The sequence below is a fragment of the Dermochelys coriacea genome, chromosome 2 (genome assembly GCF_009764565.3).
Source record: "Dermochelys coriacea isolate rDerCor1 chromosome 2, rDerCor1.pri.v4, whole genome shotgun sequence".
Classification (NCBI taxonomy): Eukaryota; Metazoa; Chordata; order Testudines; family Dermochelyidae; genus Dermochelys; species Dermochelys coriacea.
In genome coordinates this window covers 18607074-19049184 of record NC_050069.1, presented here as the reverse complement: position 1 = coordinate 19049184, position 442111 = coordinate 18607074, and the positions used below count along the sequence as shown (strand labels likewise).

The following is a 442111-nucleotide window of genomic DNA, read 5'->3' as shown; positions in this document are numbered from 1 at the left end:
ACTGCTCACAGCGGTGGCCCATCACACGCGGGCTCTGCCCCTGCCAGCGGCTGAGCGACTCCCGGACATACACAGCACCCTAACGCCCCCCCCCCCCCGGCCGTTGACCGGCGCCGAGCACCTCGCGGGAGGGGGCCCCACGGTGCTGGGGAGTTTAGCCTTTGTAAAGCGCTCCCAGATCTTCACGTGAGAAGTGCAATGGGAAGCATTTGTTTAATGCTGGACGGATTGGCCCCGTAGCGATGCTACAAGCCACGCTCCCGTGGGCGATCGGAAAGGCCAGTCGTTTCCAATCCTTGTTTCTCAGACAGAAGAATAACCCACGCTGCAGCTAGACTCTGATTGTTTTCATTCACCGACTGAATGCGCCCACGGGTGGGGGGGGGGAGTCTGATTTTTCACAGCTGATGAGCACCCCCAGCTCCACCGGAAGCCTATGAGCTTCTCTTCTCTTCTCACTTGCACTGGCCTAAACCCATTAACTTCAATGGCATTGCTCCTGTTTTACATTCAGGGGAGAGGAGAAATAAGCCAAAGGATAGGTGGGCAGGAGTGTTTAGCAGCTCTGAAAATCAGGCTCGAAGCATCCCTGGAAGGTGGTTCTAGTGAATGGGACCACTAAGTCACACGTGTAGAAATGAAATAATAGCAATGCCCGTCATGGATTGCAACCAGTGGCTACTCCCCTCCTTACATGTCAGACTACATGCAGACATGCTTGCAGGAGTTAATACCCAGTGAGCAGAATGGGATTGAAATAAACCCAATCTTTCAGACATTTAAGCGCAAAGCTAATTTTATGGACACGTTTGAGAGTAGCAGCCGTGTTAGTCTGTATTCGCAAAAAGAAAAAGGAGGACTTGTGGCAAATGTATTTGTTAGTCTCTAAGGTGCCACAAGTCCTCCTCTTTCTTTATAGACACGGGCTCCAATTTAGGAGAGCCCTTAAGCATGTGATTAAATTAATCCCTATTAAACAAAACACTTAAGTTTTTGCTCAACTTTAAACGTGCTTAAATCCCACTGAAATCAATGGTACTTAAGCTCATCCCTAAACAGAAGCATGCACTTAAGTATTTACTGAATCGGGATCAATTGCTGCATGAGAGACCGGAGCAGCTCAGTTGAACTCAATGGAATTCCTCACCTGTCTTAAATTTGTCACATGTGCAAGTGTTTGCAGGATCAGAGCAGAAGGCAATCAGAGGCTTAGTGCTGGCTTTACAGAGCTGTGTTAGAGACTCAATGGGCTGGTTTTGCTGTTGACAGTGCTCATGCTATAAATACCAAGTCTTTCTCGCATGCTTGAGTATTACTGCCTTAGCATTAAGCCAGAATACAGCACTGGTGTGAATAAATGGTACAAGTGAAACCACAGTTGAAAAGGAAGTATTTACACTCTAGACACACCAACATACAGGGGTTAGTGCCTGCACACAGGCGGTCACCAATGAGACACTATCAACTGCAACCTGCGGTTTTAATTTTTCTTCTCATTTATTATACCCTCTTGAAAGCTTTTCTATTAAAGAAATATTGACAGCTCCTCCAGCTTTTCCTCTCTCTTCTGGCAGCAGAAGTCAGAGTAGCTCTATACTACTTGTTTCCCCATGTGTGCTGCAGCACAATGGCTGAGGCACCCAGGATCAAGCAGAGCTCTAGAAATCCAGAATTCTATCATGTCATCCTTCCTCCTGGAGCAGCACTTTGCTCCTTAAATAGTCCCCCTGAAACAAATGGGAGCCACAGATGACTCCTTGTGAGTTTGGGTAGCAAAATCAGGCCCCCCAGTTTGTTAATTCATTGTAGCAAACAAAAGATCACAAAACCATAGCATTGTGAGAACAACAAAGAAACAACCTTCCATCAAAATATTTCTCAATTCTGCAAACACTTATGCACATGCTTAATTTTAGGTATATGAGTATTTCCATTGACTTCAGTGGGATCACTCCTGTGTTTAAAGTTCAGCGTTTGCAGGACATGTTAGATATTCTTTTCCACATTCAAAATAAAACCAAGGTGCTGCCTATTTATGGTAGTTAAGAACTTCATGGCACTTCCCCCCATCCCACCCCAACCTGGAACAGCGACGTCATACTACAGTATCTTCTACTGATGCCAGTTTCTTAATAATACTGCAACAACACTCAAGAGGTCTTGATCAGGATTGGGGCTCTGTTGCGTTAGGCAGAGCACACGCATATGCTAACGAACAGTCCCTGCTCTGAAGAGTTTACAGTGTTAGGCCTTGATCCAGCAAACTCTGATGCAACGAGTAAGTGTATACACATGATTAAATTTCTAATAAGTAAAATCAGGTCTTTATGTAAGACAAGACACAGGAAGATGTAACCAATCCTGTGAGAGAGGAAAAGGCTTACAGAGACAGGAATCAGAGTAGCAGCCATGTTAGTCTGTATTCGCAAAAAGAAAAGGAGTACTTGTGGCACCTTAGAAATTAATAAATTTATTTGAGGATAAGCTTTCGTGAGCTACAGCTCACTTCAGTGGATGCATTTGGTGGAAAAAACAGAGGGGAGAGTGATATACACACACACAGAGAACATGAAACAATGGGTTTATCATACACACTGTAAGGAGAGTGATCACTTAAGATAAGCCATCAGCAGCAGCGGGGGGGGGGGGGGGGGGGGGGGGGGGGGGGGGGAGGAGGAAAACCTTTCATGGTGACAAGCAAGGTAGGCTATTTCCAGCAGTTAACAAGAATATCTGAGGAACAGTGGGGGGGGGGGGGGGGGGGGGGGGGGGAGAAATAACATGGGGAAATAGTTTTACTTTGTGTAATGACTCATCCATTCCCAGTCTCTATTCAAGCCTAAATTAATTGTATCCAGTTTGCAAATTAATTCCAATTCAGCAGTCTCTCGTTGGAGTCTGTTTTTGAAGCTTTTTTCTTGAAGTATAGCCACTCTTAGGTCTGTGATCGAGTGACCAGAGAGATTGAAGTGTTCTCCAACTGGTTTTTGAATGTTATAATTCTTGACGTCTGATTTGTGTCCATTCATTCTTTTACGTAGAGACTGTCCAGTTTGGCCAATGTACATGGCAGCGGGGCATTGCTGGCACATGATGGCATATATCACATTGGTAGATGCACAGGTGAATGAGCCTCTGATAGTGTGGCTGATGTGATTAGGCCCTGTGATGGTGTCCCCTGAATAGATATGTGGACAGGGTTGGCAACGGGCTTTGTTGCAAGGATAGGTTCCTGTGTTGGTGGTTCTCTATCCAACTATACTCTTAGCCCAGCAGAAGAATCTGTCCTATCTCGGGACCTCTCCTTTTGCCCCTCCACCCCCACGAACATGATTCAGTTCTGTGGTGACCTAGAATCCTATTTTCGACGTCTCCGACTCAAGGAATATTTCCAATACACCTCTGACCAACATATTAACCCACAGAGACCTTCCTACCAACACTACAAAAAGAAGGATTCTGGGTGGACTCCTCCTGAAGGTCGAAACAGCAGCCTGGACTTCTACATAGAGTGCTTCCGCAGACGTGCACAAGCTGAAATTGTGGAAAAGCAGCATCGCTTGCCCCATAACCTCAGCCATGCAGAACACAATGCCATCCACAGCCTCAGAAACAACTCTGACATCATAAAAAAAAATGCTGACAAAGGAGGTGCTGTCGTCATCATGAATAGGTCAGAGTATGAACAAGAGGCTACTAGGCAGCTCTCCAACACCACTTTCTACAAGCCATTACCCTCTGATCCCACTGAGAGTTACCAAAAGAAACTACAGCATTTGCTCAAGAAACTCCTTGAAAAAGCACAAGAACAAATCTGCACAGACACACCCCTAGAACCCCGACCTGGGGTATTCTATCTGCTACCCAAGATCCATAAACCTGGAAATCCTGGACGCCCCATCATCTCAGGCATTGGCACCCTGACAGCAGGATTGTCTGGCTATGTAGACTCCCTACTCAGGCCCTACGTTACCAGCACTCCCAGCTATCTTCGAGACACCACTGACTTCCTGAGGAAACTACAGTCCATTGGTGATCTTCCTAAAAACACCATCCTAGCCACTATGGATGTAGAAGCCCTCTACACCAACATTTCACACAAAGATGGGCTACAAGCCGTCAGGAACAGTATCCCCGATAATGTCACGGCAAACGTGGTGGCTGAACTTAGTAACTTTGTCCTCACCCATAACTATTTCACATTTGGAGACAATGTATACCTTCAAATCAGCGGCACTGCGATGGGTACCCGCATGGCCCCACAGTATGCCAACATTTTTATGGCTGACTTAGAACAACGCTTCCTCAGCTCTCGTTTCCTAATGCCCCTACTCTACTTGCGCTACATTGATGACATCTCATCATCTGGACCCATGGAAAAGAAGCCCTTGAGGAATTCCACCATGATTTCAACAATTTCCATCCCACCATCAACCTCAGCCTGGACCAGTCCACACAAGAGATCCACTTCCTGGACACTACGGTGCTAATAAGCGATGGTCACAGAAACACCACCCTATATCGGAAACCTACTGACTGCTATTCCTACCTACATGCCTCTAGCTTTCATCCAGATCATACCACATGATCCATTGCCTACAGCCAAGCTCACCGCATTTGCTCCAACCCCTCAGACAGAGACAAACACCTACAAGATCTCTATCATGCATTCCTACAACTACAATACCCACCTGCTGAAGTGAAGAAACAGATTGACAGAGCCAGAAGAGTACCCAGAAGTCACCTACTACAGGACAGGCCCAACAAAGAAAATAACAGAACGCCACTAGCCATCACCTTCAGCCCCCAACTAAAACCTCTCCAACGCATCATCAAGGATCTACAACCTATCCTGAAGGACGACCCCTCACTCTCACAGATCTTGGGAGACAGGCCAGTCCTTGCTTACAGACAGCCCCCCAATCTGAAGCAAATACTCACCAGCAACCACATACCACACAACAGAACCACCATCCCAGAAACCTATCCTTGCAACAAAGCCCGTTGCCAACTCTGTCCACATAGCTATTCAGGGGACACCATCACAGGGCCTAATCACATCAGCCACACTATCAGAGGCTTGTTCACCTGCACATCTACCAATGTGATATATGCCATCATGTGCCAGCAATGCCTCTCTGCCATGCACATTGGTCAAACTGGACAGTCTCTACGTAAAAGAATGAATGGACACAAATCAGACGTCAAGAATTATAACATTCAAAAACCAGTTGGAGAACACTTCAATCTCTCTGGTCACTCGATTACAGACCTAAGAGTGGCTATCCTTCAACAAAAAAGCTTCAAAAACAGACTCCAATGAGAGACTGCTGAATTGGAATTAATTTGCAAACTGGATACAATTAACTTAGGCTTGAATAGAGACTGGGAATGGATGAGTCATTACACAAAGTAAAACTATTCCCCATGTTATTTCTCCCCCCCCCCCCCCCCCACTGTTCCTCAGATATTCTTAAAAAGAAAAGGAGTACTTGTGGCACCTTAGAGACTAACAAATTTATTAGAGCATAAGCTTTCGTGAGCTACAGCTCACTTCATCGGATGCATTTGGTAGAAAAAACAGAGGGGAGATTGATATACACACACAGAGAACATGAAACAATGGGTTTATCATACACACTGTAAGGAGATTTCTTGTTAACTGATATTCTTGTTAACTGCTGGAAATAGCCTACCTTGCTTGTCACCATGAAAGGTTTTCCTCCTTCCCCCCTCCCCCCCTCCCCCCCGCTGCTGGTGATGGCTTATCTTAAGTGATCACTCTCCTTACAGTGTGTATGATAAACCCCTTTGTTTCATGTTCTCTGTGTGTGTATATCAATCTCCCCTCTGTTTTTTCCACCAAATGCATCCGATGAAGTGAGCTGTAGCTCACGAAAGCTTATGCTCTAATAAATTTGTTAGTCTCTAAGGTGCCACACGTACTCCTTTTCTTTTTTAGAGACAGGAATGTGTGGTTAGAAACACTATGTTCACTCTGAGTTGGTTTCAAGTTATTTAAAGAGATTTTTAAGAAGCATTAACAGTATATGAACAAAAATAGCAGTTATAAGTAATCCCTAGATTGTAAACTCTTTGAGATACAGCACTGTCCTCTTACAAGTCTGTAAAGTGCCATGCACACACCTGGTGCTATAAAAGTCATGCAAGAATTTTTTTTTACATAAACAAGGCCACATATTTTCCCCTAATCTTCTCTGACCATTTTTGCTGAAACTTTCCAAAAACAGTTCAACCTGAGGCAGATATCTGGTATGGAAAATTTCAGCCCAAAAGGTTAAAGTTTATCAAAGCTATACACAACTGAAAACAGGGTCTTCTATTGGAAAGTGTTAAGGAACCTTACTTATAAATGTTACTACCAGTGCTGCCTATAATAAGGATAATTTACATGGGCTCTGATCCTGCAATAGGTGCAGACCTTGTAGATTTCCACTGACTTCAGTGGGGTCCTGTAGTTGCCAGGGTCAGCCTATGTCAATCCAATCACAGCAACAGAGGCTAACGTTCATAGTAAATACTTTCCCACACTCAGCCCACTCTTGCAAACTGCCTGTGTATCATTCCTTTATGGCCCCTTTCACCATAGTATCTGAGCTCATAATCATTAATGGACTTATCCTCACAACTCCTCTGTGAATTAAGGAAGAACTATTATTCCAATTTTACAGATGGGACCCGAGGCAGAGAAGCTAAAGCCTAGATCTGCAAAGTCTTGCATCCGATGAAGTGAGCGGTAGCTCACGAAAGCTTATGCTTTAGATCTGCAAAGGTACTTCACTCCCATTGATTACAATGCCAGTTAAGGACGTAAATAGCTTTGAGAATTTTGTTGACTGTCACACTAAAGGGAATTGAACCTGTCTTCCAAGTTTTAGAACAGTGCCCTAACCACTGGACCATCTTGCTGCAGGAGCACCTTGCAGTATCAGCACCTTGGCTATGAAAATTAAAGAGACTAAGGTGAATGGACTGTACTTGATGCTTCCTTAGTTGACTCCATTATATTACTTTGATATCATTTGCATTACGGAAGCAAACAGGAGCCCTAATCATGGACCAGGACCCTCTTGTTCTAGGTGCTGTACAACACAGAACAAACATGGGATCCCTGCCCCAAAGAGTTGGCAATCTATATAAACATTATTAGCAGTAGATTGCATGTAAAATGTGTAAGAAAGACACTGTCATGTTAAAATGACATTTTAAGAAACCCCTGACTCATATTAGAGCTTTAACATTACAAATTTTTTTCCAATGTAGTCCACTTCCCAACACCTGTGCTCTTTATTGCATATTGGACTTTCATTGTCTCCAGCTTAGAAAATGAGAATAGGGGAATCTGTTGTTCTTTAGGCCCCGATCCTGCAATCAGTTCCATGCTGACAGACCCATATCCCCACACAAGGGCCCACTGACACTGTGTTCATCTTCTAGGTCTATGCATTCACACAATGCATCTGTGATTGGTTGCAAACACTGCAAGGGACTGTTTGAGATCCAGTGACAAACCATCTTTATTAAAAGGGTAAAAATATCCTGGGAACTGGGCTCCATGATTTTTAAAAAATGTAAATTTTGGGACAAAATTATAATGTCATTTTAACACCAGAAAGAACACAAGACAGTGTCTTAAAATGGTTACAGTGAAGAGAGTACTCTAGCAAATACCCAAGGAGCAGTCTGACTTTCCATGAAATTCTAGCCTCCTGTGACTGAAAATCAACTACTGGCTGCCTATACAGATGACTGGTGGGCTTTGGAAGACTCAGTTTCTTTTAGTTAATTATAATGATGACATTTAATAAGAACGGCCATACTAGGTCAGACCAAAGATCCATCAAGCCCAATATCCTGTCCTCTGACAGTGGCCAATGGCAGATGCCTCAAAGGGAATGAACAGACAGGTTATCAAGTGATCCATGCCCTGTCACCCAATCTCAGCTTCTGGCAAACAGAGGCCAGGGACACCATTCCTGCCCATCTTGGCTAATAGCCATCGATCTATTCTATCTAGCCCCCTTTTGAACCCCATTATAGTACTGGCCTTCACAACACCCTCTGGCAAGGAGTTCCAGAGGTTGACAGTGCATTGAGTGAAAAAAAGAAACTTGATTGTGTTTGTTTTAAACCTGCTACCTCTTAATTTCATTTGGCAGCCCCTTGCTCTTGTGTTAGGAGAAGGAGTAAATAACACCTCCTTACTTACTTCCTCTGTACTACGGCCCTCTATCACATCTCCCTTAGTAGCCTCTTTTCCAAGCTCAAAAGTCCACGTTTTATTAATCGCTCCTCATAGGGGGAGATGCAACCTGGCCAAGGCCCCGGTGAAGTTGCCTGTGAGAAGAAGACCCCACGTTATTCTCTTTGGGAACAAAGGCGGGGGCAGTGGTGCCCGCGGGACACCCCGGCGGGGCTGGAGCTGGGTTTCTCTTTTAAGTAACTTGCTATGAGCACGGTCACCCCGGGGCACGGGCCCAGCGCGGGGACCTGAGACTTGCGCCGTGGGGGGGAAGCTGCTCTCCGGGCTGAGGCGCCGGCACAACGCGGGGCTGCGGAGGGGTGTGAAACACGGCCGAGTCCCCGCGGGGCGCGGCCTGGGCGGCCGGTGCGGGCCTGCGCCCATCAGCGTGCCCTCTGAAGGCGCAGCCGGCGGCGGAAGCGCCTCCAGCCACCCCGGCAGGCTAGGGGAGCCAGAGCCGGTTCGCAAGACCCCCATGAACATCGTAATCGGGGGCCACGTGGACGCGGGTAAATCCACCACCAGCGGCCACCTCATCTACCGGGGCCGGGGGGCTGGAGCCCGGGCTGCTGGAGGCCGCGGCTAGCTGGGTACGCTCGTCCCCACAGCGGGGTCGCCCTTCCCCGGGCCCCTAGCGGCACGGCTGCAGGCCGGGGCTGGAGCGGGAGCGGGGGCGGGGCCGGGGTGGGAGCGGGGCGGGGGCGGGGGCCGGGGCGGGAGCGGGGTAGGAGCGGGGCATCCCCACCGACATCCCGCTGCGCAAGTTCCACACGCGCCGCTTCTCCGTCACCATCATCGACGCGCCGGGCCACCGCGACTTCATCAAGAACGTGCTGAGCGGCACCTCCCAGGTAGCGGGGCCCCTTCCTCGCCCGGGGTGGTGGTGCGGCCGGTGCCCCGAGGGCGCGGGGGGCGGCCCCAATCCTGCCCCCGGGCTGAGCTGGGGACAGTGTTGCGGGGGGGGGGGGGTGTGTGTTAGGGGGGTGCAGCCCCGTGGGCGCAGGGAGCGGCCCCGATCCTGCCCCGGGCCGAGCTGCGGGGCGGTGTTTGGGGAGGAGGGTTGCGGCCTCGAGGGCGCGGGGAGCGGTCCCGATCCTGCCCGGGGCTGAGCTGGGGCCGGTGTTGCAAGGTGTGTGTGTGTGTTGGGGGGGGGGTGCAGCTCCGTGGGCGCAGGGAGCGGCCCCGATCCTGCCCCGGGCTGAGCTGGGGCCAGTGTTGCAGGGTGTGTGTGTGTGTTGGGGGGGGATGCAGCCCTGTGGGCGCAGGGAGCGGCCCCGATCCTGCCCGGGGCTGAGCTGGGGCCGGTGTTGCAAGGTGTGTGTGTGTGTTGGGGGGGGTGCAGCCCCGTGGGCGCAGGGAGCGGCCCCGATCCTGCCCCGGGCTGAGCTGGGGCCGGTGTTGCAGGGTGTGTGTGTGTGTTGGGGGGGGGTGCAGCCCTGTGGGTGCAGGGAACGGCCCCAATCCTGCCCCGGGCTGAGCTGGGGCCAATGTTACACGGGGCTGGGGGGGTTGCAGCCCCGCCGGGCGCACGGAGCGGCCCCCCACCCTCTCCCGGCCCATCTCTGCCCCAGGCGGACACCGCCGTGCGGATGGTCTCGGCCGCGCCCGGGGAGGGGGAGGCCGGCGTGCCCCGGCCGGGGCAGACCCGCGAGCACGCCTTGCTGGCCTAGACCCTGGGCGTCAAGCAGCTGCTGCTCGGCCTCAGCAAGATGGACCTGACCGAGCCGCCCTACAGCCAGCGACGCTTCCAGGAGGTGGTGCAGGGCGTCAACCTCTACCTGTGCAGGATCGGCGGCTACAGCCCGGCCGCGCTGCCCTGCGTGCCGGTGTCCGGCTGGGCCGGCGAGAACGTCACACTGCCCAGCCCCAAGGTGGGGGAGACCCGGGGATGGGGTGCGGGAGCTGAGGGCCGCTGCTGGTGGGAGGCACCCACGTGGCGCTCAGTTCCATGGAGGGGCTGCCCCGCCCCGGCTCTGGGCCATGCCCAGTGGGTGGGGAGGCGATTGGTCCAGGAGGCAGAGCCCAAGGTGCCATGCGGTTGGAGCTGGGGATGGCAAGGTGAAGCGCTGGATGCTGCAGCTGTGGCTGGGAGGGACAGGCCTAGGGGCACGGCCCTCCCACGGGGGCTAAAGCCAGACCTTGGGTCCCAGCCCCAGGTTGCGTTTCCTGTAGCCAAAGGCTGCCAAGCAGCTCCTTGGCTTCCCTCTACCCCCTGCAGATGCGGTGGTTCAAAGGCTGGAAGGTCAAATGGAAGGAGGGCTCCGGGAAGGGACAGACGCTCCTGGAAGTGCTGGATTCTCTCCTGCCACCCGTGTGGCCCAGTAACAAACCCCTGAGGGTGCCTCTGCAGGATGTCTACAAGATCGGAGGTCAGTCCAGGCAGGAATGGGACCCTGGGACATGCTGATCTAGAGCTGATGTAGATCAGCTGGGTTCTGCATGGGGTTTCTGAGGTGATTGACTGTTCCTCTGTGGGAAGGGCCCAAATCACCTCCAAGTTAATGACTTTCTGTGTAGATGAGTCTCTCAGTAACTTGTTCCTTGCAATGCCCAAGACTCAGGAAGTGTTTAGCAGAGGCAGCAGCCTGGGTACTGGTCTCTTTGCTATTTCTGGCCTTGGTTAGTGAAGACTCAACTTCATGAAGGAAACACTTCTGAGGAGACTCTCCCTCCTTCACCATCCTGGCCAGGACACCCCCACCCTACCTCAAATTAACTGGTCTGCTTGCTGTGCTGGTTATGGGCTTTCCACAGTCAGCTCTGACTTACTCTTCCCAGGAATTGGCACTGTACCAGTGGGGAAGATAGAGACAGGCATCCTCAAGCCTGGCATGAACATCTCCTTTGCCCCTGCAAACCTCTCAGCAGAGGTCAGAACCATTGAAATGCACCATGAGCTGCTTCAGGTGGCTTTTCCTGGTTACAATGTGGGCTTCAACATAAAGAACATTGCAGTCAAAAACCTGAGACGGGGCCATGTAGCTGGCAACTCCAGGAGTGACCCCCCAGCAGCAGCAGCCCACTTCACTGCTCAGGTGCAGAGACTTGCTTCTATGGGGCTCACATAGTTTATAGAGTGTTGGCCCTTCATGTCTGTGCAGCAGGGAGGCCATGATTCCTGAGGGGTGTGACCTCTAATAGCACCACTGGGAGGTTTGGAATAGGTGTGGGGGTCAGTCAGACTGGACTCTGCAGAATACAGTAATTGCTACAGACGCTCCTCACCAATGCTGGTGTCTGTTCGCTTAGGCAGCTTCTAGCCCTATCTGCTGCCCAAATTTGGAGGTGCTGCTCTCATAAATGTCTCTGCCAGTGGTTCCCAAACTGGGGTTCAGGAACCCCTGGGGGTTTGTGAAATGTTACAGGGGGTTCTCAGGAAAAACATCCCTAATGGTGGACAGAGTTGTCCCTACGGACCCCAGACACCATGGGGCCAGCAGCACTGAGCCCCTGGACTTCCACGAGCTAAGCAGATCAAAGCAAGCATATCTATCACACGGAGGAGATTTAAACTTCAAGACTCCTTATAAGAAATGGAAAGGGTGGTGGATATTTTTTTTGCTGGTTTTACAATTAAATAGGCAGCTAGTATTTTTAAATTACTATGAAGAAGTTTAAGCTTTTTTTATGTTCGTTCTTTGCCTGGACTGCTCAAGATCTGAATGCTTGTGTAGGAGGAACTCTTTGAGTTGGCTTCTTAAATATCATCATGCTGTTTCACATCTGATACTCCTTGATGAAACATAGGAGCCTTATCTTATAACAGGCTTATTCAAAGTGATACAAGCTACGAAAGTGAGATCTTGAAAGAGCATTGCCATTTTCATCATATAATAAATACTGTAATGATAAATGATAAATAGTGTGTAATAAGCATGTCATAAACACGTTATATTTCCAAGATCACCGCTTTTATAATTTATACTTGAGTAAAGGAGAAAATCCCTGGAAATATTCATTTTTAGGAGGGGGTTTGCAAGACTTGATCTTTTAGTGAAAGGGGTTCACAGGTTGTTAAAGTTTGGGAACCAGTGGTCTAGGCATTTAAAATGACAATGAGAGGGTTGGGGAACTCCTAAAGCACAAATCCTTAGTACCTGGAACAAATCCCTCCTTTTGTCCTAGGTGATCATCCTGAATCACCCTGGCTTTATCAAGGCTGGCTACTCACCAGTGGTAGACTGTCACATTGCTCATGTCACCTGCCAGTTTGCTGAGCTCTTTGAGAAGATTGACCGTCGATCTGGGGAGAAGCTGGAGGACAATCCCTCCGTGCTGAAGTCCGGAGACTCTGCTACTGTCAGGCTTGCACCTAAGAAGCCTCTGTGTGGAGAGGTTTTTTGACTATCCTCCTTTAGGCAAGTGTTTGAAGTCAAGTCAGCTCTACCTATTTGCTACTAATCGCATACATGAGATGTGATGAGTCATCTTAGCTAAACCCTAGGAGCTTCCATTTCCATTGTCTATCATGATCTTGTGTAGTTTGATGGACTGGGCAGGGAAGTAGAAGCTGACTGTAAACTGCAGACTTCAGCTAAGCAACTTAAATAAACAGACTGTTACTGCACTAAAGGTAGCTTAGCAGTCTGAACTGCTTGAATTGTAACATTTGAGTCCAGTCATGGACCAGGCCCCCCACTGAGTTACTGCTGTACAAACACAGAACAAAGATGGTTCCTGCCCCAAAGAGCTTAAGTCTAATTATAAGATGACAGATGGAGCTGCAGGAAGTACAAGGTGACTGCATGAATATAAGCAGTAGCACCTTCTCCTTTGTTTGAAAGGCAACTAGAATATTTAACTTCATTTCAGGTCTCTTTGCAGCTCGGGACTTGAAGCAGACTGTTGCAGTTGGAGTCATCAAATCTGTGGAAAAGAAGCCTGCAGGTGTCACTAGAAAACAGGTGCAGAAAGCTCTGCTTATCAAGTGAAATGGGTCCTTTTTTTTTTTTTTTTGTTTAAAGCCAATTTAATTGAAAGGTATCTTTAATGTAATAAGGTTAATTTGAGATGGACTTTTGTTTTGCTTAACCTGGAATTGGGATGTTTGTTTTATGGCTGATTCAGAGCCAGCAACATTATCTGAACATTAAAAGCCTCTTCATCTCAGAGGCCTGCATCCAGTTTAATAAAGAAATCATTTAAGAGATGCACAGCTTGGTACCTCCTCTTTTATTTAAGCTCCTAGAAAAATATCTCCAGCTGTGGAGACCACAAAGGCAATTTGAACAGATCTTAAGGACAGCTTCAAACTACCACTTGCACCTATGTAAGTAGGTTTGACAGGTGGCCACAGCTTCAGGAGTCTCAACTACTTTAGAACACTCTAGCAAGCCAGTGTGAACTTCAAGGCGCTTCTATGTAAAGGACTCTAAACTCAAGAAGCAAGCTCACTTCTACTTGTGGGGGAAGTAGTAACAAGAACTAGGATGCGAGTCTAGTGGTTAGCACTTCTATGAATGGCCACGTAAATTTTCACTAGATGAAAAGGGAGGTAGGATTAGATTTAAATTAGGGCTGTCAAGCTATTTTTTAAAAAAATTAATCATGATTAATTTCACTGTTAAACAATAATAGAATATCATTTTATTTTGGATGTTTTCTAAATTTTCAAATTAATTCTGTGTTGTAACTGAAATCAATAAAAAGTGTACAGTGCTCACTTAATTTTTAATTACAAATACTTACCTTGTTTTTTACAGTGCATTTTTCAATTTACCTAATCCAAGTACTGTAGTGCAATCTCTATCATGAAAGTTGAACTTACAAATGTAGAATGGTGTACAAAAAAATAACTGCATTCAAAAATAAAATCATGTGAAACTTTAGAACCTACAAGTTCACTCAGTGTGTCATATGTAATAAATATATACAATTTCATTCAGCTAATAGCTCAAACAAGTATGGTTACAATTTGCAGGAGATAATACTGCCCATATTGTTGTAGATGGCATTGCAAGATATTTATGTGCCAGATGTGATAAAGATTCATATGTCCCTTCATGCTTCAACCACCATTCCAAAAGATGTGTCCATGCTGATAAAAATCAAAAGCAGAGCAGACTGACATGTTCATTTTCATCATCTCAGTCAGTGTTGCTTCTTTGACATCTGAAAGCATTCTCGATACCTCAGATTTCTGGAAGGCACTTCAGATTCTTAAATGTTGGGTTGAGCCCTGTTGCTGTCTTTAGAAATCTCACATGGGTATCTTCTTTGCATTTTGTCAAATCTGCAGTGAAAGTGTTAAAACAAACATGTGCTAGGTCATCATGTGAGATGACTGTAACATGAAATATATGGCAGAATGTGGGTAAAACAGAACAGGAGACATACAATTCTCCCCCAAGGAGTTGTCAAATTTAATTTTTTTTTAAACAAGCATCAGTATGGAAGCATGTCTTCTGGAATGGTGGCTAACACATGAAGGGGCATATGAATGTTTAGCATATCTGGCACTGCAAGGTATTTATGTGCCAGCTACAACAATGCTAGGTGAATGCCTGTTTTCACTTTCAGGTGACATTGTAAATAAGAAGCAGTCAGCAGTATTTCTTGCAAATTGTAACCAAACTTGTTTTGTCTTAGCAATTGGCTGAACAAGAAGTAGGACCGAGTGGACTTGTAGGTTCTAAAGTTTTACATTGTTTTGTTTTTGAGTGCAGTTATGGAACAACAAAAAAATCTACATTTGTAAGTTACATTTTCAGGATAAAGAGATTGCAAGAGAGTAGTTGTATGAGGTGAACTGAAATACTATTTTTTATCATTTTTACAGTGCAAATATTTGTGATCAAAAAAATATAAAGTGAGCACTGTACACTTTGTATTCTGTTGTAATAGAAATCAATATTTAATTTCAATGGGCAGTCTATTGTTTAACAGTGCAATTTTTTAATCAGTTATTTTTTTAACAACAATTAATCAACAGCCCTAGTTTAAACATGACTTTTGTCACTGAAAAACCTAGGGCAATTAAGAGTCTTAATTGACTCCCCCCCACAGTATCCTTTAGGGTTCTCTTTCAGAAGTCTTCTTTAGTTTTAGCCTTGAAGAGGCCAAACTCTTTTCCCCCACCCCCACCCCCTGTAGTGTTAAGTGCCAGAGAAACTGAACCAGCTTAACACTTTATTCAGTATCCGTTCTCATTACTTATATTCTTTGCCTAAATTCCAGCCTATGGTTCTCACTAATGGGTATAAGATGGCTTAGGTCCAAGGTCCCAGAAGTGTAAAGCATGCCCCCCTGGGGGGATATGGAGGACTATTGGGGCATGTGTGGCGTGGCAGGGTCCAGGCTAGCCCACAAAGGGGCAGGGAGGGAGCACCATAGAGCCCCTCCCCAACTCCAAGACTTGGCACAGCTCCATTCATGGCTAGGGGCAGGGCTTGGCCTGGCTGCTAGCCCCCATTGCAGCCCGGCTTCTGGCCCCCTTACCCCTGTCTGCATCCACCCATGGCTGGTTCCTGGCCCCAGGGGGGAGAAGGGACCCTCAAAAGTTTGGGGACTGCTGGCTTAAGTGTTCTTTGAATAAACTTGACAAGATATTTTGCATAAGTCTAGCATCTTTAGTTTTACCTGTGATCTAGTACAGTTAATCTTTCACAGGTGTTAACCTAAAATCTCCAATTTATGCATCTTTGGTACAAGCATGTCATAAGCCTACATCATAAAGATAGCTGAATGGGAGGGAGCAGAAAGGCACATGTGGCTAGACTAATCCTCGACTCTAGGCTAGGAAGCTATAGGTGGGATTGTTGCTTAGCCTTGCAAGAGGGCTTTTCTGATGGAGCAGGAGAACAGTTAAGGTTTTGTAGGTGCTGATCTTGATAAGAAATGGAATCTTCTAAATCATCTACAAATGCAGACAAATTTTACTGATAAGTCTAAGTGAAACGGGAGTAAAAAGTAGAGGGGTGGTTCTGGTCAATTTGTAGTTCCTAGACTAGCTGCCATTTGTCCTGTAATCCTGTACATTAAACCAGTAGTGCACTAGTACTAACCTAATCTTGTTTGTGACAGGTGCAAGGAAGTAAAATTACACTAATAGCTGTTTACAAAGTCAGCTTCCATAAAGCCATTCCTTTCACAAAGAAACAAGCAGTTAATGTTTAGCTTCAATATCTCAACTTAAATTCACCAGCAAAGTCTACTGGTGTAAGTTCCCACTAACTCTGTGCTTATCACACATACTCTAGAAACAAAATCTTGAACTAGCCACATCTTAAGATTTAGGCCTATAGTTGTGCAATATTAGCAAACTTCAACAGTGTCCTGAACCTGCTGCATCTAATTCTAACAAGTGCCAAGCAGTCTCAGGGCCTCTCCAAAGTTTTGCAGTATAATAATGTTGGTGTATTTTAAGTAGACTTGCATGTCACAAATTAGTGTCCAAATAGTCAGTGCATTTTTATTTAGGGCTTAGATAGATCTCTCCCCTAATTAACAGTATTTATGTTTCCTGTAAATTGAAGGATTAGTGCTTACTGTGCACATGCAGAGCACAAATCTTTAGACACGAGGGCTTTCCCTCAACTACAATCCATAGACATACTTTCTTCTTCTTCTAACTAGGCCATTTGAGATGTAGCATATGACTGACTACTTTGTGGGAGGTGGCTTGAAGGATTTATTGTCTGACTGAGCAACCTCCAATATTGAATTACAAACTCTTAACCCTTTATCTTTCACTAGGTAATCTATATAATAGGCCTTAATTGAATACAGTAAATGTTAAGGATTAGATATAGTCTATAGTTACAACAGGCTTACTGCTCAGCATCTGAACCTAATCACTGATTACTGCTGATCAGCCAATCATCGTTCAGCTTAAAGCTTCCATTTTCTTTACTGGTGTTGAATAGGGTAAGCAGATCATACATCTCTGAACAGCAGACTGAGGAATTTGAATGAACAAATATTAGCTCTGTTGTGCAAGGAGAGGGCAGGCCTACTTAAAAATTTGAGCTCTAACCAGGAAAGTGCCTGTACCTTTTTGCTGAAGGAGGATTCAAAGATCCTCTACACCATCTGTCAAAAATACTCTGTTCTTGCATTGGAAACGTCGTGTGCATACTTTTTTTTTTTTTTGCCAAGGTATGGGAGGGATAACAGAATTATGACTGTTTAAACCTTTGTTAAAATACATACTGATCTCAAAAGCCCAAACTATTCGGGAGCACAAGTCATTGTGAAAGAGTCAAACACTGCTTTCCTTTGAGTTAAAGGATGAAAGAAGTCGACCCCACTGTGGTAACAGGTCAAAAAAGTATCAATTCAGGGCCATTAAAAGGAAATGTTTTATACAGGCTATCGGTGAGACCAAGTGTCTAGCACAATGCAAAGATATTGTACATTTACATGGTTAATAAAAATGTCTGGAGTTATAGTAAACATTGAAAATTTTGGAAGAGACACCATCATGCTGCCAGGTGTAGCCTCTCTCATTATTGAGAGTTAGAAGGGAATTTTTTCCTATGGACAGGTTATCCCATAATTACTTGCTGCAGAGGTTCTTGCATCTTTCTCTGAAGTAATGAGTTACTGGCCACTGTTAGGATAATTGGAGCACAGGAATTACCATACAGCCTCAGCCCAATTTACCTAACAACAAAATAGCAATTTGATATCTCAGGTTGGGGAAAAAAAAGGGGCAGAAAAAAATCCATTCTTTTGTATAGATGGAAGAAAAGTAATTTTTTTCCCCTTTGCAAGTCACCTTTACTGTGGATTCATAACCAATTACTTCCCTTTGAATCCTAGCAGCACCCTGTGAAATCATTAAAAATAATTTAAATGACTGCTGGGCTCCAGATATCAGTGTGACCCAATATCTCTAAAAGAGCTGTGAATTTTCAGTCTATCTGCAGACACAGAAAGATGGCACTCTGTTAGGCACATTTTGAATGTTTTCTTTACAATCAGAAGGGCTAGTCATGTTTTTAAATAATAAAACTTTATTCTGCAGAAGCTGATGGGGCCACCAGAGACGCTTAATCCCACCCATGAAAGAATGAGTGTATTTTGATACTAACAAATAGTTTTATCCTAAAACTTTTTGCTAAGTTCATTCATATTTAACAAATGGGTTACACATATACATGTATTATCAACTTAAAGTATACTTATATTGATAATTCAGCTCTCTACTCAATAGCTTAAAATGAGTTCTCTCTCAAAAGCCACCTACGTGAGATGTAGACTTTCCTCCTACAGGAGATTCCAATTGACAAAAGGGCCTTGTTCAGATGTCTGGGATCAACTGAATACATTTATTTCAAAGCAATTTTAAATATTAAAAAAGTAGAAATTAACACATACAGTACTCAAAAACTGTCACATTTAAATACATGTGAATAGACAAGTGTACTGATGTTTGATCTTAACATTCAAATGAGAAGTCAAAATTTTAACTACTGGCACTACCAAATCTGATTTCTATACAACATGTTGATGTATTATGTAATAAAAAAATAAATAGCAATTGCTGTTCAACAGTAAAATAAGACATCATTTGCAGAACATCCCCATCCCAGGAGAAAAAAAAACTAATTATTAGCTATTTGTCTATAAAGATCTAAACTTTCCAAATACTATTTCATGTACAAAATTGCAGATAGTGGGTCACTGAGTTTAAATATAATATTGTACTTAAACTCAACCAATATAACATACAATGTATTTTTAGATTTCCTATGACCCACAATAAGCCAGAACAAACAGAACTCTTGTTCCTGATGGAACTAATCTCATTTTAACAATGCCTATGTATACTACTGCAAAGAGTGTACAAAAGAATAGACATTTGCTCCTACATCATTTTACATGTCTAGGTTTTCTTTATGTGGTTAGCTTTTACCAGATTATTTTGAGATCACTTAAAAATACACTTGACCACAAAAGTGAATAGTTTTTCTTTCTTTAATGCAACTTAAAACATTATATTAATGGATAAAATGGAATGCTAAATAAACTCAGGTCCTGACTGCCTTCCATAAAGAACAGTATAAGTCTGAAATACTGAAACTGATAACACTGTGGATTAGATGTGAGCAGGCTCACTCACTGGTGTATTTGTTTTTGAATACATATTTGTCATGACACTGATAAAGCAATAGTTTAAAAGCCACTTTCCAGTAACGGTTGATAAATATATTGGAATATTTTTTCATGCAAGGTTTATTTGATATTTAAGTTTTCATAACCATATAAATAGAATTAAATATTCACTGACTACAGCCTTGTAAAACTGCACTAAAAATGAAAACTTTCAGAAGGTTTTTTTGAGTTGTGCTTTTATGAAATGAAAAATCCTCCTATGTAGCCAAGACTGTCTGCTGTAAAATATTAGTAATATGTACTGTTGCCAAAGTAACATTTTAAGCAATATATTACCAGTCCTACATAAGAAAATCACAGAACCTGATCAATAGTTATCTGATCACAGACAATAACAATTTCATTCTGTTCCAAAATTAAAAATGATATAGAAAATCTGAAGTAAATGAATGTTTTTAATAGTACACTAAATGTTTTGATTAGAAAAAAAGGAGACTAAGTGAATTAACTGCAAGGAATGTGTTTTCCACTAATGCCATTTTATAACAACTCTGAAGCTACCACAAGTCAAACACATCCTTCCAAGACTTATTAGAAATTAATTTCATGGTAATGTGTTTGTTGGCTGGTGCTTGGAGTTAAGACTATGAAATACAAAGATAGTTTAATGAAGACAGTTAATATACAACTTGATACTAGTGATTAGTTTCTATAATTAATAGCCTGACAAACTGCATGAAAGGTCAATCTTTCACTCTGATTTTCTAAACAATTTTTTATACTGTAATAGTTTACATTTATCCAGACAATAACATTGAGGAAATTTTACACTGGTTAATTATAACCTTCAGCAAAGCGGAAGACTTTTTTTTAAATAAGTGATTTTCAAAGAGAGTCAATTAGCTATAAATAAATACTGTTGAAACCTCACATTTCAATCTGAATAGTTATCAAATTAAAATGTTCTTTTGTTCCAATTTAGCTATGTGACTACAGTACTATTCCTGTACAAAGACAGGTTTCAAGTAAGATTCTAAATCAGGGGTTCTCAACCCACAGGCAGCCTAATTAGCACACAGCTGTGGCCCAGCTGTGTGCTAAAGGCTCCCAGGCCATCCTGCCTGGCTGCCCAGTGTGGCAGAATCCGGGCTGCTACACAGCCCCGTACAGTCTGGGGTCCGGGGCTGCGGCTCGGCCCCACAGGGTCTGGGATCAGTGGCTGCCGCCCGGCCACACAGAGTCCTGGATCTGGAGCTGCCACCCGGCCCTGCAGACTCCAGAGTCCGGGGCTGCCACCCAGCCCACAAGGTCCAGGGCTGCCACCCAGCCCACAAGGTCCAGGGCTACAGGCCAACCCCATGGGGTCCGGGATCTGGGCTGTTCCCCGTCTGCCCAGCCACACAGCTGTGCAGTGCCCGGCTCTCCACAGCAGGGACTGGGGTCCCTGCCACCTGGCCCCCTGCCCAGGGCTCCAATCCTGGTCCCACTCTGTGGAGGGGTTTCTGGGTGGGAGACGCTGGGCATTGGGTCTGGGGGGCACTCTGGTTCTCAACCTGCGGCCCAGGGAACACATTGTGGGCCACATATGTGGCTCACAATGATAAACAGGTTGAGAACCACTATTTTAAATGCATGCATAATGTAAACAGTGTAATATTTTCTAAAAGTCCTTGGTTACTAAAAATTCAGTGAAAAACCTTCAGCAAATTTCACATATGTATAAGGAAAGACAGTATGACTAATTTTTATCAAAATAAATTTTCAGATGGAAGTAATTTGTAACTGTCTTAAAGTGAGGTAATATCACAGGGAAACTGCAATCAGAGTTTGCCATAAGTCCACATAATATAAACATAAAATGCTGTATGCACACCATAAAATGCTACTGATTTTCTATAAAGTCAGTGAATATTTCTTTTGCTTTCAAACTTGCGTTTAACTGAACACTTTCTTTAATAAATACCAAAGTGGGTTTCTTAGCTGTAAACTCTGTACACTTAATTGTAGATTGGTCTTTAAGTGGGCCAAAACCATTTACTTTGAAAACAGAATCTTAACTCTGCTAATTATATAATTGAGAATACTGAGTTATTAGGAACAGTCATTTCTACAAAGTTACATGGTTGATGGAAACCTATGTTTGGAAAGCTGGCAGTTGATACACATTTTTAACAGCACAGACAGAGACGTAAGTGCTAAATGCCAAGGATGGCTTCAGCAAACCCAGTAAGGCATGCCAGGTTCCAAGGCTACCATAATACTGGCAAAGGCAGAATAACACAGTATATTTACAATACATATAATTCACCTCATGAGGTGAACCGTAAAAGAATTCTTATTTTGTAACAGCAGCTATATATACAATTGTGCACAGGATTACAGGGAGGCAGCAGCCGTTAGCTTTTGCTAAAAAGCCTGTCTTGCGTGAAGGATGTGTAATGCTCAAGTTTTGAATTTTATTAATCTGACAAAATGTGCACAAAGGACACCGGGAAGACTCCTTTCCTCTCTGGCTGTCCTTCGACATGGCCAATCTGCAACAAAGGAGAAAAACATTGTGGGTTTCTCGCTTACTCCATATAACAAAACACTGTTCCTCGTACATAACAGTACAAGCCTGGTGATAGTTCTTGGACAATTCACAGCATGCCATCTAAACCCTTGCCAAGGAAGCTACATTTTGATGTATGTTAGCCCTGGTCTACATTACAAGTTTAGGTCGAATTTAGCAGCGTTAGATCGATTTAACCCTACACCACACAACAAAGTCATTTTTGTTGACTTAATGGGCTCATAAAATCAATTTCTGTACTCCTACCAGACGAGGGGATTAGCGCTGAAATCGACATTGCCAGTTCGAATTTGGGTTAGTGTGGACGCAATTCGACGGTATTGGCCTCTGGGAGCAATCCCACAGTGCTCCATTGTGACAGCTCTGGACAGCGCACTCAACTTGGATGCACTGGCCAGGTACACAGGAAAAGCCCAGCAAACTTTTGAATTTAATTTCCTGTTTGGCCACCATGGTGTGACCATGCAGAGCTCATCAGCAGAGATGATCATGGAGTGCCAGAATCACAAAAGAGCTCCAGCATGGACTGAACAGGAGGTACTGGATCTGATCGCTGTATGGGGAGATTAATCCGTGCTATCAGAACTCCGTTCCAAAAGATGAAATGCCAAAATATTTGAAAAAATCTCCATGGGCATGAAGGACAGAGGCTATCACAGGGACCCGCAGCAGTGCTGCGAGAAACTTAAGGAGCTCAGGCAAGCCTATCAAAAAACCCAAGAGGCAAATGCCTGCTCGGGGTCAGAGCCCCAGACTTGCTGCTTCTATGATGAGCTGCAGGCAATTCTAAGGGGTGCCCCTACAACTATCCCAGCCCTCTGCATGGACTCCGTCAATGGACTCTCACGCAACAGGGATGAGGATTTTGGGGATGAGGAGGGGGAGGTTGAAGATAGCGCACACCAGGCAAGCGGAGAAACTGTTCTCCCTGACAGCCAGGAACTGTTTATCACCCTGGAGCCAATACTTTCCCAACCCGGGCTCCCGGACCTTGAAGTTGGAGAAGGCACCTCTGGTGAGTGTACCTTTGTAAATATAATACACTGTTTAAAAGCAAGCGTGTTTAATTATTGATTTGCCCTGAAGACTTGGGATGCATTCGTGGCCAGTACAGCTACTGGAAAAGTCTGTTAACGTGTCTGGGGATGGGGCGGAAATCCTCCAGGGACATCTCACTGAAGCTGTCCTGGAGGTACTCCCAAAGCCTTTGCAAAAGGTTTCTGAGGAGGGCAGCCTTATTGCATCCTCCATGGTAGGACACTTTACCCCAGCAGGCCAGTAGCATGTAGTCTGGAATCACTGCATAAAAAAGCATGGCAGCCTGTGGTCCCAGTGTTTGCTGGCATTCAAGCAACATCTGTTCTTTATCTCTCCGTGTTATTCTCAGGAGAGTGATATTATTCATGGTCACCTGAAATAGGGGAATTTTATTAAGGGGACATCAGAGGTGACCGCTCCTGCTGGGCTGTTTGCCTGTGGCTGAAAATAAATCATCCACACTGTTAGACATGTGGTGGGGGGAGGGGTGAAGTGATCATCCCAGAGAATTGGGTGTGTGTCGGGGGGTTAGTTGGATTTGTGCTGCACGTTAACCCGAAAACATCAGCCCCTCCTTTTAAATGGCCAATGTGTCTTTTTCAATTTTAATCTCCCTTTTTTTCCCTCCTGCAGCTGCCAATGTTTCAACACTGTGACTAGCATCTCCGACCCAGAGGCTAGCACAGATAAGAAGGTGAAAAAAACTGCACTCGCGATTAAATGTTCTCTGAGCTCATGCAGCCCACCCAAACTGAAAGAGTTCAGCAAAATGCGTGGAGGTAGACAATGGCAGAGTCCAGGAAAGCACAAAATGAACGTGAGGACAGGAGGAATGTGCGAGAGGGCAGATGGCTGGAGCAACAGGAGAGGTGTCAGGATCAAGAGGAAAGGTGGTGGCAGCATGATGAAAGGAGGCAAGATGCAATGCTGAGGCTACTGGAGGATCAAACTGATATGCTACGGCGTATGGTTGAGGTGAAGGAAAGTCACAGACTGCCACTGCAGCCCCGGTGTAACCAACTGCCCTCCTCCCCAAGTTCCATAGCCTCCTCACCCAGACGCCCAAGAACGCTGGTTTTCAAATTAACTGGTGCCCTGCTGGCTCCTCTAACCGCCCTGGTGTCTGGCTGCGAGTAATCAGCGGCTAGGCGATTTGCCTCAACTTCCCTCTCCACCATAAACGTCTCCCCCTTAGTTTCACAGATATTGTGGAGCACACAGCAAGCAGTAATAACAATGGGAATATTGGTTTTGCTGAGGTTTAACTGAGTCAGTCAACTGCGCCAGTACGCTTTTAAACGTCCAAATGTACATTCTACCACCATTCTGCACTTGCTCAGCCTATAGTTGAACAGCTCCTGACTACTGTCCAGGGTGCCTGCGTATGGCTTCATGAGCCATGGCATTAAAGAGTAGGTTGGGTCCCCAAGGATAACTATAGGCATTTCAACATCCCCAACGGTTATTTTCTGCTCTGGAAAGTAAGTCCCTTGCTGCAGCTGTTCATACAGACCAGAGTTCCTGAAGATGCGAGCATCATGTACCTTTCCTGGCCATCCCACGTTGATGTTGGTGAAACGTCCCTTGTAATCCACCACTGCTTGCAGCACCATTGAAAAGTACCCCTTTCGGTTTATGTACTGGCTGCCTTGGTGGTCCGGTCCCAAGATAGGAATATGCATTCCGTCTATCACCCCACCACAATTAGGGAATCCCATTGCAGCAAAGCCATCCACTATGACCTGCACATTTCCCAGAGTCACTACCCTTGATAGCAGCAGCTCAGTGACTGCGTTGGCTACTTGGATCACAGCAGCCCCCACAGTAGATTTGCCCACTCCAAATTGATTCCCAACTGACTGGTAGCTGTCTGGCGTTGGAAGCTTCCAGAGGGCTATCGCCACTCGTTTGTGAACTGTGAGGGCTGCTCTCATCTTTGTATTCTCGAGCTTCAGGGCAGGGAAAAGCAAGTCACAAAATTCCATGAAAGTGCCCTTACACATGCAAAAGTTTCACAGCCACTGGGAATCATCCCAGATCTGCAACACTATGCGGTCCCACCAGTCTGTGCTTGTTTCACGGGCCCAGAATTCAGCATTCCCTGGCATGAGCCTGCTCCATTGCCACCAGGATGGCCAAATTGCCGGGGCCTGTGCTTTGAGAGAAGTCTGTGTCCATGTCGTCATCACTCTCGTCACCGCGCTGCCATCTCCTCCTTGCCTGCTTTTGCAGGTTCTGGTTCTGCATATACTGCATGATAATGCACGAGGTGTTTACAATGCTCATAACTGCCGTGGTGATCTGAGTGGGCTCCAGGCTTGCCATGGTATGCCGTCTGGAGGAGAGCAGAGTTGCAGGGGAAGTGGTGGTTGGATGACCAGTTTTGCAGACCTACTGCACCATCTGCTGCCAGGACACAACAGCTGATCAGGCTGCACGCTTGCCGTGGTATGGTGAGACAAGAGCAGCTAAGCAGAGTTGCAGTGGAAGCAGCGCTGCGAGACCACCAGGAGAGCAGGGTGGCAGTGGAAGCGGTCGTTCAATGACGACGATAGTTTGCAGACTATCATGACACAACAGCTGAGCAGGCTGCACACTTGCCATGGTATGGCGAGACAAGAGCAGCCGAGCAGAGTTGCAGTGGTGCAAGACCACCAGGAGAGCAGTAGAGAAGAGTGGTGGATGATGATGGTAATATAGAGGACCTGCGAGGTGGATTCATAGCATCAGGAGAGCAGAGTGGCAGTGGAAGCGGTGAATGACGATGGTCAGCAGTCCAACTGCACTGTCTGCTGAAAGCAGTATGGTGCCCACATGGAAAAAAGGTGCAAAATGATTGTCTCCCGTTGCTTTCACGGAGGGAGGGGCGACTGACGACATGTACTCAAAACCACCCATGACAATGTTTTTGCCCCATCAGGCATTGGGAGCTTAACCCAGAATTCCAATGGGCGGCGGAAACTGCGGGAACAGCTACCCACAGTGCAACACTCTGAAAGTCGATGCCAGCCTCGGTACTGTGGACGCACTCCGCCGACTTAACGCGCTTAGTGCATTAGTGTGGGGACACACACAATCGAATGTATAAAATAGCTTTCTAAAATCGACTTCTATAAATTCGACCTAATTTCGTAGTGTAGATATACTCTTCAATATCTCCCACTGTCATACATAGACATTGGAGTTTTATTTTGTTTTATTTCGATTAATATAGTCCTCTGTCTACCTTGGTTACAACACTATTTAGATTTGTAAAGATATCGATAACCAACACCAAACATTGCTGTAACTGGGATAAATAGGGGGACAAGTTAAATAAACTGGAATGAAAGGATCACGGTTGGAATGGGAGATCTGGAAGTGTCACATATTCTACTGAACGAAACACAGAGAGGAGAGGTTCTCTTGGCTGTCAGATTAACCTATAGTTATCAAACTGCATCTTGTAAGAGAACCACTACAAACTCACTCCAGAATGAGGAATCTTGGGACTATCCTACCCTGGGAAGCCGCCTGTGGATGAGAAGAGCAAAAGAGAAACCTACAAGTTTGCTAAAAATGGGAAGTTACCTGGAATAATTCTATAGATGTGGGTAGAAGAAATCCTAGGAAAGCATTACATATCAAACATGAAAGAAGAGCAGGTGATGAAGGGTGCCTGCCCCCCAAGCAAATTAGAGCACCAATGATGTCTGTCACTCATGTTTACAAAAGGATAGATCCAACAAATCTCAATAACTTGCAAATGAGGGGACCAACCATACCACACACATCAAATTTGTACAGGAAACAGTTTGCAAGCAATCCATAGCATAATATACATTCATAAAGAGATATCCAAGCAGTTTCAAATAATGAATCAGTCATTATCTTGTGTGTGGACATTTCACAAATGGGAGAAAAGCTAAATAATTTGTCCACTACACATAGTTTGCCCAACTCTAGTTAATAGTATCAGAACAGCATGCCTGATTATTGTACTGTCAGTCTCTCTAGTCTAATTCTTCTAGGTTGAGATTTACCTTTGGTTCATTTTTTTTCAGTATAGTAATGTGCCTCTCAATGCTCTATAGGTTATCAAAATGGAGATGGGGGAATAGGTGAGCCATTGCTACCCCTATGGAGCCAAGACTTTGAAGCACAATGGCCCAACAGCCCTCATCCCCCAACCCAGAAGCACCAGGTGATCAGAGCCTTCACTGGAATTCTCCCAGGGGAGACCTTTTAAGAAGGTCCCAGCATCCTTCATGAAGGGAGAGACTCAGCAACACTGCCAGCAGCGTCAGAAGATGGGGCAAGGGGACAAGCAGAGGCTACCTCTCCCCAGTGGGGCTAAGACTTTGGGGGCACATGGCCCCAGCAAAAGCTTTCTCTTTCCCAGCAGTACAAGGTGATGATTCATTCACAGCCTTGGGAGCCCTGATTAGGTCCACAATTCTGGAATTTTTCAGCTGTTTTGGGGACTTGCTAGATTGATTTGTGTGTGTGTGTGTGGGGGGGGGGGTAACTGAGTAAGGAGTCAGGTAATGGACAGGCCTCAGTGTATCCTTCCCAGCCTCAAATTGTAGTTACCACACCTTAAACTCCATAAATGACCCTGATTCTAATTGTGGCCTCTGAGTGCTGCTGTAATAACACCACTGCCACATCATCTGAGTTCCTGCAAACCATTTCTGCACTCTGAAGATAGGCAAAACCAAGAGTTATCAAGTTTACAAACTGAATGGTCCAGAAAAGCCATAATAAATTCAGAAAAAATTAGTGCTCCCATGTCATTATACAAATTAGGTAGAGTATCTCTGCTAGAGATTTGAATTGCCTAAGGCACAGTCCTGAATTATTAGGGAGATGGAATAGATGACATAATAGGTCTTTTCAGTATCTAACTTCTATGACATGTCAATTTCTTCTTGGTTCACCTTGTCATACCTACATATGGACTGCAAAATATATAGGGCTCAATTATATAAAAAAAAAGACACTGTTCAATGGTTTTTGACAAAAATAGGTATTTTTGTTTGTAAAAGATGCATTGACCTACATAGACGCAAGTGTCACACTGGGAAATTGCAATTGTGCATGCATCTGGATCTTTTGCAAACAAAATCTTAGGTACACATTTCTGAAAATTAGGCATTATTTTAGCACTATCCATTGTTTTGAACTTCCTAGAATCCAAAAGCTAAATAAATTGATGAAAGAGAATGAAAGGCAACCTTAACTCCAAATTTCCTTTTGTCAGTCTTCACATTTAAATAATGCACATGAAATGTAATTTCTTTTTTTAAAAAAGAATGTATAAACAAATATAAATAAATTAAAGAAGATAAAAGAAATGCTTCCACAGATATTATAAGTGAATACTAGCTGTTGGAATCATAAAGACAAAAGAGCGATTAAACTGTCAATTTGGCTTTGACTCAAAGACACATAAGTGATTAATGCATTAGAAATCTGCAGGATGGATGGCCCATGACATATTGATAACATATAAGACCTCTTGTTTCTCAATGTGAATGAAATGGTTACTACTGACATTTACAGACATACAACATATCTCCATTCATCAGTGATTCATTGTCAATACAAATGAATGAGGCACATCTATTTGCCTAATTATAACTGTGTGTCCAGACAGATAGACAATATAATGGACAAGTTCGATAAATTCCATTTTCAAGATCTGAAATTTCAGGATTATGTGGACATCCAGCAGACCATTTTCTGAGATTTCACAGCTGTTTACTGATATTTATTTTGACTATATGTAATTATACACAGATTGGGAGAACAGCCATATGTAGCAGTGCAGTTACCTGCATTAGCATTGTAAGAGAACCTCTGTTTCCCTTCCTCACTGTTTCCTCCTCATTGTGAGGAAGAGAAACTAAAAAAAGTAAAATGTTTTAGTATCTTTCATCTGGGCACCAGTCCTTTAATATTTTGTACTGAGTCTGAATTCTGACAGGAAATCCTGAGTGTGGTAATCAGAAAGAAGAAACACTGCATCTGGCACAGACCTGAGATATTATGGACAGCACTGCAGCTGGACTGGTGCACTAACACCTGCTGGGACAGTGCAGCAGTAGGAATTACATTTTTATTGATAAAATTTGTCTCATTTCCCTTCCTTACAGCTGAGGCCTGGGGAAGCAGGATTCACTAGGGCTTGGAAGGAAGCTAGCAGAGGATGAAGGAAGGATTGGGCCTCAGGCTAGGTTTGAGAAACTGTGAGGTTAGCAACAGATTGAAAATTGGATCAGGTCCAGGAACACAGAACCAGTGGAGTGGGATCCAGGAGGAAGACAGAGGGTAAGACAAGAGTAAACTGCAGAGTAAGGATAAAATTGATCAATTGCATGTAATTTAGGAGGGGAAACCAACAGTGCATGGGATTAATTACAACAATCATATTCACAGCAACAGTTGTAACTAGCTTAATGTTGCTGGTGAATTCAGACAAGAACCACATTTTATCATGTATCAACAAAGGTACACAGTGTTTAAATGGAATAATTTGCAGGGGTCAGAGGAAGGGAAATCTGAGACTACCTCATTTAGTGGAAAGCTGGTGCATTCCAAAGGCAACAAAATATTGCATTTCAGAAGTATCTCTGAGGCTGGCAGGGATAGTTTTAGCAATATCCAGGGAAAACTGTCTCCCCATAAATGCAGGTAAATTCGTTGCCTGCACACACCCATTCTCCTTCAATTTAAATACTGGATGTTGTTTAAATGCAAGTTTACGTAAACGCTGTTGCATAATTTTTTGACAAAAGATGCAAACATTAATGCAAGTTATGTACAATACATGGTATGTTGTCACTGTACAGTTAGTTTCCTCTACTCTAGGGTAAAGGAAGAAATCAAATAAACCTGGAATAGCAGCAGTTCAAGAATCAAAGAGCATATAAGGTATCTCAGTAAGTTCAATCATCTGAAAACCTGTGAAATGGGGTCAGTTTTTGCTGCTGTCCCTAGTAGTTGCTAACACCATTAAGAATGGGAGTCTGCATTTAAGTCCCTGTGAAGCATAAAATAATTGAATTTCTCAATGAAGTATGATTGGTCTGATGTTCAAGAGCTTTAAGTAGGTCAAATAAGGTGTAGCATATAGAAACTATGAGTAAGCTAGCTGCTACTCAGATGAGAGTAATGCCCAATAAAGTGTCAATTATACAGAATTTTCATAAAAGGAGAGATACATACCCACCACTCTTGGTCCTCTTCACCAGTTACTATAATTACTTCTCCTTCCACAAATGTAAGCTCATCATCATTGTCTGCTTGACAGTCATAAATTGTCTTCACTCTCCTAACTTTGTTTTTCCCCTAAAAAGTAAATACAATTTTAGCTGAAAGAGCTGAGAAAGGGGATAAATATATAGAATTTAAATTGGGAGTTTTGGCTATGATTTATTCTACATATCCAGTGCATTTTACCAGTAGTTTGTATCTCTGATTGCAGGGGGAACCCTGCCCTCCCCATCTCCCCTGCCTGCTCCTCAGCTCATCATGCCAATGTGCCTTGTTTCATCAAGATTTTTAAACAACTATATCTGGATTATATAGTCTGTATTCAAAAATACGTTAGAAAGCCTGACATCTAACTACTGCCTAATTAAATGATTTAGGCCCCACCTATACTTACTTAGACTAGAAAATAATTTCAACAATGGTTCTGACATGGTTTTAGTCTATATACACTACCCCTTTAATGTGTATTAGAATTAAGAAGTGGCCAAAACCAAATTGAAATCCAATCGCCAATGAAATTCAGAAAGATAAGGGAACTAAGGAAGTTACTGAATGCAAACCCCAGTATCCATACCTCTACTAAAGTTTTGGTTCCAGGTCCAGTGCAAAACCAAAATGAACCTATTCTTTGGTTCTGGAACAGACATGGACTAAATCTAGCAAGACAATATTTTAATGAAATTTTGACTCAATGGCTGAAATTCCACATGAAGATCTACTCTAAGACGAGTGGCACTATTTTGGGCTGATCTCTCACGAGAATGGCTTGTGTTAATTATTCTGAACCCAAACACAATCAGTAGGTCTGATTCTGCCCTAGACTGTCAATTCATATCCAAACACTGCCCCTCTCTAGATGTTTTTCTGGGAATTGTGTAAACAGTTTCCAAACTTGACTACCTTGCAAGTATATGATCTGTTATTGTATATCACATTTCAAATACTCAAAGACTAAAGGAAGGAAATGATAAAAGCTTCAGAAGCAACAACTAAGAAGAATGGTAAGCAAACCACGCAAGCTTAGTCAATAAGACAATGTGAGACTCCGAAAAAATAAGATTGAGGTGGAGATGGCACCTGTTTGCAAATATATAAAGGAATGTTGTATAAAAGGGAAGGGATCCATTAGTCAACACTGGATTTAATATGATGTACTAAAAAAATCACATTAAATATTAAGTTTCAGAGTAACAGCCGTGTTAGTCTGTGTTCGCAAAAAGAAAAGGAGTACTTGTGGCACCTTAGAGACTAACAAATTTATTAGAGCATAAGCTTTCGTGAGCTACAGCTCACTTCATCCGATGAAGTGAGCTGTAGCTCACGAAAGCTTATGCTCTAATAAATGTTAGTCTCTAAGGTGCCACAAGTACTCCTTTTCTTTTTACATTAAATATTAAGAAAACCTTTACAAACTTCAAACCAGTTAGGCAACAGAGCAAACTATCAGGAGAGGTTGACAGTCACCATTAATGGATACCGAAGTTGAGAGTAGGCACCCAGCTGCTAGTGATATTTATATACCAGGAATAATGAAATCAATCATGAAATGATGCAGGGGAATGGGCTTTTTCCACCAACTAGACTGTATTAATTTTTCTAGTTCAAGTAAATTTCTATAGAAAGCTAGATTTCCATATCTGTCTCAAGATATAAAGACGTGATGGAAAGTGACTGACATTCCTCCAGGTAGTCAGTGCTTTATTATTAATACATGGGTGACATTTTAATAATCTGCCCACTTTAACTCATAGCCTGAGGTGGCATATCTCTCTCGAAAGGAGTAAGGGCTGGATTTTAAAGGAATGTACATTAAGAGCACAGTTTGAGGTTGTGATGTGTAAAGAAACAAGTATTTTCAAGGCATGTAATTTTTGCATCAAATGCAATTAACAATAATTTTCTCTCTTTGTGCACCCAAATCTATCCTAAAATGACCATATATCAAAATATTCAGGAAGAGGTTTTGGTGCTCACGATAGTTGCTGCCTTGCCAATTAACTGACATGACCCCTCCATTTTGTGCTCTCATTTACACTTGTAAAGGAAAAGGAGTACTTGTGGCACCTTAGAGACTAACAAATTTATTAGAGCATAAGCTTTCGTGAGCTACAGCTCACTTCATCGGATGCATCCGATGAAGTGAGCTGTAGCTCACGAAAGCTTATGCTCTAATAAATTTGTTAGTCTCTAAGGTGCCACAAGTACTCCTTTTCTTTTTGCGAATACAGACTAACACGGCTGCTACTCTGAAACTTGTAAAGGAACAGCTTCTAATAGGGTACTTTTCTCTCTGTTGAAACAATGTTTATAGCCAAGGAAAAATGTGACTGTTAATACTAGGTGTAGTTTTAATGACACTGAGACCAAATTTTATTTCTCTTCAAATCCCATTTAATTCCTTAAATATTAGGGTACTTTTCATACCTACTATATGCTTCTGAAATACCCAATTCCCTCAAACCGTTAAGAAACAAAGACTTTTGCCTGCATAGCAGGTGGTTAAAGTCCCACTAATATTGGTGGCTGTCCTTACAGGTGTTGATGTTCTGTGGTGATGCAGCATTCCATCATCTTGTGGTGACAGAACACAGCAAGGGAACCAGATGAGAAATGTATTTGAGGGGTTCACGTATTAAGCAGCTCCATTGCCAGCCAAACACATGAGTGTGAGCATTCATGCACAGAATTTGGAGCTGCGCAGATACACATTTCTGGTGCTCCCTCACCATTTCCATAAATATAATTTAGATTAAGCCAGAACAGTCTATATTGATGTAAAAACAAAATATAAATGGAAGGCCCAGCAGTTCATCCTCCGAACACTTGGAAATATCCAGTGTGATTTTCTGTATTTTAGAAGATATTAATCAAAAGATTAATGCATTATTTGTCTCTTTCCTCATAGAGGGAAGTACTGAGTTTTCCCCCTCCCTTTAAAGTAAATGAATAGGCAACTCTTGGCTGGGAGATCTCTTGTGGTCCTTCTGATGTCCCACCTACTGGTAGGAAAGCAAGAAAGTCCAAAAGACAAAAACTTCTGTTGCTCTTACTTCAGATTACCCTGACTGGTGAGTCCCTGCCTCACAAGTCAGGTAGGAATGGTGAGCTGAAGAGAAAGAGTATGCTCTCCTAAGCCCGGGAGAGGAGGAGGAGGAGGAGGAGTTCTCCCCCTTCATTCAGCAAAGGAATGCTGTGTATCCTTCTACTTCAACCCTTTGCATACCCAGCTTGCTGGATAAAAAACACTTCCTCTATTATTTTTTGGGTAGTTCATAGGATGAAAACTTTATAAAAGTATGTTTAACACCTTTTCTTTATGTACTTGGATTGTGAGATAAACAATAAAGGCCACTCTACAAGAATAACTAGTGTGCAGTCTGAGTAAGTGTCTTAGGGTATATCTACATTACATGACGGATGAGCGGGCAGCGATCGATCCAGCGGGGATCCATTTATCGCGTCTAGTCGAGATGTGATAAATTGATCCCCGAGCGCTCTCCCGTCGACCCCTGTATTCCACCGCAGCAAGAGGCGCAGGCGGAGTCGACGGGGGAGCAGCAGGAGTTGACTCACCGTGGTGAAGACACCTCGGTAAGTCCATCTAAGTATGTCGACTTCAGCTATGTTATTCAACCCCCCACCCTAGTGTAGACCAAGGCTATGTAAATTAGATGAAGATAAACTGTTCCTATTATACCCAAGTTTGTTAGATGGAATTTCATTAAAAGTGTAGTGGTGAGAACTCCAGATTGGGTTCCAGTTCTGTTCTCAGCTTTGCCACTGACTTGCTACATGACCTTTGGCAAGTCAAAATTTCCCTCTGTGGGCCCTTCTGTAAATACAATGATACTTATGCACCTTTGTTAAGCATATAGGTGCTAAGTATTTTAATTATTACATTGTCAACGTTGATTTTTTGTGGTTGACATTTTAAGTTTTGTAACAATTATTAAGAAGGAAGTTTAAAATAAAACCTATTAAACCCTTTTCTAAATATGTTCAAAATCAAATATATGTCCCAGTTATTTTATATGTAGAAAACAGAGAGCAAAGAATTAAAGACAGCTTTAAAAATGTTTTTAACTCCTTAACGCACAGAAAGTCACCACTTATTGCAGAAACATAATTTGCACCCTTAACACTGCCAAAAATGCTCTGGTGAATTTAAATGGAGTGCCTTGCTCCCAGGCCTGACCTTTTATGTTTTTGTACTCCTTTTGGCATGCAAAAGGCTTTACCATCAGAAACATTATCTGTTGAAACCGTTCAAAAGCATACATCTGTGCTCAAATTTGTGAGTTGTCGCCTGTTTTGTGCCCATAACCCAAGAGCAGCCTTTTTGCAAATTTAGCTTTAGGAGAACTTCAAAGCTTGCCATGAGGGTTTCAGCACATTGGAATAATAGAACTACCCACCATATTTATTTTCCTGGGAAGCGGCACTGGGGTCTCTGGCAGAGTATGTGTCACATCATTAGAATCTTCAGATACTTGCTTTTGGACGGTATCTCTAGAGTGTACATTTGGAGAAAGATCTATGGAGTGAGATTTCTGATTTGCCTCCGAGGGCTGAGGCTTTGGTGATGATTCTCCAGCTTGAGTTTTAACCAATACCTCTCCTAGCTGAGGTTTTGGAGGCAGGTCCTTCATTTGTGGCTTTGGTGGTAAGTCTCCAAGTTGAGGTTTTGGTGGCAAATCTCCAAGCTGAGGTTTTGGGGGTAGTTCTCCTGGTTTTGGGGGTAGTTCTCCAATTGGAGGTTTCTGGGCAAGTTCCACAGGCTGAGGCTTTGGGGGCAAGTCTCCAGGTTGTGGTTTCTGTGGCAGATCGACCGACTGTGAAGACTTCTGAAAGATTTCCAGGTGTTGATTAGATCTATCTATTGAAAGATGATGACTGGTTTCTATTTTTCTTAATGCCACTAAAACAGAAAGCAAAATCAGGACATTTTCACATGTATTTCACGGACAGATAATCTCATTTCCCCATATTACATTTAAGAAGAATCTGAAATATGCAAGACAACTTCTTTTCTTCTAGAAAGATTTATTTACATCATACAAAATAAAGAGAATTTCTATTTCAGGCTATCTCCAAGTACAGATATCGACAATGAAAGAAACTAAAAAGCTCAAGACCTAGCAGTTATCTTCAATAACTGAAGATGTCAGACATACTCTGAGTTACCTTTCACACATTTTAAAGAAAACACTATTTCCCAACAGTTGAAATTAATAAGCAATATTATATTTGTGATGTAAAAGAAAGGACTGAAATGATAAATGATTAAAAATGATATTGCCTTGTAGTTTATCTACAAGAGCTGGAAAATACGCAGGTCCTTTCAATCAAAATTTATTTTTACATTTTCTTAGGTTCACTGCTCTTTCTTCCTTAGACTCTTCCATTAAGTGTGCCAAGCAAAACTTGACTGGCATGAGTGTACTTAGCTATATTTTACAGGTATATATATATATGAAGCCTGATACTGAAAGAGTAAGCACCTTGATGAAAATACCACATCATTTTGACTCAGAAAAAGGGATAATTTCATACTGTGTTCAACATTTACTTTTAAGTCAAGCAACACTGTCAAGAATGATAGGTCCACACATTTAAAACCTACCACAAAATAATATCACACATATATACTATAACATAACCTACTACAAAAACACATTCACATCATTATATATGATGATCCTGATTTTTAGATGAGAATTGTGCACACATTACTACAAGTGAGAGACGATTTAGCCATACATGTACATAAGAATGACTTCCACAAACATGTCGTAACACATATGCAAATAAGGCACAAATGAACCAAGTTCAGGCTGAAAATCAGGCCAAGCTGTTTATTTTAACTGATATGAAATACATTTTTATTAGTCCTCCAAAATGAGCGCTTCAAATAAACCAGAATATCAGATTTGTTGGTAGGTAACACACCCCTCATAAATGTTGGAACTACCATTTGCTATGGTTTGAGAGTTCTGTAAATGGCCCCAAAGTAATTTCAGCCCACGATGACAGTCAACTCTAACCTAATTTTATACCTAGTGAATATTGACTTATTTTGTAGTGACATCTGTCATCTCAATGACACCTTAAAAGGAAACTGTTGAACTGAATTAATTTTCTTACCTGTAAAAAACTGAATTTTTAAAATTTGTATTTAGTTTTTGCCACTAATGCTTTGCATTTCTCTTATCTTGCAGAATGGCCAGATTCATTCTCTGGTTCTCATACTTTGGTACAATACAGTTGTAATATCCATTGACACACACACACTGGCATATGTAAAATGGTGCTATATTTTATATGCTTACACTCACTGTGTGTGCTCACGTGTGTGTGCGCGCGAAGGGGTGTATGTATACTTCTCTGTTTTCTCCAGTTCTTCAATTAATTCTGGCACATCACTCAGAGAAAGAGGCTTCCATTGACCACCTTTTCCTCCCAATCTTCTACTCTGTTTGTTTCTCAACATGTTCCACTCTACAGACTATGGTACAGGAAAGCTCCTAGGACCAGTGGTTGTCCATAAACCATAGTGTGAAAGTAATGCATTATCCTGTATATTACGAAGATTAATTGTTATGATCTCTCATTTTTAAGCACTCATTTAAACCTTTGTGTTTTAGCAATAGGAAATCTTACCTTACATCTTAAGGTGCATTTAATAGATTTTCCCCGTTTGTAAATATGCACAGCATACAATGTTTTCTAGGTTGATTTCAAACCATTTATATTTGTAAGTTTCTTAACAAAACTTCATATTGGTTATAATATATTTGAATGTTCTCATGCAGAGCTGTCCCTAGCTATTCTGGCGTCCTATGCAGTCCCCCCCGCGGGGTGGGGGCTGGGCCTCTGGGGGCAGGGGACTGGTTTGGGGGGCAGGGGGAAACAGCCCCCCAACACTCACCGGCACTGTGGCAGGGTTGCTGCACTTCCTGCCATCGGGGAGTGCAGGCCTGGCCCTGTAGCAGTCCTCAGGGGAGTGGGGGCAGGGCTGGGGGCGGAGCAGAGTGGGGGCTTTGGGGAAGGAGTGGAGTGGGGGTGGGGCTGGGCAGAGTAGGGGTGGGAAGAGGCGGGGCTGGGGCAGAGGCTTTGGGGAGGAGGTGGAGTGGGGGAGGGGCTGGGGCGGAGCAGGGGCTGGAACAGCACACAGCTGCGCAGGGCACCAGGAAATTTGTTGCCCCAAATTTGCTGGTGCCCCACACAGCTGCGTACGGGTAGGGATGGCCCTGTTCTCATGTATACGCTAGGTGAAATTTTTCAGACAAAACTTCTTTTGCTGAAAAATGTAAATTCAGGTCCAGCAAAACATTTTGACACCCAATCAGTGTCATTGGTCCATTGTGCTAAGTTCTATACAAATACATGTCAATATGTGGTTCTTCTGCAAGGAGCTTATGATCTTGGAATAAATCAGTGATGAAGGAGGACAATAAAAATACACAGATTCTTACTGATTTTCCTCCAGGTTCTGCAGGATTTCAGCTTTTGCATTAAAAATATGTTTAGTCTTTTTACAAAATCCTTGCTGATTCAGCGAGAAAAATCCCTATAGATTTTGCCAGAATTTCCAGATTTGTGTTGTCCCAGAAATAAATATCTTTTGCTCAAAACACCAAATTTCTGAAGACCCTTATGATTTATCATCACTTGTTTAACACACACACAGACGCACCAAAATTCAGCTATGTATATATCTTTTAAAAAGGTCTTACCTTTTTGAGGTAGTTTAGGAAGAACTCTTGGGCCAAGTGCAGTCTTTGCAGTCCCCGTGCTAATTAATAGATATGAACTATCAGTACTTAAACTTCTGAACAATGAGCTGTGTCCCATTTCTAGTACCACCCACCCACTATTCAGAAAAAAAATTATAGTAGGAGTTTATGCATAGCTAGGACACACAATGTTGTCCATGAAACAGCCCTGAAACTCAAAGCAGTGTTGGAAGTGGGCTTGGATTATTCAAATAAAGGAAAAACCTGTTCAAAGCCTACACATTGTTCATGCTGCATGGCACATCTGTTCCATAGATAACAATGTGTGCATACATTTATATTTAGAAAACTGCTTAAATTAAGAGGGCAATTCAACTGACAGATTTTGTTTAAAGCAGCAGCAATAAAAGGACAAGTCAAGAACTTAAATTAACACATTAAAATAACTATATTAAGTATATAGGTAATACATTCCAAAGCATGCAATTATGGTTTAAGATAGTCTATCTTTTTCTTTGTGTGCTTCACAGTTCAGCCCATGTGTATACTATCTGTTATAGGTAAGATTGCCAAAACATTCCAACTGTTTTTTCAGTTGTGGATATCTTTTCAAAATCTTCACCAATTAGGCTCAAGTTTTTCAAGCCTGGTCTTGGTCCAAGGGTGAAACTTTTTGAAAGTCTGAACAACAAAATTTGAGAAATTTGTACACAAGGAATATGAAAAAAATACACACACACACACCCCAATAAAAATGCCTTATGAACTTTTCTTGAACCCATTTTGCACAGGAACAATTTGGGGATTAAAAGATTAAATTTGGCAGGGAGATAACTCTTCTTGATAAATGTCTGAGTATTCTGGTGAAAACTGGTTTTGATTTGGTTAAATTATGAGACTCTGAAAATTGCATTTTGTGCATGCTTTGTAGATAATGAAAGAGATTTCACAACCATGGGCCAACATGCCAAGGGAAGACAGAACGCTCTCCATCAGACAGATCCTCAGCTAGTGCAAGTTTTCATAGGTCCATTGACTTCAATAAGGTAGAGCTCCATACAAGTCCTACCAGTTTTACTCCATATTAAAATTATGAGCGAATGAAGCAAAGCTTTGATCTTCTAGTGAACGTTGCTAAGGGAAGTGCAAAGTGAATTAAGCAATTTTTTAAGAAATCATTTTCCTTGCCCCTCTACTCTTCCTCCACTAATACTTTGTTCTCCTCTCCTCTACACTTCCCCTTTACTTGACACCCTGTGTGAAGTGCCATCTGACATGGTCAACTGCCAGTGAAAAGAAGATTTGAATCATTCCAACGAGCGAGATCACTTTCATGTTTTTTTTTTTAATAGCAAGGGCTGCAGTGTGTTTAAACACTGTCGTTTATTAAATAATTATTGTAATTTTCATTTTTTTCTAATGGTACACCACTTTCTGTACAACCATAGAATTATATCAATGCTTCCCTAAGTATAAAATGTCCACTTCAAGGGATTACATGCTTTAAACTGGTAAATACGAGTGGTATAGTACATATAAAAAGAATAGTATTTTGCGCTTAATATGTCATGCATGTCTAACATACAAACAAAAGAAAGACAAAAACAATGTTCTGATAAGATCTCACTATGAACCTTTTTTTAAGATCATGCACAGATGTTATAAGCATTAGACTTACTCAGGAGCATAATTCAAGGATAAAAGCATGTTGCAAAGAGATACAGGAACATAATCTCCTTGTGTGGTGTAAAACTGTCCAAAATATAAGCTATAGGATGATGATGAAGGTGCATTTAAAAGATTATTATGGTTTTGAATATGAATGGTCACCTTATGGAACATTCCACAAAATGAGAGTATGTGTCTTACATTTTAATAGACAAAAACCACTGAACAAATATATTATCAGATTAGGGGATTTAACTACTGTATGTGTGTGAGCAGATACTGTTAAAATTGGAAGGGTTCCACTTCCCAGCTGACCCAATGGCTGACCTTGTTAGTTCAGGCTATTGACCTTATAAAAGCATTTGCCTCATTAACTCAGTATATTCCTAACCAAACTGCTATTTGGCCTGGGACCAGCCAAACACTGCCAAGAAAAGGGAAAATTTCTGACCTGTTATTCTGCTTTTCTGATGCTATCATTTTGACAAGCTTCTCACTTCTGGGTCTCAACTCTTTAACATGAGACTCGTGGAACTCCACAAGCTATTAAGTGTTATGGCACTTAAGGACAATGGTAGCAAGGTGGGGGGGGGGGGGACGGACCCACAATCTCTAGTGGCTGTTCTGCACCACCATGAGTTTAACTACTGCTTCAGGAATGTTTAGTTATTTCCAACTGCCTGGGAGGCAAAGAACACAAAGAAAAAAGCAGCCAACCGAAGTTATAAAAAAATCTGCCTAAAAATAAAAATCAAGGTGCAAAAAGTCAGTAACACCTCAATAAAGATTAACATAAAACAATGAGGGCAGATGATCAGTTGAGTGAGAATCCTGTCAGAATATTTTTCAATAAGGAGAATTCAATCAATCCTCTGATGCATAGGCAGCCTCAATTCTGGCATTTGTTAACCTGTGAGTGTTTGATTTTGTAATATGAATAAAGATTTTTAGATGTAGCTTTCAAGGTTTTTTTGTTTTTTAAAAGAAAATGAAAAAAATATGCAACTATAACAATCCTCACACAACCACCTTCAAAAAACAAGTGATCATCTCAGTTTGAACTTGGGGTTTTGCAACCAAAACTCAGTCCTCTATCACTTGAGCTAAAAGAGCAAGTCCACTGGCTGGCAGTAGTTGAAGGCTGGCAGTAGTTGAAGTCTGCACTAGGCAGCACAGCATGGGGAAGAGGTGAGCAGCCCTCTGTGGTGAAAGAACAGGTTAAGAACTATTTAAAAAAGCTTGACATGCACAAGTCCATGGGGCTGGATCTAATGCATCCTAGAGTGCTGAGGGAATTGGCTGATGTGATTGCAGAGCCATTGACCATTATCTTTGAAAACTCATGGTGATTGGGGTTGGTCCTGGAAGACTGGAAAAAGGCAAATCTAGTGCCCATCTTTAAAAAAGGGAAGAAGGAGAATCTGGGGAACTACAGACCAGTCAGCCTCATCTCTGTCAGAAAAATCATGGAGCAGGTCTTCAAGAAATCCATTTTGAAGCACTTGGAGAAGAGGAAGGTGATCAGGAATAGTCAACATGGATTCACCAAGGGAAAGTTATGCTGACTGCCTTCTATGACGAGATAACTGGCTCTGTGGATATGGGGAACGTGATGGATGTGATATACCTTGACTTTAGCACAGCTTTTGATGCGGTCTCCCACAGTATTCTTGCCAGCAAGTTAAAGAAGATTGGACAAATGGACTATAAGGTGGATAGAAAGATGGCTAGATCGTTGGGCTCAATGGGTAGTGATCAATGGCTCGATGTCTAGCTGGGAGCCGGTATCAAGTGGAGTGCCCCCCAGTCAGTCCTGGGGCCGGTTTTGTTCAACGTCTTCATTAATGATTTGGATGATGGGATGGATTGCACCCTCAGCAAGTTTGTGGATGACACTAAGATGTGGGGAGAGGTAGATATGCTGGAGGGTAGGGATAGGGTCCAGAGTAACCTAGACAAATTAGAGGATTGAGCCAAAAGAAATCTGATGAGGTTCAACAAGGACAAGTGCAGAGTCCTGCACTTAGGATGGAAGAATCCCATGTATTGCTACAGGCTGAGGACCGACTGGCTAAGTGGCAGTTCTGCAGAAAAGGACCTGGGGATTACAGTGGACAAGAAGCTGGATATGAATCAATAGTGTGCCCGTTGCCAAGGAAGCTAATAGCATATTGGGCTGCATTAGTAGGAGCATTGCCAACAGATCAAGGGAAGTGATTATTCCCTGCTATTCGGTACTGGTGAGGCCACATCTGCAGTATTGTGTCCAGTTTTGGGCTCCCCACTGCAGAAAGGATGTGGACCAATTGGAGAGAGTCAGTGGAGGTCAACGGAAATAATTAGGGGGCTAGGGCACATGGCTTACGAGGAGAGGCTGAGGGAACTGAGCTTATTTAGTCTGCAGAAGAGAAGAGTGAGGGGGATTTCATATCTGCTTTCAATTATCTGAAAGGGGGTTCCAAAGAGGATGGAGCTAGGCTGTTCTCAGTGGTGGCAGATGACAGAACAAGAAGCAATGGTCTCAAGTTGCAGTGGGAGAGGTCTAGGTTGGATATTAGGAAAAACTATTTCACTAGGAGGGTGGTGAAGCACTGGAATGGGTTACCTAGGGAGGTGGTGGAATCTCCTTCCTTAGAGGCTTTTACAGCCTGGCTTAACAAATCCCCGACTGGGATGATTTAGTTGGGGATTGGTCCAGCTTTGAGCAGGGGGTTGGACTAGATGACCTCCTGAGGTCTCTTCCAACCTTAATCTTCTATGATTCTAGGATGTTTTTATGTTCCACCTTGTAGAGTGTTGTTTTTTGCATCAATATATAACGAATCGAACCAGTGGGTTTTATATGCAAGAGTAGCTTATATTACAAGTACACAGATCAGTCAGACTGAGAAATGTATGGTTAAACGGATGAGACATATATATGTCATATTAGGGAACCAGGTTCTATTCCAAGCTATGCCAAGAATGAACTTGTGTAACCTTGTGTTAGTGTATGGTAGGAGCACATGACCTAGTTCAGGAATGAGGGTGGTCAAGTACACAGAATTATTTAGCGTCAGCAGAAGGCATGAGAATAAAATTCCTGGATCACAGCCTAGTGCAACTCTCTAGTTCCAATGGTATTTTGATGAGAGAAAACAGCAGCAGCATCTGTGCCATAATTTTGTCTGTACCATCCAGAGCTTCAGTTCTTTGTGGCTGCTTCAAACTGATTCAAGAGGTTTGGCAGAGCCCGAGAGGAAGAATGCATTGTATAGTTGGAATATTAAGAAAATTAACAGGTGATTTTCCATAGTTTATAAATTGGCCACATCATGCACAACATTACTATATGCAAACACATAAAATCTTACCTTGACTGCTGAGACATTCCCTCAAACTTGTTTGCAGTCTTAGTTGAGGGTGGACCCAAATCATTACCTAAGGGGATATAAATTACTTAGACTTTTTAATTTACTGAAATTATACCTAATGATCAAAGTTAAGAAGAAAGCACAGAATTTCTACACAAAGAAAATGAAATTGCATACAGTAGAACCTCAGAGTTCTGAATACCAAAGTTACCAACTGACCGGTCAACCACAATTTCATTTGGGACCGAAAGTACGCGATCGGGCAGCAGCAGAGACAAAAAAGCAAATAGAGTACAACACTGTGTTAAATGTAAACTACTAAAAAAAAAAGAAAAGGGAAAGTTGATAAAAAAAGATTTGACAAGATAAGGAAACTATGTGCTCTGCCCTCTGACTAGATTTGATGGTGATCTGAGGTCTCTGCACTGCAAATGGGCTTGGAAAGCTCCATATCCGATAAGAAGATTACATTGAGATTTTCAAAATCATTCAGCAACAGCCTAACTGACCTTCCACTGAAGTCAATGGTAAAGAAACTCCCATTGACTTCAAAAGGGAGCAGAGTTAGGCTAAATGCTCATAAGCATTTATAAAAATTCCACTGTTAGAGTAGGTGCGCCCCAAGGCATAGTAACTCAAAGCGCTGGACAATGAAGGATTTTTATATCATTAATAAAAAAGCCTTTTTTGTTTTGTTTTTTGCTGAGACCTGCTTCCTTGAAGACAACCTGTCCAGCTTGTAGTTGTAGGAGAAATAATTTTCTGAGTTCTACAAAGCAATTTCACTCAGACTCGGAGTCAGAGGATCTGACTTCCTGACTGATAATGTTCAGTTAGGGGTCTGATTCGTTAACTGAACTATCCATCTAGTAACGGAAGCTTTAAAAGAAGAGGTTTTTTTGTTAGTTTGTTTTTCACTAGCTCCAAAATCTTGAAGTGTGTTCTTTGTGAGGGTCCCTGACTTTGGTTTACCAGGGAAGTGAAAAGAACAAGGAGTACTTGTGGCACCTTAGAGGCTAACAAATTTATTTGGGCATATGTTTTCGTGGGCTAACATTCCTCCCCCACCCCCAGATGCATCGGGGGGGAAGTGAAGACAGCTATAAAAAAAGAAAAACATAACAAATGGAAGATATGAATAAAAATCAAAATTAGGAATTGCAGAAAATTGATAAGGGAAGCAAATGAACATAAGGAGAAATGTATGGCCTGAAGAGTTAATAATAAGAAGGTGTTTTTAAAATATACCAGGAACAAAAAGAATCCTGACAATGTATTTGGTGCATTACTAGATTGAAATGGTGGAATTATCAATAATAATGAAGAAAAGGCAGAAGTGTTCAATAAATATTTCTGTTCTGTATTTGGTGAAAAACTGATACAGTCTCATCATATGGTGATAACAACACATTAGTATCTCTGGAGAATGTTAGTCAGAAGTGTATCCACAGAATTTGACATTCTTTCCATTTTGTATGTTCAAACACTGCCAGTTAAAACCCAGTCATCACCTAGCTAGAAATAGTTTTAGGACCGTGAGAGGCAAGGGTGTGTAGCTGCATGTTTGCAGTTCTGCTAATCAGAATGGGAGGTTGGGACAGGGAGTTAAACTTACATGAAAATAGAAGGAATTTTTGGATAGCCTTGGTTTTAGGTGCCACTGACATGTAAGTTTTATTGTTATGACTAGAAATGCTTTGCTGATAAGAAAAATACTGAATTGTTATTGGCTGTTGACATGGAAATTATTAGCCTATTGGGGCTATTATGATTTATGTGCTTTGTCTGGATAAAATTTATAAAAGGTTTAGTTAGAAAGTGTTCTTTCGAGCAGTCAGAGGAAGCTTTTTCTTGGGAAAGGATCTGACACCTACGTTCCTCAGCAGCTAGATAGAAGGAGGGGGCCACCTGAAGCCCGGCTGCTGATTTCTTGAAACAATTTCAGACTTTTGGGTAACTATAAATGTTTGGAATGCTCTGAATTTACTAGTATATATGTGTGTGTGTGCTTGAGACCTCATTAAAAAGTAGTTTTAGATAAAAGCATTTTGGTTTGTATTAATCATGTATCGGATGGAGGAGGTGTGCCCCCATTGATTTATTCCTGATACCACATGGAGAGAGAAAGTTCAATTACCACTGCTTTGGGTTCTGAAAACTCAGGGTAACAGAAGCTACTAAAGTTAGATGTTTTTTAATTCAGCAGGTTCATTTAACTTGCATCTAAGAGTTTAAAAGAGCTGGCTTAGGAGCTCACGGGACTATTATGTTGATTTTCAGTAAGTCTTGGGAGTATTGAGGAAGTTTCACAAGATTGGAAGAAAGGTAATGTTGTGCCAATTTTTAAAAAAGTAAAGGAGATGACCCAGATAGTTATAGGCCTGTCAGCCTGACATCAATCCTGGGCAAAATAATGGAGTGGCTGATACAGGACTCAGTTAATAAAGAATTAAAGGAGAGTATTGTAATTAATGCAAATAAATGTGATTTTATGGAAAACAGATCCTGTTTAACTAACTTGATATCTTTTTTTGATGAGATTACAAGTTTGGTCAATAAGGATAACAGTGTTGACGTAACATATTTAGACTTCTCTAAGGCGTTCAATTTTGGTACCACACAACATTTTGATTAAAAACCTAGAATGATATAAAATTAACATAGCACACATTGAATGAATTAAAAATTGGCTAATTGGTGTCTCAAAATATAAACCAGGGAAATGTCATTGAACAGGTGTATTTCCAGTGGGGTCCCAGAAGGATCGTTTTTTGGCCCTATTCTATTTAACATTTTCATCACTGACCTGGAAGAAAACAAAGTCATCACTGATAAAATTTTGCAATGACACACAAACTGGGGGAGTGGTAAATAATGAAGAGGACGGGTCACTGATTCAGAGCAATCTGGATTGCTTGGCAAATGGGGTGCAATCAAACAATATGCATTTTAATATGGCTAACTGTGAATGTATATATCTAGGATCAAAGAATTGTAGACCATACTTACAAAGTGGGGGAACGATACTATTCCTGGAAGCTATGATTGAAAAGATTTGGAGGATAATCAGCAGAACATTAACTCCTGGTGTGATGCTGTGGCCAAAAGAGCTAATGTGATCCTGGGATGCATAAACAGGGGAATCTTACACAGGAGTAGAAAGGTGACCTTATCTCTATATTGGGCACTGGTGCGATCACGGCTGGAATACTGCATCTGTCCTAGTGCCCAGAATTAAGAAGGATGTTGATAAATTGGGGCAGGTTCAGAGAAGAGCCCCAAGAATGATTACAATGATAGATTGAAATAGCTCAATCTATTTATTTTAACAAAGAGAAGGCTAAGGGGTGACTTGATTACAGTCTATAAGCATCCACACAAGGAACAAATATTTAACAATGGGTTCTTTAATCTAGCAGAGAAAGGTATAATACAATCCAATGGCTGGAAGTTGAAGTTAAACAAATTCAGACTGGAAATAAAGTGTAAATTTTTAACAGGGAGAATAATTAATAATTGGAAATCGCTGACAATTTTTAAATCAAGATCGGAGGTTTTTTTAAAAGATATGATTTAGGAATTATTTTGAGTTCTATGGCCTGTGTAATACAGGAGGTCAGGCTAGATCAGAGGTCAATAACCTTTCAGAAGTGGTGTGCCGAGTCTTCATTTATTCACTTTAATTTAAGGTTTTGCGTGCCAGTAATGCATTTTAACGTTTTTAGAAGGTCTCTCTCTCTATAAGTCTATATATTATATAACTAAACTATTGTCGTACGTAAAGTAAACAAGGTTTTCAAAATGTTTAAGAAGCTTCATTTAAAATTAAATTAAAATGCTGATCTCATGCCGCTGGCCCGCTCAGCCCACTGCCAGCCTGGGGTTCTGTTCGCCTGCGGCCGGGACCCCAGATGGCAAGGAGCCAGCAGCCAGAACCCCAGACCGGCAGTGCGCTGAGTGGCCCAGCCCGCTGCCACTCAGCCCGCTGCCGGTTTGGGGTTCCATCCGCCAGCTCCTGCCGGCCAGGATCCCGGCTGCTGGCCCTGCTCAGCCCGCTGCCCGTCTGGGATCCCAGCCCTACCCCCATAGAGTGGGTACCTACCTTCTCCCTGGTTTAGGCCCATTCTCTTCCTCTCTCTCTGCACTGAGCTGAGGGTGGGAGTGCACTGAGCACAGAGCTGGGGGTGAAGGAGTAGGATGGGGGTTGGGGTGTAGGGTCTGGCCAGGAGCTAGAATGATGGAGGGGACTCAGGGTTGGGACAGAAGGTTTGGGTATGGAGTGCTTACCTGGGCAGCTCCCATTTGGTGTGAGGGGTGCAGGTGGGAATGTGGGGAGGGGTGTGTGTGCAGGAGCTCCCGTTTGGTGCTCAGGTTGGGGGTGGGAATGTGGGGGGTGCAAGAGTCAGGGGGTGTGGGGGGGCATTTGAGGAGGGTGCGGGAGTCATGGCAGAGGGCTGGGGCATGTGTGGGGGGTGCTGGAGTCAGGGCTGGGGTGTGGGGGGGTGCAGGAGTCAGGGCAGAGGGCTGGAGTGGATATGCCCTGATTTCACACACCTCCCGGTCCCCACCTCTTCTCCGCCTCCTCCCCAGAGCAGGGAGCGCCTGGAGGGCTCCGCTTCTTCCCCTCCCCCCACAAGGGCCATCAGCTGATGGGCATCAGGGAGGGAGAGGAGGAGGGGCAGGAATGCAGCACGCTGGGGGAAGGGGAGGTGAAGGGAGAACTTGCCTGCCCTGCAGCCTCAGCCGGCAGGACCAAGCTTATTCACCCTGCCCTGGGCGTGCGGGGGGGAGGCAAGGCAAGGCGGAGAAGAGCGAGCCGGGGTGGGCAGGATTTTTAATGCGGGGCCGGTGGCTGGGACCTGGCAGGCAGCAGCGTGCCATTAAAAATCGGCACACATGCCATAAGTTGCCGACCACTGGGCTAGATGATCACAATGGCCCCTTCTGGCCCTTCAATCTATGAATGCACTCCCCACTTCGTCCTGAAATAGCCAAGAATGTGCTTCAAGGAATGCTGCAAAGCCTCTCTTCACTTCTCAAGTTTTTAAGACAGTAGAGGTATGATGAATGTGTATATTTTCTTTTTTAGATAGCAACTTTCACTTTCATTGGGCTTTTTCATCTCTCATACTGGAATCTAACCTGAGCCTCAAATACAGATGACAGACAAATCAGTACTGGAATCAGACTAGGATCTAGTGTAAGCCCAAAGGTTGCTGACTGGACTAATTATATGGCTTTTATGTTTGTCAGAGATTTTAGCTTTAGAATAGGACAGCCATAGCAATCTGAGTAAAGTGTGAGTGACCCATTAAACAATTTTTGGACCTAAATGCTAAAGTTAAAGGGGCTTAGGGAAATCCTGCCAGCTGGACTCAGTGCAGAGTAAAATCACATGGGCCTGAGATGCATTGTGTCCAAAAAGCTATATTTGGCAGAAAAAAAAACATTTGGGACATCTGTGATATTCACTTGGAAATACCCCAGAAAAATACATCCATCTGTATTTACTTGCAGCAGTATCAAATGTTTACTGCACATAGCATTATGCTGACAGATACTGGTGACTGCATCAATCACAAACCTCTTCGAGAGTGGGAGTGAACACATCTTTCAATCAATATAACTGTCAGGATACGTTAATCTGAAGCCTCCTACCTAAGATGAAATGGTGTTGACTGGAAAAGGCATTTTTTGTTGAGTGGCCATTGGACTGAAACATCTCTCTTGGTATAGATTTATTTTTTTTTTTAAACACTGACTCAATGTATCATCAATGCCAGACACTTTCACTAGTATCTGTCGGTAATGTCTACAGACTCTTTTAAATAGTTGACCAAAATATTAAATGAGGTTTGATTTATTGTCTCTTGCATACATGCATGTTTACCTATAATAAAAACAAAAACAAACGAACAAAAGCAGGTGTTGTGAATCTGCCCAGGAATTTGGACTGTGTGGGCAGAGAGTTTTGCTGAGTATTGTTTGTGGTCTGTGTGTATGTAGGTAGAACACAGAGAAACTGAAAACAGACCAGAGAGAGACGCAGAGGGAAAAAACCAAGAAAGCCCAGCAGTAGCCAGTGAGCACAGCATGACACTGGAAAAAGCGAGGGAGAGAGCTTTTGGGTCTGTTAGCCAAAGAGGCTTGGGGTTATAAAGTAAGAAACTGCTCCTCTTGTTCTTGATTCCTTCTGCATTCGGAGAAGCAGAGACTTTTTACATTCCATGTAAATAAACAAGATTACATGAAAGAAAATGCAAGACTATCAATTTCTACTTCTAACTGGAACACCCTGAGGGTCCCAAACTCTGATTAGCCACTCTGGTTGAAAAGAGGCAACAATAGCATTTTGTTTGCACCAATTCCTCTCCTATTTTTTCTAAGGGCTTCTCTTCATGTACAATGCTGCTGGTGCGCCACTGTAGTGGTTTAGTGAAGATGCTACTATGCCAACAGGAGAGCTTCTCTTGTCATCATAGTTAATCCATCTCCCTGAGGGGTGGGGTAGCTATGTACATAGTGCTGTCTACTAGTGAGGGGAAGGGGGTTAGGTCAGTATAATTATGTCGCTCAGAGGTGTGGATTTTTCACACCCTTGAGCAATTATACCAATATAGGCCTGTATTATAAACCTGGCCTTAGGATAAAGAAGAATGTGGTGTGCTGGGGCTGGTTTTATGAAAGGTGGCAACTTTCCCTCAGAAAAGATTTGTCTTTATCATGACAAAGGAATTCCTCTAAGAGTGTCAGCTACCAGGAGTAGGCAGGATTTACAAATAGAAGCAGAAGTTTGACTGGGCTAGTTAGTCTTTACTATGAAAAGAAAGTGCCTATCTGGATATGTCTGTAATAAATGTTTCTATAAAGTTTATGTCAGCAAAGTATCCCATTATACAAATACTTAATCTGTTTTTTACATCCTGCTACTGGCAGAAAGATGAAAAACCTGCCAGGCACTGGACTGGTACAGACAACATCACAGAGAGCCTGGGGATTTATTTGAGGATGGAATTGTTCTGAAATTCACAAAATATAGCAGCAATGGAAAGATAGCACTGACTAAGAGAAGCAAGTAATATACACCACCCATCTTAAGTTTTGTTTTATTTTGCATTTTTAAAACTCACCCCAAGGAATTGGGCCCTTATTCTGGGGTCCATGAGGTAGCGGGCTTGGTGGGTCAGAGAGGGTTCTTTTATGTCCAGGGGGTGGGGGAGGTGGTCTCTTCTTGGAAAGAGTGGAGCTGCCACTGGAGGGTTGAGTGCTTAGAGGAAGGGTTGAAGGTGGACCTGAAAAATTAACAAAAAATCTTACCAATACAGGATGTGTAACATCAAAGTAGCACTGAAGAATTCAAAATCATAATATAGTAAAATGGAGCAAAGGACTGAAAACAAAAACAAGCCATGCCAAAACACGGTTGAGATTAATGACATACCCATCACCTTTTAGCCATTTTAATTGTAATATGACAGTATGCAATTTGACAATAAATGACAAACATACATTTTAAAATGTACATTCACATAAGGTTAATCACTGCAGGATTTATAATTTTAGGCATTGTTAAAAACAGCAGAAAATGTTTTAAATCTTTATCAGTACTGTAGCTTCAGAGCATCATATCATAGCTAATATGACTAACAGGTTTTATAATTTTTTTCCTTTAGCAAACTTTCCTTGAATGCTGAGAAATAGGTTTCCAAAATAAATTCTTTTTTCTATTGTTAATTGCTACTGTTTGTGTGTGGATTAAATATATAGTGCATGACAAAACGTCATGCCATGGTCCTGCAATGAGCTCTGCATGAGCCTTTGACTGGATAGAGTCCTACTAGTCCGAGACTCTGTTCAGATGCAGGGATCTGCCCACATAGCACTTATTGCAAGATTTAGGCATTAAAAATAGCGTCTATCTATGAATACTTAATTATTCCATCATTCAAAACCTGCCTAAATATACACTGAATATTACTTATGATTTAAACAATAATATGGCCTCTTGTTTAAGTCATACAGTAGAACCTTGCTAATTTGCAGTTTGCTAATCTATATAACCATAATTTGCACACAAGCAGTGCTGTTTCCTCCCTCAGAAAATACAGAGCTCGGAGTGAATATTATGAATACTGTTACTTTTACACGTGTACTGCAAAACATGTGTATGTAAAAATAATGTGAAGCAAATTACATGTCAAATGTGTGAACAAAGTACTATAAATTTTGCAATGAATTATCCTTGCTATTTTTGTTTAATTTATTCACCAATTCAGGAATTTGCAATTCTCTCAGACCTTAGTGCAAATTAATGCACTTCTTCTATACTAATTTTATCAGTTAGTTTCTATGTGAATAATTTCTGTATCTTTTAAAATTTCATTATAAAAAAAGCTAACTTTAAGCAATACAATTCTCCCAACAAACATATAGACAGTTTTGGTGCTATAAATCTAGACTGAGGATCCTGTAGACTTGTGCAACACAGAAGCTCTTCATTTTATTTTATATGAATGATTTTGTGAAGCGCTACAAACCAACAGCAGCTCAAAATATAACCTTAGAATTATAGAATCTCAGGGTTGGAAGGGACCTCAGGAGGTCCTTAGAAAGAGTTCAGTACTCATTGTGCTGCTGCTAACATTATTCTAAAAAGTCACATTTAATACAACATATTTGTTTGCTACACAAGGACAGAAGAAAAAAGAGGTAATTATTTGAAATCTCCACTTTGGAGGTACATGTGCTGGCACACATGGATCTGATAAATGCAAACCATTAAAGTTCTTACAGTTTTACCCGATCACCCCCTAGTGACCAATTGATGGATGTGCATACCATCTTTATCAGTCCTTCCAGCTGAACTACAGAACAAAAAATCCAAGCTTCATTCAAAAAATGGAGAAAGTATCCTGAATTGGCACTATATACTGCCATTTAAATTAAGGCAACATAAAGCTTCAAACTCAAGTGGAAGTAAACTGAATAAGATCTCTCTCTTTTTATTAGTAATGAAAAGCAAGAACTTGACTAAATATATATATTTCAAAAAACAAAAGTAAAATTAAATAGAAAGAACTTGTGACTAAAACAGAGAGTGTACACATTTTTAATACCTCATGATACTAATATGTCTATAGATACCACAGAAAGAGTTTAAAATGTTTATAATTTTATAGTTTTCAAATGTTCACAGTCTAACATGTGAAATTTATGGATAGTACAATAGCAATAATTAAAATATAACTCCTTTCAGTAGAAGGATTTCAAATCACTTTGCAAATTTTAAGACTTGCAACATACATTGTGAGGTAAGTAGTGTTATACCCATTTTATAGATGGCATAAACAGACAGAGAAGTTTTGCCTAAAAACGGTTACATTGTTGGTTTGCAGTGTTGACCAATTCCGTCTCATTGTTTCCTTTCTATTTCCTGTATGTAGCCATTTGTGATCTCTTGTCTTGTATTTAAATTGTAAACTTTTTGCAGGCAAGGACTGCCTTTTCGTTCACTGTTTGTACAGCAGCTAACACAATGGGGGTCCTAATTTATGACTAGAGCTCTTAGCTGTTCCAGTAATACAAATTAATAATAATAATATTCACAGTGACTTTCCCAATGCTAATAAACCCAACCACTCTCCTGCTCTAATCACTAAACAACACCCCCCCCTTTAGGAAAGCAGTGGGTAACGTTTACCAAAGATAAGTTTCTTTTCAGGAAAATAAGGAATATAGGGAAAACCATCTAAAATATATTCAGGGCAACAGTTAGTTTCAGAATGACAGAAAGTCAAATTGTTGGATTTTCAGGAAACACTACTGTGGAAAAAATGAACTGCAATCTGTTATTTATTACTGAAACAGGTGATGGAATGATACTAAGGTCTGTAATGATATGTTGAGTACAGGTTGAACCACTCTAGTACGGCATGCTCAGGACCTGACTGGTGCTGAATCAGAGAATATGCCGAACCACAGGAGGTGAATGCAGAGTGCCAGTGGGTCTCTATAGGCCCGGGAAAGTAGGGGTCCGTGAGGTGCTGCAGCACCCCCAGGCTTTGCACCCAGCGTGGTCCCCCGTCCGCAGGCCCCACTGCCATCTGGGGTCCCGGCTGCAAGCCTCCTCCCCTGGGGCTCTGAGGCCGGCCCCAGGTCCTCCCCCTCACCCCCCACCCCCCAGAGCTTGAACGCTGGGAATCGGCTGTTTGCGGTGCTCCGGAAATGCTGGGAGGGAGGAGGAGGACTTGGTAAGTGTGGGGCTGCCGGCACGCGAGAGGCGAAGGGGGGACAGCAGAGGCGGAAGCTTGGCGCCAGTAAATGCTCCGCAGCCACTAATTTTTCCCTGTGGGTGCTCCAGCCCTGGAGCACCCATGGAGTCAGCGACTATGCCAGACAATGGATGTTGCCAGAACAGGGAGTGCCGGATTAGAGAGGTTCAACCTATATTGATACAAATATTACTATCTTCCCTGTAACGATCAAAACTCAGAATAGCATAAATTTATACACGGTAAGTTAGAAAACGTTTACTAGAACATGTAATTTAAAATTAAATTTTCCAGCCTTAAAATATTTATCTGTGCAGCAATTAAAAACATTCTGTGGGAAGTTAAAATAGTTGTAAGAGGCCTGCAATTACAGTGTGTGTACTTCAGCTTTTGTGGAGTTAGTACATGTTCTATATATTAATTTGTGTATCAGTGACAACATGCAAAGCTGTTACCATCCATCAAATAATTTTTTTTGTAGTGGGAGAACCTAAAGTATATATTTTTTTTACCACTGCATGAGAGGTATGGCAGAACCAGTATTCCAGTTAATGGTAGGACACGTACTGCAAAGGAAAGTGATAAGTTTGTGTTAAAAATGATACTTTCATAACAAATATTGCTATTTTTTTCAAAATTCTTATGAGAAATATAAATTGCTCATTGGTATTATTTAAAAGTTCTGTCTGATTAGAGTAATCATTTCAGACAATATCTTTTCTTTACTTGTCAAGCTCTTATGTCAACATTTGAGAAATACTGATCACAAGCACACTACTACTCTTTAGGACATGAGCAGAATAAATTGACTGAACATTAACTATATACTATACTTACAACTGTCAACTCTAAATTTCTCCTGTAAAATAAGCCAAAACCTACAATTAATAACTTATATCAAGTTACTTCATGTAGATTTTCATAAGTGTGTCCCATCAGGTCTCTCTTCCTATTAAAAGTACTGGAAAATTAACAGCATAGCAAATCAAGACTAACAAAACAAGATATAAACAAGAGTGAAATAGCTCGTTTTACCTAAATCAAAAACACAAGACAATGAAATACAACAAAACACATAGCTAGAAGCACTTTTCTTTAAAAATTAGTTGTGTATGCATTTAGTAAGGAAAGACTGTCATAATATAGTCTAAGAGCATTAATGTCAGAGCTGTGCTTTCAATGTATATGGGTTGACACACTGTTTTGCTTCAAGTTTGAAAATCAAATGAATCCAGCAGCTCAAAATCCAAACACCTAAATTGGAGGGTTTTGATTAAGTTTTCTGATGAAAACTGGCAAAGCCACTTAGATTTTCTTAATTTTCACCTAAAATTGTGAAAATGACCCATAATTTGCCCCAAACCTTTACAACAGGACTAGAAGAACTAGCTGGCAACATTACCCTGAATACTGGGTTTGTCACTAAACATTTGCAGACATTTAATTAAGATCACTGAAACTAATGGGTTGAGCCATGCTATTCTTTGGTTGTCGGTTTTAAAAAAACATTACAAAAACAACACACAAACCAGCAAACCTATCAGACAGCTGAAGCTTGTCAGAATTATGGAAATTGAAATTCAAGTGACTTTCTCACTAAGTATTACTGAGGACTTGTTTTTACATGAGAAAGTTGATCCAGTTTAACTAAAGATGTGATTTTTAAACCAATTTATTTGAACTGGTGCCAAAAAGTGTGGACACACTTATTTCACTTTTAAACCAGGCTTATTTTGGTTTAGCATAAATTAATGTAAGTAATCAGTTTTAGCTAAACCAAAAAAGCCAACCTTTTAACAAAATAAGCATGTCCATGCAGGGATTTGCACCAGTTTAACATAAATAGGTATGCCTATTTAACTTCAACTGGTGCAACTTTTATCACATAGACAAGTTCTAGCGTACCCTTTTTTCTCAATGAAATGTAAGGAGCAAACACATCAATTTCTGCAGCTTTTAAAACTCCAGTTGAAAAGTTACCAAGCCAAAGGACTCAGCCTTACATTAACTAATATATGCAGAAATACAAAAAGAAAAGGAGTATTTGTGGCACCTTAGAGACTAACAAAGTTATTTGAGCATAAGCTTTCATGAGCTACAGCTCACTTCATCGGATGAAAGCTTATGCTCAAATAAATTTATTAGTCTCTAAGGTGCCACAAGTCCTCCTTTTCTTTTTGTGAATACAGACTAACACGGCTGCTACTCTGAAAGAAATATAAAAGTAACTTGCAAATACATTAGCTGCGCGCGCACACACACACACACACAAATTGACATACTGTAATTTATAAACCCATATACATGCACACAGTTTTAAAAAAATAAACCAAGTTAACTTTTAGACATCAAATGCACTAAAAAACCATGGGTAAAAGGGGCATTCAGTACATAAATGATTTTTAACTTGCCTTCCTTCCCCCACACTGTAGGCTAGAACAGAGTTAAATTAGCTTAGTTAAATAAAAGAAAAATGCTTCGTAGTTTGTGTGTACAGTGCTGGTTTTACTAGCAGTTGTGAGAAGGCCTTCAAAGAATATGGCTTAACTGGAAAAGCTAGACCTGAAGGGTAATTGATAAAGATAAATAGCAGAAGAAACCCCAGTTATAATATAATTAGTTAATAATAAGAAAAAATTGTGCACATTGAACCAGCAATGACCCAAAACTGGCCCCAACATGGTTTTTAGCTAAGTTAGTAACAGGCAATGCCATCACTGGTTTATGAAAAGGGTACAAAAGGGTGAACTCCTGAAGGGTCATTGCTAATGCCTGACTGACTAAATTGGGTCCAATACTCCTGGGTTTAGCATGTTTGTAAATATCATGGTCAGATGCTTATAAATGTTTTGTTACTGTTTGGATGTAGTAAATTGCTTATTATTTAGGCTTTTTAGGCATGTTTAGAGCAATTGTAAAAATATGATCAACCTTTGGATTTAATAAAGGAATTTGAGGTTAAATTAGTGTCATGGTAATATCCCCTACATAAATAATAATTCCAACACACACAAAGCTCAGATTTGATGGTTTCCACTTCACTGTGGCATCTCAGCAAACACCATGGAACCTTGCTACTAAGGAACTGCACTGGAGACCGAAGCCAGCTTACGAAGGACTAAAGGGAGGTGTTTTTCTTTAAGTATACAGCATGCTTTGGAAAATTGTTATATTTATATCCCAAAGGATACAAAACAATATTAAGAAACTTTTTCAAAACTACACCACTTGCTAAATAATGGAACCCAACACCTACTTACTCCTTACGGACTGGCTCCACGCTCTAGCACAGTCCCATGGTAGCTGCTGGAACCTTACATCAGACAAGGAGCTAATGAGATTAAATTTGGGGGAATGGAAATAATGGGGAAAAAAAAGTAAGTTTAAAATCATTTATGGACTGGATGCTCCTCTTACTGTTGTTATATGGGGCACTCAGCCCATAAAATATATTAAAAATATTTGCAGATCACCTATAATCAAATGGTGTAATATGTCTAAAATAGAAAGCAAAAATCATTTTTCTATAAAAATAACCATATTAATAACATATTAATGTGGTAATTTAATGGACAAGCTCAATGATGACAAATTAAGAGAGTAAGGAGGATCTGAAAAGGTAAAGTGATGTGTTTTTTCCCCAGCGGGTGGGGGAGATGACATCTAAAAGTCAGTACCAACACATCTTTCTCTTCTTTTAGTGACAGGTAGCAGAGTCTAATTTTGTTTAGAGTTATTAAACACTAAAATAAAAAACAAACAAACAGTGTTTAGGATAATTTATAGTACATTAATAACCACTTCGGAGGTGATCTTTCTATATTAGAGTGTGTTCTCACTGTCTTACATATTACAGTATTTGGACTTTATCTACTATCCTTCTGATCCAGCCCAACCTATTCATATAACCACAGGTAAATTTGGAATTTATATGCAAGATTTTTTTCAATTCATGAAATCCTCTACATGTCCATTCGCATGTACAATGATGTCAGTTGAAACTCACTCACTACGTCGCATCTGATATGACTAGAGAAAAAGGCTGGTGTCTCTAGCAAGCTTAGACTGGTTTGACAGTTTTGAAAGCAAAGAAACATAATAGTTTAAATTTAACATTAACTTCGCTCAATCTCATTCACAGTCTTACACCATCAGTCTGACATTTCCTACTCTCTAATGCTAGATCATAATGTAGGAGTCTGTGTGTAACAGTTTATCATCAGAAAATGTCAGTGTCCAAATTTTTGATACAGTAATACTCTTTCAAAAATGTACATTTTTGTTTTGCTTGACTCATAGACTTTAAGGCCAGAAGGGAACAACATGATCATCTAGTCTGACCCCATGCACATTGCAGGCCACAGAACCTCACCCACACACTCCTATAAATTGCCCATTGCCTCTGACTGAGTTACTGAAGTCCTCACATATTGATTTAAAGAATTCAAATTATAGAAAATCCACCATTTAATCTAGTTCAAACTGAGAAGAGACCCGTGACGCATGCTGCAGAGGAAGGTGAAAACCTTCAAGGGTCTCTGCCCATCTCACCCTGGGGAAAAATCCTTCATGACCCCAAATATGGAGATCAGTTAGATCCTGAGCATGTGGTCAAGACCCACCAGCCAGACACTGGGGAAATAATTCTCTGTAGTAACTCAGAGTACTTCCCATCTAATGTCCCATCTTCAGCCATTGGAGATATTTTCTAATAGCAGTCATGGATGGGCTATATCCCATTGGAGGCAACCTCATTATACCACCCACTTCATACATTTTTCAAGATCAGCCTTGTAACAAATTAGGATTTTTGTACCCACTACTCATCTTGGAAGGCTGTTTCAGAACTTCACTCCTCCGATGGTAGAAAACTTTGTCTAATTTAAAGCCTAAACTTGTGATGAACAGTTCATATCCATTTGTTCTTGAGACAACATTGGCCCTTAACTTAAATACTCTCCCTCCCTGGTGTTTGTCCCTCTGACATATTTAATACAGAGCTATATCATCTCCCCATAGTCTTCCTTTTGTTAGGCTAAGCAAGGCAAGCTGTTTAAGTCTCATCTTGTAAGGTAGGTTTTCTATTCCTCTGATCATTTTAGTAGCATTTCCCTGCACCTGTACCAGTCTGAATTCATCTTTCTTAAACAGGGGAGACCATAACTTTAGGCAGTATTCCATTGAGGTCTCACACGTGCTTTGAACACGGGTAACAGCATTTCCCTGTCTCAACTGGAAATACCTAACCTGATACATCCTGGGATTGCATTAGCTGTTTTCACAGCCATATAACACTGGGGGCTCAGTCATCCTGTGATCAAACAACACTTTCATGATTTTCTCCTCCATTGCTTCTAACTGATACATCCCTAGCTTACAGTAAAAATTCTTGTTTTCAGTCCCTAAATGGATGACTTGGCACTATGATATTTCAGCCCATTTCCATTAGTCCAGTTTTCAAGGTCATCCAAATCTCCTTGTATGATATTCTAGACTGCCTTATATTGACAAGACCTCCCAACTTTGTGCCATCAGCAAATTTTATTAGCACACTCCCACTTTCTGTGTGAAGGTCATTAATGAAAATGTTAAATAAGATTGATCCCAAGACCAGTCTTTGAAGAACTCTACTAGTAACCATCCTCCATCTTTGGTATGCAATCCTTCCCTATGAGTTTTTTCCCCTTGCTTGAGATGCAGACTTCAGAGTTTCTGCAACTTTGATTTAAATTCCAAGCCTTCTACACATTCAGATCCTAGAGTTCTTCAGTCCAGTCCACCTCCCTAACTAATTCCCTAATTTTTTTTTAAGTTTGTCCTTTTGAAATCAAGGACCTTAGTTGCAGATCTATTTTTGTTTATCCTTCTATTTAGTTTAAAATGAATTAACTCATGATCATTCAAACCTCTACAATTAGTTCTTCTATGAGGTCCTTGCTGCTTACCAATACTAAATCTAAAATGGCATCATCTCTTGTTGGCTTGGTGACTATTTGGTGAAGAAATCTGTCGGCTATCACATCTAGGAATATCTGGGACCAACCGTTATTAGTAGCATTTGTCCTCCAATCTATATCTGGGAAATTAAAGTCTCCCATAATCATAAAATTCCCAGCAGGATTTATTTCATTCAAAATATTAAAGAGGTCTCTCTCCACATCCAAACTGGATCCTGGGGATCTGTAGCAGGCCCCAAGCACTATCCCAGTGGAGCCTCTATTACCTTCCTTCCCCAAAGTGATTCTGACACAAAGAAATTCCATTTTACCCATTCCACCACTTCTAATTCCTTTACAGCCTATCTCATCATTAATACACAATGCTACTCCATCACCTTTATTTTTGCCTTTCCTGAACAGCACATCTCCTTCAGTACTTTCATTCTCATGACTACTATTACACCACGTTTCAGTTACCCCAATAATATCTGGTTTCACTTACTGTACCAGTAGTTCTAGTTTATCCAGGTCCCTTGCATTGGATTAAGTATGTTTTCTGCTTGGTCTCATTCAGATTCCTTGCACACTAAGTAAAGTCATTTTACTGCCAATGCCTTTCCTCTTGTTATCCATCCTCCTACTCTCTGCTGTTCCTTTCTATATCGCTGTATTCTCTTTTACTTGATTCTCCTCCCACTCAATAGTAGAATCAGGCATGGAGATTACATGAGCATCTCCCACCTATCTCCCCCCAAATTCCTAGTTTAACGTTATTTTAATCAACTGCGCCAGCATCCAACCCCAAAATCTATCCCCCTCCCTATGCAGATGGAGACCATCTCATGAAACAATGTGATTTCTTGCACCTTCCACTGACATAGCTGGTACTGGTCACTGTCACAGATAGGATACTGGACTTGACGGACCACTGATTCAATCCCATATGTCCATGTTTGTTGGTTTTGCCTTTTTTTTTTTTTTTTTTTTTTTTTTTTAAAGGACACAACCTGGCAGAGGTGTTGAAATGAACTAAAAAGATGTGTGCTCTGAGATTTTGGAAACTTTGTCTTCCAAGTATGCTTACTTCCACAGTAAGTATGCAAGGGTCTAGAGTGAAAGATGGGTTGGCTTTCAATATGTTGTTTGTACTTTTCTGCCCACAAACGGACATTTGGCTATTATCTGAGAATGACACCTAATTTTGCATTGTATGAAGTGCATGGTTCTATGTCCTCAGAAGGCATTTCAGCAGATAGATTTTGAGAAATCCACTTGGGATGAAGCTGATGCCTGGCACCAGCAATCCTAGACATGAGAAATAATTGGCTACTAACGACCTCTCAGAAAATGACTGATGCAAGTTTTGGTTCTCTGCAATTCTCTACCATTATGTTAAAATTAAAGCCAGAGCCATGTCTGTTGATTTTGAAGAACTGGTAACTATTAATCCTTTCCAGCAGCTGTTCATTTATGAATAAGTCTATTCCTCTGGACAGGATACCAATTGGCATATTGTCTATGAATGGACATCAGTATGTAACATGCAACCTGTGTCTTGCTACTATGACTTCCGCCAGCCATTTAAGATTCTGGGTGCAGAGGATGGATCAGAAGGAAGAGTCTTGCACTGGAATTGTGAGATCTTGTACTCAAATACTCTTTGTCATGCTGAGGATTTCATTGGTTTGGAGGAAAATTTATCTAGGTTCCTTTGGAAACTTCTGCTCCAGATTTTCCCCTCTGCCAGAGTAATAGTTACTTCCTGAACACCGTTGGTGTTGGTAGCAGCCACTGGATTGCTATGCTAGCTTCAACAATGAGAGCTGAGGCCACTCTGCAATCTCAGATAGTGATTTCTCTAATGTTTCCCCCAATAGCTCCCCACCAACAATTTTGCATGCACAAGATATCCATTTAGGATGAAGCTATTCACGGATATAACATGGCTTCCTTGTAGCCACCACATTGGAATCCATTGCTCATCAAATATCACATTAAGGATCTGACCAGGACAGAACTTGGGATATCTTACTCCCAGCTTGGATCATACCTTTAGAGAATAAACCACTTTTTTGCCATAAAGAGGGTATTCCTTGCTAAATGTATGAGGAACCTCTGATCTGAAAGGCTATAGCTAAGGTTTGAAATTGCTGTGCATTGTGTCATCATTCCTACGGCCTGTGGGTCTTTTGGAAAGAAGTTCCCTTCTGAAGATGCGACTACGTTTTTGACTGGTGGAGCTATTGTTGCACCACACCTTAGGCTCCCCAAAATTATAAAATTTGTTTGATATAAACATTTTAGATTAACATTTTGTTTAATCAGATGTCCTCATTTGACTCTTATGATGCCCTCAAAGGAGGCATTAACAGGAAAGCTTGTGTCTAACAATGCTTGAAGGGGAAGATATTTTATTAATATTAATGAGTTCCTTGCAAGCTACTAATTGACATCCTGTCCTGAAAAAATCTTGTAGGTTGGTGATATGTTTTGTTGTTTTGCATGTGTAGTACTTTTCCCCCAGGCTGTTTACAGAAGGGAGGTAGTACAATATTCATTCTGACATAAGACCACACAACAGAGAAGGTGAGTGGTACATATACCTCAATTATGGAAGTAGTTTGCTAGGTGTCCCTTTAAGGCTAAAAGGCTGCCTGCCTGCTCCCTAGGGTGGCCAGCATCCAAGTAAGTATTGTACTAGGTTGCTCCTGCTAGGATTATTTTGAACATGGGAAGTGTGCCCTTTTTGCCAAGAAAGCTAACGGCATTTTGGGCTGTATAAGTAGGGGCACTGCCAGCAGATCGAGGGATGTAATCGTTCCCCTCTATTTGACATTGGCGACGCCTCATCTGGAGTACTTTGTCTGGTTTTGGGCCCCACACTACAAGAAGGATGTGGAAAAATTGGAAAGTGTCCAGCGGAGGGCAACAAAAATGATTAGGGGACTGAAACTTATGACTTATGAGGAGACGCTGAGTGAACTGGGATTGTTTAGTCTGTGGAAGAGAAGAATGAGGGGGGATTTGATAGCTGCTTTCAACTACGTGAAAGGGGGTTCCAAAGAGGATGGATCTAGACCGTTCTCAGTGGTAGCAGTTGACAGAACAAGGAGTAATGGTCTCAAGTTGCAGTGGGGGAGGTTTAGGTTGGATATGAGGAAAAACTTTTTCACTAGGAGGGTGGTGAAGCACTGCAATGCATTACCTAGGGAGGAGGTGAAATCTCCTTCCTTTGAGGTTTTTAAGGTCAGGCTTGACAAAGCCCTGGCTGGGATGATTTAGTTGGTGTTGGTCCAGCTTTGAGCAGGGGGTTGGACTAGATGACCTCCCGAGTCCCTTCCAACCCTGATATTCTATGATTTCTCATTTTCCTCCCTGTAATCCCATGATGGTGCAGTTTTGTGGGGACCCTCTTTTCTGGTCAGACTGCTTGAAGTGCTCCTAGGGCTTTAATGTGGAGCCAGCCTATGGAGTGGTGGAGTCTGCCTTTCAGAGTCTAACCATCTTTCCCTGGCAGAGCAAGGGTCCTTGGGCTGAAAGCCAGACAGGCTCAATCCCAATTAGGCTTCAGCCTGAGGAAGAACTGCATAGGAGGAACACAGGCTTCTCTGCATGCCCACAGGGCATGATGGAGGGACAGTGAGCATGGTAGAGAAGACGGTCTGTGAGAGAAACTCTGTGTATGACAAAAGCCCCAGCAAACAATCCCTCAGGAGAGGAAGACAAAGGAGGAGGAGGCTAACCCCATATTTCTTCCCCATTTACTTCCCCAGGAGTAATCACTGCCTTGTGAAGGACACATTTGCTTCTGTAATTCTGGGAGTGTATGGGATTTGAAGGACATACCCCAGAGTACCATGAGAATCCCCTGATTCATAGTGGGAGTAAGGAGATCTGTGTAGGAGCCCCGCTTCTTTCCCCAGGGAGCTGAGGACCCACTTCACTATCTGGGAGGGACACTAGATCCTTTCAGGATTTTTCCCCCTCCAGCCCATGTCTGTTGCAAGACATACCCCCTAAGATGACCAAATAGCTCTCTCCTCATCCTTAGACTCTCTACCCGAAAGCTCAGAAGCTCTTGATCAGGCTTTTCTGTGAGACATTGGGGCAGGGTTGGGACTTGACTTGCTGATCTGACTCTGAGCCCAGTGCCAAGGTTGGCTGGCCGGACTTTAAGCCCCGTGCCCTAGTAATGCAACTAGCATGGCAACAAGCAAATCATAATGAACCCTATGAAGATCTTGTAAGTGCTGCCTCATGTAAGGAACAACACTTAGATTTAAGTCTGGTGTTTTTAGGACAGCCCTGCAGAGGAGTCTAACAGGAGGTGCTGCAGTAGCAGATCCAGGTGGCTGAAACCATCCTGCTGCTATTCATCTCATTGAGGGGAGGAAGTCAAAACTGCATGAAAATGAATAATAATAAAGGCTTTAAAACAAAATGGTTGGGAGAAACTGAACTACCAGCTTGCTCCATCACCGGAGGCAGAAAATCTGGTGGCCTTAGCTGAAGATCGGAGCTTAGTCCTGGAGCCTCCAGCAGCAACACTGGACCACCTCCGAATGCCACAGGAAGGGGAGCATTAGCCCATGAGTAATGGATGAAGACAGAAGCTGTGCAACAGAACAGCATGGCTATTTAGGCAGTCAATTGGCAATTTTCCTATATTAAAAAAAAATAACCACCATGGAACACTAAAATCACCAATGCATGACTAATGCTGCCCTTGGAACAGTATTTCCCAAGCATGGTATCTGAATCATGCAACTGTTGTTCTATAAAGCAAACAGAGACTACTGCGTCCAGTGTCACGCTGTACACTTTAATGAGATCTTTTCTTTATTCCTTTTGGAAATTTAAACTAACGTAAGAGCCAAGAAAATGAAATGCAAATAGTTATGTAACAGCTTTGTACCTCAAGGGGGCAAATTCACTTAAGGCTTTTAGCCTCATGTTATGCTGTTAGCCACTAAGCACATTTTACATAAGTCTAGTTTAAAAACAAATCAAAATCAAAAGAAATAAATAAAAACAGTTTGGCTCTGTATAAGCTGCAGGAAAGAAAAAAGTAGAAAATTTGATGGTAGCAAAGCTTCAAGATTAGACTTCAGTGAATTATAGAAAACTAACAATTATATTCCATAGGTGAATAGCCCACTCCAAATCATAATGTTATGAGTATGGTATAAATGGATTAACGAACTATTAACATCTATTACAGCAGCAATACATCAGGTGTGAAAAAAATCTTCAGGACTAATATAGTTGTAAGAGATTCTCTTCCCTTTTAAACACTATTATAAAATTTATTATTTCATCACAAAGAAGGCAACATTAAGTATCGCATGGTGTACGTTAAGTGCACATGGTGATGGTTACACAATTTTAGCACAAACCCTTAATTCTTCTTCATGGATAATCCTACAAAACCAAGCGGTTGTTTCACTCAGTGAAGACCTGGGGCCTCTTGCTCAGTTTTTCAGTGAATATGCAGACCAGTGGACACCTGGTGGAGTGCTTAGGACCTTCCCTTCCCCCCCATTAGTGCTCAGCAGAGCCATTCTAGCAGCTCTATATGTGGGGAGCCTAGTATGATAAGTGGGGACCTCACCAGCCTGCTCATGGTCTGGCTGTATTCTCTGCCAGAAGCTGCATAGCATTGTAACCTGAAGCACCGCTCATTAGTTACCAAGATGTTCAAAGGGCTCAGATTTGAGATTCTGGTTTGGGTTTATGTCTAGTGTGTACTGTTAAAATAATGGCTTTAAATAACAAGCATAACATAAGCAGAATTATTTCTATATAGAATGAATTAGCTGCTTTTTTGAAAGCGGAATTGTAGTATGTATTTGTTATTCTTAATAATTCATGTTGGATGCAACTTAAATACAAATCTACTGTAAACTTTTCATTTCAGCACTGTAAAATGCAAGCTTTCAGTATGTGAACTTCATCTGATTAAAAAGCATTATACAAAGTGAAGGAAAAGCACACAATCTTGAAAGAACACAAAGTGTTCAGGTTGGTTATGATAACCATTGAACAATAATTTTTGGTTTCCATTAAATTTTTGCGAACAGACTTACCTTTGCCAGCATTTCTAGGAGGGAGAGGAGGAGCATCTGCTGTTGGAGAAGCTGGAGAATCTGTGCTTGTAGAGACAAAAATCTGATTTGTAAAGGCTCCGTAGGACAGTCTTTGTTTATCTCTAGGAGTGCTAAATCCAGGCAGAGTCATTTTGTCTTGGGGGGAAAGACTGGAAGAGTGACAAAAGCTCTGGGGTCTTGGAGAACGTTCTTTCTTTATAGGACTAGGCTATGAAAACAGAGAAAAATTACATTATTGCACAGATTTAGTATAGGAGGGCCAATATATTCATCATATACTTATTTTGGAGTCCTGCAATTCTCAACTTTGTCATCTTTTTTACAATACTATACAAAATGTGAAAGCCACTGGTATATAGAGGAAGGGTGGGTGGGTGTGTGTGTGAGAGTGAGTGAGAGAGATTAAATACAGAAAAAATATTTGTATGATTACAGAAGAACTAGTTCCTGATATACATATACACCAATATGGCTTCCTTGCTTATTGGTTAGATAACTTCAGCTCATCCCTTAAAGTATCCTCATTCATGAAACTCCCACTCCTCTCACATAAATTAATGGCTGTGGCTTTAGCAGATTAAAATTTACAAGTTGTAATTAGATTACTGGCACTGAAAACTATATATGTACTGCTATATAATTATGCTATTCACCTTGCTTGGTTTTTAACAAATTATTATTTAGGAGGTAACAGTAAACCTTCAGTTTGAATTGCACTTAAAATCCTGGCCCAACTGAACTCAAGGGGGAAGACTACCAATGGGGCCAGGATATTAATTTAAAATTACATGTGATGCTAGAATGCATTATAAATGCATAGAGAAATAAAGGAATAACTTTTCAGGCAAACAAGTTTGGCATGCTTACTGCAGTAGCCATTTACAAGATGCTATATTTTCTTTTCCCAACATGTGTGTCATTTTCTATTTTGAAGATCCCTAAGGTCCCCATTTTTGGTAATAATGGGGCAACCTCCAACATTTTTAGTGTATTTCTCCTCATATCTGTGTTAGGTAGGGAAGAACTATTATCCCCATTTTACAGATGGGGAAAAGAGCACTCAGAGCAATTAAGTGACTTGGCTAAGGTCACACAGGAAGTTTGTGGGAGAGCACGGAATTGAAACCTGGTCTCCCAAGACCCAGACAATCACTCTAACCAGTAGGAAATTCTTCCTTTTGCCCTGAATTTGGTTCTTTCATGACTCCTTTTTCCAGAACTGTGCAACAGTTGATCAACAGGGCTGTTGATGCAATAGGTAAAAACAAATTATGGATTTGTAGAAAGTATATTTAACACAAAAAGTGCATCTTTTATGAATTATAAAAACCTAACCTATCTCAATTTGGAGGAAAAAAATCAGCATAAAAAGGACAACTATATTGATTTAATTAAATTCATTTTCTTCTGGCAGCTATAATTAAAGTAAAAATATGCAACTTTTTTTTTAAAATTGCATACATGCATTTTACATTAAAGATATGTCCGGTCTTCAGTGTGCATATTTTAACATCTATGAAGACACATTTTAATTAAAGGAGAAATGGTTACCTACCTTTCCATAACTACCTACCACACCTGCTCTTCGAGGCGTGTTTCACATATCCATTCTACTGAAGACATGTGCTTGCCTACTACACAGTTGTCAGAACTGCAGTACTCGTTAGGCGGCTCAAGCACTCTCTGTCACCACAGAGCCACTCCCTGTCAGTTACTTCTTATCGGATAGATTCCGACAGAGAGGGGAAGGAGGGCAAGTCATCGAATGGACATGTGCTACATATCTCAAAGAACAAGTTACAGAAAGGTGGGTAACCTTTTTTCCCCTTCTTTGCGTGATTGCACATGTTAATTCTGCTGTAGGTGACTCACAAGCAGATTAACGTGGAGGAGAGCTTGGAGTCTATCTGAATGACTGTACAACAACCCACCCAAAACTAGCATGATTCCTGGACCGATGGGAAATGGTATAATGAGCAGAAAAGGTGTGAACTGATGACCAGGTTGCTGCTTTGTAAATGTGTCAAATAGGAATTTGTGCTAGGAAAGCTGCTAAAGCTGCTTGCACTCTAGTTGAATGAGCCATTGACATTAGCTAAGTGGTAGCAAAACGAACGCAAGAGAAAATCCAGGAGGAAATCTTCTGAGTGTAGCCAATTTACCTTCCACTGTCTGCAACTGTGACAAATAACTGGGCTGAAAATCTAAAGAGTCTGATGCAGTCAAGTAGATGGCTAATCACATCCTCAGATCCAGTAAATGAAGCTTCTGCTCATGTGTATGCTTGTGAAGCTTCAGGAAAAAAGTGGACAAATAAATTGCTTGATTAATGTGGAAATTGGAAACCACCTTTGTCAAGAATTTTGGGTCAGGGTGGAGGTAAACTTTATCCTTATGGAAAATTGCATAAGGAGGTTCTGAAACCAAGGCTCTCAATTCACCCACTCTCCTTGCTGAGGTAATCACAATCAGAAACACCATTTTCATGGAGAGGTGGAGTCGGAAGCAAGTCACAAGAGGTCCAAAGGGAAGTCCCATTCATTTTGTTAGCATGATGTTGAGATCTCATGAGGAAACAACTTCTTGAACCTGAGGGTATAATCTGTCCGACCTTTTAGAAACCGGATAGTTATGGGATTGGAAAAAAGCAATCTATTATCCACTGGAGAGATGGAATACTGAAATTGTTGACAAATGTATTTTAGTGGAACTGTCAGACCTTTATGTTTTAGGAGCAACAGACAATTCAAAACATGGCTAATTGAAGCCTGCACTGGAGAGAGACTTTTCTGTTGAGACCACATAGAAAAACATTTTAATTTGGCCAGGTAAGTATGTCTAGTTGAAGGCTTTCTGCAATTCAAAAGCACTTCCTGAACATCTTTCGAGCAACTATTTCCACTGTGCTAGCCATGAAGCATCCATATCGTCAAGTGGAAGGCCTGTAGTCTGAGGTGGAGCAGACAGCCAGGGTCTTGAAAAATCGTATGTAAATTCAATGGAAGAGATAGAAGCGGCCTCGCTAACAACACTAGCAGGTTCAAGAAACAATGTTGCCAAGATCAAGCTGGTGCTGTCAGTGAGGCAAGCATGATCCTGCTTGGCCTTGAACAGGGTTCCGAGTAGAAATAGTATCAGAGGAAAGGCAGAAAGTGTCTGTCAAAGACCCTGAGCTGTGACCCCGTGGGAACAGAACTAATGGCATTTTCTGTTGGCCGTTGCTGCAAACAGGTCCATTTGGGGAGTTCCCCCACAGCCGGAAGATGGACCTGGCCATGTCTGGATGTAATGACCATTTGTGGTGAGCGAAGTTCAGCTTAGGTGATCTGCCAACATGTTCTGTTCTCCTGGAAGGTACGCAGCTTAGAGGTGAATGGAATTGGTTACGCACAATTCCCAAAGTAGAACTGCCTCCTTGTACATTTGGGACAAATGTACCACTCCCTGATTACATAAAACATAGTTGCTGTGTTGTCTGTTAAAACTAGCAGATATTTTCACAGAATACATGGATGGAAGGCCAAGTAGACTAGATGGATAGCACATAGATCCCTGAAGTTTATATGAGTCCTCAGATTCTGTGACAACCAAAAGCACTGAGTTTGCAAGATTCCGACGTGTACACCACAATACAGGGACGAGGCATTTGTGACTAAAATGAGATTTAGTTGCGGAGAAACAAAGGGAATTCCCATGCAAACATTCCAAGGGTCTGTCCACCACCTCAGAGAGGACAAAATTTCCTCTGGAACATGAATCGCTCTGTTTAGACGATGTTGAAAGGGGACGTACATTGATGTTACCCATCTCTGAAGCCTCCTGAGGAGTACTCTGTCATGCTGTACTACATAGGTATGTACATATGCTGCCTCGTGCCCCATAAGTTTGGAGCAAATGTGCACTGTGATAACAGGATGTGCTTTTAGATCCAAGATGGTCTCGGAGCGTTTGGAACCTTGAATGGGGCAAGAAACACTCTGGTTTTTGTAGCATCTAGGAGGTCCTGGTAAACTCTATTCTCTACACAGATTTTAGAATTGGTTTGTCCAGTCTGAGTAAGAGCCCCAGTGTATTGAAGGTGGATTGAATGATGGCCACACTGGACAGCACTTGAGACTCGGACTGGCCTCTCACCAGCCAATTGTGCAGATAGGGGAACACATGGATTCCCAATCTCCTCAGATATGCAGCTACCAGTACCATGTGTTTTGTGAAAACATAAGAGGTTGCTGATAGGCCGAATGGAAGTACTGTGAATTGATAGTGTCCCATTCACTACAAACCTGAGAAACTTCCCATGGTCTGGACAGATTGCTCTCTGGAAGTAGGCATCCTGTAAGTCAAGAGCAGCATATCAGTTGCCCTGTTCCAGGGAAGAAATGATGGAAGCTAGGGTAACCATATGGAACTTTATTTTCTTCAGGTACTTGTTTAACTCTCTTAGGTCTAAAATAGAAATGAGACAACCTTTTGATTTGGGAATAAGGAAAGAGTGGGAATAAAAACATTTTTCCCTGAGGAACTCTCTCTGTGGCTTCCACTAGAAGAAGAGATTGGACCTCCTGCTGATGAATGGTCTTGTGAGTAGTCCCTGAAGAGGGTTGGGAAGAGAAGTGGAGCTGGAAACGAATGCAGGGAATAGCCCAGATCCATTATGCTAAGGACCCACCAATAAGATGTGGTGTGAGTCCAAGCATGAAGGACTGGCAAAGATAGGGTAGGAACCGATTGGTTTGTAAGTACTGGTATGCTGCCTTTGACAAACCCGTGAAAATGCATATTTAAATTGGGCTGCTGCTTGTCACAGATGACAAGGGGGGCTGTCATCTCCTGTAATTCCAGCCTCTTTTTCTTGGCAGATCTTGGTGCCCAGGTATGAAATTCTGATACCTGTGAGCCTGATGGGGCCAGAACTGTTTCCTCTTTGTCACCAGCACGTAGATTCCAAGTGACTTCAGTGTTGTCCTGGAATCTTTTAGGTTACGCAGCCTAGCATCCATCTTTTCCAAAAAGTGGGACAGACCATCACATGGCAAATCCTGGATGATGTGCTGTACTTCAGGAGAGAGACCGGGAGACTGCAGCTATGAATACCTCCTTACAGACATGGCAGATACCAGGGTTTGAACTGCTGAGTCCATCCACCCAAGCTATCCTGAAGAGCTGTCTTTGCCACCAACTTACCCTTCTCTATTATAAGAGTGAACTGTCTGGAGTCCTCCAGTAGCTGTCTTTAAACGTTGTGATGTTTTATAGACTCAGACTTTAAGGCCAGAAGAAACTACCATGATCATCTACTCTGACCTTCTGCACACTGCAGGCCACAGAACCTCACTCACCCATTCCTGTAATAGACGCATAACCTCTGGCTGAGTTACTGAAGTCTTCAAATCATGATTTAAAGACTTCAAGTTACAGAGAATCCACCTTTTACACTTGTTTAAATCTGAAAGTTACCTGTGCCCCATGCTGCAGAGGAAGGTTAAAAAACCCCAGGGTCTCTGCCAGGGGAAAATTTCTTCCCGACCCCAAATATGGCAATCAGTTAGATCTTGAGCATGTGGGCAAGACCCACCAGCCAAACAACTGGGAAAGAACTCTCTGTAGTAACTCAGCGCCCTCACCATATAGTGTCCCATCATACCATCATAGCTCCGTTGGGATATTTGCTACTAGCAGTCACAGATAGGCTACATGCCATCGTAGGCAGTCTCATCATACCATCCCATCCATAAACTTATTAAGCTAAGTCAAGCCAGTTAGGTTTTTTGCTTCCAGTGCTCTCCATACGGTGAGGTCATAGTGACACAGGAAAGCTTGCTGGTTAGTAATTCTAAGCAATAGGCCTCCTGTCAAATAAAGTTTACAACCAAACAAATTCAGCCTCTTTGATTCATTACTCTTTGCTGTTGACACTTGGTGTCCTGCCTCTTCCACTCATTAGCTAGTGCCACAATCAAAGAGACTGGGAGCAAGTGAAATCAGAGATGTTCAAAATCCCTAAAAAGGACACAGTGTCTCTATTCTACCTGTTTCACCATAGGCAGGAGGAAAGAAGGGGTCAGCCAAAGTTTTTTAACAGGTTCCAGAATTGCTTCATTAACTGGAATTGCCACTCTGGAGGGCTCCGCAAATACTAATATGTGATATTTTTCACAGACCCCTTCCACTTGACTGTCTAAAACCAAGGCAAGCAGTCCTTAGTGAGTCTTGTAATTCTCTTCTGGTTGTGGAGAATCACTCACCATCTCTACAGCCTCATTGGGTGATGAGGAAGAAGACACACCACTGGTACACAGGGCATTGCTGAGGGAGTGGCTGATCTGCCTCTTGCAGTGGAAGTGCTGTCTGAGCAATTTCCAGTTTCTCAGTACCGCTCCCGGTTCTGGGCACCAGAAACCATTGTCTGTGGTGCTGATGATCTCTGTGCACCCTTGAGGAAGTCAACTCAGGAGAGGAGAGGTCTTAACAGGGGGACGGACACCCCACCTTCCAGAATGGCCACTGACACGGTGGTGGGCCCCATGGTTATGCAGGCCATTGCCCTTTGAGATGTGCCCATTGCTGGGACTGATGTGACATCCATGGACTTTAAGGCTCTTATGGAAAGTCAACTTCTTGTCTGGTATGGGACACAAAAGACCCCACTTCCAAAACTGACACTGAGTCCCCGGTAATGGTGGAGCAGAACCCATATGGACAGGACACAGGTAAGCCGAACCAGGGGACGGTGGTATTGGGGATATTAACAATAGCTTTCCCCTGGAATATACAGGCCTTCTAGGTACTGGAAGTGGCATTGCCACTCCATGGTCTTGAGAAGCTGGTGCAGGAACTACAGTCACCAGTATCAGCTGAAACCCTTCCTGCATTGCCAGGGACACCAATACAGAAAGGTTAAACAATTCTCTGGCAGCAGCATATGCCTCTGGCATTCTTGGTACTAGAATTGGTTCTTGAGTCCAACGTATAGGAACTTCAGGGGTTGGCCTTGACAGACCTGGCACAGGTTCTGGAGTTGATAAATCTTCCCCCTTTGTAGTAGAGGAACACTCTGGGGAATGCTTCTCCTCAGTGACCCTCTCAGAATTCTGGCTTCTAGTTGGCCTCAGTACCAAAAATCTTGCTGTATGAGATACCGGGTCCTTGGAAGACCTCTCTCTTCTTCAGTTCCAGAGACACAGAATATAGTGCTAAAGACATCTCAGGAGGTGCAGTGTGTACTGATGGCTCCCATGAACGGTGAAGTGCCGCTCCCATAAGGAGACACTTAGGTCTTGCTACTCTATCTTTCTTAAAGTGAGGTTTAAACCCTCTACAAATGAGACACTTGTCACTAATGTGGGATTCCTCCAAACACTTTAGGCAGATGAGGTGTGGGTCACTGACCAGCATCAGTCTGGCTTACAACGGGCAGGATTTGAATGTCAGAGAGCGAGGCATGGCTCTAGCCCCAGTCTTGGGCCTGAGAATCAAATTTGGTGCAAAAGTACCTAAAAACTGAAACTTAAGACTAGCATGAACTATACACTATATCTAACTAACTACTAAATGAGAAACAGATTATATACAAAGAATGAGGGAAATAAACTTGTGATAGCAAGACTGGGAGTACTCCAACAACTGTCACTGGTGGTAAGAGGAGGGTTGGGAGTGGCTCCACATTCTTACACAACATGCCGTGGCGTGTGGCAACAGAAGGCGCTCAAGCCACCCTGATGGGTACTGCCAGAGAAAAAGTTTTCCAACAACTGTGCATGAGGCGTGGACACACCTGCAGTGGAATGGAAATGTGCAATCACTCGAAAAACTGGGACAGGATAAAGATGTCAACATTAGTTTCAAATGGCAAAATAGCAACTATTGAATTTCATATTAAATTAAAAATATTTTCTTACATTTCCACAGAACTAGCTAACTTTAAGAACTTCTTGGAAACCCAGGTCAATTATTCAAAATTCACTTTTACCTTGTCATCTAAATCATCATCACTTTCATCAATTTCTTCCTGTCGAAGGTTCCACTCATATTCTACATGTACGTGTGGATTTAGCTTCCCTGCCTTGGCTTGGGAAAGCTGAAAAGCAAAAATGTAACAGTATCAAAATGCTTATTGTTTCGTCAATCTCTACTTCCTATTCCAAAAAGTGTGCAGTAAGAATGTTTTTTTAATATTTAAGAGCTTGAACAAATGGCAAAAAACCACTCTTAGTTTTAAACCCTTCTCCCTTCCCCAAAATTAAAATCATAAAGCCCAAGAAACAAAAACCATTCACATAAACATTTAAATCAAATTTTCTTTAAAGCACTTATTAACCCCTGGGAGTTGTCATATTTGACTTAAACATGCTAATACTTTGAACACAACAGAATATCTGTATAAAGCAGCATACATCTGCAGTGGTCCTCTAAAAAGCAATTTGCCCTTTTCTGCACAGCTTTTCAGGCCAAACGATCAGAGAATGCTAGTTATTTTTGTGTATGCCATTTCTGGTGTTATCTATGGAAGAGTGGGAAGAAAGGAGCAAAGTAAACTTGTAAACTGATACTTTCCTGTCTATGTACTTAGATGATCCCCATCACCGTTGTATCGGAGCACCTTTTAAGACCAGTATGAAGATGTCATTTCCTCCCCACGCTACCCCCTACACATGGAATGTCCTCCGAACTCCAGCTGGTCAGTCTATATAACTCATTTAAACCCCACTCAGCCCCATATCTTCTGTGTTGACCTTCAAAAAGGAGTTTGTTGAAATTATGGGGAAGAATAATTAAACCTCTTATCTACTGCCTCGTACTTCCCACTGTGCGTGTGTTCTTTCACTTATTTCATATTGTATGCTCTTTGGTGTTGAGGCTGTCTTGTATCATACAACACCAAACACAATGTCAGACCCAAACAACATAAATAATAATTTGTATATTTACAAAGCACTGCACAGGGGTTAGGACATCTCACTTAATTTAACTTAATGGAAATTGTGTAGTTAAGGCTCCAAGCTACCCAAAGAAAGTTTACCCATCAATTTATCTTCATCAGCACAAATACTTTGACACCATAACTTTTTACTTCCTTTATAGTTTACATAGATATTAAGTGTTGCCATTTCCTTTCAATTGTGAACTTAGTCCCACTGTCAGTTTTCAAAGACAGAGAATATTTTTCTCCCCCAATATGGAAAAATATAAAAACACATGAAATGATCAGTCTTATTTTTAATTAACCATGACAGTTTGAGTAGGTATTTGCAGGATTTCAATTACAATAATAAGCAAATGTAGTGCTGTCAAACTGCCCCATGTCAACAGGTTAGGATACCTGATGGTTTATTGCTAAGATTTTCATGAAAGGTACATCTATAACTGTAAAAAACCATAGTATACACAGTCAAAAAGTTAGCAACCAGTCCTCATAATGCTGTTGTGCAGTAGCGCTTCTTTTAATGGATAGTGTGTCTGCAGTACTAGAAAGAGCACTAAGAGTAACAGAAGTGGTAGTATCTACCAGATGACTCAGGCTCACTGAGCTCAGGTTAAGGGGCTGTTTAATTGCAGTGACATTTGGGACTCAGGCTGCAGTCTGAGCTCTGGGATTCTTTCACATTGCAGGGTCCTATAACCAGACTCCAGCCCAAGCCCAAACATGTACACTGCAATTAAACAGTTCCTTAGCTCAAGTCCCAAGAGCCTGAGTCAGCTGACACAGGTTTTTATTGGCAGAAACATTCCAGACAGTTTCTTTCAAAAGCAAGAAGGAAAAATTACTTACAGGTTGCTCTGCTTCTCTGAAAATTCTTGCAGAAATCTCATAATTGGATTTCTGGTCCAGTGGGAAATTCCCCAAGCTCCAAAACTTCTGGCCCTCTCAGACACCGGTAGGTCTACTCAATGGCACTGCCCAATCAGAGCTCCCCTTAGGTGCCCTTGGAACATTCTGACTACATTTAGCAAAGGAGCTCCCCTACAGGAGATGTCTAAGAGTTTTAACCATCACTGCTCCAGCTTACTTCTGTAATCCACATTGGGTGCGAGTTTTCCTTACTTTCACTCACTGCCCCTTAGTTTCTTTGCTCTTTAGGAGCTCAATATTGATTGAGTTGTTTCCATTTCTCTTTTCAGGATTTCTGAAGATGAAAATGTCTAATTACTCCATCAACAAATATGGTCTGTGCTCCTGGTAGCAAATCTAAGGGGAGACCAAGACTTGAGAAGTCTTGATATGTGCACCATCATTTTACTGGCCTGATCTGAGGTCCTGGCAGAAAGGCCAACAGAGAGAACATGTGTCCCATGAGATACAGTAAGGTGCAGCCAAGATGTCTCAGACTGGGGAAGAGGCCAGAACTGAGAAAGATGCACAGCTCCTAAACTGGATCTATAAAAGTAAGAGCTGTAGCTCTGCGGGTTAAAGTAGATAAAACATTTGTTGTAGAAAGCAAGCTTCTTCACTGACCAGTCATAAAAAAGTTGGCTGGAATGTTCCGAGGGTGAAGCATACCCAGTAGGGCAGAACCCTCAAGCTAAGCTACAGAAGACCCAGAGAATACAAAACAAACAAAAAAACTTAAAAGCAAAGTAGTTTCCAGCCTGGAGACAGGAAATCCAGGAGTGAGACTCCTACATAGACAGTATCTTTAGAAAAAGAAAAAACTTCTCTTCTTTAATTTGTGACATTATTTAATTTTAAATATTTTAATAATTTCTGATTTATCTTAATTCTGCCAGTGTTTTGAGATGTTGGGTGCTTAAAAAAACAAAGTCTTTTTCTTACCAGTTCTTCACACTGAGTAGCTTTCAGTCTCTTTGCTATGTCCAGAGCTGTCTCTCCAGCTTGGTTTACTATAAAATAAGTTAAAAAGCTGAATAATTTTATGTATACATTATGCTGTAAAATCTCCCTGGAACCATACATTAACTTGCAATTCTTCGAAAGAAAATATTTGAATAAAAATATTTAAAGCCTATCTCCTAGCTGAATTCCTTTTTGTCTTCTTGGTAGGGTATTTGGGTCATAGATACGTGCTTAACACAATTTTCATTTTTGCTTGGTAAATCAGTTTTTACACACTGGTATACAAATAAAACTGCATGAAATTTTTCTTCCTAAAATATGAGTTTAAGTATCATATATTAGCGAGCTTACCTGTATCAATAGTCGGTTTGCCTCTCAAAAGCAATTTCAAACATTCAGGTTTATTATATATACTGCAGTAGTGTAGAACTGTATTCCCCAAAGCAGTTTGTTTATCCAGGTTTCCACTAAACAAAGTAAAGAAAGAGATGAGAAAAAAATCATATGCATGTTCAGCCCCAAATTTGTCATCTGTATATTGTATCTTATTATGGACACCATACATGACAACATACATAACTTCTGCAAATCAAACGTGTATTTTAACAATTAACTCCCCTTTTCTGTCGAACAGTAACTTTTGTTGTGTTGCTTTTAGTGAAATATATTGTAGGAGTTGTGTGCCTAGGCACATGGCTCTGGAACCTTTTTTGAACAGTGGCTGAAAGTTATAGGATATAAATGTTTTTTCTGCGCCTACATTCCAAATCCCAAGGGTATGTGCCCTGCTCCTTATAAAGGTACCTTAAGTTCCTCTCTACTCGCCATCAAGAGTGGTCAACAAACCCAACTCCTCTTTCTCAGTCATGTTAAACTATCAAATCTAACTTTGTATCTTAACAAATACTTTATATTTAGGGCTCTACCAAATTCATGGCTGTGAAAAACACATCATGGACCATGAAAACTGATCTCTCTCATGAAATCTGGCACCCAGCGGAGGGCTCCTACCCTACGGAGGGCTCCAGCTGTTAGTCCTAGCGGGCATGGAGAGGAATGAGACTTCCTCTTCCCCTGCAGGGGCCGCTCCCGGGGTGGGTCAGACCCACCTCCAGGAATCTCCCCCAACTGCAGGAAGCACCGCAGTTCCAGCTGTCACCTCCCCCTGGTGTAGGGAGAGGCTGCGGCTCCTTGAGCTGTCACCTGCCCCCTATGGAGTAGGAGACTGCTGGGAAAACTGGATATATGGTAACCCACCCTCCATACCCTGCAACCCTCACTTCTGCGCTGATGGTGGTGCTGGCTTTAGAGTTGGCACCCGACCAGCACCTGTCCTCTCTGGCTGCCCAGCTCTGAAAGGTGGATAGAAAGCTGGCTAGATTGTCGGACTCAACCGGTAGTGATCAATGGCTCCATGTCTAGTTGGCAGCCGGTATCAAGTGGAGTACCCCAAGGGTTGGTCCTTGGGCCAGTTTTGTTCAATATCTTCATTAATGATCTGCAGGATGGTGTGGATTGCACCCTCAGCAAGTTTGCAGATGACACTAACCTGGAAGGAGAGGTAGATACGCTGGAGGGTAGGGATAGGATACAGAGGGACCTCGACAAATTAGAGGATTGGGCGAAAAGGAATCTGATGAGGTTTAACAAGGACAAGTGCAGAGTCCTGCACTTAGGACGGAAGAATCCCATGCACCGATACAGAATAGGGACCGAATGGTTAGGCAGTAGTTCTGCAGAAAAGGATCTAGGTAGCTGGACGAGAAGCTGGATATGAGTCAACAGTGTGCCATTGTTGCCAAGAAGGCCAATGGCATTTTGGGATGTATAAATAAGGGCACTGCCAGCAGATCAAGGGACATGATCGTTCCCCTCTATTCAACATTGGTGAGGCCTCATCTGGCGTACTGTGTCCAGTTTTGGGCCCCACACTACAAGGAGGATGTGGAAAAATTGGAAAACGTCCAGTGGAGGGTAACAGAAATGATTAGGAGACTGGAGATGAGGAGAGGCTGAGGGAACTGGGATTGTTTAGTCTGCGGAAGAGAAGAATGAGGAGGGGTTTGATAACTGCTTTCAACTACGTGAAAGGGGGTTCCAAAGAGGATGGATCTAGACTGTTCTCAGTGGTAGCAGATGACAGAATGAGGAGTAATGGTCTCAAGTTGCAGTGGGGGAGGTTTAGGTTGGATATGAGGAAAAACTTTTTCACTAGGAGGGTGGTGAAACACTGGAATGCATTACCTAGGAAGGTGGTGGAATCTCCTTCCTTAGAAGTTTTTAAGGTCAGGCTTGACAAAGCCCTGGCTGGGATGATTTCGTTGGGGATTGGTCCTGCTTTGAGCAGGGGGTTGGACTAGATGACCTCCTGAGGTCCCTTCCAACCTTGATATTCTATGATTCTATGAAGGCAGCAGGGCAGAAGTAAGGGTGGTAATCCCAAGACTGCCCTACAATAGCCTTGTGAGCCCTGCACCCTGAAAGCCTTTTGGATCGGGACTCCCAAGGTTACACCACCATGAAATTTCAGTTGTAAACATCTGAAAAAGTGAAATTTTGACTAATTTAAAAAACTCCTGGCCATGAAATTGACCAAAATGGACTGTAAATTTGGTAGGTCCATATTCATGTTGTTAGATTTAGTTTAGGTTGGAAAGTCACAGCATCTCTTTTTTTTCTTTTTGACCATTCCATTCCATTTTTGGTAGTTTTGTGTCACCTTGCCCAAAGTGGTGATCTTGTTTTAAAACAAGGTTTGATATATGTCTCTCTTTTCCTGTGATCTTCCCACATACTTTTATCTGAAAGTGCACCCTCATGCCTGATGGTGGCATACCTCTCCCTTAGTGAGACTTTGTGGAGTCAATGTCAAAAAGAGAATATCTTCATTAATGCACAGTAAAGCCACTAAATATTTTGCACGTCAGGACACTGATTTTATATATAATATAAACTTGGTGGTGTAACCCTGGGAGTCCCGATCCAAAAGGCTTTCAGGGTGCAGGGCTCACAAGGCTATATATATATGGCCCACCATATATAATCAGAACATGACGCAGCAGAGAGGCTTCCAACTTCCTTATTGGAAGGGGTAAGAAAACCAATCCCTATCCTCATGAGTCTTAGAGGTAGCAGGAAGATTAAGCAGCATTCACCAGTGACCAGACCTCTTTCAGAGGCTCTCCTCTTCTTTTGCTGGAAGCCCTTGCCTGACAACAGGGACTTGGAATGAAAGTGTCCAATGAGACTGTGTCACTAACATGACAGGATAATACTCTTCACCATTTCTGGAAGTTTGATTTTTATAAATATAAAACATATAAAAACTCAAAAAACAGTCTCAGGGCAGATCTACACTACTGCTTAAGTCGATATAACTTATGTCGCTCCCACCCCACTCCCCATCCCGAGTGACACAAGTTTCGCGCTGTGCACACCGGCACTATACTGGTGGGAGACACCCTCCCGCCAACATAGCTTCTGCTTCTCACTGTGGTGGAGTAATTATGCCGATGGGAGAGCAGTCTTCTGTCGGCATAATGCATCTTTACCAGACGCACTACGGCGGCAAAGCTGCACTGATGTAGCTACACCGATATACAGCTATAGTGTAGTGTTGCCCTCAGAAAATTATAAATGATTAGAAGACAAATATATAACGTGGCTGACCAGTGTTGTTCATACCAAAGAACCAGTGGCTGGCTCTTTTTGTTGGAGAAGTGCACTCCAATTTTGAGTTTAACATGACAAAGAGTGACAACTGACAAAAAAAAATCTGACTATATAGATAAGAACGTTGACATAAAAGATCATCAAGTGAAGATTTCATAACTAAGCAGAATGATTTCAACTAATCACTGTGTAAAGTATCAAGCCATCTGAAAAACCAATAATAATAATTTGCACTTTTAAAGCATTTTCCAATTGATGTTCTCAAAGTGCTTTCCAAACATTAATAAATTAACCCTTAAATACTTTTGCTAATGTAGACAAGTAACATTTATTCCATTTGACAGATGAGAGAAGTGAAGGGTCAGAAACACTGAGTGACTTTCTCAGGGACACGTAACAAGTCAATGAGAGATCTAGAAATGAAACCCATTTCTGACTTCAAGTCCTGTGCTTTAACCACAAGACTAAGTTTCCTCTTTTATACAGACTATATAAAGTGTGAAGTAGCTACATGAGTTACTGGAAAGGAGAAGGGAAAAAATGTATAATTCAGACTGTATTCTGAAGGTTAACAGGAAATATCAGCTGTGTTAGAATAAAACAGGCTGTGATGAGTCTACTGATCATCTTCTAGCCTTTAATTACTTCTACTGTGCTAAAACCCACAATTTGACAAGAAGGCAGCAGCTCTTTGTTTTCTTCACTCAACAGGAAATCATTAAAAGTGACATCGGATCTATTTAGTCAGCTCATTGCACACACTGTAAATCTCATATCAGAAATAATCATGCTGCATTGTATATGAATTGATTTTATTTCCTTTAGAGTGTGCATTTTCACTAAAAGAAAAGGAGGATTTGTGGTACCTTAGAGACTAACAAATTTATTTGAGCAGAAGCTTTCATGAGCTACAGCTCACTTCATCAGATGCATTCAGTGGAAAATACAGTGGGGAGATTTATATACACAAAGAACAAGAAATTATGGGTGTTACCATACATACACACTGTAACGAGAGCAATCAGGTAAGGTGTGCTATTACCAGCAGGAGAGCGGGGGGAAAAAACATTTTGTAGTAATAATCAAGGTGAGCCATTTCCAGCTGTTGACAAGAACTTTTGAGGAATAGTGGGGCGGGAGGGGGAATAAACGTGGGGAAATAGTTTTACTTTGTGTAATGACCCATCCACTCCCAGTCTCTATTCAAGCCTAAGTTAATTGTATCCAGTTTGCAAATTAATTCCAATTCAGTAGTCTCTCCTTGGAGTCTGTTTCTGAAGTTTTTTTATTGAAGGATAGCGACCCTCAGGTCTGTAATCGAGTGACCGGAGAGATTGAAGTGTTCTCCAACTGGTTTTTGAATGTTATAATTCTTGACGTCTGATTTGTGTCCATTTATTCTTTTACGTAGAGACTGTCCAGTTTGGCCAATGTACATGGCAAAGAGGCATTGCTGGCACGTGATGGCATATATCACATTGGTAGATGTGCAGGTGAACGAGCCTCTGATAGTGTGGCTGATGTGATTAGGCCCTATGATGGTGTCCCCTGAATAGCTATGTGGACAGAGTGGTCAACGGGCTTTGCTGCAAGGATAGGTTCCTGGGTTAGTGGTTCTGTTGTGTGGTGTGTGATTGCTGGTGAGTATTTGCTTCAGGTTGGGGGGCTGTCTGTAAGCAAGGACTGGCCTATCTCCCAAGATCTGTGAGAGTGATGTGTTGTCCTTCAGGATAGGTTATAGATCCTTGATGATGAAGAGGTTTTAGTTGGGGGCTGAAGATGATGGCTAGTGGCGTTCTGTTATTTTCTCTGTTGGGCCTGTCCTGTAGTAGGTAACTTCTGGGTACTCTTCTGGCTCTGTCACAGGTTTCAGAGTAGCAGCCGTGTTAGTCTGTATTCGCAAAAAGAAAAGGAGTACTTGTGGCACCTTAGAGACTAACAAATTTATTAGAGCATAAGCTTTCGTGAGCTACAGCTCACTTCATCGGATGCATTTGGTGGAAAAAACAGAGCGCAACCACACACCACACAACAGAATCACTAACCCAGGAACCTATCCTTGCAACAAAGCCCGTTGCCAACTCTGTCCACATATCTATTCAGGGGATACCATCATAGGGCCTAATCACATCAGCCACACTATCAGAGGCTCGTTCACCTGCGCATCTACCAATGTGATATATGCCATCATGTGCCAGCAATGCCCCTCTGCCATGTACATTGGCCAAACTGGACAGTCTCTACGTAAAAGAATGAATGGACACAAATCAGACGTCAAGAATTATAACATTCAAAAACCAGTTGGAGAACACTTCAATCTCTCTGGTCACTCGATCACAGACCTAAGAGTGGCTATACTTCAACAAAAAAGCTTCAAAAACAGACTCCAAGGAGAGACTGCTGAATTGGAATTAATTTGCAAACTGGATACAATTAACTTAGGCTTGAATAGAGACTGGGAATGGATGAGTCATTACACAAAGTAAAACTATTTCCCCATGGTATTTCTCCCTCCCACCCCACCCCCCACTGTTCCTCTGATATTCTTGTTAACTGCTGGAATTAGCCTACCTGCTTGTCACCATGAAAGGTTTTCCTCCTTCCCCCCCCCTGCTGTTGGTGATGGCTTATCTTAAGTGATCACTCTCCTTACAGTGTGTATGATAAACCCATTGTTTCATGTTCTCTGTGTGTGTGTATATAAATCTCTCCTCTGTTTTTTCCACCAAATGCATCCGATGAAGTGAGCTGTAGCTCATGAAAGCTTATGCTCTAATAAATTTGTTTGTCTCTAAGGTGCCACAAGTCCTCCTTTTCTTTTTGCGAATACAGACTAACAGGGCTGCTACTCTGAAACCTGTGATTATGCAAGGCACTGAATTTAGCCGTATAGAGTGGAAATCTGTCAACTTCATGAAAAAACTCACACAGATACAGACAGACATCATCTTCCTCTCCAAATGCAAACAGATGGACATCATACCGAAAGGACTGAAGGTAAAAAATCCATTACAATCTACATACCACACAGACTATGCTGACAGCTTGTGCCACACACTCTCAAGGAAACTGCGGAACCACCTGATCAACATCCTCTACAGCAAACAGGGAAAGATTAAGAATGAGCTCTCCAAACTGGATACTCTCATAAAGAACCAACCTTCCACACAAACTTCCTCGTGGCTGGACTTTACAAAAACTAGACAAGCCATTTACAAAACACACTTTGATTCTATACAAAAGAAAAAGGACACTAAGCTATCTAAACTACTATATGCCACAAGGGGCCACAACAATGGTTCCCGTAACCCACGCAGCAATATTGTTAATCTATCCAACTATACTCTTAGCCCAGCGGAAGAATCTGTCCTATCTCGGGGCCTCTCCTTTTGCCCCTCCACCCCCACGAACATGATACAGTTCTGTGGTGACCTAGAATCCTATTTTCGACGTCTCAGACTCAAGGAATATTTCCAACACACCTCTGACCAACATATTAACCCACAGAGACCTTCCTGCCAACACTACAAAAAGAAGTATTCTGGGTGGACTCCTCCTGAAGGTCGAAACAGCAGCCTGGATTTCTACATAGACTGCTTCCGCCGACGTGCACGAGCTGAAATTGTGGAAAAGCAGCATCGCTTACCCCATAACCTCAGCCATGCAGAACACAGTGCCATCCACAGCCTCAGAAACAACTCTGACATCATAATCAAAAAGGCTGACAAAGGAGGTGCTGTCGTCATCATGAATAGGTCGGAGTATGAACAAGAGGCTACTAGGCAGCTCTCCAACACCACTTTCTACAAGCCATTACCCTCTGATCCCACTGAGAATTACCAAAAGAAACTACAGCATTTGCTCAAGAAACTCCCTGAAAAAGCACAAGAACAAATCCGCACAGACACACCCCTGGAGCCCCGACCTGGGGTATTCTATCTGCTACCCAAGATCCATAAACCTGGAAATCCTGGACGCCCCATCATCTCAGGCATTGGCACCCTGACAGCAGGATTGTCTGGCTATGTACACTCCCTCCTCAGGCCCTTCGTTACCAGCACTCCCAGCTATCTTCGAGACACCACCGATTTCCTGAGGAAACTACAGTCCATTGGTGATCTTCCTAAAAACACCATCCTAGCCACTATGGATGTAGAAGCCCTCTACACCAACATTTCACACAAAGATGGACTACAAGCCGTCAGGAACAGTATCCCCGATACTGTCACGGCTAACCTGGTGGCAGAACTTTGTGACTTTGTCCTGACCCATAACTATTTCACATTTGGTGACAATGTATACCTTCAAATCAGCGGCACTGCGATGGGTACCCGCATGGCCCCACAGTATGCCAACATTTTTATGGCTGACTTAGAACAACGCTTCCTCAGCTCTCGTCCCCTAATGCCCCTACTCTACTTGCGCTACATTGATGACATCTTCATCATCTGGACCCATGGAAAAGAAGCTCTTGAGGAATTCCACCATGATTTCAACTATTTCCATCCCACCATCAACCTCAGCCTGGACCAGTCCACACAAGAGATCCACTTCCTGGACACTACGGTGCTAATAAGCGATGGTCACATAAACACCACCCTATATCGGAAACCTACTGACCGCTATTCCTACCTACATGCCTCTAGCTTTCATCCAGATCATACCACTCGATCCATTGTCTACAGCCAAGCGCTACGATATAACCGCATTTGCTCCAACCCCTGAGACAGAGACAAACACCTACAAGATCTCTATCATGCATTCCTACAACTACAATACCCACCTGCTGAAGTGAAGAAACAGATTGACAGAGCGAGAAGAGTACCCAGAAGTCACCTACTACAGGACAGGCCCAACAAAGAAAACAACAGAACGCCACTAGCCATCACCTTCAGCCCCCAACTAAAACCTCTCCAACGCATCATCAAGGATCTACAACCTATCCTGAAGGACGAGCCATCGCTCTCTCAGATCTTGGGAGACAGACCAGTCCTTGCTTACAGACAGCCCCCCCAATCTGAAGCAAATACTCACCAGCAACCACACACCACACAACAGAACCACTAACCCAGGAACCTATCCTTGCAACAAAGCCCGTTGCCAACTCTGTCCACATATCTATTCAGGGGATACCATCATAGGGCCTAATCACATCAGCCACACTATCAGAGGCTCGTTCACCTGCGCATCTACCAATGTGATATATGCCATCATGTGCCAGCAATGCCCCTCTGCCATGTACATTGGCCAAACTGGACAGTCTCTACGTAAAAGAATGAATGGACACAAATCAGACGTCAAGAATTATAACATTCAAAAACCAGTTGGAGAACACTTCAATCTCTCTGGTCACTCGATCACAGACCTAAGAGTGGCTATACTTCAACAAAAAAGCTTCAAAAACAGACTCCAACGAGAGACTGCTGAATTGGAATTAATTTGCAAACTGGATACAATTAACTTAGGCTTGAATAGAGACTGGGAATGGATGAGTCATTACACAAAGTAAAACTATTTCCCCATGGTATTTCTCCCTCCCACCCCACCCCCCACTGTTCCTCTGATATTCTTGTTAACTGCTGGAATTAGCCTACCTGCTTGTCACCATGAAAGGTTTTCCTCCCCCCCCCCCCCCCCCCCCCCCCCGCTGTTGGTGATGGCTTATCTTAAGTGATCACTCTCCTTACAGTGTGTGTGATAAACCCATTGTTTCATGTTCTCTGTGTGTGTGTGTATATAAATCTCTCCTCTGTTTTTTCCACCAAATGCATCCGATGAAGTGAGCTGTAGCTCACGAAAGCTTATGCTCTAATAAATTTGTTAGTCTCTAAGGTGCCACAAGTACTCCTTTTCTTTTTGCGAATACAGACTAACACGGCTGCTACTCTGAAATCTATCATATAGTGTCTCTTTTCCTACATAGTTCATGTACCTAATGTTCATGTTTTTATTCTTTCCCTTTTTTATTGCTTTACAACACAAAGGTCAACTCAAGTTAGAAATTCTATTCAGATGCAACATCAAACATATACTAAATAGTACGATCATCAATAAAAACAAACATCGTACAAAGCAATGTAAATGATGAGAATGATTTTGAATTGGTAAATTTGTCATTAAAGTTACTCTGGTTAACAAGTGAGCAATCCATACCAGTTTTGTACAAGGAAGTCAACCAGATGAAGAGAGGTTTGGTCAGCCGTCCGGACTGCTAAATGAAGAGCTGTTTCACCTGGCTCCTAAACACATGAAAAAAATGTACAAGATTAAATACTTTTTGACTCTCTTCTCTGCAAAGATTATCAAGATTAATCTCCTACTAAAATATACTTTAATCACTTATATTTGTATTAAATATTTAAATAGAGAAACTATTATGATGCAAACAGCTTTTGTTTCTCATTCCTTATGGGTGCTACTTTTCCCAGGAAGCAGTATTCCCTTCCTTTTGCTCCCATCACCCTCGCAAACCAGCTTTCCTTTTGTATCAAGTTTGGTCTAACCATTGTGCACAATCCTGAAAACACTAGTAACCATTACTCCTAGTAACAATTGCAATTAGTCCCTTCTAGAAGGAGTATGTTCTCCTCCCCCATAAGAGCTTGTAATACTGGGTCCTTAGACCGTAAGCATCTTCTGGGTAGGGAACCATATGCCTGTAAAACTTGCACAACAATTGTGATACTGGTGAAAGGATTATGACTGATAATGGTGAGATATACAAAGAAAATAACAGAAGTCAAAATTTTTAAATACGAGTGCATAAATTTAGACGTCTGAATCAAAGCATTCTGACTTTCAAAGGAACTGAGCACTCAACTCTCGTTGAATTCGATAGGAGCTGCGAGTGTTCAGGACTTCTGAAAAAAATCAGCCATTTTCCTATTGAAGAAAACAATGTTAATAGAAATGTTGTATCATGATCAGCACTTAAGGAAACAGAATGACTGTTTCATAGTATACAACACACACAGAGACTGGCATGTATTACTGCTTTAAAAGGAATACACCTTGGAAGAATTTTGTGTCATTTTAATAGGGTGTAGCGTAGCTGCGCCTGTAATGTAAACCAGGTCATCAACTCGCTAGTCTTTTATAATGTATTTATCAGACTGCTCTCTGAACACAACAACAGAGACCCCTAACATTTAAACTATAGTATAGAAAGAAAGAGAAAATATGCCATCATTATTTATTATTTCTTTTCTGGTAGTGTCCAGAAGCAGCAGTCAGGATCAAGACCTCTTTCTACTGGGCACATTACAAATATATAAAGGTAACCCCTGCTCCAAAGAGTTTACAGTTTAGATAGGGACAAAATGCAACTATTGGGAGTTGACAACTTCAGCAACAGGAACACATACTAGCTATATGCATAAGTTACAGGCTTTAAGGTTTTTTTAAAAAAAACACATAAAATAAAAATTTTGATGGGCTTATACCAGGCTATCTGATGAGCCATTATCATTAAGTATCTTATTGTGAGCATCACGGAAGAGATGATTTTTGAGAAGTGATCTGAAGGAGAACAGATTAATGACTTTGTGAAAAGATTCGGGGAGGGTATTCAGTGCACATGGAGCAGCAAAGAAAATGCTTAACATGAATGTTGTCAGAGTAGAGGCATCTGTTCACAACATGACACAGTCAGATAAAAAAAAATTAGGTAAGTAAGAAGAAACTGAATTGTGAACAGACTTGAAGGTAAGGACCAAAAGTTTGTGTCTGATGTAGAGAAAGGTGATCTTTTCGCGGGACTCAAAAAGAGGACACACATCAAAAACGACTTATTAGGGAGAAATGTGGATGCCCCTGAATACAACACTCAGATCTGGTCACCACATTATTTACCTTTCAGACTTTTAAAATATACTAGACTATTCTTTGAGCACATATACAAACATTCGTAACAAATCTTTTAAACTGTACAGGAGAAGGCAAGAGAAAATACACTGGCAGGAGGATAAGCCAGATCAGCTAAGATCTTTTTCAACTATTATTCTAATAAACGACATTCACCCATGTACTTATAAGTTATATCACTATTTTAATTGATGGCTTCCAAAAATAATGTTCTTAACTTACTCAATATTGTTTATCTGGTAAGCTTACCTGTCCAGGCTCTAACAGTGGCTCCATTAGCTCTACCCCCTCTGCGTAGACTTGAATTAGTGCAAGTAGATCCCTGGATTTGACAGCCTCAAGTAGTTCATTCAGTTTAGCTGCTGCAGATACACAAGTCTTTCTAGAAAACTTATGATCTACATACTTAGCAGTGATATATTCTTTACGTGCAGTCCTGGGAGGAAAAAAAAACAGAACTTGGTTTAGAATTCTGAGCAAAAGGGATCTCAAATGGACTGATAATTTAGTCTTAAAATCAGAACTCAGCTTGCTTAAACTGAAAAGTGAGGACTGATTGTATAGAAAAAGATCTGATAACCCCATTTAATACATAATAATTTAATCACTATGCATGTGGCACACTATTTGCAAAAAAGAGGTCCAAAATGAAATAAACAAGCATCTTACAGTATCCTGCCTTTTCAATAATACATGAGGTACAGCCTTTGATTTTGAGAAATCAGTTTAATTCAAAACTGAAGATGCAGAAGACAATTTTCATAATAGGAAAATACATGTAAAATACATCAACTTGTTCAATTGTGTCAATTTCAAGAAAAATTATGAAGAACAATTGAACAAATTGGTGCATCTTACATGTATTTTCATATTATGAAAATTCCCTTCTGCATCTTCAGTTCTGAATTGAACTGAGTTCCCAAAATCAAAGTGTGTAACTCATGTGTCTGTGTGTGTGTGTATATATATATAGGCCAGGAAATAGAACGATTGTCTAACAGATTTTTGCCATTACTATTTCTGTGATTCTGTTTGTTTAAAACAAGGGTTTTCTCCTTTCTGACGATCAGCTACTTGCCTTATAGTAACTGAACTGATTATATAAAACTGAGTTTACAACAATTATTTCCAAGGCAATTGACATGTATTATAAACAGAAGATTATAACTTTGCTGCATAATCAAGGAGAAGAAGGGTTGAGAAGAAAGCTCTTTTTCAAGCTAAACATCTTCCGTAATAGTAAAGTGAAAAATAAAATTACTGTCCAATTACTGCTGTTTGTAGAGATGCCCTTTTTTTCCAAGACTTCTCTGGTATGACATTCCCACTTTAAGGTTAAAATCCAGTTCCCAGCAGGGCTCTTGGTGGAGTGGAAAGGAATTCCCTCCTTAGGCCACAAGAGTGGGCTGTGCTCTATGAAGACCACTTTAGTTTAGTGGCTGAGATAGGTTCTATGGGACCTTACTTCCCCTGACTGCAATGATCCTCTGGTCTTGCCCACTTACAGAATAACTAAGCCACCACTCTCATACTCCTCAGGAGCTGAACTTCTCTGCATGACCTCCAGAGGAAAATGGGGCTGGATTTATCCATAAATTAATATGAAAAGATTCATTGTTAGTGACTCCATAAGAGTTTATCACATGATCATGAATTACAAAATCAAACAAATACAGTAGTATATTCTAAGGAGACACAACCCATCACGTATGAACACTGTAACTGCCTGTGAAGTAAATTCAAGAGCAAATTTAAAGAGAAATAATGACCAGAGAAGGGATTTGGAATTCTGTAATGAGAAATTTAGCAGTCAAGCTTGGCAGGTGGAATGAAACAAAATTTTTTGCCATCCTCAGACAGCTTTTTCTTTTTTAACTTCTCCCTTGACTTGATTATACTTAATATACCTCATTATGGAAAACATATCTACACATATATACTCCATTCCAACTGTACACTGGGGAAGTGTTCATGTACTTACATATCACTTGATGGAGTGGGTTTGGGTGAAGGACTAGGTAAACTCCCTTCCATTATATCATTAAAACTATTATTTCCTACATTCTTGGCCAGCTGTAGAAAAAACAAAAGCACATGTTTTCATAATTTGCTATTGATCTCAAATTTTCAAATAAGACTTTTTTTAAAAAAAAATACAGCACCTTTTTCTTATTAGCAACAGAGGACAGTATAAATAAAAAAATGAATGCATAGCATTAAAGTTCAACGTAGGCTATGTCTACATTTGGAACTGGGTGTGCAATTCCCATCTCAAGCAGATGTACTTGTGTTTGCTCTGATCGAGCTAGCACGATAAAAATAGTTTAATTGTGGTAGCAGTTGCACAGGATAGCCATGCCGAGTACAAACCTGCCTGGACCCTGTGGGTACTTGGGCTAGCCCATTCTGCCACTTGCCATGCTACTATGGTTACACTCCTATTTTTAGCACACTAGTTCAATCAGAGCTAGTGCGATTATGTCTACTCAAGATGGGAATTGCACCCCCAGATCCAAGCACAGACATAGCCTTAATGGTTTGAAAAATATTCTTGTTATTCACCTTCTAGTAAACGGAGTTCTTCAAGTGGGGACCCAATATGTATTCCATGCTAGATGCACATGTGTTGCATGTGCCTGAAACAAGAAGATTTTGCATTAGCAATGTTCGTTGGTCCACCTCTGCACCCTCTGCCTCCTCATGCTCTGAAACAAGAGCATATGTGGTGGCGTGGACTGAACATCTCTTCAATTCCTTTTGTACTGTGAATCACCTTAGGAAAGAATCCAAAGGAGAGGCAGGGTAGTCGAATACGTATAGGGCCCACACATCTTGAAGAACTCCAGTCACTAGAAGGCAAGTAACCAGAATTTCTTCTTCAAGTGATAGTCACTATGTGTATTCCACTTTACATGGCTCATAAGCAGTTCTTACTGAGGAGGAGGAGGAACTCTGCTGTATCATAGATTTCAGGATCGCTGTGCTGAAGGATGCATCTGCTGAAGACGCTTGTGCCAGGATGTAATGCCTAGTAAATATATGCAAAGAGTCTCATGTTGCTGCTCTACCGATTTCCAGGAGGAGATCCTGAAGAGATGTCACTGAGGATACCTGGGCTCTGGATGATTGGACTCTGACACCCTGTGGAGGAGCTATTGCAGCCAACTCATAGTATAGCTGGATGCAACCTGAAGCCATTTAGGAAGTCTCAGTGAGGAGGTAGCTCCCCCTTTCATATGGTCAGCAAAGGAGATGAATAGTCTAGGAGATTTCCTGAAGTGTTTTGTCCTCTGCAGGTAAAACACTAAGGCTCGACAAACATCCAGAGACTGGAACTTCCTATCTTCTCTGGAAGGTGTATGACCTGATTTAAGTGGAATTTGGAGGGAATCTTTGGAATGAATGTAGCGTATTACCTTAAAGAGACTTATCCTTATGGAATGCCCCGTAGGGAAGGTACACCCCCATAAGGGCCCCAACCTCACCAAACACTTCTGGCAGACATAACTGAAGTCAGAAAGGCCACCTTTATAGACAGATGAAGAAAGAAGCAGGAGGCTAAAGGTTCAAATGGAGGATTCATGAATGTTGCAAATATGAACAGGACTGAGGTCCCAAGCTGAAGTAGGTTTTAGCACCAGAGGAAAGGTTAAGGTCTTTTGAAAAAGCTCACTGTCATAGGGTGGGTGAAGACCAAAAAGTTCTCTACCAGAGGAAAGGAGTTAATTGTCACTAAATGCATTTGCAGCAAGCGGAGGGACAGATCTGATGTTTTTAAGAAAGAAGGTAGTTCAGAACGGGTAGTATCCCTGAGCCCTGTGGAGGTACAGTAACGCCTCACTTAAAGTCAGCCTGATTAACGTTGTTTTGTTGTTACATTGATGATCTATTAGAGAACATGCTTGTTTAAAGTTGCACAATGCTCCCTTATAAAGTTGTTTGGCAGCCACCCGCTTTGTCCACTGCTTGCAGAAAGAGCAGTCCGTTGGAGCTAGATGGTGGGGGCTTGGAACCAGGGTAGACCAGCAGCCCCCCATCAGCTCCCTGCTCCCCTAAGTTCCCTGTGTAGCAGCTGCCCACCATTGATGCCCACTATTAATTCACGGGCATTTCAGCTGTCTCTCCCCGCACTGCCATGTGCTGCTCCTGCCCTCTGCCTTGGAGCTGCTCCCAAGAGCCTCCTGCTTGCTGTGCAAGGTGGGGTGGGGGTGGAGAAAAGGAGTGTTAATGTCAGGGTGTTCCCCCCCCAACTCCTGTACCCCCAGCTCCACAGAGCCGGGGGGAGGGATGGGGACATGACAGGGCTCGGGACAGAGGGAACTTGCTGAAGCAGCTGCTGTATCAACTTGCTGATCTACTTGATTTAGTTGGGGATTGGTCCTGCTTTGAGCAGGAGGTTGGACTAGATGACCTCCTGAGGTCCCTTCCAACCCTGATATTCTTTGATTCTATGAAAAAGGTAATGTACTTAGAGTGGGGCCAGCGTACTTCTCTCTCTTACACAGGGTGTGTGTCTCTGTCTCTCTCTGCCATGCTGTCTCCTCTCCCTCCATTCATGCTGCCTTGTGTAATGTAAGGCTACATTAACACCATGTTAAGCCTCAAGAGCTCAGCCAAGTGCTAGTTCATCATTTGTAGCAAGGCATTCCCTGGGAAATATCCTACCCTCTTCCATCGTCTGACTTCACCACCTCAATCAAACTTCACAATCGTCATTGCTGTATACAGTATTAAACTGTTTATTTAAAACTTATACTATGTATATATGTGTGTGTGTGTATACACACACACACACACACACACACACACACACACTATAAAATATAGACTTTTGTCTGGCAAAAAAAATTTCCCTGGAACCTAACCCCCCCATGTACATTAATTCTTATGGGGAAATTAGATTCGCTTAACTTCATTTCACTTAAAGTAGCATTTTTCAGGAACATAACTACAACATGAAGCAAGGAATTACTGTATCTGATGGTGCTGGATGGAAAATCTCTTTTATTTTGCAGTATAACATTTTCTTATAGAGACTTTCCTGCTATTATTAAGGATGGATTTTACTGCTTTAGAACATGCTCTCTCTAAATTCATCATCCATCCAAAATACCAAGATATCAAATAGAGGGATGCTGGATTAGGTCTTCCCTTTGTCTTCAGTCAGCAGATTAGGAAACAGCTGGTTTTGTATGCATTGACTTGAAGCTTAAAGGATGATAGCAAATCAAAGCTACCTCAGCCACCAGGATACTATTAGGATTATTGACGCTTGTCTTGCTTGATTTTCCTCAGGATCTGAGATAAGAGGGGAATGAGTGGGAGAGCTCTGATCAGTGTACTAGGAATGCAAGTCCTCCGGAATTGTGTCCCTGTGCTGCTTCAGAAAAGTAGTCCAGGCATTTCTTGTTTTCTTCGGACACAAAGGCATCCACAAAGGGAATTCCCACTGTCTGATGTGCTGTACCGCTTAGTTGTGAAGCATTTAGTCGTGGTCTCTGTGGTTGTTCCTGCTGAGGCTGTTCCCTAGGATGTTCAGTACTCCCAATAGGTGCACTGCTGAGAGACAGATTTGGTGCCAGATGCACCAATTTCACGGCTTGATCACCTCTGAGGCATACACTTCACTCCTCTCTATATATACTATATATATACTATATATATACTATAGTATAGTATACTATAATCATATTGTCTCACATGACCTGAACATACAGGGCATGGATGAATGGCAGGAATCTTTTGCAGGCTTTGTGTACTGCTGGCAGTTTTTTGTGAATCTTGGATTCTTACTGGGTCCAAGAGCATTGAGCCAGTTTTGCCCAGATGCACATCCAAACTCCATAGGGAGGCATCGATAATTAGCTTCTTTGTGGCTAGATGGGAAACAAAGGAAACCCCTACACACAGCTTCTCTGTCTTCCTATCTGATGACTGATGTCAGAATACGGTGGGGAAGTGAGACTTGCTTGATCAGGCTATCCCTGTTCAGAGCATAACCACACCTGAAAACACTGGAGATGGAGCCTTGCAAAGGGAGTCACATAGATACAGGGCCATCTGGCCTTGGAGGATCAGGCAGGATTGCACCGTCATCTGAGGGCTCAGTCGAAGATAGATGATGAAGTCCCTCTGAGCTTGGAATCTGTCCTGGGGTAGGTATGTTTTGGCTGTAATTGAATGCTCCAATAAAGTCTATAATTTGCATGGGAACTAACATGATCTTTTCTAGGCTCCCTAAGGTTTCTGGGCTCCCTGAAGGGCACTGACAAGGGATAGGACATTGACTGCACTTCTCTGTATGACCAATCCCTGAGCAGCCAGTTGTTGAGATAGGGAAATACTGGAGTGACCTGGTTATGTAGGTATGCTGCCACAATAGATAGTACCTTTGTGAAAACTCTCAGGATGGTTGAGAGACACAAGGAAGTACTCCGTATGGATAAAGGTTTAGGCCCACCATAAAGTGCAGGAACCTCCTGTGTGCTGGACAAATGTATATGTGGAAATAGGTGTCCTTTAAATTGAGAACTGCAAACCAGTCATCTTTCTTCAAAGAGGAGATTAGAGAGGCAAGATGACCATTCTGAATCCTTAACAGTGGATGAAGACATTCAGTTGTCTGAGATCCAGAAAGGGTATTTCTGGGAATGAGGAAACTTCGTGAACAAAATCACCTTACCCTGTACTGAGGAGAGACAAGCTATATAGCTCCAGCTGGAGCAGGGATCTACCTCCTGTCTGAATATCCTCCCATGAGAGGGGGTCCCTGAAAAGAGACAGGGAGGGATGTTTTCTGGTAAGGATGAACAGAAGTTTTATAAGATATCCGGTGGTGACAATTTCTGGGACCTATTAATGCAACATGATATGATGCCATGCTGGGGAGAAATGGGCCAGGTGGCTACTAAATGAAGTGTGGATGCAGGAGGGCTGGTTTGTGACTCTCAAGGGTCCCGTCAAAAAGATTTCTTGGCAGGAGCCTGGGGCTGGTGAGAGAATGACAGAGACGTTCTATCTGCTGCACTGCACTCTGGTGCTTCCTCGAAGGCTTGTCAGCTCTTTTGCAGTAGAAGAGCTGAGAAGTGGGACACTGCTTATACAGTGGTGATGTGGAGTATTTTCTCCAAGGTGCTGGGATGTATATACTCAGGGAGCAGAGGGTTGCAAGACGATCCTCACAAATATACAATGACTCATCCAGTTCGTCACTGAACAGGTGGTTGCCCTCAAAGGGAAAGTCTTCCAAAGTGGCTTGAACTTCCTTTGGAAACCCAGAGGACTGGAGCCATGAAGCTTGTCTCGTGACTGCAGAAGTATCCATGAAGTGAGAAGTGATGTCTACTGCATCTAGCGAAGCTTGAAGGAACGATCTAGCTATCACCTGACCCTCATCGATCATGGCTTCTCCATTCTTTTCAGAGTGGGGGGCACAAGTGACTGGGTTGTGCTAGACCTTTTCTGGCCAGCTCTAATATGGCCCTGTTGATTGTAAGTGCAATCTTGCTAGGGCTGCACTCTGGAGGATATCTAACAACTTACAAGTAGTATCCTGAACTTTTTCCAGGGGAATCTATAGTGCATCTGCAATTCTCCTCAGATCTTGGAACTGCTTATAGTCACCGCATGGTGATGGCGAGGGAGGTGCAATCGCCTTATCAGGAGATGAAAACAAAAATGCTGCTGGGGAGAGTAGATCTTTGGTTCAAGTTGCTCCTCCTCCACATAGTGTTCCTCAGTGGGCTGGGGTTCTTCCTTATGAGGTGACTTCTGTCTGATTCTCCGTACCCAGGAGGTCTTAGATATGGATCTCAATGTAAAGGACCATATGGGTAAGCAGGTGGTGTTATGGGGAAGGATACCACTGGTCCTGAGCTGGGCAGCGTCCTGTGGGATTGGGTGGGTGCTCAAGAGCCTCTGGAACCTCTGTTGGGGTTAATCTTGTCTCTTGTTACTGTCAGTGGACCTACTGTCTCAGTCTCAAACTTTCCGGAAGAATATAAGTCCTCAGATTGCACTAACGGACCACAGGTACTAGCAAATGTTCAGCGGTGTGAGCAATTCTCTGGTGATTATCGGCTCTGAGGGATTAGTGACCCCAGATCAGAATATTAAGCCAGGTCATTGAGCACAGTACATCCAGTCCTTGAGGACGGGGAACAGGAAGGGCTTCTACCTCTTGGCAGAGCCAATGATGCTAATTTAGATCAGGCAGTGAGAGCTGGTACTGCTGAATCCTTCTTCTTGCTGTGGGATGATACCAGCCTTGTGAGTGGCTGCCTTCTTTCCCTCACCCGTGCTGGAGTTGGTCCAGGCCCCTTCAGCAGTTGATAGTTTCAGGGCACTCTTGGTTCTCAGCACTGACAAGACAGGCCTATGCTTTCTGTGAGCTCCTGACACACCTATAGCAGGGTGCAGAGTCTCACCAGACTTGGAGGCAGCAGGGAAAGAAGCCCACTTCTTGGATCATGACTTGGGAGGGGATTTCTCTAGGTTTTTGAGAGAGTGCTCCCACCTGCTCTGCCTCTTACAGTCTGTAGCACTTCCCTCTGATGATCTGGAGTCTGGGAGCACTGTGGCTGGATGGGCACGATACAGTGACTCTGGCCAATGCACAGAGGGATCTGATGACCCAAGGTTGAACTGGGTCATCAGGGGGAGTTCCACCAGGAATCTTCTGAATTGCAATGTTCGATATTGCTGGGTTCAGAGAGGAAATGAATGACAGATGATGCACTTGGAGAGGATAAGGAAATAAAAACAAGCGTGGAAGTCACTAACCAGGAAGACCCAGGAGCAGGCTACACAGGACTTGAAACTGGGGATCTCGGGCATACTAAGTACCCCAAATGAGGGGTAAAACTCCTACTAACAATATATAGCTAAATACTAAAAACTAAATAACTAGAGAATGGTAAACTATTTAGAAAAACCTGAAATTTGAAGCAGGAACGTTAGCAAAGTTTTAGACACTTGGAGAGGTTCCATCTCAGACAAGGGGTGGTAAAAAGGAACTGGAGAGACGGTCAGTCAGCACCACCATTTATGCACTCAGTTCAGAGCACAAGGAGGCAGAGGGTGCAGGTATGGACCAATGAACACTGCTAATGAAAAATCTTCTGGTCTCAGGCACATGGTGTGCATGCACACCTCGAGTTGAATACACATAGGGACCATCATTCAGAGAACTTCAGAATTACCTGCTCCTTAAATCCTAATAATTTTTACATGTTCTCCCCACCCCCCACAAAGTTTTCACGATTTCCTATGCAAAACAAATCTTTTTCTAGGTCAAACATATTTTGTTTGAAACATGTCAAACTTCACTTTTGTCTTCTCCCACATCCAGTTCACAGTATCTCTTAACATCAGTGCAGGATCTTTCCCTTCAAATTACAGTTTCATCCAATGCAATTTAATGGCAACATTCTGAACTCTCTTGTTGATTGCAATTAGCTTCCTTTCTCTTATCGTGCAAGGATTTTGCCAGTGGCTTTTGATTCAGGATCAAAAGGTAATATTCGAAGTATACTTGTACTGACAGCAGCAGTTAATAATACATCATTAGGGAAAAACTTGATTCACTAAGAAAATAAAATTGGTAAATGGACAAAAGTATAAGTAGTACAAGATAAATCCTTCTCCACAGTACTAGCAAAATGTGAATATACTTTTTTCTATAAAATATGTCCTTTAAAAAATAAGTAACAGTACATTATTCTATACCTGGAAGTATCCTTTATATGCAGAGTATCTGACTGAAGATATACAAACTACAGAGACTCACCAAGAGTTCAGACGTTCCTAATTTGTCTAGTTCCAAAGACTGGATTCGAGAAATATGAACACCCATTTCCCTATGTATTCCAGAACACTCTATACAGGTTAAAATGCCCAGGTTTGTTGACAGCCAAGTTGGATCTGTAGAAGAGTTTGAGAAACAAAATACTTAGCAAATATTAGAAAGAGTGAAAGTTATTTTCTGTAAAAAACAATATTCCTCAATGAAAATGATGTTCCTCTTAGGGGGTTAACAAAAGCAACTTAATTATGAATATCTGATGCTTTTTTCAAACTTCATCACCAAACTGAACCAAAAAGTTAATAAAATGCATTTTTCCATTAATAGAATTAAGTTTGTATATTCCTAAAAATCCACCTATCTAGAAACATCTAGGGCAAAATTTTCAAACCCAGGTGCCTAAACACATATTTAGACACCTAAATGTAATGCCGGCCCACCAAATTTATTCATTTTGGCCTTCATTTTTAATGCTCTAAGTGCATTTTTTCATAAAGATTCAATTAAGAAACATTTCACTATAGATGGAATGGACATCCACAGAGGTAAACTTTAAACCCTAGGGTTGGCCCAGTAATAGTGCTCTGCACTGCCATGTTAGCATCCCTACGTTAAATACCCAAATAGTTCTCACATCATGTATGTTGCAAAATGATCATGTTCAGTCCGTGAGAGGTTTTTTATTTCTTGGAAAACTTAACAGCAATAACATGGGCAGATTAGACAAGAAAGACAAGTGGTTCAAAATGAGCCTCATTCAGTCTTCCTTGACCAGAGGGATAATTAAGTGCCCACTACCTGAAGTCTTGAGTCAATAGTTTAAAGCAAGAAAAAAGAGGACAGATGCTTGGGACTTCATTATAATCAAGGTGGCAAAGGTTAATAAAAAATGTTTCCCCAGATTTCAAGAGATTTAAATTATAAACTACAAACTATTTATCGTCTTTCAGTATTTGAAAAGCTGTATTTTTCTATGGTTGCAATATTCTACTTACATATCTATCAACTAAGCATTTCTAATGTACCCATCATTGTAGAATGTAGCTACTAGTATTTCAGTATAATATTGGTATCAGCTACCTGCCAGAGACATTATTCTTCTGTCTTCCCCAGTCCTCCATTCTACCTCCCTTCTGATACAAAAGCAGCAGCTATCAAGCACTATAAACTGAGTAGCTCAACGATGATTTATAACTCTTAATTGTCCTCAAGCTCAGACCAGGGAAAATGACTGACCTGTAATTCTGCTGCTCTGAAGAGATCATTCCAAAAGGATTCTTACACTGAGTCTTTGCTTCCTGGCACAAATCTGGTTTGTGCATCGCCCTATTACCATTGTCCTTAGGGTCAGAAATTTTAAGATCTTTGGCAATTCCAGGAGTCTCATGCTATGAAGCTGAGATCCAAGAGTAAGACTGCTGGAGGATTACATCTTCCTTAATCACTGCCTAATCACCACTCACTTCCAAGTAAGTAGCTTACAAAAACAGTGATGCTAAGCAATTTCCATTCCATTGAAATAAGGATCTGGAGAGAATGCAACAACATCAGCAGTTCAAATCCCACAATGGGGCTTGAACTGCTGAAACTGAGTGCAGACAACACAACAGTGATGAGACTCAGAACACTTGCTCTTTTAAACTAGGGTTGAAGGCTGATCTACATATCGCTTAGAAAGTTAATCTGCACTCTAAAAACTTTTTAAAAATGTTATTTTGCTTGAAATAAGACATTTGGTGACATTCATGTAAATTAAGATACCTGGTGATCCACAATCACAACAGACTTCATTTCCGGGTAATCTCTGTATATCATCAATAATGGCTTTTGTTAGATCCTCTAAACTGTTTTCCCCTGTGCTCTGCTCTCCACGGAATGCCATGTTTAATGCTTCTTCTTTACTGTTAGTCAATACTGATATCCATCTAGTATAAAATGAAGGGTTTTTATGAAGATTGTTTTGCAAATACAACTTTACCTATAAACTATAGCAAGTTTGCAGGTGAAAGAAGAGGGTATATGTGGAGGGGAGGGAGCATACTGAGAGAGAGACTGAAAAGTTGAAAGAAAAAAAAAAAGCAGAAGTAAAACAAAAATGAGAGAAGGAACAAAGTAAAACAAGGGGAAACGATTATTAAATTGCTCATCAAAAAGGGCTTGAATTAATGTACTGCAACAATGTGTGCCATCATATGTAATTCCTGGTTTCTGAAGTGGGTTAAAGCCTGGGAGTGGAAAGAGACTAAGGGCCAGATTTGGAATTTAGGTTCCTAGGCACTTTTGAAAATATCACTAGACACTTATCTGCATCTTTAGATACCTAAATTCTTTAAAAAAAATCTGGCCCTGAGTCTTTTGCTATAATAGCCCATATACAAGGACTATGAAGGCCAAATAGATGGGACAGGTCAGGAGTAAAAATGGGACAGGATTTTAGAAAGGAGGATAAAGATGAGAATAGAGAGTAATGGAGTAACAGTAGTGGCCAACATTAAGATTGTAACTGGTAACGTGATCTTACAGATATCAACCTGCAACGCAGTCAAGTTAAAACAAATCAATAAAGAGTTAAAAGTTGTTTCAGGTACTATACCTGTGCTGAGTCTACCCACTGATTTTTAAGGTTTATATAACAACATTTCCCTATTTTTAAAAGTGTATTTCTCTCACTTCCTGTTGTGTGAAAGACCCAGACTAAGAGGGGCCATTGACTGACAGATTTTACAAGGGATTTAGAAAAAATGGCTACATACTAAGTGCTATCTAATATATCTAATGAGCAAGCTGAAAAAAACAAATCAAAATAAGAACAAAAAACAGGCTTTTTTTCCTCCAATCCCTTTCAGCTACAGTAATTGTTTGTTACTTGGAGCTAAAGCAGATAAAATAGCACACTTCTGTCTAAAAATGCTCTAGCTCCTCTTAACCAATTTCCTGCTTAGATTTTCAACTTTCTATACTCAATGTGTGATTTTTGTTTTTTTGTTTTTTTGCAGTGTGCTGTAATGTCTAGTTTCAACTGAATGGATTGATGATGAAACTTTAGACTTAATTTCATAGTCTCTAGCGTGCAAATACTAACATATGTGAGTAACTTTAGAGACATATGTAGTTTAATGGGGAACTCATGCAAATAAAGTTACATCATAAATGTTTGCAGAATCAGGGCCTGAATTTGTATTTGCACTCACATATGCACTTTTTTCTTTTGTGATTAATGCGCAAAAGATGAATCTGGGAACAAATGTTTTTTTCCAAAGAATTTGCCAGCTTAACATGCCCCCTTCCCCTCCCACCCCTGAAAAATGTAAGCATTTCCAATATTTTCCCTCTATAGTTCTGTGTACAGAAAACAGTACATGTGCTACACATTCTCTAAATTTGTAAAGTAAAATATATACACACACTCTAGGTGGCAGTCATTTGCAATTTTGATAATGAAGACCAGTGGGGGGGGGAGGAGAAGGAAGTACTCTTGACTTCTGATATTAGCATAATCCAGATAAATGTAGGTAATGTACAAGCTGAAATATCTGTTCATTTAGAAATTGGCAACTGGCTTAAAGAACTTGTCAGCATCTACAGTTATTATGGTTCCAATTTAATTGCAATTAGGATAAATAGAAATTAACATCGAATGTCAGATATACAACAGTAATTTAAAAAGCAACTTTCAATCACTATTAGAAGGAATGAAAATTAGATGAAAAATTGGATGTGTGAGCTGGCCAGAGGTTTGATTAGTGTTGCAAACATTCTTTTATTTACTACAGTTAAAAACAGCAATAACAATTCTCTTTTTATTCCTTTTAGCCATTAACACTCCAAAATGGCAGAAATATATTATATACATTATTCACTGAAGAACAACCCCTTCCCCCAAATCCTCAAAACAGTAAAATGGCATTTTAACGCAATATGACATTACCAGGTGTCCTATGGTTCTCTCTCTATTTTAATTATAGCTTTGTTGTTTTGTACAGTTTCTGTTTGAAGTACACAGAATGCTTCTGCTTCACTGTATGAAGCCACTGGACTCAATGTAATATGCAAAGATGATCAGATATAAATTTGTAGTGTTAATGAGAACCGGTTGCACAGTTGTCCAATCGTATTACAGACCAGGGTTCTGCAATCTCCACCTCAATTAAGTAGTTTTCCAGGTTTCCATGGTGTTCTCTTCCTCAGATGTCTAGATATTAGACAGCTTTCTGTTTTCTCCCAGGACTCCCTTATTGCCCACAGGTTTCTGTCATTGTTCTGTTTTGGGGGCTGTGTGCTGAGCCAAGTAGCCTGTTAGGCTAGGCTGAGAACTTGCTAATGAGGTTCTAGTTTGCTATCTGTGATTCCTAATCCCTTTAGAATCCCTTGACAAGATGGCAGGGCTAACTGAGGGAGAACAAAAAGAAAAGGAGTACTTGGAGCACCTTAGAGACTAACAAATTTATTTGAGTATAAGCTTTCGTGAGCTACAGCTCACTTCATCGGATGCAGGAGTTTAAAAAACCAGCTTCTAAGCAACTAGAGGAGCTAGCGAACAGGGAAGTTTTACAAGGGAGTTGCAAGAGGAACTGTTGGACCCAGATACACCTAATAAAAATACTCTAAACTTAGTACAATAACCCCCCCACACAATAAAATAAAATAAAATAAACAAATCCTGCGAGACTAAAAATAATAAAGACAGGAGTCTAGCAGTATAGTGAGGGGCTATCCATTCTTTGGAACTGAATGCAGCAGATAGGACTGCATACCTGTACATTCAGTGCAGGCCTTCAGAGACAGACTACTGGCTCTTTAGACCAGAGTAGCTGAACTAGAGATGCTAAAGGAGACAGAGAGGTACCTAGAGAAGATTTTCCGGGACACAGTAGCATGGTCCTACCCCCAAGCTGATAGCCTTTCTGCTGTTAAGGAAGATGAAAGTCTCAAGGAAGTAAAACGTCAATCTAGAGCAGAGGAAAACAATCCCATAATTAGGACCCTCCTTCCAGATAATGTCCTGGTATCCTCTTGCACTGAGGATACCTCTCCGGGTGAGGGGACCCCAGTGATTACAAAGAGACGAGTAATACTAATGGAGGTTTTAATTATTAGAAATATAAACAGTTGGGCTTGTGATGATTGGGAGACTGGCTCAGTGAATTGTCTGCAAAATGCGAAGGTTGTGGACATCTCGAGACATCTAGATAGACTTATGTGCAGTCCTGGGGAGAAGTTGGTGCTCATAGAACATGCAGGTAGAAATGACATAGGGAAAGGTAGGAGAGAGGTCCTGGAGGCCAAATTAAGATTAAAATCCAGGATCTCTATGGTAGCATTATCAGAAATGCTTCCAGTTCCATACGCAGAAAGACAGGCAGAACTACAGAGTCTCAATGCATGGGTGAGATGATGGTATTGGGAGGAGGGATTTAGGTTTATTACGAACTAGGGAACCTTTTGGGAAAGGAGGATCCTAATATAGGAAGGATGGGCTCCGCTTAAACCAAAATGGAACCAGATTGCTGGCATGAAAAATTAAAAAGGTATTAGAGGAGTTTTTAAACTAAGGGTTGGGGGAAAGCAGACAGGTGCAGAGAAGCACATGGTTTGGACAGAGAAGCACATGGCTTCTTAGGGGAAAATTTATTCAAGGGGATACTCTATATCCTAATAAAGATGAGAGAATATAAGTTGAGAAAGTACAGATAAGAACTGAAGAGAAACTCTGAAATGAAGAAGAGTCCCACTCAATTACATCATATGAAGCCAGACAACTAAATATTGACAAATTTTATAAGTGCCTGTGTACCAATGCAAGAAGTCTAAATACTAAGATGGGTGAACTTGATTGCCTGTGTCAAGGTTCCTTCCCCACTCTGAAATCTAGGGTACAGATGTGGGGACCTGCATGAAAACCTCCTAAGATTACTTTTACCAGCTTAGATTAAAACTTCCCCAAGGTACAAACTATTTTACCTTTTGCCCTTGGACTTTATTGCTGCCACCACCAAACGTCTAACAGGAATATAACTGGGAAAGAGCCCTTTTGGAAATGTCTCCCCTCTCCAAAATCCTCCCAAACCTTACACCCCCCTTCCTAGGGAAGGTTCGATAAAAATCCTCACCAATTTGCATAGGTGAACACAGACCCAAACCCTTGGATCTTAAGAACAATGAAAAAGTATTCAGATTCTTAAAAGAAGAATTTTAATAGAAGTAAAAAGAATCACCTCTGTAAAATCAGGATGGTAAATACCTTACAGGGTAATTAGATTCAAAACACAGAGAATCCTTCTAGGCAAAACCTTAAGTTACAAAAAGACACAAAAACAGGAATCTACATTCCACTCTGCACAGCTTATTTTCTCAGCCATTTAAAAAAATCAGAATCTAATGCATATCTAGCTAAATTACTTACTAAGTTCTAAGACTCCATTCCTGTTCTGTTCCTGGCAAAAGCATCACACACAGAGAGAGGCTTTGTTTCTCCCTGCCCCCAGCTTTTGAAAGTATCTTATCTCCTCATTGGTCATTTTGGTCAGGTCATTTTGGAGGTTATCCTAGCTTCTTAACCCTTTACAGGTGAAAGGGTTTTTCCTCTGGCCAGGAGGGATTTTAAAGGCGTTTACCCTTCCCTTTATATTTATGACAGCCTGGTATTAAGTGAGGCTATTGATATAATAGGCATTAAAGAAAGTTGGTGGAAAGATGATAATAGGACATAGTAATAACAGGGTACAAAATATATAGGAATGAGAGGAGAAGGTTGCGCTATTGGGGGAACAAAGGAAAGGAAAGAGTCAAAAATAGTAAAAATCTTAAATGAATCAAACTGAATTACAGAATCTCTATGGATAGAAATTCCATGCTTGAATAATAATAATAATAATACACAACAATAATAAAGCGGTAGGACTATACTATCAACCACCTGACCAGGATGGTGATTGTGACTGTGAAATAGTCAGAGAGATTAGAGAGGCAAAAAAAATAGAAAATTCAATAATAATAGGGGATTTCAACTACCCCCATATTGACTGGTTACATGTCACCTCAGGACCAGATGCAGAGATATAATTAGCATCAATAAGTACTTCTTGGAGCAGATATCCCTGGAATACATAAGGGGAGAGGCAATTCTTGATTTAGTTCTAAGTGAAGCACAGGATCTGATCCGGGAGGTGAATATAGCCAAAGAAGTTACTCACCTTGTGCAGTAACAATGGTTCTTTGAGATGAGTCCCCCTGTGTTGGGGCTCCACTGTATGGGTCCCTGTGCTGCTGATCAGAGAACTTCAGTATCAGTGTCCGCTAGTGCCCCCACCCCCATTGTCTCTCCTTGTGCTCTGCCATGAGGCTAGTCAGTGCGTGCAGGCCAACCCCCGTCAGTTCTTTCTCTACTGCAGAGTCATTGACAAGAACTCCAAAGTAGAGGGGAGAAGGGTAGGTTGTCCTATTCCTGCTCTGTAGCAGCAGCATGAACATTTCTTGTTCAGGTTCAGGTAAACAAGTCTGTGGTCAGCATCCCCCACCTCCTGAATAGATTGTGAAGCACTACTGGGTATAGCTCCTATTCATGGTTGTGTGGGAATTTGCAATTGAGACTGTCCGCCATCAAGTTTTGTGCATCTGGGAGGTAGACTGCTGACAGCGTGGGAGATACACCAGTTTCATAGTCTCAGCACTTCTGCACAGAGGGAGGGAGACTGGACTCCATCTTGTCGATTTATGTAGAACATAAAGGCAATGTTGTCTGTTAGGACTTTCATGGGTGACCGTCTGATTAGTGGGAGGAAATGGTCGCAGACATCCTGACCACCCTTAGCTCGAGGAGGTTGATGTAGAGGAATATCTCCATGGAAGATCACGTCCCTTGTGTTGTAAGGCTGTTTAGATGTGCGCCCCACCCTACGAGCGATGCGTTGGTGGTGAGAATCAACAAGGGAGGATTCTTCATGAAGGGGTTCCCTTTGCTAATGTTGGCTGGGTCTTTCCACCAGTCTAAGGAGATTTTTACCCTGGTGGGCAGTGACAGGGCTCTGCCTGGAATGTCTCTCTTTGGTCTATAAACCGAGCTGAATCACATCCGAAGGCACCGCATGTGGAGTCTGCCGTGTGATATTACTGCTGAGCCAGCTGCCATATGCCCCAAGAGTTGTAGGCAGTCTGGCTGATATTTGTGGACTGTTTTGGACAGTCTCTAAGTGTAGCCAGAAAGAGTAATCTGTGCTGGTCAAGGTTGGCGCCTATAAACTCCAGGTGCTGTACTAGAGTGAAGGTTGATTTCTGGCCGTTGATCTGTAGCCCAGCTCTGTAAACAAGTGCATTCTTGATTTGGTGACTCAGTGAACCTCTTGGATAGACCAGGCTCTGAGGAGGCAATCATTCAGATAAGGGTAAATCATGATCCCTTGGCAGCATAAACAGATGGCCACTACTGAGAGAATCTTGGAAAATACTCTCAGGGCCAAAGATAACCTGAAGGGGACTATCCTGTGTTGGTAGTGATCTTGTCCCAGGGTGAATCTGAGAAATTGCCTGTGAGTCGGTAAGACTGAGATGTGAAAATATGCATCCTGGAGGTCAAGGGCTTAAAATCAGTCTCCCTGTTCCAATGCTGGAATGATCATCCTTAGTGACCATCTTGAATTTCACAGCTTTGACAAACTTGTTGAGTGCACTGTGGTCTAATATGGATCTCCAGCCCCCTTCCTCTTGGGTATTAGAAAATACCAAGAATAGAACCTTTGACTTGTAGATGTTGAGGTATTGGTTCTATGGCTCCTAACTGGAGGAGACTGTCTACCTCTTGTCGTAATAAATTCTCGTGAGAAGGGTCCCTGAAGAGGGACAGGAAAGGCTGTTGTGGAGGGGGCAGGGAGACAAAATGGACAGAGTACCCATGGTGAACAATCTCTAGGACCCATAAGTCCAATGTCATATGCTTGCAAGTGCTGCAGAATGGTGCTGCCAGATGGTGGACAAAATGGTAGGTAGTGATGGTAGGTTGTAGCAGTTGTGGGGAGTGGACTATCGGCACCTTAACCTACACGTCAAAACTGGTGTTTAGACGTGGAAGGCTGGGACGAGGAACATTGCTGACCAGACAGTTTACGTCTGGAGAATTTAGTTTTCTTTCTCTCTGGCTCATAGTATCAATGAGCTGGGCACTGCAAAGTTTATGGTTTATTCTGGAGCTGTGGACTAAATTTTCTCTTTTGTCCCAGCGTGTAAATGCCCAGCATATGAAGAGTGGTTCAAGAATCTTTAGTGTGTGAAGGGAGGCACTGGTTTTCTTCACAAAGAGCTTAATGTCCTCAAATGAAGATCTACAATGGTTGCCTGCACCTCCTTCAGGAAACCTGACAGGTGGAGACAAGAGTCACATTGCATCACCACCATAGAGATGGATCTGGCTGCAGTATCAGCTGCATTGAGGGCAGACTGTAGCATTGTCTTTACCACTAGCTGCCCTTCTTGGATAATGGCCTTAAATTGTTTGTGATGCGACTTGGGCAGCTACTCAATAAAATTGTTCAGTTTTGAGTAATTTGTGCAATCACATTTCACTGTAAACACTTAGTAGTTGTCAATTTGAAACTGAAGCATGGCCAAGGAGTACACCCTCCTGCTTCCAGTCCCTATTGTAGGGAGTGGGCCTCATATGGTGTTGACAGCCATGAGAATTGATGGAGTTGGGTGGAGAGTGGGAGAAGAGGAACTCTTTATGTAGGCCGGGATGTACTACTTTTTGTCTGCTTGCTTGCAAGTCGCTGTGACCAATGCTGAGGTCTGCCATATGATTCTTGTGGGTCGAGAAGGGCCTCATTGATAGGGAGGACTATTATTAAGGATGAAGTGGAGGATGTCCAGGAACTTGTGGTGTGTGTCCATGACTTCCTCCAGAGATATCTGGAGAGAGTCAGCCACTCTCTTTGTGAGGTCCTGGAAGAGGTGAAAATCATCTGCCAGGGATGGTGGGGGAGGCATGACAGCCTCATCTGGGGAGGAGGAGAATATATTTTGTGGGGTTGCCTCCCCCCTTGACATCACCCTTGCACTCCTCCAAGATTCCTTCTGGGGGCTACAAAGTGCTGGACATTGCAGCAGAGGAAGGGTGTCTTGGGGGCTTCTGGGTGGGACTAGAAGCCTGAGAGCGATGGGGATGGTATGCCTCCCAGGGATACCAGTATGGCCCTGGCGTGGCAGTGGCATGGAGTCTGGTGGTGGTGCACATGGATGGCCATACCAGGATGGTGGCAGTGGGAACATATAAGGATATGCCTGGAGGACCTGCTACTATCGGGCACCGTAGGGGGCTTGAGAGGAGTACTGAGATATCTCTGGTCCGCTATCCAAGTCCACACTGGAGAGCAGGGGAGCATGGGAAGGCAGCGGGGAAAAACTCCCATGTCAAGCGGAGACCTGGTGCAGAGGTCTGGTGCAAAGGAGAGACTCTGGTACATCAGCTAAATGGAGGTCCCTTGAGTGCCAGAATTCCAGTGGTGCTGACTGGCTCGGTGCGACGAACGGTGATGGGGGGCTGGGGAGATATTCTCTGGACTGATTGTTCAGGTACTGGAAGAGGCATCGGTACAGATGGGACATGGCATACCAGTGATGCCTTGGAGTGTTTACTCCGGTCGTCTCCTGAGGTGCTGTTGACTTGGTGCCCATGCCCATTGGGTCTGTGGGTGCATCAATGATACCTGCCACCGTAGTTTTCCTTGAGCGACGGATACCAGGTTTGGCCTGTCTCTATGCTGATGGTACTGAGGATACTGAGCATGACAGGGATCGTTTGTGGCTAGCTCATGGCTCACTGTGGGGACTTCCCGCTCTCTTTTTCAACTTATGAGTAAGGCTGATTTCTTCACCCCATGGCCCTTTAATGTTGAGGGCTGTGGGGAAGACTCACGTCTGTGTGGAGACTGTTGGTGTGTGTCCAGAGAAGGTCTCAGAGCTACCTCCATGAATATAATCTTCTGCCTTAGCTCTCTGTCCTTGCGAGACCAAGATCTAAGCTACTGGCAAAGAGTGCACTTTTGAACGTGTCCTTTCCTGAGGCAATGAATGCACCGTGAGTGCGTCTGCGATGAGGATAGCCTCATTGCAGGACAGGCACTTCTTGAAGCCTGGAGAACCGGGCATGCCCCATTTGGGGGGAAGGGTCCCCAACAAGAAGCGTGGGAAGAAAAAGTAAATTCTATCTATATCTCTCTACATACAAGTATAGCTATATTTTAGAATATAAGGAAAAAAATAGAAGACACTAGACTACTACTAAAAACTAGGCTCTAGGCTACAAAGAAAGCATGAGGTAATAGTTGCTAACGGACTGATAATAGCTCTGTCTCTAGCCAGGAGCGATAGAGAAGGAACTGACAGTCGTTAGTCCGCATGCATTGACTAGCCTCGTGGCAGGGCACAAAGTTCTCTGATCAGCAGCACAGCAATCCAAGTACACCTACATTGGAGCTCTCATACAGTGAAGCACCCACAGGGACACTACTTGAAGAAGAACCACTTGGTAATACCAACCATAAAGTAATTAAATTTAACATCCTTGGGAGGAGGGGAATACCAAAGGAACCCACCACAGTAGCATTTAACTTCTAAAAGGGGAACCACACAAAAATGAGGAAGCTAGTTAAACAGAAATTAAAAGGAACAGTAACAAGAGTGAAATGCCTGTAAGCTGCAGGGAGACTAATTAAAAACACCACAGTAGAGGAGCAAACTAATGGTATACCCCCAGCATCCTCCCCCCAAAAACCACAAGAGTACCAAAAAAGCAATGCCACCATGACTAAACAACAGACTAAAAGAAATAGTTAGAGGCAAAAAGGCATCCTTTAACAATTGGAAGTCAAATCCCACTGAGAAAAAGAGAAAGAAGCATAAATGTTGACAAATCAAGTGTAAAAATATAATATATATATATTTATATATAAATATAGTGGGTCAAAAAAGGAATTTGAAGAGCAACTAGCAAAAGATACAAAAACAAACAGCAAAAACTAACAGGAAGACTACCAAACAATCAGTGGGGATGCTGGATGATCCAAGTGCTAAAAGAGCACTCCAGGAAGACAATGCCATTGCAGGGAAGCTAGATGAATTCTTTGCCTTGGTCTTCACTGCAGAGGATGTAAGGGAGATTCCACCCTTTTAGGTAACAAATCTGAAGAACTGTCCCAGATTGAGATGTCAATAGAGGAGGTTTTGGAATAAATTGGTAAATTAAATCGTCACCCTAAACAGATATTCACCCAAGAGTTCTGAAGAAACTCAAATATGAAATTGTGGAACTCCTAACTGGTATCACTTAAATCAGCCTCTCTACCAAATGACTGGATGATAGCTAATTGTAATGTTAATTTTAAGAAGGCTCCAGAGGCAATACTGGCAATTATAGGCCAGTAAGCCAAACTTCAGTACCAGGTAAATTGGCTGAAACTAGTAAAGAACAGAATTATGAGATGTACTCATGGAGAATACTCAATGCAGCTTTGTAAAGTGAAATCATGTGTGTCAGACTTCTTTCATGGTGTCAGCAAACGTGGACAAGGGTGATCCAGTGGATATAGTGTCTTGGACTTTCAGAAAGCTCACCAAATGTTCTTAAGAGAAATAAGGAGTGATAAGATAAGAGGGAAGGTCCTCTCATGAGTCAGTAATAGGTTAAAAGATAAGGCAGGAATAAATGGTCAGTTTTCACAATGGAGAGAGGTGAATAGCAGGGTCCCCAAGGAATCTATACTGGGAGCAGTCCTGTTCAACATATTCCTAAATGATCTGAAGAAAAGGGGTGAACAGTGAGGTGACAAAATTTGCAAACGATAAAACATTACTCAAGATAGTTAAGTTCAAACCTGACTGCAAAGAGTTACAAAGGGATCTCACAAAACTGGGTGACTGGATAACAAAATGGCAAATGAAATTCAGTTGATTAGTGCAAAGTAATGCACATTGGAAAACAATCCCAACTATGCATATAAAACTATGGTGTCTAAATTAGCTGTTACCACTGAAGAAAGAAATCTTCACGTTATCGAGGATGGTTCTCTGAAAACATCTGCTCAATGTGCAGTGGCAGTCAAAAAAGCTAACAGAATGTTAGGAACCATTAGGAAAGGGTTTCATTATAAGACAGAAAATATCATAATGCCACTATATAAATCCATGGTATGCCCACACCTTGAACACTGCCTGCAAATCTGGTTGCCCCATCACAAAAAAGATACATTAGACTTGGAAACAGCTGTATCACCGACCAAATCCACAAAATTACACAGACATATGTGATGCTATTTGGGTCACTTATAAGTACTTTTCCAAGCTCAGAGCACTTGAATAAGCAGAACTACAGGAATGTGTTGTAGTTTTTAGTGGTTTGTATTTCCAAAACAGGCAATATGTCATTAGTTTTCATCAATTTAATACCTCTAAATCCAGTAAACTTCTCAAGTCTATTTGTAGGGCTAATAAGTTCTGTTTAGCAACAACAATATTAAAAAAATACTCCAGAACAAATTCATTCTCTCAGCTACTGAAGTTGAACCATATTCCTTTATTTTGATAAAACGTAGTGAAGCTTACAGGAAATAAAATCATTGTGGGATCTCAAACTAGTCTGACAAAATAATCAGAGGGGAAAATATATGCAGTAACAAATAACTACTTTAAATGACTGGGTCTCAAAATACAAAGACTAATAAAGAAAATGAAATATATTATAGCTTGATCTTTCAAATAAACAAATATAGTAAAAGCTAATTTAGGGGAAATATTTCAAGATCAATTGTGCATCCAGGACATTGCTGACTAAATATTTTAAATGGCATTATTTTCTTCTCACCCAACAAATGAGGGGAAAATAACATGGTGCTTCCCAAACAGACAATGTGCAAAGTCAGCTGTAAACATGACAGAACTGTCATCTATCACAACCTGCAGTACTGGCCTAAAGCTTTGAAGGATTCCATGTGCAACATGAGGCTCCTTCCCTGCTCACTCCCTGTCTGTGACTGGGCCCTAAACCACCGCTTCCCCATGTCATCTACTTCTCCACCTGCCAATCAGCTGTAAAGGCTTCTCAAATGCATACAAGACAGCAAGCGTACAAGCAGCAATCTGGTGTTAAACTAGAATAGAGGTGAGCAGGTAAGGATTAGTGAAGCTGAAAGAAGGGAGGCAGGCAGGCACCAGCCCTCAATCTGGGCATTCCACCAGCAGCTTTCTTACTGGAATTGTCAGATGGCAGTGGAGTGCAATGTTCTACAGCAGCAGTTCTCAACCAGGGGTACACACGTACCCCTGGGGGTATGAAGAGATCTTCATCAACTCATCTAGATATTTGCCTAGTTTTATAACATGCGACATAAAAAGCACTAGCAAAGTCAGTACAAACTACATTTCATACAGACAGTGATATGTTTATATTTCTTTATATACTATACACTGAAATTAAGTTCAATATTTATATTCCAATTGATTTATTTTATAATTATATGGTAAAAATGAGAAAGTAAGAAATTTTTCAGTAACAGTGTGCTGTGACATTTCTGCATTTTTACGTCTGATTTTTAATCAAGTAGCTTTTATGTGAGGTGAAACTTGGGGCTACGCAAGACAAATCAGACTCCTGAAAGGGGTACAGTAATCTGGAAAGGTTTGAGAGCCACTGTTCTACACAACCACACTGCTATCGAAACCCTATAGCTACCAAAAGCAATACGCAAAAGACAAACAGAGGGATGTGAATCAGAGAACACTAGAAAGTTCTAGAGAGTTCTGCACTGGCAGGTAGATGGATAAGTCTAATGAAATAGTCTATGGAGGCAAGTAACTGAATTAATAAAGTAACTAATGTAAATGACTAGATTCCAAAGTAAGACTCAAAGAGAAGGTGTTTTCTGTCTCCCATTTCCAGTACCGTACTCTTACATCTAAAGTGACAGATGTATGGTTTTTTCGGCTGTGAAAATGATGATAGGGTACAGATAATTATTCTACTGTCTCTTCCCCTCCCCCCTTTCTCATGGAGTTTGTAGGCTTCAAACCTTTTGTAACCTTTACCACTCTTCATTCTGATGAATAGCAGTTTTCATGTACGACTTTCAGCATAGCAAAAAATCCAGGGAACAGAGGCATATAGTGTTTTTCCACTAATTGAACAAAAGTAGTTTTGCCAGTGACACATGTTTTGCATATTTCTAGAGACAGATTTAAAAATATCTTGATGACAGTGTAAACATTCTTACGCTATATACTCTTGTTCATCCTCTGCCTGAAAGTGGTATGTTCTGTTATCTGAAATACAAACAAAAATCTTTCTAATGTTGAACACATCTGACAGATTTGAAATTAATTTTAAGATGCCAAAACAGCATTTGTTATCAAAATCTATTCAGCAAGTAAGGACATACGTTAACATAAGTCAGTAAACCTATGACAGCTCTATTTTCAGTTACTAACTTTTTAAATAAAACAACAGAATTGTTGACAGTGTAAGTCATTTGTATCAAATGAGGGTCTGGTGACAGATATAGTTAATGGAATACCAAAGAGGTGAGGCAGTACACTTTTTGAGTTACTTTAAGTTCACTTTTTTTTTTTTTTTTTTGTACAGCCAGCATATTTTATGCCACATCTTAATCAATTTGTTGAAAACAGACACCCCTGTTTTTTTTAGAATACATAGAAAAACACTATATGGGGTATATTCTGCCTTGTAAAATCCCTTTTGAAGTAAAAGGAGTTGCACAAGACAAAATTAGGGCAAAATTAACCCAAAATAGGTACATTTTGTTTGGAAAAAATAAAATCGACACAAAGAAAATGCTATTGTTTTTATCACCATCAAAATTAACTTCAAGTGACTACGGCTAGGATTTAGTCATGGGTATTTTTGGTAAAAGTCATGGACAGGTCACGGACAAAAACAAAAATTCAGGCCCCTGATCTGTCCATGATTTATACTATACCCCTGACTAAAGCTTGGGGCAGCTGCTGCTGCGGGGGGCGCACCCCAGGGGATTGCCGCTGTATGGAGCATGCCCCAAGGGGCCGCTGCTGGGGAGAGAGGGGGGAAGGTGCACACCTGCTCCAGCCGCCCAGGGGACTACTACTTAGGCCGGTGCGGACGGCTGTAGGGCTGCCCGAATGGCTGGCTACAGAGTCACTCCAACAGCGGCTGGTGTGGCTGTCCCCAGGGCCACCTGAGCAGCTGGCCCTGGAGCCAGCTACTCAGCAGCCCTGGGGTCAGCCACACCGACCTCAATAGAAGTCAAGGAGGTCACAGAAAATCAGGGAATCTGTGACTGCCATGACAAACATGGAGCCCTATCTATGACACAGTGCAAGATAGACAGGTACAGGTATTACTAAATGGTTAAAGGCTATCTTTTATGAAGTAGATGAAACTGAAGTTCCACACACAGTATAGGGGGTATTTAGAACAAGTACTGATAGACTGTTAAAACTGCAGAATAATTACCTGACTGAATCTAAGCAAACACGTTCACGCATAGTTGCTACTCTTCATAACAGTTAATTTTGTGCATAGTGCATTCTTATGGTTTGCAACAGATACACAATATAGTTATTAGAAAACTTTCCATATGAAGATGTATATAGTCATGGTCTTTGAGTCAAAATCAGAGCTGGATCCAAATATCCACAAACTTTGTAGAAGTTTGAATTAGGAGATTAATTTTGCATTTTAGACTCATTTCTAGTTAAAATAGAACCTTGTAATTATTTTGCTGTACAATAACATTCTGTAAAATCCCAGCCAATGGACTAGTTGATAATGAATGGTGTAAATATTTATTCACTTAAAATGTCACATACGTGATATCAGATCAAAAGACTTCTTATCTTCTGCATTTGGCTTCACCTGGCAGGTTAGTAAATTCAGTTTGGCTGGTTGCCTGTTGGACTAAAGAAAAAAAAATTACTTATAGCAGTCTTGATTTAGGGCTCTTTTCCCACTGAAAAGTATTTTTTCCATTCCTTTTATATATGGTTATAGTCACATTTTAATCAGTATAGATGGAGTAGTACAAGAATAACAAAAGCTCCTTTTTAGCAATTCATTTTTTTTGATAATTTCAGAAGTGTCTGAAGAAATGAAGAATTTTTTTTAAAAAAGTCCCAATATTTAATTTTTCTATTGTGTTTAACAAACACAAAGATTCAATTGTTACCATTAAGCATTCGTTGTTACATAATGAATACATATATGAATGCTTCCATTTTCCTTGCATTTTATTTCATTATTTCATACAAGTAATTGAAAATAGTTAAAAAGTAACAAAACAATCTTGATAAGTATATACACACAGTACATATATACACACACACAACTCCCCCCACCACCCATTTCCCTTATTGGGAGACAAGTGTCATTTCTTCAACTAATAGGTAAAGGAAACGCAAAACCAAATTAACTATACAGGCTGGCTCTGTTTTTCCAACCAGTTTTGGTGGTTGAGCTGAGTGTAGCTCCTGTGTAAATCCAGAAGAGATTATTGCTAACCACTGCTTTAGTAAATATGTGTACATAATGTGCTTGTTAAATCTTTTTCTATATTTTCACTTACCTGACTGTGGCTCTGGTTCAGGAAGGTACTTAAGCATATACCTAGCTTTAATGTATCCATTGACCTCAACTGACTACTCACATGATCAAAGTATGTTTAAGTACTTCCTGAATGGTCTAATATGAGCACACAGGAATCACAATACATCTTTCCATTGATCTGTACTGAAACTCTTTTGTATATAAATCCTCAAGATCTAGCACCTCTGTCAGCTTTCAAAATACTCCTCAGGGTAAGTGCAGTAAGTAAGCTTAAATAAACCTTGTTTGAGTGAACTACCACCAAAAAAGTTTTGGTTGTCCCCTGTAGTCCTAAATAACGTAAATAAAATAATGACCAGAAGAGCTGCCACCAGGCTTATGGTCATTAAAAAGTTATATTAAATGTGAATGCTCAAGTCAAATGTAGAGAATAAGGCTTCAACTCAAATGCAAGAACAAGTTAGGGGACTTTCAAGAAGCATATTACATGGGTCTCAAAATATCCACAGTTAATATCCCTTTCATCCCCCATAGTGCATGCAAGCAAAACGAAACAAAAAAATAGATTGATAGATTTAGGAAGGATGATTTCTCCATTTCCCACTCCTCAAACTACAATAGAATTTTGCTAATCCACACATTGTATAATAGCCATTTCTCAGAAAAACATAGCAGAAGCTTAGTGAAGTTTATTAAGATTTTGCTATTTTATAAAATATACCACATTATATTAGAACAATTGGGTAATCTTGGTTTTGCTGATGACATCCTACTGCGTTCAACATATTGCTTAATGGAAGAAAAGACACAGATTTTGGTAGACACTGCAAAACAAGTTTATCAACAAGAGGAAGACAAAATATTTAGCCATCAACGTCCCAAGAGCAACCATCAGAGCAAAAGGCGACACTAGAAGTAGTAAGTCATTTTACATATCTAGGGAGTGAGAAGTGCAACAATGGTGACACCATGCTAGATATCAACCAATGAATATCAAAAGCAGCAAACAACTTTCACAAACTTGAAAAGATTTAGGAAAGTAGCATAATTGGCACTGATACAAAATTACAAATTTTTACCACCACCAACTCTGTCCTCCTTTATAGAGCAGAGTTGTGGAAATCTGCAGCAGAAATTGATAAGAAGATCAACTCATTCCAAAGTGAATGCCTGTGGAAGATCTTCAGAGTCCACTGGAAAGAGTTTCTTGCAACATCAGAAACTGAGTAGAGTAAACAAACCTAAAGCACCAAACATGGTAAGATGACGAACATATTTAGGACACACTTTAAGGATGCCACCAACATGACTTCCACATCAAATGATATTATGGACACCACCTGGGAAGAGAAAAAGAGGGCAACCTAGAGAAACATTACACAGAACAATAGAGAAAGAAGCCAAATCCATCAACATGACACTTAAGAGGCCTGAACAGACCGGCACAAGACCTAAATAAATGGTGGAAACTGATGAACACCCTATTATGCACCTGAAGGCATAGGAATATAAAGAAAGAAGATGTTTATTAATACATTATGCTGTGTTACCATACAGAATTAAAAGCGAGTCATAACTGTGAAAATAATCGGATCTCCTTCTTCTACACAGTTAATAAATGGTAGTCATATATCATATTCATAAGTAATTCTCCAAAACCTACCATACTAATATTAGGTTTCAGAGTAGCAGCCATGTTAGTCTGTATTCGCAAAAAGAAAAGGAGTACTTGTGGCACCTTAGAGACTAACAAATTTATTAGAGCATAAGCTTTCGTGAGCTAATGCATCCGATGAAGTGAGCTGTAGCTCACGAAAGCTTAACAAATTTATTAGAGCATAAGCTTTCGTGAGCTACAGCTCACTTCATCGGATGCATTAGCTCACGAAAGCTTATGCTCTAATAAATTTGTTAGTCTCTAAGGTGCCACAAGTACTCCTTTTCTTCATACTAATATTGTTGTTCCATACTGAACTAAACTTGTGCCTTTCTGAAGATCTAGGCACAAACATCTGCCTGGCACTCATAATGATAAAATTATGTCACTGTTCTTTAATTTATTTAGTGAAGGCCTGTTACTAACAATCATACCTGAGCCACAACTAATGGTTCGATTTTGATTTGATTAATGAGGTCTTTTCAGTATTCAAATATTGGGGACTCCCTCCACAGATACAAGATGTTTCCCCTCTCTATGCAAGCTTGATATAAACAACCTAAGCCTGTCCAATACCTTTTTAAAATTTATCATCTTCTCAGCCATAAGGTACCATTTATACAATAAACAACAAAAATCTCTGATATCAGTTTCATACTGTATTGCTTGAAGCACTATTTTGGTAAGTATTAAAGCCAAAAAAGTTACCCTATTATTAACCTCTAAGGTTTCTTCACCAATTACTTGAAGCAGGGATAATTTCTTTGCATAACAAAAGCCTTTACCATTCAGTTTACTGTTACCTTTTATTCAGTTAGTTTTCACACCCAGATCTACTCTGACATGTAAAAAGGAACCTCTCTACTACTATGACAGGTTTCAGAGTAGCAGCCGTGTTAGTCTATATTCGCAAAAAGAAAAGGAGTACTTGTGGCACCTTAGAAATTAATAAATTTGAGAATAAGCTTTCATGAGCTACAGCTCACTTCATCGGATGCCTTCAGTGGAAAATACAGTGGGGAGATTTATATATGAGAGTGATCACTTAAGATGAGCTATTAACCAGCAGGAGAGCGGGGGGGGGGGAAGAGAGGGGAGAGGGAAAGGGGAACCCTTTGTAGCGATAATCAAGGTGGGCCATTTCCAGCTGTTGACAAGAACTTCTGAGGAACGGTGGGGGGAGGGGAGGGGGGAAAAATAAACATGAGGAAATAGTTTTACTTTGTGTAATGACCCATCCACTCCCAGTCTTTATTCAAGCCTAAATTAATTGTATCCAGTTTGCAAATTAATTCCAGTTCAGCAGTCTCTCCTTGGAGTCTGTTTTTGAAGTTTTTTTGTTGAAGAATTGCCACTTTTAGGTCTGTAATCGAATGACCAATGAGACTGAAGTGTTCTCCGATTGGTTTTTGAAGGTTATGATTCTTGACGTCTGATTTGTGTCCATTTATTCTTTTACGTAGACACTGTCCAGTTTGACCAATGGACATGGTAGAGGGGCATTGCTGGCACATGATGGCATATATCACATTGGTAGATGTGCAGGTGAACGAGCCTCTGATAGTGTGGCTGATGTAATTAGGCCCTATGATGGTGTCCCCTGAATAGATATGTGGACAGAGTTGGCAACGGGCTTTGTTGCAAGGATAAGTTCCTGGGTTAGTGGTTCTGTTGTGTGGTGTGTGGTTGCTGGTGAGTATTTGCTTCAGATTGGGGGGCTGTCTGTAAGCAAGGACTGGCCTGTCTCCCAAGATCTGTGAGAGTGAGGGGTCGTCCTTCAGGATAGGTTGTAGATCCTTGATGATGCGTTGGAGAGGTTTTATTTCGGGGCTGAAGGTGATGGCTAGTGGCGTTCTGTTATTTTCTTTGTTGGGCTTGTCCTGTAGTAGGTGACTTCTGGGTACTCTTCTGACTCTGTCAATCTGTTTCTTCACTTCAGCAGATGGGCACTGTAGTTGTAAGAATGCTTGATAGAGATCTTGTAGGTGTTTGTCTCTGTCTGAGGGGTTGGAGCAAATGCAGTTGTATCGTAGAGCTTAGCTGTAGACAATGGATCGTGTCGTGTGGTCTGGGTGAAAGCTGGAGGAATGTAGACAGGAATAGTGGTCAGTAGGTTTCCGGTACAGGGTGGTGTTTATGTGACCATCGCTAATTAGCACTGTAGTATCCAGGAAGTGGATCTCTTGTGTGGACTAGCCCAGGCTGAGGTTGATGGTGGGATGGAAATTGTTGAAATCATGGTGGAATTCCTCAAGGGCTTCTTTTTCATGGGTCCAGATGATGAAGATGTCATCAATATAGGGCAAGTAGAGGAGGGGCATTAGAGGATGAGAGCTGAGGAAGCGTTTTTCTAAGTCAGCCATAAAAATGTTGGCATACTGTGGGGCCATGCGGGTACTCACAGCAGTGCCGCTGATTTGAAGGTATACATTGTCCCCAAATGTGGAATAGTTATGGGTGAGGACAAAGTCACAAAGTTCAGCCACCACGTTTGCCGTGACATTATCGGAGATACTGTTCCTGATGGCTTGTAGCCCATCTTTGTGTGAAATGTTGGTGTAGAGGGCTTCTACATCCATAGTGGCTAGGATGGTGTTTTCAGGAAGATCACCGATGGATTGTAGTTTCCTCAGGAAATCAGTGATGTCTCAAAGATAGCTGGGAGTGTTGGTAGAGTAGGGCCTGAGGAGGGAGTCTACATAGCCAGACAATCCTGCTGTCAGGGTGCCAATGCCTTAGATGGGGGGGCGCCCAAGATTTCCACGTTTATGGATCTTGGGAAGCAGACAGAATACCCCAGGTCAGGGTTCCAGGGGTGTGTTTGTGCGGATTTGTTCTTGTGCTTTTTCAGGGAGTTTCTTGAGCAAATGCTGTAGTTTCTTTTGATAACTCTCTGTGGGATCAGAGGGTAATGGCTTGTAGAAAGTGGTGTTGGAGAGCAACCTAGCAGCCTCTTGTTCATATTCCGACCTATTCATGATGACGACAGCACCTCCTTTGTCAGCCTTTTTGATTATGATGTCAGAGTTGTTTCTGAGGCTGTGGATGGCATTGTGTTCTGCACGGCTGAGGTTATGGGGCAAGTGATGCTGCTTTTCCACAATTTCCGCCTGTGCACGTCAGCGGAAGCACTCTATGTAGAAGTCCAGTCTGTTGTTTCAATCTTCAGGAGGAGTCCACCCAGAATCCTTCTTTTTGTAGTCTTGGTAGAAAGATCTCTGTGGGTTAGTATGTTGTTCAGAGGTGTGCTGGAAATATTCCTTGAGTCGTAGACGTCGAAAATAGGATTCTAGGTCACCACAGAACTGTATCATGTTCATGGGGGTGGAGGGGCAGAAGGAGAGGCCCTGAGATAGGACAGATTCTTCTGCTGGGCTAAGAGTATAGTTGGATAGATTAACAATATTACTGGTTGGGTTAAGGGAACCACTGTTGTGGCCCCTTGTGGCATGCAGTAGTTTGGATAGTTTAGTGTATCTTTCTTTTGTAGAGAAGCAAAGTGTGCGTTGTAAACGGCTTGTCTAGTTTTTGTAAAGTCCAGCCACGAGGAAGTTTGTGTGGAAGGTTGCTTTTTTATGAGGAAAGGCAAGGATCCGATGAAGTGAGCTATAGCTCACAAAAGCTTATGCTCAAATAAATTTGTTAGTCTCTAAGGTGCCACAAGTACTCCTTTTCTTTTTGCGAATACAGACTAACACGGCCGCTGCTCTGAAACCCGTTTTTTTATGAGGGTATCCAGTTTTGAGAGCTCATTCTTAATCTTTTCCTGTTTGCTGTAGAGGATGTTGATCAGGTGGTTCCACAGTTTCTTTGAGAGCGTGTGGCACAAGCTGTCAGCATAGTCTGTGTGGTATGTAGATTGTATGTATGCCTTGAAGTATTTTCAGGACCTGAAGAGATTTTTATGATAGTCACGAAGTCCTTTCTCCCCCGTACAGTGCACATCAGCAGCAATGTTAGACAGCTACCCTTGTCCTCAAGCAGCATTTCATGGTGGCAGTCACTAAAATATAACCTGATGAGATTGTACTATGTCAGACTGAAGCTGGGTTAGTAAAAAAAAATTACACAATATCATCAGAATTAAAATCCCTGGTCCCCAATCAGGATATCTCTGTAGCTAGTGTAGCCACAGTCAAAGTATCACTGCATCGACCTGTGCGTACAGCAGAGAAGAGGTCACAAGACTGAGGATAAGCAAATCAAAGTATACGGTAAGCAAGTAAAGTCTTAACTGAAGACCAGGTGTAGGACCCTGTCCAAGAAAAGTAAAGAGCACAATCTGGTATTATTTCCTTTGTCCTATTTGCTTAATAGAAAAGATGAAATTTGAAAGACAGGTAGGTAAATCTTCAAAAATATACAAAAACAAAAGAAAACTCTAAGGCAGTCCAATTTTTTTAAAAAATTTTTTGAGAGAAAAGGAAAGGGCAATGATAAGAAAAAAAACCATTGCTATTAAAACTGTGACCGCAAAAAGAGAAGACTAACAAATTTATTTGAGCATAAGCATAAGCTTTCATGAAGTGAGCTGTAGCTCACGAAAGCTTATGCTCAAATAAATTTGTTAGTCTCTAGGTGCCACAAGTACTCCTTTTCTTTTTGCTAGACTACAGTAAAACTATTAGTGAACTCCTGCAAGATTTTTTTTTAATAAAAAAATCTGTTAAAATCTGATTCAGATAAAAATGACACATTCTCTACTAAGAGAAGTACACACTAAGACAGTGATGCTTAGATTGAGGCTTCGGAGCTGCAAGTGGCTCTTTAAAGCGTCTCCTGTGGCTCTTTGCAGGATGTGATATTAAAACAGTGTGATTTAATTATTAACCAATCAAGATGCTTTTACTATGTTATTAACCAATTATAGTTGATAAAATAAAAATACTTGGTCAGTCATTTACTATGAGAATGTATGTATTTATGAATTTATATACACATATATATAAACTAAGTATTTTCCTTGTAATACTGTTTAAATATGAATATATATTACTATAGTAAATGAAACAATGAATTCACACTACTGTGGCTCTTTTGGGTAATGTTGATTGTTAATTTGACTCCCAAACCACTACAGTCTGAGTATCACTGTACTAGGATTTTAAATGTTAGTCTAAAACCTTACACACTTGGCTTCTAAATTTGAGATCTCATTTCATTTTTAATCCTCTTTCAAAGAAAAAATGGTTACCTACCTTTAATAACCATTGTTCTTCGAGATGTGGTGCTCATGTCCATTCCATTCTAGGTGTGCCCATACCCACGTGCACGGTCGTCCGAGATTTTTGCCTTAGTGGTATCCGTAGAGTCAGCTGTGGTGCCCCCCTGGGTGCTGCGCTCTTGCGTCGGTATATCAGGAGCTCCCAGTATATCCGGAGCATTACCCTAAACCCTCTCAGTTCCTTCTTGCCAGAAACTCCGACAGAGAGGCAGGAGGGCGGGTAATGGAATGGACATGAACAACACATCTCAAACAACAACTGTTACGAAAGATAGGTAACCGTTTTTTCTTCTTCGAATGGTTGCTCATGTCGCTTCTATTCTAGGTGACTCAGAAGCAGCATCAATGGAAGTGGGCTTAGTTCACGGTCTTGCAGCTTGCAGCATTGCTCTGCCAAGGCCAGCATCATCTCGAGTTTGCTGGGTAAGCGCATAATGAGACATGAACGTGTGGACAGACAACCAGGTAGCGGCCCTACAGATCTCTTGGATTGGTACCTGTGCCAGGAAAGCTACTGATGACGCTTGTGCCCTAGTCAAGTGTGCCATCACAATTGCTGCCAGAGGTACCTTCACCAGCTCATAGCAGTAGTGGATGCAGACCGTGATCCAGGACAAAATCCTCTGAGCAGACACTAGACGACCTTTCATTCTGTCTGCCACTGCAATGAACAACTGTATTGACTTACGGAATGGCTTTGTTCTATCTATGTAGAAGGCCAGCGCCTTCCTGAAATCCAGAGTGAGTAGCCTGCGTTCCTCATTTGACAGGAGAAGTGCCAGGGGCGCGCTGCACACAGAGGCCGAGGCACGAGCTGAGTCTTGGCAGGACAGCTTGGAAGCTGGACGAAGGGCAGCCTCCAATGAGGAGAGCCTGCAAATGAATATCCCGCTCTGAGTGCTGGGTCGAAAATTTTTACAAATACAACACTTGTCCTTCACATGTGATTCCCCAACCACTTGCGGCAGCTGCTGTGGGGATCACTTACAGGCAAAGGCTGTTACAGTCTGCATAGGGCTTAAACTCCGGAGACCAGGACATGGCCCACTGGGGTGAAGTTCCCGTAGGGATTCTAACTCCCAACTATACTTACCAACTACTTAACACCAACTACTATAAACTACTATTTACAAGGCCCTAAGGCTCAAAGTCAGAAGAGACGAAACTGCTAGATCTTGCTATGCCAGGAAATGCTCTCCAACTAACCACCACAGGTGGTCAGAAGGAACTGAGAGGGCATAGGGCCAGCAGTGCCTGATATACAGACACATGAGTGCGACACTCAAGGGAGTGCCACTGCCGACCCTATGGATAGTGCTAAGACAAAAATCTCCAAAGACCTACCGCGCACACCAAGAATAGACTCGACCTGAGCAAGCACTCAAAGAAGAAACAAGCTATTTCCTGGCAATGTCCCAAACTTTGTTTCCCTGCAGCTACTCTAAAAGCCTTCGTTTTAAGATTTATTTGGCAGCTCATCTATCGCTATCCAGCTAACTCACCTTACATAGGAAGTGACCAGCATAATAAGAATCTTGCTCTATGTAATAGGCAGCAAGAAATAACTAGGTAATAAGAGAGCTGGCATCTTACCCTGGACATTGATCAAAAAGTCTCTGGTTTTGATAGGGGTACAGAGTCTGAATTCCCAAGTGTCTCACTGAACACAGATGTCTTGAATGGTAGCTCCATGCTCTCTGCTATCAGACTGGCTTATCTGCATTTTTAGGGATAGGGTTGGAAATTTACAATAGATGAAAAAACCTGGCATTTATAACTTGTATTGTGGAATCAACTAGACTCTTCAATCAGATCAGGGCCTCACTGTACTAAGTGACGTGCAGTTATATACTGAGAAGATTATTCCTGCCACAAAGAGCTTGCAATCTCACAGACAGCTTGTAATCTAATTGATATCATCACTATATCCAGACTTAGAGGCAAACACAGTGCAACCGTCTCTCAAATCTCTGGCAATGCATCTCAGTCTGAACCTGCAATACCACAATTTTAGTTATCTCCCTTGAGCAAAACACATGCTAAATGACAAAACAAAAGCCATGAATATTCTGTGATAATCAAGGTTTATATTTTCACAGTGATCTGGATTCCAAAGTGTTATATAAACTTTAAACTCTTTCAAAATCCTACCCAATATTTTATATACAAGTTATTAGGGCCTGTAAAGCTTTGGGATTTGGACAGACACCCAAAAAGTTTGGATTCTTATTTGACCCTAACAAACTTTAAAATTTTGAAATAGCCTTCCAAGGGAAGCAGTGGGGGCAAAAGATCTATCTGGCTTTAAGATTCTACTCGATAAGTTTACGGAGGAGATGGTATGATGGGATAATGTGACTTTGGTAATTAATTGATCTTTAAATATTCAGGGTAAATAGACCTAATCCCCTGAGATGGGATATTAGATGGATGGGATCTGAGTTACCCAGGAAAGAATTTTCTGTAGTATCTGACTGGTGCTAAGATACGGGATGTAGATTGAAAAGGATCCTAAAGGGAGCGGAAAAGAATCCCCTAATTATCCTTCATGTGGGAACAAATGATATGGCTAGATTCTTGCTGGAAAGTATTAAGGGAGACTATGCAAGGCTGGGGAAGACACTTAAGGAAATCGAGGCTCAGGTGATCTTTAGTGGGATTCTGCCTGTTCCTAGAGAAGGGCAACAAAGGTGTGAGAAGATTATGACTGTCAGCAGATGGCTTAGGCAGTGGTGCTATAAGGAGGGTTTTGGGATGTATGGCCACTGGGAGGCATTCATGGACAGAGGACAGTTCTCTCGGGATGGACTTCATCTGAGTAGGAAAGGAAATAGACTTCTAGGATCAAGGCTGGCACAACTGATAAAGAGAGCTTTAAACTAGGAATTTGGGGGAAATGGTTGGGAGATGTCCAAGTAATCTCCTCGCCAGATTTTAGCATTGAGAGGGAAGAAGATGAAGTAAGAAAGGATACAGCCATGGGTAAGAGAATGTATATAAGGAGCGAGGGCAGTGTGGATACCAGTCTAATAGGTTATACTGGCTGTAGAATGACTGTGCCTAATAGGGTATAAAATGTGAGTGAGGCCAAACAGCAAAAATTAAGATGTTTGTACACCAATGCGAGGAGCCTAGGTAACAAAATGGAGGCACTAGAGCTACTGGTGCAGGAAGTGAAACCAGATATTATAGGGATAACAGAAACATGGTGGAATAGTAGTCATGACTGGACTACAGGTATTGAAGGGTATGTGCTGTTTAGGAAAGACAGAAATAAAAGGTAAAGATGGTGGAGTAGCATTGTATATCAATGATGAGGTAGAATGTAAAGAAATAAGAAGCGATGCAATGGATAAGACAGAGTCCGTCTGGGCAAAAATTACACTGGGGAAGATAACAAGTAAAGCCTCTCCTACAATAGTGCTTGGGGTGTGCTATAGACAGCCGGGATCTAAATTGGATATGGATAGAGCCCTTTTTACTGTCTTTAATAAAGTAAATACTAATGGAAACTGCGTGATCATGGGAGACTTTAACTTCCCAGATATAGACTGGAGGACCAGTGCTAGTAATAATAATAGGGCTCAGATTTTTCTAGATGCGATAGCTGATGGATTCCTTCATCAAGTAGTTGCTGAACCGACTACAGGGGATGCCATTTTAGTTTGGTTTTGGTGAGTAGCGAGGACCTCATAGAAGAAATGGTTGTAGGGAATAATTTTGGTTCAAGTGATCATGAGCTAATTCAGTTCAAACTAAACGGAAGGATTAACAAAAATAAATCTGCAACTAGGGTTTCTGATTTCAAAAGGGCTGACTTTCAAAAATAAAGGAAATTAGTTAGGGAAGTGGACTGGACTGAAGAATTTATGGATCTAAAGGTAGAGGAGGCCTGGGATTACTTGAAATCAAAGCTGCAGAAGCTATCGGAAGCCTGTATCCCAAGAAAGGGGAAAAAATTCAGAGGCAGGAGTTGTAGACCAAGCTGGATGAGCAAGCATCTTAGAGAGGTGATTAAGAAGAAGCAGAAAGCATACAGGGAGTGGAAGATGGGAGGGATCAGCAAGGAAAGCTACCTTATTGAGGTCAGAACATGTAGGGATAAAGTGAGACAGGCTGAAAGTCGAGTAGAATTGGTCCTTGCAAAGGGAATTAAAACCAATAGTAAAAGGTTCTATAGCCATATAAATAAGAAGAAAACTAAAAGAAGAAATGGGGCCGCTAAACACTGAGGATGGAGTGGAGGTTAAAGATAATCTAGGCATGGTCCAATATCTAAACAAATACTTTGCCTCAGTCTTTAATAAGGCTAAAGAGGATTTTAGGGATTATGGTAGCATGACAAATGGGAATGAGGATATGGAGATAGATATTACCATATCTGAGGTAGAAGCGAAACTCAAACAGCTTAATGGGACTAAATCGGGGGGCCCAGATAATCTCCATCCAAGAATATTAAAGGAATTGGGACATGAAATTGCAAGCCCATTAGCAAGAATTTTTAAAGAATCTAGGTTTCAGAGTAGCAGCCATGTTAGTCTGTATTCGCAAAAAGAAAAGGAGTACTTGATTAGTCTCTAAGGTGCCACAAGTACTCCTTTTCTTTTAATGAATCTGTAAACTCAGGAGTTGTATCGAATGATTGGAGAATTGCTAATATAGTTTCTATTTTTAAGAAAGGAAAAAAAAAAGTGATCTGGGTAACTACAGGCCAGTTAGTTTCACATCTGTAGTATGCAAGGTCCTGGAAAAAATTTTGAAGGAGAAATTAGTTAAGTCTAATTATTGAAGTCAATGGTAAATGGGACAAAATACACATGGTTTTACAAAAGGTAGATAGTGCCAAACCAACCTAATCTCCTTTTTTGAAAAAGTAACAGATTTTTTAGATAAAGGAAATGCAGTGGATCTAATTTACCTAGATTTCAGTAAGGCATTTGATACCGTGCCACATGGGAATTATTAGTTAAATTGGAGAAGATGGGGATCAATATGAACATCAAAAGGTGGATAAGGAATTGGTTAAAGGGGAGACTGCAACGGGTCCTACTGAAAGGCGAACTGTCAGGCTGGAGGGAGGTTACCAGTGGAGTTCCTCAGGGATCGGTTTTGGGACCAATCTTATTTAATCTTTTTATTACTGACCTCGGCACAAAAAGTGGGAGTGTGCTAATAAAGTTTGCAGATGATACAAAGCTGGGAGGTATTGCCAATTCAGAGAAGGATCGGGATATTATACAGGGGGATCTGGATGACCTTGTAAACTGGAGTAATAGTAATAGGATGAAATTTAATAGCGAGAAGTTTAAGGTCATGCATTTAGGGATTAACAACAAGAATTTTAGTTACAAGTTGGGGACGCATCAATTAGAAGTAACGGAAGGGGAGAAGGACCTTGGAGTATTGGTTGATCATAGGATGACTATGAGCTGCCAATGTGATATGGCTGTGAAAAAAGCTAATGCAGTTTTGGGATGCATCAGGAGAGCTATTTCCAGTAGGGATAAGGAGGTTTTAGTACCATTATACAAGGCACTGGTGAGACCTCATCTGGAATACTGTGTGCAGTTCTGGTCTCCCATGTTTAAGAAGGATGAATTCAAACTGGAGCAGGTACAGAGAAGGGCTACTAGGATGATCCGAGGAATGGAAAACTTGTCTTATGAAAGGAGATTTAAGGAGCTTGGCTTGGTTAGCCTAACTAAAAGAAGGTTGAGGGGAAATAAGATTGCTCTCTATAAATATATCAGAGGGATAAATACAGGAGAGGGAGAGGAATTATTTAAGTTCAGCACCAGTGTGGACACAAGAACAAATGGGTATAAACTGGTCACTAGGAAGTTTAGACTTGAAATTAGATGAAAGTTTCTAATCATCAGAGGAGTGAACTTTTGGAATAGCCTTCCAAGGGAAGCAGTGGGGGCAAAAGATCTATCTGGCTTTAAGATTCTACTCGATAAGTTTATGGAAGAGATGGTATGATGGGATAATGGGATTTTTGGTAATTAATTGATCTTTAAATATTCAGGGTAAATAGGCCTAATCCCCTGAGATGGGATATTAGATGGATGGGATCTGAGTTACCCAGGAAAGAATTTTCTGTAGTATCTGGCTGGTGATTCTTGCCCATATGCTCAGGGTTTAGCTGATCGCCATATTTGGGGTCAGGAAGGAATTTTCCTCCAGGGCAGATTGGAAGAGGCCCTGGAGGTTTTTTGCCTTCCTCTATAGCATGGGGCACGCGTCACTTGAGGGAGGCTTCTCTGCTTCTTGAAGTCTTTAAACCACGAGTTGAGGACTTCAATAGCTCAGACATGGGTGAGGTTTTTTGTAGGAGTGGGTGGGTAACATTCTGTGGCCTGCGTTCTGCAGGAGGTCGGACTAGATGATCAGAATAGTCCCTTCTGACCTATGAATCTATGAAACTTTGCCCTGCAAGGACCCACATTCCTATGTCTCCAGACAAACTTCTATCCTCGAAAGGTGCCTCCCTTCAATTTTCTTGGGTGAAGAGGGAGGGGGAGAGGAAGCCAGTGGGCAGTTATCTCCTCTCAATGGCATCTTTTGGGGGGAAGAGGGAAATTATGCGGGCCATCCCTAGAATTTCAGGGGAGGATGGCACATCCATAGCTCCTGGGTATCTTTAGTGGGCATGTCATGCTTTCTTGCTTCCTTCCTTCATACAGTAAGAATTTGGCTCCCCACTCTCCCAGCTACTCCTGGGAATGGAGGGGCGGAGGAAGAGGAAGTTACTCACCTTGTGCAGTAACGATGGTTCTTCGAGATGTGTCCCCCTATGGGTGCTCCACTGTAGGTGCATGTGTGCCCCTGTGCCTCTAATTGGAGGTTTTCGGTAGAAGTGTCCCGTTGAGCCTTTGCATGTGCCCGCCCTCCCTCCCTCATGGTCTGCCTCGAGGCTATTTAGCACTGCACGGGCGAACCCCCCCCCACTTCCTTCTCTACCACAGAGCCCTATAGAGAACTCCAAAGTAGAAGGGAGGAGGGCGGGTTGTGGAGCACCCATAGGGACACACATCTCGAAGAACCTTCGTTACTGCACAAGGTGAGTAACTTCATCTTCTTCTTCAAGTAGCGTCTCTATGGGTGCTCCACTGTAGGACTCCCAAGCAGTACCCAACACTGGAGGCTGGGACTTCGGAGTGGAGTCTTTTACTACAGAGAGTACTGTGGAGTTGAAGATGGTGTCAGCGGCCAAATCTTCAGTGATCGCATAATGTTCTGCAAAAGTATGGGCAGAGGCCCAAGTTGTTGCTCTACAGATTGCTGAGATAGGGGTATCCCTACGGAATGTGACTGAGGTAGAAACTGACCTTGTGGAGTGAGTATGGACTCTGGATGGAAGCAAGCTGCGCCCTTGATAACTGATTAATGCAACTAGAGACCCATTTGGATAGTCTTTGAGCTGATATCACAGAGCTTTTGGATCTTTCTGTGGACAAAAGGAAGAGTTTAGGGGATTTCCTGAAGTCCTTAGTCCTGTCCAAGGAGAATGCTAATGTCCTTCTAATATCTAGCATATGCGCAATTATCTCCCAGTTGTCACAATGTGGTTTTGGGAAAAAACAGGGAGATGGATCTGTTGAGTGCAGAGCAAGTAGGGAGAAACTTGGGATATGGCCTTAGAGTTATTCTGTCTTTAAAAAATAAAAGGCCGTGAACGATGGATGTGCCATCAGGGACGCTATTTCTCCTACGTGCCTAGCTGAGGTGATGGCAATTAGTAATGCTGTCTTCATGGACAGGTGTAAGAGAGAACAAGTTGCCCTGGACTCAGAGGGAGGTCTAGCCAAAGCCCCGAGAACTACGTTAAAGTCCCAGGCTGGAGTGTCCCAGGGTGGTGTCACATATGGGAAGAGATTCCCAATGCCCTTAAAGAATCTATGCATTAGTGGGTGAGCAAACACCAAGTGGGAAGCCAATTTTGCCACAAGATGAACCTTAAGGGCACTGAGTGAGAATTTAAAATGTAGTGCAAAATCAGAGGGAGGAAAGATGAGGTTGGGTCTGTGTGTTTGAAATTACACAAACTTGGAGTTGTTTCCATTTTGTAGATAAGTATGTCAAGTGTCCAACTTTTTGTTGTGTTGCAACACATCTTTCAGCTTGTCAGAACATTCTGCCTCTAAGCCTTGGAACTAAGAAGGAGCCAAGCCTGGAAGTGGAGGACTCGCGGGTTGGGGTGAAGGGTCAGCCCATTGTTTTGAGAGAGCAGGTGAGGGATGGGCTGAAGAGAAACAGGAGGGCATATTGCCATCTGTGACAGGTAAGGGAGCCAGAGTTGCCATGGTCAAGAGGGGCAATCAGAATAACTCTCGCTTTGTCTCGTTGAATTTTCAACAGAATCTTGGATAGAGTAGGAAACTGGGAAAAGACATACAAGTGGGCCCTGTCCTGTGGGAAGATGAGAGCAACTGCTAGTGAATATTTCCCCAGGCCGGTCCTGGAGCAATAACAAGGACCTTTCTTGTTCTGTTAAGTAACGAAGAGATCCATAGTTAGGGTTCCCCAAAGAGTGGATATATCTTGAAGCACCTCTGAATTCAGTACACACTCACTGTCGTGAGAAAATTGCAACTGAGACTGTCGGCTGTAACGTTCTGTATCCCTGGTAGATTGACAGCTGAGATGAGTACATTGTGATGGGTGCATCAATTCCAAAGTTTGAGTGCTGTCTTGTAGAGGGAGGGAGATCTGGAAGCTCCTTGGTGATTTATACAAAACATACATGTCACATTAAGTCCATCATGACCTTTGTGTGTTGTTTTTGATGAAAGGCAGAAAGTGTGCACAGGCACTCCTGACAGCCCTTAGCCCCCAAAAAGTGATATGTAAGGTCATTTCTATGGAAGGCCATTTGTCTTGAACCTTGTGGTTGTGTAGGTGATCTCCCCAGCATATTAGCGAGACATGTGTCCCAGGGTGGTGAATGTGGGTAGCAAGAGGAATGTTCTCGCTTGTTGGTGCTGATAAAGTCTAGTGTCTGTACCGGGGTTAGTATGCTGCTACAATGAAGAGACCTTTGGAGAACCTATCAAAATGATCCTGCCCCAAAGGTAAGCAGTAGGAAATCTCGGTATTGAGATATGGAAGTAGGCACCCTGTAGATTCAGGGCCAGAATCAATCTCCTTGCTTTAGAGCTGGTCCTAACTGCTGTGAAGTAGGACAAGGTGACTTCTGAGTGGTGTGACAGGTGTGTAGATGGCAGCTGATGCTGTAAGGTATCATTGTTCAGACCCTCGACCAGCTCATCAGAAGTACTTATAAGAGACAGTTTGAGAGGTCACGGACTGGGGTGCAGACTGTTCCCACTTTTGAGTCCTGGTCCTCTTACATTGTGGCTCATAACAGCACTGAGATGGTGGGTATTGAGAAGATTGTGACCTGTGGTGTGTTTGAGAGGTATATCTTCTCTTCTGTCCCACAGTGTAGATTCCTAAGGAGTGTAACATGGTCTAAGAATCCTTCAGGATGTGGAGAGAAAATCTGTCTTCTCCGTAAAGAGTTTGGCCCTTCAAACTAGAAGTCTGTAGCTCTTTGGACAATCTAGAGAGATGTAGCCAAAAAAACCAAAACAAAACAACACAACCCACCTCAGTACCATGTCATGTCATGGTGTCATGAAAACTGGGAGGGCAGCTGTAACAGCTACATACAGTGCTGTCTCTAGGACCAGTCTGGCTATTAACTGACCATTCTAAGAATGGTCTGAATCTGTTCTTTTTGTGTTTCCAGTAATGTTCCAGAAACACATTGGGTTTCCCATAATTAATAAAATTGTATTTGGTCATGACAGTTTGGTAATTTATGACTCTAAACTGTAATGTTGTCGATGAATACACCATCCTGCCTGATCGTATGGAGCTGACTTGGCATCATGTTGCTTCCTTCATGCGTTAACCACATCTACTATGATGGAGTTGGGTTGCGGATGTTGAAAACAAAGTCGGTCTTTTTGGGTAGAGATGTAGGTTTTTTGTTTGTTTACACTCTGTTGCTGGATGGTGTGATGCTGGCTGGTGTCTGCCAGATGACTTTGGTAGGATCTAGAATCGCCTCTTTAATTGGGAGGACAATTCTAGATGAGAAGGTGGTGTGCAAAATTTCCACCAACTTGTGATGTGTATCTGCCACCTCCTGTAGGGGAATCTGCAACTCGTCTGCCACCCTCTTGGTAACATCCAGAAAGTTCTTAAAATCTTCACCTAGTGACGAGGGGTGGGCAGCACAGCCTCGTCTGGGACAGATGAGGAGAAGTGTGACGGAGGGGGAGTGTCCTCTTCAGGTTCTTTTTCCAGTTTTCCAGTGGAAAAGCTACCTCCTGCGCTGATTCAGGTGCTCCAGACAGCCAGGCTGTAGCAAACCATCGGGTGGACTCTCCCTGAGAGTCACTTGGGATGATCGTGACGTTTGTGTGTACGTCGCCCAAAAATTACAATATGGCCTTGGGGCGGGGGGTGAGGGAAGAAGACAGGCATGGGTGGTGGGGTTACCTCAGGGGGCCCATACCGCGACTGAAAGTTGGCTTGATGGAATTGGGGTGGATCCTTGTAGTGTGACGGTGGGCCACGATGAGGGCCAGGGAAATTATCTCCTCCTGACCAGTGTCAGATTCTTCAGTGGGTAAGGGTGGCGCTGACTGGGGTATTGGCAGTGTACAGCCTGATGGCAAGAGCGATTCTGGGTGCGGGGATATTCTCGATACCAGGGTCCTGATACCAAGGAATGGGGATTGCGATTCTTCCCGAATCATCAGGTCTCCAGGGTACCAGAGCTCATGCAGTACCATGGGTTCATTTGGTACCACAGAGGAGTGTCTCTAGTATGCTGTCAGTATCGATGGTTGGGAAGGTTCAGAACACTTCCTAGATGGAAGTTTTGTCGCACCTGGTACCGCTCTTTTAGAGATAGTACGGTAATCGTCCCTGCTCCTTAGGGGGAGTACTGACTTGCGAAGCCCCTGGCATCTCTGCAACGGTGCCCTGGGGATGGTGCCACAGCAGAGCTCACAGCAGGGCAGAGCTCACAGCAGGAGACTCTGTCTCAGGTGCCTGCTTCAGAGTTGCAGTGTGGAGGGTGCCGCAGCAGAGGGCCCCTTATTGGTGCTGTGCTTCTGAGCCGCTGGTGTCGTCCTACGTCATACTGAGGCGGCTGCTCTGGGGAGCCCCACAGCTACTCAGAATGCATGTGTTTGGATCGGTGCCGAGATGGCCACACTGGAACCCCTCTGGCTGGCCAGTTGCTCGGAGGAGCTCTTTTTATGAGCTTTTCCAGAGGGAGTCTGCTGGTGGCTTCCTCCCCACCCCCCTCTTCTTCTCCTCTTCACGACTGGACCCCTTTTTAAGTTCCAGGGATGATCCAGGGTCAGCACTTACTGGAGTCCCCTGTTTTCTCCATATGGAGGAGTTTTAACTTCAGCTCCCAGCTCCTGTGGGACTGCCGTTTTAGCTGTGGCCAATAAAACACTTCTGTGAGGCTCTCCTAGGCACAGTGTGTGTGTCTGGCCATTACAGGAACTGACTCCTGGCAGGAGAGGCCCTGCTTGGAGCAGAGAGAGCCAGGCATGCCCCTGGACAGGGGGCTGTCATCCTCTAGCAGGGAGGAATGCAGAAGAACGTGGTCTTTATTTAAAAAAACAAGCAAATCTGAAAATAAAAAAAATACGAGTCTACTAGATGCCTGGGGGCAGAGGGAATGCCCCCAGACAGGGTAGGAAACTGAAGTTCTTTTCCTTTCTCTCTTTTTTTTTTAACCCAAAGGAATAAAATAAAATAAAACACACACTAGCCTAACTGCTTTTAAGGAGAACAAAAGGTAACAAAACATACACTACTTATGCTAATGACACAGAAAAGGAAGGGACAACTGCTCATTCCATCTGAGGCCAAAGGCAGTAGAGAAGGAAGTGAGAGGTTCACCTGCAGTGCTAAATAGCCTCCAGGCAGGCCATGAGGGAGGGAGGGCACATGCGCGGGCTCAATGGGACACTGCTACCAAAAATCTCCAATTAGAGGGGCAGGAGCACACATACACTTACAGTGGAGCACCCACAGAGACACTACTAGAAGAAGTAGTATGAAGCTTCCTCCACCTTTGTGTCCTTTATCTACTAGCATCTCTGCAACCCCATTCAGGATTCTCTAGTGGGCATCTCTCAACATATGAAGAGAAGTTCAGATTAGAAATTGGAAGGCCAAGAACAGTGTGGAGGAGGATCCTGCAGGAAGAAAGCTCCTCCAATCTCAAAGTGGGAAGAGTTTGGGGTTTTCCTCTCTCACCAGGTTACTTGTGCCTGCTTCCCTTCCCCTGAAATCCATGCGTCATAGTCAGCCCTGAGATACCTGAAATGTGTATGAAAGAGAGACTACCCCGAATCACTCACTAAAACATTAATGTGGAAGGTTGGGACTGTGGAGACAGGAGAGGTTTTTGCCAGTTCCGTGGTCATTCTTTTTGCTTCTGCTCCACTGGGCAGCTGCACAGAAGAAGAAGAACAATCATACTTCCAACGCATTCAACACTACTGCAACCCCTAGTGGTGGGAGGCCAATTTTTAATTTTATTTTAAAACCAAGACAGATGCCCTGCACTGTACTCCAGAAAATGGAGAAGACCTGGCCAAAACAGGCCAACTGAAGCATACATGATATAAAAAGGATTCTTTGGCTTGGTTTGCACTCTTAAATGGAATGTCTCACATATTAGTTCAAGAAAAATGCCCAAAAGGATAAATTTTATTGCTATACCTTTCTTCTTTCAACCTCTAAAACTGACAGGCTTCATAAGATTTAATGCCTTCTCTTTCTGGTTATAGATTACATTTTTAATTTGACTCATGAAAGTCAACTAAGGTGGGGGGAGGAGGCATTACTATGCATATTACATGCACAGAAAAAAGTATGTTGAAAACGTGGTGTGTAGTAAACATTTAAATACAATACACGGGAAAGAGAAACAATGGATCATTCATACTTTCTGCTGAGAATGAAATAATCACTGAATATATTTGATATTTCTATGTCTACTTATAAACCCTTCGGTTATGATATAACTAGACTAGTAACTACAAGGAACTGACTGCCCTGAGAAAAAATGAAACACCTTATTTTTGCTTAGATACTCCTGAAAAAGAAAACAAACTGCATTACCCATAGAGCTGTATTTGTTCTTCTGACAGCTTTGGCTTCTTTATCTGATTTCAACATGTTTGAACTTTTAATGGAGATCATTTAATTATCCTCCCAATGTAGAGGATTATTATGATGCCACTGAAATGCATAGGTGTCTAGATCACAAAAGCCAGCACCCATAAATGACATCTTTGTTGCCAGACACAGCAGAGAGACCAAGCTTAGGATAGGCTTGGAGACTGAGCTATCTTCTTATCCCTAGAGATAATCCTTTTAGGTCAGGACTGATGCAGTAATCAGCAGGGGAAGCTTATGCTGCTTTTCTACATGATGCTTCCATTCTATATTTGTCTTCCTCAATTTGTTTCTTTTCATAGACATCTTTTTATTCTTCTTTTCATAGATACTAAGGTCAGAAGGGACCATTCTGATCATCTAGTCTGACCTCCTGCACAACGCAGGCCACAGAATCTCACCCACCCACTCCTATGAAAAACCTCACCTATGTCTGAGCTATTGAAGTCCTTAAATCATGGTATAAAGACTTCAAGGAGCAGAGAAGCCTCCCTCAAGTCAACCATGCCCCATGCTACAGAGGAAGGCGAAAAACCTCCAGGGCCTCTCCAATCTGCCCTGGAGGAAAATTCCTTCCCGACCCCAAATATGGCAATCAGCTAAACCCTGAGCATATGGGCAAGAATCACCAGCCAGATACTACAGAAAATTCTTTCCTGGGTAACTCAGATCCCATCCATCTAATATCCCATCTCAGGGGATTAGGCCTATTTACTCTGAATATTTAAAGATCAATTACTTACCAAAATCCCATTATCCCATCATACCATCTCTTCCATAAACTTATCAAGTAGAATCTTAAAGCCAGATAGATCTTTTGCCCCCACTGCTTCCCTTGGAAGGCTATTCCAAAACTTCACTCCTCTGATGGTTAGAAACCTTCATCTGATTTCAAGTCTAAACTTCCTGGTGGCCAGTTTATACCCATTTGTTCTTGTGTCCACATTGGTGCTGAGCTTAATTCCTCCCTCTCCCTCTCCTGTATTTATCCCTCTGATATATTTATAGAGAGCAATCATATCTCCCCTCAACCTTCTTTTAGTTAGGCTAAACAAGCCAAGCTCCTTAAGTCTCCTTTCATAAGACAAGTTTTCCATTCCTCGGATCATCCTAGTAGCCCTTCTCTGTACCTGCTCCAGTTTGAATTCATCCTTCTTAAACATGAGAGACCAGAACTGCACACAGTATTCCAGATGAGGTCTCACCAGTGCCTTGTATAATGGTACTAAAACCTCCTTATCCCTACTGGAAATACCTCTCCTGATGCATCCCAAAACCGCATTAGCTTTTTTCACGGTATCAAATGCCTTACTGAAATCTAGGTAAATTAGATCCACTGCATTTCCTTTATCTAAAAAATCTGTTACTTTTTCAAAAAAGGAGATTAGGTTGGTTTGGCACTATCTACCTTTTGTAAAACCATGTTGTATTTTGTCCTATTTACCATTGACTTCAATATCCTTAACTAATTTCTCCTTCAAAATTTTTTCCAAATTTCAAAATTGTTTCCTTTCATGTCTCATCATATCGTAACTTTATTGTACTGTAAAGCACCAAGCATGTTTTTGGATGCTGTAAAAATAGTAACCTAACTTTTATACCTGATTGCAGCCATTATCTCATGAAAACAAGTTATACAAAAAATATTATATATAAAATAAATCTCATAGCATTTCGGCCTTATTGCAATTTTAGTTTTCTACAATTTCAAGTCAGAGGGACCTACATTTGAGTCTTTGCAAGGGAAAAGCCATCTTAGGTTTACTGAGACTGGCCGGGGGGAGGGACGGGAGGGACGACAAGCACAAGCTCAGAACTCTCTTGGTTTATATGAAATCTGTAGAATATAGTATTTTGGGGAAGATCTCAAAGCAAGAACATTAACTATCTTGTCTTCATATCTTTGAAAGGAAAAATGTCAGCTGTCAAATTCTGCAACTTGCTATCTCTACTAAAGGAGGTGATGACCACTAGGAATACAGTTTTAAAAGTATAAAGACTAAGAAGGACAAGTCAATCAGTTCTTGATCTCTATATGTATTACAATTGAAGTTCAGCATGGCAGGCATTTGTCACTTTAGCAAACTGAGTCTCCTGGTAAGTTAGCTAGTTAGAATATGAGTAACAGCCTAATCTTAACCAATAAAAGTAGATAAACGTGAAGAAGGTTTCTTAAGGCTTAGTCTGGGAAGGCGTTTTATGTTTTACGTGGACTACAGTTATCACTTATGAATCAGCATTAGTTTGTTCTAACATTTTCACACACCTTGAGAGAAAGTTTACAGATTTTGTAAGAATGAAATCATCCAAAATATGGAAGCTAGAGAATTTAAATTTAAATTTCTCTAGAATAGCAATAAGGGAATTTGCTGTGGACTACTCAATACGAGTTGTGATCAGACATCAGATTTAACATTGTACTGGAACTAACTTTGTCCTATGGTCAACTGTAAGCCTTAAGTCAAACAACTCCTGAAAAAACTACTCTGGATCAGATATGGGGGGGCAGTTTGAAATCAAATACCAAGCAGTAAACATAGGCTTAATTCATACCCAAGCTGCAATCCAAATTATTGTGATCGGTTTTGGGTCTTTATACCTATTTTGCCAAGAGTAACTAACAATTTTTTGGAAGGATTTGAGAACTGGTTCACTGAGGAAAAACTCCTTGCAAATAACTTCCTTCGTGACAGATAACTGTAATTGTTCATTATGAGAAATCATTTGTCATCCTGTTATTTATTCATCTAAATAAACAGTCCCTATAACTAAGCAAACACAGGTGGGTAAATGAGCAGGCTGATATTCTTACCTGAATATGAATCAGGCATTCTTTTGTGCTTTTCCTCTCGAAAGATAATCATAACATATTTCTTAAGTTAGTGTTCAAAATCAATTTTTATCCTGTTGCTTAATTATCAAATAAAAACTTGCAAATTCAGGAGAAGGCATTGAAGCTCCTGTAGAGATTTCCCTTTCAGGAGCTATGATAGAACTACTGTAATTTAGATAAGTGAAAAGGAGTCTCTGTCACTTGCTGAGTTAGCAGGGGTACTGGTGAAGATACACTGTGCCAGCAGCAATGTGAGATTTGACAAGTTTTCAGCAATGCCAGTACAAGTAATATCAGCGTATGAACCTATACCAACATTGGAACACCAATCCTGTATTATATGTCATTTGCCAAGATATTAATCTCAAGAATGGTGGTATATTATAATAATAAATAATAACTAAATGGAATCTGTCTTACAAAGCCCTTTACAACATTTACAAATTGATTTTATGAATTAAAACTCACACATCTCACTTCCTCCACTGGTCAAATGCTATCATCACTGAGGTAGAAGATACCAGTCATTTCACAGCATACAACAACTCTCCACTTCAGTAAAGCAAAAAATATCTTAAGGTGTTTTTGTGTAGGAAGAATGAAATTAGCCAACTGGAAATGATTAAAAGTCACAATAACACCCCTTCCAATACTTGCGAAAGATCTGGAATCTGTAGTTACCTGAAGTGGTAAAGACCAGGTTTTACACCTCATCTGATAGATGGCACCTCCACCAGCACAATGCACTATAAACTTAACATTGGCTTACAGGGAAAAGTGTCACCATCTGTTTCAGCAACACCAAATTCATAGATTCAAAGGCCAGTAGGAACTATTGTGATCATCTAGTCTGACCTCCTGTATAACACAGAACATAGAACTTCTCCAAAATAATTCCTAGAGCATATTTGTTAGAAAAACATCCAATCTCGATTTAAAAATTTTCAGTGATGGAGAATCCACCACAACCACTGGTAAACTGTTCTAATTGTTAATTAACATTTAAAAATTATGCCTTTTTTTTAGTCTGAATTTGTCTAACTTCAACTTCTAGCCACAGGATTGTGTAGAACCTTTCTCTGATAGATTGAAGAATCCATTATTAAATATTTGTTTCTCATGTAAATACTTATAGACTGTAATTAAGTCACCCCTTAATATTCTCTTTGTTAAGCTAAACAGTTTGAACTCTCTGGATCTATCACTAAAAGGCATCTTGCATCATCATCATCTTTTGTTCTATTGAGGTTCTCACATCATACCACCGTTCTAGCTGAGAACCAATGCAAATACCAATCAGGCCTCAACCTGCCTAATTTAAGAGATGTGATGAGATCATTGCCCAAAGTGAATGGAAGAAGTTCAAGCTTATAGATCAAATTATAGACTCATTTGTATATTCAGAGTGAGATCCGAAGACAAACTTTGCCTCCTTTATGGAGTTTGATTAATGTTGCACAGAAGTCTGAGTAGCATCCCCACTTGCTACCTGAACACAAAAAGTGAAGAATATATTTTTATGTAGCAGCCTATGGGAGAAGGAAAAAATAGGTCAAGAACATAATTGATCTGACTGACACTTAACTATAATAATCATAGGTAAGATGAACATGTAATTCACAAAAGCAATTGAGGATGTGATTCCAGCTGTTAAAACTGGGTACGAATGTTCTATTAAAATATTTTAAAATTAATATTAGCACCTCAGTATAAATATATTAAACACCAATTCACTTGCCAAGGAAAACATTTTCTTGGTTAATCTGTTGTAACTGCCCATGGACTAACATTATTCGGCACAAGATATTTAAGGGCCACATCCTAAAGTCCATTGAAAGTAATGGGAATCTTTCCTAAATCTCCAGAACAGGTGAAAGTGTTTACTAAATCAATACATTAATCAGACTGTTGCACCCCACTCATCTGTAACATAAGCCCCAAACACTTGGGAACAGCTCTATTCCAATGGATAGATAGGCAAAACAATGTGATACTATTTATATGGTCTAATTTTATTTATAAAAGAAGTAAAAAATTGCAGTTTGTTGGGCAAATTTTACTACTATTAACGTGCAAAGAATAAGATGTGCTCTTTAATATTGTCTGTTGATTTCAGTTGTTCCCATCAAGTCCCAGCAACAGCTAGATGACTCAAACCTGGAAGTTAGCAACATCTCTAACAAAGTAAAGCTAGATGACATATTCATTGTGAATAATTTCTCCAACAAATTTTGCCACTTGCCAAATACAAATACATTTTTATTATTGAATTAGCTCTAACAACAAGCTGTTTCATGTAAATCATGGTAAAATCTTAAAAGGCTCCAGCAGCCTAAACAGTTCAGCATTTACTTTGGAAGTCAGTGTGTACAAAAGAACAAATATAACAAAAAACCTACTTCATGCTAGATTTTTTATTATACACAATATAGAATATTAATTATATGTTATCATTCAATCAATCTTTTATGTTTTCATTTATTTTGCTTACTGAATGGTTTTCAATTTTTCACAAATAAGTGAACAGGCATTAAATGATCTAGGTAGAAGAGGTATTTATTCACCATACTTTAAATAGTCACATAACAGATCTATATTAATTCAGTCAATAGATTCCCAGGGATTGAGTTCATTGAATTCACTACGGCAATAATGGAGTATAAAAAAGTCAACTTACTGTTGCATGTGATATGGTAAGAATTCCATTTTTGACAGTGCACTTTCTTCTCTGCCACACTTTCCTTAGCCTAAACAATAACAGGACAATATATCAGGAACCAAACATAATTACTGCTCCTTTTAGTTTGTCTGAACAACAAACTTGGAGGACAAAGAAGCTAAAGATAATAAACACATTTATCATTCTGTTTACATTTAAAATAGATTAGCAAGCCAACACACTGTACATCAAACCAACTGATTTAGGTAAAATTTTCAAAAGAGCTTCATTCCCATTTTCAAAAGACTCTTCAGCCCTTAGGAGCTCAAGTCCCACTGATTTTCAATTAAATGTAGGTGCGGAAGTACCTAATTCACTTTTGAAAATTTTATCACTACTCTTTATGCTTTACTACATTAACTGCATTAGTTTAATAGATGGAAACTTTTAAATAAACGAACACCTAATTTCACTTTTCTGACCAGGTGAGGAGAATTCTTCATGTGAAACAACAAAAAAGTGACATAATCCAAACCTGATTTGGCTTAACTGAAATTTTTCATTTATGCCTCCACGTTTTAAAACAAACAAAAAAAACAATTTATAACTATATCCACCACAAAGTTAACAATTCATGTCCCTGATTTATCTCTGATTGAAAGGTCATAAATTAAATTCTCTTTGAAAAAGGTGTTTGCACATTAAAAGGCTTATCACTCTGTCTGGTCATTCATGTAGTCCCTGTGCTTCTAAGCCTATAAAGTATTTTAAACTGATTAAAATAGAACTACAGTAGGATTCTAATCAATGTTTTTAGGATTTCTCTGAGTTAAATTCCCAGTTCAATAGATTATGCTTATATGAATCCTATTCTCCAACGCTTCCTCATCTCTTATATGGGATGGGGAGCAGGAAGAACCTCCACTCTAGTACTAATTATCTTAAGGCTATGCAGTTTTGATGCTGTGCATTTAATATTTTTCAGAGACAGAAAACAATTATTTAAATTTGTTCTAGGAAGGTTCAAAGCAGAAAATTGGATCCTCTCCCAATAACATATTTCTGTATAAAAGCTGTGTTAGTTGGCTGTCTTCACTCTATATTCCCTGAAGAAGAGATGCTGTTCAGCTTCTACTTTTTTCACTACTGAGGCTTTTATTTTTATTCATACCTTAAATCACTATATAGAAGAGGAAAACAAAGTGGTCCCTGAACTTTCATCAGCAGCAATACCTCATTCAAGAGCATTGGGACAGTACTGCAGACTTTCCTGCTTTTATCTACATTGCCCTCACTTGATTGATGTAACTCCTGTTCCTGATGTGCTACTAGATTAAGAGGGAGTAAATGAACTACAGACTGGACTGGTCTTTTAATGACTTCACTTCTCTAATACCTAGGGCACCAACTTACGTTATCTTTGGGAAGAAGTCTGGTATCTACAGACAGAAAACACTGGCAATAAAGAATCTGGATTATGATTTCACATCTAACATTTTGCATGACCACACAATGTTCCATTTTTTCAATGAATAGATTACACTAATATGAAAAGGAGTACTTGTAGCACCTTAGAGACAAACAAATTTATTTGAGCACAAGCTTTCGTGAGCTACAGCTCACTTCATCGGATGCATTGAAGTGAGCTGTAGCTCACAAAAGCTTATGCTCAAATAAATTTGTTAGTCTCTAAGGTGCCACAAGTACTCCTTTTCTTTTTGCGAATACAGACTAACACGGCTGTTACTCTGAAACCTGTCATTACACTAATATGGCCTGTCTTCCGATTCCTCACCCTATCATCCCAGCTAATACAAAAGTTGTTAAAGAGGTGACTGCTGTAATCTGTTTTATATAATTTATGTATGTTGAAGAACTCAGCAATGTCTGAAAATTTTGGAGCATTAAAAAGAAAAAGAATTATTGGTTGACAGATCTCTCACACAGTGGCTGTGCGTTTTTTGTCACCAAAGAAACAAAATAAGTGAAGCTAACAAAAGAACCACCCAGATGGAATGTAGGTAATAAAATGAAGTCAGACTGTTCTTTCATAATAATAAAATCTTAAAACCTTAGTGTTAGGACGTTTACTTTTCTGATGCCCCAGCACTAAAAATGACTCAAGTTGTTAAACAACTGCAGGTCTGACTATTTTTCAGATTTCAAATGTTAAAGTTTGGATTTTTTTCTAAGTCACAAAGGTTTGGTTAAAATATTATTCATGTCTGTAGAAAAGTGCAATTATCTTCTTGCAGCTGGTTTAATATCCTATGTGAAATGACTGGTGACATCAGAATAGTTAAGGATTCTAAAACGACTAAAACTTTTTTAAATTGCTTTATTTGTAGATACTGATGATACTTAGAAAATAAGATATGCATGAAATCTGTATGTATGATTCTGCAAGAAATTCCAGTTTATAATTTAATAAACATTTTTAATAACTTAATACAAAGAGAGAACCTCTTTAAGGTCTTGGCATAGGGAGAAAGAGTTAAGGTTACATTTTTAAAGTTAGATATGCATTTCCTGATCTTTGAGTGCTTTATTTTTTCATCCTTAATGCTACATTCAAATTGCTTGAAGTAATAACTTTTTGGTAAATAAAATATAAATATTACAAATTAAAACTCTGAACCTAGCAAACACTTGCTCATTTGAATATGCCTTTCATTAGTTGGCTAACTGAAGCCCATGGAACATCTTGATTGAGTATAGGCTTGCAGATTTGGCCTATAAACTACTATAATTCTCTCTATTTTCTACAGATGCACAAATTGTATTCAATTTACAGTTAATGCTATGACCCTGAAAATCAAGAATTTGAAATCAAACATTTAGATACGAAAAAGTTCAATTTTTAACCATTGTATTTTTATTTATAAAGGGTAACGTTTTCTGAAGTGCCTTACTGACTTAAGAGCTTAAGTCCCATTTTAAAATTGAGCAGCTCTCAGAGAGAGCTAGGTCCTAAGGACCGAAGTCATTTTTGAAACACAGACTTAGGCTCTTAAGTTTCCAAGGTGCTTTTGAAAACTTTACTCAAATGGTCCAGAGAAGTATGTCTCAAAAAGGGTTAAAATTGTGTATAATATGAATTGAGAAGTATCTGAATCTAGTAGCTTATGTTCAAACGTAGAAATTCTGGATTTTCAAGAGCACTAAATGATATCAAATGGGGTAAGTAAACATCTTCTGCACATCCAATGGGACAAGTAATAAAAATTTAACAGAGAAGTTACAGTTTTACATATCTCCATGAAGTGTGATTCAGATGTCTCTATGTTACACACCACATGAATTGATATACCAAACAACATTGACTTTTTGTCTCTGAATAGTTTTCATAAATTCTAAGTTTTAACAATGTCTAAAGAGAAAACAAGCACTTCACAAATGAGATATGCAAGCATTCTAATCAGTAAATTAAGAGAATTCTTTTAATCATGTATGTTTTTAAAATGTACAAGCTCAAAAAATTCAGTGCATACACTGTATATTGATGGTGATCAATTATATAAAACAATTCATATTAGTATATTATATACTCCAACTACATACCCATCACTCTTCTTTAAGAGATAACCCTTCTTCTCGCTTCCATACTCCTTATTTCCCTGAAGCTGATGCATACTATATCCTCCTTGCCTGCTCTGGGAATCCTATAGAAGGGGAAAAAGCCATTACAAAAACTTTAATGTCATTATGTAACAAGATCTCACATTGATCGTAGTTTACTTCTCCTTCCCCACCTCCTCCCACTTTACGTAATAACAGATTTTTCAAACAAGGAATCCAGCTAAGAAGTTTAATAACTAGTTATGGACTCCACAATAAATACATGATCAGGTAATGTAATATTCAAAACTCTGAATTTTAAGTATATAAAGAATGCAGGTGTGTATCCCAAGGTAATGAAGGAATTAAAAAGGCTCATCATAAATTGCTAAAAGAAAGCAAGTAAGTTTTACACGCACAATTATATAGGAAACACCACCAGTAATCATCCTCAATTTTAATTAAGTTTAAAAATACACATACTGTACATATTTTTTAATAAATGGAATCTTCTCAAATAATTTTTAAAAAAACTAATGAAAGAAACAAGTAGGGTGATAAAAATGTCATCAAATTCACTAGAAAAACAAAGGGCTTATTAAAACATTGACTTACTCTCCTAGCCTTCGATCAGGAAAGGCAAAAGCAACATAGGAAAGAAAAAGCAAAGAATTTAAAAAGAGAATTAATTTTGGAAAATAATGTGCTCCTGAACATATATTCTGCAGCTTCCACATTTAAAAAGACAATCGACAGTCATTTTTGCAAATAGCACTAATTAGTAGGAAGAAACAACACAGTTCTTTGTTTAGACACTTATTAGCCTAATGCCAAGTAACATCAGAGCATGGTAAAATACTGTACTTGTTTATCTTTTAGTGGTTTGTAATTAAAATATCTTTTAATATTTAATTGGAACATGGAAGGATACTAATAACATTGTTGTATGCAGTGTTCTTGTACCCATGTCGGTACATGGATATTAGAGTGACAAGATGGATGAAGTAGTATCTTTTATTGGACCAACTTCTGTTGGTGAGAAAGATAAGCTCTCTAGATACACAGAGCTCTTCCTCAGGTTAGTTTCACACTTAAATACAAGGTTGAACAGATAGCACATTCTCTAAGGGACAGTTCAAGATGAAGTGGCTCTTTAACATCTCTGTAGTCAGGAAAAAAAGGGGTGTGCTGCTGGTAGACCAGCTCTCACCAAGGCTGTAGGTATCAGCTGAGCACTGACAAATTCATAGCTGGAAACCAGACCAACTTACCAGTATGTTAGTATTGTTCAACACAGGTGTTAGACTTGTAAGGATGTATTTAGTGTTTAGTCTATAAAATGGTTGTAAGTTCCAGCATGTATTAATCTTACTTGTAATGTCTGTATCCCATGCTATAAGGCAATACATAAGTTTTGCTTTATAACTGTAAAAATGCCTGCTCTGAACTTGTGAACTCAGACAGTAGGAGTGTTTCCCCTGTCCATCAAGGAGGACTATCAAAACTAGGCAATTGTGAAGCATCACAATACAAAGATTTGGCTAATGGCCTCCTTACATCCATAAAAGTGCTACATGCAAGGAAGCACGTCTCATAAACGTGAATTCTGAAAGCAGAAAATAAAGATAGCGGAAATGAAAATTCTTCAACTCTTTGCTGTTTGGACTCTCAGAGGGCTGAAGCTAGGAAACAAAAAGCAGATATCTCCAGGATCAACCTGGGTTAGCCCTAAGACATTCAATGCTGACAGATTACTATATCTCTGTCACATTTTGGAACCATAGACTGTAACTCATTTGTATTACATGTTGCCTGCTTTAACCTGTAAATAACTCGTCATTTCTTTCTTCTAGCTAATAAATCCTTAGTTAGGCATTTACTATAGGATTGGCTACAAGTGTTGTCTTTGGTGTGAGTTCTAAGGTACAAATTGACCTGTGGTAAGTGATTGGTCTCCTGGGACTGGGAGCAACCTGAATATTTTATGATCTATGGTGCAAGTGACCATTTATCATTAAGTACAGCTTGCTTGGGTGGCAAGATAGTGCACCAGGGGACTGTCTGTGACCCCATGGTAAGACTGTTATAGGAGTTCACATTTGTTACTGAGTTGGTGAAATCTAACACTAGAACATACCACCAGTTTGGAGTGTCAGCCCTGCTTTCTGACAGTCTGCCCTGAGGTTGACACTGTCGTGAGCCACTTCAGACTGCATGACGGGGGGTTAGCATGTTACAGACTCTTGTAGTAAGCTATAAATCCAATGTTTTTATTAAGAACATGATTTTTAGTGTCTAGCAAAGTTATGAATTTGAAACCAGACAATCACTATGCTCTCAAATGAACTCACACAGGAGAATGATAAAAGACAAAAACATCGTATCACCTGTGGGTGAACACTTTTCACAAAGCAATCACTCTATATCTGACCTATCAGGCCTCATCCTCAAAGAAAACCTGTGCAACACTTTCAAAAGATGAGTCTAGGAGCTTAAATTCATAACTTTGCTAGATACTAAAAATCATGAAAGCTTATGCTCTAATAAATTTGTTAGTCTCTAAGGTGCCACAAGTACTCCTTTTCTTTTTGCGAATACTGACTAACATGGCTGCTACTATGAAACCGGTCTTAATAAAGACACTGGATTTATGACTTATTAGAACAATCTGTAACTCACTAACCTCCCATTTTGTCCTGTGACAACAGGAGTGATAACAGTCCATTTCACCTTGAATGGTTCTTTAGAATATGTACTAACTAGGGCTGTCGATTAATCACAGTTAACTCATGTGATTAACTCCAAAAAATTAATCATGATTAAAAAAATTAATTACGATTAATCGCAGTTTTAATCACACTGTTAAACAGCAGAATACCACTTGAAATTTATTAAATATTTTGGATATTTTTCTACATTTTCATATATATTATATTCTGTGTTGTAATTGAAATCAAAGTGTATATTATTTTTATTATAAATATTTGCAATGTAAAATTGATAAACAAAAGAAATCGTATTTTTCAGTTCACCTCATACAAGTACTGTAGTGCAATCTCTGTCATGAAAGTGCAACTTACAATGTAGATTTTTTTTGTTACACAACTGGCCTCAAAAACAATGTAAAACTTCAGAGCCTACAAGTTCATTCCTTCCTACTTCTTGTTCAGCCAATCGCTAAGACAAACAAGTTGGTTTACATTTGCAGGAGATAATGATATCCTCTTCTTATTTACAATGCCACCAGAATGTGAAAACTTGTTTGTCTGAACGATTGGCTGAACAAGAAGTCGGACTGAGTGGACTTGCAGGCTCGAACATTTTATATTGTTTTATTTTTGAATGCAGTTTTTTTAACATAATTCTACATTTGTAAGTTCTACTTTCACAATAAAGAGATTGCACTACAGTACTTGTATTAGGTGAATTGAAAAATACTATTTCTTCTGTTTTTTTACAGTGTAAATACTTGTAATCAAAATTAAATGTAAAGTGAGCCCTGTACACTTTGTATTCTGTTTTGTAATTGAAATCAGTGTATTTGAAAATGTAGAAACACTAAAAAATATTCAAATAAATGGTATTCTATTATTAACAGTGCAATTAATCGTGATTAATTTTTTTAATGGTTTGACAGCCCTAATACTAACTATCTGTTTGACTTTGCATTTAGCTGTGATACTCCGAGTACCTTTCCCAGACCTGACAAAGAGCACTGTGTGGCTCAAAAGCTAGTCTCTCTCACCAACAGAAGTTGGTCCAATAAAATATATTACCTCACTCACTTTGTCTCACTAATAACATTGTCACTCAGAGTTCTTAAATTTTTCTTCTGCTTTCAAGTTTTATTACATGTTAGCTGTTTGTTCTGCTATTTGAACTCCTTGGTGGAGAGGGATTTATAAACTAAAACAACGCAGTTATTAATTTATGTGTGTAATCTCTACTCATGTGAAGAATGTCATTGATTTCTGATGAAACTACTCAAATGAGTAGAAATTATTTTCATGTGACTAAAAGGTTTAAAGATTTTTCCTAAGCATCTCCTACTCTTTATAAATTTTTGAATGTTCATAACAACTGCCCCCATCCTCCATAGCACTGGAATTAATTATGGAAGAATAGCTACTTAAAGAGTTACCATGCAGTGTTTTTAGCTGAAAATTTGTACATCCACAATCATACACCTTAAAATTACTCCAACTACTATATATCATAGATGATGCACTTCAGCTTTATTCTGCTTCCTCAACCTGTTCTTCTGCAACTACTTCCAAGTGATAAGAATTGTGTATATTTGGTGCAACAGTATGTCGAATCAGGAGGGGGCAGTTTGGTGAAGGGGGTGATGTGAAGCTTGTGTGCACAGTTAAGGTTGGGTGTGCACAGTTAAGATTTTAGTATATGTCAATACCAAAGATTCACATCACTGCAACATACATAAGAACAACCATACTGCGTCAGACCAAAGGTCCATCTAGCCCAGTATCCTGTCTTCCGACAGTGGCCAATGCCAGGTGCCCCAGAGGGAATGAACATTGATGACATCTTCATCATCTGGACCCATGGAAAAGAAGCCCTTGAGGAATTCCACCATGATTTCAACAATTTCCATCCTACCATCAACATCAGCCTGGACCAGTCCACACAAGAGATCCATTTCCTGGACACTACGGTGCTAATAAGCAATGGTCACAAACACCACCCTATACCAGAAACCTACATGCCTCCAGCTTTCATCCAGACAAAATCACACGATCCATTGTCTAAAATCAAGCTCTAAGATACAACTGCATTTGCTCCAACCCCTCAAACAGAGACAAACACCTACAAGATCTCTATCAAGCATTCTTACAACTAAATACCCACCTGCTGAAGCGAAGAAACAGATTGACAGAGTCAGAAGAGTACCCAGAAGTCACCTACTACAGGACAGGTCCAACAAAGAAAATAACAGAACGCCGCTAGCCATCACCTTCAGGCCCCAACTAAAACCTCTCCAATGCATCAAGGATCTACAACCTATCCTGAAGGACGACGCATCACTCTCACAGATCTTGGGAGACAGGCCAGTCTTTGCTTACAGACAGCCCCCCAACCTGAAGCAAATACTCACCAGCAACCACACACCACACAACAGAACCACTAACCCAGGAACCTATCCTTGCAACAAAGCCCATTGCCAACTATGTCCACATATCTATTCAGGGGACACCATCATAGGCCTAAATCACATCAGCCACACTATCAGAGGCTCATTCACCTGCGCACCTACCAATGTGATATATGCCATCATGTGCCAGCAATGCCCCTCTGCCATGTACATTGGCCAAACTGGACAGTCTCTACGTAAAAGAATAAATGGACACAAATCAGACGTCAAGAATTATAACATTCAAAAACCTGTTGGAGAACACTTCAATCTCTCTGGTCACTCGATTACAGACCTAAAAGTGGCAATACTTCAACAAAAAAACTTCAAAAACAGACTCCAACGAGAGACTGCTGAATTTGAATTAATTTGCAAACTGGACACAATTAACTTAGGCTTGAATAGAGACTGGGAGTGGATGGGTCATTACACAAAGTAAAACTATTTCCCCATGTTATCCCCCCTCCTCACCTCCCACTGTTCCTCAGACATTCTTGTCAACTGCTGGAAATGGCCCACCTTGATTATCACTACAAAAGGTTTTATCCCCCCCGCTCTCCTGCTGGTAATAGCTCACCGTAAGTGATCACTCTGGTTACCGTGTGTATGGTAACACACATTGTTTCATGTTCTCTATGTATATAAATCTCCCCACTGTATTTTCCACTGAATTCATCCGATGAAGTGAGCTGTAGCTCACAAAAGCTTATGCTCAAATAAATTTGTTAGTCTTTAAGGTGCCACAAGTCCTCCTTTTCTTTTTATGAACAGAACAGGTAATCATGAAGTGATCCATCCCCAGTCACCCATTCCCAGCTTTTAGAACAATGGAGCAACTGAATCATTGTAAAATAATATTTATTGGGGATGGTGGTACCAGAGAAATCATGGGGTGGTTTCCTCTTGACAAGAAGCTTTTGTGGAGGGTTGGGTAGAAGTCTGCAGGATCTTCGTGTGTGAGGTCTGAGAAGCAGGCCATGGCACTAGCTGCAGGCCTACTACTGCCAGTGATACCAGTACTAAGAGGCTAAGCAAGACTTTTGTGGCTGCATACACCTCCAGGGTAGTTGGGTTCAGTACCATCTGCTCCATAACAGCCCATAACTGGACCTGGCACAGGCTCCGGAGGCAGCAGTCCTCCTTTTGGAGGCAAGGAGTGCTGTAGGGATGGCCTCTCTTCCAAATGCTTTATGGAGCATCCCCCTCTGTCAAGCTTCAGGACTGACATAGAAAAGTGAAAGACGGAACCTGAGGAAGGTCTGAGTCGCTTCTTTAGTACAGGGGAACAGGACAGAAAAGCCGCAGACATGTCTGGTGGAGCATACCATACTGAAGTTGATGTACTTCAGCTCTTCTCCCTATGTGACTACTCCTATGGGGATGGAAGTGTTGCTTCCAAAAGGAAGCATTTAAGCCTCGCTGCCCGATCTTTTTTTGAGCGTGGCTTGAAACCTTTACAGATGTGACATTAGGAGAATCCCACATCCTTGACAAAACATTTCAGGCAGGTTGAATGCAGGTCGTTGACCAGCATAGGTTTTCCGCAGGATCTGCAGGACTTAAACGCTGGCAAGCGAAGCATCATTCTGGTACCAGTACCAAAAGAGGAAATAATGGTCAAACAAAAGACCAAAAATGGAAACTTAGCCCTAAAACTGTCAAAATTTCAATAAACTAAACATAAATAACTGTTGTTGTATGCAGTGTTGTACCTCCTATGACGGTCCCAGGATATTAGAAAGATAAGGTGGGTGAAGTAATATCTTCTACTTGACCTCTCTCATCAACAGAAGTTGGTCCAATAAAAGATATTACCTCACCCTTGTCTCTAAAACAAACTACAAATTTACAACTACACCTCTACTCAGATATAACGCGGTCTGCGGGAGCCAAAAAATCTTACCGTATTATATGTGAAACCGCATTATATCAAACTTGCTTTGGCCCCCCTGCTCCTTGTCCCCTGACCGCCCCCTCCAGAGACCCCCGTCCCTAATCACCACAGGACCCCACCACCTACCCAACCCCCCTGCTCCCTGTCTCCTGACTGCCCCAACCCCTATCCACACCCCAGCCCCCGACAGGCACTCACCGGCTGCGGCGGCAAGCGGAGCGACGGGGCCCCAGCCAGCTCCACTCTGCCAACTCCCAGCTGCAATGCTCCACTTCCCACCACCGGTGAGTGCAGGGAGATGGGGAAAGGACGCTCCCTGCACTCACTGGTGGCATGAAGCAGAGCGCCGTGGAGCGGGCTGGGACCGGGCTGCTCCACTTTCGCCACTGCCAGTGAGTGTGGGGGGTGGGGAGGGACGGATCCCTTCTCCCAAGCCCCCTCCCCTGAGCGACACAGCTGGGGTCGGGGCGAGGGAAGTGGAGCGGGCTGCTCCCAGCCCCCAGCTAATCACCCAAGCCACTCTGGGTCTGTGGGGCCCCCAAAGTGCCCCCCCCACAGCTCCTGCCTCCCAGACGCAGGGGGAGGGGTGTGTGGAGGGCCTGCTTTACCACATTGTATGAGATCCCATGTTATATCGGGTCACGTTATATCAGGGAAGAGGGGTATATAGAAAGAAAAGCAAGGGAAGTACTGAATTAATCAAGTCTGGAATTACTCTGACAACTGTGACTGGTGATAAGAAGGAACTGAGGGGGGCCAGAGGTGTTCCCTCTTTTATCAGCACACAGTGGCACATGGTGACAGAGGGCACTTGAGCTACCCCAATGGGTACCACTGAGGAAAAAAAATCTCCAACATCCAAGCAGAGAGCACACACATACCTACAGTGGAACTGACATGTGCAATTACTCAAAGAAGAGCTACAAGGTACCTAGTTTGTGTTAAAAGTGTCATGGGAGCTTTAATTACGAACAGCCAAGGCTTCAATTTTACTATCTTAAAGTATTTTGGAAGGTAAATGGTAAGTTAATTTGTGAATTTTGATGCAATTTAAAATAGTTTAGAACCTTACAAATCTGCAAGAGAAAATCCAATTTCAGTTCATATGCCATAATATTCTGATTTATTTGTAAATTTCCTGATGTTAAATGCTACACTGCAATAATGCAAGGGAAAAATGCCCTTAATCTCTAACAGCCATGCCATCTGTTTCAGTAACAAAACCCAGCTTTAATCATGTAAAAGTTCAAATACCCACAGATCATTGAAGAACTGGTTGTTCAAACCAGGGTCATGTATCTCCTGCGTCAATGTCATTTAACTCATGTGTGCTGAGTGCTATGTTATTTTGGTATTAAAGGACTAAAAAGCTATGGTATATTTTAAAAGCTGTGACAATCTAATGAGTAAGGACTCAGTTTAACAAAGCATCTAAGTATTTAGGAGTACAGTATAAGCTACAGTAACTCCTCACTTAAAGTCATCCTGGTTAACATTGTTTCATTGTTACGTTGCTGATCTATTAGAGAACATGCTCGTTTAAAGTTGCGCAATGCTCCCTTAGAACATTGTTTGGCAGCCACCTGCTTTGTCCACTGCTTGCAGAAAGAGCAGCCCGTTGCAGCTAGCTGGTGGGGGCTGGGAACTGGGGTGAACCAGCAGCCCCCCATCAGCTCCCCACTCCCCTCAATTCCCTGTGCTGCAGCCTCCCAACAGACTATCAATTGATAGGCAGTTCAGCTGTCCCTCCCCTCACTGCCATGTGGGGCTCCTGCCTTCTGCCTTGGAGCTACTCCTGGGAGCCTCCTGCTTGCTGTACGGGGGGGGGGGAGAGGAGGAAGAACTGGGCTAATATGTCAGGGTGTCCCCTCCCCCCTGCATCCCGCTTACACCATCTCCATAGAGCATGGGGGAGACACAACAGGGCTCAGAACAGAGGGAGCTTGCTGGTAGCAGGGGCTGTCTCAACTTGCTGATCTACTTAAAAACGCAATGTACTTAGAGCGGGGTCCGCATACTTAAAGGGGCAATGTGCATTTCTCTCTCTCCCTCGCACACACACACAGGTAAGAGAGTCTCTGTCTGCCATGCTGTCTCCCCTCCCTCCATTTGTGCTGCCTTGTAGAGTGTGAGGCTACATTAACAACAATCTTGTTATTACATTAACAACAATGCATCCGATGAAGTGAGTTGTAGCTCACGAAAGCTTATGCTCAAATAAATTTGTTAGTCTCTAAGGTGCCACAAGTACTCCTTTTCTTTATTAACAACGTGTTAACCCTTGAGGGCTCAGCTGTTCTACTTCATCATTTAGTAGTAAGGCATTCCCTGGGAAATATACCACCCTCTGACTTCACCATCTCAACCAAGCCTCACAATCATCACTGCTATGTACAGTATTAAATTGTTTGTTTAAAACTTACACTGTTTATATACATATAATATAGTCTTTTGTCTAAAAAAAATTTCCCTGGAACCTAGCCGCCCCTATTTACATTAATTCTTATGGGGAAATTGGATTTGCTTAACATCGTTTTGTTTAAAGTCACATTTTTCAGGAACATAACTACAACATTAAGCGAGGAGTTACTGTATTTTATTGGACATTTTCTTCATAGATGCAGTAATGCAAATTCTAGTGCATTTTAGGCCTACAAAATAGACTGGGTAATAGAAGACACTGCAGCAGAGCAATGTCAAGAGACATTGTTGAACTGAACTCTATAAATCTTTTTAATTCCATAGAACATCTCAGCTTCACTTAAAAAGTTATTAGGGATTGAGGAACTTGGGAAAAAAACATCCTTGCCTTACAAATTTTTTAAAATGATTTCAAAACACGATTTGGGTGTCAATATCTATTCAAACAGAGCTTCTTTCCCTGAAAACAATTTATTCTTTCATTATAGTAAATGCCTCCCCTGAGCTCGCTGAATATTTGAGAATAATGACCTTCCTCCTTTTACTTTAGAAGTATCCTTCTCAAGCCAAAATTTAATTTTAAAAGTGGGTTTATCTTTTATTTAAGTCTGACAGCTTGACTCATGGTAACTGCAACTGGAATAACTAAATCAGTTCTAATTCATATTTTAGTTAGTTATTTTATTGCATATCTGTGTGTGGAAACATACTTCAGAAAAAAAAGTGCTATATTTCAATGGAATTTGTATTCATTTTTTGTCAACTTAAATTTCACTGAAATAAGGTGAATTTAGTCAGAAATAAAAATGAGCAAACAAAATATGCAATGAAATAGCAAAAGGTGTGAATTTACAGCTGATTGAGCTAGTTTGGTTGCAGTTAGCATGTAAACAAGACCTTAGAGAAACTTGAAGAACATACTGGGTGAAATACTGGTCTTACTGAAGTCAATGCGAGCTTTCCTGTTGACTTCAATTGGACCAGGAGTTCACCGGTTGTATGTATGGAATGCTCTCTCTAGTGGATTATCCTTTTGATCCATTGTCTATGTTTCAAAATCCTTTTGTTTACAAAAAACATGTATGAATTCTGGGTGTTAAACATGCAATACCCAGTGACTCTATTATAAGGAATACATACAAGAGCGCAAGTTGCATTTTTAAATAAGCCTCTCTGAGTTTTGAAAACAGTCTTGAAAATAATGGCCCCTAGCATGCTATAAATTCAGAAAGGTAGTCCATATTTATTTTTTAATTCTCAGTAGGATTACTAATGCTATGAAATTATGAAAAAAACACTGAGCTGTTTCAGATTAACTGACAAACAACTTTAAAACTGGCATACTAAAACACACGATTATATATATTTCCAGAATGAATTACTATGCTCTGTTAACATGTTGGGATTCTGATGTCAAATGTTTTATATCTTTTTTATTAGGGATAAATCTTAAAATAAAACAAGAACAAACATTTCTGTTTCTATATTTATTGATACAATTATTTTAAAATTTATGAAAATTTTCCATTAATCCATTTCTGCTAATGAAGCCAACAATTATAAAATAACACTTAAAATTTGTGTTAAGTATGAAGATGTGGGAAAGAATGACTGTCTTAATAATTTACAAAAATACTAAATTATGGATGTACATCTCACTTTAAATAAACCCTCTGATAAGTCATATTGCAATCTACAGACATCAGCTAAAGAATTTCAGTATGCTACATACAAAATTAACAATATAAAGAATATCAAAAATGGTCATTTGTTCTGGTTACCAATGTCCGCTATCTAACATTAGCAATACTGCCCAATTATAGGATCCCCACCAAGGCATTAATCTTCATAAGTATCTTATTAGAGAGTGGAGGGTGCTCATGATTTACAATGTATGCAATTACAAAATCATCTGCACAATCCACTGATCGCCATTTTTAGTACCCTACGTTTAAGAACAAAAGAAGATTATTTGATAGAGTTTTGTATTTTTTAAACTATTAAAACTGAATCATGTTCTTCACTGTTTTGGAGAGAATATGATCAACAATTCTGCATTTGATTTTCCTCAGATTATTTTTAATTTTCTACAACTATATACCAGCTGATGTTTAGATTTAGACTGAGCAGCCAATGAGGTACAACACTAGTTGCCAGCAAGGCTTTGTATTACACTGGCTACCAGCATGGTACATAACTGGTTACTCCAGAGATGGAGAGCTTTAAAAACACTACAGTAGAGTGCAATATAAGGGCTATACTATAACTATATTAAGTAACTGAAATAATTGATCATAAAAAAGACAGAAAACTTCAGATTCCTAATGTTATTTTCACCATATGTGTAAATTAAATATTAAATATTTCACATTCTTAATATAGTTAGACAGGGGATGGATATTTGTTATTTTTGGTCCTTAATGACATTAATTTTAAAATTTACTACGTAGACCCTCTGCTCAAACTGTGCAACCTTCTTTGCAACTAAGCATTCAAAATGTGACATTAAGAAATCACAGAAGGAAGGCGTATTTATTTGCATAGTGTTTAAGAACATGGTTGGGGTCAGGTGACCCTGTTAGGAGTAGTTGGTCATACAGACCAAACTTCGCTATATATGTCCTGCTGCTGTAATCAAGATGTGAGAGGAGGAAGATCTGACCAGCCTTAACAGTAAACATTTTCTTTTGAAAAAATTAAGTTTTTATTTTAAAAACAGGTTTATCTTCTTTCCCATCTTAAGTATTACAGCCATCACAAAATAAAATGGCAGCAGCATGGGACGAATACGCAAAGGGAGATCTCATTTTTATTTTGAAATATTTTGTTATTTAGCATCATAATATTGCACAAAAGTTGTAGTATGATTTCTTGCTGTTTCTTTTGAGGAGCAGAAGGGGAGGGAAGGGTCTCTTCTCACATATGAAATCTGACAAATATCCAAAACCTTGCTCTGCATTGACATGTAGTTGGATATTTTATAAGCCAGTTTTCAACTCAGACTTCATACAATTTACATTCTGCTCGAGAGCAAGACACATGTACAATTACCTACCTCTTTCTGATCAAGCTGTAAAGAGGATTTTATCAAGTCTCTGAGTGCAGTAAGCTGTTTCTTTTCTTCATCTTGTGTCTGCTTTATCTGCGGAAGGAAAAATTACTGGTATTATTTCCTTTTCTAAAAGCAACTTTTACTGTCAATGTTTAAATTCACCAAATTTGGCACTGTGATGGGGTGTATTTGGCCTTCGTAGCCCCTGCTTGAGGCCCCGCTGCTCTGCTACGCTTGCCCCAGGAAGCAGCGAGATAGAAGAAAAAGTGGAACAAAGGTGGGTCCTCCATGCCTTTCTGGTGAGGCCTCACTGACGCAACCATGTTGGAAGCTAAAGAAACCTGGTCCTCCAAGGTCTAAAAGGGGTAGGGACAGTCAAGCCAATCAGAGCCCTCAGGCTCAGATAACAGGAGCAGCAGGGCCTTAGCAGGTCATCCTGGCTGAAACCAGAGGAGTGAGAAAGAGAGCTCCTCTATGGCTTGGAGATAGAAAAGAACTGAAGGATGCTGGCCCTGAAATAGGGCTGGAAATAAAAAGGGTCTGGTAGGAGAGGACCAGAGAAATAGCAACGGACTTAAGTAAGCAGTAAGTGGCTGCTGTGTATTGGGTTCCTGTGTTGGAACTCAGATGAGTTGAGTTGAACTACCAGCCACAGCTAAGGTATAAACCCCAAGAAGGGGACAGGCTTTATTTGGGAGCCTGAACAAACAGCCCAATTTAAAGTGCCCAGAGCCAGGGCTAAAGACCTGAGCGAGGGCAAACAGACTGTTTAGTTATTGCACTCGGATACCCCAGAAAGGGTTCATTCAGACTTTGTGACTGGGTTGGAAAGCCAAGCCACTGAAGGAAGACCCAATAAGGTTGGCCAGCAGCCTGAAGGGAGCACCAGAGATAAGCAAAGCACTGTGATAGCACACCCCGCCACTCAGAGCTGTTACAGTCACCCATGAAAATCAAACATGCAGTAGTCTACTCCTTATGTATTTATCCTCTATACACATATACCTCAAAAGCAAGCCAAAGTGAATGTATATTGAGAAATAGCCTCTTCAGTCTCTGCAAATGGATAGCATGTACTTTCTTGCCATATGTTAATGGTTCATTATAGTTAACACAACCAAATTAGTCTCCAAAGTCTTAATATTTCAAATAAGCTTGACAGCTGGTTTATAACTAGACTGGAAATGGAAATAGTTTAATTCAACCATATACATACAGTCTGGGAGCATGTGTAATTCTGTGGGCAGAGGTAAGGGTGATGTCATCTGATTCGTAAAAGTCTACATAATCTCAGTTTCAATGGTGTCAACTTCTGCAGCATGATAGGAGAGAATCGCTGCCATCCTGGCTCCCAGGTTGAGGTCCACCAGTTGGTAGAAATTTTGATAATACAGTGTTGTTGGAAATGGATTGAGCTGAGTATCATTCAAAAACCCTATCTCCCTTGAAAAAAATGGTATCAAATATGACAAATCCTAGAACAATTATGTAAATATATATTTAAGAAAATGTTTTAAAATATATTTTTTAATTATACTTTAACACAGGCATGTCAAACATGCAGTCCTCACGAAGATAAATTGTGGCCTTGACTGACAGTACTGTGTTATCAGTTAATGTCCAGAACATACCTGCTAAATTTTTTTAAGGTTACAGATTACTCTAAATGGAAGGAGTGCTTCAAGTTGATTTGCCATCATCAGCAAAACAAGAAGTGGTTCCGTGGTACTGATTATCAGCTTTATTTATTATGCCAAAAGAGTTGTAATGAGGCACTGGTTAAGACGTCAGCTCCAGCCAGAAATTACTGGAATTCATCTGCAAATGGTATGCATGTAGTTACATAACATATATTACATAACATAATTAATTACAATTCCAAAGTAATTTATTACAAAATCCTTATTTTTACTTTGGTCTTGATCCTTTTAGGCATTAATGGGGAGACAAAGAGTACTGACTAACTACTGAATCTTTGGAGATTAACTGTGGAAGACCTGGTTAAACACAATGCTTGGTGGCACTTTAAATGCAGTAAGAAGTGCACCCATAACCTGAATTTAGCAAGGCTAGAGAGGAAGTACATTGCGCATCAGGAAAAAGTTGAAGATGCTGGGATATGTGCTAGCTGTGGGCAAGACTCACCTTATACTAGTTCCCATGGTACATGTTTTGAGAACACCTGCTTCTTCTCTGGTAAGCTGGAAGCCCAATGGCATCCATTAAATATAGTTTCAACACATGAGACAAGTGAGAAACTATATGAAGTAGTCACCCTTAACGAGAACATTCCCTGGAAAATAAAGTTTTAAGTGGCTGCATTGATCCAAAAGACACCAACACATACAACACTGCCTATCACATCAACTATGCTAAGAATATATGTAATGTGTTGCATCAAAAGTAAAAGAAAAATTCTGGTTTTACTACTGCAAACTGTACAACTCAACTGGAGTTGACTAATTGTCTCGCAGAGGCTCTAAAGAATGGGAAAGTGGTGGTGATGGCTGATACAGAAGCTAAATAGAAAGAAATATATGCTTTGAACGGGATCGAAGAGGAACAAATGTTTAGCAGAAAGGCTCTTAGAGCACTTATTGAAGATGAACTGTGGGCTACGAACATTGCTTTTTGCAATCCAGTCCACAGAAATGAATCTCAGCACATATCTTTAAAAGCTTCAAAAGAAGTGACACTATCAAAAACAGAAAAAAAGAGCTGATTTCAACAGTAATATTAAGACACTGTTTGCAGCTGCTAAAATTTTACAGAAAGGCATTTTGTCCTGCATGCAGTATGTTGGGAGTTTCAGGGACCCATAGACGATGCCAAACCTGAATAAAAGATATGGAAATGTCTGACCCTGACATATGGGAGAAATTTTGAAAAGGAAACGTGGCTGTTAGAAGGTTGCCTCTTGGCCACTTCTGTCCACATGATGCCCTAAAACAAGAAAACAGAGCTTTGAAAGTCCTTGGGGGGGAGAGGGGCGGGTTGGTGGGCGTAACAGTATACAAATGCTCTTTCCTGTTTTCCTGATAATCCCGGAACTCCATCGAATTTCAAACGAAACATTAAGCATGGCTGAGATGACTCCCCAGAAGTAACCAAACATCATCTAGTCTCATCAGGTGCTGTTAAATGTCAAGAAGGGTCAATTTTAAAGCTACAGGATGATCTTACTCTCACTGAAAACCAATTTGCATATGACAGACTAGAGCTCACTAATATCAAGTCTTCAGTGATGATGAGATTACAGACAGGTCATTGTTTACTCATCCTTGTTGTGTCTAGATCTCAGGGTGATACTTTGGGAAAGTAGAAGTTCTCCGTGATACCATGACTGATGGTTGAATGCAAAGGAACAATGTATACATGCCAGGCGAAAAGCAAACTAATGCACAACTTGCATGGTCTTTCTAAGCCAACACCTACTGACAGATTTTCTAGTGCTCTCTGCGAGAAGGTACCCAATACTTCCACAAGATTCTATTTTTGTGCATGCTGCTGGGAATCAGAATCACAGTATATCCCTCCAAGATGTGTTCCTACTACTTGGAACATTAAAAGCTGGCACGTTGCCAGCAATCATATGCTGAGTTTACCATTTCAAGACCAAGATTATAACACTTGCAGAGCTATGTTTGGTGGATATTGTCTAAGAAGCAGAAAGAGAAAAGTTGCCACTGACAAGGGGTACATTTATCCCTGCTACCAAAAGGGCAAACTATCAAGTAATGAAATGGTTTTAGGATGATTAAGTGCATCCAAACTTATCTTCCCGTATTGGGCACGAATCGGTCCTCTAGGAGAACCTGATCACATCAGTTAAGTGTGAAATACCATGCATTCTTGAACCAATCATTCAGCTAATCAAATGCTTGTATACAATGACCAGATGCTCAGCACTCTGCAAATGTCTGGCCAGCAGCCTGCCTGGCATAGAGATGTGTGAGCATGGCATGTACAAGGATCAGTGTGACCACATAGCTAGCAGTGAGGCCCTAGTCAAGGACAACACTGATGATGAATACGTTTTCAGTCCAACATGTCCAGACTAGCTTCCCTAGTATTACCAAAGATCAACGTCTTTTTTATGTAAACAATGCATCCCTATGTTGAAGTATAATTAAAATGTTGGGTTTTAAACATGATCTCAAATACATATCTACATACTTATGTCATGTTTGTCATCATTGTGCTTGTGAGAGAAAGGGCTTTTGAACGATATCCAACTTGACCCATTTCCAATGACACTTATCAAATTTTACCAACTGGAGGATCTGGGAGCAGAAGTAACACGCGCCCGCGCCCCCACCCCCCGGCCACATTACACCATTACGCCACAGAGGGTGACACCACTGAAATTATGATTCTGTAGATTTTTTATAAATCAAATGACACCTTCCTTACCTTTGTATCATTCACTTACTCCCAGAATGAGATTTTAACACATTATGCCCTCAGACTAATAAACTACAAAAGCTAATGGAATTACCATGGTAATGTCTACACAACAAAAACAAACAAACCAATCAACCAAGCAGTAGCAGTCAGAGTGTAAGTCAACTGACTTGGACTTGTGGGGCTTGTGCTACAGGGCTAACAATAGTAGTGTAAATGTTCCTGTTCAGTCTGGAGCTCAGACTCGGAGACCCTCCTCCCTTGCTGGGTTTCTGAGCCAGTACTCCAGTCCTAGCAGGAATATTGACACTGCTATTTTTAGTCCCATAGTGAGAGCCCATGAGCCAAAGTCAATTGCCCAAGGCTCTGAGACACATTGCCACAGGGTTTTTTAAGCCATGTACATGTACCTTATGACTTCAGATTGTGAAATACAAAATTACATTGGTGACACTGAGCTCTAATTCTTTATAATTTTTTGCCTCCAAATCAACAATCATCATTTGCAATATTAGTATTTGAGAGATTACAGAACTTCACAATTCACTCATCAAATGCTGTGTTGTACACAATTCCAAATTAAGTCTGTATTGTCAAGTAGTCCATTATGAAAACCAGACACAGATAAAATTTGTGCTACATTAGTGAATATCTGATGCAAGAATACCCATCCAGTATTATCCACATGGTACAATACTCAAAGCCTCTCTTTGCAGCTGAATAGGTAACTTCTTCCTCAAAGTAAATCATGGTATAACTTACAGAATGCAAAGGTTTTGGGAAACAGTTAGTACCATCTAACAAATAAGATAGTTTGTCCCACCATTTTAGTTACAGTTGAGGCTTGAAGGAACACTTTTTTATTTTTACAGTGTAAATGTGAAGTTAGATTATACTTTTAGCTATTTAGTTATTTCGGTTTACGGATAGCACTTCAGGCTGAATTCAGATGAACAAGCAAAAACATTTTCCTATTTTCAAACATTACATTACCTCAAATTACTTACATTGTATAAATCGGCAGCCAACTTTTCAATATACTGTTTCAATTTATCAGCAGTTTTCAAGCCATCTTGGAAGAAACTACAATGGAAAATACCCGTGATTTATCAGCAATACATGAACTTTCTGTATCAAAAATAACTGAATTTTACATTGAAAATTATACACAACTTACACCCATTGCCAGTTGTCTGAAACCATCTGATGGAATATAGTTTCCACATAGCTCTAATTTGAAAGCACTTTAAAGGTCTGAATGTTATATTTTAATTCTTCACAAATATCCCTTGCTGCATGAATATACAGTATGCCCAAATATATGTAATTTTATGATTGAGTTAATCTTGAAACTGCTTTTGCATACAATTTTTATTTAGTTTTAGCATTTCAGACTTTAGAGTATAAAATGATGTCATGTAAACAGCAAATTCACACATTACACACACTGCAAAAGCCTACATGTATGAGTCTCATAAAACTCTGCAAACCCCACACACATTCACCCAAACTGCATTGCTGGATTCATCAACTGATAGCTAGACATAGGACATACAAACCTCTGTAGATAAACACAATTTTAATCTCTGTCAACTAAGTATTTATTTTAAATGGAAAGCTCTGGGAAAGAGACCCTAATTTATCCACCAGAGACACAAGCTCTTAATTCATGTATTTCTCTCAAGATTTCAATGGCACACTCTCCCTTACCAGAAGAGATTTAACACTGACTTCTACTCCTAGATACCAACATCAATAGAGATAAATTTCATTGTTCTATTTTATCACTGTTAGTAAACATTTTTCTATTTAGCAATTCCTCTCTCTCTCTCATCATAGCTGCACATGAGATCTCTCTCATCTTGTGCATAAATTCAAGACAAAAGCATCTTAAAGTCTAGTTTTGGTAAGTCTGCCTCTGTGCTCCCATCTGTAAAAACTGATATAATTTACCACTTATCTACCGATGTCAAATGGATGCTGACAGGATTACTTGTTTGTAAAATGATTTTGAAGACTAAAAGTACTATGTAAATACTACTTATTATTATGTAGAAGTAAGCAAGTTATCTGTTCATTACATTCCAGTTCCATCTGCTTTGACAGTTAAAATCTGCTTCCTAAACAGCACTAGAGGGTTATGCTGCCTTTTCACTAGACCTACCTCTCTCTCTGGTTCCCTCTTTTCTTTTTGAAGGAAGCAGTTCTTTACTTGCCTGTGGAATCTCTATTTAGGTTGGTCATATTGTAGTCACCATCTTTCCACTTGGAGGAGGACTAGAGAGAGCAGTATTTGGACCAGACAAAGCTATTCCCTAATTAACCTGATGGATCACTGTTGTGCAATACAAAAAATACCCCTCAACTCTCTCATTCCCACAGAGTGAGAAACTCGGAACAGAAATGAAAGATACAAATTTGATATGGCCTTACAAAACACAATCTTCAAGCTCTTTTACTAGTAAGAATTACGGATACACATGAGAGCTAGCATGTATTCTACTGCAGTCCAGTCAGTTTACCCTAGCGATATTAAATGGAATACAAAATTGAATAAAGAACTGAATTCTATTGATACTTCAAAATCAAATTCAATGGCTCTCAATTCATAGACAGCACTGATCATTAAGTATTCAGAATGGCTCAATTTAACAGTCTGCTTGGAATAGACATTACCTGGACTTGAGTCAAAGCTAGGCAATGTTCACATTTCTGTTGTCAGATTTATTCTACAGAAATGCCTCAAATGCTTCAATGAGCCACCATCAAAAGACAGACACCATCAAGACAATGTAGCAAAAGGAGGTAGAGAAACATTTGTTTAACTAAAATATTGGATTTAACGATCCAAAGTGTTATACTTACTTGCACTGTGCATGATAGTACTTAATAAGATTCTGTAGAAGGTCCACACCTTTTTTTGTCTTGATTTCATTAACCTTAATGAGATACTGTAGAAATAAAAACAGAACTTGATGATGATATTTATATGTTAGATCTTCAGCTATGTGGAGACAGAAGCTCTTCTGTTTGAAATCTGTTCAACTAATTCAATAATGATCTCTGTGGTTACCTTGTTGCTGATTTGCAGAACATTGAACCAACACACAATGATTAAAACCTGAATATGTAAAATAAATTAGTATGTTTTTAGACTTCCCAAATGAACTAATTTTAACAATTTCTAATACTAGTTTGCCATAAATGCAGGAATTTTTTCCCCTCTCAAACTGTAGGAAGACCCGCCTTTTCATTACATCACAATTATTAGTGCATTCCTTCAAAATAAGAATGTTATCAAATTCTAATTGATTTCTCCTCAAATTGAATATAAAGAGAACTATTTTAAAAGTTACTAGTAAATATTTTAGAAGCGATCATCGTAAATTAATATTGATTGAACTAACATGTCAGTTTAACAGGTATCAGCAGATTCTCAACCAAATATTTCCTAATTTTACAAACAATATATCAGAAAAGACATCCAGAACAGCAATGCTTTGCACCTAAAGTCCAAGAAAACTACTTTTGCTCACTATGCTTTCTTTAGTCCGAGATCCTTACTCTAACAATCTAAACAGAGGACTGAAACTCAAAATGAGAGGATGGTGAAACTATGTCTTGCACAGGATTTCCAGAACAAGAATCTTTAATATAGTTCAGCCATTTAACAGCCAAATGCATTTTCCAATTCCACTAGCAAGAGAATTTCATCACCACTTTCTAATAGGATCGATAGGACACTTCTATTAAAGTATGTCACATAATTAAATGGTGAAAGTTGTTTCTTACTTCACACATCTGGAGCTGAAATAGTCGCCTTTCCTTCTCCATTTCTTCTGCTATCTCAGCTCCTGTTATCTCTGTTCGTATCATCCCATGCTGTTTTGCATGTTCTCTTTTTTCCTTTTCAATTTTTGTGCTGCAATTATAATTAAAACAGATTTTGGGAAACTTATTTCACTGTCATGTGATCTAGTAATTTTACTAAAACATACATTGTATAACATCATGATGGAAAAATAGCCATTCTGTAAACACACATTATCCCATATTTTAACAAGTTCCCTCAATAATATCTTGGGATTTGAGAGAACTGACTTGCAGACGAAATGCTGAGATCACTATTAAGTGAGCTCTCAGTGAACTGAGTGAGAGACCAGAAGACGGATGTGTAATAGATACTCCAAAATGTCCTAAATGCAGGCCAGTATTGGCTGAATTCTCCACTTGTTCCAATAAGCCACCGTAATAGAAGGCTTCCTACTGTTAAGCAACATCTGTCAAACAGCTTCCAAACATTGTTGCTCCCTCCTCATCTAGTTATGCAACATCCACACCATGAGATACAGAGTGCTAAGTGCAAAACTTGACCGTGGTGCTGAATCAGTAGGTCAGGATGAAGAAGTAGTAATATGGGAGGCTAAACCAATGGACTGAGAAGGTCGGGCAACCAACATTGTTTCAGCGAAGCTGGAGCACGGAGAATCATTTTGGCATGCTCCAACTTCAGCTTTAGAATGACCTTTGTGGTGACTGGGATTGGGGATGAGGGAAGCATACATCAGAGCTAATCCCTAATTGAAGTGGAAGGGGTCATTTGGGAGCCTGGGACGAGACCTGCTTGAGAGCAAAATTGATGGCACTTCTTGTTGTCTCTTGTTACAGAAAGATCAACAGTCAGAATGCCCCATTCTGCAAAGCTGGATCGCAGCACACACTGACTTCAGAGACCACTCATGATCCTGGGAGAAATTCCTACTGTGGTAGAACTGCCAGTTGGGTATGGCCAAACACCTAAACAGATACTTTGCCTCAGTTTTCAGTAAGGGTAATGAGGAGTTTGGGAGAAGCGGCTAATGGGAATGAGAATAAGGAAGCAGCAATTACCACATCCATAGTGGAAGCCAAACTCAAACACCTTAATGGGACCAAATGAAGATGCCCGGATAATCTCCATACAAGAATATTAAAGGAACTGGTACATGAAATTGCAAGCCCAATAGCAAGGACTTTTAATGAATCCGTAAACTCAGGGGGCATACCCTATGACTGGAGAATTTCAGATATAGTACCTATATTTAAGAAAAAGAAAAGGAGTACTTGTGGCACCTTAGAGACTAACAAACTCACGAAAGCTTATGCTCTAATAAATTTGTTAGTCTCTAAGGTGCCACAAGTACTCCTTTTCTTTTTGCAAATACAGACTAACACGGCTACTACTCTGAAACCTGTCATTATATTTAAGAAAGGAAAACATAATGGTCTTTGGAACTACAGGACCATTGATTTGACCTTCATTGTATACAAGGTCTTAGAACAAATTTTGACAGAAAGAATGGCTAAAGATACAGAGGTAAGTGATAACTGGGATAAAATTCAACATGGTTTTACAAAAGATAGATCATGCAGACCAACCTAATCTTTTTTGAGAAGATGACAGATTTTCTAGACAACGAAATTTCAGTAGATCTAACCTCCCTAGATTTCAGTAAAGCATCTGATACAATTCCATAGGGGAAATTATTAGTTAAACTGTAGACAATGGGGATTTTAATATGAGAATTGAAAGGTAGGTAAGGAATTGGTTAGAGGTGAGACTACAATGAGCCATATTGAAACATCAGGCTGGAGAGAAATTATTAGTGGAGTTCCTCAGGGATTCATCTTGGGACCCGTGACAGGATCCCCAGGGAACAACCTGGAACTGGGGTACCGCACTGCCCCCATAACTCTCCAGCCGGGGCTGTCTCTCACAATACTTTGCTAGTGACAAGCAGAAAACCCCTCCACATGCTGTTATCACGCAGCACAACATGTGGAGCCCCACACCCAGCTAGACAGCATGAATGCTCCCAGAGCCACTCACGAATCACACCGAGAAAGGCACCAGCAAATCTCCCAAGCCCCCAGCCTTGCACCCTAGACTGTACTGTCTTGGCCTGGTCAGAAGCCTGACCAGTGTAAGTTTATTACCCAGTCTGTCCCTCCCTTGATGTGGAGAGGACACACACTAGCCTTTGTCACCTGAGCTGAAATTTCCCAAGCACTTCAACCAAAATATACTGTTTTTGGTAAAATATAAAATAGATTTATTAACTACCAAAAGATAGATTAAGTGATTATAAGTAGTAGGCACAAAAGGTAAGAGATAGTTACCAAAGAAAATAAAAGGTAAGCGCAGAGTCTAAATCTTAAACCTTATTAGAACAGGCAGTATTTGGCTCCAGCAGTTTTCTCAATCCACTGAACATTACAGTTCTTAATACACAGGCTTCCTTTTTTAAGCCTGGGACCAGTCTCCTCAGTTGAAGTCTTTGTCTTCCCAGCATTCTTGTCATTTCCAGAGTAGGTGAGGGGAGGAGAAAAGCAAAAGCATGATGCCTCTGTCCCCTATTTTATATCCTCAGTCTGTGTGTATGGAAAACACTAGCCCAGACATGTCCTGGTGGGCTTTGCTAAGTCACAAAGTTGAGCAATCCCCCATTGTGTGATGCTTGCATACAAGACCAATCTTACTTAATATTTTCATTAATGACAGCACAAAAAATACAGTGCGCTAATAAAATCTGCAAATGACACAAAGTTGGGAGGTACTGCCGATATGGTGGATGACCAGACTATTATACAAGGAGATCTGGATAGCCTAAACGTGAGTAGTAGAAATGACATGCAATTTAATATTACAAAGTGCAAGGTCATGCCCTTAGGGCAGGGGTGGGAAAACTTTTTGGCCTGAGGGCCACATCTGGGTATGGAAATTGTATGGTGGACCATGAATGCTCACAAAATTGGGGGTTGGGTGTGGGAGGGCGTGAGGGCTCCAGCTGGGGGTGCGGGCTCTGGGGTGGGGCCAAGGATGAGGTGTTTGGGGTGCACGAGGGGACTGGGGGTAGAGCAAGAGGGGTTTGGGAGTATGGGACGGGGCTCCAGGCTCTGAGCTGGGGGTGCAGGTTCCAGGGTGGGGCCAGAAATGAGGGATTCAGGGTGCAGGAGGTGGCTCTTGGCTGGGGAAGGGGTTTGGGGTATGGGAGAGGGGGCTCCGAGCTGGAGCTAAGGGGTTTGGAGTGTGGGAGGGGGCTCTGGACTGAGGCAAGGGGGTGGAGTGTGTGTGTGGCGATGATGGGTGGGGTGTGGCTGGGGCCGAGGGATTAGGGGTCCAGGAGGGTGCTCTGGGCTGAGACTGAGTGGTGCAGGATGGGGATCAGGGCTGGGGCGGGAGGGGGATCAGGGCTGGGATAGGGGGTTGGGATCCAGGAGGAGGTCAGCGGTGCAGGCTCCGGGCGGCGCTTACCTCAAGCAGCTCCCAGAAGTAGCAGCATGTTCACCCTCTAGCCCCTACGTGGAGGTGCAGGGCCAGCCAGGCTGCTCTGTATGCTGCCCTGCAATTCTCAGCCAATGAGAGCTGCAGAGCCGGTGCGTGAGGCAGGGGCAGCATGCGGAGTCCCCAGGCTGCCCCTACGTGTAGGAGCCAGAGGGGGGACGTGCCGCTGCTTCTGGGAGCCACACGGAGCAGGGAAAGCCCCCAACCCTGCTCCTCAGCTGGAACGCTGGAGCAGGGCAAGTCCCCGACCCCATTCCCTATTGGGACCTTGAGGGCCAGATTAAAAGGTCTGATGGGCCAAACGCTGTCCATGGGCCGTAGTCTGCCCAACCCTGCCTTAGGGGCTAACAAAAGAATTTTTGCTATGAGCTGGTGACTTGCCAGTTAGAAGGAACAGAGGAGGAGAAAGACATGGGTATATTGGTCAATTGCAGGATGACTATAAGTGACCAATGTGATGCAGCCGTGAAAAAGGTTGATGCCATCCTAGGATGCATCAGGCGAGGTACTTCCAGTAGAGATAGGGAAGAATTATTACCATTGTGTGAGGTACTGGTGAGATCTCATCTGAAATTCTGTGTACACTTATGTTCTCTCATGTTTAAGAAAGATGAATTCACACCGGCACAGATGCAGAAAAGGACTACCAGAACAAACAGACAAATGGAGAACCTGCCTTATGAGAGGAGACTTGAGGAGCTTGCCTTGTTCAGCCTAACAAAAGGAAGGCAGAAGGGCAATATGATTGGTATTTATTCCTTTGATATATTTAGAGAGAGCAGAGAGGGAGAGGAATTGTATAAATTAAAGGCCAATGTTGGCACAAGAACAAATGGATATAAACTGGCCATCAACAAGTTTAGGCTTGAAATTAGACAAAGTTTTCTAACCATCAGAGGAATGAATTTCTGGAACAGCCTCACAAGGGGAGTACTGGGGGCAAAAAAAAAAATCTTGTTTCAAGACTGAGTTTGATAAGTTTATGGAGGGGATGGTATAATAAGGTTGCCTACAATGGCCATATGCCCATCTGTGACTGATATCAGCAAATAGTTGCAACAGTTGGAGTTGAGGAGGGCTCTGAGTTACTACAGAGAATTCTTTTCCAGGTGGCTTCTTGGTGGGTCTCGCCCACATACTGAAGGTCTAACTGATCATCATTTATGGGATCAGGGAGGAATTTCCCCCCAGGTGAGATTAGCAGAGACTTGGGACGGGGGGGTCACCTTCCTCTAAAGTGTGGGGCATGGGTCACTTGCTGGTTTGAGCTAAAGTAAATAGTGGATTCTCTGTCATTTGAAGTCTTTACATCAAGATTTGAGGACTTCAATAACACAGCCAGAGATCCTGGTCATTACAGGAGTGGATGGGTAAGTTTCTGTGGGCTATGACATGCAGGAGGTCAGACTAGATGATCGTGATGGTCCCTTCTGGCCTTAAAGCCTGTGAGTCTACAATTGATTCCAGATTCCAGGTAAGTGAGTGGCTGTGGGAATTATGCTCTCCTTGATACTTAACTGCCAGAATTTCGCTGCCTCTTGATACAGCTGGTTGGAGCATGCTCCTCCTTGATTGTACACAATACATTGTTCTGTTATTGTCTGTGAGTATATGAACCATTGTGCCCCGATGTGACCCCGGAAAGTTTGGAAGGCACTGTGAAGACACTGATATGGTGGGAAGCTTCCTGGTCCAACTACAAACCTTGAATTTTCAATATCCCCAAATACAATACCCAGCCTTTCGAGAAGGCATCAATGACTCCAGTCCTGGTTGAAGAGCAAATCGAATGCCTTGCCCACCACTGCAAGGAATGCAGGATTGATAGAGGCACTCTGACAAGCTTGTCCAATGTTTGACAAATCGGATGACAGACCAACCTCAACCTCACTTGAAAGAGACAAAGGCACAGTCTTGCCTTTTTGACTACCTAATTGCATGTGGCCATATGGCCTAGTAACCTTAGACATACATGAACCATATTTGAGGCTTGAGATTGTAGTGTCAGACATGACTAGCAAATTGCTAGAAACTGTTTGTTCAGCAGAAATGCTCTCAAACTTGTGGAATCTAGTAGGGCCCCAATGAATTTGATGTGTAGAGCTGGTATCAATGTTGACTTCCCTTTGTTCAAGATGAGACCGAGACGACTGAAGATACGTTATGCGAAGTGGACATGAAAGAGGACTTGTTCCTGGAATTTGTCTCTCACAAACCAATCATCCAGGTATGGCAAGGTGTGAATTCCTTTCTTTCTGAGGTATGCTGTCACTACAGACATGCATTTGGTAACAACGTCTGGATATAAGGACAGGCCAAAGGGAACTACTATGTACTGATGGTGACCTGCTACCACAAACTTTTTTTGGCCCAGGAGAATCACCACGCGGACATAGGCATCCTGAAGAGCCAAAGCAGCAAATCAGTCATTGTGATTTAACATGGGAAGGAGAGATGCCAGAGTGACCATATGGAAAGTCATGTATCTGATGTACTTGTTGAGGCCATGGAGACTGAGACTAGGTCTTATCCCTCTCTTGGATTTGGGGACCAGGAAATACCAAGAATAAAATCCTCCCCCTGATGCTGTAGAGGGACCTCCTCTATAGGTCTCAGAGTAAGCGAAGTCTGGACCAGCTGAAGGAACAGTGGCTCATGAGAGGGATGCCTGAAGAGGGACTGTTGAGGGGGATGTACAGGCACTGAATGTCATAAACCAATCTCAAGGTGTTTAAACACATTTGTCCATGGTTAGTGCATCCCAAGCACTGTACAAGTGAGACAGCCCATCCCTGAACTCAGGAGATGGAGGCATGGAGATCACGACTGGAATGTTGTCCTGGATCTGAAAGTCAAACTGGTTGCTTATTCGATGATGGTGGAGGACAAGCTGCCTGTTTAAAGTTAGACCCAGAAAACCTCCTCTGCGATTTATGTCCTTTCCAGGAGAAGTTCTGCTGTGTAATAATGAAGGCCAACTGCCAGAAAAACCCTGTGAGCGGTATTGCTGCTGTTGCAGAAAGGCCCCACAGTGACAGCTCCTGGTGGCTGACCCCCCAACAAACAAAGTAGCCTGTACATTTTTAAAGCAATGTAAAGTCTCATTGGTTTTCTCCCAAAAACAAAAAACCAAAGGTCAAGTCCTCTACACTCAGCTGAAGAGCCAGAGCTATGCCAGAATTTTGCAACCATGAGGCCCATCTCATGGTTCCAGCTGATGCCACAACTCTAGACAAAGCATCTGCCACATCCAGAGCTGACTTCAATGACATTTTGGCCACTCAACAGCCCTCCTTAATTAATGTCTTAAACTCTGCACTGGAGGATTCTGGCAACTTATCCATGAAATTAGACACAGAATCCCAAATAAGGAAGTCATATTTGGATAACAGTACCTGCTGTTTTGCATTGTGCATCTGTAAAAAAAACTGTGTAAATTGTTTTTCCCCGTAAAGTCCAGCTCTTAGACTCTTTGTCCTTAAGAGTGGTCTTATACCTTTCCTATTGTAATCTGTCACTCACCACTGTTATCACGAGGGAGACTTAGGAGCTGGATGGGTTTAAAAGCCCTTCATAGAAATATACAATCTTTTCTCAGAACACTTTGGTGTAGAAAGTAACAAAGCTGGGGTACTCCCTGAGGGCTTTGCAGGCTCCAAGGGAGCTTCATTTATCGGGAAGGCCATTCTCCCTGGTGCTGATGACTGGAGATTATTCAACAATGTTGTGTATTCTCTTGCACAAACAACCTGAATGCTCAAGGCAGAGGCCACACAACTGAAAAGGGCCTGGTATGACTTGAAATCCTTGGGCACATGTGAAGAAGAGTCTGGTACCATCGAGTTGTCTGGTGATGAAAAAGGGCCAATGGAGGCTCCTGAGGGGGAAACTGGTTCCTGTGCAAGAGCATCAGGCTGAACTGGCTCAGAAGGGATGCCTTCAGACTATACCTGCAACAGAAGTGGCTCGAGAACAGAAATTGCAACTGGGATCAGTGATCTTGCCCTGGACTGGAACTGTAGAATGAGAGTTTCAAGGAGACCACTGAGAATTAGGGAAAAGCATTGCTGGCCACTAGGTTCCGAGTCAGGAGCACTTATCCCTAGTGCAGAAACAGTGCCAATCTCAGTACTAAAGATGTCTTGAAGACTTCCAAGAGCAATGCTTTGAACGTGAGGGAAGGGCGGAAGATGTCCCTGAACTGGATCTCAGCAAGCCCTGGAAATCATCCTGTGATAGCAGAGGAGCCACCTCAGATAGGACAAACAAATGATCAGATTTGTCCAAAGCCCAATACAGGGATGGCATCAGTATTGAAGATGAATGAGTAGCTGATGCCTTCGATGCCAGATGAGGCATCACATTTCTAACAGGCTCCGGAACAAAAGGACAGTGCCGGAGCTGAGGAAACTGATGATGCGGTCTATAATAGAGACATCACTGGTGCTGATAGCACTGCACTGATGAACTCCCAGTACCATAAAGGATGTTGACTACAACTCTGCACTCTGAGTCTCAGATGCGGACTATGGTGCTGACAAATGAGACAACTTTGGGACCAGCCCAGACAGTGCCAAGGGCACAGAGAAGGAAGAAGCCACAGCAACTGAGCGCCCCTGAACTGCTGGGGAACCATGGATGCAGAGGCAGAGCAGGTTTGACATCACCTGGTATGCCAGTGTATTAGAGACAACAGACACCCCCTGACCAGAACTAGAGTCAACAGTATGGTATCCATCTAGGCTCAGCTCCATCTTACATTCTGGAGGAGTAACGGTGCTGGTCAGCACTCCTCCGAGAAGACAACAAGGAACATTTCTGATCCCTGTAGTCGTCTTGGTTCATCTTGTGGGTCCTCTTCCTCGGAGGACCAGAGGAAGGAGAACGGGTCTTTTTTCCTCCTAGGGGAAGCATCAGACCTTGCACCGAGAGTAACATCTCATGCTGGCTCCAAAGGGCATTACGGCATCAGATCAGTGAAGGTCCCCAGTGCTGAAGCAGGCCTCACACCTTATTCCAAAAGGTACTGCCTTAAGCAGAAGTTCCTTGTCACCTGCATTCTCTTCTTGAATGATTTGCAGACAGAATACCATTCTTTGAAGTGCCCTTCTCCCCAGAAAAAGCATCATGTGTGGGGGTCATTCTTGGGGATAGCTATCCCACAACAGACAATACTTAAAATGCCTGGGAGGGCACTCACCAGGATAAGTATCTAATCTAACTAAATACTACAAACTAAACCTAAGAGTACTACAAAACTACACTAAATATATGAATGAACACATATATACAAAGAACTCCCAGAAAACTGAGAAGTAAAAATGAGATAAATCACTACGAGACATTGCGACTCTAGCCACAGGCAGTGAGAAGGAACTGAAGGGGGTCAGTATAGTGTTGTAATTAAATAACTAGGGAGGGGCTAGAGCCACTTGGCACAAGCACCTCCTCACCCGCAAGAGCACTGCTTGGCAAAGTTCTCCAGCTTTGGTGCACGCAAAGTGTGCACACGTGAATGGAATAGAATGTCTGCAACTACTCAAAGAAAACAAGAGGGTCTGCACTCTTAGTCAAACATTCTGCATACTCTAAATTGAGAATTCACAACTACTAAATAATTGCTGTATGAAACTTGTCTCCAGACAATTCTGTATATATGACATGACTGAAACTGGCTACCTTCTCCAGAAAAGAAAATACCCCAAACCAAGAATCTGAAGTGCTAAAACTAAAGGCTGGGATTAGGAGGCCTGCCTTGGACCTCTTGGGTAGTTTTAGAGGGTTTCAGTGCATCTCTTTAGTAGTTTACATATAGTCCATTTGTATGCAAATCTAGTTTCCCAATAGAAAGCAACAAAATTTGAGTAGACATCTGCTTTCCTTCTCAATAATCTTCTGTCATCCTCTCTTGACACATTTGAAGAACATTAGCTGAACTTTTGGAAACCTTTAAAAATGTCTGGCAAAGCATTTAGCTTGTGTGTTTCTTGGGCTGGTGCCATGTCAGTACAAAAAGAGTTTTGCTTTCTGAAGATCAGAATTTTATGATAACTGAATGCTTCCCAATTGACCGGTTTACCCACCTGCAAAAACTGATCCCTAAATTTTGGAAAATGTCCATACTATTGACATATCCGTAACTATTCTTACCTCTTATTTCCTTAAAAGTGTGCTTTTTGATGGATTTTTTAAAAAGAAAGTTATGATTTTAGTGGACAGGGTGTACAGTACTTTAAAGTTGTAATCCGGGCTCTGATCATAACTCCCTCTTTGGCCTTTGGCAAATTACTTAAAATGTGATTCTTCTCTGAAAAGTCTAACATGGCACCATGTTCCATTTTTTTCTTAATGAATTCAGATAAAATTTGTTCAAATTTTAAGTGGAAAAATGTTTCAAAAGAGGAGGTCACTTATCTTGTGCAGTAACTGGGGTTCATCAAGATGGTTGTCCCTGTAGCTGCTCCACTTTAGGTGTCTTGGTGCCCGGCACTTGTAATAGGAGATTTGTGGTAGCAGTGCCCGGTTGAGCCACACATGCACTGTAGCCATCTCACGCCGCTCCGAGTGATTACATAGTAGTGTGCAGCCAACCGTCCCTCTGTTCCTTCTCTACCCCAGAGAATCTACATGAAACTCTGAAGTAGAGGGGAGGGAGGGAGGGTACTGGAGCACCCACAGGGACAACCATCTCGAAGAACCTCTCTTACTGCACAATGTGAATAACTTCCTCTTCAACGAGTGTCTCTGTGGGTGCTCCACTTTAGGTGACTGTTGAGTAGTGCCCCTCAGTGCGAGGGCGGGGGGGGGGGGTAAGGAGGGGGCCTTCGGAGTTGCTCTATTAATGGTGGATAACACCATGAGAGTCCAAAGTGGACAACTGATACTGATTGTTGCTCTATAACACAGTGTTTATGTCACAGTGATGTCCAGGTAGCTGCTCTAGCTAGTGACAGGGACATTATTGAGAAAGGGCACAGATGTTGACAGTGCTCTGGGGGAATGTGTATGAACTCCTGCTGGAGGTTGTAGCTTGTTGTATTGGCAAAAAGAAAAGGAGTACTTGTGGCACCTTGGAGACTAACAAATTTATTTGAGCATGAGCTTTCATGAGCTACAGCTCACTTCATCGGATGCCACAAGTACTCCTTTTCTTTTTGCGAATACAGACTAACACGGCTGCTACTCTGAAACTTGTATTGGTAGCACAACTTGATACATCCTGATATCCACTTGGATAGTCTCTGTTTTGAGATGGTGGTTTGATCCTTCAAGTGTTCTGTTATAGAAACAAATAGTCTGTGATTTTCTAAATGTTTTTGTTCTTTCAGTGTAGAAAGCTAATGCTCTGAAAACAACCAGTGTGTGGAGTGAAGTCTCCCTCCTGTCCGCATGTGGCTTTGGAAAAAACACAGGTAAATAAGTGGGTTGGTTCAAACGAAAGGGAGAGGAGACTTTGAGTAGGAACTTGGGGTGCGATCATAGAGTTACTTTATCTTTAAATAATCTTGTATGAGGTCGGTTTGCCATTAAGGCACCTAACTCTCCCCACCCATTTGGCAGACATGATGGCAATGAGGAAAGCCACTTTCATGGATAAGTGCAACAAAGAGCAGGCTGCAAGGGTTCAACGGCTTTCCCATGAGTCTGCATAGAACAAGGCTGAGGTCCCACATGGATGCAGGGTTTCTTTATTGTGGAGTAAGTGTTTTAAATGCCTTTAAGGAAACATTTAATCGTTGGGTGAACAAAGTGACTCTGTCCACCCTGTCGTGGAAGGATGTAATCGCAGCAAAGTATACTCTGATGGAACTAGTGGATAGCCCTGATTTTTTAAGTTCCAGTATATAGTCCAGGATCCTTGGCAGGTGGGGACAATTGTGGTAAGATCTGTTTATCTTGGCACCAGGTGCTGAATCGTTTCCACTTATGAATATCTGTCTTTCTTGTACATGCTCTCTGACTGTTCAGTAATACATCTTTTAATTCCTCTGAACAGGCCTCCTCAACCTCAGTCAGCCACAGATTAGCCAGGCCTTGAGCGGGAGTACTACGAGATTGGGATGATGGATGTGTCCTGCATTTTGTGACAGAAGGTGAGGGAAGGGTTCGAGGCAGTTTCATCGCCATCTGAAGCAGGTATGGGGACCATGTTTGTCTGGGCCATGTAGGTGTTATGAGAATGACCCTGGATTTGTCCTGCTCGATCTTGTGAATGACTCAGCTTAGGAGTGGGGTCGGAAGAAATGTATACATAAATGGTGCATCCCATTGTCCCAGAATGTCTCCTAGGGAGTGATGTCCCAATCTCAACCTGGAGCAATATGGGCACTTGGCATTCTGAGCTGTTGCAAATGGATCTATGGCGGGGAACCCCCACATGGACTTGAGAATTCTGGGATCCATCTCCCATTCATAGGTTTGTGAGAAGTCCCTGCTTAGGACGTCCACTGTTGTATTCTGACATCCCAGAAGATAGGATGCCAATATCTCTACGTTGTTGGTGATGCACCAATTCCAAAGTCATATTGCCTCTGTATATAGAGAGAATGATCATGCTCCCCCTTGGTGATTTATATACAACTAGCACACTATATTGTCCATGAGGGTCTTGATGGCATTGTTTTTGATTAGAGGGAAAAAGTGGTTGCATGCATTTTGGACTGCCCTTAGCTCCAGTAGTGTTATGTGCAGGTTGGACTCCGCTGGGGATCAGTGACCTTGCACCATATTGTTGAGTAGATATGACCCCCAACCTATTAGGGAAGCACCTGTCATGATAGTCATTGTTGGAGTTCTTTGTAGAAAGGGGACTCTTGAACAGTCGTTCTTTGGCTGTGTCCACCATGTTAGAGAGTCTTTTACTCTGCGTGGCACTGTGAGGTGTCTGTTGAGAAAGTGTCTGTGCAGTATATATACTGTTCGAAGCCAGGGCTGCAAGCATCTCATGTGGAGTCTGGCATGTTTGACAACAAACATTGTTGCTGACATATTCCCCAAGAGTTATAAGCATGTTCTGGCGGATGTCTGTGGGCTGTGCATCAGAGTCGAAATTAGATTGACCAGTGTGAGGAAGCGTTGTTGGGGTGGTGGTGTTGTTGCTGTAAGGAAGTTGAGGCAGGCTCCTATGAATTCCAACTTTTGGACAAGAACCAGTGTGGACTTTTGTGCATTTATTTACAACTCTAGGTTTGTGAAAAGGGTTATCGTGCTGTGTGTGGCATTTATTGCTTCTTGCTGTGTTGGTGCCCTTATGAGGCAGTCATCCAAGTATGGAAATATCATTACTCCACATCTGCAGAAGTGAGCTGCCACAACAGCAAGAACTTTGGAGAAAACCCTCGGAGCAGTGGATAGCCCCAAAGGGTAGTACTCTGTATTGGAAGTGTTGTTTCCCTAGAGTGAATCTCAGAAATCTTCTGGGTATATAGTAATATGGAAATATGCATCCTGGAGGTGAGGGGTCGAGAGCTAATCTCCCTTCTCTAGTGCTGGAATTATTGTAGGTAGAGTCACCATTTTGAAACATGTTCTTATTAATTTGTTGAGTTTGCATAGATCCAGTATGGGTCTCCACCCACCAGTCTTTTTCTGAGTTAGAAAATAGTGTGAATAAAACCTCTCCCCTTTTGTTGCAATGGTACGGATTCCACGGCACTTAATTGTACGAGGTGGTTTATTTCTTGTTTAGCAGGTGCTCGTGACAGGGGTCCCTGAAGAGAGATGGGGCAGAGGGGATAAATAATAATAAAAGGGGATAGAATAACCCTTTTGGATAATCTCTAAAAACCCATTTGTCTGTTGTGATGGTGTTCCAGATTGGGTAAAATGGTGACAAGGCGGTCTTTGAACGGACAGGGTATCATTTCTACTTCCAGAGTTCGAGAGTGTGGTGGTTTTGTGCCCTCGACCACACCTTCAACATTGTTGTCTGGAAGTGGGATTGTTGAGATGTCGAAGGTTGATCTTGGTTCTGCTGACATCTGTTCTGTCTTTGTTTACACCGTTGGTCGTACTGCCTGTGGGGTTGAGAGTATGGAGTTGACCGGAATCTGATTGTAAACCCTGTCCTGTTTCTTTTTGTTTGCAGGTACATAAATGCCCAGAATTTTTAAAGTTCCCTTTGAGTCTTTTAGAGTGCATAGTGACATATCAGTTTTGTTTGTGAACAGTTTTTGATCCTCGAAGGTTAAGTCCTTGACCATTGCCTGGACCTCCCTCGGGAACCTGGAGAGATGGAGTCAACATGCACGGTGCATGACCACAGATGTTGCAATGGATCATGCTGGCCATGATTGCAGAGTCCAGGGAGACCTGTAGGGCCGTCCTGCTGATAAGAGACCCTTCGGAAATGTTCGCCTTGTATTGTCTTTTGCCATCTGGAATATTTTCAATAAATTCAGACTTTTTGGAGAACGTATTGTGTATGTATATTGCCAGTAGGGCCACATAATTGGCTATGCAGAATTAAAGCGTAGCGGAGGAATAGGCTTTTCGTCCAAAAAGGTCTAACCTTTTCCAATCCCTATCATATGGGGTCATTCTGGACTGGTGTTGTTTTCCCCTTTTGGTTGACCACCTCTACTAGTAAATAGTTTGGTGTGGGGTGTGTAGATAAAAACTCAGTCCCTTTAGCTGGCACATAATATTTTTGGTCAGACCTCTTACACAAGGGTGTTGCTATAGCCAGTGTCTGACAGATTATTTTTGCAGGCTTCATGATAGTATCATTAACTGGCAGGGCTATACTTGCTGCTCGGGATGTCTGAAGTATGTCCGTAAGATTATGTTGGGCTTTTGATAGTTGTTCTAACAAAATGTCTAGAGATTCAGCTACCCTTTTGAAGAGGTCCTGAAAGGATTTGAAATCATCCCCTGTAGTGGTGGGTGGTAGCATACTGGTTTCGTCCAGTGAAGAAGATGAGAGGTGAGTATGTGGCGAAGTGTCATGTTCAGCTGTGTCGTCAGGTTCCTCAGTCTCTTCCTCTTGGGTTTCTGAGGTGCTGGGACAGTTAGTGAAGGGGAGCATGTTGTTTTGGACCTAGGTCGGCTAGGGTCCTGCAGTGTTGGGCCCTATACATTGCCCATGGATCCCAGTATGGCCAAACCAGTTAGGTGGGAATGGTATGGGGGCAGTGCCCATGGGTGACCATACCAGTCTCACATATCTGCAGGTGGTTGGTGGTGAGATGGTCCAGGCTTGGGTGAGGAGTGGCAAAGAGTATACATTACTGCAGCATTCTCCTCTTCCTCATCACTGGAGATAGGAGAGGCTGATCTACAATGAGTATTCAGCTGTCTTGGTACCAATCTGGATGGGGTACCCTTGGTACCGAGTAGAGGAGATTCAGGCATTGAGGCCACTATTGGGTCTGCATGTCTCATGAATTGCTGCAGAACCGTGAGATTCTGTGCCGGAGACGGCATTATGGACAGCCCGGGAGTACAAGTTGCTGCTGCCGGTGCCAAGAATTTAGAGCTGCGCAGTATACATACAGCAGGTGGAGCCATTGTACTGCTCGGTGCTGAGGTTTTCTTCGGCACCAGGGGGTGCCGAGCTGAAAGGTTTCACTTTACTGTGTGAACCTCCATTTGAGCTTGCCCACATAGGATCTTTAGCTCTTCAGGAACTCTCGTACTGGACATTCCTGGTGCCGCACAGTCTGGCGCTCGTGGTGCTGTCAGTACTGGGGCAGATTTTTCAGTTGGAGATTGCTTTCTATTAGGCAATTCTCGGTGGAAGGATGTCTGCGACCACTTTTTGGTAGCCTTTCTTGGAACAAGAAAAGGAGCACTTGTGACACCCGAGAGACTAACAAATTTATTTGAGCATAAGCTTTCATGAGCTACAACTCATTTCATCGGAACAGGCTCCTTGGCAGACGTTGTTGAAGCAGAATCCCTGTCAGAGGCTGCTGCTGGCGACTGTTGGCCAGTGAGCGTCCTGGACTTGAGGTCCGAGGCTGGCCTGTGGGATTTCTCTATCATGACAGGCTTAAGCTGGAGATCTCTGGCTTTTCTTGCCATGGTTGTCAGCTTTCTGCAACGTGGGCACTTTTGAATAATGTATGTTTCGCCGAGGCAGCGGGCACACTGTGTGTGGCCGTCAGAGACCAGTATGTAGAGTCTGCAAGTCAGACAGCATTTAAAGCTAGGTGAGCAGGGCATGCCTGGGAACGTTGGTCTCAAAGAAAAAAAAAAAACAGGGATAAACCCTGTTTGAGGCTATAGCCGTCTGCCTCATGGGGAAACAGGAGTAGATAGGGAAGGTAAAAGGAAAAACACGTTTTTTTTTGAATGAAATAAAATAAATTATAGTAAGGCAAAGGCAAAGTTTACTACAACTAAACTAACAGTACCAAGAAACAACTATGAACTATCTTCTATTAATCCTACAGGAGGTAAGAGAGGTCGCTGCTGATCGCTCCAATTCAAGACAAAGGCAGTAGAGAAGGAACTCAGGGACTTTTGGCTGCGCACCACTATGTAACCGCTCAAAGCGGTGTGAGAGGGCTACGGCGTGTGCATGGCCCAACTGGGCACTGCTACCACAAATCTCCGATTACAAGCGCAGGGCGTCAAGACACAAAAGTAGAGCACCCACAGGGACACTCCTTGAAGAAGTAAAAAGATATTTTTCTGTCAGCCCTGGAAACTCAGTTTAGGATCCGATAGACAAACTGGGTTCTGTTTGGCTTATGCATCATCAGAAAAGTTTCTATACACCAAATTCTGCTCTTAGTGACACCTGCACAACCCAAATGGCCTTAGCGGAGTTCCACAGGTATCACGAAATGTGGAAGTTGACCCAGCAATTGCAAATGTATACAGTCAGCTATTCCATTGAAAATGCACGGGCCAGAGAAATACTCAACATATTTATGGAAGAGTGAGCCACAGCTCTCCAGAGCTAGCAAGAACAACCAGTAATTTCATATGCAGATGTGACTGAATACACACAGTTTAGTAAAAAGATGCCATTTTTTACTTGCAAAAAGAAAAGGAGTACTTGTGGCACCTTAGAGACTAACAAATTTATTTGAGCATAAGCTTTCGTGAGCTACAGCTCACTTCATCGGATGCATGAAGTGACCTGTAGCTCACGAAAGCTTATGCTCAAATAAATTTGTTAGTCTCTAAGGTGCCACAAGTACTCCTTTTCTTTTTGCGAATACAGACTAACACAGCTGCTACTCTGAAACCATATTTTACTTGGACATTAATCCTTTTGCCTTAGATTCCTCTGGAAGATGGGAATATTTATTTATTAATTTACAAGGATTAATATTTGTAATGAGATGAATGTGAAAATATCTGTATTTAGTGCTAAAATTATATATTTATGATTAATAAAAATCAATCAATCAGTCTTATTGGTCTGACTTTTCTTTCCCTTTTATTTTTTCTGCTTACATATAAACTATAGATAGAGAGCAAGGCAAATAACGTGATGAATAGGAGAAACATAAGTAACGAGACAGAAACAGAGTAATAAAGCTTCCCTAAATCACATTATTATTCCCCACATGAAATATACACTTATTATCATAAATGAAATTACCACTGCTGACATTTATCCAAAATAATATTGTGACAGGTTCGGTCACAGAGGATCCCCTTGGGACTGTCACCTGATGTGCTGAAATTGCCTCTGAGCTGATTTTCCCTGCCAGATTGGGACTCCAGAACCCTGCCTTGTTGAGCCAGACACACTAGCCTGCTGCAACACAGACCCAGGGTCTAGGCCATGCCCCCAAAACTGCAGACTTTACCTAAAAATAGCTCAGCAGGTTACCTGTCTCTAGCACCCAGACACCTAGCTCCCAATGGGATCCAAACCCCAAATAAATCAGTTTAATTCTGTATAAAGCTTATACAGGGTAAACTGAAATTGTTCACCTTCTATATCACTGATAGAGAGATATACTCATCTGTTTGGTCCCCCAGGTATTATTCACTTATTCTGGGCTTATTAATAAACAAAAGTGATTTTATTAAGGATAAAAAGTAGTATTTAAGGGGTTTTGAATAATAACAGCCAGAACAAAGCAAGTCACAAAGCAAAATAAAACAAAATATGCAAGTTTAAGCTTAATACACTAGGAAACTGATTACAGGTAATATCTCACCCTCAAAGATGTTCCAATAAATTTCTTTCACAGACTAGACTCCTTCGTAGTCTGGGTCCAATCCTTTTCCCTAGTACAGTCTTTGTTAGATGCAGCAGACATCTCAGGTAGTAAGCAGGGATTTTTTCATGACTGGCAGCCCCTTTTGTTCTGCTCCACCCCCTTTTATAGGTTTGGCACAAGACAGGAATCTTTCGTCTATACTTGTCCCCACCCCCGCCTCATCAATGGAAAAGTACAAGGATTAAGATGGATTCCAGTGTCATGTGACATGGTCACATAACACTGTAAAACCCTTAGTCTCCATTATTCCAGGGTTGGCCCACATGTACACTGGAATGTTTGCAGATTTCCTAGTCAATGGGAGCCATCAAGATTCTAAACCACCATTAATGGCCCACACTTTGCATAATTACAATAGGACCTCAGTTATACTCCATATTTCTAGCTTCAGATGCAAGAATGATGCATGCATACAAATAGGAGGAATATATTCAGTAGGTTATAACCTTTGTTATGATACCGTACAAGAGTCCTTCTGCATAAAGCATATTCCAGTTACATCGTATTCACACTCATTAGCATGTTTCCATAAAACATATGGAGTGAAACATTAAATATTTTTTAAATTTGTATCACTTATCCAACCATCCTTTTAACCTTGTCCCATTGTCTACAGCCACACTCATTAAGAGTCACTGAATTTTTAATATAACTCTCCAAAATCTAATGCCAATCCAGAACTCACTTCCATCAAGTCTTCCTTTGAATGGACTGTAACAGACTATCATGGGCCCAGATGCCTGAATTATGCACCAAGGGATGGGTCAGAAATAAAACTACCACCACACATTGAGTTAGGGGCATTATGAACTGAAGCTTCCCAAAGCTATAGATGATTTCTCCTTGTAAACTTATTTAAAATTAGTTTTGCATCACAACTAGTTTACACACAAAAAATATTGCAAATGTACGGGTTAGTAATATATTGTATTTACTTTTTCATTTCTGACTATTCATCACTTCTTATTACTAATATTCCTTCTGTATACACAGACTATTTTTCCTCTTATATACTGCTTAAAACTAGAGTGTGTGAGCAGCTGTTTTAAACTTTTTTTAATCCATAAAACCTGTGTCACATGTCCACAGAAGTTTTATTGTATCTGTAATGTCTAGAAAATATATATATGATGTATAGTTTGTATGTCTGTATACTAACTAAAAATGTACAGTCCCAACTAGAAGATTAATGGCTTGATCAGCAACCCAGTCTTCTTCCTTATTCCAGAGGAATATTAGGCATAAGGTTTAACCCTTCAATGGAATACATAAAAGCTTGAATTTCCATTAACACTGAAGGTTATATATCTAATGTGATGTTCATGGCATTGAAAATAAACCCATTCTTAATCCTTCATCTTTATGGATTCATCAATGGTAACAATGAACATTCTGAACCAGAATGAAAATCCAAGAATGTTACTGACCTGTTAAGTAAGTCTGAGTCATCTACCGAAATGAAGATAAATGACAGATATCCTCAGTATCATAATAATCAAGGTTAGAATGTAAAAGGTTTTTCTCTCTGTGTTTTATTATGACAAAATGAAGAATACTTACAATTTGGTCTCATAATCCTTCCAGGCTTTGTCAAAAGGCTTTTTAAGATCCTTAGGAAACAGAAAATGCACTTAAAATATGTTTATAAACACTTTCAAATTGTAGGTTTAAAACTAAGATATCAATCCAAAAATCATAAATGGCATTTTTAAAAGTCTTTTCTTTTAATTTTTTTCAAATATTCCTTTCTCACGGATCTTAAGACAGATATGAACCACACATTTTCCAAGTGGAATTTTAATCATGCACCTTCAATTATACTTAGCAGAATCCATGCAGATATGATGATAATAAGAGCCAACATAAGAATCTGGATGGATGGATGGATGGATAGTAAGGAGCTGAAATCTAGGCAACCCTGAAAATGTTTCTCTGAAAGTACTCACTGAACACTTACCCCTTTAACTCCTTTCAAGTCTCCTTTTAAGAGAGAATCCAAAGTGAAGATAACATTGTGGCTTAAGCCCTGAAGCTAAGGAGAGAGAGAGAGAAAAAAAAGAAGCACTAGCTGAGTTTAAAGAAAAACGTATAAATATGATGATTTAAACAAATATGCTGCACCCATATTTTTGTTTCATTTCACTATCTAATGTAGCTGAACCTGTGGCAAAAAAAAGTTCCACACTAATAGCAAATTCATATCCATAAATAGTTAATCAGCATGTACATGGATGGAAACAGAAGCGTTAAAAATATAGGAAACTTATGGACATTCAGGGAAACATGAAAAGTGAAATTAAAATTAACAGATGAAGGAGGTCCAGAAAACAGATCAAGGTAATTTTCAGTTTCCCTAACAAACAATAGAACATTACTTGGGGAGCAATTTAAGAACATAAGAACGGCCACACTGGGTCAGACCTAAGGTCTATCTAGTCCAGTATCCTATCTTCCGACAGTGGCCAATGCCAGGTGCCTCAGAGGAAATGAACAGAACAGGTAATCATTAAGTGATCCATCCCCTGTCACCCATTCCCAGCTTCTGGCCAACAGAGGCTAGGGACACCATCCCTGTCCATATGCTGGCATCTGGGTCAATACGGCTTTTCTTACAGTTCAAACAACAAACAAAAGATATGGAGCAATTGTAGCTTATCAACTGTTGATTTAAAAAAATAAAAAAATAAAACCAACAACTCAGACCTGAAGGTCATTAGCAAACCTGGGCTCCACAGGGCTGAAGGGAAAGTTCCACAAAATATATCAAAAAAGTGTTTTTTAAGTTGGCATGTTTGTTAATTTAAGGATGTTTGAAAACAATATCCTAGAGTGGGATTCTGGAGATAATCACAGGTTAGCCTTTGAAAGATATGACTGGGGGGATAGAGGGGGTGGGAGTGGGGGGAGGATCATGAACATGAGCTACTGTTTACTTCTTCTTCTGATATCTTCTTCATCTAATACAGTTTGTCAGCATTCTTTCAAATCCCATCCTTCTTATGACTCACAGATATTAGAACTGATTATTATCATTAAATACAATGTTGTTGCAATTCAGATGACATACACGCAAGCATCCAGGAAGGAATATCTTTACAATGGTCTTGAATTATATGTCAGTAAAACGAAATACATACATTCTAGCTTTTCATATCCGTACAAAAAGTTTGTCCTCACATCACTAGAAGAAAGTCATGACCAGCCATCATACCTTCAACTGCAATTGCATCAACTCTCCTAAGCAGTTTGGAGGTGATTTAAAACTTGGAAGGGAGACCACACAGCAGTGAGACTGGTTATTCCATAAGTGGGATTCCTTCTCCAAAGCAGTAATGAAATTAATGTCTCATCGTATTTTCTATTAAACAATACTGAGACCCTTACCCTCTGCAGTCATTAGAAGATACAAAGATATTTACCCTGTTCTCTTTAACAAATACCATTATGGGTAACTACCCTTAAGTTTGCCTTTATCTGAAAACATTTTAAAGTTCTTTTGAATATGTTTTTATATGTTTCAGTCTGCAAACAGAATAGTCATCCATCAGCTCAGATTTTTTTTTAAACACATGTACCCAGTTGCAAGTACTATTTTGACTGTGTGTACTATACTTGCACACAAATTGCTAAATGCAGAAAATGTTTATTCAGTTACAAATCCCACAATGATGTATACAATCACAATAAAAGTTTGGAAAAATTATTTGCATACCTGTTTTTAAATTCTGAGTCTAAATACTGGCTGTTTTACAAACTTTGTCTAACAAAACTGTACAGATATTTAACAGTTTGGCTAAAACACTACCTGCTCAAACTATCTAAAAGATGTGTCTACATGAATGTTAAAGGGGATTTTCAATCAAATTAATTTAATTGAAAAATACATCTTTTTTAGATTGTTTAGACAAGGCCTTTCTAAACAGAATAAACAGCCATGTCAAAACATTAATATTTGAGAAATGAATTAACATGCTCACAGAGTCTTCAAATTTAGAAGGTTACATCATTTAAGTTGGGGTTGGAAGGAAAATAATTTCTTATTTTAATGCAGTCTCTTACCATTATCCTTGGGGGAGATCATGTGCGGATCAGAAAATATCTCTTGACTGTTGATTATGAAACAAAGTTAGTAGTTACCAGCCAACTTCCCTTCCATAAACAGAACAAATGTAAAAAAGAAAAGGAGTACTTGTGGCACCTTAGAGACTAACAAATTTATTTGAGCATAAGCTTTCATGAGCTACAGCTCACCTCATCGGATGCATTCGGTGGAAAATACAGTGGGGAGATTTATATATATATATATATATATATATATATATACACACATACACACACACACACACACACACACACACACACAGAACATTAAACAATGGGTTTTATCATACACACTGTAAGGAGAAGATCACTTAAGATGAGCCATCACCAGCGGGGGTGGGGGGGGAACCTTTCATGGTGACAAGCAAGGTGGGCCATTTCCAGCAGTTAACAAGAACGTCTGAGGAACAGTGGGGGGGCGGGGGGGGAGAAATAACATGGGGAAATAGTTTTACTTTGTGAAATGACTCATCCATTCTCAGTCTCTATTCAAGCCTAAGTTAATTGTATCCAGTTTGCAAATTAATTCCAATTCAGGAGTCTCTCCTTGGAGTCTGTTTTTGAAGCTTTTTTGTTGAAGGATAGCCACTCTTAGGTCTGTGATCGAGTGACCAGAGAGATTGAAGTGTTCTCCAACTGGTTTTTGAATGTTATAATTCTTGACGTCTGATTTGTGTCCATTTATTCTTTTACATAGAGACTGTCCAGTTTGACCAATGGACATGGCAGAGGGGCATTGCTGGCACATGATGGCATATATCACATTGGTAGATGTGCAGGTGAACGAGCCTCTGATAGTGTGGCTGATATGATTAGGCCCTATGATGGTGTCCCCTGAATAGATATGTGGACAGAGTGGTCAACGGGCTTTGTTGCAAGGATAGGTTCCTGGGTTAGTGGTACTGTTGTGTGGTGTGTGGTTGCTGGTGAGTATTTGCTTCAGGTTGGGGGACTGTCTGTAAGCAAGGACTGGCCTGTCTCCCAAGACCTGTGAGAGTGATGGGTCGTCCTTCAGGATGGGTTGTAGATCCTTGATGATGCGTTGGAGAGGTTTTAGTTGGGGGCTGAAGGTGATGGCTAGTGGCGTTCTGTTATTTTCTTTTTTGGACCTGTCCTGTAGTAGGTGACTTCTGGATACTCTTCTGGCTCTGTCAATCTGTTTCTTCACTTCAGCAGGTGGGTATTGTAGTTGTAAGAATGCATGATAGAGATCTTGTAGGTGTTTGTCTCTGTCTGAGGGGTTGGAGCAAATGTGGTTATATCGTAGAGCTTGGCTGTAGACAATGGATCGTGTGGTGTGATCTGGATGAAAGCTAGAGGCATGTAGGTAGAAATAGTGGTCAGTAGGTTTCCGATATAGGGTGGTGTTTATATGACCATTGCTTATTAGCACTGTAGTGTCCAGGAAGTGGATCTCTTGTGTGGACTGGTCCAGGCTGAGGTTGATGGTGGGATGGAAATTGTTGAAATCATGGTGGAATTCCTCAAGAGCTTCTTTTCCATGGGTCCAGATGATGAAGATGTCATCGATGTAGCGCAAGTAGAGTAGGGGCATTAGGGGACGAGAGCTAAGGAAGCGTTGTGCTAAGCCATAAAAATGTTTCAGAGTAGCAGCCGTGTTAGTCTGTATTCGCAAAAAGAAAAGTAGTACTTGTGGCACCTTAGAGACTAACAAATTTATTAGAGCATAAGCTTTCGTGAGCTACAGCTCACTTCATCAGATGCATTTCCGATGCATCCGATGAAGTGAGCTGTAGCTCACGAAAGCTTATGCTCTAATAAATTTGTTAGTCTCTAAGGTGCCACAAGTACTACTTTTCATAAAAATGTTGGCATACTGTGGGGCCATGCGGGTACCCATCGCAGTGCCGCTGATTTGAAGGTATACATTGTCCCCAAATATGAAATAGTTATGGGTGAGGACAAAGTCACAAAGTTCAGTCACCATGTTTGCCATGACATTCTCGGGGATACTGTTCCTGAGGGCTTGTAGTCCATCTTTGTGTGGAATGTTGGTGTAGAGGGCTTCTACATCCATAGTAGCTAGGATGGTGTTTTTAGGAAGATCACCAATGGATTGTAGTTTCCTCAGGAAGTCAGTGGTGTCTCGAAGACAGCTGGGAGTGCTGGTAACGTAGGGCCTGAGGAGGGAGTCTACATAGCCAGACAATCCTGCTGTCAGGGTGCCAATGCCTGAGATGAGGGGGCATCCAGGATTTCCAGGTTTATGGATCTTGGGTAGCAGACAGAATACCCCAGGTCGGGGTTCCAGGGGTGTGTCTGTGCAGATTTGTTCTTGAGCTTTTTCAGGGAGTTTCTTGAGCAAATGCTGTAGTTTCTTTTGGTAACCCTCAGTGGGATCAGAGGGTAATGGCTTGTAGAAAGTGGTGTTGGAGAGGTGCCTAGGAGCCTCTTGTTCATGTTCCGACCTATTCATGATGACGACAACACCTCCTTTGTCAGCCTTTTTGATTATGATGTCAGAGTTGTTTCTGAGGCTGTGGATGGCATGGTGTTCTGTACGGCTGAGGTTATGGGGCATGTAATGCTGCTTTTCCACAATTTCAGCCCGTGCACGTCAGCGGAAGCACTCTATGCAGAAGTCCAGTCTGCTGTTTCGACCTTCAGGAGGAGTCCACCCAGAATCCTTCTTTTTGTAGTGTTGGTAGGAAGGTCTCTGTGGGTTAATATGTTCGTCAGAGGTGTGTTGGAAATATTCCTTGACTCAAATAAATTTGTTAGTCTCTAAGGTGCCACAAGTACTCCTTTTCTTTTTGTGAATACAGACTAACACGGCTGCTACTCTGAAACCTGTCATTACGCAAGGCACTGAATTTAGCCGTATAGAGTGGAAATCTATCAACTTCATGAAAAAACTCGTACAGATACAGACAGACATCATCTTCCTCTCCAAATGCAAACAGATGGATATCATACCAAAAGGACTGACGGTAAAAAATCCATTACAATCCACATACCACACAGACTATGCTGACAGCTTGTGCCACACACTCTCAAAGAAACTGAGGAACCACCTGATCAACATCCTCTACAGCAAACACGGAAAGATTAAGAATGAGCTCTCAAAATTGGATACTCTCATAAAGAACCAACCTTACACACAAACTTCCTCATGGCTGGACTTTACAAAAACTAGACAAGCCATTTCCAACACACACTTTGCTTCTCTATGAAAGAAAAAGGACACTAAACTATCTAAATTACTACATGCCACAAGGGGCCACAACAGTGGTTCCCGTAACCCACCCAGGAATATTGTTAATCTATCCAACTATACTCTTAACCCAGCAGAAGAATCTGTCCTATCTCAGGGCCTCTCCTTTTGCCCCTCCACCCCCACAAACATGATACAGTTCTGTGGTGACCTAGAATCCTATTTTCAACGTCTCCGACTCAAGGAATATTTCCAACACACTTCTGACCAACATATTAAACCACAATACTTCTAGCTTCTTCTACTGTGCAAATGCCTGTCCTTCACACTCACTACAAAAGAATGTGTTTGGCTGTCAAAGCATTTACTGAAGAAGTGTAAACATTTCCCCACATGCAGAAACACCAAAGATTTGGGGTAACAAGCACAAAAAATTGTCAGGCAAGAGTCCTCACCATGTCATTTTGCAACGCTAAAGTTCCAGCTGATCATGACTTATTATCTAAGACTCTCAGTACTATTCCTGAATATTTAACAGGTCTCCGGATTCCATTCCCTGCTATGCCTTTTCTCTAGGAAGTTTCATGAAGGATGAAAAACAAAATCGGACAGCCAGTCTTCCCTCCCCCCAAAACAAAGTTGTTAAATAACAAAAGGACTCTGGTCCTCACTTTAAGTGTTTCTGAGAAACTGTACTAGCAGATGTTGTATTTGTGAGAAAATATCCAACATGTTTTACTGTGTTAGAGTTTATTTCTTTATAAGACTGCAAATATATCTATCTAGAACAGGTACTTTTCCAGGTGGCAAACCAATTTCCATCCTGTGGTTTTTGTGTATTTCTAAATAAAAAGCAGAAATTAAGTTATTTGAGCAGCAGCATTTTTGAGATTCAGGAGTTCAATTTCTGAGCTCATGAAACACTGATTTAAGGAGCAATTAAAGTTAATTTAGCACAAACCCTGGCATACGTGGGGATTAAAGTAGATTTTTCTAGATTTACCTGAAGAACCAAGGCACACAGGAGATCAAACCAGGAAAGGACAGCCATCCACACTTCCTGATATGACCATCTCATGACCAATCAGTTGTTGAGGTAAGGGAAAATTGGGTTGCTCTGGTGATGCAAGTACACCGTTGCCACAGAAAGTATCTTTGTGAAAACTCTTGGAGATTTTGTCTCATTGAACATTAGCAGATCCAATAGCATCAGTGACTCTGGGTCAGTGTAAATCAACAAATCCTCGAGGAAGGTACATGCAGACCTAGTGGATGTATAGCAGGAGGGGATCCTGGCTTTGGTTGGAGCTGACAATGAGGACTTGGGCTGGACAACGGAGTATCTTTTTGCAGTACAGTACTATCAGTAAAGGAGATTATTCCCTTCTCAAGTCGCTGATGCAGGGGCTGGTTCTGCCCCTCGTGCAGGTGGTTTAGGAGCACCCTTGGCTCTGGGTACCCAAAACGTAGACCCATGCTCCGCATAGCGCTTGACACCCCCCCCAACAGAGCACAGTGTCTCACCAGACCCCGAGAACATGGGGAAGGTGGTCCTTTTCTCTGACGACTTGGAGTCAATTTCTCCCACTTCGTATGAGGCTGCTTGCCCTTACCCTCCTCATGTCTGTCCTTGGACTAGTCAGTGGGCCTGACCTCTGAGGATTTGGAGCTAGGGAGCACTGGGGCTGGAGGGAAATAATTTGGCCACCCAGAAGGCCTGAGATCATAATGGGTCTCATGAAAAGCTCCAAGTGTCTACAGAGTTGGAATTCATGAGACTGTTGGGTTTGATGAGGAAAAGGATGAAAAATGCTAGTAAAGCTTCTGCACACAGGAGATTTTGTCACACCATGACTGGTAGAAAGAAACAGGAGAGGTGGTCGGTCCAGGCTGTCCCTTATGCCCTTGGTTTTGGAGCATGAGAAGGTGCAGAGTACAGGTGCAGATCAATAGACGCTTCTAGTGAAAAATCTTATATTCTCAGGAGTATGGAACACATGAGCACCCACAATGCATACCCGGAGGGATCATCTCTCGAAGAAGAAACTACTTCCAGTCTGGCACAGACTTACTATGACTCTATTGAACAGGAATGAGTTTTCACTATATATATGTATGTGCTAAAATCTTAAGAATAAGAAGAGATAAGAAAACAGTAAATTAATTGAGATGACTGAAGCAGTCTCTTTATTATTCTCTCAGAAAAAGTGATTTGAAAATACAAAGTACTATATAAATGCTATATAAACTTTGCTCTTTATGCTTCTGGTCCTCAAGAAAGCCTTGTATTTCACAGTCTTTTTTCCAAGAGTGATTGTTTTATACCTAACACAGCATAAATGTTCTAATTCAAAGTTTAATGATATTAGATCCAGTGTTGAAAATTAGATTCAGTGTTATCTGGACTTTTTTGAAAAGAACCGAAAAGAAAAGAACCAAAAAGAAAAGAAAAGAACCGAAAAGAAAAGAAAAAGAGGTTGCTTGCCACAAAGTTTAACCATAACTTTCACTTTTACTGCTTATGATTGCATTTTGCAACTTTGAGAATTATTTTAAATTTATTATACTAAGATATAGTTCTTCAGAATTGGAGACGGCAAACAACATACACAAATATTTAGAAGCATTCAGCAGCTAGCAAATTCTTTGAATATTTTTCAGAATTAAATTCAATAGAAACAACTTAGATAATTCACGCTGAGCAGTCTTACCAGAAAAAAACTTCAAGTGTATCATAACCCATACAATTTTACCCAGTTACTCCTGTACTGAACTCAATAACTTGTGTAACTAAATTAGCAGGATTTCCACGTAATTTAAATTAGAGAAAGAAACGTTTTAATCAGCTCCTTTTTTTCCCCCCTGCATCTCTATTTAATCTTATACTCTAAATGTCTTGAAAAATAAAATTTCTTGTAAAAGATTTTTATCTTTATCATTTGATAAATGCTGATTTTTTTTATCATTTCTTTTACCTTATTTACCAATATATACATTTAATTATTTTAGTTTACTTCCTTGTTTCTGCACCTGCATTACTCATGACAGCAATTCCCAGGGTACACAATGTGAGCTAATTGCTACAGTGGGTTAGTAGATGGCACTTATACCACATTTTTTGTGACTACTGTTAATTGCAATGGTGGATTTCTAGTTTTTATTGAAATCAGGATTATATTACTTGACAGAAAATATAACTGGTGCTATCCTATTTGGCAGTGTCCTATGAAAAATATGTCAAAATACAAGAAAAAAATCTGAAGTTCTAAACTGAGAAATATTACACTTAATTATATTAATGGAAGTTATATAAAACTAGCTCCAAACTAACATATTAAAAACAAGAGCTGCTTAGCAAGTCTTGTAGTTCACATATCTTTTTAAAATCTTGCTAGGGGTTTTGACAAGTATGCATACATTTTACGGACCATAAAGTTCGTTACAGGAAAGTATCCTCCAATTACTAGAGAAAACAGAAAGGTCTATGAAAACACCTAATTTTGAGATTCTTCGCTTACTGTATCTAAAAGTTAACAGGTTTTATTCCATTCAATAAAGGATTTGGAAGAAAAGAACAGTAACTAATGTCATAATAATAAATGACTGTCTCAAAAAAAAAGATATGTATATTTTTATTCTGGGGACTATGTAAAGACATTATCAAGATTTTGGGCACTGTACACTAAGATAACTGTTTTGAATATATTTTTTTTATTGCCTGCTGATTTATGAGAGCCTCTCAAATTTAAGGAACAATCCAATTATAGAAAGGAAAGAAAGCTAAAAGGAAAACCCTCTGACCAAGAAACCTGCTTGTTTCCGTAGGAATGTTAAGAGCATGTAAAAATGTACTTGTGGCTGCTTTGAATAGTTCCTCTGTCAATACCGAATATGGAACAAGAAAGGAGAAAACTTTATATTTCTCTAATGCAGTGGTTGACACATCTAGCAAAATAGCTGAAGCCATTTTTTATAGCTCTTCACATAACAAGGCAGCTCTGTTTTTTCCAGTATAATGAAAGCCTTACTTAATATATCTTTTTTATGCAGTTCGTTTTCCTCCCCCACTCCTCCCACAACATACCAGTTAAAAAAACTACAATGCTCTTAATAACTTGGAAATATCCCACCCTGTAAAGTAAAAACTTATTTGTACTCTTAGGTATAAAAACTATACCTCAAAAGTTTTGATAATGCTTATATTATATTGATTATGAAAATACCCCACTCTTAATTGTGTTCTTTATGAACATTAAATTAGTTATATTCTGATAAACATTCCTAATATCATTTCAAAATTTCCTATCATTCCACTGTGTTATCCATTATTTTTGTATTATGGGATTGGAATTTTACTAAACCATTCATTTATATATATATATACTCTCATCACCTCCTACCCTCCAGCTCTATGAACTAGATGGCCTAAGGACAATATATTAAAAAGTGGCTAGCGATTTTGAAATGTCCTAAAGTTGGGTACCCAAAAACTGACATCCAAAATCACTATTCACTTCTGAAAATCTTGACCAAATTCATCCTAATCTCTCCTTCTACATAAATTCTCCAGACCACTTAACATCCTAGTTGACCTTTTCTTCAACTTTTCAAATTAAATATGCCAATGTAAAGCTGATAACCAGAACAATTTAAAATACTTATGGTTACATTTTCTGCCCCCCCTTTAATGCACTCTAGCATACTATCTACCATATTAGGGCATAGCTACAATTGCAGATGTAGAGTGCTTTGAGTTAAATCAGCCTTTGTAGAGCACAGTAGGGAAAGCGCTGCAATCTGTCCACACTGACAGCTTCAAGCACACTGGCATAGCCACATTTGCGGCACTTGCAGCAGCATTGGGAGCGGTGCATTGTGGACAGCTATCCCAGCATGCAAGTGACTGCAACATGCTTTTCAAATGGGGGGTGGGGTAGAGTTTGACAGGGTGTGTGTTGTGTGTATGTGGGGGGAGAAAGAGTGGGTTTTTGAGGGGCTGAGAGCATGTCAGCATGTTTTCTTGTAAGTTCAGACAGCAGCAGACCCCTGGTCTCTCTCACACACAGCATTCCACACTAATGGCTTGCTTTGTCTCGGAGCAGATAAACAGCCAGCTGTCAGAAACGGAGCTTTCAAAGAGCATATCCTCATTCCTGCAGCGATTCAAAACACAATGACAAGAGTGGCCACTTCACTTAAGGGGAGTATGGAACTTTTCCGGAGGCTGATCAGAGCGCAGTAATGCAATACCTCATTCACACTGGCGCCGCGGAGCTCCAGCGGGGGCACAGCGAACATTATTCCACTCACCAAGATGGGGTACCAGCAGTGCTGTAGCAGCGGAGTCAGAGAGCTCTAAGTGCCTTGCCAGCGTGGACGGTTATTGAGCTAGTGTGCCCGGGGCTCCTTTCTTGCACTGTAACTCGCAAGTGTAGCCAAGCCCTTAGCCTTTGTGATGGCTACTGCGCACTTTGCCAATCTTCGCTAAATATCTATGACTCTCAGATCATAGTATCTGAGGGATACTATCTAATTTTAATCCAGGTGGTATGTATGAAAAATGTATCTAAACCGGTTTTATTGATGTGTGTTGCTTTGCACTTACCACTAACATTTCAGCTGTGCCATTATTTCTCCCGTATCTCCATTCATCTCATTAACTAGCATACCTTTCAATATTGCTTTTGATTAGAGAGTTTATGTGGATCATTTTCTGATTCATTGACTCTGGTAGTATTTTTTTTTTCTGGACACATATGGATTTCCTTTAGAAATCATTCCATTTCATTTCATTTTTGGTCTCAAATTCATTATACATTTTATAATTATAAATACTCTTTCTTGTGAGGTAGTGAGTATAGTGGTTAGAGCAGTGGACAGCATAAGAATTCCTGGCTTCTATTCCTGATTGCTTTTAAATTGTTGTGTGACTCTGAGCAAGTAATTGAACTTTGCTGTGTCAATTTCTCAATACATCAGACTTGTAGTAAAGTTTAATTGATTCTAGCTTTTGCAGAGCACTAATATCTTTAAAGTTCTGAGTATTATAATCATTTCTCAGTGTTAATTTCCTCCACTATTTTGTCCAACCACAAAGACTGAAAAAATCCATTTGGAGTTCCTCAGTCCTCCTTTGTTCATTTCATGCCCATAGTTGATTGGTGCCTTTAAATTTAGCTACTTGAGACAAAATAATCCTGCCATTTATTATGTTCCCTAACACTGTTTTGACTTTGAAGGTATCTATCTCTAGATTTAGCAAAAAACTTTCTTGGCAAAATTCCTGAATTTAAGGTGTGAATATAGAAAGAATTATCAGCATGCAATAATGAGCAAATTTTAATTCAATAATAAATTGCCAGATTCAAAAAAGGTCAAGTTTTTTATTTAAACATTGCAGCTGCAGGCACTGGTAATTTGGCAATATAAAAGCTACAAAAGAATCGAAGTTTTGAAGGTGGTCAAAATTTTTCTGATTTTTTTTTTTTTAAGTAAGAGTCTCTAGGGATAGATCAACTTTTAGGGATATACTAATGTTAGAATGCTCACATGAGCCAGTGATCAGAATCCCTTTGGTATTTGAATTCTTCAGTATTTGAAAGACCATGAATCAAAGGGAAAGTCACCAAAATAGGGTAATACCCAAAACCTTTGAAAAAAGCATACATTGCTACAGTTTGCAGGCATCTGAATTTAAAGGAGAATCATGGAAGTATTTGAGTTTAGATGCCTTGGACAGACACTTTGTCAGCACTCCAAACATTTTTTTAAAGTGAATAGAAAGTGTCTGTGTGAAGATTCCATTCCCTTGATGCACGCCTCATTAACTATCTAATTGTTAGATTGAACTTCTCCAAAAGAACCATGTTGAAAGTGCTTTCTATCCAATGCGACAATCTGCTATTTTTAGAGGCATTTGTAAAGATAAAACAATAGTATTCTAAGCCCAAGTTTATTTTATGTATGAAATCCTATAGAAGTCTGTTATATGTACATTCCCGAGCACAAGTTTACAACTACCAAAGGGAGACAGGTTCAATGGAATCAAAGTAACTGCAAGAAATATTTTTCAGGAAACAAGAACGATAACAACACTTCCATGTTATCTCATCCTAATTGTGGACTTTAATGGGGAGTGAAGAGAGTGTATGAGTGCAAGAGAAAGTTCTACAGAGACTAAAAGACCAAGTATATCGATCTATTCATATTCTCAAAACTATAAGAGAATCCTGTTACTTATGAATAGGGCCCTTCCAAATTCATGGTCCATTTTGGTCAATGTCACAGTCAAAGGCTTTTAAAAGATATCAGATCCAAGCTTTTAACTATTTACATCTGAAATTTCATGGTGTTATAACCATGGGGGTCCTGACCCAAAAGAGGGTGTGTGGGAGATTCTGAGGCTATTGTAGTGAGGTTGTAGTATTGCCATCCTTACTTCTGCGCTACTGCCAACAGAGGCAAAGCCTTCAGAGCTGGGAAGCCGGAGAGCAGTGGGCAGTGGAGACATGAGGGTTGCATGGTATGGGAGAACCAGGAGGCTGGGAACCGTGCCCCCCACTTTTTAATATGGATGTAGCTTGGGAGGCAGAGGGGTATTGCCCTACCAAACTGCAAGCCTCAGGATCTGCTCCCGCACCACAAAGCATAGCTCCTGCCGGCACTGCTCCGCATCTGCCCAAGACTTGCAGTTTGTGGGAGGGGGCAATACCAGCCCTGCCCTCCCTAAACTATACTATTTGGAAAAGTGTTTGAAGGAGAGCATCCCTTCTTGAAGCTGAGAAAGTTGGATTTGGGGCTCTGGACTCCTATGTCTCATCAGAGGGGAACCAACCACATGCCTTTTCCTGGTCCCCGGTTCAGAGAGCTGAGGAAGAGGGTTTGAGGCTTCTCTGTCTGGATCAGCAAAGAGTTGACTCCCTCCTCCTCACACTGTAGAATTTGTTGCTGGATACACCCAGATATTATAAGTGAACAAATCTGTGATCAAATTAAACCACATTGACGGTGTCCTTTCTTCCAGCGTGGACAGACAAATGAGAGATATTGATTTGCAGAGAAGTCATAGATAGGATTCTGGTTTTCTTTGAACTGAACGGTTCTCTGCCAAGAACCTATATTTTAAATGGACCTGCTAGCAAAGAAGTGAGTGGTTTAACTTTTTTGCAAATTGACTTAGTTTCTGGAATAAGAACATTTTTACCATTAGTATTGTTATTTTAAACAGCCAGGTTTATAGACAGAAAGTAATTCTGACAGATCTAGCTTTCTTTAGGAATTCTATACAGAGACCAGTAAGAATTATAGAGAATTGTAAGATTCTTCCAGTCACTTAATTGTGCACCAGTTCACACTTCCATCATTCCGTCTAACTAGATATTACCATAACCAAATACAGTATGTGTAATATGCATCTTATTCTTTCCAACGATTTTTGAAGTGTAATTGAGGTTATTTCTGTAGTACACATACACTGATTTCAGTTTAAAATTAGCTGATTTGTTTACAAGACAACATTCTGATGAATATTTACATAGCTAATCAAATCATCAAGAACATAAAGGTGCTCTACCGTAGTTTGTTTTGAATCATTTTATAAAAATAACATATAGAACTCCTTACCAGGTTTTTCAGCAGCGTTGATAGTTCCTTAGTAAGTGTTGAAAATTTAACAAAAGCCGTGCCAAGATCTGGATTATCACGACTTAAAAAATTACTTCCAAATTTATCTAATACTTGTGCATAGTTCTCTTCATTTTGAACATGATCTGAAAAGAGAAGTTCAAAATTAGCAAGTTTCTTTTCTATAACTATCTATTTTAAATCTATACTTTACTGCAGAGTACTAACGAAACCAAACTGGTGAATTTACAAATTAGTACCATGGTGTCAAGAAAAATAAATTTCTGCATTTACTGAAAATTGGTTATTTTAAAATTAAAAAGGACTCTAACATATAGCCGGAAGTTATTTTTATGTCACCATCTGATGACAATCAATGAAATACAAAATTTATCAATGATTAATAAAGTAATACAACTGAGAAAAGTATGATAAAGAGCTATTTAAGTGGGAACATTAGTTTGTTTTTCAGAAAGTATAAATATCTTCTTTTTTTGTGTGATGTATTGAAATTTACTTGGGAATAAAAATCAAAATGAAGTTATAGCTACTACTATTAATAGGAGCATGTTTAATTACAAAACAAACCATGAAGTCAATAGCATTAGAGGTATAAATATGGGATATATTTGACCCCCATTCTGTAGATTAAACAGGAGAAATGGCCCTCATGTTTTGTATTATTCATAATAGAATGTTAGAATTTATTTTTCTAATTGTAGAGATAAGATCTCAATGGAAAAGAAAATATATTACTACATGGCCATATGGAATGTTATATTTTAATTTTGAAACACTAATTGCAAATCAAGGATATCAAGATGCTTAGGCAATTTTGAAATGACTATGTTTTGATGTCAGAACCAAACAATGAAGCTAATCTAGAGTTAAAGCAAATTATCAATAAAATCCTAAAATCCTAAAGAGGAAGGAGATTCTGAATTAAGAACCATCACTGTGTATTAACACATTTTCTATTTTTTCTCTCTTCCTCCCTCTTTTTCTGGCATCTCTCTGCTCTTTTTTCTGCTTGTTTGCATCTCCCATTTGAGTACCACTGTAGAGGAAAAACTCTCACTATGTGCCCTTTAGGGATGCCAGCCTTCCAACTACCCAGACAACACAAACTACTATACCAAACATGAACAAGTAATAGTGCTGAGAAGCGATACCTTGGTATACCAATGCATGCAGAAGGGCAGGTTAAGGGGGAAGAGTTAAGACTGAAGTATATGGTTTGTGATGTATGGTAGCTAGGATAGTGTGTGCCTGTGGGTGGAGAAGTAGATGGTATGTTCTGTAAGGTAACTTAAATTTTAATTTCCTTCATTTTGTAGGTTTGAGACAGGTTGTGATAAGTATTTTGAGCCTGAGTCTGATGAGTCATTTATAGATTCATAGATACTAAGGTCAGAAGGGACCATTCTGATCATCTAGTCTGACCTCCTGCACAGCGCAGGCCACAGAATCTCACCCACCCACTCCTATGAAAAACCTCACCCATGTCTGAGCTATTGAAGTCCTTAAATCATGGTTCAAAGACTTCAAGGAGCAGAGAAGCCTCCCTCAAGTCAACCATGCCCCATGCTACAGAGGAAGGCGAAAAACCTCCAGGGCCTCTCCAATCTGCCCTGGAGGAAAATTCCTTCCCGACCCCAAATATGGCAATCAGCTAAACCCTGAGCATATGGGCAAGATTCACCAGCCAGATACCCAGGAAAGAATTTTCTATAGTAACTCAGATCCCATCCATCTAATATCCCATCTCAGGGGATTTGGCCTATTTACCCTGAATATTTAAAGATCAATTATTTACCAAAATCCCATTATCCCATCATACCATCTCCTCCATAAACTTATCGAGTAGAATCTTGAAGTCAGATAGATCTTTTGCCCCCACTGCTTCCCTTGGAAGGCTATTCCAAAACTTCACTCCTCTGATGGTTAAAAACCTTCATCTGATTTCAAGTCTAAACTTCCTGGTGGCCAGTTTATACCCATTTGTTCTTGTGTCCACATTGGTGCTGAGCTGAAATAATTCCTCTCCCTCTCCTGTATTTATCCCTCTGATATATTTATAGAGAGCAATCATATCTCCCCTCAACCTTCTTTTAGTTACGCTAAACAAGCCAAGCTCTTTAAGTCTCCTTTCATAAGACAAGTTTTCCATTCCTCGGATCATCCTAGTAGCCCTTCTCTGTACCTGCTCCAGTTTGAATTCATCCTTTTTAAACATGGGAGATCAGAACTGCACACAGTATTCTAGGTGAGGTCTCACCAGTGCCTTGTATAACGGTACTAAAACCTCCTTATCCCTACTGGAAATGCCTCTCCTGATGCATCCCAAAACCGCATTAGCTTTTTTCACAGCCATATCACATTGGCAGCTCATAGTCATCCTATGATCAACCAATACTCCAAGGTCCTTCTCCTCTTCCATTACTTCTAATTGATGCGTCCCCAACTTATAGCTAAAATTCTTGTTATTAATCCCTAAATGCATAACCTTTCACTTCTCACTATTAAATTTCATCCTATTACTATTACTCCAGTTTACAAGGTAATCCAGATCCTCCTGTATAATATCCCAATCCTTCTCCGAATTGGCAATACCTCCCAGCTTTGTATCATCTGCAAACTTTATTAGCACACTCCCACTTTTTGTGCCGAGGTCAGTAATAAAAAGATTAAATAAGATTGGTCCCAAAACCAATCCCTGAGGAACTCCACTGGTAACCTCCCTCCAACCTGACAGTTCGCCTTTCAGTAGGACCCGTTGCAGTCTCCCCTTTAACCAATTCCTTATCCACCTTTTGATGTTCATATTGATCCCCATCTTCTCCAATTTAACTAATAATTCCCCATGTGGCACGGTATCAAATGCCTTACTGAAATCTAGGTAAGTTAGATCCACTGCATTTCCTTTATCTAAAAAATCTGTTACTTTTTCAAAAAAGGAGATTAGGTTGGTTTGGCACAATCTACCTTTTGTAAAACCATGTTGTATTTTGTCCCATTTACCATTGACTTCAATGTCCTTAACTAATTTCTCCTTCAAAATTTTTTCCAGGACCTTGCATACTACAGATGTCAAACTAACTGGCCTGTAGTTACCCGGATCACTTTTTTTTCCTTTCTTAAAAATAGGAACTATATTAGCAATTCTCCAATAATTCGGTACTATTCCTGAGTTTACAGATTCATTAAAAATTCTTGCTAATGGGCTTGCAATTTCAGGTGACAATTCCTTTAATATTCTTGGATGAAGATTATCTGGGCCCCCTGATTTAGTCCCATTAAGCTGTTTCAGTTTCGCTTCTACCTCTGATATGGTAATATCTACCTCTATATTCTCCTTCCCATTTGTCATGCTACCATTATCCCCAAGATCCTCTTTAGCCTTATTAAAGACTGAGGCAAAGTATTTGTTTAGATATTGGGCCATGCCTAGATTATCTTTAACCTCCACTCCATCCTCAGTGTTAAGCGGCCCCACTTCTTCCTTTTTAGTTTTCTTCTTATTTATATGGCTATAGAACCTTTTACTATTGGTTTTAATTTCCTTTGCAAGGTCCAACTCTACTCGACTTTTAGCCTGTCTCACTTGATCCCTACAAGTTCTGACCTCAACTAGGTAGCTTTCCTTGCTGATCCCTCCCATCTTCCACTCCCTGTATGCTTTCTGCTTCTTCTTAATCACCTCTCTAAGATGCTTGCTCATCCAGCTTGGTCTACAACTCCTTCCTATGAATTTTTTCCCCTTTCTTGGGATACAGGCTTCCGATAGCTTCTGCAGTTTTGTTTTAAAGTAATCCCAGGCCTCCTCTACCTTTAGATCCATAAGTTCTTCAGTCCAATCCACTTCCCTAACTAATTTCCTTAATTTTTGAAAGTCAGCCCTTTTGAAATCAAAAACCCTAGTTGCAGATTTATTTTTGTTAATCCTTCCATTTAGTTTGAACTGAATTAGCTCATGATCACTTGAGCCAAGATTGTCCCCTACAACCATTTCTTCTATGAGGTCCTCGCTACTCACCAAAATTAAATCTAAAATGGCATCCCCTCTAGTCGGTTCAGCAACTACTTGATGAAGGAATCCATCAGCTATCGCATCTAGGAAAATCTGAGCCCTATTATTATTACTAGCACTGGTCCTCCAGTTTATATCTGAGAAGTTAAAGTCTCCCATGATCACGCAGTTTCCATTAGTATTTACTTGATTAAAAACATTAAAAAGGGCTCTATCCATATCCAAATTAGATCCCGGAGGTCTATAGCACACCCCAAGCACTATCGTAGGAGAGGCTTTACTAGTTTTCTTCCCCAATGTAATTTTTGCCCAGACAGACTCTGTCTTATCCATTGCATCGCTTCTTATTTCTTTACATTCTACCTCATCATTGATATACAATGCTACTCCACCCCCTTTACCTTTGTTTCTGTCTTTCCTAAAGAGCACATACCCTTCAATACCTGTAGTCCAGTCATGACTACTATTCCACCATGTTTCTGTTATCCCTATAATATCTGGTTTCACTTCCTGCACCAGTAGCTCTAGTGCCTCCATTTTGTTACCTAGACTCCTCGCATTGGTGTACAAACATCTTAATTTTTGCTGTTTGGCCTCGCTCACATTTTGTACCCTATTAGGCACAGTCATTCTACATCCAGTATAACCTATTAGACTAGTATCCACACCGCCCTCGCTCCTTATATACATTCTCCTACCCACGGCTGTATCCATTCTTACTTCATCTTCTTCCCTCTCAATGCTAAAATCTGGCGTGGAGATTTTCTGGACATCTCCCATCCATCTCCCCCCAATTCCTAGTTTAAAGCTCTCTTTATCAGTTGTGCCAGCCTCGATCCTAGAAGTCTATTTCCTTCCCTACTGAGATGAAGTCCATCCCGAGAGAACTGACCTCTGTCCATGAATGCCTCCCAGTGGTCATACATCCCAAAGCCCTCCTTATAGCACCACTGCCTAAGCCATCTGTTGACAGTCATAATCTTGTCAGACCTTTGTTGCCCTTCTCTAGGAACAGGAAGGATCCCGCTAAAGATCACCTGAGCCTCAATTTCCTTAAGCGTCTTCCCCAGCCTAGCATAGTCTCCCTTAATACTTTCCAGCGAGAATCTAGCCGTATCATTTGTTCCCACATGAAGGATAATTAGGGGATTCTTTCCCGCTCCCTTTAGGATCCTTTTCAACCTCAGGTCTACATCCCGTATCTTAGCACCCGGAAGACAGCACACCCTTCTATTCTCAGGATCAGCTCTAGTTACAGGCCTGTCTATTCTTCTCAATAAAGAGTCCCCGATCACATAGACCTGCATTTTCCTGGTGACAGTGCTATTCTCCAGTGTCTCCCCTGTTCTCTCTGGCTGCAAGTTCTTTCCATTCCTATTTTCCCTTACAATCTTCTTCAACCCATCCTGTATCCTCCTGGGGCTCATATTTGGTGTAGTCTCCCTTGACTCTTCCCCTTTTTCTATAGGGCTAGCCTCTCTTCTCTTCTTCCTTACCCTTCCACCTTCAGCGACTACCTGCTGAGCCCCTTCTTCATTTTCCAACTCTGCAAACCTGTTCCTAAGCTCTATTTCTCCTTCACTAGCCCGTCTTTTTCTCTGCCTGGTTCTTTGAGTCACATGTTTCCACTGACCACTTTCCTCATCCAGTCTCCCCTCAAAATTCCCCAGCCCTGCTTCCATCTGCGAGTCTGAGCTTTTCCCTTCAGATACCTCATATCTTTGCTCCATCATCTGCTCAAACCCCTTCCTAAACTCAACCAGACTTTCCACCTGCATCTCCAAACTTAGGATCTTTTCCTCCATCAGCTCTATCAGATGGCATTTCATGCAGAAAAAACTCTTACCGGTTCCCCCCTCCAGGATCATGTACATACCACAGCTTCCACATCCAGTCATCCTCAATGTGTCTTTCACTGCAGGAGTCACTCCCACAGCTGCCTCTGTATCTGTCATCTCCTTCCCACCTAAATCCTGTTAATCTGGGAAACACAAGCCACGCCAAAAAGACCACACACACCCCAGCAAAAGCAAACCCCAAACAAGCACCGCAATCCAAACTCCTTCAACAGAACTCCCACTCAAACTCCCCTGTTTAGAGCTCTGTTTGCTAGCTCCTGTGCCGCTGCAGCTGTCTGTGCCGCTGCACGACTGGCTGGCTACCTTTATAGGGCCCCTAGTCAGAAGCCCCACCCACTAGACAGGGCTCAGCTGCTCTCTCAGCTGAAAGCCCCACCCCCTAATCAGGCTCAGCTGCTCTCCCAGCACAAAACCCCTACACACACACACACACACAAATACAAATACTAAAAATACAAAACCAAGTACAACTACCTTCTCCTCCAACAGAACTCCCACTCAAACTCCCCCGTTTAGAGCTGTTTGCTAGCTCCTGTGCCGCTGCAGCTGTCTGTGCCGCTGCACGACTGGCTGGCTACCTTTATAGGGCCATTTAAGATAATTACCTGTGAGTCCTAAGGACCCAGCCCTTTCATTTGCATTTCAATACAATCCACAAGCAAGGGTCTAGCCAGGTGACTCCAATGTAGGTATACAGGCTCCTAATGAAAGCAGCAATTCCAGTATGCTCAACATGGTTACCTTGTTGGGGATAGGTTTCAGAGCAGCAGCCTTGTTAGTCTGTATTCGCAAAAAGAAAAGGAGTACTTGTGGCACCTTAGAGACTAACAAATTTATTTGAGCATAAGCTTTCGTGAGCTACAGCTCACTTCATCGGATGCATGTAGCTCACGAAAGCTTATGCTCAAATAAATTTGTTAGTCTCTAAGGTGCCACAAGTACTCCTTTTCTTCTTGTTGGGGATACTCTACCTGCTACTTCTGACAGACTACTCCTGCTCGCTTCTGCCCATTCCAGCTTGCTCCTGCCTCAGTTCCTATTCCAGCCACAACTGATGGCCTGATTGTCCTGATACACATATGGTATGTACAGCAATCTTAACTATTTCCCAATGTATTGTAAATTAACATACAATCTCATACACCTTAAACTATTTCTGCTGTGAGAAAGTTTATATGATTTGCTTGGAGCAGCTCGGGAGAAGATCTTTAGTCAGCTATTATTCAATTCTATATTTTTATTGCCCTCCTCAACAAAACAGCTGAGCACCTTCAGGAATGCATAAAGCAAGGTGACTAACATCTTACCATTAACTTGGGTTTGAATAGAGACTGGGAGCGGCTGGGTCATTACAGGTTTCAGAGTAGCAGCCGTGTTAGTCTGTATTCGCAAAAAGAAAAGGAGTACTTGTGGCACCTTAGAGACTAACAAATTTATTAGAGCATAAGCTTTCGTGAGCTACAGCTCACTTCATCGGATGCATTGGGAAATAGTTTTACTTTGTGTAATGACTCATCCATTCCCAGTCTCTATTCAAGCCTAAGTTAATTGTATCCAGTTTGCAAATTAATTCCAATTCAGCAGTCTCTCCTTGGAGTCTGTTTTTGAAGCTTTTTTGTTGAAGTATAGCCACTCTTAGGTCTGTGATCGAGTGACCAGAGAGATTGAAGTGTCATTGAAGAGTCATTACACATATTGAATCTATTTCCCCATGTTAAGTATCCTCACACCTTCTTGTCAATTGTCTAAATGGGCCATCTTGATTATCACTACAAAATTTTTTTTTCTCCTGCTGATTATAGCTCATCCGATGAAGTCAGCTGTAGCTCAGGAAAGCTTATGCTCAAATAAATTTATTAGTCTCTAAGGTTCCACAAGTAGTCCTGTTCTTTTTTTGTTCTTTTTGTGACATGTAGTTCATTCTCTCTCATCCTTTCTAGAAGGGGAGAATTGTATGCGCTGTGGAGAGAGTTGTTTTGGAAGATTGTTTTCTCTTTCTCATGCTTTTTTAAAAAACGTGTATATTGCTGTGTGTTTATGTTTCAAAGAGCACGGTAAAAGAAGTGCACCATGCACTTGAAGCAGAAGGTGGCAAGGTATATGATGGCTCTCTGTTCGGGTGAAAGTTTATTTCACAGTCTGGGACTAGCCATGAGAAATCTCTGTCTCCTGCACAGAGCTTTAGGTGATCTTTTACATATCCTGGGCTCAGGGTACTAAGTGGTTTTTAAACACAAACAGAGACTTTGAAGGATAGGTTAACATGTGCTCACATTAGTTTCTCTTGCTAACTAAGTGTACTGTAGCATTTTGTACTAGCAGGAGTTCTAAGGGCCAAAGGTTTCACCCCAGGTATAATGCATTGCAGTAATCTAGATGAGAAGGGCAAAAACATATATAACCAAGGCTGGGTCATTGTCAGCCAGGATGGGTGGGATGTAGTTTCCTGGATAACCAGAAGCACTACTTATGGATGCTGCAAGGAGAGAGCTTAGGATCAAAGAGAAATCTAAAAGCACTCACAAACTACAGATTGAGCTGCCCAATTATGGGTGTTTATCTTCAACCAAAGGAGCCTATACCATGACTGAAGACTCCTCAAAGTCCCTTCCTGTTCCCACCAGCATAACCTTCATCTTTCTCAGTTTCAGCCAGGTCTTCTTCATCCATGAATGGATCTCATCCAAGCACTGAGCCATCTTGCTAGTAGTGGCATAGGTCACAGACAGTAAAGGATAATTAGAGCCTATCATCGGCATATTGCTACCACTTGAGTCCATGTCATTTTACCAGTTAATCTAGTGGCTGCATGCAGATGTTGAACAGGACCAGAAAAAAACCTGATCCGTCTGGGATTCTACAAGTGAGAGGTTTAGTGACAAAGGTGCTGTCTCCTATTTCTACTCTTCGGGCATGAAAGGATTTAAAACTATTTTAGAGCCTTCTCCTGACTCCTTTCTCAGACAAGTCAATATCATCTCGAAAGTTCAAGGGAAGGATGAGAACAGACGTCTGCCCTCCATCTATTGAAAGCAGGAGATCATCCATCAGTGCCACCAAAGATGTTTTCATTCCATATCCTGACCTGAATTCAAATTATGCTGGGCCTAGGATATTGCCTTTAATCAGAATAGTTTGTAGTTACTCCTGGGCTAGCTTCTCTATGAGCTTGCTCAGGAACAGAAGATGTTTTATTGGACAGTAGTTAAAACAGATGTATCCAGGGTGGGTTTCTTCAGTGTTAGTCAGACTACTGCACTCTGGAAAAAAAATGGAAGGGAAGATTACTTCCCTGAATGAGGAAATGGCTATTTCAGTTAGGAGTGGAACCAGCTGCTTATGACTCTCTTTCATCAGCAAGGAAGGGCATGATTCACAAGATCTGGCTTCGCAAAAAGAAAAGGAGTACTTGTGGCACCTTAGAGACTAAAATTTATTTGAGCATAAGCTTTCGTGAGCTATAGCTCACTTCATCGGATGCATTTGGTGGAAAATACAGTGGGGAGATTTATATACACACACAGAGAACATAAAACAATGGGTTTTATCATACACATTGTAAGGAGAAAAAAGAAAAGGAGTACTTGTGGCACCTTAGAGACTAACAAATTTATTAGAGCATAAGCTTTAGAGAGCTACAGCTCACTTCATCGGATCCGATGAAGTGAGCTGTAGCTCTCGAAAGCTTATGCTCTAATAAATTTGTTAGTCTCTAAGGTGCCACAAGTACTCCTTTTCTTTTTGCAAATACAGACTAACAGGGCTGCTACTCTGAAACTGTAAGGAGAGTGATCACTTAAGATGAGCCATCACCAGCAGTGGGGGGGAAGGAGGAAAACTTTTTATGGTGACAAGCAAGGTAGGCTATTTCCAGCAGTTAACAAGAACATCTGAGGAACAGGGAGGGGGTGGGGTGGGGGGGAGAAATAACATGGGGAAAACTGTAGCTCACGAAAGCTTATGCTCAAATAAATTTGTTAGTCTCTAAGGTGCCACAAGTACTCCTTTTCTTTTTGCGAATACAGACTAACACGGCTGCTACTCTAAGACCTGGGTTGAGATTCTTTACAAGTATCCAGTAGTTCTTGAGAAGCAAATGTATTTAAACTCTGAGAATACAGCTACACTAACTTGTTGTGTGTGTGTGTGGGGGGGGGTTTCTGTTTTTGTTTTTAAAGAATGCAGAATCTTTAAGAGTCCAATCCTGTAAGTCTAATGTTCTCCTTCCAAAAGTGTTTAATATTTTCCTCATTTGCAATTGTGGTAATGACACTTCTTACTAAGCCCCTTTTCTGTCTTTTTGTATTTACTCCTGAGTGAATTCTGTGACAAAAAATTAAAATTCTGTGCAAAATATTATAAAATTCTGCAAAATTCTACAAATTCTGCTCGTTGGGAAGTTCAAGGTGCAGGGATAATGGGCCTCTGCAGGAGGATCCAGGTAAAGGTGGTTGGGGCTCAGCGGTGGGTTCGGGTGCTGGGGGACTCGGGCTTGGTGGGGGTGCAGGGAGCTCATCAGGGTGGTCCAGGTGCGGGAGGCGGTGGGGCTTGTTGGGGTGGGGGTTCAAGTGTGGGGGGTGGTTTGGGTACATGGAGGCTCCTGCTATGGGGGTTGGGGGGATGCCTGTACAGTAACCCCTCCCCACATGGCTGAGGAGCAATGGAGGTGGGAAGCGGTGGGAGGGAGAAGGGCTGTGCAGAGCTTCCTGCAGCCAGGCGAGCTTTCTGGGGTGGGTTTGACCCAACCCCAGCTGCTCCTTGCAGGGGAAGAAGTCCCATCCTCCCCAGACCAGCCAGAACTATAAGCAGAGCCCAACGTATGATAGGAGCCACTGGCCAGGGAGTCCCCTGCTCCCCGCCACGGTGATTTACCATTCTGCCAGCTGTTCCAGATGCCCAAAACAGCACACCCGCACTGCAGGTGGGGGGGCGTGTGACTGCTCTATCGGCTTCCCTTTGCTACCCTGTCAGAAGTCATTTTTCTGCGGGGAAGCAAAGAAATCCGTGGGGGACGTGATACTGGCATGCACGCAGTGGTGCAAAATTTTCTCAGGAGTAATTACTTTAAGCCTCCAATACTGGTTTGTTCAACCAGTTCAGTTCAGTTCAGTTACAGACACACCTCCCAAAATTAATTTTCCTTAGTGGGAGGAATAGGGCTATAAATGCCAACAGGAATTACGTTTATTTCAGGTAGTAGTGCGAGTATCATTCTCTCCAAGCTGTACATTTTGTCTGACAGTATTTGAATTACAAAAAATAAAAAATCACCATTTAATTTCAGATATAAATTTGAAATCTTTGGGTTCTGCAAAATACTATTTTTCTGTTGACTTCCACACTTTACTTTTAAAACCATGAATTTCCATCCATATGCATTATCACATGATGCATGAATCATCTTAGACATTAAAAATACTTGGCAGAAAGCCTCAAAAGAATTACACTTCCAAACCCTTTAAAAAAGTCTGCTAAGTATTAAGTTTCACTACAACCATAAGAGAAAACCAAATGTCTTTTCTTAAACTCAGATCAAAATTATGAAATTTCTCATGATCTTTTAACTGTATTTTGTAAATAAGCTTTTACAGTGTATGTTTATAATTATATACCATTGTCCTACTTACTGCAAACACAAAAATTAATGTTATCAAATGCCCAAAGTTTTCAGTCATATGACGTTGTGGATTCACAAATAGTAAAATATGTTTTTAATAAGACTAAATCTGTTCTAAAAGCTTATGCTTTTAATCAAATATCTTGGCATAAAAACCAAAGAAATCATTATGCAATAATAAAATGCATATTTTTAATGTAAAAGTTATTCTGTAAATATGCACAGGAGATCTCAGCTAGGGAGGAGTATTAGCTGACTCAGTCCTGGCCTAATGAAGCTCAAATGTGTCACAGGGTTTGTTCTGGGGGGTCAAGGAAGAATAATAAGGGAATCATAGAAGTCAGAGAATAAAAAGACCCAGTAATTCATTCTGTTCCTCTCCTTGCCAATGCAGGATTTCTCCCTACAGTATCTTTCTTAGTACTTTGTTCAATCTACTTTTAAAAAAGGTGGTGGTAATGGCTACTCAGAACAATACCACACAGGTGTTGGTATCAAGCTTTAGATCAGATGATTACCTTTACCCGGGCAAAAGGATATATGCTTCCCCTCCCCTTCCCAGTTAGAAAGGGGAAGTGAGGAAGGAAAAGACTGGTTATCCCAGAATGAATGCAGGAGAGAGGCCTCATGAATCTGAGGTAAGAGACAACACACAAGTGCACGTGAGACTATTTTCCAGTAAGGTAAAGTGAATGCCACTATCACCAGTAAGTAAGAAAGAAATACTGTATCTAATGGCAAAATGTTATTTTATAGCAAGATAGAGTATAATACATCAATTTTGTTTGCAGAGTCGTTAGAGCTGTGTTGGTTCTCAATATGCTAATCTCTTCATGGGCCACCTTGGGGGAAAATTTCTGAAAAAATACACCACAAAACCAATGACATATCTGACTTACATCAATGTTTTCATCCTCTGGACAGACTACTCAGATTTCAACCACAACTTCATTAACAACCACCCATTCATCAAACTCTAAAAGACTCCCCCATGAACAATCAGATTCAACAATGAAACTGTACAGACAACTATATACAAGAAACCCACGGATCACCACACTTACCTCAACAGATCCAGTAACCACATCAGACACACCAAGAAATCTGTTATCTACAGCCAGGCACTCAGATACCACAGAATATGCTCCAAGGAAAAAGTCCAAGATACACACCTTAACACACTTAAAACCACATTCACCAAAAAAGGACACTTCACGAGAGAAGGAGATTGGGTCCTAAATGTCTATTTTTACGTCGTGTACCTCATCCAATGCACTAAACGCCCCAACAACAACTATGTGGGTGACATTCACTCTCAAATGAATTCACACAGAATAATGACAAAAAGACAAACATGCCCACATCACCCATGAGTGAACACTTTTTCACAAAAGGATCACTCTGTATCTGACCTCTCAATCCTCGTCCTCATAGGAGCTTAAATTCATCACTTTGCTAGACATGAAAAATCATGAACTCAATAGAGACACTGATTTTATGTCTCATTATAACAATCTGTAACTCTCTAAACCTCTTTTGTCCCATGACAGCAGAGGTGTTAATTGCCCACTTCATCCTGAACTGTCTCTTGCAACCCGTGTTAACTCCTTATGCTAAACAATCTGTTCCACCTTAAATTTAGCTGTGACACTCTGTTTACCTTTCCCAGACCTGAAGAAGAGCTCTGAGTAGCTCAAAAGCTTGTCTCATTCACCAACAAAGTTGGTCCAATAAAAGATATTCCCTCACCTACCTTGTCTCTCTTATATTACTTCAAAACTTTCAACTATCAATGTTTTTCCAAAAGCAAGTATCCACTCTTAACTTTAATGTGCCTTTCAAAAACAGTGTGAGTTTCTGTGACTTTACAGAGGATATTCACTTTATGGACCTATAATTATAGGCTAGATTTTTCTTTTTCTAAAGTACAGTATTCTTGAGAGATCTTCCCTTCCAGACAATAAAGATGATGAAAGGTCTCTCACTTTACAAGAGGAAAATACCAAACAAGCAGCAATCTATCCTATATAGCAATTTTCTTCACTTCATGTTTCTTTGTGGGTATATTGTTAAATGTAATGAGAACTACTTCTATAGTTCTACTTCAATTTGTACAGGGGTCTATCTATATCAAATTTCTCCGTAGATATGTCTGACAAAAAAAACCTTGGGTCACTTTTTTTTTTTTAAATGAACAAAGAATTAGGAATGTTCATCTGTAGGACACAAATAATGAAAAGAAGGAGGAAGTGAGAAGGGTAGAACAGTTGAAGAGTTGAAACAGAAATTACTATTTTCTTTCTTAGCATTTCCATGATCCATCTATGAACACTGGGAGAAGGGAAGAGAAGAGATGCACCAAAAATAAAAAGGAAGTAACTAAGTCAAGGAAGAGCAGCACTGATCCAACTCATTTTGAAAGATGTTTAATCAGCTAGTACTCACTGCTCTAACCCCTTTTTCTAGTTCTCACTTTTCTCCCCCACTGTAGCACAAAAAGCTCCTTGTTGGCTGGTGGCATGATGAGATTAAAACATCTGTCTCATTCTCTTCCTCAGTGGGAATGTGAAATAAATACATTAGCTAATTCCACATTTTACTACTTTCCAGCCCCTCTTAAAATTATTTTCTTGCTGCAATACAATTTAAAATATCTTCACATTTTTCAACCAAACATTGTCACTTTTTGTGACACACACATCCATCAAAAACTGAGATGAGAACTGCAAGAATTAGTTTCCTGCATAGATGCATGCACCACTGAACATTTTTCCTTTGTAAATTATGTTGCATTCTTGCTTAAGACTCTCTATAAATTAATGAAGATTAGCCATTCAATTGAATTAATAGGAAAAGGCTATTGAAAACTTACATTATTAGTTATGATTGAATTCAATGCCACTAAAATTCAATCGAGTGTTATTGGAAAGCTATCCAAAAAGATTTCCCACTGACTTCAGGTACCATCTTCAGTGAGACAAAAGACAGCTTCCAACTCACAAACCCAAACTGATTATTCTAGAAGTACCTAACAAGTTGAAGGGGCAACTGCAAAAAGCTTCTCAAACAGGTTGGTGTGATGTTTAAACTGACTTGAATTATTTTAATAACAGAAAAAAATCTCTTGCCTTTAATGTTTCAAATGAATGTTGGTCAATAAAAGATATTACCTCACCCACCTTGTCTCTCTAATATCCTGAGACCAACATCCAACAACTCTTCCTTATGTTTATTAACTATGATCTGAATTAATTGCCTTCTGCATTCTGTTTTCGCTATAAGTGATCCCAACTGCACAACATTCTGAAGGAGAAATGACAATATTGTTTCATACTTTATATGAAAAAAGTATTAAAGATGCTTACACCAATCTGATCCTTGGAACATAATTTCTGACTACTACCTAATTTTATGTATATTCTTTTAACTTTTTCCTGATCAGTAATGGGTTTCATTTTGAGACTCTGCTATTTATTCTTGGTCCTTACTTATTAATATTTATTTAAGTAAGTGTTTTCATTATACGTTCCTTCCCTATAATGAACTGTCAGATCAATTTAGACACCTGTAAGCAAGTAGTTTTCAAAAATGACTTTGGTTCTTCCAACATACTGCCTGCCCCTTCTTCATTAGACTTTAGAAGTTACTGAAAATGATATAATTTTCCAAATAATTTCCAGGGTCTACAAAAGAAAGAAGTGAGCTTCATATCTGACTTGGCTACAAACAAGCTTTTTAATTTTCAATTGTAACATTACTGTTTAAAATGATTCCTAACTAATGTTATATCACTTATTGATTCATTTAAACAGTTCACATAACATGCCATGGTTACCGGCTTTGAAGACATTGAAACCAGTTTTATTTCAAAGCCTGGGACAAATGGCAACTGGAGCCTATGGTGCAATTCATGTACATTTCACAGGAGGCAGTAAATGTTTGACAGTTCTTAAAAGCTAGTCAATTTTGAAAGTCAATCAGCATGTAGTTGTTTAAAGACCTCTTTAGAGTCAAATATGCTGCTTTGCAGGCCCAGAGCAACTTTAATCCAATCTAATCTTAAAAGTAAATGCACTTGTGTCAAACAATGCATGTGGCAAAAGATAGTTATATACCCTCTAAACTTGCATAAGGTGTTTAGTTGGCTTAATCTATTGGCAAAATGTTTATCCAAATCAACTGAAGAGCTATGGGAGTGAGGGAGGGGAGGATGTGTGTGTTGTGGGGTTGGAATGATGGGTGGGGGAGAGAAATGGGGAGAAGCACAAGTAATATACATTGCCATTAAAAAAACCTTACAAGTGCCAAATACAGTCAACTACCAACACAGAACAACAACTTTATCTTTTTCTTAAATCCTGTAACTCCGAGAAGCTGCTCTAAAGGGCAAGACATTTGCTAAGCTGAACATGAGTGCCAGTGTATACAAATTGTGCTTTCCTGAAATTCAATATTTTCAACAAGGGTAATTTCATCTGAATAAGATGGCAAATGACAAGAGCCTGATTCTGCTCCCTTAGATATCCAGGGACAAAACTCCTATTGATTTCAATAGAAATAGGTAGAAGCTGACCCTCAATAAGATGCACACTACCCAAATAAACATTTGTGTTGATTGTTGGCAATTTGTTATATTTAATACCTATTTAAGTTTACCAACATTATTAAGAATACCTACACACATACTAACAAAATTCATTAATGGAGATTTTGTAAAGTACAGAACTCAAAAGGGACATAGTTGCATTCTAGCCATTCATCTAGGTTCTTATATTGGTGCCCATTATCACTGTATCCAAGTTCCTCCTAAGGGGCAAAAAATGGCAAATCTCCCCTTCTGGCCCCCCCGCTGCTGACAAGATGCACAGTCTTTTCGTTTTCTGTACATTATTATTTAATACAGGAGAGTGAGAGTGATGGTATAAGGTTACTAATGTTGTAAAACTTGGGCAAAAGGGTAGGTTTTGCATTTTAGTTCTGATGGTGAGGAAGTTAATGATCGTTCTCATTTCATGTGGTTATAATCTCGATCCTGGGTTCAGTCTCCTGCTGTAACAGGTCTCTTCTGGTCAACAGCTTTGCTGTTCCAGTGGAACGTACCTATGGTAGCACAGAATGAGAAAAAAGGAAAGGAGTACTTGTGGCACCTTAGAGACGAACAAATTTATTTGAGCATAAGCTTTCGTGAGCTATGAGCTGTAGCTCACGAAAGCTTATGCTCAAATAAATTTGTCAGTCACTAAGGTGCCACAAGTACTCCTTTTCTTTTTTGCGAATACAGACTAACACGGCTGCTACTCTGAAACCTGTCAGAATGAGAAAAAGTCTCTCTCTCTCCCCCCCCTGCCCCCTACCTCCCCAGGAAGGCAGGATCAGATCAGTGGGGAGCTTTGGGGGGGTGGAGGGGAAATCAGGATGACATCCTTGAAATACATGGTTTCCAATGAGGTGTCGGGGGGCAGAGGTGTACTTGTATTATGGAATAGGCAGGCATCACCTACTCTAAGTTTAATATGCAATGAACAGCAAAGCAAACTTTCTAAACATTATTTAATAGAATGGTTTAGATTCTCATGAAAAGGCCCAAATCTCTTACCTTGCCCAGAATTATATATTGCTTTTACAGACTTTTTCACTTTCTGTAGTGCAGTTCTGTCTTGATCCAATGCCTGTAATAAAAGAAAGACTGTCAAAAAAGACCCCCTCTGTTTAGCTTGTTATTGAATAGCATCAGCCAGTTTCATAATATTTCTTAGTAAACAGTGAACAATTCCAGGGTCTGGAATCACTACAGATGCACTGTGCTCAGCCCTCTGGGAAGGTCTTAGATCACTCAACCCCTTCAAGTTAATTAAAGGGCTGAATTAAACAGCTCTGAAGAGAGACTTATCCTACAGCGATGAATGGTTGTGAGAGAGCTAAAGGACAGCGATAAGTTGATTAAAGCTTTGTAAAAGATCTCTGTCAACTTGAAAGATAGTCAATTTAAAAAAGTAAATTAAAAGTAATTTAGGTATTACAGCCACCTGAGTTCCCTGCCAATTTCTATGGTTTTAGCCATTTCACTATTACTCACACAAACAAAACTGACTATTCAGAGGAAACAGTGAAATTGTCATTCAGTAATTTTTGAGGTTAGTTGTGATATTGAGGTTTTTTGAGGTTAGTTGTGAGCCTCGCGAACCAGCTGAGCGGCAGCAAACCAGCTGAGCAGCGGGGACAGCAGAGCAGCTCACAGCAGGAGTTTGCCTGGGAGTTCGCCTGGAGTGAGCCCAGTGAGGCTTACATCTTGCCAACGTCTCTGAGGAAGCTCATAGTAGGTAGGTGATATGCAAGGGGGGGGTTCAGCTGTTGTGACCTGCACTGGATGTGCCATGTTTGTCTTTCTTCCACAGGACAGAAGCGACTTTGTCTGTACAAAGTGCAAGCTGGTCTCCATATTGGAAGAGAAGATTGAAGGTCTGGAGCAACAGGTAACGACCCTGCGTTGTATACAAGAGACTGAGGATTTTCTGGACCAAACTCAGGATAGGCTTCTAGGGGCACAAAGCTCCAAAGATATAGAGCAGGTTGCACAGAGGGGCCAAGAGGCCAGTGAAGAAGCTTGGCAACATGTGACCTCCAGAAGAGGTAAGCGGAATGTCCGGGTTCCAGTAACACAGACACAGGTAACTAACCGCTTTCATGTTCTCTCCACAGGTACCATTGCGGAGAGTGGACCAGATGATATGTCTGGGGGGAGAAAGCGGAAGGAGACTCCGCTGGTTGGGAGGCATGAGATGCGATGTCCTGAGGTTGGGGGTTCCACGACCACCACTCCCAAGAGGAGAAGGCGGGTGGTGGTGGTCGGGGACTCTCTCCTCCGGGGGACTGAGTCATCTATCTGCCGCCCTGACCGGGAAAACCGAGAAGTCTGCTGCTTGCCAGGAGCTAAGATTCGTGATGTGACGGAGAGACTGCCGAGACTCATCAAGCCCTCGGATCGCTACCCCTTCCTGCTTCTCCACGTGGGCACCAATGATACTGCCAAGAATGACCTTGAGCGGATCACTGCGGACTACGTGGCTCTGGGAAGAAGGATAAAGGAGTTGGAGGCGCAAGTGGTGTTCTCGTCCATCCTCCCCGTGGAAGGAAAAGGCCTGGGTAGGGACCGTCGAATCGTGGAGGTCAACGAATGGCTACGCAGGTGGTGTCGGAGAGAAGGCTTTGGATTCTTTGACCATGGGATGGTGTTCCATGAAGGAGGAGTGCTGGGCAGAGACGGGCTCCATCTTACGAAGAGAGGGAAGAACATCTTTGCCAGCAGGCTGGCTAACCTAGTGAGGAGGGCTTTAAACTAGGTTCACCGGGGGAAGGAGACCAAAGCCCTGAGGTAAGTGGGAAAGCGGGATACCGGGAGGAAGCACAGGCAGGAATGTCTGTGAGGGGAGGGCTCCTGCCTCATACTGGGAATGAGGGGCGATCAACAGGTTATCTCAAGTGCTTATATACAAATGCACAAAGCCTTGGAAACAAGCAGGGAGAACTGGAGGTCCTGGTGATGTCAAGGAATTATGACGTGATTGGAATAACAGAGACTTGGTGGGATAACTCACATGACTGGAGTACAGTCATGGATGGTTATAAACTGTTCAGGAAGGACAGGCAGGGCAGAAAAGGTGGGGGAGTAGCACTGTATGTAAGGGAGCAGTATGACTGCTCAGAGCTCCGGTACGAAACTGTGGAAAAACCTGAGTGTCTTTGGATTAAGTTTAGAAGTGTGTGCAACAAGAGTGATGTCATGGTGGGAGTCTGCTATAGACCACCGGACCAGGGGGACGAGGTGGATGAGGCTTTCTTCCGGCAACTCACGGAAGCTACTAGATCGCATGCCCTGATTCTCATGGGTGACTTTAATTTTCCTGATATCTGCTGGGAGAGCAATACAGCGGTGCATAGACAATCCAGGAAGTTTTTGGAAAGCGTAGGGGACAATTTCCTGGTGCAAGTGCTAGGGGAGCCAACTAGGGGGAGCGCTTTTCTTGACCTGCTGCTCACAAACCGGGTAGAATTAGTGGGGGAAGCAAAAGTGGATGGGAATCTGGGAGGCAGTGACCATGAGTTGGTTGAGTTCAGGATCCTGACGCAGGGAAGAAAGGTAAGCAGCAGGATACGGACCCTGGACTTCAGGAAAGCAGACTTTGACTCCCTCAGGGAACAGATGGCCAGGATCCCCTGGGGGACTAACATGAAAGGGAAGGGAGTCCAGGAGAGCTGGCTGTATTTCAAGGAATCCCTGTTGAGGTTACAGGGACAAACCATCCCGATGAGTCGAAAGAATAGTAAATATGGCAGGCGACCAGCTTGGCTTAATGGTGAAATCCTAGCGGATCTTAAACATAAAAAAGAAGCTTACAAGAAGTGGAAGGTTGGACATATGACCAGGGAAGAGTATAAAAATATTGCTCGGGCATGTAGGAAAGATATCAGGAGGGCCAAATCGCACCTGGAGCTGCAGCTAGCAAGAGATGTCAAGAGTAACAAGAAGGGTTTCTTCAGGTATGTTGGCAACAAGAAGAAAGCCAAGGAAAGTGTGGGCCCCTTACTGAATGAGGGAGGCAAGCTAGTGACAGAGGATGTCGAAAAAGCTAATGTACTCAATGCTTTTTTTGCCTCTGTTTTCACTAACAAGGTCAGCTCCCAGACTGCTGTGCTGGGCATCACAAAATGGGGAAGAGATGGCCAGCCCTCTGTAGAGATAGAGGTGGTTAGGGACTATTTAGAAAAGCTGGACGTGCACAAGTCCATGGGGCCGGACGAATTGCATCCGAGAGTGCTGAAGGAATTGGCGGCTATGATTGCAGAGCCCTTGGCCATTATCTTTGAAAACTCGTGGCGAACGGGGGAAGTCCCGGATGACTGGAAAAAGGCTAATGTAGTGCCCATCTTTAAAAAAGGGAAGAAGGAGGATCCTGGGAACTACAGGCCAGTCAGCCTCACCTCAGTCCCTGGAAAAATCATGGAGCAGGTCCTCAAAGAATCAATCCTGAAGCACTTAGAGGAGAGGAAAGTGATCAGGAACAGTCAGCATGGATTCACCAAGGGAAGGTCATGCCTGACTAATCTAATCGCCTTTTATGATGAGATTACTGGTTCTGTGGATGAAGGGAAAGCAGTGGATGTATTGTTTCTTGACTTTAGCAAAGCTTTTGACACGGTCTCCCACAGCATTCTTGTCAGCAAGTTAAGGAAGTATGGGCCGGATGAATGCACTATAAGGTGGGTAGAAAGCTGGCTAGATTGTCGGGCTCAACGGGTAGTGATCAATGGCTCCATGTCTAGTTGGCAGCCGGTGTCAAGTGGAGTGCCCCAGGGGTCGGTCCTGGGGCCCGTTTTGTTCAATATCTTCATAAATGATCTGGAGGATGGTGTGGATTGCACTCTCAGCAAATTTGCGGATGATACTAAACTGGGAGGAGTGGTAGATACGCTGGAGGGGAGGGATAGGATACAGAAGGACCTAGACAAATTGGAGGATTGGGCCAAAAGAAATCTAATGAGGTTCAATAAGGATAAGTGCAGGGTCCTGCACTTAGGATGGAAGAATCCAATGTACCGCTACAGACTAGGGACCGAATGGCTCGGCAGCAGTTCTGCGGAAAAGGACCTAGGGGTGACAGTGGACGAGAAGCTGGATATGAGTCAGCAGTGTGCCCTTGTTGCCAAGAAGGCCAATGGCATTTTGGGATGTATAAGTAGGGGCATAGCGAGCAGATCGAGGGACGTGATCGTTCCCCTCTATTCGACACTGGTGAGGCCTCATCTGGAGTACTGTGTCCAGTTTTGGGCCCCACACTACAAGAAGGATGTGGATAAATTGGAAAGAGTACAGCGAAGGGCAACAAAAATGATTAGGGGTCTAGAGCACATGACTTATGAGGAGAGGCTGAGGGAGCTGGGATTGTTTAGTCTGCAGAAGAGAAGAATGAGGGGGGATTTGATAGCTGCTTTCAACTACCTGAAAGGGGCTTTCAAAGAGGATGGCTCTAGACTATTCTCAATGGTAGCAGATGACAGAACGAGGAGTAATGGTCTCAAGTTGCAATGGGGGAGGTTTAGATTGGATATTAGGAAAAACTTTTTCACTAAGAGGGTGGTGAAACACTGGAATGCGTTACCTAGGGAGGTGGTAGAATCTCCTTCCTTAGAGGTTTTTAAGGTCAGGCTTGACAAAGCCCTGGCTAGGATGATTTAACTGGGACTTGGTCCTGCTTTGAGCAGGGGGTTGGACTAGATGACCTTCTGGGGTCCCTTCCAACCCTGATATTCTATGATTCTATGATTAGGTACAACATTTTTAGATACAATTCTGACTTTTCAGGCTGACTGTGTTCCTCTTAAAAATAAATTGGATACAGAGTGATAAATTTAAAGAAAAAACAAAAAACTAAGAACTTGATTTTGTAAACACACACAAGTCCATTATTTAAGTGGAAAGAACAGGAGTACTTGTGGCATCTTAGAGACTAACAAATTTATTAGAGCATAAGTTTTCGTGGGCTACAGTCCACTTCATCGGATGCATAGAATGGAACATAAAGTAAGAAGAGATACACACACACACACACACACACACACACACACACACACACACACAGAGAGAGAGAGAAAAGGTGGTAGTTGCCATACAAACTGTAAGAGGCTAATTAATTAAGATGAGTTATTATCTGCAGGAGAAAAAGCTTTTGTAGTGATAATCAAGATGGCCCATTTAGACAGTTGACAAGAAGGTGTGAGGATATTTAATTTAAGGAAATAGATTCAATATGTGTAATGACCCAGCCATTCCCAGTCTCTATTCAAAGTTAATGGTATCTAGTAGTACCTAGTAATGAAGTGGGCTGTAGCCCACAAAAGCTTATGCTCCAATAAATTTGTTAGTCTCTAAGGTGCCACAAGTACTCCTTTTCTTTTTGCGGATACAGACTAACATGGCTGCTACTCTGAAACCAGTATTTAAGTTGAACAATCCATAAGAGTATTATTACTCAAGTAAATAATTGTTTTCAGGTTTGGTCTCTAGATTTGGAATTCAGAAGCCTCTATAGGCTGCAATACTTTCAAGGAACAAATCAGTCAATTTTTTTGACTAAACTTCGACCCAGTTATTTTAACCTCATAGAACTCCCCATGAACCAATTCACAACCTATTGAAAAGGATGAAACAAGTTAATAAACCTTCAGGAAGAACTTTTCTGTGAAAGCTCCAAATTAAAATAAAGTCGAAGAAATAAAAAGCCAGCCTAGTTTGTGGAGTAAGAAATTTTAAAGTCCCACTAAAAGAAAAGGAGTACTTGTGGCACCTTACAGACTAACAAATTTATTAGAGCATAAGCTTTCGTGAGCTGTAGCTCACGAAAGCTTATGCTCTAATAAATTTGTTAGTCTCTAAGGTGCCACAAGTACTCCTTTTCTTTTTGCGAATACAGACTAACACGGCTGCTACTCTGAAAGTCCCACTAGAGCTTCTTAAAACATTCTAGGCCCATTCCCTTGTAAATTTAGGTATTGGACACACTAAGCACTTTACTACATATGTTTGCTTACATAACTCATCGTTCATAACTGAGAGAATAGATACACAATAGACGTGTTTAAATTGATTATTCTGGACCACTAAAGACAAAGGGAACAACTTAATATCAATGACTATGGTGTTATGTTTATATTTATAAATGTTCAGTTAATACCTTGCATTTTGGCAATGCACTTGGATTCGGATTGTTACCTAAAATGTAAGTGGCTCAATTTTGACAAAGCAACATAGTTATAGTTATAAGATATATAATACCAATAGTAAAAAAGAGAATATATAACAATATTTTATGGATTAGTATCCAATTCAGAGTACATTCTGTACTCGACTGAACAATAAATTATTAACATTTCAAATAGTTAATTTTTGACAAGTTCAAACCACAGAATCAGCAACACTATCTCTTTTTATACTGTTTTTTTCTTTTCATTTCAATTATATCAGAACAATGGATACAAATACAATTTTACATAGACACAATCTTTTATTTAGTTACAGTGAGGAATATTTTATGTTATCATGCCTAATACTAGGATGGAAACAAAAAATATTTAAAATTGTAAAACTGACAAATACCAACACTAAGAATGTTTTATCGTTGTACTTGGAAGATCTGATGATGGTACAAGGTGTGTAGTAGCTGACCTCTGCTGCCTCCTCAATGGCAACCAAAACTGCATTACTATTCCATACACCATAAACCACCTCAACAAGTACTTACCTTGAATGTCTATTTAAGCTCTAATTAGTTTCAACAAGCATGAGGTGGGCTACTCAGAAAAGGTAGTGTAATTCTTCACTTATCTAGCTGCTTTTTAGTTTAGCTTTGGAATTTCAGCATTAAAGGGGTTTTTTTTGTTTTGTTTTGTGTTGCAAAATACAACTGTTGATCTGTGAATTAGGAGATGTTTCAGTGATAAAGCTTGTGCAGAGATCTGATAATAATCAACCAAACAAGACACTCAGGAAGAAATTCAAAGCTCTAAGAAAACTTCTGTGTGTTCATGAAGGGAAGTTTAATTTGGAAATAGATAAAAGAAAATTTGACCTTCAGAGTGAAACCTAATTGAATCTTGTCTAGTTTTCTATTCATTGGAGTGGGTTTGCATTATTAATGGAGTGCCATCACTGAGCACAGCACATATAGATGATGACATCTCTGGCCTCAAGGAGTTTATGAGCTTAAATTAGACTGACAACGCAGGTCAGTTTTGTACATTTATACTTTAAAGTATTATCTCTATTTGAACAAATCCTGTCTAGTTCAAAATATATCATATATATCAATTCAGGGCAGAGTGTTTGTACAATGCTTTACACAATGGGATCTGAATTTTAACTGAGGTTTCTGGGTGTTACAGCAACAATTATCATACCTTCCTCCATTTAATAATTTCAAAACAAAGGCACTTTTGTCCCCAAATATGTTAAATTCTTACATTTGATGTGTTAATACTTTATTACACTATATTTTGCTTCCAAGGAAGTTGTTATAAATAGCAGAGCGCAATTATGTTGCATCCAACTTTCAAATTAATTTTTATTCTTAAGTATCGTCTTTGGAATGGGTTCAAATGGAAAGGAGCAGCTTTGTATTCCCCTACTAGTCCAAAGTGTATGTGTGCATATATATTAAAAAAAATCATTCCAAGCAGATGTATTTAGATGTAAGCAGATGTAGCTATTTTACAGACAGAATTATTAAATTATTAAATTATTAAAAATTATTATTAAGAATTATTACAAATATTTTTATTCTATAAAATAGAAAGTTCAGAAATATAAAATTACAACAAGAGCTTCAAATGGGTAGATTCATAAAAGCTGTATTCCCATAGTGGGAGATTAGTAATTTTATGGCATTTTGAATGCTTTTGAAACGGGTATGTAAAAATTTGTAGTTTGTTGTATTTAAAGAACTACTGTAGGAGTCAAATAGTCAAATAGGAGTCAAATAATCCTGAATATTCCATTATAAGTCTATAATTTGGTACCCTGGAACTAAAGTACAAACCAACAGACACTCCCACAAACAGTGTTATTCATCTAAAATGGATTTAAACTCATAATAAAATAATTACAGGCAAACACAGTACTTAACTGCAACTGAACGAATAGCAATATTGAAACTACATCTAGATCTCAAAAATGGCATCTCAATCTCTTTGACAGATATTTAAGACCTTCTCTTAGGAGAAATAATGTATTAATTGAACTAAAACAAGTGTTATTGGTACACTGTCTCTGTGTATTAACCAATGTTAATTTGGCACATTTTATGCATTTTTCCATGCAAAACTTCTATCTTTCAGGGTCCACCTGAATTTTATATGTGCATAGCACTTTAACAAGTGGATACATTTTACACTAACTGATATTGATTCTTCTGAAGGATAAATGATCTCTACTGCTCCCTTTTTTTTAAACCACTATCTTGTGTGAGATCACTTTTGTTGTCTTTCAGGAGAACACTGCCGGAGGACAAATAATCAGAGCTGTGAGAAAAGCAACTTGTTCCATCAAATAAGGAGAGAAGACTCAAACCAAGCACCTTTTACTACAGATTATTATTAATCCTATGGCAAAAAACTATGTTAAGATTTAGATTGCTTGGTGGTATGTCACCCCTTTGCAGAATGCGGAGTTAAGCAAATATCGAACTACTGAAAACAAGGAAATGCACAATTAAAGCTGTTCATGCAACCTACGCAATTCTGCACAGAAAAGATGAATACTGCACCCTGAAGGTATGCATGCACCTCTTCTCCTTCCTCATAAACACAAGAGGATGTAAAATACAGATCGCCTCATATAACAATCAACGCTTTGTAATGCCCCTCAAAGTAATCCATAGATGTCACAAATACCCTTGTACAAAGCAGAACTACCTACTGCCTCCACCATTCAGTACAGATACATCTGACCCAGATCACACTAACTTTACCTGGAGTGCATGCAGATAATAAATGTTTAGGCTGCTCTCATATACACAGCTCACTACTACAATACCCTTTGCAATAAAACCCTTTGTACACTGTTAATTATAAAATGTATATAGGACTTCTATTTTGGGAGATTTATTAATTTCATTTTCCAGGGTTTATTTTTAGCAATTTTCATGTTCTATGGGGATATCCAAAAGTCGGGGGAGGAGGGGGGGTGGAGCTGTGTCTCTCTTTGATACTGTTACTCTTTGAGAAGATATTTTTTCAGATACTTACCAAAGTTCTTGCCTAAACAGGATCTACTTTCTTTATTATTATATGTCATTATATGTATAAAAATGACTTACATGTGAGCTTAACTTTTTTCTCTTTGTTACTGAACCCATGGTTTAGTGTTTTCTGCGTTTGTCCCTCGTGCACTTTAATGTAGTAAGAGCATTTATGTTAAAGGGGACTAGAAAGTATAATGTACTAAAATCTCATTTCGTGGGCAAGTTAGCGATAGAAAGGTAAGGAAGGTTTCAGAGTAGCAGCCGTGTTAGTCTGTATTCACAAAAAGAAAAGGAGTCCTTGTGGCACCTTAGAGACTAACAAATTTATTTGAGCATAAGCTTTCGTGAGCTACAGCTCATTTCATCGGATGCCTTCAGTGGAAAATACAATGGGGAGATTTATATACACACAAAGAGAACATGAAACAATGGGTTTTATCATACACACTGTAAGGAGAGTGATCACATAAGATGAACTATTACCAGCAGGGGGGTGGGGGGGAAGGGAGAGGAGGAAAACCTTTTGTGGTGATAATCAAGGTGGGCCATTTCCAGCAGTTAACAAGAACGTCTGAGGTACAGTGCGGGGGTGGGGGGGGGAAGAAATAACATGGGGAAATTGTTTTACTTTGTGTAATGACTCATCCACTCCTAGTCTCTATTTAAGCCTAAGTTAATTGTATCCAGTTTGCAAATTAATTCCAATTCAGCAGTCTCTCCTTGGAGTCTGTTTTTGAAGCTTTTTTGTTGAAGGATAGCCACTCTTAGGTCTGTAATCGAGTGACCAGAGAGATTGAAGTGTTCTCCGACTGGTTTTTGAATGTTACAATTCTTGACATCTGATTTGTGTCCATTTATTCTTTTACATAGAGACTATCCAGTTTGACCAATGGACATGGCAGAGGGGCATTGCTGGCACATGATGGCATATATCACATTGGTAGATGCGCAGGTGAACGAGCCTCTGATAGTGTGGCTGATGTGATTAGGCCCTATGATGGTATCCCCTGAATAGATACATGGACACAATTGGCAACGGGCTTTGTTGCAAGGATAGGTTCCTGAGTTAGTAGTTCTGTTATGTGGTGTGTGGTTGCTGGTGAGTATTTGCTTCAGATTGGGGGGCTCTCTGTCTCCCAAGATCTGTGAGAGTGATGGATCGTCCTTAGGATAGGTTGTAGATCCTTTATGATGCGTTGGAGAGGTTTTAGTTGGGGGCTGAAGGTGATGGCTAGTGGCGTTCTGTTATTTTCTTTGTTGGACCTGTCCTGTAGTAGGTGACTTCTGGGTACTCTTCTGGCTTTGTCAATCTGTTTCTTCACTTCAGCAGGTGGATACTGTAGTTGTAAGAATGCATGATAGAGATCTTGTAGGTGTTTGTCTCTGTCTGAGGGGTTGAGCAAATGCAGTTATATCGTAGAGCTTGGCTGTAGACAATGGATCGTGTGGTGTGATCTGGATGAAAGCTAGAGGCATGTAGGTAGGAATAGCGGTCAGTAGGTTTCCAGTATAGGGTGGTGTTTATGTGACCATCGCTTATTAGCACCGTAGTGTCCAGGAAGTGGATCTCTTGTGTGGACTGGTCCAGGCTGAGGTTGATGGTGGGATGGAAATTGTTGAAATCATGGTGGAATTCCTCAAGGGCTTCTTTTCCATGGATCCAGATGATGAGGATGTCATCAATGTAGCGCGAGTAGGGGCATTAGGGGACGAGAGCTCAGGAAGCGTTGTGCTAAGTCAGCCATAAAAATGTTGGCATACTGTTGGGCCATGCGGGTACCCATCACAGTGCCGCTGATTTGAAGCTATACACTGTCCCCAAATGTGAAATAGTTATGGGTGAAGACAAAGTCACAAAGTTCAGCCACCAGGTTAGCCATGACATTATCGGGGATACTGTTCCTGATGGCTTGTAGTCTATCTTTGTGTGGAATGTTGTTGTAGAGGGCTTCTACATCCATAGTGGCTAGGATACAAGGGGCCACAACAGTGGTTCCCTAAACCACCCAGCAATATTGTTAATCTATCCAACAATACTCTTAGCCCAGCAGAAGAATCTGTCCTATCTCGGGGCCTCTTCTTTTGCCCCTCCACCCCCATGAACATGATACAGTTCTGTGGTGACCTAGAATCCTATTTTCGACATCTACGACTCAAGGAATATTTCCAACACACCTCTGAAGTACATACTAACGCACAGGGACCTTCCTACCAACCCTACAAAAAGAAGGATTCTGGGTGGACCCTCCTGAAGGTCGAAACAACAGACTGGACTTCTACATAGGGTGCTTCTGCTGATGTGCATGGGCTGAAATTGTGAAAAGCAGCATCACTTGCCCCATAACCTCAGCCATGCAGAACACAATGCCATCCACAGCCTCAGAAACAAATCTGACATCATAATCACAAAGGCTGACAAACGAGGTGCTGTCGTCATCATGAATAGGTCGGAACATGAACAAGAGGCTCCTAGGCAGCTCTCCAACACCACTTTCTACAAGCCATTACCCGCTGATCCTACTGAGGGTTACCAAAAGAAACTACACCATTTGCTCAAGAAACCCCCTGAAAAAGCACAAGAACAAATCCGCAAAGACACACCCCTGGAACTCCGACCTGGAAACCATAAAGCTGGAAATCCTGGATGCCCCATCATCTCAGGCATTGGCATTCTGACAGCAGGATTGTCTGGCTATGTGACTCCCTCTTCAGGCCCTATGCTACCAGCACTCCCAGCTATCTTCGAGACACCACTGACTTCCTGAGGAAACTACAGTCCATTGGTGATCTTCCTAAAAACACCATCCTAGCCACTATGGATGTAGAAGCCCTCTACACCAACATTCCACACAAAGATGGGCTACAAGCCATCAGGAACAGTATCCCCGATAATGTCACGGCTAACCTGTTGGCTGAACTTTGTGACTTTGTCCTCACCCATAACTATTTCACATTTGGGGACAATGTGTACTTTCAAATCAGCGGTACTGCGATGGGTTCCCGCATGGGCCCACAGTAGGCTAACATTTTTATGGCTGACTTAGAACAACGCTTCCTAAGCTCTCGTCCCCTAATGCCCCTACTCTACTTGCGCTACATTGATGACATCTTCATCATCTGGACCCATGGAAAAGAAGCCCTTGAGGAATTCCACCAGGATTTCAACAATTTCCATCACACCATCAACCTCAGCCTGGACCAGTCCACACAAGAGATCCACTTCCTGTCACTCGATTACAGACCTGAGTGTGGTTATCCTTCAACAAAAAAACTTCAAAAACAGACTCCAACGAGAGACTGCTGAATTGGAATTAATTTGCAAACTGGGATACAATTAATTTAGGCTTGAATAGAGATTGGGAGTGGATGGGTCATTACACAAAGTAAAACTATTTCCCCATGTTATTTCTCCCCCACACCCCACCCCTCACTGTTCCTCAGACATTCTTGTTAACTGCTGGAAATGGCCCACCTTGATTATCACCACAAAAGGTTTTCCACCTCCCCCCACCCCCGCTGGTAATAGCTCATCTTAAGTGATCACTCTCCTTACAGTGTGTATGATAAAACCCATGGTTTCATGTTCTGTGTGTGTGTATATACAGATCTCCTCACTGTATTTTCCACTGAATGCATCCGATGAAGTGAGCTGTAGCTCATGAAAATTTATGCTCAAATCAATTTGTTAGTCTCTAAGGTGCCACAAGTACTTTTTTTTTTTAAAAAAAAGGTAAGGAAGATGTCATTTGATTTATAAAAATCTACAGAATTGTAATTTCAATGGTGTTCTCCTCTGTGGCATCACAGGGGGGGACTCGCCCCACCCCAGCTCCAGGACCAACAGTTGCTGGAAATGTTGATAATACAACATCATCAGAAATGGGTCAAGATGGGTATAATTTGAAAGCTCTTTCTGCCACAAACACAATGGTGCCAAACATTAAAAAGCTAGTACAGTATATAAATATATATTTGAGAAAATGTTTAAAAATCATCATCATTTTTTCAATTATACTTTAACATTGCATACATAAAAGAAGACAGTCATCTTTGCTAATGCTAGGAAAGTTAGCCTTTACATGTGGGACTGAAAACATTTATTCAAAATCATCGTCCGTGTCCTCTCAGAGCACCATTCCTAGACAATGTTGTCAACACTAATCCTTGTCCATGCCACACTCGCACATCTCTGAGCAAGGAAGCCTGCAGGTCAAACATCTGGAAGGTTCTCAGCATTTGGTCATTGCACATGAGCATTTGATTTGGAGAAGGAGTGCATGGCATTTCAGATATAACTAGTGTGATCAGTCCCTTCTCCACGACCCATCCATGCCAGATTGATGAGTGTAGTTTTGGACGCACTCAGTTATCCTGGAGCCATTCCATTACTTAATAATTTGCCCTCTAGATAGCAGGTATAAATATACCCCTTGTCAATGGCAATTTTTCTCTGTCTGATTCTCAGAAAACATCCCCCAATGTAGCTCTACAAGTATCACAAAGATGGTCTTCAAATGGCAAACTCAGTGTATGTATGCCTTCAGTGCATTTATAAACTCATCAGTGACTTTCTCAGACATTCCTAACATCTTCAGAATAAGGAGAGTGTCTCTGGATGCTGAATCAAATGCCTTCCAATAAGATAAATTAAATTAGTCTTTTCAGTCAACCTTCCAGTAGTGTCACATACTGAAATGACATGCAACCTGGCAACGAACTGGCTTGATAGGAACACATCTCTGAGGGATATACTTGATTCTGTCCACCAGCAGCAGGCACAGAAACAGAATCGTGCAGAAGTATTGGATAGCATCTCACAGACAGCACTATAATATATGTGTCTTGTGCAAAAATCCAGAATTTAGCAATACCTTTCTCTGTGGTATTGATGGCATGCCAGGTAATTTTAGTGTCAGCCTTCTCATGGGAACTACATGGAAACTCCACTGAACAGTGTAAAGCACCAGCTTCATTATGCCATGCAATAAATAATTTTTTGAGTAATTCTTCGCATGCTTGAGTATTTTTCCTGCAAGGTATGCCGTAAACTTGTCCTTCATGTGAGTATGAGACAGTTACTTCTTCATTGCAATGTTGGAGATGTTCACGGAGTCAATGATTTTGTATTGCACACATGCAATACCATGGAATCTTTTCTTTCTGGTAATGTTTTTAATTGGTTCATCTGCATACATGTCAAACACGGGGTGAACTTCATTACTGGTTCAGTATTCTCTCTGTAGCTTCATAATGAAATGTCAGCCAAATCTCGGCAGATGTTAACAGTTTCTGGTTTGTCAAGAGCTTGTACCTCAGTCATACCATCTACGATTGCTACACCGAAAGGCCTGTGCTGGCAAAAGGTACCAGTCACATTGTCAGTAGATGCTGGCTTAGGAAGACCATGCAAGTTGTGCATTAGTATGCTTTTTACCCAGAACATATACACTGTTCCCTCTCATTCAAACATCAATTGTGCTACCATGGAGAACTTGTACCTTCCTAAAGTCTCATGTAAATCAGTATCATGCTGCGATCTGGACATGACCAGGAGATGAGCAAACAATGACCTGTCAGCGATTAGCTCTGTAATAGTCCCTGCCATCTTCATTATCTCCTCTTTGTATCTGAGTACAACTTTAGTCTATTCTTCGTGATTGGAGCTTATAGACTGATGGAGCCTTGGATAATACAAGTCATGAACCTGAGTATCCATTCAACTGATATCTTTAACTAGCTCATCACTGAAGATGCCTTTCATCATGATATTAATGAGCTCCAGTCTGTCGTATGCAAATCTTTTGTCAGTGAAAGTAAGCTCATCCTGTAGCTCTGAAATTGACCCCTCTGGCATTTAACAATATCTAATGACCCTAGATCAGGGGTTCTCACAACAAATTTTTTGGTGGCCTCACAGCCCTGAACCATTCACTGTGTATCCAGCCCCCCCCCCCCAACTGCAAAGAGAGAATCCATCTCCCTGAAGTCTTCACTTCCTGGTATTCAAACGTTTCTATTACCATTACTTCCCTCCTCCTATCAGCCAACTCAAATGCAGTGCCTGCAGCAAAGGACAACTATGTTACAGTGGAATGGTGTTCCTGGTCACTTTTTGGAGTAGTTGGAGGGTGGAGTTTGTGGCATGGCTGGTGAGAAAAATCATAAACAAGGTTTGTGTTCCAAAATATTGAAAGTTTTATATTTTAGATAAAAATCTTAAGAATGCTTCCAATAGATAAACCCCAGCTATAAGAAACAGTGAGTTTTTAATCAATTCCAAAGCTAGAAGGAACCATTATAATCATCTAGTCTGACCTCCTGTATAACACAGGCCTGAGAATTTCCCCAAAATAATTCCTATTTCATATTTTTAGAAAAACATTCAATCTTGATTTTAAAATAGTCGGTGATGGAGAATCTACCACAACCCTTGGTAAGTGGCACTAATGGTTAATTTCTCTCACTGTTAAAAATTTACACCTTATTTCCATTCTGAATTTGTTTAGCTTCAACTTCCAGCCAGTGGATCGTATTGTACCAGTTTCTGGTAGATTGAAGAGCCCATTGTTCCCTGTGTAGGTACTTACAGACTGTAATCAAACTACCTCTTAACTCCTCTGTTTTAAGCTAAATAGATTGAGTTTCTCGAATCTACTACTATAAGGCATATTTCACACTCTTTCATACTTTTAATCATACTCATGGCTCTTCTCACAACCCGCTCCAATTTATCAACATCATTCTTGAATTGTGACTACCAGTAGTGGACAGAGTATTCCAGCATCAGTGCCACATACATAGATAAAATAATATCTGTACTCCTTTTCTACTCAAGATTCCCGTGTTTATGCAGCCTTGGACTGCATTAGATCAGACCTTTTGGCCAAAGTGTTGCATTGTGAGCTTATGTTCATCTGTTTCAACACCATGACCCCAAAATCTTTTTCAGAGTCACTGATCCTTCCCCAACCATGTAAGGATGGCTATATTTTTTGTTTCTAGATGTACACATTTACCCATATTAAAACCCCTATTGTTTGCTTACAACAGGTTACCAAGTGATCCAGATCACTCCTTATCAGTGATTTGCCCTCTTCATTATTTGCCACTCCCCCAATTTTTGGGTCATCTGAAAACTTTATCAGTAATTATTTTGTTTTCTTCGAGGTCATTAATAAAATGTCAAATAGCACAGGGCGAAGAACTGATCTCTATGAGACCCCACTGGAAACACATCTGTTTGATGATGATTCTCTGTTTACAATTACATTTTGAGACCTATCAGTTAGCCAGCTATTAATACATTTAATGTATGCAATGTTAATCTTCCCTTTTTTAAAATCAAAATGTCAGCCTGTATGACATCAGCTGCCTTACAGAAATCTAAGTACATTACATCAACACTATTAATTTTGTCAACCTAACTTGTAATCTCGTTTAAAAAAAAAGGTATCAAGTTAGTTTGACAAGATCTATTTTTGATAAACCCATGCTGATTAGCATTAATTATATTACCCTCCTTTAATTCTTTATTAATCGAGTGCCTTATCAAACACTCATTATCTTGTCCAGGATTGCTGTCAGACCTATAATTATCCAGGCCTTCCCATGTAATTATCCAAGCACCCCTTTTTAAATATTGGCACAATATTAGCTTTCTTCCAGGCTTCTGGGAGTGTTCATTGTTCAAAGATTTGTTGAAAATCAACATTGACAGTCCAGCGAGCTCCTTAGCCAGCTCTTTTAAAACTTTTGGATACAAGTTATCCAGACCAGCGGATTTTAAAATCTCTAGCTTGAGTAGCTACCGTTTAATATCCTAAACAGATACTAGTTGAATGGAAAGAGTGTTATCACGTGATATGACACCATCTGTTTTTTCTCCCAAATACAGAACAGAAATATTTCTTCAACACTTCTGTCTTTTCTGCATCATTATGTATAATTCTACCATTCTCATTTATTAATGGACCAATACCATTGTTAAGCTTCCTTTTGTGCCTAACATACTTCAAAAACTCTTTACTGTCAGACCTTGTAATGTTTCTATTCCATATTCACATATTCCAGTCAGCCATGAACCCTTCCCTTTCCCTATTAATGTTCTTCTAATATTTATTAATTGGTTTACATATTGTCACTGCAGCAATTATTCAGACACTCAGCCAAATCAGAGCAAACTATCACAGCTCTTGAATATAAATCTCTGATATGCTCCCAATCTGCTCATATACATTGTATGAGGTGTACACCAGGAATAAGGCCCATTTCATTTCCACCTGAATAAACCATGATAATGTGCAGTAGGTCACAACCTCTTAAGTAACCATTTAGACACTGTAGAAACAGCAATACTTGATGCCAATGCAAGACACCTGTCCCTACCCAAATTAGTCTGTAGTCAGCAACACCCATGTTAAGATGTGCTCCTTGATTTCCCACAAACTTCGGCAACCTTGTAATCCCGAAACTGACCAGAATCCACATGTTGGCAACCCTGGTAGCACATGTATTCATTTCCCTGAGCGGTCAAGGTACCTGCAATGTCAGTTCCAAACCTCCACACTGCGTGTCCTGGGAAACATCACCTTAATCTTCCCCCAGATCAAGAAGCAGGCATTTGTCCCTCTCCCACCAACCCCAAGAGTTACTAAAATACAGATTTTCTTAAACAACCAATCCAAGATTTGCCTATCACCTGAGCTAATTTCTCACCTTCACTATAGACACAACCCCTGTTCCTGTCCCCGGTCCCAACCCCCTCTCTGCACCCACAAAATCCTCTGCCTCTAGTTCCTTCCTACCCAATATAACCAAAATTTTGGTTAGATTGGCTGCTGACTATTCTGTGTGTTCATAAATTAAATATGTTATATTATAACAGAGGCAACTTGTAGCAAGCAACATGAGTTATTAAATCTTTACTGCACAGCTGTACAAAGGTTCAGACTAGAAACATCAGTGGTGGAGTATTCACTGGGGAAATGCTGTCGGCACATTCCCTCAAACTACACTGGCAAGCTTAAAGTGGCTATATAGAAACTCTCTCACTATTTTTTTTTTAATCGGCGTAGTGTAATCCTTCCAGACTGCGCATCTATGTAAGTGAAGTGAACACGTTCTTAAGTACTATCCACAATTGCGGTTCCCCAAAGATTTAAGTGGTGCTATGCATTATTTTGGTAAAACTTGACTTGCTGCAGCCCCAAAACCTCTTCCCTTATTCTCCCAATTTAGAAAGGTCAACTTTTAAACAGAAGTCATGATGCAACTGCAACTGCAGTGACCCTGCCACCCCATGCAAAGGAGAAAAGAAGAGGTGATAATATAAGAGGTGATAACAAGAGAAGAAGTTGAATTTTCTGTAGTATGAAAAACAGATGAGACAACAGTAACCTTTCCTGTCTTCTTTACTATTTTCTTTTTAAAATACATTCTTGCACACACATTTTTCCCCTTCTTCAGTCATACTTTGACTGACACTACTTCCCTTATCTAAGGAACACCCAGACATTAAAATATGTGAAGAATTCCCTGCCATTGAGATGTACAAATAAAAAAAATTACTTTCAAAACACACCATTAAACAGCAATTTCACACAAATCTGATCAACACTTTGCCATCATTAACTGCATACCGCTCCCATCATAAAGAGAACACTATGGGCATGTTAACAGAAATAAAAAGTGATACAACGTGTATTAATAAAATAAAAACTAATACCACGTGTTATGTAACTTTTCTTGCTCTAAGAATGTAGGAATTACCATACTGGATGAGACAAAGGCCCTCTAGTCCATCCTTCACTGATAGTGCCCAGTATCAAATACCTTGGAGAAAGGTGCATGTAGCCCTGTAGTGGACAATTATGGAATAGGCTGCCTGTAGGAGAAATTTCTTCTTACTCTCATGAGATAGTGGTTTGTTCGTGTCCTGAAGCATAAGTGTTTATACCACTTAACGAAGGTTTAAAAGAAGTTATCCTACCTAATATATGATTGCATATGCTCCCATAAATGTGTCTAATTTTTTAATTTTAATTTTAACAAGATTTTGGACTAAATGGTATCTTGTGGCAATGACTTCCACTGGCTGATTATACATTGTGTAAAAAGTAGGGCTGTCAATTAATCACAGTTAACTCACGCAATTAACTCAAAATGAATTAACTCTATTAAAAACATTAATCATGATTCATTGCAGTTTTAATTGCACTACTAAACAAAAATAAAATACTAATTTAAATTTATTATAAATATTTCTGGATTTTTTTCTACATTTTCAAATATACTGATTTCAGTTACAACACAGAATACAAAGTGTACAGTGCTCACTTTATAGTATTTTTAATACAAATATTTGCACTGTAAAAAAGATAAGAAATAGTATTTTTCAATTCACCTCATACAAGTACTGTAGTGCAATCTCTTTATCATGAAATTGAAACTTACAAATGTAGAATTTTTTTTTTTTTACATAACTGCACTCAAAAACAAAACAATGCAAAATTTTAGAGCCTACAAGTCTACTCATTCCTACTTCATGTATTTAGATGCCAGATATGCTAAACATTCATATGCCCCTTCATCCTTCAACTTGCACTACTGTGCAAATATTTGTAATAACAAATATTACTATAAAGTGAGCACTCTACACTTTGTATTCTGCGTTGTAAGTGAAATTAATATATTTGAAAATGTAGAAATACATCCAAAAATATTTATAATTAATTTACACTGGTATTCTATTATTGTTTAACAGTGTGATTAAAACTTTAATCAATCATGATTTTTTTTTAATCTTGCAATTAATTGCGATTAATATTTTTAAGTCATTTGACAGCCCTAGGAAAAATATTTCCTTTTACCAGTTTGAAATTGGCTGCCTTTCAATTTAACTGATTTTCTCCTTGTTGTAATATTACAAGTAGATAACAGGAGTGCCCGAGTTACCTTTTCTATGCTATTCATCATTCTGTATACCTATGCTAGGTTTTCAGCTGTATGTCTCTTCTCTAAACGAAATAGTGAAATGTTAGCTCCTTCTAAGTCTATGATAGAAATGGTATAGTCTAAAATGGAGCTAGGGCTCCACCCAGAATCTTTTCAATGTCTTAATCTGAAAGTCTTTACATGGTTCTAATATTTTTGTTATTTCTCTAAAAAACCCTCTGTTTCTGATACAACTCTTGAGATACTCCAGGTGGGGTTATACAATTGATTTACTTAATGCACAGTATTTCTAATATTATCTAAAATAGTTATGTATATAATATATTTCACTTTTTGAGACTGTGCGTGCTAGTTTCCTCCCCCACAATAACCCCCCGCCCTCCGGCAAAAAAAAAAAATAGCAGGAGGAAAGCAGGATTGGATTTGGGGAAAAGTCATAGGCAATGAAAATAAAAAGTGATTATTCAAACAGTTTTGTAACCTTTCGTGCAAAGCAGAACCTAGAATAAATGTATATAAGAACATAAGAATGGCCCTACTGGGTCAGACCAAGGATCCATCTAGCCCCGTATCCTGTCTTCCGACAGTGGCCAGTGCCAGGTGCCCCAGGGGGAATGAACAGAACAGGTAATCGTCACATGACCCATAAGTGAATATTAGCATGATTGTGCTGTCATCTTGGCTCCTTACACTGCACTCCAATGCAGTATGTATTTTCTGGCCTCATATTACACAGTACTCCAGATGGGATCTAACAAGTGCCTTTATTGTAACAATACCTCCTTTTTGTACCACCTTAGTTAAAACCCAATATATTATTAGCATCTTTTCAGTTCCAATCAGTACTTTTCCCACATTGTTTTCCTTTAAATTTAATTACATTACACATTTCTGTATCTAACTGCATTTCTACTGCTGGAACAATTATTCAGACTGTTCTAATGTGTTTTTTTTAATTTGATTACTGTATTTTTCTTCCCCCATGCCTTCCCTGTTTACTCTGTCTCCAATTTAACTATCACCTGCAAACCTATAAAGCTAATTTTCAATATGCTCCCAAAACACATTTAATGCCAACCACAACACTGAAAATGTGCAATGCACTTTTAAGTTCTGAGCAAAGACTTACTACCCCTATTTTACACACTGAGAATCTGAGCCACCCAATGAGTGACGAGCAGAGTTTTGATTGGACTCTGCACCAAGCTCAATTCAAGTGTATAACATGTATTAAACAGCTGAATATTCATTCGCAAGGTACCAACAGAATTTTTTCCAATTGGATGAAGTTGATCCTTGGCAAGCCTCTCTCATTACTACAGTTCTACTTCTCTATTCATTACTGTGGCTCTTTCCACTTCAAGATTCTTACTTTAGATCTCATGCAGAAGCAAGTCAAAGGATTTCTGCAGTGGAAAAATAAAGTATGCTATTGCAAGTTCTTGCTGCAGGCCAGTGTACGGGGAGAGTTGTTTGAGGAGCATCATTCAAAGGTGTTTGCTTCCCCAACCCCCGCCCCCCCACCCATACTTTGTAGCCTAGCAATAGGTACTACATAAATAAAAATTATAGACTGAGTATCTACCATATCTAACAACAGTAACACAAATCCTTAAAAGAATCCCAGAAAGCTAGTTAAGAATGACATCCCATGCCTGTACCAGTGCTGGGTATATTAAATCCATCTGCATTTTTCCAGGTGTTCTTCAACCACATCTTTTAAGATATTTCTTAGGTTTCTCCCACTACAGATGTTAAATTTAATAGTTCATAATTTTCATAGTTGTTTCTTGATCTTGCCTCTCCATTGGTTTTCCTTAAAACAACGTTTCCCAAGTTTCTGCAAAGATGACACACCAACTACGTTTTGTCTTTTTTTTTTTTTTTTTTTTGCAACCCACCATTACATATATGCACTCTCTTGGCAGCACAATCCTAATCCTGGCGTGGATCAAGGGGGTGGAAGGGAATGGAAAAAAAGCCCACCCTGAAGTCACCCCACAGCGGTGGCTCTCTACTCTGGGCACTGCAACCAGGAGCAGAGATTTCTGCACCCATCAGATGTGACCTAGACAAAGGGGTTGCCAGGTCAAATTTAAGTAAGCAGCATTACAACCTGGCACAAAGCTCTGAGAGGAACCTGAGTGGTGCTGCAACCCCATGCATCAATTTGCAATGCCCACAGCGGGAAGTTTGGCTCAGTCCCATGGGACATGAGCCACCACTGCAGGATGAGTGTGGGGTGGGCTCACTCTCCAACCCCCTCCAGGTTTTCCCAGGACAAGAGAATTGTACAATTGCCTAAGGTACCATGACCCACCTAGAACCCGCCTGTGATCCAGTGTGAGATCAGACACACCATTTGGGAAACACTGGCTTAAAAAACATTGTTTGATACTTTCTAATCTTCCAGATGTCTCATAGTCTAGTGATAATTTAAGATTCTCCACTGAAAGTTCAATGGTTTCCTTTCTCACTTTCATTAAATATGTATTGATTTAAGTTACCTTGACCCTGTACTTGGTGCACTAAGTTCTTATTTTTGTACTCATGTACAATACCAACTACTAGTCAATCATCCCAAGAAAACAGACTCCTGACTTCAATTTCCACCATAACTCTCTGAAGATAAAGAAAAAAAGTAAAGAACTATTTAGAATAATAGAAGATATGGGTTGGAAGAGACCTCAGGAGGTCATCTAGTCCAACCCCCTGCTCAAAGCAGGACCAATCCCAACTAAATCATCCCAGCCAGGGCTTTGTCAAGCTGGACCTTAAAAACCTCTAAGGATGGAGATTCCACCACCTCCCTAGGTAACCCATTCCAGTGCTTCACCACCCTCCTAGTGAAATAACTTTTCCTAACATCCAACATAGACCTCCCACGCTGCAACTTGAGGCCATTAATCCTTGTTCTGTCATCTGCCACCACTGAGAACAACTTAGCTCCATCCTCTTTGGAACCCCCCTTCAGGTAGTTGAAGGGTGCTATCAAATCCCACTCACCTCTTCTCTTCTGCAGACTAAATAAACCCAGTTCCCTCAGCTTCTCCTCATAAAACATGTGCCCCAGCCAACTAATCGTTTTTGTTTCCCCCTGTTGCACTCTCTCCAATCTGTCCACATCCTTTCTCTAGTGGGGGGCCCAAAACTGGATGCAGTACTCCAGATCTGGCCTCACCAGTACCAAATAGAGGGGAATAATCACTTCCCTTGATCTGTTGGTAATGCTCCTACTAATCCAGCCCAATATGACGATAGCCTTCTTGGCAGCAAGGGCACACTGTTGACTCATAGCCAGCTTCTTGTCCACTGTAATCCCCAGGTCCTTTTCTGCAGAACTGATGCTTAGCCAGTCAGTCCCCAGCCTGTATCAGTGCATGGGATTCTTCCATCCTAAGTGCAGGACTCTGCACTTGTCCCTGTTGAACCACATAAGATTTCTTTTAGCCCAATTCTCTAATTTGTCTACGTCACTTTGGACACTATCCCTACCCTCCACCATATCTACTTCTTCCTGCAGCTTAGTGTCATTCGCAAACTTGCTGAGGGTGCAATCCATTCCATCATCCAGATCATTAATGAAGATGTTGAACAAAACCGGCCCCAGGACCCAACCCTGACGCACTCCGCTTGATACCGCTGCCAACTAGACATGGAGCTATTGTTCACTAACTGCTGAGCCCAACAATCTAGCCAGCTTTCTATCCACCTTATAGTCCCTTCATCCAATCCATACTTCTTTAACTTGCTGGCAAGAATACTGTGGGAGACCGTATCAAAAGCTTTGCTAAAGTCAAGGTATATCACCTCTACCACTTTTCTCATATCCAAAGAGCCAGTTATATCATAGAAGGTAATCACATTGTTCAGGCATGACTTGCCCTTGGTGAATCCATGTTAACTGTTCCTGATCACCTTCCTCTCCTCCAAGTGCTTCAAAATAGATTCCTTGAGGACCTTCTCCATGATTTTTCCAGGGACAGAGGTGAGGCTGCCCCTTCTGTAGTTCCCCAGATTCTTCTTCTTCTTCCCCCCTTTTTAAAAGATGGGCACTATATTTGCCTTTTTCCTATCATCCTGGACCTCCCCTGATTGCCACAAGTTTTCAAAAATAATGGCCAATGGCTCTGCAATTACATCAGCCAACTCCCTCAGCACCCTTGGATCCGGCCCCATGGACTTATGCATGTCCAGTTTTTCTAAATAGTCCTTAACCTGTTCTTTCACCACTGAGGGCTGCTCACCTCCGCCCCATACTGTGCCGGCAAGTTCAGCAGTCTGGGAGCTGACCTTGTCTGTGAAGACTGAGGCAAAAAAAGGCATTGAATACTTCAGCTTTTTCCACATCATCTGTCACTAGGTTGCCTCCCCCATTCAGTAAGGGTCCCACACTTTCCCTGACCTTCTTCTTGTTGCTAACATACCTGTAGAAACCCTTCTTGTTACCCTTCACATCCCTTGCTAGCTGCAACTTGAATTGTGCTTTGGCCTTCCTGATTACACCAAAGCACAACTGGAATTGCAGCAAGCAAGGGATGTGAAGGGCAAGAAGGGTTTACAGCCTTACTTAGCTACATCCGATGAAGTGAGCTGTAGCTCACGAAAGCTTATGCTCTAATAAATTTGTTAGTCTCTAAGGTGCCACAAGTACTCCTTTTCTTTTTGCGAATACAGACTAACACGGCTGCTACTCTGAAACCTTAGCTACAAAGGTTTCTGATTGACCTTTTACAGTAGATTTTTACAGTTTACTAGAATTAATTTTCTTTTTCCTATTACCAACAGGATATAAAATACTTCCTGCTTTCCTCCCCACTTTTGATTTTACATGCATTATTGGGTTCCACATTATTTTTTTTAGTTCACTTCACATTCCTTCACAGTCTATTTAGGTTAATGCCCTGCCTACAGGCTCATTAGCATTTCAAACTTGATATTAAAATCACTTGATTTTAAGTTCTCCCCAATTTCAAATGTATCATTTAGGTTGGATATTAGGCAAAACTTTTTCACTAGGAGGGTGGTGAAGCACTGGAATGCATTACTTAGGGAGGTGGTGGAATCTCCTTCCTTTGAGGTTTTTAAGGTCAGGCTTGACAAAGCCCTGGCTGGGATGGATTTAGTTGGGGATTGGTCCTGCTTTGAGCAGGGGGTTGGACTAGATGACCTCCTAAGGTCCCTTCCAACCCTGATATGCTATGAGTCTATGATTCTTACCTGTTTTTTTCCATTTATTAGGTACAGCATAGACTGACATGGTTATATTATACAACATAAAGCATCAATCCAGCGCTACATTCATGATCATCATTCCTTCATTCTCCCAGTAACTGATTAGGCAGTTAAACCTCACTGACCACTACAATCACTGACCAACCTTTTCACAGACCTCTTAAAGCATTTCTTGGCCTACATTCTCAGTCTGTTCAAGGGTCTAAAGCAACACCCAAACATCACTTTTAAACTGTTTGTCCTATCAAACAGTCAGATATAATTTCTCACCTTTTATCTACGTTATACAATCATTTATCTGACTGCTTTTCCCTAGCTTCTGTGTATAGTCTGTATCCTGATGATTTATATTTCCCATTCTGATGTCTCGAAGTAATGACAGAGACTTAATTTAAACCAACACATTTTTAATCATTACAAACTTAAGAGTTTTACTTCTCTTGTTGCAGATTTGTTCTGGATTTTCTAATGTGGAAAACAACAACAACGAATTATTAAAAAGACAGTTTCCAATGGTGAATAATGTAAATGTTAATTACTTTTTCCTAAAAACAAAATATGTTAGCATCACTGATGGTAGTACAATGAATTCTTCCGGTAGCAAACACCACAAGAATCTATTACAGATTCTTTGATTTAGGTCTCAGACATATACACAAACCAGTGTATGCCTACCATCTGCTACCGTAATATGTGAACACAGCACACAGTGTTTACAATATTTAATATATGAAGCACCAGAGGAATGATTAACACAAATAAAATACACCTCCTACAAGTTGGAATAAATACCAGAATACAAACTTTAAAGGCTAAATGTTGAAAAGTGACAGCTGAATTACACAACATGTTGAGTTGCAAACCTGAAGTTACTGGTCTGATTGATTGGTGTGGGGGAGGAAGTGAGAAAGATGCAGATAAGATTTTGAGGGAAAAGGTATTGTTGTTTTGTTGCTCGGGTTTTTTTTGCAAATCCCTTTCCTTTTCCCCCACAGCAATCCATAGCTTCAGTTCCAGTGAACTTACATTTCACCCTCCCAGGTTTCAACTCCTTTCCTCCATACAAGTGAACAGTTTAGTGAGACGTAAATTGTCAATTATCCAATTTAATTAGCTAATTTTTTGTACACCTTACATAAAAGTTTGCCTTTAACAGGGATTTAAAATGTGTGAAGGATTAATGGCTTTGCAAATCAGCTTAGAAAGTGTGTTCAATTCATAACAGTAAGTACAGAGGAACACATGGAAATAGTTGTGGGAGAATTGAACAAATCAGGTGTTGAGACCAGCATCACTGGCAGATCAGAAAAGAAAAAAGCTGTGGGGAGTGGAAGGCGAAGACACACAAATGAAGACTAATGCAGTTTTCAAGTTTAAACTTTCAAATATAATTTCAACTAAAAAGGTCTAATTCAGGAATAAAAAGTTACCATTTCAATTTGATTTTAAAAGTATATGCTTTCCTTAATTCTGATACTGAAGGAAGAGTATAGTACATAATGTAGCACTTACTAGTTTTGCACATTAAATATTTCAATTCAGCATTTTCCTGCTATACCTCAGATATGTCCATATTTGCCTCACTAATAAGAGAGGGATCTCACTAGCCCTCACACTATTGTAATATAAGTCAAAATTTTCCAAGGTGGATACCTGAAGTTAGGCTCCCAAACCAGTGGCCTGAGTACTCAGTAATTTCCATTGGCTTTAATGAGAGGTAAAAAGAGCTCATGCCAAGGCCCCTAGACCTCCATTGAACACTGACCACTACATAGCTGGAAATCAGACTGGCTTACCTGTGTGTTAGCACTGTAAAAATAGATGTTAAGTTTATAAGAATGTGTTTAGTGTAGGGACATCAAGCGATTAAAAAAATTAATCATGATTAATGGCACAATTAAAAAAATTAATCGCGATTAATTCTGTAATTAATCGCAGTTAAATAATAATAGAACACAATTTATTTAAATATTTTGGATGTTTTCTACATTTTCAAATATATTGATTTCAGTTACAACACAGAATACAAAGTGTACAGTGCTCACTTTATATTTATTTTTATTACAAATATTTGTGCTGTAAAAAACAAAAGAAATAGTATTTTTCAATTCACCTAATACAATTACTGTAATGCCACCTCTTTATCATGAAAGCTGAACTTACAAATGTAGAATTATGTACAGAAAATAACTGTATTCAAAAATAAAACAATCTAAAACTTTAAAGCCTACAAGTCCACTCAGTCCTACTTCTTGTTCAGCCAATCGCCCAGACAAAAGGTTTTTTTGCATTTGCAGGAGATAATGCTTCCCACTTCTTGCTTACAATGTCACCTGAAAGTGAGAACACACGTTCGCATGGCACTATTATAGCCGGCGTTGCAAGATATTTATGTGCCAGATGCGCTAACGAGTCGTATATCCCTTTATCTTCAACCATCATTCCAGAGGACATGCATCCATGCTAATGACGGGTTCTGCTCAATAACGATCCAAAGCAGTACAGACCGACGCATGTTCACTTTCATCATCTGAGTCAGATGCCACAGCAGAAGGTTGATTTTCTTTTTTGATAGTTCGGGTACTGTAGTTTCCGCATCGGAGTGTTGCTCTTTTAAGACTTCTGAAAGCATGCTCCACACCTTGTTCCTCTCAGATTTTGGAAGGCACTTCAGATTCTTAAACCTCGGGTTGAGTGCCGTAGCTATCTTTAGAAATCTCACATTGGTTTTTTCTTTCCGTTTTGTCAAATCTGCAGTGAAGATTTAAGTGTTCTTAAAATGAACAACATGTGCTGGGTCATCATTAGAGACTGCTATAATATGAAATATATGGGAGAATGCGGGTAAAACAGAGCAGGAGACATACTATTCTCTCCCAAAGAGTTCAGTCAAAATTTAATTAACGCATTATTTTTTTAACTAGGGTAATCAGCATGGAAGCATCTCCTCTGCAATGGTGGCCAAAGCATGAAAGGGCATATGAATATTTAGCATATCTGGCACGTAAATACCTTGCAATGCCAGCTACAAAAGTGCCAAGCAAATGCCTGTTCTCACTTTCAGGTCACATGGTAAATAAGAAACCAGCAGCATTATCTCCTGTAAATGTAAACAAACTTGTTTCTCTTAGAGATTGGCTGATTAAGAAGTAGGACTAGAGTGGACTTGTACGCTCTAAAGTTTTACAGCATTTTGTTTTTGAGTGTAGTTATATAACCAAAAAATCTACATTTGTAAGTTTCACTTTCATGATAAAGAGATTGCACTACACAACTTGTATGAGATTAACTGAAAAATACTATCTCTTTTATCATTTTTACAGTGCAAATATTTGTAATAAAAATAATATAAAGTGAGCACTATACACTTGGTATTCTGTGTTGTAAACAGAAATCAATATATTTGAAAATGGAGACAAACATCCAAAAGTTTAATACATTTCAATTGGTATTCTATTGTTTAACATTATGATTAAAATGTGATTAATTTTTTTAATCGTGATTAATTTTTTTGAGTTAATTGCATGAGTTAACTGCAATTAATTGACAGCCCTATTTTAGTGCTTAGACTTTATGAAATGCTTGTAGGATGCTGCATGTAGTAGCCTCACTTATAACATCTGTACCTTATGTTATAAGGTTATATTGAATGTTTACATTGTAAACCTCTGTAATTACACAATTCATCAGATAGAAAAGAAGCATTAAATACTGTAAAATGCTGGCTTACTACAGAAGGTGCTAAGTCCTGCCCACAAGAAGGCCCACTGAAATCAAATGAGCCATTGTTAAACATCAAAGAAAAAGGCCATGTTTACACTACCACATATGTCGGCAAAATTTATGTTTCTTGGAGGTGTGAAAAAAAAAAAACTTACCCCGAGCTACGCAAATTTCACCGGCATAAATGGTAGTGTGCCTAGCACTACCCACCAACATAGCTACCACCACTCATTGGGGGTGGTTTAATTATGTCAATGGCAGAGCTCTCTCCTGTCAGCATAGAGCGGCTACACGAGAGATTTCACAGCAGGGCAGTTGTATTTGTACAGCTGTACCGCGGTAGGCTCTCTAGTGCAGGGGTTCTCAGCCTTTTTCTTTCGGAGGCCCCCAGACATGCTATAAAAACTCCACGGCCCAGCTGTAGCACAACAACTGTTTTTCTGCATGTAAAAACCAGGGCTGGTGTTAGGGGGTAGCAAGGAGGGCAATTGCCTGGGAACCCTCACTCCATAGGAGGTACTGTGAAGCTACGTTGCTCAGGCCCTGGGTGATAGGGCTTGGGGCCCCATGCTGGAGTCCTGTGTGGTAGGACTTCGGCTTTCTGCCCTGGGCCCTAGCAAGTCTAATGTCAGCCATGTTTGGCGGATCCCCTGAAACCTGCTCACAGCCCCCAGGGGGGCCCCGGACCCTTGGTTGAGAACCACTGCTCTAGTGTAGACATAGCCAAAGACTTTCTTAATTGCATTCCTCCCCTGCCCCCAAATGAAGAGGAGATCTGCATGAACTCATCCCATCAGCTTGAACTCTGGGAGAAAGGAAATAATCTGTGACAAGAATAAACTTGTTTATTGCTTGGACTCTGAGGGGCAAGGATTACTAAGCATAACCAAAAGATCTCCAGTGCTTGGTCTTGGTTAGCTCTCAAGGACATACAGAGCTTGCTTATTACAGCAGCCTCTATCACCTTTTGGTACTTAAGACTAACTCATTTGTGTGTGTCTGCTTGCTTGCTTTACCCTTGTAAATAACTAATTTCTTCTTCTTAGTTAATAATCTCTGATTAGTCAATTTATTATAGGATTGCCTATTAGTGTTGTCTTGTAAGATCTGAAGTGCAGTTGACCTGGGGTAAATGACCGCTCCTTTGTCATTGGGAGTAACCTGAATATTGTTGTGATTTTTGGTATAAGGAACCTATCTACCACAAAGGCAAGCTTGCCTACATGGCAAAATAGACTGGAGTACCCAAGAGGACTATCTGTGACTTCTTGTTAAGGCTAATATAGTGCTTGAGAAGTTCACAGTTGAGACTTGTTTGGTGAAATCTAAGTATAGAATTCACAACCAGTTTGGGGTTTGTGCCCTCCTTCTTAACAGTCTGCCCTCACATTGGTACTCATGTTCTTGAGCTGACTAAAGGAGCCCAAGATTTTTAAAAATTAGATTACTGATTTAGGTTTGTAATTATGCATTCAGGAACTTAACTTTAGGCACCCATTTTTTAAAATCTTGGCAGTAACACTTTGGCAAGCAAGCTTATAATCACCTGGGTCACTCCCTGCTCTCTCCCTGCTCCAGCTCGTTGGCTCTCAACACAGTGTCATATCCACATCCACAGAGCCCTTCCCCTGCAATGCCCCATCCCCTCATGGCTCTAAGGCTGACAAATTGCTTGCCCCGAGCGGAGATGTGGCCAGCCAAATAAAATGATTTGGCAGGCTGGATATGGCCCTGGGGGGAACCAGTTGCCCATCCCCTAGATGTTGCACAAAATGGAAAGTAAACAGTTGTTACCTTTTGCAGAATCAGAAACAAATTAAAAGCTCAGGTGTTACAAGCATAACTTAATATGGAAAAATATTATCTTCAATCTTTAAAGAGCATATTACAGTGAAAAGATCATAAAAAGCTGTTAGGAGCTGAACTGTTTCATTTTTAAAATCACTGTTTTTCCACAGCTGCAATATACTACAGAGTGAGCACTGCAGTAAAACCGCATAGACACATCTTGGAGTTCCAATAAACATACATAAATCAAATAGCTGTTCAAAAATAATTAATATAATTGCTAATGCAAAATTCAGTACTGCAATATTCTCTCCTTCTGATATCAAGATATTGTGACATGTACCACAATATTCTCTCCTTCTGAAACCAAGATGCACCACCTAATTGAAAGTCACTGTCCACTCAAAGAAAACTGGTATTTCTCATTCTATTGCTGATGCATAGAAAATATTATTCTTATAGCTGAAAAAGACAGAAGTGTAAATACAGATAAAGAACAATACAGTTGTTGGAGAAATGGAGAAAGAAGACTGCCTGCCAAGAAGAATCAGTTGACCTGAAGAGACTGGTTTTAGCTAAAAGGCAGTCAATCATTAGTTTCAAAGGATTATGAAGATAATCTGTTCTCTTGCCACCTCTTCCCCACAAACAATGCATGTATACCTTAAACCAAAAAGTGACAATACTGTGGTAAACAGTGTTAGGATATAGATATTCAGGCCTGTCTGTAAAGGCCTATACTCTAAGAATTTAGGTGTATTCTTATCACTTAGCTAGTTATAGAGGTATAAAAGAAAGAATCAAAATCACTGTCTGCAGGTGTAAGGGCCTTCTCTTACTGTGACAGTCTGAGGCCCTGTGCTTAGGTTAAAGCCTTTGGCTAAGCAGCAGAGGCAGCCATAAGCTGGGAAGCGAACAGTCACATCCTCACATTCCAACCTAGTCACATTGAAATAAGGTGCTATTGGGCTGTTAGGATACAATCCTGTCCTGATAATGCCTATGGCCTCCAAAGAAAGGGAAGTGCCTAGAAAATGTAAAAGGAAACTTAGTTTGATAGCATCCTGTCTGGCAAGAACTCACTTATCAATAGCTGGGATGTGAAATCCTCATTTCTGTGTTCTTCTATCACTGTAGTCCCCATTTCCCTATTGTTTGTCTGTATAATCTCTGTCTGGTTCTGTGAATGCTTCTGTCTGCTGTATAGTTAATTTTGCTGGGTGTAAACTAATTAAGGTGGTGGGATATAATTGGTTACATAATCATGTTACAATATGTTAGGAGTGGTTAGTTAAATTTCAGGAAAATGATTGGTTAAAGAATAGCTAAGGAGAACTCAAGTTTTACTATATAGTCTGCAGTCAATCAGGAAGTGGGTGGGGAGAGCGAAATGGGAACAGAGAATGGGGGTGGGGAAATTGGAATCATGTTTAGCTAAGGGCAGGAATGGGGACAGGGACACAGGTAAGGCTCTGTGGTGTCAGAGCTGGGAAGGGGGACACTAAGGAAGGAAACTGGAATCATGCTTGCTGGAAGTTCACTCCAATAAACATTGAATTGTTTGCACCTTTGGACTTGGGGTATTGTTGCTCTCTGTTCATGCGAGAAGGACCAGGGAAGTAAGTGGGTGAAGGAATAAGCCCCCTAACAAACAGATATTGTACTTTCACATATCTTATGCGAAATATGCACATTCACTGACATGTAGTTTTGTTGTAGCTTTGTTGGTCCCAGCATATTAGAGAGTCTCACCAGGGTGTTCTCTGCACTGTTCAAGAATGAACATCCAAGAAGTGAGAATGCGCTTGTTTGGTGGTGTACTGGAGCAACAACAGCATTTAGCATAAGGAGAAAAAGCTATCATTTTTGTGCAACATTCCAAAAGCACACATTCTCTGTTATCAAAAATACTGATGCAAGCAGAAATGAAAATAGCCATATTTTTACTTCTGTTCAACTAGAAACATATGAGTGGAAGGTAAATGTTGGCAAAAGAAAGAGGCAGACATTAAGTAGCATGAAAACTAATTTTTTTCTTAATGGGTATGTAGTAACCAAAAATTGAAAACTAATTAAAACCTATATGATACAGCTCTCAGCATGCTCGGCGTTATACAAACAGAAGAGACACAAGTGGCCAAGATTTTCAGAAATGACTCATTTTGATTACCTAACTTGACACCATATAAAATCCTGATTTTCAGAAAGTACTGACAACCAGCCTCTGAAAAAAAATCAGGCCCCTCTAAAATGTCTCAAGTTGGGCAGTCAAAAATTGAGTCTTCCAAAATAATCAGTCACTTTTGAAAGTCTTTGCCAAGGTGCCGTTGTAGATTTCTCGATCATGCTCTCCATCTGCCTCCAAAAATTCAAAATGTAGTTACAGAATGTAGAGTCAGTCATGTTACCCAACTACGAACAGTTTTAAAAGAAAAAAAACCTATAGTTATGATAGGTCCAATATTAGATAGGTTTAGATACTGAACTATTTCTAGTAAAACAACAGAGATAGTATGCTGAGAATTTGTAAATCTTAAAATGACTCATCTATTGTTCAAAATTTCCTATGGGTGTTACTAATATCACAGCTTCTCATTACAATGAAAGATGAAAAAAGCTGAATCAGATCTTTATACTGGATTACTTTCAGAGACATTTTCAAAAGCTCCTAAGAAATTTCAGAGCACAATCCCAGAGACTTTTCATGGGACTTGTGCTCCTAAGTCACCTAGATACTTTTGAAAATTCCTCCCCTTTTGCCATTTCCTTCCCCTCAAGTATCCAAGCACAATTGCTACAAATTGCCTCCGTTTGGCCCAATCTGTGTTGTGGCTGTGTAAGAGGTCAGTTTGGGTGGAGGAATGTTTAAAATGTTTAAAGACTGAAGACATGGGTGTAAGTGTGGCCTTAGTGGAGCCTTTAGCCAGTGAGAGGGAGCATGACTCCAGTCTTAAGTAGGTTCTCTGCAGAAATAAGGCAGCCCACACCATACACTTGGGAAGCAGAGAAGGAGTGGACTGACAGGAGCTGCTGATGGATTACAAACTCCACTCAAACTGGCAACAAATCCTAAATCACTTGCTAAGGTCCAATGTTTTATACAGTGTGGAGGAAATAAACACTGATTCTTGATTAGGAAAAAAAATGCTGTCTCCAAATTAATTTTGCCTTGATCCAGCACCCATGAAGTCAATGGAATACTGCCATTGACTTCAATAGCATCCTTACAGAGCAAAATTAAAGGAAATATTGTTTTAGTGTCCTGTATACGCCATGACATCTGATATCAGATTGTACCTAGTGTGCTTTCCAAGATATTGAATAACCTGGAAAGGACAAGAAGGTAAGGCCATTTCTGTCAAGGAGCCACTTCTTGGAATACCCCTCTCTCTTTGTATATTCACTGTAATATTTCTAATATCTTTTCAAGTGACACTCAAGACTTCTTACTTTGATTTTTTTTAATGTCTGTTTTCATGTTTTTTAAGTATGAGGAAGGATTCTTTTTTCCATACCGTATTTTTCAAAAACTATTCCCAAAGACTTCAGTGCCTTAACATGTGGCAATGAGAATGAAGCTTCTGGGTTTCCCCCACCTCTTCTTAGTTTTCCAGATTTCAAAACACAAAACAATTATTTATGTTTTAAATTTTAGCACCAAAAAAACAAGAAAAACTATACCATACAAATGAGCCTTTAACCTTACAAACATGAAAACTGCAGTTCTATGGGATGTATCCACCTTATTGTTTACGACTGTCCTCAAAATCTTGCACATCTGTGGTCCTTTCAATCATGCCTTTAGTCTAAACTAAATTATAAGTCTCTTTGTGCAGGGACCTTGACTTTGCTTCTGTTTGCAAAGCAACATGCTCACTTATGATGCTTTAGAATTTAAAGTATGATGTCATTCAATTTAGGAACCATGGAGTCCACAAGAGTAAAGGCAAAGTTCTTTGCCTTTTTAGTCATCTCAGATTTTGGTTATCAATAAAAATGCAGAGAAGGCAAGAATTCAAAAATATTTCTCTTCTCCATTTTGAAAAAAAAAAAAGATTACTCATTTCATTATTTGACGATGGCAATACTCTTTCCATTCCACTGGTATCTCTGGAAAATGTTAAACAGCAGCTACTAAAGTTGTACATTTTAAAAATCAGCAAGTCTGGAGAACTTGCATCCAAGACTTTTAAAAGCTGTCTGAGGAGATTGCTCGCAGTTAATATTGATTTCCAATAAGGAAAACAATGGGAAAGTTCCAGAAGATTGGAAGAAAGGTAATGTTGTGCCAATAATTTAAAAAAGGGTAAACGGGATGATCCAGGTAACTACAGACTTATCAATTCGACCCTGATAACAGGCAAGATAAAGGAGTGGCTGATACAGGGCTCAGTTAATAAAGAATTACAGGAGGGTAATACAATCAATGCCAGTCTATATATGGAAAATAGATCCTGTCAAACTAAAATGAAATATATATTTTTGATGAGATTACAAGTTTGGCTGATAAAGGTAATAGTGTTGATGTAATATACTTTAGTTTCTGAAAGGCATTTGACTTGGTACTGCATGATATTTTGATTAAAAACGAAAATGATATAAAATTAACATGGCACATAATAAATGGATTCAAAGCTGGCAACTGATAGGTCTCAAAATGTAAATGGGGAATCGTCATTGAGAAGGTGTCTTTCTAGTGGGGTCTCACATTTTATCTGTGACCTGGAAGAAAACATAAAATAATCACTGATTAATTTGGGGAGTGGTAAATAATGAAGAGTACATGTCATTGATACAGAGAGAGCTGGATCACTTTGTAAGCTGGCACAAGGAAACAGTATGCATCTTAATATGGCTAAATGTATATATCTAGGAACAAAGAATACAGGCCATACCGACAGGATAGGGAAGTCTATCCTGGAACACAGTGACTGAAAAAGATTTGGTGATCATTGTGGATCATCAGCTGACCATGTGCTCCCAGTGTGATTCTGTAGCTAACAAGGCTTATATGATTCTTGGATGTATGAAGAGGAGAATCATGTAGGAATAGTGATTATTTTACCTCTATTTGGCGACCGCTGCTGGGATACTGTGTCCAGTTCTGGTACCACAATTCAAGAAGGATGTTGAAAAACTGAAGAAAATGAGAATGATTAAAGGACTAGAGTACATGCTTTATAGTGCCTGAGCTCCTTGAGTCCATCAACTTAGCTTCATAAAGAAGGTTTGACTTGATTAGTCTTTAAGTACCTTCAGGAGGAACAAATATTTAATAATGAGCTCTTTAATCTAGCAGAGAGAGACATAAGATGATCCAAAGACTGGAAGCTAAAGCTAGACAAATTCAGACTGGAAATAAGACATACATTTTTAACAGTGAGGGTAATTAACTATTGGAACAGTTTACCAAGGGTTATGGTGGATTCCCCATGATCAAAAATTTTAAAATAAAGAGTGGATGCTTTTGTAAAAGATATGCTCTAGAAGTACGTTGTGGAAGTTCTATGGCCTGGGTTATATAGGTCAGACTAGATGATCACAATGGCCCCTTCTGGACTTGGAATCTATGAATCATTTACTCCATTAGTTCAAGTGGCAGACATCTATGCAATGGATCTAAAGGTTCCAGTCCGGCTGACCATGTGGGTGTCACTCTGTGGGGACGGTGCATACGCTGCCTGGTCAGCACTAGGAGCTGTGAGAAGATGGAACATGTTCAATGATGACTGAATCTTTGGTGATTTTCCTAAAAATTAAATAATCTTACTGAGCATGTGTGAACTGCAATTTTTCAAACGCTTATAACTTAGCCAAACTTGGGCAGATTTTCACTGGTATGGCTAAAGACATGCCCTGATACGAAGGCCAACTTCCTCTCTCCCTTGCCCACCTGCCATCCAATTTCAAGTCCCTGCTCTAAAGCATGGGGGTACATGAGCTATTCAAAAAAAAATTAACATACATAAAGCAGTGTGGTTTTTCCTAGCTTTGTTCTTTGAAGAAGCTGAAACATTTTTGCTGAAGTTTCCCCCCAAAAATTTCTCCTGATGGAAAAAACTGCCACCCAAGCAGTTCTGAGAAAGTTATAAGCAACAACTGAAACAGGGTCTTATAACAGGAAGTATTAGGCAACTTTAACAGTATGCAGCATCTCTAAAATGGGGGAGTTTATAAGAATACAGTGAATATCAGTTAGCTGAAACCTCTGGAGGACAAAGAAAATTGCAAAGACTCCAGGAAATTAGATTCAAGATGGAATTACATGCACAAGTTAGTTTTAAGAATACTTCTCATTTATCTGTCATTTAAGATCTGTCCTCAGACACTGGAATCAGAACCACGTTCACACAATTCTGATCCCAGCATTAATTGAGGCTTGTGGCAAGCTGGTTGCAGATATTCCTGTCTTTCTTATAAATAATAATTTAGGCAAAACCCTGATTTTTAAATTCACTGTTTCAAAGCCATTGTGCAGTTTTCAGAGATTAACATGAGATGCTGTGATATTACATTTAGTAACACCTAGTTTCAGAAAAAACTATTAGGCATTGATAGAAGCCTATGAAAATAAACCTGTGATGTTTATCAGTAAAGTTTTTGTTTGTTTGTTTGTTTGTTTTCAGGTGAAAGATTTTGCTTTGAGTGGCGTGGCCCAAGGGGGAGAAGTTAGACATTGTACTAGCACAGAAAACAAATGTCTAAATAAATGTACCCCAGAGTAGTTCATATTGATGCTAAAAATAAAAACCTAATTTAAATTCAGGGTCACAGTGATGATTACTACAAAATATTTGTATATGGCAGAAGAAATGTGATGGTTGCACTTTAGTCAGCCCTTAGAAAATTCATAATACTTAAATGTGTAATGGTTTTGGATGAATAAATTGCTAAGTAAAAAAAGAATATTACAAGCATGGAGAGACAAAATCAGAAAGGCTAAGGCACAAAATGAGTTACACCTAACAAGGGAGAAAAAAGGCAGTAAGAAGAGGTTCTATAAATACATTGGAAGCAAGAGAAAGATCAAGGAAAGTGTAGGATCTCTTCTATGCAGGGAAGGAGAGCTAATAATGGATGACATCAATAAGGTTGAGATGTTTAATGCAGTTTTGTTTCAGCCTTCACTAAAAAGGTATATTGTGACCAGATGCTTAACACAATTAATGTTAACAACAAGGGGGAAGGAACACAAGCCTAAATAGGGAAAGAATAAGTTAAAGAATATTTAGATAAATTAGACTATTCAAGTCAGCAGGTCTGATGAAATTCACCCTAGTGTACTTAAGAAACTAGATGAAGCAATCTCGGAATTGTTAGTGATTATTTTTGAGAACTTATGGAGTACAAATGAGGTCCCAGAGGACTGAATAATGGCAAACACAGTACCTATTTTTAAAAAGAGGAACAAAGTGAAACAGGGGAACTATAGGTTTCAGAGTAGCAGCCGTGTTAGTCTGTATTCGCAAAAAGAAAAGGAGTACTTGTGGCACCTTAGAGACTAACACATTTATTAGAGCATAAGCTTTCATGAGCTACAGCTCACTTCATCGGATGCATTTGGTGGAAAAAACAGAGGGGAGATTGATATACACACACAGAGAGAACATGAAATAATGGGTTTATCATACACACTGTAAGGATATCACTCTCCTTACAGTGTGTATGATAAACCCATTGTTTCATGTTCTCTGTGTGTGTATATCAATCTCCCCTCTGTTTTTTCCACCAAATGCATCCGATGAAGTGAGCTGTAGCTCACAAAAGCTTATGCTCTAATAAATTTGTTAGTCTCTAAGGTGCCACAAGGGGAACTATGGTCCAGTCAGTCTAACTGGATACCTGGAAAGATACAAACTAATAAAAATCTAACTGTAAGCACCTAGACAGTTATAAGTAATAGCCAACATGGATTTGTAAAGAACAAATCATAACAAATCAACATAATATCCTTTTTTTTACAGGGTAACTGGCCTAATGGATGGGTGGAAGCTGTACACATCATATATCTTGATTTTAGTAAGGCTTTTGACACAGTCCCACATGCGAGATGAAGCTCACAAAAGCTTATGCTCAAATAAATTTGTTAATCTCTAAGGTGCCACAAGTACTCCTTTTCTTTTTGAGTACCACATGACATTCTCATACACAAACAAGGGAAATGTGGTCTAGATTAAACTACTATAAGATGGGTGGATAACTAGTTGAAAGAACTACTCACAGAGTAGTTATCAATGGCTTGCTGTTAAACTGGGAGGGTCTTGTCTAGAAGGTCCCACACTAATGAATATTTTCATTATTGACTTGGATAATCGAGTGGAGAGCATGGTTATAAACTTTGCAGAAGACACCAAGCTGGGAGGAGTTGCTTGCACTATGTAAGCCACAGGAAGAGTTGTCCTACTCTACTTGGTGCTGGTGAGGCCTCAGCTGGAGTACTGAATCCAATTCGAAGAGCCACACTTTAGGGAAGATGTGTCCAGAGGTGAGCAACAAAAACGATAAGCAGTTTAGGAAAACTGACCTATGAGGAAAGTTTAAAAAAAAACTGAGCATGTTTAGCCCTAAGAAAAGGCTGGGGGGGGGGACCTCATAACAATCTTCAGATATATTAAGAGCTGTTAGAAAGACGATGGTAATCATTTGTTCTTCATGTCCTATATGGTTGCGCAAGAAGTAATTAACTTAATCTGCAGCAAGAGAGATTTAGGTTATATATTAGGAAAATCTTTCTATGAAAATAGTTAAGCACTGGAAAAGGCTTCCAAGGGAGGTTGTGGAATCCCCATCATGGGAGGTTTTTAAGAAAACACTCAGAAACCTTTTAGATCTAACTTTAGATTAATGAGGGAACACATTATGAGACAGGAGACTAACAAATGAAGCTGGATTGAGTTAATATAGGCAATTCCCAAAGTTTTTATTGCAGTTAATGCCAGGGAAATAATAAAAAAAACTGTACACTACCCAACCAGTCAGAAGCTAACTTGTTCCCAGGGTTGGCCCAACAACATGAGAGAAATTAGAAAACAACAAATTAGGTCCACTGCTGATAGTCATGCTCAAAGGTGGTCTCCTTGGAATCATGTTAATATTGTTTGTTTTAATCTACTGGTTTCCTCTATATTCTGTGGTACTTCTAGCTGGAAATTTGTTTTAATCAAAAAATTGCCTTCTCCAGTGAAGACTGGCTTAAAACACTAAGCCTTTTCCAGTGTGAAAAAACAATTCTGAAAATATTAGGGGGTAGCCGTATCCACAAAAAACAACAAGGAGTCTGGTGGCACCTGAAAGACTAACATATTTATTAGGGCATAAGCTTTCGTGGGTAAAAAACCCACTTCTGGAATCTTGCATCTGAAGAAGTTGTTTGTTTGTTTTTTTACCCATGAAAGCTTATGCCCAAATAAATCTGTTACTCTTTCAGGTGCCACCTGACTCCTTGTTAATTCTGATAAAGTGGATCAATGAATCCCCACCTTCATTACCATTCTGGAAATTAACACTTCTACTAATCCTGTTGATGGAGAAAAAAAGGCAAGAATAAGTAGTACAGTTTTCCAAAGGTCCTGAGACCATTTTTAAATTCTCTGTATGAGAAAACTTGAATGATGATAGAATCAGAAATGAATGAACTTGTTTGGTAATTATTCCATCTCACCATATAGCTAATAGCAAGCTTACAGATTAGAAGGCGATAGGTGTCACTTTGCAAGGGGGAGAGGTGGGTTGGTCTTTTTTTAAAAAAATGTATCATTTAGAAAGGCAGGAGGAAATCTGGGACACAGAGTGGAAACAATACTATAATGGTGCAGGAATTTCTTATGATTCGATATTGGAGAAGACTGTTTTGTTTGACAGGTTTCACTGATGGCTATTCAATGATTTTCATTCTTTTGTTATGTACAACTTGAATATATAGGTAACGTATGTAAGCATATACCAAAAAAAATATTTATTTAAAACAATGAAAATATCAAATAACTCCATGTTAAAATGCATTTAGAAGTGAAATTTTCAACATTTTGGTCAGATGTGATCTGCACAATGTAAATAAATCTAAAGAACACTTTTCACTTAACAAAACTGTTACATAAGCAATAAAAGAGGAGGGTAAGCACCAGTGGAGGAGATGGTTTAATGCAGAAAACTGTGATGAAATACCCAGAATTATCCAATTACTAAGCATTTTAACATGTTTTTAACTATAACATTCACTTCTCATAATCTTTCCAGCTTTTAATTAATAACAGCTTCTACATAAGAATTTTTTTTTACAGTTCCATGGCTTTTCTAATGAAATGCATACACATACTTTATAAAAGCTTTCCTGATGCAGACCATTTACTTCAAACACAATACTGGTTTTCTATTAGAGTCACGGGGTTTAGAGCCATAACCAGCAATCAGTTGTTTTAGCATTTCTCTTATGCATCAATTTGCTTTACAGTTTTTGCTGCTGTGCTCTCCCCTTCCCCTGCTCCCAACTTGCATGCTGGTTTCTCCTGTTTCCTTTTTTTAAAAGGAAGAGGAGAAGGGAGAGAAGCAAGGAATCTTTTAATCTCACTATTGAATTCAAACCTAGTTGAGCAGGAAATCATCTGAAAATGTATTTCAATTACCAAAAAATAAAACTTGCACAATCACCCTCTCTATCCACACCTCTGTATCAACATTCATCAATACTTTTTTCTTTTAGATCTTCGGTGAAATCCTGCTCCACTGAAGCCAATGCGAGTTTCGCTATTTTATGTGACTGGATTTCACTCATTGTCTACTGCCTTAAAATTAAATTTTAGAAGTCACAACAGAAAAAAAAATTATTGATTTTGCCAGGTTATTTATGTAAATATTGAAAATAAAACAAAGTCTCAAAACTCAAAATCTAGCAGATGACTGCTCATGAGGCTTTTTAAATAGTTGAGTAATGGATACTTTAGAGCAGTGGCTCTCAACCAGGGTACATGTACCCTTGGGGATACACAGAGGTCTTCCAGGGGGTACATTAACTCATCTAGATATTTGCCTAATTTTACAACACGCTACATAAAAAGCATTAGCGAGTCAGTACTAAACTAAAATTTCATACAGACAAAATGAGAAAGTAAGCAATTTTTCAGCAATATTGTGCAGCGACACTTTTGTATTTTTATGTCTGATTTTGTAAGCACGTAGTTTTTAAGTGAAGTGAAACTTGAGGGTACGCAAAACAAATCCAACTCCTGAAAGGGCTACAATAGTCTGGAAAGGTTGAGAACCACTGCTTTAGAGCTCTCAGGAAGGGAATGTGTGTTAGGATATAGATTCATGCCTGTCTGTAAAAGTCTATACTTTAAGAATTTAGGTATATATTTATCATTTAGCTAGTTATAGAGGTATAAAAGAAAGAATCAAAATAGCTGTCTGCCTGTGTAAAGGCCTTCTCTCCCTGTGACAGTCTGAGGCCCAGTTCTTAAGCTAAGGCCTTTGGCTAAGCAGCAGAGGCAGCCATAAGATGGGAAGCATATGGTCATGTCCTCACACATTTCAAACCAGTCATATTGAAATAAGGCAATCTGGGGCTGTCAGAAAGATGATCCGATCTATCACCTCCAGATAAAGGGAAGAGCCTAGAAAATTTAAAGAAACTTAAAAAGGAGTACTTGTGGCACCTTAAAGACTAATAGCGGAAGAATCTGTCCTATCTCGGGGCCTCTCCTTTTGCCCCTCCACCCCCACGAACATGATACAGTTCTGTGGTGACCTAGAATCCTATTTTCGACGTCTCAGACTCAAGGAATATTTCCAACACACCTCTGACCAACATATTAACCCACAGAGACCTTCCTGCCAACACTACAAAAAGAAGGATTCTGGGTGGACTCCTCCTGAAGGTCGAAACAGCAGCCTGGATTTCTACATAGACTGCTTCCGCCGACGTGCACGAGCTGAAATTGTGGAAAAGCAGCATCGCTTACCCCATAACCTCAGCCATGCAGAACACAGTGCCATCCACAGCCTCAGAAACAACTCTGACATCATAATCAAAAAGGCTGACAAAGGAGGTGCTGTCGTCATCATGAATAGGTCGGAGTATGAACAAGAGGCTACTAGGCAGCTCTCCAACACCACTTTCTACAAGCCATTACCCTCTGATCCCACTGAGAGTTACCAAAAGAAACTACAGCATTTGCTCAAGAAACTCCCTGAAAAAGCACAAGAACAAATCCGCACAGACACACCCCTGGAGCCCCGACCTGGGGTATTCTATCTGCTACCCAAGATCCATAAACCTGGAAATCCTGGACGCCCCATCATCTCAGGCATTGGCACCCTGACAGCAGGATTGTCTGGCTATGTAGATTCCCTCCTCAGGCCCTTCGTTACCAGCACTCCCAGCTATCTTCGAGACACCACCGATTTCCTGAGGAAACTACAGTCCATTGGTGATCTTCCTAAAAACACCATCCTAGCCACTATGGATGTAGAAGCCCTCTACACCAACATTCCACACAAAGATGGACTACAAGCCGTCAGGAACAGTATCCCCGATACTGTCACGGCTAACCTGGTGGCAGAACTTTGTGACTTTGTCCTGACCCATAACTATTTCACATTTGGTGACAATGTATACCTTCAAATCAGCGGCACTGCGATGGGTACCCGCATGGCCCCACAGTATGCCAACATTTTTATGGCTGACTTAGAACAACGCTTCCTCAGCTCTCGTCCCCTAATGCCCCTACTCTACTTGCGCTACATTGATGACATCTTCATCATCTGGACCCATGGAAAAGAAGCTCTTGAGGAATTCCACCATGATTTCAACTATTTCCATCCCACCATCAACCTCAGCCTGGACCAGTCCACACAAGAGATCCACTTCCTGGACACTACGGTGCTAATAAGCGATGGTCACATAAACACCACCCTATATCGGAAACCTACTGACCGCTATTCCTACCTACATGCCTCTAGCTTTCATCCAGATCATACCACTCGATCCATTGTCTACAGCCAAGCGCTACGATATAACCGCATTTGCTCCAACCCCTCAGACAGAGACAAACACCTACAAGATCTCTATCATGCATTCCTACAACTACAATACCCACCTGCTGAAGTGAAGAAACAGATTGACAGAGCCAGAAGAGTACCCAGAAGTCACCTACTACAGGACAGGCCCAACAAAGAAAACAACAGAACGCCACTAGCCATCACCTTCAGCCCCCAACTAAAACCTCTCCAACGCATCATCAAGGATCTACAACCTATCCTAAAGGACGAGCCATCACTCTCTCAGATCTTGGGAGATAGACCAGTCCTTGCTTACAGACAGCCCCCCAATCTGAAGCAAATACTCACCAGCAACCACACACCACACAACAGAACCACTAACCCAGGAACCTATCCTTGCAACAAAGCCCGTTGCCAACTCTGTCCACATATCTATTCAGGGGATACCATCATAGGGCCTAATCACATCAGCCACACTATCAGAGGCTCGTTCACCTGCGCATCTACCAATGTGACATATGCCATCATGTGCCAGCAATGCCCCTCTGCCATGTACATTGGCCAAACTGGACAGTCTCTACGTAAAAGAATGAATGGACACAAATCAGACGTCAAGAATTATAACATTCAAAAACCAGTTGGAGAACACTTCAATCTCTCTGGTCACTCGATCACAGACCTAAGAGTGGCTATACTTCAACAAAAAAGCTTCAAAAACAGACTCCAACGAGAGACTGCTGAATTGGAATTAATTTGCAAACTGGATACAATTAACTTAGGCTTGAATAGAGACTGGGAATGGATGAGTCATTACACAAAGTAAAACTATTTCCCCATGGTATTTCTCCCCCCCACCCCACCCCCCACTGTTCCTCTGATATTCTTGTTAACTGCTGGAATTAGCCTACCTGCTTGTCACCATGGAAGGTTTTCCTCCTTTCCCCCCCCTGCTGTGGGTGATGGCTTATCTTAAGTGATCACTCTCCTTACAGTGTGTATGATAAACCCATTGTTTCATGTTCTCTGTGTGTGTGTATATAAATCTCTCCTCTGTTTTTTCCACCAAATGCATCCGATGAAGTGAGCTGTAGCTCACGAAAGCTTATGCTCTAATAAATTTGTTAGTCTCTAAGGTGCCACAAGTACTCCTTTTCTTTTTGCGAATACAGACTAACACGGCTGCTACTCTGAAACCTAACAAATTTATGTGAGCGTAAGCTTTCATGAGCTACAGCTCACTTCATCGGATGAATGCAGTGAAAAATACAGGAGGGGGATTTTATATACACAGAGAACATGAAACAATGGGTGTTACCATACACACTGTAACAAAGTAATCAGGTAAGGTGATCAATGTGTGTGGTAACATCCTTTGTTTCATTCTAAAATCCCCGTCCTGTATTTTCCACTGCATGCATCCGATGAAGTGAGCTGTAGCTCACAAAATCTTATGCTCAAATAAATATGTTAGTCTTTAAGGTGCCACAAATACTCCTTTTCTTTTTGCAGATACAAACTAACATGGCTGCTACTCTGAAAGACAACTTAGTTTGATAGCATCCTGTCTGGCAAGAACTGACTCATCAATAGCTGGGGTGTAAAATCCTCACTTCTGTATTGTTTTGTTATTATAGTTCCCCTTTGCTATTGCTTATTTGCATGGTCTCTGTCTGGTTCTGTGATTGTTTGTCTGCTGTATAATTAATTTTGTTAGGTGTAAACTAATTAAGGTGGTGGTATATAATTGATTAGATAATCATGCTGCAATATGTTAGGATTGGTTAAGGTCATAGCTAAGCAGAACTCAAGTTTTACTATATGGTCTGCAGTCAATCAGGAAGTAAGGGGGGGGCAATGGAATCATGTTTTGCTAAGGGTGGGGATCAGGGAATGGGAACAGGGACTCAGGCCAGGCTCTGTGGCATCAGAGCTGGGAAGGGGACACTGAGGAAGGAAATTGGAATCACTGCTTGCTGGAAGTTCACCCCAATAAACATTGAATTGTTTGCACCTTCGGACTTCGGGTATTGCTGCTCTCTGTTCACGCGAGAAGGACCAGGGAAGTGGAAGGGTGAATGGATAAGCCCTCTAAGTGGTCTACTAGAGTGGGCATAGGACTGAAAGCCAGGTTCTTCCACTTCTAATACCAGATCTACTCACTCTGAGGCCTTTGCCAAATCGCTTTATCTGTGTTTCCCCAATTGTTAAAGAAAAATAAGGTTTAGGAAATTCTGACGACAGTGAGTTAATGTTCATGAAGATCTCTGAAGATGTACAACTGCATGTAAATATTGCCCAAGTCAAATGAAAACGGTCCTTAAAATCCTTAAATTGAAGTCTTATTTTACGGAAATTCTCTCCATTTCAGAATTACACAAATGCTAAAGTTAGTCCTCTAAGGAGTATTCTTCACATAACCAACTCACTGCTATTTCTGTAATCATTTCCCTGTAAATGTTTCACCAGTGACATCTTCTGTTTTTGCAATCTGCATCATTCAGTCTCTAAGCAATTTTGTTAAGGAAATTTGATCACTAGATGTCTGGACCAAGACTTTAAGATCATTAATATCAATAGCTAATTCAATTATCAAGAACGGAGTATGAGAACATTTTAAAACAACTTCAGTTGCCAAATTGTACATTGGTATTGCAATATTGTACACTGTACAATACAATTGTACATTAGTATTGCAATAGTCTTCAACAAGCAATATACAAGCATTGCGTGCACTACAGTTAGGTTCTGTGGGATGAGCTATGGAAAGTCAATATGAGTCTCTCTCTCAAGATTGTGATAGTGACAAAAAACATTACTTTGCTGTTTGTATGCTTAGTTGTTCCTTTTAAAAAGAAATACACAAAAACAAAATTACTGTGCATTAACAGTCTACAGAGTTTAATACCCTTCACAGTCAGCAGCTTTTAAATGCTAAATTAAATTTTACTTGAATTCCATGTAAATATTTTAAGTAATCTGGTACCAGTTTTCCAGAGCCACATGTCACAAATTGTTGTTTAGGCTTAGCAGTCATTTACTGAATTTCTTTTTGGAAGCACAGAATTTAAAAATTTTTATTACTGAGAAAATTTATTATGATGTGTACCATAGGTTTAACTTGGTTGGCAAAGATTACTTTTTGTTGATCCCAGTTCATTGTAAATATCAAAAAACAGTTATTCCAATAAAAGTAATTAGTACTCAAATAAATTTAACACTTTAAATCTCTCAGCCACTTGAGATGCTCAGCTACCACATGGAAGACTTTACAGAAAGTCTAGACAGATTGACGTACTAACAGTAATAAATTAATAGGTTGAAAAAATAAACTTTAAAATCCTAGTCACTATACAACTGCAAAGAAACATTTCTGAACAAGATTTGCATTCGTTTTAAATGTTAAAACTGCTATACAAAACAATTTGTTCAAACATCTGTTAACCCTGATTATATAACATGAGCAAATGGAAAATTGAACAACCCCTCAAACTGCAATACCCTACTAAGGTCGCTTTGCTTGTCAAGCGAAAGTTATTTTAACAATGATAATTTTCAATTTATTAAACAACGGCTGGTTAAATATTTTTCAAATTCAAAAATGAACTATTCACCTTCACTGAATGAATCGTTTAAAATTAATTTGTGATTTAGGATGAAGATTTGTCCTCCTTTTTCTTTTTAGACAAAATTATTTACAAAATTGTTGTCAAGTTTAATGTACTGCAGTACTAATCTGAGATCTAAACTTAATAAGATATTTTAAAATCTTGTTGTTCTAACATTTTCCTCTGGTACAAACAACAGTTTTCACATCAAAAATCTGTAAGTTAAGAAATTTGTTTTATGTACTTGTGTCAGTTTAAAAGATATTTTTAATACATGAGGTTTATGAATACCAATTTTGACATGCATACAAACTGCACAGTTGACATGCATACAAACTACACATTTAATTTAAGGCTGATATGGAAAATCTTGTGCAAAGAAAAAGTCAGTATTTTTGGCAATTTAAAGGTAAATACAATTTTAAAATTGTAAGCAGAAAAATAAGAGGTTCTGCATATATTTTGTTTGTATTGTAAAACAGCCTTTTTATGGTCAAATATAGAATGTACAAAGTACAATGTATACTGACCATATAAACCAGCCTGTGTGTGGAGCAGGAAGTATAAAACCCTTTATCATACCCTGCAGCATATGATATTTTCACATGGAAGAGGAATGATTGTCTGATATGAGAGAAGATTGCAAGAGGCCTTGACAAATTATAAATTTCATCAAAGGAGTAGCCTTAAGTAAAGCTCATCAACTCCCCTCATTCCCACTGGGAAAACTGAAAACAGCACTTGAAAGGTTGAGATTCAAAAGTTATGGAAAAAAGTTCTGATTTTAAGTATAAAATAAACTAAGTTTACATATTAAAAATGAATGGATATTACACTTATTAAAAATCCATTTCAGATCTAGGCATTTATAATTTATAATAATAATTAGGTATAGTTAATGTATTTATTATAAACAGATATACTGGATTTTAAAAATTCACACATCTTACCCTCACTTCTTTGCCTCAATTTCCTCACCTCACAAGTCTAAATTGGGCGTAGGTCAGAGTCCAATAAGTAGTCCAGGATCCTCACTCGAAGCATACGGCTTCTACTCTGAATTATGGCATGTCTTTCCCCTGAAGCCAGTCTCCTCCTTGGACGGTTCCTGCAATTAGACAGGACCTTCTGCAGGAAAGCATGCCCCTTTGTTCTTCTCTCTTGCCCAAGCTTCCTTTTAAAGTGGCCGATGATAGATCACCATCAAATCCCCCTTTTATAACTTCCATTCCCCTTTGTCAGGTGATTTCCTGATCAGTCTTGTCAGGATCAAAGCCCCCGTCAGGTTATCTGTTACTAGTTATGATCTCCCTGGACTTCAGACTTCAAAAACTGTTTGCCCTGCATGGCAGCCATTTGTTTGTCCAAAGGTACTCCATTTGAATGGAAAATCAAAGTTTAAATGATCAGCTATTGTTAGACCAGTGCCAGGTGCAGAGAATTTCTCCTGTTGCCTCGTGTGGGTTTAAATATGGAGGCAAAAGACAGCAGAGAAGACAAACAAACTCCACATTCAAAATGAAGTTTGCAACCTGCCACAGATACACCTAGAGAGAGTCCCTAATGTCAAATAGAATTCATAAACTGTACAGATTCCCCAAAACATAACGCTTATAAAGTCACAGAAGTTGAAATCTGGTGAGCAGAAATAAACTTTTCACATATAACACAACTGCCTCAGTTGATCATTTGACCCCAGAGGCTCTTCTGTTTTCTCACTACTTTCTATAAGTTCTAACGCCTTAACAATACTAAGGGCACGTCTACACTTACCAGGGATCAACGCTGCTGCGACTGATGCACTTTAGTGAAGACCCACTAAATCAACCACAGATCACTCTCCCGTCAACTCCGGTACACCACCACAACGAGAAGTGTAAGGTAAGTCAATGGGACAATGTCTCCTGTAGACACCACAGTAAGTCGACCTAAACTATGTCGACTCCAGCTACATTATTCCCATAGCTGGAGTTGCGTAACTTAGGTCAACTTACTCCCGTAGTGACAAGGCCTAAGTGTCAAAGCACCAGCTGACATAGATTTAAAGACTGATTTTGTAAGGCATATTAGTCCATAATTTAGGACTAAAGGTGTATATTCTGTGGAAGCACAAACTCAATCGCAGACTTGCTTTTATAGAATACTAAAGAACCACAACAATCAATAGGCCTATGAGGCTCAGACTTAAGGTACAGCAGTGATATTCATAGGTGTTCATTTTCAAAAAGGCAGAAGAGCAGAATGGTTTAGTTGATTGACTATTAAAGGGAACTGGACATGAGTGGAGGCACTGAAGAGCACCTGACAAGCCAGTATGCAATGAGGAGTTGCACCAGCTAGCCAAAAAGTTGGACCAGCAGCTTCATGCTGGCTTTGCACACACAAAAAAGCATTCTGGCAAGTGATGGGTGAGTGAGGCACAGAAGCCTGGACTGGGTGATAAAAGCTGCAGAGCCTGGTATGTGAAACAAAAGAATTGCAACACACTGTTCACCAGAGTCAAGCATCTAAATCATTTAGGCTTAGTTAAAGATGTTAGGATTTAGGCACCTAAACAGTGATGTGTATGTCTAAAAGGCTTTTAGCTGGCAAACTATAGGCATTGAAGTTTGGAAATTCAGCTCCAATTGATACAAAGTTGTCATGGAGGCAACAGCGGATGTAATTGTGTCTCCCTCTAGTGGCTAGTTCTAAACAGCCTACCAGCATCTGACATACAAAGGAGTTCTTTTGTTCAAGCCATAATGACTTGTGCATGCAGTGCTTAAAATAGGAGTTCAATCCCTAATGACCACCATTGAATTCATATGTGAATATGGCCACAAACAGTTACATCTGTTTGTTACACAGTTACATACAAACATGGACATCTTACAATACTTCAATTTTCCAAGGCAAAAATTCCTCTATTCTATAAATCAGTTATCACCATAAGAAGGAACTTTCATAATACCTTATTACAACTCCAAGTGTTAATTTTCTTAAATTACAAAGACAGTATATTTATATATGGCAATCATTCTAGGGTGAAACACCGCAATAAAAGTACCTCAAAAATACAAAGTGCAGCTAGACCTGAACATGCTCAATCCATGTACAGGCCATCATGAAACCTCTCCCAGTCTTTGCACCAAGTAAAAAATATATATATATATATCCTACATTCTGAAGATACACCTTTGAAGTGAATAGGTAACCTAGAATTAATAAATTACACAAAAGGTGCACTTCTAATTTACTAAGCAGTTAAACAATAAGAAGCCATCCCGTCAACAACAAAAAGACTCCAAATTTGAAATCTCTTCCTTAGCTTTTTGTCAAACACTGCTCAAAGATTATCTTTTTGGGGGGGAGGAAGGGGAAAGAGAGCCAGCACTTCTCTCCTCATTGACCATTAGTCAATGCCACTATCTCAACCAATTATGCACCATTGAGAATTTCAACACTAATAGGTCATCATGCCTACAAAAATATTGAATACTGTCGAGGAGAAAGATGTGGTACGCCCTGTATGGTAACATTTTTTACTAGAAGTAAAGCTTTCCAACGACAAACCTGAGGAAACACCAGTATTCGGTTATCAAGATGTTTAGAGAGGTGGAGAAGTTAAGGAAATGTTACTGTGATCGTCCTTTGAGGTCTCTTGTGCCAGTCTAGACGTTGGGTTCCTCCCAAATAGCAGACAAAGAGAGAGAGCATTTAAGGACATTCGTTAATGTCGTGCCCTCACACTCAGACAGCCATGTCTGTCTTCATCTTAATATTTGGAAGTAGTAACAAATAAAAGTTAGACTGACTCTATTCTTCACTAACCATTAACAGATAACATTAATAACAGCTGAAATCAGGATGTATCAGAGTTTGTATTCAAATTCACTACAAGATAGCCACCCAAATCTTAAAAGCAGGGGGATCTTGATTGGTATAAAAGATTTTGAAGAAAGGTAACAGGTAAAGAAAAAATTCAGCTTGATCTTCAGATATAGTTAACCATTTTAGTACAGATGGTATTATCATCTGACAACTGCTTGAGACTCCATTTTGCAAAGGCCACATCTATGCAGGTGGACAAGGCTATTCTATAATGGAGACAGAGGTTGCTAGACTCTTAGAAGAGAGTTATGACATCAAAAGACTTAGTATCCCATCTCCATTATTGGGATGGGAGGAACCATAGCTCAAACAACTGAACTAGTATGCAAGACTGAAGAGACTAAACTTGATTTAATAGCAAAATTATGTCAATGTGCAGGACAAAGAAATTATGGAGCAAACATTGTGTAAAATGAGATTAGTTTCCTTTGCCTCTTTTGATTCAATGCTCTGATAGCCATCCTGAATCTGAACAGCATATGTCATCAGGTTTGAAGGAAGCTTAACATCTAGAAATAAGAAGATTCTAGGAGGAGAAAAAATAAACAGATCTCTTCTCGGCGTCTCTTCTGAAGCAAGCAAGGACCTGGGGTAAGTCATTTATTAAAAAAGCCAATGCAACAATTATGGCTTGGGAAGACAGACACCACATCTTCCACATTTTCTTCTTGAAGTTAGCTGTCATAAAAGTCTGAACATAACCATGTACAAAAAATATTTAGAGTTCCTTTCGCAAGCTGGATTCTGCTTAAGTTAGAGAAATGCTGGGGAAACAGGTGAGCAAAGGGAAATGCAAACAGGAACCAAAGTGTCAGCTCTGGCTGCCTGGTACATTTTATTTTCAGACCAGAGTATCAGCGCACTTCAAACTGTGAAAGTGCAATTCACGTACCAACTACAACTGTTTACAAATATAATACTGCAAAATGTGAGAATAGTTTCAGCTTGTGTACGTAATACACATTTACGTTAGAATCATATAAATGTAGGGCTGGAAGGGACCACAAGTCCAGCCCCCTACGCTGACCAAGACCAAGTAAACCTAAAAGAATCTATTTTAAACTGGACAGATTATTTCTGCTCTTCAAAAATACAGTCACTATGATTTTTCCTTGTGCAATCAAGCCTTGTATTTTACACAAAGTTATGAATATCTTGCCTCAGCTATTGAATGCAGCATAACTGTGATTACTCAAGTGTCACCACAAGAATTCTGTACTCATCCATCTATTGTCTAGGTAAAGTTATTTTGAGGTTAGTCAAGCTTATCAATCACTAATATAGCAAAAAAAAAAAATTTACTGGAGAACCCTGATTAACCGTAATTAGAGTTCATATTAAGGATCAAAAGGTAGGGCAATTAAACTTACTCCAAAAGAATCATATTTCTGTAATAAAATAATAAAATATGATTCCATAAAGCTCACTGAGTTGAAATAATATTATATAAGCACTCTAGACAAACTAGACAAAGCAGACATTTTAATAACTAAGGTTTACTTCAGTGAAACCCTCCTGGAGCACTGATCTCCCTGAAGGCACACCAACAATTCATACTTCTGAAGAAGCTTAGAAGAAGCAGTATTTTACAAATGGCTATTTCCATGACTGTAAAAAAGTCAAGTAGTATCTAAGTAATTAAAGTCTTTTTCACAACTAAATAAAAATTTTATTTCACTTTAGAAGAATAGGAGAAATAATCCACATCACATACTTTAATGTAAGAACAGTAAAAAGTCCAGTTTCCAGAGGCCACGAGGCATCTTGCACTATTTTTATTTTATGCTTACAGGAATGATCTCTACTTTCTTGATGCAGAACTTTTATACATTTTATTTTCTCTATGGTATAAATTTTAATTTTCCAAGAACGCACGTACTGTACACTTCGTTTTCTACCAGTAGTGCTGTCAGGAACTGGGCCATTTAACTATGACTCTAGCTTACTTGCAAACTCAAGCTCATTATATATGTCAACATACATATATTTGTGTGAAGTCCAACAGTTGGATTCAATGTTCAGTTTGTCTTTTAAATATAATGAGCTCCTAAAGAGGCTGTTCTACCTGCAGATAGAGGTGAAATTCTTGTCTCTTCACCACCCACAAAAAGTCCGTAAACAATGATTAAGAGAACATGGCTCAAATCTTGGTTTCACTGGTACTGATTCAGAATATAAGTAGCAACCATAACTCGTAATACTAGTGGAAAAATCTTTTTTGGTAATGATACATTTTTTTGAACTTTAAAGACTTGGTAATTTAACATTTGCTTTTTTTCAACAGGTTTTTTTTAAAAGTATATTTATTACTTTTATGAATTTTACAAATGCCATGCTCCTAAACATTTATATAAAACACTTCTTTTGTAATTTCTTCTAGTTACAATGAGCAAATGATCATAAAATGTGACCGTAAGGATCATAGCATTGTAGTCCTGACTAGACTCTACTTTTCAGATCACGGGAAATAAAGAGTTGAGACTCTCTGATGCTGCCTTTTCAGTCTGTGGTAAGAATTTCTCAAATTACAGACGTAAAGGTGGGAGCTTATGGTAACTCTGGTACTCTGTTCCTAATAGAATCAAAGGTGCACTTCTGTTTTTTGGTAGAAGAAGAGGGGGAACGTGTATGATACATTTTCTTAGAATAGTTTTTTTAAATTTGGGAATAACGATATTATAACCATATATCATTTCTGAACTTCTGATATCAGAATATTCTTTATCCATCTTTGCAAAATGACTCAAGGAAATACAATAAAAATTAATTCTCATAAGGCTGAAACATTTAGCCCCACACAAAATTATAATTATTAATATACAAGTACAACTTGTATTCAACAAAAAAAGTCAATGTGTCATTCCATCCAACTTTTTAGGTAAGATCCATAATTTCAAAATGATTGTGGGCATTAGAATAATAAAGACAAATTGTTTACGTTCTGGCCATTTAAATATAAGTTGAAAAACCCTGAAAAGAAAGATTAAGTGAATATATAAATAAATAACAAGTCAGTAGTGTTCTGTGCTAAATTACCCTCCATACTCTTGCTGGTTAAGGGCAGGGCAAGCATTGCAGCTGCTACAGTAATGGCAGCAGACAGCACTACCTGCAACTGGCCAATGCTGGGTGCTGAGTGGTGGTGAAGTAACTTGGCAAACCTCAAAAAGTACCAACGCCTTTGGATAAATGGAAGGGCACATGAGGAGTGTAGTGAGACACTGAAAGGCAGAAGAGTTAAATCATGTCATCACTGAAAAAATACAGAGAGTACAATCAATTATTGATCATGTGCTTCATTGATCATGTGCTTTCAGATCTCCTGAACAGAAAAAAAGACTAATAGCCCTGATATCAGAAATCAACAAACACAAATTTATGTACTTTGATCACATTATGCATACTGATGGAAATAATCTTGGAATGGTTATTATGGAAGGAATGATAGAGGGTCATCATAGCAGGGGATAACAAACGAGGTCGATGGACAGTGGGGTGGCAGATTACTGGAAGATCAACCACTGAGTGCTCAAAATTATGGATGAATTGTGAAGCCTTCTGAAAATTCTGCTATATCACGGATAGTCAGACATGAATAAATGTACCTACTTACTTAGTCTTGATGGTTTACTATTTACAGGAGCGACAATTAAACTGATGAGCCTCTGCAAGATTTTTCAAAAAGCAGAATTTTCAAGGACTGAAGAATATGGACATTAACTTAAAACTCTTTTCCATTTTTGGAATTAAAATTAGAGTTAACTTTTTAAAGCCTCATACTTTAGGACTGCTTTATTAAAATATAAGCAATTTAATTTTCATTTAATTAGATTGATATGTGTAAAGTCAGGATCCTACATTGTTTTTAGGTCCTTAAAGAGTGGCCTGATTGAGTACTGACGATCAGGAATGTCCTCCTTAGTCCACTGTGGCAAGTTTACAACCATTCCTCCAAAATCACTACCCAAAACTGCCCCCAACTTCTATCATGCAACCCATCAGTCGCAATCCATCACCCAGGAAGTGACATTATACATACTAATAAAGTGGAAAAAGGTGATATTTGATTTTAGTCCATTTATATTGTTATACCATATACTATTTAGACATAGACCTTGCCTGCTCCATGTTTCATAGAATGTCACATCAGAAAGGTCCATTCAATCATCTAGTCTGACCTCCGGCATATCGCAGGTCATCAAATTTCACCCCAATACCTTTAAATTGAGCCCAGTGACTTCAGTTCAACTCAATCATTTTAGTCCCGAAGAGACTGAACTGTTGTGTTCCACAAGCAGAGAACAGGAGACCCCTCCAATGGCAGGGAACTGGATTAGGTGAGACATGTCCAGATGATTTTAGAAGGCAATCTACAGCTCATGTCACAGAAGAAGGTGAAAAAAACCAAACAAAAACAAAAAACCTGCCCTACCAATCTGGCTTGGGGAAAAATTCCTTCCTGAAGCCAAATCTGGCAACTGGTTAGCCCTTGAGCATATGAGCAAGATGCCAAATGTCTAAAACGGAGAATTTTCTGCATCACTTCAGAACACAGGCAGAAAAAAAAAAACCCAGATTACCACTGTGCATCAGGAAAAAAGAATTTTTTCCTGACCCACTCAGGCAACCATCTGAAGCCCTGAAGCAGGAGATTAGATTATAGTCGTTATAAGAATACAGAGCTATATGTGTTATGAGCATGTTGAGACAATGTAGATAATGATGTTGTTCAAGACCATGAAGGAAGAGGATGAACAGGTCATTTATAGATTCACAGATTCCCAAATCAGATGGGACCAACCCTACCAACCAGCCCAAACACCCCTCTTCCCACCTCCCTGCACACACAGGTCTCCCAACTTCTCTCAGAAACTGGATTAGAGCATATTTTTCAGAAAGGTATCTAACCTTATTTTAAAGAACTGCAAGCAATAGTGAGTCTACTTCCTCCTATAAACTGTTCTGTATAATGCCAAGCACACTGTCAGTGTAAATAATAATAAAGTTAAGGCTGAAATACAAAGATATGAAATTCTGCTAATTCTAAATTATGGAGAACATTCACTTTCATTCCAATTCCTCAGCCTTGAAATAAATACATATATTTTCATTCTAAAAAGTTTTACATCAGAAACAGTGAACATCCTGTACTCAGATATCTCAGATGTCAAATGCAAACTATAAAAACTTCCATCCTTTCCTCTGGATTAAACAATTGCTTAGGTAAAGTGAAATATAATTTCCTACAAAGGAAGTACTGTCATGTGCTTGGTGTAAGACATATAGCCACACATGAGCAGATACTCATTTACAAGCCAAAAAAATATAGAATACCAATTCATCACAATTCCCATTAGCTTAGCCCTCCAATTATTCAAGGGAAATCTTGGTGAGGGCCTTGATTGTGCAATTTGTCCAAAAGGTTAATTAAAAAAAAAAAGATTGTTTTTTTTTTTAAGTAGACATTTGAGAAAGTGGTCAGTTGATGGATTGAGGATTGAAAGAATAAGTAGGCTGAGTAGATGGTTTCAAGGAAGGATCAATATAAAGTCAACTGGTGATCTCAGTCTAGTTCCTAGTAGACTTGTTCTCAATACAATCACAACTGGCATCCTTTGATGGCAGTCTATAAAGAGAAGCTCCTGACTGAACATGACTAAAATAACTTTCTCCCAAGTATAGTTGGTCCCTCCCGGAACAGGTTTGAGAAAATGCCAATGCAATGCGAGGAAATATTGCGTTGTTGCACCAGTGCTGTCTCTTTTCTATGGATATTCAGGGGGCTTCAGGTTTCCTGGTCTGTTAATCTGGCACTTTTATAACCACTAACTGTTAAACCAGCTTTTAAAAGAGAATTCTGAATATCCCAATAGGCACCAGCATTATGATTAAAAATGACCCACACATTATTTATTTTTTTAAAGTGGGCTTTCTGCTTCAATATAAAGTAGGTCTGAAAGGGATGGATTATTTTCATTAAAAATAAAATAGAAAATGAAGTTTTCTGTTTTTTTACCTTAGAAATATCAGTAATCCGTTTTGTTTTCCATGTTTTTTCTGAAGAATCTCCAAGTTGTATCTCATATATTTTTGGGAGCTATTACGCCTTAACTGAAGAATAAGGGGTGTGGAATCTTTAACAAAAGACATTTTTCACTGAAATATTTATTAAGTAGTGGGCGTTAAATACTGCTAAAAAAATCAAACCATTTTAGACAGGTTGACTAAAAATCCCTTTCCTTTATAATACTTTTCAGCCTCTTGATTCTTGTAATGGAATGTCATTAGTTCTCCAGTTACCAACTAGTGTCTTCCAGAATAGACAAGACTTGAATTGCTACTGTAAAAAACAGCTGGGGAGAGAAAAAAAAAAAAAACTTTGATAAACTTTTCAGAACCTGTTCAAGTACTTTTTTCTCCCCCTGACTGTTTTACAATGAATTATATTAAATATGAATGCATTTGGAATACATTGAATTAGCAGTGAACGCAACTGTTCTGGATTTCATGAAACTATTTGATTAAGTTTCACTTAAGTGGATTTACAAGTAAGTTTCCAGCTTCTCTTTTGACTGTGATTTTAGTGACTCCATCCAAGTCTTCAGTGCAACCAAAAGAAACTCACTGATTTAATACATTTAACTGTAAGTTGAGTAGTAATGGAAATATTTCCAGGTCAATATGTTTAGTTCTTCCACAAAGGATAGTGAATTTTTCATGTAAAAATTATCATGCTGGCTTCTTCCCTGACATAATTTGCATCTTTATAATATATATATATATTCTCTGTTTTGTACAACCACAGCCCAGTAGGTGGAAACATAACAACACTGTCCCAGTTTGGATCCCTAAGGAACTAGATTTTCGTTTGGAAAAAAATAGTAATCATACCAGTGGTTATGTCCCACTTTGGGCTTTAAGACAGCTCAGCTATGCAATACCAATATAATGGGGTCTGAGTTATTATAATCTGTCCCAGCCTAATGTGAATTACTGCTAGCCAATTTAGTCTTGCTGTTAAGAGTCAATCCCTGTTGATTTGGCAGTTACCATCTATTATCTTTCAAATTCTCCATCCTCCTTAATGCTATATTATTTGGAATTTTTTAAATGATGTGCTGTGCAGAATGCTAAGAACTGTATCTGACTTGAACTGAAGGCAAAACACGATTAGAGAGCAACAATAGAAAATGATGCCATGTGCAATGGTGCAAAAAATTCTCTGGCTGATTAGTATTCTGCCTGAACAACAGGGAAAGAGTAAGAAAAACCATTCACATTTGAGGAATACAAACAGAAGATAACAAAATAGAACTGTTCAAGGTAGAAATAGGTTGCACCCTACTTTCTGGAAAGGTCTGTATCAAAGCTACATGTTTAATCAATATATACTGAGAAACTTGCATATTCTTCCAACAGCAAGATTTGTTATCGACAAAACAGGAGGAGTCAAATGAGTTTAGATATAGGTTAGTTTTAATGCCTGTATGGTTCACACAATTCAATGCAGTTTTATATCGTAGACAGGCATCCCCAAATAGTTTTAGAAACCACAATCAAATAGGAAATCTAATAGAGTGCCAACAGTTGTGGATAACTTATGTCCAATTGTGCATGCAGACCTATGACACATTTAGCAGTAGTCATAAAAGAGGCAAGAAGAATCCTGAAAATACATAGAAGAATTCCTTCAGTGAAATGTTTCAGAGTAGCAGCCGTGTTAGTCTGTATTCACAAAAAGAAAAGGAGTACTTGTGGCACCTTAGAGACTAACAAATTTATTTGAGCATATACCTTCAGTGAAATGTTACTCTAGCAATGTACTCCGGGGGGGGGGGGGGGAATTGAGTACCATGCAAGTCAGGAAATTTTTTACTACAAATAAAAGTGCAGTGGAGAGCAACCAAACATTTAAGTATACATAGTAAGTAAAAGGGGAGGGAACACAATTACAAGGAATTCAGAGCTTAGAAAAATAGGGAAACTCTGTGGAAGATCTTGAAAGGAAAGGGATCATGTATTTGACAAACTAAAATAATTAATTCAAAAGATCAGAGATTATAGACCACAGAGTCACTTAGAACAGTTCATGTAGATTTTCCTACATGAAGGCTGGCTGGAATACAGGATAGACTGCCAAAATCATCCAATGATCCAAGATACAAAAAGTGATATTAGTTTATTTCTTGTCTAACAAGATCAACCACTGACTAAGCTGAATGTTTTTGACCACAAGTACATTCTATAAAAATATAGTATATTTGTGTAATGTTGCACTTGAAGCTTTAAATACACAAATTATAGGAAATGAGAAAGTTACTTACACCTTATAGTTACTGCAGGTTCTTCATTATGGGTACAGAGGTGCTTCATGCACTGGGAGCTGGAGAATTTTGAAAGCACTGTACACTGGTCCCACACATGCACCCTGGCTCATCTCCTGCTTCCAAACAAGAAGATAAAGGACAGGCAGAACAACTGCCTTTCCAGGTCCATTTCCAACAAGAATTAAAGAAGATCCAAAGTAGAGGGGATGGAGGGCGGGTATTAGAATATGGATAGGGGCCACACATCTCGAAGAACCTACAGTTACTCTGAAATAAGGAACTAACTTTCTCCTATTCTTTGAGTGCTGGGCCCTATGTGTATTCCACTGTGGGTGACCGAAAAGCATTACTCAAATAGGAGAAGGGGGTGAGGCTGTAGATGGCAAAGCTGAGAGGACTGCTGTTCCAATAGGATGCATGAACAGAGGAGTCCTGTACCAAGACGTAGTGTCTTGCAAATCAGTAGACTGAGCTCAGTATAGCTGCCTTACAAATATCAAGTAGAGGCACCACTTGAAGTGATGCCATAGATGTTGCTTGCACTCTTGTGGAAAGAGCTCTTCTCCCATGAGGAATGGGGAAGATTAGACAGCTGACAGCAGAGAAAAATACTGACAGAGATCCATTTCAACAGTACGTAGCCTGAACCCTGACCCTTTCTACTACGGCAATAGTCTAGTGGAATATCTGGTTGTTTTCATTCTCTGGAGGTAACAGGCTAAGGCTTGCCAAACATCAAGGGAACAGAACCTCTGAGGATGTGTGAGGTTTGGGGAACACAGGTAAGTGGACAGAATGGTTCAGGTGAAACTCAGACTACTTTGGGGATGAATTTAGGGTGTAAACTTAATGAAACCTCATCCTTATGAAATATAGTGTAGGAAGGATCAGTCATCAACACCCCAAGCTCACCAGCCTTCCTGCTGAGGTGATGGCTACTAGGAATGTGACCTTCATGGCTAGGAAAGACATGGTGCAAGAAGTCAATGGTTCATAAGGTTGCTTAGTGAGTACTGAGAAAACAAAATTCAATTCCCATTGAGGAGCAGGCCTTTTATAGGTGGAAAAGTTCTGATTATACTTTTCCAGAATCTACTAGACAGAGTGTGTGTGAAGATTGAGTTGCCTGTGAAGGCAGATGGTATGCACTGATTGCTTCCAGTGGACCAGTAAGGAACTGACAGACAAACCTGCCATCTTCAAGAAACAAAAATAGTCCAGAACAAGATGAATGTCTATGGCTTTTGGAGAAGTAAGTCTTTTATGTGCCTAGATAGAGAAACACTTCCAGTTGGCTAGATAACATTTCCCAGTGGAATCCTTCCTACTATGAGAAAGGATGGTCTGCACAGCTTCAGAACATGATTGCTCTAAGGACACAGCCCATCCATAAAACAGGCTCTGCAATGAAGTAACTGTGGGTTGCAATGCCCAATCTTGCCATTCCCCTGAGTCAGGAGATCAGGAAACGTAGGAATCATGATTGGTGCCCAAGACAACACATAGGAGATTCAGGAACCAAAACTGCCTGTGCCAGCAGGGAGCAATGAGAATAACTCATCATCTGTTTTGCCTAATCTTGTGCAATACTCTAGGTGGTAGTGGTAGTGGAGGAAAGGCATAATTCAGATCCAACCGTGTAAGGAATAGTGCACTGCTCTGTGAGGGGTTACCCAGGGCTTCTCTGGAACAGTATATGTTGCAATTCCTGTTTGTCTGGGAGGCATTTTGGTGGGAACAGTTACTGTGGTGCTCACGGACTGTCTAGTTTAGGCAAAAACAAGTAAATAGAAGTTGAAGCCAGATATATTCAAATTAGAAATAATGCACAAATTTTTAATAGTGAAGGTGATCAGCCATGAGAATAAACTACCAAGGTAAGTGATGGATTCTCCATTTCTTAAGGTCTTTAAATCAAGACAGGATGCCTTTCTGGGAGATATGCTTTAATCAAACAAGTTTTTGGGCTCAGTGCAGGAGTAACTGGATGAAATTTTATGGCAAGTGGCATATAGGAGGTCAAGCTAGAGTGATCTAATGTTTCCTTCTGATCTTAAATTCTGAAGAAACCACAAAAAGAACTGTACTTCTGCCCACTCCGTGATCTGCTCAAGATAACTCCTTTAGGTCTCAGGCCTCTAGCCATCACCTCTGTCAGTAGGAACCCATGTTCTTCTCGCTCCAGACCAGGCACTTAGGCTTGCAGTCCCAATACAATTCACTGTGTTTATCCCTGCTGGTCGGGCCTTAATCCAGAACCTGCAGTTCAATCTCTTTTAGGGACAACAACAGGGTTACCAGCAACCAGCAAGCTTTCACAAAGCACAGTACATTACAGAGAAAACATATAACAAAAAACAGTCTACAAGTTTGCTAAGTTTATAAGGCTTCACTCATCTTCCACATGGCTACCCTGGCAGATTCCAGCCCTTTAAAACATTCCAAGCAGAGTTCTGCCCTCTTGGTTAAAATCTCATGATGGTTTTTGGACTTTCAACAAGTTCAAGCTGGCCCTTTATATTGTAAGCTCTTTTTCTTCTGGGCCTCTTGAACCCAGGCTGTGCAATTCACTCAAGAGGTGGTACTTCTCTTGAGTTGTTTACGTGTCCCAAGATCTGCAGTAATCACCTCTCATTGAATTTAGCTCTTTGGGAAACAGGATCAACCCTCCCTCATGCAGCTATCATATAATCCCTACATCACAAAAATACATGACATTTACAGATACAAAAATCTCACTAAACCCCTGGCACATCACATAGTAGTCTTTTGACATTTCCATGCTTCCAAGGCCTCATATGTATCACAATGCTGCTCTTCAGTCTTACCACACAAACAGTGGTCATATCCAATGTCAGCTCTTGCATGTGCTCTGCTCCAAATTTCTTTCCAGTGTATAGATGATCAATCTGGGGAATTCCAAATTATTTTATTCCCACATAAAGATTCCACAGTGTTCCACCAACAGTGGAAAGCAGTGGACGTGTTGTTCCTTGACTTTAGCAAAGCTTTTGACACGGTCTCCCATGGTATTCTTGCCAGCAAGTTAAAGAAGTATGGGCTGGATGAATGGACTATAAGGTGGATAGAAAGCTGGCTAGATTGTTGGGCTCAACAGGTAGTGATCAATGGCTCCATGTCTAGTTTAGGTTGGATATTAGGAAAAACTTTTTCACTAGGAGGGTGGTGAAACACTGGAATTCGTTACCTAGGGAGGTGGTGGAATCTCCTTCCTTAGAAGTTTTTAAGGTCAGGCTTGACAAAGCCCTGGCTGGGATGATTTAGGTGGGGATTGGTCCTGCTTTGAGCAGGGGGTTGGACTAGATGACCGTCTGAGGTCCCTTCCAACCCTGATATTCTATGATTCTATGACAGTAATGGGAGACTTTTAGTGAGTAAAAGAAATGCAGAGAAATAGCTGTTTTATTGCTGACACTGTTGAAATTTGGAAGGAACTGAGTAAGATCTAAAAAAAAAAAAAAAAAAGAGAAATATGCAATGACCGAGTTAAATTACAAGCACTATATCCAGCTCAATTTCTTGAAATAGTCTCAATACTTGGTAACTGCTGAAGAAGAGGAGCTGGCTATGACATGGACATCCAGCAATCATCCCTCCATAATGCCAACTATAATAAACTGCAGAGCTAAGGGCGAACCATTGAAGAAATATATGTTTGCTGATGTTTTAAAGAAAGTCACACCAGTGAACTGGTGGAAGTCACTTAAGTACTTGGATTCAGGGACTGTTGAAGTGATAATCTCACTTTTAACAGCAGTAGCTTCTTCTGCCGGTATCAAAAGAATACTTTCTTCCTTTGAATGAATTAATTCCAAATCGAGAAACAGTTTGGGACCCGGAAAGCAGGAAAGCTTGTTTTTCTTTTCCAGATTATGAACAAATAGGAAAATGAAGGTGAAGCTGCAGAAGCCAGTATTTTAAGTTTCTCATGTTGACCTGGCTGACATAGTCCATTTAATTTGGGGTTGGTTTTTTTAAAATATATCATTTAACTATTTTAGTTAAAAACAATTTTAACAAAAACAAACCTGATTTTAAAAAACTTGAATGTTTAAATTCAAAAATTCATATGCTTGTTTTGTTAAAATATTGTATGTTTGAAGGAAAAAAATCCAGAATACATAACGTTGTTGTTTTAGTTAAATAAAACAAATTTAAATGTCTGTCTGGTGATGTTCTCCTCCTAATACAGCATGGCAAGACAATCCTCCAAATATTAATGATTAACCTGTTAAATTGGAGATAGTTCACCTCCCAATGACTTCATAAATATCTGCTTCAATTACCTTTGGTAACAGAAATAACCAAACAATCATTCATTTTCTGATATAGCTGTAAAACTAATCTCAAAAGTTTTCAAAATAAATCACTTTAAAAATGTATAGCGTGTACCTTCTAAAAATGAAACCTACATCTATCTCTGAGTTGTGAAGAATATGTATTAAGGTTATAACAACCAACAAGAATGTACTTTTACGTAGAAATTCATGATTAAATTGAGTCTTCCTGCCTTTAAATCAAACCCACCCTGAATTATATCTGTAGAAATTTCAAGCTTTCTATGGCTGCGGCCTGCCCTCACTTTGTTTGGAGGCTTTCCTTTTAAAGAGACAGGGGGAAAAAAAAAAACATTCTGTTCCCTTTCTTGTCACTGACTCTTGTGGCCACAAACCTACCTTCCCAGCATGTAACATTCCAAAGCATGTTCTCCCCATCTCACCTCAGCCTAGCCCACAGCATCATAGAATCCAGCTCACTAGATAAGGGTCGGATTGGAACAGAACCCCAAATAGCTATCCACCAACAGCAAGAGCAAGCAGAAGAAAACTGTCCACCCCGCCCCGTAGGTGGAAGCCAATTAGCTGGCCCATATTGACCACCCACTATCCAACGAGAGCAGGGTGTGCAGGACCAGAACCAGTACCCTGATGCAATGTGAGAAAGTCCCACCTTTACCCCAATCCCCACAATGGAGGGAAGGTTGGAGGGAGGGGCGAGAATAAGAAAGAAGCGGCATCCTCCACCTTTCCCTCCCATCCCCACAATGCTCATTGCAGACCATCAGGAGGAGGAACCAAAGGGAGTGTATAGCACAGCTGCTCCCACTGGAGATCTTGCCCTCCTCACCCAGAGAGGTGTCTCCATTGCTCCTTGACCCATCAAAGATCCACCCGTGTTAGCAAAGTGAGCACTGCTGGTAAGAGGGTGATCCCTTTACCTCCTCCCTGTCTATTTTAATTGTGTGTTGGAAGAAAGAGAAGGGGGAAAATAGCTACAAATGACTAAGGTTTCTCATGCTATCTGTTCCTTCTGCCCAGCAATGCAACTAATGGTGGTTAGCTGGATTCCTATTTTAAATTCCTGAGTAAGAGCTCTCTTTTTAAATTTTGGCAATCCCAATTTTCACCATCTTTGGAAGGAGAAGTGAAAATGGATATTCCTCCAGACAAAAAGGAAATTAAACCCCAACTTACTGACTATTCCACCCATATAAATCAATACCACTACCAGTCTTGCAATGTTTTAACAGTTTCCATTTCCTCTGTAACTGTTTGTGGTTAGTATGAGAAGCAAGAGTGAGTGAATAAAATAACTCAGTAAACTACTGTTAAAGAAAAAAAAAGTCAACTGTGACCAAAACCTGAAATGCCCACTCAGTTACTGCAGCATTTGAATGTGTATATCAGAACCAACACCAATCAGGGATCATTTAAAAAAAATATACCTTGGTTAAAACAAGACAGTATTTGCCAGTTTACTGTAGTCTTATGACCTCCATTTTAACAACACATGTCACAGAGTCACAGAATATCAGAGTTGGAAGGGACCTCAGGAGGTCATCTAGTCCAACCCCCTGCTCAAAGCAGGATCAATCTCCAATTTTTGCCCCAGATCCCTAAATGGCCCCCTCAAGGATTGAACTCGCAACCTTGGGTTTAGCAGGCCAATGTTCAAACCACTGAGCTATCCCTCCCCCCCAATAAAAGATGTTCTTAAATAACAACCGACACCTAGTCCAACCCCCTGCTCAAAGCAGGACCAATCCCCAACTAAATCATCCCAGCCAGGGCTTTGTCAAGCCTGACCTTAAAAACTTCTAAGGAAGGAGATTCCACCACCTCCCTAGGTAACGAATTCCAGTGTTTCACCACCTTCCTAGTGAAAAAGTTTTTCCTATGTCATTCATGTTTTTCATGTGTCAAAAGCTTTGCTAAAGTCAAGTCAATACCATGGGAGACCGTGTCAAAAGGAGCCAAGCTCCTTGAGTCTCCTTTCATAAGACAGGTTTTCCATTCCTTGGATCATCCTAGTAGCCCTTCTCTGTACCTGTTCCAGTTTGAATTCATCCTTCTTAAACATCGGAGACCAGAACTGCACACAGTATTCCAGATGAGGTCTCACCAGTGCCTTGTATAACGGTACTAAAACCTCCTTATCTTTAGAGAAAATACCTCGCTTGATGCATCTCAAGACCGCATTAGCTTTTTTCACGACCATATCACATTGGCGACTCATAGTCCTATGGTCAACCAATACTCCAAGGTCCTCGTCCTCCTCTGTTACTTCCAATTGATGCATCCCCATCTTATAACTAAAATTCTTGTTGTTAATCCCTAAATGCATGACCTTATACTTCTCACTATTAAAATTCATCCTATTACTATTACTCCAGTTTACAAGGTCATCCAGATCTTCCTGTATGATATCCCGGTCCTTCTCTGAATTGGCAATAGCTCCCAGCTTTGTCTCATCCACAAACTTTATTAGCACACTTCCACTTTTTGTGCCGAGGTCAGTAATAAAAAGATTAAATAAGATTGGTCTCAAAACCGATCCCTGAGGAATTCCACTGGTAACCTCCCTCCAGCCTGACAGTTCACCTTTCAGTAGGACCCGCTGTAAACCCCCTTTAACCAGTTTCTTATCCACCTTTCAATTTTCATATTGATCCCCATCTTTTTCCAATTTAACTAATAATTACCTGTATCAAAGGCCTTACTGAAATCTAGGTAAATTAGATCCACTGCTTTTCCTTTGTCTAAAAAATCTGTTACTTTCTCAAAGAAGGAGATCAGGTTGGTTTGGCATGATCTACCTTTTGTAAAACCATGTTGTATTTTGTCCCAATTACCATTGATCTCAATGTCCTTAACTAATTTCTCCTTCAAAATTTTTTCCAAGACCTTGCATATTACAAATGTCAAACTAACAGGCCTGTAGTTACCTAGATCACATTTTTTTTCCCTCTCAAAAATAGAAACTATGTTAGCAATTCTTCAGTCATACGGTACAACCCCCTGAGTTTACAGATTCATTAAAAATTCTTGCTAATGGGCTTGTAATTTCATGTGCCAGTTCCTTTAATATTCTCAGATGAACATTATCTGGGCCCCCCAATTTAGTCCCATTAAGCTGTTCGAGTTTTGCTTCTACCTCAGATATGGTAATATCTACCTCCATATCCTCATTCCCATTTGTCATGCTATCATTACCCCTAAGCTCCTCATTAAAGACTGAGGCAAAGTATTTGTTTAGATATTGGGCCATGCCTAGATTATCCTTAACCTCCACTCCATCCTCAGTGTTCAGCAGTTCCACCTCTTCTTTCCTTTTTTTCCTTCTTATTTATAAGGCTATAGAACCTTTTACTATTGGTTTTAATTCCCTTTGCAACTCTACATGACTTTTAGCGTCTTTCACTTTATCTCTACATGTTCTGACCTCAATAAGGTAGCTTTCCTTGCTGATCCCTCCCATCTTCCACTCCTTGTATGCGTTCTCCTTTTTCTTAATCATTTCTTAATAATGAGATGCTTGCTCATCCAGCTTGGTCTACAACACCTGCCTATGAATTATTTCCCCTTTCTTGGGATACAGGCTTTTGATAGATTCTGCAACTTTGACTTGAAGTAATCCCAGGCCTCCTCCACCTTTACATCCATAAGTCCTTCAGTCCAATCCACTTCCCTAACCAATTTCCTTAATTTTTTAAAGTTAGCCCTTTTGAAATCAAAAACCCTAGTTGCAGATTTATTTTTATTAATCCTTCCGTTCAGTTTGAACTGAATTAGCTCATGATCACTCAAGCCAAGGTTGTCATCCTACAACCATTTCTTCTATGGAGGTCCTCACTACTCACCAAAACCAAATCTAAAATGGCATCCCCTCTTGTTGGTTCAGCAACTACTTGATGAAGAAAACCATCAGCTATTGCATCTAGGAAAATGTGAGTCCTAGTATTATTACTAGCTCTTGTCCTCCAGTCTATACCTGGGAAGTTAAAGTCTCCAATGATCACGCAGTTCCCATTAGTATTTACTTCATTAAAAACATTAAAGAGGGCTCTATCCATATCCAAATTAGATCCTGACGGTTTATAGCACACCCCAAGCACTATCCCACGGGAGGCTTTAGAAGCTTTCTTTCCCAATGTGATTTTTGCCCAGACAGACTCTGTTTTATCCATTCCATCGCTTCTTATTTCTTTACAGTATACTTCATAATCGATAATACAATGCTACTCCACCTCCTTTATCTTTATTTCTGTCTTTCCTAAACAGCACATACCCTTCAATATCTGTACTCCAGTCATGACTACTATTCCACCATGTTTCTGTTATCCCTATAATATCTGGTTTCACTTCCTGCACCAGTAGCTCTAGTTCCTCCATTTCCTCCATTTTGTTACCTAGGCTCCTCGCACTGGTATACGAACATCTTAATTTTTGCTGTTTCGCCTCACTCACTTTCTTCACCTGATTAGGCATGGACATTCTACCGCTAGTATAACCTATTGGACTGGTATCCACACTGCCCTTCCTCCTTTTGTCCATTCTCGTATCCACAGCTGTACCCTTTCTTACATTTTCTTTCCTCTCAATGATTACCTGGACATCTCCCAACCATCTCCCCCAGATTCCTAGTTTAAAGCTCTTTTAATCAGTTGTGCAAGCCTCCATCCTAGAAGTCTATTTCCCTCCCTACTCAGATGGAGTCCATCCCAAGAGAACATGAATGCCTCCCAGTGGCCATACATCCCAAAGCCCTCCTTATAGCACATCTGCCTGAGCCATCTATTGAGCATCATAATCTTGTCACACCTTTGTTGCCCTTCTCTAGAAACAGGCAGAATTCCAGAGCCTTAATTTCCTTAAGCATCACCTGAGCCTTAATTTCCTAAAGCATTTTCCCCAGCCTGGCATAGTCTCCCATACGTTCTAGCGAGAATTTATCGGTATCATTTGTTCCCACATGAAGGACGATCAGTGGATTCTTTCCCGCTCCCTTTAAGATCCTCTTCAACCTCAGGTCCACATCCCGTATGTTAGCACCCGGTAGACAGCACACCCTTCTGTTCTCTGGATCAGCTCTGGTTACAGGCCTGTCTATTCTTCTCAGTAAGGAGTCCCCAATCACGCAGATCTGCCTTTTCCTGGTGACAGTGCGATTCTCCGGTCTATCCCGTTCCTTCTGGCTGCAAGTCCTTTCCATTCCTGTTCTGTCTTGTAATCCTCTTCAACCATCCTGTATCCTCCTGGGGCTCATATTTGGTGTTGTCTCCATTGACTCTTCCCCTTTTCCTATAGGACTAGCCACTCTTCTCTTCTTCCTTGCCCTTCCACATTCAGTGTCCACCTGTGGTACCCCTTCTTCATTTTCCAACTCTGCAAACCTGTTCTTGAGCTCTATTTCTCCTTCACTAGCCTGACTTTTCCTCTGCCTGTTTCTCTTAATAACGTGCTTCCACTGTCCATTTTCTTCATCCAGCAGTCTCCCCTCTGAGTTCTTTGGTCCTGCTTTCATCTGAAAGTCTGAACTTTTCCCTTCAGCTGCCTCGTGTCTTTGCTCCACAATCTGCTCGAACCCTCTTCTAAACTCAACCAGACTTTCCACCTACATCTCCAGTCCATGGATCTTTTCTTCCATCAGCTCTACCAAGCGACACTTCATGCAGATGAAACTCTTTCCAAGTACCCCCTCCAGTATCATGTATATACCACAGCTTCCACATCCAGTCATCATTGTGTCCTCCACTGCTTGGGTCATTACCACTGCTGCCTCTGTATCTGTCATAGCCTTCCCACCTAAATCCTGTTAGTCCGGGAAACACAAATCACACCAAAACACCACCACCCACAGCAAAAACAAACCCCAAACAAGCACCGCAATCCAAACTCCTTCAACAGAACTCCCACTCAAACTCCCCTGTTTACAGCTCTGTTAGCTGGCTCCTGTGCCGCTGCAGTTGTGTGTGCTGCTGCGTGACTGGCTGGCTACCTTTATAAGACCCCTAGTCACTGTCAGGTCTCCAAGTAATAAAAGTAAGGAAAGAGCTAGAATCAGACACTGCTTCCTTAATGCAGAAGTATATTGACTCTTTCAGAAACAATCCAGTCTGTCTTGTATACTTTTGTTCACAGTTGTTTGTTCATGAATTCAATTTATTTTTAAATGTGGATGTATGACATTTGGGGTGCAATCCAGATCAGTGAGGTGTTGTCTCACCCCTGCCCTGCAACTTTGGGGTGCCTCACAATGCCTTGCTGCTGTAGCTCCCACCTGGGCCACACCCAAACAGCCTGCCAGCATGCAGGTCACACCCTGAGCGTCTGTGTATGGCTATAGCTCTGATTCGGCAACTCTGATCCCAGCAGCCCATCAGCAAACAGCAGCCACACTGAGGCTCCCACCAGCCTTAGTTATTACTTGAAGAGTGACCCCAACACACTACCAGTCCCTAAATTTCCCCCCAAAATGTGTGTTCTATACTGTTCAGCCCACTTCTGGACAGTTCAGATATTTTAGGTCCATTGTCCCTGTAAAGAAAAAAATATACAACTTGCCACCTTAAATGGAGTTACCCACACAGTTCACAACACTGAATTAGTTTTGATTAAAGAATAAAATAAGTTTAACAAAAGAAGATAGGATTTTAAGTCAGTAAGTATTAAAGCATTAAAGTCATAAATGGTTACAAGAAAAAGACAGATAAAATGCTTCCTAATACTAAACTTAAACCAGATGTGGTTCCAGGTGAAAGTCTTACCACAGGTTTTCAGTAGCACTGCTGACCACATTTCAGGTCAGGATCTGCCCCCAAGGTCCAAAAGCTGTTTCTTTTGCCTTCTTAGGTGAAAAGTGAAACGAACAGGGAGAGAACACTTGGTGTTTTTGCTCCTCACTTTTATAATTCAGTCACCCTTTGAAATGCATTTTCCTGGGAGTGACCCCAGTAGGGTGACCAGAGGGCAAGTGTGAAAAATCGAGACAGGAGGTGGGGAGTTATAGGTGCCTATATAAGAAAAAGCCCCCAAAATCGGTACTGTCCCTATAAAATCAGGACATCTAGTCACCCTAGACCCCAGGTAAAATTCTTTCCAGCTGAGAGCAGGAGTCATGGAGTCTGGTGGGGAAGAGGTGTTATGCTGCTGTTTGCTAAGATGCAGATCTGTTTGTTCCAGCCCCCTTTCCTTGCCAAAGCGTGGTCAATTGATAGGAGATGGCCCATCAGCTTTGATGACACTTCTGAGATGCATCAACTTATCCTTTGTCTTTAAGGAACAGGTTTACCCACTTCCCAGACATGTCTGATAAACACACTTCAGTTACGATCTCAGCTTTTGTTCATAACTTTACATATAGTGTCACGACATACATTTTCCACGATATTATTGACCAGCAATTTATTAGTTTTCAAATGATACCTCACAAGGCATACAAGGATTATTATTATTATTATTATTATTATTATTATTATTAAGGTGTGAATACAGAAGTGCCTCAGTTGCAGGGTGGTTTAGATAGTGTCCTTTTTCTTTTGTAGAGAATCAAAGTGTGTTTTGTAAATGGCTTGTCTAGTTTTTGTAAAGTCCAGCCACGAGGAAGTTTGTGTGGAAGGTTGGTTCTTTATGAGAGTATCCAGTTTTGAGAGCTCATTCTTAATCTTTCCCTGTTTGCTGTAGAGGATGTTGATCAGGTGGTTCCGCAGTTTCCTTGAGAGTGTGTGGCACAAGCTGTCAGCATAGTCTGTGTGGTATGTAGATTGTAATGGATTTTTTACCTTCAGTCCTTTCGGTATGATGTCCATCTGTTTGCATTTGGAGAAGAAGATGATGTCTGTCTGTGCGAGTTTTTTCATGAAGTTGACAGATTTCCACTCTATACGGCTAAATTCAGTGCCTTGCATAATCACAGGTTTCAGAGTAGCAGCCGTGTTAGTCTGTATTCGCAAAAAGAAAAGGAGTACTTGTGGCACCTTAGAGACTAACAAATTTATTAGAGCATAAGCTTTCGTGAGCTACAGCTCACTTCATCGGTGAGCTGTAGCTCACGAAAGCTTATGCTCTAATAAATTTGTTAGTCTCTAAGGTGCCACAAGTACTCCTTTTCTTTTTGCGAATACAGACTAACACGGCTGCTACTCTGAAAAGTTGCAGGGTGTCTACCAAAGTATAACAGTACATATAAAATTAAACACAAAAACAAAGAAACACTCCAGACTCTTAGATGTCTTGAAGGAATGAATTAAAAAGTTTAAGTCCCATTGTTTCACCACAATCATAATGAAATGATTAAGTCAGATACCTTAATTCTGTTCCTCTTAAGAATCAATGTCTACTTGCTCACATTAATTTTTAAAGAATGTATGCAACTTCAGTTCTAAACATTACCTTAACATTTTTTTGAAGATAAACATAGGTCTGGCTTTTAGAGAAAAAAAATCTTCTTCCGCATGTTATAGTGAAACACTGAATGAACTAGCTGAAAAAACCTGAAAAGAAAATATTCTCTCTACACCTGCAGAAGAGGCTACTACTATCAAAGGCCTGTTTAGCACTTCGACAAACTCTGGTCGCAGGTGCTTTGCTAGTGCCTTCCACCAGTTCAGTTGGTGTGAATTTCTTTAAAACTTTAACAACAAATATGTATTGCTTGAATTCCAAATACTTTATTTTAAAAATAAACATTTTTTAAAAATCAGATTTTTAAAAAAATTTACTCGCCTTGGTTACTGTAGATAATTTGAAGTAACAAGTTCAGAATTCAGGTGTTATGCTGTCAACATATTTAACAGTACATACACACAGAATGTTAATTGCTATCAACCTACCCTTTGAGCAGACATGGCTCTCAACATTAGCTAGGAAAACAGCAATTTAGAAAACTAGGGCAATGACCCTTTAACTTAAGAGAAGATTTTGCAATAGGATGATTTCCTGGCAAATGGAGATAAGGTAACAAGTAAGTGTAGTCACTATGTCAGACTCCTCTTAAGGAAAAGAGGAGTGGGGAACAGCCAAGAGGAAGGAAAGGTGGGTAGGAAGAAGCTAGAATACAAGAGATCACTGAAATGGATGTAAAAGTGAGTTAAAGAAAAAAAATGTATACCATCTGTTAGAATTTACCATATTGTAATCCTCAGCACAAGACCAGTAAATGCCCTCAGATCTGAAAGATTTGAAGCTTGAAGGCAGCAGTAACATCAACCAACCAGTAAGAATAAAACACTGCTCTCCAAACATTCCAGTCAGTTCCTTCTTCACCACAATCAACAAAGGAACTCCCTGTTCATTATGCTCCTGCATGGCTCCGGTTCTTCACACAATCTCTGTGTATTCTTTATACAGCGTCCCCACCATCCACTTGGTCTGTTATCTAAATTGTGAAGCCTTTACTTTGAATACTCCAGTGCAGTGGTTCCCAAACTTGTTCCGCCGCTTGTGCAGGAAAAGTCCCTGGTGGGCTGGGCCGGGCCGGTTTGTTTACCAGCCAGTACGTCCCTCGGCCTACACTGCTTCCAGCAGCTCCCATTGGCCTGGACCAGCGAACCGCGGCCAGTGGGAGGCGCGATTGGCCAAACCTGCGGATGCGGCAGGTAAACAAACTGCCCGCCTTTCCCTGCACAAGCGGTGGAACAAGTTTGGGAACCACTGCTCCAGTGCATTTTTTGGCACTTATTTGCTCAGTGCTGCAACACTTCTGTCAAAACCCTAACTTCTCAGGAGCTCTATACAAAGGCCAATAGCTGAACTGGCCTAGAAGATCAAAGACAAAAGTTTTCACTACTTGTTACTTTTCCCTTGGAAATCTTCTATGCCACTCTAAACCATTTCGCTGAACAGATTTTTACAATTAAAACTCTGCTTTCCAAGATGTTCTGATGGTTACTATTTAGTAAAGTTAGCTATTATGTTCGCTAAGGGATAGTGTCGGTCTTCCTTGTTTCATGGATACTGATTCTAAGTATTCAATGGAAAACTGACAACTAGACCCTTATATAGATGGGTGATGTTGCAAAAGCCTAAGAGTTCTGTGCATTCGCAAGAAGAATGGAGAGATTTATACAGCAGCAGTTTATTAGGCACTTAATGGACACACACAAACATAAGGAATCTAGTCTTCATATTAATCAGCCATGAAGTGAGAATGTTACTTAGCTGACTCCAAATACAAAAAGACATGTTTTATTCTGTAGAGTGACACATTTTGCAACCAGCATTTTAGCACCAGGTTATTAGTTTAAAGAAGCAAACTAATTCTAAGCCATTATTTCTGCTTCTTTTCTTTATTTCTATAAATTTAATTTTCTTTATCACATTTAAAAATAAAGAGATGGAATAATTCCACTCTTCTCTAAGTCTGTTGGCTTAACAAGAGCCATTACTGTACATAATTCAGACAGTATTTTCACTATGATCAAAACTTACTTTGTAGCTCCCATATTGGTCAATATTACATTTACCTTGCTTGGGATGCCCTATAGCCACTCTAGGAATCATTTTATAGTACAGAAAAAGTCAAAAAGTTACAGATTTATAATTTGTTGTTAAATAAAGTATTCACAAGACAGTTCTGTACCACTGTCCATACACATTACACACAAACTATATTAAAAGAACATTAAGGTTGCAAAATCAAGCACTCTATAGTCAGGAAAAGCCAGAATTAAGATTAATCCTGCAACCTTAATTTCATCCCCCTCTGCATATTCATTATGATACAGACTTTGATTACATGATCACATACCATTTTTTCCTCCAGGACCTGCCTCATTCACTGCACAGGATGGAACGTGCTCAAGTAATGAACAGCTATTCAATAGTTTGTTTTCTCCTCATTAATAATTTGTGATCCAACACCTGTTTTACTGGATCAGAGCAGAACTGAATATTGTCCACATACTCAAAGAAACATTGCATTGGTTTACATCTGGAAGGTTCTCTTCACAGCTACAATTCCTATAATTGTTTGTTTTCATTATAAATGAAAAATTGAATTCCACAGAATTTGATGGCTTAAGCTACCCTACTTGCAAGGGAGAGCATCCCTACTCACCAGTAACAAATGGATTTTAAGCCCTGCACTGCTACATACTTTAATTTGAAAAGATTATAGCTCAGAACCAATTTTTTCCCCTTTTCTCTGTTCTCAAGATATATGGTTTTTAAATGATTTTAATAAAAGCATGAAAAGTGTGTTTTAATTATACTATGACACTTAGTAGCCTTGCTTTATGCCCTGAGCCACTTCAATTAGACAAGTTGTATATATGTGTTCCACCTTTAAAAGAAAAACATCGGAAGGAACTACGTTCTTCTGAAACTGGGCACTATTACAAATATTAAATACATGATGATAAACACATTTTCTCTAGCTGGAATTCAAAATTTAATACTAATTATTATAAATTTGAATAAATTGCATACTCATTATAAACCCACCTTTCCCAAAACTAGCAATCCTCAAAGGCACACGCAAACATACAAGTCTTTTTCAAAGCAGGATTAAAAATGTTCAACACCAAGTTATTTATTGCGGTGGTCCCAGAATATGAGAGAGATAAGGTGGGTGAGGTAATATGTTTTATTTGACCAACTTCTGTTGGTGAAAGAGACAAGCTTTTGAATTTACACAGACTTTTATTCAAGTCCTTGCATCAAAAGATGTCGGTCGAATAAAAGATATTACCTCACCAACCCTCTCTCTCTGAACATAAAGTGCATGGTGCAGCACAGTATAGTGGTTATTGCTTTGACATTTTATTCACTGAACAAAATCTCTGGAAGACATTCCAGTAAAATCCTTCTGAACTAAAACATGTTCTTTCCCCATCATTTACGCACAAACATTTAATTACTGTGTATGAAACTGCAGTATACGAATATTTGCAACTACAAAAGATTAGGTCGCCACCTGGATACCGAAACAAATACGAACATATTTTCTTAGCTTGTATTCAAATTCAGAAGACAAGGGGCCGATAAAGCTCTGGTGGAATGTGTATGAATGTCTCTAGGGGGTTGTAGGTCATATCAGTGATAACACAGTTTGATGCGATCTGAAATCCATTTGGACAGCCTTTGTTTAGATACACACATTGAAAAATTTAAAATTATGACACTGCTTGACCCTTATGACTATTATTTTCTAAACTTCAAGGAGATGAAGATTGCTCACTGTTCATTGATGGAGACATTAAGGGGTCTCTGCTAACTTCAAACCTAGTCAATTACAAAAAATGAGTTAAAATATCTGATTTGACCAGCTACCACTGAACTAAAGAAAAAATAAATAAATAATTTTCTCTGTGCATACCCTTAAACTAATATTTGCTTCTTTAGGAACATTCCTAAAAAGATGCAGATTGCTGCATCCCCTAAAGATCAACAAGTTCAGGCTGCTGCTGATCATGGGTGATATGGCAGGAATAGGTTTCAGAGTAGCAGCCGTGTTAGTCTGTATTCGCAAAAAGAAAAGGAGTACTTGTGGCACCTTAGAGACTAACAAATTTATTAGAGCATAAGCTTTCGTGAGCTACAGCTCACTTCATCGGATGCATTTGCAATCCGATGAAGTGAGCTGTAGCTCACGAAAGCTTATGCTCTAATAAATTTGTTAGTCTCTAAGGTGCCACAAGTACTCCTTTTCTTTATGGCAGGAATAGATTCCAAAGGAAAAATGCCCTCAAAAATCCTGCCAGCAATCCCCCTCACTTATAATGAGGAAGCCCAAGCTCAAATACCTCTGCAAAACTCAACTACGGATGGCTTGGAAAGAGATTAGTCTCTCAGCTAGGGCATTTTTAAGACGTGAAGCTTTATAGGTCAAAACTACACCTCTACCCCGATATAACGCTGTCCTCGGGAGCCAAAAAAATCTTACTGCGTTATATCGAACTTGCTTTGGCCTCGAGCATTTCCATTATTAAAGCAGCCCCACCCCTCAGAGTGCTGCTTTACCGCGTTGTATGCGAACCTGTGTTATATCGGGTCACGTTATATCGGGGTAGAGGTGTAATACCTTTTAGATTGACTCAAACCCATAGACAACTGAAGTAGACCAATATTCATAGCAGAAAACTGTTTAGTGAGCAGGTTGCCACACACTGTACTCCTGGGGGACTTCTGCACCACTGCGGCGCAGCAGAAAATGCTCCCCCTCACACACAGATTCTCTTTACTTTCCGCAGAAAATGGTTTCTGTGGGGAAGCAAAGAGAAGCTGCACCAGTGCTCACTCACCGCTCCCTGGAAGCTCAGATACATCTGCTTGGGCAGCGGGGGGAGAAGTAAATCACTGGGAGAAGGTGGGTCTGGGAATGCCCCGGTCACTCAGGAATGTTAATCCCAACTGGGGGGGAGGGGAGGAGGAGGATGGATACAGAGTTCCCTTTCCCCCTGCCTGTACAGAGCTGCTGGGTCAGATCAACCCCCAAAAACCTGAACCAAAAAAAAAACAAACAAACAGCAAAACCACCAAAAATTGGAGTATGAACAAATAAATATGCAGCAAAAGTAAAACAGATATCCCACATTCCTTATGCATCCACCAATATATCTGTAGTATGGTACTATTTCCTCTGGGCAACAGAGGTGTCCTCCAGTTTATATTTCCTGGACAGTCTACTGACTACTGGAATCTTACAGTGAGGGATATCAGGTGGTGTATCTGTGCAACTGGGATTATAGACGTTATACTAGAGTATTACTGTCAATAACCTATTAGCAGAAACAAATTCTACAACAAGAAATCACAGATGAATGCAAAATAGCTAATGGGAGAGAGAAGGTAAATTCGGTACTCCTTCCTATCTACCCTCTCAATATAAATCAAGGAAATATACAATAGAACTGAATAGAAATAAACTTGAGAATTATTTTTTAATTCTCCCTCTTCATAACCACATTGAATTATCCTGTAAAATATACTGCCACAAAATATCATGGAGGCCAAGAACTTAGTAAGATTCAAAAAGAGAATTAGTCATTTATATGGTTAGTGAGAATGTTCATAATTACAGCAGCACAGTTTAAAGGGCCCTGCTCTGCTGCAACCTGTAACCCAGTTCAAGAAAGAAAGAGGAATACAGGAAACTAAACCAAAGACTCTAAATGAGAGTCTAAATCAATCCCTGCAGGACCCCAGTCAATATGCCCTTCCAGCTTGACTGTGAACCACTGAGTATTCTCTAGGAACGGTTTTCCAACCAGTTATGCACCCACCATATAGTAGCTCCTCTATGTTATATTTCTTATGAGAAGTTCATACAAGACAGTATTAAAAACCTTACTAAAGTCAAGATATACCACATCTACCATCTACCCCCTATCCACAAGGTTTATTACCCTGTCAAAGAAAGCTATTAGGTTGGTTTGACACAATTTGTTCTTGCCAAATCCATGCTGACCGTTACTTATCACTTATTATCTTCTATGACTCTGCAAACTGATTACTTAATTATTTGCTCCATTATCTTTCCGGGTACTGAAGTTAAGATGATTGGTCTATAAGTCCCCAAGTTGTCCTTATTTCCCCTTTTTATAGCTTGGCACTAAATTATCCCTTTTCCAGTCCTCTGGAATTATTCCAGTTTTCCATGACTTTTCAAAGATAATCACTAACGGCTAAGATATCCTCAATCAGATCCTTGGATAATTTTTAGGATGTACTTCATCAGGCCCTAGTGACTTGAAAACATCTAACTCGTCTAAGTATTCTTAACTTGTTCCTTCCAAATTTTTTTGCCTCTGGCATTCATTAAAGTTAGATGTCCAATAGCTACTCAAGTTTACTTTTTGGTTAAAAAAAAATTAGCTCTTCTGCCATTTCCACATTTTTTGTTATTGTTCCCCCCAACACACCACTATCAAGTAATTGGCCTACCCTGTCCTTGGTCTTCCTTGCTTCTAAATGTATTTGTAGAACATTTTCTTGTTACCCTTTTTGTTTCTAGCTAGTTTAATCTCATCTTGTGCCTTGGCCTTTCTAATTTTGTCCCTACATACTTGTGTTATTTGTTTATATTCATCCTTTGTAATTTGACCTAGTTTCCATCTTTTGTCAGATTCATTTTTGAGTTTCAGATCACTGAAGATCTCCTGGTTAAGCCAGGGCAGTCTCTTGCCAGAGTTCCTATCTTTCCTACACAGTGACATAGGTTGCTCTTGTTCTTTTAATAATGTCTCTTTGAAAAATTGCTACCGCTCTTGAACTGTTTTTCCTTTTAAAACTTCCTTCCCAAGGGGTCTTATCTACCAACTCCCTGAGTTTGCTAAAGCCTGCCTCAACTCCCTGAGTTTGCTAAAGCCTGTCTTCTTGAAATCCATTTTCTTATTGTGCTGTTTTCCCTCCTACCATTCCTAAGAATCATGAACTCTCTCATATCATGATCACTTTCACCCAAGCTGCCATCCATTTTCAAATTCTCAGCCAGTTCCTTCCTATTGGTCAAAATCAAACCTAGCACAGTCTCTTCTCTAGTGATTTTGTCCACCTTCTGAAATAAAAAATTGTCTCCAATACATTCCAAGAACTTGTTGTGTAATCTGTGTCCTGCTGTGTTATTTTCCCAACAGACATCTGGGTAGTTGAAGTCCCCGATCACCACCACGTCCTGTGCTTTGGATGATTTTGTTACTTGTTTATAAAAAGACTCATTCACTTCTTCTTCCTAGACAGGTGGTCTGTAATAGACCCATACCATGACATCACCCTTGTGTTCTACCACTTTAATCCTTACCCAGAGACTTTCAACAGGTCTGTCTCCTACTTTCATCTCAACCTCAGTCCAAATTTATACATTTTTATATATAAGGCAATACCTCCTCCCTTTTTCCCTAGCCTGTGCTTCCTGAGCAAGCTGTACTCTTCTATACCAATATTCCAGTCATGCATATTATGCAACTACCATATCAACCAAACTTGAAATTTCAAAAAATGAAGTCAGGTTTATTTGATTGACCTATTTTCTATAAAACCATGTTGCCTGGTATTAATTATACTCCTATGCTTCAGAAACTGAATCCCATATCAGCTTTCCCATTATTTTCCAGAGAATCATGTCAGGCTAACTACACTATAGTTACCTAGGTCATTCTGCTTGCCCTGTTGGAATACTGACACTACATTATCACTCTTCCAGTCCTCTGGAATTTCCACAGTATTATTAAAAATGTTTCATCAGACCAGATTTCAGAGTAGCAGCCGTATTAGTCTGTATCCGCAAAAAGAATAGGAGTACTTGTGGCACCTTAGAGACTAACAAATTTATTAGAGCATAAGCTTTCGTGGGCTACAGCCCACTTCATCGGATGCATAGAATGGAACATATAGTAAGAGATATATACACACACACACACATACAGATAAGTTGGAAGTTACCATACAAACTGTGAGAGGCTAATTAGTTAAGATGAGCTATTATCAGAAGGAGAAAAAAACTTTTGTAGTGATAATCAAGATGGCCCATTTAGACAGTTGACAAGAAGGTGTGAGGATACTTAACTTAAGGAAATAGATTCAATATGTGTAATAACCCAGCCACTCCCAGTCTCTATTCAAACCCAAATTAATGGTATCTGGGTTTGAATAGAGACTGGGAGTGGCTGGGTCATTACACATATTGAATCTATTTCCTTAAGTTAAGTATCCTCACACCTTCTTGTCAACTGTCTAAATGGGCCATCTTGATTATCACTACCAAAGTTTTTTTCTCCTTCTGATAATAGCTCATCTTAACTAATTAGCCTCTCACAGTTTGTATGAGCAAAAAGAAAAGGAAGACTTGTGGCACCTTAGAGACTAACAAATTTATTTGAGCATAAGCTTTCGTGAGCTACAGCTCACTTCATCGGATGGTAACTTCCAGCGTGTGTGTGTGTGTGTGTGTGTGTGTGTGTGTGTGTGTGTGTGTGTGTGTGTGTGTGTGTGTCTCTTACTATATGTTCCATTCTATGCATCCGATGAAGTGGGCTGTAGCCCATGAAAGCTTATGCTCTAATAAATTTGTTAGTCTCTAAGGTGCCGCAAGTACTCCTGTTCTTTTCATCAGGCCAGAGATTATTTTAGACAGCTTTTTAGGTTTTTTTAGGATTCTAGATTTCAAATTATCCACGGGAGGTTGTGAGGCCAAAAGTATAACTGGCTTAAAAAAAAAGAATTAAATAAGTTCCTGGAGGAGAGGTCCACCAATGGCTATTAGCCAAGGTGATCAGGGATGCAATGCCATGTCCTGGGTGTCCCTTAGCCTCTGACTGCTGGAAATGGACGACCGGAGATAGATCATTTAATAAATTGTCCTGTTCTTTTCATTCCATCTGAAGCATCTGGCATTGGCCACTCTCAGAAGACAGGATACTGGGCTAGATGGACCATTGGTCTGACCCAGTATTGCCATTCTCGTGCTCTTACACATCTATATAAAAATAATAAACCCTACACACACTTCCTTTCCTCAGTTTCCTCACCACTCCAGAACATTCTTTGGTCCAGATTCAGAGGGATAGCCGTGTTAGTCTGGATCTGTAAAAGCAGCAAAGAGTCCTGTGGCACCTTATAGACTAACAGACGTATTGGAGCATGAGCTTTCATAGGTGAATACCCACTTCGTCGGGTGCATGTAGTGGAAATTTCCAGAGGCAGATATAAATATGCAAGCAAGAATCAGGCTAGGGATAACGAGGTTAGTTCAATCAGGGAGGATAAAGCCCTCTTCTAGCAGTTGAGGTGTGAACACCAAGGAAGGAGAAACTGCTTTTGTAGTTGGCTAGCCATTCACAGTCTTTGCTTAATCCTGAGCTGATAGTGTCAAATTTGCAAATCAACTGAAGCTCAGCAGTTTCTCTTTGAAGTCTGGTCCTGTTCAGAGTTCTCCTGCTCAAGTGCATGGTTTGTGTTCTGAAACATGGAGCCTTCTCTCCCTCCGACCTTGGTCGGCCTGCCACCAGTCCAAACGTTACCTAACTTTGCTGCCAGGTGACCCCTCCCCTGACAAACCAGTTTTCCTGGTTGGAAGCCAGTCTATCTTTTAGGGTATTTGCATTAGGAAATCCTGGACGCCCCATCATCTCAGGCATTGGCACCCTGACAGCAGGATTGTCTGGCTATGTAGACTCCCTCCTCAGGCCCTTCGTTACCAGCACTCCCAGCTATCTTCGAGACACCACCGATTTCCTGAGGAAACTACAGTCCATTGGTGATCTTCCTAAAAACACCATCCTAGCCACTATGGATGTAGAAGCCCTCTACACCAACATTCCACACAAAGATGGACTACAAGCCGTCAGGAACAGTATCCCCGATACTGTCACGGCTAACCTGGTGGCAGAACTTTGTGACTTTGTCCTGACCCATAACTATTTCACATTTGGTGACAATGTATACCTTCAAATCAGCGGCACTGCGATGGGTACCCGCATGGCCCCACAGTATGCCAACATTTTTATGGCTGACTTAGAACAACGCTTCCTCAGCTCTCGTTCCCTAATGCCCCTACTCTACTTGCGCTACATTGATGACATCTTCATCATCTGGACCCATGGAAAAGAAGCCCTTGAGGAATTCCACCATGATTTCAACAATTTCCATCCCACCATCAACCTCAGCCTGGACCAGTCCACACAAGAGATCCACTTCCTGGACACTACGGTGCTAATAAGCGATGGTCACATAAACACCACCCTATATCGGAAACCTACTGACCGCTATTCCTACCTACATGCCTCTAGCTTTCATCCAGATCATACCACTCGATCCATTGTCTACAGCCAAGCGCTACGATATAACCGCATTTGCTCCAACCCCTCAGACAGAGACAAACACCTACAAGATCTCTATCATGCATTCCTACAACTACAGTACCCACCTGCTGAAGTGAAGAAACAGATTGACAGAGCCAGAAGAGTACCCAGAAGTCACCTACTACAGGACAGGCCCAACAAAGAAAACAACAGAACGCCACTAGCCATCACCTTCAGCCCCCAACTAAAACCCCTCCAACGCATCATCAAGGATCTACAACCTATCCTGAAGGACGAGCCATCGCTCTCTCAGATCTTGGGAGACAGACCAGTCCTTGCTTACAGACAGCCCCCCAATCTGAAGCAAATACTCACCAGCAACCACACACCACACAACAGAACCACTAACCCAGGAACCTATCCTTGCAACAAAGCCCGTTGCCAACTCTGTCCACATATCTATTCAGGGGATACCATCATAGGGCCTAATCACATCAGCCACACTATCAGAGGCTCGTTCACCTGCGCATCTACCAATGTGATATATGCCATCATGTGCCAGCAATGCCCCTCTGCCATGTACATTGGCCAAACTGGACAGTCTCTACGTAAAAGAATGAATGGACACAAATCAGACGTCAAGAATTATAACATTCAAAAACCAGTTGGAGAACACTTCAATCTCTCTGGTCACTCGATCACAGACCTAAGAGTGGCTATACTTCAACAAAAAAGCTTCAAAAACAGACTCCAACGAGAGACTGCTGAATTGGAATTAATTTGCAAACTGGATACAATTAACTTAGGCTTGAATAGAGACTGGGAATGGATGAGTCATTACACAAAGTAAAACTATTTCCCCATGGTATTTCTCCCTCCCACCCCACCCCCCACTGTTCCTCTGATATTCTTGTTAACTGCTGGAATTAGCCTACCTGCTTGTCACCATGAAAGGTTTTCCTCCTTCCCCCCCCTGCTGTTGGTGATGGCTTATCTTAAGTGATCACTCTCCTTACAGTGTGTATGATAAACCCATTGTTTCATGTTCTCTGTGTGTGTGTGTGTGTGTGTGTGTGTGTATATATAAATCTCTCCTCTGTTTTTTCCACCAAATGCATCCGATGAAGTGAGCTGTAGCTCACGAAAGCTTATGCTCTAATAAATTTGTTAGTCTCTAAGGTGCCACAAGTACTCCTTTTCTTTTTGCATTAGAAGAGAGGACTATCCTGATTTAATGATCCTCTGTTGACAGCTTTGTATCATTACACCTTGAAATTTCAGAGAGAAGCACAACTAGGAAGTTAACTAGTCCCTACATTCAAAGTGGAGTTTGCAGTTTAAAGAAAAGGAGTACCCGTGGCACCTTAGAGACTAACAAATTTATTAGAGCATAAGCTTTCGTGAGCTACAGCTCACTTCATCGGATGCTGTAGCTCACGAAAGCTTATGCTCTAATAAATTTGTTAGTCTCTAAGGTGCCACAGGTACTCCTTTTCTTTTTGCGAATACAGACTAACACGGCTGCTACTCTGAAACCTTTGCAGTTTAAGAAAGATATATACAGCGTTCATAATTTCACACAGAATTTGTAAATTGTAGAGAGAGAATCCTAAATTATCACAACTGTATTCCAGTTGACTAAAATTAATGCTGTCTTATGTTTAAAGCATTGTTTTGTGTTGCTGCAAACATCTGCTGGTTGCATAGCTCTCAAATGGCTACATCTTCAACAGGAGTTCAAGTTCTTTTGGACTCATAATGAGAAAAAGTGATGCTGAAGTCAGGTCAAGTCTCATAGTGGAGGTGCAGGGCCTCCCCCTTGCAAAAAGTGGAAGCCTAGCACAAAAAGGGAATGTTCCTTTGAAAGACTGTTTGAAGGTAGGAGGCATGCCCACACTGTGACAGAAAAATTCTCCTTGTACACAATGCTTCTTTAATTTTAAGTCTTTCCCTGCCTCCACTACACCCCACAAATATTATGGGAATAGACATTAAGTTTCCAGTCTAGAGTAAGGTTTCTTCAAGTCTGTTTTTCCCCTCACTTCCAACTTTTTTCTCTGTTGATTCAAAAGTGAAGAGAAATCTCGTTCCTCCTGATGGTGTAGGCTACGTTTTCAAAATAAATGATAGTAGCACTCAGCTCAGATCAAAGCTACCAGTTTCAGAATTCAGTTCCTCTTCTGAGAAAGTAGTGCCCAGTGAATTCTGACATCACTTAATTCAGCATAGATACCATCTCAGAAGAGCTCTGCTAAAGTATGGTGAGGATTACATATAAATTGGTTTTATCATTGGGATTATTATTTGGATAGAATGATTTTTTTGTCAAACACAGTACTCACTAAAATTGTTATTTTTAAATCATATCTATGTTACTTTCCATTTGTTGTAAACTCCTTTAAATGTTTCATGAAAGACACAGGCACGATGTCACCCTCTGAAAAGTAACAGGTACACCAAGAGAAAGTTTAGACAAACTTTGCAAGCTTCACTGTACATACAGAATAAGCAGTAATCAAATCCTGGAAGTATGTTCAAGTAATTAAGTACACCAAGTTGGTGGTTTTTGGTGGCAAGCAGGGGGAAGCTTACTATACATTTGAACAGAAAAACAAAATAATTAATGCATTCATAACCATGAGTTTTCACTAAGCAATTTATTCTGCCTGTATATCTTCTAGGAAATTAAATTTGAAACAAATATAATGATATATTAAAACAATTATTCTACACAGTAAAATTAGTAAGAATAAAAATCAGTTAAACACGCTTCATACACAAAATGAAAAGAAGTGATTATTCCTTTTTTCTTGCTATCACATTTACCTACATTTAATGTAATACAAAATTAATTTGCAATCACAATTTATCACCAGCCTAGCTGTTATTAGGTTGCCATTTCCTGTATGCATTATGGAAGAGGCAAGTTTTGAGGAAGGACTTAAATGCAAACACCATGGTGGTTTTACGGATTTTCACTGGGAGCTTCTACCTGATTCAGATTACAACCATCTCAATATTAACCTGTCCTGATGAGACATCAAGTAGGTGACAGCTGTCAAATGTTTAGGCAGCATGACAGACAACGCTAGAGGATGCTCATACAGCAGAAGCTGCTGCCAGTTTTCGGCACCCTTTATGAGGGCATCATGACATCAAGCTTGCTACAAAGCTGTGGATTTATAGAACAACAGTTTTATGCCAACTCTATTGGATGGAAGTGACACATGGGCACTGAGGAAGGCTGAACAACACCAGATTGATGTTTTCAATTCTCATAATCTCTGCCAGCTGCTCCATATCAAGAGGCAAACGAGAACAACAGATCAACAACAAAAAGGAGGACATTTGAAGCCGAACCCAGCTATTCCCTCTGTCAGCAATAGTTCAGTTTCAGCAGATTTCTTGGTATGGACAAATTATAAGAATACAAGACCAACAAATTCTGAAGCGTGTACACCACGGAATGCCACTAAACACCAGTGATCACATAGGTATCAAAAGCTTCAGTGGCATGACAAGATTGCCAAACTGTTGTGATGGTCAAATTGAATATACAATCAGCCTTAAGCACCTTGTCAAACACTGATTCAAGTGGCACTCAACTTACAAGGATGCCATGTCCCTTTGAGATTTTCCATGATGATTCTCCCCACTCATGACTGTATTCTGTTTGCATGCATGGTTGTCTAAGAAGTAGAGAATCAGAGGGGGAAGCAGTGAAGGAATTTCAAGAGGAACTGTGACAGTCACAGCAATAAATTGGGAAGATCAGCATAGCAAAATTTTGAATTGACTCGAGGAGCTGAGGTTGCAGGCATAAAGGCCAGAGGAGATTATAGGGGTCAATATGTGAGATGATCAGGGCTTGGGCAGAAGTTTTGGCAGTGTGGCAGAGAGGAAAGGTCAGATCTTGGGATGTTGTGTAGTAGGAAGAAGTGGAAAGGGGAATGAAATTGTATGAAGTAAGGTTATAAACTAGGAGGGTTAATTAAATGGAAAGCTACAAGAAGGTTGTTTTAGATGAAATTAACAACATGAAAAAAGCTCTCACACCAACAGCAGCAAGAGTGCAGAGCAGAGCATGGGAGAACCAAATGCTCAGTGAAAGAGAATCAGGGAGGGAAGAGAGACAAATAAGGTCCATGAGGTAGGCTGGAGTATTTTTTTTTATTTTTTTATTTTTTTTTAAAAGGAGGCAATTCTAAATTAGATCCTTAAAAGCTCAAATTATAACCGTATAAAATAATTGGAAAACTTTACCAATACCTTAAAAGCCCTGCAATATTAACATAAGGTTAAAACGTTGATTTCTTCAAACTGTTTTTCCTACCCTTCCAAATTTTCAGGAAAGGATTCACCATTAAGACATTTCCCCACTTATAATATTAAAGCAGAGAAGAGAATTTATCTTTCTTCTAATTCTCTGCCCCAATTCTCTGCTGTTAAAGGAACAAATGTCTCTGATACTAACAGATTAGACTAAGTGAGAATTTTGAAAACTCAAATTACTGTCACTTTACTTTTGACATTTCTCTCAGTTTAGACAATAAATCAGATTCACTTTCACGTTCCTAGTGCCTCAATGCTGGATTTGAAACCCTGAAGTGGAAAGTTTATTTGTGAACAATTTTCTTTATTATATTGCTCTTTAATTATGAAAATATTTCTACTGGTCTTACATTTCATGAGATCTTGTTTTTACACAATTTAAATATTTCGGCCAAATATAAGTTGAACACCCCTTTAAGAGAACACCTCTTCTGGTTGAAGGATCCATGTAGGACATCTGTTCTAGTTCTCCAGACTGCATGGTGAATATTCTATTATGGCTTGAAAGCAGCAAGGCTTAACTGAACAGCACACTGAGCAGAGCACCAAGGAGCACTTCCAACTGTGCGATTAACTGATGAGCACACAGGCACACTCCTGTGAGTAGAGAGTTCCAAGGCAGCAGTACTCTCCTGAACAGCATATGAGCCACTAAACAGCACTGCGGGGCACTCTGGAAGGTGCCCCTAAAAAAATGAACATATACAGTAAAAAATTAAGGCAAGTTACTTTGCCCTAGCTGAAATTTTGACTTAGAACCACTCTCTTTACCCACACCAGACATTTGTTCTTAAGACGGAATCAGCTGAGCTTTGTTTGTTTGTTATAATCCAGTATTTCTGTTTCTATTGGATCAAGGGTAAAACCGATGACACAGTATATGGCTATGCACTGCAGTTTGTAAATATACAGAGGTACCATATATACTCATTCATAACTCAAATTTTTTTTAGTAAAAAAGGGAAGCATCAGAGAAGGGGGTGGGCTTACGAAAGGGTATAGAGAGGAAAAGAGGTTGGACACAGCCCCCTCCCATCCACAACAGAGGGGGCAAGGAGAGGCAGTACAGTCAGCGGAGCCAGACGGAAAGAGGCGGGGCCAAAGTCTCTCCTCTTCTGGCCATGCTGGTCTCCCCCCAGCCTCCAAAGCAGCTGCATCTCCAGGGCTGGCAGGCTGCGGCTGCGCCACCCGGCCTGTCAGAGCAGCTACAGTCGGGCCAAAGACATCCTCCCCTGGCCCGCCCCAGGTAAGGTGGGAAGGGATGGGATGGGGAGATTGTGGGGTCATGTGGGGGGTGGTCACAGGGATTATTCCCGTGACCCCCAGCTTCTCCCCCCACAAAAAATTTCCCCACCAGTTGCTGTCCCAGCCCATCAGGGTAAGCTGCTGGTGGGCCGGGACATTTTGTTTACTTAGGTTTACCTCCGTGCCTGCGGACGCTCGAGGTAAACAACTGTCTCAGCTGGCCAGTGGCTTATCCTGATGGGCCGGGAGCCAAAGTTTGCTGATCCCTGAATTATAGGGTCAGTTTATGAATGAGTCATAAAAATTTGCCATTTTTACTTATCTATCGGGGGGGGGAGGGTCGGCTTATAAATGAACCGGCTTATGATAGAGTATATACGGTAAATATCATCCACTGCATTTTTCTGTGGCATGTAATTATAAGTATATGACAGAATTTAGCAGCCTCTTCCCTCCCTCAATATTTCTGATATCCTGATTAGAAGTCATTCTTGAAAAATCTGTATGAGTGCTGTCCCTGTTTCCCACTTGCTTTAGAGAAATCATATACCTGGTTTTACTTATTTGGTGTGGAACTAGCTATGCAGTAAAAAAATAATTATCCTGAACTTCTTTTATGAAGCAAAGAGGCTTTTGATTTCCTGTGTGGCTCTTTCTGGATGTTTTGCTATCAAGAACATATGTACTAAAACACTCCTTTGAAACTTAAGTATAGCTTAGTGTTTAAACTTAGCTCTTGCGTAACTAACCACAAGCACTGCCACGATGCCGGACTGCTTGGTAACATGCTACAAATTGCAAAAAGACTAGAAAAGCTGGCTTTAAATTTTGTACTACTGGGATCTTTTGTAGTCAACATTTTAAGTAACTTATTTTAGATTTCAAATTGGAACAAATTAGAACTTTATGATTTATGTTACAGTAGTGCAGGGGAAAGCGTGTGCTTTAGTAGAAATAAAAGTCAAAGAAAGATGGCTTTCCACTTTAACCAGTGACTCAAAAACAGACTTCCCAGTAGTTTCAGAACAGTAAATTGTAATCAGCAAAGTATGCATTACAGAATACAAGCAGTTGACTTAAAAACTAGGCTTGATCTACTCTACCAACTTACATCAATCAAGAGTTTGGAAAATCTATACACTTAAGCGACACAGTTAAAAAGCCAACCTAATCCCCTCTCCAGTCAGCTGCAGCACTAAGTGTAGACAAGCCCTTAGTCAAAGCCCTTGAAATCTAGTGCTTGGTTTTTCCTCCTCTCTCTCTACACCACATCAGCAGGCAATCTTCTCTACTCACCTGGTTTCAACTACTGTCTTTTATGTCAATGCCTCACTATGCCCGACAGTCCCTCTCTGTCAAAACCCACATCCTAGCCTGTTTTTCTAATCTCTTTTTCATTATCCTATCATTATGTTATACTTAACATGGCCCAGGCTCAATTCATCATTTTCCTTCCCTCCCCACCCCACATCGAGCCCTCACAAGTTCCCCCTTTCTCAAGCAGTATTAATATCAACTTTCTTCCAGTCACTCACACTTAGGTGTCACCTTGGATTCTGCCCCGTCTCTAGAACCACGCATTCATACGATATCTAAATCTTGCCATTTCTTCCTAAATAACAGTTCATAGGATTGGCCTTTTCTCTTTGTCCACAGTGCCAAAACTCTGATGGACCCTTACCTCGCTTCTTGACTGCAGATGCCTTGTCTCCTTCAAATTTATTTGATGTTTGCAACTGGGTTTCATTTATTACCTATAGAGAAAAAAAATCTTCCCAGCCCATCGTTCTGACCATGACACTCTTTCTAAGTCTCTCTACTGGCTTCCCTTTCTCTACCACATCAAATATAAGCTTCTTATCCTTTACTTTAAGGCCCTCCACCAGTTAGCTCCACCCTTTCTGTCCATTCTAATGATTTATCTAACATCATCTGCCTTGTTTGCTTTTTTACTGCTTTGTCCAGTTGCCCCATATGCATCTTTACACTTTCTTCTATTCGCATAGAATGCCTTCTCCGAAATGATCTGTAAAGGCACTGTCACAGTTTCAGGGTAACTGTACCTGCGTTCCCCTTCTGTGATCCCTCAAGGGCACCCACAGAAAGGTTTCCAGCTCTTGCTTCCACTTTTTTGTGCAGAGACCCACATCTCACTCCCTTCTGACTGGGGATTTTAAGGCTGCACTAATATCTCCAGCAAGCCAGACAGCCTAAAAAGGCCAATGCCTGCACTTTGCTTTCTCTCTGAGGGCTACAAAGAACGTACCATTCATAGTTATAAGTTACCACACTGCTCCTTCTAAGCAAGCACTTTTATTCTTAAGGTAAAAGCATTAAAGAAAAAAAAAATTAAAACAATAAAAGAAACTACACACATGCTAAAAAGCTTACCAGAGATCACCTCCAACTTCAACCTAGAGCTCTGGTAGGTATTATTCCCTCTAAACTCACAGAAGGATTTTTCCCGTGGTTACAGGTTCATCTGTCTTAAATCCAGAACAAAGGCTGGGCAGATCAGCCATTTCTTTATACAGATCAGGCCTGGTAAGCAGCAGACAATGACCCTCTCCTCAGGGCTTGCCTTCAAGAGGCTGGGTTTTTGCATAACTGGAGTTGGGGAATTTGCATTAAGCTCTCCCTATGGATTCCCCAGGAAATTCACTTGACGCTTACTGTTCCGAAAGTCCATACTTTACTGGAACATTTTCAATATAACCTTTTGAACTCCTTTACATTCCCCAGGCCTCACATCCGTCACATCTACCTCCTAGGGAAGTTACATACAATCCCAGCCCACCTTAATACATAAACTTAATACAATAAAGTCTTCAAGGATATTGCAAGAAGTTGCCATATCTGTCACAGCCACTATCTTCCTTCAAATACTTCCACAATGACTTCTGCTATGATGTCTACAGAATACTACCAGCTAATAAAGGCTAAACAGGCAGCAAGCTGGGACTACTACTTCTGAACTGATGTTTGTCTGAAAAGCCACTACAAATAGTCAGGTTTCAGAGTAGCAGCCGTGTTAGTCTGTATTCGCAAAAAGAAAAGGAGTACCCATGGCACCTTAGAGACTAACAAATTTATTAGAGCATAAGCTTTCGTGAGCTACAGCAAATGCATCCGATGAAGTGAGCTGTAGCTCACGAAAGCTTATGCTCAAATAAATTTGTTAGTCTCTAAGGTGCCACAAGTACTCCTTTTCTTTTTGCGAATACAGACTAACACGGCTGCTACTCTGAAACCTGTCATTATTTCCCCATGGTATTTCTCCCTCCCACCCCACCTCCCACTGTTCCTCTGATATTCTTGTTAACTGCTGGAATTAGCCTACCTTGCTTGTCACCATGAAAGGTTTTCCTCCTTTCCCCCCCCCGCTGTTGGTGATGGCTTATCTTAAGTGATCACTCTCCTTACAGTGTGTATGATAAACCCATTGTTTCATGTTCTCTGTGTGTGTGTATATAAATCTCTCCTCTGTTTTTTCCACCAAATGCATCCGATGAAGTGAGCTGTAGCTCACGAAAGCTTATGCTCTAATAAATTTGTTAGTCTCTAAGGTGCCACGGGTACTCCTTTTCTTTTTACAAATAGTCAGTCACTCTTCAGAAAAGTATCTTTGTATTACTACTACTTTGTCCTCCCCATGTCCCAATCCCTCACCTCCACCCACTCATGCACACACATTTTTGTTATACCCACTTTAAACATCTTAAATTTCAGCCCTGAATATTCAAACACTTATGTATATGAGTAGTCTCACTGAACCCAATGGCTTTGCTCATGGGCAGAGTTGTTCATAAATGCCTGCATGATCAGGGCCTCAGACTGTAAGTCTTCAAAGCACCAACTTCTTACAGTTTTTACAAGACACTGTCATGTTGGGCACTGACTTGGTTAGGACCTCCAGGCATTACTGTAAAATAAGCAATTACATATAAAAAGCTATGTTAAAAGAACATTAAGGTTATATTAAGGCAGGGGTTCTGTGGAAAACATGCGATCATGATAATTAAAGACTATCATAATATTAATTGAAGTTATTAATATTAATTTAAGACTATCATAATATATATACTAGGGGGCAGTCTTAATTCTGGAACTTCCTAATGCTGAGTGCTTGATTTTGCAACCTTACAAGCAACTGCAAACATGGGTCTTATGATGGAAAGTATTAGGCAAAATTAGCCAGCTTCCATATGAGGAAAGATTAAAAAAGACTGGGACTTTTCAGCTTGGAAAAGAGACGACTAAAGGGGGATATGATAGAGGTCTATAATAAAATGACTGGTGTGGAGAAAGTAAATAAGGAAGTGTTATTTACTCCTTCTCATAACACAAGAACTAGAGGTCACCAAATGAAATTAATAGGCAGCAGGTTTAAAAACAAACAAAAGGAAATATTTTTTCACAAAATGCACAGTCAACCTGCGGAACTCCCTGCCAGAGGATGCTGTGAAGACCAAGACTATAACAGGGATCAAAAAAGAACTAAATAAGTTCATGGAGGATAGGTCCATCAATGGCTATTAGCCAGGATGGGCAGTAATGGTGTCCCCAGCCTCTGTTTGCGAGAACCTGGGAATGGGCGACAGGGATGGATCACTTGATGATTACCCGTTCTGTTCATTCCCTCTGGGGCACTTGGCGTTGGCCACTGTTGGCAGACAAGATACTGAGCTAGATGGATCTTTGGTCTAACCCAGTATGGCCGTCTTATGTTCTTAACTATAGGCATGCTACAATGTCTAACATACAGAATCACATTACCTATACCATAATGAATTTAAAGTAGTTTTAGCACTACATGAGCTTTGGAGTCATCCTGCCAGTTTTTGTCATTTTACAATCCTATTTTTTAATGTCTTTCTAAACTAAAGCAGAAAGTAACCAGCAGTACAGGATAAACAAGTTTTAAAAACAACAACATTTCACCTTCCTGTCTCATCTTAGATATAACATTTAATTGTAGCAGAGAAATTTTCAGAACTTTGCTTCTTTTAAGTTGTCACATACTGTGCTGTAATTGGGACCATGAAGTATACTATTCCCAGACTATTTGATTAAATATCTATTTACTATTTTATTGATGGAGTGTGTATTAGTGCAGTGGTTCTCAAAGTCGGTCCGCCGCTTGTTCAGGGAAAGCCCCTGGCAGGCCGGACTAGTTTGTTTACCTGCCGCATCCACAGGTTCGGCCGATTGCGGCTCCCACTGGCCATGGTTCGCCACTCCAGGCCAATGGGGGGCTGCAGGAAGCGGCGCGGGCCAAGGGACATGCTGGCCGCCCTTCTTGCAGCCCCCAATTGGCCTGGAGCCGCGAACCGCAGCCAGTGGGAGCCGCGAACCGCAGCCAGTGGGAGCCGCGAACCGCAGCCAGTGGGAGCCGCGAACCGCAGCCAGTGGGAGCCGCGATCGGCCGAACCTGCGGACGAGGCAGGTAAACAAACCGGTCCGGCCCGCCAGGGGCTTTCCCTGATCAAGCAGCAGACCAGCTTTGAGAACCACTGTATTAGTGTATCTACGGGAGGAAAAGCACTGTTAATATTTTTATATATAGATATGAAATGTTCATAGTGCTTTTATGGTATATTACAACAAAATTCTACCAGAGACAAGAACAGACAGCAAAACATGTGAAACAGAAAATTATTTTGGCACTCATGTTTTGTAGTTACCCAACATCACCTTTCATCCCATCTAAGCAGTTCCTAAATTTACCTACAAATATAGCTTTATGAGATTACTACTACTGAAAAATCCTGCAGACCTGAGAAAGTGCTCACAGTTTTAAACTTCTCTTTACTATTATTCAGTGAAATGTGATATTTAACTCAAATTGCAAGAGTGCTACAGAAATTTACAGTAAAGTAGTCATCGGAAGCAATTGTTAGTGGTGAAGGCTATGTCATAAATTCAAATCCAGACCAGATCAGTAGAGACAGAAAATCATAATCTGATGGCTGTTTAGCAGCCCATATAGAGTGAGTTTGGAGTCTTGGTCTAGTTTTAATATACAAATGACCATCTGACAAACCCCACCAAAAATACACATAGTGCACCAGCTGTCAGCCTTAAAAGAGAGATTAAAGACCGTGTGGTAATGATGACCAAGTTACCCTTTCACTGCAGACGTCTTCCTCCAGTTTAGGATTGAGGCACATTGGCAAGGTAGTGAAGAGAGCCTTGCATTGCTACTGCACATTTGAAACTTGTGCTGTGAATAGTTGTTTTCATTCCCCAAGATTCAAATAAGCTGGAACTTTTCACAAATACTGAATTCACACATATTACTTTTAATGATAGAAAATTGTTTCAGTAATTTGGTTCATCAGGCTATTTGATTTAAAAGCATGCTTGCCAAGAACAAAACTGAGAGACTACACTTGAACAGATCAGATCTATACTCACAACTAGTGCCCATACACTATCCTATCCTATGCCTTCAATAACTTGTATATTGTCTTGTGGTATGACTACATACACCCAATGTTCTAACAGCCCATCAACTTTATATATAATTTATATAGAAACTACTGTGCAATACTCCCACAGAAAAATAAAGTTACAATGATAGCTCTGGCAAGGATATTTCTGTGACTTTAACATTATGTCAAGAAAAATCTTTGTGTGAAAATACCAAAACATTCCAAGTTTTGTTGAACAAAAACTATCACCATAAAATTTAATTTTCTCTTAAATCCTTCATTCTCCTATCAATATAAACGTGTAAATATCGGTAACACCCTTATTTTACCTTTAGTAGGAATTACCACATTTATTGATGAAATAATTACTTTAGATAATCTCACATACTTTAAATTAAACCAATAGTTTATATAATGAGTCCTGCAATTCTCTTTGCATGTGTTACCTGATAAAATACTTTTTTACAAGTATTGAAGATTCACGCAGTTTTGATTTAACAGAGCTCACGTGGTCTGTTTTAGTTTCCTGACGAGATGAGAAGACCTCACAAGATCAGGTTTTTGTGTGGAAACACTTGTGAAATTTAAAATCTGTTTTCCATTAATATTCTGTAACATTCTCTTAAAACAGACTGTACCTTAAAACAGACATTCCTGCCTTTAAGTTCATTTACTAGAATATTGAAAAATGCAAACAGTCTCAAAGTGAATTTAAGATTTTGAACTAATATGTGCTCAACTTTACTGACTACAAGGGTTCCATGCTGCGTACCAGTGCGTAATTGCTGTTTTCTCACTGACAGAATCTCACATTACATTTAGTTTTACTTAAATATGATTTACAGAGAAAACTGAAATACACAAGAGTACTTTACAGAGTCCTTCTTAGTCTTCTGATGTTGTCTCGTGATGTTCACCATCTGCTAAAAACGTACCAAATTATGGCATATATATACTGGAGTCATTTGATAACAATTTCTTCTCCAATTTTTCACCTGATCCCAGGCATAATATTGCCATCCTATCAAATCACAGATTCATAGATATTAAGGTCAGAAGGGACCATTATGATCATCTAGTCTGACCTCCTGCATAATGTAGGCCACAGAATCTCATCCTGCGAAAAACCTCTCACCTATGTCTGCGCTATTGAAGTCTCAAATCAAGACTTCAAGAAGTAGAGAATTCTCCAGCAAGTGACCTGTGCCCCATGCTACAGAGGAAGGTGAAAAACCTCCAGGGCCTCTTCCAATCTGCCCTGGAGAAAAATTCCTTCCCGACCCCAAATATGGCGATCAGCTAAACTCTGAGCATATAGGCAAGAGTCACCAAATCTCGAATCTCCAATAGCCAATGAAGATAGCTTCTGGAATCCAGTTAACATGATATGAAAGGAGTCACAAATGAATATATATCAGTGTATTAAGGCAGCTGAATAAGCTACACTCTGGCTTCTTGCATGGGGGAAAAAATACATGAGGGAACCCTAGTTAAGCTAGCCAATAAATTCCATTACCCTTTCTCCCACTTAAGTATACAGGCCATCAGTTATGACATGGAAATGAGGAATTCACATTTCAATGATGCCTTATTGGCACTGATTGTGAATGTGGAAAAAAAAAATCAGAGCAGTTTTGTCACCGTCTTAATGAGACAAAATACTGATGCAATTGTTGATTAGAAAGAAGGTGGGCATTACATTAATTTTGGGAGGGCACTACACAGAACGGGTCATGTCAAAAGGTTTAATTCTCCTACTGTGGATAAACCAAGTTTTTAAACAAACTATCACTTTTAAAAAAAAAGTGAGAATGCAGTTTCCCTACAAAGTCTTTATATGGGGTAATCCACCTATCTAAATTTTTCACTTTCTTTGCAAGTCACTCCCATGCCCCAACTTCTATGACTTAAGAATCAAGTTAAATATCTTTTAAGTACCCAACAGAACAGTTTACTGGTTTGCCTTCTCCTCCCTCTGCCCCCTCAAAGACTTTCCTAAAAGTTACTGTAACTTCAAAAGTAACCCCATTTAACCTAAAGTGCTGATCTATTAAAGAAAGCATGCAGAATACATACAGTTTCACAAAAAAATCCCCAAACTATCAATGCAAATATAAACAATGCTCATTACTGATCCTCTTATGAAAAAGTCAGTGTACAAAGTAATGTATTTCACCAAAACAGATATTATATATTCCAAAGGTCCAAGATTTGTACTATCATTACATAATGGTGCAACATATGGCATATTAAACTTATCTATTCTGACTGCTGAATAGGGTCTCCTACCTATTTTTTTTTTAACTAGAAAGTCACAACTGAGACTGTTGGTATATTTTTCTTATTATATAAATGTTATATTGTATTTGAAGTACATCTATACTTACCCAAAAGTTGTCAGTGAAAGAGAATATCAATGTTGGATGTGAGTAGTTCTATGAAATTTTACTTTAACTCTTATCACTGCCTTTGGAGATGTAGCTTTCAAGAACCATCATCTGTACTACCAAACATATATAATAATGACTGTCCCTATTTCAGACCGTTGAAAACAGAAGGGTGCAATATTGTCAAGTGCAGAACAGAACAAACTAGATTTCTGACAATTGTACAAGTGTACAAGTATAAGACATACCATCTTACAAAATGATTCATCTTCAAGTAAGAAATAAGTTATATAAAAGGTTGATCACTGCCACAGATTTAAAAAGAAAAGGGATGTTAATGCAATTGTATTCATCCAGTAATTCTATTACCACTCTATTACCTAAAAGTTATGGTAGAAAAGAATAGTTCCACTATAGTTTTGAACATAGGGAATGTTAATTAATTGTAATCTTACAGAATTACGTTTTGTATACACAAGACTACCAAAAGAACGTCATGATTAATACTATTCCTTTGCATACCACACAAGACATTTTGTCTCCTATTAGTCCTCAGCAAAATTTTGTAATATAGAGAGAATCGACACAATCTATCTTCTAGTCTGTATATAGCTCTTGAAACATGTGAGTTGAAATGTTAAGAAAATCATCATAGGGAACTGAGAGCTGAGAACTTTCAAACTAAGATAATAAACGTTTCACTTTGTTAAACGGCAATATACTATCAACTTTGACCTAATATAGGGAAGAGAAGGTTTTACATTGTCTTTCTTTTGTCAGTCTTGTCCCTAAAATATCTACTACACTTGTCCCATTCATCATAAAAACATACTGAAAATCATGATGTCACAAGTGACAGATGCAGATCACAAGATGCAACAACGCCATCTCTGCAACTACACAATACATCCAGTTCCCTGAGTACCCTTCCAAGTTGCTCAAATAGGGGGGGTAGGTTTAAGTACCAACAATACATGTATAACTTCCGGCTGCTAGGCTGAATGGGATGAAACCAAATTGACAATTCTATTGCATCGTTTTTGCTTTCCCTTGACCCACAGTTTCTTTCCAATTTATCTCCTCACCCTACATTCATCTCTTCACCCTGCCTCACTTCTGAAGCAGATTCCTTCTGCGGTTTTCCCCCAGCCATCACACTCTTTGCTGGTCCCTGCCAAGCAGAATGGATCTACCACTACGCTGCCCAAGAGCATACAGCCTCCATTCCTCCAACCTCAGACAATTCTTCAACTGCTGCCACCACAGAAAGGCAAAATCTGCGTGTGTTGTTGAAGAAGTTCATGCAACCTTGACTGTTTGACACATGCAGGCTTCAGCCCTCAGAGGTTTAAAAGGCGCGTTGCGTGCATGTGAAGGATGAAACCTGGCGGCGGGCTACCACCATTAAAAGAATGACTGAAAGGAGAGTATATTACATGCCATCGCCACTAGCCCCTGGGCCCGGGGGGGGGGGGGGTGCCACTCCCCCTGTCCCACTACAGCTTCTGCGGGGCGAGGCGGGGATTCTTTACCTCCTCCAGCAGCGTGACCGTGTTCCTGCAGTTCTGCAGCCGGGTCGTGAAGCTGGAGGTGGTCGGAGAGTTGTAATCCTCCGTGGTCTCCGCGATGAACTCGGGCACGGTGATCTGGTCCGGCATGATCCTGCCCGGTGGGGATGAGGAAACAGAAGCGGGGGGGGGGAGAGAGGGAAAAGAGGGGGTTAAATACAACGCAGCGAGACACGGAGCATCCACCAGCAGAGCCGGAGAGGCAGGAGCTCCTCTGCCCGGCTCCCTGCGGACGGGGGGGGGGGTCTCCCCCCGGCCGGCTCAGCCCCTGCCCGCCCGCGCCGGGAGGGGGTGCTGTGGCCAGCTCTCCCGCTCGCGCTCGGGGCTGAGGAGGCGCCTCGCTCGCCGCTGTCCCGGGGAGGGGGCTGGGAAGTTGAGCACTAACTTGTGCGGCTGCGGCCCCCGGCCGGGGGAGGGGGGAGAAGAAGGAGGAGGAGGAGGAGGAGGAGGGGGGGGGGAAGCGGCGGCGTTGGCGGCTCCGGAGAGTTACTCGGGCTCCAGCCGCCTCTGACAGCCCCTGCGTGAGTGACACTGGGCTCAACAACCCTCCCTCCCCCAGCCGTTACGTGGGCAAACGAGGAAGTGCTCTGCGCCTGCGCCGAACTCGGCCGACGGGCGCGCGCCACCCCGGAGCAGCCCAGCGCGAGAGCCAGAGGGCGCGCTCCGGGCCAGGCTGGAGCCTCGCGCGCGCGCGCGCGCTCGTGCAGGCGGCCTCCCTGCGTTAGGACCTTGGGTTTCAGACCGGCCGACAGATTGAGGGCGTCGAAGGGGGAGCGGAGCCGCGCCGGGCGGGGCTCTACTCCTTCTATGGGCACCCGCTGCTGCTGGTAGCCCGGGCTGGGCTTGGGCATCCCTCCCCCGCCCCCACAAAGCAACGCCGGCATCCCCTGTCCACGCGCTGCCCTCCGTGCAATGGGGCGGGCTCGGTGCCGGCTCTCCTGGCTGAGCAGTGGGAGCCAGCGGCTTCGTCCTGTGTTGTTGGAAATAGACGTCGGAGCGCATGTCTGCGCAGCGGATGGGGGGGATGCTATTATTTGTCTTGTTGTTTGCAGTCCAAGCACACACATAAGGAAGCGGGCAAGAGCTCAGGAAGGAAGAATATAAGTGATACACTAAAAAAAAAAAAAAAAAAAAAAAGCAACCGTAGGACAGATTTCAGCAGGGAAAGGGCCCACAGATTTCTCATTTTCTCTGACACGACAGATGGTCTTCCTTCATCAGTCTGACCCATGCTAGCGCTACCCATCCATATAGTCTAGTCCCCTCCTGACAGAATTGCACAGTTATTCTGTATTACTTAAACAGCCCCATAAGATGATTTCATAAGGAATGTCATCTCATGTTAATAGTCTGACCAAACATAAGAACAAGTTTAAATTCCAGCAACATCTTGGCATCAGTTAATATGATTGTCACCCAGCAAGGCACAGATCAATGAATTGCTAGTCTAGTTCCTGGATGAATCCCAAGCTATCTAATCAGCTGAAGATAAATCTCAAGGGCAAGGCTGTAGATATATATATGTATATATTTTTAAATGTCCATCACAGCCATCAAATTAAAATGCTTTTGCTGTTTTTGGCACTCATAAATCCTTGTGCTGCAAGCATTTTATGATGGGGGGGGGGGGAAGGGGCAAATTAAGATATTTCATATCTCAATAAGATTATGTTCCTGATTAAATAGTCCAGGCAAACTGATTATATTGATTTTCTCCCCCACAGCCTCCACTTTTCATTGATGGTAAGACATATGGGGCACCTGTTTATATGATCACAAAATATAAACAACATTTTTAAATAAAATTAATTACATATGTGAATCCTTGAAAATTATGCTACTTTCAAAAAGAGCTATACCTGTATTTTTAATACTGAAAAGACTATTGTAGTGCATAGATCACCATTATTCCCATCTGAATAAATTAAAACAGCAGGAGTAGCCTGACATTTTCCAAAACCATACAAAGGATTTCTGGGATACACTTAGCAACTTCATGTCTAAAGTTATATAACCCATAAAACTTTCAGAGGTGATATTTTTAAATACAGTAATATTTCTAAATAAGGGAAAATACCTTTTCTGCATTGTTTTTCCATGTAACTTTAGGAATTAACCTAATGAAAAGAACAGCTGCTTTTTAAAATTTCTCTTAAATTTTTATTTCTGTACATGTCTTTTTAAAAAAAAACAAAAACCAAACAAAACAAAAAACCTAGGCTTAGGAGGCCTAAATAATCACCAACCGCATCTGCTGTTTCAGTCAGATTTGTATTTTATGATGCGTGGAGCCCCGCTCTTCCTATGACCTGCCAGAGCAAGAGCTGAACATTGAGAATGAAGTAAACGCATGTATTCTTAAAAACTTCCCTAAAATGAACATTGTGTAGGTGCCCATTCAAAAGTTTCTTCACATAATACTCCATATAAAGTAAGTGCACTGCTGTAAATCACACATAGGTTTTAAAGTAGATTCGCATGTAATCCTAAAAATGTTCCTACATTTAAAAAAAAAATCAATATAATAGTGCAATTTTTGGATAAATATTAAAACCAGAAGTATCTGATTTGTGCCTACCCATAAATACATGTTCTCAGTATGGTTTGCATCCCTTCCCTGCCAGAAAAATATGAGCAGTGCTGAAACAGTCCTGACTAAACAAGTTTCTTTCTTTGATCATGGTGCCTTAGCAGCAGCCCTCCATGTGTATTTATTCACATGGCCTGGCTTTCCTCCACATAGATGTAAGGGCTGTAAGACTGAGCCCTACAATCGAGGAGGAGCACTCACTCTCATGTACTTTTCACTAATAAGCTGGCAGAGTCAGGCAGTTGGATAGCACAGACTTGCCGGGGGAGGACTAGCATTGGAAACTGAAGTGATGATATAAGCTTCTGAAAACCTGTAACCACTGAAGCCATAGAGTCAGAGTCCCTGGGCCAGATCATCCAGTCAGCTGAGTGTTGCATTCATGCAGCTGACAGGATGATTAGGCTCTAGTTATATGTTTCGGGGGCGGATTTTAAAAAGAGAGAGTGAGACAGAGAATTAAGAGCCCTAAGAAAAGTAGGGTTCAAATTTTCCCTAGAAAAGGGACCCATCCAGAAAGATACAATGTTCCCTCTCAACTCCCACTGAATTCACAGGTACTGCTCAGTACTTTGCAGGATGAGGCCAAGACCATTCAAAAACAAAACACACACAAAACAATGGACTAACAATAATGGGATTGTAATAAAACAAAAAAAATTATGGAGCTATTTTGTAACCATGTTCTCTTTGAAGGTGACCAGCTGTTGTCCCTTTTAGAGAGCCCTGGGACTTGCTCACAGATGGATTACAAGTAGCACATAGATTGTAGCTGTCTGCTGTTTCTAGCCTTTATTGACATTTTCTTTGTAGCCTAAGGCTTTCAATTCTGAATATCAGCGTTGAGATGTTTGTCACAACTGCCCTCGTGGAAAGTCCCTGGTGGGTACAGAAGACATCAGCATTTATCAAAAAAAGATTGGAGCTCTTGTTTCAAAATGCTGTAATTCCACTGCTTGGGTGCTTTCTGAGTCCATGTTTAATTAATAAACTCTCTCAATAGGCTGTTCTTAATAAGACAGAAAAAAAAGTAAATGAACTACAGTATCTTTGAGCTGGTCTTGCAATCAACATGCCTGTGTAAATGGTAGGTGTATATCACTGATGCTATTATTATAAATAATTTATATCACCATAGTTCTTGGGGGCCAGCGCCCCATTGTGCTAGACACAGAACAAAAAAAAATATAACAAAGAGATGGTCCCTGTCCCAAAGATCCCCATTTTAAGACAAAAGACAGTGTGAAGACAATTACTGTGAGTCAGTTATGACCAGTGTAATAAACAGCAGTCACAGATACCACTTGCCTCACTATTGTGAAGCATTTTGGAAACATCATGACAGAGGTTGTTTTTTAGGAGAAACTGAAAGGAGTATAACAGAGTGTGTTACAGATATTTACAGGAAGTTCTTACAGTGTCTAATGTAGAGGCATCAGAAAAAGCACAAGACTGTTTATCCAAAATTTTGACAAATGGGCAATCAAGGAGGGTATTGTTGGTGCAGTGGGAGTTTAAATCTCTGTAGCATGTAAGAGACGATGGGTAGGGCTGGAGTAGACTAGAAGGGTCTTAAGGTGAAAGACAGTTTGTTCATGATGCAGTGGAAAAAAAACGGAGACAGGAGGAATGCAAGAAGGGAGAGGAAGGTGATCTTTACAGCAGTGTTTTGAATGGATATAAGTAGGGTATGAAGGCCAGAGAGGAGGAGATTTCAATAGTCAAAGTGCAAGAAGGAGGATGTGGATAAAAGTGTTTTAGGTGTGTGGATGGAATGGAAAGGCTGGATCTTGGAGATGTTATACAGGAAGAAATTGCAACATTCAGACACAGCCTGCATATAATGGTTTTAGAGAGAGGGATGCCCAGATTATAAAACAAATTTCCAATTTGCATAATTGTATTCTTCAGTTTCAATCAAAAGTATTCAATATTATTCTTCTCTTCTTGTTCTAATCTATTGTATAGTGTTGCTCTATGCTTAAAACAGCTATACCATTTCATCCCAGAGCATTTTCATACTGGATTCTTTGGTATCTCTCAGGAAGAAAAACTTTATGTATATAAAGTATTATGGTTATATATGTATAGGTTAAGTCTCATAACATGCAAAGAACTTCCACTACCTTTAAGAAGAAATACACATGTATATCTATGTGCATTAGAAAATCCGGTAATATGTCTAAAATTGCAACTGCTATAATTTTGGTTGTATGCTGAGGCTGCAGATAACAGTTAAATAAATACATAAAATTAAAGCAAGGATGAATTTGGCTTGTTATTTGCAAGTATGGTATCAGCTGTACCAAGATTCAGTACATATTTTTGTAAATAGGTTGCACATAGCTTGAATGTTCTATTTATTATTTACATAAGGATATGTAATATCTACTTTGTGCTTGACCTTGAAATGTTTTGTTCAATTCAGGAGCAATTTCACCTTTAGAAACAGTGTCCTAGCACCAGCATGTTCAAGCAGCTGACTCAACCTTGTGTGAAAGGTAAGAAAAATGCATTTTAAATACAGCATGTTTATACTTTTAATATCACATGAAATGCACCATGTACTCACAGTAAAAGGCTACATCTGTTTTAAATGTTGAAGCCTACACCACATATTGACATTAGTGCTAATTTGCGATAAGGAAACCGATATGATAAATTGCAAAGAGCCTTCACTAAACAGACTAAGGGATATGACATTTACAAACAAATCTTTGAAATTATTGTTATTTTTGGCACATAATAATAGGGTGCCTTTACAATCAAAGAAAGCAGCTGTCGTTCTACCTCTATAACTCCATTTATAAACAAAAAACAAAAATCTGATCAAACTTCTGATTGACATGATGTGTTTTTAAATTACATCATCCAGCAGCCTGGCTTGTGGAATACATAAGCTGCCTCAATGTTTTTTTGTTACTCCTGTCTGGCTGTTTTTGATACTGGCATCAGCTGATTTCAATTTTCAAAGTGACAACTTCAAGTATTTCTCTTTACTTGGTGTTTAGAAATTAGATAAGGAAACATAGGCAGCTTTCTTGGAAATTACTATTTCAGTTTCAGAGCATATTTTCAGCAATAGTGAGGTAAACAAAAAGGCCCTTTTTACAGTCTTTCAATATTAATATGATAGGAAAAAAGGATCCATTGTTTTCCCATTATAGATGACATTTTAGTAACATTAAATTCTGTCATTTTAATACTATGTGTTTATGAAAAAGATCAAATAAAAACAACTGATTACATATTTTGCATGTTGTCCACTTTATCTTTAATATCCTGTGATAGGGGCTTATGCTAATGGTGGATGACCTCAAATTGCTCTGTCAGAAAGCAGTTGAAAGCAAAAACCCTGAAAACTAAATAGAGCATTAAGTTACATGAGATTAAGCTGACTAATTTGCTGATTCAGTTGTGCCTTTGTTTTTGGTGTTGTCATGAAAGATCAAGAGTCATACAGACAATTGCATAATGGCATTCCAGACTCATAGTAACAACAAGCAGCAATAGTCTATTCTTTGGCTCCTCGATATCCTGCCAAAATAAAAACAGAGCAAATAGGAACTAACCCCAAGTGGTACCAGGAATGATGCCACAGAAGATGTTCCCTTGTTATTACTGTAGGTGTGTTGAATATTGTATTCTTTGATTGCAGATGCTCCCTTTAAAGAAACTCTCTCTAATTCACAGGAAAGATAATTGTGGGATGAGGGGAAAGAGCTTAGATTAAACAGGGCTTTCCCTTACCTTAAAGAATCTATAGAAGATAAAACTCCAGAGTATATTCCGTTGAAGGGCACTATTTATGGAGGGAAAAAATCTTGTTAAAGTTGATTGCTGGGAAAACAGCCATGAGTTGAGCTCCTTGGTGTATTTGTCTTCTGGCAAACTTGACCCTTGTCTGGAGTGGAGTGCAGATGGTAAACCGCAAAGACCACCTGAGCAGTGACAAGTGCACTGTGGGACAATAGTGGAAGGATTGTCCCTATTGGGACTATTATGCCTGCAACCACCATAAATTGCAACCCCCCTGCATTGGGGAAGAGTAGCACAGCAAGGAGGCACAAAATGGTTACTCTTCCTTGGATCAAATTTGTTCTGAACCATGGTGCGACTGCCCAGGCATTTGTGTATGCTGTGGAACAGACCTGCTCGGGCTGGGGAGTTGGCGGGGAGAAATGCAAATATTGGTTAGCATGTGTATCAACAAGGCCAGTGAATTGCATTTGCATAATGAAAGGGGAAAATAGTATAACCCTGAATCTGGTTCATTTCCTCTTTGTATTAGAAAGTGATAGCAACAGGTCTTGAAGAAGGGCACAAGTAGCCAGGCTGAGTTTTCAATATGAGAAACTGTGCTGACTAAAAACAGAGAAAGGTGTGGCAAAAATTAACAGGTTTTCAGGGCAGCTAGTGCAGTAGGCTTCTCCAGAATAAAAAAAACTGAAATAGTTCTTCAAACCATATTGCAAACATTTCAGTATTTTCTGTCTGTTATAGAGGGAGTGATTCTGCTACATCCCTATCTAAGCAGTTCCCCCAGTCCTACTGGGGCAATTGAACAAACACTGATGGTAATGCAAGTTTTGGCTGCCTAGACCCTGCACATTCAGGCCCACATGGAGAGGCAGTATGGTCACTGGATAGGGGATTGGGCTAAGAGTGTGTCTACACGCCTGCTGGGAAGTGTAATCCCAGCTCATGTAGACATATGCTAGCTCTACTTGAGCTAGCACACTACAAACAACAGCGTGGCTGCAAAAGCACAGACAATGGCTTGGCTAGCCAGCTGACTATCATCCTGTCCAAGGTCCTTTTGCAGCTAGCTTGAGCTACCACCCATGCTGCTGTGCTACACTGCTATTCTGAGCATGATAGGACAAGCAGAGCTAATGCATGTACATCTACCTGAGTTGGAAATTACACCTCCCAGCTGTAACACAGACACCCTAAGGTTACATTCTGCGTGGCAGCTAGTTGTGTGCTTTCCAGAATGCTAAAAATAGTAGTGTAACCAAGGTAGCCTGGACAGCAATGCAGGTTAGCTAAGTATAAGCCCACTGGACCCCTGGGTACATATTCGGGTGGCCAGCCCAAGTTGCTGTGCTACCTCTGGCTACACTGCTGTTTTCAGTGTGATAGCTCAAGCAAGCCAGTGCTTGCCTCTCTACTCATGTTGGGAAACATGTTCCCAGCTGCAATGTAGCCATACCCTTAGAGTCAGGAAGCCTGGTTCTGTTACTGAACTGCTATTTCTCCTTGGGCAATTCACTACCTTATACATCAGTTTCTTCATCTGTAAAATGGGGATATAATGAAATTTGATTCCTGAGTTAAAGTGCTTTGAGATTGACAGATGAAAAGTACTATAAGAGTGAAGTCTTATTATTTATTCATATTATAATATTATTGTAAAAAATTATGTAACAATGAGAAGCACTCAGATCAAAGCATTTAAGCACTGCTTGTCTTGATAAACAAAAAGGACTTGCAGGCAAATAAAAGGGCTATTTTCCAGATGAAGTTAGTGATGTGCAGATGTAAGACACAAACTTCGTTACAGTTCTAACCGATTCCAATCCAATAGTAATAGTAGTTGTATTACAGCAGTGTGCAATGGTTTAATGAAGATCAGGGTCCCATTGTTCTAGGCTATACACAAACACATAGGAAGATGTGTCCTAAAAAACGGTTTTTATAAGAACTTATCCCATTAAGACCCCAATCCTGCAAACATTCACATCTGTGGGTCCAATGAGTTCAAGCAGATGAAATCCAAGCGATGGCTTATAGTGTTGAATGAACACTCTTGTCTGTTTGCTTAATTTCTTAAGCAGCATATCATTATACTGATGATAAAATGAGTATACAGATATGAGAAAGTATAGGAAAGGCCCCTCCAACCACTTTATTTAATGATATATCTGCATTTGCTTTATATAAACTCTATTTCCAGGAATTTATAACTCACCTAAAAATAGTCACTCCAGACTTGAACTTGGCATACAAAGTTGGGAGCAATTTTGTTGTTGCCGTTATAAATTTTTCAAAAAAAAAAATCTGTTTTGTCTGTTTATGTGCAAAACCTGAAGCATTTGAAGCATGCCAGTTTCAGAACACAAAGGTCTGCCATAACTCAGAGGTTTGGTTTTAAAATTAAGTCCTGGGTGTTTACAGTCTACAATATAGATTAAGCCATGCTTCTATTTCTAAACTAGAACAGGGCAGCTGGATAGCTTAGGGCAGAGGTGGGCAAACTACTGGCCACATCTGGCCCGCGGGACCCTCCTGCCGACCCCTGAGCTACTGGCCCAGGAGGCTAGCCCCCAGCCCCTCCCTTGTTGTTCCCCATCCCCACAGCTTCAGCTCACTGTGCCACCAGTGCAATGCTCTGGGCAGCAGGGCTGCGAGCTCTTGCTGGGCAGTGCAGCTGAGGAGCCTGACCAGTGATCTGTGCTGCGTGGTGGTGTGGCTGGTTCCAGCCTGGTGGCGTGGCTGCTTGTCCTGGTGCTCTGGGCAGCATGACTGTAGCGCCGTCAGCCACCAGTGCTCCAGGCAGCACTGTAAGGGGGCAGGGAGCAGCGGTTGGATAGAGGACAGGGGAGTTCGGGGTGGTAGTCAGGGGGCGGGGGTGTGGATGGGGTCGGGGCGGTCAGAAGGCAGGGAACGAGAGGTTGAATGGGACGGCGGGGAGCAGTCAGGGAGAAGGGGTGGTTGGATGGGGCAGGGGTTGGGGGGGCAATCAGGAATGAGAGGAGGGGTTGGATAGGGCAGTGGTGGTCAGTCAGGGGACAGGAACGGGTGGGGGGTTGGATGGGGCAGAAATCCCAGGGGGGCCATCAGGGGGCAAGAAGCGGGGAGGGGGGGTCAGATGGGAGCAGGGGCCAGGCCATGCCTGGCTGTTTGGGGAGGCACAGCATCCCCTAACCAGCCCTCCATACAATTTCGGAAACCCGATGTGGTCCTCAGGCCAAAAAGTTTGCCTGCCCCAGCTTAGGGTATGTCTACCCTGCAATAAAAGACCCTCAGCTTGGCTGGGGCTTGGGCTTTGAGACCATAAAATTGCAGTGTAGTCAACTGGGTTCAAGTTGGGAGCCTGGGCTCTGACACCCTGGAAGCAGGAGGGTGGCCTTTGAAACATTAGTTGAAGTTTTTTATGCCTTAATTTTCCTAGCTTTTCATGAAGTAGTTTTGTTTTTTTTTTTAAAATAGGAATAGTCTGATATTTGTTTTAAAATTATCCTAAATCCATATCCAACTAGATATTTTTAAAAGCATGTTATTTACCTGCTAGGCCATGTCAGTTTATTTTTTAAAATCATATGCAGTAGCAAACTTTTAAAAAAAATAAACTGGCATGGCCTAGCAGATAAATTACATACTTTTAAAAATGCCTAGTTGTATAGCTGCATGCTTATAAAAATATGGACTTAATCTGATTTTTAGGCTATTCCATTTACCTGTGTGTGATATGAGATCAACCCACCCCACTCAGGGCTCTAAAATAGACTAAAGACTCATGCGTCACAATAGCTGGATCTAGTGAGTGAAGGGAGGCTCAAATTTCAGCCTTAACCCTGAATTTTGTAGTCACTCGTGGGTTCAAGTAAGGATCTCCAGGCAATCTGAATGTAGCTTATTGTAGTTTAATGAATTACAGTGCAAACTTTAAAACAGAGTACTCACCATTCAGAGACTGAATAAACAAAAGCATATTTAGAGAACTGTGTGCTGTTCTACATTCTACGTCACCAAAAGGAATAAGAGTCTGCTCTTTAAAACCCCCACACAAGTCCTAGCAGCACTGCAAACGCCTTGCAGGCGGATTTAAAATGTGTGCTTTTTAAAAGTTAAATGAGCGTTATTTTCCAGATCAGCATGCACTTCATGAGGTACAAACTGCTACTTTTTAGGTTCCTTTTGTTAAGCAGCTTTGAAATACATCTATACAATGCAAAGTGTAATATTTTATGTATATTAACATTTTCTCTATTGTGTGTTTAAAGTCATAATTGTCTAAAACGGATTATTGAGTAATGCTTTTGGCCTTCCCCTGAGAAGCACCATTTGTGATTAGTCCAAACTAGCAAAAAAACAGAAAAGGAAGAATTGTCAAATATTGCAACTGGTATCGCCATGAACCAGTACCCAGATTGGTTGGTTGTTTTTTGTTTTGTTTTGTTTTGTTTTGTTTTTTAAAAGGTAGCAAATACTAGAAAATTATTATTTTGACCTAAAATTTCATTTTGCTTTCTTACCGATTCCATAATGAATCTCTTGAAGAAAAACTTGAAAGCCTGGAGGCTGAAGATCTCATGTCTCATTTGTCACCACAAGAAAACTACCTACACCAGGAGAAAAAGTGAGAAAAGTAATTAATAGTGAACAGAGCTATGGAACTTGCAAGGTCACTTTTTAAAACTTTAAGTTTGAAATAGTGTCCAAAAATCTATGAATGCCTCAGTAACAAGACTCACTGTCAAAAAAATTCAACATAAGTTACTTAGTTACTTTGCAATAAATAATTATACTTGTTTTATTGTACTTGATGTTGCAAGTACTCTTCACAAGACACAGACCGATTAGAAAATCCCCATTGAGGCAACATTAGATATTGCTAAGAGAGAGCCTTTTCAGCTTCCTGGGAAAAAACTTTATGCATAGAATTTGGCAATTATTTATTTAGCTGTATTATAGGTGGGGCTGATAGCACTGCATATAATTAAGCTTGCCTGACATTTCCCATTATAAAACTCTGTTTTTGGTTGCTTATACCTTTGCCAAAGTTTAACTCTTTGGGCTGAAATTTTCCAAGCCTGGTGTCTACTGTGGACTGAAATTGTTTGGAAATTTTCAGCAAAAACAGTTCAGCTATTTCTGAGAAAGAGACTAAGAAAATTATATTGTTTTACCTTGTGTGACAAAGTTCCTCCTCCACCTTGGTGGGTCCTGCACTTTTTGGCGGATTTGCTCGCCTTAGAGATTCACAGCAGCCCGCAGTTTGGCTGCTTCTGCTAGAGGCTCAAACCTGCCATTCACCCAGCTAACTTCATCACTGGCCAGCATGGGGGAAACGGAGAACAATCCCTGCAGTCTCTGTGTCCCACCTAGTGGGTTGGGGACAAGCCAGATCCCTTTCCAAATTAGACCTTCCCTTCTGGTGTTCCTCACAGAGCAGGTCAACTCCTCCTGTATCTGATCAGGGGATGGGGGGAATCCAGGCCCACCCTCTACACGGGTTCTAGCCCAGGGCCCTGTGGATAGCAGCTGTCTACTCTGTCCCCTGTATCAACTGTGTGACAACTACAACTCCCTAGGCTATTTCCCCACGTCCTTCCCCCAGCACCTTCTTTATCCTCACTGCAGGATCTTCCTCCTGAAGCCTGATCACACTTGTACTCTTCAGTCCTCCAGCATCATACCGTATCATTCCTTCCATACCCATACCCACACCCCCCACTAACTGATGGGAAGTCCTTTTTAAACCAGGTGTCCTGGTTAGCCTACCTGACATAATTGATTCTAGTAAGTTCTTAATTGGCTCCAGATGTCTTAATTAGCTTGCCTGTATTAATTGGTTCTAGCAGGTTCCTGATTGCTCTAGGGCAGCCCTTGCTCTGGTCACTCAGGAAACAGAAAACTATTACTCCAGTGGCCAGTATATTTGTCCTCTACCAGACTCCTGTACCCCACTGGTCTGGGTCTATCACACTTGTTAAAAAAAATTCTTGAGACCTTAGAAAATTTCTAGCACCTCTATGCTTTTGAGCAGACTTGAAATTTGACAGGGGAAGGGGTGGTGGTGGTGGTGACGGCACTTGTGTCAGTAATGTGCTCTGCCTGTGAAAATCTGCCCAAATGTGGCCAAGTTATAAGGGTCTGAAAATTCATAAGTTGCACATTTAGTAGACATATATTTAACTTTCATTGCTAAAATTTCTACATATTGCATCCTTTCTGAGCACCTAATGCTCAAAGCTCCGAGTGCTAGCCAGACTGCGCATGCACCATCCCCACAGAGTACCCAAGCATGCTCCATCCCCTCACGGTTCCTACATGTGACAGGACTGCACATGTGCCATCCTGGGGCTAGAGGGGCTAAGCCAGACTTTCCCTGTAATACCTGTTCCAGGCCCAGGACTGGAATTGAGAGCAGAGAGTCTGTCTCTTCTGTGCTCTCAGTGACACCTCCCACTCCACCTGCACTCAGGAAAGTGGAGGAGGAACCATCTGATTTGACTGTTGAGGGGACAAAAGCCAGATCGGGGAGGAGGAAAAGGAGCAGACTGGGACAATGTGACTAGTGAGACTTCGAGTTTGGCAGGGAGGAAGAAGAGACTGGGACTGGATGGACAGAGAGACTGGGACAAGAAGCCAGGCAGGAGGTAGAAACTGAGGTTAGATGAGAAGCCTGAAGGGCAAAATAGGTCTGGGACCTAGCTGTAGGGGAAGGAGGAGGAAGAGGAAAGACAGATCTGATGTGAAGCCCAGAGAGGGGAACTAGGACTTGCTTGGCAAGGACAATGGAACTGTGTGGGGAAGGAAAACGGGACTTGGACATGGAGCCAGGATATGGAAGAAACAGGGACAGGTTGAAGGGAACAGGGCAGAAAGGGTCAAGCTTGCAGGGAAACAGGATGAATCTGTGCCCACTAGAGTGCACTCCCCTCCAAAATCTGGAATGGAAGCCAAAAATTCCTGAGTCTCACCCTTCCCCTGGTATCATGAAATATTTCTGAAACCCACTGACAAAGTGTGTGGCTCCTCCCCCACTAGTGCTACCCGTTGCTCCATTAGCTCAAGTGGCAGAGGTCAGTGTGGTCGAAATAAAGATTCCAATCTTGCCTATGAAACATGCATATCAGTATGATGCCACATGATGGGATTTCGGGGGGGGGTGTTCAGTTTGCTTTTTTAAAAACTTGGCGAATGTTAAAATAAAGTTAAAAGAGCATTTAAATTGTGAAGTCAAGTTCTCAAAAATTAAGAAATGTCACATTTAAGGTAGCCAATGCCGCCTTGGTCCCCTTGTACATATGCATTATGGTAGCCTTTAACTGCTTGATCATAAATATACTTTCTTCATTCAGTGAGTCTCCTTTTTTACAAAAAGAAAAGGAGTACTTGTGGCACCTTAGAGACTAACACATTTATTTGAGCATAAGCTTTTGTGAGCTACAGCTCACTTCATCGGATGCCATCTGTAGCTTTAGCTCACGAAAGCTTATGCTCAAATAAATTTGTTAGTCTCTATGGTGCCACAAGTACTCCTTTTCTTTTTGCCAATACAGACTAACACGGCTGCTACTCTGAAACCTGTTCTTTTTTTACCACTCCTCCCAGTTTAATGTCATCTGCAAACTTGCCGAGGGTGCAATCCACGCCATCCTCCAGTTCATTAATGAAGGTATTGAACAAAACCGGCCCCAGGACTGATCCTTGGGGCACTTCACTTGATACCAGCTGTCAACTAGACATGGAGCCATTGATCACTACCCGTTGAACCTGACGGTCTAGCCAGATTTCTATCCACTTTATAGTCCATTCATCCAGTCCATGCTTCTTTAACTTGCTTCCAAAAATACTGTGGGAGACTGTGTCAGAAGCTTTGCTAAAGGCAAGGAATAACACGTCCACTGCTTTCCCTTCATCCACAGAGTCAGTTATCTCATCATAGAAGGCAATTAGATTAGTCAGGCATGACTTGCCCTTGGTGAATCCATGCTGACTGTTCCTGATCACTTTCTTCTCCTCTAAGTGCTTCAGAATTGATTCCTTGAGGACCTGCTCCATGATTTTTTTTCCAGGGACTGAGGTGAAGCTGACTGGCCTGTAGTTCCCCTGAATCCTCCTTCTTCTCTTTTTTAAAGATGGGCACTACATTAGCCTTTTTCCAGTTGTCTGAGACCTCCCCCGATTGCCATGAGTTTTCAAAGATAATGGCCAATGGCTCTGTAATCACATCCACCAACTCCTTTAGCACTCTCGGATGCAGCACATCTGACCCCATGGACTTGTGCTCGTCCAGCTTTTCTAAATAGTCCCAAACCACTTCTTTCTCCACAGAGGGCTGGTCACCTCCTCCCCATGCTGTGCTGCCCAGTGCAGTAGTCTGGGAGCTGACCTTGTTCGTGAAGACAGAGGCAAAAAAAGCATTGAGTACATTAGCTTTTTCCACATCTTCTGTCACTAGGTTGCCTCCCGCATTCAGTAAGGGGCCCACAATTTCCTTGACTTTTTTTTTTTTATTGCTAACATACCTGAAGAAACCCTTCTTGTTACTCTTAACATCTCTTGCTAGCTGTAACTCCAAGTGTGATTTGGCCTTCCTGATTTCACTCCTGCATGCCTGAGCAATATTTTTATACTCCTGCCTGGTCATTTGTACAATCTTCAACTTCTTGTAAGCTTCTATTTTGTGTTTAAGACCAGCAAGGATTTCATTGTTAAGCCAAGCTGGTCTCCTGCCATATTTACTATTCTTTCTACACATCGGGATGGTTTGTTCCTATAACCTCAATAAGGATTCTTTAAAATACAGCCAGCTCTCCTGGACTCCTTTCCCCCTCATGTTGTTCTCCCAGGGGATCCTGCCCATCAGTTCCCTGAGGGAGTCAAAGTCTGCTTTTCTGAAGTCCAGGGTCCGTATTCTGCTGCTCTCCTTTCTTCCCTGTGTCAGGATCCTGAATTCGATCATCTCATGGTCATTGCCTCCCAGGTTCCCCTCCACTTTTGCTTCCCCTACTAATTCTTCCTGGTTTGTGAGCAGCAGGTCAAGAAGAGCTCTGCCCCTATTTGGTTCTTCCAGCACTTGCACCAGGAAATTGTCTCCTACACTTTCCAAAAACTTCCTGGATTGTCTGTGCACCTCTGTATTGCTCTCCCAGCAGATATCAGGGTGACTGAAGTCTCCCATGAGAACCAGCCTGCAATCTAGAAATTCCATTAGTTGCTGGAAGAAAGCCACGTCCACCTCATCCCTCTGGTCTGGTGATCTATAGCAGACTCCCACCATGACATCACCCTTGTTGCTCACACTTCTAAACTTAATCCACAGACTCTCAGGTTTTTCTGAAGTTTCATACCGGAGCTCTGAGCAGTCATACTGCTCTCTTACATACAATGCAACTCCCCCATCTTTTCTGCCCTGGCTGTCCTTCCTGAACAGTTTATATCCATCCATGACAGTACTCCAGTCATGTGAGTTATCCCACCAAGTCTCTGTTATTCCAATCACATCATAATTCCTTGACTGTGCCAGGACTTCCAGTTCTCCCTGCTTGTTTCCCAGGCTTCTTGCATTTGTGTATAGGCATTTAAGATAACTCGCTGATCATCCCACTTTCTCAGTATGAGGCAGAAGCCCTCCCCTCTCAGGCGCTCCTGCTCGTGCTTCCTCCCGGTATCCCACTTCCCCACTTACCTCAGGGCTTTGCTCTCCTTCCCCCAGTGAACCTAGTTTAAAGCCCTCTTCACTAGGTTAGCCAGCCTGCTTGCAAAGATGCTGTTCCCTCTTTTCGTTAGGTGGAGCCTGTCTCTGCCTCGCACTCCTCCTTCTTGGAACACCATCCCATGGTCAAAGAATCCAAAGCCTTCTCTCCGACACCACCTGCATGGCCATTCATTTACTTCCATGATTCGATGGTCTCTACCCAGGCCTTTTCCTTCCTCAGGGAGGATGGATGAGACCACCACCTGTGCCTCAAAAACTCCTTTATCCTTCTTCCCAGAGCCACGTAGTCTGCAGTGATCCGCTCAAGGTCATTCTTGGCTGTATCATTGGTGCCCATGTGGAGAAGTAGGAAGGGGTAGCAATCTGAGGGCTTGATGAGTCTTGGCAGTCTCTCCATCACATCGTGAATCCTAGCTCCAGGCAAGCAGCAGACTTCTTGGTTTTCCTGGTCAGGGCAGCAGATAGATGACTCAGTCCCCCTGAGGAGGGAGTCCCAGACTACCACTACCTGCCTCCTTCTCTTGGGAGCGGTGGTCATGGAACTCCCTTCCCTAAGACAGTGCATCTCATGCCTTCCAATCGGCGGAGTTTCTTTCTGCTCCCTTCCCTCAGGATGTATCATCTAGTCCACTCTCCATATTAGTACCTGTGGAGAGAACATGAAAATGGTTGCTTACCTGTATCTGCATTGCTGGTACATGGATGCTCCCCTTTCTTCTTCTGGAGGTCACATACTGCCAAATTTCTTCACCATCCTTCTGTCCCCACTGAGCAGCCTGCTCTGACTCTTCAGAATCTTCTGCCTGTAGAGCATATCCTGACGTCTGTCCAGGAAATCTTCAGTTTCTCTTTTGCATTGCAGGGTCAACACTTGTTTCTCCAGACCTTGAACTTTCTCTTCCAATAAGAGCTTGGCTCAAGGGAGGAAAAACAGTGCAGTGGATAGGGCATTAGTCTAGGGGCTTGGGAGACCCTTGTTCATCTGCCAAAGTCTTCCTGTGTGACACTGCACAAATCAGTTTGGGTCAGATGCACAAAGGTATGTATGTGCTTACATGCCCTGGATAGCTAGACAACAATAACGGCTAAGAGTAACGATCACAGTCGACAAGTATCTGAGGGACTTGGATTCCAAGAAGAGGAGGAGGATTGCTCAAGGAGAGATGAAAGAAGGGACCATAACTAAGTGAAATGGAATGATATTAAAAAGATAAATTAAGACTTGATATCAGTTAAGATGTACTAATGACAATAGTAAATTCCATTAGGACCCAATTCAGGAAAGCAATTAAGCATTTACCTAACTTTAAATACAAATAATTTGACTGAAATCAGTAGTACTACTTACATGCCATGCTAAATCAAGGTCTTAGAATCTAGATCATAGGATAGTCTCCCAACTGAAGTGGTGGTGGTCCTGTCCTTTGAAGTTAGATTTGATCAAGTGGTAGAAAATACAGATGAATTATAAGACTGGAATATATAAATTGAGAGGCCATGCCAAGTGTATGTAGTGGTAGTCATGCAAGAAGCTTTGGGATTGTGTAAAAAGAAAGGGAGTACTTATGGCACCGTAGAGACTAACGAATTTATTTGAGCATAAGCTTTCGTGAGCTACAGCTCACTTCATTGGATGCATTCGGTGGAAAATACAGTGGGGAGATTTATATACACACACACAGAGAACATGAAACAATGGGTTTTATTGTACACACTGTAAGGAGAGTGATCACTTAAGATGAGCCATCACCAGCAGCAGGGGAGGAAAGGAGGAAAACCTTTCATGGTGACAAGCAAGGTGATCCATTTCCAGCAGTTAACAAGAACGTCTGAGGAACAGTGGGGGGTGGGGTGGGGGGAGAAATAACATGGGGAAATAGTTTTACTTTGTGTAATGAGTGATCCACTCCCAGTCTCTATTCAAGCCTAAGTTAATTGTATCCAGTTTGCAAATTATTTCCAATTCAGCAGTCTCTCGCTGGAGTCTGTTTTTGAAGTTTTTTTTTTGAAGGATAGCCACTCTCAGGTCTGTAATCGAGTGACTGGAGAGATTGAAGTGTTCTCCAACTGGTTTTTTAATGTTATAATTCAAAGTTGTAGATCCTTGATGATGCACTGGAGAGGTTTCAGTTGGGGGTTGAAGGTGATGGCTAGTGGCGTTCTGTTATTTTCTTTGTTGGGCCTGTCCTGTAGTAGGTGACTTCTGGGTGCTCTTCTGGCTCTGTCAGTCTGTTTCTTCACTTCAGCAGGTGGGTATTGTAGTTGTAAGAATGCATGATAGTGATCTTGTAGGTGTTTGTCTCTGTCTGAGGGGTTGGAACAAATGCGGTTATATCGTAGAGCTTAGCTGTAGACAATGGATCGTGTGGTGTGATCTGGATGAAAGCTAGAGGCATGTAGATAGGAATAGCGGTCAGTAGGTTTCCGATATAGGGTGGTGTTTATGTGACCATTGCTTATTAGCACCGTAGTGTCCAGGAAGTGGATCTCTTGTGTGGACTCGTCCAGGCTGAGGTTGATGGTGGGATGGAAATTGTTGAAATCATGGTGCAATTCCTCAAGGGCTTCTTTTCCATGGGTCAAGATGATGAAGATGTCATCAATGTAGCGCAAGTAGAGTAGGGGCATTAGGAGATGAGAGCTGAGGAAGCGTTGTTCTAAGTCAGCCATAAAAATATTGGCATACTGTGGGGCCATGCGGGTACCCATCGCAGTGCCGCTGACTTGAAGGTATACATTGTCCCCAAATGTGAAATAGTTATGGGTGAGGACAAAGTCACAAAGTTCAGCCACCAGGTTAGCCGTGACATTATCGGGGATACTGTTCCTGATGGCTTGTAGCCCATCTTTGTGTGGAATGTTGGTGTCGAGGGCTTCTACATCCATAGTGGCTAGGATGGTGTTTTCAGGAAGATCACCGATGGATTGTAGTTTCCTCAGGAAGTCAGTGGTGTCTCGAAGATAGCTGGGAGTGCTGGTAACGTAGGGCCTGAGGAGGGAGTCTACATAGCCAGACAATCCTGCTGTCAGGGTGCCAATGCCTGAGATGATGGGGCGTCCAGGATTTCCAGGTTTATGGATCTTGGGTAGCAGACAGAATACCCCAGGTTGGGGTTCCAGGCGTGTGTCTGTGCGGATTTGTTCTTGTGCTTTTTCAGGGAGTTTCTTGAGCAAATGCTGTAGTTTCTTTTGGTAACCCTCAGTGGGAACAGAGGGTAATGGCTTGTAGAAAGTGGTGTTGGAGAGCTGCCTAGGAGCCTCTTGTTCATATTCTGACCTATTCATGATGACGACAGCACCTCCTTTGTCAGCCTTTTTTGATTAAGATGTCAGAGTTGTTTCTGAGGCTGTGGATGGCATTGTGTTCTGCACAGCTGAGGTTATGGGGCAAGTGATGCTGCTTTTCCACAATTTCAGCCCGTACACGTTGGCGGAAGCACTCTATGTAGAAGTCCAGTCTGCTGTTTCGACTGTCAGGAGGCGTCCACCCAGAATCCTTCTTTTTATAGTGTTGGTAGGAAGGTCTCTGTGGGTTAATATGTTGGTCAGAGGTGTGTTGGAAATATTCCTTGAGTCAGAGACGTCGAAAATAGGATTCTAGGTCACCACAGAACTGTATCATGTTCGTGGGGGTGGAGGGGCAAAAGGAGAGGCCCTGAGATAGGACAGATTCTTCTGCTGGGTTAAGAGTATAGTTGAATAGATTAACAATATTGCTGGGTGGGTTACGGGAACCACTGTTGTGGCCCCTTGTGACATGTAGTAGTTTAGATAGTTTAGTGCCCTTTTTCTTTTGTAGAGAAGCAAAGTGTGTGTTGTAGATGGCTTGTCTAGTTTTTGTAAAGTCCAGCCACGAGGAAGTTTGTGTGGAAGGTTGGTTCTTTATGAGAGTATCCAATTTTGAGAGCTCATTCTTAATCTTTCCCTGTTTGCGTAGAGGATGTGTGTAGCAGAGAAAAGGATCAAGAGATTTGTTTCTACTCTTCGGTTATATGCATTTGAAGTTGTTTACAATCCATGTGTTATCATCCATAGGTAATTTAATTACTTGCTCTGGATTTTTTTCCTTCAAAAATAATACAGAACTCAAACATCATATATACTTTGCATCTCTAATTAATATTTTAGGGCAAATATTAACCAGCCTGTTTTCATGGAATGTTTGAACTGAGTTAACCTAAGTATAAAAACTGAAACAAGCAAATGTTAATATTGTTTCTACAATCACTGATGTAACAATAATAGTAGTTGTACAGCATCAGGCTGAAAAATCAACTCCCTTTATGACCAAACAATAGAGTGAATCACAGAATTCTGACCTTGATATATAATGTGATCATGTAGTAATTATAGCCCTTGTACTTTGGGTATAAACAGACTATATTATCAGTAAATGCTGTGAAGTACTGCTTCTTCCTGCAATTTACAGAAAATGACTGGGGTGATAGTATGAAAACTATGAAGCTTTAAGATAATACAGGAGAGAAAAAATCTTAATTTTCTGGAAATGAAAAAAAAATAAGCTGATTATTTGAACTACATGGAACCAGCTTATTGTTGGCACCTAAATTCTGTAGAAGAGCATGGCTTACAAATTTAAAGATTACAAAAATATATATAATTCATAAAGGTCAGTGCTGCTATTTTCATGTCCAAAGCATAGAATTAAATCCTCAATGCATGCTGCAGCTCACATGTTCTTGAATGGCAGTGTGATGAAAAAAAATTCCTTTTATTTCATGGCAAAATCTGCCATAAATTTGTTCTCCTTGTGTCCCCTCAGTGCAAGCCAAGCTAGATATAACAAACAGATGTTCTTCAGCGTCACCTTAATCTCTGATTTGGATAACAGTACTAGCATGCACTCTGATGTATTTTACTGAGGCAGAGACAGGAGTATTTGTGGGGAGTACAAATGACCTTGGACCTGATTTTCAGAAGTCCTGCACACCTAGCAGGTCCAGTCTGACCTCAAATGCAAATGTGAGTGCTCAGCACTTTGTACAAATCAAAATCTTCAATTAATTTGCATTAATACTGAATAATTAAAATAAATAATAATAAAATCATCATAATCACTTTCCTGAAAACAACGCAGTACATGAAGTTCTCAGTTGGAAAGTCTATTCTCTCCTGGATGGGCACACACAGCTCCTGTTAATGTTAATTGTTCTTTGAACAGTGGTAGTTGAGCAGTTTCTGGAGGCTGCTGGTCTGACTGGCTGTCCTTTCTGCCTGATGTCAGATAATCCAATAAGAACTCTGATCACAGGGCCACTCCCAGAGTCCCTGCTCTGATACATTCAGGACAGCAAAGGGGAGCACACAGCAACAGGAACAATGGTTTGGGAGCCACTGTTCCCTTTGCACAAAAGCTCCCTGATGGTGCAATAAAGAAGCTGATCCCAAGAAGAAGAAGAGATCCCACCAATGAATAAAGTGGAAAAATGGAAAAAGAGAAAAACAGTGCTGGAAGGCCGGTTATATTATTCATAGATTCAGAGACGATCCGTTTGAGCATGCTCACTCCATGTACAAGCGAAGCAGCAAATCTGCAAGAAGCATGTGATCCTGCATGCTCCCCCCGCTCCCCCCATTTCTTGCCTCTATGTGGATTATAAAGCCAGAAGGGACCATTCTTATTTTGTCTGATCGCCTGCATAACACAGGCCAGAGGACTTCCCTAATGTAATTCCTGTTTGAACTAGGGTATATCTTTTAGAATAAAACCCCTAATCTTGATTTAAAAATTCCAGTGATGGAGAATCCACCAGAACCCTTTATAAGTTGTTACAATGGTTAAGTACCCTCACTGTTAAAAATGTGCACCTTATTTCTAACCTGAATTTATCTAGTTTCAACTTCCAGCCATTGTATCTTTTACGCCTTTGTCTGTTAGAATGAAGAACCCTGTATTATAAAATTTCTGTTCCCCATGTAAGTATTTACAGACATTTTTAAGTTAACAGCTCTGGATAACTAGTATTTGAAAGTTGTAATTGAGCTGTCCAAGGAAGGACGGTTAATATTGATTTTCAATAACTCTTGGAACATTAGGGAACTTCCAGAAGACTTTAAGAGAGCTAATGGGGTGCCAAAATTTTAAAGGTTAAATGTGACAACCCGAGTAATTACACGTCTGTTATCTTGACACTGATTCCATGCAAAATAATGGAATGGTTGACATAGGACCTGATTAATAAGGAATTAAATAAAATTAATGCCAATCAACATGGGTTTATGCAAAATAGATCTTGTCAAAGTAACAATGTCTTTATCAACTGAACTTCTAGTAAAAAGAAAAGGGGTACTTGTGGCACCTTAGAGACTAACAAATTTGAGCATAAGCTTTCGTGAGCTACAGCCAAGTGAGCTGTAGCTCACGAAAGCTTATGCTCAAAAAAATTTGTTAGTCTTTAAGGTGCCACAAGTACCCCTTTTCTTTTTGTGGATACAAAATAACACGGCTGCTACTCTGAAACCTGAGCTTCTAATATCACCTAAAAAGTGTTGATGTCATATCCTGAGATTTCTGTAACTCATTTGACTTAGTGCCATATAACATTTTGATTAAGAAACTAGAATACAGATTTGACATGGTACACATTAAATGAACTTAAAATACGCTGACAGATCAAACTTTAGTAGCTATTTAACATCCTCAGTTACTTTTGGAATGGAGAGTACTTCATCATCAGCATACAATATTAAGGAGTCTCAAAGAGACGCAAAATAACGCAGAGGGCATTCTGACACTTCAGTGTGATGCATGCATCATCATTAGCCAAAACATGGTGTTGAGACATCAGTACAGTATTACAACATATATTGTATTGAAATGTCAGGGTGTTCAACTGCAGTTGGGTTTTTCTGCAATTCCATTCAAAGACAGATTTGTTCAAGGACTCAGATATATATCAAAGATCCATATAATTATCTAGAGAAATGGACTCTCCCACTCTTGAAGGCAATGGCACTTGCTTTTCCACTATTTGCCTGGTGGTTTCAGGATGGTTGTATCCATCCACAAGTTAAATCTCTGTTTGATATACATAAGAATGATTTTTATCAACATATCTCTACTCTATACTTCAGCTGTTTCTTGGGCTCACATAAGAGTTTTCATTTTGTTGGAGGCAGAAGCTCATCAGTATGTCTCAGAGTAGCAGCCGTGTTAGTCTGCATTTGCAAAAAAGAAAAGGAGTACTTGTGGCACCTTAGAGACTAACAAATTTATTTGAGCATAAGCTTTCGTGAGCTACAGCATCCGATGAAGTGAGCTGTAGCTCATGAAAGCTTATGCTCAAATAAATTTGTTAGTCTCTAAAGTGCCACAAGTACTCCTTTTCTTTTTTATCAGTATGTCTGCTTCCTTTCTTTAAATCTCTGAAGCGCTTTCATTAATCTCATCAAGGGCACTTTATATATTTGATGACAAGGCTGCCATCAGCAATCCAATATTTTAAGTAACTTAGAATTCTCTTCTTATGTCCAATGAGAAGTTGATAATAAATCAGGATGTTTCCCCTCTGTCAAGCTGTCTGGAGTGGCTCATGACCGTGAGTGCCAACCTCAGGGCAGACTGTTAGGAAGCAGAGCACAAACCCCAAACTGGTTGTGTGTTCTATAATTAGATTTCACCAGCCAAGTATCAAGTGTGATACTCCTCAAGCTCTATAACAGTCTCAACATGGAGTCGCAGGCAGTTCCCTTGGGTACTCCAATCTATCTTACCACCTAGGCAAGCTTGTGTTTGTGCTAGATGGCCTTTATACACACATACACACACACACACACACACAAATCACCACAATATTCAGGTTACTCCCAGTAGCAAGGATCAGTCACTTATCCCAGGTCATTATCTTTCAAAGACAAGACTTGTAGCCAATTCTATAATAAAGTACCTAAAGGTTTATTAACTAGGAAAAGGAAATGAGAGTTATTTATAAGATTAAAGCAAGTAAACATATATTACATAAATGAGTGACAGTCTTAGGTTTCAAGAAGTAATAGAAGCTGCTGTAATAAGCAAACTCTATGTCCTTTAGGACTAACCCAAGCTAAACAGCCAGGGATCCCTTGCATATGCTTAGAAATCTTGCCCTCTCCCTAAAGTCCATGCAGCATAGGGTAACAATTTCTTCTTAGTCCCTTCCTACAGAGCACAAGCTGATGGGACGAGTGTTTGTGCATGTCTCCTCTTCATAGGTGGTGAGGAGCAATCAACAAGTCTTTTGTCCACTGATGTTCCACAATGGCTTGTCTGGTGTATAGGGAGCCTTCCTTTGTTAGAGAGGAGATGACAATTCTTGTGGCAGACTAGTATTTCACAGTTGGTAATGCTTCTCTCCTGACGGTGGGGGGTTTACAGTTTTAAAACAAACACCTCTTATAGTTACAGAGCAGACACTTACTCTTACTTATCACATCTGTACCCCATGTTATGAGGTTATATTTAATAAATGCAGCATCCTACAAGCATTTCATAAAGGCTAACCATTAAATACATTCTTATAACTCTATCTGTTTTAACAATACTAATATGCAGGTGAGCCAGACTGGTTTCCAGCTATGCATTTGTCAGTGTTCAGTGAAGCCTAATGGCCTTGGCAAGAGGTGACACCTGCTCTGCCAGAATCACCCTCCATCATGGTCAGGCCAATAACAGTATAATGATTTACTCCATGTAGGGTCTGTAGAAAATAGGCCAGCATACTCTACTTGCATTGTAGATGAATACCACCAACCTGGATGTTGCATAACTTCCCCCACTGATTTGTAATATTAAAACAGATATTATGGGCTGAATTCAATAGTAGTAATTTACTAAGTGTCTTTATGGGACAGACGTTATAAAAATTACAGCCAATTAGAGCCATCTGCAGCCATGTAAAAGGGAATTTTGCTCCCTTATGAAAAATTAGGGGAGTCTGAACTGCAGGTTCCCATGGTCCTCCTGCCATAACATTTTTACTCTGTGACAGCAGCTCTGCAATGAAGCAAAATACATATTTCTGCCCTCAGCTCCCACTATTTAAATGCTAATATGGTCCCCACATTGCCACACTATTTGAACACCCCACAAACATTAATGAATGTATCCTCACAAAGCCCCCTTTGAAGTACAGAAGTATTACCCCTAATTAATCTCCAGGGATTTCAAGGTCACAGAAGGAGCCTGTAACAGAACCAGGAATGGAACCCAGGTTTCCTCACACTTAGGCTATGTTTACACTACAGCAGCTACAGCTGCGCCAATGCTCTAAGCCGATAGGTGTTATTACACCGATAAGAGAAGTCTCTCCTATCTCCATGAGAGGTGTTAGCTATGTCATTAGGAGTAGCTCTCCCACTGACATAGTGCTGTCCACACCATTTAGGTCGGTATAAGGTATGTTGCTTGAGGGTGTGGATTTTTCACACCTCTGAGCGATGTAAGTTATATCAAAGTAATTTGTAGTGTAGATATAGCCTTAACCACAGGACCATATTTTGACTACACCCATGCTTGTGTATTACACTCTACCAACCCATTCTACCTCTCTGAGCCTTTCTGAGTCTTTTCCCACTAGCATCTGTCTCTTTTTCATGCTGCCCCCTATGTCTCCCTCCTCCTGTGTGTCTACCAATTCCACTCTCCTACTTGGAATCCCACCTAGAATCGCACATCTTTTGGATAGCTTTGTATTGCTGACCATCCTCTCCTTTAATATACATACAAAAACTGTAGTGTTATATGATATCTATACCCCCCAAATTCCTGGTAATAGAAAACATGTGGCAGACTTAAACAAAAGGCAGTTTTTACATCCCTTCCACCCTCTTCTTTGTTTCTGTGCCCTACCTTATGTTGAGTTTTCCCCTACTCCATGACTAGTCCCCTTGAAATCAAAGTGACTACTTGTACAGTAAGATATGAATCAACTTAAATAACGAAAACATAATGAGGCTTTTAGAACCTGATCCAAACTCTTTCAAAGTTAACAAGAGCCTTTACATTGACATCTATGGACTCCAAGTCAGGCTTTTAGATTGCAAGCACTCTGGGGCAGGGACCTCTCATATCTGTCTGTAAAGAACCATGCATACATGATGCTGTAGTAATAACTAAATAAATAGTAATGCATTATAAAACAGGTTTCAAGTGCCTTCAGCCATTCCTTAACCTCTAGTAATCCCTGTCTCCACCTTCCCTGCAACCTTCAGAACCACTCCAAGCAGCTGAGGATGACATGAGAAACATGTAGTGGCAAGAGGCAAGAGTAGGGGTTTAGAAAATCAAAATGAGAAACCATAACAGAATTTCTGACTGTCCAAGCCAAAAAGCAATTATTCCGTTGCATATAACTTTGGGATGTCTTCACACTTTCATATCAACTAATCTAGACAGCTAATATTTCAGACTTAACGTTAATTCCTATTTAAGTTATTAGTCTCCCCCTGCAGTGGAAAAAAACATGTATATATTTAAAGTAACCTTTGGACTAAGATCAAACATTGAATGCTTCAACCCCCAAAGAAAATCTTTTCAGAAAATTATGGAGAAATTTTAAAAAAATGTATAAAGGAACTTCCATACCAATCTTATCTATAGGATGCACTACCATGAATACTATATTATGCATCTCCATCTGAATGATATTGGGAGGCTTAGTTCATTGATGTTTGGAAGAGCTTTGATCTTCTTGGATGAGAGTTGTTACATGAATATAAAATATTACAAAGTAATATACTGTAAATTATAACAGTTTTCTTTTTGCCAGGGGAGTAATGAATTCCATTATTTTCATGGTTTTGACATTTGGGAGTTTTTGTTGGTAGGTAGATAAGATAGGGTAGTAAACAGCTGAACTAAATGTCACTCAGAACCTTAAGAGCTGCCAAGTTAAATCTTGGGCTACATGGGGGCTGGGAGAAATTATTTCAGTATACCCTTACTCACATCAAGCAGCACACTGCTGCTGTACAAGAAGTCTCGTGGATGACCGTGAGATTGCTTCTGTGATTAAGTGTTCATCTGTGTCACTAGAGGGATCACAAAATGTGGACCTTAAAGGGGCCTGCATAAGACCCAATTTATCAGTCTACTAATGCCTACCTTAAAGCATGTGTGTAGTCCCACTGAGTTCAGTAAGAAGATTTATACACTATGCATTGTGAGCTAGCTGTGTTTGTAAAGTGTGTGTGCATGGTAGGAATCCTTTAGGCCTCCCTGTGGAAGTGGAGCCCAGCTGCTGTGGAAATGGAGCCCAGCTGCTTGTGCTGAATCTGTGCATAGCTGACAAATGCCAATATTTAAAAAAGAAAAAAAAATCCTGGACATGTATGGAAGCATGTATGGGACAAGACAGAGCAGGTTAAATGAGGTCAATTAACCTTATAGGCTGCATATGGAGGAAAGCAAATGGAAGATGAATTTCAGCTTGGAAGGAGCAGGTTGCGTCTGCATAAAGAGATGAAGCTGTGACCAGAAAGAGGCTGAGGCTGGAGGCTGACCAGAGCTGGAAACACAGGCTGAGAGGGAAAAGGTTAGAGGTTATGTAGGGAAAATATGGGAGAAGCAGAAAGGGATGAGGTGTGGCTTCAGATTTGGAAGAAGAAAATAAAAAGAATACAAATATCAGTATTTGAAGACTACATGGCTCCGGGAAGGAGGATAAAAGAGTTTGGGGCGCAAGTGGTATTCTCGTCCATCTTCCCTGTGGAAGAAAAGACCTGGGCAGGGACTTTCAAATCGTGAAAGTAAATGCATGGCTATTCAGGTAGTGTTGGCAAAAGGGCTTTTGCTTCTTTGACAATAAGCTGATGTTCCAGGGAAGAGGATTACTGTGCCGGGATAGGCAGCATCTATCAAATACTGGGAAGAACATCTTTGGACGTCGTCTGGCTAACCTGATAAGGAGAGCTTTAAACTAGGTCTTATGGGGGATGGTGAAAAAAAATCCAGCCAGTGCACATCTAGGCTCAAGTAATGAAATCAAGGGGAAGGGGTTAAGTTCTGGAGAAGGGACTAGAAATCACAATCACATTAAAGAGGCAAGAAGAAAAGCAACAGGGCAGTCTGCAAAATATCTTCGATGCCTATATACCAATGCAAGGAGTATGGGGAACAGGCAGGATGAACTGGAAGTCATGGCATTTGAAGAAAATCAATTATGACTTAATTGGCACTTCAGAGACTTGGTGGGACTACTCCCATGATTGGAGTACCAGCATTGAGAGAAATAGCTTGTTCCAGAAGGATAGGTATGGTGAAAAAAGGAGGAAGCATTGTGCTGTACATCAAGAATGCATACACTTGCTCCGAGGTCCAAGAGGAAGTGAGCGACAGACCTACTGAGAGTCTCTGGATGAGGATAAAAAGGGAAAAGAATAATAGTTATGTCATGGTGGGGGGGGGTCTATTATAGACTACCAAATCAAGAAGAGGAAGTGGACAGGGCATTCTATGAGCTGGTAACAAGATAGCTAACACACATGAGCTAGTATTAATGGGGGATTTTAACTTCCCTGATATCTGTGGCAGACTATTACAGCAACACATATTACGTCCTGTGTAGGGGACAACTTTCTGAATTAGAAAGTTGAGGAAGCAAGTAGGGAGTCATCCATTTTGGATCTGGTGTTGACCAACAGGGATGAATGAGTTGCAAATGTGAAGGTGGTCAGGAACTTGGAAAGAAGTGATCATGAACTGATAAAATGCAAGATCCTTTGGAAAGGAGGACATGAGAACAGCCAAACAAGGACACTGGACTTCAAAAAGGTGGGTTTCAACCAACTCAGAGAAGTAGTAGGCAAAGTCCCATGGAAAGACCAATTAGGAAGAGAAGGAGTCGAAGCAGTTCATGAGAGATGTAATATTAGAGGCTGCACATCAAGCTATTCCTGTGCAAAGGAAAGATAAGAAGAGCCACAGGAGGCCAACGTGGCTGCAGAAGGAGCTTTTTAGCTATCTAAAAACCAAAAGGGATATATACAGGAAATGGAAGGAAGGGCATGTCACCGAGGAAATATACACGGGAATAGCGCAAGTATGTAGGGACAAAATCAGGAAAGCCAAGGCAAAGAATGAGTTACAAATGGCAAGAAAAGTTAGAGATGACATTGGAGAGCTGGTAACAGAAGACGGTAGGAAGGCAGAGCTGCTAAATGCCTACTTTGCTTCAGTCTTCTCACAAAAAACAACTTACAACTAGATGACGCAAAGTTACCATAGACAATAAAGGGGAAGGGATGCAGATTGGGATAAGAAAAGAACATGTCAGAGATCTTCTGACTAATTTGAATGAATTCAAGTCAGCGGGACGTGATGCTATTCACCCCATGGTGTTGAAGGAAATAGCTGAAGAAATCTTGGCGCCACTGTCAATAATATTTGCAAACTTATGGATGACAGGAGAAGTCCTGGAAGACTGGAGAAGGGCTAACATAGTGACCATCTTTCAAACAGGGGAAAGGGAGGAGTCAGGGAATTATAGACCTCAATACTGGAAAACTACTAGATGTATAAGACATTCCATTTGTGAATACCTGAAGGGTGAAGGGGTAATCACTAGCATCCAGCATGGATTTATTAAGAACAAATCATGCCAAACCAGCTTGATTTCCTCCTCTGACCGTGTAACTGGTTTAGTGGATGGGGGGGGGGATGTGCAGTTGCCAAAAAAAAAAAAGCAAATGCAATTTTAGGGTCCATTAATCGAGGCAAAGCATTCAAGTCACGGGAGGTGATAGTACCACTCTATTCGGTGCTGGTTATGCCTCAGCTGGAGTACTGTGTCTAACTATGGTCACCAATGTATAAAAAGGATATAGAGAAACTGGAAAGGATGCAGAGGAGAGAGACAAAGATGATCAAAGGAAGGAGCAAAGGCTGAAGGAAGTGGGTATGTTTAGTTTGGAAAAGAGGAGATTAAGGGGGGACATGATAGTGGTCTTTAAATACTTAAAAGGCTGCTATAAAAAGATGGAGAAAAGTTGTTCTGTCTTGCCAGAGAGGGCAGGACAAGAGGCAATGAGTTCAAACTACAGCCTAGCAGATTTAGATTAAATCACAGGAAAAACTTCCTAACTGTAAGAACAGTTGGACAATGAAACAGACTGCTTAGGGAGGTTGTGGCAGCTCCTTCACTGAAGGTTTTCAAAAAGAGGTTGGATAGCCACCCGACTTGGATGGTTTAGAGATAACAAATCCTGCATCTTGGCAGGGAGTTAGACTAGATAACACTTGTGGTCCTTTCTAGGCCTATGGTTCTACAATTCTAAGAAGAGGGAGGAGACAGGGATGGAAAAGAGAATAAGGAAAAAGAATCAACATTTTATCATTATCAAATCACTAGCTGAAGATGTAAAGATAGAAGATGTTAATCCTTTGAAAACAGTAGATTGGATTAGGCAAAGTAGTAGAGAGTTATTACGAGCTAAAAGAATGCAGGCTGGAGATTTATTAGTAGGATGTGCACATAAGGAACAGGCTGAGAAACTTCTTAAAGCTACACTTTCAGGGAAAATAAAAAGTAATTTGCCAGCAACCTAAATTTGTGACAGAAGCAAGAGGGATAATATATGGGGCTCCCCCAAACATGGCTGAGGATGAAATTAAAAGGGCTATAGACAAGGACCAAATGCTGTTTGTTAAGTGACTGATTAGCAGAAAGAGAACACAAAACCATCCACAGCTGTCTGAGTAGTATTTAAAGGTGCAATGCTTACCCAGTAAGGTTAGTATAGGATATCAACCCTTCTGGGTTAAACCATATATGCTGGCCCCTTTGAGAGGTTATAAATGTCAAAGGTTTGGGCATGTGGTGGCTGTCTGTATGGGGGAAACGAGGTGTGGTAAATGTAGAGGAGAACACTCGTATGAGGGCTGTATGGAAGTAATAGAACTACAATGCAGCCATTGTAGGGATAAGCACAATACAGTATACAAAGGGTTTGTAGCAGCAGAAAAAGCTAGAGCTACACAAAGCTAAAACTATCAAAAAGAAATACTGTGCAGAAGCTACCAAAATATATTCACAGCGGAATGTGGAGAAGGAAGAAAATACCAGTGTGGAAAAAAAGCTTCTGGTAGAACCACATGCAGTTCAGAGCAGAAAAGATCATATAAAAGGAACAAAAAGAAAAGGAGTACTTGTGGCACCTTAGAGACTAACAAATTTATTAGAGCATAAGCTTTTGTGAGCTACAGCTCACTTCATCGGATGCATCTAAGGTGCCACAAGTACTCCTTTTCTTTTTGCGAATACAGACTAACACGGCTGCTACTATGAAACCTATAAAAGGAACAGTTGAAGATGTATTGTTTACAGGCAAAGAGAAATGTATAGCATTTATGACTGGAAATGATAAAGCTCACTTTACAGACAGAGAAGGAGACTGAAAATAAAAATGATAACAAAAGTAGCAGAAAAATATTTGCATATAGGCAATCTCTCGATAGACTATATGCAATTTTAAATGACGGTAATAAAGTAGTTTAAACAACATCATTCTAATGTTTTCTTCTGGAATGTACATAGTTTAAACACACATGGTCAGGAATTAAAGAAAACTGGTTTTGAAATGGAAACAAATTTAACATGATATGTGTACAAGAAACATGGTTAGTGAAAATTTATGTTTAGGCTGCCAGGCAGGATATGATGTAATCAGATGTGACAGAGAAATAACAAGAGGAGGAGGGATCTGTATACTTATAAAGGAAGGTCTTAGTTATATTGACATAGAATTACAGAATGTAAGTTTTGAGATTGCTCTGCAGAATAACAGCACCCTTATATGAATCTTTAATGTTTACAACCCATGGAAAACCTAGGCACTCTAGAATTGGAAGAGTTAGTTAATGGTGTCAAAGATCTGTATGTTATTTGTGGAGACTTTAATAGCCATAATGAATTAGGAGGAAGCAGGAAAACTGCTTATAATGGCAAAAGCTTGGAACGGTTCATTGCCATGCACCACCTGGTATTGCTCAAAAGGTGGATGGAACCTTTTCATGTTCAGATTTGGGAATTGCAACAAGCAATGTAGCAAGTAAATGCAGCTGGGAAACCTATAAAGAAGATGGAATGGGAAGTGATCACTTTCCTATGCTAATTACATATAAAGGCCAAGGTAACATTGAAAACACTGAAGGAATTCCTACCTGGAGCCTTAGAAAACCAAAGTGGAGACTCGTTAAGAGTAAATGTGCTGAGTATCTAAGTACCAATTGAATAAGTAATAACCTAGAGGAATTTCATGATAATATAATTAAGGGAGTTATAGCAACAACCAACCTAATGATATGGAGGACATTGAATTACCACAAACTCAGAAATCTAGTTCCCTGATGGAATGAAGATTGTAAAGCAGCATTTAAATAAATGAATAAGTCAAATAAACAAACAAAAAGTACAATGAATAGTAAGAACTTAATGAACTATAACAGACGTAGAGCAGTGGCACAAAGAATTATTAAAAAGGCAAAGAAAGAGTACTGTGGAAAAATGAACAAAGATTTCAAGGTTTCAGATATATATATAAGAAAGTTTAAAATAATGAATGGGATATGGAGTAAAAACAAATGCATACCTGGTCTTCTAGTAAATGATAAAGTTGAAAGTTCTAACTTAGGAAAAGCAGACATTTTAGCAAAAAAGTTCCAAAAAGTTAGTAGTGATAGAAATCAAAGTATATGAGTTTTGTGAACAAAAACAAATGTTTGCTGAAGAAAACTGTGAGCTTTTACATGGCTGGATAGAATATAAAGATGATGCATTGAATGAAAATTTCAGCATACAGGAACTCCAAAAGAACTATAGACAAAAGAAAAATACAGCACTCGGTAAAGATAGTATGTGTAATGCAATGCTTAAGCATCTACCAGAAAGGAGTTTAAGAGTTTTATTTAAGTTATATAATAATATATGTGGAAAAGGAATACTACTAGCAGAAGGGAAGGAAGCAGTGGCTACACGGATAGAAAACCTGGCAAATTACACACAGGACCTGATGCATACAGCCTCACTGTATGTGGGCAAAATTATGGAAAGGATGAGAGACGAGTAGCTTACTTGGCAAAAAATGAAATTATAAACTGTGTACAAAGTGGTTTCAGGACAGGAAGATGCACAGTTGATCATGTTTTTTTGTATTGCTGTTTCTATTACATGAAGAACAGATAGCTGTCTTTTTGGACATTGACAGTGTATATGATTGGAAGGGATGACTATGGAGGGAAGGCTTGCTGTATAAACTAACCACAATCTGAATAAGAGGAAGAATGTTCTGGTGGATAATAAGTGACAGAACTATATATGTCAGGGTGAGGGCAGCTTTGTTGAATAGTTATAAACTTACTAACAACACTCCCCTATGGAGTGCCATCAGCCCCACCCCGTTTAACATTACAATTAAGGATCTCCCAGAAAGTATATGGGCAGGAATAGGTATTACTCCATTTACAGATGACTGTGCAGAAGACCCAAGATGTTGTGAAGAAAACCAGTGAGGCACTCCAGATGATTTCAGGATGGGGCGATACTTGGGAATTTAAGTTTTCTCTTCCTAGAACAAAGGGAATGATCTTCACAAAAAGGAAGATTGGGGAAAAATGGAACCTATATCTCTATACAGAAAAGATGAGTAGTTCAAAATTTTACATTCTTAAGAGTTACGTTCGATGGCACACTAACTTAGAAGGGTCATATAGATAACATCAAGACTAAATGTAAAGATAGGATGAATCTGCTTAAAAGTATTGCTGGGAACAACTAGGGCACAGATACAAACATGTTGATGCTGTATAAGGCATTAATAAGTCCAGTTATAGATTATGGATTCTAAACCTTTAATTGAGCTTCTAAATCAACACTGAAAAAAATTAGAACCAATCCAAGCCCAAGCTCTGTGAATCTCAGGTGGTGTGAGTATTATGACTCTGCTGTGTGTGCTGCAGGTAGCACGTGGAGAAAATGCTTATAAATTTAAGGATGCGATGGTTAACTCAAAAGGTTAAATCTAATGGAAATGGTGAAGATAAGAATACTAAATAAATATACAAGGACTGCTGGGAATTAAGTAAACAAGAAGTAACTGGACACCACAAACTCCCACATACTAACAGGGTCAAAAGCTGGGTAAAAGACTTGGGTGAAGATGGAGGTCGGAAAGAAATTAAAATTTTTAGTCATGAGAAATCAAACTATAGCTGGATGGTTATCCCTCCAATTGTGGAAGAGCAAGACCATAAAAAATGACTACTAAGATTTATGAGTTTATACGTGGTAAATGGGGTCAACATTGCCAAATCTATACTGACAACTCTAGAGATGACAACACAGGTAGAGTGGTAAAGGCCTTTTGTATCTTTGAATTTGTAATTAAGAGATGCGAGACTACCCAATTTAGTGCCATTATGACAGCTGAATTGGTAGGCATACTGTTGGCACTGACCTGAATAAGGGATGTATACTCAATGATGACTGTTTATCAGGTATAATGGTGATTAGAAAGGGAATCTCGAAAGACAGGAATGACTTAATTAAATATTGTTCTTAATTATTGAGATTGTGCAATTAGATATACATATAGTAATAGTGTTGATTCAGCATGTTGGGATACTAGCCAATAAAATGTCCATAAGGCAACAAAAAATGCCTTAAAATGTGGCGGTTGATATAAAGATGTCTTTGAGCAAACAAGAATTCAAAAAAGTTTGGTGAAGAGAGACCTTAAGAAGGAATGGCGAGCACTATGGAGAAGAAAGGATGAAGGTTCAATGAAATGTGTTCTGAACTTGAGGATAATGGAATACTCATTAGCTATGATAGAAGAAGAAATGAAGTAACTATATTTAGAGGGCTAACAGTTCTCCATGACCTGAACGGTAATTTATATTTACTAAACAAGCACAAAGATGGGTTGTGTGACACATGCAAAATGCAAGAAATAGTTGAGCATCTGCTGTGAGAATGCAGCAAGGATTACACAGAAAGAAAGATTCTATATGAAGAACAGAGACATTGGAATGTGAAAGAATACAGTCTGAAAGAACGGGTGAGCATGCTGGAAAAGTGGGGTAGCAATAAAAAAAAAGCATTACTTTTCAGGAGGTCGAGTCTCAGAACCTTTATCTATCAGGGTGGCCCTTTGATAGTGTGAACAAGCTCTTTTCATAGCTGCCTGTACCACCTATGCACTCGGGGCAGGATGGGAAAAATAAAAATTCAGCTTCTTTGGCTCTTTTCTGTATAGGGGCACAGGATTCTGGAGCGTGCCATATTGCTCTGAAGACTCACCTTACTCTGTCCCTGAGATTGCAAGATGTCCAGGAGCGGGTGTTGCAAGTCCTGGACCTCCTCTAATGGGATCTCTAGGTCATTGGTAACTCTTTGTAACAGCTGCTGGTTCTGCCAGTGGTCATCCACCAGAGAAGGCGAAGGAGTGACCGCATTGTCCGGGAATGATGAAGAGGCACCCGTCGGAATCACTGGTACCTGCGGCTCTGGCTCTGGCTCTTCATCCTTGTACACTGATGTAACTGGTTGGCAAGAGAGAGAGGAGCAGTATGACTCTGAGAGGAGCCTGGACACTTGCCATAGGGATCCCACAGAAAGGCCAGAAAGAGAGATTGATCGATTGCAAGGGATCCCAAGGGAAACTGTACCAGTGGTCCCTGGGCCGGGGGGATTGTACCCAGAGAAATGGCACGCATACCCCTAGACTGTCTGTCAGGGATAGAGTATCTCCATGGAGATACCAATGCGGCTACCTCCATTGACTCATCCAAATCCGAGAACTGTTCCTTCAGTAGAGGTGGCACCATTGGTACCATGGCATTCTTACCAGATGTTTCTGGGACATTGATATAGACTCCTTCTGCAGAGTAAGCAGATTCCTCAGGAGGGCAGGACTGGAAAGAAGTGAAGACTGAAGGATATATTCCTCCTTTATCCACAATGTTATGTACACCTCCATACAGCTTGGTTTCTGAAGGCTTCCAGCAGTCAAGTCCGGTGCATCTGCAGCAGCTGGATGATCTTTAGGTGAATGAGGCAGTAACAACAATGGGTCCAAACCAGTACTCATAGACAGAACCTGCAAACATCTCTCCTTGTGCTTCGGTACCAAGGTGACTGATAGAACTGACAGATCTTTCTTTTTACGCACCTTACTCTCCTATCTGGCGGTCTTCAGTGGAGCTGGTTCCTTGGGTTTCATATGTGACATCTCAGATGACCTGGACAGGCTCAGGGAGAAATCACACTTCTTATGGACAGTCCTCAAAGGGGATGTATCCTTGTGCCCATCAGAGTGCCCTCTGGAAGAAGAATCCTTGGACTTAAATGCTGAAGGCTCTGCTCCAAGGCACATGTTTGGAGGGGCACTGCTGGTCAGTTGAGGCTGATGTACAGGGAGGGTCTCCCTGGCCCAGATTGGAGAGGGGCCTTCTCCAGCAAGTGCTTTCATAGGTGAAGCTCCTGGGCTTCTCGAGTTCTGGGCAGGAAGAAGCAACAGATACTGCACTTTGCAGGGATATGTGCCTCACCCAGACAGTACAGGCACCATTGATGTTAATCACTGATGGAGAAGGAGTGAAGGCAAGAGATGCATTCTTGAATTCTGGGATTCTGAGCATAGTCCCGGAGTCACGGAGGGGTTCCCCAACTGGGTGAAAGAAATTACTCCATGCTAACTAACTGCTAACTAGTAAGATACGCTATATAACTATTTACAAGTATTTTCTTTCTTTGCAGTTTATGCAATAGAGTGAAGGAGGACACTAATCTGACCCAGGCCACGGGGTGGTAAGAAGGAACTGGAAAGGCATCGACCAGTACTGTCTTTTATACCCTCGGTCAGGAGCACAAGGAGAGCTACTGCATATGTACAGGTTAACGGACTCTGCTTTGAAGAATTTTCAGACTCAGGCGCATGGTGCCCATGTGTACCCATGTGTGGAATACGCATAGGGAACAACAAAGAACTGGGGATGACCAAGCCCTCGGTGACTGGAGGATTTGTTTTGTACATTCCAGGAAATGTTTAGCACCACAGCAATTTTCAAACTTTAACATTAGTAACATGTTTCTCAGCTCCCTTTCAACTAGACAATTATTATTAAGTCCATTTTGCAGATGGAGAAACTAAGGCAATTAAGTGACTTTACCAATATCAAAGAAACAGTACGCATCAGAGCCTGTATTGGACTGTAGAAGTCCCTTGGACTCAATGTTGTGCCTCGTCCACCAGGCCACACTCTCTCTCTCTCATGTTATAGAGATGTCTCTCTTTTAGACACTGGCACTGCCCTCCTCCCTCTACTAGATTTGGAAACTGAACTAAACAGAAGTGAATTCCCCCCCCCCCCAAAAAAAGTCAAGGGACCTGTGACCATGAGCTTTCACCTTACTCCAAAAATCTAGCCACACGCAACTGTAGGAGAGAATAATCCCTAGGAGAATGCTTTGTTAAAACTTACCATTGATTTTTACAGACCTAGTCATTGGTTTACAGTTTCAAAGCTATCTTTGTAATAAAAAGGCTAAATTTCATTTTTAAAAAGTTGAATGCTTAGATTCTCCTTTACATTCTCGGTGTCCCATTGGTCCATTTAGTCCAGTAACCTGTTTCCTGTGGTGGCTAATCAATGCTTTAAAGCAGGGGTGGGCAAACTTTTTGGCCTGAGGGCCACATCGGGGTTCCAAAACTGTATGGAGGGCCAGGTAGGGAAGGCTGTGCCTCCCCAAACCCTAACCCTATCCACCCCCTCCCACTTCCCGCCCCCTGACTGCCCCCCTTATAAGCCCCGACCATCAACCCCGGCCTGCTCCTTGGCCCCTGACTGCCCCCTCCCGAGACCCCTGTCCCTAACTGCCCCCTCGGTTCCCCCCATCCAACCACCCTGTTCCCTGTCCCCTGACTACCCTGACCCTTATCCACCCCCCTGCCCCCTGACAGGCCCCCCAGGACCCCAACCCCCTGCTCCCTGATTGCCCCGATCTCTATCCACTTCCCTGCCCCTGACAGGCCCCCTGCAACCCCATCCCCTATCCAACCCCCTCTCTAAACCCCTTTTGGAATGCGGCCCTGTGAACGCAAGTGGAGGACTCAGGAGGAGCAGGGGCAGCTGCGCAGCCAGAGAGAAGCGGCGATTTCCCCTTCAAAGCGCCGCTTCTCCCTGAGCGGCTGGGTGGCCGCCTGCTGCTCCTCCTGAGTCCTTCAACCACGTTCGCCACGCTCCTGCACCACCCGCCTGCTCTCCTGTGCCGGCAGGTGAGCCTCCCTTCCTGCTCTCCCCTTCCCCCCCAGTGCAGCCCTCTCCCGCGCTGGCGGCACGGCGAGCTGAGGCTGCGGGTGAGGGGGTATTGTGGGGATGGGGCCGGGGACTAGCCTCCCCGGCAGGGAACTCAAGGACCAGGCAGGACAGTCCTGTGGGGCGGATGTGGCCTGCAGGCCGTAGTTTGCCCACCTCTGCTTTAGGGGAAGGTTTAAAAACCTCCCAAATGGATAATTCTGGAATAATCTATCCATATGAGAAGTTTCTTCCTAACCCTGTCAGTTAAGAATTGGTTTATGCTCTGAAGCACGAGCGTTTATATCCCTTATGAAAATGGTTTTAACTCATCGGGTAACTGGGGATATTGTCATTAATCATATGAATAGCAAATCCTTTTATAAACTCTTCTGAGCTCTTGTTCAATGATATCTTGTGGCCATATGATCTCCCCAAAGGCCAGCTCTTCAAACGAGTGTAACAGCATCAGTGTAAGAGCATCAAACTAAACCTTCCTACGTGCTCAAAAAACAAAACCCCAGTGCTTTTTAAACTCAACTTAGATTTTTACAGGACATAGCTGATCCACTTTAACTCAGTAACACCATTGCCAGTCATTCATCCCCAGCCAAATTTTGATTTATTATAAATTATGACTTACTGCACATCTTTGCTCATACTTCTCTCAAGAATAGGTTACCCTGTCTTTCCCCCAGTCTCTTGCACTGGAAACACTATACAAGAACGGCACAGACAGGAACAGAAGTCAGAATGTTATTCCTCCTGGAACTCTTTTCCTCTCTCCCCATCACCCCTCATTAAAGTGTGGCTAGTATTGTGGCTATTGTGATACTGCAAACATATGAAACTTCCAAGGAGAGAGAATCAATTAGTAGCATAAACAGGATTTTTCAAGTCTATTGCTCACTGCAAAGGCCACACAATAGCTGACATACATAGAATCATAGGACTCGAAGGGACCTAGACCAGTCATCAAGTCCAGTCCCCTGCATTCATGGCAGGACAAAGTATTATCTAGACCATCCCTCACAGGTGTTTGTCTAACCTGCTCTTAAAAATCTCCAATGATGGAGATTCCACAACCTCCCTAGGCAATTCATTCCAGTTCTTAACTACCCTGACAGTTATGAAGTTTTTCCTAATATTGAACCTAAACTGCCCTTGCTTCAATTTAAGCCCATTGCTTCTTGTCCTATCCTCACAGGTGAAAGAACAATTTTTCTCTCTTCTCCTTGTAACAATCTTTTATATACTTGAAAACTGTTAAAAGAATGGCCATACTGGGTCAAACCAAACGTCCATCTAATGCAGTATCCTGTCTTCCGACAGTGGCCAATGCCACGTGCTTCAGTGGGAATGAACATGTAATCATTAAGTGTTCCATTCATGTCCCTTCTCAGTCTTCTCTTCTCCAGACTAAACAAAACCAGTTTTTTCAATCTTCCCTCATAGGTCATGTTTTCTAGACCATTAATCATTTTTGTTGTTCTTCTCTGGACTTTCAATTTGTCCACATCTTTCCTGAAATGTAGTTCCCAGAACTGGATACAATATTCCAGTTGAGTGTGAAATAGAGCAGAAGAATTATTTCTTGTGTCTTGCTTACAACACTCCTGCTAATATATTGCAGAATGATGTTTGCTTTTCTCGCAACAGCATTACACTGTTGACTCATATTTAGCTTGTGATCCACTATGACACCCAGGCCTCTTTCTGCAGTGCTCCTTCCTAGGCAGTCATTTCCCATTTTGTATGTGTGCAACTAATTGTTCCTTCCTAAGTGTAGTACTCTGCATTTGTCCTTATTGAATTTCATCCTATTTACTTCAGACCATTTCTCCAGATCATTTTGAATTTTAATCCTGTCCTCCAAAGCAGTTGCAACCCCTCCCAGCTTGGTATCATCTGCAAACTTTACAAGTCTACTCTCTATGCCAGGGGTGGGCAAACTATGGCCCACGGGCCGGATCCGACCCCTTGGAGCTTTGGATCCAGCCCGTGGGATTGCCACTACCGTGGCGCCGTGCCGCTCCAGGAAGCGGCCACACCACGTCCCTATGGCCTCTGCACGCTGCTTTTGCCTGTGGGTACCTCCCCCAAAGCTCCCATTGGCCAGGAATGGGTTACCGCGGCCAATGGGAGCTTCGAGGGAGGTACTCACAGGCAAGGGAAAGACGTGGAGCCCTCTGTGTCCCCCACCCTCTCAGGGGCCGCACAGGGACGTGGTGCCGGCCGCTTCTCCAAGTGGTGCGGCGTGGGGCCAGGGCAAGTAGGCAGGGAGCCTGCTCCGGCCCTGGTGCATGCCACTGTGACCCTGGAGCTGCTCTAGGTAAGCGGTGCCGGGCCGGAGCCTGAACCCCTCCTGCACCCCGCACTCCAACTCCCTGCCCTGAGCCCCCTGCCACATCCTGCATCCCAACTCCCTGCCCTGAGCCCCCTCCTGCACCTTGCACCCCCCTGCACCTCGACCCATGACCTGAGCCCCCTCCTGCACCTCAACCCCCTGACCTGAGCCCCCTCCTGCACTCCACACCCCTCCTGCACCTCAACCCCCTGATCTGAGCCCCCTCCATCACCCCGCACCCCACCTCTGCCCCAACCCCTTGACCTGAGCTCCTTCCTACACACCGCACCCTCTCCCACACCCCACACTCCACCCCCACACCCAACCCCCTGCCCCAGCCCTGCAAGCAATTTCCCCATCTAGATTTGGTCCTCTGGCCAAAAAGTTTGCCCACCCCTGCTCTATGCCATTGTCTAAATCATTGATGAAGATATTGAACAGAACCAGACATAGAACTGATCCCCGTGGGACCCCACTCGATATGCACTTCCAGTTTGACTGTGAACCACTGATAACGACTCTCTGGAAATGGTTTTCCATCCATTTATGCACCCACCTTATAGTAGCTCCATCTAGGTTGTATTTCCCTAGTTTGTTTATGAGAAGGTCATGCAAGACAGTATCAGAAGCCTTCCTGAAGTCAAGATATACCACACCTACTGCTTCTCCCCTATCCACAAGGTTTGTTACCCTGTCAAAGAAGGATATTAGGTTGGTTTGACATGATTTGTTCTTGACAAATCCATGCTGACTGTTACTTATCACCTTATTATCTTCTACATGTCTGCAAATTGATTGCTTAATTATTTGCTCCATTATCTTTCCCAGATACTGAAGTTAAACTGACTGGTCTGTAATTCTCCAGGTTGTTCTGATTTCCCTTTTATAGGTTGGAACTATATTTGCTCTTTCCCAGTCCTCTGTAATAAATGCCGTTTTTAATGATTTTTTAAAAGTAACCACTAATGGCTCAGATATCTCCTTAGTCAGCTCCTTGAGTAATCTACGATGTATTTCATCAGGCCCTGGCGACTTTAAGACATCTAACTTGTCTACGTAATTTTTAACTTGTTCTTTCCCTATTTTACCCTCTGATCCTACCTCATTTTCACTGGCATTCACCATGTTTGACGTCCAATCACTACTAATCATTTCAGTGAAAACTGAAACAAAAAAATCATTTAGCACTTTTGCCATTTCTACATTTTCAGGTGTTCCCCCTCCCCCAAATTGAGTAATGGGCCTACCCTGGCCTTGGTCTTCCTCTTGCTTTTATTATATTTGTAGAATGTTTTCTTGTTACCCTTTTTGTCTCTAGCTAGTTTAATCTTGTTTTGTGCCTTGGCCTTTATAATTTTGTCCCTACATACTTGTGTTGTTTGTTTACATTCATCCTCTGTAATTTAACCTAGTTTCCACTTTTTGTAGAACTCTTTTTTGAGTTTCAGATCATTGAAGATCTCCTGGTTAAGCCAGGATGATCTCTTGCCAGACTTCCTATCTTTCTTTCTCAGTGGAAATATGGTATTGCACAACCACCTGGGAGTGCTTTAAGCTGTTAAAATCCCACATGTGCATCCTCTAGTACTTAAATGAAACTAATGTACTCCATGCATTCCAGCATCAGTGTATTTCCTTTTTGGAAAAAGAAAAGGAGTACTTGTGGCACCTTAGAGACTCAAATTTATTTGAGCATAAGCTTTTGTGAGCTACAGCTCACTTCATCGGATGCATCCGATGCATCCGATGAAGTGCGCTGTAGTTCACGAAAGCTTATGCTCAAATAAATTTGTTAGTCTCTAAGGTGTCACAAGTACTCCTTTTCTTTTTGCGAATACAGACTAACACGGCTGCTACTCTGAAACCTTTTTGGAAAGAAATTTTCATGCTTATTCCGACACGGATTGGAAAGGACAGAACAGATTTTCTGTTCTCACAACTAATATAGTTCAGTAACAAAGGTGTCACATTTTCAAGAAAGGCCTGCCTTGCTAGAGTTCACAGAGATGGTGTCTGGCCACTTGAATCCTTCTTCCTCCCCTCAGTTATATCTGCAGGGGTTAGTGCAAAGCTCACTGCAGTTTGTATACAGAAAAGCTGAATAAGCTGATTATATTTTTTTGGTATTTATCTTCTTCTTCTACAGAACCTAGTGAATGAATATGCAGTGGAGGCAGTTATGTGGTGCTATGTAGCTAAAGCACCAAGTTGTCATTTCTAGGGATCTGGATTCCTTTTCTGCGTAAATTCACAAATTCATCTGAGTTCGGAGGTTTCTTCCAAGTCGCTATTTAACTTGTATATACACCACAGTTTGGCTCAGTTGGCAATTCTTACTCAGGAGATGCCCAGAATTTCAAAAGCAGAAGTGTTGTACATTAGGACTGAGATACATTAACAGACTTATGGGGAGAAACAGACAAAAGTTTTCAGTCTTGGGTGGCTTAAGCTAATATACAAGCACCTAGCCATATATAAGCACCTAGATAAATAGCCTGACTTTCAAAGGTGCTAAGTACCTGGAGTTCCCCTGAAAGTTACTTATTTAGGTACCTAGCTTTAGGAACTGAAGTTTTAAAAATGGTTAGTTTAACTTCTAGCCGTGATGCCTGGCTCTAGCAAGAATGGTACTCTTGATACTTATACTTAAAGTGAAGCATTACTACTGCAGATTGGCCAGCTCCACATTCATGGTCAACAGAATTATGACTAATTCTATGGTTTAAAAGTTCCTTTGGGATGTTTTTCTCCAAACCCATAAAATACAACATGACATACAAATACCATTCTCCTTCCCCCAAGGAAAAGACAAGCGCCCCTACAGACTCAAACTATAAACTTAACATACAAATAGCACAAAAACCCATTCACTAAAATTCCCTGTTTCCTTGCTATCAGGGTGATCCTAGGTCTAACCCAAGGGTAACTAACTGCTGTGTGATAGGTATCATGTTTTGTGCTTGCTCTACAAAGGATGAGAATCTGTTGGAGCTCTTAGCTTATGAGCCTAGCTTTCTTGCTTAAGTGGTAAAGATTCATGGTTTCAGCTCAGAAAGGCCCCTGTACAATTCCTGGTGTCAGCCAAGATGGTAGCTGTCACATAAATGAGAGCTCATCTGGGATATGAACTGCTGAGAGCCTCAGATACTTGACTTACATCCTCTGGACAGAAGAAGGGCATGTAACCCACTGCTGGGAATGTATTTTCCCTGTTCTGCATAGGATCCACAGAGGATATGGGTTTGCTTCAGAGCCTGACTCTAACTCAAACTGTAGAGATTCTTGCTTTCCACTGTAGAGGTCCCTGCACCAAGATGGTGGCCATCACACAGATTCATTGAGATATCAGTTTCCAACAGCTTATGCACTCTTATGGCCTAATCACCAGATATACTTTAGGCTACTCTGGCAGTGTTAAGGGTCCCTAAAGTGGGGAGAATTGCCCCTGGAGAATACCCTCTGTGCAGGAAGCCTGTGCAAAACTGGCATAAATGCTCTACACCAACCATGATATCTTCTGCTCCCAAGCACGACATCAGGGACAGATCAGAGGACTGTTGGGGCTCAGCCTGAGTGCACAGCCCTATGGCTATTTTATGCTTCCTCTGGGGCATAATGGACCCTGGGAAGAAAAACATAAGTTAGATGTCTTAGGGTATTCTAACTCACTTTTGATGCCAGGTAGGGTCCTGCGGGACTCCAGTATATTGAGGGCACAAAGATGATTTACAATCATCTTTCCGTCCCTGCTCCTGTTCCAAGTGCAGAAATGGAGGAACTGATTATCAGGCCCTTCAAGTCCAGTATTCTCCATAGTAAGGAAATCGGTTTCAGCTGAGCTCGGATATATTTGTCAGTCTAGGCAGTGAGAGCAGATAACAGCTGTACATCTTCTCTTGTGCCAGAACCAGATTTAAGCCCTATCCTACCAAAAGCTGGATGTGTTGCTTCTATCCATCCCTTCTCAATTATACACAACTTCTTAAACATACAAAACAATGATCATGTTAATCTCACACTTATTTTTGAGGACAAGAGTTCTGATGAAGATCTCATTTATCTTTGTGTAATTCTGGAATAACTCTAGTGAAGTCAAAGCAGTTACTCTACTGTAAAAGAGATCAGAATTTAGGCCTGAATGTCTGTACCTATTTAAAAGCTCTACATTCAATATAAATACACAGTATATTGTAGGAATTATAAAATGCCATGACAAATAACTCAATCATTAAGTGTAGCTACTTTTTCATATGAATGTATAAATACTGAGTTGGGCTAAGATCTGAGTCTGATAAGCTTCGCTGCGTACTTGGCTATGATTGTTACTGGTATGAACAGAGATAAAAAAGCACCTGCTGACACATTTAATTATTAAAGGAAGTGCAACAAAGACATGCATCTGATAAGATGGATGTGCCAGATCATTTACACCAGCTGAGAAGCAGATGGTGTTTTATGAGAGATTTACATAGTGATGTAATGTATTAAGTGCTTTGGGTTGTTAGCAATCTAACAAGAGTTTGAGTGCAGGGGAGAAGCAGCAATTAGTCACATCACACATGGTCCATTTATGACAACATGGACTCAGCGTTTTGGTGTAGTCCAAAATGCTAAGGACTGCTGGTTAAAACATTCAGCCCTTTCCAAGGCAGGGACTCACTCACTCAGCCAGGTAATGCACAGTGGGTGCTCACTCAGCCAGGTACTGCACAATGGGTGCACTCACAACTGGCACAGCTGTGCTTGCATCTGTAAAAGAACTACCCTCCCGCATGTTCCACTGGCATCTAGGAGCACATGGAGGATGCACCACCTATTTCACACACACATCTCCCTCCCCGCTGCATGCTCCAGCAATGCACAAGGAGAAAGACAGGAGGCAGGGCCAAGCTGCTGCTGCTCTGATGTTTGTGTGCCCAGCCCCATCTGAAGTCTGAAGAACCAGAACTAGATGGAGCTGATTGACTGGAGCTCTGCTTTCCTCCAGATTCCCCACTATCACTCAGTGGAAACATGCTTCCTCAGGCTACCTAGAGAAGACCAGCTCTTTCACACCAATTACAGAAGACCTGATCCTCCACACGAACTAATAGCAACCTCTAGCAGTTAGAGAAGATCCATCCACCTCGATAACCAAAGGGGACCCATTCCCCACCATTAAAGATCATTACTCTGCAAGTCCACAGCCAGAGGTTGCAGGACAACCTGCCTGCCTTCATGGTTTGCTGAGGAGGGACAGGATGGTGGATTAGGGGATACTGGGCTAGGAGTGGGTGTGGAGAACTGTCAGACTGAGGGGAAGACCATTAATTTTACGGATTGTGATGGGAGAAGAGCAGGTAGCTAACTGTTTGTTTGAAAACCAGATGGGGAAAAACACATGACTGAAGTAGTATTACTCCCATTTTATAGTTGGAATTGTAGAGGCTTGCTCAAGTTCACAATGGCAGAACAAGGTTACACTGGGAATCTCAGATCTTTCCTGTGGTTCAAGCACTAGCCCATAGTATAATTTTCTTCTCCCCAGACTGGAGAATGGATATTAAGAAACACATGTGGTCTGGGACCAACTGATCTGGAAGACCACCTCTCTTTCCATGCCACACTGCCACCATTGTGTTCGGCAGAGGTGCCAGAGTTCAAGATTATATAACAGAGAGGGAGCAGCTGGCAGGGCCTAACTTCCCCTTGGTCCAAAACAATGCTAGTTAGTCAACCTTCATGGCATGCTGCATGGTACACTTGCTTCCTGAGCCGAGAGGTGTTGGGGGGACTTTGGTGGGACACCATACAAGTTGGAAACACATATTTAGCTGCTGGGTTATGATTTAGGTTCCTTGTTGGGCAAAGGGAGGTAACTGGAGTAGCCAGTCTGTATAGCTGACTTCTTTAAAAATGTGCCTGTCAAATAGCACTTAGATTCAGAGCAAAGGATAGGAAGTCCTGCCAATAGCATGTGTATCCGCATTAGAAATAAATGAAAATTGAAAACAAACAAATCTCCTATTGCAGGGGATTAGCAGCAGTTGTTGGTTGTAAAATTTCTCATGAGTCTCTCAACATAGAAAAATTTTGCAATCTTAAGTTGTAGTGGTTTAAGCTCTTTACAACCTGCATGAGCACTGCACAACTAAAGGACCATGCAAATGTATGGGTATGTACCCCCAAAGTTATTTGTCAAAGTAGGACATTTCTGTTTTGTGTGTACCCTGCCTCCCTAACAAGAAATTAGAGATGGAAGAGACCTGGTAGGGCATTTAGCCCACTCATCCACTAGAACAGGAATGCTCACTGCCCTGTATTCCTCCAGTGCTTCTTCAAGTCATGTTCTAAATGCCTCAGCCTATGTGGCTCCCACTAGAGAGACTATTCCACAGCCTCACCTTTACTAAGCTTTGTTACAAATATTCCTCAATTTCAGTTTGTTACTCTGCCTCCTATTCCCTTTATGAAGCTGCTATCCCTCTTATGACAAACTTCCCTCTTTCTTCTCTCCCTATTTTATTTCCTGTTACGTGTTTCACTGTGACATGCCAAGCAGAAACACAATATAGCTTTGACACAGGAGAGCAGCTGGGCCTTGCCCTAGTGGGCAGACGGAAGACAAGTTCCAAAGGATAAAATGAGTGCATTTTATCAGGAGCTTTGTCATGGGATGTGTACAGCTTCCTGGCGCAGTACTACAGTGTAGCTAGCAGAACCAACAAACTCCTCCAACAAACTCCTTTCCTGTTAATATAATTAGAGGTTGCAAATATTTAGAGACAGGCTTTTTTGAATTAGCCACATGCTTCAAATTGTTAAGTGGTTAACCACTAAGCAGCTGCCCCCCCCCCCCCACATACCTGTAGCCCAGCTTGGTGAGTGGGGGGAGGAGGTTTCCTTAGTTTGCTTTCAGTGAGATATATTAGAGAGCAAAGCAAATCAGTAGATTCCTCTTGACTTTTAGAAATAACTAGCAGCCACTGAGAAGCAGTAAACACTGATAATTGTCATTGACGGTTTGTTCAAATTTAATGTTGATGAAAAAAGCTTTGTTCAAAAGCTCTAATTATTAACATGCTGGGCCTGATCCTCAGCTGGTGTAAGTTGGCAAATCTCCATCCACTATCCCAGTTAACAGCAACCAAGGATCTGCACCCTTTCTTTGTGAGTGTACATCTGCTTCTTGACATTGACCTGACCTGCTTCTACCCTGACTTAAACAGGCCACCTATCATGGTGAATGACAGTTCATTCTTTGTCTCCCTTCAGTATTTGGTCCCCCGATGAGAATGCCAACACAAGAGACAGTTACGGTGTTGTGGGATTTTGTGCGTGTGATGTGGACATCTACCTGCCAAGAACTATGCTGATAACACCCACTGATTCCAAAAGACCAATGCCACCTGAGAGTTTTACGATAGCTGGTAAACAGCCATTAAAAAGGTGGCAAACTTTGGCTACTATGGCCCTGATCCAAAGCCCCCTGAAATCAATGGCAGTCTTTCTACTGACTGCCATGGGCATTGGATCAGGCCCCGTGTGCCGAGTTCTGTGAGACCAGGAAGTATGCTAAAGTGTTCTTGCGGGTGGCACTTCATAAGGTCAGACCCAGTCAAACTAGGAGAGTTTTGTGCTGGTTACCTATGACACAGCGGTAAGGTTCTAGCTCTTATTACCAATCCTGTACTGTCTGGGTCATCCAGTCTCCCTCGAATATAGTGGCAGGGTCTCTGAACCTGGAGAGGGATACAGCATTCATCCAGGAACTCATCCCATTTCTGGGTGCTAGAACCCTGCATAAAGATGCAGAGTAATTGCTGCTGACTCACAGTGGTAGATTTTTTTTTTAAAACTCCAGCCAAGATATAAGAAAATATAGCAAAAGAGACACTCTCTCTGGGAGAGGAAATAGGTACTGGGACACACGAGCCCTGCTGGGGCTAGAAACCCTAGAAACAAGCCATGCTCAAGTAGGGGGAGCTTGCTTTGTGGGCAGAATACCAAGACTGAATTTATCCCAATCTGAGTGCTAATTCCATTCCTTTTATTCTGACCTGTTTTTTTTTAAGACTCTATATCAGTGGTTCTCAAACTTTTGTACTTGTGACCCCTTTCATATACCAAGCCTCTGAGTGTGAGCCCCCCTTATAAATTAAAAACACTTTTTAATATATTTAACACCATTATAAATGCTGGAGGCAAATCTGGGGTGGAGACTGACAGCTCGCGACCCCCCATGTAATAACCTCATGACCCCTCGGGGTCCTGACCCCCAGTTTGAGAACCTCTGCTCTATATTGTGTCCTTCCTTCCCTTGCATCTGAGGTACCTCGGCTTCCTAAAGCCAAAAAGGGGACTTTGAATAAGACGGTGAGCGAAGCACAAGCACACTGGCATATTTGGAACCCTCTCCTGAGCTCCACTGAGCCTACTTTAAATCTGGGCTGATTCCCGTTGCGTGACAGAAATATTCCATAAAGTAAAAAAAAATCCCTTTTCTTTTTGTTGTGGGTTGCAAAGCCAGGGAACAGATATTTGTGCAATGAACCCAATCATACAGGGAGACAATTTTGCAAAATCAGCTGCCTTATTTGTCCATGCAGATCACACGGTAGCACATACAAATGCATGTGGACAGTTGCCCCTCTTGTGTGCCTGAAGTGCCCACAAGTATGGGAATTTCACCTGAAATTTGGGTGGCCATTAAAAAAAAAAAGTTCTACAATAGGACTTCTAGAAAGGGTTTGAGAAATGGTAGAAAAATGACTGAAGATTAAAAATGCTCTGCAGGCCAGAAGAGATGCAAAAATCACATCCTACTCTTTCCCCATAGAACAAAGGGGACAGAAAGGGTTAGAACCTTTTAATGTGAGATATGATTTAGTCAAAATAGTTTAGTTACTCTGGTCCATTGATCGTCTGAGCAGAGAAACATCATTGTATGTATTAAATTGATTCTCCAGTACTCTATGCCTGTCAAAACTGTTTATTCACTCTTGCCAACAACAACAAGAAGAAAAGCAGGAGGCTTGGCAGGCACAACAGTGAATGACAGGCACAAAATGAGAGCATAAGTTGAGGAGCGCCTCAGATATGCGGAAAGGAGATTGTACAATAGGGTCTGTAACTGTAGAGCTTATTGGTGGTCATTAGGAATAGACTAAAAAGACCCGAAGGAAATATCTGCAAGGATAACAGGGTGGTTTGTTCTCGATGCCCATTCAGCCCATTCTCTGCTGACTGTCACTGAAAAAATTTCAGAGGGTGAGTTACCATGGTGCTTATTGTTATGTCCGCAAATGGCCACTGGTAGCTGGACCAAGGCTACATTTAAAAAAAAAAACCTAATGTAATAATCATTTTTAGTTAAGAGGAAATGGCTTGGTACAGTTAAATAAACAGAGCGCTGAACAAATTCCCAAAGTCAAAACCAAATTGAAATTTAAAACTTTGTGAAAAAGAAAGTTCACACAAGGGGGAAAAAAAACCACCACATACACAAAGAAATAAAGGTTGTTAATCTGTATTTCCTCTTTCTGGGTGTGGGCAAAAGAGGAAATACCAAAATATCACTAGAAGGGCTATGCTCACAGCATTTCCAGCTTAACCAAAACCAGAAACACTAGCATTTTTACAGAAAATCCTGTTCTTATGACACTGCCAACCTGATTTTCAAACCCAAGAGATTTGATTGGGCTTAGAAAAGTTCCAATGCTTATCTCAACTCATCCTCTGAATTTTCTAAAGGTCACCTGTCATTAGTGACACTTGGACTTGGACATTTAGCCCTTTGGTATTGCTAGGAGTTTTGAAGACAGAATATCATAGCCTGGAGATTAGGATATCCCCCTCTATTCTGCTTTATTTCCAGTCATGCATATAGATAACCAAAGTAGTGTACAGCCTTTAATGCACAGCAGAACACCAAAGGTCTATCCTGCATACCATTACTGAGGTGAGAAGTCCCTACTCATGCCTCTGTTGGCTCCAAGGAGCTACTCACATGAGTATGGGTGTCTGGGAAGGATTAAGCTAAAAGTGCATAACTTTGAAAGAGAATCTCAATTTTCCATGTGTAAAACACTGGCTACTTTCTCTTCAGCATCACAAGAAAACAATAAAAATGGCATTCTTACAAGACTGATGGAAGGAGATGTGCCTAATCCTGACAATCTCACTCACAAAAGCTTCCTATTGACATCAGTGTGTTGCATAAGAACTGCAGGATCAGATCCAAGATGTTGCACGGGAAGGGTGAGCACCAAAATAAAAACAAATGTGTTTAGAATCTCCAAGGCCTCCACACAGTAAGATTAAAATGCAGAAGTTGGTGAGCGCTTTCTTTCAGTTTGTAAATGGAAAAATATTTTCCCACTAAAATACCTAGAGAATTTTAGTTTTAAAATGGCTTGACTGCCCCAGACCTGCAAAACTGTACATTAAAATTCAAGGAGATTTCAGTATTCCAATGTGAAAACACTGAGGTGTAAATATCTCTGATCCCTCTAGCACAGATGCTCCCTAATATCCAAGCAATTTGAGGCAATCTAATCCCCCATCCCCACTAAAAGATTTTTGAACTAATTCAAATAACTCAGGGTGTTGAGTGTAACTAGAGCATTTTTTTTAAGGACAATGTAAAATGAATTTCAATAGTTTACTGCCTGTATGGGTCTGATTTTTCCCTTTGGTTCAGACAGAACTCGCACTGAATTTCTAGAGGAGATTTGCCTGAGCAAGGACTAGAAGATTGGGCCTTAAGTGTTTCCTTTCAAATGCTGACTCATTGACTGTGAGACCATCAGACTCACTGAATTTGTGATCAGGGTTTAATTAAAAATACACAAGACTTCTATCACTGCCATGCACTGTAATTTAATCATAAACCATGTCTTACATTTTGTTTTAGTTGCACAATTCATTTGCTACAAGGTATCTTTCAGCAATTCTGCTACAGACAGAAAGAAGCCCCTTTTTGGCCTCTAGCAATACAGCTGCACTAAATACATTTTTGCTTCTATTACAAATTTATTTGAAAAGGCAACAGGAAAAAAGTGTCACACTGATTCTTTTTAAAATTTAAAACCAAGTTTAGATTCAACATGCAAACGACCTATGAGGACTACAATTAAAAATACAGCCATAAAATTCCTATTTTAACAAAAACCTCTGATTCACTCACTCTTTTCTAAGATCAAGACATTGTGGTCTACCAAGTAACTTATATATGGGCACAATCCTGAAAGCTCTTGCTTACATGTGAAATTCTTAAAGTTAATCAGGCTACTCGTGAGTAAGGGTTACTTTCAAGAGCAAGTATTTGCAGAATCAGGCTCTATATATTTTGTTCAGGTAAATAGCATGCAATTACAAGGAATTAAAAAATGGACTTCACCAGCATACCCCACTCCCCAAAAGTCCTTTCTTCTCAGTTTCATGGATCTGTCTGTTGTAAAGTGATTAGCAATCAGATTCAATGGACACATACTCACACCTTGTCTTTGTCTAAGTACTGTACAGTACTAACCACACCTAACTTTAGCATGCTGCAACTCACCAGAACTTGTGCAGTTTGAATTCCCATTCCAAATTTGTTCCTCAAACCTAAGGCCATTATTCCATTTTAGGCTAAAACATCTTCTCCCATGGGCCGCTGAAAGAAACCATGTTTCTTCAGTTATTTCCAGTTAAAAAAAAATAAAATCCAATGTACAGTGGTCCACAGATTTCTGGAGACTAAAAGTTTTGATTTCCATCCATAAGTGTCCTGAGCAGTAAGGACACACAGGCACTACAACTGGAAAGGGAGCAGGAAGGAAAGCCTACCATGTGAGCACAAAGAAACCCCCCCACAAAAGTCTGTTCAGTGGACAGCACTTGGGTCGATAGCAAGGATTTCAGGAAATCCAAACACTTAACAGGAAATCTGATGACTGGATAAACATTCCATAATCTCCACAGATACAGTTAACATGCTGCGTCTCCAGTTAACCCTTACCCTGACGACTGCTAAAACTGAAATCTGACATTCCTTGTAACATAATCTATGTAGTTGGGTTCAAAAGTCTAAACGGTTCTTCATTATGTGTTTGTCTGAGCAAGCAGAGCTCTGTTGAGACTCCTTTTTAGCCTATTGTGGAGGATATTTTTCCCCTCTTGCTTTTGATCTCTACATGGTGACATTTAACTTAAATTGTACAATTTTTGTTAGGTTAGTATTCCTCATTTGAAAAGTAAATTATATTGTAGCCTTAGTCTGCAGCAGCAGGATAAGCCTGTCTGAATATCTGTGTGCTGCTAACCATGTTCACCTAATAGTTCTCTATTTGCTTTATTTCCATCTGTATTTTTAGTTTTTTCTTTCTTTTGCTGTAACATCAGATTTATACAGCCTCCTATTAGTTACTTTACAGGTACCATTTGATGATTTTATTATTCTGTTGACTGAAGCAGAATGGAGGAAGGACAGTTTAAAAAAATGAGAACACTCTTAAAGAAACGGGATAATTTTTTTTAAAATACCTTTACTATACTTTATCAATTACTTCAAATTGAAACTCTGCAGTTCTTAGTCAGAATAAACTCTCGATGAAACCCCGGGGAGTCTTGCCTAAATAAAGATTTTGCTTTGTCTCTTTTGGTTTACTTTCCTATGTAGCATGAAAATAGCATGTTGTATAATTTTCTCATGGGGTTTTTATTGTTTCCTATAATTTTTTAATTTTATTGGATAAAAACTTAATTAGGACCCTGAGCAGTTGTAGCTTTTAAAGACCCGTTAGAACTTTGTGCAAAAGTAGGTGCAGAATTAACCCCTGATCCTGCAAATGCTAATGTGTACACTTAATTTTCAAACATGAGTAGTCCCATTGAAATCAGTGGGAATATTCACATTCAGATAGTTAAGCATATGTGTGTTTGCAGGATTGAAACCATACTATGTTTTCTGAAAGAGGCCAGGTGCAAGTCTGGATGACTTTCTGGTGTTAATAAATTCTAAAGGCCAGGGTCTACTGCAGGGATTGGCAACTTTTGGCACGCAGCCAGTCAGGAAAATCCGCTGATGGACCGGGACGGTTTGTTTACCTGCAGCGTCCGCATGTTCAGCCAACTGTGGCTCCTACTGGCCATGGTTCACCGTTCCAGGCCAAAGGGGACTGTGGGAAGCGGCGGCTAGCACATCCCTCGGCACACGTCGCTTTCCACAGCCCCTATTGACCTGGAAGAGCGAACCGCGGCCAGTGGGAGCTGCGATTGGCCGAACCTGTGGACACTGCAGGTAAACAAACCATCCCGGCCCGCCAGCAGATTTCCTGACAGGCCACTTGCCAAAGGTTGCCAATCCCCAGTCTACTGCTAAGAATATCTTGCCCCCATCTCCCTTGAATCTGTACAGGGCATATGGCATGCTGGAAAGCAAAAGGATGTCCCTGGGTATCTGGACTCTCCTGCGTCCTTGAGGGCTTTGTACAGGATAACTAGCACTTTGAACGTCACCCAGCCAGTGAAAGGCTTTGGACATAGGAGTAATATGCACTCACTCATTAACCTGGCTGGCAGAGAGGGTGGATACCCACATTCTGCACTAGCAGAAGTATCCTTTATGGGAAGTCCCATGTATAATATCTGTATGTTTACGTCAGGTATTTTTAGGGTGGCCATTGTTGTACTATATAGGCACCAAATAAGAGATACACAGTGATATGATTGAGGTGGCTTCCTCTCTTCATCTCTTTTACTGGCTCCCGGAGGGAAGAATTTGGAGGAGGTACCAGGAAGTCAGTCTGTGTGCACATTGATAGAATGCTTGCTGCAGTTACCATATGTCTGTATGTAGATCACTTAATACAGTGAGAGTTTCGTTTTAGAAACATGGTGTCCTCATATGGCATTACCCAGCACATGGTATGCGAAATATAGTGGCAACAATCAGTCTAGTGCAGTGGTTCTCAACCTTTCCAGACTACTGTTCCCCTTTCAGGAGTCTGATTTGTCTTGCATACCCCAAGTTTCACCTTTCTTAAAAATACTTGCTGACACAATCAGATATAAAAATACAAAAGTCACAGCATACTATTACTGAAAAATTGCTTACTTTCTCATTTTTAACCATATCTTATTAAATAAATTGATTAGAATATAAATATTGTACTTACATTTCAGTGTATAGTGTAGAGAGCAGTATGAACAAACCATTGTCTGTATGAAATTTTAGTTGCTACTGACTTTGCTAGTGCTTTTTATGTAGCTTGTTGTAAAACGAGGCAAATATCTAGATAAGTGGATGTACCCCCAGGGGTATGTGTACCCCTGGTTGAGAACCAGTGGTCTAATGAGACCCACAGCAAGGAAGAGTGTGATTAACAGGCAAACAAAACGGTACCTAGAAACTGAGCAAGCAGGCAGCATGGAGGGACTCAGACCACCAAGAATGTTGGATTTCCTGACAAAAAACCTTGCACAAGCATAAAAGCAAGAATTGAGTCTGTATACAGAGCTGATCATGGGGGATACAGATGAGAAAGTGACTGTAAAGCTAGCTTTTTACTGTCTCATTGGGGGCATGGGAGGAAGGATAAGAAGTAAATAAGACCTTGTTGAAAAAAATGTTTTCACAAAAAATTCTGATTTTGAAAAAATGCCATTCTCAACTAAAACATTTTAATTTGAAAACTTTCACCCTTCTCTAGTAAGAAGGGAATTGGGGGAGGGGAGAGAACCTATAATTTGCTGCTACTAATGTCTGCTATAACTCTGTCAGAGGTAGACAAATGTTCTTCTGCAGAACACAATTTACTCTTGATGAGCAAGGACAAAATAATAATAAAAAAGGACAAAATAAAAGAAGCCATCAGACTTGAGCCCATTTCATTGTTCCCTAAATGCAAATGGGATTGTAGCTACCTTTATCTTAAGTAGCAGAGGAGCAAGTAGTCAGGCTTAGAACTGTTTGGAAAATTTCAACAAGAGTGAAAAAAAAATAGTTTTCATTGAAGTCTTCCATGGAAAATTTTGACTTTTCAACAAGAAACCCAAAATCGTAATATTTTCAGCTGAAAATTGCAAACACTGGGGCAGGAGGATTGTTTTGTTGATTAAAAATTGATTTTTTTGTGTGGAAAGCACAATTTTCTTCAGTTGAAAATGCAATAATCAATCTAGAATAGAGTTGTGATTGAAATGTTTAGGAATGGGCCTAATCAGATAGAGAGGAAAGGGTAGAACATTGGTTGAATGATAAAACTGATAAAAATAAATCATAAGGAAAAAGTCTGCATAATGAAAATAGAGCAGAACAAAAGCTTGAAACCATTGCCAGCTGAATTACTGGAGCTGAAAACAGGGTAAGCCTCCTTGAAGACCACACTGCTACAAGCTATCCACTATCACAGACACAAAACAGCCAAAAGCTTTATTGAATACAGATGTGAAAATCCTTGCCAATAAGTTAGAAAGAAACACATACTCTCCGTAACATGCCCAGATCAGCTGGGCTTTATACTTGGTTTGTTCCACCATTCCTAGATCTTAATATGCTTAAGTGTAAGAGCTGGTGAAAATAATTCAAAATTTTCAACAAAATGCTCTAAAAATGACTAAATTAAGTAGATGATTCTAATTCAGTGACATTCAAGATGATTTAGCTCAGTTTCTGAAACAGAAAATACAACTCTCCTAATTAATTATCACTGAAGGTTTATTTGACAAAAATAAAAAAAATTACTAAAATTTAGTGGAATCATCAAGTCCCCAAATTCTATCATTTTCAGTGTTGAAACGGCAGGACATATTAGTACAAATAGTTGGAAGATGGCCTTTTTTCCAACAAAAATTAACAAAAACACTTTCCCTTCCTATTTTCATCCAAATTCTTTGAATTTTTTGGGGGGGAGGAGTGTTAAAAGACTGAAAATCAAAAAATAATTAAAAAAATAAAAAATCCCACTTTTTTTGTTTTGGGATATAATTTTGCATGTTCATCACCAATCAATTATGATGTGGTGCTTCTCCCTTGAAAACTACTAACTTACTCATGTAGTTAATTTACTCTTTTTAAACCTCTGAATTTGGCCAGACATATTTAGTTGGGGATCCCAGCCGACTAAGCGACTACTAGAAGCTAGATTCCGCTGGAATACTGTGAAGTGTAGAAACAGAGTTCCACATTCACTCTGTGACCATATACTGGATTTATAACACACACTTAAACTCAGGCAAACTATTACAGAAAATGACTAGAAAACAGACAGATTGCATGAACACTAACACTACTTAACATAAACCATAAATAGTATTTGTATCACAAAGTTCAGCAATTAGCTGCTTTACAGACTTCTTACTGTGTTACAATAAATATTTGTTCGTAACGTCTTTCAATTTCTAAGATGTTTGCTTAGCAATCCCTACCCGTTCTACTATGTTATTCTCCTTCCTAAATGAGCAATCAGTATCCCTGCTGGCAGCATTTTGCATTAGCAAAAGCACCAAGCCCTCCTCATACAACAACACATCACTGCTCTTATATTAAACAACAAATGTTACCACTTTCCCCACTGTTCAATCAGTGAAATACAACAGAAGCAGTGTTCTAACAGGTTAACACCACTTTGGTACATTTATTAATTAAACAAATAACATCTCTCAGCATTATGGAATAGCAGGAATTAGAAACTGATTAACAAAAGACACTGGAGCCTTGGTGACTATTGCAAACTGCACCAAGAAAACAAGAAGATAATTTGTTTCACCGCTAGAGGTTTCACTAAATATCATAATTAAAGCTGATCAAAAATGGTAAGTATTTTACATGAAAATATTCAAAATGTTTCCTTTCTAACTGTTCTAATTTTTCTGTGAGATGCAAAGATTGAAAATATTTCAGCTTTAATTTTTTCTCCTCTCTTTTTTTGCTGCTGAAAAAGGGAGGGGAGAAAAGGAGAAGAGGAAGGGGGGAGTGAAGAAAGTAGAGTGGGAAAGTGACATCTCCATCCCCACACACCCTACAATTTTCAGGGGATTTGTTCATTGGAAAATTTCAAAACAAAATGAAACAATTTTCCATGAAAAAAGACCATTTTTCAGAGAAAGTTTCAAACTAAATATTACACTATCTTTAGTCATAATATACAGCATAGAACCACAATCTGTCTTAAACTGTCTGCCTTTTTTTCTTTAATAAACAGCTGCCAACTAAAGACTCACAAACAGACTTCCCCACAGCTTGAGTTCCTGCTTTGTTTGCCAGGGATCAAAAACTTGTCTGGAACTCCACACAACAAACAGAGACATGTAGTAGTTGAATTAAATACTGCAAATGAACACATCATAATACAATTTAAAAGCTTTCTAGCAACATAAAGCAACTTAAGGGAATTTTAAAAGTTGGGTACAATCACTATTCGTCTGCATCATTCATCTTGGACTTATAGCCCTGCAGAAAAAGCAGGGAAAATATTTCATAGTACATCCTGTGAATCTCGAGCCATATGTGTGTTTTCCTTTTATCACTACACTGTTTTTTGCAGTCCCCCACAAGAACTGGTAGAAAAAATGACTCCTTGCCATGCTGCCACTGGCTGATTTTAGAAAATTTATATTACAGTTACAGTATTGCAAAACTCCAAGCATTCAAAAATCAGGTCTCAGGCCCTAAACAAATAACGAGGTTATTTTTTTAAAATCTCATACGTTTTAAGCCAAACTTTGGGGCTCTTTCTGAGCCCGGCATGGTGCATATAAGCCACATTGTCAAGGTTTACCCTACAACAGTGAAGGCTAAAAACTTCTAAAAAACAAAAAATTAAAATTAAGATTCTCATATAATCCTTTGATTCCTGGAGCAGAGGCTTTAAGAAAAACGCCAAGTATCATGAGACTTGCTGTGAAGTTGTAAGTCAGGGGTGGCGGGTTTGTATAATTTTTGGTGGTGCCCAGAACAGGTCCAAGTCCCCCCCCACACACACACACGTGCCTTGTAAGCCAATATACAGTAACTCCTCACTTAAAGTCGTCCCGGTTAATATTGTTTTGTTGTTACGTTGCTGATCAATTAGAGCAGTGGCTCTCAAACTTTTTTTTCCACGGACCACTTGAAAATTGCCAAGGGTCTTGGCGGACCACTTAGTGATCTTTCCAAATGTTGTTTGTACTGTTAGCTAACTATTGTAAAGCACTTTGGATAAAAGAGCCATATTAAAAAAAACCCTAAATAACAATTAACTTTTTTTGTTCTACACATAAACGCACAAAACTCATACTTTAATAGCAGTTGTCTTAACCTTTCTAATGCGATGGATGTGCCCTCTCTCCCGCACTACAGCAGCCCCCAAGCTGGGGCTGGGAAGGAGTGGAAGCGGGGGGTCTCCTTCTCTCCCCTGCCGCACCAGCCCCCAAGCTGGGAGTGGGAAGAAGGGGGATCTCTCTCTCTCCCGCACTGCAGCAGCTCCTAAGCTCTGGCTGGAAAGGAGCGGGAGGGGGTCTCTTCCCTGCCACAGCAGCTACAGAGCTGAAGCTGGGAAGAAAGGAGGTCTCTCCCCAGCAGCCACAGCCCTGGAGCCTCTTTCTCTGGCCGCGGTAGCCCTGCATGTCCCAAATTCCCCCCACCCCCTCTTCTCACACCACTGCCCTCTCCTACGTACCCTCTATTCCCCCCATGGCCACCACCTCCCCTTACATGTGCATCTTGTCCAAGGTCCAGGAACCTAATTAAAGGGGCCATGCCTGCGCAGCTCCACTAATTAGGTGGGTGGCCCTTCATTCTCTCATGGGCGGTCACCCAGGAGTGCACCTTAGAGGGATCTATCCACGGACTACAGTTTGAGAACCTCTGAATTAGAGAACATGCTCGTTTAAAGTTGCTCAATGCTCCCTTATAGTGTTGTCTGGCCGCTGCCTGCTCTGTCCACTGCTTGCAGAAAGAGCAGCCTGTTGGAGCCAGCTGATGGGGGCTTGGAACCAGGGTGGACCGACAGCCCCCCTCCCCATCAGCTCCCCTAAGTTCCCTGTGTGGCTGCTGCCCACCACGCTATCAATTGCTGGCAGTTCAGCTGTCCCTCCCCCACTGCCCTGTGCTGCTCCTGCCCTCTGCCTTGGAGCTGCTCCTGGAGCCTCCTGCTTGCTGTGCACGTAGGGTGACCAGATGTTCCTATTTTATAGGGACAGTCCTGATTTGGGGTTTTTTTTCCCCCACCCCCTGTCCTGATTTTTCACACTTGCTGTCTGGTCACCCTTTGTGCAGGTTGGGAGGAGAAAGAGGGGTGTTGTTGTCAGGGTGTCCCCCTCCCCTGTTCCTGCCCCGCCCCCATCTCCACAGAGCCGGGGGGGACATGGCAGGGCTCAGAATGGAAGGAGCTTGCTGGCAGCAACTGCTGTCTCCACCTCTCTCTCTCTCTCGCACACAGCGTGTGTGTCTCTGTCTCTCTCTCTCTGCCATGCTGTCTTCCCCCCTCCATTCCTGCTGCCTTATAGAGTGAGGCTGCATTAACAATAATGTGTTAACCCTTGGGGGCTCAGCCAAGTGCTAGTTCATCATTTAGCAGTAAGGCATTCCCTGGGAAATATCCCACCCTCTTCCACCCTCTGACTTCACCACCTCAACCAAGCTTCACAATCATCATTGCTGTGTACAGTATTAAACTGTTTGTTTAAACTTATGCTGTGTATATATAGAAAATATAGGTTTTTGTCTGGGAAAAAAAAATTCCCTGGAACCTAACCCCCCATTTACATTAATGCTTATGGGGAAATTGGGTTCGCTTAACATCATTTCACTTAAAGTCACATTTTTCAGGAACATTAACTACAACATTAAGCGAGGACTTACTGTATATTTTTTAAAATAATGTAAAAGTATGAGGGCTCTGGGGTGGGGTGGGGGCTCAGGCAGAGGGCTGGAGTGCAGGGGTGAGGGCTGTGGGTGAGGGGTTTGGGGTGTGGGAGGGGGCTCAGGGCTGGGGCAGAGGGTTGGGGTGCAGGGAGTGAGGGCTCTGGGGTGGGACAGGGCTGGGGATGAGGGGTTTGTGGTGCAGACAGGCTGCCCTGGGCAAGGGCCAGAGAAGAGGATTCCCCCCAGCCCTCTCCCCGCAGGCAGCAGTGAGCTCTGGGGGAGGGCCCCCCTGCACCACACTCACCTCACACCACTGCCATTGCACGTGCTTCTAGGGCCCCTCTCAGGTACAGGAAGCCCCCTCACCTCCCCTGTGGTGGGTGCCGGGGGGAGAGGGGCTTCCATCATATGTGCACCTCCTCCCCTGCTGCTGCCCCTCACTGTAGCTTCACTGAGGGTGGGGCTGCCCCTTGTCCAGCGTGGGGCAGGAGCGGTGACTGTGGGCGGGAGGGCCCCTGTGCTGGTGGAGGGTCCTGTTGGAAAATGAAAGTGTCTGAGGGGGAAGGGCAGGCTCAGGGTCAGCCGGTCCAGGCAGTATTGCGAGGTGGGGGGGGCCCTAGGACCCTGCAGCAGCAGTGGATGCAGGGAGGCAGCACAGAGCTGCAGGGGAGAGGCAGGGACACTGCGGGAGCCGGGGCAGGAAGGGGAGGCCGGGGGACACTCGGGGGAGGTGCGGGGGGGGGGGCGGCAGGCAGGGCCGGGGGAGAGACCTGGCCCCGAACATTGGTGGAGCTGGGCCCTCGGGCTCTGAATATTGCTGGGGCACGGGCACCACGGGCCCATATAACTCGCCGCCTATGGTAAGAGTTGGCAAATATTAAAAAGTCATTTGATTCCGTTTCAAGGCAAACGTATAGCACAGAATATCCCTTACCCCAGAGTTCAGTAAACAAGAGGAAAGAAATGTCTCTAGAAAACTTAAAATAAAATTCTAAGTGCAATTATGAAATGGCTTTGGAAATGGATAAGGAAGATAACAAATTTTCCACCAAATGCATCCGATGAAGTGAGCTGTAGCTCACGAAAGCTTATGCTCAAATAAATTTGTTAGTCGCTAAGGTGCCACAAGTACTCCTTTTCTTTTTGAAGATAACATGATCACTGGTTTCAGAAAAAGAAAAGGAGTACTTGTGGCACCTTAGAGACTAACAAATTTATTAGAGCATAAGCTTTCGTGAGCTACAGCTCACTTCATCGGATGCATTTGGTGGAAAAAACAGAGGAGAGATTTATATACACACACACAGAGAACATGAAACAATGGGTTTATCATACACACTGTAAGGAGAGTGATCACTTAAGATAAGCCATCACCAGCAGCGGGGGGGGGGGGGGGGGGGGGGGGGGGGGGGGGGGAGAGGAAAACCTTTCATGGTGACAAGCAGGAAGACTAATTCCAGCAGTTAACAAGAATATCAGAGGAACAGTGGGGGGTGGGGTGGGAGGGAGAAATACCATGGGGAAATAGTTTTACTTTGTGTAATGACTCATCCATTCCCAGTCTCTATTCAAGCCTAAGTTAATTGTATCCAGTTTGCAAATTAATTCCAATTCAGCAGTCTCTCGTTGGAGTCTGTTTTTGAAGCTTTTTTGTTGAAGTATAGCCACTCTTAGGTCTGTGATCGAGTGACCAGAGAGATTGAAGTGTTCTCCAACTGGTTTTTGAATGTTATAATTCTTGACGTCTGATTTGTGTCCATTCATTCTTTTACGTAGAGACTGTCCAGTTTGGCCAATGTACATGGCAGAGGGGCATTGCTGGCACATGATGGCATATATCACATTGGTAGATGCGCAGGTGAACGAGCCTCTGATAGTGTGGCTGATGTGATTAGGCCCTATGATGGTATCCCCTGAATAGATATGTGGACAGAGTTGGCAACGGGCTTTGTTGCAAGGATAGGTTCCTGGGTTAGTGGTTCTGTTGTGTGGTGTGTGGTTGCTGGTGAGTATTTGCTTCAGATTGGGGGGCTGTCTGTAAGCAAGGACTGGTCTGTCTCCCAAGATCTGTGAGAGTGGTGGCTCGTCCTTCAGGATAGGTTGTAGATCCTTGATGATGCGTTGGAGAGGTTTTAGTTGGGGGCTGAAGGTGATGGCTAGTGGCGTTCTGTTGTTTTCTTTGTTGGGCCTGTCCTGTAGTAGGTGACTTCTGGGTACTCTTCTGGCTCTGTCAATCTGTTTCTTCACTTCAGCAGGTGGGTATTGTAGTTGTAGGAATGCATGATAGAGATCTTGTAGGTGTTTGTCTCTGTCTGAGGGGTTGGAGCAAATGCGGTTATATCGTAGCGCTTGGCTGTAGACAATGGATCGAGTGGTATGATCTGGATGAAAGCTAGAGGCATGTAGGTAGGAATAGCGGTCAGTAGGTTTCCGATATAGGGTGGTGTTTATGTGACCATCGCTTATTAGCACCGTAGTGTCCAGGAAGAGTAGCAGCTGCGTTAGTCTGTATTTGCAAAAAGAAAAAGGAGTACTTGTGGCACCTTAGAGACTAACAAATTTATTTGAGCATAAGCTTTTGTGAGCTACAGCTCACTTCATCGGATATGTAAAAGATGCATGAAAGATGCAGCCGATGAAGTGAGCTGTAGCTCACGAAAGCTTATGCTCAAATAAATTTGTTAGTCGCTAAGGTGCCACAAGTACTCCTTTTTCTTTTAACATGATCACAGACTTTATACATACAACTAGGAAGTTTATATTAAAAACATAAAGCAATTAGTTCTTTGTGTTTGCAACAGTTCTATGAGTTTGCAACAATTTTAGCTGCTAGGGTTTATATATGTGTGGGGATGCATACGTAGGTGTTTACAACCTGAAGCTGGATGGTCCAAGAAAGCATTAAAAGGTGAGAAAAGAGTGAGGAAAAAGTGCTGACAAAGTAAACTAAAAAATAATAAAAGCAGTGTGTTGCAAAGTTGCACAGACAACAGTGACAGGAGCCAGCTGAGGCCCAGGACTGTCAGATAAGAAGAGTTGAAAGGTGCAGAGTCACAAAGGGTACAAGCAGCGTAGCAGCACTCAGCCACTTCCTTTGCATCCGATGAAGTGAGCTGTAGCTCACGAAAGCTTATGCTCAAATAAATGTGTTAGTCTCTAAGGTGCCACAAGTACTCCTTTTCTTTTTGCGAATACAGACTAACATGGCTGCTACTCTGAAACTTCCTTTCCTGTAACCAAAGTGCTTGGGACTAGAAACCAACCCATAGAGTTGTGGTGTTCCAGGAGAGAAGGAAAATAGAATAATCACAGGGACTGTCACAGGACAGGCTACTCAACAAGACAAAAGAACCATATCTCTTTTTGGGGGTGCATTTTGAGAGAGTCTATGCCACAGGAATGTGCATTGATGGTTCCTCACTGCTTTCCTGTCCTCATTATACCTGGGTTATAGGAGTCTGTTACTTAGTCAGACTTGGAAATCAAACCAAGTCTGCAGCAGCTGTTTGGTGCCCAGGTCCTCATTATATGTCTCTGTGTGTAGATGCGCTTGCGTTCACCAGCTGAAAATGCATCCCAGTGCCCTATGCAGGCAGCCTGTGCTGTGTTATTGTCTGGGGCTTTCAAGCACTGCAGTATATTATGCTGATTGCACATCGGTTTTAGCTACACAGCACAGGCATGGTAGAAGGCCGTAGGACACAAAGCGTGAGTTAAAGGTCCCTCTGGCTGCCTTACCTCCAGCTCCATTATTGTCTGGGCTAGCATGGTTGCTAGTGAGGGAGACAATGCCACACTGCCTCCTCTTGGTGTGCATGCCTCCTTTTCAGATAGCCGCACCAATTTCCCCACAAGCACAACATTTTAGAATAAAGATTCTATATACCCTTGGCTGTTCCTGAGAGCAGCCATGGAAATGGTACTCACATAGCTCTTCTGATGCAAGTTACCCCATGCATTGAAATGATGCATCTTGCACTTTTCCTCTCACAAGTAGTACAAGTGAATGGACAATTGGGCTCCATTTAGTGCCATAGTGACCAAAGGTCATGTCACATTCTCGTTTCCACATCCTGGAAAGGAAGGATAGTCCAGTACTTACGGCACCAACTAGCACTTAGGTTCAAGACCCTGCTCTTCTACAGGCTTCCTGAGTGACCCTGGGCAAGTCACTTAGAAAACTGATGTGCAGAGAGACTAGCTGTGAAATAGGGGTAACAGCACTTCCATACCTCATGGGGGTGTTGCGAGAATAAATACATTAAATATTGTGCAGCGCTCATATAGTAAGGTGATGAGGGCTATGTACCTAAGCATAAAAATGAGATGTCTAGAAGATCTACATTTACTACTGTAAGTGGTTACACTGGATTCTTTACTATATAGAACATTAGAAAATGTTTTGCAGAGAATAGGCTGGATGACATCTTTTCCCTCTCTTATGCTGCGTATGATTTAAATCTGAAAACTTAATTTTGTCTCATAAAACATTCTTAGAGTTTAGCAGCTTATAAACTCTTGCATAGAGCACTTTTAAAGTGGTTTCTTGATTAAATTAGATCTAGAATGGATTTAGAATCAACCACCATTGCTATCTGCTCTTTAAGGAGTAAGGAGGGTTAACTTCTTTGGGAGGAGGAGCTGTACCTAAAAAAAAAAAAGTTTGCCATTGAACACAAAGCTAATTTGAAAAACTAAGATAATTTGAAACACATGTTCCTGGCTACATAAGTACTGCACAAACTGCAAGAGAGAAAATAATCATAAAAAGACATGGAATATTTCAAAACATAATTAAGAAAGTCAGCATAAGAGTTACTGTACCTGAAATATTGTTTTGCTTTGTTAATGCTTTAAAAATAAAAGGAGTACTTGTGGCACCTTAGAGACTAACAAATTGTAATTTTCTAAAGACTTTCTAGCACAGTGTGAATTTATAATATAATGAATATGGCAGGTATGTTAGATGATAGGGTTCACTAAAATATTCTTCTTATGTAATACTGTGAACAAAGATGACTCAGAATGAAACAGTTGGATACCTTATTTTAGGCACAAAATGCTGTGAATTAACTAACTCCTAAAAATAACATGCCTTCCCAGTTGCTTTTCAATGAACTTTTTTGATACTACATGGATGTGTAACTTTTTTCAGTACAGCAAGACATCTATTAATGCACATACTCCTTGTCTGGCTAAAGTTTCAGAAACAAGACAGGCACAGTTCCCTTCACATCTACACTTTTGTTCTGTTTGCATTCTTTCAGTTCTGATGTTCAGAAAAGAACTAGATAACACTTCTTGGATAGTTAAAACCAGAGGAGGCCGCAAAAGGTGTGAAAAGCTCTGCAAAAGAGTGATGATTCAATATATACTGTGACATACACTCAGATCTGTACAAAAGCCAACATGCCTCAGCCCTGCAAGCATAGCTGTAAAACCCACTCTGCAAAACCTCCAAGGCTTAAATATCGTGTTACAGTACCACATTCCAACACTTGCCAGAAGACACTGAATTGTATCACACAATCCAGAATCCCTGGAAATCAGAGATGAGCTGTGCTACGAAGGAAGGAGAAAGTCTACATGAGCTCCAAAAACCATACAAGTATTGCCTAGGACAGCATGAATACACGATGGTATTTCTGTACTGACTTTGCTGATTTTGCAGGGAAGCATGCACACACATGTCGGATATGCTTACTTTCTCTACAAACCAACCTCGTTTGTAAAACTTTGTAAAGCTAGGAGCTGACTGAGGGGGTGTTTTGCCATTGGTTTCAGTGGAAGCAGGAGGAGGGCCATGTATACCAATGGAGTGCAGTGTATACCAATATTAACAAATGTTGAAAGAATATTCTTAGGGTTGTAAAGCCAAGCACAGAAAGTTAGGCTATTCCAGAATTAAGGCGTCAGAGCTGTAGCAGGGTTCACTTATGGTCCAGAAGGCCTAGTGGGCAGGCCACAGTTCAACAGTCCCCAGAGTCCTGGGGGTGGCCTGGTCAGGCAATCTGGGAGTCTAGCAGTCAAGTTACATCCTTCTCCAAGATACCCCAGTCAGAGAAGGGGCAGAGGAAGGGTGGGGGAACCCATCCCTTCCCTCTCCACCAGATGCCAGCTCAGGGCTCAAAAGGGAAGAGATGAGGAGCATCTCAGCTCCCTCTAGCTAATATCCTAGGCCACTTCCTGCCACTCCTGTCTCTCCTCAGTTTGGGGTAAGCTCACAGCACTCTGCCTCCCTCCCACAAGAGGGTTGTTCAAGCCGTCTCAACAATTTACATAGTCAGCCAGGGCTTCACAGCTCCCTTCCTGGTGTCCAATGAGTCTCCCTTGTAAGGAAGAGGAAAAAAGGATCAGGCCCCTACTGCCCAAACAGGCCTTACCATAGTGTCTCCCCAGTGGAGTCCTCTGTCCCAGAAGAGGCTGACTGCTTCCTTTCTGCAGGCAGCCTCTCCAAATGCTTGATTGTCAGAGTCACCTTTTAAGTCAGCCCTCCAACGTGCAGGATGCTCTGCAGCTGTTGAGGAGTGGAGCTTTCTGAGCTCAGTACAGCTCCCTCACTCCGTCACTCTTAGCGAAGGGTCTGTAAACCCCACCGAATGGGCACACACTGAATAACAAAGTGAAAGCAAAATAGGGAATAGCTTCTTCCTGAACGAGCACCATCCATTCAGTTGCTGTCAGGGACAGTCTAGGTATTCTGGCCCGGCCTGAGTGTGGGGACTGGACTAGATGACCTCTCGAAGTCCCTTCCAGCCCTACATTTCTGCGATTCTATGATGATGCACACACACAAAGGGGTCAAATTAAAGTTGCCCAGACAACCTTAATTCTGGCATTTCCTAACTTCTGAGTGCTCGATGTCGCAAGCTCAATAATGAGTTTTTGTAACAGTTTTTTTGTGTGTGTACTTTTCTAGGTTTTTAAAAAGCACACTGACCCCCTTGCAGAAATGCCATCATGTGGCATCATGTTGACACCCACATGGATTATTAGCAGGTAGATTCACCACACAGACCTCTGCCACTTGAGCTACAGTGTAACTGATAGCAACAGTAGGTTGTCATCCTCGGTGTGGACCAGCATTAGAGAGAAATGAGACATTTTGCCAGAGGGTTTCAGAGATATTTTCTGATAGCAGAGGAATGGTGAGATTCAGGAATCTTGGATTCCAGTCAAGATTCTGGAGGAGAATCTCTCCATAACCTCCAAGTGTGTCCCCTCCAGCCTATGTCTTCCCCACCCCTGCCCCCTCATTTCAGTCCCATTTTCCTCACCTACCCAGCTCCAGTCTCCACTCCTCAGGTTTCTCATCCCAGTCTTGGTCTCTTTACCCAGCAAGTCCTAGTCTCACCCTTTTGAAAACCCCATCTCAGTCTCCCCGCTAATCCTTACCCAGTTATTCCTTGTTCCCTCCCCCAACCTCTTGTCCCCACTCTCCTTGCCCAGATAGTCCTAGCTACCCACCTCCCAAGCTCCACATCTCACATATCTTTATCCCCCACCCTGGCCTCCTCTACTGGCATATAAAAACTGAAGTTTTTCAAAGGCTTATAACTTGGCCAAATTTTGGCAGATTTTCATGGGGACGGCAAAAGGCACATCCCTGATATAAAGGCCAAATTTCAAATCCCGGTTCAATGCACAGAGGCACTAAAGCTTTCCAAATAAAAGGTCACCTGAACTTTTTTAATATTGGAAAAAAAAACAATATATTTTTCCCCTGGCCTCTTTTTCCAAAACCAGCTGAACCTTTTTGGTTGAAATTTTCCAAAACCTTTTATATGCGGCTGACACACAGCATGGAAAATTTGAGCCCAATGGTAAAAGTTCAGCAAAGTTATCAGTGTGACAGATATGGCAATTTCTTGCAATATCTTGGGGAGATCTTACTGTGTCAAGTTTACGGATCATTGCAGGCCAGGGATTGTATGTAATTCCCTGTGCTAGAGTAACCACAGCTCCTCCAGGAGCTAAGAACAGTGAGGGGTGATCAGGCAAATTCACTCAGCGAGTAACACTCCAGAGAAGTACCACCACCTGGACAGGTTCACCTATACTAGCTCAGAATGGATTCTCCAGAGACCAACAGACAAAGAAAGTACTTTTGGATAAATAGCCTGAGTTTAAACTGATTCAGGGTCTTCTTTCTGACACAGCAAATGGGCTGGAATTTCTGTCCAAGGGGGGCTTCCAGTTCTTCCTGTGAAGGGTTGAAAGGACTTTGGCCTATGGAGGCCCCATAAGACAGATGGGTAACCTCTGGTAAACTTATGAGCATGAATGTAGGTTCTTTTATTGTTTCTGATATACTTTCTCTGTAATTATTTCACTTTAAGAATAAATGAGCTTATTTAGAAAGAGCTGTGTGGTAATTTATAACTGTGAGCAATTACAATTGTTTGTAGCCTCTGAGAAGAGAGCAAAGTACAGATGCAGGCTTGTTTAGGCAGTATGGCTTGTTGGGATTAACAGTGTTGGCAGGGAACTATGCAGCCTTGAAAAAACCTGGTCAAGAGGGAGAGAGATCTGTCAAAGAGTGGTGATGGCTGACACCTGGAAGCTGAAACGTGGGTGTCCTTGTTGGACCATAGAGGTGGATTACAGGTGCAGTTTCCCTGAACAGTGACAATAAGCCACTGAAAAAAGGGTGTTATAATGGGAAGTGTCAGGCAGCCTTAATACTAGACAGTGCAACCAGCACCACCACTAATAGAGCCTGATCCAAAGCCTGTCAAGGGGAGTCATAGAATCATAGAATCATAGAATCATAGAATATCAGGGTTGGAAGGGACCCCAGAAGGTCATCTAGTCCAACCCCCTGCTCAAAGCAGGACCAAGTCCCAGTTAAATCATCCCAGCTAGGGCTTTGTCAAGCCTGACCTTAAAAACCTCTAAGGAAGGAGATTCTACCACCTCCCTAGGTAACGCATTCCAGTGTTTCACCACCCTCTTAGTGAAAAAGTTTTTCCTAATATCCAATCTAAACCTCCCCCATTGCAACTTGAGACCATTACTCCTCGTTCTGTCATCTGCTACCATTGAGAACAGTCTAGAGCCATCCTCTTTGAAACCCCCTTTCAGGTAGTTGAAAGCAGCTATCAAATCCCCCCTCATTCTTCTCTTCTGCAGACTAAACAATCCCAGCTCCCTCAGCCTCTCCTCATAAGTCATGTGCTCTAGACCCCTAATCATTTTCGTTGCCCTTCGTTGTACTCTTTCCAATTTATCCACATCCTTCCTGTAGTGTGGGGCCCAAAACTGGACACAGTACTCCAGATGAGGCCTCACCAGTGTCGAATAGAGGGGAACGATCACGTCCCTCGATCTGCTCGCTATGCCCCTACTTATACAACCCAAAATGCCATTGGCCTTCTTGGCAACAAGGGCACACTGCTGACTCATATCCAGCTTCTCGTCCACTGTCACCCCTAGGTCCTTTTCCGCAGAACTGCTGCCGAGCCATTCGGTCCCTAGTCTGTAGCGGTGCATTGGATTCTTCCATCCTAAGTGCAGGACCCTGCATTTATCCTTATTGAACCTCATTAGATTTCTTTTGGCCCAATCCTCCAATTTGTCTAGGTCCTTCTGTATCCTATCCCTCCCCTCCAGCGTATCTACCACTCCTCCCAGTTTAGTATCATCCGCAAATTTGCTGAGAGTGCAATCCACACCATCCTCCAGATCATTTATGAAGATATTGAACAAAACGGGCCCCAGGACCGACCCCTGGGGCACTCCACTTGACACCGGCTGCCAACTAGACATGGAGCCATTGATCACTACCCGTTGAGCCCGACAATCTAGCCAGCTTTCTACCCACCTTATAGTGCATTCATCCAGCCCATACTTCCTTAACTTGCTGACAAGAATGCTGTGGGAGACCGTGTCAAAAGCTTTGCTAAAGTCAAGAAACAATACATCCACTGCTTTCCCTTCATCCACAGAACCAGTAATCTCATCATAAAAGGCGATTAGATTAGTCAGGCATGACCTTCCCTTGGTGAATCCATGCTGACTGTTCCTGATCACTTTCCTCTCCTCTAAGCGCTTCAGGATTGATTCTTTGAGGACCTGCTCCATGATTTTTCCAGGGACTGAGGTGAGGCTGACCGGCCTGTAGTTCCCAGGATCCTCCTTCTTCCCTTTTTTAAAGATGGGCACTACATTAGCCTTTTTCCAGTCATCCGGGACTTCCCCCGTTCGCCACGAGTTTTCAAAGATAATGGCCAAGGGCTCTGCAATCACAGCCGCCAATTCCTTCAGCACTCTCGGATGCAATTCGTCCGGCCCCATGGACTTGTGCACGTCCAGCTTTTCTAAATAGTCCCTAACCACCTCTATCTCTACAGAGGGCTGGCCATCTCTTCCCCATTTTGTGTTGCCCAGCACAGCAGTCTGGGAGCTGACCTTGTTAGTGAAAACAGAGGCAAAAAAAGCATTGAGTACATTAGCTTTTTCCACATCCTCTGTCACTAGCTTGCCTCCCTCATTCAGTAAGGGGCCCACACTTTCCTTGGCTTTCTTCTTGTTGCCAACATACCTGAAGAAACCCTTCTTGTTACTCTTGACATCTCTTGCTAGCTGCAGCTCCAGGTGCGATTTGGCCCTCCTGATATCTTTCCTACATGCCCGAGCAATATTTTTATACTCTTCCCTGGTCATATGTCCAAGCTTCCACTTCTTGTAAGCTTCTTTTTTATGTTTAAGATCCGCTAGGATTTCACCATTAAGCCAAGCTGGTCGCCTGCCATATTTACTATTCTTTCGACTCATCGGGATGGTTTGTCCCTGTAACCTCAACAGGGATTCCTTGAAATACAGCCAGCTCTCCTGGACTCCCTTCCCTTTCATGTTAGTCCCCCAGGGGATCCTGGCCATCTGTTCCCTGAGGGAGTCAAAGTCTGCTTTCCTGAAGTCCAGGGTCCGTATCCTGCTGCTTACCTTTCTTCCCTGCGTCAGGATCCTGAACTCAACCAACTCATGGTCACTGCCTCCCAGATTCCCATCCACTTTTGCTTCCCCCACTAATTCTACCCGGTTTGTGAGCAGCAGGTCAAGAAAAGCGCTCCCCCTAGTTGGCTCCCCTAGCACTTGCACCAGGAAATTGTCCCCTACGCTTTCCAAAAACTTCCTGGATTGTCTATGCACCGCTGTATTGCTCTCCCAGCAGATATCAGGAAAATTAAAGTCACCCATGAGAATCAGGGCATGCGATCTAGTAGCTTCCGTGAGTTGCCGGAAGAAAGCCTCATCCACCTCGTCCCCCTGGTCCGGTGGTCTATAGCAGACTCCCACCATGACATCACTCTTGTTGCACACACTTCTAAACTTAATCCAGAGACACTCAGGTTTTTCCACAGTTTCGTACCGGAGCTCTGAGCAGTCATACTGCTCCCTTACATACAGTGCTACTCCCCCACCTTTTCTGCCCTGCCTGTCCTTCCTGAACAGTTTATAACCATCCATGACTGTACTCCAGTCATGTGAGTTATCCCACCAAGTCTCTGTTATTCCAATCACGTCATAATTCCTTGACATCACCAGGACCTCCAGTTCTCCCTGCTTGTTTCCAAGGCTTTGTGCATTTGTATATAAGCACTTGAGATAACCTGTTGATCGCCCCTCATTCCCAGTATGAGGCAGGAGCCCTCCCCTCACAGACCTTCCTGCCTGTGCTTCCTCCCGGTATCCCGCTTTCCCACTTACCTCAGGGCTTTGGTCTCCTTCCCCCGGTGAACCTAGTTTAAAGCCCTCCTCACTAGGTTAGCCAGCCTGCTGGCAAAGATGTTCTTCCCTCTCTTCGTAAGATGGAGCCCGTCTCTGCCCAGCACTCCTCCTTCATGGAACACCATCCCATGGTCAAAGAATCCAAAGCCTTCTCTCCGACACCACCTGCGTAGCCATTCGTTGACCTCCACGATTCGACGGTCCCTACCCAGGCCTTTTCCTTCCACGGGGAGGATGGACGAGAACACCACTTGCGCCTCCAACTCCTTTATCCTTCTTCCCAGAGCCACATAGTCCGCAGTGATCCGCTCAAGTCCTTCTATAGCCCTTAATGGGATTTAAATAAGGCCCCTGTTGGGGACACCAGGCATGGCCACTAGGTAACTCAAGGGGATGGAAGACCATGAGTGTCGATGAAGCCCCCTCGCTCTAGGCCCAGATGGTCCCCCTTCCCTTTTCTGCCCAGAGACACTCACAGCAGTCACGCTGAGAAGTTTGCAACAGTGTATTGCAGGCGCAGACTGGCTGGAGCAAGATTAGGTCAAGCAGGACAGGAATGTTAGATAATGCTGAACAAACAACTCCATATATAGGGGAATAGATGATAAGAGGAAAAAGGGGAACTGGCTGGTATACTGGATTGGCTATATGGATACTCAGGGCAGCTTGCTATTGGATAAGTATGCTAAAGAATGGATGTATAAAATATGTGTAACTGCTTGCACTGGTGTGCAGGATTTGAGATTGTTGTCTCCCTGTACCGCTTGAAGCTTCAAATAAACTTTTCTACTTCTCCACCCCGTTGTGATTATTGGGCGATGCACACCGGGCAACGAATCCAGCTGTTGCCTGCCTCGGGCTTTTGTGCCAGCAACACCCCTAAATCCTTCATTGCAGTACTTCCCTTTGTAAACCACAAGGAATATCACAAATACTGTGGTGCAGTAAATATCCATTTTTAATTATTGGCATAATCTCACTTAGTCACATTTGACACGTCAGACACTGCCAATTCGCACGGCTTTTCTTTGACATATGGCACATTAGCCATGGGAGCATATGGTCCTGCATTTTTTGTACTATGTCTGTCTTCTACTAGGATCTGGATAAATCAATTCTCTCATGAGAAATCTGAAAAGAACCTATGTAGGACAGATGGAAGTTAACATTGTTCTCTTATGCTTGTGGGATCTTTGAAAAAATCTGCTGAAATTGGCAGGATATATTTTACTGTGCAAATAGGATACGGAAACCTATTTGCGCTCCAGCAGACGTTCTCCAACTTTCCTATAACAGGCCCCACATCTTACCACTGAGATTGTCTCATGGGCACCTCCCATGATTGTATAACATCCCCGAGGCAATTTATGTTACATGGAAAAGTCATATTGAGAAAGTATTTTGTGCCTTCCTTTAAAGCTGTCTTTAATGTAATGAGTATTGATGTTTTTGAAAAAGTTAACCACACTGATGTTTTTTGCTGTTTATTTTCTCTCTTCCCCTTCCACTGGCTTTGTTTCATTCAGCTGGAAACCAGGAAGAAAGCCAGAATACCACCTGAGCAGCGAGCTCCCGGGTAGATCACCAAGTGGGCCAGGAACCACATTCTGGGAACTTCTGTGTTAGTAATTTTCTGCCATACTTTGTTGGGGTTCTGCTTTACCAGTTGCTTACATGCAAGTTGCTTACAAGGTAAAACATATTTAATAGGCAAAATAAAAATGCTAATTCAACACCAATGCTTATCCAACAGAGGGATGTTCAGCTGATTATAATGCCTTACCCTGATGTACTTGACTATATTTTTCCAACTCATTTAATTCCCTGATCACATATAAACAACAGGATGGCATTGGGAACTGAACTTTGACACCAAAGTCTGCTGTTACGCCTACTTTGGATGCTGCTGCTGCTCTTTCTCCACAGCCGGGTTGGATCCCAGATGGAAATGTTTATTATCTCATCTTTGAAGAAGAAACATATTAAAAAAGAGCAGCTCTATTTACAGTGGGAAGGAACTTTTTTTGCCTATCAGTGTGATAGCTTGTAGAACATTAATATATTCTAACTGCATTTGGAAGTATCAAATTGTGTCTTAAGATAAATACATTTACATCAAAGTGTATTCACTTGAAATACGTTGTATTTCAGCAGCTTTAAAAATCTGTGCAAGAAAAGTTTGAAAAAAAGGCAAGATACGTTATATTTATTTATTTGGAACATAAGAATGGCCATACTGGGTCAGACAATGGTCCCATCTTCTGACAGCGACCAGTGCCAGATGCTTCAGAGGGAATGAACAGAACAAGGCAAGTCTGAGGGACCCATCCCCTGTCGCCCAGTCCCAGTTTCTAGAATTTGGAGGTTTACAGACACCCAGATCATGAGGTTGCATCCCTGACCATCTTGGCTAATAGCCATTGATTGACCTATCCTCCATAAACTTATATAATTCTTTTTTGAACCCAGAACAACCCATGGCAATGAGTTCTTCAGACTCACTGTGTGTTGTGTGAACAAGAAGTAAAGTAGTATATACTTATGTTTGTTTTAAACCTGCTGCCTATTATGGGGAAGGCTTTGAATGACTACAGAAAATTCTTTCAGATGTATCTGCCTGGTGGGTCTTGCCCACATGCTCAGGGTCTAACTGATTGCCATATTTTGGATTGGGAAGGAATTTTCCCCTGGGTCAGATTGGCAGAGACCCTGAAGTTTTTTTGGTCTTCCTCTGCAGCATGGGGCACGGGTCGCTTGCAGGTTTAAACTAGTGTAAATGGTGAATTCTCTGTAACTTGAAATCTTTAAACTATTATTTGAGGACTTCAGTAACTCAGCCAGAAGTTAGGAGTCTATTACAGGAGTAGGTGGCTGAGGTTCTGCGGCCTGCAATATGCAGGAGACTAGACTACATGATCACAATGGTCCCTTCTGAACTTAAAGTCTATGAGTCTATTTTCATCATCTATTTCTTGTATTATGTGAAAGGGTAAATAACACTTCCCTATTCATTTTCTCCATACCATGCATCACTTTATAGTTCTCTATCCTACCCCTCTCCCCTTAACAATCTCTTTTCTAAACTGAACAGTCTGTTTTTGTAATCTCTCCTTGTAGGGAAGCTGTTCCATACCCCCTAATAACTTTCATTGTCCTCCTCTGCACCTTTTCCAATTCTAATATATCTTTTTTGAGATGGGGCGATCAGCACTGAAGGCAGTATTCAAAGTGTGGGTGTACCATGGATTTATATAGTGACATTATACTGTCTTATTATCTATCCCTTTCCTAATGGTTCCTAATATTCTGTTTGCTTTTTTGACTGCTGCTACACATCAAGCAGATGTTTTCAGAGAATTTAGTTGCAGAAAATGCAAATGGACACATTGGAAATTTCAGAATGAAACAGCACATATCTGACATCGGTTGTGATTACACAGGGATGAACATGTTAATGCATGGGAACACAACTGAGCACTCTATATAGCTGGTACTTGTCTGAAGTGAAGGCAACATTTTAAAATCTTGGCAATCACAGAAGGCTTCATTAGGATTTTTCTGCTGTCTGTCAATATCAGGCCATATTGGACAATCTGGCAGAAGGGAATAATGTGACAGTGGCTAGGGACAGGACTCCAGTAACAACAAGGAGTTCCAATCACCTGATGCCTTCCTCTTGTGGGCATTTTGGCTCTCCAACAGAAAGAGAAGGCTATTGTCAGCATTTTAATGTTAATTCATAATTACAGAAGGAAAAGCAGCATAGGAGAGCTGTAACATTCAAAACATGTCTGCTGTGGTAGATTAAAGCAAAACCATATGTGCTATGAAGTAAAAGACCCAGGAGTAAATTGCTGGAAGAAATGCAGAGGGGTCTTTTTCTCACTTGGGACATTCTGGTCAATTAAAGTTTGTTATCAATTGAGTGCTGAAGAAAGTCACAGGTTTCAGAGTAGCAGCCGTGTTAGTCGTATTCGCAAAAAGAAAAGGAGGACTTGTGGCACCTTAGAGACTAACAAATTTATTAGAGCATAAGCTTTCGTGAGCTACAGCTCACTTCATCGGATGCATCATGAAGAAAGTCACTTCACACTTCTCTCTGGTGACAACTGATTTATACGTGCCAGGAGAAGAAAGTTATCAAAGGGGATGAATAATATCTTCATGAAAAGGTAAGCTTGACATAGTTCCTACTACTACACAAGTCCCCAAATCATGTTCTAAATTTGGTCTTGATGTTTTTGAGAGTTTGTATCACAGAGCAAAGCACCAGACGATGGCTGTGCAGTTTAGAACTGGAGGAGGCCAGCCTTATACAAAGAATCAAAAAATTCCCAAGTGGATTGTAGATGATAGAATATAATGGAGTAATTCTGTCAATGAGCAGGTTAGGAACTTTTTAATTTGCAAATTATAGCTGTGAGACACTTTAATTCCTCTTTCAGAGGAACTTCAGTCTATTAACTGTTGGAACTCAGCTTCCTGGCAGTACAAGTGGGTCCCACTCTCCCTTAGTTTAGTGTCTAGTTAATACCATATTACTTGATGTTTAAGAACAGATTCAATCATACTGATTAGTACCTGATTTCAAGGAACTACCTGCACAGTAAGCTAGCGCTAAAGGTGAATAAGGGAGGCAGAGCTGAGTTTTGTATTGCACTTGTTCCCCAAGGGAACCCAAATCCTTTTATGTACATGCTCACCTTCAGGGTGGAATGTAGATATTGATCAGTGAATAGTAACACTATACAACTATTGAGGCCAAAAAGTGAAGTAGAATATCTTATACAATAGAAACCTCCACTGGAAATTTAGGTATGTGGAATGTAGTTGCATAAGTTGGACATTGGTCAGAAGTCTGGGGCTAAGATGCCTACTCTCGCAAGAGGTGCCATGGATTTTATTTTTTGTGGCCATAGAGGACAGGATGTTTGTTTTCCATCTCCTCTGAATGACAGCATGTCCAAAGGCACAGTTCCCTCCTAATACCATGCTTGGGCTTTTGTTTAGGACTGATTCAGAGGAACGGGTGCCACTTAACGAATCAGAAAGCTGCTTCCTTCAGTACTTGGGTTTTTCTTGGCATCCTCTCCACCCAGTATTGGGCCACCCTGCTTAAACAGTGAAATCTAACAGGATCACAGCACAAGGTGGGTAGCTACAGGTACTGCACTGGGGCTCCTTCCTCATCCATGAGTGCTATATCACTTAGGCCCTGATCCAGCACACACTTACACACATCCTGAACTCTACACGTGAGTAGTCTCACTGAAGTCAATGGGATTACTCATGTCTTTAAGGCTCTGCAGGATCAGCACCTTTAGTTTGTAAGTGCAATTGCTTGGATGAGCACAGTTAATCTATTTAACAAGGTCGTATCCAATTTGGCATTAGAAAGTGCTGCTGCCTCAGTTTCCCTTTCTTAGTCTTCCCAAGAACTGTACCCAGCTCTCATAGGAGAGCAATAACCCCCTTGTTGTGGGAACTGGTTTATGAAAACATCACAATAGTTCAAATGTTTAAGTTTACCTTAAACCAAAGCAAATCTTTCCCCAGCTCCCTTCAGCCCCTTCTTAGGCTCCCCAAACTCAGCTCCTAATCACCTTTGTCCAGCTTGTCCTTGTCCATCCCTCCACGAACGCAAGTCAATGCCACACCACTCTATTCTGTTGCAAGCACGTTCTTTCCATTTCTGGCCAAAGTTTTGTCATGGGATTAGCTCCTATGGAATCTTAGGCTTTAAGGTCAGAAGGGACCATTATGATCATCTAGTCTGACCTCCTGCACAACGCAGGCCACAGAATCTCACCCACCCACTCCTGTAACAAACCCCTAACCTATGTCTGAGCTATTGAAGTCCTCAAATAAAGGTTTAAAGGTGCAGAGAATCCTCCAGCAAGTGACCCCATGCTGCAGAGGAAGGAAAAACCCCCAGGGCCTCTGCCAATCTGCCCTGGAGGAAAATTCCTTCCCGGCCCTAAATATGGCAGTCAGCTAAACCCTGAACATGTGGGCAAGACTCACCAGCCAGACACCCAGGAAAGAACTGTCTGTAGTAACTCAGATCCCACCCCATCACAGGCCATTGGGCATATCTACCGCTAATAGTTGAAGATCAATTAATTGCCAAAATTAGGCTATCCCATCATATCATCCCCTCCATAAACTTATCAAGCTTAGTCTTGAAGCCAGATGTTTTCTCAAATACAATTTCTCTTTAGATTGTTGCTCCTCTTGTGATTCCTGCTCCTGCCCAGCCTATCCTACAGAAAGCTTCCTGCCCACAACTGGAGGTTACTCTAGCCAGGCCTTTGTATCCAGCTCATGTGGAGAACCCCTTCTCTAACCCTGAATTCCCTCTAGAGGCACCTTCATGGAAGCCTCTCCCCCTTCTTCTCCCTACTGGATCAGGCACTCTTTTATAGAAAGTCTTGATCACCTGACCCAGCTGCCCTGCTCAGCTCCACATGTGCTGGATAACTAGGCACAACACCCTAAAAAGACCAGCTTTACCTGTAAAAGTCTTCCTTTCAAAATTCTTCTTACTTTTGGTGGTGTTTTGCGCAGTAGCTGCTTTTCGAACTGAAATCACCTTACCATGTGTGTTTAAACAAAGCATTAAAACTTTGAAGTCAGTGATATTGTTATTTTAATAAATAGCTAATTTTTCAAGGGCCAAGCATATTATACATATATAAAATACATATAAACTTGGAAGAAGCAGTCTGCAGAGGGATAGTGAATTTCTTTTGTTTAACTATTCACTCTCCCACTAGAGACCATTTATGCCAAGTTTGAGCCTGGAGCAAATTTTTATTGCTGAGTTGCAATTACCCCTTGAAAATTGGGGTTTATAATGGAAACTCTGACAAACCAATAGCTAGAGCTGTGCTAGCAGCTGTTTCAGTAATGAAATGTCTGTGCAGGGCAGAGACCAGAGAGTGAACAGCATAATAAGCTTTTTAACTTGCAAATATTAGAAATGATTGTGAACAATCCATAAACCATGTTGGTGTAACCTAAGATTAGAGAAATCGTATGTGTCTGTGCAGCACACATACATGAATTAATATGACAGGGGTATGTTGCCAGCTGTTAAATGGAACATATTGACCTGTTTATTTGGACTCGCAGATGGTGGGGTGGGGGGGAAGGCAAGTTACTTCAGATAGTGATTGCAACAACTGGATTTTGGGGATATTACATGGATATGGCGGAATTCAAAGGCACAGGAAGATCTGTGCAGACAGCTAACTAGTCCATCAGTACATTAATCAAGCAACCGGCCTGAACTGAAAACCAACCTTTACCATAAAACAGGATACAGAGTAGGATGTTCCTGCCTCCCAGAAAACATTAGGCTGGTCAATTCTGTTCAATTTTCAGCGTGCACACAAATGCAAATACAGGGCTCTCTGCTATCCCAGAAAACTTTGCTCCTTGCCCCTTCAATAGTATAGTTACAACTATTTGTATAGCCTCTCACAGTGATGTGATACAAACTGCAAATGCTGTAGGTGAGAGCTAGGGTGACCAGATAGCAAGTGTGAAAAATCAGGACACTTTCTTTTTTGGGAGGGGGGTGGGTAATAGTTGCCTATATAACACAAAGCCCTTAATATCGGGACATCTGGTCGCCTAGCAAGAACTGAATCCCTCTCTCATTTAGATTTGGGCAACCCTACTGGGACTAACCTAGTGTAACAGAGCCGAAGTTTGACCCGCTAGGAAAGATTCCCTACCCTATTCTGGTCCCTTTGTGCTGCTCAGGCTCAGATGGTGCAGAAGAAGTGAAGACTGGCTGCAGATCCCGTCATGGCAATTCCCCTTCATGGAGGCATCCTCAGCAGGCCTAAAACTGGAAGAGCTGACTCCATCTCTCTTCCTGTGGTGGGGGAAGGGAATGGAGTAGCCAGAATGCAATGCATTCTGGCTGTCCCCAGCTGGCAGATGGTCCTCTGTGGACCATTGCCAGCTGGCACAGGTCAGAGCAGGTCATGGGGGTCTGGGCCTGGGGTCAAGCAGAGAATTAGGAAGTTGTAATCAGCTTCTTGACAGCTCTCCCTTCACCCGTGGAAGCAGAGAATCTGGCCCACAATCATTAAATATTGAATTCTAACTTAAAATGGAATAATTAAAAAAAAAAGGATAGAGTTAACTTACAGATTCACCAGAAAAGGAGGTTTTAGGAGATTTGTTAAAAAAAATTCCTGTCAGAGCTCATTAACTGGAGATCAGAGTAATTAGATCATCAGTTCCTGAGGATGTGCTTGACAGTGCTGTGGAGACCCCAGGCAGCCAGCTGCATGCCACAAGGCTCGCTGGGATTTCATAGGCAGGATACAAATGAGTGTATGTATACTTGTTCCCAACTTTCTTCCTTTGTATGATCCATGTTCTGTCAATCTGGTATGCCCAAATTCCTTTAGCGGGACTAATAACAATGCTATATAATTAAAGCTTTACCATGTTACCTACCCATTTATTTGCTGCACCCAGAAAAAAAGTCAGCAGTGTTGCATTCATCTTGCTCACTGTTTTGAGAAAGAGTGACACTGAAACCATCACAGTCGTGCATCAATACACAGGGGACTGATATGTGTAACTGTCAGCAGAGTTAAAGGAAATTATCCTTGTAAATTTCACAGGCAGTGATGGGGAAACAGAGTCCTGTGACTATAGCAATGTAATGCTGGTACCACTGACATGTTATTTTCAGGGTGGATTTAACTTGAAGGCATATGGGTTCAGCATTGTTTGCTATAACCTCCTGTCTGGCCCCCCCAACTCTCATATTACTTCCTTCAGTTCATCCAAAATGACCATTCTTGCCTGCCAATCTGTTCCTGTTACTCCCCACTTTGAGCCTCTCACTGGTTTCTCCCTAGCCACTGCACTGAACTTTAATTTCTCAGCCTTGCCATTGGGTCAACTCCATCTGACCCTGCTTCTCAGATCTTGTTTCTACCCTAGAGGTACCATATTGATCAGATTCCTACTCTTGGATCACAGCTCTTTGGTGCAACACAGGTCAGGACCAGACATGCCAAACCATGAAAAACCCACAGACATTGGGTTTGTTTTTCGCTTAATTGGCTTGTGAGTTGCTTGTTGGGTAGTTTTTGGCTTGTAGCTTGTTGCTTCTTGTAGCTTGTTGCTTCTTTTTTTTGATTGGCTACCGGCAAGCAGGGGCAAGGGTGGTGTGAGGGGGAGAGAGTCAGGGGTGCACAGCAGGCCCACCTGCACACTGCGGGGATCTAGTTACATAGAGTGTTGGCGTTTTTAGGGATTGACTTGTTTTGGCCTTGTTTTGAAATGGGATTAGCTTGATTTTTGGCTTATTGTGAAAGTTGGGGTGCTTATTTACTGTGTGAAAGTTGGCACCTGTGGTCAGGACTCCTTCATCTTTCAAGGACTATTGCTCTTTTAGTGCCTCACTCAGAGACTGACTCTTGGTACCGCAGTGCCTTCATCTAGAACATTCCTTTTCAGTTCCTTTCTGACCGTGCTCGTGTAACTCTCCAGTCAGAACGGCAGCGATCACTGTCATTCCTATGGACTCTGGGTCAGTTGGCAGCAGGGTTTCTGAATCCTTTTTATTGACTTTTCCCCTTCATCTCTCATTTCGCATGCCCCTGGTAACTCCTTGCAATACCAATGTCCCCTTCAGTGCTTTTAGCTTTGGAGCCAAAATTGTATTTCAACTATCAGTGCCTCTCTGTGGCAAAAAGAGTTTTTTTGGCTGCCATCACAGGGGCCGACTTTCTCATTTCCCCAGAGGTGCTCGACCCCTGCTCTGCCCCAGGTCCCATCCCCACTCCACCTCTTTCCCCAGGGCACCATCTCTTTCTGCCCCTTCCTGCTCCACCTCTTCCTGTACCATTCCGCCCCCGCCTCCAAGTGCGCTCTGCCCTTGCTCCTCTCCCTCCCCACCAGTGCCTCCTACCAGCCTTTCAACAGCTGAGAGGGATTGGGAGGTGCTGGGAGAGAGTGGGAGGAGCTAATCAGCAGGGCCCGCTGGTGGGTGCTGAGCACCCACTATTTTTTTTCTATGGGTGCTCCAGCCCTGGAGCAGCCATGGAGTCAGTACCTATGGCTGCCATGATTCAGTTGTCAAAGATTTCTGTCACTGGCCTAATTTCCCTCAGGTGATATTCCTTCAACATGCATTACGGCTCATAGTTTCAAAGAGTTTAAGGATATAAGGGACCATAAGATCATCTAGTCTTACCCTCTTGTATGTCACAGGCCATTGATTTTCACCCAGATGCCCCTATATTAAGCCTAGAGACTTTATTTAGACTAAAACATTTCAGTCCTCAGGAGACTAATCTGTGTGCCACATGGAGAGAGCAGGAGAGAGGAAGGGTGTGCAGGGGACTGGACTAGATGATTTCTCGAGGTCCCTTCCAGTTCTGTGATTCTATGAAGTTCCACCAATCCCCTAGGCAAGGAACTGATTAGAAGAGGTAAGCTCAGGTAACCCCAACAGGCAAACCATGCCCAATGTTGCAGAGGAAGGGGAAAACTCCCAAGGCCACTGACAATCTGACATGGGGGAAAGTTCCTTCCCAACCCCAAATCTGGTGATCAGTTAGAACCTGAGCATATGAGCAGGACATACCAAGTAGGCACCAAGAAAGGGAACTCTCTGTACCACCTCAGGGCACCAGTCTACAGGTCCAGTGTCCCCTCTCCAACTGTGGAGAATCTCCGATGCTTCAGAGAGAGGTGGTCACCTCATCCCCAAACTCAACTAGCCAATTGTGCATTGGAGGGGAAAACTCCTTCCAGTCAACAGCCCTGATGCTTTACAGGTGTTGTTGGCTTCTCTGCTTGCCATACGTCGATGGAGATACCATCCGGGTGCAGGTACAGTCTGCCTGACTCAAGCCAGCTATGTTTGGTGTGACAAATCTGGCAGAGTTATGACTAACTCAGTAGAGGAACAAACTATAGAGTTGAGGGTATTACACAGCAAAATCAGAGGTCTGGGATATGGCAATGATATGAGGTGAATGCTATCTCAAATTGGTATCTTTATCAACCAAAATTGCTACAGGGTGGGAAACCACCCTCTTTTCTCCCATATACAACTTTCTCATCTCTTAATAAGGTTGGAAGCCTACACTGATATTCTTAATAGTGACTACAGTGTTCCTAACTGGATTTTTAAGAAGGAATTACATATACTAGAAGAATACAGTGTTGCTGAGTGTCTGATTCTTGGACCCAGGAACTCCTAAATTCTAATCCCAGCTCTGACATTAATTCTATGAATAACTTTAGGCAAGTCAATTGAGTTCAAATTTTAGGCACCAATAACCAATGACCGATTTTAAACTTTTATCCTTAAGCTCTCAACAGCTCAGTCTACACATCTGATAAATGAAGATTACATAGAGTTAATGTATAGGGGTGTTAAGAGTGGTAAAATGAAGATGTAAATAACTGTAAAAGTTCTTAGTATATTATTATGAGTAGACACACTGGACATTGAATTCTGCATTTTCCATGAGTACGGGATAATTGCATTCACCCTGAAGGAGCAGTGCTAGGTCACCTCTAAAATATGGAATCAAATGACAGTCACTACCTACATATGGAATATTTCATTATTTTTCCTTGGGCAATATCTTCTCTCATGCTCAGTACTTTAACTTCATATTTCATTGTTTGACTTCTTCACAGCAGGCTCTGCAGGTTGCCAGAGAAATCTGAGTGAGATGATTAAATTCATTTTTTGGCTATTTGAAATCTTGGTGAACTGCCAGTTGCCAATATGTCTTTCTCACTTAGGCATGGGTATGAACAGTAGATTTTTAAAGCACATTTATTAATGTACTCTTTGAAGTTTCAATTTTATGTGCTTTCATATTTTTTAAAATACAACCATAAAAAGGTATATTTACAATGCAAAACAAATAACCATGTATACAAAACACATCACAATGACAAGCAAGATTAAATATCACCTGCTGATTCAGGAATGGTAATGACTGCTAGAATAAAGGAAACATTACAGTTTCTATTCTATACTAAAATGACTACACAGGGTACAAGGCTGTGGACAATCAAGCCCTTGGTGTCTTACATTTTAGAACATCTTCTGTAATTATATATTCTAATTGGTGACTATGATGGCTTGGACCCCACTTCTGGGATGCCATCTAATGTACTGGGGTTTCACTGAGCCCCTCCTGCTCCACCAGCCTGGATTCCCTCTCCCTGTTTTGCTGAATTAGGCTCACTGGCCTCTGGCAGCACACACCTATAGGTAGGGCCCCACCCAACTGTAAACACAGACTGAAGCCAGATCTGTGTGAGAGGATTCACCCAGCACTCATGTGCATAAACCCAAAATAATACTGTCTTGCTCTGTACAGAAAGATCTGCACAGCACAAGCTCATAAAAAATTGCCCTCTCCCTCATTGTGAAGAGAGATATGCACAACCTCTTGTCCCCCAAGTTAGAAATTGCATAAACTGGGTTTAATAATAAACAAAACAAATTTATTAACTATAAAAGGCAGATTCTAAGTGATTATAAGGGATAGCAAACAAGAACAAAGCGGATTACTGAGCAAATAAAACAAAACACGCAAACTAATCTTAAGATCTTAAAGAAACTGGTTTCAAGAAGTAATTTCTCACCCTAAATGTTATTTTAGGCAAGTTGCAGAGTTTCTGTAGCTTAGAATTCCAGTTATTTCTTCTTACAGACTGGACCCATCTCACTTTGCACTCACCCCTGCCTGTCAGGTTGGTTCCTTTGCTCCTTTAGGTACTTTCAGCAGTCCTTCTTCTTGGGTAGGCAATGGAGAAGAGCCCAGATTAACCCCCTCCTTATAGTGGGAAACTTTTCTTTGATCCCCATCCTCCTACAGAGGAAAAGTACAAGCAGTATCCAGGGTGGTATTTTATATCAGATGATCTTATCACCTGACCTGGTAGTGTCATATCTACGTCCCAGGATGCCTCTCAGGAAGGAGAGAGATTAGTATCTTCACAGTCTTATTGTTTCTTCCTAATGGCTTATCAAGGCTGTGGTGGCCGGTTGTCTGGTCGGTGTCTCCCAAATACACACACAGTTGTAATGGTCAATATTCCTAACTTTAGAATCAGAAATATTTCTATGAAGAAATTCTATGAAGAATATGGAGTGTAACGTCACAATGACATCATCTTGGTTGTTTATATCATTTTCTTCCACAATTTACTGTATTGATACAATTAATGGCAGCAAAGCGGCTGTAAAATATAAAGACCAAGAGTGAATTCCTGGCTCTACTGAAATCAATGGCAAAACTCCCATTGATTTTATAGGGGCCAGAATTTCACCCCAGATTTTTAACCAGTATAAATCAATTTAGTTATCTTTACTTTAATAGAGCTATGCTGATTTATGGCAGCTGAGAATCTGACCCAAAAGCTATTAAAATCTGTAATATATAAAGCTATAATTATGGAGCTCTAATCCCATCAAGTGGTTCTGGTGATGTCACAGACCATCAGAATCAAGTGAATTGTAAAAATTAACTGTAAAAGTCTCACAGTGCAGCCCAAGTATCTTCTCTAGCTCCCTCTAGATATGTCTGCTGCATACAGCATGAAGATATTAAAATATTTTTGATCTCCTCAGACTAATAATTGCAAGAGAAAGATTAGTTAGGGCACCCTTCGGCAATGAGTCATAAGCATTGCATTTTGAGGTAGTCTAGAAATAGCCATTCCAAAAGTGCGACGGTTCCCACTCACTGCTGTGATCAAACATGGATATAAATAGTCCTCTTGAATCTGATCTTTATTTTACAGTATCATTATCAACCAGTCCAGATAATGGATTCAATTTTTAAAGCTGGACACATGGAAATGGCATTTATGCATTTGTACGTGTCTAGCCTATACATGTGAATACACAAATGTGCATGCACTCATGTATTTGCACATGCACATGGCCAGTTAATTTCCTAGTTTGGCAACAGCAGAAGCCAATACCTAATCTAAATGTTCTTGCATATATACATTAGGCATATGCAAAATTCAGGCTCTGTTAACCTCTCTGATGGCTTTTAGTAATTTGAAAGTTCAGTTATACTCATACAAATTAATCTTGGTTAGAGATGGGTCTGAATCAAAAGTATGGATCTAAGGACTCCTGGACTTTGGAAACAATTTGGCACAATCATGATAATTTGAAACAGATTTCTGTTTTGGCTAGAACTGTTCGCTCATTTGTTTAATTTTAAAAAGCAGAAAAGAAAAAATAAAATGAGAAAATTTAAAACAAACTACAATACTTTCATCTTTCTGTGATGAAACATAATTTTTCAAGTACAGTTGTGTACACAAGATATAAATAATTGAACTCTATGTTAGTTCCTAAGTGACTGAAAAGTGACTTCAAATTCTTGCCCCACTGGTGCCAGAATAAACTGATATTCTCTACCTATTTGGACAGTCATTAACAAAACAGAAATAACTGACAGATCACCCTGGTGGAAAATCGCCATAGAATTTAATAGGAATGAGACCATGGGGTTCTAAAGATGGAAGTGGGGTATAGAAATTGTGGAAAAAACCTATTGAATTTAATAGAGATCATTTTCATTCTATAGAATTCTGTACCAGGGTATAATTCCTATTATAAATGTAGGTTGGTTTAAAAAAATCTAAAGAAAAGTTATTGGAGAAACAAGTTGTGTGAGGTAATATCTTTTTTGGACCAACTTCTGTTGGTGAAAGAGACAAGCTTTTGAGTTGCGCAGAGCTCTTCTTCAGGTCTAATTCAGGTTATAATTTCCTATTAAATTCTACAAGACTTTTCCATAGGTGATTGTGGCAGGTTAACTACAGTATACAGTATCTGGAAATAGAATTATGGCTCTTATGTGTGACAGACTGGGATGCACCAAGAACTTTAACCAGGGGAAAGATTGTTATTGGCAGTGTCACTTAGAGAAAATCCTTTCTCAATTTTTGATATTCTAACTACTGCACTCAAGCTGTGATCCAACAAAGCACTTAAGCATATGCCATTCAGCAAAGTCCACTCTTAAGTCCCATTCAGGTCAATGGAACTTTAAGCATGTGCTTAAGTTAAGTACATGCTTAAGTGCTTTGCTGAATCACGGTCTAAAGGCCTGCTCCAAAGCTCACTGAAATCAATGCTAGTCTTTCCATTGACTTCAATGTGCTTTGGATCAGGACCTGAAAAAATATAGCTCACATGTATTAGCAGTGTGCTGTTCATGATATTTATCTTTCCTAGTTTGCAGTAAGAGCAACTACTACATACAAGTCAGAGTTATGAGAGGCATCTGAGTAAAGCAAGGGTCATGTCTGGGGGACTTCAATGAAACTACACTGATTTGCACCAGCTGAAGATCTGGCCCTTAGTTTCCATTCCACAGTCCAGTCAATATACCATCATTCACACATAATAAAGTCACTTAAGATATGAATTATATGAAGGACATGGATACTGTATATTTTAAAAATATATAAACCAAGCTCCAGCTGCCACCAGCATTTCTCAACAACCTGCATTATAGGAATTAATACCAGTGTTTAGCTGAAATAATGTTAACTGATTATGCTGAATACATAGATGTAGGAGAGAACGCCAGGAAAGCAATTGATATGTGTGTATGGAATGCTAAGGTGAAAAGTGTCACAGAGGAGCTTTTGCTATTGCATGTGCCAGCAAAGTCCTGCCCTGTATAGAATCATAGAAATGTAGGGCTGGAAGGGACCTCAAGAGGTCATCTAGTCCATCCTTCCGAGCACAGAGGCAGGATTGAATACACCTATCTGTGTATCTGTAAAGCAGAAGGTGACACGTATCAATTCCTCTTACAAACAGAAAATTAATCAAAAGTTTTGTATATCAAAAAGTCAAACAAGGCAGCATCCCCCTTTATATGGGAATGTTAGTAGAGCCTTGTAAGCAGAACAGGGCAGAGAAGAGAAACTCCCTGCCATAGAGGATTTCAAGATTTCAAAATTTGTCTTTGTTCCGATTCAGAACATAACCCCCAAATTTCAAAACTCTCAGCCAAAGAAAATTCAGATTTTTTGCTTGATCAAAATGTTTCCATTTTGACTTTTTTATTTTGTACTGTAATCTATAATATAAACCAAAATATAAACAATTTGAAATGAAAAGTAGTTTCAAAAGAAAAAATTGAAATGTTTCATCCTGAAAATGTCAAAGTAGAAAATGTTGATATTGTTGGAACTTTCCCCCTTGTTTCTCTGAAACAAAACTTTGGCAAAAACAACATGATTTTGTGAAGTGTTTTGATTTCAATGGAACTGCATTTTCCAATGGAAAACTCCTTCATGGATGTTTTTTCAGACCAGCTCTACATGTAAGATTGCTGGGTTTTGAAACTGCAGTACTGTATTGCCAAATGGACTGTTGATGTTTCTTCCAGCAGTTTACTTGCATACTGCAGTACAATTGGTTCAAAGTAGCCCTGGACCACCAAGGTGTTCATTTGGTTAGTCAGAGAAATGATGAAGCATATAGAAATATAGCTAGAATATCTTAAATGATAACAAACCTAGAGATGGACCTGAGACACAGAGTTCAGACTGAGATTTCCCTAAAGTGTGGAAATAAAGCCCTCCTGGAATAACATACTTTCTATTGTGGGTAGTTCAGTGTAATGTGTATGGGCTAGGTATAGTCCAGGGTTATGCTGAGTTATACACAGAAATGCAGAGAATGGAAAGTTGACGTGCGGACTTTGAAACATGGGCAGTGCTAGATGGCCAGGGGATGTGCTAATTCGCTGCATCCCCTCAGTAGCCTTTGCTGGCAGGGAGCCCCTGGCAAAATTCCAGCAATGGAAACACCTTAATTGCCCTGGCATTGAATCTTCCCTAGAAGGGGTGGATAATGCTAGCATAGGGAGGTGCAATTTATGCAGTCAAAGATGATAGGCAGAATTATTAGCTTTTGCTGCTATCTGGGCATAAGAGGTAGCGAATAATCCATCTTGACTATTAAGCACACACAACACATTATGGACTCTGATAGCCAAGGGCTGCAAGAGAAGCTGCAAATACGTACACAGTAAAGCTTCATCTATTTACAAACCTTAAAATCAGTAATGACTTTGGATTAATGGGCTATCACTTTCCCCAAAACCACAGCCCCCTAAGATCCTGCATTTTAGGAGTGACAAAATCCTGCCACAGTACCACAAGCTGCCATTCTGAATTCACTCCTTAGATTTCATGAATCCTGGTAGGCATTTTAATATGTTGAAGACTTATATTTTCAATTGAAAAGCATATTGGAGCATTGCATGTAGCTAGAAGCATGGCCCGGGGAGAACATTTCTTGTGGAGGAGGGACGGCATTCATATTCCAGTGATCACAAGGCTTCTTTATTGTAATTCACTTTCTGCTTGGCTTCTCCATTGTTTGCAGCATGTTCAGAATGCAGCAGATATTTGATTTAGTGTGGGACACCCACAAATGAAAGCACCCCAAATCAAAGAACTATAGAATCATACTGGAAGAGACTTCGAGAGGTCTTCTTATCTAGCCCCCTGCAGTCAAGGCAGGACTAAATATCATCAAGACCATCCCTGGCAGGTGTTTGTCTAACCTGCTCTTAAAAATCTCCAATGATGGAAATTTCACAATCTCCCTAGGCAATTTATTCCAGTGCTTAACCACTCTGACAGTTAAGAAATTTTTCCTAATGTCCAACCTAAACCTCCCTTGCTGCAATTTATGCCCATTGCTTCTTGTCCTATCCTCAGAGGTTACCGAGAACAATTTACCTTCCTCCTCTTTGTAACAACCTTTTAGGTACTTGAAAACTGTTATCATGTCCCTTCTCAGTCTTCTTGTCTCCAGACTAAACAAACCCAGTTTTTTTCAATTTTCCCTCATAGGTCATGTTTTCTAGACCTTTAATCATTTTTGTTGCTCTTCTCTGGACTTTCTCCAATTTGTCCACATCTTTCCTGAAATGTGGCACCCAGAACTGGACACAAGTTGTGGTCTAATCAGCGTGGAGTAGAGCGGAAAAATAACTTCTTGTGTCTTGCTTGCAACGCTCCTGCTAATACAGCCCAGAATGATGTTTGCTTTTTTTGCAACAGTGTTATGCTGATGACTCATATTTCGCTTATGACCCCTAGATTCCTTTCTGCAGTACTCCTTCGTAGGCAGTCATTTCCCATTTTGTAACTAATTGTTCCTTCCTAAGTGGAGTACTTTGCATTTGTCCTCATTGAATTTCATCCTATTTACTTCAGACCATTTCTCCAGATCATTTTGAACTTAATCCTATCCTCCAGAGCACTTGCAACCGCTCCCAATTTGGTATCAGTGGCCTCTAAATACATTTGATCAGGGTCATTACAGTTAGCTGCAGGGCTACTAAGGAAACCTGAAACGGGGCCAGACATGCCCAGCACTAAAGTAAGAAAAATACATTTCAAAAGAGAAAGCTGAAGAGAGTCCAGCTGCTTCGTTTCATGGCAGCAATGAATGCTGAAGGGGCCAGCAGGAACAGTAAGCACAAAACCTATTCACTTTTGGTATGTTGGGGTGAGCTTTCTTTTATTTAAACTTGATAACACTGATCATTGAAAAAAGAAAAGGAGTACTTGTGGCACCTTAGAGACTAACAAATTTATTTGAGCATAAGCTTTCGTGAGCTACAGCTCACTTCATCGGATGCATTTGCTGTAGCTCACGAAAGCTTATGCTCAAATAAATTTGTTAGTCTCTAAGGTGCCACAAGTACTCCTTTTCTTTTTGCGAATACAGACTAACACGGCTGCTACTCTGAAAACTGATCATTGAGGGTATTAATTGATCTTGCTCGATTAGGAAGCCACAGGTCAAACGGTGCCCCTAGCACCACACAAGCATGTCAGCAAGCCACGGTTAAATCATTTTTTGGTTTTTGCTTTCTGAAGGTTAGCATGTATTTTTCCCATAAATAGCACCAACTTATTCCCCCATCAGCAGACTGATGTGCCAGGCAAATCAGAAGTGGTCTCTCAAAACAACTGTTCCCAAGTAACTGCACATCCCCAGGCAAGGCAGCTTTGTAGCTTTCATTGTCATTTGTGTGGCTGTTATCTGTGGGCCTGAACCTGCCAGGGGTTGAAGCACTTCCAAGGGTTCCTGAACACTCCCCATTCTCGTTGACTCCCCAGAACCTCTTGGATGTACTCAGCATATTGCAAGACCAAACCCTGTGTCAGTGAGTATGCACAGGTCTCTCTCCTCCACCTCTACAGCATCGCTGACTTCTCTGCCTCTAACTCTTTCTATCTCTCTCTCCTCCCTTAGGGAAACTGTGCTTCCAGTTCAGTAACTGGCCACAAGCAAACTAAGGAAAGGTTTTTATTTGGGTTTGGTACTAATCTACTTCAATTTGACTGTTTTCAGATCATAGCTGACCAAAGCCAGAATGTATCAAACCAAGCTCTCCAGCTCCATGATACAGGCACTTCCCTTGCTTCACAGAGCAGAGATGAAGTTTGAATAGGCAACATGGGCTGTATGGGCCCAAGTACCCCCTAAACATACAGTCAGCAGAACAGCATATGTGCATCCGAAGGGAACCTGTGTGCTCACTGATCCTTTCGTATTAAGAGTCATTGTCAGCTTCTTCTGTCAGTACCATCCCATCCCTGCCAGAAAACATCTGTTATCTTCCAATGAGTGGCATAGGGTGGATGCGGATGTAGAGGAGGAGATGCCTTGACAACTTTTTACAGTTGAACAAAAGAAATCTAAGGTTCCCCTCCAAATAGTAAAGCAAAGACTGGGGACAAATTTTCTGCCAAGAAAGCAGTTTATACTAACTCATCAGCTCTGCCCAGAGACAAATGCCAGCTAGAGCCCTGCGACCAAACAAAAAACAGTTTCTGTGAATAAATATTCATTTGGCATGAAGTCTGACAAATCCCTCTATAATCTATGTGCAAGGTTCCAAACAAAGGAGTAAAACCAGAGCCTGTGTTAAACAGCACCAATATAACCATCATCCTCATGGACTGGGGAAAGTCATTTCTACTATTTGGGTGTGTCTTTGTTCACTCCCTGACACAGTCCCTCAGGAACACAGCATCTGTCTTAGAACCAAGCCTAAAAGGCCACACAGACTGGTTCACACTAGCCAATAGCATTTAAATCACTCATGTGACATTCCCTGAGTCGAGACACGTAAACACCTTCAACATCAACCAGAAAGATTTCTCCATACTACATGCTGAACGTATTCTTGATGACTGAATAGGTACAATAATTAATAAAGACTGTGAGTCAAATCCCCAGCTGGTGTAACCTGGAACTGTTCCATAGAAGTCAATGGAGCTATGCGGAATTGGATCAAATGAGACTCCAGCTCTATATATTAATTCTGTTTAGCACCTTTGATTTTAAAGGCCCCCCAAATAAGCTTTACACTTACTTCTAAAGGGATTACTTCATCCACCATAGCAATGGAGGAAGAATGCAATAGTTGTTTAACAGTGCAGCCAACACAACAGAATAGCTTGGGACAGGAATTGAAGATACCCAGTGCTATCAGGGAGGGAATTTTGCTCCTGCCTACACAATTGCAGTGGAAGATATACATCTCCTTCTTGAACAGAAATGGTGTTTTACTGGGAAAAAAGGGAAAATATAAAAATTACCTTTAAATTTTCAATTTGTGACAGAGGTTAGGTTTGTGATTCCCAGAGATCACACTGTTGCAAAGGGCCCGAAAGAAACGCATGGCTCTTCAGGGTAGAGACTGTGCCTCATTTATTTGGAAAGTGCCTAGCATATTGTTGGGGCTATTGAAGATAAATATTAATAAAATAAAGGGATAAGATGAACATGTGTTTGTTCAATAGTTTCTAATAAAATTAACATGGCTGCCAGTGAGTTCTGTGCCCAGTTGCTCGACAGCAGAAGGGAAGAAATTAGCACATTTTGAAAATGCCAGTTGTTAATGGCTAAAGTGGCACGCAAATGCACCGCTAACCTGAGAGGTGACGGATTTAAGCTGTCATATGAGAGAGGGTTCTTTGCAGGCCACTTGGATTTCACTGTAGATTACAAAATAAATGCAACATTAGTTCCTGTAAGGAAGATTTTCTTTCCTTTGTAATTTATTCTTCATTGTACATTAAGGCAGAGCTATTTTTGAAGGAGCTCTTCGTACGTCCCCAAAATACCCTTCGACTCACAGAATTGAGGGTGTGAGTGGGAGGTTGTCAGATGTTTGGTAATCAATAAATTGAATTGAATGCAGCTTGCTTTGAGGCTCTTTCAGAGTTAACTATGGTACTTATGTGATCCCCTCCTTGCTGTAGTGCCTGAGCACTGCAGAATCTGTTAATGTATTCATCCCTGCCAATGCCCTGGTGAGGTAGGGAAGTGCCTACTCTTCCTATTTTACAGGTGGGAACTGAGACACAGAGGGTCAGATTCAGAAAAGGACTTGGGTGCCTAACTGACACTTTAGGTGCCTAAATCCCAGAATCAGGCCCTCCTGGTTTTCACAAAGCCTCCAAACAGCTGCCCCTGAATCTTGTAGGTGCCTAAATTGACTCAGCACCTATATTTTTGCAGTAAATGTCTCCCAGGCACCTATGTTTCTGCCTCTGAGCACATACACTACAGCCCTATCAGACATCCCGACGCTGGCACCCAGAGCAATGCATAAACTGGGGGAAGATAAGCATTCCTCCACTTAGCTTGCCTAGAGGGCCCAATCCGGTTAGCGAGCTTAGACCTCCCCTGTTGGATTAGCCCCCTACAGAGAAGCTTACACAAAACGATGAAGGAGGAGAAGACCATCTAGCCCAGGAGTGGGCAAACTTTTTGGCCCAAGGGCCACATCGGGGTGCAAAACTGTATGGAGAGCCGGTAGGGAAGGCTGTTCCCTCCAAACAGCCTGGCCCCTGCCCCCATCCGCCCCCTCCCACTTCCCACCTCCTAACTGCCCCCCCTCAGAACCTCCCACCCATCCAACCCCCCCTTCTCCTTGTCCCCTAACCATCCCCTCCAGGTACCCCCGCCCTTAACCGCCCCCTGGAGCCCCTCCCATCCAACCCCCACTGTTCCCTATCCCCTGCCCACCCCAAACCTCTTCTCCATCCAACCGCCCCCTGCTCCCCATCCCCTGACTGCTTCCCGGACCTCCCTGCCCCATATCCAATCCCCTTGCCCCGGCCCCCTTACTATGCTGCTCAGAGCAGCATGTCCAGAGCCGCGCCACCTGGCCAGAGCCAGACGCGCTGCCCTGCATAAGCATGCAGCCCCGCTGCCCAGAGCGCTGCCCATGCGGCGGCGTGGCTGCGGGGGAGAGGGGACAACGGGAGAGGGGCCGGGGGATAGCTTCCCTGGCCAGGAGCTCAAGGACTTGGCAGGACGGTCTGTAGTTTGCCCACCTCTGATCTGGCCAGTGGTTAGGGCATTAACCTGGAATGTAGGAGACCCCTGATTCAAGTCCCTCCCTCCCGCTAAAGGGGCAAAGGGATTTGCACAGGGAGCTGCCACTTCAGAGGTAAGTGCCGCAGCCAGTGGGCTATGGATTGTTCTGAGATGGGGCTCCTGCAGTCTCTCCCGTTGAAGCTGTTCCACTGCAGATTAACTAATGAAAGGATCGTTGCAGCAGAGAGAACACCAGCAGGAGACAGACTCGCCCTAGGAAGTGGGAGACCCAGGAGCCAGCCCCCCCCTGCTCCAATGACTTTTTAAATTAGCTATGCACAGCGGAACAGCTTCAGCAGGAGAGAGTGAGGGCGCCCCACATCAGACTATCCTGTAGCTCAGTAGTGAGGCTCTCGCCTGAGAGGGAATAAATCCCTTCTCCCCCTCAGGTGGAAAGGGGCTTGAACTGGCAGTCTCCCATGACCCAGGTGTGTAACTAAATATTGCATCAAATGTTACAAGGGAGAGGGAATGCTGCCACCGCTGGCTTCTTCCTAAAATGGCGGCGAGAGGGTTTGCAGCTGAGAATCCCACGCAGGAGACACCTCTCTGCAGCCTGGATTGAGGTGCGGGTCTCCAAGAAAGGGGTGGGGGTGGGGCTTAGCACTCCCCCCAAGAGCTTGGCCTCTCCCATTGGCTAGCTAAGGTGAGGCTTTGCTTACGGTGTTGACTTTTGTGAATCCCAGTCTAAGGTGCATCTCTCTTCCCATTCATTGTATTAGGAGCCTAGTCACTAAACTCAGGCTTTGCGAATCCCAGTGATTTTCCAGGAGCCTACGTTTCTTTGTGAATCTAGCCCTAAGTGATTTGTCCAAGGTCACACAGGAAGACTGTGGCAGAGCAGGGAACTGGTCTCTCAATTTCCAGACTATTGTCCTAACCCCTGGATCATCCTTCCTCTCCAGCCAGATGCGACTGTAATTTCCTGTCTGCTCTGCATAGATGTTAAAGAACTCAGAATGAGGCATTTTGTAAGAGTATTTCTCATTGTGCAAGTGTTGGGCTGATTGGTCACTTTTGGTGATATCTTAGATCTGTGGCAAGATTCCTAACTCCCAATGGAAGTAAATAGGATTTAGGCACCCAGCTGCCATTTGTGACTTTTCAAATCCCTCCCCTATAGGTTGTGAAGCACTCTGGAATCTTTCAGTAAGAAAGACAGCCTATTAACAAAACCCACAGTGCCCACACCTACAGAGGAAGTGGCCTTTCTTTCCATGTCTCCCAGATGGGGTCAGAGTGCTGGAGAGAACAATCTAGGTCTGTATTTTTGGCTCTTTTGAAATGTCCGTAGCTGCTCCCACTGCCACTTTCCGTGGACCTTCATGTCTTTATGCCACAGCAGAGTGAGGGCTATACAGTTTATTGCACTGAATGCAGCAGTGATGGTTGCCTGCCTTGTGGACAGGTGGCATATGTGCACGAAACAGTGCAAGAAACTCATGGCCCTCAGAGACAGGCTCTTGAGACCAGAGTGGCTGCACTGGAGGAGCTAAGGAGATAGAAGTACATAGATGAGACTTTCAGGGGCACAGTAGAGCGATCTCACCCCCAGTCTGACAGCCTCTGCTGTTGAGGAGGATGAAAATCTCAAGAAAGGAGAACATCAAACTGGAGCAGAAGGAAATAATTCCATAGTTGGGACCCTCCTTCCATATGGTGTCATGGTATCCTTTTGCACTGAGGATACCCCAGTTATTAGTAAGAGACAGGTAATAGTAATGCGGGATTTGATTATTAGAAATATAGATAGCTGAATGCATCCGATGAAGTGAGCTGTAGCTCATGAAAGCTTATGCTCAAATAAATTTGTTAGTCTCTAAGGTGCCACAAGTCCTCCTATTCTTTTTGTGGATACAGACTAACATGGCTGCTACTCTGAAACCATAGATAGCTGTGTTTGTGATAACCAGGAGAACCACATGGTGAATTGCCTGTGGACCTTTTGGGACATCTATATAGATTTATGTGCAATGCTAGGGAGAAGCTGGTGGTCATGGTGCATGTAGGTTCCAATGACATAGGGAAGGATAGGAGAGAGGTCCTGGGGGCCAAATTTAGGCTGTTAGGTAAAAGATTAAAGGCCAGGACCTCCATGGTAGCATTCTCTGAAATTCTTCCAGTTCCATGTGCAGGCTCAGGTAGATAGGCAGAACTGCAGGGACTCAATGTGTGGATGAGACGATGGTGGTTGGAGGAGGTATTTATATTGACTAGGATGTCAGGAACCTTTTGGGAAAGGAAGCACCTAAAGTGAAACAGAACCCGATTATTGGTATGTAAAATTTAAAAAGTCCTTGAGGACTTTCCCTAAGGGCTGAGGGAAAGCCAACTGGTGTGGAGAAACACACAGTTTGGACAATCACATTAGGTAGGGGAGGATTTATTGAAGGATATATTTTATCTACTCCACTAACCATGTATTTACATGTAAGTGTGTAATTAAATCCCCTAGTCTTCAGTGAGAGTTAAATGCTTCAGTACTTAAAAGATCTTGACTAGGATGCTTTTTTGAACCGGAGCCGATATTTTGTAGTATGGTACATCTGAGGATCATCACTCCTTTGTACACATTTGCTACAATGGAATCCACAGTACGTGTATGGCTCAGTAAGTGTCCTGCTCTATATGACTTTAAAAAAACCCAGCTAATATATTTACATACTTAACCTCTCAGAAAAAGGAGTTCTGGATAGAAACTAGCTCCCACATGGTGTGGCTGAAAAACCAAAGAGCTTAATTGTTATGATAGCACTGGATTCAGAAACAAAACACAGATGGCAGAAAGAGCCTGCCCAAATTTCCAAACATATCACTTGTCCCTGCACTAAAGCACTGTTTATTTAAACTCTGCTGTCATGCATGCAGTAGATCATCAGACTTAACTTTCAATTTCCCTTGCATTAGTCAGTTTAAATTAGACTCTGAGGGTATTTGTACACTGCAATTAAACACCCAGGGCTGGCCTGCGTCAGCTGACTTGGGCTCACAGGGCTCAGGCTGTGGGGCTGTTTAATTGCAGTGGAGGTATTCAGGCACATACTGGAGCCCAGGCCCTGGGACCTTCCCTCCTTGAGGGGTTCCAGAACCCAGGCTCCAGCCTAAGCCTCAATGTCTATAACCACAATTAAACAGCTCTGCAGCTTGAGCCCGAATCAGCTAACATGGGCCAGTCACGGTAGATATAATTGCAGGGTAGATATATCCTAAGGGTCAAATTCTGCTCTTAGTTACAAGGGTGAGTCTCCCATTAAAGTAAGTGGAAATTGCTTCTATGGAGCAGAAAGCAAAATTTGGCCCTTATGCCCAAAAATTAAAAAAAAAAGGTGGTGCTATCATTTGTGAGTGCAAAATATGTGTGCAAGAGCACAAGCAGATAACCGCGCATACAAAGTATACAGCTGCATGTGTCACTGCTTATTTGCACATATAGGCCCTGATCCAGAAAAGTGCTCAGTCATGTACTTGACTTTAAGCAAGAGAATGGGACTGCTCATATGCTTAAAGTTAAGCATGTGCTTAAGTGCTTTGCTGGATTGGGGCCATTATGACTTTTTTTTTACATGCACAATTTAGGAATCAACATTTGCTCGTTTCATTTTAATACACTGTATCTATAGCAATTAAAAAAAGCTTACTTAAGTCATTTAGGGCTGAATTGTACAAGCATTACTCTTTTAGGTACACATTTTATCACACATATAGTCCCATTAATTTAAAGGTGGCTATTTCTGTGTGTAAGCGCTCATTAATGGAAGGGTTGTGTGATCTAACTTGTGAGGGCCCGATCCCAAGCTTGCTGAAATCAGTGGGAGTCTCTTTGTTGACTTGATGGGCTTTACATCAGGCTCTTACTGAGCAATCAGCATAATAAAGAATCTAGATGCTTTAGATAAAGATAATTCAGTGATGTACCACACCGTCACTAATTGGCTCCACGGCCCATGCTCCAGAACCCCTTCCAATGCATCTAAACAGAAGAATAGTGGCAATAGGAGATAAATGATCAGAAATAAAATGATTCTGATAGGATAATTTTTTTTTAAAATTGACTTCCGGTTGTCTGGAGTCCACCCAATTTCTTCCTTCACCAAGTATTACTATCATTATGAATCATCATTATGACCTATCATTATAGTAATGTGCTGGGCCCTCAATGCGAGGTCAGGGCCCCATTTTGCTAAATACGTTTCAAAAATATAGTAAAAAGACAGGCCTTGCACCAGTAAAATTGCAATCAAGATAATGACAAGATGCAACAGGTGGATGATACAAGCCAACAGAGTGTGTGGGGGGGAAGTAGTTAACAGTAAAATATGCATCTTTTGCCCAATAAGCAGCAGTCTCAGCTCACCACCTGCCAAGTGGAGATGGGCCATAAGTAGCACATAATATCCAAGCAATATCAACACCCTTAAATATAGGGGGAATTCTGGTCCAGACTGGAATTTTCCATCTTAGACCCAAACCTATAATGGGGTCAAGGAGAAATCCCAAATTTGAAGAGGCCTGAACTCTGAGAAAGTTCTGCTTTGTATCTGACTCCAGCTTCAAACTCCTTAATTCAGGCCCCAGCTTTACATCCAAGTCAGTGCAACTGCCTGTTGCTATAATAGGGGGTCCTGTCTCCTCTCTCCATGTCATCCCTATGTCATTCATTCCACGTAGCAACATGGCTGCAGGAGCCTCTGTAAGCCCAGGAGAGCAGCAAGTGCTATTCCACAGATCAGTTAACGAAAAGGCTCTTTGCTTTCCAATCATGCCACCTCCATAGTGCTCCTGATCTTCACTAGTCTACAAAACCAAAGCACTGAGTCCACTCCTGATTCTTAGATAGCTGGCATCACAGTGAGATGATCTGCCTAGTAACAAAGCATTGCTTTCTGGTTAGACATATTAAATGTAGCGCAGCAGGGATATGATATAAGAAAAAGAAAACAGTGACTCAGAGAATATTAGTTGATCAAATTCTGTTTATGATAACAGTAATTGGGATCATTAGTAACAGATGGAGGCTGACTGTCGATATATCGAAAGTCATTTGATCTTGTTGAGTGCCAGGTAAATAAATATTCAAATTTTAATTTGTTTTATCTACAGAACAAGAACCATAAAAAAAGAGGATGCCCTCTGCAATGGTCCTGGCACAAAGCCTGCATGTATAGTGCAGTGGGCACATCTGTTGCTATGGGCTGACTGTGAAGTATCTTAGCTTGTGCAGATTAATTCACACTATGCTTTGGAATGTCGGCGATGTGATACATGTGGTATGAGGGAAGCATATATTGTTACAGGCTCAGATCTTCAAAGTTGACTACAGGAGTTAGGTGCCAACTCCAAAATTCAATGAGAGCTGGACATCTAATGCCCTTGGGCACATTTGAAAATCCCTAGTCATAGTATCTGCAACACCAAAAACTTAGACTGAATGGTGGCTAAGAGAAAAATCTTCTATCCCAGGGAAATGCTGAAGAAGTCCTCAAAGGCAGTGAAACGGATTTGGTTCTGCTGTGCTTATGGGGCCTTGACTGCAGTAAAACCATGCAGAAGGGCTTCAACCCCTCTGCACACTGTGCAGCATTGCTCTGCAGTAGCACCCTGTGAGGTGCTGTGGAAAGAGAACTGGGGGCTGTCTGAACTGTGGAAGGGGTGGATGTTTTGCCAATGGATCCTCAATTCCATGAATCCACAGGCCAAAACATATCTTTAGTGGCCACATAGTGGGCTGCAGTAGTGTTCCATGCCTTCCACATCTGGATTGGGGTGGTGGTGGGAGGGAGAATTTCTTCCATCCCAATACCTCCAGAAGTCCCATGCTCAAAAACCACCTACTTAGGCTTTATCCATGAGACTAACCTTTGGCTCCGAGTGTGGAAGTTTAGTATAGTACAGTAAGCAGAATGTTTGCTACGTGTGTGCAGCTGTTGCACATGGTACTATATGCTGCTTTGATAGAATTATTTCCCAGAGACTCAGCTGCACGGCTCAAGGCCCCAGCTTCCTTGTCAGGCATTTCCAGTCTCTATAGCCCTGTGTCTCCTAGGAAAATGGACACCAGTTCTGGCCCAGCTCCTTCCATTTGTTACCAGGGTGCCTGTTCTCTTCCCCATTCAGAAGGAAAGTTTCTGTGTGACAGGTTTTTGACAGGTCCATTTTGTCTTAGGTGTGGGATATAAATGAATGCCTGGATCCGATGCTCTTTCCTCAATCCCACTTGCATGTACATTCCAAAATTATCAATACGATTTCAGCAGAACAACATGCTGTTAATGATTGGGAGGAAGAAGAAATGAGCTCCAGACCTTAAGTGCTAATTGAACAATTACTACTTTTTAGAGGACTGGTCTGGCAACAAAATACTTGTCTTACTAGTTGTGAGGGGGATCATGAAAACAACTAGAGTACTCAAGTTAAAACTGTGTTCACTCATGCTAGACATTTGTTCAACTTCCCTTACCAGTACTACATGACTACCAGCTGTGTCGTTAGTAATACAGGAGTGGACACATTTATTTTTGGGAACGTAAGCTAAAAAGATGATCACTTCTTTTTCTCAGAGAATATCACATGGGAGATCTACCCAGATAAATCCCATTAGCAATAATGATATTTTAACTGCTCACACAATACACTTCTAATAACAATAGCTAGGGTATATAATATGTAGCCCTTTTCAAGCATTAACTAACTGATTCTCCCAACACCAGTGGGAAGTATATAGGTCTCATACCCACCTTACAGGAGGGGAAGTAAGGGCTTGTTTCTGCCATTCAGCCACTATCTCCCATTAGGGATGTTTTAGAGTAGCAGCCGTGTTAGTCTGTATTTGCAAAAAGAAAAGGAGTACTTGTGGCACCTTAGAGACTAACAAATTTATTAGAGCATAAGCTTTCGTGAGCTACAGCTCACTTCATCGGATGCATTTGGTGGAAAAAAAAGCCACCAAATGCATCCGATGAAGTGAGCTGTAGCTCACGAAAGCTTATGCTCTAATAAATTTGTTAGTCTCTAAGGTGCCACAAGTACTCCTTTTCTTATTAGGGATGTTGTTTCCCATAGAGCAAAAGGCGGGGTGCAGTCACTGCTAATCTCCTCTGCAGCCAGTCAGATTTGTTGGCTGGGGTGTAGGAGGGAGATGGGGTCATGGCTCTCTCTCCCACTCTCTCCTATTGGGATGGTTAGTGCCACTCAGTATTAGCCTAGTGTGCATCAGAGGAAGGACTGAGGTTGTGGATATCCCCTTCATGAGGGTACAAGATGGTACGTTTCCTTACAAATTCCCAATCCCACTGTCCTAAACTGGGGACAGACATAATCTAGCCCTGAGAGGTTAAGCATCTTGCCTGATGCCACAGAAGTACTCATTTGAGAGCCATGATTAGAAGGCAAGGGGTCCATGCTGTAAGTCCTGTGCCCAGATCACTAGAGTACTCTTCTCTCCTTAAAGTGTAACCCTGCCAGGTTGTATTTTGTGTCTGGTGTTGATTTAAGATAGTCATCACATACAGTATGTGTAATCACTGTCAGAGCCAAGTACACTGTGATTAGAGTCATCTCCCTGTGTTGATAAATGGAAGTGTTCCAGCAATGTTGTATGTAAATTGCTGACACACACTCTATGATATTTCTGCCCCTCTGAATTTTTTTATGTATTCTATTTGGGTTTTGTCTTTCCACAATACCAGTTGCTAGCTCACCTGTCCCCCCGGCCACCTTTAGTAAAAAAAAAAAAAATCCAGCTCTGCTCCTTGTTTATTTTCATATCCCTGTCCTGTGCTCCAGTAGCAGATTCTGTTTATGCACAAAGCAAATGGAGTTCAATGCATGTAAAAAAGTGAAGCTCATGTACAAAATACATTATGCAATTTTTTCTCTCCCTAAGCTGCTTAAACATTGTGGAAACAACACATTCCAGTAACTTTTTGGAAACAAAGCCCTGTGATTGAGAGAATGCACAGCAAGCAGTTTACACATGCAGACCCTATGTTTTCTCAGAACTGGTTCTTTTGTTAGATTATGGTCAAACGGAATCCTTTAGAATTGATGTATCATTAGAGGTACACATCACTCATCCTAGCCTCCTGATTATTTCTTGTAGCTAAATGCAGAAATCAACTAATTTAATTTTCTTGAGAGTCACCATTCTCAGAAATGCAACCAGAGTGACTTGCCTAAGATGATGCTATTTATATCTTCTGCCTGAGTAAAATGAAGCACAATTTTAAAATTTGTAAGGGTAAGTGGATCTGATACTTACATGGACATGCTCCTTTTCTGTTGTGAAGCTCTTAACATTTCTGTGTGTAACAGGATTTACAAAATCCATCTGTTTGAAAAACCAGCATCTCCAAGTGCATTCAGATTTGTAAGTCACAGCAGGTGCATAAACTGTGGCTGACTCATTCAGCATACAGATTGACTATAATACTGCTCCGTGTTTCCTGGTACTGACACAGAGCACATTTTTGCTTCTCAGAACATTCTGAAAAGCCGATTCCAATTTGCCAAGTTAGATAATTCAGAATTTGAAATAGTTGAATCAGTGGATTCTGTAGGGAAACTTTCAAAGTAGGAGTGTAGCTAAAAGTGATATACAATATTCCTTGGCATTTCTAGAGCCCCATCCAGGAGATGATCTCTGAGTGCTTTATAGATACTAATGAATTAAAGTGACAGCATTCCAGATTGCTAGGTGATTTCACTATTCCTATTGCATAGTGGGAAATGGAGACACAGAAAGGTTAAGTGACTGGCCTATAGTTTGACTGTCTATGATGCAGAAAGTTTTCTGTAGCTTGCTGGAGCGTGCACACACCGCTAATCTCCCTGAAGGCATCAGGTACAACATACTCCACCAGACCCCCATGCAGCCATGACTCTGCCTTCTCTCCACCCCGTTTGGGGGCCTAGATAGCCCTGGGGATGTAATTGGGGAGCAGTAACTGCAATTTTGCTTAGCCTTTATTTGGGGTCCTTGTAGGGTAGAGGGAGAGGCACCTTTCTTCCCTCATCTGCTAGGGGAAGCTGAGATTTAAGCCCTCAGTAATTCAGGGCATGAGATGAGAGAACCCCTCTGCCAGATATCCAGCTTTGCATAAGTAGTTAGGGACACTGACTTTTTCATCTTCCTAGGAAGGCTGGTCGAAAAATAAATGTTACTTAAGGCACAGCAATGGTAAGATTTGCTGATTTTCTAAAACGACTGTTCTCCCACCTCACCCCTATTTTTCCATGGCATTTTTTCAATTCATTTATTTTTGTTTTCAATTTTGAAAAAAAAAATCCTACTGTGTTAGGACTACATTGACCAATCAAAATTGGCAATAGATCCCTGCTATCCCAAAACAAAAGCAAGAAATGATAAACAGAAGAAAAAACAAATAAAAGATGGAAAAAGGATTGTAGAAAAATGGAAATTTTTGAGAAAAATCCAAGTATTTTTGGCAAAATTCCAATTTAAACATAAGCAAAGGCCACATTTTGTCAAAACAGTTGTTTAAATGAACATTTTTGATTCTATGAAGTGTTATGCAGTGGTCTCACCACACACAGGATCCTGGATTAGATCGACCAGGAGTTGATCAGTGTGTGGCAAATGTTATGATTCTGGATTTATTACCCAATCTACTTTGGGCCAGATCCTGATCCTGTTGAAGTCATTACCACAGACAAGATGTGGTTCTTCATAAACGCCACTTAGAGTTCCCTTTATTAACACCCTCTTCCTGTGTGCTAACCACACTCAATATCTCCTTACAAATCTTCCCTCAAGTCACACTTTTCATCAGGCACCAATAACTACTAGTCTCTGCCTGTTTGTGTTAGATATTTATCTGGCCTTTCTGACAATAGCATCAGTGACTGTGACATATACAAAGAGAATTCCACAGCGAACACTGCTGTTTGCCTCCCCATATTCATCAGCATTGCTTACTGTGTTTTTGAGGTTTTCTTCCACTATTGTGGGAAGATTTTTGCAAAAGGGTGAGTCATGGGCCGCATACTTGAAAATGATCATGCTTGCAAGCACACCCTTCTCTCTTCCTCGTGGTGGGTCTAAAGGCAAGAGGAAACTTTGATTGGGAATTCTTTATCTCTTGTTCTTGAGGGATCAGCCAACAGAACTATCTGGATGAGTCATGGTTGGAGAGGCTGACTCAGATATAACAAGTCCTTAAAGATGAAGAACTGGTCCTTGAGTTGCCACCTGAAGTGAATTGGAAGCCAGTGGAGGGTATGAAATACTTGATATTTTTTCTGGATGCTGTGTTCTGCACCAGGCTGAATTTCTGTGTTGTCTTCACCTTCAGCCCCAGATGAAATGAGTTGCAGTAGTACAGTCTGGAGGCAATGAAACCATGTAACAGTGTGACAAGATGCCCATGCAAGAGGAAGTTGTGCAGTTTCCTGTTAAGCTGAGATGGAAGAAATCACTTCTTAAAACTGCTGCTACCTGGGGATGCGAGTTTAGAGATAATGAGCTCAGTAAGACCTCAAGACTTCATCCTAATTGATGACAATTAGGTGGAGGGCAGATGCCTTTGACTGGGGAAGTGAGCACCACTTTTGTTTTTCCTTTTCCAACAGCATCACTTAAAGGTTTTGTCTGGGTTCAGTTGGAGCCAGTGGCTCTTCTTCTGGGTGTTGGCCTCTTACAGGCTCGGTGCTACCTTAAGGAATTCTTTCATTATGTGTTTTGAGATGAAATATAAAGCTTGGTGCATGACAATATATTCTCTGTAAAAATAAATTAAAAAATAAACCAGATTTAAAACAAACAAAACCCTCAACCCCCTATCAGGCTGTATATAATACAAATCACATGATCTTTTACTGTTGAAACCTTCCTTCATTCTCTCCTCTCCTCTATTCAGCCTAAATTAGCTCTTCAGAGAAGGTACCTTGCCTTATTATGTCTGTAATATGCTGTCAAGGCTGATTCCCTACTCTGGCACTTCAAGTGCAGAAGTGGCGCCCGCAAAGATTTTAAAAATTAATACTTGCCACTCCATGCCTGTATTAAACTCCCAAGGTTACAACTTTTCTCTGACCTTGGTTTGGTAAACGCTGCCACCACCCAGATGCAAAACCCCTTTTTGAACCAGAAAGGTGCACTTGGGAATTCTTTCCAGTGGGGTACCCTCAAGCCCTTTCAGCCCCCTCCCCCCCCAGGGAAGAGCTGAGAAAGAAAAACAAAGGAAATCAGCTGTTGCCACCAGCTAATGAAACAACATATGCACAAACCTCTGAGGACATCAAAAATCCAATCCAGTTCTTAAAAAAGGTAAATTTTATTAAAACAAAAAGAAAGAAAATACATCTGGAATTTAGGCTTTTGCTAGGTTTTAAAAGAGCAATTCCAAAAATTAAGCACCCAAAATAGCTTTCTTGAGGGTTCAACTTAAAGGTTACAAGCAAAACAAAAACATCTGGGGTTAGCCCAGAGGAGTCCACAAGTCACTAAGAAATAAAAGAAATAACCCTAAGTGCATCTTCTTAGACATTCCCTGATTACTTAGATATTTGGGGTTTCAGATAAGTAGGGTTGAGATATGATTTGATGCTTTTTCATAAAGCTTTTTACAGCATAACTGCAGCCCTGTCCTGCTCTGTCCCCTCTCTCTGGAGAAGAGCAACAGACACAAAGGGAAAGTTTTTCCCCCATTTTAAAAAGTTCTAGACTTCCCATTGGCTCTTTTGGTCAGGTGCCCACTCCCTTTTCTTTACTTGGGGGACTTTTTAACCCTTTACAGGTAAAGTAAGAAGAAAACAGCCACCAAGAGGGACTTTATAGCTAACTGGCTGACTGGGTGTTCATAAAAGGGAGCTTACCCCCCCCCCCCCCGCTCCCTTCATTTATCACATATGCCATGCACACCTATGATACTGCTGTAACCAATAAATAATAATCAAGGCCCTGATTACCATAACGAGCTTGACCTAAATTATGTGGCAAGGCACCTGGATTCTGTGGTACTCCTATGCAGCAGAGTAGAACATCTGTAGTCACTTCATATCCTTTAAAACGGTGCAGGTTTTGTTGAATTAAATATGAAAGAGAATGCAATCAGTACAGTATTTCTTGTTTTATTTAAATAATGGTTATTTTAGGCTGCCCAAAATGTTTCACTTTTCATTTTCAATGTGCTGTAAAAATTTTGTATTGAAACCACATAACTGCATTGCAGAAACTGTAATGAGGGAAGCTGGAGATTTTGGTAGCAGGATAAGGGATAACTGAGGCTTTTGGTAGCTGGGAAGATGTGAGAAGCAGTTTGGGTTTGTGGGAGCTACGCATTATCATGATGTTTCCATTGGTCCATCATAGATATAGTTAATAATGTTGACATTTACAATGGCATCATTAGAGTTCAGAATCAAGATATCAAGGCAAGTAATCTGATAGCTCTGGATTGGTTCACGTTTGAAACGTTTTTTCTCAACCGCATATGCTAGAAATTTAATTCCTTTAAAAATTAAAGTTTAGGTTATGAAGCCCAGTCTCTGAGAAGGGAGGATTCTGTGGTATAGCCCATGGCCACGTAACTGCAGAATACCCAGGGTACTTATAACAGTAATGCACACAGCGTATTTAGTATTTTGCCCCCAGGCACAACCTGGACTTTTTTATGAGAGTGGAATTAAGAGATTGGACTGAGGTAGAAAGTTGAGATCTGGATCTAAAGTGCCCTCAAAGGTGGTGGTGATGAGGGGGGCAGGGGTGCTCATTTGATTCTCCTCTTGCTCATACTGGTTTTACATCAGTGTAACTCTAATGACTTCACTGGAGTTTCTTCCTGATTTACACCTGTGTGAGTACCAGGACAATTAGGTCTCAAATTTTCATTCACCACAGTGAGTCTCTGATAATCATGTACTGCAGTAGTCAGGCAAGAAAGCTGACTCTTAACAGCTGTCAAGGACACACTGGGCACTGCATAACCTTGTAGAACTCTGCCTTACATTCTCCCGCCCGGTTTATTTTGGACTTCACTGTTGCCAGGACGAATTGCACTGGAGTTATACAATTTCTAAATCAAATGTAAAACTGTAGAATAAATTTCAATCCCAGCATTGTGCTTATCAGAAGCACCACCTGCTGTTAGATGTGGTTTCTGAACGACACCCTTTTGGCTTAATGTGTATTCAGATGAGATTGAGTTATTTTCTCTTGTTATATCCCACTATGAAAAAGTGTGCTTGAGGAAGAGAATGATGGAACATGTTCCTTCAAAGGTGTATGTCATGTTCCTGCACTCCAAAGTGCCAAGTCTATCCTGATTGCACTTTACACAGAAAGAACTGAGAAATAGGCTTCTTACCCGCTGACCATTTCATCCAGTTTTCCAAACTCTTCTTGTGTTGTCCCTGCTCTCAAATGTGTCCCTTTAGGTTTTTTTTGTAAAGTGGTGAAAGTGGCCAATGCTTCTCATGCATGTTGTTCTGATTAAGGCACAAACAGCTTGGATTTGATTCTTTTTATTTAAAGATTATGCCCCGATCCTCAAAAGTATTTAGATTTCTAACTCCTATTGAAATCAACAGGAGGTAGTCATCTTGCAAACATAACCTCAGTTGACAATTTTAAGCTTTTCTTTACGACTGCAAGGAATAGGAATTTTCTTTCTTTTGTGGCATGAGATGGATTATTCAGCATATTCCCCAGCTGCAGAACATACAGAGCCCTGGTTATTGCTGTGGGAGGAGGAGGAAAGGAGGGTTATGAAAGCAGGGGAAGCAACAGCCATGTTGGGAATTGGGGAGAAGTTGATTCAAAACATAAAAGTTTTGATTTCAGTTCAGGCCTTATTCATTCCTGAGCTGAGCTGCTCGTCCCTTCCTCTGGCACTCTTCTGCATGAAGGACAAAGTACCATGCAGACCTTTCCATTTTCTTTCACAATTTTCCATTGATTCTGCTACAGAGTAGGAAGGAATTCCAAGCATTGTGTCATTCATTATGCCCATATTATCTATGTATGGGAAAAAAAGATCTCATTTCCCATCTGGGACATCTCTATTTAAAATGCTTCCAAGCTCCTGATTACTGCAGCTCTCGAGGCATGCATAGTTTCAGATATTTTCTGTAACTACACTATATATTCTATGATTCAGTCTCATGAGATGCACAAAATTTTCCATGGCAACGGCAGAGATCCCATTCTTCTTAAAGATACATTCACTAATAGAAAATGAGAAGTTGAAAGAGATAATATCAAGTAGTTTAAGGATATCTAGAACAGGGGTGGGCAAACTACGGCCCAGGGGCCACATCTGGCCCTCCGGACGTTTTAATCTGGCTCTCAAACTCCTACCAGGGAGCAGGTCCATGGCTTGCCCCACTCTGGCGCTCCAGCCAGGGAGCAGGTCCAGGGCTTGCCCCACTCAGTGCGGCTCCCGAAAGCAGTGGCATGTCCCACCTCTGGCTCCCATGTGTAGGGGCAGCCAGGGGGCTACACATGCTTCCCCCGCCCCAAGTGCTGCCCCCGCAGGTTCCACTGGCTGGGAACTGTGGCCAATGGGAGCTGTAGGGGCGGTGCCTGCAGAAAGAGCAGCATGCAGAGCCGCCTGGCCACACTTCCACATAGGAGCCATAGCAGGGACATGTTGCTACTTCTGGAAACTGCTTGAGGTAAGCACCACCTGGACCCTGCACCCCTGACCCCCCTTCCACATGCCAACCCCCTGTCCCAGTCCTGATCCCCCATCCTGCCCTCTGAACCTCTCGGTCCCAGCCTGGAACACCATCCGACACCCTGAACTCCTCATTTCTGGCCCCACCCCAGAGCCCTGACCCCCAGCCGAAGCCCTCACCCCCTCCTGCACCCCAACCCCTAATTTTGTGAGCATTCATGGCCCACCATACAATTTCAATACCCAGATGTGGCCCTTGGGCCAAAAAGTTTGACCACCCCTGATCTAGAACCTGTTACAGGCTGGTTGGCCCTTTAAAGCCAGCTGGGCTCAGCCTTGCCCCGAGCTGAAGGTGAGATAATTCATAAGGCCAGCTGTGAAAGGGTCAGGAAAAAGACTATAAACAGAGTGCAGAACTCAACTAAGGAGGAGGGACCCAGGATAGCATAACAAGGAGAGTTCCCTCTCTGATCAAGGCCTGGGGAAGCCAGGCTGGAAGAGATCCACAGGGAGCAGGTTAGGGTCCTTTGGGGGAGACCATGAGATAGGGCATGTAAGGGGCAGGAAGATCCCTAAGGTAAACTGACAGAGTCCCTGGGTAAGGGAGTTGGGGGTGGAGGGAGGGAGGAGACTCCTGCTGGACAAGTGCAGTGGGGGCAAAGTAGAATACGTTAGAGTGGCCCAAGAGGAGCAGAAGAGTATTAGTTTTAAGATGTAGTTGGAGCTTTCGTTACCGCAGAAGGGGTTTAAACGTCTATTTGACTTAACCAGAGAACTCCTAGAGAGAGAGACTCAGGTTGGGAATGGCCATTGCAGGGTCAAGAAAGTAGCGACCAGAGGTGCCAGAGACAAGGATCCCTCGGAACACCCTTTCTAGGCCTGAAAGGGGGCACCCGAGAGTTAAGGGCACACAGAACCCTATTAACACAAAACACTCCACCACACACACAATTCTTCCCCCTCCCCCAGGGAGAGGATGAGAGGAAGAACAAACCCTATGTGGAAGATGATATTTGCATTGCTCTGTGCACTACTGCACTACTACGATGAGGAGAGCAATGTAAGATATGTAGGACAGAACCAGTTGGGTAAAAAAATTAATTTGTCCATATTTCAACTTTCCCACTTGTCCAAACCAAGTCTATGAACCATCTTTAAAGTGTGTGTGTGTGTGTATATATATACAGAAGCTGGAGTTATGGAGCTGAGCAAAAGAAGTTGTGGTTTTCATTTCTCAGCCTAATGAGTGTATGTATATATGAGAAATGAAAACTACAACCTCCTTTGCTCAGCTCCATAGCACCAGCTTCTGTAAGGGCATCTTCCCAATGGTTAACACCACCCCACCAGTCCCCATCAACCCTCTCTACTTTAGAATATCTCCATTAAAGCTAACGTCTTCCATGAGGCCCATCAACATTAACTCACCTACTACATTAGATATAAAAACAGCATTATTGAAATGCATGAATTGTGTACAACACATTGTGTGTCACTTGTTGTCTGTATTAGAACCAGTTGGGTAAAAAAATTAATTTGTCCATATTTCAACTTTCCCACTTGTCCAAACCAAGTCTATGAACCATCTTTAAAGTGTGTGTGTGTGTGTATATATATACAGAAGCTGGAGCTATGGAGCTGAGCAAAGGAAGTTGTGGTTTTCATTTCTCAGCCTAATGAGTGTATGTATATATGAGAAATGAAAACTACAACCTCCTTTGCTCAGCTCCATAGCACCAGCTTTTGTAAGGGCATCTTCCCAATGGTTATCACCACCCCACCAGTCCCCATCAACCCTCTCTACTTTAGAATATCTCCATAAAGCTAACGTCTTCCATGAGGCCCATCAACATTAACTCACCTACTAAATTAGATATAAAAAAAGCATTATTGAAATGCATGAATTGTGTACAACACATTGTGTGTCACTTGTTGTCTGTATTTTTGATTTCATTAGTAAGATCCCTGGGGCAGGGATAGTGTCTTCTTCTGTTCCTATCGGGCTCTGCGTACACTGTCAAGCACTCAGTAAATAACAAATAGGAACGATAAAGGGGCAGCCACACCAGGATTATTGCATTACATAATAAGTATCTCAAGACCAGAAAGGTAGTGACAAATGGGAAGGAAATTCAGAAAATAGCAACAAAATTGGCAAAGGGACCAGAAGGAACTGGCTTTTGATGAAAAATCTAAGTATTGTTGTTGAGAAAGGATATAGAAGTAGCATTGATAAGTCTTGAAATACGTGAAGGGTGAAAAATGGAGGGAGAAGAAATTGTCGGGTGGGACATGGAAGACTATCTAAAAGACCTAGAATGAAATTGGGAAAACCTTCCTGATGATAAGAGCTGTTAGTTTATGGAATAGTCCAGCTCCCAAGGAAAGTGGTAAAAGTCTCTTTGCTTGGGGCATATGGCAACTTGCCAAAACACAACTAGACTGTGTACTGTAGAAAGCACAGTTCTCCACTGATTAATTCATTCTGTCTGTCCAACTTTAATATGTGCATCACTGGAACCTGCATTGGCTGATGTCCTAACAGGTCAAACCTCTACTGATGTCCTTGAAGCCAAACTTCCACTGATTTCAATATGACAGGTTTGGGTTCTGAGTCTATTCCTTCTCTCACACAGACCAGATCCTATGAATACAACGTTCTCCACACTACCTGCACCAATATCTCCACTTGGATTGGGAGGGAGCCATAAAATAAAACCCTACCAAAACAAAACACTACACTGAACACACAATTCAGCCCTGTGGAGAAGATGAGAGAGAGAGAATGAACCACACCTGACAGATGCTAGTTGTATTGCTTAATGCACTACTGGAAGGCACTTGGACACCAGGGCAATAAAGGTGGCATAAGAGCCTATATAGAATAGACAACTCTAGGCAAATAATTTTTCCTCTCTGTGCCTCAGTTTCTCTACCTGTAAAATGGGGATAATGATATCATAGAATATCAGGGTTGGAAGGGACCTCAGGAGGTCATCTAGTCCAACCCCCTGCTCAAAGCAGGACCAATCCCCAACTAAATCATCCCAGCAGGGCTTTGTCAAGCCTAACCTTAAAAACTTCTAAGGAAGGAGATTCCACCATCTCCCTAGGTAACCCATTCCAGTGCTTCACCACCCTCCTAGTGAAAAAACTTTTTCTTAATATCCAACCTAAACCTCCCCCACTGCAACTTGACACTATTACTCCTTGTTCTGTCATCTGCTACCACTGAGAACAGTCTAGATCCATCCTCTTTGGAACCCCCCTTCAGGTAGTTGAAGGGTGCTATCAAATCCCCCTCACCTCTTCTCTTCTGCTGACTAAATAAGCCCAGTTCCCTCAGCTTCTCCTCATAAACCATGTGCCCCAGCCCATTAATCATTTTCATTTCCCTCTGCTGGACTCTCTCCAATCTGTCCACATCCTTTTTGTAGTGGGGGACCCAAAACTGGATGCAGTACTCCAGAACTGGCCTCACCAGTACTGAATAGAGGGGAATAATCACTTCCCTCGATCTGCTGGTAATGCTTCTACTAATCCAGCCCAATATGATGATAGCCTTCTTGGCAACAAGGGCATACTGTTGACTCATATCCAGCTTCTCATCCACTGTAACCCCTAGGTCCTTTTCTGCAGAACTGCTGTCTAGCCATTCGGTCCCTAGTCTGTAGCAGTCCATGGGATTCTTCTTTCCTAAGTGCACTTGTCCTTGTTGAACCTCATCAGATTTCTTTTGGCCCAATCCTCTAATTTGTCTAGGTCCCTCTGTATCCTATCGCTACCCTCCAGCGTATCTACTTTGTAAAACATCTTGAGATCTTCTGATGAAAAGCACTATATAAGAGCTAAGTATTATTATTAGTATTAAATTGAATTAACAATTATTAATTTAATTAATTAATTATTATTATTAAATTATTACATTAAAAATGTTCATCTTATGAGGAACAGTAAATAAAACTCCTCCACTTCTGTCCTACCTTAACATTAATCACAGAAAGTCCTCTACATTCCATTTGTTTACAATTCATCATTCCAAGAAATAGAAAGGAAAAAAAAACCCATTTATAATGATTTATGTGGATCCTAAATTAAATTAAAAAGTTTGTTCCTTTTGCAGCCACAGTAAACTAAGAAACTCCAGTCACTGACTAGTGGGAGAATCATTAATGCTGCTCTTGCCCAAGTAAGAAGATGAAATAAAGCACTAAGCCGCTTCTGTCCAGGAACCTGAAAGCACATTACAGATAGGAATGAGGTAAGGTAGCATTATCCTATCTTTACTAATATGGAAACTAAGATGCACAGAGACTAGTGCATGCTCAATATGTTCAGATTATTCAGGTGTCAATATGGGTACATGTCCAATTTGAGGCTCCAAGGAAGTTAGGAGCTGAAACACTTTTATGGATCTGAGCCCTAGAACCTGGTTTTCAGAGGTGTTGTGTAACTGGAGTTCCCAATGAATTCAGCTAGATTGGTGGATATATATCTTCTCCTGAAATTAGGTCCTATCTATTTTAGGTATTTATACAACTGCCACTACAGTATCTAGGCATCTTACCGTCTTTTCTTGTATCTTCCCAACAACTCTGTGAAGTAGGGAAGTACCATTATCCCTGTTAAACAGATGGGGAACGGAGGCCCAGAGCCTTAAAAGTATTTAGGTGCCTGACTCCCACTGAAATCAATGGAAATTAGGTACCTAAATACCTCTGAGGATCTGGGCCTAAGGTATTTGCCCAGGGTCACACAGGAAATCTAGGGCAGAGTAAGGAATTGACCACGGGTCTCCTGGGCCCCAGGGTAGCACCTTAACCCCTGGCCCATCTTATCTCAACATGAGCATCTAGCAATTGAGTCACCCCCAAAACTGGACGCTTTGGAAAATTTGAGCCTTAGGATATGTTTATACTGCAAAAAGCAAAAACATGGCAATGTGTCTCAGAGCCTGGGTCAACTGACTCAGGCTCATGAGGCTCACACTGTGGGGCTACAAATAGCTCCTCAGACAGGAGTTTGACCTCTGAGACCCAGGCCCCTTGCTGGGTCTCACTGAGCTTGGCTCCAGCCTGAGCAGAAACGTCTACATTGCTAATTTTTACCCCCTAGCGCAAGCACAAGCCCACATCAGTTGACCCTGACTCTGAGACTTGCTGCTGCTGGTGATTTTTCTTTTTGGCAGTGTAGCCATCCCTTAGTGAGTTGCTCAAAGTCACTTTGATGAGGTACACAAACCCCACACTGGACACCAAGGGATTAAGAAGGTGCTCTGGGCCCAGCTGACCCCACTCTACCACACCTGCAAGAGATGCACAGACTAGGGAAGGAGTTAAAGGGAACAGAGCAGCTCACCTGTGGACAAAGCAAGGAAGAGAACAGACCTTCAATGCTCAGTGCCTGAGGAAAGGGATGAGGGAAAGCAGGAGCTTCCCTGACAATAACTGCCTGAAGGTCCCTCCCTGAGGGAAGGGAAGGCCTGATCCTGGAACACCCTGAGGGGGAGGTGTCCCCCTCTCTCATACTAACTCTGTATATTTGTGTTAATTCCCCAGTCTTCCGACTTGGAAATGACCTGGCCAGAGGGCCGTGTCACGGGAAAAGACAGGCCACCACAGAGGCGGAGCAGCCAGCAGACCCCAGTGGCGAGGGAGAGCTGCTATGCCATGCCTGGCCATAAGGAGGCACCAGCAGCGAGCTGACCCCTTCACAGTACCACAGGTGTGTGGTGGGAGTAACAATAGAGCCCTGGCATCCTGACTCACAAGTCTATGTGTTCCACTATCCTTCCTTCCACTCACAATGGCTCTAGTGCAAGCACACCAAGGGGGAAATTATCGGTGGTTGCTAACTGGAAAATAACACTAGTAGCAAAAGCAATTTTGTTTCAAAGCTTCTAGAACACTGAAAGAGAAAAAGATAAACTATTTAAAACAAATACTCCCTTGCCTCCCATTAACTGGGATTTACTGTGTCCCTCATAACAAAAAAGTTTTCCAATAAGCTAATTTTATTTTTTCCTGATAAATGTTGGAATTAAGGTCCAGATCCTTAGCTGTTGTAAATAAGTGCAGCTAAGCTAGCTGAGGATTTGGCTCTAAAACTTTTTCTCCTCTTTAGGAAATTAAGGAGAGATGATGAAGAAAGCAGCATGTCACGGTTACCAGGCTAGTTGCACTGCTGTCCCTTCTCAGAATCTCTCTGATTGCAATCCCTACAGATCCCAAGCCTGGGGCATTAACTCTCCTGTAATGGAACATCACAGTTCACCCATTCTAAGACCAAGACCTGGGTTGCAGCCTGCCTGGTACCAATTGTGATTAATTCAGCAGGTCCAGCTGGGATCAGACCTTGCCAGGCTCTCTCTTTGGGAGCCCATGACAGCATATATTTGCAGTGATACAGACAATGTCGTAAAAACAAAGCATGGTTTCTTTTGTACAAAAGGTATACTTGTCTTAGGGAAGTAGACTTAAAATAACAAAGAGGCCCACACACCCAGTCCCTTACCAAACTTAGCCTCTCAATCCATAGCTCAGGTGGGTCTCTGTCTTATTCCCTATTGCGGAGCTGGGAGAACCAGCCTACACTGGTTGCAGCCTGGCCTCTGTGTCTCAATCAGACTGTTAATTTTTTCTCTGACACATCCTCAGCTCACCCCAACCCCCCTTCTTTTCTGCCAGAGACCTTTTTATAAGTCAGGGCCTTTTGCTCTCAAGCTTGGCCTTGGGAAAGGTACCCCATTGTAGTCTGGATGGAGTCAGCTATTATCTTAACTCCTTTGAAGCTGGCTGCCTGATAGTCTGTTTTATCTGTGTCATTGTTTTACCTTTACTGGGTTCTTTAACAGCCTCCCTTTACAGCCTCTTTTGATTTAACTCTGTGCATTCAGGCAGGCTACAATCCCAAATGGAACAGGGAAACAGTCATATACAATAGTCATAAAAACAATGCAAACGTTTTTCTAGTTTGTGCCATGGCACATGGTCACTTCTGGAGGAAGCTTTGGCTGCCAGGGTCAGTTGGAGAACGTGCCAGTGGGTTTTATTAGTGCCTTTCTATGTAATCATTTTGTCACTGTTACAGTCCCTGTAGCAAACGGCATCTCCTGCCACTTCCCTGATTAATTAGTGCATGTACAAAGCACTGCATTAGTGATAAGTATTATTACTTGTATTACTAAGGTTTGCAGTCAGCACAGTCAGTCACTTTGAAGCTTCTCCTCCATGTTGTATTCTGTCTTTCCATACCCACTCTCCTGAACTTTGACAGCTAGATTCTACACTCTGCTGTCCAGGGGGAAGACAGAGGAGCAAGTAGATAGTGACAGGGCGGGATCTCTCTGTAAAGCTAGGAACACTGGAAGAGACAGCTCGGTAGCATATCAGCTCCTATATCGTGGCCAATGGAGTAAAGTCAGCCAGTTGTGGTGGGGTGTCCAGCCCCCAGCTATGCTGGCTAGCGGCACCCAGATGCTAAGGTGATGGGTAAATACTAATGGACAGATGGACTATGCTGCTATGCATACTGTAATCAGCAGCACATGTGAGCCATGGGTGCTTTTCAGAGCAGTGCATCTCCCTGTGCATCCCCCTGTATCTGGCCCTGGAAAGCATGATGCTAGGGACAAAGACAACTGCTACCTCCTCTTTCTGCCTAGCAGTGCTAGTCAGAGCCACATCACTTGTACAAGGCTATGTCATTCTTCGTCTGGGGCTAGATCGTCCCCCCTGCATGGGTGCAGGCTTGTGTTTGTGTGTGTGTGTGTAGGGGGAAGACATAAGGAGCCTTTTCCCTGTTTCTGCACCCTGCTCAGGAGCCATAAATCATCACAGTCCCTGCACCTGAAGCACCGGTGAGAGCAGCAGGCCAGCTGTGCAGAGGAGAGCAGGTTGCACTATCCTCCTAGAGTTGGGAAGGTGCGGCTCCCCATCAACCCCTCCACAGCATTGTGTAGGGATACTCTTGGCATTTGTCACCTTGTGTATAGGATATAAACTAACTTGTGCATGAATGTCCTCTGCTTGTACTCATCACCTTCACCGACACAGAAAGCAGAAGGGTGTTTAGCTGATCAGAAACCACGTCTTCATATAAGCCACTGTTATCTCTGCCTTTCTAATGGAATGCTGGAAGAAGTGAGGAAGTAGTTACATGACCGGAGGTTCCTCTTTTTGGTTATATAGGAATTTCCTGTAAGACTGGGTTTTTCCAGGGCAATGAGTTATTCACCCTGTACTTATACATCTGTTAGCCTGTATTGAGAAACTGCTGGGAGAAATAGAGAGAGAATAATCACAGGATATACACTCACCTGAAAGATGGAAGAAACTCATATGAATGTGGAGGTTTATTACTGTCTAATGTGGAGTTTGTTACTATAATTTAAGCTGGGAAATTTGAGAGCTGTTTTACAATTCTTGCTGGTTTTAATACATATAATATGTACTGCACACTACATGCAATGTGTATTTCTTTGGGCTAATTAATGCTATTTAGTGGCCTGAGTGTTTCCATTCTAAGCTTCCATTTTAAGTCCTTCATATCTCTTTGAAACTTTCACCTATTTGGCTAAAATTTTCCCTGCCTGATCTCTCTATGAAGGTGAATTTCATGAAATGCATCCGATGAAGTGAGCTGTAGCTCACGAAAGCTTATGCTCTAATAAATTTGTTAGTCTCTAAGGTGCCACAAGTACTCCTTTTCTTATTTCAGAAGGTTGCACTCAAAAAATGGATCAGTTGTCTTTGGGTTCCTTATCTTAAAAATGTTGAGAGCAAGAAGGTTGCATGATTAGCACTCAAAAGTCAGGAAATGCTAAAAATCAAGCTTACCTACACAACCTTAACTCTGCCTCTTTGTCTATAAGCATCATGACAGTCTTGAATTGCATCATCACATGTTATACCTCAAATAAAAGACCTAGTGGAAAGCATCTTGTGTTCCCCTGTGACGCCACGCATTATTCACTGCACATTTGGCTTGTGAATGACTTTCATGAACTCTGCAGAGGAAGCCTAAAAACATTCAGTGGAGGAAAAAAAACTACATTGACATTAAAGATGCAGGAAATACCTATGTTAATGTTGCTTGTTTAACCTAAATGCTTCTCCCTTGTGTGAATATATATGATACAGTCCGTAATGGCATGATCACATAATATTTCTAATATAATGAACTATATTATACTATTTGGTTTTGGACTCATCTATACACATCTAGCATGAATGCAACAGGTACTACTCTCAGTTTGTCAGAAAGAGTCTATGGGTGTCACATGAAATGTCCATCGTGAGTTTTACATATAGTATGCTATATATACTTAAGGAACACTGCCCTGCACATGTGTGCTGGCTAAATCTGCCTCCTAGCTAACTGCTTCAGCCTTTGAATTGCACCTAAGGAATGCCATCTGCTGGTTGAAATGGGAAAGTACAGTACATGAGTGCTGACAAAACTAACAAAGCACATACTGAACCTTGCAGAGCAGAGAGGTTGTTATATGGAAAGTCTAGGTTAAATAAGAGATATTGAACCATTTTGACAAAGTGGTCAGGAGAGAAGACTGATAAAAGCATTACAAAAGAGTATCGGCAGCTAACCAAGTGTGACTCTACTATTTAAGAAATAGTATGTGATCGTGCAATTTAATACCATGTCACTGTGCATAGGCACCGGGCTACTGACCCTTAAGTCTGGCTCCAACCTCCCAGCATCTCCCTGGAGCATCCAGTCCCTGTTCCACTGGATGTTCACAGTATTCACAGATTAGCAGCTCCCAAAGAAGCAGTAGACACCAGTTTCCCTTTAGATCACCGCTCTGTTTAACACACATCACCTGGAAATGTTTATAGTGAAAACAAGTAAAAACGTATTTAATAAAGAATAGAGATTCAAGAAGTAGCAAGTGAGAGTATTGGAAATAAATGGTTACATGTAAAATAAAATCATAACAATTCTACAAGAGCCTAGACCTAATTAACAAGATACTGTCTTGTCTAATGAAGTTTATCTCACCCAAAGATATTTTCCAGCATTTTCCCACCAGGTTGGTTGTGCCCTTGGTTCATAAGACAGAACATGCTAACAGTTCATCTCCTCAGTGAAGAATACTCTTTGTCCCCTTGCATTCTCCTGATGTATCAGACTAATCCTTTGATCTTAGTTATAAACAGGACACCCTCCTGCTGTGTGTTCCTTCCTGTAGATTTTGTGATCTCTTGTCAGTTTAACAATCTTGATTAGCTGGTGGCTTAGTATACAAATAGACATGTTTTGAGGCACACAATGTACAGTGACAGATGTACAGATAAGCGTCTATTTCTCCCTGTCTGACCAGAATCATGTTTATTGCCTTCTGGGGATCTGCATTAACTCACACACCTTAAGAACATAATTTTCAGTACAGATACATAACTCCTTAAATATCTTCTATGTAAACATTTCACATTGATTGTAATGGCCAGTGCAGAGCTGGCTGTTGGTAGAGATCTCACATGCCACTTTTTAATGAATTATTATGCATATATCTGACCCAAAGGATCCCTGTAAAAATATAAGGAGTACTTGTGGCACCTTAGAGACTAACAAATTTATTAGAGCATAAGCTTTCGTGAGCTACAGCTCACTTCATCGGATGCATTTGGTGGTTTTTTTCCCACCAAATGCATCTGATGAAGTGAGCTGTAGCTCACGAAAGCTTATGCGCTAATAAATTTGTTAGTCTCTAAGGTGCCACAAGTACTCCTTTTCTTTTTGCGAATACAGACTAACATGGCTGCTACTCTGAAACCTGTAAAAATATGCATCTCCTGTGCCCTCTGCTGTTTGGCATCAAGAAGTTCCTGGGTCACAATGCCTTAGGTTCCAAAGCCTTATGATTCCCATTCATGGATTGCCGTGGAGAGATCCTGCAGCCTGGATTTAGGTAGCTATCTCTGAGAGAGTGGAGGGTCTTTGGACATACTCCTCTCATCAGCATCTCCCATGGGCTAGCTTAGGTGGTTCCTCGCCAGCATGCTTTCATTTGTGGATTGCAGCTGAAGGCATCTGTCTCTCCCCAGGCACTGTGCAGGGAGCCTGGGCACCTAATTCAGCTTTGTGCATTGCACTGCTGTTCCTGTGATCTCCTGTGCGCCTAAGTTAGGCACTGTGATGCTCAGCATTGCAATGCCTAAGCCCCTTTGTGGATCTGGCTTTTAGTTACCACTTATCAGGGCCTCTTCTTTTGCTGCCATAAAATGGGATGATGTGGAGAGAGAACCCAAATTCCCTAGCAACAAATGCCACCATGACTAGGGTATCAAATAAGTTATCATAGGGAGAAAATATATGCAGCTGATTTCAAAACCTGCCTCCAAATTCTGCACACAAACTAAAACCTCCTAACACGGCCAAACCAACTAACAGGACAAAAATGAATGAGGATGAAGGGCAGAGTCAACCATCTTGGAAGTCAAACCTCTTTCTAGGCTGTCATAAATATAAAGGGAAGAGTAACCACCTTTCTGTATACAGTGCTATAAAATCCCTACAGGCCAGAGGTAACATCCTGTTACCTGTAAAGGGTTAAGAAGCTCAGCTAACCTGGCTGGCACCTGACCCAAAGGACCAATAAGGGAATAAGATAGTTTCAAATCTTGGGGGAGGAAGACTTTTGTTTGTGCTTTTTGTTTATATGTTTGTTCTCTCTTGGGACTGAGAAAGGCCAGACAGAAATCCATCTTCTCTAACCCATCCTAATCCAAGTCTCCAATATTGCAACCAGTATAGGTAAGCCAGGCAAGGCAGATCTTGTTATCTTTTGTTTTATGTTAATTTTCCGTGTGTTAAGAGGGAGATTTATTCCTGTTTTCTGTAACTTTAAGGTTTTGCCCAGAGGGGGATCCTCTGTGTTTTGAATCTGAATACCCTGTAAAGTATTTTCCATCCTGATTTTACAGAGGTGATTCTTTTACCTTTTCTTTAACTAAATTCTTCTTTTAAGAACCTGATTGATTTTTCTTTGCCCTTAAGATCCAAGGGTTTGGGTCTGTGTTCACCTGTACAAATTGGTGAGGATTATTATCAAGCCTTCCCTAGGAAAGGGGGTGTAGGGCTTGGGGGAATATTTTGGGGAAAGACGTCTCCAAGTGGTCTCTTTCCCTGTTCTTTGTTTAAAACGCTTGGTGGTGGCAGCATACTGTTCAAGGACAACACAAAGTTTGTACTTTGGGGAAGTTTTTAACCCAAGCTGGTAAGAATAAGCTTAAGGGGTCTTTCATGCGGGTCCCCACATCTGTACCCTAGAGTTTAGAGTGAGAAAGGAACCCTGACACAGGCAGTCTCAATATTGCAAACCTCAGGCTTAGACTCTTCTAGCTAAGAGGAAGAGACATGGTGGGAAACACCCAGAAAGGTTTAGGCTCTGAATATAACTCCCAACACCTGCAGATCCAATCTTCCCCCCATGCTCCAAGAACATACAAAGTCCTTCTGAGCCAGCAGCACGATTACTAGCAAGTTGTTGGATGTGTGTTCCAGAGCATGTCTGTCAAGCCCAAACTCACAAAAGTTCAGATTCACTCCTGTAGGCACTAACAACAACTTCAGAGCTCATCACTCTCCACTCCAGGTGCAAGGCATACTTCTTTGAATTTGCTCTTAGAAATAAAAGTAGCTGGACACTACAGCAACAAAAAGCACACATCCAAGTTTTCCCAGAGGCAAAAAATAGAGAAGAAGCTACATGTGACACAAGCTGGTCATGCTACTGAAGGCGGCCTCTTTGAAAGGAGCTTAGCTATTGCTGTAGTGGCCACTGTATGAAAAACAGAAGGGACTAGAGAATACGCTTGGTTCTGGCAGATCCTGAATTCTCACTTAGCCATTTACCTGCCTGGCAGGAACATTAACAAGCTGCCTTTGCTCACATGGTTAAAGAGATCTTTCCACACTGCTGTGGTATTTTCTTCTCTCCCTTTGAAATTAATGCAGCTGAGGCTGGCTCGCTGCTCTTATGGCAGCTTGGTTTAAAAAGATAATATTAACACATCCAGTGCATTGACATCATCTGCTAGGCTACATATGAATTAAAACACATTCATTCTATAGCTGTGACATTATTTAGCTATTTCCATATCAGGAAGGAGAGGAAACAGTTTTTTTAATGATGTCAGACCATTTTTAAAGACCATTTCTTGGCTGCAGAAGGGCAAGGGGAAGATAGACACATCCCTCTTTCACTTGTTATACATCGGGGAGACTGGCTCTATGCATATGATGATCAGAGAAACTCTGTTCTGATGGAAACTGATCTATAAATCCTAGAGGACTTAGGACCCTGAGGACAGATAGTTTGCTGCAGCAAGGCTGCCTGCAAGCAATTAGCTTCTGCTAGAGCTGTGGTATTTTTTTTTCTCCCTTTGAAATCAGTGTGGCTAGGGTTGGCTCAGCAGCTCTTATAACAACTAGGTTAAAAAAGATATTAATAACAAGTCCAGTGCACTGACATCATCTGCTAGGCTACATATGAATTAAAACACATTCATTGTCTAGTTGTGAAGTTATTTAGTTAGTTCCATACCAGGAAGGAGAGGAATATATATATATATATATATATATATATATATATATATATATATATATATATTTAGATATCAGTCCCAGGGTGGCTGGGGCAGGAGCTGTGCTGCCATAAGACACAGTGATTAAAACAAGATGATTTTTATCCAGAGCCAGCTCCGAAACAAATTGTTTAAAAAGGAAGTTTACTTAGAACTCAGTAGTACTTAGAGTTCTTTCCCATTTATTCCTCCACACATAGAACCCAAGCCCTGAGCTATAGGAGTTCCAGAAGTCTTTTAATGCCCCTAACCACTGCATTGACCACAGACCTGAGCATTCAGTGTGAGGATAAGAGGTGTACTGCCCAGACCATCCCTCTTTTCCTTTCCACCTGATCCAAATCTAGAAAAACTGAGGCAGGAAAGGCAGGAGACTTTGTTTAGATCTGCATAGTCAACACATTAAGAGAACAAGCCTCTTTCCTTCATGTATTTGCCTCTGCATATTCTCGTTGTAGGAGATTACAAAGCAGGAGAAATTCCTCGGGCACAGTATTGAGGAGTGCAAATTAAAAAGAGATGGAAGGATTATCCTCGGTTATCACTGAGAAGTGAGCCATGGGTCTGTCCCCATTATTTAGAGAATAGGTAAAGATATGAATTGAGCTGCAGGAGGAAGCCTTACAAATCTGTTATCATGTAGCTACAGTGTCAAGGCAAGCCATAGCGGCAGCTACAGTTCAAGGGGAATGAGCTCTAAAATCCTGTGATAGTGACCCTCTTGCCTGTTTATCAAAGGTTTGATTTCACAACTGTTGAGGATCTGGTCCTTTGCTGTGTTTTGGAGTAAGAGGAGGCTTCTAGTCATCTCAGCTCCACATGCTTTCACGAGACTTTATACTTCCAGAAACATCCAACTTTGTTTCAAAATAGCAGTCGTGTTAGTCTATATTCGCAAAAAAGAAAGGAGTACTTGTGGCACTGAATGCATCCGATGAAGTGAGCTGTAGCTCACAAAAGCTTATGCTCAAATAAATTTGTTGTCGCTAAGGTGCCACAAGTATTGCTTTTTTTCATCCTACTTTGTGGTGGTGTATTCTCATGCCATCCAATCAGTGGTATATCTGCTCCACATCTTTGCATGCAGGACAACATTAATCCTCCTCAGATAGTAAATGACTATGCAGCAAGCCACAGTTATATGTGTATCTTGCATGGCTCACTTTTGTTTCACCAATATGATGTGCAAACATCCATCATGCAGGATATTATTAGAGTTCCTATTCTTTGCTGGAAGGCACATGACATTTTCCACCAGCTGGCTATTACCTGAATAGAGTAAAAGGTGATAGTAAGTATGTGATAACATATTAAGACTGGATCATCCTGCATGTGCCCAAGGAGACCTAGTTAAGTTTGCAGCCTTAATACTGGCATTTGCTAACTTTTAAGAACTTGACTTTGAAACTTTAACATTCTTTTAATATTTTTTAAAAAGGTCATATATTTATTGAATTGGCTAGTACATATTTGTACCATTTCCCCCTTCTGCTCTAGTTTGTTACAATACCTGTACTACAAAAGCAGATTCTCTTTTTAAAAACCAAAAAGAGTTGGGGCTTGTGCATTTGATCACAGGTCCTGAGTTCTATCACTCTCTTCAGGAAGCTTAGTGGCACCCTGAAGCACAGTGACAACCATGAATTCTTCAAAGTCCAGATTTGTTCAGTCCTTCTCTCAATACAAACACACATGCTTTTCCTGCATTTCCACATTCTGGCTGACAACATTGCACAGACCGGCAGCCAAGTACGTACCTTGGGTCCTGGGTGGGATCATGCTGAGGGAGGCTAGTTCATCCCACTGCTGCACTGCAGCCACGATGCTATTTTTGGCACAGTAGCTTGGTCACAGCTTTTTGTGGAGAAGGTCAATTTTGATGAATTTCATTCTGGGCAACCTTAAAAAATGTTTTGAAGTTGTCTAAATATCCGGTTTAGAGATTTTCCAGATGAAAAGTTTCTGTTTCTCTTTCAAAATGACTTTTTGTTTCAAACTTTAAGTAAATTCATAGTAAAGAAGAAAATGTTGGGGAAAAAATGATTGACGTTAAAATGAAATGTTTCAATTGAGCCCAACCAAATTTTTGTGTTTGGATTTTTGGTTTGCGAAAACATTTGAGACTGGCGCTTTGTCCCAATTTGGGACTGGATTTTTTTTTCCAAAATCTCAAGTTTTTACAGGATGGGAAAATTTTCTCGTACCCAGCTCTCACATATGGAAACTGAGACACGAAGGGCCCAGAGGAGAAGACAAAGAAGTGTTCAGATACCGTGGGTCTTTTATTCCCCTGTAGATGTACCCTCAGAGGCAAGAGACAGCAATTCTCAGGAGAAGCATGGGATATAGCTGTCACTCCTATCAGTCAGGTGGAGGCAGAGAAAGTCCCTATAGATATATACATATACACAGCCTTGCAATTTGTATATATACACTTTACACCTCATCCAAAGCCCACTGAAGTCAATGAAAGACTAACTAGCTTCAAAAAAGAAAAGGAGGACTTGTGGCACCTTAGAGACTAACAAATTTATTTGCGCATAAGCTTTCGTGAGCTACAGCTCACTTCATCGGATGCAAGTTTATGCTCAAATAAATTTGTTAGTCTCTAAGGTGCCACAAGTCCTCCTTTTCTTTTTTGCGAATACAGACTAACACAGCTGCTACTGTGTAACTAGCTTCAGTGACCCTTAATACATTTCAGGCTGATGTTCAGCCTAAAACATACCCATCGCTCTTATGAATATGGCCTATTTTAAATTGGCAAAGAATTAAAAAAAAATAGAAGATAGGCCAAAAATGAAGCGTGGTTTGTTTGAAAAATTGCAAGATCTTTAAAACCAATTACTTTTTTATTTGTCTCCTGAGTTTTGAAGTTGCAGAGGTGGGCACTACTGTGATCTTGCAGTTTCTCCCTGCTTTAGTAAATCAGATGGTGCTTGTAGAACTGCCAAGTCTGCTTCACACAGTCAGGCAATGAGGAGGTAGAAAACCAGCTGTTAGTTAAAATGTACAATATTCTTATCCACAACTGCTGGGCATTTGTATCCCTAATAACAGAGCTCTACATTTAGATGCTTTTCTAGCTTTTACCACAGCAACACCTACAGTGTAAAAACTATTCAGACATATAGGAAACCAACTACTTCTGTTGCTTCTGATATGACCATATATAGTCAGGGGTGCCGGAACAATTTGTATAGTGGGGGTGCGGAGAACCATTGAACCGAACTGTAAACCCTGTATATAATAGAAACCACTTCAAGCCAAGGAGTGTGGTAGCACCCCCAGCACCTGTGTATATAGTATAACAAAGTAATAAAAAGGAAGATTCTTAAGACAGACAAATGAGAAGGGCTATTTTCCTCCATGGTGCTGGTGGTTTGGGTACCTCTGGCTGGCAGTGGAGACAGTGCCAAATAAAACCCTAACTCTCCCTATGAGAGGGGTAATTACTGACTGAGTCCCAGATAATTGGCAAGACAAAACAAAGCTACCTTACCACTGGGAAGCCAAACTATTTTACAAGATAAGAAATTCAAAAGTATTTTGGTAAAGGGAGATTCTTCACTGCCTGGCTGTTGGTTAAATCACTGGCATCATTCCATTCACCACTTTGAATGTTATGTCCCATCAGATGGGATGCCACATAAACTGATTTCATTCTATACTGCATCAGTTACTTGGCAGAACACAAACTAACATGACCCAAATTTACACCCCTCCACTTCAGATAGAAGCTTCAGGTATGTGCTGCAATTGCTATAGGCTATTTGAGAAGCAGAGAGGGATGTTTACTCCCACAATATAACAACTTTAACACATCATTACAATATATACCATACCAGAGTCATTATTTTAGGGATAACATTAACAAAGTATCAAAACATTAACTACACATGTCGGTTAAATATGTGCTGTGCATACCCTGGATTAATGTGGCACTATTATAACTGCATATGTATATAGAAAGGGAAATTGCTTTGTGCAGAGAGTAATTTCCATGCTGTTGGGAGCTTTTCCCAGTCTAAAGAGAAAACAAAAAACTACAGAGTACTGAACTTTTAATCAGAGATGTCCTGAACCAAAATGCACTCAAACATCCCCGAACTTTGGGATGTGCGTAACCTGAACCTGAACCTGGATCCACAAGTGAAGCCTGGTCCATTTCCACAATTTACTTCTGTCTACACAAAGTTTATCTGGTTTCAAAAATGATTTTGCAAATTAGGCATCCAAATGCCCTGTCAATGCAGTGTGGAGTGAAGTATATTACCACCACCACCGCCAGGACCATGTTTATCCTGTGGCTGAATAGAGGATTTCAGTTTCTAGGGCTCTCAGTCTGGTATGTTTCACCAGCATTAAACTGATTTAAAAGACACACAAAATGTTGTTTCTAGTTTTTTAAATATAGTTAGTACATTCATCACAACATTTTGCCTTTTCCTCTTGCTTGGTTTTGTTCCATGCCTATCTTTATTGCATGGGTTTCTGCATTTCTCCTAGCGGTCCTTTGACTAGTGCTGTGACAAAGCCTCCAGCTCATTGCTTGCATAATAATAGCTTCAAATATTTATACAACACCACACAGTTTTAGTTCCATGATACAATCACTGAGTCTACTTCTGTGCTATCCGCACAGAATGTTTGGTGCTGGATCAGAGGATGAGCAGATTCACATTTTTGGTTATATCGATATATCTATATCTATATCTATATATATCTATATCTATATATAATTTCCTCTTATTCTCTTATTCTTTCATCCTAACTTCCCCCACTTCAGCAACCCCACCAATTCTATCCCTCATCCCCTTTAACAACCAAACCTCTCTCTGGGAGAAGGAGAGAAAAAATACAGAAATCTGCTTGTATTCACTCACAGATGTAAAAGTACTGTGGTGTTGGATGTGAGGTAA

General features: G+C 41.3%; 2 protein-coding genes and 2 long non-coding RNA genes across 12 annotated transcripts; 2 read left to right on the top strand and 2 right to left on the bottom strand.

The window, feature by feature from the left end:
- Positions 1-8982: 8982 nt before the first annotated feature.
- LOC119851182 (elongation factor 1-alpha-like) lies at positions 8983-13405 on the top strand (the record flags this gene model as incomplete). The annotated part of the gene is given in 7 exon segments (XM_038390594.2): positions 8983-9114; positions 9835-10134; positions 10482-10632; positions 11042-11298; positions 12389-12582; positions 12584-12621; positions 13076-13405. Coding segments are annotated over 7 exon segments (1191 nt in total), but the record flags the coding sequence as incomplete, so codon positions are not given.
- Positions 13406-18513: 5108 nt separating this feature from the next.
- On the bottom strand, positions 18514-417367 carry ASAP1 (ArfGAP with SH3 domain, ankyrin repeat and PH domain 1). 9 transcript variants are annotated; one of them, XM_043507339.1, is made up of 32 exons: positions 366481-366886; positions 325109-325195; positions 314222-314351; positions 215558-215630; positions 198456-198601; positions 184515-184589; positions 184118-184167; positions 164837-164966; positions 163910-163995; positions 162052-162127; positions 156644-156730; positions 144737-144745; positions 144125-144225; positions 140582-140651; positions 114234-114321; positions 112643-112691; positions 99153-99316; positions 97377-97510; positions 89571-89662; positions 87839-88025; positions 85880-85965; positions 76406-76521; positions 76034-76101; positions 73232-73339; positions 65242-65470; positions 53729-53782; positions 50076-50237; positions 42946-43012; positions 37925-37983; positions 34604-35106; positions 30141-30263; positions 18514-21855 (listed from the first exon to the last, which is right to left on the bottom strand). In XM_043507339.1, the coding sequence occupies exons 2-32, from the start codon at positions 325165-325167 to the stop codon at positions 21781-21783; spliced, it is 3456 nt and encodes a 1151-aa protein (XP_043363274.1). In that variant the 5' UTR covers positions 325168-325195; positions 366481-366886; the 3' UTR covers positions 18514-21780. The 9 variants fall into 9 exon arrangements, with proteins under 9 accessions (XP_043363274.1, XP_043363276.1, XP_043363275.1 ...); XM_043507341.1 differs by lacking the exons at positions 53729-53782; positions 366481-366886 and adding an exon at positions 417207-417367; XM_043507340.1 differs by lacking the exons at positions 144737-144745; positions 366481-366886 and adding an exon at positions 417207-417367.
- Positions 22857-23622, top strand: LOC122458594. Its single transcript, XR_006278647.1, has 2 exons — positions 22857-22908; positions 23565-23622. It is a non-coding gene; the product is annotated as an uncharacterized LOC122458594 (long non-coding RNA).
- Positions 316462-322882, bottom strand: LOC122458595. The gene is made up of 3 exons (XR_006278648.1): positions 322822-322882; positions 320598-320649; positions 316462-319336 (listed from the first exon to the last, which is right to left on the bottom strand). It is a non-coding gene; the product is annotated as an uncharacterized LOC122458595 (long non-coding RNA).
- Positions 417368-442111: the final 24744 nt, after the last annotated feature.

Bases quoted from the DNA above. Each gene is read 5' to 3' on its own strand.
- ASAP1 (XM_043507339.1), bottom strand. From the start codon at position 325,167: ATGAGATCTTCAGCCTCCAGGCTTTCAAGTTTTTCTTCAAGAGATTCA. The intron at 89,663-97,376 runs GTGAGTCTCTGT...TTTTTTCTACAG, and splicing joins TAGGAACGTCTGAACTCTTG to CTGGCCAAGAATGTAGGAAA. The intron at 43,013-50,075 runs GTGAGTTTTAAA...ATATCCCCTTAG, and splicing joins TAAGGGCCCAATTCCTTGGG to GTAATGATTTGGGTCCACCC.